The 487,587-nt window shown below is 41.3% G+C and overlaps 1 protein-coding gene, 1 long non-coding RNA gene and 1 other non-coding gene across 4 annotated transcripts; all 3 read right to left on the reverse strand.

Moving 5' to 3' along the window:
• Window positions 1-193,171: 193,171 nt before the first annotated feature.
• MLLT3 (MLLT3 super elongation complex subunit) lies at window positions 193,172-482,885 on the reverse strand. 2 transcript variants are annotated; one of them, XM_043566262.1, is made up of 11 exons: window positions 482,618-482,885; window positions 481,046-481,226; window positions 324,691-324,773; window positions 313,728-313,871; window positions 270,542-271,246; window positions 214,642-214,717; window positions 212,619-212,748; window positions 209,887-209,986; window positions 203,922-203,993; window positions 202,686-202,757; window positions 193,172-195,874 (listed from the first exon to the last, which is right to left on the reverse strand). In XM_043566262.1, the coding sequence occupies exons 1-11, from the start codon at window positions 482,627-482,629 to the stop codon at window positions 195,743-195,745; spliced, it is 1,707 nt and encodes a 568-aa protein (XP_043422197.1). In that variant the 5' UTR covers window positions 482,630-482,885; the 3' UTR covers window positions 193,172-195,742. The 2 variants fall into 2 exon arrangements, with proteins under 2 accessions (XP_043422197.1, XP_043422198.1); XM_043566263.1 differs by lacking the exon at window positions 482,618-482,885 and adding an exon at window positions 482,140-482,319.
• LOC122474915 lies at window positions 251,001-259,356 on the reverse strand. The gene is made up of 2 exons (XR_006295044.1): window positions 259,265-259,356; window positions 251,001-251,076 (listed from the first exon to the last, which is right to left on the reverse strand). It is a non-coding gene; the product is annotated as an uncharacterized LOC122474915 (long non-coding RNA).
• LOC122475491 lies at window positions 369,270-369,377 on the reverse strand. Its single transcript, XR_006295189.1, has one exon. It is a non-coding gene; the product is annotated as a U6 spliceosomal RNA (small nuclear RNA).
• Window positions 482,886-487,587: the final 4,702 nt, after the last annotated feature.

The following is a 487,587-nucleotide window of genomic DNA, read 5'->3' on the forward strand; positions in this document are numbered from 1 at the left end:
GGCGAAACAGGTTGCTCTGGGCTCATACTGGGCTCCATGACAAGAGCTGCCTGGCCCACGGCATCTGGCAAGAACCTGCCACCTGCTTTATCCCCAGTGGTGTTCAGACACAGATCCCTCTCTTGGCAGTTGAGTATTCCCCAGGCTTCTTGCTGACACCGTGGTCTTCCGGTCACCTGGACTCTTTCCCCAGACTTGCCCAGGAAATCTTCTCCAGCCCTTTCTAACCCCATAGCTTTAGGGAACGAGGAAGCACGGCATGATGATTAAGACAGACTCTGGACCCAGCCTGCTTAGGGTCACTTTCTTGCTTTGCCATCTGGTACTTACAGAAAGTGATTTAAACTCTCTGTGCCTCAGTTTCTTTAGTGGAGACATAATTATTACTATTTTAAAGGGTATTGTGGGGGGTTAGATGATTAATATATAAAAAATACTTGGAATAGTGCCTGTCAAAAAAGGGCTATTTATATTTATGATGAGGATGATTATTATGCTCATTAAAAATAGAGCAATAATAAATATCCCCAATAAATATCTTGACTTCCAGTAAGATTTACCTTTGCTGGTTCTTTACTGATATACTTACTTTTGAAAAGTTTGATAGTTATTATGTACTGATTGTAAAAATTCAGAAAAATAGCACTGTTAACATTTTCGTGTATTTGCTTTTTAGTCTTTCTTTCTCTAAGTATGTACACTTTTATATATTTAATTAATTGTATATGTATTTATATATTGTATATTATTTATATTATACATACATTATATAATGCACACACATATGTGACATTATATACACCTAGTTATAGAATTTTTTTTTAACCTTTATTTATTTTTGAGACAGAGAGAGACAGAGCATGAATGGGGGAGGGTCAGAGAGAGAGGGAGACACAGAATCTGAAACAGGCTCCAGGCTCTGAGCCATCAGCCCAGAGCCCGACGCGGGGCTTGAACTCACGAACCGTGAGATCATGACCTGAGCCGAAGTCGGACGCTTAACCGACTGAGCCACCCAGGCGCCCCAATAGAATTTAATCTGTATGAATTTAACATATATTTTTATATGTTAATATATGTAAATTACATATAAGGTATACATTTATGTTATAGTGCATATAAATATGTTTTTACAAAATTGAAATCATAAAAATAAGTTTACATATGCCCTTTTTAATAAATACAATACCACAAATACATCTCCAGATCAGTAAATATTCTTTGAAAATGTGATTTTTTTTTTTTTTTTTAAGTAGGCTTCACACCCAGCCCGGAGCCCAACGCAGGGCTTGAACTCATGACCATGAGATCGAGACCTCAGCCGAAATTAAGAGTCGGACACTTAACTGACTGAGCCACCCACATTAAAAATGTGATTTTTAATAGCTATATACTATCACACTATATAGATACCACAATACATATTATATGAAACCACAATCACACTATCTCCTGTTTTCTGGCTTTGTCTTGCTTTCTACCCCTCATAAGCAATGATACTTTGGTGAATTGTTCTTGTGCATAAATTTTTATGCGTTGACTGCTGTTTTCAACCAAGATGGAGTAACAGAGATTAGATTTATGCTCCCCCAACAAAAATCTAAAACAGTAAGAAAAAACATGAAACAATGGTTTCAGTCATCAAACAACAGGCAGCTTGGACAGTGACCCCTGAGAGAAGGGAAACAAGTAAGAGAAGTCCCACCGCTGTCCTGCCACCAGGTTAGTATCTGGAAGGAGATTCCAGATCACATCCCAGGAAGGGAGAATCCAAGGCAAAGGTCCTCAGTTATGCTGAATTATAAACATGGGTTTGGGGGTTTGAGACATTTAAGGTGGCAAAGCGTCAAAGAGGAAAGAGCTACATCTACTAGATCACTATTAGATTGACTATTAGATAGAATGTTGCAGATAATCTGTTCAGGAACCGCACTCCCACCCAGAAAGGCCAAGAATAGAACCACCCCAAAGGGATAGATGAAATAACCCATGCAAGTCACACCGGGCCAGGAAGAGTCTATCTATGTTCCTTCCAGTCACTGGCAAAACCTCATACCTAGGATATCAGACAGAGTGCTTAGAAAGCACTCACCTCAGCAGTGGGGAAAAATTTACCACATAAAAATGGCTGCTCTGGTCCTACCTAACGAAATCTAAAAGCTAAGACCAGAAAGGACGAACTGTTTCCACAGAACTTACCTGCATCACCTGCTAGTATTTGTACATAGATGAAATCCAGAAAAAGTCTCAGAAGAATGCCATACATAGTCACGAAAGTGCCACACTGCACCTAAGGAGAAATGTTTGGAAGAAGATAAGCCTAGCCTGCTGTGGAGGAAGGGATGTTCTGGCTCAATAATGCTCATCAACCAATCCATCCATTCAAGGATATAATAAGCCTCTATGGATTATAGCACCAATCAGTACAGATGACCCCTTCTCCACAGTGCTCAGCCACTATGTGGGGAACCAGGATATAGCCAATTCCTTTGCACCCTTTGGCCAGCCTATCTGGAATATACTTATAAGATGAAGGAAGAGAAAAGCATCTGATACACATGTCAAGTCCGGTTTCTTAAAATACAATCAAACTGCACTCCCTCTGAAGGCTCGATTTGATTTGTGCTAAGCCAACAAAAGGATCTGCTTGTCAAGACCACCCTGTTATGAAGGTTGCTGACACTTTGTGCCCAAGACAAGACACACTGAGAATCTGTTCTCTTCCTGTTTTTGGATCACACACTCCATGAATGGACTGTCTGTGGTGTATTGAATTTCTTCCATCGTCTTCATTCCAAAAATGGCTATTAGATGGTTTCAATTTGAGACAATTTTCAAGCAGTGATTGCATCAAACTAGAATCTAATTGGGGGAAAGTAATTTCTGGAAAAATCCCAAGCCAGGAGATTTTCTATCTGAGAAAATTATACACTGAGGCTGCCAACTCAAAATGGAAAGCTTAGCAGCATTAAACACAACTCTGCCATTGTCCATTTCTGTACCCTGTATTTGGTAAAGAGCCACACAGGACATGGTAGATGTTGCTGAGCTTTATTCTGTGGTTGTTTTAAGACCCAAGAATGAGACATTTGAAGGGAACTTAGGCATAATACCTGGTACATTTTCTAACTTCAGAAACTCAGCACATGCCATGCCTTTGTTCAAACTGTTCCCACACTGAAATGTCATTCTGACACCTCTAAACACCTCTGACACCAAAATCTTCTTTGAGATGCACCATATCCAAAAGCTTTTGCTCTCTCCTCCAGCCTCGTGGATCCCCCTCTCCTCTGAATGCCTGCAGATCCTTGCCACCTTAAGCATTTCATGAGGTATGGTTTCAAGAAAAAGCATGTGTTGTTTTCTTGAATGTTGTGATGGAGGGGTCCCTGGGTGGCTCCGTCAGTTGGTTAAGCATCCACCTCTTGGTTTCAGCTTATGTCATGATCTCATGGTCATGAGATAGAGCCCCACGTGAGGCTCTGTGTTGGGTGTGGCGCCTGCTTGAGATTCTCTCTCCCTCCGTCTCCCTCTGCCCCTCCCCACTGTGTTCTCTCCCAAAAAGAAAAAAAAAATTAAAAACAATTATTGAACCTTTTGATGGAAAGTGCCATGTCATCCATCACAGTGATTGGTTCAATCCAGGGGCCACCTCCTCCCTGAGTAGTAGTTCTCCTGTAGGCTCTCCTAGTACCCTGAGCTTACTTCTTTCTCAGTACCTATTGCACTGTGTTGTGGTCTTTTTAATGCTTGTCTCTGTCTCCACTAAACAAGAGCTCAGTGGGGCCTGGGATCATGTGTAGGATGCGTTAACATTCACAGAACACAGTACAAAGTAAAAGCTCAATGAATGTACTTGTATATTGTAAAAGCTCAATGTATACACTTATATACACAATGAATGGGTGAGAAAATGAATTAAATGAATGATAAATGCAAGAATAAATGAATACATTCTAGAAGCTCAGTAACTACTTATTGGTTGATTCATTGTTTCTGGGGCAAAACAACAGAAGAAGCATTTTTTTTTTTTCCTCTGTGCTTAGCAAAAGTTGAAGATAATATGGAACTTAGGTCATTCCTAGCAAGCATTAGCTGTAATAAAGGAAAGAAATGAGAAACAAAAGCAACCACAGTCATGTTAAGCCCTGTTAATACCCAAAACATGAGATCAGTTATGCAAGCATACCGGTCTCTTTCTTTGGAACAATTGAACACTGTTTTCTCTACGCTCATCCTCCAGGAAACTCACCTCCACCACTTTGGAAGGAAATACAGTCTCTCACTCTCATTTCATGTGGTAGGATTAGGCTAGAAATGTACTTTGGCAGAGACTCTTGGCTCCACCTACCGCCCCATCATCATGCCCAGCCAAAGATAGCACCTCCTTTCCTGGCAGGTAGGCGTGGTCAAATAATTAGGTTCTGGCCAGTGGGGTATGAGTAGAAGTGAGACATACGGAATCTGGAAATTTTCTTCAAAAGAAGGAAACATGTGGGACGCCTGGGGGTGCTCAGTCAGTTAAGCATCTGACTCTTGGTTTCAGCTCAGGTCACACACTCATGGTTCATGAGTTCAAGCCCCTCATCGGGCTCTGTGCTGACAGCACACAGCACTGCTTGGGATTCTCTCTCCCTCCCTCTGCCTCTCTCCTATTCACTAAATAAACTTAAAAAAAATTTTTTTAATAAATAAAAATAAATTTTAAGGGAACGTGTTCCCCCCTTCCTATCTGTCCCTTTCCCAGAAGCTGAAACATAAAGTAGTGTAGAGCAACAGCGTGGAAGGAGAGATAATTTTGCTATTTCGTTATTTCAGGGTCTCTTGTAACAGTGGTCTGCCCTTTATCTTAACTAATATGTGTTCTTTAGGCAAGAAGAAGCCTCTAAAAGAATGCTTAGAGAAAAGATGAAGAAGAAAACTTGCCTTTGCAAAGGGTTTATTGTGCCACAGGCACTCTGCTAGATGGCAATCCTAGAAAGTACTTATCATAGTCCTCGTGTTAGAAACAAGGACCTTGACGTTCAAAGAAGCCAACTAACTTGCACAAGGTCACATGGCTAGTAAATGATGGTGCCCAGGTTGGTTTGATTCCAAAGCCCAAACTCTGTCCACTTTACACTAACAGTGAAAGTGATAGTAAAAGTAAGAGACAACATTTATGAAGTGCTTATTGTGTGTCAAAATCTGTGTTGAGCATTAGGCATGAATTATTTAATTCCAACAACTCCTTGACATAGGTACTACTATTGTACTTGTTTTGCCAATGATGAAAGGGCAGCTTACAGTTATTTGATAGCTTTCCTAAAGGCACAGAACTAGTAATAGGCAGTGTCCCAATTTAAACAGGGTCCGACTGACTCTAGAGGTCCAAGTGTCACCCTTCTGCTTGACGTTAGATTAAATCTTTAAATTCTTATTCAGTTACAGAAAGAATCACCAGTGCCCAGAGTTTGCTGGATAAAGAGTAAGCCATCCTTTTTAACCCAAGCGTTTAATATGCTCACATGTGGCTATTTTGACCCCTGTGTAGAGCTGGTGAAAATTAAAAGGGAAAAAAAACCCCTTGTATTAAATTATTTAATGCACAATGACTATGCAATAAGACTCGAGTGTCAATTTTCTACTACCAGTGTATACCTTACTGTCACCAGCTGTTAATTTCAAGCCCTAGATCAGTAAGTCATTGTACAGAAGTGGAAAGAAATTCATTATGTGTGATTGAACAATTTAATTTTGCTAAAATCCTATCAAAAAGCTAAGGATGTTATGGAGTGTGACGGATGAAACATAAATAAAGTTCCGTAGGCCTTTGACTAAGGCTTGAATGATGATCAATACTTTTTAAGCGGCTATTGTGGGCTCACTCAAAAGTAAAACTATCAATTCTGTTCTCAAATACATCCTTTTGTTTTTATTTTTATTTTAAATCCTATATTCCACTAACAAAAGCTTAGGTGCTCTTATCAACAATTCAAGCCAATATTTGCTTTTGAATAGCAATTGAAAGTAAGAAAGAGGTGAAGAAATACATGAGAATAAAAAAAAAGAACTTTCAAGACAACCTACATGACTCTAACAACAAAATCTGACAAAGATATTCTAAGACAAAACAAATGACAGAACAATATTTCTCATGAACATAGATTCTGTGATAGATCTAGACTAGCTCTACCTCCTGGTGTTCATATCCTTGTGTAATCACCCCCTCCCCTTTGAGAGTGCATGGGAATTGTGACTTGCTTCTAACCAATGGAAAATAGCAAAAGTGATGGAAGTGTTGTCACTCCCATAATCATATTACATTTATACAATATGCCTTGCTAGCAGACTCACTCTAGAGATGTTTCTGTGTTGGCTTTGAAGAAGTAGCCATGTTGAGAGGCCCCCATGACAAGGACGTGAGGGTGCTCTCCAAGAACATCCAGCAAGAAGCCAGGGCCCTCTATGGTACAACTACAAGGAAATGAATCCTGACAATAGCCTGAAAGAGCTTGGAAGCAGATTCTTCCCTAGTTGAGCCTCCAGATGAGAACACAGCATGGCCGACACCTTACATGCAGCCTTGTGAGACCCTAAGCTGAGGACCCAGTACAAGTGCACCCAGCTCCTGACCCACAGAAACTGTAAGATAATTAATATGTATTGTTTTAAGTTTTTGGTAATTTGTTATTCAGCAATAAATAATGCACATGTAAATATTGCCAACAAAATATTAGCAAGCCAAGCCCATTAATACAAAAAAAGGGGGTTTATTCCAAAAATGCAAAGTTGGTTCAACGTTCAAAACTCAATAACTGGTTTGCCACATTGGTAAAGGAGGTAAAGTTATAGAATCAGCTCAACAGTTGCAGAAAAAGCACTTGGAAAAATTTAACACCTCTGTAATAAATATTCTTAGCAAACCAGGAAAAGAAGGCAACTTTTAAAATCTGATAAAAGGTAACTATGAAAAACCTAGAACTGACATCATACTGAATGGTGTGAAAACAGAATGCTTTCCCCAAAGATTGGGAATAAGACAAGAAGATGAGTCTACTCTCATCTTTCCTGTTTAGCATTATCCTGGAGTTCCTGTCCAGTACAATAAGGAAAAACAATGAAATAAAAATCATTACGGTTAGAAAGGAAAAAGTGAAATTGTCTCTAAGCAGAGATGACATGATTGCTTACATAGAAAATCCTAAGGAATTACATTAGTTTCCTATTGGTGCTGTAACAATTACTACAAATTGAGTGGCTTAAATCCACACAAATTTGTTAGCTGACAGGTCTGTAGGTTAGACGTCCGATATGAAACTCACTGCGCCAGAATCCCGAGTGTTGGCAGGACTGTGTTGGAGGTTCTAGGGGAGACTCTGCTTCCTTGACTACTCTCACTTGGAGAGACCACCCACATTCCTTGCTGCCCCCTTCCTCCACCTTCAGAGCCAACAGCACTGCATCTAACCACCCTTCATAAACAACTGTTTTCCCAGACTATGCCTTGCCATTTGGTTTTCTTAGTGGGTGTCTTTTGAAGAACAGAAGTTTTAAATTTTGATCAGGTCAATTTATCATGGTTTTCTTTTCATGGTTTGCTCCTTTCTCTGTCCTATTAACCATGTTTCCAAACCAAGGTTGCAGAGCTTCTAGAGGTTTTACAGTTGGTCTTTTATGTTTAGGTCCATGATCCTTTCCGGAACCATTTCAAATTAATTTTTTTGTGAGGTGAGTGACAAGGTGGTTTTCCAATGGATCCAGACCGCATATGAAAAAGATCATCCTTTTCCCATTGAATTACCTTGGTATCTTTCTTGCCAATCAATCCATTGTGTATGGGCAGGTCTCTTTGCAGACTCTGTTCTCCTCATCCATTTGTCTAGCCTTTGGCCAGTATCACACTATCTCAATTACTGAAGTTTTAGAGTAAGTCTTGAAATTAGCCAGGGAGCATCTGGATGGGTCAGTAAGTTCAGTGTCTGACCTCGGCTGAGGTCATGATCTCATGGTTTCTGAGTTTGAGCCCACATCAGGCTCTGCACTGATAGTGTGGAGCCTGTTTGGGATTCTCTCTCTCTCCCTCTTTCTCTCTCTCTCTCTCTCTCTCTCTCTGTCCCTCTTCCACTCATGCTTTCTCTCTCAAAATTAAATAAACACTTTTTTTAAAAAAAATTAGGCAGTGTTGCTCCTCCAACTATGTTCTTTCCCCATCTTTTCTCAAAATCGTTTTGGCCATTCTAGATGCTTTCCATTCCTTATAGATTTTAGCATTACCTTGCTAATTTCTACCCCGAAAGCCTGTTGGAATTTCCTTTGGAATTGCATTGAATTTATGGGTCAATTTGGGAATAATGAATATGTCAGCAATATGCAGTCTTTGAATCCATAAACATTGTACAGCTATTTATTTAGGCCTCTAATTTTTCTTAAGAAATAACAGTTTTCAGCATAGACATCCTGTAATCTTTTTTGTTAGATTCGAAGCTCTTATAAATGGAATGTTTTTAAATGTAACTTTACAATCATTTATCCAGGGGTCAGCAGAATCTTTTTTTTTTTTTAAAGCCAAAAAGCTTAGGTACAGATTGTGCTTATAGTGTCCTTTAACAAAGGAATTAAAGTCAAGTTTGGTCTCCTGTCAGTCAATGAAAGTTGGCTGAGTACCTACCATATGCAAAACTCCAGCTGCCCCAGGAATACAAAGTTGATCACATACAAATCCTCTAGGGGATTTTTTGAAGAAATTCTATCAGTGCTTTCTAGAAGTGTCCACTTCTTTCAGCAAGTTTTTAACTCAGTGGTTCCCCTGGGGAGTTTTAAGAAAATACAGATACCCAGACCCCACCTAAAGCTACTCATAAGCAGAAATTCAAAACTTTCCTCTGAAGAAGTCATTCCAGAGTCCGATTGTCCTCAACACATTCATTTTGGCCATGATGCTGTTTTTCCTTCTTAAAAAAGAAATTACTGTATTCCTTTCATCCTTACACACCTAGACCTTTATACATAGCATGCATTATACATAACCTCAAAGGACGGGTGGGTAATTGCTTGCTAATAAAAACAAAAGGAGAAAGGAAAACTGCAAAAGCAGCATTCTATGCAATCTCCTGGGAATGTGTTCATTGGATTGAGGGCATTTCAGTGAGGTGAACTGGGGGACACCAAAGGTTCTGAGCAGGACCGCATACATAATTTGCCAGGCTGAGTACAAAATGAAAACACAGGTGCCTTGTTCAAAAATTATTCGGAAGTTCAAGGCAGTGATAGGAGAGCATTTATCTAAGCGTGAGGCCCTTCTAAGCATGGGGCTCTATGTGACTGCACAGGTTACTGGTCCCTGAAGCCAGCCCTGGTTCTGAGGACAAAAGTGCTCCATTTACATTCAGCAGTTCTGCACACTTGCTGGTAATCAGACAGATGAAGTAAAAGACTTGATTGCATTTCCATCCCAATGGCCATGTTAAAAAAAAAAATGCTTTTTTAGTTCTTAATTTTTTATTTAATCCTCTTTTGACTGCTAGAGAAAACATTTCAAATGATCATTCTATCTCTTTGCTCTTGTTTTAAAAAAGGATACATATTTTTAATGTTGCAATTTTACTTTATTGGCCAATCCCCATAAAACTTGAAAATCTGAGAAGAGGACTTGAATTTCAGCTCCATTTTTACCAGGGAGACAGTCACCAAATGCAATTCCTGTAGCTTTCAGCTTTTGTCTTAAGGAGAAGCAATATCTACTGGGTACCCACTGAATGTTTTATACTGATTTTCTCCTAAGAACAAAACCAGGAAGGAGGAAATATTTTCTCCCCTTTTCAGATAACAAACCTAAGGCTCAGAGGGGTGAAATAATGTGTCTAAGGAGAGGGTACAGAGAAGTAATTAAGATCATTGACTCAATGGGGCGCCTGGGTGGCGCAGTCGGTTAAGCGTCCGACTTCAGCCAGGTCACGATCTCGCGGTCCGTGAGTTCGAGCCCCGCGTCAGGCTCTGGGCTGATGGCTCGGAGCCTGGAGCCTGTTTCCGATTCTGTGTCTCCCTCTCTCTCTGCCCCTCCCCCGTTCATGCTCTGTCTCTCTCTGTCCCCCAAAAAATAAATAAACGTTGAAAAAAAAAATTAAAAAAAAAAAAAAGATCATTGACTCAAAATCACACCGATCTAGGTTCATATTTCATGGCTGTGCTTATATGCACGAGACTTGGGAAAAATTACTAAACCCCTATGAATTTTATTTTCAGTAATTGTACAATGAAAAGAATAATATCAACCCAGAGGATCACCATGTGGATTAAGAGAATATAAGTAAAGTGCTGAGTATGAGGTAAACATGTCATAAAAAATGGTGGTTATTATTAAAGTCATATCTAGTAAGTAGCAATGGTTGGAGTTTTTCTGCTTCACTGAAGAGAGCATTGGTAAATTTCCACCCTCTTGTTTTAGATAATCCCTGGATTAAAGAAAAAGTAACAAGCCTCAACTAACCTCAAGTTGAGCTTGAGGCTCGCACAAGAAACTATTACATGCAAATACTGGAGAAGATACTCAAAAAATCCAGTGCTGGCTAGCATTTTGAAAACACCACACCTAATTGTTCAAAGCCTTGGCTTTCTCCTCTGCTCCTGATTCTTAGGCTTCAGTTACCATGAATATCTTCGACTCATAGAAGAGGATGAGGAGTTGTCTTACAGATGCACTTAAACGAGTTAACAGCCTTTCCAGTACTTTCTTTCCATCCCTGATACAATGGTAGGACACTTGGCATATTTTACCTCTTATTATAATTTTCCCCTTGGGGGAGTTTTTCCATGGGGAAGTGGAGATAAGAGCCCCTATCCTATTTTATTCGTCCTCGTATAACTTTGTCTTTGGCAAAGTGCCCTGTATACCGTAAGCAGGAAAATACGGTGGTTGATTACAATGGACAAGAGAGACAAGAATTGGACCAGAGTATTTTCAGAGTTCCCTCCAAGCTCAGAAAAACCTGTGATTCTGTACTGCACATCTGTAGAGGGAAAAGGCAGACATGTTATTATTTGTTTTTAAGTAAGGCATATCAGGTTTGGTTTTTTTCCATTACAAAATCCTTCTGCTCCTTGTAAAAATTTTGGATAATACAAAAAAGTAGGGAAATTTAAGAGACAAAAATCATCCAAGTTTCTACCCTCAAAGGCAATCACATTGTGATGTCCTTTCTTTAGGTAACTTGTTGTTACCGAGTCTCTGCCTGTATCCTTCTGTCCCTTCTCTCCTTCTTCTTTGTCACATACTTAGTGCTTTCATGCCATCTTCCATTTATTGTCCCATCCACAATCTTGTCCATTTTACCCCCAGCAGCTCAACCTTCAGCAGCTCACAGTGAATATCAGAGGAAAATCCACGCTTGCTTCCCAGGGGAAGGGAGAAAGTATGTCTCTGCAACTTTATGTTTGTCTTGTTTGGATAGGGGGTCAAAAATCAAAATTTGAGGCCTCAGATCTCCTGCCCCAACCTCAAACCCCTTTCAGTCATGGTCTAAATTTTAGACAAAATTTCAAAATGGGACCCATAGTTTTGCTTCAGCAAAACTGGTGAAATTCACCAGAGCATTCTGTTCTTCTTACCAAGGGTTGCCCTCAGGAGAAATTTTAACCAGAGCCTAACCTTATAGGTGTTTTATCAGAGCCCAGCTGACCTGGGGAAAAGGAAAAACTCAACTTCAGTTGGCTCTAGGCTTCCATACAGAGGAAAGGAAATATTCAACTCTAGCTTGTTCTGGCCAACCTCTTGCTGTGGTTTCAAATCGCAACATATTAAGTTCAGCATCTCTTTATATGTTTGTGAAACATCTGTATTTCTTCTGTGAAAGCCTGATGATACTTTCACTTTTTTTAAACTAGATTGTTCATCTTCTTACTGATTTGTAGAAGTTATTTCCTAGATGTTAAATGTCTGTCAGTTCATCGCCCTTAATCTTCCGACTTGCTCTCATTTACCCATGGAAGGTCAATCAACAAAGGTTAACTTTCTGTAGAAACACTCACATTCATGCCTACCTAATCATCTCAAAATTCTTTGCAGAACTCAGCAAGGAAAATTAAAAAAAAAAAATACATCTGAACACAATTGATATAATTGAACATACTTTTTCTTTTATCCTCACCCCCAAAGCTAGGGAAAGGGCCGGAAATGGGTGAGTCTTTAAGGATCAAAAGTTTTCAACAAAATCTTAGAAGGGGAATTTTGCTCATTCACTCTTTGCTCACCTTTCTCTTTTCAGTTTCACAGCACAATTAAACATACGTATATTTTGTGTTCGTGAACATCCTTAATTCCCCTAATTATATCAGCTCTGAATTATAGGCAGAAACAGAAGGTGTCGGGGCTGGGGCGGGGAGGGGGGGAGGGCAGGGAGAATGTGGAGCCGGAGGCAAGGAACTTTATTGATGTTGCCTCTGTCTATAGGGTGTATCATATTTTTCGGAAGAGAAGGAAAAAACGCATTCTGAACTGGTTTCAGTTACTTACGTTACAGAGGGGATATCCATGCCTAGAACAGCTTTCATGGATTTATTTGCCAATTGACATAAATTAAAACCAGACCAAACTTCATTCCTTCTCTTGCTGTTTTCTCCGGTAGATTTTCCTCGCCTTCTCCCCGCTCTCTCTACCCCACCCCAACTTCTATCCTCTCAAAGTCTTTAAAAATAATTTTGCTTTGCACACATTTTCTGCTTTCTCAGGAAACAGTTTCCCATTGCTCTAGTTCCCGTTCTGCCTGAGGGAACATTTTCTTCTCTCCTTCCATTCCTTCATTTTAATCCTCTCAATTATGTAAGCCCCTGCCTAGAATCCCTAATAAACATTTGGAAAGAGGGAAAGGGCTCAGTCTTGTTGACTGAGTGATTTTAATTCTCTTTATTTATTTATTTACTTGAGACAAGGAAACTTGAAGTCTAACATCGTCTTTTAAGAAAAGATCCTTTTTAGGGGCGGCTGAGTCAGTTAAGTGTCTGACTCTTGATTTCGGCTCAGGTCATGATCTCAGTGTTTGTGAGTTTGAGCCCCACATTAGGCTTCATGCTGACAGCACAGAGCCTGCTTGGGATTCTCTCTCTCTCTCTTTCTCTCTTTCTCTCTCTTTCTCTCCCTCTGTCTGTGCCCCTGCCCTGCCCACTCTCAAAAGAAAGAAAGAAAGATTAAAAAAAAAAAAAAAAGAAAAAAAAAATATATATAAAGCAAAGATCCTTTCTTTTTGTTTTGTTTTGTTTTCAAAGGAAAAGATCCTTTTTATATTAGGCGATCACTTACATTTTTTGTCATTTTAACAACAACCGAAGACTCCTTAGAATCATAGAAACTTTGACGCACAAAATCTTATCCAGCTCTGGAGAGGCAGCCTGCAATGATAGAAAAGATAAAGAACATGGTCCTTAATAAGACCTGAGTTCAAGCCCTGGTTCCATCTCTTCCCAGGGCAGGACGACCCCCCTCCCCCGCCCCCACCCCGAAGTCTGCTTCTTTTTCTGTAAGAGAATGTGCAGGTATGTTATGGAGATTTTCAACGAGATAGTGTCAGAAAGGACTTTGCTCATTGTCCCAGTTAGAGTTCTAAGTTAAGGTGAAGGAAATGTATTAGGATGATGAGAACTAAGAGAGAGCTGGAAGATTAAGGAATGCCCCTCCCCAGAGCACTAGCCACAAGCAGCAGCAGGAGCCGCAGTAACATCCAGGGAGTAAGACAAGGGAATGAAAACACGAAAGCCATTTTCAGTCCCATGGCAGTTACTTACCTGGAGGAGAGATGGTCATCCTATCAACACCCAGATCTTTTCCCCAATCAGATAGCCAATTCCCCAAAGAAAATTGGGATTCTTTTAGGAAGGGGAGAGGAGGCTAGATGGCCAAAAATCAACCAATCCATGCAGAGGTTCTTGGTGCTAATTTCTTTCCTTGAATCTTTTGATTCAAGGTATGACATTAAACATACCTACTTCACGTAAAATACAACAGTCACCTACACAGAATGACCCCGTTCCTCTGTCTGCCCAAATCTTACTATCCTTTAAAGTTCTATAAAAACACCACCTCCTGTCTGAAACTTTCCTCCACCATCCCAAACTACAAGGCTTTCCTCTCAGAACACCTCCAAGCCACACTCACTCCAACACTGAATGCACACTACCAGCTAATTACAACCCCTGCTATTTGTGTGGGTGTGTGTGCGAGACGAAAGCCTTAACAAAACAGGAGGTAGCTTTAATATGTGTGATCAGTGTTGCTACTTTTCAATTACATTCTATTTTTTTTTTAATGCTGATGATACTAAATTGATTTCATAACACACCAATGAGTTGTGACAGTTTGAAAATCACTGACCTAGTGGTGGGAAGGAGGCTATGGGTTCAGAGGAACCAGATTCGAGACCTGTCTCTGTCACTCGGATGTGTGGGCTGGAACAGGTCACTTTACCTCTCCGAGCCTCAGATTTTGTGAAGTGGGAATCATAACCGTTTCCTCTATCTAAAATAACAATGACATGATGCACAAAAAGTATAAAACATAATGCCAGGAACACAGTAATGCTAGCTATTGTTAATATTAAATACTTAATAAACAGTAGAATTGGAATCAAAGTGTAGAAAACTGTGAAATGGGAAGAAAAAGAGAAATGTAAGCCCAGACATGATAATTTAACATTTTTCTTCAAATGGACATGAATTTTTTATGAGCCTTGGGTGACAGCACTACTGAGACAGAATTTTCTGCTTTTTTTTTTTTTTTTTTTTTTTTTTTTTTGCCAGATTATCTGAATTGTTCTCTTTCTTGGACCATTTTAAAGAAAGCGACCTGGGGTTTGGATTTTTCAATCAGGTTATAAACTTCCCCTCTGGTACATTTTCTTCCTTCCCATTCTCCCCATCCACATGGCCCAAATCTTTTTCTTTTCTTATTCTCCATTTCACTGTGGGTATCATAATCTACCTAGTTCCTCAGAATAGAAACTTGGCCTCACTCCTCCACAACCCAGTCTCCACCCTGAACAACAAAATCCTGCCAATTCTACTTTTAAAGGATCCTTGGGACCCATCACTTCCTCTGTATTCTCCTATTATGTAGGCTCCTATTATGTATGGTCTTTCTGACTATCTCCCCCACCACAAATCCACTTTCTACCATGCTCCCTGAGTATTCTTCCTAAAATACGGATACATTTTTATGTAACTATTGTGTCCCCGACTTCTGCCACCAGCCTGGATTGATATATGATCCGTGGTTCTCAGTAGCCTACAGAATAATCTCCGAATTTCTTAGTGCTACATCCGGGGCTCCCTATGAACTAATTCGTGGCTCATTTTCATCTTCATCTCTGGCTGCCCGTGAACCTTCAGGCTTCTTCCAACCTCATTCAGTGGATGAACCACACTCGTAAGCCTCTGTGCCCTCGTAACATACTGTTCCCTCAGCCTAGAGTTCTATTCTCATTTCTGTATGGAAAACCTCTATGTGTCATTCAAATCTTAGTCCGTCCGTTATTCAGTAATATTTACAGAGCACATAAATGCTCAGAAGTTCTCCTCAGCAATGGGAGCACGAAGATGAAGAAAGAGAGCTCTCACCCTCAGGGAGCTCTGTCTGAAGGAAGAACTGTAAAACCCCAGGGAGGATTCATCACTCTCTTCCCTATGCTATCTAAATACTTTATACAAAACTTTTAGTGAGGCATTTATCACATTATAGCCTAGCTCTATGCTATGTATATATGCTCCTTATCAGATAAATAATATGCCTCAAAACCAGGGAATATCTCATATTCTTGCAATCCCCAAATCCATTCCAGAGCCTGAAACTCCATAAATAATGTCTGCTATAAGAACGAAAGTATAAACTATGTAAATGGAAGAGTTTAATCTCAGATTGATTTCAGCAGGACCCATATCACCAAGTACAGGTCAGCTGTTTATTTAAGTCTTAACTCTGGTGAAAAAAAGGGTGGAAAAGACAGATGATGTATGCATTTTAGAAACGATCGCATTTTATATTCCACACGATTTTTCTTCTTTCCTCTGTCCGTTATTTAGTTCTTAGGATTGTGGAGGGACTGGGCAGGGAAGAGATATCCACTCCAAATGTGGCCAGATAAGAGGTACAGGCCCTGAGAGAAACATTAACCTAATATGTATTATTGGATCATAAGTCTTAAAAGACTGCTAAGATTCATGTAGAGACGGTCTGGAATTCCCGTTATTGTTACTGCTAATGATAACGTCAGTATCATGCGGCACCTGGGTGCCTCAGTCAGTTGAATGTCCAACTTCATCTCAAGTCATATTTCACAGTTCGTGAGTTCAAGCTCCATGTCAGGCTCTGTGCTGACAGCTCAGAGCCTGGAGCCTGCTTCAAGATTCTGTGTCTCCTTCTCTCTCTGCGCCTCCTCTACTCACACACTGTTTCTCTCTCTTTCTCAAAAATAATAAATAAACATTAAAAGAATTAAAATTTTTATTTATTTATTTTTTTTAAGAATTAAAATTTTTTAAATGTCAGTATCATGTCAGTAGGATTCTTTTTTTTAATCTCAAACTACAATAATTATAATTTACTTGACTGTTGGGCTGCATTCCTCTAATGTGTTAAAACCAGATTAATCAGAACATTCAAAAGATAGCCTGAAATTTTCAAAGGCCTTCTCCCCCCGGGGTCTCAAAATGTATTAACAGTATCTGCTTTTTTTAAAAAAAAGTAAAATTTCTTATAGAATTAAGAGTCCAGTGGGGCGCTGGGTGGCTCAGTCGGTTGAGCCACCGACTTCCACTCAGGTAATGTTCTCATGGTTCTGTGGTTTGAGCCTGCTTCAGGCTCTGTGCTGACAGCTCAGATCCTGGAGACTGCTTTGGATTCTGTGCCTGCCTCTCTCTGGCCCTCCCCTGCTCACGCTGTGTCTCACTCTCTCTCTCAAAAACAAATAAACATTAACAAAATTTTTTTTAAAAAGAATTAAGCGTCCAGAAATAAATCCATACATCCACGGTCAACTGATTTTTAGCAAGGATGCTGAAACTACTCAATGGGAAAAGAACAGTCTCTTAAATAAATCATGCTGAGATAAGGGGGTATCCACATGCAAAAGAAGGAAGATTGACTCTGCCTCACACCATATACAAAAATTATCTCAAAATGGACCAAAGACATACAAGTTTTAAAAAGAAAACATAGGGATAAATCTTCATGACCTTTGATTTTTGCAAAAGATTCTTACTTACGACACAAGAGCATGAGCAGCAAAACTAAAAATAGATGAAATAGATTTAATCAAAATTAAAAACTTTTGTGCATCAAAGGACACTTTTTGTGCATCAAGAAAATGAAGATAATCCACAGACTGAAGAAAATATTTGCAAATTATTATCTGATAAGGATCTAGTATGTAGAATATAAGAATTTTTATAAAACTTTTTTTTTTTAACTGAGCCACCCAGGCGCTCCTAGAATATAAGAATTTTTATAATTCAACAACAAAAAGTCAAACAAGCGGGGGCACCTGGGTGGCTCAGTAGGTTAAGCGTCTCACTTCAGCTCAGGTCATGGTCTCATGGTCTGTGGGTTTGAGACCCGCCTCGGGCTCTGTGCTGACAGCTCAGAGCCAGGAGCCTGCTTCTGATTCTGTGTCTCCCTCTCTCTCTCTCTCTCTCTCTCTCTCTCTCTGTCCCTCCCCTACTCGTGCTCTCTCTCTCTCTCTCTCTCTCTGTCTCTCACTCTCTCTCAAAAATAAATAAACATTTTAAAAAAATAGTCAAACAAGTCAATTTAAAAAATGTGCAAAGGACTTGAGTACACATTTCTCCCAAGGGAAATAGACATACAAACGGGCAACAAGCACATGAAAAGATGTCAACATCATTATTCATTAAGAAAATGCACATGAAAACCATAATGAGATACCATTTCACACCCACAGGGTTGGCTATCCTTTTTAAAAAAAATAAATAAATAAAAGAGTGGGGGAGTTGGTAAAGGTGATGTGGAGAAGTTGGAACCCTCATACTTTGCCAGTGGAAATGTAAAATAGTGCAGCTGCCATGAAAAATTATTTTGTGGTTCCTAAATAAGTGTATTAGGGTTCTCTGTAGGAAAAGAATCAATAAATTTATTTTAAAGAATTGGCTCACATAATATGGAGGCAGATAAGTCCGATGATCTGCCATCTGTAAGCTGGAGACCCAGGAAGGTACATGGTGTAATTCAGTCTGAGTCTGAAGCCCAAGAATAAGGGTACCTGATGATGCTGATTCCAGTCCTGATTTGAAAGCCCGAGAACTATGGGGCGCCTGGGTGGCTCGGTCAGTTACACGTCTGATTTCGGCTCAGGTCATGATCTTACAGCTTGTAAATTCAGACCCTGCATCAGGCTCTGTGCTGACAGCTTGGAGCCTGGAGCCTGCTTCAGATTCTGTGTCTCCTCTCTCTACCCCTTCCCCACTCTCTCTCTCTCAAAAATAAACAAATATTCAAAAAAAAATTTTAAGGAAAGCCCGAGAACTAGTAGCACAGAGAATAAGGAAAGATCAACTTGCCAAGTTAGTAGCCAGGCAGGAATGACCAAATTTTTCCTTCCTCCCCGCTTTTGTTCTATTCAGGCCCTCAATAAATTGGATGATGCCCCCCCAGATTGAGGAGGGCAACCACTTTACTGACTTTACCAATTCAAATGCTAATTTCGTCCAGAAACAGCCTTAGAGACGCCCTCAGAAATAACACATAGACAAATATCTGGGCAACCTGTGGTCCTGTCAATTCGACACATAAAATTAGGCATCACAATAAGTCAAACGTAGAATTACCATAAGACTGAGCGATTCCACTCCTGATAGTTAAACAAAAGAATTGAAAACAGGTGTTCAAACAAAAACTTTTACAAGAATATTCACACAGCACTATTCACAATAGCCAAAAGATAGAATCAACCCAAATGTCCACCAGCTGATGAGTAGATAAACAAAATGTGGCATATCCATACAATTGAATAGTATTCAGTCATAAAAAGGAATGGAGTATTAATTCATACTACAGCATAGAGGAACCTCGAAAACATTATCCTAAATGAAGGAAGTCAGACACAAAAGGCCACCTGTTGTATGGTCCCATTCTTATGAAACGTCCAGGAGAGGCAAATCCATAAGGACGAAACATAGATTAGTGGTTGCCAGGGTGTGGAGGCAGAGAGGGGAACAGAGTGACTGCCTCATGGGTCCAGGGTTTCCTTGGGGGTGTGGACAATGTCCTGCAGCTAGACAGAAGTGATGCTTGCACAACATTGTGAATGGTGTCACTAATGTCACTAATGATAAATTTTATGTTATTATCCTGAAATTCCAAGTTCAACCTAAAGCTGCTGTAGAAAGATTCTGTCCCTGTGATGTCAGGGGAAAACGTAGTCCTCAGCCACACACCTTTTGCCACCTGTATGGCAACCCAATTGTCCTGTGCATAACAATTCTAAGAACTGCTAACAATTGTGTGCCAGGAATCTTTTTTTATATCTTAAACACTTGCAAAACTCCTGCCGTGCGATTACCTCTCTATTAGACTGGAGACATCATGGTGAAGAAGACAAACGAGAAATCTACCAGCAAAGAGCTTAAGTCGTGGAAAGGGGACGGACAGGAAATAAACAAAACAGATAATTTCACAAGCATCCGGGGTAATGGGGAAAATGAACCAGAATGACATGATGGAGAATGACAGAGGAGGAAGGGAATCCGCTTGAGTTGAGACACAGCCTGAATTCAGGAAGGAGCCGGCTGGGAGAAGAGCTTTCCCAGCAGAAGGAACTGCATGTGGAAGAGTCTGGGCTTATTCAGACTAGAGTGGCTGAAGCAGAGGAGGTGGGAACTGCAGGCATAAATCAGATCCGGTAAAACCTGTTAGTTATTAGGAAGCCATCATCAAGTTTTAGGCAAAGGAACCCATGATCTGATTGGTGCATTCTTATTTTTTTGTTTATTGATTTATTTTGAGAGAGAGAGAGAGCACACGCCAGTGGGGGAGAGGCAGAGAGAGAGGGAGAGAGAGAGAGAATCCCAAGCAGGCTCTACATGGTCAGCGCAGAGCCCAACGCGGGGCTCAGGCTCACCAACTGTGAGATTGTGACCTGAGCCAAAACCGACAGTCAGACACTTAACCTACTGAGCCACCCAGGTGCCCTTGATTGGTGCTTTAAAAAGCCCTCCCCGGGGCGCCTGGGTGGCTCAGTCGGTTAAGCGTCCGACTTCAGCTCAGGTCACGATCTCGCGGTCCGTGAGTTCGAGCCCCGCGTCGGGCTCTGGGCTGATGGCTCGGAGCCTGGAGCCTGCTTCCGATTCTGTGTCTCCCTCTCTCTCTGCCCCTCCCCCATTCATGCTCTGTCTCTCTGTCTCAAAAATAAATAAACGTTAAAAAATAAAAATAAAAATAAAAAGCCCTCCCCGCCCCCCACTCTGGCCATTGTGTGGACAACACTCTGTAAGGACGCAGAATGAAAGCAGGGAGACAATTGTGTTAGAGTCCCCATGAGAGGCAGTGGTGGCTCAGAGCTGCGTGGGAGCAGCAGAGGTGGGGGAAGAAAAACAAAACAAAACAAAACAAAACACCCAAGATTCCTCACCCTGTCCTCTGCCTCCCATTTTTTGGCCACTTTTGCCTTTTGGATATCACCTGCAATGCCCTGCCCTAAACCCAGCCTCAGTACCCTACCCCAGCATGACTTTCCGGCCAGCACCTTGTCAGGACCTGTCCTGTCCCAGTCTCCTTGCAGGGGCTGAAGGGCAGAGGTCTGAAAAGACCCAGGACAAAACACAACAACAAAAATACAAGAAAGAACAATAGCCTGAGATGTCTTCTATTTTCCAGAATGTGGGCTGTTACAAGTACGTTAGTGCCGACCCTTCCTGTTTATAAAAGGAGGTCCTGCAGTTCAAAGCAGGGCTTGCTTTAAAAAGAGGCAATATGAACGCCCCTGCACACACAATGGGAGCAAAGGCTCTTGGTTTTGTCATTATTCTATGCAAGGTAATCCCTCAAGGGCACAACACCCTACCTTTGAGAGTAGTTTATCCCATTGTGAATGGTAAACCCCAGACTGGGTGCCCAGATTCCGGGTCCCCTCTTTTTTTCCCACTATTCGTCCTCAAAGACTAGCTTAGGGAACTGAACCCGAGACGCATAAAGTAGACAAGGAATCGAAATTAGACAAAGAATTTGAATGAAGGGAAAATGACACCTGTCAAGATACATGCCTTGGAAGACAAAATTCACACTTCACCCTCTGCAGGGAAGGCCTGTGGTCTTCAGGAAGATGCCTCACACAGATTGCATGTTTAAAGAAAAATACAACTTTGGTGTAACAAGACATCAAAAGCCTAAAGAGTCAGATTTGGGAGCTTTTGTGTGATGAGAGAAAGCTGGCAGCTATAGGAAGCTTTGATTATTCTTGTTTCAAAGGGTGTAACAGTTGGAAAGGAAGAGAGGCCTAAAGCCAGAGAGCTACAGTGGACTGTTGAAGCATTCAGAGCCTGAACAAGGGCCCCCCTAAGTTTTCCTAATTTAAAAGCCAATGACCAGACAGCACGTGCAGGCTACTGAGTAGAAGCCGCAGTCATCTTAGCAAACCGTCTTAATAGAATAGAATTTACCGGCAGGTTAACCTGACATACATAGCTAATGGAGTGCATAATCATGACTGTGCTTTGGAGTAATTAGGCATAAATGGTAAATAGTTTACATAATTAAGTGTAACTGGTGTTACTGTTACATAACTGAACACATTTTAGCTTTTCTTTTCTCGCCTGAAGTTTTCCAGCATCCATACTGCTGCTGGCGGGGCTGAGAGTTCCTGAGACTCACGCTGAAGGATCACCATCCTAAGAACGCCCAAACCCCTGGGTGTGTGAATGTCCACGGTCTGTCCTTCTGCTCCTCCTAAGTCTTGAGGTCTCCCTTGTCCTCCAGCGAGGGTCCTCCTGGGGCCAAACAGGTATTTGGAGCTTTATCACGCAGAAAGAGAAAGAAGGGAAGGAAAGTGATACACAGACTAGGGCTGAGAAGTGGAGGGAAGTTTGTGGGGGTAACTGCGGAAGTGCTATGGAAGGGAATTAGCTAGACAATGCACAAAGGAGGCATTCTTTCACAAGTGTTCCGGTGACCCACTATGGCATCCAGAGTTGCACGTACAACCCTCAAGTTATTTTGAAATGTCTCCCGATTGCTGGATATCATTATTACCTGTTGCCAAGACACATCTCTGAAACTAGATCACATGAATCACGAGACTCTAAGTGTATTCGTTATTATCATGGTCAAACACTGATGCAAATACATTTTAAAGTCCACCATCACTTAAATTCCATTTTCTGTAATTCCCATCCTACGTGTCAGGGCTGAGGACCACTGTGCTGTATCCAATGTTACTCTGCCGGTCTCTATCAATCGAGGACTTGCTTTTTTACACATGGGGAAGGACTTGTGCATATAAAAGACTATTTACAACTCTTTGGTTGATTATAACCGCGCAAATCATAAATACTAAAGCCTAGGCTTTCTCATGCCTTTGGGCTCATGTTATAAATCGTGCCAATCTATTTAAAACTCTAGCAATTCTATCTCAAAAGAAAAATATAACTTCTGCTTTTCTTTTGTATTCGATTTAATTATAAATGCAACAGATTAAGTCCCACTAAAGGGTACAAACCACTTATAAATTAGTTAAAATATCTTTAACATTTTGTGATCGTTTTTGATGTGTCGGTTTGACTCGGCTGCAGTCTTCCAGTTAATTAGCCAAACATTAATCTAGGTGTTGCTGTGAAGGGATTTTGCAGATGTAATTAGCACCCGTATTCAGTTCATTTTAAGCAAAGGAGATTATTCTGGGTGAGCCTGACTTAGGCAGTTAGAAGGCCTTAAAAGCACGGCTGAGGCTTTCACAGGAGGAAAAAAGAAATTCCTCCTCCGGACAAAGATGTGGCCCGTGTTTATGGAGCTCCAGCCTACTCAGGTCACGATCCTCTCCCCTAACGACCTGCTTTACAAACTTTGGATTTGCTCAGCCAGCCCCCACAACTGCACAAGCCAGTTTCCCTGTGATAAATCGTACACCAACATACACACATGCATATACACACACACCTCCTACTGGATCTGCTTTTCAGACTCAACTCTAACTGACACGCAATTCAAATCTGGTACAGCTGAAACTCTCAGACTTCAAATACCAGCAGGGTATTTACAGAGCAGGGCAGACTTAGAAACCCTACAAATAAAATTTCTATTCATCGAATAAAAGAAATTTTTTACATAAGAAAAAAGGTTTTCTTAAACATGCAACAAGGTTTCCAAAACTAGTCATATTCTTACTTTTTTTAATTAAAAAAATTACAAATCTAATAATAACATTGCAGATTAAAATCACAAAGCAAGGACAGCAGGTAATCTCAACTTTCAAATTTTCTTAACATTTAAAATAACTTAAATAACAAAACTAGAGATTAGGAGAATTGTTTTAAATTTTTTTCCAAAGACATAAAATATAATAACTGTAGGTTTAATGTACTTCATTGTGTATATGTGTGTGTGTGTGTGTGTGTGTGTGTATTTGTGTAAGTCGCCAAAGCTATAATGTTACTTGTAACTCTTTAAAGATCATAAAAGAAAAACTGAATTTGAATCAGGGTAAATAGCTTTATTTTTTTTAAAGTTTATTTATTTTGAGTGATGGATCAGAGAGAGAGGGAGAGAGAGGATCCCAAGCAGACTCTGTGCTGTCAGCATGGAGCCCAATGTGGGGCTTGAACCCACGAACCATGAGATCATGACCTGAGCCAAAATCAAGAATCAGACACTTAACCAACTGAGCCACCCAGGCTCCCCGGGGTATATTTACTTTATAATTCAGATGAATGGTACAAACTGACATAAATCTCAGCCAGCCTCAGATACATTCAAGAGACAATTTTACAGATGTGTCAGAGAAAGTTTTAAAGACAAATACAAGATGTATGTGAATGTGAATATTGGTTTAACCTAATAGGGTAAATTCTGCTTGAACCTTCCCTGTTTTGACAGAGGGGAAACTTCCAAAAAACTGGAGGTGTCTGAAGCGAAGAGAAGCGGATATCAATTCAAAACAAAACAAAACAAACAAAAAACCAGGGCAGAAATTAGGCAACTAATCTAATGATGGGCACATTCTGGGGGAATAGAGAGCAAGAAGGTAGTTAAGAAAGCTTTGTATAGAAAAATTGGTAGGGCAGCTGGGTGGCTCAGTCAGTTGAGTGCCTGGCTCTTGGTCTTGGCTCGGGTCATGATCTCACGATTCATGAGAATGAGCCCCTGCATTGGGCTCTGCGCTGACAGCATAGAACCCGCTTAGGACTCTCTCTCTCTCCCTCCCTCTTTCTCTGCCCCTTCCATACTCCTTCCCTCTCATTCCCTCTCTCTAAAAATAAATAAATAAACATTAAAAAAAAATAAATTAGGGGTGCCTGGGTGGCTCAGTTGGGTAAATGTCCAACTTTGGCTCAGGTCATGATCTCACGTTTTGTGAGTTCGAGACCTGCGTCAGGTTCTGTGCTGACAGTTCAGAGCCTGGAGTCTGCTTCACATTCTTTGTCTCCCTTTGTCTCTCTGTTACTCCCCCACTCATGCTCTGCCTCTGTCTCTGTCTCTCTCTCAAAAATAAAGAAATATTAAAAAATGTTTTTTTAATAAAAAATTAAAATAAAAATAAAAAAGAGAGGGAAGATGGAAAGAGAAAGAAGGAAAGTAGAAGAAAAAGAAAGTAAAAGAGAAAGCAAAAGAAAGAGAAAAAGGAAAAGAAAGAGAAAGAAGGACAAGAAGAAAGAGAAAGAAACTTCCAAAGGTGAGGAAGAGGGTCTGCGGTAGTGGAGGCCAGCAGGCTACTTCAGGAGAGGCAAGGCCACGAGAACTCCAACAAAGGAAAGGAAAAGAGGCCTAGGTTTATTTTATTTTATTTTTCAACGTTTATTTATTTTTGGGACAGAGAGAGAGCATGAACGGGGGAGGGGCAGAGAGAGAGGGAGACACAGAATCGGAAACAGGCTCCAGGCTCCGAGCCATCAGCCCAGAGCCTGACGTGGGGCTCGAACTCACGGACCGCGAGATCGTGACCTGGCTGAAGTCGGACGCTTAACCGACTGCGCCACCCAGGCGCCCCAGGAGGCCTAGGCTTAAAGAATCTAATAGAATTTTGCACGGAGTCTGAGAACACAGATGTACAGACCAGTGGGGATGAGAGCAACTGAAGATGTGAGAACATTTGAGAAGAGAGAAAAGGGAGAATCTTCAAAAGTGTTATTAGGTTCCCTTTAATTTCCTTTGAAAAATTCAAACAAAGCCCAGAACTGCATATTAATGATTTTTACTCACAGGACTGTGTGTCGAACTACACCCGCATGCTGAGTCTGGGCCACTAGGCAGCCTGGGATTGATTCAGATCACGTATCTTAGAAAGTGATGCACTAAATTCTTAGATGCAGAAATGGAGAAGAAGATTTTGTGTTGCTTGCCAAAGTACAGATATCAGCCACTTTTCCAACAGAGTCAGTCCTCTTTACGAGGATCATCTCTTTCCTTTTATTCAGGGATAAGAAACTGATCTGCCTTTTGTAAGTTTATATACTTTTCAGGCACTACATTATGTGGGTTTCAAAGAAAATTTGTAATACTGGGGGGTGTGTCCATCTCTTCAATAATTCATTTGGCAGACATCTGTTAAGAAGCTACTGTGTGCTCAGCTACCGAGCTAGATCCTGAGATTGGGGAGATAAAACACAAACTTTTCCTTTGAGAAACATGCAGCCTGGTGCACTGGGAATTGATTCTTCCAGTCCTTTTGGAAATTGATTCAGCAACCACCACTAAAAAGCATACAAATTTCACTTGCCACAATAAATCCATTCCCAGAAGTTTGACCAAATGAAATATTGTTTTAATTTTTATTTTTAATTAATAGCCATTTAATTTAAAATTTTAAGTTTTTTTTCCTTTTTAAAATTTTATTTGAGAGAGAGAGCGCACGCAAGTGGGAGAAGGGCGGAGGGTGAGGGAGAGAGAATCTCAAGCAGGCTCCATGCTCGATGAGCCTGATGCGGGGCTCAATCCCACAACCTGGAGATTATGACTTGAGCCGAAATCAAGAGTCAGACCCTCAACCGACTGAGCCACCCAGGCACCCTATAAAATTTAAAATTTTAGCTTTAGTCAGACAGATTCCGGCTCAAACCCTGTTTCTGCCACTTACTAGACTATTGCCTAGCTCCCCTGGGCAGCACCACTCGAGATACGAAGATAAAAATTCTAGCACATTGAGTCATTATAGGTATTCGCTGAGATAACACGCATTTCACTTATTGTGCCTAGGATACGGAGGATGCCTTATAAACAATCCCCTTAAGAGGTAGCCACAGAAGGGTTACAGCTACGCAGAAACCTAGAAGCATGCAGACAAGGCTGGAAAAACAGGTGCTCAAACAATCTTGCTAAGTTGATAGGGTTGCGGGGTTAGTTTTTGTTTTCCCTAGAATGTTTTTCTGCAGATGAAACTGTGAGCTCCAAATTCTACTCATATATCTCATTGTGTTGGGGAATGTGATTGTTTTTCTTTTTCCAAAGGCAAGTGACATTTTGAAGCATAATAAGGAAAGAGCAACATTTCTTGGTTTTCCATGCATTAGTGGGGTTGGGTATTCAGCAGCACTACATTAGCCATGCATTTATTCGCAACTCAATAAACATTTATTGAAGATCTATGATGGGCCAGACACTGGGCCAGGAACTCGGCATTCAGATTGAAATGACGTGATTCTTGCCCTCAAGGGGTCTATTTCTGGCATTTACGGACAAATAAATCTATTATTACGGAACAAGTAAATCCTACCACAGAGTTATGCCTAGTGTTACCACCGGAGCCTGGAGGGGAGACATCTAAACCAGACTGGTTAGAGGAGGCTTCCCAAGGTGGTGCTTAAACTGAGCTTTGAAGGATGATGAGGAGTAGCTAAATAAAAAGCAGAGGAGCCATTCCAGGAAGAAAGAAAAGTCTATGCAGAGAAAGGGCACGAGTGATCATGGACGCCAGAAACAATCACTCCACACTTAACGTTTACATTATGTTCTCTGGAATTGTTCTTTAGATGAATTGAAACCAATGTTCTCAATTACGAAGTTTTCTCACGAGAGAAGAAAGGAAGGCTTACCTCTGAAATTACCTCACAGTCTTCACCACACTGCTCCTTGACTGTGGCCTCTCTCCAAGGCACACAGAACAATAGCAATGATTCAGGAGAGCAGGGAGACAGGGCATTTCCTAAAAAAGTCATTTTCTTGGCCTTACGAGTCTGGCATAAGATGGGCTTCGCTGAAAGAACCAACGGCACTGAATTTTTACCCAAAATGCATCTGCACACCTTTCCCCTTAATGCCAGCTCACCTCCTATCTTGAACTTTCCATTTGCGTGAAAGGCTAGAAGGGGAGATGGGCAAATTGAGCACCACTGGTCAAAACGGTGTGTTTGATTATAATTGAGATAAACCTCTCTGATCCATTGACATTATAGTAAGTAGAGTCACATCAGACACAGGGCTTAGTTCTGAAGCTTAAATAGAAGGCACAGGAGTATGGTCAAAAGTACTCTTGAACATCCCATAAGCCACCACAAAGAATAATGTGCATGTTTTGTCTTGATGACCCTGTTTAGTACTGTGTGTGTATAAATGTATAATGCATAGAATCGTGTGTGTGTAGTATAATGCATATCATAAATGGCATATAGGCAAAATTTATATTTAAGGCAATATTTAAGGCATTTTCATGTTAATTTTTTAAATTTTAGATAGAGTGTGCACACAAGCAGGGGAGAGGGGCAGAGGAGAGAGAGAGAGAGAGAGAGAGAGAGAGAGAGAGAGAGAGAGAACGAGCGAGAATCCCAAGCAGGCTCCACACTAAGCATGGGCTCAATCCCATGACCCTGGAATCATGACCTAAGTTGAAATCAAGAGTCCGATGCTCAACTGACTGACCCACCCAGGTGCCCCTCATATTAATTATTTAAAAGAGTATTTGTATGTAAAAACTTAAGCATGTGATGGGTCCCCACTTTATAAAACCTTATTCAATACTTCACGCCAGTCCAGGCGCCTAGGATTTTTTTTACAGGCCTAAGGAATTTATTCTAGAAGAGAGAGCACTAGACTTATGATCAGAACACCTGGGATCAAGTCCTGCCACTGTCACTTACTGATAAAGAGGGCCTAAGGATTTACAAATCTAAGCCTTTATAAGGTTTGTCCAAGATAGTCTTGGAAAATATTCATGTCTGTATTTGATATTTAATGTGCTAACACCATGCACCAGAAATGGTAATAAAGGACTCACGACTTCGATCCCTTTCTATACATAATAAAATTCAACCAGGGACCTTTTGATTTCCCTTGGGTATCTTCACTCACTTTCTCATTCGCTACTCAATACATGTTTAAACTATTTTTAGAGCTGACTATTTTTAAACTGTAACAAAATTTTTAAACAGAGTTGAAGCGGTTTCCCCACAACCTCATGTATGGAATGAAAGATCGCCACAGGAATCGTGACGCAGACAAGAAATTGACCACAGATTGTTTTTCAGAAAGCCAGTCTCATTCAGGATTGACAGTGACTGAGTCTCAAACTTAGCAAATAGCGTGCACGGCCAAGTTTTTAGCTTATGTGCCAAACTGCTACTAAGAGGAAAGAAAAAGGCGGAGACGGAGACAGAGAAATAGAGAATCAACACTGCCCCACCTGTTCCTGCCCTGGGGTTCCCAGAGCTTACGCGTATCATCATCACTGTCACAGGTCCCCTAATCTGTGGAATCCCTGGGAACTCAGGAAAACCAGCCCTTCCCACTCCAGCGGACAGTCCTTTCTCTATGAATGGCTAAATTTCATTTCTCAAAGATGGTAAACTAGGCTCTATGGGGGATTTCGAAGGTATCATGGGACTGTTTTCCAAATAATTCAGGCTCAATAAAACTGCTAAGTAAGCTTTGTCATTGGATTTTTTTTTCAGATATGAGTAATTTTATCCATATGTTGCTCATTCATAAAAATTTCTACAATGCAGTTTAAGATTTTTAAAAGCCACTGGTTTTCCCAGGAGGTACTTGGGCCTACTTCATACTTTTCTAGAAACTATTTTTAAGTCAAATGTCCAAACAGGCAGCTCTCTTCTCCTGACGAAATCTGGATCCTGAAACTTTAGGTGTGGATTTGAAAACAGATTCCAAATGTTTTGCCTGTTATTTTGTGTGTAGACTTTTGGAAACTCGCTTTTTCAGGGCTCTCCTTATTCTGCTGCCCTGGAAGATTAACTTACCTCCTGCGGGCATGAGGTGACGTCTCTGTTTCAACAAGAAAAGTCCTCCCCCATGCACGTGGTTCAAGTTCTAACCTCAGCCAAGTGGTGTCGCTCCCAGGTGAAGGCCCCACCCACCCCGCCAATTCAGAGGCTCTGCGTTGCTTTTGTCCTGTTTTCAACTTACATCTTCAAAAAGATAAGACCTGCCTAGAAATCTGTTCTCACCGCCACTTCTCCTGCCTCATAGTCACCCTCCACTTTCTCTGGTCCGAAACCAACTGTGTAAGGGAATCCACTTCTATAATGCTCAATGCTGTGAAAGCTGAGAACTCAGGGGCTGAAAATACTTTGTCTTGGTTTTACGGGTCACTGTAGGGTAAGGCCAGTCTTTTCCCTACTGTGGGGGAGAAACTCTGCCGCTGAAACCGAGGCGGCCTGAGGGAACCTCTGTTGAGTTTGTTAACCACTTAAGAGAAGACAAGAGACATGAAATCATATATTCAGTGAATGAGCATGGACGGTTCACCACAGGGGGCAGGCAACTTCTTGTTGGGTGCATCTAAGTGACTGCCACTGATGTCGATATTCACTGTGTGTAGTTCTAGTTCATTCCCAGCCCTGCCTCCTTTTATTTTGGAGCTAATGCCGGCTGCGTGTCTTTTTTCAGTACGGTAAGATAGAATCAGCAAATCACACTTATGTTTCATCCTTTTCCAGGATTTTTGTTGGTTTTCCGAAGCAGCAATAGGTACCAACTCTTCCCGCATATTGCCTTTTTTGCTGGAACATGTTGTATGTTGGGTGAAATTTTCTATAAAAAAATGAAAAAATAAAAATAAAAATAAAAAAAGCAGGACTTCAAGAGGAGACCTGTCTGGGTTAAAATCCCAGTGCCAGCACTCGCTTGGCTGTGTGACCTGAGGCAGGTCACATTAGTCCCTCGGTGCCTCAGTTTCCTCACCTGTAAAATGAGCATGACAACAGTACTTACCCAAAATATTGTAAACAAGGAATGAAATGAGGAAGTTAGAATAGGGCCTGGCCTACAGTCAAGCACTCAAAAGTCATTGGCTTGACCAGAATCTCTTCTGTGTCACTAGCTTCCGTTCCCAGTTAGCAAATACTCTTCAGAGAATTCTCAGACACTTGTTTTAAGAGATGTATACTTTCTGTGTGTTTCCACCTGCCATTTATTCCACAAATATCTATGGAGCTCTTGTCATGTGTCAGGCTCTGTGATAAGCACTGGGGTATTATTTTCTTCCCATAAAAATAAAGACTCAAGACTCATTTCCGTCAAATGGTAACAAAGAAAGCCAAATGCTCTCCTCTGCCCCTCCCCAGCTTCTGTTTGAATCAGTGTGCTGAGGCTAAAGAACTAAATTTGTCCCAAAGGATTCTCACACACCAGAGAACCATTAAATTAAAAAGCACTGGTGCTTCTGGGAGAAAAAGACTGGAAAATATCACCGCTTTGCATTAACAACATCTACCCAGCAGACCCAGGCTCCTGACCCGGCTGAGGAGCCCCTTTGGCATGGAAAGAGCCCATGCCACTGAACGAGACTAAGTGATGCGTTCCCATCCAGGTGTCCTGGGACTGATGTGTGCTGCTCATTAGTGGTAAATGGTAGCTACGTGTGGAAATCCCAGCATCCTGGAAAGAGAATACAACCCTAAGGAACCATAAATCACCTGCATTGATTCTAAAATTGACTGAGATGTGGCTAGAGAGTTGTTTGTTCAGAATTTAATTTGATTCACCAGCCATTGGACAGGCCTTTATTTGGTGTTAAACTGCTACATTTCCAGCTACTGAAGCTGACTCAGGTGTTCCCGAGTTTTTGTCTTTTTTTTCTCCCCCTCCCCAGATTTGTAGGCAAAGAGAGTGGAATACATTGCTTTCAACCCCTGCCTCTGCATGTGTTGAAAAGCACTCCAGTCAAGGGTGAAATACACTGATCAAGTGACACGGTAAACTGTAGCGCCTGCTGCATTGGTGAATTCACAGCTGGGTACAGCTGGATGTGGGTTAGGATTGGCATCTTCCAATGGTGACCTTTCTATTTCTTTATGAAGACCAAGGCACAGTGGAAAATACAGACCAGTGTATTTATAGCCATTGGATGTCATTCCAATTGGCAGGCAAAAAAGAAAAATATGAGCCCCTTATTGCGAGCACTCAGTTAACTAGCCTTCTGAAACCCTGACCTCAGAATTTGTTGCCTTCTGCTTTTACCCCCTTGTATCTCCTTCCGTATTAGCTGCTCACTCTACCAAACCTGGGCTGAACCATCTCATGATAATGCTCCATGTCCAAGGTCATGGTGTTCCTCCTCTCCATCCACAACCCTTCCTGTCTCCCATTTCCTCATTCTGGCTAAGGCTATTTCTCTCCTGTTCCTTTACTCGCTCCCTGGCATGCTTTCAGCTGCATTGGCCTCCTCACTTAGCTTATGCTCTGAGGTCGGCCACATTCAGGCGACCTTCACTCATTCATCCCTTTAAAGTGCTTCTATATCCAAGTGGTAACATCCATGCGCCCCACTCTAGTGATCTGTAGAATGTGTTCCACTTCTGGGCCTGTTCCACAGGACTTGGAGGAAAGTCTTGAATTAACTGTCGCCAATTACGATTTGCCCACATATCAATCCTACCAGGCTCCTCCACAAAGCCATCTCCTTCTAGATGTCCTGCGTGACAGTCTCAGCCAGATATGACTTCCCCTGTCTGCGAATTCCCGCAGCTCTTTTCTCATGGACAGCTTACCTCCTTATGCCCTTTCGTGTTTCTGCTGTCTACATAATCTCATCTTCCCTGTAAGATTATGACTCCCTAAATGCAGGAATTGTGTTTTATTCATCTCCGTCCTATTCCTTTGCTTTTTTTGCCATAGTTATGTGTGTCTTGTTGAATCAATTTACACTGAGGAAATTGTCACTTGGCAATGCTGGTAATTTTCAACCTTCACATATTAGACATTCATAAACCAGTATTTTTATACATTATATTTGTATCAAGTATTTCTAAACATCTCTGTGCCATCATGGTAAAATTGCGTAGCTTGAACATTGAGAAAGAAGCTAAAATTGAGGAAAATCCCAACCCAATAAGAAGGAGAAACAACAGTCCTTCTGGAAAGAAAGGGGAAATCAAAGAGAATAAGAGGAAAGAGTGCAGAAATGTAAAGATACAGACTCCCCCAGGGTGCCAGTAGTTTGGGTGGGCTCAGTTAGAAATGAGAAACCTTAGATAAATTGGGGCAGAGGGTAGCAAAGAAGAAATCCTAACTTACTAAGGTTGTTCCATGTACTGCAATCCTTACAAAGACTTAATCCAACATGGAGTCACCTAGCAGTGGTGTGTAAGTGGTGGCTTATGGAATTAGATAGACAGAGTTTGAATTAGTATCCCAGCCTCCCTTTGCTCTCTAAGAATGGAAGAGAGCCACACATTCCTTCATGGCAGGAGACAGCCACAGACAGCCTGAGAGACCCTAACGCAAAGGGTGCAGTGAACTAGAGCAGTGTTCAAGGTGAAATGGAAGATGTGGAAAAGACACAGAGAAGTGAAGAAAACTCAACCATAGGAGGTCACTGGGTCCTGAAAATGTAACATGCAAACATCAACTGTAGACAGAAGTTGGGGGCCCAGTGTCCAGATGTACAAGAGACATTCTCTCAAGAACTGCCTGTTCCTCCCCCAAGGGTACTCTCCCCTTTACCAAAGGGCTATCTACCTTTCTAAAAGAGATGAGGTTATCATTAATTAGGAAGCTTAAGTGTACCCTGCTCTACAGAGATATATACATGGAGATATGTTACCCATTTATGGGTACATAAATACACAAACATGTATGCATGTGTGTGTATGTGTGTGTGTATGTGCGTGTGTGTATGTATATACACACACACTGTCATGGAAAGAGACAGACAAGTTTCCTCCAACCCTACTTGAGGAGCCCAGTAAGCTCTAGCATGACAATATAAAGCTGTAGGCTGAAGGATCATGCTGGCCCTGAGACTGGCTTGGGGGATGAGGCTTGGATCTACTTTTCCTTTCCCTAGGGACAGCTGGAGGCTGCCTCTGCCTCATCTGTGGCCACTCCAAAGCCTTTTTTACCTTTTGGATTGCCTATATTCAGGCAGTCAGTATCCACTCAAGATTAGCATTAGGAATTTTATGATTTTTCAGATATCTGATATATCCTTAAGTAGCTATGGGACCTTGAGCAAGTTTCCATGACTACACATTTCAGATCATCATTTCTATGACATGTAAGTATTATAATGAATAATAAATACAGTATTTGTTGGATCTAGCATTATGAAATCAGAGTTACATTTCTTTCTTTCCTCTGTGTGCTACAAGTCTTGGCTGCTTCCCCCCATATGCTCTCTTCCTTATTCCTTTCCACTGTTTCTAGGAACTTGATCCCATAGTTATCCTTACTCTCTCCAGGACCATTCATGGTCATCTTTTTGTTGTGGTTTTCCCCTTGATCATCTAACATACCGTCATCTTTCGTATCCTGAATAAAACTCTCTTGGGCCATAACTATCCTGGCAGTGTCTCTCATTTTCACTTCCAAAATCACTGTTAAGAGCATTCTACTACTTGCTGACTCTACATCACAGTCTCTAATCTCCTTACCAACTGTAATCTAGTTTATATCCTAGCCATTCTACTTGGAAAAGCCCTTTCTCCTGATTCTCACTCCTAGGATTCTCATTCCTAAAACATTAAATACTTGAATCATGACACTTGCCTTTCTAAAAATGTCAGTGCCTTTTGGGTAAGTTCTTTTTGTTTGTTTGTTTGTTTGTTTGTTTGTTTTATGTTTTATTTGTTTTTGAGAGAGAGAGAGCAAGGGCTCAAGTAGGGGAGGGGCAGAGAGACAGGGGGACAGAGGATCCAAAGCAGGCTCTACACTGAGACAGGGAACCCGATGTGGGACTCAAACCCATGAACCGTGAGACCTGAGACAAAGTCCAATGCTCAACTGACTGGGCCCCCCAGGTGCTCCCTAGGTTAAAGTTCTGATTCTTCACTTAAGCATTCACCTTCCATGACCCCGATCTATCTTTCTGTACCTAAGATTGCCATAAAGACAAAATTAAAATGATTTTTTTTGTGAGAGAGGGCTCAAGTGAGCAAGGGGCAGAGAGAGAGAGAGAGAGAGAGAGAGAGAGAGAGAGAGAGAGAAGCAGGACTCATGCTCACCCGAAGCAGGGCATGAGCTCACTTGACATGGGACTCAGAACTCATGAACGATGAGATCATGAGTCATGCTTAATGACTGAGCCACCCAGGAGCCCAAAATTAAAATAATTTAAAGAATTCCATGACCATCAAGTATAGACAGATTTGCTTACTATTCCTTTCTTAGAGATTCTTAATGTATATTATATTAAGGTCTCTGTGAGGAGCTCTACAGGAAAAAAAAAACTTATTCAACAAATAATTGCCTGCTTCCTAGTAATAGCCACGAAACACTTATTCTGATTACTATTTGACCCTATATAAATCTTAGCTCAAGTTGCTTTAAGGTACTAGAAAATACACTTTGGGCTATATACTTATATTCATCTCTGAACCTGTTCTAGGACTTGGATATAGTATGTGCTTAACATGATCTGGAATGCTAGGTTATGTCCTATCATCAAAAGACATATGAACTTTTCTTGCTTTTTAAAAGAAATTATACCACACCTGTCTGAAACCAACAGAAAGCAATGAACTATAAAATCTCTATGAAACAAATATTTTCTTTGACTGTCTCAAAGGCCTCACTGCTCCATAGGACTTGAAGAAGGAAAGAGTGGGCTTTTTTTTTTAACCACTCACTAGAGCCGGGAGTCAAGCTTCATTCAAGCACATGATCGCATGTAAGGTTCGTAACCCTATGAAACAGGCAAGATTATACACGTCTTTATGGATGATAAACCGAGGCTCAGAGTCACCCACCAATTAAGTGACATTGCCTGTATTCAGATTCAGGTGTGCTGATTCTAAAAATCTTTGCTCTTTGCACAAAACTGAAGCTTTTACAAATAGTGAGGTGAGAAGAGACGTGTGAATGTTGTTGATGAAAAGGGAAGCAGGCCAAGATAAGAAAAACATTCTTTCGGTGTCCTGGGTGATAAGTCTTTGCCAAGAACATTACAAGGAGAAGAGACCATAGCTACCAGCTGCCAAGTCCCAGTGTTCGGCTGTTGGAGAACCACAAAGAAGGAAGACGGAACGGAGAAAGAAACAACAATGTGCTCAAATGGCCTCGGCTGCTGCAAAGCTCCCTGCCCTGGGGAAACATAGACGGTAAACGGTTTTTCTTGCGTTGACTTAATACTGATCACCCAGCATCATGAAGATTTGACCAGACTATGCCAAGCAGGTTGTCTCCTACAGAAGATGATGAGAGAAGAAACTGAATTTCTATTATAGCCACAGACTGCGCTTTATGGTTTCCCCCATGGGTGTTTCCCACGCTTGCTACCAATTAAATCATGAGTAGTCACTGAATTCCATTTGAAGAATGAAGGAATGAATGAAAGAAAATAGGTTTGTGTCAGAGAACTATTTAAATTCCCTACCTCCCCTTAATTAGTTACTGTAGTCTCACTGTCTAGGAGGAATCACGCATTTATAAGTAAAATTGTTTTGAAATTAGTATTCTGAGAATATAGCAACATTCCTTGTGGGTGGCTTAGTACATCAGTCATCAAAATGTCAATATGTCTACACGTATGACTATAATATTTTGACGTTGCATTATCATAACACCTAGTAGGCACTCAACATTACCGTGCATTTTAACCTCAAAAGCAAATCAAACCATATCTTGTCAATTTACATAGATTGCAGGCTCCACTGATGGGAAACTCTCTCCCTGTAACGACACTGATAATGCTCCTTACATGTTACTTGGTGAGTAAAAGCAGCACAACGAGAAGAAAATAGCTTGGTGGCGGTGCCTCACTGGACATTAGGATGATGTGGCCAGAAATAAAATAAGAAACCCTTTGTTCTTGGTGTTTTCTGCAGAGGCCTCTGCGTAAACCCAATTCTACATGGCTTTTTCTGCAAAATTACTGGCAGATAGGAACTTTTCAGCTAGCACATGTCAAAGCCTCTGCCAGGAATGTAAGCTGTACAATAATTTTTTTTATGTCTTTAGACACCTAGAACAGAAACCTTAAACACCCAAGTGTCAAAATAAGACAGATAACCCAATAAATTTGCTAGAGCAGGGACAGGGAAAAACAAACACAGCCTTCTGTTATACGGATGTCTTTTAACTCTCTCCGACCACTAGCCTGAAACCTTAGCCTGCCACACGTCTTTCCTGTCGAGCTGTTTATTTAGACTCCCGTAAAGCCTCTCGGCACCCATTTTTAATTTTCAGCTTGCTTCTTGTCAGCTTTCTGAAAAGCATGGCAAGACCCACTGTTTAACAAAAACAGACACAAATCAGGGAAGGGGGTAGATGGATGGCAGGAGGTGGTGGGTGCAGGCGCCTCCCAGCAAGTGTGAGAGAACCACATTCCTGGTCCCATTCGTTTGTAATTGGGTGCAAGGGTTGCCAGTCGAGGTCATTCAATCTTGCATGCCTGGGTTTAGCTAATGCCCATCCTTCATGTGGCATGTTCCGCATTCATTCATGAAACACTTTGTAAATGTTCTGCAGTGATGTTGGCAAGAAAAGGAATCTTCAGCAGCAGTTCATTTCATTCTGGTAGTTTCCTCGGCTTGATTAGAAGGCTTGAGGAAGCTGCAAGCAATCATCTTGTCCTTCTAAAGAGGAAAGATAATAGGCTTGAATTCAGAGATCATCATCAAGTAGTGTTATTTTTTTTTTCAATGTAAGTGATAATCCACGAAGCCGCAATCATCGATCAAGTAATGGCACATGCGATGTGCCGTGCGTGGACCTATAGGTAGAGTGAACATATTCTGTGAACCAAAAATCAGAATCCAGAGTCTCACGTGAAATAACAATGGCAGGTTCCAGCTCAAGAGGTGGTTAGGGAAATGGAGTGTGGGTTCCTCAAGTGCTAGAATTTACAGGCATTTTGATGACTTAAGAGGAGCAGTGTTAAAGACTATTTAAAAGTGGGCTGCTTGCTCTGCAAAAGCAAGGCTTATAGTCTTGGCAGTTGTGGGAAATATAAGATATTTCATCTCTTCACTGTCTCTCGACTCTTTCTCCTATGCAGTTGGAAGCAATCTCAGTTTCCCAGGAGCCCATAGGCTCAGTGTATGCTTCCTTTATAGTATTCATTAATTTCTGCAGTGGATAGTAATTTATCCTATAATAATTTATCCTACAATTTATCCTAATAATATTATCTGCTATCAACATAGTGATTTTCTTAAAGTTGTAAGGGTTTGGGACGTTGGTAGGCAAGAGAAGGAAAGGAAGAGGTTCTTAGAAAAACACCCAAAGTCAATTGCACCCCGATGCCACTGCATGTGTGTGTGCATGTAGGCATGTATGTGCATGTAAAGGAAGAGGTGAAAATCTTGGATTATCTCCAACATACAATCCCATCCCACCCCCAGGGTTAACCACTATTCGCATTTAAGGATTGTGTGTGTGTGTGTGTGTGTGTGTGTGTGTGTGCATGTGCTTATTATATCTGATCTATAAGAATATATATGTATGTATATGCATATATGTATATATCATACACACACAGCCACATATATGTGCTTTTCTTTTTCACAAAGATGGAATCCTGCTATACCTATTGGTGTACAACTTGTTTTTATAAGAGCATTTTTTATGTATACCTTGTCAAGTCAGTACATAATGTTCTAGTATTCTTTTTTTATTAAAAATTTTTTCTGAGGGTTGATGGGGGCTGGGAGGGAGGGGAGGGTGGGGGATGGGTATTGAGGAGGGCACCTTTTGGGATGAGCACTGAGTGTTGTATGGAAACCAATTTGACAATAAATTTCATATATTGAAAAATATTTTTTACATTTATTTATTTTTGAGAGACAGAGAGAGACAAAGTGTGAGCAGGGGAGGGGTAGAGAGAGAGGGAGACACAGAATCAGAAGCAGGCTCCAGGCTCTCAGCTGTCAGCACAGAGCCCGACATGGGGCTTGAACCCACGAACTGTGAGATCATGACCTGAGCCAAAGTTGGATGCTTAACCGACTGAGCCACCCAGGTGCCCCTCTTTGTATTCTTTCTAATGGTTGCTTAATATGCCTAAATAAATTTACTGTTTTTATTTGACTGATCCCTCAAGTGAGATAATTGCTAATTTTTGGTATTATAAACAAGGCTGCAATTAACACCCTTGAATATATATTTTCACTGATTTGTGTAATTATTTCTGAAAGATAGATTCCTAGACATAGTAATGCTGATAACTGGGCCTTGTCTTTAGTTATCAATTTATCAAAAGATAGAATTTGAGGTGGAAGGAGGAGGGATCATAGGCACCAGAAACACAGAAAGCCTGGTAAACAAATGTTGGCAGGGCTCATCCAAACACTACTGAGAGAAAAGGAAGTCTGGGTCTCTGGTTCCATTGGCAAGGGATCTCTCTTAAGATATCAGTATGTCTAGCTTTCCTAGGTGATAATTTTAATTTTAGGTAATAATTACATAAATTTAGTAGTATCTACTTCTTAGAACTTACTCAGACATGCTCACTAAGCAGCATGATGAATACAATATGATTTCCCCAAAGATCTAACCTGAGAGAAAGTCAAATATAGGAAAAATGTAGATAGTAAGCTCTCTACCAGTATGTGTTTTGGGTTCATGTAAACCCATCCCTGACAAATGGATTCTCCCAGAGAGCTCAGAAAATTGGTTTCTGAAATCTACAGAATCACCACCCTATGGGGCTTTTTGAAAGACATCCTTGTCATTAATATGGTCAACATCTCAACTCCCATTATGTATCTCCAGTTTCAAACTTGGATAGAGTAAGCTCCTAGAAGACAAGACATACCTTTATTTGAGTTTGTCATCCCTACAGCTAGAGGGCAATGCCAGAGTGGACATCAGTTGCCATGTCAATTTCTCAATGTTCTTAACATCGAGATCTCCTGGTTCAGCCTCTTAACCACAACATAGATACTGCCTGCACCTGAGCCCACTGTCTTCAGTCTCATTCTCCTTGAAAGCACATAAAAATAGCATCCCACTGTTTATAGAGCAAAGTGCAATCCCTAAGGGCTGGCATTTAAGATTCAAGATCTGGATCCATCCCAACTTTGCAGTCCAATTTCTCACTATACCTTTTCATTTCCATCTCTAGGTCTCCGCTTCTATTCTCTCCACCTGAAATACCCTTCCATTCCCACTTCCCTCTCCTTGAGAATCTAAAATATAGATCGTGGGAATAGAAATCTAATACACTGGTAAGATAGAAGGTATAAATATTTCCCTGATGGGCGGGGGCTTCCATAATAAAATAAAGGCTGATAAGGCTGGGAGATGGGCGGGGATGGGGAAAAGTCTTGGACCCATTAGCCACATGGGCCTATTTGCCCCTCCCTTCTACCCTCCCATCCCTGCTTTCTCTTGTTCGTTTTGTTTGTTTGTTTGTTTGTTTTTGAGCTATCATGCCCACCAAAGGATAAGGCTTAAAGGAAATTATTTTCATAAATGGTCATAATTGTGTATCTGTATTACCATTTTTTATAGACGTAAGATTCGCATTATATTTCAATCTTTCTTGGGTGAGCAAATGGGACATGTTTGTGAAACTCAGAAATTAAATCTATGTTGTTGGACTGACATGATACTGTCTCTTAGGACTGAACAAAAGAGAATTATTCATTGAAGGGAAAAAAAATCCTTATTTCTTTCTAAAATGGACCAGTGTGACATTACTTTCTTTTGGAACTTGGCGACCTCACACCCTATTTTCTTTTTTGACCTGGGTTACCTGATATCACCACCAAGCAAGCATTTATAAAGTTGTTTTAGAAAATCTTTGATAAAAATCTCCATAGTAATACTCATTATAAATTTAACTTTTGGGGCACCTGGGTGGCTCAGTTGGTTAAGCATCCAGCTTCAGCTCAGGTCATGATCTCATGGTTCATGGGTTTGAGCCCTGCATTGGGCTCGGTGCTGACAGCTCAGAGCCTAGAGACTGCTTCGGATTCTCTGTCTCCCTCTCTCTCTCTCTCTCTCTGCTCCTCCCCCACTCACTCCCTGTCTCTCTCTGTCTCTCAGAAATGAACAAATGTTAAAAAAAAATTTTTTTTAATGAATACATTTAACTTTTTTCTTTTTCCCTGTGAAAAACATGAAAAATTTTAAAGGTTCTTGTTAAATACTCTAATGTAAGGCAACTGAATATCTGGAGCACCTTTCTCAAGCTTCTTATTTTACTTTATTATAATATATGGAACATGCAATGCTTTCTAAGTTCCAAGGATAAGTCTTTGTCTAAAAGTGTCCCTGACTGGCTGTTTACCTTGTTGCTAAAGAACAAAAAGAGTCCCAGCCATGAACCCTCCTCAAATGAAATATGGACTTATGTTTGGATGTCTTTGCTACCAGGCAGTTCTGCCCTAAAAGAGGTGATAAAAAGATCCAGAACACCTCTCTCCTTTGAGTCAGATGTCCAATCCTCCGAAGACCCCACCTCTGGGGTTGGGATGCCCAGATCTGCTAAACATATTTTAAAAACAGGTAAAAATTTCACAGGAGACTGAAAACGGTGTGGTAAGGAATAAGTATTGTAAAACGAAGTTTTGAGATAAAAATAAATGAGCAACATAATAATGATTTGACTAGTTTTTAGCTTTCTTGATGTCTGGAAATATCTTATTGTAGAAGAAGTAAAAATTGGGCCAAAGCTAGAGAAAGGAGCTAGTCCTGAGTTTGGCAAGTACCCAATATAGATGTGCAAAAAAAAAAAAAAACAAAAAACAAAAAAACCCAACCAACAAACAAAAAAACTTGATCAAGCGGAACCCAACTCAAAGATTCAAGCCTTAATCTGAGTTAAGGATTTCTTTTAAAAAGAAAAGCCCACCTACAAATTTTAAAGGATGTCTTGTGGTCAGTACCTTATTCTACCAGTCTTGAAGAAATAGCATCACAAAAGAATGCAATTAAACAGGAACAAGGAGAACAAGACTTCCTTAGCTAAGTCATTCAGTCGTTTCAGGTTTCAATTTTCTTGTTTATGAAATATGGATAATAATACTTGCCTCCCTGTCTCAGAGGAGGATTGAAAGTATTAAATGAGGTCATACATGTAAGACTGCTCTACAACTATAATACGTTATTGTTGTTACCACAATATCATTTTCTATTTCATCCCCAAATCATCTCCTGCGTTCTACATAGTTGGGCATGTACTATAAGGGCAGAATGACTATATGCCATGGAATTTCCTGGATGGCCTAACTTTCACCAGCCCTACCCCACCTTCCTCGTGAGTACACTCCTCAAATCATGTGTCCTTAGACTGGAAATCACAGGCACTTAATCTTTAGTGAGATGTGTAAATATCCATCATATAATTAGAAGTCTACTCACAAACAAAATTCTAATAATAATCTCCTTCTGAAAGGTACGAAATGCTCAGTAGTTAAAAAGTCTTTTAGGGGCGTCTGGGTGGCTCAGTCAGTTAAGCATCTGACTTCAGCTCAGGTCATGATCTCATGATTCGTGAGTTCGAGCCCCACATCAAGCTCTGTGCTGACAGCTCAGAGCTTGGAGCCTGCTTCGGATTCTGTGTCCCCCTCTCTCTCCGCCCTGTCCCTGCTTGTGCTCTGTCTCTGTCTTTCAAAAATGAATGAACATTAAAAAAAAAAAAAAAGTCTTTTTAAAGGAAACTGGCCAAGTACAAAAAAAGAAAGACAATGAAATACGTAACTATCTCAAGAGAAGAAAGAGAAAATAGCTATCAGAGGTGCCGATTTCCAACCCAGGTCTAACTTAGCCTTTGAAATTAGATGAAACTAGACTCCTGTACTTTCGACTAGGGCACAGAGCCACGAGAACCACTTCAATGAGAGATAGATATGAACTATGACTAGTTTAGAAGAAAATGCCTTTCAGAGGAAGTCTTTGGCAGCTGTGGAAGCTGGATTAGAAAGGAGTTAATTTAAGTGCACAAGTAAATAGAATCTATACACACGGGTATTAGAAATGTCATTTTTGACATTTAAAAAGAATGGATCTTGACCTCAGCTGGAATATGTATGTCTGAGCCTCCCATCTCGTTCCTAGCATTACTAACTGGTGCATTATTACTTGGGCACTAAATGAAGAGAAATGGCATTCCGTCACCGGATCAACATGTTACTTCAGAAATCCCAGTTTTAATACAAGGAGTATGTTGACAATGGATGGAACATTCGTTGAAAACCTCACACAGCGCAGCTGGTAAATCACCCAGAAAGCCAATTCTATTTAAATGCTTATGAAACCTCTGAGTGAAAATCCAAAACATCTTTTTAAAAATCACAGTTGAAAGTAAAGTGCCGTCTTCCATCCAGCAGCAACAGGCTGGGCAAGGAGATGGTAACACCTGGGTTTTGTTTTTTTTTTTTTTCCTCCGCTTAGGGAACCAATCTTTCCTCCCTTTATTTTTTATTCCTTTATGTTAACAGAAAGCAAGGAGGGCTTATGTTTGCATCCAGGTTGATTCTAAAACATTGAGCAGATTTATATAACAAATCCTCAAGGAGGTGAAAGATCCTGGTGAGAAACTAATGTGGTCTAGCTTACAACTACAGTGTCCATTTCAGGCAACCTCTGGTATTTCCAATGGCTTTCCTAATTCCCGTCCAATTTGACCACTGGGTCTCAATTCTCACTATGCTTCTATCCATGGCTCAGCCACAGCCACAGCCACAGTAACTACACACATGAACATGAGGAGACTTTTAAAAAGCTCTCTTTTTTTTTTTTTTTTTTTGAATCCAATAAGCTGGACTTTTGAAACATCTAGGAAATAATCACTTCCCAAAAGGTGATTTGGGGAGGCAGCCATATTGAAATGACCATGATTTTTTTTTTTTTAGGGCCACGTCTAAGATCAGCAATTAGCAAAGTTTTCCTGTAAAGGCCGCACAGTAAAATGTCTATTGCAATTCCTCAACTTTGCAACCGTGGCAGAAGAAAAGTCATCGACAATACTAAACAAGTAACAATGGCTATGTTCTAGTACAACTTTATTTACGGACACACATACGAATTTCATATAATTTTTATGTGTTACACAACACTTTTCTTTGGAGTTTTTCCAACCATTTACAAACGTGAAAAAACATTCTTAACTAATAAGTCATACAAAAGCAGACAGCAGGACACATTTGGCCCTATAGGCCACAGTTTCCTGACCCTTGTCTAAGAGGCTCAGAAGGGAAAAGAGCACTAAAAAACCCTTCTAGAAGTCACTATAAGAAGTTAGCTATGGGCACAGGTTATTCCTCAAAGGTTAAAGGTCAATCAAGTGTGATAGTCATTAGTGTTGTCCAGTGACCGTTTCCTGCTCTGTTCCTGGGAACAGGGTTGCATCATCATTTCCCACACTCTTGTAGACAGTGTGGTCATAGGGCTTACTTTGGCCAAGGGGATATAAGAAGTGATATGTTCCCCTCCAGGTAAAAAAATAAGGGGCAGATACATGATTTACCGTACTGCCTTCTTAAGGTGAGAGTAATTATGCTTGGACAAAGTAACAACTATTGACTTGTGGGATAAGAAGCCTGAGTAAGAAATACAATTCTGTTTATTAAGCCACTGAGATTTTAGATGGTTTGTTATCACAGTCTAGTCCAGCCTGTACTGAGTGCAACCAGCTTATTATATACTATGATCAGAGGATATCTAAGTTTCCTCTTAGGTATGTATACATGTATACATGTATGCATGTAAACATGTATACCTGCTTTAGCAGAAGACAGCCACTTTGACAACCGAAGATTAGATAGCAAATATGTCATGGAGTTATTATCCCTGTGTCTTTGGACTGTGGAGAGAACTATAAAAAGTAGTAGATAATTGTTTTAATGATACTATTCGATGCAGATGAAAGTATTGTTAAGACAGCTAGTCTCATATGCTGCTAGTGGAAAAACACTAGCTTCTAGGAAGCTCATCCGTGTCTTTGACAATTTTTCAAATTCTTTGACTACAAATTCTGCTAGGAATCTATCCTAAAAAACAATCAAGAATTATCAACAATAACAGGCAATTATTTCTGAATAATGATATAGGTTTTTGTTAAAATAAGGAAAATAAAGAAAAGCCCTGGAAAAATTGTGTCCAACTTTATGGGAAGTGCCAAAAATTATGCTAGATTCATATAATGACAAAATTACAGAATAATGTAGAATAAGGTTATGAAAAATTTTAATGGCAAAAACAGATTATGTATTATGTATTGCCCAAATAGTCTAATTCAATGACTTACATGTACTTTACATATGATACATGTAGAGAGACAGAGACAAAGAGGACTGGGCACAAAACACACCAAAACGTGGTAGGATTACAAATGGCTATTATTTTATTCCATTGACATTTTTATACTGTCCAATTTTTTTTTACAAGGAGTATATATTACTCTCAGAGCCAAAAAAGTAATAAAATGTATTTTTAAAATAGTCCCAAGCCAGCCAGCTTTAGACTCCCCCTTAGAGAACACCACTTTTTTTTTCTTTTTTCCATAAGCTACAAGAGACCCAAGTACCATCTTTATTGAAGAAGCCCCTTTCCGAAAATTTTTCCTTTGGATCCCAAATTAAGTTGTTGGCATAAAGCCAAAAAAAATCATGACTCATAGAGATTCACGCTATAAAGAATGACCGATGCCTTCTTCCTGATGCTGTGGCATATATTAATTCAAACCTTATTACTATTTAATTTAATTTATTATCTCAATTCTTGCAAATGACTTGCTTCCAGAGGATTTCATAGGCCTTTTACATCCACCTTTTTGGCCTTACCATCTCCACTATTATGCTAGCTTGCAAATATCAGTGGCTTACCAAATAATTCTTGTTCACTTCATAGTCTAATAAAGTATTCAGTGGGTAGCCTTCTGTATGATGATCCCAGCATCCTGGGTTCTTTCTTTAAAAAAAAATTTTTTTAATGTGTATTTATTTTCGAGAGAGAGAAAAACAGAGCATGAGTGGGGGAGAGGCAGAGAGAGAGAGGGAGACACAGAATCCGAAGGAGGCTCCAGGCTCTGAGCCGTCAGCACAGAGCCCGACTCGGGGCTCGAACTCATGAACAGTGAGATCATGACCTGACCTGAAGTCGGATGTTTAACCGACTAAGCCACCCAGGCACCCCCTGGCTACTTTACATTATATGGGACCATGGTGTGCCAACACTTCTTGAGAGGTCTTTGCTGGGTCCACTGAATTCACCTCACCAACAAGCAAAGAGAGAAACTCCGAAGAAAATAGCATACAACCACTCTATATTCATTCCGTTCGCAAAAAGACAGGCACATAACCTCACGTAGCAACATGAGGCTGGGGATGTAGACTTTCTGTATGTTTTGGAAGAGGGGACAGGGTTAAAGGACATCAAGCCTATCTCTGTTCTACTCATCACAGATAACCTAGAGGAGCTCTTAGCTGTTTATATCACCTATTCGGTTTACATTAATCCCTTTACTAAAAGAACTCCCCCCACCCACCTGACCTTTTTCCTGCCAGAACTCCCAAATTCATTTTGAATTTCACCTTTAAGAAGCTTTTCTAAATGCTTCAGTCAGAATGAACTTGTCCATTTCTCCACGATCTTGTTGCAGGAATCTATACCATAACACTTCTCAGGGTCTGACCTGTGTTAGAGAAAATCATGTATGCTTTTTCGTCATCAGAGCAAAGGGACTGAACTAGGTGTTAAACTTCACAGTCTCTCCTGGTACCTAGCATGATGCTTTCATATAGTAGGCACTCAGCAAATGTTAATGTCCTTCCATTGCTTTCCAATCAACATTTGTAAAAACTAACTGAACAAAATGCACTAGCCTAGTATTTCACATAAATGCTGGTTTTAGCTCTCCCTCTTAGCAGATATTATATAAAGAACATTTACAGGGATGTTCAGAAGAACCATCCAAAAATTGTATGGGCTTTAAAACCTCTTTGAGGATTGATTTAAAAACCAAAGGATCTAACGTAAGATTTCTTATTCCTCTGATAATCCTGTTGTATTCTGTAGATTTTAAAACTCTCTGTGGATTTTTTTTTCCTTTTCCTGGAAAATCCAAGTTCTTCAGTAAATCAACTTTTCAGTCCAGTGGGTATAAAAGCAGACTGTGTAGTGAATGAGCGGCCTTGCTGAGTATGCAGGCAAATGGAAAGAAAAGCAAAGAAATAAAATAAAAGTGAGAGGTGTGAACTTTCCCCATCCATCTTAATGGAGTGCTAACCTTCCTGCCTCACGGTGACCGGTTGAATTCTAGAACTATTAAACAATGAGCTGAAATCCAAACATTCAGTCTGGGAGTGAAATCTCCTTGAGAAACGCCAGCTGTGTCCAGTTTTGACTACAATTCGGGCTTAAGAAAGCAAACACATGCCAAATAAAACTGATCATGGCTATCCTCTGTCAGCTTTAGGCTCTAGAATCTCCCCTCTTCACTCTGCCCTGAAAGGTTCACCCCATTTAAAAGGTGGGTGGGGCATAGAGCGTGGGTTTGCTTTTAAAGATGGCACCTGAGGTAGGGAACACTAAATCAGAGACTTGGTCTTCCACCTTCGACTTTAGGATCTCGGAGATTGTTGTGTTCACCACTTGGAGTAATTTGTATGGTGTTTAATACTAGGCCCTGCTCATTGAAATAAGGGCTCAACAAATGTATCTGGGTTGCATAGAGGGAAAAGGTACAAAGGGGCCAGAGGCCAGCTGTAGAGCTCAACAAGAACCCAGAAAGAGCAAGCAAGAACAGCCATTTCCAGAACGTTCTTCTTAATAGTGTACTTTACAAAACGCAAGGGACTGGAACCAAACCACCAACAACTGGTTGGTGCTGGTTCTGATGGTTTGGTAATTGCATAAAAGCACAAGAGAAAAAAAGAACACCTGCTCTGAAGCCAAGTCAGATGTGGGCTCTGCTTCCAGCTTCAAGGCTTAGCAGCTGTTTTAGCTCAGGCAAATTCCCGAATTTCCCTAAACCTAGGCTCTTCATCTTTAAACTATGAATAACGTAGCTTCGTAATTATGTTATTTTGAGAACTAAAGGACATGATGAACACAATAAGCAATTAAGACTGCAATTATTCTTCCATGATGAATAGGGGCCCAGGAGGAGTTTGGGGGGAGCCTTTCCTAACACCCACTTCTGTTTCTCCTACCACCTCGACTTTGCCTGGCCAATGGCTGCAAACAAGCAAATAGAAACTCCCACTGAAATCTATGCAAGGAAAAAAATAATGAGAAAGTAAAACACCAAAAGGTTAACAATACCATTTTGGAGTATAGGGACTTGCGTGATTTAGGTTTCTTTTTATCTGTCATTTCCAAATCTTTTCTATAGGCATATACTGCTTTTAAAGGTTTTGATACATATTTTTGACTAGGAAAAAAAAGGTGAATACTCAACAAATACAGAGTGACCAGTAAACTAGTTATTAAGCAGCTCTTTGCAGGTAGCTACCCATGAATTAGGCTAACATAGATCTAGGTTTCATGGAACTGTTCTACGTGTGGATATTCTGTTCCATGTGTTTGATTTGGTGTGGTATGTACTGTTACCTTGTGAATCAAATGCTGTATCAGATTAGCAATCATACACATGATCCCACCTCTCCAGGAACTTAGATCCTAAAATGGTCCTGTGTGTATATCAAAATAATAATGAAATCAAAGTACGTGATCCCTGAGTAGAAAGCATGCGCACGGGAAGGTGGTGAGTGAGGAAATCACACTGGGTGCAGACAGCCCGATGGGCTTAAGCAGAGCACTCCTCTGGATCTAATGGAGTACTTTGTGTTGATGGGTAGGACAGATGGCAAGGCAGGCTAGAAATGGTTAAAGGCTGTTCAGGAGGGATGAAAAATTATCATAGGGAAGGGGTGCTAAGAATTTCGGAATTCCAATAACTATAGAGAAATTCACAGAACTCGGGTTACAAAAAGGAGAGTTGGGACTGCAGGTCAGGTGCACCTATGATGCAGCCAGAATCATGTTAACTTTTTGCCAGTTTAGTACTTTGTATATGTGAAAAACTGGATGCCCTATTTAATTAAAATGTGTGTGGCTGCATGTAATAGAATATGTAATTAAAAGTGACCTGAATAGTAGAAGCCCAGAGGCAGGTGGCATCAAGGTTGATTCAGTGACTCAACAACATCAAGGATCCAGACTATTCCAGGCACGTTTCTCTCTACCCTCCTTGGTCTGTCTGGGCTGCCTGCACAGCTGCAAACATGGACACAGCCATCCCAAGCACCAGGTTCTCATATAACCTCCAAGATAGCGGGGAAAGGGTTGTGGTGGGGCTGGAACAAGGAAGGCAAGAGCAGCAAGGGAATTCTCCCCGGGTGTCCCTCTATTCTTATGGGGGAGAAAGACATTCCCCCAAGCTCCCTGACAAACTCCCCTTATGTTTAATGGCCACAATTGAGTCAAAAGGCCACCCCCCAGCAAGGAAGGCCGGAAAGCAAGGGTGTGTATTTTTAGTTCCTAATGTGGGCTGTCGTCTCTACCCATCTGAAGAAAGCAGGGTAGCAATTATTTGTGGTATAGAAAATTAACAGTGGGCAGTACAGCCATTATTTTTTAAATAAATTAAAAGGCCTTTCTTCGGTTCATTCACTTCCAAGTTATCTATCCCCACGGAAAGCTTGCTATTTCACCAAGTGATGCAATTGGCTTAGTTATTTTGGCAGATATCACTTAAAATAAAAGTTCTCTCCTCATACAACCTCTCTTGTGTGCACACGCATGTATGCACGCACACATACACCCACACACATGCAGCAAGCACTCCTAATACTGACCTCTGGCTTTATTTTTTCTTTTTATCCTTCCCACCGTGTTTGTCCCTTGGCTGAAATGACAGAATAAGACCCTCTCACAATTACCAGAGAGAACATTTATTTCTTGTTCTTTAGATTTTGTAGACTTTTCCTTTTTTGTTTCGGATGTAACTAAAGGAATTGTAACAACAACGAGAAACAGAGGCCAAGAATGTGTGGTTTCTGTGAATGTTTACCTTTTTTCTGTAAAGCTTGAAAGAAATATTTTATAAACACTTTGGAAATCATACGATAAATGATGAACATTGTATGCCCTTAGGCATGGAAAGAAAATTAAGCCAAATAGAAGTCACACAAAAACACAGCACATAATTGGAGCAGCTCCTAGTAACTTATTCAGATGCCACCAATATAGTAACTTTTAAAACAAAAGTTAAATATGCATTCATCATAGATCTATTTTTAAACAAAACTTGTCTCTGAATAGTATTTGAAGTCAAACGCCAGCTTTCCGGGATGAGTTGAGAATAATTAAAAAGTGAAACTAAAAATAAATGACAAATACTTATCTGTTTTGTTTTGCTTTCCAACAAAAACTCAAGGCAACACAAAATAAGGAGAGCAATTTAAAATTGTCATGCATTATAATAATTGCTTTGTAATTAGAACACTTCATCTTTTATAAGAGCTTATTACCTGTATAGTGTATTCATCTGCACAAATATTCCTGAATTCCCTCAGGTAATTAGTTTCATGAAATATTGCTGGATGGTACATTCTCCTTCACCATTACTCCTGAGATTTCACAAAATACAAGCACTCTTAGCACAATGTTATGTTGAGAAATGTAATTAGCAGAAAATATTATACGATATTCATGTCAAACATCACTTGGGCAACATGCATCTAGACCCTGAGTATTCCTAGATGACCTAATTAGGTGAACCAAATTTATCTCACAAGCCTTGACACCATATTCCTTCTCCAGAGAAAACATTCAAAGCCTTGGGAAGCATTCGATTCTGTGTTTAACCTCACAGCCTCCCAAGACTCCATATCATAGAGTGAATCTATGAAACCACCCAGGAGAATTCCCTTCAGTTCCTTTACAGTGAAGTCCTCATCTCTCTAATCCACTAGAGCCAGTCTCACCTCCCTGCTGGCTCGTCTTTGTGACATCTTTATTACTTGCCTTCTTGGAAGCCATATGAGATCAACTCTCCACCCAACGCACCCAGTTGCTGAATTCTTCCCAGTAATTCAGAAGGGAAACTTCCTTTCACTAGACAGTGGCATCATACAGTTTTCTTCTCCTTTCTTGTTCATACTGAATCCTACACATGCTCTTCCACCTACTGAATGCTTCATCAATATCTAGAGTTTATCTATGAATTAGAGTCTTGCACCTTTGTACTGTTCTTTTAGCACTAAGTGTAAGAAAGTTATTTCTATTTAAAGGTAACTATTGCTGAAGTATTTCAACATATCAAGTAACATTTTCCCAAGTCAATAGCACAAATATCCAGATCAAGGTAAAGACAGGAAATCTTTATACTCACCAGACTCAAAATTGCAAGTGGGTTTCCAATTAAGAGTGGCTAACATGAGAAATGATTGGCTCTGGAACTAGGAGGTCTACTAAAGCTACTATAACTTCTAACCAAAGCAATAAGACAATAAAAAGTGATTTTTTAAAATATTCATTATAATATTTTAACATCAATTCATTTGTTGAACATCTAGGAAGTACTCACAACTTTGATAAATAAGTAGGGAAGACACAGAAGAAATAAAATCACATCAACTATGTTAAAATGAAAAAGTATTTTTTATTAAGGATGATTATCAACACTTGAATCAAAATCTCCATATAAAACTATAAGATCAGCAAGAGGGAGTAAAGAAAACTATGCATGACCCCTACATTTAGCATTACCTCAAAATAACAGAAACTTTGAATTACCCATAATAAATAACACCAATTTTCAAATTCCCACAGACCTCCATGCTTACAACATGTTTATGAGTGCAGAGAATAGAATAAAATACCTTGAGAGACTCCATGAAAAGGAGAAGAAGAGACTAGAGTATTTGGATGAAACATAGAAAAAACACCCTCAAAAAGACAAAATCTAACACTAAATGCTAAATGATCTGGGACCTGATATTCCAAACTATGCCTATAGGAAGGGACTCAAAAGTGAGAGATGTTAGAAGTGGCAACTTAAGAGAAACATGGCTTCCCAACATTGCTTATTGGGAGAATCCTATAAATACCGAAACTATGGTGACCCTTGGAGATATAGCAGTGATGAGAAAGAAAGAAAGAAAGAAAGAAAGAAAGAAAGAAAGAAAGAAAGAAAGAAAGAAAGAAAGAAAGAAAGAAAGAAAAAGAAAGAAGAGAAATACAAAATTAATAATCCTACAGAAATTAGAGAAATAAGATACACCAATTCTCCTTCCTAGGTCTACCACCATCAGCAACCTCCATTAGAGAAATTGCACTACATGATACTAAGGAGAGCACTCTTGAAACTTAACCACAAGCTACCTAAAAGTAAAATCTAAAAAAAAACCCAGCCTTATGCAAAGATACTTTAAGAACAATATAAGAAAACAGAAACTGAATTCCAGTTGAAAATTCTCCCCATTAAACCATAAAGCAGAGAAAACAACAACTAAAGTAAATTAAATAGCTGTAAGCAACCATTTAGAGAGGTTTTTTAAGAGAGATATTTTAATGCCTAGAGTCAGAAATGTAAAAACTAAAACAGCCATAGAAAGAACTAGGAATAAATGCAATGGGAATCACAAGAACTCAGAAAAGAACTTGAAGAAAAAGATAAAGTCATGAAATGAAGAATAAATTACCAGTTGTATAAGGGAGTATCAATTAAAATAAAATATTAATAAGAGTGAGGAGAGAAAGGGAAACAATGAGAGAATGAAAAGGAGAACAGAAGGAAGTAACAATGAGCAGACAGTAAAAAAGGCAAAGAAGGTCCAACCTGTGTACAACTGGAGACTCTGAGGAAGGAAAACCAAACCGTGGAGTGGAAGTGAGTACTTAAATTATAACCAAGTAAATACAAGACGATTTCCAGAAATAAAAGAATATTTGAATCTATATATTAAAAGTACCACCATATGTCTGGGAAAATTGACATAGAACTATTCCAATCACCTTTCAGACCTATCCTAGAAAAACCATTGTATTTTGAAGACAAAGAAAAACAATCAAGGCTCCTGGGTTGCCCAGTTCGTTAAGCATCTGACTCTTGATTTCGGCTCAGGATATGAACTCACGGGATATGAAACTCAGGATGTGAGTTTCGGCTCAGGATGAACTCAGCATATGAAACTCAAAGTTTATGAGTTTGAGTCCCATGTAAGGCTCCATGCTGACAGTGTGGAGCCTGTCTGGGATTCTCCCTTTCTCCTTCTCTCTGTCTCTCCCCTAGCTCATGCTCTCTCTCTCTCTCAATGTAAGTAAATAAACATTAAAAAAAATCATCAGGGCCTTCTCACAAATGATCAAATTATCTGTGAGGGAAAAAAAAAAAATGGGCTGATATCAGATTCTCAAGAGCCATATACAAAATATGGTCACAGTGAGGTTGAATTTTCAAGAAATTCAAAGGATGAAGTGCAATTAGAGAATTGTATACTTAACCAAACTTTGCTTCAAGTGTCAAAGCTGTTGAAGAACAGTTTTGAACATCAGTAACCTCAGGGAATACAATACACGAGTCATTCCTGAATATTACACCAGAGTAACGTTTTACTACCTTCTCTTTCCATTATTGCTTGTCTAAAAAAGTCTTTTTAGATATTCCTATACATACATTCCACCACCATGAAATTTTAATACCTCACATACCTTGTATATGTTTATGTACTATTGTCCTTTGGAAGGTCACGTACCCTTGTAATATGGCCCCAAGAACCAATTTTAACCCTCTTGGATGTACTGAAAAGCAAACATTTTTTAACCAAGGGATAACTGAAATTTGGGGGGGAAAGATGGATGAAGTATATAACACATTTAATTACAGAGTTAGAACTAAAACAATGGTAGAGACATGAGATGAAAAGTAGTACTTAAATATTTTATTTTCTGACAAAGTAGAAAGCATATTAACCCTTCAAAAAGAGAAAGTGAAAAAGGAAAGAGAGAGGGTAAAGTCAAATAAGATCATTTGCCATTGTATAGGTAATCAGTGTATGTGAACAGATATCTATTTAATACAGGCAAACCAGATAATAAAAACTTAAGTAACATGGGGATAAAAGGAATACATATAAAAATAACCACATATGAGATCCCAGGCCACATGAGGAAAAAAAAAAAACACACCACGAAGGACAGTTTTAGGGCAATTAACACAATTGGTATATGTTCTGTAGATTAGAGCATTGTAACGATGTTAACTTTCCTGAATTTGAGAGCTGTATTTTGGTAATATAAGAGACTATATTTGTTCTTAGGAAATACACACTGCAGTATTAAGGGGTAAAAGGACATGATGCATGCAACCTACTTTCAAATGGTAAAAAAAAATGTACTCATGAATATTTATCGATCAATAGATGATAGATTTAAAAATGTGGCAAAATGCAAAAACAAAAAACAGTCAGATAGAAAGTATATGGGAGTTCTCTATATTATACTTTCTGCTTTTCTATAAGCTTAAAATTATTTCAAAATAAAAAACTTAAAAGGGAACTTATGAGATATAACACCAAAAGCATAGGCAACAAAAGAAAAACTAGATAAATTGGACTTTATCAAAATTAACAACTTTTGTGCATTGAAGAACAATCAATGAAGCTGAAAGCATACAAAATGATAGAAAATATTTGCAAACTCATATATTGGATAAAAGATTACTATCCAGAAAATATAAAGAACTTCTACAATGCAACAACAATAAAAAAAAAAAAACCTAGCTCAAATATGGGCAAAGAACTTGAATAGACATTTTCCGAAGAAGACATACAAATGGCCAATAAACCCAGGAAGAGATGTTTAACATCTTTAGTCATTAGAGAGATGCAAATAAAAACCACAATATGATAGCAATTTACATCTACTAGGATGGGTATAATTTTTTTAATGAAAAATAATGTGTTGGTAAGAATGTAGAGAAACTAGAACTTCATGCATCACTGGTGAGAATGTCAAATGACACGCCGTGGAAAAGTTTTGTTTTTCCACAAGAAGTTATCAAACTATCATATGACCCACCCAATTCTACTTCCAGGTGTATGTCAAAAGAATCGAGAGCAAGGACTCGAATAGATACTGTACTCCAATGTTTATGGAAGCATTATTCACAATAGCCAAAAGCGGAAACAACCCAAGTGTCCATTTACAGATGAATGAATTTTTAGAAAGTGATATATTTAGCAAGTGGTATATTATTCAGCCATAAAAAGGAATAAAGTCATAGTACATGCTACAGTATGGGTGGACCTTGAAAACTGTATGCTAAGTGAAATAAGCCAGGCACAGGACAAACATTGCAAGACTGCATTTATATGAAATACCTAGAAGAGTGAAATTCATAAAGACAGAAAATAGAATCAAGATTACCAGGTGCTAGGGGGACAGGGGATTAGGGAGTTAGTGTTTGTGGGTATAGAGTTTATATTGGGCTGATGAAAACATTTTGGGTTATAGATGGTAGTGATGGCTATACAAGATTATGAATGTATTTAATGCCATGGAGTTATGTACTTACAAATGGTTAAAAATGATAAATGTTATGCATATATTACTATCATTTAAAAAAATATAAAAAAGGAATATAGGTGGGAAAATGATTATGTCACTTCAGATAAATACAAGATGCACTAGAAATCCTCATGTGTTCCCCGAATCTTGAATACAAAGAATCTGGCACACATTTTCCTTAAAACAAGAAAACAAGCAAACAAACAAAGAGCCACTTTAAAATATTTTTTAGGAGGGAGAAAACTCTGAGTTGTGAATTAATTATAGCACTCACCATATGCTTCTACTATATTACTTTCTTATGATAATCTAACTATACTATAAGTTCCTTTAGGTTGAAAATCATTGCTCACCTTTATGTTCTAGAACCTGTTGTTGGATGAATAACTGAATGATGGAGGGGACTAGGGATTCAAGGAGCTGTTACAAGCTAGAGAGAAACTGAAGTCTGAGAGGGTTTGGAAAGAAAACATGGCGGGGGGGTTTCTGATCTGACACAGGAAGATATGGAGGATGGAGGGCAGGAAGATAAAGTGAGGACCCACTGAATGGAAGCCAACAGAGAAACATGGACAAGTCACATGCTTCCACGAAGTACAATAGCACGAGGATTTTTTCTTTCTTAACCCTAGCGGCTCTATTTTGAAAGCATTTGCCTCTCAGAGCCTCAATGAAGCTATTTGTCAGGTGATCAGATAAGAAGCTTAAAAATAGAATAATGAGTCTTTTCATCTATTCGGCCCCCAAATACGTCATTTTTCTGAGTAAAGCCTTTTTTCTGATATCTTCTGATGTAGTTAATTTTAATTTAAGGTCAAATGATTTCTGATTTATAAAATTATAGCTGTGATTTCAGTTAGCGGAATCAGATGGTAAATCAAACCACAGAGAAAGAATCAGCACTTGCGCTCCGTGGGCCAATGGCAGACTGATCTAACTGAAATTGCAAGTACAAAAAGCAAGGTCAACAAAGGTTTGGGCGGGTAGTAAGAAACCTTTTCTTGGGAACGTAGTCATTAAAATAACTTCCTGTAATCTCCTCCTAGAAATAAACTCTGGAAGGGGTCTGGAAACAGCAATGTCTTGGGAACACAGTGTACTATCTTGCAGATGAGAAATGCCAACCATGGTGGCTGTTGAACATGCATGAATTTTATTTCCAGGAATTCAGCCATGTATATAAATGAGGGAGCTAGTAGTCATTAATGACTATAGTCTTGGATCGACTTTGAGTGTAAGTATCTACCTCCATGTCTATTCTTCCTTCACTAATTTGAGAAAAGAACTAGTCTTGATCGATAATGTATTGAGATTGAAAGACGCTAAACGAAAAAAAGCAAGTTGCAAAATCTATAAATACGCATGTACTAATATAAGCATTAAAATTCTGGAGAAATATTCATTCAACTTTTAATAGCTACCTAAAGTGGGAGATGAGGGGGGAGTATGGAGAACCAGAGGAAATTAGGGGGAACTTCCTTAAGCAGAGGAAATTAGGGAGAACTTCCTTACTACCTATTGTTCCTCATATGTGTTTTTTTTTCTCACGTGTTTTAATGGTAGTAATATTTATTAACACTTAGTGTGTACTAGACACGCTTCTAAATTTACTTTAGATGCATCGACTCACCTAAATGTCCACCTAAATGTCACGAGGTAGGGAATGTCACTATCCCCATTTTATAACTAAGGAAACTGAGGCCCCAAGAAGTTTAGCAAGCTGCCTAAGGTTACACTGCTAGCAGGTCAAGAAGCCAGGATTCAACCCAGGTGGAATGGCTCTGCTGTGCTATACCTTCAAGCATGCAACGATCTTAGAGAAGAGAGAAAATTTTAACTCGTCAAAGGGGCACAGCACTCCCTTTAAAGAACTATTACTATCCGGACCATATTCTTTCTAGTCCTCCTGCCCAGAACTCCTTCCCTTCATTTGGGACGTGTTGTGTTTCTTGACCCTGTCACCATTGGCTGAACCTAGAGCAGGTGTGGGTAGGGCTGGGGGGGTGGGGGGGGGGGGGGTTGGGGGTGGGATGGGGGACGGGAAGCAACGGCGGCTGACCTAAGCTGTCCAATCAGAATTGTCCTTCTGAATTTCTTCCGCTAGACCTGGAGGGGGCATGGCAGACTCTCTCAGTTGGTGGGAGCCTCGGGCCCTAAGGCTCAGTCAGTATTAGAGACCCTCCATTATCCTTCCAATCCATTTCTTTGTCTTGTATCTGCTACTTTGACCTGGGTTTTAAATGCCTTGACTTGGGGCGCCTGGGTAGCTCGGTTGGTTAAGCATCCAACTTCAGCTCAGGGCATGATCTCGAGGTTCGTGGGCCGAGACCCGGTTTGGGCTCTGTGCTGCCAGCTCAGAGCCTGGAGTCTGCTTGGGATTCTGTGTCTCCCTCTCTCTCTGCTCCTCCCCTGATCATGCTCTGTCTCAAAAATAAATAAAACATTAAAAAAAAAACTGTTTTTAAATAAATGTTTTTGCTTCAACTAGTTTGATCCAGGTATTGCATGTAGCAACAACAAATTAATGTTAATCAAAGGGAAAGGGAACCATTTTGATATTTTGCTCAAGGGCCCAGAGTTTCAACTTTTGATTCTAAGTAGATTTCATGCAATATGCTCAGAGAACAAAGAAAAATGTATATTCATTTAATGTTTTTAAATTTTTTTAATATTTAGAGAGAGAGAGCATGAGCAGGGGAGGGGCAGAGGGAGAGGGAGACACAGAACTAGAAGTGGGTTCCAGGCTCCGTGCTCTCAGCACCGAGCCCCACATGGGGCTCGAATCCATGGACTGTGAGATCATGACCTCAGCTGATTTACAGAAACTTCTGTTTTGAACCATTGGCGTAGTTATTTTGACCATGTGTCTCCAGAGCAAATATTAGATTAACATATTTATTTTTTACTCATTTCTGTGAAGTGCTTCACTCTTTTCATTTACTCCCTTTCTTCATAATATAGCCATTTGTTAAATATATAGGTGTGAATTTAAGCTTTATATTTTTCATAAGACTTTTCTGTATAAATTTCCAAAAATTCAAAAAAAAAAAACCCTTATCAGAACACACTTCCCAGCTTCCGATTTTTTCAATGGTCACCAAAAAGCTACCCTACTATCATATTGACTTCACCTATTTCGCTTCTCACTGTCTTCAGAAGGAAATATTCATTTCCTTTCTCTAAATTATTTCCCCCCAAGGAGCTACTTTGTCTTCTGTGCAGCAACAGAACAATACCAATTCTAAAGACTCAGATCAGAGGAGGCAAAGTAGTACAAATGACCCTTTTTCCTGAGGAGCAGGAGTTTAGGAAGAGGTGTCAGCTCTGGTTATAGGATCTACTCAGATCTTGGGAGGAAGTGTTTGGAACCTGCAGCATAAGACATAAGATTGGGAACCAAATTCTAACCTATCGTTGCTCCAAATCCTCAGTTGCTCCTTAAGGCTTCTTCAGGTAAATAATAGATTAATTAAAGTATATTCTAAAATATGGAGCACCTGGGTGGCCCAGTTAGTTGAGTATCCAACTTCAGCTCAGGTCATGATCTCACAGCTCATGAGTTCGAGCCCCACATCAGGCTCTCTGCTTTCAGCACAGAGCCTGTTTCGGATCCTCTGTACCCACCTCTCTCTGCCTCTCCCCCACTCATTCTCTTTCTCTCTCTCAACATAAATAAGTCAACTTAAAAAAAGTATATATATATATATATATATATATATATATATGTATATATACACACACATATATGTATACATATACATATATATGTATATATATATCTCCATATATATATCTCCATATAGCTCTAAAATATATAAAGAAAATATGCTGGGCAAGGTAAGAAAACTAAAAACCATTTATTGAGTGCCAATTAGACCATATACAGTAAATGTTCACAATAACCCTGAGAGCAAGAAATAAGCATTCCTCTTTTGAAGATGAGGGAAACTGACTCACAGAGAAATTACGTCAATTACCCAAAACACACTCAGTAAGTGAAGAGCCAGATTGGACCCCTGTCTACCTCAAGAGTCCATACTTTCCCACTACACTACATTCCCTTTTTGCAAGAAAATATGCCACTTCATCCATTCCAAGTAATGGATTACTCTCTCCTTTATAGCACCCAGTATTCTAGAGTCTAGATTGATACAGTTCTGTTTATTTCTTTAGTATAAGCTTAAATAGTTTCAGTCTTACAGGTACAGGAATTGAACCATTCATTGTGTCCCCAGATCCACAGGCCCGCTTACAAGCAAAATCACACTGGTTTTCCTATGCCAGTGTTGTCAGGACAAAATGTTTCCTCAAAGGCAATAAAGTCATTGTACGGGTCCTGCAGCCCATCAGCCATTACTGTCCTTTGCACCTCCCGTCCTCGGGTGCTAGACTGCTGTCTGCCTCCCCGGTGCAGCCTGCACAGGGCTTTATTATTCCCAGCTGAGAGCCAAGGCAGCTGAAGGGCACATTGTCACTACAGTTTGCTCCCCCACATGTCAACATATTCTGAAAGCTAGTGACATCTGATTTTAGCTCTTTGCCGCCTTCTGTTCCTCTGGCTTTGACAGATTTTAATGAGACAAATGCTAGCCGTGGGTTTCCTTTGTCCACCTTCCCCTACCTCACCCCTCAGGAACTCACTTTCTGCAGCCACCCTGTGCAAAATGGCAAACTCAACATGAAAAACTGCTGATAAAGAGAAATAGTCTGATGCCCAGGAGGTAAACTTGGCAGAGCTTTCCCAGCCTGTCTGACCTTGACCCCTGCCTCTCTACCTTTTCAGTACCAGGCATGCTTCTGACATTCAGAGACATGGACATTGAATCACTCATAAGAAAGGAACTGCTGATGCTTCCAGAAGTCTTTTATGTAATGTCAGTGCTAGGAAATGTGTCAGGGAGGGCTCAGGTTCTTCAGCAAGTTGGAAGATTTGGGCTTTCTTACCCAAAGCAAGAAAGTCAGCAGGTGTATTCTCAACCCAAATACCTAGAGGATTCTCAGAAAAACAACCATTAATTGAGGAGCAAGCGTGTGTCAAGGACTTTATGTATATTTTCTCAATTATCCTCAAAGTTAAACTAGTAATACACTTCTCTAACACTGAAAGACCAGTTCTGAGGTTAGATAGATCTGTATCCAAAGTCATAATTTCTATCACTTGGGGAGTTTCCTTTACAGTTGGAAAAATTCCTTTCCTTATGGCAGGCCTCCAGCTACGTGAAAAGAATTATTGTGACCACCTCCATTCCCTCATTTCCTACCAGGTTTTCTGATCAGAAAACCTTCTCAACTGAGAAGGTCAAGGTTTGAGGGCGGCTGGAAGAAAGGCGAGACCACATAAATTCTGAGTAGGTGGGGGAAGACTTTCGGGACAAAAAAGTTTCGTGCCTTGCTTGCTGGGAAAGCAAACCCTCATAGCTTGCCCTGCGTCTTCAGGACGATGGCTCTGAGTAGTCATCCCATTCCCTACAGCTTGAGCAGAGCACGTGGGAAATTGAGAAGTCTCCACATCCCCAGGAAGATGATGAAAGCTATGAAGTGGCCCGGTGTATGGACAGGAAGCCCCAAAATATGAGGTGATCACAAATAAAGGCCGTGGTAGGATTTTCAAACATCAGCAGGTGTGGGTTTATGCCCAAAGACCAGGTAGGACCCATTTTATCATGAACAGAAATGGCACAAGCACATAGAGGCCAGACAGCCCTCCTTCTGTGGCCATGATGTTATTTCTGAAGGCTTCCCTCTGTACCCAGACATCTTCTGGAAGAAAGGAAGGAGGAGAGAGAAGGGGAGGCAGTCCTGAAAAATTGTGCTTTACTCCAAAGTGAATGACTTAAGACTGAGATAGCCCTTAAACTGACAAGGAAAGAAATCAGCATAACAAAATGGAATAGGATAGGTCGTACACCCTAGGACTTAAAAGTTGAATTCAAACTAGAAAAAGAAGAAAGCTGTATTTTCGTACACGTGAGTTGCAGAGTGGGCTAATATCACCGGATATGTGTGTTGTTCATGTTTTTATCTATTGCTTAAAGTTATTGAACAAAAGGGGACAAAGGAGAGAGCTTGGCATATATATGACCGAAGAATTCTTTCTAAGATGACATCAATCTATAAATCAATATCCATTGATTACAATGGTTCAACCAAACCCAATGCAATACACCTGTAGTCATCCATTGTGCCCCATACTTTTCATGACAATATCAATAAAGATTTTGGTTCTGCCTAGCTGGAATCAAGAGACACAGTTTCTTCAGAGAGTATAAAGTAAGAGTGTGAGTAAGTGTGCATGAGAAATATGTATAGGCCTCAGAGTCAGAAAATCTCTTTAAATTCCATCATTTACTAGCCAAGGAAGGTTGTATAAATTACTTAACTTCTTTAATATTCCATTTTTTAAAGTTTTATTGTCTGTAAAATGAGGGTCAAATTCACCAATAATACCTGACTCAAGACTTGTTATGAAAGATATGAGGATCAACTGAGGTCACATATATGCTGAATATTCATCAGCACACAGATTTGGGTTATTATCTCTTGACATAGGGACGAATTGTATTTAAATCTCATTATTTCAAAAGAAATGGTTGATTTAGAATATATCTTTGTAACAAACCCATGTTGGCTCCCGGTCATTTCCATTTAATTTCTCAATTAGTTATAAGCCATCCATTTAAAAAATTCATCCAGAAATTTTGCCAAGGACAATTTCAGACATCCCTTGTCTTTTTATACCCAGTGGATAGACTATATCTCCTTTCTGGAAATAAGGACATTTTTTGCCATCTCTCCAGTTTTCTGTGATTCCTTGAAGATTACTTGCATGACTCAATGATCATGTTCACGGTTCTTTTAAATCTCCTGAGACCTTCATAGTCAGAGCGTTGAAGTCTTGCGCATAATGACCATCCTCCTTTTCACTCCTCAACTAACCTGTTCTTCTCTTCCTATGTCCAATGGAACACACAAATCTCTCCGCCATATTGGGTTGCTCCTTTCCAATTTGAAGATAATCTTCCTAAGAAGAGGAAACAAGTGGAATGCCTGCATGGCTCAGTTTGTTGAGCGCCTGACTCTTGTTTTTGGCTCAGGTCATGATCCCATGGTCGTGGGATGAAGCTCCGCATCGGGCTCTACGCTGAGCGTGGAACCTGCTTGAGATTCTCTCTCTTTCTCCCTCTCGCTCTCTCTCCCCCTCTGACCCTCTCTCCCACTGGTGCTCTCTCTCTCTGAAAATAAAAAAAATAATAAATTTAAAAACTCAGAAAAAAAAGAGGAGACAAGTAAGAAGTTAGAGATCTCGTAACATAGCGTAAGTACAGCCATCAGTGCCTACTGGCAAGACCAGTACAGCCCGAACTGCTTCCAGCAGGCACATCACCTTGCCCTGTTGGGCACATCAAGAAGCTTGGTGAAAATAAATTAATTAATTAAATTAAGTTAAATAAATAAAAAAATAAAATAAAATAAAGAATTTATGTCAGTACGTAAGTATAAAGGTAGGGATAACTTTTTAGTAAATAACCAAAATCTTAGCAATTGATGTGCTAAGATTGATGTGTGAAGTTGCAATTGTCCATTCTTCTGTCTACTTGCTTGAGTGTTCTAAGATTTCTTCAACCGGTAAGAATGAGTTTTTAAACAGTATACCGTTCAATGGTTCAGTTCTGTCAATATAATGGTGATAAGACAGAAGTTCTTTGGTGTTTTGTTTTGTTTTGTTTTGTTTTGTTAACTGTAAAGTTACTCACAGGGAGGGGCACCTAAATGTCTCAGTCGGTTAAACATTCAACTCTTGATTTTGGCTCAGCTCATGATCTCACAGTTCGTGAGTTAGAGACCCTGCATCAGGCTCCACGCTCACAGTGCAGAGCCTGCTTGGGATTCTCTCTCTCTCTCTCTCTCTCTCTCTCTCTCTCTCTCTCTCCCCCTCTCTGCCCCTCCCCTGTTCATGCTCTCTCTCTACCTCTCAAAATAAACTTTATAAATACATACATACATACATACATACATGAAATTACTTATAAGAAATTCTCCCTGGAGAGAAAGCAACATTGGACGCAACTAAAATCTAGATCCAGTTTAGGGACTCACAGCTGGACTTGGGAAAAGAAATTTTATTTTCATTTGAGTATTTATCGAGTTCTTATTATTCGATCAGCCCTAAGATAGGTGGGGTGGGGGGGGGATGAGAGGCTAAGTATAATATCTGATTCCCAATGTCAAGGAGCACGTAGCTCATCCAAAAAAAAGAAGATTAACTACAATAGAAATAAGTGCCCTATTTTGTGTTAGGAATATAAGTACAAGAAAGAAATTCAGAGACAAGGAAAGTGTGCATGGACAGGAGCAATATGTACGACACTGTCCCTTACAGAAGCACAAGGGATCCCCCTTTTGGAGAGTCATATTGCTTGTTAGCATATTCAAGCTTCCGAGAAGTCTGAGGTTTGGGGAACTGTTCAATTTTCAATACTATCATTACCCAAAGATACTTGACAATAGAAGTTTTGTTTTTTTTTTTTTCGGGGAATACCTTTAGCATCTTGCAGAATTGCCCCACCTCAGAGATAATGTTACCAGAAACAGTCATGCAGGATATATACTTACTCTGCTCCTGCAGAATGAGCAACTCTTGGGTGAGCAGAGGATGGGTGGAAAGAATCCTCTTCTTTCCACAGAGGGTTCTGTGAAAAGTCGGAGTGAAAGGCCGACTCAAGACATCATATCTAGGGTGGGGATTGGTCCTGAGAGCTAGAGGCAGGCCTGCAGGGAGAGGAGAAGAGTCAAGTGGCGCTGTACTTTTCTTCTAGCACCTACATCCAGGTCTCCACCCTTGCATTCTGATCTTTGGGTAGGGGTGGGGTGGGGGATGGAAGCTGAGTTCTGGGTGTCAGCCCCATGCACACTGTCCAGACGCGGCACGTTTAAATAAGTGATATGCTGACTAGATTACTGTGGAGACTAACAGGAAAGGCATGAGGGGAAGCAGTGTGAAAGCAAGACCTTGAGACACTGCCCCTCACCAGCCGACAGAGTAGGTTCTGTTCTCGATCATCCCCACCCTATCCATGCACCCAGGCTGATTTCCAACGGTCATGGCCATGTTCGGCCCTTACCACTGTTCTGTGGCGGGACAGAGCTTGGCTGACCTCAAAACTGGCAGTGCCCTGATATGCCCATAGGCTCTAAATAAGGTCTATTTTTTAAAGGCAAGGTTTCCTGTCATTCACTTAATTGCCCTGTGATTTGCCAATCAAAACGAAGTGCACATTTCCCAGAATGGGTAGTAACAGAGATAATTTTGTGTCCATTTTCTCCTTTTCCTTAATTAAATAAAAAAATTTATCCCCACTGATTATTCAATGAAGCCCAAACTTCTTAGCCTGGGGTAAAGTTCCTATATGATCACACATCTCATGTCGCTTCCCCATCCTTCACCTCTGCGCTGGCATTGTGTGATTCTTGCAGTTCTAGAACTCTCCTGTCTCCCTCTCTTTGGACATGCCATTCTCTCTGCCGGCATCCTTTCCCCCGATTCCTTGCCTGGAAAACTTCTACTCAAATTTCTCATTTCCTCTAGGAGTCATGCCCTGTCCTTCGCCAAGCCTGGGCTAGATATGCTCCCTTGTGTCCACAACGTTTGTGGATTTCACAGCAAAACACTGGCCACAGAACACTTACTGGATCATATCAAGATTAATCATTGGCATACGGTCAATGACCCTTGTTGCTCAAGTATCAGAAATGCAGAATCCAGGCTCACCCAACCCACTGAATCTGAATTTTCATTTTAACAAGATTCCCACATGATTCCCATGCTCACTAGAGTGTGAGAAGGCTTGCCTTACCCTGCCACGGTATCCCGCCTGTCATCGGAGCTAAATTTGGTGCTGTGCCTCTACTCGAACCCCGCCTGACCTCTTGGATGGCTTCTGCATCCCTGTCAAGAGAGGGTTGGAGCCAGAAGCTGTTTTCCAGAGAAGTCTTGTAGAACTCTTGTCACAACACTTTGTGGGGCCCACGTGACCAGGCACAGCCCAAAATCCGAGAGAGAGGCATTCTCCCCATCGCTGCTCTGGGATCCAGCGCTGCTCTGGGAGGTCCGCATTCCAGGTCAAGGCCTTGGCGTTCTCATTTTGGTGCCATGGGGAAGCTTCCTCAGCTCACTTTCTGAAGAGCTGTAGTGGGCAACTGGAAGGGGATGAGGCACTCCTAAGGAGCTCCAAATAACCTAACGGAACAACTGCAGGGGCCAAAGGTCCTTCATAAATAGGAGCAAGATAATGTGGTAGGTGGAATAATGTCCCCCCCCCAATATGTCCATGTCCTAGTCCCCAGACTCTGCGAATATGACCTTATATGGCAAAAGGGACTCATGAAGGTTATTAAGGATCTTGAGATAAGGAGATTGTCCTGCATTGTCCAGGTGCACTTGATGGGATCACAGCAATCCTGATAAGAGGGATGCAGGAGGAATCTGAGCCAGAGGAATAAGAGAAATGACAACAGAAACAGAAGCTGGAATGATGGAAGGCGGCGCCATTAGCCAAAGAATGAGGACAGTCTCTAGAAAGTGACGAAAGCAAGGAAAGAGATTCTCACCTACAGCTTCCTAAAGAAATCACCCCTGCCCCTTGATTTTAGCCCAATGAGACCCATAAGGGGCTTGTACCCTACAGAACAACAAGAGGATAAATGTATGTTGTTTTAAATTACCAAATGTGGGGTAATTTGTTACAGCAGTACTGGAAAGCTAGTAAAAGTAGGAAATCTCAGTTATTCATACGAATGTGGATTCCCTCTTTTTACACAAGCTGGGCCATGTGGTAACATCTGGGTTACTCAAACTAAATTCCTGCAGTCCCGGACTGCCAGAAATTGGTTTTATTTCCAGCTGATCAGCTCTTGGAAAGCTCTAGAAAGAAACATACTCCCTTGGGTGAGGGGGAGGAGTAAGAGGTTGGTTCTATCACAATTTCAAAAGACCCAGCATTTTTCAAGCAAATCCACTATTTCATATAAGAATGCTCTCCCAAAGGCATCTTCCTAGCCTAAAACCCCAAGCAGTTCTTGAGAGCCAAAGCTTCCAGAGAACAACAATGAACTTGTCATCCTGTGTTGATAAATTGACTGCTGGGAGCTCTGGAGGCTTGGTGGGGAAAGCCAGTCATCATAACCATGTAGCAAAAGTCCCTGGGGCCATCGATGCAGAAAACCAGTAGCTTCTATTAATAAATCAATCCCTTCCCAGAACTTTAGATTTTTTTTATTATTATTATTGCTGTTGGTTTATGGAGAAACCTTAAAAAAAAAAAAGGGAGGGAAATGTCAGATCTGTCTAGACCATGAAATCCACCTGACATTATGATTCTTAGGAACCATTTGAGCTATCCCCTTTGAAAGATCTCATTAAAAGTGGAGCTCTCAGCAGCTTTGAATTCACATGGCATGAGCCTCCCTTTGGAGAACTAACAATGGTCTAGATGCCAGAGAATCCCAAATGCTGAACGGTTTCCTTGGTGTCCACAGCTAAAGCTACTTTCTCAAGATCTCTGCAAATCGCATTACTTTAGCTACGGGTAACTGACTCTGAGCTCCCTGGAAGAGGTCTCTCTGGAGTTTCCAACCCTAAAAACAAGTGGCAGTGACTGCACAATTTTGCTTCTGTAAGGGGATGCCCAGCTTACCTGTTCAGGGCAGTATTCTCAGTTCAGGGCACCTAGGAGAGGAGGGAAGATGGGCTGCCTGCAATTCAGAGAGTAGAACAGCCTCAGAAAGGGGCCTATCCACACATCCAGGAGAAATGACAGCTTAATTCCCGGCCCCCCACCAGGAAGCCATAGCAGGGGTTAATTAATTTCCTCTCTAGCGGTTCCCTGGGATAGTTTGCATCGGTTCATAGCTGCACGAACCCACAACACTCCCTGCATGGGACCTGGTGAAGGAGGCAAAATGAGCTTTTTGCTCTTTGATATTTTTGTTTCTCTATCTCTGGAAGTGAGTCAGTCACTGACTGTACTTAGAAGGGGCCACAGCCAGGCAATCATCAGGGAAACTGCAAAATAGAATACGGTTGCCTCTGGCTTCTCCAGGTAACCCTTTTAGGGCCTCTTCCTCTTGTATACTTCCTCTCACCTCTCTCAGATCTTTGCTTGACCAAATTAATCTAGGGGAAACTTCAGATAAAATCTGAAATTTTTAAATCACTATTGTAGTTATTCAGTAAACGTGTGTCTACTCTGTGCCAAAGACTGGAAAGAAAAGATCTCATAAGGGAAGTTATATTTACATTTACTAAGCATCTGCTATGGGCCACACATCTTGTTCATTTATACTCACGACTCTGTGAGGTACAGATTCCTGGCCCCTTTGTACAGATGAGAAAACATGAGGCCCAGAAAAGGTAAAATAATTTACCCAGCATCTTATAGCTAGTAAGTTGTGGACAAACAAGAAATTAAACCTTGTCTGCCCTACTCTAAGCCTGTGCTTTTGCTGCACGTAACTCTGTGCTAGAAATCTGAAATTGAAAACAAAAGAAATTTAGAAATCTAGGTTTATGGGAATGCAAGCTGTTGCAGCCACTCTGGAAAACTATATGGAGATTCCTCAAAAAACTAAAAATAGAACTACCCTACGAGCCAGCAATTGCACTACTAGACATTTATCCAAGGGATACAGGTGTGCTGTTTCGAAGGGACACATGCACACCCATGTTTATAGCAGCACGATCAACAATAGCCAAAGTATGGAAAGAGCCCAAATGTCCATCGGTGGATGAATGGATAAAGAAGATGTGGTATATATATACAATGGAGTATTACTCGGCAATCAAAAAACATGAAATCTTGCCATTTGGACCTACGTGGATGGAACTGGAGGGTATTATGCTAAGTGAAATTGCTCAGTCAGAGAAAGACAAAAATCATATGACTTCACTCATATGAGGACTTTATGAGACAAAACAGATGAACATAAAGGAAAGGAAACAAAAATAATATAAAAACAGGGAGGGGGACAAAACAGAAGAGACTCATAAATATGGAGAACAAACTGAGGGTTACGGGAGGGGTTGTGGGAGGGGGGATGGGTTAAACGGGTAAGGGGCACTAAGGAATCTACTCCGGAAATCATTGTTGCACTATATGCTAACTAATTTTGATGTAACTTTTTAAAAATAAAAAATAAAACAAGTTAAAAAATTAAAAAAAAAAAGAAATCTAGGTTCAAATCTTGGCTTTGTTATTTAGTAGTTGTATCACTTGGCCAAATTCTTTAAATTCTTTAAGCTTGAGTATTTTCATCTTTCAAAAGAGTTGATAAAATAGTATCTATTTCATAGGATCAATGAGGATTAAATAGGATATGATGTTTGTGCATTATTTCGTGCAGTACTTGGTACATAAGAAGTCCTCAATAAGTGTTTACCATACATAACAATTTTTCCATGCTATTCTCATGGAACTTATCCTGTGATAGTAATTCCCTCACCAACACACGCCCTTTTTTCTAAAATTTTCATATTTGTGAATTGACTTTTAAAGATTGTTTCTCCAATGGCAAAAATCTCAGATTGAGTGATCTTGAGTCACTGAAGCTCATAAAAGGGGCTTAATCGAACTGTAGTCACCATGTTTTCTAGACCACTTTTTCTTGTCTTGGGACAGACTAGACCTTTGGAGCTCTCACTTCCCCTCATAAAAATATCTATTAGAGCCTTTAGTTTGTAAAATATCAGTGATGATCTCCTAAGTAAGTGTGTGGTTTTTGTAATTATTGTTGTAGCAGACATAAAAATATCTCAAAGGGTTTTGTAAAATTACAACCTCAAGATCCGGACTCACTTTTCCTATAAGGTCTTGAGTTCATACATAGTGCCTCCCCTTGCCAGGGTGGTTTAGAAGGACAAAGACTAAGTACACTCTAGGAGGTGAGTGTCTGAGACCAGACAGAAAGTGCAACCGCACAGCCACCTGGGGGATATTCTGCTAGAGTCTGGTGAAACTAAGGCAGTATATGTCCTGGGACCAGGTAATCCCATTCTTTAATCCGTGTTTCAGAGAAATTCTCACCCAGAAGCCATCAGAGGCCACCGCTGAAATGTTCACTGTGGCCTCCTAGAGACAATAGAGTGTTAGGGGCAAACTGGCATCCTTTAAGAAAGGGAACAGACAAGTAAAATGTGGTGAACGCCCCTTAAGGAATACTATGCGGCAAGCAGAAGGAATGAATGTGATTCAATTTTAGCAATGTGGATAGATCCTAAAATACCTCAAGTGAAAAAAGAAAGAGTGAGGTTTCCAGCACAAAACCATTTATGCAAATTAAAAACATCTACACATAGGATAACATGACTTACTTTAGGAGGATACACACATATTTTCAGATACTGTTCACACATATTAGAGGGGCCTCCATGAACCAATGAAGAGAATGTGTTACGCATGGAGGGATATGATGAATTCAGCTTTCTACAGCTCGAGTCCAACCAAGCCAAACAAAACAAGAGAGAGAGATGTAGGTCAATTGCAATAGGCCTATAGAGAAAAGCATGAAATATCCTAATTTGGAAAGATCAAGTTTCTTGAAAGTCATGACATTGTAGCTGCTGAAGAGCAGGATTTAAGTGGGTCAAGACGGGAAAGGCTCTTGAAGGTAGAAGTGACTGCATAAGCCAAGACTCTAAAAGAAGGCAGAAGTCAATTCAGGAAAGGGTCTGATGGGCATGGTAAGAGAAGGTTTGGAATGGGATGGCTGAGAAGGTCCAGTAGATGGATGAAAACTGGAGGGGAGAAGACCTTCAAAGCCACGCTAAAGACCACGTTTTGAATACAATGGGCAACCAGTGAATGTTTTAGATTGGGGAAGGGATATATATTTAAGAAAGACATTCTGAGAGCCAAGTTAAAGGTACAAGGGGAGAGAACAGATGGGAGTCAGACAGTCCCATCCTTGGGTAGAGAGCACAATCACGTAGACATATTAGAAGTGCAGATTTTTACACTTTATCCCAGTTCACTGTATCAGAAGGTGTCTAGGTAGAGTCCTACAATCTTTTTTTTAAAACTAGTCCCAAAGTGACTCTTAGCTCATTGGGGATTGAGAACTATGTCATTTTTAACCATGGCTGCATATGAGAATCATACTAGTTGGGGAGATTTTTAAATCCCTGATGCCCAAGCTGTTCATCAGACCAAATTGAACTCTCCAGGTGTGGGGTCTGGGCATCAGTAGGTTTTTAAAACTCCACAAGTAGGGGCACCTGGATGGCTCAGTCAGTTAAGTACCCAACTCTTGATTTTGGCTCAGGTCATGATATCACAGTGGTGAGTTCCAGTCCCACATCGGGCTCTGTGCTGATAGCATGGAGCCTGCTTGGGATTCTCTCTCTCTCTCTCTCTCTCTCTCTCTCTGCCTCCCCTCCCTCTCCTCTCTTTCTTTCTCTCCCTCAAAAATAAATAAGTAGGGGCTCCTGGGTGGCTCAGTTAGTTGAGCGTCCAACTTCAGTTCAGGTTATGATCTCGCAGTTTGTGGGTTCGGACCCCATGTGGGGCTCTGTGCTGACAGCTCAGAGCCTGAAGCCTGCTTTGGATTCTGTGTCTCCCTCTCTCTCTTCCCCTCTCCTGCTGCCGTTCTCTCTCTCTCAAAAACAAATAAACATTAAAAAAAATTTTTTAATAAATAAATAAATAAATAAACAAAAAAAACCCCACAAGTAATTCTGCAGCCAAGGCTGAGAACCACTGCACTCCAACAAGTCTTCTTTAGAAAACTCAGGAGCCAGCCAGCACAACTTCCCCTCATTCCATCTTCATTTAATCTCCAGCTAATTTGATTCTCTACTTAATTGGATCAAAGCCTCAGGCTCTAAATCACTTATATTAAAAATATAAATTACCCACCCTTTTATTTCAGGAACCCCCAGGCAAACACAGTACGGTGCTTTTCCATCCCCGGTCCTGGGCCATTGACATTTGATTATCATAAAAGGACTAAAGTTGGAATTAAATAAAATTAGTAAGATCCCTGCTCTGGATGGGTCTGATGAAAAGCAACAATGACAGGTGCTACAACATGCCACATACTTTATATATTAAGCACCCCATGAAATCATATACATTTAAAACTTGAACATCCAGATATTAGATGCATATATCAACTAACATGACGGGAATGGGTTTGAAATGAAGAAAGCAACAGACTAGGTTTGTAACTTTGAGCAGCACTAAGACACATAAATGATGCCTTGGAAGTCTATTATTTATTAGCCGGTGAGCAGATTTCTCATTTATAATGGTGCCTGACTAGAGTTTCCTGGTGTATCCTCCCAGCTTTCTGCTAAAATATCTATGGAAACAAGAAAAAAAAGGAAACTTGAAAACTTACGCCACCCAAAACAGAGACTGTCAACACAGTGCCAGAATCTGGGAAGACATTCCATTAAGTAGAAGGACATATAATGTATTAAAACAACAACAACAACAACTGACATCCCCCAGTGCAAGGTAGCTTATCTTTTAACGTAGAAACAAACAACTATCAAAGTAGTTTTTTTTTATCTTTATTTATTTTTGAGAGAGAGACAGAGTGTGAGAAGGGGAGGGGCAGAGAGAGAGGGAGACACAGAATCCGAAGCAGGCTCCAGGCCCTGAGCGGTCAGCACAGAGCCCGACATGGGGCTCGAACCCACAAACCGTGAGATCATGACCTGAGCCGAAGTCGGACGCTCAACCGACCCAGCCACCCGCGTGCCCCTAGCAAAGTAGGTTTTAAAATTAATGCTGAGGGGCACCTGGGTGGCTCAGTGGGTTAAGCATCAGATTCTGGATTTCAGCTCAGGTCATGATCTCATGGTTCGTGAGTTCAAGCTCTGTGCTGACAGTGTGGAGCCTGCTTGGGATTCTCTCTACCTCTCTCTCTGCCCCTCCCCTGCTTACACTTGCTTGTTCTCTTTCTCAAAATAAATAAATAAACTTAAAAAAAATAACAAAATTAATGCTGAATGTTGAAACTGATAAATAAAATAGTTTATTAGAGATGATAAATATATAGGGTGTTGATAAAGAAAAATAAAAAACCCAATAGAGAAACATACAAAAATGAGTGACTAATTAGAGACACAGGTTTTTTTAGTAAGAATACTTAGGGGCCCCCTGGGTGGCTTAGTCGATTAAGCGTCCAACTTCAACTCAGGTCTTGATCTCACAGTTCGTGGGTTCAAGCCTGTGTCAGACTCTGTGCTGACAGCCCAGAGCCTGGAACCTGCTTCAGATTCTGTGTCTCCCACCCTCTGCCCCTCCCCAGCTTGCTCTCTCTCTCTCTCTCTCTCTCTCAAAAATAAACATTTAAAAAAAAGTTTGTTTTTTAAAAGAATACTTTGTACTGCTCCAGAAAGTAATCTATAATTTCAATGATTTCCCTATCAAAGTCCCAACTGGATTTGGTTTTGTTTTTGTCTTGTTTTGTTTTGTGATGTGGCAAAATGATTCTAAGCTGTATTTGAAGGAGTAATCAGAGGGGAAATGCCAAGAAAATACTGACAGGGAAGACTTTCCTTATCAGATTTTTCAATTTATCGTCAAACTAGAGAAGGGGCACCTGCCCCGGTGGCTCAGTCGACTGAGCATCTGACTTCGGCTCAGGTCATGATCTCACCTCTCGTGGGTTTGAGCCCTGTGTCGGGCTCTGTGCTGACAGCTTGGAGCCTGGAGCCTGTGTCTGATTCTGTGTCTCCTTCTCTCTCTGCCCCTCTCCTGCTCACACTCTGTCTTTCTCTCAAAAATAAACAAATGTAAAAAAAAATTTAAAAAAATAAAATTATCAGAGAAAAAGATCGACCAGCTTTCTGGGAAAACAAAATTGAGCTCTCCCTTTATCTTTAGACCAAGTAGAATCCTAGGCAAATCAAGAATTCAAGTGTTTAAAAACAAGAAAATGTCTTTCAAGCCTATTATGAAAAGCCAGATATCAAAAAGTAAACACTGATGTACTTGATCGTAGGTTTTAGATTTCTGTATGGAATAAAGAAACAGAAGGGGCTCCTGGGTGGCTCAGTCAGTTAGGCCTCCAGCTCTTGGTTTCAGCTCCTGTCATGATCTCACAGTTCTTGGGTCCAAGCGCTGCATCGGGTTCTGCCTTGACAGTGTAGAGCCTGGTTGGAATTCTCTCTCCCTCTCTCTGCCCCTCTCCCACTTGCTTGCATTCTCTCTCTCTCAAAAACAAATAAACTTAAAAAAAATAGAACAAGGAAGAAGATAAAAATCCTGCCATAAACCAATATCTATAGTCCTCAGGTAAGACACCATTCTTTGACATTTAAATCCACTTGGTTTAAGCCCCTATTCCAGATCTTGTGAGACTCTCCAACACTGTCCAAGCTTTCTGTACATATCCAGGGGCTCGTATTCTCATGGCCACCCCTCACCTCTCTCAAAGAATCCTCAATCTAAATCTACCTACACCTCCCTTCCATTTTCAGGCCAACTCAGCTACTTTTCTTTTATTTCCCCCAAATCTCAGATAAAATATTTACATGTTTAACAAAATTTATTGAAGGCCTACAGTGGGAAAACATATACCAACAACATCAAATTGAATATTGGATTGTTTTGTCTTAAAAATTCCCTCATACGTGCTCCTCTTTGGAACAAGTAATTAGTATTTCTCTGTAGCTTTTAGCCCTCTGTTATGTTGTCCTGCCCCTTCTACCACAGCATTCCTTTTTCCTTCCTGTATCCTCACTTCCCTGACTTTTCTAACTCCCCAAATGTGTATTTTATTTTCAAATCTAACATAATTTAGCAAAATGCATAAATGTTAAATAGTAAATACCTATGTCAAGAAAGATAATATCGTTGATACCCTAGGACTCCTCATATAAACACACACACACACACACACACACACACACACATACACACACACACACACCTGTTCTTATGACAACCACTAATCCACCTGCTAAAAACAACCAAGATTCTAAGACAGTAATCACACTTTTGTTTTTCTTTATAGTTTTACCACCTGGGCATGCACCTTTAAACCATATAATTTAGTTTCTTTTTGAACTTTTTTATACAGGGAATGGTCTTTGTGAATGTTCTTTGTGTCTCACACTTTTTGCCCAACGTATGTTGGCAACAGTATCCATGCTGGAGAATGCAGCTTTAATGTGTTAATAGTCACAGATATATAGTTTTCCACATCCCAATTTATTTATTCTGTGTTGACACCTATTTGAGTTGTTTCTAGTTTGGGGAAATTGTAAACAAGACTTCAATAAACATTATTTAATATATATATGTGTGTGTGTGTGTGTGTGTGTGTGTATTCAACACATACATGCACAAAATCATGGAAAATCCCTAGGTCATAGGGTAGACATGTCTACACTGGGATCACTACACTAGGAGCTTTTCCAAAAAGTTCCTATGATTTAGATGAATTACTGATATTCCACATCCTCAAAAACATTTGGTAGCAGCAAAGATCTGATAGGTGTGTTTTTACTGATGTTTGAATCTATAGTTATCTTGATTACTAATTAGGTTTTAGGAAAGTTACATGTATTTATTGGTCACTTGGATCTCTTACGAAGTATCTGTTCAAATCTTTTGTCCATTCTTTTATTGGTTGTCTGCCTTTTTTCCTCTCAATTGGTGGCATTTCTTAATATAAAGTGAATACTAAAACTTTATGAATGATATGTGCTGCAAAAATTTACACTTCTCTCTTTTTATTGTGTCTTTTGTTAAACATTTGCCAGCACTCCACTGAGTTTTGGCATACCTTTGTTTCACTGTTTTTATACAAAGTTCAGTCTCATTGCCTATGATCTAAGTGATTCCTTAAGGTACTCTCCTAAGCAAAATTAATTTCCCACTTGAAATACTCTGACAAGTGTTAAAATAATAAAAAAATTTTACCCCATGATACAAGGTTAAAAGGCAAATGACAAAATTTCTAAAAATTTAATTCATGTGAGAGAAACAGTTAATATCCATAATATCCAAAAAGGAAAAAGCTTATATAAAATTGTACATAAAAGTCCAAGAGACGATTCTTAAATGGGCAAAAACTATGAACAGGCAATTCATAAAAGAGAAGAATATCAAAGGTCAATAAACATATGACATATGTTGAATACCATTAATAAAATGCAAGTTGATATATTTTGATATAAACATTCATCTCTAAGATCAGTGATATGAAAAAGCTTGAGCAAACTGCCCTGGTAAGAGTGTGAGAAATGGAGGCTCTTTAAGAATAGTTAATGGAAATACAAATTTTTTTAAACATACAGAAAAACTCTTTGACAATACGTGTCCAAAAAACACCCAAAATATAATGTCCGTGACTTTTTTTCCCCATAACTTTTGAATTTCAAATCTATTTTCTTAAAGGTTACCTTAAGGAGATAATTGCCTAGACATAAAGATAGATGCAGGAGGCTCTTTTATTGCAGCATTATATATAGTAATGAAAAGAAGTGAAATCCCTGGAAACTCCCCAGGCTGGTGGATGGCTCCCAGGAGTTCGCTTTCATTGGTTAACGAGCAGGTTTCAGAAGGATGCCCAGTAGGCTGAATACTTTGTTGGCCCAACACGTGTAGCCGATTTCTGCTTAATGTGAGTTTGTTGCCTTCGTTTAAAAATTGGTCGATTTCACTTAAAAATATTGATTTAGGACTTCTCTAGAAAAATCTGATTCATTAACTCTGAGCCACTTATATTTCCACATGATAAACATCAGCAGGATTGAATACAAGCTCCCCTGCAGTTTGCCATTTTCTTATATCAGTCCTGGCTCACTCATTTATATTACCTCCCTGGTACCTACGTCATTTTAGTTTACAATCCCCAGGCTAATAATTCATTACATCTTTCCAAGGGCACTCGTCTGCCAAGAATTTGATTTTTCTCCCTTTCAAAATAACTTTTTTTTCCTAATTATAAAAGTAAGGCATACTCAGGAGATAAAATTTAAAAGCACAGAAATGCATAAAAAAGAAACATATCAGTAATATTCTCCCCTCCTAAAAATAACTCTTTTAATTATTTTTTCCATGCATGTCTCATCTTCTACAAAGCTGAAATCCTTTTGTATTCTGGTATTTTCCATCATAACATGGCCAAGGCATTGCATCATAAATAGTTCCCCATCATTTTTAACGACTGCATAATGTTCCATAGTATGAACATTATTTCTTTAATGTTGGGCATTTCATTAGATTCTTTATGATTTGTTGGGAGGGATGAGAAGGTTGTTTTATTTTTCTTTTTACTGTAATAAATAATGCTGGAGTAAAGATTGTCACTATGGGTTTGTGCATTTCTGTATTCTCGGTGTGATAGAATCCCAGAAATAGAACTTCTGGGTAAAGCATATGAGCATTTTTAAGTCCCTTGATTGCCAGATGGCTTTTCGGAGGGCTTGTTGGGTCAATTGATATTCTCACCATAGGGCAAGGGGCCCCTTCCTGAGGGTATATGTTTTCCTCTAGATACAGATACCTTGAAGACTTTTTTACCATGAAGTCTTCCAAAGTCAATTTAATTCTGTTGACTGGAGTCATTATCCATATCAGTTTATACTTTAATAGTCTTTGTCAATCAGGGCCTTGCCAGAATATAGAAGGAACACAGACAGAATTGATTCAAAAGACCAATATCATTTCTTTTTTTTTTCCAGTTAATTTATTTATTTGGAGAGAGAGAGAGCATGAGCAGGGGAAGGGCAGAGAAAGAGGGAGAGAGAGAATCCCAAGCGGGCTCTGTACTTTCGTCGCGGATGGAGCCTGATGCAGGGCTTGAACTCATGAACCGTGAGATCATGACCTGAGCTGAAACCCAGAGTCAAAACTTAGCCGAAAGAGCCCCCTAGGCGCCCGCCAATATCATTTCTGCAATGACTCATGAATGTATACATGAAAAATGAAAAGGGATCTGAAGCGCTAAGCTTAACCTCACTGTTTTCCCCTGCAAATCCTTACTGAATGAAGACCAAAAGGCTGTCTTCCAAGGGAGAAAATTGCCGAAGCCTTCTCTGCCACTTGGCTGCATCGATAAGAGTGAAAGGAGGTTACAAAACACTCCATTTCCAGAGACAGTCACCTCCAGATGTGTCCGCCCCAGGTACCAAGGCTCCCCACCAGATGTGATACCCGGGGAGTTGAAGGGTGGGCGAGCTTCGAGCTGCACAGCTGCAGATGATGAGGTCATCAGCACAATTTGGGGAATAGATGAGTTCACTGGGAAAAGAAAAAAACATGTCACTTTTCTCTTTTCTTGTTTGAAGTCACTAAGCTTCAGGGTTCGGGAGGGAATTGTTGCTCTGACTTTATTCTTTGGGAGGCGGGTGGCTGTCTGCCAGAGGCAGCTGCACACGGGGTCATTTGCATTGCATGCAGTCTCTGGTTTTAGAGGAAGCTCTTCCTCTCCTTAGATCGGCTGTTTCTTTAGAGTCAGGGCCACTGCCTCACACAGATTGTGTTCGTTCTTTCATCTTTTCCCCACCCCTCCCTCTCCCTGACTTACTCGGTGCAGTTTAACAAGCTTCCCAGACAGGTCCAGCAGGGCTCATCCCGACAGCTTTGAAAGCCAGCTGGTGGACAAAGGAGGAATTATTTCATACACTCATGGCTGGGTGCAGGAGAGAGGCACTTTGCGGAACACGCGGGGTCCCCCTGTCTCTCTCCCTCTCTCCCTCTCTTCCTCTCTCCCTCTCTCTCTCTCTCTCTCTCTCTCTGCACTGCAGTCTACACCTACATGCTAACACTTTATAGCCTGGACCTCAGCTAGATCTGACCTCCTGAAGTACAGTTAAGATTGCTGAACTTTCAACTGGTTCTGGCAAACCTGATGGGGCCCTAAGGGAGCATTTCCCAGAAGGAGGAGCAAATTCTCTTTTGTGTATGGGCACATTCTTGAAGGTTCACCAAGGTGATGCCGGGGCTAAAAGGGCCAGGGATCTGGTTCTCCAATGTGGGGGAAGTTGCTTTCAGTTAAAGGAGGCACCTCTTTTCTTTTGGACATTGCAGGGCAGGGGCGGGGGGGTGGGGCAAGCCGAAAAATGTGTAACAGAATGTAGCCTAGGCAGAGGACAGGGGCCTGTGGCCTTTTTCTGCAGAGAAAAGCTTGTTTCTGGCCTGCCGATTGTTTAGTAACTGACAAAAATGTTTCAGGTGTCATTTTCTTTTTTTCTCTCTCTAGTTAAAGATGATTTTAACCGTTACTTTAGAAATGGTAACAAATAGAGAGGACATGGTCCATTTCAATTTCATCTTTAAAAGTCAGACTGGGTAGAGGCCATGGGCTATGAACCAATAAAAAGAACAATCGGATATGTGTAGCAGTCACTGTTGGGCATCTATTTCAAGGGACAGGCACCGCACATTGTCAAGCCCAAATATGTTCTTCCTATCCTCAGAGAATCTAGCAATAAACAAAGCAAAGTTCCGCTTAATAATATCAGGTGGACTTTGCTTCTTACTAGTAGCATTTGAAAGGTCTTGATTCCTGTGAATGTCCTATTGAGGAAGCACCTTGAGGATGTTTAAAATTTTAATCATTTAGAGTGAGTGCAGTGCTTTCATCTAGGATCCAGATAACCAGTTTCCTTGATATTTTCTCCCATGAGTCATTTTGACAATAAAAAGGCAGAAAGAAAGAAAGAAAGAAAGAAAGAAAGAGGAAAGGAAGAAAGAAAGAAAGAAAGAAAGAAAGAAAGAAAGAAGAAAGAAAAGTAACCTTTTTTAAAATAATAGGTTTCAATGGGGTGCCTGGGTGGCTCAGTTGGTTGAATGTGCGACTTTGGCTCAGGTCATGACATTGTGGTTTGTGAGTTCAAGTCCCGCGTCGGGCTCTGTGCTGACAGCCCAGAGCCTGGATCCCACTGCGGATTCTGTGTCTCCCTCTCTCTCTCTGTTCCTCCCCCACTCACATTCTGTCTCGTTGTCTCTCAAAAGTAAATAAAGAATACAAAGAATTTTTTTAATGGTAGGTTTCAAGAGCTATCACCATCTCCCAGGTATTCTGATACCTGGTTTTCATGGAGATGATACCAAGATGCTCCAAGTAAGAAATAACAGTACCTTTATTTACCAACCAATGCTAGACACTGGCTAACACTTCTAACACACTTTATTTTGTTTCATCTTTATTATAACCTCACAATGTATTCTTCCCCATTTCACAGACCAGCCTCTGGCTGTGCACAGTTTAAAACTCGTTTCCCCTCCTCCACTGCCCAGAGATTTCCCGTGCCAAGCACGAGTACTTTCATAGCGAGAGTCAACGTCTGGCCCTGCCGTTTTGTGTCATGATGCCAGATGGGCCAGCCCAGTGGGCTGGAGGTGTGTACCTGGAAGCCATTCCTATACCGAGATAGCCAGCAATAAAGTGACCAAACACAGAAGTGACTTTGATCCTCATAAATCTATCTCACTAAATTCAGATTAAATGTATCTCTAACTCAACTGCCTTGGATGACTCCAACCCCATGCAACAGGCGGGGGAAATATAGCAGAGGAGAAGCTGAAATAGGGTGAGAAGTTGACTCATTGAGCCTTACTTGTGCAAATTCTGCAACAAAAAAGGCAAATATGTGAACACATTGCTAGGACCCCTCTCAGGGCCTCAAAAGGGGCCCAGAAGCTTAAGCTTTATTAGCTTCATGGTAAATTGGCCTCTGCCCAGGGATCCTGCCATTGTCCAAAGCATTTGGCATTGACTTCAGAGCTCACTTCATGCTTGTCTGAATAGTCTCACTGGTAGCTTTAAGGGTTGATTGGACTTTTGGAAGCAGCCAAAATCCTTTGGACTCAAGTGTTGTGGTTCAGGTAATTGGTCAAGCTGTGGAGTCCTGTTTTCAGGTTAGAACTATGGTGGTGTTCTTCTGCAGATCATTAGCTGAATCTGAGAACAGTTCTCTGAAGCAGGATGTTTGCCCTGAAAAATCACAAAATATAGCCCAGGATCATTCCAAGATCATTCAACAAAGAAGCAGATTCCAGTTTGCATTTCCCAAGACCCAAAGCCCAGACTGTAACGCAGCCAGTTGTCTGCCTCCTTCAAGTGCACAGACAGTGGAACCCAGGGCAGAAGTGCCCCTTGCCTATACACTCCAGACTCGAGGGATTTGCTTATCCTTACGGCTAACAACTACTATGAGCTGTCTTTGGGCAAAGGTTTTGTTTTGCCCAAACTTCATCCCATGGCTTTAATCCCACTGTATTTGTCATCTTCAGCCTCACTGAATACAGAGAAAGAGAGGCTTCAACCAGCTTGCCAGAGAGGTAAATAGGTTTAAACTTCACCACAGATGGTCTCATCTCTCAGTGCCAGATTTTCGTCAACAACTGGTGTGGCTAGTGACGTGGCAAAGAACCGCAGCTAAGCCTGGCTCTTGTCCACCTCTCGGATAACAGAGACCAACAGGGAGATGGAGAAAACAGAGAGTTTGGGGTGGAGGAAGGGAAAGGGAACAGAGGGATCGAAGGAAAAAAGAGATCTCTCACGTTATAAGCTTGGAGAAGTATCTTAACAGAACGAGAATGGGAACTTAAGCATATTGTGTGTCAGACTTGTTTACTTTCATGCCTCAACCCACAAAGGACTGATGCCCCCTTTCATTTTGAGTCAGGCCTCTATCAACCCGAAAACATTCTTTTTCATTCTCTTCTTGGGTTTATGGACAGGGGAAAGGTAACATTTAAAAATTGTTTATTATTTTCAACTTTCATTCTGTCTCTTCCCCTACATACTCAACCCCTACTTTCTCACTCTTTCCAACTCCTTTTCCTCAAAAACATGGCAATTAGAGGAAGTATGTGTTTGCCAGTGCTGTGTGGCCACACCCCAGCATTTGACTATAATGGGGAGAAAAAAGAGAGGGAACAACAGAAAGAAGGAGGAGAGGAGAGGCGAGGCGAGGCGAGGCGAGGTGAGGCGAGGAAACCCAAGACTTGGCCTGTTATCTTTGGGTTGCCAGAATCCTTCTCTAGCAAACCAGTGCCATGCCACGGTCGCTGCACATCTCTAAGCCTGGGTGAACACAGACCACTCAGATCTCCATAAATTTCTGGGATACTGGAGGCTGAAGAAATGCTACTAGCAGCCGTCACGGTCCAACCAATTATCCAAGAACTGCTCTCCTGATCAGGTTTTGTGCTAAACTTGCCAGAGGAAGAAAAGAAGGGCTGATAACTGCTTGTTTGGCATTTCTTTGTAGTTGGGGACTTTTCTTCCCCTGAGGTGGTTGTTGTTGTTAACCGGAGTTGTGTGAAACCCCTTCTGTGCACAAACTGGAGCTTCCACTTTGAAGCTGAAGTGTCTTTGTTCTTCACCTAAGTTGGTGCCATTTTCAACAGGAGTGTTTGTATTGAAGTCTGGTCAATGCCAACCACCCAGAATTCAGTGAGGCTATTTGCCAGGTGGGAAAATACAGAGATGGTGGGGCCGGAGGGGACAGTTGTGGGGTGGGGACAGAGGAGAGATGGGGAGGATTTGCTTGCATATAAAAGTACAGAATAAGATGCTGTAAAAGTTGCTTTGGATTGGTGGCTTAGAGCTCACTGTTCTCTGGAATTTGAATGCTCCAAAAAGGAGTGTTTGGGGAGGGGAGGGGAGCAAGGCAAGTGGGATGTATTGTTGGATTGCAGAAAAAGAAAAGGGAGTGAAATCGGACACTTACAAAATATAATTCTAGTAGAACCCCTTGATAACTGGCATGGAAACCAAGAATGGGTTTAGGAGATATTAACATAGAGGGCAGTCGTTTCTAGGGTTTTCCCCAAACACACCAATCTCACTTTTTGAAATTTACATTAAAATTTTAATCTAGGAAATAACTCAAATGTATCAAATACTACATTTCTAATGCACTGGAGTAAAGTTGATTTCCATCTCATCCAGGCTTAGGTTTCAAGGTTGGCAAATATTGCTTATTAGCAAAGTCAGCTTGAATATCCTTAAATCTCCCATTAATTTGCTATGATTTGTTTGTTGTTGTGACAATTCAGCTAGGTCATGTAGTTCCTCCTTCCGGGAGGGAGTTGCCCCTAAAGTTGGCATGTGACTTTGCTCCTAATTCACCTCCACTGTATGTCAAAGCACTAACTTGTTGGCTCAGCCCTACCATTAATTAGCAGGTGAACTCAGGCAAGTAACTGAAGCTCTTGGCACTTGCCATGTATTTGTGGACTACATGGCTTATAAGTCCCTTGAGGACTAACAACCTATGCTCTGCAGTTAAAACCTCATCCGTAGGCTCATAGCATCAAACTGGATTTTAATGGTATGCTATACATTAGGTCAGTGACAGCGTCACTCAAGTAGGGAAAGGTCATCAGCATATGGGACAACCAACCAACGTGGCTCTGTTCTGGAGCTGGAAGCTCCTCCCCAAACTGATTTGACACCTGCAGTCCTCAGTGAGTACTGCAGGTGCTCGGTGAGTACTTGGGGCTCAGTGAGTACTCGGTGAAAACGGGTAAATACGTTATTACTAACTGGGAAAAAATACATCTCAACCCAAACTCTGGGCCAGCAGTCCCTCTTCTTCACGTTTTTTGGGATGACCTATGGTGTATGTACACTCACAATGTGGCACCCCTTCAAAACAATATTCTTGGGATATTTATTCAAGATGCGGAGTTGGGGGAAAAAACCCTCTTTTCAAAGTAACAAAAAATTGTTTTCAGAAATTGATTCATGTTACTAATGTACTCTCCTTGGCTGAATGAGATTCAATATACAAAAGAAAATTCAACAAAATATAGTGGGAAAAGATGAATGACTTAGAAATAACGTTAAACTTAGATGTAATGAGCTCTTACATGCAAAAAAAAAAAAAAAAAAGTACTCCTTATATCTTTTGAACTACAAATGAAGAAGCCCCAAGAGGTATCTCACAGGGTAAATCATCAAACCGCACTGACTGGAGACACATACATGGCAGGTGTGAGAAAATGAAGCTTCCTTTGGTGGAAATAAATGCTGGAAGCCTGCTGGCTGAAAAGTCAGCGCAAAGAATTCATAGCCCTGCCACTTTTCAACAATACAGTCACTTGTTGAATTAATGACCTAGCTGGACACAAGAAGACTGAGCCGTTCTCTCTTCTGAAGAATCGTACTTTGGCCTTAGAAATGGAAGCATCTATGAACATGGCTATTTTGCTGGCATTTATCCAGTATCAGCACCAAGTAATCATCAAAGAAGATCATCTTTCTGCATGAACGTTTGATAGCCAACATGAGTGGTGCTGAAACGTCCAAAGTGCTCCATACCTTTTCAAAAGTCCGTTGATTCTTCCTGGAACCACCACATCAGCATTGCGCCCCTGGCGCAAAAGCGACTCCTTAGACAGGATAAACACCGTATTCGCTGGCGTAGCCTCTGGGCGCAAATCGTGGCCGTAGCTCCAAACCGGGCCGGGACTCAGCGAGCTCACCACCATCACGCGCATAAAGTGAAAACAAGCAGACGCTTATCCTACTTAATATCGTGTTCGGTGAAACAGGAGATAGTATTGCTTTCATTAGAATTGGCTCTTTAGTACACAGTCTTCAACTCTCCATGACGATGTGGGACAAAGCACTTCCGCCTACTGAAGTATGAGGATTTGCTCCCATGGATGTCTTGAAGGAAGGCACTTGTGGGCTTGAGTTGCAGGCGGAATCCATTCGTGGAATGCCATTTTTTTCCTGGAAAGAATGGCTTCTGTTACCACCGTGGCTATTTAGACGTGAGTATCTAGCCAACATTTTCCTAGAAAATGAACAAAGTGAGCCAGTCACTTGTCACTTTCAAGAAAACCGCTGACAGTATTTCAAGTGACGAAACTTGAACTTCCCAACGCAACTTAGAATTTTGCTAAGCTTATCACCACGAGCTTTACAGCTTCCCTGTATTTAAAGACTCTTCCGGTGAGGTCAGCAGTGATAGTAATACCTTTTTAAAACGCTTACGTTTATTTACGATGTTTCATTACCTTAGCATATTTACATTATGTTTATATTATTACCTGATGTTTTATAGTGAGATGCATCTACGGGTCACTCAGAGAACCAATATTTTCCAAGTGACTAATACCTGATGTGACAAAATCACACCTAGTTAAAAGATCCATTCAAAGTGCAAGGTAGACTGATACATTTTTATCTGACAGAATACAAAAAGGCTGTCAATTAATTTCAGATTTTACATTGCAACTAAATTTTAAGAAACCATCACTTTTGTCAAGTTTTGGTATAATGTGAAAGGGGCATATCCATAATTATTAGAAAAGGCTATTGATCTGGGCTGATGGCTCGGAGCCTGGAGCCTGTTTCCGATTCTGTGTCTCCCTCTCTCTCTGCCCCTCCCCCATTCATGCTCTGTCTCTCTCTCTGTCCCAAAATAAAAAACAACAACAACAACAAAAAACGTTGGAAAAAAAAATTTTTTTTAAAAAAAAGAAAAGGCTATTGAAATATTCCCCCCTCTTCCAACTACATAGCCTGGATTTTCTTCACGAACTTCAACCAAACAACATCTTGCAACAGACTGAATGCAGAAACAAACATGAGAATCTAACACTTACTAAGCTAGGCATGGAAGTGTGTGAAAATGTGAAACAATGGTACTTTTGTCACTAAATTTTTTTGTGAAAGAAAAATAATAAGATACTGTTATTTTCATTAAAGTACATTATTTATGTTAATTTTTTGATAATAAATCTTTTTTAAATATTCTGTTTTAATTTCTAATACTACATATATATAGTACCATATATCCCGCATCAACAAAAGTCTTTTTGGATCTTCAGTAGTGTTCAGGAGAAAATAAAGGAGTCCAAAGACCAAAATATTTTACTTCTGCTGATTTATACTTTTATACTTATTGTATTCTCCTCTTGTTTATTCTCCTGTCTCCCTCATTATACTGCAGTCCTTAGATAGGATAAACACTGTATCTTATTTGAATCTGTAAGTATCTTCAGTGCCTAGTTCTCAGCAGATACTAAGTAAACAGTCACTGAAGGAATGAATGAATAAATTATTCAAACTTCCTGTCTGACAGTTTCCTGTGTTTTGTAATATTGGCCTTGGTCTCGCTGACCAAGAAAAATGTCAGCAGTTACAATGTTCAGGTCATGGAGGAAAACATAAAGGAAAACCATACCTTCTTTTGTAGATCTTCTAAGATCATAACATGACTTACCCTTCGAGCCTCACCGCCACCAACTCTCTGCCTCATGCTTCAGAGCATCAAACTGCTACTGAATCATTCCTTTTTAAAATTTTTTAACATGTATTTATTTTGAGAGAGACGGAGTGTGAGCGGGGTAGGGGCAGAGAGAGAGGGAGACACAGAATCCGAAGCAGGTTCCAGGCTCTGAGCTGTCAGCGCAGAGCCCAACACGAGACTCAAACTCACGAACTGTGAGATCATGACCTGAGCCGAAGTCGGATGCTTAACCAACTGAGCCACCCAGGCGCCCCTGAATCATGCTTTATCATTGCCCCCCACCCCCGGCACCTGGCAGCTGTTCGCACATACGCACTCTTCACAGTTCTAACTCTGAACTTGGAAGATTCAGACCAGGCTAGCCAATGAGGCATCTCTCTGTCCTCTGTGCTACTGTAATGCACTATGTATATCTTTTTCATTGCTCAGGCAACATTTTGCCTATAATTATCCCTTTGTGGGTCTGTCTTCCTTTCTAGACTGTCAGTTGACGCATTTTTGTGTCTTCAGTACCATACATAAAGTCTGACACTTTATTGGGTGCTTAATAATATTACTTAGACTGAACTGAAATGCTTCCTGTCCATAATGTTAAAGTTTAGGTGTAAGTCATACAGACCCCATTCAACTTCAGTTTTATTGAGCACTCATATGTGCCACTATGAGTGGCATTGGGGATTACAAATATTTGTATCAATGGGGGGGGGGGCGGGCAGAGAGAGAAATGGCAGCATATAATAAACAAGCTACATGCACCTGTTTCTATAGAGCCCGGGAAAAGCACATTCTTCAGCAAATATCTAGGACACCTTCTATGTGGCAAGACGCCGTGCAAAACACTAACGGAAGCGTGTGCCGTCCAATGAACTTAATTAAAGTCAAGTCCTGTGGAGCAGACAAGTAATAAACAAATGTCACATAAACAAGTATATAATGACAAGTGGTAAAATAAAACATAGTGTAACGACACCATTACTAGGGGTCAAATTTAGACTGCGGAGGGGAAAAGGATCAGAATAGGTGTTTCTGAGGAAGGGAGTTAAATATACAGAGTGTAGGCATGTTTAGAAGTGAACCACAGGAGTGCCGAGAAAAGCGTTCCACGCAGTGGGCCAGGCTTGACGTGAACGTAGGCATTTGCCGGTTTCACCGGGCTGGAAAGCTGGAGAGTGGGGTCCGGAGGATGGGAGAGGGTCGGTCTGCTACAGCTTGAAGAAGCCTCCAGCTAAGTTCGGATGCTTCATTTTCCTCTTATGATATGCAGAACCACAATTCTGGGTGGTTTACATTCATCTCCCACAAGCCTCACAAGATAAACGGCGCCTGTTTCCTCAAGTAACTACTGCTAAGAGAAAAGTTTTCTTCAGATGTATTTCTCCATCAGCACTTTCCCCATAGGGCACCTAAAAACTTGATTTATCATAAATGTTTCACCCAGAATACACACAGTAATACAAACGTGGCATATTTAAATGCGCTCCTCAGAGAAATTTGCTGGCAGTGATCACAAACCGTAAATAAAGGGAAAAATAGCCCCGCTATAGTTGTTTCCAGAGCGAGTAGACAGAGCCCTGCTCAGGCTACTGCCCAAAGCTGAAACATAACTCAAGAGAGTCATGGCAACGTTAGGGGAACACCCATCCTGGAGCCGAGACCAGCTCTTACTGAAGGGTCAGCCACTCGACCAGCAAAGCTCCATGAATTTCCTCAGCTGCTTTGTTAGACTCAGGGAGGGAGGAAACGAAGGCCGGCTAATTAGCAGCATGGGTGCCGTTGATTACTTGAGGTTCGCCGTCTAAGTTCAAACCCAAGCCCGACCGTCTACCAGCTCTGTGACCTTGGTTATGTTATTTGACCTGTCACTTCCTTCCTCCTCCGTAAAATGAAGTAATACCTATCTCATAGATTAGCGTGAGCATTAAATGAGATAATGTAAATCGGCGCTTAGCAAAGCATTCATTAAACGTCGGCCCATATCCAATCAGTTAAGAGTTCTTTCAAGACTCACCACGCCAGGCTTAAGACCGGCTTAACTGCCCGTTTTATCTCCATCTGTAACCACTTGTTTGGCATCTTACGGACATGGTTTTTGTAACGAATCACCCTGTGTTAGTGTTCTTGCAGATGTAACACCCATGTTATGGAACTCTAGCCAACTAGCCATGCAAGCAAACTACTTGTTTTTTTCCCCCTTCCTTATTGCTCGGAACCTTTATACCCCGTTAAAAACATTCTAAGAAAGCCCTCTCTATTAATATCTAAAATAGGATCCTAAAGAGCCCTTTCTTCACTGAATCTGCCAGCTGCCTCCTTTATGCTCTCAGCAGACACTGCAGTTTGAGAATGGCAGTTCCCCCATGCTGTCACTCCCACCGCGAACCCCCACCCAGACGTGGGCAGTTCACAAGTACTCATTTCACATCCGGCAACACCTTGAAACCAAACGCCTGCCACACTTACCCTAAGGCTGGGTAAAGCATGAAGTAATCACAGACTTTGATATTTTTCCAACCACAAGCCCCCCGAAAGTCAGATGTGATCGTGAGAGAAAAGTGACTCTTTCTTACCAAATCCACAGTGGAACAAGGATCAATAGAAACCACATCAAGATTGTAAGAAGTAAGAGAGACTTTCACAAGTGTACCTTTGGTTTAAGCATGCCTGAAATATGAAATGACTAAAACAACACCCTTGACCCTTGCATGAAGACTTTCATAGTAATATCTCAGCATCTCCAATGAAAGAAAGTACTTAGAACCTTGAAACACTTTTTAAAACATGCACACAGCTTAATTTAAGGGGTCTTGTGAACAGTTCGTTGTCAGGAGTTTCTAACAACTGTTATTTCTTCCTGAGTTCCAAGAACCAAACACTCTGAAGTTTACATTCATACGGGATGAACGAACCCACCACAGCATTAAAAAGGATAAACTGTTTGATGTGGTTTTCTTTGAGGGACAGTTTAACACCCATACACACACCCCCAGACCCCATACCTGGCAGATGGCAGAAAGGCAGGTGGCCTCCCACGGTTGGGGCCATACTAACACCACATACAAAATTTCAAGCAAGTGTTGCCAACCAGAAAAGTAATTTATGACCGTAAACAAATGGTTCTCCAAAAAAAAAAAAAAATCTGCCAGGTGATAGAAAGCGGGGACAAAAGACAAACATTTGGCAAGATAGCATTTAAAAAACAGAGGAAAGGATGGACACAATCACCATGCAGAAAGTTCTGTGCACCTGACGGGTGTCGCGCAACAGGGCTTGTAAGTACCAAGAGCAGAAGTCTGACATAAGGTTATCGTCACAATCACATGGCTGTGCCCGGATTCTTCAGTTCTACCTCCGTCAGAACGGTCCAGATAAAACCCTTTGGGTCTAGAATGTGTTCTGGAAGAGGCAGAACTTTAGGTTTTGGGAGGAGAAACTTGACTTTGGCATTAGAAAGAGGAAAGGGGGAAAAATCCTCATATTACGGCCACTAAGCATACATCTAATTCTTGGAGAGCCCTCAAAAACAGCTGCTGGTCCTAAATTCAAGAAAACAACGTGCAACGTTTTAACAAGCATTTGCTCTCCTGATTGGTATTGGCACTTGGCTTTTCTGTCTTTTAAAAAAATCCTTATTTTTGTGATTGTGAAAATAATACATGTTAATTGCAAACTAAGGGGCTCAGAGTGAGTATTGAATCCAGTTAGACATGGACGTCAATCCAAATAACTGTACTAAATATGGTTGTAAAGCAAGGGCTTCTACAAATTGGTCTTAAAGGATTAGATATAAAACATAAAAAATTATAGTGATAATTGAATAAAAATAATTTAGTGCTGAGCCCCAAATTATATTTTCAAAAAGTGGGAAGTAAGGGCGGAGCTTAAAAGATATAAGAATATGAAATTCTTGGGGCGCCTGGGTGGCTCAGTTAGTTGGGCGTCTGACTTCGGCCCAGGTTGTGATCTCACGTCCGTGAGTTCGAGCCCCGCGTCGTGCTCTGTGCTGACAGCTCGGAGCCTGGAGCCTGTTTCGGATTCTGTGTCTCCCTCTCTCTCTGACCCTCCCCCATTCATGCTCTGTCTCTCTCTGTCTCAAAAATAAATAAATGTTAAAAAAATTTTTTTTTAAAAAAGAATATGAAATTCTTTGTCTAGAAAAGGGGTCTCAAAAGATTCATGTGTATTTTCTACATTAATAATTAAAGAGACATTGGTCAAGGACCAATTTACTTAACTTAAAAAGAAATAGAATTAAAATAGGAGATGAACTTTCTAGAGGACTGTAGAAGATCAAAGAAAGTATAGAGTCTCAGAAGGGAAAAATCTAGAAACAACGAAGAAGCCTAGAGAGAATAATTAAAATGTGACATTAGAAATAAAATAAAAATAGTTACATCAATAAATGGGTTGACAAGTGCAAAGAATTTCAAAATAAGTTTTTAAAATTCAATGATAGTTTAATAAAACTAATAAACCTATATTATAAAGATACAAAAACGTTAAATGTATTCCTTTCCCCTTACAATACAGATACAATCCCCCCGATACTGATACAGAAAAAATGCAAATTCAAGGCATAAGCATAAGACAAAGTATGATTTCATGTTGATATGCGGCTCAATTCATAACAAAGATATGAGTTAACAAATTTTATATACAAGAAACGCATTGCATTCAGATACAAAAAAAATAAAACATAGATACCAGAGAAAGAAAATTTGAAAAATTTGTTTAAAAAAAAAAAACAACAACTGGTGGAAGGGATTGAGGAGGACAAAAAAAAAAAAAGCAGAATCAATAAATATATTCAAGCATAAAATAAAACTTTAAAAAGTTGATGGAATTTACCAACCTCCTCTTCAATCTAAATAAGAGAAAAAATAGATTAGAACGAAAAAAGTGTAGGTAACCACTGACATGACGATTTTTAAATTATAATACTCTAATTTTATGCTAATATAACGGTGAGGTGGGCAGTAGTCTCAAGAAATAGAAATGACCAAACTTGGCTGAGGAACTTAGAAACTTCTACAAACTAATAGTTATTTAAAAATCAGAAAAGGTGGTCAAATAATAGTAAGAGTATTTTTTTAGTGTCTACTATGTGCTCTCTCTTGTATCAGGGGCTTTATTCATTCATATTTATTCACATAATAACCTTATAAGGTAGGTATTACTATGTATAGTGCTCTATCTCCGCACCACCCTGTATTTCTGTTATCAAGAAACTCATTAAATTCCGTTGTTATCATCTGTCTTCCCTACTAAACTCTAAGCTCCACCAGGACAGTGGTGGGTGTTTTGTGCCCACTATGGAGACATGGGGCATCTCCACGTCTCCGGCATCTATATTTGCATAAAGCCTGTCACACAGAATGACTCAATAGACTATTTATTGAAAGAATAAGAACTCTGGGAGATCATAGCATAGAATAGTATAGTAGGGAAAAATTATAGTCCTGTCTCACTTATATATATGGATGCAAAGATCCTAACCTATATATCCTATCTGATAGATAGATCTTATAGATCCTGTATCCTAATATATATACATATATATATATATATATATATATTCAACTGTAATGTAATAGTTACATTCCTAAGAAACCTCATATTATTGAGAACTGTGTTATAAAAACAATTCTTTCGGGGCACCTGGGTGGTTCAGCTGGTTGGGCTTCTGACTTCAGCTCGGGTCATGATCTTGTGGTTTGTGAGTTCGGGCCCCGTGTCGGGGTCTGTGCTGCCAGCTCGGAGCCTGGAGCCTGTTTTAGATTCTGTGTCTCTGTCTCTCTCTCTGTCCCTCCCCTTGCTCATGCTCTGTCTCTCTGTCTCTCAATAATAAATACACGTTAAAAAATTTTTTTAAAAAACAATTCTTTCAATGGGAAGAGTGAGAAGAGTCACGATAACAAAGTTCCTTTCCTGTAGGAAGTTTAACAGTAGTTTTTAACAGAAAAAAAAAAATGTGTAGTTATAGCAAACATATACTGAGCAAATCCAGCCTTGGATTATGGTATGTGCTTAATAAGTAAAGCCTTTTCCTGAATCTTCCAGTACCGTCATACGCCCAGGACTTCTTATACACACTTCACAACGTTATCATCGCTATCAGACCACTTTTCCTTTTCCCTTGTACTATTTCCATCAGTAAGCTGATACCTTCAGCTGTCACCCTTGAAGTACTAGGCTATTGCTTTTGTCTGCCAGCACCTCCCCTGACCCTTTTCTGGTAACAAACCTGCCCATGAGGTAAAGGGCCCTTGACCCAGGCTGGGCTCTGAGACTGCCTCAGCCCACACCAGCCCCGGCCACAATGATTAGCCCCAGGGATGGGCACTAATCCAAAATGTGTGGTCCATCACCCTAGAGACAAGACATGCCAGTTTTCTCATGCTAGTTCCTCGTCCTGAGTTCTTACTATTCAGCCATTACTTCAAGTCGGCAATGCTCCTCATATTCTCCTTTTCTTGGGTTTCAAATTACTCTGAGTCCACTTCTGTTACAGGGAAGGGAGAAACCCCTTAATTGATACATCCGTGTTTTAATGATAAATCACAAAGCCATTCAAACAAAATAAGCGGTTTTTTCTCCTTTTTTCTATTGCAGTGTTAGTTCCTAGTATCAATGGTGCCTCGGGCGGTCAGTCTAATGCAAAATGTGTTTGCTAAATAATGCATCATATTGCATCCAGTTTGCCTCAGGAAAATGTGTGCTGTAAGGAAATGCCAGCACTGGAACAGGATAACCTGTCAGAGATTAAATTCGATTTGGACTTCTGTCCTCTCCCAAAGAGGAAACAGAGGACAGCCTTGGTCTTCCTTAGAAAATGAATTCCTTCTAAGACAAAGGCCGGGTGGGGTGGAGGGTAGAGGGTTGGGGAATAGACAAATTTAAGAGTCTTCTGTTATACCAGTCGTGGCTTCCCTTAGGTAATAAGCTCTATTGTCTTTACCCGAGAAGGGAGAGTTGTCAAGCGTTTCCATTAAAAAGGAGCATTCCTTTTTGATTTAATGGCACACACAGACCATGATAATATTTGAATGCACGTTGGGGTAAACAAAGAGGTTGGTCAATCTCTTCGAGGTTGGTTAGGGGGTTCCCAAGAGACAATCCAGGTAGTAACTCTTGGCTCTGACCCTCTTTTCTTATCTCTCCTGGGACAGTGACTACATCCCATGCCTCATTTGTGTTGAGTTCAATCTACAGGTATCCATCTGTTTTTTTAGCCGTATCATTGAACAGAAAGCTGACTCAATTTGTGAACAAAGGTTTCTCACAGGATGCTTGCAAACACTGCGTATTCCACTTGTAATAATGCTTCAGAGAAATATCTTGGTGTGCCTTAGTTGAGGATACTAGTTAATATTCACAGTTGGTTGTTTCCATCTTTTCCCAAGGAAGAGAGAGGAGAAAAAAATAATTAAATGTGTTTTGAGCTCATGGGGACTTCAGGCATATAAAGGAATTTGGAGAATGTTCTCTCAAAAGACGCTTAAAAGCTGATTAAGACTAAAGGAAAGGTGTACACATACTCACCAAGGAAGCAAAAATGCTCATGATAGACTAAAACTGAAAGAACCCAATATTCATCACCAATAGAATGCATAAATACATTCACATCATGGAATACTATATAACAATGTAAGGGGAAAATGTAGAACTACATGCAACGAGGCACATGAAACTCAAAAACCTAATGTTTAGCAGAAGAAGGCAGACATAAAAATTGCTACCTGTATGGCAAGGATATGGAGAAAAAGTAACCCTCATGCGTTTGGAAGGAACGCAAACTGATGCAGCCACTGTGGCGAACAGTATGGAGGTTCCTCAAAACATTAAAATATGTTCCAGTAATTCCATTGCTAGATATTTACCCAAAGAAGGCAAATCATGATTTCAAAAAGGTATACGTACCCCTATGTTTAGGGGTATTGTTTACAATAGCCAAGATATGGAAGCAACTCAAGTGTCCGTCAAGAGATGAATGGGTGAAGAAGATGTGGTATACATAATATTATTCAGCCATAAAGAAAGAGTTATACCTTGCCATTTGCAACAGCATGAATGGAGCTAGAGAGCATAATGCTAAGTGAAATAAGTCAGAAGAAAGACAAATACCGTATGTTTTACCCATATGTGGAATTTAAGAAACAAAATAAAGAAAAAAGAAACAAACAGTAAGTCAAATTCTTACATGCAGAGAACACGCTGGTGGCTGCAAGAGGGGAGATAGGTGGGGACATGCATGGAATAGATAAAGGGAATTACGAGTACACTTATCTTCACGACCATTGAGAAATAAATAGAATTGTTGAATCGTATCCAAAATATATAAAGAACTGATGCAACTCAACACACAAAAAAAACAAATAATCCAATTAAAAAATGGGCAGAAGACATGAACAGACATTTCTCCAAAGAAGACACACAGATGGCCAACAGACACATAAAAAGATGTTCAACATGACTAATCATCAGGGAAATGCGAATCAAAACTACCGTGAGATATCACTTTACACCTGTCAGAATGGCTAAAGTAAAAAACACAAGAAACAACAAATGTTGGTGATGGTGTGGAGGAGAAGGAACCCTTGTGCACGGGTAGTGGGAATTCAAACTGGTGCAGCCACTCTGGAAAACAGCATCGAGGTCCCTCAAAAAGTGAAAATAGAACTACCCTAAGATCCAGTAATCACACTACTGGGTATTTACCCCCAAAATACAAAAATACTAATTCAAAGGGATACATGTACCCCTGTGTTTATGTCAGCATTATTACAATAGCCAAATTATGGAAGCAGCCCAAGTGTCCATCAATAGATGAATGAATAAAGAAGAGTGGTGTGTGTATACACACACACACACACACACACACACACACACACACTGGAATATTATACAGCCACAAAAAAGAATGAAATCTTGCCATTTACAACAACATGGATAAAGCCAGAGAGTATAATGCTAAGTGACATAAACAAAGAAAGACAAATACCATATGATTTCACTCATATGTAGAATTTAATAAGCAAAGGAAGAAAAAAGAGAGAGAGGGACATAAACTAAGAAACAGACTCTTAACTATGGAGAACTGATGGTTACCAGAAGGAAGGTGGGGAGGGGGATTAGTGAAATAGGTGATAGATTAAAAAGTACACTTATGATGAGAACTGAATAATGCATAGAATTGTTGAATTACTATATTGTACACCTGAAACTAATATAACTGTTAACTAGAATTAAAATTAAAAACTTAATTTAAAAACAAAAACACAAAATGCTTCAGGAGAGCCTGGGTGGCTCAGTCGGTTAAGAATCCAGCTCTTGATTTCAGCTCAGGTAATGATCTCACGGTTCATGGGTTCAAGCCCTGCTTTGGGCTCCATGCTGACAGTGGGGGGCCTGCTTGGGATTCTCTCTCTCCCTCTCTCTCCTCTGCTCCTCCCCGCTTATGCTATCTCTTTCTCCAGGTAAACAAATAAAAACTATAAAAAATACAAAATGCTCAATAGTTTACACTTGAAAATTAAAAAAAAAAGAATTGTTGAATGTTATATTGTACACCTGAACCTAATATTATACTGTATGTTATTTATACTTGAACAAAAAGACAAAGAAAAAGAAAAAATTGCCAAATGTATATAAAGTTCAAGCTCAGACAAAATCGATCCATGCCGTTAGAGGGTGAGTAGTGATCAGAAGAAGGTTACCCTAGGGGATGGGGGAAAGGTACTTCTAGAGTTCTGTTCATGTTCAACACGGGTGCTGGTTACACAGGTGTGTTCACTTTTTGTAAGTTACTGAGCCGGAATCCTATTATTTGTTCTTCTCTATATGTGCACAATACTTTGATATGAAAAATTTTTAATACCCTTTTTGTTTTTAGAGAGAGTGCACACACATGAGTGGGGGAGAGGGGCAGAGGGAGAGAGAGAATCTTAAGCAGGCTCCATGCTCAGCGCAGGAGCCAGCACGGGACTCAATCCCACAACCCTGAGATCATGACCTGAGCCGAAATCAAGAGTCGGACACTCAACCAACTGAGCCCCCTGGGTGCTCCTGATATGACAGGAGCTGATATGACAGCACTGATATAACATTTGTTATTGATAGTATTTAGAAAGAAGAACAAGCGGGGGGCAGGGATTTTCTCAGCTAGCAAATCTTAACTTTTTAAAATTTATGGTACAGAGAGACCACGATAATATTTGAATGCATATTGGGGTAAAAAAAAAAAAAGAGAGATTGGTCAAGCTTGAAGAACTGGCCCAGGACCTCCAGCTGTCCTATGGGCTGAGGGTCAATTTCTTAGAACTCTCCCTTGTCTTCACTAGTAGTATGTCATCTGTGACTTTCTCTTCTAGCCAGACAGATCTGCGTACAAAGCCAGGAAGGATTGGAAGAGCGTGGCTTTGGACACTTAGACCTGTAGAATTGCATCCTTCCTCCTTATCCACTGACCCTCTCCATCTGTGGCTTACAAACCCAGTGTGGCCAGTTTGGGCCACTGCATAGGCATTAGAGACCCTATTTGTCTTCACAGTGCTGTCCAGGTCTCACCACACTAATGCTTTCCAAATTGCTTTCTCCTGGAGAGTATCTGTTTCAAATTATTGTTCTCCAGATGTTTTGGGTTCTCTTTCTCCAATCTGAATCACATCTGGCTATTTCCTGCTTATATCCCTGATCTTGGTCTGCTTTTGGTATTGCTTTTCTATCTTCACTGGAACTTTCAACACCTCCCATTTTTGCATCCTCCAAGCATTTTGTTAAATCAATTATATCCATTTTTCAAGGATCTCAAAGAAAACAGTCAGCGGGAGCTTAGAAGGTCCAGATTTATTTCCTGAGATGATGCTATGTGGTTTCTACAAGCCCTTTGCCTTCTCTGGGTATGATCTGTGAATTGAGGTAACCATTTTCCTAGCTCTTCAACATAGGAATACCTGTAAAATTGAGCCTTAAGATTCCAAAATGTATTCAAAAAGAAAATGAATTCTAAACCAAGAAGTCACCACAGGCCATCATCATTAAAACCTAAATCTCCAAATCTATGCACTCATTTGTTCCGATTGATTTTCACACCAAAATCTCTATGAAATCTACCTCTCATAGTTGTCCATTGATGACGCTGACTCAACCCCTGGTAATTGAATTGTTTCTGTATCATTGATCTATAATTAGATTTTACTATTCCATTCCACATTCCCTTGGATTTCTAATGCTCTATCTAACTCTTTTGGCCCCATTAAATAAGTGGCTTTCCCACCACCACAACACACACACACACATACACAGACACACACACACACACACACACACACACTTTCTACACACACACACACACACACACACACTCAAGGTTGTGTTGGGAACATTGTAAACCACTCCAGAAGTGTCTATACTCCATATTTAGAATGTCTTCAATCCAGGGATTTTTAGGCTTAGATTTTATAGATCAGTAGAAAAACAAATATAACAGAGCTGTCACAAAGTTATTCCCTGGAATTCTAACATCCTATGAAGTTCTAGTTCTCATGCTGGATATGGTAAAATAACTTACTCAAGTTCATACAGGATTGGCTCAAGGAAAGGGGCCCATGTCTCTTAATACCCAGTTATATTAGTTTTCTATGCTGCATAACAAATTACTACAAATTTAACCACTTAAATCAACACACACATGCATTATCTCATAGTTTCTGTAGTTCAGAAGTCCAGGAACAGCTTAACTGGATCTCATTCATCAAGCTGTGGTCTTACTGTCAGCCAGAGCTGAGGTCTTATCAGAGGATTGACTGGGGAAAGATCTGCTTCTAAGCTTTCATATTGTTGGCAGAATTCATCTATTTGCACTTGGCAGGACTGAGGTTCCCATCTTGCTGGCTGTCGGCTGTTGGCTATTCTCAACTCTGACAGGCTGCTTAGAGTTCCTTATCACATGGCTTTCTCCATGATGATAGCTTACTTCTTCAAAGCCAACATTGGAGAGACATTTTTTTTTATTTCCAGTTTTATTGAGATATAATAGTGTATAAATTTAAGATGTACAACATGTTGATTTAATACACTTATATATTGCAAAATGATTACCAATATCCTATTAGCTAACACCTCCATCCTGTCACATAATTAGCATCTCTTTTTTTGTGGTAAGAACACTTAAAATCTACTCTTGGGGTGTCTAGGTGGCTCAGTCAGTTAAGCGTCCAACTTCGGCTCAGGTCATGATCTTATGGTTCATGGGTTGGAGCCCCATGTCGGGCTCTGTGCTGACAGCTTGGAGCCTGGAGTCTGCTTCGGATTCTGTGTATCCCTCTCTCCCTGCCCCTTCCCCACTCGTGCTCTGTCACTCTCTCAAAAATAAAATAAAAAACATTTAAAAATTATAAAAAAAATCTACTCTCTTAGCAACTTTTAAGTATATAATATAGTAATATTAGCTATAATACATTAGGCCTCAGAACTTGTTAATCTTCCAACCAGAAGGAGAAACATTTTCTTGGCTAAAATAAAAATGTATCATCCTGTGGATCTACTAGGATTCCTCCATTCTGTTTATCAAGAGCTGGATAACTGACCATATGGCCCCTTTTCCCTGAAACGTAGGAAACTGAGTTACTCAATGGGGTTTGGTAGACCCCATAACATTCCCATTAACAGATGGCTTTGTGGACACATTGTTGATAGGTATGGCAGAGAATATGGAGAAGACTTCTCCAATTGCTGGTGAAATGAACTGAGGGGGAAGCCTCCTACTAGCAGGTGGATGTCCCCAGGGTGTAACGGATTTCCACCTAGATACAGGAACACATTGGAAGGTCTTTGAAGAGGTCTGTTACCTGATGGAGTTGGAGACTGACTTGAAGAGACAAGAATGAGACTTTTTGAGGAAAGCATCGAGGACTGAAAGAAATACTGTTTTGTTCTCCTTGAACCTGTCTGGCACTGCTTCTTTGAGGCTACACCCATCTCGGAGATTTTAATACAATTTCCTGGGTCGAATGGACTTGAACATTCTAGCCAACACAGAACCTGCCAAGGTTCTCTTAATTGGCAATTGTGCTTATGTTAAGCCATTCTTAATAGTGCCTTCATTGGTAGATTATTAAACTTTAGGTAAATCAACAGGAGCTCTTCATCAAGAAGATCAATGACCCTTGGCACAGGATAATTGCCACGAACACTTATATTTCCTGTTCCTACCTCTGTGTGGTCTTTGACAGAATATTGAGTGCACAAGACTTAAATTTACTAGGCTTGCTCCTGGGTCCTAGCTGTGCCATGACTGGCTATGTGATGTTTGGCAACTAACAACTTCATAATTCCTCTTGATCTTAACTGTAAAGTGGGAATTGATCTAATAACAGAGTGATTAAAAGCACTTTGTTCATCTCACACTGTACTAGATCCTGGTGGGGTGAAGAGGGGAGGAGAGCATGGTTAAAGAATTATGGCTCAGTTCTTGCTTTTAAATTCTTTTTTTTAATGTTTATTTATTTTTGAAAGAGAGAGAGTGCAAGCTGGGGAGGGGGGTCAGAGGATCCTAAGCAGGCTCTGCACTGAAAGCGGTGAGCCCAATGTGGGGCTTGAACTCACAAGCCACAAGATCATGACCTGAGCTGAAGTTGGGCACTCAACCAACTGAGCCACCCAGGTGTCCCTCAGATCTTGCTTTTAAATGGGATCTCCTATCTACCTTACAGGGTTGAAAATATCAAGTGAAGTGGCTTATATGCTTTGAAAAAGGGTAATGTGCTATAGAAATGCAATTTATTACTTCTTTATTATGAAGAAAACATGCTGGTTCCTATACTTAAAAATAATTTGATTTCCCTGACAACATGAAGCTTCCATGTATTTCTTACCAATTCCCTATCCCCCCAAAATGTCTGTCTCTTTAGGTCAGTGACACCATCCTATAACATGGTCACCTGGAGAAATGGAGTTTCATTCTTTCCTTCTTTGTCATTCCTTCCTCAATCTTCAAGACTCTGACTACCCTCTGCACTCTCTTACAAGGGCTTGGTGGAAAAGTAATCCCTTTGTTTCGGCACCACCTTTGATGCACCCCCATGCTGATTCCAAACAGCTCATGTTCACTAAAATTGTGCTTTCCTCTTATTCTCACATATTCAATCAGAGCTCCATATGGGTAAGCAGGAGATCCCAGATGGCCTGACCACTTCCTGGATCATAAAGCTTCTCAGTATATAAAATAGAAATCTCTTTGATGATCCATGTATTTGTCAGGACTTGTTACACAACACATGTCCCAGGAAAGTCTCCTGTGATTTCCGGCACCTCTATCATAAGCCCAGAAAGACAGTTGGTTGGTTTGTTTGTTTATTTAGCTTTCACTTGGGCAGTTGGTTGCAAAGTTTCCTATTTCTTTTTCTTCTGCATGCCTCATCAACTCCTAACTTAGAATGCAGTCATGATGCTCTTACTTTTACAAAACACATGAATGTTAAGATCTAGGATGGAATTTCTTTTTAAATTAGTGACGACAGGATTATTAATAAACTGAATTGGAGAGAAAGAAAAGAAGGTGAACATGAGAGAATCTAACTTGGAGGAGAAGGCGAGGGGCTTGTTTTGAATGACGAAGGTAGAGGAGGTGTTAGATGTTTGAAGAGGAGAAAGTATGAAATAGAAATTTAGGAAAGAACAGAAAGGAGAAAAGAATGACCCAAAACCGTAAGAAAGAGTCATTTTCTAATATTGAAAAAAAGACATAAATTCTCAGATCAGAAGTGCATCTCCAAGTCTTGAAGAGAATATGTGAAAATAAATACATATCTGGACATGTCATAATGAACCTACAGACCATCAAAGAAAACTAGAGGCCATTTAAAAGCTCTCAGAAAGCAGACTTTTCCTTCGTTGCCATCAGTGCCAGAAAATAACAGAACAAGATCTTCAGGGTTGACAGGAAAGAACTGTCAATCCACAATTTTATGCCCAAACAATCTTTCAAATGAATGGACAAATTATGTCACTTTTCACCACACAAACATTTAAAGCATTTACCACCTACAGACCCTCACGAAGGAAACTATTAAATGATTACCTCAAGAAGAAAAATTAACCCAAAAGGGAGAAATTAAACAGTGAATACAAAAATAAAAGAAAGAAAAATAACTATTTATTTTGATTTTTTTTTTATTTTAGAGAGAGAATGTGCGTGAAAGCGGGGGACAGGGCATAGGGAGAGAGAACCTCAAGCAGGCTCTACACTCAGTGTGGAGCCCAACACCGGGCTCAATCCCATGACCCTGGGATCATGAATTGAGCCAAAACCAAAGGTGGACACTCATCTGACTGAGCCCCCGAAGCGCCCCTTAATTAAAAAAAATATATTTATTTATTTTGAGAGAGAGAGCATGAGCTGGGGAGGGGCAGAGAGAGAGAGAGAGAGAGAGAGAGAGAGAGACAGAATCCGGCAGGCTCTGAGCTCCACTGCCAGTGCACAGACGGACACAGGGCAAGATCCACGAGATCATGATCCGAGCCTAAATCAAGAGTCCTCTGCTTAAGACACTAAGCCACCCAGGTGCCCCTTTCCTTGAATTTTTAGAGATACAACAAAAACTCTAAACAAAATTAAAAGATGAGAAGGGGGGGGCTTGTTCATTGGTAATAAAGCAAGTATTCCAACCTACCTAATAAAAAACATAGCTTTGTGAATCTTTTGTAGGCAATTTAAAACCAGGCTTTGTCTGTGTATCCCATATGGTAATCTCTGCTTCAGAGAACAGAAGAAAAGGTAACATTTCCAACTCGTTTTGTAAACTTAGTATAATAACACTGATATTAAAGCCAGACAATGATTGTAAAAGAAAAAGACATATTTGCAAAGAGATGCAAAATCCTAAATAAAATATTAGCAAATCATTAAGCCGTGTACAAAAACCAAACAGTTTATCTCAGGAAGGTGCAGGATGGTTCAATGTTAGGAAATCTCTCATATACCTTAACAGACTAAGGGGGATAAGTATATAATTATCTCAATATATGCAGAAAAAAATCATTTGATAAAATGCAATATTTGCCAATATTTTTTTAAAAATCTCTGCAAACCAGAATTATAAGGGAACTTCCTTAACACCATAAATCTATAGCAAGCATTATCCTAATAAAACATTTCACCTGCTGTGACTGATTCACTTCAAACTTGTAGTGAAAGTCCTAACTGCTAAAATAAGAAAAGAAAGGAAATAAGAAGCAGCATAAACCTGGGGAGGGAACAAGCAAACTTGTCTATATTTGCTGATGATTTTGATTGTCTAAGAAAATAAGAGTCTAACAAAGTTAAAATCAATAAGAGAGTTTAAATATATAAATATCAGTAGTGTTCCTATGAACTAGCAATAACCACACAGAAAAGGAGGGGCACCTGGGTGGCTCAGTCAGTTAAGCATCTGACTGCGGCTCAGGTCATGATCTCACAGCCTGTGAGTTTGAGACCTGCATGGGGCTCTGTGCTGACAGCTCAGGGCCTGGACCCTGCTTTGGATTCTGTGTCTCTGTCTCTGTCTTCTCCCCCCACCCCCGCACTCTTTCTCTCCCTCAAAAACAAATAAACATTTTTAAAAAATTTTTTTAAAGAAAGATAATGTAGTAGAAAAAAAATACCACTCAAATATCAGTGAAAAGGAAAAAAAAGTAATCTAGGGATAAACTAAGGAAAGACATGCTACAATTTTTTGAGGAAGGCTTAAAAATAGCATTGAAGGGCATAGACAAAGACCTGAATATAGGGATAGGCCATATTCATTGATGGAAAAATTCAATAACAAAGATAGCTAGTCTTCTCAAATTAGCATATTAATTAAATACCAGTCAAAATCTACCAGAAATTTTTCATGAAACTTACAAGGCTGATCCTAACATTTATATGGAAGAAGAGGAAAGACAGAAAAATATCCCCGAAACCTTTGAAGAACAAAATTAGTGGTTTGGCCCTATCAAATATCATGATTTATCATGATGCAAAGCTGTAGCAATTAAGAGAGCGTGATACTGACACAGGTGAAGAGACACATACGTAGATCAATGGGATAGGATAGCAAGACCTAAAAACAGACCTGTGTATACAGAAAAAATTAACACATTACAAATTAGTGACAATAAGATGGATTATTCAATAAATGGTGTTGGAATAAGTGGCTATTTATATAGAAACTAAAATTACATTCTTTAATCTGCAGCCCTCCAAAATTCATGGATGAATAAAGATCTAAATATGAAAAATAAGAACTTACATCGTTTAGAAGAAAATGAAGTATGTCTTTACATCTCTAAGCTAGGGAATAATTCCGTAATAATTGCACCCAAAAACCACACAAAACCTAAAGAAAAATATAAAGTCCACTTTACAAAAATGTAAAACTTTTGCACATCAAAAGACACCACAATGTAAAAAGTTATGCACAGGGAAAAGGTATTTGCAACATATTTAATGTAAATGTATATAGACAGATATAGATACACATTAAACTACTTGGAAGGGCCACCTAAGAGTATCTACTAATGTAGATTTCATACTCCAGCAATTCCCTTTCTAGGTATAGCCTAGAACAGTATTTTTTAAACTTTAGGTTGTGCCCTCCTTAACAGATAGCAAAATCATTTTCGTGGGCACTGAACAGAAGGGTAGGATAGGGAAAGAAAGGGAAGGAAAGGCACAATACATTTAGATCTTTATTCATCCATGAATGTGTGTGTGTGTGTGTGTGTGTGTGTGTGTGTGTGTGTGTATCAGGGATACAATTCTGCTTTGTTTTCTACACAAATGGCCAATTATTCTAGCACCATTTATTGAATAATCCAGTTTACCCTCACGAATTCACTGCATTGATGAAATCAATCTAGTAAGCAATGAGCAGAAGGAAGGGGGAGGGGAGGAGAGAGGAAAAACGCATCAGAAGGTATCACAGGTTGGAAGGTGTAGTCAATGCCTCTGATGACCTGCCCAGATGCCTTCATGGGGCTCCTGCGCTCACCCCCCAAGTACTGCTAACTGCTCACAGCTGCCTTCTTCTGGAGACTCCTTGCCATTGGCCGATGGGAATCACGTTAACGGGAAATGCCTGAGAGGTTGTGATCCTCCCCCACCCGCCACCACCAGGTGGCCTACAGCCAATGGCTTATAAATAAGGGGCGTGAAAGCCAAGCGCCTCCGCCTCGGTGAGACTCGTGCGTGGTGTCTTCACGGCCCAGAGTCCCCTAAAGAGGTCAGACTGAGGCTAGACTTCGGCAGAAATCACATCTCTGCTTAGCTCCCTCTCCTCCTGTGTCTTGCTTCCCTCACTTTCTTACGGGGTTTCTCTTGCACAAACAGCTCTGTGCAAGGATCTGCTGCTTGGGATCCTAAGGCAGAGGGCAAATGCTTGTAAGCGTCTGTGTGCCTGTAGCGGCTAATTACATAAAATACGTTATTAAAAGTTTGGCTGCTTCAGCTCTAGGGAGAATTCTGCGAAGGAGAGGAGGGAGGGGAATGCAGGGAGGAGAGAAGGCAGGAATTGTCACTCCTCTCTGACCTGGTGTCTTTACAAATGCCGAAGAAAATCGGAAAAGCTTAGGTTTTATTGAAGCGGGATGTCCACCTGGTATCTTTAAAACTTTGTGTCTGCTTGTTTTTCTGATGTTTTCTCTGCTTCTCTGTTAACTTGAAATATTTCACGAAAGAAAAAGCAAGAGCTGGGGGCTCTCAGCCCTCACTCAGGGGCACCTGGGTGCCACTGTCAGTGAAGCCTCCGGCTCAGTTCGGGAGCTTCCAGTTTGTGAGTTTGAGCCCCACCTTGGGCTCTGTGCTGGCAGTGCAGAGCCTGCTTGGGATTCTCCCTCTCCCTCTCTTCTTGCACTTCCCCCACCTCTCGTGCGAGCGTGCTCCCTCCTTCTCCCTCTTTCTCTTTCTCTCAAAATCTTAAAAAAAAAAAAATCCTCCTTCAAACCCAGCCTACACCCTTGCCCCAGTACACTTGCCATGGATATGTACATGTGAGGAAGCAATCTGTTCCTCCTTTTTGATAGCAAAACCTTACGTAAGATAGGTTTCCCTCCTTTGACCTTCAGTCTGAGGTCCCTCACAGGAGACCTGAGTTAGATGGAGGCTCAATAATACTAAACTCCCTTGGTCTTCACGGTCAGCTCGTGCTCCCAGTTGCCAGGGTGAGGTTATTGATCGATCTCCTCTAATCTTGTTTGTGCTCCCCGATCCTTGTATGAAGTGGGGAAAAACGTGTAAATACACAGGAGGGAAGGGGAGGACGGGGGACGGGGGGCGGGGGAAAAAGAACAAAAGGGAAGTTCGAAAAACAGAAACCGGGAATCGCAACGTCTGTCAGGGAAAAGCTTGACCCCACGAAGCTGGCTAACGCCTTTCAGTTTATGAGGCTGAATCCGAACCCCTTTGGAGAAAGCCCCAGTGGCCAATTATCGTTTGGTTGCAGGTTCTTCTGTTTTGCTCTCGTTGCTTTTTGAAGGTGTAAAGAAATCCGGGGTGTCTGGGTGGCTCGGTTGGTGAAGCGTCCAACTTCGGCTCAGGTCACGATCTTGCAGTTTGTAAGTTCAGCCCTCACATCTGGCACTCTGACCGTGCAAAGCCCACTTTGGATCCTCTGTCTTCCTGTTTCTGCCCCTCCCCATGCTCTCAAAATTTTTAAAAACCATTAAAAAAATAGGGAAAACACAAATGTCCAACTGATGCATGGATGAAGATGTGGCTTATGTATACAACGTAATACTACTTGGGAATGAGAAAGAATGAAATCCTACCATCTGTAGCAACACGGAAGGAACTGGAGGGTATTATCCTGAGTGAAGTAAGTCCGAGAAGGACCGATACCATGTTTTCACTAATAAGTGCACCTTGAGAAACCTAACAGAAGACGATGGGGGAAGGGAAGAAATAATTTGAAAACAGGGAGGCAAACCGTAAGACTTAAATACAGAGAACAGACTGAGGCTGACTGTGGGTGGGCGGGGGAGAGGGGGAAAATGGGTGGTGGGCACGGAGGAGGGTACTTGTTGGGATGGGCACTGGGTGTTGTACATGAGCAACGAATCGGGGGATCTACCCCCAACACCAAGAGCACACTGTATACACGGTATGTTAGCCAAACTGACAATTCTATTTAAAAAAATTAGTGAATGAATAAGGTAGTCAAGGAAGAATGGTCTCCCCCACCATGGTCCATTCTAGCTTCACATACCGTAGCTCGAGTAGAGGCTTCCCGTTTTTTTTGTCAAAAGCTCCCGATACTGCATCTTTTCTTCCACCACATCTTGGAGTAAGGTGAAGCATATGGGGAACTTGCAGGAGATCAAGTCCATCAGCCAGGCATCAATCTGTAGTGATTTGTGGCCATGTACATATAAAGAGACCATACTTGTCTAACTGCATACATATGGCATCCGGGAACATAAACTCACAGCCTTTGCCTTCAAAACCACATGCTACCCAGGGAGGGAAAATCGTGGTTCGCAACATGTGGGTTGTGACCCTGAGTAGTCTGCCAACATTTGGCAGGTGGGCTAGAGATAAATTGTGTGCCTACTGCAATTTCCTTTCTTTGGGGCTCCCTGGGGTGTCCATGCGCCCGTATTCTCTAGGCCACGATCTAAACCTGACATGGAGTTGAAGTAATACCGATAAAGACCCAGAACGATACACATGCATATTCCTGTCTCGTCATCGAGCGGGCACATTCTTCCATCTGTCTTTATTTTAAATACACTAGATACATGTTTATATATTGCATGGGCCTATGCAACTTTTGTAATCTCTCTCAACCCAGTGTGTGTCTAACAGCCCCTGTGGGGGAAATCTGACCATTTGCAAATATGTACAGCCAGCCAGTGAGGTGGGTTCCAACATCAGGGAAATAATTTCAGACTGGAGTATGTATTCTGATTTGAGTTAACAGAAGGGGGCGGAGGACCTAGGCGTAAGGACCTACTTGAATAGCTCTTTTTTGCCCTCCCGCCCGGGAGAAATTCCCAAATCTTTTCTAACAAGTTACATTGTTCATTCTGGAAATCCAAGCAACAGCAGTAACTTGATCTTATTATTAGTAAGCCACTGTTAGATGGTTTATACTCTGGTCCTGAATGACCTTGAAATGTTGCCTCCTTGCAAATGGTCGTTTTCCTATAGGCTAGGACACACAGACTCAATTGTTTCAAAATATAAATCTGATACGTTGATTCTGCTGGACTCAAATACTTTACACTTTGCCAATGAAAATTTCTAGTTTGTTTATGGTTTCTTTGGTATGTGATGGTATATAACCTCGATCTTCTCCAGACTGATGATTCTGTAATAACCTGGCAAAATGGTCCATACCTATTTGCATCATCTTCCTGGTGTCTTAATAGCCAGCCATAAACATACTTAATCACAACTCAACCACTTGAGTTGAAGGTCTAACAGAGAACTAAAAGCATAATCTTAAACATGCTTACACATTGCTAAGGAAAAGCCTGAACAGAATGAATTGCAGATGACTGGTCCTGTGAGGCAGCTACATTTCTGTAAAACTCCAGTACAAAAATAGTGTTTTCCATGCCCTTCCATGTATAGCTATCAGCGTGACCTTGGGGCATTCCAGAACAGTCCAGGAAGCTGACTATGCTCCATAACCACCTGAGGACAGGCTGGAGATTTGATCTTTTTTGATCAAATCTTTGATCTTTTAATACTGCTGCCTACAGTGTCCCCGTATGTCTATTGGGACAACTGCCCCAGCAAGGTCTTGCACACCACTCCCAACAACTAACAATGTGTGCTATCTATACCTTCCCCCTCTGCCCCCCCCCAAAAAAAAATATAGCTACAGAAAGCCCACTCTATGCACCATGAAGATCCCACCTGGCCCATTTTCTCTTTGGAGTTCAATCTGGACTTCGCTTTACAAAACTAAAAGGCCCAATGAAGACATCCTCAAAAACAGGTTATATTTTCTCCAAATCTCCACTTCCCATAACACAAACGCTAGAAGCTTTGAAATGACCAATTCCTTTACTTGCACATTCTCGGCTTCCAATTCTCAAATACTAGAAGCAAAGCGTTTTGTCACAGGACTTGAGAACAAATGAACTTTGGAACTGGTTTCCCATAATGTCCCCACAATTGCACGAGATTCTAAACCGTATTCTCCAAGGATCAAACCTTTAGTGCTCCAAGTGCTAGCCCTCAGATTTCCTTTTCTTCTTCTTAGGGGAACATCAGCTTCTCTGCAGCTCTTGCTCTCAGGTCCAGAGACTGGTTCTGATGGGGGGCGGGGGGGTCACCGATCCATCTGATACTTGTAAACTCATGAACTTCCATCTATACCCAAAACAGGAAATGGAGCATGAATTCACAAGCTTAAACAAAACAAAACGGAAAACAAGGAGTCTGGAGAACAAGCAATCAGGGTAACCACTCAGTAGAAGGGGATAGACTGGTTTCCTGGAACATGGGCACTGGTGGTACCGATTTTCTCAGCTCTCTGCTATTGCCCTCAGAGGAAAGGAGGGAGAATCCCTGTTCTCCCTGATCCAGGAAGAGGTCGAGGCCTAGGAGAGAGGCAGATGGTGATGACCCCAATCGTGGGTCCAATCCAGTCTGGTCCCAATCTGTCGTGGTCCCCCATGCCATGGATCGCTCAGAGCCTGTAGAAGAGGAGAGCCCCAGAAGAGGAAGGAGAAACGGTAGTGCTAAGATGCTTGCTCTAGATACGGGGCATCTGACGGCCATAAAGAGAGGATAAAGTGTTGTGGTGGTTGCAGCGTGTGGATTCTCCCAGAGGCCCCAAAGGCCACCAACCAGGGCCAGTCACCCCTGGGAACATGGACTTGTGTGGAGTTACGGAAGACGATGCTTGCCAGGGCAGAGGATTGCAGGGGGTGGGGTGTGATTTAGCCACAACTATCACAGTCTCGCTCTCCTGTAATCCCCCAGTGTGCCAATCTTTGGGGTGATACATGCTACCCAAGTTCTGTTTCCACTTCTTGTCCACCACAGCTCCTCACATTCCTGTGGCCAACACAGAGCCCATGAACTTGCAGTAAGCAATGTAGCACAGCGATTAAAAATGGAGATCCTGAAGTCTGAGCCAAGGTTCAAATCCCAATTCTATCACCTAATAACTATGTGACATTGATCAAATGTCTTAGTGTCTTCCTGCTTTTTCTTTTTTTTGTTTATTTTTTTGAGAGTGCGAGCTGGGGGGAGAGGCAGAGAGCAAGGGAGACAAAGAATCAGAAGCAGGCTCCAGGTTCTGAGCTGTCAGCACAGAGCCCAATGCGGGGCTCGAACTCCTGGATGGAGAGATCATGACCTGAGCTGATGTCGGATGCCTAACCCACTGAGCCACCCCGGCGCCCCCTGCCGCCTTATCTATGTCATGAAAGCATGATATTAATACCATCTCAGACTTCTGAAGGAGTAGTGAATAAGCTAATATACCTAAAGAAATAGAACCATGCACAGTGCATACTAGGCACTCAATAAGCAGTAGGTTCAGGTTTTAAAATTGGAGACACTTGAAAAGGGGCCTCAAAGACTTCATTCACGTGGTAGATAATGTGCCAGACCCTAGACAAAGGCTAGAGATACCGAAGACAATAACGTGACCCCACGACTTTGTCAGCATTTCCTGTAGCCATTCAAGCTTAGGTTCTTAATCAGGTGCTTCTTTTTGATGCATGGCGTAAAAGTGTGTAAACTTAGATTACGTGTATTTTTTGCCTTTTTTGACTATATATTTGTCTCCCCTTCCAAGAGCAGGAACTAGGATCTATATATCGTTGTATTGCCATTGTCCAACCCCAAATCAACATATTAGATGCTCAAAGAATGTTGGTTGAATGATCCCTAGTTACCTTTCAGTTCATTCATTCGCTTTCTAGACGTTCTCATTAGAACTCGGCAGAGGGGACCAGTGGTGGGTGTCAAATATCTTTGCGGCAGTCAGGGTGTGCTTCCTCAAACCACATTGTTTCCCTGTGCTAAATAAATCCTTTCTCCAAAGAAAACCTGGAACCCCTGATACTTTATCCTTAGGTTGTTTTCTCCTCAAACAGGAAAACGTGGCATCCTGGTAGGCAAGCAGGTAACCTAACCTCCATTTGAAATTTTCAAGAGGATACATAGATACTATTTGAGAGGAAGAACTTATCTGAAATGTTGTCTATGCTATATACACAAATTGCTGTCGGATTTCCAAAAATCCTTCTGCCGGTGTTGGCTTGGAAAGAAAGGTTGATCATGAATGTAAAGCATTCTATTTGTATTGACTAGAGGCAGTATCAAAAACTCTGAAAGAGGGGTGCCTGGGTGGCTCAGTCGGTTAAGCACCCGACTTCGGCTGAGGTCATGATCTCGCAGTCCGTGAGTTCGAGCCCCGAGTCGGGCTCTGTGCTGACTGCTCAGAGCCTGGAACCTGTTTCAGATTCTGTGTCTCCCTCTCTCTCTGACCCTCCCCCGTTCATGCTCTGTCTCAAAAATAAACATTAAAAAAATTTTTTAAATAAAAAAAAAACCTGAAAGAGAAACTTTCCTCTGTGCTTGATTTCTGTCACAGGGATGTCCACTTCTCTTGTCCATATTCACGGTCACGTTTGAGACCCACTGAGCGGGTTGGATCTAAGCCAATCGAGTCCAAGCCTCAGGACCAGCAAATGCCGAATTGACCATCGTGCACTCAGAAACCCCTGAATAATTGAACTAAAAAAGACGCCAGCATCCTGAATAATTGAAAGGCTTCTGCTGCACAAAATCCCGTCTTCTCTGGCCTTGAAAAGTAGAATCGTTTTCACCTGCGGTGGGTGGAATTGTTTGCAGAGTGGACCGCAGCAGGAAGCTTGTCGGGGCACCGGTACCAGACTGTAGGGAGATTACGCTATCTGAAAAGTATGTGCCTGGGATTTCTTAATTACCTGCAGGACCAAACAAGTAGGCAGCAGTAATCGGGTGTGGTTACAGTTAAACGTGACCCAGATCAAGGAAGGATGGAGGGGGTGGGGACGAGCACAGTGAGCCTGCAGAAGTGAGGTGTGTCTCATGCTGTCAGGCCCGACTAGACTGTGTCACAAACGTGAGCCCCAAAGGAGCCCTCCCGTCTGGGGCTCACAGAGGGAGAGACCCCCTCAGGCTACTCCTTTGGCCGACTTCCCGCCTCTGTGTAAGTCTTACGAAGAACACTTCAGAAAGTAGTCCATTCGTCCTTCTATGCTTTCTTGAGCACCTACCACTTACGCTTTCTTGAGCATAAGGTATAATCTTATTTCTGTAAATGTTAAATACCTTCAGTCGTGGCCACCACTTCAGGAGGCATTGGGTGAAGTTTTAGCAGGATGTAGCATTCCCTGTTACAAGGAAAAATGGAGTCTCAAAAAGGTGAAGTGGCTTACCCAGGACTACTTATCCAGCAGATGGCAGGGCTGGGGTTGGGGGTCTTTGCGGACACCAGAGGCCATGTTCTGTGTATCCCAGTGTGTGGCACCTTCCTCTTAAATCTACTCCTGAGGATTGCTAGCAGACCATTAGAAGATAATTTGGGGGATGAAAGAAAGAAGGCAGGAAAAGGGGAAAGGAATCAGGAAGGTGTTAACACCAAGGACCAGAGGCTGGGGAAACGCTGAGCACGCTGTTGTACCACCTGTTGGGAATAATGTTTCTCTTCTACGTTTGCATTTCGTGCTCAAGAAAACGCGCTTACCTGGCAGTGGAAAGGAGCTGGGTTTTTAGTAACTTTTCCTAAGACTTGATCTTCGTGGTCTTAAGTGTGTGGGAATGATTCAGCTCTCTGGTTTTTGGCTTTTTTATTTTGAGAGCATGAGCAAGCACAAGTAGAGAAGAGGCAAAGGTTGGGGAGAAAGAGAATCCCAAGCAGGTGCCACACCTTCAGCACAGAGCTGGACGCAGAGCTCGAACCCACGAACCGTGAGATCATGACATGGGCCAAACTGGAGAGTCGGACACTTAACTGACTCCACCACAAAGGTGTCCCTCAGATCTCTATTCTGATGACTTAGCTCTGTCTTGGTGGGCAGTGTCTTCCTTGTCCTCTAGACCAGAGTAGTCTCCTTGCTCCCATGGTGTAGAGGAATTCTGAGTTGCGAACCTCGAGTCGGATGGCTCTGGAGGACCATATCTCTGGGTTCGTTAATCAAAATGGTCCAGAAGATTTGGATGGAGGGGCATCCCTGCTCTGTGATTCAGGAGTCCTTTGGGGCTTCCCAGAAGATCCCAGGGCACCCCCCCATCCCCAGCTAGAAATGGATGTGTAGGTGGTCAACGGGGCCTGAATAACAGGAGAGGCCTGGGTTCGGTTTCTGCCTATTCAGACTCCACTACATTTATGAGGCTTGACACCTGCCGAGGACTCTGAGGCTTTCATAGGTTTCATTTTACCCTCACACTTGTCTAGGAGGCAGGGGTATGTTTCACATGTTATGAGGGGGGCGGGGAAGATCTGAGAGAGGAAGCATCCCGTTGATAGTCGGGCACCCTTTACACCGTAAATCCAAAGGCTTCGACCCTCACATCCAGCAGTTTTTCCATTCCATAGGCTGAGAAACCCATTAAGCCATCTGCACCAACATTTAAATGGCCCTTAGACGGGGAGTCTGAGTAGATAGTCCTAGCACCTATCCCCTCACCCCTCAAGTCAGAGGTGAGCAAAATAAAAGGGGGTCATGTTCTGTGAGCTCAACGGACCACGGGAATCACAAATGAAAACCAGAGAATAAAGCAGTCTAGAAGACTTAGGGAGCCAGCAAGCCCCTAACAAGGCCACATCCGAAGGGTGTCAGTCACCCCTTCTCTCCCTCCTCGGGCATGTCTTTGGACACCCACGTGTGTATGTCTGAGCTCTGTGCACCTCCTACCCAAATGACCACCAGGAAAAAGCCAGGTCCTGGAAGTGGGCTGAGGCTAAGGTTGCCAGAAAACCTACAGGATTTCCAGTTAAACTTGAATTTCAGATAAATAATGAATCAATCTTTAGCATTAAATATGTCCTAAATATTTCATTGGACCTACTTACACTGAAAAATTACTTCACTCTTTATCTGAAAGTCAAATTTCACTGGGCATCCTGTATTTTTATTGGCTAAATCTGGCAACCAAAGTGGGAGCTCCGTGGTCAGGGAGTTCCAGGAGCCTGGGTATCCAGAGTAGAATCTAAACTGGAAGGGGACCCAGGCTGGGTAGAGCCTCATGGACTCCCAGACTCCTTACCTTGTGGGGAGAGGCCCTCGAAAGCTCTGAGCCCAGGACAGGAAGTCCTTTTGTCCAGATCTTAGGGGCAGTCACTGGTAGCAAGAGGCTTGGATGGGGATACATGACTGTAACAGAGCTGGAATGTTCGAACAAAGACACGGGCTCCACCATGGGTCTTGGGCACAGTCCCTTGAACTGTGAGCCTCTGTTACCTGAAGTGTGTGTCAAATGGAGACTTGCATGGATTAGCATTTGTAAGAAACGTAGCCCTGTGCTCAACACCTAGATCTCCATACTAGCAGCTTTCCTTATTCCCTTAAAGTGATCTAGGAAAATGCTTTGGGTCTTCCACCTGTTTTTTGTCATGGAGTTGCTTAGCCTCAGCTGAGCAGGGAGAAGGGGTTTCTATTGCCCACACCTGGGTAAGGAAAGGGTCCCTCTGTTCAATAGTAGCTGCCAGTGAAGCTTAGAGGGACAGACTGGGGCTGAGCATTGCAGGAGAGGTGAGGACTTGAACTCTTCCCTCCAAGAAATCCATATCCCTTTGTCTCCCTCTCCCCATCTCCCCCTCACTGTTATTCACACCTGTCCCTGGGGCCTCACAGGAAGGTGAGGCACCGCCCTCACTAAGGAAGTAGGGAAGGAGAGGGAGCAGAGCAGCCCCCTTCCCTGCCTGAGGTGCAATGAGGTAGTTACTTGCTTAATTCACATATTTGTTCTAGGAAGGAGTCTGCATTGGATGAGCATCTGAACCCTGTGATTGTAACTCGGGGCTGCAGGGGTGCACGCAAAGGGGGACCCAAAAGCTCACCCCAAGGCAAAGTGCTGAGTGTTCCAAGAAAGGTGTAAATGAACTTGGAACTTCAGGAAAGCTAAGAATCCTCTTGATTGCAGCTTCCTTCCTTCCTAACCACCACTCAGGGTGTCTTTCTGCTTTGAAAGTCAAGAGGGAGAAGTAGAGGGGTGGAGGGGGGGAAAAGGTAAACGGACTCAGAGCTACACAGAGCAGCTTCCTTTTTAACTCGGGAGAGGTCATGGGAGTAGAATTATTAACTAAGGCATTCAGGTTCCTTTCTTTCGCAGATGATAGCAAGATGTAAAGTGATGAGGGACTGAAATAACTTAGGAGCCAGTAGAGGGCTTGGCCTATCCCATGGGCCAGGGTGGTTCTGCCCTGGGGGGGCAAGTAGATGGGAAGGGGATCCCAGGAAAAGAATCCTCAAAAGGGGGTTACCCAGAGCGTGGGAGGAAGTGTGCTGGTTCATGTGATCACACTTCCTCCAGCCCCTTCTGCATGAGGGTTTCTCATGACCAAATGTGGAGACTGTCCTCCACCACATCGGTGGCCCCTCTGCCATAGACAGGTAAGTCCCGGAATAGACGGAGTCTTCAAAAGTGGAGCTTTATCTTCTCCCCCCCCCCCCCTTCTCTCTTCAGATCCACCCTTCTAGAAGGGATTCTTCCTTCAGCTTTGTTACAGTAATACAGAAATGGTAGGAAATACTGCAGGTATCTAAGCCAAGAAAAACCATGTCTCCGGAATTCGCTGCTGCCTGCAGAGGTGGGCAACCATTTTGCTCACCTGGTGGTACCACTGAGGTTTTCTTGCACACTTTCATATTAGAATCCGGGAAATAACCCCTTGAGAGAAATACACAACTCTTCAACTTGAATGAGGTCTGCAGTGCGGTAACTAACCACCCACTACATGTAATAAGTACTATACAAATGACCCGTTCAATTTTTAGTACATGTTTATTGAGGGTCCGCTAAGGAAGTGCCTCAACCTAATGATTAAGAGCATGGCCTCAAACCTCCTCACTTGTGACTTCATCCGGACTCCTCCACCTACTAACTGTGCGACCTTGAGAAAGTTACTCTAATCCCTTTGAGCCTAGCCCCTTCATAATATGAATTGAGAGTGTTACTTCATTGGGTTATTGTGAGGATTAATTGAAAGAATATCTGTGCCATGATGCCTGCCACAAAGTAATTGTGTTCCCTGACCAACTTACTGAACAAAAATGATCACATTGTCTCTGTCCTCAGCCTAAGAGCCAGAGGCATGCCTGGGTGGCTCAGTCTGTTAAGCATCTGTCTTCGGCTCAGGTCATGATCTCGTGGTTTGTGGGTTTGAGCCCCACATCGGGCTCTCTGCTGACAGCTTTGAGCCAGGAGCCTTCTTCTTCAGATTCTAGGTCTCACGGTCTCTGCCCCTCCCCCACTCACTGTGTGTGTGCGCGTGTCTCTCTCAAAAATGAACATTAAAAAAATTTTTAATAAAAAGCCAGAAATTGCTATCTCTTGGGAATGGGGTATACCATGGTCTTCAGTGGATGTATTAGTCCTGGTTCTCTGAACAAACAGAACCAACAGGATGGATATAGAGAGGAGGTTGACCTATGAGGGATTGGCCCATGTCATGTAATGGTGGGGCTGAGAAGTCCCACAATTGGCCGACTGCAAGCTGGAGGTCCAGAAAAGCCGGCGATGTGTGTAGCTCCAGCCCTAACCTAGAGGCCTAAGAACCAGGGGAGCTGAGAAGTCCTGGTCTGAGTCCGAGGGCTCAAGAACCCATGGAGCCAAGCTGCGAGATCCAGCCCAAGTCCCAAGAAACCCAGGATCACCAATGTCTGAAGTCAGGAGATGTCTGTCTGAAGTCAGGAAGATGTCTGTCCCAGCTCAAATACCAAGCGAATTCACCCTTCTTCTGCCCTTTTGTTCTACTCAGGCAAATGAGATGATGCCTACCCACACTAATGCAGGTGATCTTTACTCAGTCTACCAATTCAAATGAAACAGTGTTACAGACCCAGAAATGGCTTTGCCAGCTCTCTGGGCATCCCTTCACCCAGGCAGGCTGGCACGTAAAATTAATACGTGGGTACACGTCGGGGCAAGCAAGCCAAGCCTTGACAGCTCAGTAGCCTGGACTTAGCAGCCAGTAGGAACAAGAAGAACAGAGGCAAGACCATGTTATGGCCTCTTAAAAACGTGGTCACTATATCTACTGCTGTCTTTCTCTCTTCCACCACTACTGAGTCCCCTTCAAGTCAAATCTAGTTGCTACTACTGTTGAAGCTGACCCCTTCACTCCTATAAAGTCTATTCTAAATTCTAATGACCAGCCTTGTTCACCAAACAGCTTCTTCCCTGGGCACCCTATCCACCATCCCCCATTCTACTAAATGGTGGGACTAAAGCTTCTCGACCCAGTAGGTTCCAGCCTGATCCACAGCCAACTACGAGCCAAGCTGCAAGAGATTGGCCATTCTCTGTCCTTCCTCCCCACAACCTGCAACACGAGCTTGGCTAAAATGCTTCTTTGCTCATTTTTCCTATCCATAGAACAGAAGCCCACACTCTCTCCATTTTGATAAAAGGAGACTCGTATGCTACGAAGGCTCCCAAAGTCCCAAGTAATCGGGCTGAAGAAATACTACTTAGAAATGGGCAGCAAAACAGGAAAGGCATCTGACTCAATACCTTGGTGGGTTAGTAGGTTGGTTTGATCACATCCGAGTTTGAATGATTGTTATCGATCACCCTGAAGTGAAGAAATCCAGAGCTTGGACCCCAGTAGGCTAAATCTGCTCCATATGTTCAGAATAATCCTCCCAAATCCACTAACTGCAGCTGGTCCAGAGGGAGAAGCCAGCTGTCCTGCAATAGGGCCTCGACCTCAAATGCTGTGCAGGCAGGGAAGTGGGGAGTGAGAGGGGTGTGGCATAATTCCAGTTCAGGGGGGGAGGGGCATGTTGGGTTTTCCTCTTCTCACTAGCTCTGACTCTGGGATGCAACACACCTGACAAGAGAAAGAACTTCCCTCCCCCTCCCCCACCCTCCATGGCTGCAATGAAAACATCCTGATGCTAATTAAAAACAGAAGTTAGCTAAAATGGAAGTAAACATGGCTCAATGAATGGCTTTGTCATTTGCCAAAACCTTACTTCTTTGCTGCCTTCATTTAGTTAATTAGTCTTTCACTATTGATCTGCTGTCAACCGGGCAGTACACGCAAACCACATCTCTGACTCCAGACTGTTCTCTAAGCTTTGGAAAGATGGGAGGGGAGGGGGTTCTAACAAATCCACAAGCCAATTGCAAAATGAAAAGTTTCATTTCCCGTGCGTAAGATGCCAAGACCTTTCTTCAATAACCCAGCAGTGTTTTATTTCTCAGCTGGTGGAATTTCAAGTTAGCAGAAGCTTCCGTGGTTTCTTACAGACCTCCTTGGTTATAGACGAAGGGACTCCATTCCCACCCCCTGTACTGTGTTTTCGCTTCTCTTCGTGCTACCCTTGCTAAGCTTCCATTCTTACTTTCTCTTCGCACAGTTCTTAAAAACTACGAATTAGCACCTTCGTTCCCTCACGGTGGACATCTGTCTTTCAAGTGAGAATGCATTGAAATCCCCATTTCATGAGCCTGTCATCAGGAAAATACATAAGCAGAATGCTAATATACTGGCTTCCTTCTTGTGATTAGATTGATGAAATCTTGGATACATGCAGTGAGGTACTACTCACTAAATGTTCTAGCATGCTAAGTAGATACTGTTCATAGATCTGTACGTAGACAAGTAATAAAAACCTTCAAATATACTTAGGAATGATAAACGTCACCTTCGGTAAGTGAGGAGACCTTTGATCTAGGGTAATCTTGCAAGTCAGGCTGTAAACCTGCTTATCTACACATTTACACTTAGACTTCTTGTTCTGTTCTGTATATGACCAAGGAATTCTAGAGTTTTATTATCAGCCTAGAGAATGTCTTAGAAGACTTAATTTTTTCTTTAAAAGGAAGGCGAAGGAAATGAGCATGGGGGGAGGGTTAATGACCTCCCATCTGGGGGGTTTCGACTGCCTTCCAGTAATTCCCTTCGTGGCCTCATTTGGAGGCAGACTCACCCTTGGCTTGAGGCCAGCGTGGCAATCAGGGCTCATGAGTCTTTTGGAGATTGTTTCTTAGGTTTCTTTCATTTTTCTTTTTTTTTAATTTTTAATTTTTTATTTTTTACTGGTGGATGGGAGGAAGAAGGAACAAGGAATGGGAAGGAGGAGGACCAAGCTGGGGTGTCTGAACTCAAGCAGGATGTTCTGCCCCCAGCCTGGGCAAGCGCTCTTGCAGTGGCCAGGCGGCCCGTGCAGGTGGGTTTAAGTTAATTCAGGGAGTTCTGGGCAGCTTCAAACAGGTTCCTTTTAAGAGGCTCCAAACCTCCGAGGAGCACCCTTGACTCTGGCAGCTCAGTCAAAGTAGTTGTGAAGAACCATGAACTCCGGGCAGGGGGAGAGAGAAAAAATAACCAGGTTAAAACATGTACCTTTAAACAGCTATGGGCCAGACTCCAAAATGAATCTTTATGAGCTTCCAAGGAGACAATTAAGGGAAATGGGAACGGGTGAAGGATCAGATAAGGATTCCAGCATTGGAAACCTCAGAAAGGCAGGAGCGGTGTCGGTAAAGGGAGCTCCAAAGCCGGCAGTGGAGGGATAAAGGAGGCCAGATAGCCCTGACCCCCGGGCTGGCCAGAGGACCCGCCCAGCCCTCCACTCCACCCGCCCGTGAGATGCAGGCAGGCAACCCTGCCATCCTGCCACGTTCACGCTGTGCCTTCAGTGGCGACTCAGAGAGGGGACACCAACGCTGAGCCCTCTTAACTCTGAATTGTCCTGCCTTCAAAGCCAAATGGAAGTTTGGTAGAAGCATGTCCTTTCCCCTTAAGTTTCAAAGGGAAATTAATATCCCTGCCGTCTCTCTGTGCATCAGTATTTTCCTTTCTCAAGCGGAAAGGAAAAATTATGACCGGAGGCATCCTATAAAAACAAAAGGTATTACCAAATAACGGTATTGTTGCTTCACAAAAGCCAGCCTCTTCTATATATTTTTTAAAACCGAGAAACGCGATTTACTCGAAAGCCCATCAAACATCGCACAAGTCGCCCTCTGTAATACAAAAACAGAATCATCTATTTTTGATAGTGTCATCATGATTATTCACTCCTGTTCCACTTCAAAACGTGCTGTGTTCATGTTTGCAAGGCAAATGTCTGGAACGTTGTCCATAAACCTTGGCACAAACCCGGTGGGGTGGGGAGGTTGCGGGGAATTTTCACATAGTCCACTTTGGCCATGAGAATATTTTAATTTTATAATAGGAAGATAGAAAAAATAGGCCCTAGTAACACCACAATGGATATAGAAAGATCCCGGGGTGCGTGGTTCCCGCACCCAAGGAGCTCCTATCTAATGAAGGAAGTAAGGAAGGTGGGGAGAGGCAAAATGATCAGGTTATCAAGTCCACATGAAGGAGCAATGATTTTTTTGTAGGACTACAAAGGTTTCAGGGTAAACTCCACCTAGATGATATTGGTGAAATAAGAAAGGTAAGAGAATCCCAGAGAGAGGTAACCATCTAAGAGGAGTGGAAGCGTGGTATTCTCTGGAAGCAGTCAGGAGTCCAATGTGGTCAGAGTATGGAGAGACTGGGAAGGGCCAGGGATGGCTGGAGACTGGCTGGGATATGGGTCTGGAGCCACAATCCAGTTCGTCAGGGGTGCCTGGGTGGCTCAGTCAGTGAACATCTGACTCTTGACTTTTGGTTCAGGTCATGATCTCAAGGTTCATGGGATCAACGCCCCCCCCCCCCCGCCCCCCTGTATCAGGCTCTGAGCTGAGAGCTTGGAATCTGCTTGGGATTCTCTTAACCTCTCCGTCTCTGCTCCTCCCCTGCACACATGCACGTGCTCTCTCGCTTGCTCTCTCTCTCTCTCTCTCTCTCTCTCTCTCTCTCTCTCTCACACACACACACACACACACACACACACACACACACACACACACACACACACCAAACACTTAAGACCAAAGCAAGTTCATCAGAGACTGGGATTGCTGTGCTAAGGAAGGTGGACCCCTAAGTACTAGAGAGGGTAATAATCAGCTGAGGAAGAACACACCGGTCTTCATAGGCTATGTCGAATAGGAAAAAGGATCAAGATTTGGCAACAAGGAGCACTTGAACTTGGGCAGTGATGGGGGAAACCAAAGCAGGGAGAGATGAAGTCCCATTGGATTTGGAGAGGAGGAGGTGGTAAGCTTGACAGCCAAGCACCTGGTTAGGAACTTTGTTAAAATAGGAAATAATAAACATCTACTGTATAGTGTTGAGTGCCAGATCCACACTAACCATTTGAATTTTATTTGCCCAACAACCCTGTAAGGCACTACCATACCCACTTGATGGATGCGAAAAAGGCAACAAAAGTCTCCTGGTAAATATCCTAAGATCACAGATTAGTAATCGAGGAGGCCAGAATCCAAAGGTTGTCTCGTTTCCCTGGACACTCACTGCATACACGGCCCACAGAGAAGGAGGTCGTGTACTTAAGGGAAAGCAATTAGGCCACATGTGTATGTCATTTTTGAGATTGCCGCAGGATACCGAGACAGAGCTGTCCAATTAATAGCTGGAAAAACGGGCCTGGCTCTTGGAGATTCATTCAACAAATATTTCTTGAGCACTTACTATGCATGTCGCTGGTCCTATGTCCGAGATGGAGTTACAACATCATCAAAATATTTACTGAATACCCACAATGCAAAGCATACACATGCCAAACTTTCATAAAGCAAACAATTTTCATCGCACAGCTTGAACGCATGCCCTTTAACTCGGAGATCGCTCTTTCTGTAAAACAAATAATTTACCCCTTAAGTACCTGTTTTTGCAATTTTGGAATTACTCCTATTGGCGTTCCTTAAAGCAAACTACCCTATAAACGTGTAAAAAACTCAGGAAGAAAGAGTTCATTTTTAACTTGATGAACGATTCAGCACATGTGCTGGGCTCAGGAAATAATAAAATAAACCTATCTCAGTCAGTTATGTCGATAGAATTTAACAGGAAGGCTCCAGTAAGGAAGGGTTACCCATAAGGAAACAGAATGCAGATCTCCCTCAGGAAGAGAGAGAACTTCAATCCTGAAGTTCAAGAACATTGGCAGGGGGGGAAACCGTGCCCAAGTCTTGGCCTGTGCTGGCCCCTCAGCCTCAGTTGTATCATCCGCACCACCAGGCACGCCAGTCCCAGGCACACCTCCGACCACACGCCCCAGCAGGAGAACCTGTGGGGCTTCCAAGCATTCACATCAGCCCCATCTACACGTGCCACCCCCCAAACACAGCCTCTGCGTGAAATCTGCTCCCGCTCGGCCTTTGAAAGGGGAGGGCAGCACCAGGATCCCTGTCCACTTCCAGAGAACTCACCTTCCTGGTACCGTTTTTCTGCACCAAATGACCGTAACGCAGTGTGCTGCGTAATTATAAACTGAGATTCCTTTCACAGGAAAACATCTGAGACCATTTATATCTTGAACTGAAATAACATCTTCTGCTAAGTACTTCAACTGACTTTCAGATCTATTATCCCATTAAATCTTCATAGATTTCTGTATTGAAGGTATTTTTCAGCAGTGGCCTGAAAATCCAGGCATTTCTACGGGTATACACCCTAGGTGAGAGCACTTACTGACCGATTCACCTACCGGAGATTCGACGGATCATTTTCTTTCCGAGCAAAGCCCAGGGTGGTATCTTTCTCACTTCGGCAGCTGCAGACATTGATCAGGAGCTCTAAGACTGTACGGTCAGTCTCGGCTCTCTGGCCTCACTCCGTACTTCAACTGTGTTCCAGTTAGGGACTTCTCAGGTGATGGTCACAAAAACCAAGAGGCTGCGTAGCATAACAGTTAAGAGCATGGGCTTGAAGCTAAACTCCCTTCCTGTGCAAACTTTCCAATCTCTGTGAGCCTTAGTTTCCTTCCTATAAAATGGGAATAACAGTACCTCCTACCGTGAGAATCGAGTTACTACACACAAAGTGCTCGGATAATGCAGGCATGGGGTAAGCACTCAACAGATACTACTTGATTAGACCTAAACCATATGAAGCAATGAACACCAGAATGGATGTCAGAAAATCTGGATTCTAGACCCAGATCTCACATCAATTAGATGCACGTTCTTGATAAACTCAACCGCTCTGAGACTCCATTTCTGATTCCTGAGCTGGAATGGATTGTTCTAAACGGCTACTTTTTGGGGGGAAGTGGCTGCAGTGTGGTGAATGCCATGGACCATTGTGGGACTTTCCACCCGTCCACAGTTTGGACCTTAGAGGTCAAGGACGTTTCGATCTTATCTCCGGGCTCAAATAGGTATGGAAGACAAATCCCAAAAAGGAAAGACCACTTCTCTGGCTCTGCCTCCCAGAACTTCCCCTCTTATCTGGAACAAACTCCCTAACTGCCATCCTACGTGAAACTATTTCTGGCATCTATTTTGCTGAGGCACCTACATGGCAGAGCTCCTGAAGAGCCTTTATAAACCAGAAAGGATCCTGTAAACAGTCGTTTCCTCCGGAGATCTGCCCATGTTACTTCCTGCTCCTGGTCTCTCTTCCTCTCTTCCTAGAAGCTGTTCGATGGGCAGCCACAGTCTGCCCAGGCCAGAGCGCATAGTGGACAGAGCAAAGGCTCCAATCCAACAGTCCCGTGTTCAAAGTGAAGACAACAGCGTTGTAAACCCTGGAGTCCGCCTGTCTGCCTTGGAGTTCTACAAGCTGTGTGAGCTTGGACAAGTTGATGTAACTTCTCTGAGCCTCTGTTTTCTCAGAGGGTAAATCCACAAATAAGTACCTACCTTAGTTTCTTCATCTGTAAAACAGGAATAACAGTACCTCCTACTGTAGTCATGAGAATCGAGTTATTTCACGCCAAGTGCATGTCAATACTTAGCTTAGTGTCAACACAAAGTGAGTGCACAATACACATCAGCTATAAGTATCTTAGCTCTGCCATCTTACAGCCATGAACTAGGAACAGGTTCCCTAAATTTCCTAAGCCTCCATTTCCCAGTCTGTAATCTGGGACAATAACCACCTTCTAGGTTTATCCTAACAACAGTTAAATGAGCTGATCCATCTGAAGGGTTGTCACTGCTAGTAAGCACTGAGAAAATATCTGCTATTATATTGTGATTATAGCTAGTGGGAAGTGAAGAGGGGGTTGTTACAGCACCTGAGCGGACTCCCAACACCGAGCTCTCGGAATCAGGAAATAGGCCTTACGTAGATCGAGGCTCATCTATATATATCCCTGCCCACCCCCCTCAGTTCTACATTTGAACAAAAGAAAATGTGTATTACAGCATTTCCTGAGTGACTCAAACTAAAAAAAGTTAGATTTATAAGTGGTTTTGGGTAAAGGCCCATTTCCAAATTTTTGCTGAATCAGGAGCACACTCCTGGAAAGATTTTGAGCCAGATCAGTATGAGAGAATAGCAATATCGATACTTGTTACGGTTCTCCCAGCCCTTCGATGCATAGTATCTTATGTAATTTTCCTAGCAAACCTATAATGTAGACGGAGAAAGGATTGCTAACCCCTTTTTCCAGGTGAGAAAACCAGAAACTGGTAAAATCTATCCTTCCCCTCTGGCTAGGAAGTGATGGAATCAGAATTAGACACAGGTAACCTGGCCCACTGCTCAAATGTTCGGTAGTTGATGTTTGGGCCACAGGTGACAACGAGCCCCCACCTGGTGCCCAGAGCGGACATGACCAATCAATAGCCATTACATTTCTAATGCACCACAGAATCTTTCCAACATGGCCCTTTGGGAGCCATCACCACTTGATCAAATCTGTCCAGTGAGGAGAAACCTCTCTAGCACCCAGGCATGAAATCTTGAAAATGAAAACTCCAACCCCCCCCCCCCCCGTCCCCTGCAGGGTCCAGTCTGGCCATGCAAATAGTGTACCTATGTGCATCCCATGTGAGTGTGCCAAACACACAAGTATAGGTCTTGGATAAAGGAGAAGTCAAGTCACCTTTAGCTAATGGCTTCCTATGTTGAATCAACGTTGCCCTATCTTCATACTTAAAAACCTGAAATCTGGGTGTACATGTAAAATCTCCAAACTTTCCAATACCATGCAGCCTAAATAAAATGCATGTATGGGTCACTCACAACTCAGACGCCATCAGTTTGCAACTTCTGCCATAGATCAAGTCTTAGGATCCTTGCCTTTCTCTAAATTCTGAGCATTCGTTTCAGCTTTGTGCCCTGATTCCTGGAAGCACAGCTCTCACCTCGATTAATGAGATCACTAAGATGCATCTGGATGAACTGCTCAAAATATGCAAGGCGCCAGCTGGCTCCAGTGTTCGCCTGCTCCAGACAGAGGGGTCGGGGTTAGTCTCTGCTGGGCTTAGCCCACAGGGAAGGAAAAAATAGTGAAAAAGGAAAGACCCTTCTTCTTGAACATGGCCAGGAAAACCAGAAAGAGGGGTACCACCAACCTTTGGGAAAATCTTGAAGGTGGCATTTTGTCTGAGAATTTCCTCTCTCCTTCCTTCCCTTCCCAAACCTCTTACACTCTTTGGTATTTCCTCCCAATAAGGTTTCCCAGATTACCCCCCACCCTTAATTACTCTTTCAGTATCCCTTCTAGAGGAAGGACATGGGTCCAGTAAATCCTGTTATGAGTTTCCTCTTCCCCTCTCCAATCTTTTCCAGCAACTTAAATAGGTTAATGTAAACAACAAGGAGAAATTGATCAAAATGTTAGCGGAGGCTTTCTCTGATGGAAAGCTGTTAGGATTTATATTCATTAAATATTTCCAGATTTGCCAACTCTACAGTCGTTAACAACCAGCATTTTTATAAGAGAGGAGATGAGTTATTTTTCACAAAGAGAAAAGTAAGCTACCCAGATTTAATGTAATATTACATTATTACAATTATTACAACTATAAGGTTGATCAGTTAAACCTTGGGCCACAGCAATTTTTAAAACCTTCTCAAACCAAAAAAATGTATATACCAAAAAAAGGTATTTTTTTAAATTAAAGGTCTAGAGGTAGGATGGCTCCAGGGATGGTCCCAACTCAGTGACTCTCAAAGAGTCTTACGTTCTTGCTGTCTTCCCTCTGCTACCCACAGTGTATCAGTTGTACTTTAAGGCATCTTCCCACCTAATGTCAGGACGCTGCTGTGGTCCCAAGCATCCCAGCCATGCGTCACAGTGCCCAGAGGTAGAATGGGGTTATACTCTGTCTCCGGGCAGCAAGGATATCTTTCCCAGGAGCCCTCGTGGACTTCTCCACGTGCTTCACTGCCCAGGACTTTGATCAGCTGCCCATTCTTAGATCCAACCATTGGCAAAGAGAATGACCTTGCCATGAATAGCTTTAGACAAATTATTTGGGATGGAACAGATATCAGGAAGCCACCCTCAAAGACTGCAAGATCTCATGTTCACTTTGTAAAAGTAGACTGCTGTGAACATTAAGATAATTTTTTTAAAAATTTCACTTTGGAGAGTGAGAGTGCATAAGGGGGGAAGGGCAGAGGGGGAGAGAATCCCAAGCAGGCTCTGTACTGTCAGTGCCCCCCCATTGTGGGGCAGTCCCACAACCCCATGATCACGTCCTGAACTGGAATCAGGAGTCCAACGCTCAACCTACTCAGCCACCCAGGTGCCCCGACAATAAGATCATTTTAGAAGTCATTTTGAAGAGCACCAAGTCCACAAATAAGACAACACTCAGTCAAAAGGGTGAGTCTAGAAAGGCCTAGTGGTTATAATTCTAATACTCATTTAGATAGTAATTCAGTTTGCACTTTCCTACAGATTTCTCCGTTGGGGTTTCACCCCTCTCAGGATCGTGCTACAACCATTATTCCATCTTCCAAAAAAGGAAGCAGTTGATCATTCTGTCGTCTAATGACTAGCAAGAGATCGAGGGGGGGACATGATGCCAGGCTTCTGACAGCTAGTTCACACATCTTTCTAACACACCATCTTCTCTCCCCACAAAAATGCCTAACAAGCAGAACACCCTGATTTTTTTCCCCCCCAAGTACACACATATATAATCTCACTTCATTCCCGGAACATTAGGAGACATCCAGCAAAGGTGGCATTACCTTTCCCTTTACAGATAAAGATATTGAGGCCCAAGAAGGCAGATGGCAAAAACAAAAAAACTCAGGTTTGGGTGAGTTGAACTGATGATCTCTTTTTAACTACCAAATGGTAGTTATTTCCTCCTTCTATATCCCTAGCTGCCTCTCAACACCTAGTCCTAAATCGGCAAGGACGCCTCCCAAACATGAGACCCCATTCCAAATGTTCACACTCTAGAGCCCCTTCTGGCTCCAGGCTCCATCAGCCTTCTGTTGTGCCTGACTAAGCAGCTGGTCCTTCCCCAATGAGCTCCTGACATCTCTCCTTTCATTGTTGCCTCAAGGCTCTCTGACCTTCCAATGGGATCATTAGCTAATCTTATCAACTAATTTGCTGAGGAAAGAGTAACCGTGGCATTGGAGACAAAAAGCAACCACTCTTGTAGTGTATCCCAAGGCAATGATCCGTATAGCAAGATTTTTAGGGCCGGCTAGAGGAAAGTCGTGACCCTTAGACCTTTAGATGGGTAGGCACCACTCTGGTAATTATCCTAGAGGCAGGCAGAGGGAAGAGTGTGCCACAGCCCAGAAAGAGCCCTGACCTGAGAGAGGGCATGCCTGCTATATATGCGCTTAGTACCTAAGGTCCCTTGTGCAAAATAAAGCTATGAACTCCAGCTCTGCTCACTTGAAGGGTTTTTTTTTTATAAAATGTTCTCAAATCGGGCGCCTGGGTGGCTCAGTCGGTAAGCGTCTGACTTCAGCTAAGGGGTCCGTGAGTTTGACCCCCTGTCGGGCTCTGTGCTGACAGCTCAGAGCCTGGAGCCTGCTTCTGATTCTGTGTCTCCCTCTCTCTCTCTCTGCTCCTCCCCCCCCCCCACACTCTCTCTCTCTCAAAAATAAGCATTAAAAAAAAATGTCATCAAATCACTTGTGAATGAGTTTTGAGTCAAACAGATGTATGGCTATTAAATAGCTACATCTAAGTAAGGGGATGCCTTCTAATTTGGCCTTACTTCGGTAATGATGGCTTGTATCGTCTCCCTTCTGAGTATAACCGGTAGACAAAAAAACAAGACTGGATCCCACTGCTGTCTGTCCAAGTCTGTTTCTAGGGCAGGGTTCTCAACTCTGGCTCTGTGTTGGAATCCTCTGGGGGAGATTCCGGCTAGTCTGACAGTCTGGACTCTATTCCGAACCAATCAATTGAGAATCTACTCTCTCAAGAAGTGGGGTCTAGGCATCTGTACTCTGAATAGCTCCTCAGGTGATTCTCTGAGCAGCCAGGGTCAAGGACCACTGCACTGAGATCATTCAACAGTGGAGAGAGGTTAATCGGAGTCTTTTTTCCCTTCAATCATTCAACCCCACTTGAGGGACGGAGTGACACGGTCAGATCACAAGAGGTCAGAACATCCTTGGTTCTCTTTCTCGGCAAGTGGGTCAGCACAGGCAATGCTATGTCATGACCCAATCTGGGCACTCAATTACTTCTCAGGACGACTGGAGGTTTCCTATCAAAGGCTTTTAAAGATATGACTTGGGCTTGAAGAGGGAGACCAAGGAGGGAGAATTGTGTGGGACAGAGGGAATATGCGGTTGAAAGAAAGATAAGAGCAAAAAAGAGAGAGACAAAGGCAGGCAGGGGGTGGGGCACAGAGAAGCGGCAGCAGAAAATAAAACTGCTGATCGTGGCTTTCAAAATTCAGACCTGCTTTCAAACCATATGGCGGAGACATTAGCTTGCCTGTAATTACTACAACATTCTCAACTGCAGAATGACTTTCATTAAAACCCGTGGATTGAGGCACTTGGAATTTGTGAATAATTTTGCTTGGAGTTCTGGCTCTATTATGCTTCTGTTTGGAGTTGATATTTTTTAGGGGGAGAGATTCCACTTGTTCATCAAGCAACTATTTTGGAAATAATGCCATCAAAATCAACGTAATGAGCATTTGTGTAGCGTCCATTGTGCACCCGGCTCTGTCCTAAGAGCTGGGGAGTGGGAGTCGATGAAGAGAACTGACCCCCATCCCTTGGCCACACCCATTGGGCAAAATAGGTTCCACACCAGCGTGTCCGGCACCCTGTGAGGTACTGTGGAGATTGTCCCTGGACGACATACGGACAATAGGTAGGGTCACTTGGGCATAACCCCTCAAACATCCAGTGGTCCGTTTCAGCTGGTGAATGGAAGCGAATGGCAAATGCATTCATCCTTGACTCTGGGGGCACCTGGACTCAGCTGATAGTGACCCCCTACCGAGCAAGCCATGAAACAGGCAAAAGTGGCAACTTGTGGCTTCTTGATGGAATGAGGCTCTAAGGCTCGTGGACGAGGGGATAGTACTGTCTAAGAATGGAAAGGGACCAAAAGAACTTCCAAGTTCAGGGCTTAACACACTTAATATCCTACCATACTTCTCGGCCACTCATCACTCAGCCCAGTCCTCGCCGACGAATTGGTAATGACTCATGGGAGTACTGCTGATGAGGTTTCTGGGCTTTAGTGAGGCAAAACATTTGGTGACTGATCATTAATGTCTGTCATGGGGTGGGGGATGGGGCATTAAAGAATAGCGTTACCATCCCTCACTTAGCCCAGTCTCCTTAGTTGTTACCCATTGCTGTACAACAAACAACTATCAATGACCATCCTTTTTTTTTTTTTTAAGTTTATTAACTTCTTTTGAGAGAGAGCGCACAAGTGGAGGAGGGACACAGAGAGGAGAGAGAAAGAATCCTATGCAGGCTCCATACCGCCAGCGCAGTGCCCAATGAGGGGCTCCAACTTCTGAACCATGAGATCATGACCTGAGCCAGAGTCAGACACTTAACTGAATGAGCCACCCAGGTGCCCCCAATGACCGTCCTTTAAACAGTGGCTTAGGGCACCTGGGTGGCTCAGTTGGTTAAGCATCTGACTCTTGACTCGGGCTCAGGTCAAGATCTCAGGATTTGTGAGATCAAACCCTGCATCGGGCTCTGTGCTGACAGTGCAGAGCCTGCTTGGGATTCTCTCTCTGCTTGTGTGGTCTCTTAAAAACAAATTTTCTTAAAATCAAAAACAGTGGCTTCAATCAGTAGTTCTTTATTTTTCTCATGAATATGCAATCTGGGAAGAGCTTGGAGCAGAGCCCCCCTGTCCGATCTGCACGGCATCCGTGGGGCAGCTTATTTGAGGCTGGAGGCTTCAAGAAGGTGGCTCGCTCACATGGCCATTTAGTTGGTCCTGCCTATTGGCTGGGAGCTCAGCAGGGGCTCTCGGGCAAGGGCCTCTGTTCCTCTCTGTGTGAGGCTCTTTAAGGGGCTGCTTGGATTTCCTCACAGCATGGTGACTGGGTACCAAGAGATGGCAACTAGAAGCTGCTAGTATCTTAAGACCTGGTCCTTGAAACTGACCCGGGGTCAGTTTTGCCATAGTCGATTGGTCAAAGCAATCACAGGGCCTGCTCAGGTCAGAAGGAATAGAAAGCATGTCAAAGAGGTTGTGGCCATTTTTAATCTGTCACACTGTTCTTGTATTTTGGGAAGCAGGTTGAGCTGGAGCTCCAACTGTTAGCTAACTTTATGATGAAAGAGGGTGGACAAATGCAGGACAAAGGACTTGGCAAAATGGTTTAGAATGGGAGTCTTCCTTTTGTGATCGACTCTACTCTGGTATGTTCTACCTGCTAAACTTCTGTTCTCGGGTACATTCTCAAGAACTTCAAAGGCTACTCGGCGAAGGCAGAGTCCTGCCAAGCCTTTGCCGACCATCCCAGGAAGTGGGGTATCTGCACCTGTACTTAGTAATTTTTATTCTCTCTCCCTCACCGACTAAGTCTTACACCTTCCATGCTGTGTCTCGTGCGCAGCCTTCACCTTTTGGCTTCTCGGCTCACCCGAGGCATTCTCTTCCTTGCTTTCCTACCCTTACAGGCTCTGTCACCAGGCATTATAAAAAAAAAAAAATTATTTTTGAAAGAGAGAAGCAGAGCATGAGAGGGTGAGGGGCATAGAAACAGAGACACAGAATCCGAAGCAGGCTCCAGGCTCCGAGCTGTCAACACAGAGCCTGATGTGGGGCTCAAACTCCTGGGCTGTGAGATCATGACCTGAGCCAAAGTTGATGCTTAACCTACTGAGCCACCCAGGTGCCCCTGTCACCAAGCATGAGAAATCCTGGGGTGTTCCAAGTGCAGTTGTGAAGTTCTTGTGTGTAGGAGAGAGACTCAGCTCAGATTCTCTAGAGCCGTGCATTCGGTGAGGGCTTTTGGATGGCCCCAGGGAGGATTCCTCTACCTTACCCAGGTAGTAAAGGCAACCTTTGGAGTTAATGAATTCCAAACAAGCTTGTGGCTTTTTATTTTTATTTGCTCCTATCATGCCCACTGAGCATGAAATGGCTCTCAAAGGAAGAAAGGAAACTGAAAAGAAAAAAATATGTGAAAACCCTAACACACACACACACACACACACACACACACACACACACACACACACACACTTCCCTAAGGTGCAGGAGTGTGTACAGTCAATATTCTTATTCTCTTTGTGTAATAAAAAGATACTTCTATTTGCATTTGGTCATCAAAAGCCTAATGATCTTAGATTATAGGAGGATTCAGCACTTCGAGCAAGTATAAATTAGAAGCTCTATCAACCTGGTCTTAAAACTGGTTGCAGGTCTTCTGAGGCATATTGTTTGAGCTTCTACCCAAAACCTAGAAACTCTCCCGTGTCTTTTGGTCTGTCCTGTACCCGACCAGACTGATTGGATCCTAACTGCAGTTAGTAACAAATACACCGTATGGTTAAACATTTTTTTTTTAAAGCTTAGAGATTTATAAACAGACTCCAAAAATAGAAGAAACACTCCTATAGCCTTTTAGAAATTTTAAGCTCCCGAGACGCAAATCTACCTCTTTACAGCTGTTAGCCAAGTTGAAGAGCCCGGCATACTTTATTTTTTTAATGTTTATTTTTGAGCGAGAACGTGCAAACGGGGAAGGACCAGAGCAAGAGGTGAACAGAGGATCCGAAGACGGCTCTGCACTGACGGGCTGATAGCGAGCCCGGCACAGGGCTCAAACCCACGAACTGTGAGATCATGACCTGATCTGAAGTCTGACACTCAACCGACTGAGCCACCCAGGCGCCCGGAGCCTGTGCGCTTCTACATCAGCGGTCCAAAGCCGTCTAATCATGTGAGATGCGTTACTACATCCGAGCCAGAGAAGCTACGGTGTCAGAATTAAGCTCCCACCTTAAACTAGCTGTGTGCCTTTGGCCTCTGGGAACCAGCATGTATATAAACAGGGAAAGAAAGCTGATTTCAAAACAGACTGAGTGGAGTTTGAATCCCAGCTCTGCCACTTGCTGTTTTTAACTTGTCCAGTTTACTTCGCATCTTTGACTTTCTTTTCCTCCTCTGTAAAAGGAGGGTAAAAGTGCCCAATTCATCAGTTTGTCATGATAATTGAATAAAATAATACATTAAAATAACCTGGCACGGAGCAAGCCCTTAAGGAATGATGGTTCCCTTTCCCTTGGCCTCTTTTCCTAAAATGGGTGTACCCATTGGATCTATATGGCCACAGACAAAGCATCTGTTATGACCCTGGCAGGGGCCCTCAGCTCCTAGAATCTGGGTATGAATAATTAAGACGGGGCCCATCAGAAAGATTCGCAAGAACCACCCTGTAAGGCAAGCTGAGTGCTGAGAATAAGTCAATGGTTTCTGTCCCTCTTTTGCATTATTTGTCTTCCCAATTTCCTCACCCGCATGCCCCCCCACACACACGCACAGAACGTGGTAGGCACGATAATGGTTCCCCAAAGTCATTCGTGTCTTAATCCCAAGAACTTGTGAATGTTACCTTACATGGCAAAAGGGACTTTGCAGATATGACTAAGGGCGTTGAGATGGCACAATCACCCCCAGATCATCTGGGTGGTCCCAATATAATCACAAGTGCCCTAGAAAGGACAAGAAGAGTCAGAGGGAGGTGTGACCATGGAAGAATGGTCGGAGAGATACAATGTTGTTGGCCTCAAAGGCAGAGGGCAGTGGACATGAGCCAAGGAATGTGCATGGCCTTGAACTGGGGAAGTTAAGAATAGATTTTCTCTTAGAATCTCTAGAAAGAATCACAGCCATATGGACACCTTGATGTCAGCCCAGGAAGACCCCATCCTAGATTTCTGACCTCCCAAACTGTAAAATCATAGACTTGTGTTACTTTAAGTCAATAACTTTGTGATAATTTGTTATAGCAGCATTAGAAAACCAATGCATATGGATACTTACTAGAAATATGTTGACTACCGAAGCCCCAGAGAAAATCCTAAGGATACCACTGCCTTGGAAGGATGAAGATACCTTTAACTTTTTCTTAATGAAATTTTGCTTTTAGGGGCACCTGGGTGGCTGAGTCAGTTAAGCATCCGACTTACGCTCAGATCATGATCTCCTGTTTTGTGGGTTCAAGCCCCAGGTCGGGCTCTCTACTCTCAGTACAGAGTCCACTTTCGGTCCTCTGTTCCTCTCTCACTTGGGCTCTCTTTCTCTTAAAAATAATAAAAACCAAAAAAGAACGGCCGTTCCTTAAAAATAAATAAAAAATAAAACTTTGCTTTTAATCCCTCCACAATGCCCCCTCCCCCAAGGTAGGTAGTGAGTGTTAGAGAAAACCCCTGAGAGCTCCCCAAAAGATGAATGAATCCTATGCCTACTGCCTGGGATGTCACCAGAAACAGTAACTGGAACTTCGTCATCTTAGTAATTACAAACTCCCAGAGTCCCCGTTCAAAAGATCGCTCTCTCATGGAGAGAATTAAAGGGGAAATTGGTAACTTTTTAAGGTTGGGGCAGAGGGAGGGACACCTTTTTATTACACTAGAGATCTTTGGCTTCTGGGTAGCGAAATGCCATTAAATATCCATTCTCAGTTTCATTTTCAGAAACTTAAAGTATTTTAATTCTGACCTTCATCTTATAAGTTGGGGTGCCTGAATGGCTGTTGGTTAATTACCCAGCTTCAGCTCAGGTCATGGTCTCACGGTTCAGTTTGTGGGTGTGAACCCCGCATCTGGCTCTCTGCTGACAACACAGAGCCTGCTTTGGATCCTCTGTCCCCTTCTGTCTCTGCTCCTCCCCTGCTTGCTCACATGCTCTGTCTCTCAAAAATAAACATTAAAAAAAAAATACCCTATCATAGGGGTGTTTTCTTTTTCATGTGAAGTTTACTACTCTCTATTGGTAGAGTAAACGCTAGCCATTTTGGAAAATAGGGAAGAAAACAAAGCATTTTAATCATCCCATAAACAAAAGACAGCACTGTTCACATTACATTGCCTCTGGAACCGATAGGAAAAGGACAAATAACCCTGTAGTACCACTGTTCTCTGACCAAACTTGTTCCCAGCTTACTCAGAATTTTACCTGCAGGGAAGTAAAACTGACCCTCTCAGGGGACATGGGTCCCACTGGGGTCAGACCCCCATAGTTTGAGTTTTGGTTTGGGCTCTTCCTACCTGTGCAACTCCAGCAAATCAGTTATTTCCAGCAGCCTCCATTTCCTCCTCTGTGAAGAAAGCCTCCTTGGCTTTGTGTGAGGGCCAGAGATAACCTACACAAAGCATTTAGCACGTTGCTTAATAAAGGAAAGTGGTCATTGTTGGGTCACGACCAACTTTTCAGGAATTTGTCAATTGAGATCTTTGAGGATTCCTGACACCTTTGCTGACCACCAACCCTGAGCCGCTTGTAACTCTGCTGTCTACCAGAAAGGGACCTTTACCTCCACACAGCCCAGAAATAGTCATCTAACACTTAAAACTAGAAAAGTAGCTGTTTTCCCATTTACAAAGCCCTACCATAGGCATTCTTATTTCATATTTGGGCATCAGCCTGTATACAATGGAAACCACCAAGGGAGATTTGTTTAGAATCCACCATATGGATACTTCACTTGGGCTCCCCTTAATGGACTCCCTCTGCTAGAATGTTCTCACCCATCTTCCTTCTACTCCCTACCCTCCTCTCCCCCTCCTTGGTGTCCACACTGGAGTTTGTACGTTTGTCTACTGTTGCGGGTCTTGTTCTACTCAACAGAATTGGTTTCCACTTTTTCTTCTGTTATTGAGAACATAAACTACAACCTCTTTATCGTCCTGTCCAGTGCCTAACACACCAACCCTTAGAAGATGTCAATAAACGTTCACTGAGTGAATAACTAAGGGTTGAGCAAATGGGTGGAGTACTTTCACGGATTGCCCCCATTCAACTGGAGTTTGCACCTCCGGTAACACTGGATCTTCTCCGTAACCCGAGATGCAACCCATTCTCCAGCTCACAAAGAATTCTAGAAATCACATGTATTGTATTCTTCCTTCCTTCACTACTGATTTGTTCTGACATTAACCTGGGGACCTACTAGCAAGTAAGATTAAGACCTGGGTTGGGGGGAAACTGGGGGGACAGATTCTACACAGTTCAGGTCCCATGCTTTCTAGCGAGAAACTAGAACACTTGGAAAACTCCAGAGCATCCTTCACAATGGGCTGCATGTGCATTGCAGCCCTTGAATCACCATGCCCTACATTTCTATATGAAAGGTGCCCTCAAGAGCAGTGCATAGCCCAGCACTGGTTTTGCCCTATGATAGGTGTCCCCTTATGGGGACTTTTGCAGTGCTCCTTGGTGATGTTAGGACAGAGCCAAGCCTGAACACTTGCACTGTTGTAGGGAGTAAACCTGCTCCTCTTCTCCCCTCGTGCCCTTCTGGATGTCCTCCTTTAAGAGGCTGCACAAGGAAGGCTCTCCGTAAACTTCAAATCTGGCTGAGCGGTACAGATCTCCTCCTTTCTTGTCCCAGGCTCTTAATGGTCTCTTTCTCTCTCTGCATCTCTGGCCTGGTCAGGTATCTGGAATGACGAGCTTTTGACAAGAGAGACCCAGATACCACTTCCTTCTGCCAATCTTCCTTCTATCACTGTCAGCCCTGCGGGCCCCCATCTCCAACAACACAAGGCAAATTGTCAGGGCTCAATAAATAATGCAAGAGACCAGGAGAAACAGAGGTATAACAAAGGCAGTTGAGAGCAGGACCCTGAAGTAACAATGCCTCCATTCAGATTCTGCCCTGAGATAAGCTGAGCAACTGACTGGGGCAAATTCCTTAAACCACCCAGCCTCAGTTTCCATACCTATAAAATTAGGATAAGGATATCTATGCCAGAGTCGCTGAGAAAATTAAATGTTCCTACTCACTGAAAGGGCTTTGAACAAAGCTTAAGCCCTGGATAATCAATAATCATCAGCAATTATTTCTCAGATAATTGAGTTACTCCTCCACAGTGGGCAGGACCAGCAAAATGATACATCGGGGCATTCAACTCTGGTTCACCTACTATAGCAGAAACCTCTCTCTCCTCAGAGATTTTTCCTTCAGAAGACCCCAAGTCAACTTTTAAAACGCCTCTTTTCTTTGTGGACCCATGGAAGGAGCAAGCTTGAGCAAAAGTGTGAGACACAACTGACCTCAAACCCTGTATCTGTCACTTACTATATGACCACTGTCGAAACTCAGGCAAGAGGCAGTCTCCTTCTCTGCACTCCTTCTCCGAAAGATGGAAGCAATCGATAAGAACTATATCAGATGGTCATTGCAAAGATGAAATGAGATGATATAGAAGATAACCTGTGACAAAACCTAAGTGCTCAGTTACATGTTCATATGTTACGAAAAGTTCCATTTTGAAATTTCACTTCATAGAAAACCAAGGCTTAGAGAGGTTAGCGAGTCGCTCAAACTGCATAAACTGTCACTCCTGTGAAACAGGCTGGTATCCGTGGCTTCCCAGGGCATATCCATTCTATAATGTAAAATTCCCTATGTAAAGCCTAGGGAATCAATGCCATAAATCAAGATGGCAGATGGAGTCACCATTGTTAGAGTATCTTCGTGATGGGAATGTGTCACTTCTTTGCCATTCCAGCAGTGAACAAGGAGGTCTAGGACTCGGCCCAGAACCCCATCCTTGACCCCGTCAGCACAGAGCTCTCACCACACCAGGGTTACTTCCAGGCCAGAGAAGCAGCATCTTGCAACTATCCTGGGGCAGCAGGCTCCAACAGGAGATCCACATAAATGGCTGTGCCACTTATGTGGCCTTCTTCAGCCGTGTAAGGATCAGAGCAGGAAGGTCAGACATGGCTTCTGGCAGAGGGTTGAACAGACAGTCATCCACATGTGGATTCTGGGCAAAGGCAGGAAATCAATTGTCTCAGATTATTGCCAACTACAAAAGAAAGATGAAGAAAAGTCACCCGGTCCCTGCCCTTAGGTAACTGCCTTTCTAGGTACCCTAAAGGCCCAGGTTGTCTTGTTTTGCACCTCTGCTAAGCACCTTATTCACAATTCTTTCCGGGACAATTCAGGAGACACATGCCATTTCATTATAACTATGGAACCCCAAACTTCCTGAGACATCAGAGCTACATTTCACAACTGATACTTTTTTTTTAATTTTTTGATCTCTTTTTTTTTTTGTTTTGTTTTGAGAGCAAATACAAGTGGGGGAGGATCAGGGGAGAGAGAAAAGCTTGAGCAGGCTCCATGCTCCGTGCAGAGTCCAACGCAGGGCTCAATCCCACAACCCTGGGATCATGACCTGAGTCGAAATCAAGAGTTGGTCATTCAACCGACTCAGCCCCCAGGTGCCCCACAATCTAGATCCTTTTGATCATGAGAGTTTCACCAAGTTCAATGGGTCCTACACAAGCAAGTTTGAGAATCTCTGAATTCCTCAAAATTCACAGCCTGCTAGGTCAGTAGCCAAGGCCCTGAGCAGTTCTGAAAAGAAAGGTAGCTTGATTTGGTTTAATGGACAGATCAAAGATTAAGATAAAACCTAGAACCCCTTAAAAAAAAAAAGCTGAAGATAGGAGTGTTCTTCAGACCCAGTTTGGAAAATACAACCTAGAGTATTTTTAAAATGGAAATTAAATGCCCTCTTTTAACCGTAAATCTATTCTTAAGATGTTGTGGTTATAGTTTTCACCCTCATGACCGCCTCCCACACGCACGGCAAACTTTCCCGGGTCTCGCGTGAAGCTTGGAATAAGAATATGGCACCTGCTTGTCCGTATCCTGTTGGGAACTCCCCTTCAGGGTCCGTGTGGCCGGAGTGGTGAGCTCTCTTAGTCCACTGCACAGGCAGGTTCCCTTCCAGGCTTCCCCCATCCCCCCAGCTGTATTTTCCCGGAGTTTCTCCGTGGAGAGGAAGACCACACTGCCAAATAAAGGGACCGAGAGTAAGCAGTCAGGGAGACGCTCTGAGGTGGGGAGTTCGATGCCCCACGCTCCCAGGGGCTCCTGGAACAACCTTTCTATACACCTTCCCAGAGCCTGGAACAGTGTCTACTGCGTGGTAGGTGATGGATGAGTGAATGAATTGCACTTGGCACTTCGCAGGACAGTGTTCCGGCGATGGGAGAACCTCTGCCTTTCAACTGGGAGCTCCTTAGGCACTATAGGATTTCTCTGAATTTTGTGTGTCTAATACCTGCAGTGGACTTAACAAATGAGTGGGCGACTGAGTGAATGACCCAGAGTTTCTTCTTGGTCCTTCCTTCTGGGTGCCAAGAAATGGGAGTAGAGCACCCAACCCTCTCCTCAATTATTCCTAAGCTCCCCATCCCACTGGGTGTGCCTGGTCCCGCTCTTCTTTTCCTCCCCCAGGAGCATTTCCACCACCCCCTGAGCAGCCAGGGTCTATGCTATTCTGTTCTATGTCAGACAGAGGGAATGGGGGGTCACCGGCCTGAGGTGCAAGCATTTGTTTGAGAAGATTAACACTGATATGGGAAACGGGGCTTAGGGATTGGCTCCCTGTCACACTCAGGTGAGACTGTGAACAATGCATGCGGAGGCCACACTTGAATGCTGACTGAACACAGAGGAGGAACCAGGAGAGAGAGGAGGGAGGGCTGCCTCAGGGTAGGAGGTGGTGGCCCCACAGACTTCTCCCTTTACAACAGCCTTCTGTCCCATCTCTTCAGGATCCTTTCTCATGCGGAAAGGATTCTGGCGTTCTTCCAGGGCTCATCCGAAGATACTTCCTTAAAATATTCTGCCCCTAACTACTGCAGACCGCCTCTGACCAGAAATAGGTGCCATGTGGGGGGAGAAAGAGAAAAGAGGCCCCTTACAAGAGGGCCATTCTGGGACATCATCTCCAAGAGCTTGCTGGCAAGTGTGAACCCTTTGCAGTTAAGGACTTTTCTAGCTGGTTGTTTTAGGTACAGTTTTGTAGCTAAGGATTTGAAATTTGCTGCTTTGACGGTTTGCAAGTGACCCCAATGGACCAGGAGGGGAGGGGAGGAGAGGCCTTTGTTACTTTGCCTGAAGCATGAATTCCAATACTCCACGGATCCGGATCCGGGCTGGGGTGGAGGAAGGAGTCTTAGCCAGGGAGCAGTTTAGACCTCCCCTAAGTCTCAACAGTTTTGCATCCCTTCCTTCATACAAACATGTAAGACCCTTTCAACCACCCTGGAGGGTAGATGTGTTATCCCGGTTGTATAGATAAGGAAACACATCCTTGATTTGGAGAATTGAGGATAGGTCTTAGGAATATCCCCACTGAATCATGGTCCTGGGTCCTACCTCTGTGCTCTATTCCTCAGCTCCTCTCCCTCTCAGACTTTTTAACCCTCTAGAACCTCCTCTTTTCTTTGCCTCAGCTCTTGAAAGTTTCAAAGGGAGGTGGGGGAGAGTTAGAGGAGGGACAGGTGGAGGGAGCAGAATTCTGCACTTCTCATCCCCAGCAGTTCTGCTGCTGCTTCCTGTGTCTTCCTAATATCTGCCTGTCCTTTAACACCCATACAAGGTCAGCCCCAACACCCATCCTCCCATGAGAAGGAAATACAAGCTCCCCTCAAGATTTCTTCACTGACTGGGGCGCCTGGGTGGCTCAGTCGGTTGAGTGTCCAGCTCTTGGTTTTGACTCAGGTCACGATCCCACAGCTTCTTTGTGGATTTGAGCCCCGCATGGGGCTCTGCACTGTGTGGAGCCAGCTTGGGATTCTCTCTCTGCCCTTCACCACTTGTGCTGTCTCTCTCAAAATAAACAAACTTAAAAAAAAAATTTCTCCCAACTACTTAGAGGCCTTTTTCTAGTCCCTTCTATCACCTTCTTTGGTTTTACTGAATTTGCCAATCTGGGCCATACAGCTTTTTATTGTTGTGTCTTCATGTTCTTGCTGTTGACCCAAAGAATGCAAGCCCTTTCCTCTTGGTATGCTTCCCATTCTCACCCATAAAGGGAGATTTCTGGACTACAGTTTTACTGGAGAACCGGGGATAATAGTAAGAAGTTTCCACATAGTGCTGCACAGCCTGTAATTCAAGAGTATTAGTCATGACTGTTAATAGCAAGCCCTTGGCCTCTCCATCTTTCTCCCTCCCCTCTCAGTGCTACCCATCTTCCCGCCATCAACTGAAGTTTATTACTTCTACAAAGCCTTGAATTGTCCCTTAGTTGCCTTCTTCCTCAAGTGACCTATCAAGGTATTTCACGAAGATCAGGTCTTTTCCCTAAGGAACTCTGGTATCTGTTGGAAAGGTAATGATCCTGCTCAGCCCAACTACATACTCATTCATTCGCTCATCCATTTCACAAATGCTCATTGAGTGCCCACTAGGTGACAGACCCTGGGGATACAAGATTGAACAGCAGGACAAAAGTCCCCGGTCTCACGGAGATGACATTCTATCAGAGCTCTGCATCAACTTCATTTGGAAAATGGTTTCAATACAATAAAAGCTTGAAAGCTGATGTCTGAGGCTATTTTTAAGAAAGCATTGAGTGTTGACCATCGAGGATTGTTACTACTCCTGCTTATCCTTTTTAAATGAAATCGGAGAGGGGCGCCTGGGTGGCGCAGTCGGTTAAGCGTCCGACTTCAGCCAGGTCACAATCTTGCAGTCCATGAGTTCGAGCCCCGCGTCAGGCTCTGGGCTGATGGCTCAGAGCCTGGAGCCTGTTTCCGATTCTGTGTCTCCCTCTCTCTCTGCCCTTCCCCCGTTCATGCTCTGTCTCTCTCTGTCCCAAAAATAAATAAACGTTGAAAAAAAAAATTAAAAAAAAAATGAAATCAGAGATAGAACTTGCTTCTGTTGTTCAAAATCCAGTTTGCTTTTGTACTTTCTTCCTTTTTGAAAGGCCGATTTCCTCCTCTGTTCCCCTAGGTTGTGCTAGCCTCCTCCTGTCTCCTGCTTGACCCTCCCTGAAATGCCCAGAGCAGCACTACCCTCTTCACTTGGTCCACTCTTGCCTTCAAGGTTATTATTCCCAAGGAGGTTCTTCGTGTAAGCCCTTTTGGCCACTCATCCACCTCGCCACCCTCTCTTCTCCCACCTAAATTAATTTTCTTGCTTTCTTGCTGCTTTCTTTCTTTCGAAGATGCTATCTGTGCTGGGTGGATGTGCTGTTTTGTAGGTCATTAAACTGTCCCCCATATAATTTACAGATCCCTCCCATGATGCATGTCTGACTGTAGATGTCACCAACAGATGTCTAGGGAGTTAACATCCTACCCAGAATATGCTCTCCTGCAGTTTCTACAGTTAGACTGTGTGTCTTTTATTCTTCCCCCTCCTGGGCTAGTGGGTTTTACCAGATAGATGCTGCTGTTTCTTTTATGGGATTTCCTTTTTTATTTCTCCTGCTTATACCCAACAGATCATCTTTGAAGAGTAGCTTTACAACTGACGGAGATTGTCGGCACACAGAAGGCCTCTCTCACAGTGCTACGAGATGCAACAGACAAATGACATTCGATGTGTTTCTACAAGTGCTTTTATTCCCAAGGCATGTTAGGAAAGAAAAGCTCAAGCAAGAGACTGGTGCAAATGTCACACATAAAAGAAAAGCATCAAAAGCGCCAAATAATTTTATACCATTTTATTTACTTGGATTCCATCTTGTTTAAAAAAAAATGTTTTTTTGAAGAGGCTTACGAAAATGCACACACTATGTAAAAACAAAAAGTGATGAGGAAATTCAACTGAAAAGAAAATAGGGAAAGAAGAAAATCCCTTTTTGCAAGGATAATATAAAACTCGCCTGTTATGAGATCCTTTGTTGTTGTTCTTGAGGGCACTTGCCGTATATCTCCCTGAGCTTCCTAATGGCCAAAGCAAAGAGGAAAACCTATCAACTTCAGAGGCTATTTGGAGCGGGGAGTGTGGAACCATAGGGCATGTTTCTTTTTTCACAATGACTTGAGGCTGCTTTTGCATTTAGTGGATGCAGTCAGGAAAACTAAATATCCTGCAATGCATACCACAGTCCTACACAAAATTCTCCCATCCACAATGCCAACTACACACCTTGGACCAGCTTGAATGATTCAGAGTCCAAAAGTCTCAAAAACAAGCTAGTAATTTGAGAGAAGCACTGGGACGGAGCCTAGAAAACCACAGCCTTCTGAGACCTTCTAAAAGGGAGTCAGCTGTATAGCAGACATTGAGAGCTTCTAACAGATATAAGGAGATTCCTAAGACTATTGCTAATGTCCTCCAGAGAGAATTGCTGTGGTAGTCTTCTGGTCTGATCTATTCCTTACTGTGGGTAAGTCTGGTTCAGGCTCGCCAGTTTTCATCCTAATCCCACAAATATGAGCTGAGGACCAGGTAGCGTTTCAGACCCTGCCCCAGTATCCTGGGAGCTGTAAAGCTGAACAAGACCCCATCCTGCTCTCAAGTAGCAAGTCTTCTAATAAGGCCACAATGGTGAGGGGACAAGACTGCAGGAGGTTGAGGCCATATTTGCTCACAGCAACAAAAACTTGACACTGGACCTATCGGTCGCTGTCCCTGCCCCAGCCACCATCCTCAAGGAGGAGGCAGCCCCTCATGCAGCTATGCTTTAGGTCACGTGACTTTTTCCTCCACCCTCGCCCCTGGATGATAGTATCAGGGGTGGACTCCTGATCCCACACAACAACTCTGCAGGCTGGCCAGGGAGCTATGATCACATAGCCTGGCATAGACAGCAGAGGATGGCTAATCAAATTCCCCTTCTGGAATCAGAACTAAGAAACACCAATGGAAAGAGGTTCTCGACAGAGGGATCTGAAGCTAAAAGTCCCCCTAGATGAGGCTTATGGCAAACAAGTGGTGAGAGGGCAGATCTACAGAGTAAAGCAAAGAAGCCGGGAGTATTCACAGTACTCCTGACAGACTTCTGCTCAAATTCCCAGAGACATCTCACACTGAGCCCAGTGGTTCGGTGAATGAAAATGGGTAGATACAGAGTGACTTCTGCTTCAGGATGTTCAAGCCATAAAAGTATTCCCACCCCCACCCCCACTCTGCTCAGCCAGTCTGGACTCCATACCACCACCAAGAAAACCATACCTAAGGTAGCACCATACATTGTCCTTATTAACTAACCCTTCCCCGCACCCCCCAACTCACTTCCCAGCTTTGATTTTGGATCCTCAAAAACTTATTCTAATGCTGCTATATTCAGGCCAAGTTGACAGTCCATGTTGTATTACTGTAAGGATAATGTTGATTGAGATGTGTCTGCAGTGAGATGTCTTTAAAATACTGTGTATGTTGTGCATTTAAAAGGAAGGCTATCTTTAAAAGAGCTAATGCTGATGATTTTGTAGGCCCATCAGCAACTCATTGATCCATTTCTAACCAAGATGTTTAGACAGTCTTCCTGCCAGACTAATAGCTTGCTTGGCTAATAGAATTAAATGGCAAGGAGTTCTATATTCTTACTGTCTTCAGCAAAGTATAATTAAGAAGATAAGATCACACTTTAAAGGACAGAAAAATCTTTGCTTGGATTAATGAACTATCTCATTCCCTCCCCACCCCACCCCCCCCACACACCCGTGCACATAGACAAAACCAAGATGTTCCAGGGCCCCTGGGTGGCTCAGTTGGTTAAGTGTCTGGCTCTTGATCTCAGCTCAGGTCTTGATCTCAGGGTTGTGAGTTCAAGGTCCATATTGGGATCTGTGCTGGGCATGAAGCCTACTTAAAAAACAGCTCCTGTGGTGGTTGGTGTGGCTGGTCATAAGCGGGTCTCCAGGCCTTAGGGACTCACTCTTGCTGACATTAATGATACTGACCTTCCAAGCTAGGTATTTATAAAATTTGCCAATAAGGGGTGCCTGGGTGGCTTAGTCAGTTAAGTGTCAGACTTCGGCCCAGGTCATGATCTCATGGCTTGTGAGTTCAAGCCCCACATTGGGCTCCACGCTGAGGGTGCAGAACCTGCTTGGGATACTCTCCCTCTCCCTCTCTGCCCCTTCCCATCTTGAGCGCGCTCTCTCTCTCTCTCTCTCTCTCTCTCTCTCTCTCTCTCTCTCTCAAAATAACAAACCTAAAAAAATAAATAAAATAGGGGTGCCTGGGTGGCGCAGTTGGTTAAGCGTCCGACTTCAGCCAGGTCATGATCTCGTGGTCCGTGAGTTCGAGCCCTGCGTCGGGCTCTGGGCTGATGGCTCAGAGCCTGGAGCCTGTTTCCGATTCTGTGTCTCCCTCTCTCTCTGCCCCTCGCCCGTTCATGCTCTGTCTCTCTCTGTCCCAAAAATAAAATAAAACGTTGAAAAAAAAAATTTTTTTTAATAAATAAATAAAATAAATAAATAAATAAATAAATAAATAAAATAAAATTTGTCAATAAAACCATGTACAGTCAAGACTTCAGGATTCAGCTTACTAAATGGTCCCAGCCTTCAAATCTTCACAGGTGTGTGCACCTACCAAACATATAAGAAGTTCCAAACAGCAGAGCCTGGCAGGAAAGGTGGGCTATTGCCAACGGCAATGGCATTGTCTTAGAATTCTCAAGAAGCCGAGTCTGAGAGGGGGGGGGTGCCTTGAAAAAGTGATTTATCAAAGGAGTGTGCTCAGGAGAAAGGAAGCCAGAAGGGCAGAGCAGGGCAAAGAAAGTTAAGCAAGGATGTGGCTTAACACAAATGGCAACATCAAAGTGATCCCATTTTTAGGCTAAGGGCCACCTTGTACCCCTTGTCAGTCATTGGGCTCTGGGATATGGGGAGCATATAACCGGCACATGGAGAGAGTTCCCACCTGGCCAAAGGCAATTTTCTGAAGAAGATAGTGGCTGTGAGCTGTTATCAGGTAACAAAGTACTGGACCACAGGGTGCAGCAGACTGGTGAAGGAGGTCTGGGCCAGGCACGAAGAGCATCCTCTACAAGCAGCAACAGAAATGGATGGCAACTTTTCAAGGCATTTTTTCTCTTCCTTAAACTCTGGCATATCCAAGGAGATACTTTGGGGCACTTCGGAAGTTGCCCTGACAACTATACAAGAACTAGCTGTGACCACTGTTAACAAAGAAAGAACCTCTCTAGTACCGAAGCTATATCAGATCTTAGATTTATGGTTTCGGTTTCCTTTTTTTCTTTTCCATTTATAAACTTCAGCCCCTATAGTGGGTTGATGGTGTCCTGTCCAAAAGTTATACCCACATCCTAAACCCCAGAACCCTGTGAATGTAACCTTATTTGGAAAAAAAATGGTCTTTGCAGATATAACTAAGGATTCCAAGATCATCCTGCAATATCCAGTTGGGCCCTAAATTCAATGACAAGTGTCCTGAGAGGAGACACAGGAGAAGACACAGCACTGATGAGACAGCCATTTGATGATAGAGACAAAGATTAGGGCTCTGCAATCAAAAGCCAAGGAAAGTGTAGAGCTACTAGAAACCGGAAGAGGTGATGAATGGAATCTTCTTCCCTAGAGCCTTTGGAGGGAATGTAGCCCTACCAACACCCTGATTTTGGACTTCCAGCCTCTAGGACTCTAAGAGAATAAATCTTCATTGTGTTAAGCCACCTAGTTTGTGGTAATTAAGCCACAAGAAACAGTCCCCTCTTCTCATCTGTCTGGTCTTGACCAAGTTAATTTACTCAGTCTCTGTTTTCTAATATATAAAAGAGGAAAAATAATAATCTTGTCCCATTATGTCATATGAATTAAGATATGGGGGGGGGAGAACATGGATAGTTATGAATTAACACCTAACAGATGTTCAGAAACAAAAGCAAAAATGAACTATTGGGATCTCATCAAGATAAGAAGCTTCTGCACAATGAAGGAAACAATCAACAAAACAAAAGAAAATCAACAAAACTAAAAGAAAACCTATGGACTGGGAGAAGATGTTCGCAAATGACATTTCTGATAAAGGGTTAGTATCCAAAGTCTATAAGGAACTTATCAAATTCAACACCCAAAAAACAAATAACCCAGTTAAGAAATGGACAGAAGACATGAAGACATTTTTCCAAAGACACCAGATGGCTAACAGACGCATGCAAAGATGCTCAGCATCACTCACCATCAAGGAGATACAAATCCAAACCATGATGAGATAGATACCACTCACACCTGTCAGAATGGCTAAAATTCACCACACGGGAAACAGTATGGAGGTTCCTCAAAAAGTTAATAGAACTACCCTACACCCAGCAATTTCACTACCAGGTATTTACTCAAAGGATACAAAAATACTGGCTCAAAGGGGCACATGTACCCCAATGTTTATAGCAGCATTATCAATAATAGCCAAACTACGGAAAGAGCCCAAATGTCCATCAACTGATGAATGGATAAAGATGTGGTGGGTGGGGGCCCCTGGGTGGCTCAGTTGGTTGAGCATCTCTTGATTCCAGCTCAGGTGACGATCCAGGGTCATGGGATCAAGCCCTATGTCAGGCTCCATGATGAGCATGGGGCCTGCTTAAGATTCTTGCTCTCTCTCTCTGCCCTCTCCCCAATTTTCTCTCTCTCTCTTAAATAAAAATTTTTTTTAAATGTGGTGTATATACACACACACACTGGAATATTACTTGGCCATCAAAAAAGAATGAAACCTTGTCGCTTGCAATGATGCGAACGGAGCTAGAGGGTATTCTGTTAAGCAAAATAAGTCAGTCAGAGAAAGACAAATACCATATTGCTTCACTCATATTTGGAATTTAGGAAACAAAGCAGATGAACCTAGGGAAAGGGAAAAGAGAGGGAAGCAAACCATAAGACCATGAGAGAGTCTTAACTATAGAAAACAAACTGTGGGTTGATGGAGGGAGTTGGAGAGGGGATGGACCAAGTGGGTGATGGGCATTAAGGAGGGCCCTTGTTGGGATGAGCACTGGGTGTTATAGGTAAGTGATGAATCCCTAAATTCTACACCTGAAACCAATTTTGCCACATACATTAACTAGAATTTGAATAACAATGTGAAATAAAAAAAATACTCGTAGTAGCTGGTCAATAAATCTTACTTTGCTGTCTCTCTTCTCCTAACTGTATTGGCCCTAAACAAAGCTTTTGAAGTAGTTTCTTACTCTGCCTTTCCATTGTGGAAACCTCAACACTGTAATCACTGCTCATTTCCTCTCTCAAAAGGACGGTGGAGCTTTGCCACCCAAGATTGCAATACAGCCAAACATGAAGTTTTCAATAAACAGAACTTTAATGAGAGACTGTGTCTTTCATTTTTTTTTTTTGAGTTTAGCTGTCGAATCACATGTCCTACACCTGGATCACTGTTGTATATCTGAAACGGATGTAACCTGATCTGTCAAGTTTATGCCTTTTACTGTGCTCACCACAAGTGTATCTACCACCTGTCACCATACAACACTAGGACAATATGATTGACTATAGTCCCTAAGCTGTGCCTCTTATTCCTGTAACTTATTCCACAACTGGAAGCCTGGATCTCTCGCTCTCCTTCACTCATTTTGCTCATCCCTACACTCCTTCTCTATGTCAACCATCAATTTGTTCTTTGTATCTATAGGTCTGAGTCTGTTGGTGTTTTTGTTTGGTTTATTTTTTTAGATTCTACATATGGTATTTGTCTTTCTCAATTTGACTTCACTTGGCATAATATGCTGTAGGTCCGTCCATGTTGTCATAAATGGCATGATCACTTCCTTTAAGGATGCCTAATATTTGTATATGTATGAATATATATATATATATATATATATATATATATAGTAAAGATGTAATATATATAATCTTTATCCATCTATTGATGGGTACTTAGGTTGTTTCCATATCTTGGCTATTGTAAATAATACTGCAAAAAACAAAGGGATGCACATATCTTTTCAAAATAGGGTTTTCATTTTCTTTGGGAAAATACCTAGTAGCGGAAACACACTTAAGGAAACTAAGTTTATACTTTTTATTGAAGTCTCAAATATAGTCACATATGCACATCTGTATATTTGCTCATTGGTATAGAACTTGATGATTTTTCACAAACCAAACACAACCATTTCACCAGTTTCAGACCACGAAATAATGTTACCAGCACCCGGGAAACCTTCTTCATGCTCCCTCCCAATCATTGCTCCCCCCACAAGGAAAACCAGGATGTTGACTTCTAATTACATAGATTAGTTTTGCCTGTTTTTGAACTTTGTATAAATGGAGTCCTACAACATGTGTTCTTTCATGAGTTTCTCTTTTTGTGCCACATAAAGTTGATGAGATTTATATTCACTTATATACCACTTACAGTGGTAGATTGCTCATTATCATTGGTGTATAGCATTCCATTTGGGGAATATACCATAGCTGATCTACCCACTGTACTCACGATGGAGATTTAGGCTGTTGTCATTGGGGGCTATTACAGATACTGCTGTCATAAGCATTCTAATTTAATCTATATGTGTATTTACTGACATCTGGAAGAAATTCACCTCTCTACAGCATTAAGCCTTCCACAACATGACTATGGCACATCCCTTCATTCACCTAGTTGATAAAATTTCTCAATGTTTTGTCATTTTCCTTGTTAAGTCTGGTGTATTTTTCACTAGATTTATTCCTAAGTGTATTACACGTCAATGCCTATTGTAACTAGTATTGGGACTTGGTGGGATTTTAAGGAGATGGAAAATAGTCTGAGCTTTACCGCCCCTCTAAACACGGATCTTAAGAGTTTTCTTTTGTTAAAATTGTAGGACAATTATTTAAGTATTCTAAACTGTTATAGCTGACAAAAGGGAAAACCAATAGGACGAGAGGCTGTAGTTAGCCAATTAGGATATCAACGACAAATTCCAGTTCTCATTTCCAACAGCATTTACTATGCCCTGAGAACCCTTTTCCAGAAAAGTATCCAAAAGAAACAACTTGAAATTCCATAGTTTGTGTAAAAGAAATGCACTCTTTTGATCTTTGGCCAGAGGTTAGTACTTTTTGATTTCCAAATTTGAAAGGGGGGATAAAATCCAACATTTATATACTATATTACGTGTCAATTGCATTTACGTAATTATCTCTTGTAATTCTCATGACAAACCCATACGCCGTTATCATTTACTTGATTTTACAATTGAGGAATCTGAAACACAGACGGATGCCCCAAATCACACTCGATCGGTGACAGAAATGCGAATCCAGGCCTGACAGATGTCAAATGTAATCCTCCCCTCTTCTTCTTCAGAGTAACACTAATTAGCAACTTGCCAACTATAAAAATTAAAGACCTGTTTGCCATAGAAATCTCAAAAAACCTAGAGGACAAATGATCTTTCTAAAAATATATTTACTTTTCACTTACTATCACTTGACAATGTCTTCACGACTTTCTCTATTCTTGAACACCATGAAATATATCTGCATATTATTTCATCAATTAATCTACCATAATTAAAAAAAAATTTTTTAATGTGTATTTTTTGAGAGCCAGAGAGAGAGACAGAGCGTGAGCTGGGGAGGGGCAGAAAGAGAGGGAGACACAGAATCCGAAGCAGGCTCCAGGCTCTGAGCTGTCAGCACAGAGCCCTACGCAGGGCTCAAACCCATGAACAGTGAGATCATGACCTAAGCCGAAGTCGGATGCCCAACCGACTGAGCCACCCAGGTGCCCTAATCTACCATAATTTTTTTTAACCAAAAACCTTTCATGGTGGATACTTGAACTATTCTTATTTTTCATAAAACAGATAATTCTACAGGGAACTGTGCATCCGTACCATTACAACTTTGTGCTTGCTTATAATTACTCCTTTCTGATAAATTCCTTCTTGAAGTAGTCTCCTGGGCTCAAGGGTTAGAAAGCTGTTCAGGCTCTTTGATACACATGGCCAAATCTCCACTCCCCACCTCACCTTGTGCCCCCAGACCTCCACCCACCTTTTCTCCCTGCCTCCAGCTACCTCCCTCCCCTCTTCGCCACCGCACCTCTCCCCGTCACAGACCAGTCACAGGTACCACTCCCCTTAGCAGGAAGAGAAGGGCCACCTACTGAGTTGAGTATTTGCCTGTGCTGGGTGTTACCACCTAGGAAAATACTTGCCAATTGGATAGGCTTGAAAAATCCCATTTATATTTCTTCAAATAATACTGGTCTGGAGGATCTACTTATCGATCGTGTGTATTTCTCCTTCTGGACGCCAGTGTTCCTCAAAGAATGGTCTCCGATTACCAGCATTAGAATGCCTACATGTATACTAAATAGGCAGCTTCTTGAGTCCCAACCCGGGCTTCTTAATCAGACCCTGAGGCGGGGCCTGAGGGGGGCAACTGATTGTGTCCGAGCTCTGCTGGCAATTCACAAGCTATTACATTTTGTAACCGTTGTGCCCCTCCATCTGACCTCTGACTTTCCATACCTAGTAGCGGCAACGGAACGCCCACCGCCTTGATTCCTTGACAAGTCGAAATCAGCCATGATCTTCACACGAAGCTCTTGTTCGTCTATGTAATTTCAAAATGTGCTTTCCGGTACATGAAGGCCTCGGAAAGGTCTGCCGAGATGTGACAGTTCGGCCCCGTCTACGGGTAGAAGTCGAAAACGCATTCTCGGCATCAGAGACAGTGACAGAGGATCCAGCCTCTATGGCCAGCAGGATACTAACTAGATGGGAAAAGAAGACCTTTTAAAAGCCGAGGCTAAAATTTTTCCTTTGAAGTGTTGAAAAAATTCTGTAGAAGCTGTGAAACTAAGGATAACCACTACAGAGCCACGGAAAAGAGCGTGCCATATCCCAGGCTGGCTTTTGAGGGCCAGGAGAAAAGTCCAGCATGATGGGCTCCTCAGCCTCTCCTCTCCTCTCATCCTTCCACTGTCTCGGGCCCCAGGAAAGAGAAACGAGGATCGTTTTTCCTGAGGACAGCCTGTGTATACTTGCAGGCATTTGGTTTCTGTTTTTAATACCTCACAGGGAGTTTTAGAGACCTCAAGTCTCTAGTGGTATTCTTGGGGAACCAGCTTTGTACATTTTTTAAACGTTTATTTATTATTGTTAAACGTCAATTTATTATTGAGCATGGGAGGGGCAGAGAAAGGGGGAGACCCAGAATCCAAAGCAGGCTCCAGGCTCCCGGCGCCCAGCTGTCAGCACAGGGCCCGACGCGGGGCTCGAACTCAGGAACCGTGAGATCATGACCTGAGCCGAAGTCAGACGCTTAACCAACTGAGCTGCCCAGGGGCCCCGGGAACCAGCCTTTTAAATTCTGCCTTTGCAATTCCAAACAGCAAAACTCCATTCCATTAGCAGTTTTTAAATGTTCTAGACTACCAGGAGTACCTAAGGTAACTCATTACCAGCAGGCCAGCACGACCCAGACTGTAAGCCAGAGCTGGGGGGATGGGCAGAAGACGGCCTGCCATGTTCACGAGTGGGGACCTTTTTCCCAGGGAAGCAGAAATCTCCTCTCCCTGGGGAGGAAGCGGAAACAGTTTTATTGTTGCCAGCCGTCCTGTCTTGAGCCCCTTTGCCTGCGATGTGCTATGTGCTTTCCGTGTACTTACTTCGTTTATCCTTCAGACAATGACCCCGGGTGTGTTTGTGTCAGTTGGGAATAGGTTTGGTTGGCACCCAAGCCACCCTGCTTCGAAGAGTTGGTTTTTCTCATGTACACAGAGTGCAGAGAACGCGCCTCTGGCAGAATTGGTCTTTGTGGGTTGATGGATGAACAAATGAAACAGGCAACAGCAGGACTCGATGTCCAATCTGCTTGTTCCCAAACCTCTCCTCCTCTTCCATCGTGCGGCCACCCCTGGGGCTTGTGGCCAGCAGGGTTGCCTTTCCTGGCCAGAAACCATGTGCAGGCATGGCCCAGAATGGAAATGCTGAAATCGTTTCCTACTCGAAATTTCAGAATTTAGGGGGCACCTGGGTGGCTCAGTTGGTCGAGTGTCTGACTTTGGCTCAGGTCGTGATCTCATGGCTTGTGGGTCCGAGCCTCACGTCGGGCTTTGGGCTCACAGCTCAGGGCCTGCTTTGGATTTTCTGTCTCCCTCTCTCTCTGCCCCTCCCCCTCTCTCAAAAATAAATTTTTCTGATTCAGAATTTAAACACACACACACACACACACACACACACACACACTGGCACCGCACAGTGATCCTAAGTCAGGGCCGGGAGGCCCCCCTCCTTGGGCACTCCGGCCGCAGCCTCAGCCGAGCTCTGCCCCCTAAGGCGGGCTCATGGTGGTGCCCCCTTCACCCTGCTCCCAGCCCCAGTGTGAACCTGCACTGGCTGCTCTCTGCTGAAAACAGGTCACAGAAACCCTCTTCTTTCTGGCCGCGCTGAGTGCAGCATGCACGGTATGGCCGAACTCTGTCAAACAAACAATGTGCGAAACCCGAATTAATACTGAGATGGACCCAATTCTCTGACAGGCGTGTTAAATGTGATTAAAGCTGCATAGCATTCCCCGCATACCCATCTGCCGCGGTGAGGAGCCCACAGCTGTTCTGATTTCCGACATACAGTTTCTTGTCAGTTGTTTCGAATAGATCTCTTCGTGCACGTAATCCGGGCCCTCCCTCGCAGGGCTGGCCTTGGCCAGCTTCTCCGAGCAGTCACTGATATCCACATGCCTCTGGCCGCGGGTCTGTAGAGGCATGTGCGAGCTCTGGCTGGTGCAAAAATGTGTGATCACAGGGAAAGCTTAGCGCTTTGGCGGCTGGAATGAGTCTCTTGGATCCTGAGCTGTGGGGACGCCACCGCCTACAGTTCCTGCCGGCATCTGCTATGGGTTCAGAGGAAAGAGCGGGGACCAATAATTTCTGGTGCTACTGAGGGCTGCCCCTGGGATGCCCACGCGCTGCCATAGAAAGAGCTACCACGGAATACATTGGGAAAGCTCTAGAAGGCCAGTGAGAGCACTGCTAGGGCATTCTGGGGTAAAGGCAGACGCAGAGACTGAGATGGGCTCTGCCGGGCAAGGGACAGAGTCCACAGAAGCCACTGGAGACCTTGAGGCCAGAGGGCATGGAGAAGTCGAAGGATAGCCAATTTCAGGAAAATAACTAGCCCAGCCAGCACTGGCCCATACAGCATCTTAATGAGAATTTACTTATTTAATTTTATCTATTTTTGAGAGTGAGAGAACAAACGAGGGAGGGGCACGGAGAAGGGAGACACAGAATCTGAAGCAGGCTCCAGGCTCTAAGCTATCAGTACAGAGCCTGACACGGGGCTCGAACTCATGAATGGTGAGATCATGACCTGAGCCAAAGTCGGATGCCAAACCGACTGAGCCGCCCAGGCACCCCTTCATGAGAATTCTTTAAAAGCATCCCCCACTGTGGCTGTGGCCCTACACCAGAGTACATAGCCTGGCAGGCAGAACATAGGCTGGATTCTAGCCCTACTTTCCCCCTGGCCAGGAGTTCTTGTGCAGTGAGCCACATGTGCAACCGTATGCACCGGCTCTGGACAGGGGAAGAGTGCAAAGGTAGCATAGAGAAGTCACCATCAGAAGTAGGGAGAAGAGTGAAAAGCACCTGCCCTCGAGTAAACAAGTAGGAGCAAGGCTAGCATGTGAATGTGGAAAATATAGGAGAGCACAGAGAAAAACCAGAAGAGAACCAGAAAAACGGTGTCGGGTGGATTCAAAGTTGAAGCCTCTCTGGCTTCTGGTAGTTTGCTGGCCATCTTTAGTGTTCCTTGACTTTAGGTGCCTGTGTCAGTCTCTGCCGCGTTGGTCACATGGCATTCTCTGTGTTCCTCCGTGTCTTCACCCGGCCATCCTGGAACAAGGCATAAAGACACCAGTCATACGGGGAAAAAGTTATTTCGAAAGGACGGGTCGTTGCTTCACCTTGCCCCACGATGCCAAGCATTTTAAGTTGCTCCATGCAGCTGACCAGCCTGGACAGAGCTGCCGCTCTGCACTCTGGGAAAAACCCGGGGCTCTGATGCGTCTCTGAAACCAGTTCAGACCTTTCCCTCAAAGCCCCAGTTTTGGGGGGACTGAGAAGCCAATCCTATCTTCAGGTAATACAGAACTGTTGTTTTCATCATTTAAGAGAAAAACCTGAATATAGTCCCTTAAGTTCTATTAAAGACATCCGAGATCACTTACTGATTTTCTTAAAGAAAAAACAACAACCCTGTATTAACTGAAAAAGAATCTGCTCGTTATACAAGAGCTGCAGTTTAATTCAATAAACATTTGCTGGACAGATATTAGGTTTCAGACCTAAAGGATGCAAGAAACATAAGACCTCCTCCCCAACATCAAGGAGTGCATACTGGGGACAGGAACACAAGTGCACGGCCACAGGACATCGGGGTACAATGTCAGGATGTCATGTCCCTTCAGACCCGAGCTCCTCCTCACCCCAAACCTCAGATCCTATTTGAACCACTCTGTTCAGACATCTGCAAAATTCCAGCTTTTACTTGTTAAACACCAATTTTAGATCACATATGAAAAGCGAAACCACAAAGACGTGTATATTACAATATACACCTACATTATATACTCTACAAACATTGTGTGCATTCTCTTCAAGCCAGTGGGTATCAGAAATAACACCCACCTCCCCCCCAGTCACACCCATCCCACAGCCCACCTGGGACAGTGGCGGGGCGGGGGGGGGGCTGGGGACAGACCCAGTTCTGCAAGTTCTCTCACCAGGCCTTAGAGGGAGCGGGTTTGTCCCTTGCACATCTCCCTCTGCAGCAAGCGGAACCACTTACCCCAGAAAAAGTGGTGGTAGCACCCCTCCCCCCAGTCACCCACCCCACCTCACCCCCACCCAGGTGGCTGCCTGGGGTCCCATGCTGCGTCCCACACACTGCTGGTTCTGGCCAATGACGGCTTTCAGACACGACGCGGGTAGCTCCCTGGGCACTTCCTTGGGGAGGCTGGGCCCAGTCCAAACGATGGACAGCCGACCTCAATGGCCCTCCCACCCAAGCCTTTTGAGGTCACAGACGGTGCCGTGTTTATACCCCCAGGGACAGAACGCACTTTGCTCACCGCTCCTGCATCTCCCCGCTTTGGCAAAGGTCTGGACTCTTGGCAATCTGTGCAGACGTGTCGTGAGTCACTGTCAGTTCGAGTAGACAGTATTCCTCGACTTTAACCCCCACTTGCTCGCCCTGCGTACCTCCTGTTCCACGTGCTGGTGGAAGCAAAGCCCACGAACCGCAGCTCCCAACACTTTGCAACATTCAGCAACAGCAGGCAATTCCCCTACGAAACTGGACGACTGATACCCACGATGCACACTTTGTGCTGGGCAGAGGCCTAGAGAGTTTACATCCCAGCGGCCTTGGGAGCGAGGGATCGTCACGTCTGTTGTCAGGATGAGGGAAGAGCTTTAGCGAGGTTGATGTGCACAAATATTCAAGTGAGTGAGGGCACAGAGATTTAAAATCAGTTATATTCTTCTTCCTCAAATCCTTACATTTCCAGTTGTTTTTATTGGCACTCATGGTAGCCGCAGCTTATGGGCTAGACCCTTTGGTAAGTGCTAAGTGCTTTGTAGGCACTTAGGCCATTTGATCCTTCCAGGAAGCACCGAGGAAGATAGGACTGTGATCCTCATTGCAAAGACGAGGAAGCAAGACGAGAATGGGTGGCGCAGTTGGTTAAGCGTCCAACTCTTGATCTCGGCTCAGGCCGTGGTCTCCCAGTTCGCAAGTTCAAGCCCCGTGTCGGGCTCCGAGCTGATGGTGCAGAGCCTGCCTGGGATTCTTTCTCTGCTTCTCTCTGCCCCTCCCTCACTTGCAGACTCACATGATGACCATTCTCTCTCTCTCTCTCAAAATAAATAAACTTTAAAGAATTTTTAAAAGATGAATATGAGGAGGTGAGGCACAGAGAGGTTAGCAGACAGGAGAAGGTGAGCCATCTCCTGAATTGCACATTTCCGTTGTCCTTCCTGCTGGTGGCCATGTGGGGCAGAAAGACCTGAAGTCTTTCCCCAGAGGCTGTGTGGTCACGGAGTATCTGAGACGTGGTTTGGAGGTTGGATGTTCGTATAGTAGCCCCGTAATATTCCTCCCTAAGTAAAGCAGAGAAAGAAAAGGTTGGGGCAGGGGGCTCTTGAACTAGAACGGTGAGAATGGCTGCATGGGAACTCCTGGAAGTTTCTGAAGACCCAGAGGAGAGTGTGGAGGAGCCGGCAGGGCAGACCCGTTAGGGAGACGATAAAAATTAGCCCTTCCAGGTGGGTACCCCCTTGGTCCCAGATCACGAAGGACCTTCACAGACATGAACATATAGGCTATTTAGAGAAAATTCAAAGGTTTCACGTATAAGGCAATAGAGCATCCGAGTAAGTAGAGAACGTGGAAAGATGGAGATCTGGAGCAGGTGGGTCGTCACTGAGGGTGGTCCCCCAAGGGGCCAGCCGAGCCAGGAAGTAGGTTGATGGGCCCGGAATGAACCAAACGAATGCCAGAAGTAGCCACACCAGCACCACACGTGTCCAGCCACGCTTTTCCTGTTCACTAGAGCAGGAGTGCTCCCTTGAGAGGTGTCCAATATCGGATTTGAACGCGTCTCCCCTTCCGCTTGTCGGTTTGGCTATCGCTGGCCAGGATGGGGAGGCTCCTAGGAACTCACTGAACTGCTGATTCCTGAAGACCCAAAATGGTCCCCAGGGGAACGAAAGACCACCTCCTCCCTACCTCTCGCCCCCACCACTAGGCCCCAGTTCAGCTCTCGCTCGCCTTCACTGAGCACCTAGATGATGCTAAGTACCATTTTCATTTTGCAGGCTGGGTGGGCACTTGCTCAGGGAGGGAGTTGCTCACTGTCACAAGCGACAGAGCTGGCGTCCACACCTGAACCCCTTAACCCAAGTGCATTTCTCTTTTCACCGCACCGTGCTGCCTTCCAGAAAAAATCCACCAACTCTGTGCCCCTACAGTAAACCTCGTGTTCAGTAACTCTGATTACTTTGAATTTGGAAAAATGCCTGCTCTATAAACTCATCTCGTATTCTGAAATACAGATGGATGACAGACAGAGTGACGTTAAACGGAGCTTTGGAGCTTAGCTCCTCCGCCGCACTTTGTGACCTTGGAAAGCAGTCACTTCATTTTTTTTTTTTTCTTTCTATAAAATGGCCTCATCCAAGCCTCTCCCACGGGACTATTGTAAGAAAACGGGCTCTAAGGGTGCCCGGTAGACTCAGACTCTCACTATTCTCTGTGTTAAATCCACCCTAGAATCGTGTCCAAATTCCACAAACATTGTTTGCAACATTCAGAACGTCTGTTTTTGACATCAAGTTGGCCCAGAGGTTTGACAGCCTGGTACCCGTAGAGTCCCGCCCAAGAACATTTCCTTCAAAACAGGTTCCTGTTACAGAAACAGCCCTGCTTTTAAATACACTCCCTCCCCTCATAAAAATGCCCCAGCCGGCTAAAGCCATTCTGCTTAAAATATTTAATTAATACCTTCACAGGGGTCTGGTCCTGATTAAAGACTCTTGGGGACCATGTCTTAGGGGCAACGCTTTGTTCTAAGCAGCTCTATGTGTTGCAGATAAAAGAAAGTGCTGGAATGTGCTTTCCATTAAAAGCAAGGAAGCTTGCCTGCCCGCCGCTGCAAACCCCTTTGTCATCATCGTGACACATTAAGGCGTAATCCAAGTACAACATACAAACACAAACAGTGTAAATCCACCCACTTCGTAAAGAGTCCCAGTAAAACCACAAGAAAGGTCTGGTAATTAGCTGAGGGGATTAAAAACTGGAGGAGCACTGCCTTCACCTCCTCTCCTTCCACTGAAGAGGCCATAAAGCTCCCGAAACAAACAAGGGCCAAAACACAAAGCACTCACGCGGCTCTGTCTTCCTCCAGCATCTTCTGGGCCTCTCGGCCTCGGGCAGGTAAGCCGGACCCTCGGTTCCCAGTCCTGGCTTTCCAGCGGGCGCCCACGCACTTAGCGCACCTTTTGGCTCCTGTGCCGGAGACCGGCACTTGCCTGCCTGCACCTCTTTGTTAGGGGAGGAAATTTTTTGTTTTTTCCTTTTCTAGTGACAACAGAAAATTGGCAGGCCCAATTTGTGGGACCTTGGGAACATCCGGGAAAAGATGAAAAAGGAAGACTCCATCACAACCCTAGCGCCTGGAGAGGACTCTGATGCATTCTGCTCCCTCGGCGTGTGTGGTTTCCAACAAACTCTTCCCGCGCATTTGCACTTTATTTCCCGCCTCTTTTCTCTCGCTACTACACCCTGAGCGTTTCCCTCTGCCGTTTCTCTTGAATCACCAAGGAGGATGCCATTTAGGGCCACGCCAGCGTGGCTATTACCAATCATCTCCCACACGGCAAACAGAGGTTGTCTGAGATTTTCACTGTTGCAAACGCAATGATAGCATCTTGGTACGTCCCTCTTTGCCCGCTTTTGGATTCGCTCTTCCAGACAGACTCCGAAAAAGGGAATGATTGAATCAGTCTCTGCAGATTTCCAAAGTATTGACCTATTTTGCTACATTTGTCTCCCCCAAAACTGTACCCTCTGTTCCCTTACCTACATGGGAGACTAGCTCTCACCGCACCCTTTTTTTTCCTCACTTATGCTAAGATAGAGCTACATCTTCTTAGGTTGATTCTTTAAATTTTTAATTTATTTTGAGAGAGACTGAGACAGCGTGGGTCCTGGAGGGGCAGAGAGGGAGGGAGACGGAGAATCCCAAGCAGGCTCCGTGCTGCCAGCACAGAGCACGAAGCGGGGCTTGAACGCGTGAAACCGCGAGGTCCTGACCTGAGCCCAAACCAAGAGTCTGACGCTTAACCAACTGAGCCACCCAGGTGGCCCTAATGTTTATTCATTTTTGAGAGAGAGAGAGATCAGATCAAGCGTGAGCGGGGGAGAGGTAGAGAGAGGAAGACAGAGGATCTGAAGTGGGCTCTACACGGACAGCAGTGAGCCCCATGTGGGGCTCGAACTCACAAACTGAGATCATGACCCGAGCTGAAGTCGGACACTCAACCGACTGAGCCACCCAGGCGCCCCCATTATTTTTCAAAGCTGAAACCTCGCTTTAAACCATTATGCTGCGGCCCCTTCTCAGGCATCGTGGGAACAATTACCACCCCCCTCTTCCTGCTCTTCCATTTACATAAGAGAACCTTCCTGGGGAATACAGGCCTCAGACGCTGCCTTCTCTCAGCTGAGCGTGTTGGGAGGCAACACTGAGGGTCTTTCACAAAACCTAACCTGGCTGAGAGCAGAGATTTCAACTCTGGCCCCTGCACCACGACCAAGATCGCGTTAAGACATTGTTTATTTTCCTCTCCTTTTCCCCTTTGATAATCAACGACTTTAACGCACTCATTGAAAATCCCCCAAGTCTGTTCCCTTCCCAGGAGCAGAATGAAGTCATCTACTTCCCACGTTCTGACAGCATGGTTTGGGGCCATAGAAAGCGATAGCCCCAGCGCATAGAGCCGGGCCGGTTCCAGTAACCGAGGTTTGCTAAAACAATCAAGCAAAGGGGTGTTTGCCCCAGAGCTCTGGAGATCTTCCAACCCTTAGCTGCCCAGTCATCCCCTCCGACAAGAGTGTAAGCCTTCCCTCTACCTGACGGTAGCCCTATCTAGACATTTAACTGAGCTTTGCTGTCAGAAGAATCCATTTTCTCATGATTACAGACATAGCCAGCTTTCTCAAGTAGAGGGAGGGGCAAGACTTGGAGACCTGCAAGCCTCATCATCCCTAACTGACAGGACCACACGAGGTGTCCCGAAGTCCCCTGAGAAGCTCTGCTACGTTGACGTGACCTGGCCGGGAAAACCGTGCCACGTATGAATTTGTCGGTCTCAGGTTTTCCGCTGAAGGACTAAAACCTCTGAGTGAAGAGCCTAGCTGCACTTTCCACTCAGAAGGCCTGGCTTAGATTGTCACAAGGCATTGCCTCAAGCTGGGTCTCTCAGCTGAAGTGACAGGCAAGTCCACTGTTTCACGGCCGGCCACCAGCTCCCTCCTCACCCCTCCCACCCCCCCCCCCCCCCCCCATGAGAGTGCATTCTGCAAAGGCTTACAAAGCACACAGGAAAACTGATCATTCAGCCAGAATGTTCTTTTCTGAAGAGAAAAGACCTTTAGAGAGAGTCCACTGGACTAAACACATATGAAACTTGTTACAAATTTTCTTAAAATCTGGAGGGATAGAGAATTTTTTTTTTTTTTACAAAGACTGACCAGCCAAATAATCCTCGCTGATACTTTAAATAAAATACATGTGTACATTTAGAAGACTTCAGCCATCCAGAAAGGGACAAAATTAGAAGTGCAAGACGAACACAAGGCCCACTTTACCCCTCAGAATACACACAAAGCTTACTATGTGTTCTTACAGACGAATTACTCTAATTACGTACATGCTGAACTGTCCTAGGCTTTCAGGACCACAATCCTTGTATAACACGAGAGCTCCCCGCGCTATTTGCATCCTCCTCTTTCAGAGAGGCGGAGACCAAGTTAGAAGGAAGAAAGAACTTTCTCAAGTCTCGGAGAGCCCAAGGAGCAGAGCACAGATGTGGACCCAGGTGTGATGCTAGGTACCACCCACGCCGCTGCCTCCGGCTCACCTGGGGCATTGTGGGTAGTGGCCATCATCCCACAGTGAGTCTTCCCAGCATGCCCTGCCCCTGCTCAAATCCTGACATGGCTCGCCACTTCATGCGTTCTCCCAGGGGAGCCGATTAGCTATGGAAAACGCTGCGTCGAGATCCACTTTTTAGAGCAAGCAGGATCTAACAAGCAGAGTGGTAACCTTTTAACGGTTGCCAGCGTCACTGTAGGTAACTTTCTATCTCTGTTGAGGGCCGCGTGATCATAGCAACTAACATCTTAGCGAGATTTGGGGCCGAGAGGTGGCAATAACGGCTACAATTTGTTTTGCCTTGAGCTGTTTTGAAAGGAGAGGGGAAGGGAGATTCACTTGAATGAGGAAATCAAAATAAAAAACAGTCGTCCGTTATCTCAGCAGGCACCGTGCCATGTGGTTTACGTGCATCCACACAGGACAACTCTGTGAGGTAGAAACTGGTATTCCAACCTCTGGATGGGGACACTGAGACTCAGACGTTGAACCAACGATTCAAGGCCACCCAATGGTGAACGCACCCTAGAGTTGGTCTGCTGGGAGCGGGGGGGGGGGGGGGGGGGGGGGGGGGGGGGTTATGACAAAAGACCACAGAGTGGAGGGCCCCCCGTAGCTTACATTCATTTTCTCATAGTCCTGACATCAAGGCGCTGGCAGGGTCCCTTTGCTCTGAGGCCTCTCTCCACGGCCCTATGGATGACCCTTGGCTCTGTCTTCATATGGTTGCCTGTCTGGGTGTCCTAACCTCTCCTTATAAAGTCACCAGTCACATTGATGAGGGCCCACCCGAGTGACCCCATGCAAGATTACCTGTCTGAAGACCCCATCTCTGAATACTGTCCTATGCGGAGGTACTGGGGTTCGAACTGCAGCCTGTTGAAGGGGGCGGGGCACAATTCAGCCCTTGACAAGTGTCTGAGCCAGGATTCTGGTTCAAATATGTGGGGTTGGACGCTGGTATTTTTTTTCTGCTGCCCTGTGTTGCCTTGGGATTCAAAAAGATTCCTGAACTTCTTTGGCCCATTTCAGGGTGATTTAAGGGGCCACAAAATAGACAAGATCTATTTATAATCATTAAAGCTCTTTTAGCCAGAGGAAGCAAAAATATTCAAGGCCCAAAGTACAACAATTGATTTGTCTCCACTGCAGGCAAATGCAAGATGCTGGAAGCTTTATATCATTATGTTGTTTATTTCTCCCCCAAATACTCCACAGAGAAAGACCTAAAGGCATTTGCTAACCCATGGCCGGGATTTATCTGCACATTCTTGGGATCAAAACGACTCCTCTCCACGTCCTGCTTGAGGAACCTCTGATGAGGTTACCATCCCAGAGCCGGCTATGTGAAATGTCCACATACCTGGTCAGACGTGGACAGCTTTGCCAGGGGCCTCTGTCTTCTGTGAATAATCTAGCCATGTCCCTTTACATTCCTTTGTGTTATTTTCCAAGATGGACTCACTTGCCCAGCACCTTTTCAATTTCTACCATATCTGCATTCCACCTACAATATTATTTACTTACTCTGTTTTTAAAGCCATTGTACATGTTTTGCTTAAATTTCTTTCTTAAGGGAACGTGTATACAACTGTCTTAAGTGGAAAACCTGTAAGCTTTGCCACAGATAGAAGGTGACCACAGAAACAGTGCTAGAAAACAAAATTCTACTAAAGTCTAGCTAGACACGGTTTCTTATCACCTCTCACTGTTAGAAAAATTAAACATAAAAGTTAAGTGTCCAAGAAGTGTTGGAGAAATACTACCAGGGAAGTGAGATTTTCTTCGAAGTTAACTGGAAAGTCAAAACACACTCGAAGGGGCAGTAACTTTCTCCTCCTGTGATCAATGCTCCCTGGGTCTTTGTCCCATCCCAAACCAATTCCACCTACGTTCAGGAAATGCTGCTTTCTACCTGTCAAAGCACTCTTAACAACCACCCTCCAGACAAGCAGAGCAGATATTTTAACACTGGTCTTCAATGCAGAAAAATGAGAAGATTCCAGCAAATGGTAGGCACTCTCAGAAACTCCTAAACCCCAGGCAGGCCTCTTTGGAGTTCGGAATTGGACAACTGTGCTTGGGGTCCAGGAATGCAGTCCAAACGGGGGGAGGAGGGAGGGGAGAGGGGCGGCAGGAACACGCACTGTTAGATGACTTTCTATAGTGGGCTCAGCCCCTTCAATTGGTCTTGAGCCAAGTGCTACACAACGGGGAAACCAAATGTAGGTTCAGACACACATGCTAGACCCAAGTTTCCAGGCCCAGGCTGCGGAGGGTGCTAAGATAACATCCGCTTCTCCCAGGGAGGGAGGGACCCCTTGCTGCTCTCTTTGCTCAGCTGCGGCAATTGATTTGACCACAAGATTTACCAGGTCCTTCCTTTCCTGTCTTTGTTTTACAAATAGCTGACCTAATTCTCCAATCAGAGGACCCTTTAAAGCCTGGCTTTGAAAGGGTGCCCCGGGCTCCACCTGGGAGCTTGCGTGTCTCAGCCCTCCACACCCGCTCCTCCCCCGTCCCGGCTTCGCAGATGGATGGAATCAGAACCTCTAGGTTAACAAAGTCTCTGGCCACTGGGTGGCTCAATCGGCGAAGGGTCCGCCTTCGGCTCAGGTCATGATCTCACAGTTCGCGGGTTCGAGCCCTGCGTCGGGCTCCGGGCCTCTTGCTGGCTCACCTGCAAAACAAAGACAACAAAACCTGTCTCTGTTGATGGGAGCAGTCCGTGAGAATACTGGCAGAGCACTTGGCTAGGTGCCTGTCCCATGGTGAGTACTGAGTCAAGGTGTTTGTTCAGCAAATACGCACTGAGCGCCTACAGTGTCTAGGCTGTGCTCCAGGCTCTAGGGCTATAGCACGGAACGGGACAGACAGGGTCCTGTTCTCACAGGGCTTACCTTCAAGGGGTGAGATGGAAAAAAAGAGGTGGGGAGGCACAGAGCATTCTGGATAGAGGGTCACCAGGCAGAGGGGCAGAAGCCCTGACCTGGAACAAGCTTGGTACAGAAAAGGAAGAGAAAGAAAGGTCAGATTGGCAGGAGTGTAGGTGTCAGAAGATGAGGCCGCAGAGACAGGTGGCTTCATTTCTTGATAGAATTATTATCTCGGGGCGCCTGGGTGGCTCAGTCAGTTAGGCATCCGACTTCAGCTCAGGTCATGATCTCGCCATTCGTGAGTTCGAGCCCCGCATCAGGCTCGCTGCACGGGGAGCCTGCTTTGGAACTTCTTTCCCCCTCTTGCTCTGTCCCTGCCCTGCTTGTGCGTGCTCGCTCTCTCTCTCTCTCTCTCTCTCTCTCTCTCAAAAATAAGCATTAAAAAAAACTTTTTTTTAATCATTCTCTCTGAGACCTCATCCTTCAGCTCTATAATCATCCATTGGCTCTTTACAGAAAGCCATTCGTGTTCACCCACAGGACACATGGCAGACGGGCTTGCTTACAGAAAGAGTGTTCCTTGTCCCAGTTTCCAGCCTCGGGTTTACCTGTGTGAGTTCCTGCAAGAGGAAGAGGCATTTCAGACGAAACAAGTGCTTTAGAAAGGGCAGGACGACACTTGTAGGTAGAGAGCCCCTGGCTGGAGGGAGTTGATGTCTCCAGGGTGGGGTGTATTTTCTACGGATTTCACCGAGAACCCAGTGGTGCCAAACACCACGGAAAGCATGCCCGGAGCAGCCAACAAGATCAGATTCAGGGTTTTCACTGAATTTGGGGTGTTAGCTGAGAGCTCCAAGGTTGCATCAGCGGTGTCAGCCGAGTTCAAGAAGGTTTAGACACAGGGGAAAACAAGTAGCTTGCTTCAGAAGCTTAAAGTTCGCCTGTGACATCACACCATGTTCTGTATCCAAAATCCTACTTGACAAGTAACTGATGCCTGGGGCGCCTGGGTGGCTCAGTCAGTTGAGCTTAGGACTCTTGACTTGGGCTCAGGTCATGATCCCGGGATCGTGGGATGGAGCCCCATGTCCAGCTCCACACTGAGCTTTGCAGCCTGCTTGAGAGTCTCTCTCTCTCTCTCTCTCTCTCCCTCCCTCCCTCCCTCCCTCCCTCCCTCTGCCCCTCCCCAACTTGAGCACGCACTCTCGCTCTCTGTCTCTCTCAAGGACATCCCCTGTCAAAAACCAGAAACAAAAACAAAACCAAGTCACTGATGCCTGCCCCTCACTTGACCCTAATGACCCTGGGAGGCAGGGAAGGCTTACCATCCCTATTTTGCAAATGCTCAGGAAGATGACAGCCTGGAGCAGTAGAACCAGGACTAGAAAACCGATTATCTGGCTCCTGGCCAGTGGCCTTTTCAAGGTCCCTGCCATTGCCAAGAGCGCATACCTACTGACCCCAGAAGATTCTCTTCAGGCACATCTTTCTTGCCATGATTCCAGCCTCCTGTGTGTCCCCTCCCACTACTACCCTTGCCGACTTTGGCTTATCCTCTCCTTGCTATCTTCATTTTGTCCAAAGAATAATCCAGGATAATCTCCCCAGTTTGTTTTTTTTTTTTTTTTTTAGTGTTTTTTAATGTTTATTTATTTTGAGAGAGAGAGAATCAGAAGTAGGCGCCATACTTTAAGCTGTCAGCACAGAGCCCGACACGGGGCTCGAACTCCCAAACTGTGAGATCATGACCTGAGCCGGTTGGATGTTTAACCGACTGAGCTCCCCAGGCGCCCTGATGATCTCCCCAGTTTTAAGATCAGCTACTTAGCACCTTCGTTGCCCGTTGCCATGTAACCTAACATAGTCTCAGTTTCTGGGAATTAGGAAGTGGACATCTCTTTCCTGGATTATTCAGCCTACCGAATGCAGTCTTTCCCTGAGCAGCCGTTTCTCGGCAACAACTTCACACTAAGGGAGATTTACTGCCACACTTGAGAAGTCACCCCTATCCTCACTGCCTTCATGCCTCCAAACACTCAGCCCAGTGTTTCTTGTTTAGGGTGACTTAATCCTTAAGGATCTCTAATTTTGTAAACTATCTGTTCAATTCTTAAAAAACAAAAACAGAAAACGAAAAGCAAAACCCACTGGAAGGAGGGACTGTCCACAGTTCTGTTCTGTCCCCTGAGACATGAAGATTTTAGAGACCGTTAAGTTCCATTTTGTGTGGAACCCACGCCTGCAAGGTTCGGTGTGATATTCTTGTTACTATATATATTTCATATACAACTTATATGTATATGAGGCTGGGTGGCTCGGTCAGTTGAGCATCTGACTTGGGCTCAGGTCATGATCTCATGGTTCATGGGTTCAAGCCCTGTAAAGGGCTCTGTGCTGACAGCTCAGAGCCTGGAGCCTGCTTCAGATTCTGTGTCTCCCTCTCTCTCTCTGTTTCCCTCCCCTGTTCATGCTGTCTGTCTCTGTCTCAAAAATAAACATTAAGAAAATAAAAACAAAACAATTTTAAATTAGTTTGAAAAAAAGTTCTGTCAGTATTTTCACTGAAATCAAATTTCTTGGATTTATCTCTCGTAAATTCTTCAGGTTGCTGCAAATAGGATCTTCTATATTTAACAACTGATCATTGTTACCATATTTAAGGCTATTTTCCGGTACTTATCTAAATTTTGTTTACAACTGCCTTCTTGAATTTTCTTACTCACTTGCATATTTTTTCCTATTAGTTTTCTTATTTTTTCCCCTTAGGTCTATGATCATATCATCTACAAATACTGATAAGCTCCTGGCAAGTCTGGAACTAGTTAAGAACCAGAAACTAGTTCTCTAGTGGTGCTGGGATGTGTGTTCAGACGGGTGTTAAAAGGTGGTGAATTGGGAAGTCCCTGCCTTGTTGCTGACTCTAATGGGAATGCTCTTCACGTCTATTCACCGTAATCCCAGCTTTTGGAATAGGATGCATACTTTTTGTTTCATGGGACTTTCTCAACACGGCCTGCCTTCACGCCTTTGCACATGTTTCCCCTCCTTCACTTGAGAAACCTGTACTTCACCTTCACGGCCCCTTTCAAATTCCATCTACAAAATGAAGTCTTCCTTATGACTCAGGCTATTAGTCTTTCTCTCTTCTGTTTTCCCACAATACTCAGCCCATCCCTTCATTATATATAACACATAATACGCTGTTTCGTAACCATCTGCGTCTTTCCTTAGGCTGTGAGCCCCTTTCGGTCAGGTACCCCGTTCAGAGCTTCGTAAGGAGTGGATTAGCCAAACAGCTTCTGGGATCACTGATCTAGTAAAGGACACATCAGTGGACGTCGTCTCAGCATGTAATCTCTTCTTGGCCCTATGACTTTAAATACTGTCTGTAGGGAATGATCTCAGATTGATATCCCTTGCCCTGACCTGTCCATGGAGCAAGTTCATCCAACTGCCAACTTGATTTACACCAGTTCAAGCCACATCACCACACGTATCCTGTCTAAAACATTTTTAAACTTTTCACTGTTTAGTTAGTTTTGAGAGAGAACGAGTGGGAGAGGGGGCAGAGACAAACTGAGACACAGAATCCAAAGCAAGCTCCAGGCTCTGAGCTGTCAGCACAGAGCCCAACGCGGGGCTCAAACCCACCAACGGTGAGATCATGACCTGAGGAGAAGTCGGATGCTTAACAGACTGAGCCACCCAGGTGCCTCTAAAGGAGAATTCTTAATTCCTGGTGCCTCCAAATCTGTCCGGCACCAGGTTTCCCCACCCCCACCAATCGTCCCCATCTCAGCCAGTGGTCCTGGAGCTGCCCTTGACTCCTTTCTTCCTCCCATCTTCCACCATACAATCAGCAAGTCCAGTAGGAACCACTCCCAAGACCTAGGGCAAAAATGCTTTAGAATAATGCGAAAAGTAACTTACTATGTCCATAAAAACAAAAGGACACATGCATCTATACTCGTGTATACAAGAGACCAGTAACAGTGGTTGCCTTTAGAGCGAGAAATGGGATGACTGGGCTACAGAGATCGGTGGGGGGAGACTAACTTTTCACCCTTCGTGCTCTGAGTTGGGTACCAGGTGGATGCATTACCTCTTAAAAACCAATCACGTAGCAGAACGATGAGGGACAGTAGTGGTTTTACCCTGTGATTTGGGGTTACAGCGTGCGGAGGGGGAGGGGGCAAAGATGAAATTGAATAACGAAACCGATCTCGTGGAATTATGAACATGAGAGAGAATGTTCTTAACACTTAGCAGAGTGCCTGGCCCGTTTTAGGTGCCCAATAAACGTTAGCTATTATTACCCACAGATTACATAACAGAATCACACATCATTTAGTGAGGTGGGAGGTTTGATTTTGCAGGTTTAACTAGGGTAGAGTGAATTCTCCAGTTACTCTTTCCGTGTTGCACATCCAGATGGCGGTGTCTGGTGAGGGCCAGCTGTGAGTCCCGAGGGCCTCGACTGTGAGGTGAGAGCTGGAGCGTGGCCTGGAGCCATGTTTCATAGCCCAGCCTTGGCCCAGAGGGCATCGGGCCCGGAACACCTCTTTCCTCCTAGGCAAGCGGACCGTGTAGTAAACCCCCCGCCCACCTCTCCAGCCCTTGAAACTTGCCCAGACTTAAAGAGCTGTGCTCCCGCCCCTGGACACAGCCGATTGGATAAGGTGTGAACACCTGACCCAAGCTGAGCCAATCAGATTTCCTTCTTTGTCAGCGTGGCCCTTGAACCAAAGGAGAATCACATCAGGGTCTCCGTGGCCGGCAGTACGCTCTGCGGGCGTGGGAGCTGCGGGTTAGAGCCGCAGCAAAGTGCAGTGCTCTCTGTAAGAGAAAAACAAGAATGAGAGTTTCCAGTTGCCGGTTCCAATCCCTTCCAGAGACACATTTACATTAGTGCCTTTGTGATTTGTCAGGTGTCTCCCGGTTCTTTAGATTCCTGTCTCCTCTCCCCACCCCCCCCCCCCAACTCCTCCTTTTTCTTTTCTTTAGGCCAAGTCAACTTGGTTTCTGTTTCGTTGTTGCTGTTTTAGGTTTTTTGGTTTGGGGTGTTTGGTGTGTGGGTGTTTTTTTGGTAACTTAAACATGCAAACCAACAGAGACATGGACCATGATAAATCCCGACTTCCCTTTGATAGTAACAGTTACGTGGGCAGAGACCAAAACCCGGGGCTGTGCAGTTGGAGAACAGCTCTGACACCTCTCCCAGAAGGGGAGCCCCGTGCGGGGAAAGGAAGCCTGTTTCGGGGGGTAGTCCGGGCTGCTGACGGTGGGGGTGGAGAGCAGGGGATGGAGAGCGAGGACTGAGGGGCTTCCGCAGGGAATCTGCCCTGGCTGGGGTGTGGGTCTCCGAGCGCTGCCATAGCAGAGTCCCACGGACCGGGAGGGGGAGGGGGCTTGGAGGCGCGGAGGTTTCCTGTCACAGCCCTGGAGGCTAGAAGCCTGAAATCCGTGTCAGCAGGGCCCTGCTCTTTCTGGAAACCTGTAAGCTCCTGGCGGTTGCTGGCAATCGGGGGCACCCCGTGGCTTCCAGCTGCTTTCCTCTGCCGCCACGTGGCTCCCTGTGTGTCTGTCCTCACGTGGCCTTCTCCTGTGTGTGTCTGCGCCCCGTCTCCTTTCTATAAGAACACCAGTCACTGGATTAGGGCCCACCCTAATGACCTTGATTCCACCTGTCAAGATCCTATTTCCAAATAAGGTTGCACTGACAGGTGGGGGCGGTTAGAACTTCGGGTCTTTCGGGGGGACACTGAACCCACGGCAGCGGTCAATGGAAGAGAACTACCGCCACTCGTCGTGTGGGTTACTGTCTATGCGGGAAAACAGAAACCATTCGGTGTTTAAAACAAACGGGACAGGGGCGCCTGGGTGGCGCAGTCGGTTAAGCGTCCGACTTCAGCCAGGTCATGATCTCACGGTCCGGGAGTTCGAGCCCCGCATCAGGCTCTGGGCTGATGGCTCAGAGCCTGGAGCCTGCTTCCGATTCTGTGTCTCCCTCTCTCTCTGCCCCTCCCCTGTTCATGCTCTGTCTCTCTCTGTCCCAAAAATAAATAAACGTTGAAAAAAAATTTTTTTAATAAATAAATAAATAAAAAATAAAACAAACGGGACAGAAGAGGCTGAGGAGGCAAACAGGAGACCTTGATCAACCCAGAGATCAGCAAAAGCGGGAGCTCCCACGGCCTCTAAGGTGGAGGGACAGAGTGAAGGTCTGGGTTAGGGGAGACTGAGGCCCGGATCCCTCACTGCATGGACGCTACCACCAGGGCAGCTCTGTCCTGAGGAAGCTGGCGCCAGAGAGAAAAGAGAAGGGGAAGAAACAGCTGGCCTTCCTCCATCTCTCATCTCCCGCCAGGCCTTGGCCGGCTGGGGGGCCGGCAGACCCTGGATCCCACCGGCATGGCCCTCGCCACACCGGGAGAGCAGGAAGGCGAGGGAGTGAAGGTGAGCGCCAGCCGAGGCTGGCCTGCTAACTCAAGCCTCGCAACAGCCTCGAGGGAGGACACGCTGTCCTGCCTTTACAGATGGGGATGTGAGACCGGAGAGCCTAAGCAGCTCGCTCCAGACGGCCAGCTCTGAGCGCCATCATCTCTTGGGGGCACACGTGGCTCATTGTAGGGGCTCTAGTTACATCTCCAGCTCTTCCAGGTTCCACACAGATTCCCTCGCCTCTGTCTGTACTGCCCCCAGGTAGACAACCTTCTTGACAAACCAACCGCTTGAGGGGAAGCCCTTCAGGAAGCCAAAGGGCAGACGTACCAACCGTTGGGTCACCATGACCATCTCCATTCTGTCCGCCTGCCCTTTGGGCTTTTTCTCAGGTCTCAAACTAGGCCTGCTCACTCGCTCTCGTTCTGTACCAGACCTTTAAACATCCCGGGGCGCCTGGGTGGCTCAGTCAGTTAAGCCTCCGACTTCAGCTCAGGTCATGATCTCACAGTCCGTGGGTTCGAGCCCTGCGTCAGACTCTGTGCTGACGGCTCAGAGCCTGGAGCCTGCTTCAGATTCTGTGTCTCCCTCTCTCTCTGACCCTCCCCCATTCATGCTCTGTCTTCCTCTGTCTCAAAAATAAATAAACATTGAAAAAAAAAATTTAAACATCCCAACCGTGCTTCCTCTTGTGAACTCCTTTTTTTTTTTTTTTTTTTTTAATCCTTGTGGCCTCAACTATCAATCATGACTTCTCAAGGAGGCCTTCTCCTTCCCTCAGACCAGCCTGTCAGGTGTCCCCTAGGCTGGGATAATTCCTCTTTCATAATCTTCATGCGTTTTCTAATCTGGGGCCTGGTGGTCTGGCCCGTTGAACCATTCATGTATGGGTGGCGTTCCTCTGGTTTTTTTCCATTTCTTCATTTCTACAGGGTCCTAGACTTTCTATTCCTTCGCTGGGGGGATTTTCCAGAGGCGAAGTAGAAGCTGAATGAAGGCACTACCCTTTGTGTAAAATGCTAAACTCTGCACAGGAGATGAAGAGAGAAAGCCACAGCTCCCATGACAGGAAGAAACCAAAAGCAGTTCTCTTTGAGAATGGCAGGGTGGATGCCTGTTGGCAGCTGCTGACTTTGGTGAAACCAGACATAAATGTAGCCAAGTGTAGTAGAAGACTTTCCCCTGAGCACATTTTCTAAGGATTTGGCCCTTTTTTTAAAAAAGTTTGTTTATTCTGAGAGCAAGAGTGGAGGAGGGGTAAAGCGGCTGGGGGGGGGGGGAACGCGGAGAGAGAGAGAATCCCAAGCAAGCTTCACCCTGTCAGTGCAGAACCCAGTGTGGGGCTCCATCCCATAAACCATAAGATCATCACCTGAGTGGAAACCAGGGGTCGGACACTTAACCGACCGAGCCACCCAAGCACCCCAGAATTTGGCCCTTTTGACCATCTTGAGCCATATACTGGCATGGCTTCTGTGAAGAATATGACAGAAAGATGCTAGAGGAGAGTATGAAATACATCAGGAACTGGACGGTGATGTTCTCTCCCCTACAACCCAAGGATAGGAAGGCCCTGACCCTACTCTGCATGGGGAGGAGTGGTCTATTGGTATCTGAGACCGAAGCCTGCTATGTGGCCATGCCTGGGGAGCTGTGACTAGACCTCAGAGGGATGGCTGAGTGGGAAGCCAGCAGCCATTCGTGGCCTTCCCTGTGCTGGCTAAGACTCCTGTGCCCCCAAGTGGCATGAAAGCCACCTGCCATCCTGAGCCTCCTTATCCATCTAAGGCCAGAGAGCCAAAGGCCATGCCCCCAACAGCTCCCGAAGACCCGGGAGCAGAGGCCCTGTTTTCAGAATCCCCTAGAAGCCCTGGGCTTTCAGTGCAAACCTAGGGACTGGAACTTTGGGCTGCTCCAGGAGGATGAGAGCTTAGCCAGCTTGGAGTTCAAGAAGATAAACCCAAATGTGTATTCTTGCACACGAATCCTAGACTGAGGTTCGTGGCTACTTGATTTGATGCCTGACTTCCCCAGGTCCTTGGGCGGCCAAGACTGTCTGCCTTCACTCACCGCCTGACGCACAGTTAAGTGCTCCATCACAATCTGCTGAGTCTGGTGAATGGGCAGTGGGGGAAGTCGAATCTGGGAAGGGCATTTCTCTATTTCCTGCCGCCATGGTCTCGCATGCATCAGCTCCAGGAGGCGTCAGTCCTGACTGTCCTCTAAAGCCTGCTGACACAGGAGCAGACACGGCGAGACTACGCGGGCGGCTTCTGTCCAGGCAGGCATCCCCTCCGTGGTGAGGAATACCTCTGAAGTTGCCCAACATCTCAGGGCTCCTGGCCCATCTTTTGAATTCTCAAGTGCCCCGAGCCACTGTGAGTGCGTTCTGTGTTTATATTCCAAGCAGCTTGAATCTGTGCCTTGCAAAAATGCAAGTTGGAAAGTTAATTCATTCTTTTATGTCAAGGTAATTGCGATTTCACCCTAATCCTCTCTCGTCAAAGACATTTCCACAATGCGGGGAGTTATCTTTTACAAGAGACACTTCAAGGTGATTTAATAACCACACTTGCTATGAGTCACATTTTCCCTGTAGTCGTCCACTCTTCAGCCTAGGAGAATAGGGTTTCAAGTACAGAAGAGAGAAGGCATTTGGCTAGGCTCGCAGCCCACTTCCACACTCTCCGCCAAATGCACACCTTCAAGATCAGAGAAAACTCTAATGAGCGCTCGTGGTAACGAAGGTGCTAAACGAATCTTTCAAAGCACTGCTGTTTTTGTTTGTTTGCTGTAGGGCAATCTATATTCATCCCGGGCTCTGAAACGTCTTAAGTCCCTTATGAATTTGACAGCTGTGGATAAGGAAGAAACTTAATATTGAAATCAATTATTCAACAAATATTTACGGAGCCCCTGCTACTGACTATGAGCCAAGCACTGCACGAGGGGCTAAGAACAGGAGGCAAGGCTTGTCTAGCAGGGGCCCTCACCCAGCTGAACGTCAACTGGAGTAGCTCATGCTCTCTCTCTCTCCCCCTTCCTTCCTTCCTTCCCCCACCTCCCCTTCTCTCAGTTAGAAAACTAGAAATTTATGCCACAGGGACTTTTTGACAAAAACTTTTTGTTTAAATGTTTATTTTTGAGAGAGACGGAGACAGAGCTCAAGCAGGGGAGGGGCAGAGAGAGAGAGGGAGACACAGAACCCAAAGCAGGCTCCAGGCTCCAAACTGTCAGCACAGGGCCCGACACGGGGCTCGAACTCACAAACCTTGAGATCGTGCCCTGAGCCACCCAGGCACCCCTGTCACAGAGACTTATTTTTTTTATCCTTTCTGCACAATAAAAGGAATAGGAGTGGATTTTTCTGTTTTTATTATTATTTTTTAAAGTTTTTTTGTTTTGTTTTTTTAGTGTTTATTTTTGAGAGAGAGAGAGACAGAGTGCAAGCAGGGGAGGAGCAGGGGTCGGCGGGGGGGAGACACAGAATCCGAAGCAGGCTCCAGGCTCCCAGCTGTCAGCACGGAGCCCAATGCGGGGCTCGAACTCATGAACCGTGAGATCATGACCTGAGCCGAAGTCAGATGCTTAACTGACCGAGCTGCCCAAGCACCCTCAGAGTGGATTTTTCTGATCTAATCAAATTCCCATCTCGCTGCATGGTGGGGGGGGGGGGGGGGGAGGTTTGCACGTTCTTCACACTTTCCCATTCTTGTCACACCGCATCTGACCAAGAGGTGAAGAGCACTGGCTGGACCGTGGCTAAGCTTCAGGAGATTTAGGTAGGAAAGGCCTGCAGACGGCCCAAACTCAAAGGCTGTTCAGCTCCGAGTGGGGTGAAGTCTTCTCCCACCTGCCACGGCGCTGGACACACCATAAGCGTTAGCCTCACCCCAAGAGGAGATCAGGCTGAGGAAGAGAAGTCTTCGTGGGAACCATCTTGGAAAGGCTTACCAGAACGTCTCCCTGAAAAAAATACATAAACGACATCCACTTCTAAATCAAGACTAGGCAATTAGGACAAGAGGACAGCTTTGCCAAGTGTCACTTAACTCCCTCTTCCAGGTGGAGTTTTCTGGGCATGCCAGCACTGGTGTTTCTTGCTGTAGGCAGATTCCCTACCCATACTTAGAAAAACCCGTACTGGCTACTCCTAATCGAGTTGTCCGTGTGTTTCTCTCACCTGGGTTTCTTTTTAAAAAAAAATTTTTTTTTTAACGTTTATTTATTTTTGGGACAGAGAGAGACAGAGCATGAACGGGGGAGGGACAGAGAGAGAGGAAGACACAGAATCGGAAGCAGGCTCCAGGCTCTGAGCCATCAGCCCAGAGCCCGACGCGGGGCTCGAACTCCCGGACCGTGAGATCGTGACCTGAGCTGAAGTTGGACGCTTAACCGACTGAGCCACCCAGACGCCCCTCATCTAGATTTCTAAAACAAGGAACAATGTAATTGGCAGGTAGTGACAGGTTAACAGGATGGTCTTAACAGATACCGTGTGTATTTTCAGTTCAGACCTTCTCCGGCAGAGATGTCCTCTGCAGAAAAAAGCCAACGTGTCAGAGCCATGCAAAGAGATGGCAGCTGCAACCCAGACCGAAAGAGTCAAGTGTGCATCTTAATTAGAAAAAAACATGGCTGTTCTTATCCACGGGTGATGGCATGTTTTGGATACGGTCATTTCAGGTATAAAATTACTTGGAGCTTAGCCATTTCGGACCTTTTGTGATACGAAATGGGCTAGAGGTGAATTAAATTGTCGGAGGCTTGAGCCGTCGGTGCTGCACTTTCAGAAGTTAGAAAACCAGAAGACAACAGCAGCTGCCTGCGTGTTGACAATCCTCGCTTCCCCCGGCCATTGGCTTTCCTTGGTTCGGCTGATTCTTTGCCGTAACAGAGAATCTAAACTACCTGCAAAGCACCCTTAGGTCCAGGATCGACTCCGGTGAAAACAGAGCAGAACATTTGAACCCGGGAGCCTTCCCCGAGTCCTCCCTGAGGCTCTGGGTGTCTGAGGCTCTCTGAGCCAGAGTCTTAGGGGGAAGCAATGCCCCACTTTTGCCTTCCAGGACGGGAGTCCCTCCCTCCCTCCCTGGTGACCTTTGTACGAGCTAATGGTCGCACCTGAAATGAGCAAATACTCCTCCTGTGATCTCAAGACAGAGACTAATGCTGCAACTTGAGTGACCCCATGGATGAAACCTCTAGGTGTGGGGCCCAGGCATGGGTGCAGTCGGGGCTGAGGATCACTGGTTTAGTTTTAAAAAGCTGCCTTGGTCGACCAAAGGTAGATAGGCAAATGATGCGCCCTGTCTTCCAGGTGATAATGCAAATAAGTGCTCTGGCAAGGTGCTTTTGGTGTCCCCCGGGGATGGTGGCAAGACAGCTAGAGAACGATGGCCCTGGGGTGAGGACGTAAGACTGCCAGGTGCCAGGCAGGATCCCAAAGCGGCTGCCAATGCCCCAAATTAATGGGAACGGGGGAGCCAAATCCATACCGAAGGGCAGCACCCATAAAGGAAGCCTGCATAGGGAAAAGGGGGACACGGAGCTGAGTTGTCAGAAGGCAAGGGGGGCAGTGCTTTGTATGCTGGAAGGAAGCCAGATTCCACACCGCCCATCCGGTCTGACTGCCACAGCGATAGAACTTCATCCCTGGGTGTCCCTGCCCTCAGCTCTTTGGGTGGTTATGATCTTCAGTGGTTATAGTTTGGTTCTGTGTATGAGAGGCACCTTGAGGGGGTGGGTAGTAACCTTTAGCTGAGATTGACCGATATTGGCATATATTTACTGAGCATCAGCTTCTGGGATTTCAAAGCCCTGGGCATCGATGCAATACAGGGATAATGGAACTAAAATCTAAACCACTCTGGGAAATCCTTGGAGGGTCACTAAATTAGTTTGGGTTCTCCAGAGAAATGGAACCAAGGGGACGTAGGTAGACCTCTAAGAGGAGATTGATTATGAGCTCTGGCTAGTGTGATAATGGAAGCCGAGATACATCCCAACTGTAGGCTATAAGCTGCAGAACCAAGGCAGGCCCGTGGGAGAATTCAGTCTGCATCCAAGGCCTCAGACCCATACGAGCTCTGACGTCCAATATCTGAAGGCTGGGGAAGTCGGAAGTCCCAGCTCAAAACGAGAGAAAATTTGGCTTCTTCCTGCCTTTTCGTTCTATCTGGGCCCTCAAGGAGTCGGGTGGAGCATGGGTGAGGGAGGATGGCTTTACTCTGTCTGCTGATTCCAATGCTGATTTCTCCCGGAAACCCCCTCGCCGACCCCTATCTGGGCTCCCTGAGCCCAGTCAGGCTGACGCAGAGGACTGGCCTTCACGGTCACGGTACTCAGAGAGGCACCTTGTGTAACCAAGGCCTTGGCCTTGAAGCCTTTGCTCATGCTTGTGCTCCTCATTCATGGCCTCTGGCAGGAGCTAGTCCCGCCATGTGCTGGAGGCCGACCTGTACAAGGTTTTCTGACGCATGAGAAATGATACTCGGCTTCCACTTGATAAATACTCGGCCTTCCTCCTCAAATTTCCTTTCCGCTCCTTTCAACGGCCTTTCTGGGAAAAGAACAACCGTGGGTTTTCAAAGCAGAAACAAAGGCTCACTGCACCACGGAGGTGGGTTCACATCCTGTGCTCTTTAGCATTCCGTCTGCCGCAACCTGTTGGCTTTCATCCAAACGTGCTCCAGGCCAAAGGCTGGTCTGTGTCACTTGCGATCCTGGCTCTAACAGATTTACAGGCCCCCAGCCCCCTTTTGTCTGCACTGAGCGACATTTACAACTATCAGCTCAGTCACGTCGGATCTCGGTTCCCGGGTTCTCTCCGGGTCCCACGTGCTGCGGTGCTTAATCCTAGTTGCATATTAGAATCTCCGGAGGAGCTGGACAAAATGCTGGAGGCTGGTTTAATTGTGCTGGTGCAGGTGATGGTGGTGATATGTGTGTACATATATATATATATATATATATATATATGTTTTAAATGTTTATTTTTGAAAGAACGCAAGCGGGGGAGGGGCAGAGAGAAGGGGACAAAGGATCTGGAGTAAGCTCCATGCTGACAGCAAGGGCTCAAACTCAGGAACCGTGAGATCGTGACCTGAGCCGAGGTCAGACGCTCAACCAACTAAGCCACCCAGGCGCCCCTATTAGAGCTATATATTTTTTAATGTTTGCTAGACTTCTTAATATTTCAGCCAATTTCTCCTAATCCCTTCTAGTGAGTGAGTGCTTACAAGCAATCTCCCAGGCTAATTAACAGTAGCCCCTGTATTTCCTCCTTGATGCTATTTAGCAGTTGCCTAAATGGAAGTCTAAAGATTGGGGAACTTCTTTGCCAAATGGAAGTCTGACATTTTTAACGTGACGAAAATATACCAGCTGTTCTTTGCAAATTTGTTCTGAGAGCGTTCTAAGAGTTTCCCACAACATTGAAGGTTAGTGGCTTGGAGCTTCCTGACCTCCAAAGGGGAGGGGAGGTCTGACTACAGGGCACTGTTGTGCTTGCCGTGTTCCAAATATTACCTACTATCTTCGTATTTATTGACCTTAAAAGGATTGACTCACAGAAGCGATTTGAATTGTCCAAACCAACTCCAATTCAGATACAACCTTGGCCCTCAACAACTGTCTTTTCAACCTCAGAAAAATCTACTCCCAAATTTTGCCACGTTTTCGTTCTAGCAAATAAGAAACTGTCAGCTGTCTGGCCTGCTTGGATCTTTTTATTGCAAGAAGTATTTAAAAAAAAATGCTTATGTTGTGGGTCGGGAGAAGAAATGGTGAGGACTGGATTCATTCCAGACTCACTTCTGGTTTCTCAGTGAACTTTGAATATATCCTGTCTCTTGATACCTAGATTGAATCCTGATAATAAAAGGGGAAAGTCGCCACCATTCAGGAATATCTCAAGACCCTTTCATCCCAGAGTAAAAACACCAGGTCCTAATTCTGAGATACTTCCCAGACTAAGGGGTGCCTCTGGGGTCCTCAGTACATTTTGTCTTGATCTCTGCCAATTTCGTGATCTTATTTTTTACCGGCTGGGTCTGTTTCCTCTGTCTCTCCCAGGAGATCCTTCAGGGTTGAGGCTACATCCTTTCTTCTAAACCCATCCAGTCCGACAGAGAGTAGGTGCTCAAGTGTGTGGCAATAAATGAGTGAGCAAATGAAGAATCCATTCCCCCAAGGTTAGCTGAAAGTTGGAAGACGAGGGGGAAAGGTCAAGGCCATGGGTGCCATGGGCAGAGGTGGGCCTGCAGAGATTTATTGCTAAGGCTTCTGCCTCTGCCTCCATCTGTCCACTGTTGTTTTGCCAGTCAATATCGGTAGTTGTTGAATAACATTCATTTATACATTATTTAGTATGTGCAATCAGTCAAAGTCTCCATGATCGTGGCCTGGCTTTTTCAACTTGCCTCTTATCTGTAAACACATTTCCTGAGCTGCTTTATCTTTTCATCTTGTCTGGCTGATCTATAACAATATCCCAGAACCTGCCTATCTTCTCTTTAATCCCTTGATGGATTATAAATAGCCTGCTCTAAACCTGCCCAAAGCTTTGAAGGCAAATTCCTGCTCTCTGAATTACTATCAACCTCTTGCTCCACACTCAGACCCCTTCAGGAGGCCGCCGTCCCTCCCCAGGGCAGACACAAGGCCTTCCACGCTACTACTCTGCCCTCGTGCTAAAGTAACACTATGACCAATGACCAACATGTGGACCGACAGCTGTGAATACACGCATCGCTCACTGCTTCACACACTTAACAGAGGCGATTAAAGAAGCGAAATCTAGCATAAAAGAATGGCAGGGGAGAAAGCAAGCAAAAGAGAACCATATGTGGGGCGCCCGGGGGGCTCAGTCGGTTGAGCGTCCGACTTCGGCTCAGGTCATGATCTCACTGTTCCAGCCCCACGTTGGGCTCTGCGCTGACAGCTCAGAGCCTGGAGCCTGCTTCGGATTCTGTGTCTCCATCTCTCTCTGCCCCTTCCCTGCTCGTGCTCTCTCTCTCTGAAAAATACATAAACATTAACAAAAAATCTTTTAAAAAGAGAACTATATGTGACAGGAAAGGAAAGGAACAAGAGGCAGACGAGGGAAACTTCGGGGGACAGGAAGGGGGAGATGAATAGTGGGGCAGTGGAGAGAGCCCTGTCTACTTTCCTCCCCTCTAAGACCCTGCACATTTGCTAACCCACCGAAGTCTGTCCAACCAGCTCTGTCGTAAAGGCTGTTGTAAGAGACAAAAATGGCCTGGGAAGAACTCCGCACTCTGATACCTTACGATCCTTTCTGTTCTATGCACAGACAAAAAGGGCGCCTTTGCCTGACTTCCTACATTTCAGAGAAACTCCTTCATCAAGGCACAGAGTGGGTCCTGGGACCTACCGTTTTCAAGGGCTCCCTTTAATGAACACTCCAGGATGTCCGCTCACTTGTTCCTCTGCCTTTAAAATTCACTCACACTGCAGCCCGGACTCCTCTCCTCCCCGGCTCCCCGTGGCTGCCTTCCAGGTCCAAGGTGAGCAGCTAGGCTGCCCATCTCTGCGCTCCCTCCTTCCTGCGTACTCCCTTTCAATTTCCAGTTAGTGCCTAAAAAGCACTTCCATCAAAAAGCACTTATTCTAGCCAACCTCTTGAGCAAGCTCTAATTTGCCGTTTCTCAGTAGAAGCTCATTTTTACCTTCCGGTTCAGTGTTGACCCTAAATTAGGCGGAGTCGCTCACACCCTCCTTGGCCACCGCCCTCCTGCCTCTCCCAGCATCAGTCTCAGGCTGGCTTTCTCGGGCCATCAGAGTCCACTTTGGCTCTTCTGAATATCTGTGGGGCTTAGCAGATGGGGTGATACCTAATAAATCCAATCTCTACAAAGCCATTAGCAGAAACGCACACAGGACAACTGCAGCTCTCTGTGGACATGCTCCGAGCGGCTCCCGAGGCATCCTTAAACACAGTTCTCTGCAACCAACTCTTTTCTGCCATTAATGCCCCTTCCTACCCTTATAAGGGACTAACTCCCACTGGTCTGGAGTTAACACCCTTTATTTTTAAAAAGGAAAAAAAAAAAACTTAAATGTTTATTTCGAGAGACAGACAGACACAGAATCCAAAGCGGGCTCCGGGCTCTGAGCTGTCAGCACGGAGCCCGATGCAGAAGTCGAACCCGTGAACTGTGACATCATGGCCTGAGCCGAAGTCGGACGCTTAACCGACTGAGCCACCCAGGCGCCCCTGGAGTGAACACCCTTTAGAAAAACCATTCAATTTCTTAAGATCCGGGGCTATTCATCTGGAAGACACAGAACCTTGTGAATGTCTCCAAAGACTTGATGTTTGGTGATCATAGGCCCCTGTTGCCAACATTTATGTGTTTTGTGCTGATTTTCTTGGATTCTCTGTTAATCCACCCTGAACTCCCAAATGATTGTTAAAATAGCAGTCAGGCGATGACCCTCATCTGCACAGACCTCTCCAGTGGCTTCCTGTCTCGCTCAGAGGAAAAGCCAAGTCCTTGCTACAAGCCATCATGAGGGTCCCGTGGTCCGAAGTGTTTCCTGTGTTAGCTACATTTCCGTGTCCCCAGCCTACCTTGCTGGTCTTACCCGTTGCTCCTCTGTCCTCCGACTGTCACATCACTGGTCCTTTTAGCTGTCCCTGGTCTCTGCTCAAATGTCACCATCTCAGTGGGACCTTCGTTGGCCGTCAAACATGCATACTGCCCCACCTCCACCCCGCCTTCCAGACTCTGCTTACGCTTCCTCTATCCCAACCCCCACCCAAAGCCCGTTACATGTTTATTTACTGTCCCCTCCAATTAGAACGTAGCTGCACAAGTCCAGGACTTTGTTTCGTTCACTGCTGAATCCCCACAGTCGAGAACAGTGTTCTCAAGAAAACATTTAAACAAAAAATTTAAGTTTATGTATTTAATTTAGAGAGCGCGTGCAGGGGAGGGGTTAGGGAGAGAGAGAGAGAGAATCCCAAGCAGGCTCTGCACTGTCAGCACAGAGCCCGACATGGGGCTCAAACGCACAAGCTCTGAGATCATGACCTGGGCTGAAACCAAGAGTTAGGAGCTTAACTGACTGAAACACCCAGGCGCCCCAACAAAACATTCTTGAGTAAATCAATGGATGGCAGTATTCTTGTTACCTCTTACAGTGCAAAAACGAGTGTAGACAAGCTAATTAGCTTCTCCTCCAAGGTCTTAGGCCACCGTAGGGCAGAGCTACACAAACGGTACAAGTTCAAATGCCTTCGTGGGAAATCTGTTTTCTAGGTTCATTCAATTGGAGGTGGTTTTGACCAAAAGAGGAAGTGGAGATAGAAGAGGATGAACAAGAAACCAGCGGGGGAGCCCGGTCTGGGGCCTCCTCCCAATGGCTTCTCTGCTAGATTTTCCCCTCCTTGCTCTCGACATGACCGAAGGAGACCCTTCCTTACTCCACCAAAGTGACGGGAAGGTCCCACGAAGGTCTCAGCAATTTGAGGAACAATCTGTTGTTGTTGCTTGTAAATATTTTGAAGCCGTTTGCCAGATGGCCTTTTCATAGGAAGGGGAAGATTGTATAAAACGAGACCAGCCAATCTCACTAGGTGCTAGAGTCCCTAAGCTCCCACAGGGCTGACATCGTGCATTCTCCACTGGCCCACGGTAGCTAAGCAATAGGTGTTTAATAGCTAAAGGAATGTCACTGGAAAAGAAATTTAGGGCTCTCCTCTGGGCCGGCCAATGAGAAATTTGCCAATTTAGCTATTTGGTTGGGGGATTGGCGGGGGGGGGGGAGTAAATCGCATTTGAGAGAGACTCCTAATTCTAATGGGATGTTTGAAAGACGCCATCTACAACTAATGGAACGGAATCTCCTCAATGACAACCTGTCACCTTAGAGCTATACCGGGAGCACTAGGGGTGGGGGTGCGCCCTCCAAACAGCCACACGGGAGGCGCGTTGCTTTCCAGCCACTGAAAACATCCCAGAACAAGAGGCAAATGGCCATGATTTACAGACCGGAAAGCTGAGTTGAAATGTAAACAGGCAGTCGAAAGAAGCCCGAGCTGACACCTGCTAACCTATCTGTCTTCTCTTCCTCCTCTCCCCTCGTGAGGGCCTCCCGGCTCTACCACGCTTCCCTTCCGGGCAGGACCTGACCCAAGGAACAAAACTCCTTCCCCTGCTTTCCTTAGGCCCTTCTGAGGGTCTGGAATACGAGGAAGGGCTTGCAGGCGCTCCACACTTGCAGGTCAAGGACAATACTGCTCCCTTATCTAACTACCTAGCTCCGTCTCTGAGGAAGGCCAGCCCTCAAAGGAGGAGTCATCCAGCTGGCTTGTCCAGATTCTTCGTGTTGACGTGGAAACAGACGTAATCTGCCCTTAAGTGTAGGCTGGGCCCTCATGACTTGTTTCTCAGCAGTAGACCATAGAGCAAGTGATGGATATCGCTTCCATGGCCGGGCATAAAGCACTGGACTTCCATTTGCTAGCAGACCCTCTCTTTGCTGGTTCTACCAAAGCAAACAGTCAGCGAGAGGAGCCCACGCAGCAAGATCGTGAGGGCGTCATCTGGCCCACAGCCAACAGGGAACCGAGGCCCTCGGTCCAACAGCCTGCGAGGACTTGAGTCCTACCACGACCGCTAAAGGAACTTGAAAGCACAGCACACTTGAGCTGATCCTCGAGATGATCGTGGCCCAGCCCACTGTCTTCAGTGCAGCCTTGTGAGGGATCCTGAGCCACAGGACCCAGCTAGGCCAGCTAGATCCCACAGTGAGATTAAACACACACACACACACACACACACACACACACAAATGTGGTGTTTTAACCTGCCCGATCTGGGGGTCCTTTTTCTACCCCCAGCGTAAGGTAACTAATCCAAATATAACAAAAGTCCCGTGAGGTACGGGCAGCAGAGGTTCACGCTACAAGTGTCCTGAGAGGACAGGGCTCGGAGTCGGGCACTCAGGGTGTACCCTCTGCGGAGGGCAGGAGTATGGGACCCTCCAGAACAATACAGAGCTGTCTGTGCTGTTGCCACCGCCGTCTGGCCTCTGCCTCCTTCTCCAGCATCTCCTCCTTCGCCCCTACCTGCGCCCTATCTTTGAGTCATTCCCAGCCGTGTGTACTTTTTCCAAAACTGTTCCACGTCCGTGCCATGCCCTCTCCCTCGAATGCTTTCCCGTAGGGACCCGGTCCCGCGCCTCCCGGGTGCTCTCTGGAACTCTGTGCAAACCCCGCTTCCTGTGTCTCCAGTGACCCTCTCCGAGCACACACAACCCCTGTCCAGCACCCCCGCTAGCTTCTAGGCTCTGTCCTCAGCTGCCTCTTCAACTCAGTACCTCAGAGGCAGTTCACAGTCTGATCATCACTACGGTCAACAACTGACGAAAGAATAACCACGGGATGGAGCTGCCAGGACCATAAACAATTATTTATTGGTTTTACTATATTTTATGCCATGCTATGGAAATAATAAGAGGCAGCTTACAACAAAAAGACCTGTGTTCAAGGTCAGGGGCACATAAAATCAAAAGCCACATAGCAAGACGAAAAAGCAAAGCCTCCAAACTGCCAGTATATTTGTCCCTTGGAGTGTGACATTTCACTCTGCCCTCAGACAAAACGAGAAAATTCCCAGAACTGTTAATTTGCCTATACCTTGCACTCGGTTCATGGTGAGAAATCCATTAAGGGAATGGCTTTCGTAAGATTTGTCACAATTCAGGTTCCCATCCTATGTATCAGTTCTCTTTACCAATTTTCAAATCAATTCAAAGAAAGGGGAAGAGGTTAAGAAATCAATATCTAATGTTAACGCGTTACAAGAAATCTGCCTTCCTCCCTACCTACTACCCCTGGAAATTGACAGGCTGACCCAGAGTTAGATCAACTTAGGAATCACTCCAGGGAATGAAATCAACCACCTTCCTCATAAAGAAATGCTCCAGGAAGAAGGTAGCAATGATACTTTGTTAGAGAAAATGTCTTTCTTACACGGTATAGCCCATCAGATGGAGATACTTGAGGACTTTTAAATACCTTTAAAGGGGTGCCAGGGTGGCTCAGTTGGTTAAGCATCTGACTTCGGCTCAGGTCATGATCTTACAGTTTGTGATCTTACAGCACAGAGCCTGGAGTTCTGTGTCTCCCTCTCTTTCTGAACCTCCCTCACCCTCTCTCTCAAAATGAATAAACACATGGGGTGCTGGGGTGGCTCAGTCGGTTAAGTGTCTAACTTCGGCTCAGGTCGTGATCTCATAGTTGGTGAGTTCGAGCCCTGCGTTGGGCTCGGTGCTGACAGCTTGGAGCTTGGAGCTGGCTTCAGATTCTGTGTCTCCTTCTCTCTGTCCTCCCCGCCTCCCTGCTCATACTGTGTCTTTCTCTCTCTCAAAAATAGTCATTGAACAAAAAAATCTTCTCTTATGAATAAACATTAAAAAAATTAAAATACCTTTAAGTCAGTGGCACCTTAGCATGATGCCTTCCATTTTGAAGAGAGAGAAAATATTGACGATTTAGACAGAAATCTGGCCCATATAATCAGAAATTTGTTTCCATATAATAGGCTTATTGTTGCGAGGGATTTTTATGCAAGATCAGTAATGAGCCTTGGAGAACAGGCTTTGAATCCTCTGAAAGTAGTACTTTCCGATTGGCTGGCTCAGTCAGAAGAGCATGAATCCTATGAAAATAGAATGACTTAAAAAAAAAAAAATTCCTTTCCTGCTCAGTCACCTCATTGGGAATCACCATCACTTTTGGTCCACAGAAGAGAGTATACCCGAGACCTAAGATGAAATCCTGCTCTGTTAGGTCATAGGTCAACCCCCTGCAATCAGACTGTGGACACTCCTTGCTGGGCAGAGGACGGAATTTTTACAAGTTCAAGTTGGTTGGGTATGAGGGACATGATCGATGGGTTGATGATTTGACTATGTAATATGCTGAATATCACCTAGACAGAGGACATGGATGTCTCTGTATAAAAATTCTCGGACCTGAAAATCCGAACTGTAAACCACACAGAGGCTAACAAAGCTACTCTATGCTGCTAAAGGAGAGGCCTACGTAATTTCAAGGGAACAATATTTTGACCTTGGTTACTGAGCAAAGACAGGAACTCATGCATTCATCGAAAGGCAAAACGAAAACAAAAAGAATAAACAGTTATCTTGGTGTGCCAGAACTGCTAACACATTTAATCGCATAAAAGAAACTTTAAAAATTTATACGCGGCGTGAGTTTGCGGAAGCAGAGCAGGCTAAATCTTTCAGCGGCAACATCTTGCCTCCGTCAGGGAAATTTCGATTCGTGCATTCTTAAGTACTTCTGGGTTATTTTTATCCAGATGGATTTGCATCTGATTTGCCTCTCTTTGGAACACCCCTCCCGCTTTCTTACCGATAACTTCTCAGATGACCTAACAGGGAACTACACATCACTTTCCCGGCAGCCATCAACACACAGAATGGATCATCAGCCAGGGCCCAAAGTCTTCTATGCTCCTTGTGGATGCCCCATCCTTCATACATCACCAAGCCCCCCCAGGAATGTTGGCCACAGGAGCAAACTGGCCAAATGTCAGGAATGAGGGTAGATTTGCGGGCTACGTAGCTCGGTGTAAGTTAAGGCACGGCTTGAAGTCGTTTGCCTCGGGATCCTAAACAGCTATGTAGTGTTTCCTATGACTCCTTCAGAAGAATCATCTGGAGCACATGGTAGACCTGAAGCATTTTAGACACAAGCCCCAGAATCTGGGTCAGGAAGCCTGGGATAGAGATGGAACCCAAGAATCTGTATTCGTAACAAGTCCCCAGTTAGCATCCCTGGGAAGCAGAATTATGATGTCGGAAGGTGCCAGAAGCTAGCCTCGTAGCCCCCAAGCTGGCCCCACATTAGGATCACCGGAGGAATTTTACTAACTGGGATTTGTGGCCCACCCGGCTGACTCGGCCGGTGGAACGTGTGACTCTTGATCTCGCGGTTGTGAGTTTGAGCCCCACATCGGGCGTAGAGATTACTTAAAAAGAAAATCTTTAAAAAATAATAATAATTGTACCCCTGCTCTAGGCTTATTGAATCAAAATCTCTGGCACTGGGAACTGGGACTTTATTATTTTTTTTAATGTTTGTTTATTTTGGGGAGAGTGTGCACAAGCAGGGGAGGGGTGGGGGGGCAGGGAAGGGAGGATCTGAAGTGGGCCCCACACCGACAGCAGCAAGCCCGATGCAGGGCTTGAACTTGCAAACCGTGAGATCACGACTGGGGCCGAAGTCGGGTGCTCAGCCGACTGAGCCGCCCAGGTGCCCCTGGGCCTTTTTTTGTACTCCCACCCTGGCTGCACCCGAGAATAATCTGAGGAGCATTAAACCCCAATATGCAAGGCCCTGTGAGGAAGAACTGAATCAGGACCTCTGGAAGACGAGCAGCTGGTCAGAGCTCCCTAGGGGATTCCACTAAAGCCAGACCATGGCTCGGCATGTAGGAACCACTGAGCTACATGGCGCACGATGAAGCTTGAGGTCATCGGGTTTTCATCTTTATTCAACAAACCAGAGCAGCACGGGGCGACTATCTGCCGACTTTGTGATGGACACCCCAGACCGCTCCCCATACGTTTGCTCTAAGTTGAACTGTTTATTCAGGGCTATCCTTGAAACAGCTCGTGAGACCCAGATCAGATTAAGTTTGCCATCAGCAATGGGAATAAGAAGGCCGAGAGCCCAGAAAGGCTGTGGAGTCGGGCTGCCAGTAAAGGATTTCCATGTAGCTTCAAAGACGTTCTAACCACACGATGACATCGTTGCTTGGGAGCAAAGTCTCTCTATCCCAGAAAAATGGAAAGGAAATTCTGTAGCCACAGCTGCTACGTTTTCACAAGCTCCTCAGGATCCTGGATGGCACACGGTTGGCACGCAGTAAATAGCTGTTGAATTGACTGACTGAATTTCCATCACCACAGCTAAAACCTTAAATAACCTTTCGCGACAGCTCACTGTGGCGTTTTCTTCCATTTCCGACAAAAACCACCACCGTCGTCATCACAATGGGATACCATGAACAATTCAAGCAAAATTGCTTGAATTTTTAATGTGGGGCAAATAGATCCTGAGATATTCAATTAGACTCTGCTTACATTTCCAGAACGATGGGGGTTTCATCACTGGCCTCTCCCCATCTGTGGCAGGCACAAAAATGGCCTCCCAAAGGTAAGAACCTCCTAATCCCTAAAACCAGGGAATACATTACCCTAAATGACCAAGGGGCAGATATGATTGTGGTTAGTTAGGGATCTTGAGATGAGGGGACGGTACTGTGTGGTTCAAAGGTAAATACCAGATCCATAAAAGATGGAAGAAGGAGGCAAGAGGCCAGGGTCAGAGGGAGATTTTAGGAAGCTATACTGATGGCATTGAGGACAGAGAAAGGAACCGTGAGCCCGGGAATGCAGGCAGCTTCTAGCAACTAGAAAAAGCAAGGACATTGATTCTCCCCCAGAGCCTCTCAAGGGAATGCAGTCTTATTAACCCTCCGATTTTAGCCCAGTGAGACCCATTTCAGACTCCTGACCTCCCAAACTCTAAGAGAAGAAATTTGTGTTGTAAGCCACTCGTTTCTGGTAATTTGGCACAGGAGCAATAGGCATTGATACATTCCATACTATTTAAGGGAAAAGAATAGTGACCATAGTAGCATTGCAAGATAGCAAAGGGCTATGCTGGATACTGGACAAAGTGATGTGGCCAATAACACCCCACCAGAACTGTGGCACGCTCTTACAAGAGAACACTGGTGAAATAAGAGATTCAGAGACTGTTGCTATAAATCAAATCATAGCATTATAACAATGGCCATTTCTACATAGTATACATGCCTGACTTAATAAAAAAAAAAAAAAAAAGAAGGTGTTCTTCTACATGGAAATTGAGCAGGATGGCTAACCAAGGTCACAAACCTGGGCTCACTCCAGATGAAACGGTCAACATTATCACGGGGATGGCCTCCCAGCCAAACACCTCTCACCAAAAGGGTGAGCCACAGTCTGTAAAGATGATGATGATTATACTGTATAACTACCACCTGCAGAAGATGTGGTGAAGTCGTGTTTGGAAGGGCATGCTGTCACCCTGTCCTCGGATGACCCAGGATGCTCTTTCATGACATGGTTGTGTAGGATTCGTAAGCGTGTGGACATGTCAGGGGCTCGAACCTACGACTGCAGGTTCATCGACGTTACTGCTAGCAATGAACTCAGTGGGTAGAAAGGCGATCAATTGTTTTACGTGACCTGGATCTGAGGCCAGAAAGAGACCTGAAAACGGTGATCTCTTCCTGCTGGCTTTCTTTCCTTTCCATGGGCTGAAAATGGTTTTAAAGGTACCAGTCAGTTATGCAGCTGATTGTCCTACAAGAATGTGCACGAGAGGATGGCCAATAACACGGCCAATGGCTGTGAGTGAGGGTAACACACGTTCCAACAAGCTCTTGCGATAAAGACACTTGAGGCCAAACGGCACCAGACAATCCAATGGGTTGGTAACATTCTCCACGAAGAGAATAGAAGCTTCTCATCAGATTCCCACAGTAATAATAAGTCAAGATCACGACCACGTATCGAGCTCTTTACCACAGAGCAGGCACGGTGTGCTAAGTAGTCTACAAGCATCCCATCTTCATAAAAACCTTAAAACGGAGATACATTGTTCAGTCCCTCTCACAGATGAGAAAACCAAGGGTCAGGAAGCGTCAATATACAGGGCTAGCAGTAGTGGATCTGGGATTCAAAGCCAAGCTTTTCTGACTCCAGTGTCTATGATTTTTGTCATCATATTATATGTTACCTTTAGTAACAGACTAGGAGATATAATTTTGGAGAAAGAGGCAGAATGACATCAATGTGGTAACCCACTTGTCAGGCAAGAGATTTGCTTTCCACCATCCATTTATTCGTTCAACATTTTTTGAGTGTTTGTTTTGAGAAGTTGTGCCCACTAGGATTGGAACCACGGAAATAGCGAAGGGTATCGGGTAGCAGGACCCGGACACAGAGTGGAGGGCAGCCGAATTCCAGAACATGCTTCAACAGTGAGAGAACCCGACCACTGAGCAGCTCTAGCTGTGAGCTGTTCCCCAGGGAACAACAGCAGCCAGAGGAACTCAGCAGGTGACGACGAAGGGGTAGCATCTTCAGGAAAGTGACTGTTCTGTGCAGAAAAACACAACCTCAACATGCAGTAGGCTCTGAGAACGAGACGAGGGGCCCGACACAATGAACGGCCCCTCCCTGTAAAGGACTGAGGGCTTCTACGGAGGCCGTGGTGGGGATGTGAGGTATGACCCAGGGACCACGTCGACTACCAAGGCTCCTCAGCAACACTGAAAATGCCCTTTACAGGCTGGAGCCTAAGGGACTGCCCCTACCTTGAGAGAGAGACTCTCCTGTGACCATAAACAGCCCAACCAAACACCGTTATCACGCACATGCTAACTGAAGGATGTGTTTTCAGTCCGGCATGTTCTGAAGGGTGTTCTTTAAAATGTTTATTTTTAATTCGAGCGAGCGAGCAAGCAGGGGAGAGGAATAGAGGGAGAGAGAGAGAATCCCAAGCAGGCCCACCATGGGGATCGATCCCATGACTGAGATCATGACATGAGTTGAAGTCAAGAGCTGGATGCTCAATTGAGCCACCAAGGTGCCCCACCCCCCCCCACCCCTCACCCCCCCAAAGGTGTTCTTTAAAAATAGGGTGACCACATATCCTAGTTTGCCAAAGACAGCCTTGGTTTACTTGTGTTGTCTTGGGATAATTATTAATGTCCCTTTTAATTCTCAAAAACGTTCCAGTTTGGACAGGAAGCTAAATGGTTACCTAACCCAGAAACCCCCTTCTGGAGATATTAATTAGCTGTGTTGACCTTCTCTGAACCCGTAACATCCCAATCTATGTTGTTAAGCCCTGAAGAATGAAACATAGTATACAAACTAGTTTGATCAAGGAGAGTAAAAGGAAAATATCTGTGATCTTTTGTAACTACCGTTGTGTTATATACAACTGGAGAAATACTGGATTAAATAAGGCTAAACAAGTTTGGTCGTTGTTAGAACACATAGCTCACCAGAGATTTAATACGGTAGCAATTCATGAATTTCCAACAGGGTCAGGCACTGGGCAGTTTTTCCAAACTTAAAACTTGTTTTCATGAAATGTCTTAAGCGGTCAATGTTTACAAAAGTCTCCCACATTTTTAAGAAATAGGAGTGCCTAGTATGTCCAGGAATTGTTCTAGGTCCTGAAGAGCCATCAGTGAACAAGAAAAGTCTTTATCCTCATTGGGCGTACATTCTAGTGGGGGTGGGGGCGGGGAGGCAGGCAATTGACCTGCAAACAAATTTGTAAGGTGGAAACCAATGACCTATCACCCAAGTGATTGACAGTCAAAATAAAAACCACAGTATCTGCCAATTCTGAGGAGTATTTGTGAAGCAACTTGTCTTCAGACATGAGTGAGCAACGATTCATGTCTGTCAAAAGCCATCAACGGGTACCATGTTTTCTTTGTAGAAGCAAGTCTCCCTCAACAAGCCTCCCCATCCCACCTTGAACTGAGGGTACTTCTTTAATCATTCTCATGAACATTAATGTGCCTTTGGGGAGCCCATCTCCCATCGGCGTTTGGGGACTAGATTCATAATATGTACCTTTAATTTATATTCTTTTCTGTCCAATCTAGACTGAGGTGTTACTTAAAATAGCATCACTTTCAAAGGAGATGTTTATCATTGCCTAGTACCCAGGGGATAAATTAGAACAAATGGAGAGTTATTCCATTCCGTGCCATACATCCCACCCCCTAGGGCTAGGATGAGGGACAGGGGGTGTGCTTTAAAAAAAAAAAAACACGCACACACAAAAAAACTCCTACCCTTTGATTAATTCTGTGCAGAATAGAGACTCATATTTAAATGACTAAGCCAAGTTAAAACTTTCCCTCCTGGAACAAAGCAAAAGGAAAGCCTCTTTATGTTGCAGGGGCTATAGATGCCACGGGCTGAGCCTGTCCTAAAGCTTCCCTCTGCTGCTCAACAACTAAGCCATCTTGCTGCATTTAGCACTTCTCAGCGGACCACCCACCCAGACGCGGATACACAAACCACATGTGTGAGGAACGCCGTTCGGCTAGGAAATCAGTATCACTATTTCAACCTTATTACTTGCACAGACGGCCCTTTTAGGGCGACGCATTTGTTTTATCTTTTCAATAGCTTTGATTATTTTCTTTTAATGGCCTGGATTTATCCTTTTCTCCCCTTTTGAAACTTCAGAACTCTGTGGCAGGGGCTGCATGTGGTCGAAGACATCATCACGAGGGGGAAATGAGCAAACAGCTTTGCCTTTGCTCCCCCACCTCTCCCCACTCCTTGGGGCCATCTATTCTGTGCAGATCGCCCAGTGCCCTGAGTGATTATAAAAGTGGACTCAGCAGCCTTCCCATTCAGGTGGTAGGCCATTTCTGTAGTTATTTAACAGTTACAGGGCCCAGTTACAATTGCTGAAATGTTTTCCAGTCTGTGCGACGCAGTTCTCTCCCTAGCCTTGGGAACCATATTGGTTACCCTCGTTTAATTAAGGGGAAATTAAGACGAAGAGGCTAAGCTGACAGCCCAGGGCAAGTTTAACAACCTCTGGAAAAGCCTGGAAATGCCGCTACAAAAGGGGACCGCGTAAACAGGAAGGTGTGGATACCATTACCTGGCAGAGAAAGCAGCAGCACTGAAATGGGCTCAGGATTTTCTATTTGGGTGGTATCCGGGCAAGGAAAGCCATAAAATACCCTTTGTGACTCCACCAATCAGAATAAACTTGCCCGTCAGTTTTGGACACCATGTCCCTGGATTACAAAGCGTGCAGGTCTGGGAGCCAGGCTTTGGCTGACCAGGCATCTCTCCCCGGGACCCCTTGCCTATCCAAGTGGGCATACGATTCTGAGAGGCGGTGGAACAAGCGTATCGGGGCCAGCGGTGGCTCCGCACCCTTCCTGGGTGACAGCACTTGGAGACGACATCCGGGGTTGTCTTCATCCGGTGTGACCGAGCCGCTCATCTTGACTTCCTCCATGCTGGAGAAAGGCAAGGCCGTTATTTTAAAATAAACACATGAGTATGCATGCCGAAACAAGGGAAGGGATTAGTTCGGTTCAAGCACGGTCATTACAAAGCTCAGCTGCCAGCCAAGCCCATCCGGGACTGGTGCTTCCACACCTAAAATCAGTTCCTAGCTGGTAACCTACAAGGCGGTCCACTATAATCTCCTCAGTGGCTTGGCAGTCTGAAGATAAGGTGACTTTCTCAAATTTGATATAAGTCTATTAACCAGAGCATTACATCCACTCCCTTGGTTATTTGCCAAGCTCAAAGCATTCTATTCTCTTTCTCGAAGTCGAGTTTCTCCTTCCTGTCTAATCAAGGTAGCATTTCTTGCTGCTAAGCTAAATGTAGAGCCTTTGTTGGGGTTTGTCTAGTGATAGCCCATTGTTTAATTTATGAACCAAACCTTCCAGAGAAACAGGGGGAAAGAGAGAAAAGGTCACGCACAAGTCAACTGTTTTATTCTAAGAATGTGCCCCACCATTTTTTTTTGCTTCAAAAATGACTTTTAGGACACGAAAATGGTGCTGGACACCGGGCGCTCAAAGATGAATGGGAGTTGGGCTGTGCCCTCAGCTGGTTCTGTTTTCTCCATTCATTCTTTTTTAGGAGCAACATCACTTCTTGCGGAAAGCTAAGGGCTCATTTTTCCCTGTATGTAAAGCAAAACCAAACTCTGGTCAAATGCCTCTTAACAAATCAGTAAGACTGTATCCTGTAAAGAAAATGGAGCCACGGAAGATTAGATACGAATTTAAGTAAAACACCTATTTCTGTCAATCTGTACTTATATTTCAACACGGGTTTTAGAAATGGGAAATACATCTTACGAATGCCTTGTAGGTCACAGAATAGCTTCTACACACACATACACAGTGTATCTTTCAACGTCACTGCACATACTCCATTAAAGAAGATACTGACAGATTTATAAAACGTACTGGCCTTGCACTGTTAATCTCAAGAATACATTTTTGCTTCATTTATTTTCGCACTGCACAGTAGCTCTGGCCACCATGAAGGATCTGTCAGCATTTCCATCAGAACTCGATTTGCACCTACTGCGGTACAAGTGCCAAAATACATATTTACAGTTTACAGACAGCGGTGGCTTTGTCTTCCTTTTAAATCGACCTCCTCAAGGCATCTTTACAAGGAACATCCAGGGGTGGCCGTGCCTACATGATCAAAAGCATCATACAAAACAAAAGGGGCCAAAGATGCAGACTTCCAGCCCAAGACGAAACTAAACCACGGGAAGCAACTCAACATTCACTGCGGCTGTAATGGTCTCGGCATCGCATTCCTAATTTTAGAGCAACAGTCTGGCGCAAGATCAGGACGTGTGTGTGTGCGCGCGCGTGTGCAGCGCGTAGCGTTAGAACACAAAAGGCTAAAGGTGGAACGAAATGAGCGGACAGCAAACTAGTCTTGAGCCGATCACTCCCACAAGTAAGAGAAATGAACATAAGCCACCACGTCCACCACTGGGCACCCAATTCCGTCCCCTAGGTAGAGTTAAAGCACTTAAGAACAAAGTCTCTTATAAACAGGTATGTTACCTTGAACATCCTTGGAACGGTGGGGCTTCGAACGGTATGTGGGATATTACGTAGGCCTGAGCTGTCTTTCTGAAAGGTTAGCTGGGTTTGGAAAAGGGATCGGCAGAAACATTTTTGGTGGAAGAAAACCAATTTTATCGGCTCTTTCCACAAAAAGGGGAATCGTGATTCAGATCAGAGACACTGGCTTAGCAATTTAAAACTGTTTCGCACGGTCGCCTAGGTGTCTCTTGTAGAGTTTTTGTCTCCCGATCTTTGTACGCTTTCCCCTACTTGGACACGATATGCAAGCATATGTGGACACGCCTGTTTGTCTACATAAAGGGAGAGGGAGAAGTGGATTGCAGTGAAGGTGTTTATAACGGCAAACGTTTTCGTTGCTAACGTGACTGCTATATGCTAACTAGGATGGAAGCATAATCCTGCTGCAAAACCAGAGGCAAAAACTAATTTATTAGGGGTGGGGTGGAGTTCTAGACACACATCCCTCCCCCCGCCACCCGGCTGCCCCCCCCCCACCCCGGTCAAAGTACTAGAGGAAAATTTAAAGAAAGCTTCTCATACTCAGCCTGTCTCAAACCATATTCACAATCACCCAATTGATTTTATTTGAAACCTATCTATCTAAGAAATTAAACCCTGCCATTTTTCCTTTGTGCTTAGAATACCAACGCCCCTGTTAGGATATGCATGTGCCAAATATATTTTTTGACAGGTTTCGATGGTGTTTATAAACACGGCAGAACTGAGAGGGTTACTTGAAGATAAGTATAACTATTTGAAATTCATCAAAAGGGGATTTATTATTTCTGCATTTAAGGATTCGATGAGAGTAAGAATACAACTTGCAAAAAATCAACAATGTGACTCTCACTCTGGAAATTTTGTGGACAGCTCCTTTTGCTGTGTCCATGAGGAAGTTTTCTTGAATTTCGTTATTAAATTTACAAACTTACATTTTGACGAGAGTCTGAAGACATTTGCTTTATTGCCTAAATTTTAGGTCTAAAGTTTATCACTGTAGTCGCTTCCCTTCTTGTTGTCCTTGTTGTTTGGTCGCTTATGTTACCTAGTTTCCTGGTAAACAGCCAGAGGAACGAGAAAAATGGTCACGCCGCCAAATCATTTTTGCCATACAACTTAGTTACAAAAATAAAAATGGCCCGAACTACATATATACATTTCTAGTTACACTACACAGATATTTCAGTTAAACCACATCCATTTCTGGCTTAATTAGAATATGTGGATTAGCAGTTAGAAACGTTTAAAGATTTCTAAATTTTGCAAACAATTCATATGAGCATCACCCTCCCCCTTTCATCTGCAAAGTTAAAAACAGAACCAGACACAACTAAAACCACGCCTAAAACCACACAAATCAGTCACCTTATATCCAAAATGACTCCAGAAGTGTTTCTGGAGTTAAACACTGAGTAGGGGACACACAACAAATGCTTCAAGGGCGGTTCATGCCAACCATCGAGAATCATAACATTACCGGAAAAGTACACTTGTCCTTGGGGAGGACGCTTCAGAAGTAATTTACAAGGAGCATGGCTGTATTATAATTTTTTTAAAGGAAAAAAATAGTGTCTTTGGATAGAAGGAAACAATGTAAAAAAAAAAAATCCCCTTTTTAAAATGCAGAAATAACTTCATTATCAATCTGCATTTACATTACTGCCCAAAAGAATGGGTCTGGAAAGCCCATTTTCTGTACAGACACTAGTTAATCTCTGTATGAAAAGACAGCATCTGGCATGGGAATAAACAAGGGAGAGCCTAGAGACCGGTCTATTCGCACACATAGAGGCTTTCTTAAGGCTGATCCAGTGAATGAACCTTTGGATCCAGAAGTATTTCTTCATTTCCCCTTCTTTTCGGTTGAGTTCCTAGCAAAAACTTGAAAGATGAGCTGTTCTCACTTTGCATATCTCCACTTATGGACAGGATGGAATAATGACACCAAAAGTACTTCGGGGTTGTTTTTTTTTTTTTTTCTTTTAAAAATAATTCGCTTTCTTTTGCATGCCACAGGACAGATTTCTAGTTTTAAAACAGGGTACATCAAGAACAAAAATATCCCCCCCCTCCCCAGCCATCTTTATTTTCACCAATACAAGAAATCCTTCCGGAAACATAAGCAAGTGACTAAACAGGATCGAACCACTGAATCTACAAGTTAATACATAATCTGTTATGGCAGAATAACCAAGAATCTTCCCCCAAAGAAAGATTTTCATTTTCCAAATATAAAAGAGTCTAAGAGGATCATACAGGAACAAAAATCTCTTATTCGGGTTTTATGGTAAAGATGGAGAACATACTGGCAGCCGAAGAAAGCTGAAACTCTAATAAATAGATCCAAATTAAGAATTTCTACAACATTTCTTTAGAAAACAGAACCAGAATTCCTTTTTTTTTTTTTAAACGATGATCCTGTGGAATGCTTTTACTTCCATATTTATCTAGTATTAGAACAGTAAAACAGACACAAGAATGTTGAAGACAGCTCAACAATGCTGGATGCAGGACGTTTACAGGTACGCTTGGTTAAAAGTCCTACAGGTTTATTGACTAAGGCTAGACAACAATTCATATGATCCTATTTGGTGCATTTTCTACCATGGTCCAAGATCATTATATGGATACAGCCAAGGGCTGGGCCCCAACTCTCAGAAGAAAGACCACAAAGAAGAAAATCAGGGTGGCAATTTGGTCCCCCCAGTTGATCGTTTGTGTCCTGGAACTGGAAAAACAAAAGGTGGCCAATGCGGACTGCAACGAGTACAAGGACTTGGAAAAGTTGGTGGAGAGTGGCACGGTGTACAAGTAAGGTCACTGGGCTTGGGATGGCAAGGGCGCTGCATTGAAAGAGCATCCGTGGGACCAAGTACAAGTACTTATAATGTCTTGTGGTGTCATTCCCTCAACGACTTTAGAATATCTGTATGCGATAATAAATAGATCAGTTATGTAATAAGGCAGTGTGTTGAATATGCATTCGTCCTGTGGAATGAACCGCCACAGAGAGAGATACATGATACCATACACATTCTTTAAGTTTTCTTGTGTTGTGTTTGATTTATTTTCAAGGCTATCCAGGCTAACTCTTCCCGGGGATTTCCTTGGAGAGAAGAGTGGTCCGCTGAGGCTGGTTTGCTTAACCTCTCCTTTATCAAGAGATGATGACTGGCTTTAAAGAAAAATAAAGCTGAAGGTTGTTTGATTTTTATTTTTTCCCTTTTGGTTGCATCATTCTGAGTGTTTTCATATAAACAAACAAAAAAAAATCACAACCAAAAAAAACAAAACAAAACAATAGTTTTTGATGCATCCAGTTGTTGTATCCTCAGGATGTTCCAGATGTTTCCAGGTAACTCTGTAGTTTACGGACTGTGGTTTTGTCCAGCGAGCAAAGGTCAAAATCAAATGTCGTGTTTGTGATATGAAAGTGTCCAGTTTCTTCTATAAGGTTCACGATCTAGGGGAATAAAGAAGAGAAATTTTGGGAAATAAGCAATGGATATCAAAAGCCAGAGAGAGACAGAGAGAGGGAGAGAGGGAGAGGGAGGGAGAGAGAGGGGGAGGGAGAGAGAGGGAGGGAGGGAGGGAGGGGATCAAATATAGAACCAGGAGACTGATATTCTCCTTATGGCAAGAAGGTCCTATGCCATTGATGGCAAGGAACCCTCTCTCAGCCACTTTGGTAACAAGCCAAAGGAATGTTAACTCTTTGAAATTCTCAATGAGAACAGAATACCTGTTCTCATCATTCATATCCTTTGAACTGATTTCTGCTTTCAAGTCCTCAATAGACTATTTTACTGTATGGGTGGTTAGAGGGAGGTACAATTTCAAGACCCCTTTCAAAATTAGTTACAGACTCAATGGATAGTGACTAGAGTAAGGAAATTCCATCCTAGAAATAACAAAACTCCTTATGAAGAAAGTACACATACACGCATACACACACACACAGAATAATGATCATTTCTCTTTCTATGTTATTGTTGAAAGCTTAGAAAGTACAAAAACCCACAAAGAAAAGCCAACTACAATCCCGCCCTCTGAAGACCATGGGGAGGAACTGGAAGGGGCTGGAACCGTTTTGTTGCTTGATTTGGGTGCCGGTCACAAAAGACACATTCACTCTGTTAAAATTCCTCCAGCTACACACTTTGTTATACTTCAACGAAAGGAAGGAAAACCTTCATTACTTATTACTTAGAGTCGTGTTCCATTTATTCTCTTGAATACTTGGGGGTAATAAGTATGATCTAGAAAATGAATTATCCAGAAAATGCATTATCTATAAAAAGAAAAGGAAAGCCTTTGTCTCCTCGTTTGGAATAGGCATACCTCGTTTCTTACTGTATTGGCTCTAACTTCCAGAAAGAGATGGCAGAAGGTACTGTTGCTGTCTTGCCCTGGCTTACAAGAGGGCGCTTCTAAGGTTTCAAGGTTAAGAATGATGTCGATTGCTGGTTTGGGAGAATCTTTCCTCGTGTTGTGTGTCTCCCCATTCTTATTTTACTAGTAATTTTATCCAAAATGGGCACTGTGCTGGGGTTGCATGGATTTTAGAGATGTATGTTGTAGGTAAACTGGGATGGAAGGGGGGGTTAGTCTTAGCAAGCTTTGTGGGAGAGAGAGAACAAATCAACATCAGGATGAAAGAAAAAATATTTGCAGAGAAAATTGGCGAACCCTCCACTCCCCCTCCTCTCACTTGCTTCCCATTCTCTTTCATTCAATAACTTTAAAGCAGAGAACAGTTTTCATTATGTAACCTATTATTTATTCAATGGAGTTTTACATTACCTAATTTCAGGTTGAAAGCAGCAGAAAGGAAACTTTTGACCCTCTCTTCTTACAATTAGTTTTCTTTAAAAAACAGTAAGTTTGCGAACTACTCCCTATGGGTCAGTGGCTCTCCATAGAAAATGTGCCCCCCATTCCTGACATATTTGACTTCCACAGAAGCATAAAAGACATATTGAACCCCAATCCAATTAATCACACAGCTCCAGACTGAGCTGTTCTTGCCTTACTCAAGGGCTGGAACTATTTTTTACAGATGGAACTACAGGTTTCATAATAAAAAAACAAGTTACTCTCACTGTGAAATCATGACAGACACAGCAACCTGTCTACCTAACATCCATTTATCCCTTCTTTTTTACTAGTAGAAGCTGGATTTTTCTGGAAGTGGCAACAGGCCCAGCTAAAACGCTGGCCTCCCCAGACCCACTTGCAGCATGTGGCAGATACTGCTATTTAATTTATTTTGTCCGAAGTCGCTGGGATTTCTGGACAATTTTTAAGCAGGATACAGACAGTGAATATGTGTCTTTGGAAAGATGGCAGAGCAGAAGGGCAAGGAGTCTACATCCTCAATGGCACTTTTTTAATGCTTTATTGATTTTTGACAAAGAGAGGGAGATATAGCCTGAGCGGGGGAGGGGCAGAGAGAGAGGGAGACACAGAATCCGAAGCAGGCTCCAGGCTCCGAGCTGTCAGCACAGAGCCCGACGCGGGGCTCGAACTCATACACCGCGAGATCATGACCCAAGCCGAAGTCGGACGCTCAACCGACTCCCCCTCAATGACACCTTTTAAGCCACTACATTGACCACCTATTATATGGGTGGATGGCGGGGGTGGAGGAGTGGGGTGTGGGTAGGTAGACAGAGGGCCTTACTTAAACCCCTGGACTCAGGGTTCTATCTCTAGCTCATGCATCAAAAGATTAGAAAGGCTGTTCCCAGTTATGGTTAAAATACTACATTCACATAAGGACTTACCAAGCAAGAACTTACTAACACTAACAAGATGGAAGGCGGACACTCATTTGTTTTATTAATAGTTACTGAGCTTTGGATAAGCCACCCACACACATCTACATACATACTGAGGCACACACACAGCTATGTCCGCACACAAACTTTTCAAGGCAATCAAATGCTTAGTATGTGTTGACCACCAACTGAATTAAGGGTGCTTTCCAGAGTAAATGATCTTTTTCGCTACACTGTAAAGAAATAGCATAGGCCTAGTAAAAATACGCGATCTTCAGGACAGGAAAAAAGAGGCTTTCAATGTACCCAGGGGAGGCAAATGACAATTGTCCCAGAGTGTGACTGCTGGCCGCTGGGTAAGTGACCAAGCATTCTGAATGGAGTCCCAAATTAGGTGTGTCAGTTCTGACGGTGCTCACTATTTGAATGGCATTGCACAGAACACTGTAACCTCTGACCCTCCGTTGCCTCCTCTTCTGTAAAATGGGGATGACGGCACCTGTTTCGCCTATGACACAGATGTGCAAGAGGGTCAAATGAGACAATAGGATAAAGGAAAGCTTCCTTACAAACGGAATTGTGACACAGATCAGGGAAACGTGATCATGATTACCACATAAACTTATCCTTAATGTTCTAGGAGGTAACTGGACAGCACAGGAACCGTCAGACCCAGTGCTCTCTCCACCTCCCCTCGTTGACTCTTAGCCACTTCACTGACACTCAAACAAATGACACTCAACCAAATGCCAGAAGCTAAAACTCAGAAAAGGCTTACTTGAATCTTTAAAACATAATTATAATAAAAGTTGGCAGGGATAAGGGAAGAAAGCAGGGAGAACAGAAGATGAGGGAGAGTAGTTAAATCACAATGTAGGGGTAAAACATAGTCCTAGGTTTTCCCTTTGAAATGACAACTCCTTTAAGAAAATCGCTTTCTGTGACTCCGTTTAGCTAATGACTTAACAGTAAGTACAAAACAGAGCAATAAAGATACCTTCTAGAAAAAGTTGCTTGATTCTGAAGCAAATAAACCCATTTGCCAGCCAGGGGATGGGGTGTCTCGTAGGTTTCCGGGGCTTGGCTGACAGGCCTCCTACCTCCTCCCCACGCGGCACCCTCCCCACCCGCCTGCAGCCACAAACAAAGAAATGAACGGGATCTGATCAATCTCCCTAAATGAGCCCCACACTTTTATGGGAGCTTGTAAGAATACATCAAGGTAGATGCAGAGATGGCCTCAAAGTACCAGTAGTGCAGCAGGCGGGGCGTTCGGGACAACTTGCCAAAGGGAACGGCATTAACGACTTGAATTATTAGAGCATGCACCCACGTCTTCAATTAAGTAAAGACTTCATAAAGAAAAATAAATGTGGGTTCCCTTCCAGGAATCCTGATGGTTAGAACATCAGAAGCACAGCATCAACCCATCTTATTCTGATGACAGGAGCCACAAGGCCTAAAAGCACCCCGCTGGTCCTCCGAGGATGGCTGTCTGCCTCTCTATAGGCATCACCTTGCTCTGCTGATGCGGTGTGGCCCCACCTTGGTGCCCTCGCCCTGCATCATCCTGCAACAGTAAAGACCTCCCCCAAATAATAATAATAATAATAGAAGAGTGACTATAGATAAGAAAGGAAGGCAAGGGCACACGGTGTGTACACGTAGTGGAAAAGGAAGAGTATCTCAGCTGCTTAACTCATTCTTCTGATCACGGTTATGGTGAAAACATTCGTGATGGATTATTTCCTGCCACAGAAGCCTTTTAGGGGGTACCATGCAGGCAGGGGTTTTTGTTGGTTTTTAAAGGGGCGTATGATCCACTTGTTAAATCGGTGGCTCCTTTCCCCAACCCTGGTTTTTAATTATAAAAAGGTAGATGCATTGTTCTTGGTCTAATTACATTTAAAAAAACCAAACCAACCACAGTTCTTTCTGTCCCAAAGCCGCCTTTTCACTGAGGGCAAGTACTGAACACGCTTTGCTTGAACCGCTTCTGCCTGAGGTACGTTCGGGTCTTCCTGGAGGATCGCCTTGGCTACCAACAGGGAAATGCTGTCTACCGTGGGACCCTGTGTGTCCTGCCCCGGGGCTAGAGGCAGGCCTTAGGGATTGTAGCCACGGGGGATTCCGTAACATGGAGGCGATCTCCCAAGATGGAGGTGATGATTCTCAGCAGAAGACTTCTCAGGGAGGCTTCTCCATGTTGTGAGAAGGAATACCCCAATATACCACTCACTTCCACCTCCCTGAAGATAATTTTAAAAGTTCAGGAGCGGCTCTCTAGCCTGTTAACCCGTCTTCTGAGGAAAGCGTGGTTCTCCTTAGAGCTTTTTCTTCCTCCTAAGAAGCAGCCAATCCAGACTCAGCTCAATTGCTGGGGAGGTTAGAGGTGCTGGGTCTCCCTTTCCAAATAAATGTGGAACGCACGGTTTGAAGAAAAATCAAATCCTTCGGCAGTCCTCGGTACTCACATCTCTGGGTTTGGATGTATCCCCTGTACTATATTTTTAACCTAAGGAAAAGTGGCTTAAGAACACAGGCTCTCTTGATCCAGTACCTTCTGCTCAGTAACCTAGAAACCGGGGGCCAGTACCGCATGAACCCAGAGTAAAACAAAGGCATTAACCACTTTCTGTGAGCCGAATAAAACCGTGAGACCAGATTTTTTGATAGGATGCGTCTGATAGCAAAAGACCTAGGATGGGATCCTGGCCTCGCCAGAAATCCCGTCGCAGGGGCTCAGGCCCGCGCGGCGGTGAAGACGTGGACTCTGTGGAATGAATTCCATGAGATGAGCAGCTCTCGAGGTGGGGAATAACATTAGTCCTCAGTAGTGCTATGTTTTACAATAGGAATTAATTAAGCAGTAAACCGTGACAGGACATGCATCATGGTATCATAATCACGAGCCTCAGCTGCATTACGAGGCAAAAGGCCAAAGACTGAGAGCTTTCAACCGGCCTGGGAATGCAATTAGGCTGAAACGCTGTGCGTCCTGGAGCGCCTTGATGCCAGGCTAAAAATTCATAGCCGTCACTCTCTCCCTCTAGGACACTAAAGTAATCCACTTCGATAGAATTCTCCAGGAGGCCACCTTGCCTCACGATTCTTTCAAAGGTCAAATCAAAGGACAATATGAAATCGGAATGCCAACGACACCCCAAGGTAAGACCCTGCCAACGGTCTGCTTCCTCCCCTTGATGGCTGGGCGTTCTTTGTGAAGGTGTCCCAGCCCTGCCCAAACATCTGTTCCGCTCTCCGGCGAGACTCACTATCTGGGCCCAGCTTGTGCATTAGTAGCTTTATTGGACAACCGCTCCACAGTGGTTCAGAGCTGGTGTTTAAAAGGGGATAGAAAGGGACGGGACTATCCGCTAATAGATTTACCATCACCATTCAGTCAATTAACCCCAAGTAATTGGTAAATGGCAAGCTGAACAATTTTCATTTCGACAAAAGAACGTTGAAGAAAGACACCAGCAGAGGACTGGAGTAATTCTTAGGGTAAACCACTCCCCTCCCCGCACTCGCTTACAGAGAAACACAAGAAATCCAACTCGTCCCAGTTAGGAACTGTAGGTCTGTAACCTTGTGTTCAAATCTGAAACTCTAGAAGGGTTAAAAAGCGTATCAGACAAATCAGGGAACTTGGCAGGTTCGAGAGTATGTATTTATAGATTTCAGCAAAAAATGTACACAGACTATAAATGTGACCATCAGCCATTAAACATTAAAAAAAGATAACCCACACACAGCTGGGGTAGATTAAGTACTCCTTCAAGTCATTTGAAAGTAGTAATAAAACAAAATTTCAAACAGTGAAATAATCTACAAACCCACCCTGGAATTCAGAACGCAACCTTCTCTTTGGGTGTTAAAGAACTAAGTTATTTTATCGATAGCCACTGTTAACGCAACGGACACGTGTACTGTAACTACAGTAAAATTAAAAAGCACCCTTATCTTCTCAAAACATCAAATTGTACGAATAGAAGTTTCCCCACTCCACAAGAATTTCACAGTTGAGTTCATAATAATAGATGTATGTTGTAGAAGATAAGAGAAACGAGGAAAATATTTATTTCCCTCAGAAGAGCACTGGCAAAAGGTTACTGAATTGAAATCGCAAATGTTTACCCCATTTGACTGACGTTCTTATCACTGTTTTCTCATGAAACTAGAAGCCTGGCCCCAAAGGCTTCTGCACTTCCATTATCCCCTCCTTCAGCCCACATGACAGCGTCAGTCAGCCGGCTGAGGCATCGGTACAATCCGGCACCGTCACCTCCACGAGGGCCCAGTTTTCATCATCTGCAACACCGGGGGAGGGGCGGGAGCTGCAGAGCGGACTTTGAGGTGACCTGGGCCACGAGCCCCCCTCCCCCCAAAGACTTCTGCTGACAGCGCAGGGCTGGTGTGACCTCCAGGTGTGATGATACAGAGCAGGCCTTGAGGCTTCTAGAAAGGGTCGTGCTAAAAAGCAGTTCTCACCTGCTGCAGAATGTGTCTTTCCCTCAGCGTCATTAACCTTCTGTGGAGCTCGACCAGTTCATCTAGGTAGGCCTGAAAGAGAAGAGTATCCCCCAAAAGAACAAGCACTTTAGGAAGCGATCCACAAACAAAACAAGAAATGAACAGGAACATACAAGCAGCAGGTGGAGGTTCCCCGTTCTACCACCCTTCCCGGGGCTGCGTGGACTCGGTACCCAAGGCCTTTGCAGACCAAGTCTCTCCTGGCCAACTCGTATAAAGCCAGCTTTTTTACGAGGGGCAATTCTTGCACTTATGTGCTCTCAACAAGATTCAAAGGAGCAGACTCACCCTCTCCTGGTAACACCCTCCACAGAGAGAAAGGGTACTCAATCCTAAATTGTGAATTTAAACATATTATCACAGGCTATCACTTTTTTTTTTTAATTCTTCCATCTCAGAAGATTTTTAACTAAGGTTCAACTAAAGAAAAGTCTAAATTTGAACATGGGAGTATAAATGCACATTACCAATTACATCAGGACAAACTCTATTAAAAAAAAAAAAAAGCTTTCCTGGTCATACCTAACATCGCCAGTAAATAGGAAGTGACAGAAGAGAATGTCTTATGAAAACTAGAGATCGCTATCCATATTAGCATCTGGTTTGTCAAAAGCTCCCTTGCAAGGACAGAAGCGTACCTCTCTTTCCATATGCTCAGACTCATGAATCTTTGTTAGCATAACTGCATGGGTTTTTCTAGCGTCGTTTGCAGCGAAGGCAAAGGAAAGGTTGGTGAAGCTTTAGTCAGGCCTAGCCTGATCCTGCAGAGCATGTTATCACCCTGCCCGCAACAGGTCTGGAAGTCAGATGTCGAATGCACGATGCACACTTGGAAAGCACGTTACATGAGGCTCGGGCGTCCTGCTCCCTTGTGGCTGAGACTCCTCAACCCTCTACCTCCACCATGATTTTCTTACCTCCCAATTCAGTGTGCCCCAAATCCCTTGGCAATACAGGCATCGTGGCAAATGGTAGCATATGGGCCCAGCTTAACGCTGAAGATCTAAGCAAGACTTGGAAAATCAACTACAAAGCACCGAGGAAAAGTGCTCATTTGGTGAGGGGGGTGGGGGTGGTGCTGGGCACTTCCGATGCAGAAATGAAAGGGGAACCACCAAGGATGTTTGAGGGAAACACAAGGAAATGGAAGACACGTCAGTGCTGCAGCACTCATAGAACGCCCTGGAAACCTACCTTGTCACATTCCCCGTTCTTTATTTGCTTATCTGATTTGCTTTGCTTTATTGGACTTTTCACTTCAAGAATCTAGGGATCAAAGAGAACGCTGTTAAACTTGATTTCAAGCACTTCGTAGCTGACCTGCCACCTAAACAAAGGCACTTACGAATGAAATGTCCTACAATAAGATCACTTTCCAAACAGCAAGTCTCCTCTACACATTTTCTTTCGTCTCATCTAATCTTACTCTTTCTTGGAAAATAAAGGACTTATATCTGAAATGCTGAGTCAGGCCAAAAGACTTTAAAAAAAGAAGTTGACGATAAGGAAATTGATCTAAGCTTCCCAGGCTGCTGCTTTTTTGTGACAACACTCTCACACATATGCACAGCAGCTGAGTTATACGAGATTATAGTCCCCTCCGGCAAGATTTTTTTTTTTCTTATTCATTCTGCTGTTTCAGCATGACTACCAGTGCTCAGTATGCTAGGGATGATAAAACAAACACTCAAATGCCCCTTTTTAGTACCTGTCTTTCGGATTCTAAAAATTACTCATATCCACTAAATTGATGCAGCTGTGAAAATGAAGATGGCCATCAGTTATACTGGTTGCTCCCAACCTGGCATCCTCCAACTCAAGAAATCAAGAGCCAGGCAGGGCTATCTTCCATGGCTCAAGAAATGATGTGTCTACCCGTGATAAAATAGCAAGCGCCTGTCATTTTATAGGAACCAATTTCAACGTAGGATACGAACAGTAGTTTGGCATGCTGTTTAGATGTTTCCGTGGGGAGCTAGGTTTCTAATTAATAAAAAGGAGAAACAAATTATTATTTAATAAATACAGCTGATTTATTGGAGTCTTCGGAATTGAGGATTATGAGGGAAATATTTTTAAATGGGCCTCGTTTCAAATTGCTGAGATCCACTGAATTTATTGATGAGTGTTTACAAATGTACATAAACAGAAAAAGCAAAGTAATTTGTCTTTTTCATGATAACCTCATTACCAAGTGAGTTATAATCTCAGAAGCTAATATTATGGAGGAAAATGCCAAATAAAGGATATATTTAAGAAGTCTCATATTCCTGGGTGCCTGCATGCCTCATTAGGTTAAGCGTCCAACTCTTGATTTTAGCTGAGGTCATGATCTCATGGTTCGTGGGTTCGAGCCCCACACTGGGCTCTGTACTGACAGTGTGGATGGAGCCCGCTTGGGATTCTCTCTCCCTCTCTCTGCCCCTCCCGTGCACTCTCTCTTAAAATAAACAAACATTTAAAAGTAAATAAGTAATGAATAAATAGATGTCTCATATTCCCATCGCTCCTTATCCATTCTCTGCTGTAACACACACACTCATAGTTCTATTCAAAAATCTACCATATTCCATAATACAAAAATGATTTTAAAATGAGTTCACTTTTAATTTGTGGGGGAAAGAGCACTGATTGGGCTCAGATACTCAAGTTCAGGTCCATAGCCCTATTATTTAACATTTCGGACCTCAAAAAAATGAGACGAAATGGAAGAGATGAACAAGAAAATGTCCAGGTTCCCATTCAGCTGTAAAATTTTATACTACCAATAACCATTTTACCTGTCGAGGATAGGACCATGACATTCTGGAAAAGACCAACTGCTTTCAAAAGGATATCTTTTCCTTTGAATTTAGAATGATGCACACGTAAGAAGTGAGCTTCTAACAGAGCCTTTCCTGAGAATTTCTTCAGTTTTAAAATTAAGATAACCAGATGACCAATCTGACCAGGCTCACTCACTTCAAATACAATGCTTTGGGCAACACAAGGAAATTACTTAATCAGTGGGGCAAGGCAATCGTTTTTCACATGCTGCACTGTACAGGAAACCCAACACTCCGCTACATTCAGAATTTCCTTCTCTCTATTGTTGCTGGAAATGAGACCTCCAGGGAAACTCAGAGCTCTGAGACCTAGGAGTAAGTAGGTCAGTAGATGGCACTCCTCGCCAACTCAGACCACACGGTGGGGCAAAGCAGAGACAATCTGCTGAGATTTCAGGCCAGAGAGAAAAACAGTGCCTGCGTGCTTGCCTAATGCACTAGAAAACTGAATTGTGTTCCTATCTTGTCCCACTCGGACGGTGGGTAGGGGGGGCCAAGTCAGTCACTGCACTCCCGGGGTCAAAGGGACTGAGGGCTCTGTATTTGTAATGCAACTTTGCTCACTAGGTTTAGAGAGTTCTACCACCTTCTCTTCAGAGCAGAAAACAGAACATTCAGGGCACTTGAGTCCCACCCTACACATTCCGTAAGTGCGACAGCACAGAAGGCCAAACTACATTGAGATCCTAGTTTCTTTCTTCTGAAGCTTCAGTGGCAGGAACAAAAGCTCCGGGTGTCAGTGATCCGCCTCAAGTTACTGAGTGGCTGCCCGGAGAGGGCTCAGTTCATCTTCCTTCTTTGATCTCTCCCTGCTCCAAAATAAACAGCTTTGTCAAAACCTCATTCTGAGAGAGCGGAGCCAAGCTGAAGACAATTGTTTTATTTATGATCATTTCTTATCTTTAAGGAAACGACTCCAGAATATAAAAGTACACAGCACCTTGTCTTCCATGGGCTTATTTCAAACCAGTTTAACTAGATAGACTCTTTAATTTCTTTCAACATGCCTTGCAGGCGGATAGGTAATTTATGATATTCTGAATATTAACTTGGGTCCAATGGAGCACTTCCTTCCCTCAAGGCCCCTCTTCCCCACCCCCTTCTCCTCCATGCTTTCAGCCAAAAAGGATCTGGAATTTTGATTTTGAAACTCACACATATGGGAGGTTTGTAGTTAAACAAAACAAAACACCTCTGGTTAAAATGGCACAGCACTCACTATTATTGCCGACGAGGCTTTACTGAAGGAAACTGCCACCCAGACCGCCAAGAAGCACCGTTTCTACACATGGTGGTCCCAGAAAACCGAGCGAAGATCCTTAATCTGAGGATATGGCTTGAGAATCAGACTTTCAAGATTATTATTTTTTCTGCATCCCTTTGTGAGGACTGACAACTCAATTATTCAGCAGATGGATCCTCTTCTGATCGGTCTTTCATGTTAATGATCGCTAGCAGCTCGTAACAATACTCAGGTTAATTACTTGCTTTGTTGACATGTGGCTCTCTGTTCACTTTTTTTCAATAGTTAGAAAATGTTTGACTCAATTAGCACTTTCCCTTTTCCCTAGTCCCTGGAAGAACTGAGAACGGGTAAGGCAAACTCGGCTTTGCCTGGTAATTTATAGAAATGTGAAGACACACAGCAGCGAAGGAAATTCACACTAAGAAGGCCTAACCGTGAAATGGAAGGTCTGTTTTCATCGATTTTATTTGATGGGAAACTTCAAATTCTCATGCATACTTTCAAATGAAGACTGAAAACACATCCGAGGGTGAAATTTAGGGGACTTTTATATTTTTAAGAAATTCTTATTATTTCACTTCATCAGCATGGAGAATAAGATTAGCAATTTTTTAAGAAGTCCTACAACACGGACTTCAAAGGGATAACACCAAACCTGAACCAATGCAGGTGATTTGAGGGGTTAAGAAATCAATACTAAACAAAGTTTTAAAAACCTTTTCTTGTTCTCTCAGTTCCAAGAATGCTCTAAAGAGATTAGAGCTCTTGTGGTACGTGTATTTCTTACCCTAGACTAGCTCAAAGTGAAAGCATATGGACTTTCTTATTATGCTTATAGGTGCATGGAGGAAGTGACATATAACTGAGTATTCCTGACAGATTGATGATTCACATGTGTGAAGCTACATTTATCGAATAAACATATGCCAAGGAACCAGTGGTATGCTATCTAATTGGATAAAGTAATTTTTACCCTCACCAGATAGATGATACTATTCATTTTTCAGTCTCGTTTTGCTAGACAGGTTTAAAAAAAAAAAAAAAAAAGTCTGACAAAGAATCCAAACCTTTCTCTGAAGCCCAGACTTGAGCCAAGTCAACTCAAGACTGCCCATCCAGGAAGTGTTCAAGGGCAGTTCTAAAGGCAAGATGGGGGGCTTCAGGAGGGATATACCTAATGCCCCTAACTCCTGACAGTGCCACTCTGGCTGCTCACGAGGGACCCTGGTTCTAATACACACACACACACACACACACACACACACACACACACCACTGGAAGCGGAAATCAGGGCTCCATAGGTTTAAATTAAATATGCAAAAATGTTCAAAGTCCAAATTCTATTCTTTTGCCAGCTTATACTGAAGCACAAATTTACAAAAGAAACCCAAGTTATCTAGTTAGCCAGCCTAGGGCTCTTCGCAACTGATTGGTGATGATGGTTATGTGCTTTAGTCTTCACTTGTCCCTGAAGTGCTTGATGTGTGATGGGGGCATGGCGGGCACTGGAGGTGGGGGGCACATGGGTGCGGGGAGGTAGGGTAGGGAGGAAGAATGTACTGACCCCTTGAAGAGCCAGTCTGTAACACAATGAGGCTGGGCTGGCATTCACATGTAGGCCACAAAGAAACTGCAGTTGAATGTTAACTGGAGAGGCAGGCAACACTGATATTATCCCTACTCCACAATGGAGGCTTTAAGTTGCGGGCAAACTTTATAAATGAGGTATTTTAATTTTTACGAGATCTTATGCTTTATGCAAAATTTAAAGAAAACATCGTCAGCTAAAGAATCGCCATTTTCCCCGTAAAGCAACGATCGCAAGTCACAAGTTCAAGGACAAGACCGTTTAAAATTGTAGGACACCTGTGAAAAAGAATAATTTCCGAAAAGCACAGTTCTTTTATTTTCAAGTTCATAATATTCATATGATAACTTGGATTAGGCAATTATTCTAGAGGTCACGGGGAATCTGCCTAGACAAACAGATAAGAATAGCTTACATAAGTGAGTGTATCAACTCAATGCACTATGAGGCTTTTACAATATTCATGCTCCTTGAAATTAGTTTTAGTATTTAAAATATCCCAGTCTTAATCATTTGTTTGACAAAAGCTCTTCATCAGAACTTTCAAAGTTTTGCTTAGACCTTATCCAAATAACTATATTCTGAGTTGACTATTAAATTAATGTCTTCCTTTTGCTCAAGTTAGGACAACGATAATGACCATTATTTACTCTGCATTTTATTAACGATTTCTTATAATCCCAAAGGATGATCTTTCCTGGAGGAGCACACAGAGATACAGCACCTATACTAATAAAATCTACTCCCATCACCTAAAGTGCCAAGTAGGTCTAAGCATGACCTCTTGTTCTTCACAAATATATTATTTATCATCCTCCTCAGAAGCCAGCAAGGCAGGTAGTAATATCACCATTTACAGATGAGGAACCGGAGGATGAAAGATTTAAAGTTGTAAACTACTGTCAATTAGTAAAACAAAGAACCAGGTTTTAAACTAGCTTCTACAGGTATAGTCTTTCTAATTCATTAAATTAGCCTACTTACTGCTGAGGAGGGGGAAGAACATACAGAAATCAGGAGCAGCACTTTCTGTCACCATCCCTACCGGCATCCCGTGTAATTAACCCATCCGAGGGAACACACTTTTCATGACAACAGAAGTTCTCTTTTACCCCAACTGTGTGTTTATTCCTAGGGTTGTAGATTCCCATTTATTTGATATCAAGAGGGAGGGTTTGTTTTGTTTTTGTTTTTTAATTAAGGGCTAAAACCTTTTCTGTGCTTTGGGGCACATGGGTGGCTTAATCGGTTAAACATCTGACTTTGGCTCAGGTCATGATCTCACAGTTTGTGGGTTCGAGCCCCGCGTCGGGCTCTGTGCTGACAGCCTGGAGCCTGCTTCTGATTTTGTGTCTCCCTCTCTCTCTGCCCCTCCCCTGCTCTGTCTCTCAAAAATAATAAATAAGCATTAAAAAATAAAAATAAAGTTTTGTGTACTTTGTAGAAATGATCACACCTAATTTTGCAGAGTCTTGAAGAATGCAAACCCAGCAATTTACCTGGTTGTTGTTGGTTTTTAATAAGGGTGGCGGGGGTTCGTGATGTAGGGGTGAAGAAGCCGAACTGCTTTCACTGTCGCTACCGTCACTTAAGCTAACTCTGAAAAGAAACAAGTCACACGCATCAGTACAGACAGTTCTTAACACATCTATGGAAACAGGCGCAGAAAGCAAGGAATCCAAACGCTAAATCATTGAAAACTTGGTGTAACTCATACAACTGCTAACACATACTGGCGCTTCCTTTGTATTTGGAACCGTGTTGAGTGTTTTGCCGGCTATGTCTCATTTTAATGACCCTTATTTCGACAGATGAGGAAACAGACTTAGACTAGGTCACCCGCCGAGGGGCAAGAGGTAAAAGTGGTGGCCCTGGGATTCAGACCCAGGCAATAGAGCCCAAGGCTGGTGTTCAGCCACTATATTTTACGGGCCCCGTTGATCTCCCTGCTCCAACTCCACCCACCTACTACCATCGAGCATGTTACCCAAGCCTGCAGAAGGTCGGCAAAATCAGTTTGTAGGTTACTATCTTTCCTTCCAAACCGCCCTCCCCCCCCCCCCCCGCCACCTCTCTGCGACAGGTGAACACTTCACCAATACAGCAAAAGTACAGGCTGTGGGAGTAGAAACAGTGGCGAAGGAGAGTATGTGTCAGTCACACAACAGCCCTGTGTGACTGACAGCTCAGGGGGACATCGAGGATGGGCTGTGTGAAGCCCAACGTGCTAGACCCATGCCAACTATTTCTACCGTGCGGTGATTCAAGGCTGGCCCTGGTTTTGAACACTGATACAACAATTCATTGGAAATCTACTTCAGCAAGACGAAAAGACAGTGTGTTTGGGATGCCTGTTTAAAGAACCCTAATATCTTTCAACAACCAAAGATGACAAAAATTCAACCCCTCCCCTGTTTTTCTCTTTTCAGAACAAAATAGAATTTTCTTCCAGCCAGAGTACGAGATATTTCTTTATTCTACACTGGTGTATGTATACCCTCTTTCTGAAATGCCCTTCAGAGTCTGCTCCCTCTCCTGGGCTATACAGTCACCTAATATAATATTCTTTTCAGAGACAGAAAATGCTCTAGAAATCAGGACAGTTTTTCTTTTGCTCTGAATAGGCAATCACATTCCAGCCCTGTAATATATTCAGATAGACGAGATACAAGATAGGAAATGAAAAGGATACACTAGGACATCCTTTTAGCAAAAACTGATGGAACTTGTTTTTCTTAACTAAATTACATTAATGAAGTGTTCAGTTGAAGCGCTGCTTTAAAATGCTTCTTGACTGAAGTGGTAAGGCTGAGTATTTAAGCTGATTAAACAGTGGGGACTTTACAAGTGCAGGGAAGACCAAATGTTACCCAGGCGCTGCTGTGCTAACAGCACATGGCAGGCGGGGGAAAGACGCGGATCTCTAACAACGTGCATGGCATCAGACAACACGCGAGCGTGTGGGATTTGACCTGCACGGACTCAGAGGAAGGAGTACCAAGGGGGTGAGCCTCCACAGTCACGGAACATCTAGATTTTCTAAATCACAATAACTGGAAATTGGCTCAATAGGTCACGTGTTTTGCATCAGGTAAATGTGAGAGCAGTCAGGGTTTGGGGCTGTTATAAAATATGCTCACGGCCACATTCTGGTCCTTTTTTAGGTCTTTCTGTCCTACCCTTTAGTTTACTTCTTGGCAGAGTAAAAAATTCTAAAGGGAAATGTTACAAAGCCAAGGCCATAAGGCTCCTTATTTTCTCCTATTCAAAAAAAAAAACCATAGATCGATGCGTTTGGGGGACAAGGTAGAGGAAGAGGTATTGAGGGTAAGTACTGAGTGGCCACACGGAAGAATCACCGAGAGGTCTGAGAGGGCATATACTCCAAGGAGCCCTTCTCCAAGGACGCTGAGGAAATACCAATTAGGAAACACATGCTCTGTCCAGTTTGGGTTAAGATGGTATTCTTTTAAGGAATTTTAGGGCCTTTTACACAGTAATGGGTAATGGGAAAAGATTTAATGCGAAGTATTATAAATGTAATTGGATTTTAAGTTCAAGTAGATTCATATTTTTTCTACTCAAACACATTAAAGTAAGCATGCCTATTTGTTTTCCTCGTGATAAAGAAATAAAACCCTCAAGGCAATTTCAAGTTGACTATTAATTATAAGTGACATGAATTACCATCTTCTAATGTGGAATTATGCCTCACAGCATTAAAGCTACTTAAGGAACCTAATTGTCAGCACACTTAAAAGGAATTTATTTTCTGGAAAACACACACAGGTGATCCTAGTTTTAATTAGGTCACACACATAATTCACTGGAGCCAATTACATATTTCCAGCTACAAACAGCAAACATGTTTCCTTAAATTCTGAGACTATAGCAACGGATCTACTATGCACATTCTTCAAATGAGAACGGAGTTTACTTCAGCTGTCAGTCCTGCTACCTTGACGTATGCTTTCAAGAACAAGGACTCCTAATAGGACGTTTTCCCCACAGAATGTTTAGAGAAAAAACCTCTGCTCCCTGAGAAACGGGATACAGAGTTCCCTGTAAAGGTGAATATAGGCACGCCAGGGGGACCCAACGGACACGAATGTGACCAGTTACCACAGGCACAGGGTTTGGTGTTTCACACCTTTGCTGTGGTTCCACTGGGAAGGCTAGGGAACGGGCAGGCTTCCACCGCAGGGAGCTGCACCCCTGGGAAGTCACTCACCTGCGGCTTCGGCTGCCTCCTCTATTTACAGGTCTCTCCATCTCGGAGTCATTGTCATTATCCTCTGCCTCATCTGATTCCTCCTCATTGTCATCCGAATGTAGATCTTTCATTATTGACCTTAAAGGACCTGAGGAATGACAGTAAACACAATCAATCACGTGACTTCAAGCACACTTAGTCATATTAGACACACAGGACTGCTCACCAGCACTGAACACTGGTCACAGAAAACAAACAAACAAACCCATTATTATATATACTTATACAATTTACAAAACAAATTTGGTAGTTTCGGGAATGTCATATCTAACCAAAACACTATTGTTTTCAGAACAGATGCCCCAGGATGTTCATCGGAAAATCTCTATTTCCTAGGAATGTGTTACTGTGTATTTTTTTCTCTAAGAAAAATTACAACTACAAAGGAACAGAAAGGTCTATTAGTAAATTGAATGTTTTGTTAGGTTAATCCATGTATTGAAAAGTTGAGGCTAATAAATCACCATGGTTGTAACTTGTTCTTGGCAATGCAGCCTTTGTGTGGTAGTTTTTGATCTATTAAGGTTTAGCTGTTCCTTTTATTTCAAGGTCAATTTCAGGTCAAGCAAGCATTTCAGTCAAGTTCAGATTATAAAGTATTTCAATTCCATGGTGTAAGGTACTATCTCTGATCTTCATATTGATCTTGGACACCAGGTCTTGGGCAAGCAACAATGTTGTGCAGCCAATTTTTATTTTGCTTAAGAAATTCCTGGCAAAATACCAGCATATATTTACATAAATAAAACCATGCAATAAATCAGATGCCCAGAAAATTCAAGAGAGTATCCAGCATAAGATGGGACAGAGAGAGAGAGAGAGAGAGAGAGAGAGAGAGAGAGAGAGAGAGAAAGCCATAACTAGTTTTATTCTAGAACGGGATATAACTGGGGGGGGGGGGAAGGAAAAAAAATTCAGATTCAGCATGGCTTATTTTCATTTGACTGCTCTAAATGTGATGAAAACAAGACCACTCTCTTTAATGTTAAAGAAGACACTGTGGAGGCAATCAAGAAAGTGAGAGAGGCATTTTTATTCTGGATTAGGCGAGTCCTAAAGTCTAATCTATGACATAAATATCTCAGCTATCACTAAGTCAGTTCTAAAATAAGCGTTGATTCTTCACAATCTCACACTCTGCAAAACCCAAATGCCTCTGCTTTTGTAGTGGGCTTATATCTTTGGAAGTGAGCGTAACAAGAAATTTGAATAGCCAAAATGGTCAGTGTCTTTTATTTTTTTCCTGGAAGCTTAGCCTTAGCCCAAATACATACAACAGTTTAATCCTTTTCAAAACACAGAAGACCATCAGGAATTGAGTATGGTCAGTGAGAAAGGGAAAGTGCAACATGATGCTCAAAACCAAATTATTCCTTGATACGATCTCACTTTTCATGTTTAAAAAAAAAAAAAAAAAAAAAGGAGACCTTATTTGAAGATTTCCACACACGGAAAATGTGTAAAATACACATTTGGTTAATGTTCTGGTTTAAACGTGTTCGATTTCTTTACATTTAAATCTCTTTATTTTAAAGTTCAACTAGAGGGAAAATATGTTTTCAAGACAGCAAATTAACACTTGCCAAAGAAAACAGGTCTATTAATCTGTAGAAGAAACAAATAAATAAAATGAAAGACATCCAGGAGGGAGAGTAAAAACCTATTTCTCTATGTCGCAGCCTCTCAACTCCAGCTTTTGCTATTGTATTTCCTTGGGGAGCTCCCTGGAATGGGCTAGGTCTATAATCCTTTTGTAAAATGGGACTCTGAAGGCAGGGACTGGAAAAGGGGGAATTTCTAGAGGCCGGCCTCATACATCAGAACAATACTCCAGCTCATTCCTAGGGGAAATAAATACAACTGCATAAAAGCCAAGTTATCATTCAAATAATAAAACACTAGAAAATAAGGCCATAAATCAACTCATCAAGATGTTTTATGAGAAAAAACGTCTCCCAGTGTGCCTGGGGGATACTGATACCTTGTTGCCTTGTCTGGGATGGTGTGAAGCTGGAGCTGGAGCTGGAGCTGGAACTGGCAGGACTGGGCTGTTCAGACTTGAAAGAAGAGAAAGCCACAATCAATACATTTGGGGCGGGGGGCGGGGCCATCACACATCCAAAATTAAAAACAACATTGTTGCCCCCAAATATTCTGCTCTTCAAAAACAGTCTGGCACTGCGTAAGAACAATGACAACACGATGCATTCGGCCAAAAGCGGTGACACAGGAGAGTCACGCTGTCCTCTGTGTTTTGTCCGCCATATTTTTACTAGACGCAGAAACAAGTATACAAATTCAAGGATGATGAGACAAACACCTGGGTGCTACATGAGGGAAGAACCTGGCTTTGATTTCACGCCCGTGTTTACTGCTATCCAAATCTCCTTCTAAAAGATTACCTTGATTGCCCTTTCTGCAATGTTTGATGGACTCGACCGGTTAAAACATAGTGGTAATGAGGCCAAGGTCACTGGTTCAATCACATTATGAGCCAGTTAATTTCACTCTGGTCCAAGGCCATGACCCAACCCTAACCCCATTCATCCACAGTTTGCAAATAGAGGTAATGTTCACAAGGAGATCTGGCCAAGTCTCACAAATGAGTCATGGGGAAATGTTGCCACCACTTAAAAAAACAAAATTAAAAACAAAAAGCACCCTTTAATTCCACAGCCTACAGATGCAGGGAGAAAGCATCATACACGTGTCCCACTCCTTCACCATGGACTCTCCTCATCCTCTAACACCCAGGACAAATGCCACTCCCTCCCTGGCCTGTCCAACTCACAGATGTCTTCCTTTTCCAAACCCACTGAAAACGTGGCTCTCATCTGTTTGCTTCTGTGATATGCTGCAGTGTCGCGCGACCTGTGATGCATGTGTCTTTTCCCTCCAGCAGACTGCGGGGACTTGAAAAGGCAGGGGTGCGGGGGTCTCTCTGGTGCTTCTTGTTATCACCTCATACTTAGCATCAAGCACTGCATACAGCAGGCACTCTGTATCTGTGACTGAAGGCAGAGCATCAGGCCCTCTGTTCCACCATCTGCCACTTTCTAGAAGGCTTTGCAGTAGGTAAAAACGGGAAGAGCAAATGCATGGACAGAACAGTGCAAAGAATTTGATCATACCATCAACACAGTCGAATTTTACGGATTTAGGCCAAATTTAACATAACCTACTGTTGGTACATTTGGCTGCAAGAGTGGGCTATTTCCACCCACTTTCTAATGTGCTCACAGCCTCACCTACACACTCATGTTATCCGAGAAAAACATGAGGTCTTTCCATGTACAGGACCTATCTTCTTCCTACGTTGCTCAGTGGGCGCCCGAGTTATCAGGGCCACGTGGAAGACAAACTTAAGAGCACCAACGGAAGCCGCTCCATGAGGAGAACCTCAGTCCCGTCGATAATGCGGTTTTCTCCCCACCGACTGTTTCATCTCCCTGCCCCCCACCGACTCCCAACCCCCTCCTCCCCCGGCAACACCGAGATCCAGACTCAGACACAAGGAAGCACTTTCAGGCCTTCCAAATGCACACTTCACGTCCTCGGGCTGGATGGGAAAACAGGTGTCAGCAGTTTACCACTCATCCCGCAGGAAAAGAGCCAGACAGGATCTCTAATGAGCAGCAGGCGGCCACCAACCCTTCACCGCTGCAAGAGGTACCGGAGACGTGCCGCACGATGTCCTCCACGCTGCTGTCTGTGGCCCACACACAAGAGGTGGTTCACGAGCACAAACGCCTGTGTGAGGCGCTCTTCGTGTCTGCCGAGTGGCGCGTCCACTGCCGAGCCACAAAGGTGAGCTGCCCACCACACGGGCGTTGGGCTAGCAGTCGTGTGCAATGCCCAGCTGCAAAACATTTCCCCTGGGCGCCGTGGAGCACTCCTTTTCCTCTCCAGGGCGCTCTTTTCAGCCATGAAAAGTGTCTGCAAATGGTATTCTTTTGAGAGCTCTGGAAACCATGTGGGAGCCAAAAAGGAGGTTTCCTTACGAGTGAGTGGAGGGAGCTCTAGGTCCCTCTCCTGCCGGACCAGTTCTGTTGCACTGGACTCGAAGGAGCCGTTCTGCCAGAGCTATTTGCTGAGAGTGACATTAATGGGGCAAGCAAGAGGGGATGGTGGCCATCTCTCCAACCACCCCCTGCCAAACTTGATCCATCTGCCTCAAGCATCATGCCAGGGCCAGAACCAAACCTGCAGGCAGCCTTCTTTTAGCTTCTTAACCACAAACAAGGTTAATGATTCCACAGTTACCATCAGAAAATTGACCAAGAGTAAAGAACAGAATACAACAGGAGAAAAAGGCTTTCGTTCAATGTTTATCATTAACACCACGCCTGATCCGCAAAGGATTTAAGGGCGATAGTGCTTAATTCACTGCAAATATGAACACAGAAAGTTTACAGCAACAGAGGTGAATGGAAAAGGATACAATGTTGAATGCTGGACAGCAGATTTCAATGTCCTGGGAGCTTTTTGTAACCAGAACAGGGATTTGTGGTTTGGGAGCCAAGGGATGAGCCCTTGGGATGATCAAAGACAGTGAGTCTCCCACTTTCATGGGCATTAGAATTACCCGAAGGACTTGTTAAAACACAGACAGCTGGGTCCGACTCCAGAGTTTCTGAGTCAATAATTCTGGGATAGGGATGAGAACCTGGATTCCATAAAAGTTCCCAGGTGACGCAGCTGCTGTTCTGGGGACCAACCCGACTTCTAAGAACCGCTGATCAAGGATCCAGAGATTCATAGCCATGGATATTCATCAGAATCAGTTAGGGGGGGATTCTATACATATGGAAATTTTGACTCAATGGGTTTGGTGTGGCGGGTCGGGGCATATTTATATTGTAAAAGCTCAACAAACAGTATTAATGAAAATTCCAAGCAGAACACCACTGATACTAGGTTAATCATTTCTTTCCTTCTAAATGCAAACGCATGTTTTGGAAAGAATCTTAAATTTATGAAAGCGGAAGAGAAAAAAAAAGCATCATGAGAAAAAATAGAAACTGATTGATGTTTCTAGAAGTAGCATCCTTGCCTTCTCATCAAAGTGTTTTGCAAGAAAAGCACCCTGAAAAAAATGCAGTTACCACTCAATAAAGACACTTAAGAAGCATGTACAAAAATCACGTCATAGTGGATGGGCCTTAAACTTACCTAACCAGACCACAGCAGAATTCGACTCGATGTTAACTGCTCAAAAAGCTATTCTGCTATTAGATGGGGCTGACACAGTCTTACAGTTTATCACATCCAACAAGCAACAACAAAAAAGCGTTGCTCACTTTGTCTGTATTTTATTTGAACATAAAATCAGATTTACTCTTCAAAAACACAAATCAAGGATGACTTTATAAATGAGGAAAGGTTGCTTTTTTTTTTTAAAAAACTGTTCACCATAAAGAGAGCTAGATTAAGATCTTTACACACCCCAAGGACTGAAAAGATCATTGCTTCCTCTTGTCCCCTCCTTACATGTATATGTGCCAAAACCTAAGTGTAAGGGAACCTCAGTGAGGTTCTGATTATTTCCATTACTAATTGGATACTTGTTTTTGAAATATCGGGGCGCCTGGGTGGCGCAGTCGGTTAAGCGTCCGACTTCAGCCAGGTCACGATCTCGTGGTCCGGGAGTTCGAGCTCTGCGTCAGGCTCTGGGCTGATGGCTCAGAGCCTGGAGCCTGTTTCCGATTCTGTGTCTCCCTCTCTCTCTGCCCCTCCCCCATTCATGCTCTGTCTCTCTCTGTCCCAAAAATAAATAAAAAAATAAACGTTGAAAAAAAAAATGAAATATCAAAATCTGCCCCACCAAAAAAAGTTTTGGCCTCTTCCTGTTTAGGCCCAAAGGACACATGCTTAACTGACCTCCTAAGTTCTCAAACGCTAGACATGAAGCTTAAACAGTGTGTTCCACAGGGACCGAAGCCTGGGCTTAAGCACCTCAAGGTCTATGACACTCATTATCATATCAAGCATTCACTGAGTGTTAAACTTGGGAATCTCTCTCTCACCTTGCCTGCTCAAGCCTTTCCCAATATCTAATAAAAACCTGACTTTATTCGGATGAACAACAATCATCTCAATTTCTACTGCTTCAGCATTAAGGTCCTCTGAGAGCGAGGGCACTGAACCTCAGGTGGAAGGGATAATGTTAAATTGTGCAATGGAATCAAAATCCCTAGCCCACTACTGTTAGAGGGTACCTCATCAACATCTGGTTGCTACTGTTACTTACAATAGACCCCATAGTCCTCTTTTGCCTAAAACAAGATCTATCTTTACTACCAAAACAATGGGCCTACCAAGATTTGCAATGGAATCTTCAGCATTAAATGGCTATGCGAAATCATTTTATAATGGATTTTCTACGGAGGATTATTTTTGTTCAAGACGAGTAAGAAAAACCACATGTTTACAACTCGTACGAGTTAAGTGCTTCAGAAGAGAACACCTGTCAAGGCAGGTCACGCGAGAGGGCTTGTAAATCTGGCATTGTTTCTTACGCTGGGAGCAAGGCTTCCTCCTTAGGTGATCAGAAGGCAGAAGAGGCCATCTTTTCTCAGAGGCCGTGTATTTCTGAACAGAATTTCAACTTGATCTTTAAAGCAATCAAAATAAAGAAAAAAGGGGGAGAATAATATATGCCTTTTTTTTTTCTTCAGCGGAAAGGGAGAGAATATAACTAGTTAAACAGAAATGATTTTAGATACATTGCTACTTGTTTTCCACAAAATTTCTGCCTTGCTGAGTAAAAGAAAACATAGAGCCTGCAATAAAAATGATCTTTTTTGCACAAATATCCAGAAAGACTGTGTCAAGGGTGAGTGCTAAACAAAGAAATCACAAATGTAATACACTTTATTTATATCTCTATCAACTTTTGTGACTAGAGTACTAGGTTCTTGTCAGTTTAGTGCTTCCTTCACTAAAAATTAATAATCATCTGACACTTTTTTTCCTCAGTATATAATACCATTTAAATTTTTTTTAATGTTTATTTTTGAGAGAGAGAGAGATACAGAGAGCAAGTAGGGGAGGGGCAGAGAGAGAGAGAGAGGGAGACATAGAATCTGAAGCAGGCTCTAGGCTCTGAGCTGTAAGCACAGAGCCCGATGCAGGGCTCGAACCCACAAACCATAAGATCATGACCTGAGCCAAAGTTGGTTGCTTAACCGACTGAGCCACCCCGGCCCCCCAGCATATAATATCATTTAAAAGACTATCTCATTTATGATGGGTGTTAACTGAACTCACAGTGGCAATCATTTCATAATATATCCACGTATCAAATGATTACATTATATGGGTTAAACTAATACAATTTTATACGTCAACTGTATCTTGATATAACTGAAAAAAAAATAAGACTACCTCATTTAGTGTCTCTTCTATAAGAAACTGAAGATAATCCAACTCAGCTTTCAAATATACACTTAATTCATTTTTAAAGAAAAATGACATATCCATTTTAAACAATTACGGGAAATGTTCATCATAGGAGTGTAGTCTCTTACCAAATTCCCATTGATAGGTAATATATTGTGATAGGTATGTCAACAAAAGGTAAGCTTGCAGGCAAGCAAAGAACTAAGTATTAAAAAGTTGTGAAATAACACGGATTAACTTAATCTCACAAGAATGATGCAAGAATTATCAAAAGGGCAGACATGAGAACTTTTATTTTCATTTGATTTTACACTAATAACCACTTCAAAATAAACATGCTAAAAGAACAAAACTTTATTATATAGAAAGATAATATATCTTTGTGTCACTCTATCGTATTATTTCCTTTGCTTGACCATTAGAAAGGCAAGTGTTACGGACTGAATGTGTTCTGCTAAAATTCATATGTTAAAGGCCTAAACCCCCACAGGATGGTATTTGGAGATGAGGCGTTTGGGAGGTAATTAGGGTAATTTGGGAGGTCATGAGGGTGGGGCTTTCATGATAGGATTAGCGCCCTTATTTAGAAGAGACACCAAGAGCTCTCCTGCCCAGCATGTGAAGAACACAGTGAGACCTAGCTGCAAGAAGAAAACCCTCACAGGGGAACCAAATCAGGCAGCACTTTGAACTTGGCCTTCCCAGCCTCGAGAACATAGGAAATCTGTTATGTGAGCCACCTACTCTGTGGTATTTTGTTACAGCAGCCCAAGCTGATTAAGACAAAAGGGCATATTTTTTATCCCCATTTTACTGATGGTGAAACCAAAGCACAGTAAGATTAAGCAGCCAGTAGGTAACAGTCAGGAGGATTAGCATCCAAGTTTTCTGACTTCTAATCCAGTTCTCTTTCCACTTACACCTTGAAAAAGCAGAATTAATTTAAAGCAGCGTTCTGAACACACTAACACCCTGTGATAACACTAGTCAGGGAACAGAGTTTTCTATGTCACTGTTGAAGCTGCACTGAATATCCTTCTGTCCATGAGGGACTTCTTGTGATCGGTACCCAAAACAAACCAGTGATAAAACCCTGCATCCCTGGGTCTGAACGTGCCTGTGTCAATTGCTTCTAACACTTGTCCAATCAACACTACAACAGATCCTGGCTACTCCCCTCACCAGTTCAGTAAGTTTTGCTTAAAACAGCAAGGAGTTTTCTCCTAGAATGGCCCTGATCCTCTTGACATTGGTACTGATCAAGAAGACTGACATCAGGCGACACGCTACGATCCTTTATTTTATTTACCTTCTAAAGTGATCTACTCTTGTTATTCAGCTCTTCTATACGATCCATACATAACCCTCGGAAAAAAAAAATAGATGTAATGTTTTAAATAATCTGCCAACAGGTCTTTCTTTGAAAACAAAGAGAAAGTGGGGAAAGGACACCGGAATAGGAAGCTACAACTTTTATTGCTTAACAGTTACTCAAGCCTGTGACCAAAGGGTTGGCAAACCCTCTCCATTTGCAGGTATTATGACAAATGAAATGAACTTGATGTTAAATTGTAGGTGTATTTAGCCTGCAGGGCCCTTACATTTTCAAAAGCTATTGTCATGCCTGTCATTTTCTGGTAAGAGAGCAAGATCCTAAGAACTGCCCTCTCTCCTGTTAGCAAACCAGAAGCCTTATTTCTGTTACATATGCCACTTACGGACAAAATCATCCTGGAAGCCCAGATAATTGGCTTTATATTGTGGTGCCTCTGTTTTGAGCATTCGCCGCCTTCTTCCTTATTATTGTCACCTTCACTGTTATTATTAAATGCTGTCATCATTTGTGCCCATCACCCCCAGTCTGAGAACACAGAATCCCATTAGGAAACGAAATGGCCTTGGGGAACAAGGGCCTATAAATCTTTCCACGAGACCCTTTTCCACACTTAGGGATGGCTATAATTTTCTTTTAGCTTCCTCTCTTTTAAACACAAGAGCCCCAACTCTTTTATCATCACCGGTTGTACTTGGAAGGCTGCTACTGACTATTGTCGCCAGAACATATGATCTTCCAAAAAATCCGGTTGTTGCAGGATGGTGTATATTCCAGATGTGTGCCCCAAATCACACACTTGTTAAGAGCTTTAGGAATGAGAAATTATCTGGAAACAGACCATTTATAGTTGCACTCCCTCTAAGCATGTTGTTATTCCGTGAGCAAAGACCATGTGCATAGAAGTTGTGCTTCACAACTGGCCATAAAATATACCACTGGGTTAAGACAGAGACTTATCTTTTAACTGCTCGCTCTCTCGCTCTCTCTCTCTCTCTCTCTCTCCCTCTCCCTCCTTTCTCTCTCTCTCTCTCTCTCTCTCTCTCTCTCTCTCTTTCGTGTATTTTGAGGATTAGGGTAGAGAAAGAAAAAAGTTACAAGTGACAGGGTTTAGAGCTGTAATGCCTCACAAAAGAGAAAGAAAAAAAAAAGTTTCCTCGCAGAATTGCCCCATAATTAACCACTATTGAAGGGGACCACTGAACATTAGAACACCATTGCTCATCAGTTAACAATAAGATCCTGAAACTGTTGTCAGAACAACTATTCAGTTCCTTGTGAAATAACCCACCTGTGCAGTGCAGGAGACGCCTGAAATATTGTAAAAGTATTGTTGCATTCTTTCGCCATATAAGGGCAGTGTTGAACAAAGTCCTAAAAGTATGTTATATGCGGTTGTAACTCTCAGTTTTGGATTATAAAACTTAAAATATTAAAGTAAATTAAATAGCATGAGTTCAGGGTATCAAAAAGATGTAATTAATTGAAATGAAGTAAAGCACAGATACACCTGAAGAGATCACCTGTCAAGACATTAAACTGCATTTTCTCATTAACGTTAGACCTTTTTTAAAAAAATGGCTTACTTTAAAACGGCCATAGCGCATGTGATGGACAGCTATAGAACCTTTAGAGTCTTACACAAATGTCAAGAAGTTTTATTAATTTTAATCTTTGGGCATCTTAGAGAGTTTCCCCCCTTAAATGTGAAGCTTAGATTTACTATCCTAGCAGCAGCATCAAGACTCCATTTTATTTGCTAAGACCTTTCCTTCCGTGGTACTTTGACTTCCAAAATAACCAAAGTCCACTGGGGAAAAAGTATTGATTTAAAACCATCCGATCATCACCAGGTCAAAATGCAACATTCTCATTATCAGTCTATGATTTATATCACAAAGATTGCTGATAGTTGCAAGCATTAAGTCTTTACACGCCCATATCTCCCTAATTAAAATAACAGTGTGTTTTCCAGGTAACACACTGAATCCCTTTCTTCTGGATCAGCACTCCAAAGTTCCATGGGGGTGGGTATGTGCATGCATATGCATATAGATGGATGTAAGATAATCCATGGGGGTAGAAGAAAATAATAGAACCCTTACTTATTTTCTTTTTAATTTTCCAGTATTTGTATGTGCCTTCTTGTACGGAATGTTAGCACAGTCACTGCTACAATTTAGAAATATACATACCTTGGGGATACAAGTTTATCGAGAGAGATGAGCTTTAACCTCAACTCTATAGATAATTATCAGCTTGAATTCTGTAAGTTACCTGCTCAAATCTTAATTATATCACATAGATTACAAATTCTGGAGTGATAGGTGCTAAATACACAAGGCAGTGTCATATCAGTTTATTTAGAGACCATCCAGATTTTTGTATTTTATATTTTACACTCAAAATTTACTTAGAGCTTAAATTTTAACTTTGAAGTTAAATAGAAATACTCTAACAAAGCTCCTTGTCAAATAAGAGGCAACACAGACTTATTTAAAAGATTTTAAAGTGCACAAAGATCTTAAAAACTCAACACAAAATGCTTAACATGACCTCCCCGCAATTTGAGATTATCTTTACTGTGGGTCTGTCTGATAATTTTATAGTGTTTGCTGAAAATTACACACTAAGGGGAACTGAAAATTTTATAAACAGCCTAACATCTAAATATGCTATACTTACATTCGCTTCTATCTAAAGTGTTAAGTACTAACACAAAGTTGATAAAAATAAAACTCTCTTTAAGAATTCCCCTCTATTTAATGAAAACAAATGAAAATAGCAAAAACACAGCCATTTAAGAGATTGTTCTCATGTGAACACATTAGGAGGTGGGGGGGGTTTTGTTGTTGCTTTCTTCTTAATGCACCCCCTTAAAAACTGTGGCATTTGGGATCAACACATTCCCTATTAGTAATATTAAATTCTTGTCAAGAACAGGAGGAAAGCTACCGCTTATAAGACTCTAAAGGAACCTACACTTCCATGCACACATATAAGCCCAACAGTTGCTTTTCTTCATAAATCAATCTATTGTTGCACCTCATAATGAGAAGGCAGATTTACTGCCTTTTACCGCCTTTTCTCACCATCAGAAAGATGCCTATTTGGGTAATAGGACGTTTCTCTTCTTCAAGGGTGTTTGGGATTAGGGAGGCAGGGGCAAGAACCTTTAACATCTGCTCCCTTCAAGTGAATGACACCTCCAGTTCTCACAGCCGGGATGCTGAAAAGCAAATGCCCATAAGTTGACAAAATTCTCTAACTTGAAGAAGCACAACTCTTTAAATATACTGAAGACACAGCTCTAAAACGCACATGTGGGATTTGAAGGTTATACTGTAAAACTGTAAAATGTATCATTTTGCTTGCTAACATTGTAATTCAACTGCCATAAAATCATTATCATAGAACAATAGGAGTTTTGGAATAAAGACCTTTGACTCCATTATCGTGAATTTTCTCTAACTCCGAAAACACATCTAAAGTACAGACTGGTAAGACTTTAATCATTCATGATCTCAATATTGTACAGTAAAAACAAGATAGTTTATAATATAGACTAACATTCTTCTGGCTTTATTTACTTATTTTTCCCTTAGGGAGAAATACTTAAGAATTGTGAACTTTAGACTTTAATTTAAAAACAAGAGAAAGGCACTCAACAGCATCTAATTCCTAACCATCTGCCTGTTAAAAATACACACACACACACACACACACACACACACACACACACACACGTATGCACCCACTCACTCTCGTTAGGCTAAACATTCTCAGCAAGTAAGTAGATCTTGATGGATCTAAACAGAAGTTTCAGTAATCATAGTTCTACTTTTGGAAACACTGCTATCTTTAACAAGCATCATGATTCCTACTCGCAAATGCAATCAACCACAAATTAAAAGCAAAGAGGCACCAGCCACTACAAATAAATGAAGTGGGGCAGGTACTGGATTCAAGAAGAACCTCTATTTTTGGACAAAACTACATGATGTCTTGTGTCCGAGAATATGGCGTATTGCCTAGCGAGCTAGGCTTCTTGTTACTTTGGGCTATCTTTTGTCACTTAAGCAATGCTTTCTGACAGTTTTACAGGCTGTTATCCCAAGGACTTCAGTATTTATGGCCTTTATTCGCTTGGGCTTTCTGCTCTTATCCACTGGTTACTAATCACTAAATAGATTTTTTTTTTTTTATGGGACTGAAATTAGCTCAAAGGACGTCCTTCAACAATGGCAGCTCAGGACAGCACCGGCTAAAGGTCTTCTCCTCGGCCCTCTTCCTTGCTCTCTTCAATTTTCTCTTCCTTACAGACAAGTTAATGAGGATTCAGATTCACACTGTTCAATTAGAGCCACAGCACACATGATTTATGGCATTCTCAGAGGATGGTTTGGAACTGCTTCTGAATTGATCCTCAGAAACGCATTCAATTTCAATATCTCAAGAATGATTTAAAGACCCACACTTGTTTTTTTAATCTTCATGAAACAAGAGCATTCCCTCCTCGTACAATCATTATTCAGGAAAAGCTCAATTCTAGAATCCTTAACCATACCCATCCAGGCATGCATGTTTCAAATACATACATTTTATTTTAAAACTTTAGCACATTTAGCTTATCATATGGCAAATTTCTTCCTATAAAGACTACTTATCACCTTTTTGTCCACTACACATAAAAGACCAAGTGCTGAAAAGCAAGAATAAAACACAGACTCTTCTTTCCACTTAATTACATTTGACTTAAACATCTCCTAAGAGATTGGTTTTTATCTTATAACAATGTGAAATGTGTAACAGGTCAAGTCCTCTTTACCAGCTGACTGCTCGAAACCTGAAAGGCAAATTAGTCTAGAAAGCGGTGTTTTCTTATCAACTAAAAACCTGAAAGAAAATTAGAAATACCGATACTATTCTCATAAACTTCCTGATGAACTAGGCAAACTGCACAATTCCCCGAGTGTGGGCCAAGCAGTGGGGGAGGGAAGTGAGGGAAGGCGAGAGGAGCTGCCTGTGAAGCAAAACTAAGGCTCTGCTCACTGCTCTAGAATAGAATTTACTAAATATGACTCTTCCTGGAATGAAAGGGAGTTATTATGATCAGCTTCTGTTTTCTCTGAAATTATGCTGGAATGAAAACATTTAAAAAGGAAATGCTATTCAAAAAAAAAAAAAAAAGGTTTCTTAAGTCTTTAGATATTTCCATGCCTGGGTAAAAACCGTATGTTCTACCCCACCAGAAAAAAATAATTTTAATTTACGAGATTAGTATTTACATGAAATTACTTCGCCCACTTATATAAAACATTAACTATTTGGACATCTAGAGACCCATATGGTAAATTCTCCTGGAATAGAGTTCCAGGGAAATTTATTTCTGCCAATGAATGTCCGCTCATTCTGATATCCCAACATAAAACTACATAACTCTCATACTTCTCTAGGATAAAAATGGTAGACCTTATTGCCCATGTATAAACTTTGCCCAACTCTGAATAAATCCTACGTTCTTTAAATTTTGTTACTACTTAACTTGGTTTTTGTCACATATATTGTTTTGTCATATATATTAATCTGTAAGGCAACTTCCATTCAAACAGGCAGACAGTATAACTATGAAACAAACTGACAATTAAATACATGTATTTGTGAAAGAATCTGCATAGCAAGAATTTTTTTAAAAATAAGACCATCTCTCTGGGATTATCAAAAGATATTAAGGAAACACTGTAATCTGTAATTAAGAGATAACTAATTTTTATCAAATCCTCTAGTAGTTAGATGACAAGTGTTATTTTTCAGTAAGTTAAATTTTACACTGTTTGCTTTTATATCTAAAAATGTGTGAATGGGGAAAGAAAAACATTTGGAGGTATGGCTTTTCAAAATATGATAAGCTATATAATTATGATAAAATGAAAGACCAGTATTATTCTTTTCTGGATGAAAAGATTCATTTCAGATTAGTAAGATTTTTACAAATCTAATCCTTAGCTTTCTTTAAGAAAATAAAAGGAAGTCTATACTATTACAATCATGAGCAGAAGAAACTTCAATATGTATAACTTCTAACTTCTTTAATATGGACTTGGACAATTCCCGGGTAGATAAAATACATGTAAATTCTTGGAAGTCAAGGGAGAACCGTACCTTTTTTTTTCCTACCTTAAATCAGTCTGAGGGAAAGAACGCACATCAGGGTTCCATTATATGATGACGTATTAGAAAATCATACTTATTTTATAAACTTCTCTAATTTTTTAATTAGATCAATGCGTGCTATATGCAAATTAGTGACCTAAAATCAGGAAGGTTTTCCTGAATTCTTCTATAAAGAGAAACCCCCTGTGTCTTCTGTTCATCTCCTCATGCTTACCCCCTTCTTTCATTACCTTGTAGAACATCGTAGAAGCTGTCTTTCCTATGAAGTTGCTGCTCACCGTAAATAAACTTTACATACAGCTGGCCTTTAAAAATCAGAAATACAGCAAGCAAAGAAATCATCCTCACCTCTTTTAAAAGAAAACAGAGTAGCCCTCAGGAAAACAGAAGTGCCCCAAAGTGCAAGGAGTTGAGAGCTGTTAAGAATGATCCTCTTGAAAAGAAAGAAGTCTCCTTAGGCACCCACATGTATATTTAGATTAGAATGGCAGTTTAAATGACAGCAAACACATGGTCATGACTTCCCAATTGCTCATTCATCCAACACACACACAGGCTAATCAGAAGCAAACATCCACCCCAAACTGTTTTAGAAACTGGCTTCTTCCATCTGATACTGCCCTATGTGTGGTGAGCACACATTCTGCTAGAGAGATCAGATGTCAAATACTTAACTCTCTCTCCTAGTACACCGGGATCTTGAGCCTAATGAGGCTTTAGCATTCTAGAACATTTCTCTAAAGTAACTCCGACTTACCAACTTAGGTCAGTTGAGTAAACCCCTTGTTCTAGCCCGCAGTTTTATGAAGCACATAGTAAAGAAATGGCCATTTCAAGGTTCAAGATCTATTTGTCTCATGAGTATTGAAACCGTACGACCTGCCCATCCTATCAGTAATACACTCCTATTCCGTCAACAGAGCATAGTCACCTCAGAGATCATGTTTTTGTGTACAAATAAAGGGTGGTAGGGTTAAAAGGTGGAAATACTGAACATGAACTTTAAGCTCCTATTCATTACTGGGGTTCCCATAACATTTTCCAGTAAACAAGAAGAAAAAAAAAAGAGCAAACACAGAGGGCACTGTTTGGACACGGCTATGAACTACACCTACAACACTGCTGTGTCATATAGATGTTTGTGTGTGTGTGTGTGCGTGTGTGTGTGTGTGTGTGTGTGTGGTATACGTGCACATTTATTGAGATTCATCTTCAGTAAGATGTGTTAGTAAGTGAGATGCAGACAGCCAAGTGCAGTTACTGGCTCTGTGATAAAAGGATAGACTATAAAAAATGGCAAGCAATTTTAAAATAATTATAGCTTACTTTTGGCATGAATTTTGTGCTTAAATCTAAATGTCAAATACTTCGAACACTCAAAGGCTATAGGGTGAAGGTAAAAAGAATAGAATAATATAATGATCTGGGGTCAGGTTCTAGAAACATTAGTCCTGGGGTGAATCCTGATTCCACCACTTTCTAGCTATGTGACCTGAGGCAGGTAACATTATCTCTCCAGGTGTTGGGTTCTTCATCTCTAAAGTGGGGGGGGGGGGGGTGAAATTAATAATGTACTAATTCCCACTGTTAGTATGAGAATATAGATAATGTACGTAAAGCATGAAAATAGAGCATGAAATAAATGATGTCTAAGTAGCTACTGTTATCAATAGTAACAACTGTGAAAGTATGTCTGAGAAAAGTCATGTAAGATTCTATTTGGCTTACTCACCCTCTCCCCCCATAACAGTATTCCCAGAAATGTATTTGACACTTCAAGAAATAAGGCAACCTCCTTTAGACTGATCCAAAAAGAGTTTTTGCCCCCTTTAAACTTCTCTTGGAGCAGAGAGCGTATAAAATGCCTAGTTCAATGCCTGGTATAACAGACTTTGTAGAAAGGACTTCTATACAAACAGACTAGACAAAGATAAGAAGTAAAAACTGATAGTTAATCTAAGTACAAATCACTTACAGACAAGAATTGCCTGGTCAAGCAATAACTAAGAAGTCAAAGAAAAAATAAAGTGAAATTCACTTAGAGCATCTCACTGATGGAGACCCATAGGCTTTTCCTTACACAGAAAAACATGGACCCCAAGAGTCTCAAGAAAAAGATCTATTTAAAGAAAATACTAGTGCCATGATATTGTTCTTGACATTTCATGTCAATTTTACAGACATATATATATATTGCTGTCATATGTTAACTTGTCTTAGTAGTAAAAAGACAAAAACAGATGGATGCTGATGGCTTCGTGGCAGAAAGATTTGTCCTGTGGGTTTGCTACTTTTACAAAAGTATGACAAAGAAATTCAGAAGCGGGTGAAACTTCAGTCTTAATTGGAACTTCTTTATGTTGTCTGACAAATTAAGATTGTAAGTAGCCTTAATTATACAACATCTGTTCATGTGGTATCATCAATGTCAAGTTATTTCCCTTTTTTGTTCGAAAATCACGATCGCTTCATGCAGTTCCTGCACTCCCAGAAAGAGATTTTGTTATATACTGAAGTAAGCAAATTTGATATACTTGAGAAATAAGATTATTTCCAATGTTAATGCTACCCCCAAACTTGTATTTAATGTTCATCTGTACCTATTATTAAAATTTAATATAACCTAACACAATTATCATCAATAGGATGCAGGTGTTGGATGATTATATTAGTATCAACACTACAGGCAAATTAAGATTTCTTCCCATGCGATGGGGTTCTGATAAATATCAATTCGTTGGTTTACTGAATCCTGAAGATCAAAAGGCCCTACATATGGCACTAATAAATCAAATAGAGTCACCAAATCTACAGTCTGTTTTCTTTGGCTAAAACTGCAGCTTTACTTACACAGCCTTATCTACTCCTAAAAATTCTCTGCCAAACCAAATTTAGCTCACCAAGAGTACAGAAAATATAGCACTCCCCAGCTGCTCCCTCCTGGGGTTTTTGAAGTTCAGGGATACTATTGTATGGTGGTCTAGAATATCTGGTCTGTTCCTTTCTCTTGCTTTCATAGATCTCATAATCAACTAAAATTCATCTGGAAAGTAAAAAGTTACATCTAAGTTCAGACTGGAAAGTTGGAAAATACTTTTATTTATTAATGAAACCTACCAGGAATAAGGGTTCTAAATAAAAATCTCTAAATTATTAGCACCATACATTACCAAAAACAGTAAGTTCTCACAAAACTTTTGTCTCACTCTACTTAAATATAAATTAGAATTCCTGACGTTGGAATTCTATTCAGGTATTTATAGTCTAAATAATCACTTTCTGATAAACTGACCCTAAACTTTGTGTGACAGCAGTATTATTCACAAAAAAAAGGGGCTAGGAGCACCTGGGTGGCTCAGTCTGGTTAACCCTCTGACTTTGGCTCAGGTCATGAGCTCACAGTTTGTGGGCTCAAGCCCCGTGTTGGGCTCTGTGCTGACAGCTCAGAGCCTGGAGCCTGCTTCAGATTCTGTATCTCCCTCTCTCTCTGTCCCTTCCCCACTCACAGCTCTCTCAAAAATAAAATAAACATTTAAAAAAAAGACAAAAAAAAAAAGAGGGGGGGAGCTAGGAACAGATAATATAAGCAGGAAGAAAGCCCAGAAAAAATTCCATTCTCTTTTAGCTGGTTTCTCTACAGAGGATATGCTGACGGATAAACCATTCTGTTATATTTCAAACGTTGAAGGAAATGTACAAATAAGTACTGGGATCATGTTGTGTTTTATCATCTCATATAAACCTATTCTGTACTTAAAAAGTTTTTTACATAACTAATGTTTGAAATGTAAACAAAAAACAAAATATAGTTTCTTGACTTAATGGAGACCATCGTGAAGCAGTAATACTCCCTTTTCGTGTCCAAAAGGCATCCACCAAAGTTGAACACCTGGCCCTAATAGGCTGAAATCTCAGCTAAGAATTTTTGTTCAATGTCCAAAGTTTCTCAATTATTGATATTTTGGACTGGACAACTCTATTGTGAGGACTGTCCTGTGCCTTGAAGAATGTTTAGCGGCATCTCTGGCTTCTATCCACTAGATACCAGTACCACCCCACCCTCAACATATATGCCCAGGGCATGACAATTTTAAAAAAGTCTCCAGACAGTGATAAATATCGGGGGGGGGGGGTGGGGGGAGGCAGGCAAAATCACCCCAGACTGAGGACCACTACTCTAGGCTAGTATTTTCTTGCAGTTGCCTATAAGGGCTTCATATAATCATGTGCCACCAGAGGCATAGCATTCCATTTTAATAAGGTCCTAAGTCCGAGCTCACCGTGAAATTACACCTTTGGTCCTACGAAATGCATTTCAATGATCTCTCTCTGGTACCGACACAAAGATACATATTAGAGGAAACTAGAATCTCTGCCTTCTGAGATATTTGCATCCAATCTCTTGCTTTAGTGATCTGGCCCATAATTCCACTTTATTTCTTACAGGATACCACTGCAGGCCCTTTGACCGAAACCAAACTCCTCTTTCCAGCTGGCACTGCCATTTCTGGATTCCATATCAGAACAAGTACGGATGTGTGCCGTTTGGTGAACAGAGTCCAAGAGGCGCCATGTGAAGACACGTACTTTACATAATGTTATCTGAATTTAGAGTTTGCAGTTAGCATTGGTGAATACAGAGTGGTACTATCAGTCCGTTTACATATCGAGAAAGCCTGTTCTGGGCCTGAAGTGACACAATGTACTGTTTATAGAAGAATCTCCAAGGCACGGTATGTCAGAGTAAGGAGAAGGATCATTCAAATCCCTCTTCGGTCAGTAGTCCCAAGGCTACCGCCTTAGAAGCCAATAAACCCAAAGTCTGACAAGTCAGCCTCTGAAATTTGTGTGCTTTTCTTTTTCTTGGCTACAGCTTTGCTAAAGAAAGACCAAGAAGGAGTTGGTCTGGCTGCTGTCATCAAGATTTGTTTGGAGGCCCAATCGCTGGAGTAATGAACCTTGTAGGAGTGAACAAAGCCTATTAATAGAAGCTTTCAGCTGCCACAGACATCACTGGAGGTGACAGACTCCATTCCATGGATGCCCCAAGCTTCTATTCTAAAGATGTGCCGAAATGATACAGCCAAGGGAATATATGACCACTTCAAATATTCCAGACCTCAGAGAATTCCCAGTAAGAAATGCCAACTGCCTTTTATGGCTATTAGTACTGGCTACTTTGCTCCTATGGTAACAGGCATGCTATTTTCTGGATATATATGTAACATTCCAAACTGTCCTGAACTGAACCTAGATAATGAATTATGGGCCAACTAGTGCTGTTTTGTCCTAACATCCATTACTTTCCAACATAAAAACTCTGCTTCGTAGAATCTTAATATATTAAGATGACTCTTAGCCCTTTCATCACAAATAATTCTACTATTACTAAACCAATAGTAAACATTTTAAACTTCACAGGCTGTGGAACTCCTCGATGTTGACCTTGAAGCATGAAAACAGTCATGGACAATATGTAAAAAAAAATGGGCATAGCTGTGTTCCGATAAAACTTTATTTACAAAAACCAGCAGCACAGCATATTTGGTCCAAGGGCTATAATTTGCTGATCTCTACCCATAAGTGCGTGGCACAACTTCTTGCTTACAGTGGGTTCAACCAAATTTCTCTGATTTAATTTACCATATCATTTCTCCTGGTCCATTTCTGTTTACACACACGGCAATCTTTGTTTTTTTTTGTTAAAAAAAAAAAAAGCAAACTTAATGACCTTGTTCACTAGCTATGTGGTTTTTAGCTCCTTTAAAACACTGTCCTATGTCAACTAAACAATTTTATTCCATGAAAAAGCGATGTTCTGATCTTGTTCAAGTTTCTCAGAGCTGTTGTGAGAGTCACAACTGTGATATATTATCCTGAACAGTGAATTTCCATGCAAATTATACTGTTGATGTGTACAAATAAAATTTTCATCAATAAAATTACTCTTTACCAGATAAAGAGCAGTTCTTCTAACAGAGCAACATCTTGAAAAAGGCAGTTGGAAAAAGTTACAAACTTAGAATTCCAAAGCCACTGCAAATCCCTACAGGAAGGCTATCCAGAGGTCACTCATTTTAACAAAGCAGTTCATTAATTGTTTTTGAAAGTTCAAATATTTAAAATGGGTAAATTTGGGATATCTGGAAGTACAAGTTCTGTAAACAGAAACACAGAACTGGCCCATGGGGGGATGGGAGAGTAACATCACAACTGCCCAAATTAACATCCAGCCATGTAAAATACATATGTGTGTTTTAAGTTCAAACTGACATGTGAAGATTCAGTGTTTTAATTCTCACCTAGAAGAAACTTGCCACACTATAATCTTTAACCAAATTGATTCTTGTGCAAACTTCAAAGCAAATCAAGTGCTACTGAATGAGTCAGAAAATTTGCACTTGACTGCCTCTTTTGAATACTTATTCTAATAAACAACAAATCTCAACAGTCAGCTAAAAAAAAAATCAGGGGGGTGCCTGGGTGGCTCAGCTGGTTAAGCGTCTGACTTTGGCTCAGGTCATGATCTCATGGTTTGTGAGTTCGAGCCCCACGTCGGGCTCTGTGCTGAGAGCTCAGAGCCTGGAGCCTGCTCTGGATTCTGTGTCTCCCCTGCTCACACTCTGTCTGTCTCTCAAAAATAAATAAATGTTATAAAAAAAAAAAAAGAAAGGAAGGAAGGAAGAAAAATCAGGGGCGCCTGGGTGACACAGTTGGTAAGCATCTGACTCTTGATCTTTGCTCAGGTCATGATCTCACAGTTCTTGAGTTCAAACCCCCACATCCAGCTCTATACTGACAGTGCAGAGCCTGCTTGGAATTCTGTCTCTCCTTCTCTCTGTCCCTCCCCCACTTGTGCTCTCTCTCTCTCTCTCTCTCAAAATAAATAAACTTTAAAAAGGAAAAAAAAAACCCTCAACCATTGACAAAGAGATAAGAGAATTTTTAAAAATGTTAATGTTTATTTATTTATTTTGAGAGAGAGAGCAAGCATAGGAGGGGCAGAGAGAGAGGGAGACAGAATCCTAAGAGGCTCTGCACAGTCAAGCGCAGAGCCAGATGTGGGGCTTAAATTCAGGAACCGCGAGATCATGACCTTAGCCGAAATCAAAGTCGGGGACTGAGCTGCCCAGGCACTCCAGAACTTTTTTTTTTTTTTTTTTTAAAGAAATCTGTTTTCCTCCAAAACAATCTCTTTAATCTTACATTAAAGGGCAATGATGATAAAATAATTGTCAAAAACAAATTGTAAATTTTAAAAATGTTCATCTTTTTTTTTTATAGAATTGCATAACGATACAAGCATTCTCCCCACCAGTAATAAAGATGTGGGTGGAGGCATATAGTTTACTTTGTTCTTTGTACTGAGGATACCTAAATAATTGGCCCAATAGGACCTTCCACTCGGGAGAAAAATAACCCTTCTCCCTTACCATCTATCAAAATTCTCCAAATTTTCTCAGGATGCTCAGAGTTCAACAGAAATAGAAAAATCACACCAATAGGATGGTAACATTTTATCAATAATTTATTATGTGAAACTAGTAGCATTATTCACAACAGCAATCCACATCTCCATTAAATGATGAACAGATAAGCACATGATGGTACATATCCACATAAGGGAACATTATTCAGCTGTAAAAAAAAAAAAAAAAAAAAAAGAATGAAGTTCTGCTACATGCTACAGAACAGATGAGCCTTGAAAACGCCACATTAACTAAAAGAAGCTAATCACAAGAGACTGTGTATGATATCGTTGCACTGAGAGAAATTATCCAAAACAGGCAAATCTACAGAGACAGAAAGTAGATGAATGGATGAATGGAGGGTTTTTTTATTTTTACTTTTGGTGGGGGAGGGGCAATGAAAGTGTTCAAAAATTGGTTGTGGTAACAATGGTTGCACAGCTCTGGGAATACACTAAAAACCATTCAATTGAACACTTCGAGTGGAGAATTATAGGTTATATGAGTTCTATCTCAATAAAGTTGTTTTTATTTATTTTTTATTTAAAAAAATTTTTTTTAATTTTATTTTTGGCAGAGAGACAGTGCAAGCCAGGGAGGGGCAGAGAGACAGAGAGAGAGAGAGAGAGGGAGACACAGAATCCGAAACAGGCTTGAGGCTCTGAGCTGTCAGCACAGAGCCCGATGCGGGGCTTGAACTCACGAACCGTGAGATCATGACCTGAGCTGAAGTCAGACACCCAACCGACTGAGCCACCCAGGTGCCCCTCAATAAAGTTGTTTTTAGAAAACTGTACTGAATACACAGCAATTGCTCACTCAATTGTCTTCCCTTTTCTTGCTCTGTCTGGTGTGGCAATTTGATTCAAACCCTGTTTTGAAAGATTAATGTAATTAAATTATATATACATTAGGGATATTTAGCTCATCAGATTATTATAGAAGCTCCTAAAATGGAAATGTTACGAGAATCAATCAGGAGAATTTAATGGTAAGTTTGGCAGTAACCTTCCCAATGAACGACAGATAAAATGTGAAACATCAGCCAAAGAAAACAGTAGCAGACTTGATAGGGTTACATTAAGGAAAATATAAATGAGAAAAATATGTCAAGATATTTGGAGGTAAAAGATGGCAAGTTTAAATCGAGAACTAAAAAGTAGGGTATTAATTTTTCTCCAAGTTTGTAAATACAGATAGGGCTTTGAAAACACAACTTAAAACCTTGTTACACAGACTAACATCTACTTATTGGGGGGAAAAAAAACCCCACAAAGAACAAAAAAAATCAGCATTCGGGTAAAATGAAAATGGAGATATAATTATACAAAGATCAAAGTACTGATCCCAAAACAATCATAAATCAATTCCTTTGTGTAAAGCATATCTGTAAATTTTGTGCATACAAAAACCATCTTTTATTGACTTGTTCTCACATGCCTGCTACATGTCTGGAAAAGTGTTAGCACCCTGGGGAAACAGTGTTGAACTATGATTCCTGACCCAGAGGCTTTACAGTCTAACTTACGGCTTAGTATATAACTGCCTTTTGCTTCAAAAGTTCACATTTATCAAGAACCTTAGCAAGCTGGCTGCCACTATTCAAACATTTAAAATCAAGGTTAGAAGTAGGAATTTACAGTTGGAGAAATAATCTCCTTCCTATAACAGGAGGACAAATTAGGTATTATATAGCTGAAACTGAGGTGTAACTTACATGCAGTGAAGTGCACAAATCTAGGTATACAGCTCCATTAAATGTTACATATGTAGCCACTCATGTAACTACCACCGGATCAAGGTACAATAGTTTTCCCTGATGACAACTTTGGACAATGGTTTGCTAAGTGTTGATGATGGATTGCTTGGTTGGTCCTAGCAACTCTCCTAGGGAACTGTGTAGAAGATTTTGTAAAAGGCAAACCAGTTGATACAGGTCCATCATTTTGTAGAAATAAAATCACATCGAGATGACTGATTGTCCCTGCATAGAAAATACTGGATAATTTCTAGAAAGGGGGAAAATTGTGAGAAAAAAAAGAAAATGAAGCAGAATAGGTTTCTACAAATAGGATGAATGTAAGTGATGAATGAGACAGACTTTACATGATAGGAGATGCACTGAACCTGCCCACATTTATTTTGCAGGAAGGGTGGATAGTAGGAGGGTACTGTCACTGTTAAAGCGTGGAACCAAAGACATCAAGCTAGATCTCAGGAGCAGCACAATGTGAGCCTCTGAGAATCACAGAGAAGCTCACAACACATGGAATAATTATCCCATCCCATCTATCCATCCATTTATTTCTTTACCATTTTCCCAAGAAAATATTCCAGCTTATGAAAAGGAGCCTATGTTTATCTGTCCCCTGATCCACTGTCCACATCTACCGCTTTTAGATTTAATCATATGTTATTGCATATAAGCATTATTTCTATAAACTATACCACACGATTTTTCCTAAAACAAAGTAGGGCAAAAAGACAAATTCTCTACCCCTATCAAATGTCATTCCGCCAAGTTGAAATTAATCAAAGGAACACAAGTATGTGATAGATGTCCAGTGAAGAGCTAGAAATTACGCAAGTTTGGGGAAATTAAGATTTTAGTATAATCTACTATACTATTCTATTACGCTATTTACAATATATACTTAGTATATGATTATATATTATGTACATTATATAAATTATACAATATAAATACATAATAGGTACTTATATATAGTATACTATATACAACGGTATGTAATAATATAATTGTATGATATAATGTATTATATTATACTATTTCCATTTTATTCTACTACTTTAGTATTCTACAGCCCAGGTGCTACAAAAGCTTAAAGACAGAAAACAACTAAAGAAAAAGACAAAACAATATGGAATTCAGTAGGTGGCCTAAGGAGGGGCATATCAGTGGTGGCTTGCCACAAAAATGAGCTCACCCTGTGGGTGAGAGGGAACTTCCCAGAATAAATATCATGTCAGCTGCTCATCCTAGGCCTCTTCTGAGCTGCTTTATCCTGCTCCAGCTCCCTGAGTTTCCAAAAAGCCGAATCCTATTGATCAGAACACTCTGAGAAACTTCCAAGAACACTATTCCAAAGAAACAAACATAATTATTAAGTCTCTTACCATTCTCACTTTCTTAAACCATCCCTGGTGGTTCCCAGACCCATCAGGGTCCAGAGATTACCTTCTAAGAGCTACATTTCTGTTAACATCTTTAAATGGTGGCACCAAACACAAAACCCAGATGTAATCTGATGGGGGCAGAAGGGAACAGAGCTATAATTTCCACGCCTGACATACAGTTTTTCTATTACTACAGTCTCGGATTAAACTACCTTATAGAACACTGACGATCCACTAAAATCTCCCAAGATTTTTCTCTCCCATAAAAACTTTCCCTAAGGTTGATCTCCCTTGTCTTTTACTAATCAAAACAATTACTTGATTTTGAAAGAAGAAACTTACATTTATCTTTGTTAAATTTCACTTTCTTGTGTTTTAGTCCAGTGTTCTACTTGGTAAGAATATTTTAATCATAATTCTGGGATGATAAGGAATACACTATCCCTCCCATCTTTGGGTCACCGGTGAGCATGACTTCCATCTTTATGCAACTCACTATAGAAATAACAAGTGGGACAGGAAAAAGGCAAAAAGCTTTGTAAGAAATCTCTTTACAGGCTGACATGGTCTCTTTAAATACACCTGTTCAGGCCACACAAATCCACCTGCCTGAAGAATAACCCAGTTTTCATACCTATCGCCTCTACCTCTCCTCGTGTATCGTTAAAAGACTGATGAGCCACTCTATTCTGTAGTCAACCTTACAATAAGAAAATTAGATTACTTAGGTATAAACCTGTTAGAACCTAGTGACAGCCTAGTGACAGCCACAGTCCTTTTCAAACACTCCTTAACTGAGTATTTCAAATTCAACTCTGGAGTTTCATTAGGAAACAATGTAGAATTTACCAATTCTCAGGGTCAGGAATCTAAGGATATGTCAAGACCACGCACAGGACACTGTGCTCACTTTGTCACTGCATGCCGACTGTCGCATTGCCAGAGCTACATGCTCGTATTACTCATTGTAAAAGTATCCTTAACATTAGTATTACATTGTCTTCAGTGGACCTGCTATAAAGATTTCCCCTCAATTTCAACATTATTCAATGATATAATTAAACAGAGTCCTGAATGTTTTGGGCTTTTTTCCGTAAGAAGGCCAGTGACTAAAAGTAGAAAATATGTGCAATGCCTCCTTTTTTATCCCAACAGCTATGCCTGACATAATTACTTTTAATTGCCTGGCAAAAGTAATGCCAATTAATTGAAAGAGAAACAAATCCTTATTGGTCCCATCTAATAGCTAGTCGTTTGTTGTTGTTTAAATACCAATCACTTAACAGGTAAATATATTTTAAGTCCAGAGAAAATTAGACTAACAAGAACAAGTGAAAATCCTGACTTGAGATATTCTTATAACTGACATTATCAATTTTAAACCAATTATAATAAACTGGTTCTGGTTATCTGATGCTTTACTTGAAAACATTTCATCATTGATTAATAAGACTTATCATCCTTGCTTCTTTCCAGATGAGGAAAATGACTCATACGTAGTTTATAGAATTTCCCTAACTCCTCCACAAGTGGCTGGCTGGATTCCCATATGGGCTTACAGTTGCAGACTGAGAGACTAAACAGAGAAGATTTGTCCTTCACCCAAAAGACAAGAGGGGGCAGGGTTGATTCTTCCAGAACCGGAAGGAAGGTTTTAGGTATGTGCCACCTGTGAAGGCAGGGAAGCAGAGAAGCTCTTCCCAAACCTGAACGCAAAACAAAACACCAGCTATGCAAAGCAAGAGGATGGTGAGCAGTTCTAAGAAGTCCAACTATGGCCTTCCTACCGAGATGGTGAGCCAATTGGTGGCCTGGCCCCAAGTTCAAGGCTCCCACAAAGGTTTAATTGTGGGTGGGGGGTTTTGAGTGGGGGAGGTCAGGGAGGGTGGGTAAGGAGGGAATTGAATGGTGATCATCTAACTCAATACCCCTAATAGGAAAACTGGTCCTGTCAGCTCCGTGTCTAGGAGTATAACTAACTCTACAACCTGGAGGAAACAACTAGTGGTAACCTTCCTCCACCACTGTAGAAATCACCTTGGCAGGGGTTATCTTTATTCGCAACGTGTTCAACACTGGCTGTAACATATAGCTGTAACAAACATGGAAAGTATTTTTAATTTCTTCCTCAGAAAATAAGAAATGGAGTAACAGAAAATACAGGAAAGAATTTGGAAAATAAGGCTTCTAGAGAAAAACAAGGTCCTGTCCTATTTCCATCTTTTTTTTAAAGGAGCCTAAAGAAGCTGTGTCCTGAGGTTGGGTTGTGTTTTTTTGGGTTTTTTTTTTGGAGGGGGGGGGGGGTCAGTCCAAGGTGACCTATGTGAGAGAAGGGCAGATGAAAGAAAGGTCCCACAAGAGTAATGAAAAGCCATAGTCTTCCCCAAGTTCACTGGTCACCACCTGTGAAGCTAATAGTTGGAGGAACCAACCCATAGTGTCTCCCAAAGCAACAGATGGATCAAATGAATTAGTCAGTGCCCTTCCCAGAATGCCGGGCATAAAGCACTTTGGAGGGAAGGTGGTTAAGCAGCGCATCCTGCCGAAACAAGCCTGACATCTGCTTAATCTTCTCCCTCGGACTCCGACTCCATACTGGATATTTCAAATGGATAACAACTTGAAAGCTCCATGTGGACTTCTCTTTCATTATTATTATTTCGAATGCTAAATGTTATCTACTTAAAGATCTTACCTTGGCTCCATGCCCTGGCAGAAGGCAAGATTTTTCCACTAATAAGGGCCTGGAGGCTTTACAAGACCACGGGAGTTTTCAAAAAATATTCCTACATATTCATAATAGTCAAATTAATAGATCTGATGCCAGATGTAAAGTGGCATTTTATGGGTAGCTTTAAAAGGTACTAATGGGGTAACTTTTAAAGCTACTTTAAAACATGCAGCTATGAATCTAATACAAAACCATGTGGCCTTTTGATCTTGGCTATGTGTTCACTATTCTGTAATGAACAAATCAGAAAAGACTCGGGCATCTTTCTCCCCTGGAAAGATATTTGGCACTCAGGAAAGAAAGTTAGGTTAAACACCTTTTAACTGCCCTTTCTGTAACAATTAAAAGCTTTTCCTTTGACTTACTGACATGGCTCACAACCACACACAATGAAAGCAAAATAAATCTTTCCTGTGTTGTACATTACATGCCCTTAGATGGATTAAAATATCCCAGCCAAGTCTGCATTTTTCTAGGATTTAGGCTGCTAAAAGGCCATGAAAAGCAGTGACAGGTGAGGAGCAGGTGAACAAGGTGAAGGGAAACCACCAGTACCTATCCTTCAGGGACTTGAGACCTGTGGTCAGGACAGACACAGGCTTGTGGTGAGAGTGCGGAGTCCTCACCTTCAGAATTCGCAATCTTCATCGGAAGACAGGATGAATCATACTGGGCCAAAGTCAGCCAATGCATATAAACACAAAGCAATTTCACATCGAAGCAGAAAAAAAAAAAAATCTATCAACAAGGAGAATGAAATGCTCAGTGTAGACCGTGTTTCTCAGTTGTTTTTAAAGATAAAGTCATTTCTTCGTATCTTTTGAACTGCATTTTAGAATTTGGGAAGTCCTTTACCCATATAGTCTTAACATCAGTGATGTGGGCATTACTAGGGTCCTCATTTTATTAAAAGCGGGGGTGGGGGCAGCAAGTTTAGAAATATTGAGATTCTACTAGCATTTACAGATGACCAACTATGTGCCAGGTACTGCTGGCTATTGATTTGATTCGCACTGGGAAGATGTTATTCACATTTCAAAGATTATGAAATCAAGGCTCAAAATGGTTAAGTATTTTTTGCCCCAGATCACACAGGTAGTACAAGTGTCAGATCTGGATCTCTGAAGACTCTTTCTGGGATACTTTTTTACTTGGCTTATAAAAAATATAGGATCTTGTTGCTCACCAAAATATGAACAACCTGTTTTCCTGGACCACACTATGGTTATAAGCAAATTTCGGTGTCCAGGGGACATTTACAAAAAGCAAACTAATGCTGAAGGGAAGCACTGGTAGGCAAGGATGCTGTCAAACCCAACCGAACCTGTAAACTCATCTGGAAAATGCTGCATCCAAGGTGAGCTATGAGTAAGATCATCACTCATAAAATGGAATAATAGGCAGAAAGGAGAGGTGAGAGATCGCTGTTCTGGAGTAAGGCTCATTCTAACTCCACCAGCACGAAAAAGAAGTACCAGTATGATGGGTGAGGAGCAGTCAAGATTTTTGGCTGGTGAACATCTGTCATGTGGAAGATTCTAGAACCAGTAAAAAGAAAAAATACACACAACCCTGAAATATTTTACTTTAAGTTGAAGTTAAAAATACACAATTAACTCATCTTTGGAGGTCGGATCAAGGAGCCTTCTTTGACTAGAGTCTGAAAAGCCTCACATAAACCACATTCCGTGCGTCATCTATGATCGCCATGCGCATAAGCAAGAAGTCAGAGACTGCTAATATGCAGAGAATGCATATTAAATTCTTCTTATTTTTTTCCCTTGGTGTTTTACACCTCTCTTGAGAGCAAACTTTCTCAAGGGACTCCCCGATTTAGATTTCAACTTGGCTTCCAAAGAAACAATTACTTTTCATGTATATTATTGGTTTGTAGAACATTTACTTGATGAATGTAATTACAAGTTGCACTGACACAGGTGTTTAGGAACAACTACATTGGCTTCTTGATGAGTGTACCACTCAACCTGTGGGAGCCGAGGTCCACGGTATAAAAAAGGATCCGCTAGCAATGGGCACAACGAGCGTGTTTCACAGGGGAATGGCAAGCGTTGTTATCCGGGTCGGCCCTTTGGGTTACAGCACATGCAGGGTCCCATCAGGGCTGGTAGAAGGGCAGCTTCTGAGGAAGCCCCAGCACGCACACTCCAGGAGATCCAGAACTGGAGGCGGGAGGGAATCCATCCATTTCTAAGCCTTATGATACCCGAATAAGGTTTCAAGGCACATGCACTGGGACAATGTCTTTTCTTAACACAAGGCGGTTGTGATAACATTTTCCTTTCCAAAATAATGACTGCTGTCTTTAATTCATTTCTTCCCTTAATAAATCCGGCCTCCCACAGTCACAAATGATATGTGGTTATAATTTTAGTTTTATAGTGTAAACATGACTCTTAAAAACCACTCTTAGAAATGCTAAGTCTCCAATGAGTATGATTAAATATATATTTGAGAACTAAGATGCTAATTCTTTAAGGAAACTAAATGCATCCCCCATATTTTTTCTCCCCCAGCATAAGTGTTATTGTTCAGCCTAAGTCTTTTTTTTTTTTTTCAATGCTTGCCCCTGTGGATAGGAACTTAAATCTTTTGTATTTTTCATTCTTCCACATATACAATAAACATTTAATTGCATGGCTGCACATACTCAAATGTGATGGTTTAATAAATTCTTAACCAAATTAAGGTTATTAATTTAAAGCTGATCAGTCATGATAATTATGCAACCTGAGAAAACAGAAGGGGAAAAATAGTCCCTTTTTTATAGTATGAGTGGTATTTTACCAGTTCCAATAATTTCAAGAGCACATATAAACATTAGAGGGAATATAATCATATTTCATGATCACAAAGACAGCAAAAACAAGGTGGTCGTATAACTTTCATGTTATCATGCCCCTGCACAGTCCTTATAGGAAACAGGGAGGCAGAAATTTCTTTCACTTCAACATCCTGTTATTGAAATTTCTCTGAAAACTATTTGCTTTTTTAAAATACAGAAGCAAATGTGTTGGGATTTTAAACTCTGACATCCCTCTGCTGTCTCAATAAAAGATTAATTTGTGGTCCTTGCCTCTTTTTGTTATGTTTGTGGTTTAATACTCTTCATGGTAGAATCAGTTAAAAAAAAAAAAAATCTCAGGTCATTTTATGGGAGTTTTCAAGAGCTCCACGCTCCTTGGCTAGCTCATATCTCCAAAACAAAGGCAAGGGCTACAAATTATAAATCTAATTTGTACAAATTTGTATAAATCTAATTTATACCACTTGCTTTCTCTGGCCTCCAATTTATCTCAGGAGTCTGATGTATGCACTTATTTGCATAGGGGTGGCTTACACCCTGAACTGTGCCTCTGGGAGGGCCAAGATTTGTCTTGTCTACACAGGGTACTCTCCCACTCATTGTGGCCTGTCCACCACATCTCCATAAAGGGGAGGGGCCAAAAACCACATTTCCAGATAATTTGGGTGTATTTATAAATACATAAATTTGTTAAGAGGAGTCTTTACTATAAATACATATTTATATATATATGTATATAATATATACGTATATATGTATGTATATATATATGTATATATATGTATATATAAAAGTCTAAATAAATCTTGGCACTATTTGACTCAGCATTTGTTGAGAGCCAAGTAAGTGCCAAGCACAGTACAAAGAGCTGAGAAATCAGATAATTAGAGACAGTATCTGCCTTCAAAATGTCCCACTGAGTGGGAGAAAAACACTTTAATATAAGAGCATAACAACTATGGTCAAAGTATACATACTGTTAATGCAGGGAGCATAAAGGAGAGAGGGAGGAATTTAGGTGGGGCAGATAATTCATAAATGCTTCAAAGAAAAGGTGAACACTAACCAGGTCATAAAAGACCAAGGGTATTTCACTAGGGCATCAAATAGCAGGAAATGATGTAAAAACTGAAGACTGTTAATATTTTAGGATCACTAACATATAAGGGGTAGCAAGAAAGAGGATGGTGGAAAGGTCATACTGAAGAGGTCTTAAAAGTGATGCTTAAGGGGTGCCTTGGTGGCTCAGTCAGTTAAGCACCTGACTCTTGACTTCGGCTTGGGTCATGATCTCGCGGTTTGTGGGTTTGAGCCCCATGTCGGGCTCTGTGCTCACAGTGGGGAGCCTGCTTGGGATTCTCTTCTCTCTCTCTCTCTTAAAAATAAATAACATTAAAAAAATTTTTTTAAGTGATGCTTAAAAAAAAATTTGCCATTCTTGAAGGATAATATGGAATCCATCCCTTTCTTTTGAAAACCGGTTAGGCAAAAAAAAAAAAAAAAAAAAATCAAGCACCATATTTTACTTTTCTTATACAAACTACTGTTGTTCAAACAAAAGTTAGAAGAGGGAGAGTTTCTCTTCACAGGTGAATTCTGGACGACAGATGAAGGCAGAATGATGGAATAAAAATTCCATCAGCTAGTAACCCTTAAGGAATTAATAAGCACTGAGCCATCAGTGGGTGCTAACCTCACTTTACACATCACATTTTCATCAGGACTCCTGATAAAAGAAGACAACTCTACCCAGGAAACAGTCTGGCCCAAAAATCAAAACCAAAACGAAAACCAAAACCCTAACCTAAATCTGACCATGCTTCTAATTTACAGAAAATACACCACAAAGATACTATCAGCAAAATCTAAACTGAGAAATTCTGTAAGACAAACAGCCTAGTGGCTTCCCCCCCCCCCCACCTCGAACTTTTATGTGAAGAAAGAGAGATGAGGGAGACCTTACAGATTAAAAGAAACTAACAAGACATTGTTACAAATTTCAAGATGTGAACCTTATTTGGACCCTGACTCAAGTGAACTGTAAAAATAAAATTTATGGCATTTTGATTCCACTGGAAATTTTCCCAGAAATTTGATATTAAGAATTATTAGTTTGCTCAAATGTGATCATGATATTTTAGTTCCTCCTTTTAAAAGTCCTTATCTTTTGGAGATTCATATTGAAATATCTATGAATGAAATAATATGACATCTTGGATTTCATTTAAAAACGTAATGGGGAAGGGTAGATAGTGCTACAGCTGAAACAAATTGGTCTTTAGCTAATAACTGTTGAAGCTGAGTGATGGATAAATGGAATCATTACACTATTCTGCATATTTGTGTGTATGTGAAATTCTCCATTAAAAATATTACAAAAAGGGAAAAAAGGCAATGCTAAAGAGAATTTGGTATTTAGCCCATATGAGATCTTAAGTTTGGAAACAAGGAAATGCTTTATGAAAACAGCAATATTAAATATTTGGAAAATGACCCGTAACACCACTTTCACTAGTTATTTTATACCCTTTTGCATATTTCCTTCCAGAATTTGTCTGTGTTTCAAATCATTATGTAGAGAAGGGCCTGGGAAAGGAAAGACAGAAGAGACAGGAAGAACAACTCAAAGTCTCCACCCTCAGTCAAGTTGGGTGATGACAAGCCAAGGGGGTAGCAGCAGGAGAAGGGACAGACTCACAGACATTTTAGGAGCAAATCTGACAAAGCATCATAACCTACTCAAATGGGATTGAAGGGAAAAGAAATAATTTTCATAGTGCTAATCATTACCTAAAAGGTAATGGTAAGCTCTGTGCCTATCTTATTCATTGTTTTATTTTTAGGGGCCAAGAATACATAAGGGGCCCTTAGTAATTATTATTACTATTATTAGTATTAATACCACTATACTATTATTAGTATTAATAATAGTATTATTATTCAATAATAACTAACTTGGGTTAATAAATAGATGCAATGCATATGTATTTAATTAGGAGACAGAGACAGGTGTTTGGGGATAATCGGTGGAACTGACTAAATGTACTCAGCTGCTAGTAACAGACTCCTGAAAAGAGGGGTTTCCTTTCACTGAATGCGAAATCCAGTGTGACAGACAGAATCAATACGGCAGCTTCACAAGGTCGTAAAAAATCCAGTCTCTTTTTGTACTTTGCGCTCCTTCATCCTTAGCATGTGCTTCTCACAATATGGCTGCTAGAATACCAATCATCACATCCAAGTTCCAGGCAAGAAACAGAAGAGAAAAAGACAAAAATGGTACATGCCAGATGAATGAGCTCCTTTTTAAGACGTTTCTCTGTAATCCCCACCTAATGATTTCCATTTAAATCTCCTTAGCCAGACTTAGTCGTATGATCACACATATCTTCATGGAAGCCTGGGGAAAATGTTTTGACCATTATTGTCCCAACAAAATCAAAATTTTGTTAGTTAGACTAAAGGTATAATGGATATGGAATAAACAACCAGCAGCATTTGAAATATACATGAGCTTAGAAAATGTTACTCCTTGGGGCGCCTGGGTGGCCTAGTCAGTTAAGTGTCTGACTTCAGCTCAGGTCATGATCTCACGGTTCGTGAGTTCGAGCCCCGTGTCGGGCTCTGTGCTGACAGCTCAGCGCCTAGAGCCTGCTTCAGATTCTGTGTCTCCCTCTCTCTCTGCCCCTCCCCTGGCTCAATGCTCTCTCTCTCAAAAATAAGGAAAGAAAGAAAGAAAAGAAAAGAAAAGAAAAGAAAAGAAAAGAAAAGAAAAGAAAAGAAAAGAAAAGAAAAGAAAAGAAAAGAAAGAAAAGAAAAGAAAGAAAGAAAGAGAAAGAAAGAAAAAAGAAAATGTTATTCCTCAAGTATCTGTTGGTCAGAGGTGTTTAGTTGGTTGCTTTTTAAGAATAGTTGGGAGGCTGAAGAAGACAACTTAAAACGTACATTGGTAAGAGGTGACCATACACAGAAAGATTTATAACAGAAACGGAGACTGGCAATGGCAGACTTGGGAGTAGTAGGAGAAGGTCAGCTAGCAAAGGAAACTCAGAGAATGGTTAGAGAGATCAGGGTGGGTATAATAGGGCCAAGGAATAGAACAGAAAACCAAGTCAAAGGCGCCAGAAAGATCAAATCCCATACTGAGCAGACAGTTTCTACACAAGAATCTGGAAGGCACTGGTGACCTTTCCAGTGGTACTTTTAAGAACAGTTTCAAGAGCAAAAGCCAGACCGCAATGGGTTGGAGAATGGGAGCTTTTGAGATTGCTGTCAGTGAAAGGAAGGAAATGAAGGGACTACAGTCTGAAGAGCAATCAGGGTTAATCAGAAAGTTGGAGGCGGGCGGGCATATATGGAGAATGGCTGGTAGGAGGGATGATGCTCTCTACAAGTGCACTTAGAGAGAGACTAAGGGAACAATACAAGACACAGTGCAGAAGATACCGGAAAGCAGGTGACAGTCGGATTCAGGTTGCAGGTTGGATCTGTAAGCATATTAGCCTGTGCAAGGAAAGGCTTCATTTATTAAAAAAAAAAAAAAAAAAGAAGAACTGATGGCAAATGTAAATAAGGTTTTTAAGCTCCTTCCATGTTTTTATTATTAAACAGTATGAAGACTTTTGATTTGCCAGATTCTTAAATGAGTCCTTTCCTATTTAGCCTACTGATTTTTCCCCCTGAAATATACCAAGCTGTGATTATGCTAGTTTCTAACTTCCTAGAGATAGTCAAGGATGACCAGGGCACAAAGTCTATGAAATTCTTCCACCAATTAATCTCTGTAACATCCATTGAGACTTAAACAATATCCTCACTGAGACAGGACATCAGGTGTTTCAGGTGGGATTCTGCTGGGGATATGAAATGTAAGGTTCATTCATTCAACAAAAGGGCACAGATTGAAAGGCAGGGCCAAGAGGTGACACCAACTGTACTCCGGATGAGCATGAACAACCCATTAGGAACCACTCTGTAATTAGTCAAGTGGAGGAGAGCCTGGGACAGGAAGTGAGGGATATGTTGTAAACTGTTCCAACTGGAAGTGATAATGGCATGCCAGTTAGGGACCTGCAGGCCAGAGCCCTTTTTCCCTCCAGCAATGGCGGCTTGGTGATCTTAGGCAAGTTATGAAACTTGGCCTCAACTTGGCTCTCTGCAAAATGCACATTGTTAAAGGAAATTTCTGAACTCTCTTCCTGTTTTAAAATTCCAATGATTTTGGGGCACCTGGGTGGCGCAGTCGGTTAAGCGTCCGACTTCAGCCAGGTCACGATCTCGCCGTCCGGGAGTTCGAGCCCCGCGTCGGGCTCTGGGCTGATGGCTCAGAGCCTGGAGCCTGTTTCCGATTCTGTGTCTCCCTCTCTCTCTGCCCCTCCCCTGTTCATGCTCTGTCTCTCTCTGTCCCAAAAATAAATAAACGTTGAAAAAAAAAATTTAAAAAAAAAATTCCAATGATTTTTTTTTTAATTCATAAAGTACATGCTGTATTAAAGACAGTTGTTCATGGTTTTTAAATTTGGCCTTAAATCTTTAAAAGATGGCATATTAAGGCATGGTGGGTTTTCTTGAGAGGGGAGAGACAACAGAACTATTAACACGATGGGGATAAAGAGATGGGATGAAAGGAAAACACCACCTCCCTCCTTCAAACCTTTGTTTTGGGGAATCAACTGTGAGATTCATTGGTTTTATTATATAAAATAAGGAAGACTGCACGTGACTTAATCTTTACAAGAGGGAAGGGGACTTGTTTCAAGTCTGAAGGCCACTGCACAATGAAAGTGGGCTTGGTAGACAAGGGTAAGTATGACTTAGGTCCCAAGATTATCATAACCTAGCACTTTGAAACAACCCATCACAAGATGAGTAAAGGGTTTGATAAACTTTAATTTAGAAATTCCTGGAAAATAATAAGGAAGGGGAGGAAGACTGAAAATACAGTGAGCACTTTATTACACTGAAAATGTGTCACCTTGAGTAGATTTTGTCAGATACTAAGCATTTTAAACTGGGGTGAACTTTCAGCAAGGCTATGCCTTGATTCCTAATATATCTAAGGTTAGGCCACTGGAGATGTCAGTGGAAAGCGGCATCTTAGAAAAAGAAACAGGAATTAAACAAACAAACTATGACCATAGATTATAAATCACGAATTTCCTAGATGGCAGCTTTGCATCTCCTCCTTTACGAGAACATCTACCAACACCGGATCTTCACAGGTCACAATTCAGAAATTATCAAACAAAAAACAGTAAGATTTTGTCTATGACATCATTAATGTTTTTGCTTGAACTCGTTCCTGAGTGGCAAGAGGCATCGAATATCTCAGTATTATTATTAAAACCCACATTTTACAGTTCAGGCTGAACCTGTCTCTCGTGATTCCAAGTGTCTGCTGTTGGACCGTGCCTCCTGGACTACCCTTCCTGTGGCCAGGAAGATAAGAAAATTTATTAGCCAGGTATGGTTATGTTCTAAGAAAAAGGAGCCCCACCTTCCTTTTTTTTAAATTAAGGTATAACTGACACACCATATATATCACTTTCAGGTGAATAACATAGTGAATCAACATTTGTATACGTTAGGAAGTGATCACTACAGCAAGTCTAGTTACCATCTGTCACCATACAAAGTTATCACAGTGTTATGATGTTCTCCATGCTGTACATTATATGCCCATGATTTATTTGTTTTCTAACTGGAAGATTGCACTTTTATTATTATCTTTCAAATTTACATCCAAGTTAGTTGACATATAGTATAATAATTATTTCAGAAATAGAATTTAGTGATTCATCACTTACATATGACACCCAGTGCTCATCCCAATAAATGCCCTCCCTAATCCTCATCAACCATTTGGCCCATGCCCCCACCCCAACCCCTCTAGCAACACTCAGTTTTTTCTCTGTATTTAAGAGTCTCTTATTATGGTTTGTCTCCCTCCCTGTTTTTACATTATTTTTGCTTCCCTTCCTTTATGTTCATCTATTTTGTATCTTAAATTCTACATATGTGGGAAGTCATATGATATTTGTCTATCTCTGACTGACTTATTTTGCTTGGCATAATATACTCTAGTTCCATTCACATTGTTGCAAATGGCAAGACTTCATTCTTTTTGATTGCCGGGTAATATTCCATGGTATACATGTACCACAGCTTCTTTATCCATTCATCAGTCAATGGACATTTGGGCTTTTTCCATTCTTGAGCTATTATTCGATGGAGCTGCTCTAAACATTGGGGTGCATGTGCCAGATACATCTGTATCCTTTGGATAAATACCTAGTAGTGCAACTGCTGGGTCGTAGGGTGGTTCTACTTTTAATTTTTTGAGGAACCTCCATACTGTTTCCCACAGTGGCTCCACTAGTTTGCATTCCGACCAGCAGTGGGAAGTTTGCATTTCTTGATCTCCTTTATACATTTCACCCTCCCACTGCCATCTCCCCTCCGGCAACCACCAAATGGTTCTCTGTATGTGAGCCTGGATTTTCTGTTTTGCTTGTTTTGTTTTTTAGATTCCACATATACGTGAAATCATATGGCATTTGTCTTCCTCTGACTTATTGCATTTAGTCTAATAGTCTCTAGGTCCACCCATGTTATCACAAATGACAAGACTTCATTCTTTTTTATGGCTGAAGAGTATTCCATTATATATATCTACATCACACCCATTCATCCATCAGTGGACTCTCAGATTGTTTCCATATCTTGACTGTTATAATTAGTGCTGCAATCAATATAAGGGTACCTATATCTTTTCAAGTGAGTGTTTTCATTGTCTTCAGATAAATACCCATGTGTGGAACTGCTGGATCATATAGTAGCCCTAGTTTTAACTTTTTGAAGAACCTCCATACTGGTTTCCATAGAGGCTGCGTCATTTTGCATTCCCATCAAGAGTGCACAAGGGTTCCCTTTTTTCCCACACCCTTGCCAACACTTATTACTTCCTGTCTTTTTGAAAATAGCCATTCTGACAGGTGTAAGATGATATCCCATTGATTTGCATTTCCCTGATGAGTGAGATGAGCATCTTTGTTCTGTGTCTGTTGGCAATCTATATGCCTTCTTTGTAAAAATGTCTATTTCGATCCTTTGCCCATTTTTAATTGGATTTCTTAAATTGAGCTGTATGAGTTCTTTATATATATTTTGGATATTAAGCTTTGATCAGATACATGATTTGTAAATATTTTCTCCCATTCAGTAGGATGTTTTTTCATGTTGTTGATGGCTTCATTGGCTGTAGAGAAGCTTTTTGGTTTGACGTAGTCCCCAAAGTTTATTTTAGTTTTGTTTCTCTTGCCTTTGGAGTCAGATCCAAAAATACATGGGAAGATTGCTACTAAGGAGCTTAGCGTATATGTTTTCTTCTAGGAGTTTTAGGGTTTTGGGTCTTACATTCAAGTCTGTTAATCCATTTTGAGTGAATGCACACACACACACACACACACACATACATATACATACAGGCAGTATATAAGGCAGTGGTCCAGTTTCCTTCTTTTGCGTGTAGCTTTCCAGTTTTCCCATCACCATTTTTTGAAGCAAATGTCCTTTCTCCATTGTATCTTCTTGCCTCTTTTGTCATAAATTGATTGGTTATATATGTGTGTATTTATTTCTGAGCTCTCTATTCTGTCCTATTAACCTATATGTCCATTCTTATGCCAATACCATACTGTTGGATTGTTATAGCTTTGTGGTATAGTTTGAAATTAGCATGATACCTCTAACTTTTGTTCTTTCTCAAGTTTTTCTGGCTATTCATGGTCTTTTGTGATTCCATTTAAGTTTTACAATTATTTGTTCTAGTTCTGTGAAAAATGCCATTTGAATTTGAATAGGAATTGCACTGAATGGGTTGCTTTTGGTAGTATGGGCATTTTAACAACATTAATTCTTCCATTACATAAACATGGACTATCTTTCCATTTATTTTGTATTTTCAATTTCTTTAATCAATGTCTTGTAGTTTTCAGAGTACAGGTCTTTTACCTCCTTGGTTAAATTTCTTCTTAGGTATTTTTTTTCTTTGTGATGCAATTGTAGATGGATTTTTTTCTTAATTTCTCTAATAGTTTATTATTAGTATATTGAAATGCAACAGATTTGTTTATTAATTTTGTATCCAGCAAGTTTACTGAATTCATCTATTAGTTCTAAAAGGTTTTTGGTATTTTTAACGTTTTCTGTATATAGTATCGTGTCATCTACAAATAGTGACAGTTTTACTTCCTTTCCAATTTGGATGCCTCATTTCTTTTTCTTGCCTAATTGTTAGGGCTAGAACTTCTAATATCATGGTGAATAAAAGTGGAAAGAATAGGCATCTTTGTCTTATCATAGTTCCTGACTTGAGAGGAAAATGAGTTTTTATCACAGCTGGATGTTGAAATTTATCAAATGCTTTTTTCCTGCATTTACTGAGATGATCACCTGATTTTTATCTTTCATTATGTTAACATGATGTATTACATTGATTGATATGCAGATGTTAAACCATTCTTGTACTCCTGGAGTAAATCCCACTTGATCATGGTGTCGGATCCTTTTAATGTATTGTTGAATTCAGTTTGCTAATATTTTGTCGAGGGTTTTTGCATCTTTGTTCATCAGGAATATTGGCCTTTAATTTTCTTTCTTTATAGTGTCCTTGTTGGGTTTTGATATTAGGATAATGCTGGCCTTCTAAAAGGAGTTTGAAAGCATTCTATTTTTTTGGAAGAGTTTGAGGATAGGTACTAAATCTTCTTTAAATGTTTGTTAGAATTAGCAGTGAAGCGATATGGTCTAGGACTTTTGTTTGTTGGGAAGTTTTTGATTACTGATTCAATCTCCTTACTAGTAGTTGGTCCTTTTAGATTTTCTATTTCTTCATAACTCAGTTTTGGAAGAGTGTAAGTTTCTAAGGAATTTATCCGTTTTTTTCTAGGTTGTCGAAATTGTTGGTATATAATTGTCATAGTAGTCTCATGACCCTCTATATTTCTGTGGTATCAGTTTTAACTTCTCTTTCATTTTTTATTTCATTTGAGCCCCCCTTCTCTCTTTTTTACTAGGAGCGGTGGTGAATCATTTTGTCAAAGAACCAGCTCTTAGTTTCACTGGTTTTTTTTTTTTTTTCTGTTTTCTTTTTACTCTATGTTTCATTTATTTCTGCTCTGGTCTTTATTACTGCCGTCCTTCTACTAACTTTTAACATCATTTATTCTTCTTTTTCGAGTTCCTATAGGTGTAAAGTTGAATTGAGATTTCTCTTGTTTCCTTTTTTTAAACTTATTTATTTTTATTTTTTTAAATTTATATCCAAATTTGTTAGCATATAGTGCAACAATGATTTCAGGAGTAGATTCCTTAGTGCCCCTTACCCGTTTAGCCCATCCCCCCCCTCCCACAACCCCTCCAGTAACCCTCAGTTTGCTCTCCATACTTATGAGTCTCTTCTGTTTTGTCCCCCTCCCTGTTTTTATATTGTTTTTGTTTCCCTTCCCTTATGTTCATATGTTTTGTCTCTTAAAGTCCTCATATGAGTGAAGTCATATGATTTGTGTCTTTTTCCGACTAATCTCACTTAGCATAATACCCTCCAGTTCCATCCATGCAGTTGCAAATGGCAAGATTTCATTCTTTTTGATTGCTGAGTAATACTCCATTGTATATATATTCCACACCTTCTTTATCCATTCATCCACCGATGGACATTTGGGCTCTTTCCATACTTTGGCTATTGTTGATCGTGCTGCTATAAACATGGGGGTGCATGTGTCCCTTCGAAACAGCACACCTGTATCCCTTGGATAAATGCCTAGTAGTGCAATTGCTGGGTCATAGGGTAGTTCTATTTTTAGTTTTTTGAGGAACCTCCATACTGTTTTCCAGAGTGGCTGCACCAGCTTGCATTCCCAGAGATTTCTCTTGTTTCTTGAAGCAAGCCTATATTAATATGAACTTCCCTCTTAGAATCATTTTTGCTGCATCTCACAGGTTTCGCTATATCGTATTTCTATTTTCATTTGCCTTTGGATATTTGTTTGTTTCTCCTTTGATTTCTTTTATGACCTAGTAGTTGTTCAGTAACAGGTTATATAATCTCAGTGTATTTGTGGTTTTTCTTATTTCTTCCTTTAGCTGATTTGATTTCAATCTCCTTGAATTTACTGATATTTGTTTCACGGCCTAACATGTGATCTATTCTGGAGAACGTTCCATGTGCACTTGAGAAGAATGTGTATTCTGCCGCTTGTAGACAGAATGTTCTGTATACATCTAGTAAGTCTCATGTGATCTATTGTGTTTTTTAAGGTGGATATTTCTGTACTGATTTTCTGTTTGGATGATACAGCCATTGATGTAAGTGGGGTGTTAAAGTCCCCTACCAATATTGTATTGTTGTCAACTTCTCCAATTAGTTATGTTAATATTTGCTTTGTACATTTTAATGCTCTGATGTTGGGTGCATGTATAAATATTATATCTTCTTGTTGGAATAACCATCACTATGTAGTTCCCCTATTTGTTTTTTTATCACAGTCTTCGTTTTAAAGTGTATTTTAACTACACTAAAGTAATTTTAGCTACAATAACTTTTATTTCCAACTGCATGGAAGATTTTTTTCCCATTCTTTCACTTTCAGTCTATATATGTCCCTACTTCTGAAGTAAAACTCTTCTAGGCAATATATAGATGTCTTTTTTTCTTCAATCTATTCAGCCACTCAATATACTTTCATTGGAGCATTTAGTCCATTTTTACTCCCACTTCACATTTTGTTTTTTGAGGTCATATTTTATTTCATATTTTATGTAGCCCTTAACTATTACAGTTTTAATTTTACTACTTTTGTCTTTTAACCTTCATACTAGCTTTGTAAATGATTTTCCATTACCTTTATTATATATTTACCTTTTCAAAGGAGATTTTTACTTTCATATGTTTTGTTATTAATTAGTTTGCTATTAGTTAATTGTTATTAATTCTTTTCAGCGTAAAGAAGTTTCTTTAACATTTCTTGTAAAGCCAGCTTAGTAGTGACAAACTTCTTTAGCTTTTGCTTGTCTGGAAAACTCTTTCTCTCTCCTTCAACTCTGAATAACCTCTCTGAGTGGAGTCCTCTTGGTTTTTTCCTTTCGGCATTCTGAATATATCATGCCATTCTTTTGTGGCCTGCAAAGTTTCTGCTGCAAAATCTGCTGACAGTCTCATGGGGTTTCCTTTGTATATAACCGTTTATTTCTTCTCTTGCTGTTTTTTTTAAATTTTTTTTTTCAACGTTTATTTATTTTTGGGACAGAGAGAGACAGAGCATGAACGGGGGAGGGGCAGAGAGAGAGGGAGACACAGAATCGGAAACAGGCTCCAGGCTCTGAGCCATCAGCCCAGAGCCTGACGCGGGGCTCGAACTCCCGGACTGCGAGATCGTGACCTGGCTGAAGTCGGACGCTTAACCGACTGCGCCACCCAGGCGCCCCTCTCCTGCTGTTTTTAAGATTCCCTTTTTATCTTTAACTTTTGACAGTTTGATTATCACGAATCTTGATGTGGCTCTCTTTCGGTTCATCTTAGACATCTTATGTCTGTTTCCTTTCCTAGGTTAGCAGAGTTTTCAGCCATTATTTCTTCGAGTAAGTTTTCTGCCCTTTTCTCTCTCTTGTCTCTCCTAGGACCACTATAATGCAAATGTTATTCCAAATGATGGTGTCCCACAGGTTTCTTATCATTTTAAAAAACTTACTTTTTTGCCTCTCTGTCTGATAAGTTAGTTTCATTGCTTTGTCTCCCAGCTACTGATCTGCTCTTCTGTTTCACGCAGTCTAGTGTACATTTCAATTCAGCTATTGTATCCTTCAGCTCTGTGACTTCTGGTTGCTACTTTCTTACATATGCTTTTTGTTGAAGTTCTTGCTGTGTTCATCCATTCTTCTGAGTTCAGTGGGCATCTTTATAACCATTACTTTGAATTCTTTATCAAATAGATTACTTATCTCTGTATCATTAAGGTCTTTTCTGCCTTTTTCTTTGATTTGGAACATATTTCTGTTTCCTCATTTTGCCTGACCTCTGTGTTTGTTTCTACGTACTAGGCCAAATAGCTACCTCTCTCAGTCTTGAAGGTGTGGCCTGTGTAGGTGATAAACCTTCTTATTCAACATTGCCCTAGCTCTTGGTTGTCTCTCAAACCTTTGTGATTGTCTAAACTGCCGGATTTATTCTTGATATGTCCCTATTGTTGAGGGTGTGCCATGAACTATCAATGTTCCAAGGGGAGGAATCTCATTTAGCATCTAGTTTCAGGCTGATTGGAAAACAGACCCTCAGGGACAAGCTTTTAAAATATGCCAATATATACAGATCTGTGGGGCTACAACTGTAAACCCTCCTGGCTTCAAGACCAGAAGATCTGGAGGAGGTGTCCCCCAGGTGCAAAAATGAGGGTCCCAAATAAATATATAAGCTCCTTTCTGGAGGGTCTCATTGAGCTGTAGTAAGGCTGAGGGGGGTTAAAAGAACGGTGTCTCTCTGCTAATGTTGCCCGGAAGTGCCTCCTTAGCCTCTAGATATATGGGAAACCTGAAGCCTGTCTCTTAGGTTGAGGCTCCATTCTAAGTAAAGAGACCTTTTTCACTGGAAGACTGGGGTTGTGTTCAAGTCTGCTGTCTGTGCAGAGCCCTGGGGGGTGTAGCCTCCCAAGAACGGTCTGATTATTACATTCCCGTGGAGCTCAGGAATACCAGCCCCCTTGGCCACCAGGGTCAGGTGATCAAGGAGCATCCTTTGTGTGGACTACACGTGCCCGCTGGATTTATGTTGGCATAAACATGTGAAGGTGGGACACACTTGCCAGCTTCAGAAAGGCAGCAGCGAAATGTCTTCACTGTGCACACTGGCGGACTTCTGGAAAACAGCAGGACAGTGCCCCTGGCTTTGGGGTGGGAGCGGAAGAATGCCATGACCACGCATGCTCACCTGCCCCAGGCAAGGAATGGGGGGGTACTCCAAGTGCCTGGGCTCTCAGCAGGATAGTGCTGCAGCTGCGGGCCCCCACCGGTCTTAGCAAGGCAGTGGGAGGGTGCCACAAGGGAGCTCGCTGACCTGTGCTATCAGGGTAAGCAGAGAGGGCAAAACCAGTGTCCCCGAGTGCCTCCATCTCCAGGGAGAGTTTCAACCGCCCCCTGCCCCTCTGGCAAATACTTTTAGATTGGCAAATGAATCTCCTTCCTATATAGTCTAGGCACTTTTCAAACACTATTTCTGTTGGGTCTCAGAGTGAATAAAACCACACGTCAAGCCCTTTCAACGGGGACTCTCAGGTTCCTACGGCACTTCAGTCCCTTGGATGTCAGCACTGTTGGTTTTCTAAGCCAGATGTTTTAGGGGCTTGTCTTTCCAGCACGGATCCCAAGAGTTGGGTAACCTGATGTAGAGCACCAACCCCTTGCTCCTCCAGAAGAAGAGTTGGGGGGGGGGGGTGCCTGGGTGCCTCAGTCAGTTAAGCGTCAGACTTCGGTTCAGGTCATGATCTTGTGGTTTGGGAGTTCGAGCCCTGCATCGGGCTCTCTGCTGTCAGCATGGAGCCCACTTCAGATCTTCTGTCTCCCTCTCTTCCTGCCCCTCCCCATCTTGTTCTCTCTCTCTCTCTCTCAAAAATAAATATTAAAAAAACAGAAAACAAGAAGTATTGGTCTGGTGAGACCCCTCCCTATTGTGTGTTGCTGCACCAGGGGTGGGGTTTTGGTGAGACCAAGTGTCTGCCTTTCCTACCCATTCTGATGTAGTCATTTCCTCTCCTGTTCTGGAGAAGCAGTTCATCTAGTTCTCAGATCTTTTTTTTTTTAATCTTTAATTGTTTTTTATTTAACCCAATATAGTATATAAAAATATCACTTCAACATGTAATCAGCATACAAATATTATGATGTGTTTTACACTCATTTTTTTAATATATGAAATTTATTGTCAAATTGGTTTCCATACAACACCCAGTGCTCATCCCAAAAGATGCCCTCTTCAATGCCCATCACCTACCCTTCCCTCCGTCCCACCACCCCATCAACCCTCAGTTTGTTCTCAGTTTTTAAGAGTCTCTTATGCTTTGGCTCTCTCCCACTCTAACCTCTCTCTCTCTTTTTTTTTTCCTTCCCCTCCCCCATGGGTTTCTGTTAAGTTTCTCAGGATCCACATAAGAGTGAAAACATATAGTATCGGTCTTTCTCTGTATGACTTATTTACTTAGCATAACACTCTCCAGTTCCATCCACACTGCTACAGAGGGCCCTATTTCATTCTTTCTCATTGCCACGTAGTACTCCATTGTGTACATAAACCACAATTTCTTTATCCATTCATCAGTTGATGGACATTTAGGCTTTTTCCACAATTTGGCTATTGTTGAGAGTGCTGCTATAAACATTGGGGTACAAGTGCCCCTATGCATCAATACTCCTGTATCCCTTGGGTAAATTCCTAGCAGTGCTACTGCTGGGTCGTAGGGTAGGTCTATTTTTAATTTTTTGAGGAACCTCCACACTGTTTTCCAGAATGGCTGCACCAGTTTGCATTCTCACCAACAGTGCAAGAGGGTTCCCGTTTCTCCACATCCTCTCCAGCATCTATAGTCTCCTGATTTGTTCATTTTGGCCACTCTGACTGGCGTGAGGTGATATCTGAGTGTGGTTTTGATTTGTATTTCCCTGATGAGGAGCGACGTTGAGCATCTTTTCATGTGCCTGTTGGCCATCTGGATGTCTTCTTTAGAGAAGTGTCTATTCATGTCTTCCGCCCATTTCTTCACTGGATTATTTGTTTTTTGGGTGTGGAGTTTGGTGAGCTCTTTATAGATTTTGGATACTAGCCCTGTGTCCGATATGTGATTTGCAAGTATCTTTTCCCATTCCGTTGGTTGCCTTTTAGTTCAGATCTTTTTCAGAGGTAAACAGTCCATATGCAGCTGTAGATTTGTTGTGTTCATGGGAAGTGGTGAGTTCAGGGTTTACCTACACCACTATCTCGTGGAAGTCTGAACCTACCTTCCTTCTGCATGTTCTTTGTGAGTATAACTGTTTGATGATGCAGTACAATAAATGGGACCTCTCAGAGTAACACTGTTACTGTTACTTCATACCCTAGCATGAAGTACAAGAAATAATCTAGCAAGATGGTAAACTGGTGAACAGTGTCCTTGGATAGACTCTAAGGTAGCATGGCTTTTCAATACTTTCTACAATTCTACTTAGTAGAGAATAATAACGATGCACTGGAAGTATGAGCTGATCATCGTTTTGGAAATCACAGCCAGGTCTTCTTGTCTGCCATCATTCATGGCCAAGTATTCCAGTATTATGGCTACATCTTATTTCTTATTCTCCCCCCTTCACTGAACTGTGGCACTATTAGTGAGTCAGGGAGGAAGCCAGATGGTGGGAAAGTTAATCGTGCCAATTAGATTTTTTTTCTCGAAAAGGGTTCATCAGTACCACAGTGGTTTTCACTTGATGTGATTTTCCTCTCAACAAGGTGTAATTGGTGATACGGCACCAAAAAAGCATGGGCTTTGGCAGTAGTGAGAACTGGACTTGAGTTCTAGCTCTTCCACTTCCGTATCCGTGAGATGAGAATGAAAGCTATCACACACATTACATGGATGAAAAAAGAGGCCATCAAGTGCAACTGCTCGGGACACCCCTAGCAGCAGTAGGGTTCGATAAGGCTTCCTTCATTCCTGACAAACCAGTGCGATAAATTAATGGCAAGACTAGCTTGTAGGATCTCTCTTCACTTTCAGTGAGGATAACACAGAACGATCTACAGTTGCCATTAGCTTTTTTTTTTTTTTTAATTTTTTTTTTTCAACGTTTATTTATTTTTGGGACAGAGAGAGACAGAGCATGAACGGGGGAGGGGCAGAGAGAGAGAGGGAGACACAGAATCGGAAACAGGCTCCAGGCTCTGAGCCATCAGCCCAGAGCCCGAAGCGGGGCTCGAACTCACGGACCGCGAGATCGTGACCTGGCTGAAGTCGGACGCTTAACCAACTGCGCCACCCAGGCGCCCCAACTTTTTTTTTTTTTTTTTTTTAATCAAGTTGTTTCCTCCACTCCTCATCTCCTCTTCCTCATGCCTTTTGTTCTTCCAAGCTCAGCCTCAGTTCTAATTTTGTACCATCTGTACCATCAGGTACAGTGTTTATATACACAAGTATCTACCACATAAATATTTTTGAACGTTATTGAACATCACTCAAGTAATCAAAGAATAATTACAAACAAACTTGTTTAGAAGGAAATGCTTGTAGTTATTCAAAGTGACATGGTGGTTTATATTTAAAAAAATAAAGGAGCCACAAAATAAAGCAAGGTTCAAGAATTAAATTAAAAAAAAACAGTATAGTAATTATAAACACTGAAGTCCTAAGCCAGGGTACTCTAGTAATTTTTTTACCTATTTATTTAAAATAACATCTTCCATGCTCACTGACTGGAAGAACTGATGTTGTTAAAGTGTCCATACTACCCAACACAGTCTACAGGGTCAATGCAATCTGTATCAAAATAACAAGAGCATTTTTCACAGAACTAGAACAAATACCACTAAAATTTGTATAGAACTACAAAAGACAAAATAGCCAAAACAATCTTGAAAACAAACAAACAAACAAACAAAAAACTGGAGGTACCACAATCCTACCTTTCAAGATATACTACCAAGCTGAAGTAATCAAAACAGTATGGTACCAGCACAAAAATAGATACATAGATCAATGGAACAGAACAGAAAACCCAGAAATAAACCCACACTTCTATGGTCAATTAATCTATGACAAAGGAGGCAAGAATATGCAATGGGAAATGGTGTTGGGAAAACTGAATAGCTAAATGCAGAAGAATAAAACTGGGCCCTTTTCTTATACCATACACAAAAATAAACTCAACATGGATTAAGGATCTAAATGTGAGACCTAAAACCATAAAATTTCTAGAAGGAAACATGGGAAGTAGTTTCTTTGACATCAGCCGCAGAAACATTTTTCTAGATACGTTTCCTCTGGCAAGAGAAACAAAAGCAATATTAAACTATTGAGGCTACAGCAAAATAAAAAGCTTCTACACAGGGAAAAAAAACATCAACAAAACAAAAAGGCAACCTACCGAATGACAGAAGATATTTGTAAATGATATATCCAATAAGGACTTAATATCTAAAACATGTAAAGAACTTACACAACCCAACACCAAAAGACCCCAAATAGTCCAATTAAAAAATGGGCAGAGGACCTGAATAGTCATTTCTCCAAAGACGACATCCAGATCACCAACAGACACATGAAAAGATGCTCAACATCACTAACCATCCAAACAATGCAAATCACAACCGCAATGCAATATCACCCCACTCCTGCAAGAATGGCTAATATCAAAAACGTAAGAAACAAGTGTTAACAAGGATGTGGAGAAAAAGGAACGCTTGTGCACTGTTGGTCAAATGCAAACTGGTGCAGCCACTGTGGAAAACAGTATGGAGGTGCCTCAAAAAGTTAAAAGCAGAACTACCCTATGACCCAATAACTCTGCTACTGGACATTTACCCAAAGAAAATGAAAACACTAATCTAAAAAAGCTATCTGCACCCCTCTGTTTACTGCAGCATTATTTAAAATAGCCACGATATGGAAGCAGCCCGGGCTCCATCAACAAAGGGTTAAAGAAGATGTGGTGTGTGTACAGAGTGGAATATTAATCAGTCATAAAAAAGAACGAAACCTTGTCATTTGCAACAACATGGATGGCTCTAGAGGGTATTATGCTAAGTGAAATAAATCTGTCAGAGAAAGACAAATACCATATGATTTCACCCATATGTGGAATTTAGGAAACAAATGAACAAAGGAAAAAAAGAGAAACAAAAAAAGCGGGCTCTTAAATACAGAGAACAAACTGGTGGTTGCCGGAGGGGAGGCGGCGGGGGGGGGGGGGGGGGGGCGGGCATGGGATGAAATTCGCAAGGAGGATTAAGAGTAAATTTACCACAATAAGGACTGATGTACAGAATTGTTGAAGCCCTCTTTTGTACACTTGAAAGTAATATAACATGGTATGTTAATTACACTTGAATTAAAAAAATGGTTATACAGGGGTGCCAATGCTCAGTCAGTTGAGCATTGGACTCTTGACATCGGCTGGGGTCATGATTTCACGGTTTGTGGGTTCAAGCCCCATGACGGGCTTGCTGCTGTCAGCGTGGAGCCTGCTTCGGATCCTCTGTCTCCCTCTCACTCTGCCCCTGCCCCACTCGCACTCTCTCAAAAATAAGTAAAACATTTTTAAAAATGGTTAAATAGTATCACATTACATCTGAGGACCCCATACGTACATTTTCTCCCATGACCAAGAAAAGCAAGGAAATTCCTTTTCTCTGTGTCAACAATTCTGAATATTTCTCCCTATTCCAGCGCCCCCACATCCTTATCCTCTGTATCCTCAGAATTCAAAGGCAGTTTGTTGTCTCCAAACACTTTAGTAATGCTGTTCCATTTTCTCCTAATAGAAGGATCTTTGACTTTATCTGGGAACATCTCACTGTGCCGTCACCTTTAGTGACCTAAAGTAGCCTCCTACGGGTGATTTTTCTTTGAGGACCTTGAGACTGCCTTGAAAGTTTCCAGTCATAAATCGTTACCCACTGAGAACAATTTCTCAGACTTTTCTAAATAATTACATAGACTCCAAAAGAAAACCATCCTCTACCTATGCTGTTGTGTTATCTTGTCTCCTAATTCAAAGAAAGCGCAACCTACATTTTGAAGGATTTAGAGACACTAGAAAATGAAATTACCGAACACAGCTACAAGATTCAAAGGGAAGTGATCTTCGAACTGTAGGACACCATTTGTTATTTGGTGGCACCTTCTGGGAAAGCTTGATATTGCAGCTCAGCTCTGTTAAACATAAATCCCTCGCAAAAACAAGTGGGAAAATTCTGGGGGCAGGGAAATAGTGATCATACAATAATGTGAAACCCAGAACCACGGGAGTCTGTTGTACTTGAAGCAAGCGTGTATAAGAAGTCAGAGATCCCTGGACGGTTTACAGCTCTTCCCTCCCTGTGTATGCCAAATCCAGCGCTAAGGACAACCTATCACTTCCTGAAGACTGTTGGTAAAAGTCCAAATCAATAGGTAGGTCAAAGAAACATGATTCATAAATGGAACAAGAACATTATACCAAAGGCTTTCACAGCACTGACGCCAATGTCATGAAGCACATCTCTGCGTATGTAATATGAATCCATGGGAAAAAAAGATCTGCTTCGCTCCGAAACCCCTCGAGGGAGCTCCTACCAAGTGGGATCAAATCCTGGCTCCACCACATGGCAACTGTGGTCAAAGCTCTTTCAGCCTCAGTTTCCCCATCTATAAAATGGGGATAATTATACTACCTACTTCCTAAAGTTGTTTTCAGGATTAAATGAGTTAAAACAAGTCAAGTGCTTAGACGGGGGATGAGCACATAGAAAGCACTCAAGGAATGTTCAACTATAGGCATCCCAATGGTATGGTAAAGCTGGCCATGCAAAGACCATGTTGGATCACATCTTTGATTTTGTGTCTAAAGATGACAGATGAGACAATTAGGTAAAGATCATGGGCCCCAGAGTAAGAAACAATAGTGCACTGAAGAGGCAATGCAGCTCTCTTGAAGGAGGCTCATGGAATTTTTGAGACATACAATTCAATACAAGTAAAAATGCTGAGTTTTGGCAGTCATGGGTAACAACAACTCTGCAATGATAGAATCCCCTGTCTGCTCAAGGCCCTCGGCTACCTAAGGGCTTCTAACAAATTATTTAAAAATTGTGGAACAATTTAGGCTTAGTATGATACCCAAACAAGGAAGAAGCCCCTAACTCTGTTTTAAGGTAAAAATCTCCCTTTTGACTACTCCAAATCCTTTTTTGGACCAAGTCAGGAATGTGGCTGAGTAAATGAAATCGCTGATTCGCTGGACCATACCCACCCCTCTACCCGTTCACATATGATATAGAAAATAAGCAAAAAAGCAGCTGAAAACAAGGGCAGGTGAAATATCTCCATGCACTCAACGAAGTTAACTTTCTTCCTATTGTTTTAATCAAAGTTCCACACTGAGCTGAATCTATCAGAGGAAGGATTGCAACCCTTCAGGTATGTTTACCTCCAGTTATAAGATGCAGAGAACAGGAGTCCAGAACAAGAGCCCCCCCCCCCCCCCCCCCCCCCCCCCCCCCCCCCCCCCCCCCCCCCCCCCCCCCCCCCCCCCCCCCCCCCCGAGGCAGGGCTGCCCTTTAATGAATGGCCTCTCCAGCTGCTCACTCACTATGCTTACAGACTTTACAGCTCTTGCATGTGCTGGAATTACAAGTCATTAAAAAGCCACTTTGAAAACACAATAAAGACCTTCTTCTCTGACTGCCACAACCTTCCATCACATAAAAACCTAAGGCCAATGCTTCAACAACAGGACGTTTACTGCCAGCTCCAGACAGTTTAAGCAGGGCAAGGAACAGGGTGGGGTGGGAGGAAATGAGGCACAACAAAAGAGGGGAAGTTTCTTTTTCCTTCTTCCTTTTTTTCTTTTCAAAAGAAATTTCTGCTAAGGTGGTTTGAATTCTTTATCCTGTATCTGAACCACCACTGGTAAAATGCTACTATTAGAAGAGATTTCATCTCTTTCCCTCAAGAAGATTTTAACCAAGAAAACAATGTTGGTAAAACCAAAGTATCAAAGGACAGGATTATAATCTCATTCCTCACATGGCAGGTTGAAGTGTGTAACATTTTACCCAAATGCACCCTGCCCATCTTCACGTCTGCACTTTTAAATCACAATTAAATCTCTACAGAACAAGGCAAAAGCAACGGCAATGATAAGGAAATTACTACCAAAACCACATCTGATTATAAATACTTATTTCAGTTTTATTTTACTCTGTCCCCCTTCTTCTCTGCTATGAATACCCAACTCCCCCATATCACAAAACATGATCAACCCAATAGATTTCTCTCCGGAAGCTGAATTAAATGAAACACAAAACCTAGGGAAATACAGGAGGCGTGATAGATCGTTGGGCTCTTTTTAATTGTCAATTAAAGTGTAAACAAGTTCATGTAAACCACAATTATAAACTTTAAGTTGACAAGGATACAGACCTTCACCCTTCTAGCCGCTAGCACATGTCAATCACTAGTAAGGTTACTTTCCATAAATGACCATCATGACCACAAGGTGATAATTTCCTAAACCAAGAATAGCCTTACTCTAACGGGAAATACGAAGGTCCTTGAAGGTACAATATTCTTAATGCTAACATTTATGTATATAGCAAAAACATGCTCTTACCATGTTTCCTGTATTTGCTAAATGCTCACCCGCTATAAACCACTCCCTCTGTCTCCCTGCAACTCTTTAATTCTGTCGGGAAAAATCACCAATGGATTTTCACGTGACCATATTAAATTTCTTTAGAAAAGAACAAACATTTCGGGAATTGCAAAATGTATTTAAAAACGACTCTGTGTAACATTAATAACAATCCACAGAGAAGTCATTTCTTAGGACGTCTTCCTTTAATAGTAGCAGCAATAAAACAAACAAGCAAGAGCCTACCTAATACAGTGCTAGGTATGTCCTTGTCCTTTACCTATTTGAAGTAAAAAGCTGGAAGATCCTGGGACACTTTCTGGCTTAACTTTTGATTTAAAGCTTTGATTTAAAGCCCTCTAATTTTCCAGTCACCGTGTAACAAATGCATACCAATATCAAGGACATATACCTTCTCAAAACAAATTTCAGAGCAACATGACCTAGTATTTTTGCCCCTTTAAAACATATAACCCAACTCTTGAACAAGGACACTAGAGTTCTACAGTATTTCTGAATATCAAAAAATCTCTTTCAAAGCTGTATGTTATAAAGGTTGCCAGAAGCTACATCACACATATCATAGTTAACTAGTATTTTTTGGTTAATGTGCTCATAGGTGCTTTACCATTTTCACAATAATCCTACATAGTAAATACTATCACGATCTCCACCTTACAAGAGAATTAACTAAAATACAGAAGGTTAAAACATTTGCTTAAGATCACGGGAGGAGCTGGGCTTCAAACCACAGCCTGTCTGTCACCACACTACAAACTCCTAATTATTTGCTTACTTGACTACCTACCTACCTGGCCTGCCTAACCACTTATTAACAAATAAGTGATCCTTCAAAAACGACACGTGGGAATACAAAGCATGGATGTACTTCTACTTTTCTATGCGAAGTATATAAAAATCTTAACCAAGAGGAACCATATGAATCAACAATCTAAGTAAGCTTCCAGTAATCAGTAATAGCACTGATTTTATTTTTATGGAAAAGCCTCTTTAAAAAGTTCTTCCTTTTAGGGGCGCCTTGGTGGCTCAGTCAGTTAAGCATGTGACTTTGGCCCAGGTCATGATCTCATAGTTCATGGGTTTGAGCCCTACATCGGGCTCTGTGCTGACAGCTCAGAGCCTGGAGCCTGCTTCAGATTCTGTGTCTCTTCTCTCCCTGTCGTTCCCCTGCTCACACTCTGTTTCCCTCTTTCTCAAAAATAAATAAAATATTTAAAAAAAATCTTTTTTAAGTTCTTCCTTTTACTGTAACTAACCTGCACCCAGGTAAGATGTTTACAAGCTTACCAGGTAAATAATCTTTTCTTCCCAGCCCTTCCTAATTCTTCATACTCTTCCAATTTCTTTTTGTCTCTTTCTTCTGTTTCAAAGACCATGATCTCTGCCCATTGTGCCTAAAATTACCCACGACCCTATCTGCCATAAATGAACACAAATCTGGTTCATATTCAAATAATAAAGCTGGAAAGGATGTTAGAGAGATCAGCTCATCTTACCACACTTACTCAGATACAGACATACTCACCACCAGGATATTACAGTATGCCCACTGAAGTCGGGCCTGTCCCAAGCTATCAAATCTGTTACTGGCCAAGGGAAAATCTGGGCTCCTCACTGCTCTCCATTACAATGGTCTCCCATTCCTTCTGTCTTGCCCACAGTGGGAACACCAGGTAGGAAGAAGGCCAGACAAAGGTGATCTCTACTATTGCATACAGGGAACTTTAGCACCTCCCTTCCCCTCCCTCCCTCCACCACCCTCCCCTTATCTTCTTTGTTCACAGAAAGGTCTTTTGAGTCATGGCTTATTTGGAACGACTTTCATCAATTTTATTCGGCTCCACCACCTGCATTTAGAGAATCAAACCAACAACAGCAACAATAAAAGCACTACTACCAGAAAACTGATAAAGAAAGGGTATCTGTTGGGTTTTATACCCAAATAATATCCAAAAGCCTTTAGAGACTTTCTCTATAATGATGTGCAGAACCCGTTACAAAAACTCCTATAACAGTTACTGGATATGTGATTCTCCTATGTCATGAATTGTTGTGAAAATTTGCTCCCTACTGTAAGGAATTAAGATTCTAACTCTTTACTCCAAAAGATTTTTCAAATTATGGCTTAGGATTAATATACCAAGTTGAACATGAAGTTTATGAAAAGAAAAGTCATATCTTATAAATCATATAGAAAAGGGAGGGAGCAAGAGACAAATAAAAACAAAAATGCACAGAGTTATCTAAGGACGATGATCATCTGGGACAATTTCATGTAGAAAGAGGTTTGCTTTAGGAATGTCGTTTAATCAGCTAACATTCAAGAAAGATGCCTTTCTGACCATAACCTACTATAAGAAACACACACAGCCTATGAAATAGAATTTTTACAAACCATTACTCACCCATGCTAATTACAATGTATTCTGATTTTTTGTAAACACTGGTGACGACATGCTAAAATGGTTTCGTGGCTCACCACTGAATCCTAAGCCACAACTGGAAAACCTCCGTTCGAGAAGAGTCACAACACGTCAGAATACGGAAAGACTAAGTGGCTAACCCTGACAATCTTGATAGACTAATCACACCCCAAGAGGATCAATGGACATCTTAGGGTGATTTGAAATAAAAGTCAAACATACAAAAAAACTTTCCAAGTAACACCTAATTGTATTAAGAGGAGCCTAAGTCCGCCTGGGTGGCTCAGTCGGTTGAGTGCTGGACTTCTGGTTTTGGCTCAGGTCACGATCTCACAGTTTCATGGGTTCAAGCCCTGCGTCTAGGCTCTGCACTGGCAGCTCGGAGCCTGCTTGGGATTCTCTCACTCTCCCTCTCTTTCTGCCCCTCCCCTGCTTGTGCTGTCTCTCTTTCAAAATAAATGAATAAACTTAAAAAAAAAAAAAAAAAAAAAAGAGGACCCTAAGTAAAAAGCACAAGAGGAAAAATAAATGCTTGACGTGTTGGCACAAACCCATTAGTTCTCATTGGTTCAATAAACTATTGCTCTAAAACATTTACCAGACACTGGAACAAATTACCCTAATCTCTTGTATTTTATATGCTACTGTGCTCCTAATTTGATCTTCTATTACAATTTCAAGATTAGCTATGGAGGGTAGTGGGGAAGGAAGTAGTCTCCGGACAACAGGAGATCGGTTGTGACCCCACGTTGCCACCCCGGCTGCCCTTCTACCCAGCGCAAATGCAGAAGACAGAAGCTGCTACGAAGTCCCTCCACCTCTGCCAGCACTCGAATTAGGAACATGTGTATGGCGAACCCGCGGGACAGAAAGAGAAATAGTCTCAAATTGCCAGCAATTTTTAGCCAGACATCTTCCTTGACCATTGTCTAGAAATACTGACAAGCCAAAGTAAGGAGATTATGTGGACTGGTCAGGACTAATAAGTAACTTAAAAAAGGGCTAAAGATTGTTTTAAAAAAAAAAAAAGGGGAATTTGACTTCAAAGTAAATAACGTTCATTCTCTAGAACTGGAATGGAATACTATTTCAAATACTAATAGTTCTGTCACTGGAAGCATAAGATTTCTTATACTGGCGAGAAGTTAGAATAGATAGCGTGAAACCCCCTTCCAACTCTGAGAAATCTGCAATTGTAAGTTTAAATCTCAACATCAGGTAACATTTTGGAGGGGCGTGAAATGGTCAGATGGTCTTTTAGGCATCCACAAAAGTTAATCCCACCCATCAGCAAAAACAAAGATCACATACCCCGACCATGGCCCCAAAGGAAGAAAAAAAAAAAAAATTAAGTGGTTCTTTTTCAAAATACCACCACCGGCTTTCACAAGCACAAATATGTGTCAAATTTTACCAAATTATACATTTTAAATCTATACGGTAGGTCGTTATATCGATTTTGCCTCCAGAGAACTTCTTAAAAATACTATACCAGCTTCTCATCTCTGTAAACAAATTACTTCACAGCATCGATCAAAAAGATCAACGTTATAGCTGCACCCCAATATTTTCTAAATTTGTCTTTTAAATTTATTTTCTCATATATTCAAGTTTTATCGCATGCTTCTCACTTTCCTAAATCAGCAATCATGGAAAAGCACAGTAACTAAGTGCCAAGGAGCATCTCAATTTTCCTGCTGCTATTCAACACAGCCCATTATTACACTACGGAATGTATCTTTCCTTTAACAATTTCCATCACAGTCCAAATGTCTGCCGATTCTTTAATGATTTCATTTCCTTCTTTCCATTAGTTAAGGAAATTCATCTCTAGGCCCATCCATGCTACCATTTCACGGTTCGGCTGTCAGTTTCTTCCCTCATCCTTTATCCTACAGCCATCTGAAATAAGATCTGAAGGCTAACATGGGAAAGGAGGGAAACCAACAAGACTACTCACGTCAGATTTGGAGGACATGTTCTCCTCCACGTCGGAATCGTTGGGATCCACGATATCATCAAATGGTGGCAGAGTCGATTTCTTCTTCTCTGATGTCTCACTTTCGATTTTGACCTTTCCCATCTTGACATGAGATTTATCTTTTATCTGTTTTTTGTCAGCAGAACAAGTGAGTATCAGCGGTGGCGCGCTAGAAAAACTTTTAAATAAAGCCTCTGAGCTACTCTTTTTCCTTTTTTTGGCTGAGAGTTCTTCGGAATCTGCAATGGGGGGCCTTTTACTAGGAGCCTTCTTGTCTTGCTGCCCACTGGTGATCGTGAGTAAGTTACTGTCTGGTTTTGGCTCTTTTGACATGGGTTTCGGTTCCTTGAAGGCCATCTTAGGAACTATTTTTTCTTCTTTCAGTGGTTTATTTTCTTTGGGTTTCTTAGAGGATTCTTTGGAAGATTTGTTGTGATCCCTGGAAGGTTCTTTGAAGGCACTTTTATGTTCTCTGGAGTCTTTAGAAGGTTTTTCCTTGTGCTCCTTCATTAACTTGTGAGGCTTTGAAAAACTGGTGCTGCTGCTGCTGCTGCTGCTACTGCTGCTGCTGCTGCTGCTGCTGCTGCTGCTACAGCTGCTGCTGCTGCTGCTACTGCTGCTGCTGCTGCTGCTGCTACAGCTGCTGCTGCTGCTGCTGCTGGTATGAATGCTCCTGTTCGGGTCCTGCAGAAAGGGGAGAAGAGAACGCAACTCAGAGCTCCGGAGCAACGCGGAGTCACCAGCCGGCTGCCCCGCACGTTGCATCCACATACAAGGATCCTTCTTTGATCGCTCTCGAATGCATTTTCTTAGACACCAATCAGCTCAGTGCAACAGGTGGGGACAGGGTGTGTGAGGAACACAGGGAACGAGGGCCACTGTGATCAAGGGGTTTAACGAGGCCAGCTGCTCTCCTAATCACGAGAAGCATGGCGTTCTAAACATTTCGGTTGGACAAATGTTCGCGGAACGCCTGTTCTAGGAGACACAAGGAAGGATGGCTGGCACGTGGCCCCGACTCTTAGGAACTGCGACGTATCTAGGAGTCATGGTTGTTCCAAGAGCCACCAACGATGTGCGATGACCACAAAAGGAAGGCGGCCATTGGTTCTGTTGGGGGTGTGGGAGAAGAATCGTTCAGAAATCTATAGAGAAGAAACGCCTGAATTAGATCCTCAAGGATAAGCAGGGCATTACTAGGAAGGGAAGAATGAGAAAGGACTTGGGAGACCAGCGACTAGAGTGAAGCACGACAAGGAGGGATGAAATTGTATTTGGGGAACAGCATCCAGCTACGGCAAAGATCGAGGACAAGGCAGAAAAATAGCCCAGTGTCGCATGGTGAGGCCAGATAATATTAAATCTTAAATGGCTTTTTAATATCAAGAATCACAAGACCCAAACAAGAAAGAAAAGAATTCTCAATTTGAGATAAAAAGCAATTTTTTTTTTTTTTTGCTGCCCAAATTTCACGGGAGTGTCATTTCATTAGGAAGTGTCTCCCATCCACTAGCAAAGAAAAGAGAAATCCAACAGAACAAACATGTCACCAAATAGCCATCAAATGGACTGAAAAGTCTTTAGCCAATTACTATCGTGCAATCACGAGGAAAGAGTTCACGACTGCCTGTTCCATTTTAAATGTGCTGCTTATCTTTTCACTGATATAAGTACCTCAGTATATATGGCCTACACAGAACCTTTCTATTTAGGAACAAAATTTAAATTCATACTTAACACATTTGTGACCCGCTGCCATTAATAGTAAGACTAGGACACAGAAGTAGATCCCGGACTTGTAAAAATCTACACCCATACGATAAAAGAAAAGCTCTTTCTTGCTTACTTCCACCTTCTAATGGAACTAATGGCAAATACATGTCCAAATTTTCAACCGGAATTTACATCTCAAGGCTTGCTTGTTCTGCTATACCTCTAACTCACTCAAAGTCAATGATCTGTACATCAATCCTGTGTCCCTTAAATATCTAGCGGAATTGAAAAGACAGTTGGGCAGGGGCTACGCTTTTCACTAAAACAGTCAATCTACCTATAGGGTCTACGTAAGAAGAAAAGAGAAAAGCATGTATATGAATATCATAAAGTAATACTCGGGGCGCTTGGATGGCTGAGTTGGTTAAGCCTCTGACTCTTGATTTCGGCTCAGGTCACAATCTCATGGTTTAGGGGTTTGAGCCTCACATCAGGCTCTGTGCTGACAGCATGGAGCCTGCTGGGGATTCTCTCTCCCTGACTCCCCCTCTCCCCCGCCCCTGTTCACTGTCTCTCTCTCTCTGTCTCTCAAAAATAAATAAATAAACATTAATAAAAATATAAAAAAAAGAAAGTAATAGTCACTATAAAGGAAATGATCAATAAAACTAAAAGGCAACCTGTGAAATGGGAGAAGATATTTGCAAATGACATATGTGATTAAGGGTTAGTATCCAAAATCTATGAAGAACTTATAAAACTCAACACCCCCCCAAAAAATAATAATTCAGTTAAAAAATAGGTAGAAGACATGAATAGACATACAAATGGCCAGTAGACACATGAAAAGATGGTCAACACCACTCATCTTCAGGGAAATGCAAATCAAAACTACAACGAGGTATCTATCACCTCACACCTGTCAGAATGGCTAAAACTAATAGCACAGGAAACAACAAGTTGGCAAGGATGTCGAGAAAGGAGAACCCTCGTGCACTGTTGGTGGGAATGCAAACTGGTGCAGCCACAGTGGGAAACAGTATGGAGGTTCCTCAAAAAAGTAAAAATAGAACTACCCTATGATCCAGCAATTGCACTACTAGGTATTTGCCCAAAGGATATAAAAATACAGATTCGAAGGGACTCATGCACTCCGATGTTTACAGCAGCATTATCAACAACAGCCAAATGATGGAAAGAGCCCCAATGTTCACCAGCTGACGAATGGATAAAGAAGATGTGCTGTGTATATATACACACACAATTGAATATTACTCAGCCATAAAAAAAAGAATGAAATCTTGTCATTTGCGACAATGAGGACGGAGCTAGAGAGTATAGCGCTAAACAAAATAAGTCAGTCAGAGAAAGACAAATATCGTATGATTTCACTCACACGTGGAATTTAAGAAACAAAACAAATGAATATAAGGGTGGGCGGGGAGAGAGACAAACCAAGAAACAGACCCTTAACTATAAAGAACAAACTGATGGTTACCAGAAGGGAGGTAGATGGGGGGTATTAAGGAGGGCACCCGGGGGAGTCTGGGTGGCTCAGTCGGTTAAACGTTCGACTTTGGCTTAGGTCATAATCTCATGTTTCGTGAGTTTGAGCCCCACATCGGGCTCTGTGCTGACAGCTCACAGCCTGGAGCCTGCTTTGGATTCTGTGTCTCCCTCTCTCTCTGCCCCTCCCCCACTCATGCTCTGTCTCTGTCTCTCAAAAATAAATAAAAGATTTAAAAAAAATTTTTTTTTAAAAAAGGAGGGCACCTGTTGTGAGGAGCACCAGGTGTTGTATGGAAGCGATGAATCACTAAATTCTACACCTGAAACTAATATTACACTGCATGTTAACGAACTGTAATTTAAATAAAAACTTGAGGAAAAATACTTAAAATGAAAAATTACTGTTCTATGTTAGTGGACTATATATTTTTTTTCTTACAATTTTTTCCTTATTTGTCGACAATAACAACAACAAAATGACATATACCAATCATTTCCATTTATTTTTCTCAAGTGAGCATTTGGTCTCAAAGTTCTAAAATGGATAAAGTTACTATGCAAAGACGTGCTTTTATGCATCAAACTAGATGATTCCTTACAAAACATCTCTATCTGAGATTTACAAGCAGAATGCTAAAGATAGTATTCATATTACTGAAACTACATTATTTTATAAATTCTATTACAAGACATTTCCTGGCATGTTAAGCAACACTATGAATAATTAAAATAAAGTATAATGGGAAAACTAAATTAAGGAAGAACATTTGAAATCTAATATCCTTCAGTTATTTTTTTAATTGGTTTGTTGACTCACTGAATTTTGGCAATTTGCAACCAGTATTCTAATTATGGCTCTAGAACACCCAAGCGTCGTTGCTCAATATTTAACCTTCATGGAGTATTATACATAGGTTTATAAATGTGACTTTTTTTTTTTAATTTTTTTTCCAACGTTTTTATTTATTTTGGGGACAGAGAGAGACAGAGCATGAACGGGGGAGGGGCAGAGAGAGAGGGAGACACAGAATCGGAAACAGGCTCCAGTTTCCGAGCCATCAGCCCAGAGCCTGACGCGGGGCTCGAACCCACGGACCGCGAGATCGTGACCTGGCTGAAGTCGGACGCTTAACCGACTGCGCCACCCAGGCACCCCTAAATGTGACTTTTTAAAACACACAGATTTTTACCTACCAACATACTTTTTTTTTTTTTTAATGTTTGTTTATTTCTGAAAGAGAGAGAGAGAGCAGAAGCAGGAGAGGGGCAGAGAGAGAGGGAGACACAGAATCCAAAGCAGGCTCCAGGCTCTGAGCTGTCAGCACAAAGGCCCGATGCAGGGCTCGAACTCATGAACCATGAGATTATGACTTAAGCCAAAGCCAGACATTTAACAGACTGAGCCACCCAGATGCCCCTACCTACCAACATACTTTCTAATATTAAGCATTAAAAAATAGTAAATTTCAGTATTAAAAAAAAAAAACAAAACTTCTACGGGGCTCCTTCCATGATTTATTTCTAAAACCCTTTTGAGGGACAAACTAGAATTCTTAATGCAAAGTACACAGTGGTATAGAACACAGACTCTTGTGTCACAGAAAGTTTAGACTCCTTTCTTAATCACATACATATGATTTTAAGTATAAAACTCCAGAAATTTTATAACTTTTTGCTCCCACACTGGCCTAGGTATTTAATGCCCAGCTTTTCACCAACCCAACAAATCTTCATAGAAGCAAGCTACTCTCGCTCCTGCCCCTTTACAAAAAGCTTCCTTTAAATTATGACAACTGAGAGGTAAAAAGAAAAACAGCCCATAACAACACCCCAGATAAATAAAAATTTAGAAAATATAAAAAAAGGTGAAAGAATGGTTCCTATTATATAGACTACATTTTCTCTGTCCTGGGTCTGTGATAAACGGCAAAGTTCAGATGTATTGTCACCTGACTCTCTAGTCACACATGCAATAAATGTAAAACCGAGGCTTAGATACAAAGTGAGGAATTGTTACTGACACAGAATAAAAGCTTGAACTGATTCTCAGCCTATCTATCCCACACATATCGGAGATCAAGTCACTGTTTTTTAAAAATTTTTACTCAACTATTAACCTTAAGTGCCGCTAAGCAGAACAGACTAATTACCATTCAATGGGAGGTTTACACATGTCGTATAATTCAAATTTTCTTTGCCTGAAGCTCATTAGGACAAAATGAATATCAATATTAGGGAGAATAAGTGTGCATAATTCAGATATCAAATATTTAAGGCAAATGACTATCTAAACAAACATGTGCATATTTGCACTAACTTTACTACCTATGAATATAGGGTACAATATTGTTTTTCAGCCTCTCAGATTCTACTGAATGCTTCCTTGTTTTAATTTTCTGGAACAGGATCGGTCCTTTTAATACATAATCTCTTCTAATACACTTGTCAGCAACTCTAGTAGATAGCTTAAGAAAAGGTATTAGCTACTGGACAAAATAAGGTTTTCTGATTATATGTGGCTTTCAATTGCTGTGTTATCATCACCACGTCTTCTTCCTAGTACCACTGATAATGCAAAGCTGATTCTTTCTCCAGCTCCTGTCTCTCCTTTTTACCTATGCTCCTATTTTTGGTCTCTGTCCCAATTCGACTGGCTTCCGCGTTGCACAAGATGTTTAGATTCATATCTTTGTTCGGTGAAATTTGCATACAGACAAATAAACTCCCTCAGAAGAGTTTTATTTATCCCAACGCAAAAATTTCTCCTTTAAAAGTTGATTTGTCCACAGTGCATCTGAAAAGGATACTCCCTGGAAATTATAATAGAGTCCAAGAGTTTATGCATATGAAAAGCTAGGTAAAACACTCAAAGGTAGGTTTCAAACTAAAAATCTCTCCGTAATGCCACTAAAGCATGACAAATGGGGGGCACCTGGGTGGCTCAGTCAGTTCAGCATCTGACTCTCAGTTTCGGCTCAGGTCACGATCTCAGGGTTTCCTGAGGTCAAGCCTCATGTCAAACCTGACAGTACAGAACCTGCTTGGGATTCTCTCTCTCCCCCTCCCTCCCTCCCTCCCTCCCTCCCTCTCTCTCTTTCTGCCCCTCCCCCCACTCGTGCTATCTCTGTCTCTCTCAAAATAAGTAACTTAAGAAAAATTTTTTTAAAAAACCCACAACAAATGGCACAGGAGTGAAATACCATCTGAAACTATGAATCAAGTATAAAAATCCAGGATTGTGGGGAAAGAGGGGACCTTAAATTTGACTCACCTCCCCCAACTTTCATCTCAAATGCAACCCATTTGCCTTCTTGAACCAGTCAGCTCTGGGAACCAGCTGGCAGTGAATGGGGCCTGAAGAATGTGGCCATGGGATTATGGGCATCTCGAAAGAGGACTGATATGGGGCTTGCTCTGCTCTGGGCTCTAAGCAAGACACAGAGGAGTTCCCACACAAAACTGCACAAGGACTGCCAGCCCCCCGCTCCGCCCCAAAGGTGTTCAGGAGACACTCAACAGGAGGGAGAGTCCCCTCTACTCCTGAGGCTGGAGATGCAAAGAGGCCAGAAGGCAGGCACAGGGTCGTCCAGGTGCATACACATGAAATGCACAACATGCCTACCTCTCATCAGTTATAGGATTATAAAAACATAAGGTCTCTTAATAACAACCTGAACCCCAACGCACACATAAATAACATATCTACAGTAGGCGAGAATAGGACCCAGCAGATCTAGAGAACAGACCTAGAGAACAGACCTAGCAGATCTTCTGAAGGACAAAGATGAAACACTGAGGTCAAAAATGGTACGATTACTTCAGAAGAGGCATACCGAGAACGGACAATAATTTCTATGGGTTTAAAATATTATCTAAACTAAACTTTAAAAACAAAACCCTCCAAGTTGAATAATTCAGTAGATAAAGGAGAAGACAGACTCTTCAATGGTGGCGTGAACGATCAACTGGAAGAAATCTCAAAGCATAAGGATACAAGGAGATGTAAGTCATTAATGGAAAAGAGAAGAAACCTGAAGAACAGATTGAGGAGCCCTAAGTGACGTACCAACGTTCCGGAAGAGTCTCTGGAAGGAGGAAAAGGAAGAGATGGGAGAGAGGCAATAGCTGAAGGAATATGGAAGAAAAGGAAAGACTGAATTGTGACCTCAAAGTGCTCTTCAAGATCCCGGCAGGACTAGTAAGAGAAAAAAGACTCACTCAAGAATATCACACTAAAATTCCTCAACTTTAAGAATAGAAAGAAAACTTTACAAGTTGCCAGAAAGAATAATTACTTAAAACTAAAAAGGAATGAAATTACATGGCACTTTTCATTTCTGACAGTAGAACTGGGAAGAACAAACAGTAAAATCAAGACTGCTGAGGGAAAAAGCAGCACAACCCAAACATCCTACACACACGGTCGGTGTGAAAGAAGTGTTTGCCGAAATTTAAGGACTCAAAGAGCACATCACCCACTGCCCCATCTAAGGAAAGGACTTGAGAAGGGACTTTAACCAAACAGTAACTAAATTAGAAACGAGACCTGTTATGTGTGGGAAGGTGGAGAGGAGACAGAAGTGTAATGTACTTTGCCTTCTACGCAGAATTAAATCTAAATGGATAATCAACTATCTGGAATATGTAATAGAAGTGAAGTGCTCCATGTGAATTCCGGAAACACACACACAAAAAGGCTAACAAAACTCTGGATCTGAAAAATTAAATTCTCTCTGTAGAAACGTAGGGAAGTTAGAGAAGGATGGAGTGTCGAGGTGAGGGAAAATGTTGGTATCATTTTTTACATGGGAAAGCAGGAAAAAAATTGGATTACAAACCTTTGAAAGGGAAGGTGGCCAATAATGAAACGGAAAAGTACAGGACTGCCACATAAACAGGGGGAAACTGGGAAATGAGTATCAACTTGAAAATGAAAGCAAAATTCAGAAAAATGGAAAAAGTCCCAAATACAAATAATGAACAAGGCGAAAAGTAATAAAATCCACTATTGCTCACGGAATAAAAAAAGGAAGCTGAATTCTCTCACTAAAAGACAGACTGGGCAAAAAGTGGGCATACACAGACTGGTCACAAGAAACACAACATCTAGCAACGGAGAAAAGCTTAAGATGAAAAGGGACGGGCCAAGAACTATCCGCTAACTGACCCGAAAAGAAAGCATGAGCGCCACATTCATATTACACAGTGCAGACCTCAAGGTTAAGAAGACGAGACAGCATAAACATTAATTTAAAAGCTAAGTTTTGTCAGGGGCGCCTGGATGGATCACTTGGTTAAGCATCCAACTCTTGATCTCAGTTCAGGTCTTGATCTCAGGCTCATGAGTTAAAGTCTCACGTTGGGCTCCACACTGGGTGTGGAGCCTACTTAAAAAAATAAATAAATAAAATAAAAAATGAAAGCGAGGTGACATATAGCAAAAAGTATTGAATATCTAAGAGAAACTTGAAGGGGTGCCTGGGTGGCTAAGTCAGTCGAGAGTTCAACTTCAGCTCAGGTCATGATCTCACAGCTCATGGGTTCAGGCCCCGCATAGGGCTCTGTGCTGACAGCTCAGGGCTAGAAGACTGCTTCAGATTCTGTGCCCCCCCCCAATCTGTCCCTCCCCTGTTTGCACTCTCTCTCAGAAAAAAAAAAAAATAATAAAATTAACATTAAAAAATACATATTAAAAAAAAGAGAAACTTGAAAAACATTTCATTGAAATGAGAAATCCATACATCTTTGTCAGAAACGGGCAGATTTAATGAAATGAGAATAAACAGCAAAGTTGGCTAAAACAACCCATAAATTTAATAATTACATATAAAACTTTTTATCTCATGCATAAAGTTTATAGTTTTTTTTTTAATTTTTTTAATGTTTGTTTATTTTTGAGAGGCAGAGAGAGACAGAGCAGAGTGGGGAGAGGGGAAGAGGGAGAGAGGGAGACACAGAGTCTGAAGCAGGCTCCAGGCTCTGAGCTGTCAGCACCGAGCCTGACATGGGGCTCAAAACCACGAACCATGAGATCATGGCTTGAGCCAAAGTTGGACGCTGGACCGACTGAGCCACGCAGGCGCCCCCTACAGTTTTAAATGAGCCCATGAAACAATGAAAAAATCAATCATAAAGGTATCATAAAATGGACTTTAAAATAATCTTTTTAAAATGCTTGGGTGCCCGGGTGGCTCAGTCGGTTAAGCGTCCGACTTCAGCTCAGGTCATGATCTCATGGTCTGTGAGTTCGAGCCCCGCGTCGGGCTCTGTGCTGACAGCTCAGAGCCTGGAGCCTGCTTCTGATTCTGTGTCTCCCCCTCTCTCTGCCCCTCCTCTGCTCATGCTCTGTCTCTGTCTCAAAAATAAATAAAAACAGGGGCGCCTGGGTGGCGCAGTCGGTTAAGCAACCGACTTCAGCCAGGTCACGATCTCGCGGTCCGTGAGTTCGAGCCCCGCGTCAGGCTCTGGGCTGATGGCTCGGAGCCTGGAGCCTGTTTCCGATTCTGTGTCTCCCTCTCTCTCTGCCCCTCCCCCATTCATGCTCTGTCTCTCTCTGTCCCAAAAATAAATAAATGTTGAAAAAAAAATTTAATAAAAATAAATAAATAAATAAATAAATAAATAACAACACTAAAAAAATTTTTTTTTCTTAATGCTTAAATAGGGGCACCTGGGTGGCTCAGTCAGTTAAGCTTCTGACTCTTGGTTGTGACTCAGGTCATGATCTCACAGTTCAGGAGTACAAGTCCCTCCCCTCTCTCTCCCCCTCTTTCAGAATAAATAAACTTAAAAAAAAATTAAAAAATAAAATGCCTGAATAGATTATACTGAATAAAGTTCTAATAAAATTAGAAAATAAAGGTTAAAAGAAATAAGTCAGGAGAAAATAATGAAAAGGCCATTTCATATTAAAAAAATCTAGGGGTGGGATGCCTGGGTGGCTCAGTCAGTTAAGTGACTGCCTCTTGATTTTGGTTCAGGTCACGACCTCACAGTTTGTGAATTCAAGCCCCACATCTGGTTCTGTGCTGACAGCACGGAGCCTGCTTGGGATTCTCGGACTCCCCCTCTCTCTTCCACTTGTTCTCTCTCTCTCTCTCTCTCTCTTTCTCTCTCTCAAAAATAAACAAACAGTTAAAAAACAGCTAGAGGCATCACAAAACATATGCTAAAAGGAAAATGTATAGCCTTGGGGCACCTGGGTGGCTCACTCAGTTAAGTGACTGCTTCTTGATCCTCGCTCAGGCCATGATGTCATGGTTTGTGAGATGGAGCCCTGCATTGGGATTCTCTGTCTCTTAAAATAAATAAACTTGAAAAGAAAGAAAGAAAGAAAGAAAGAAAGAAAGAAAGAAAGAAAGAAAGAAAGAAAGAAAGAAAGAAAGAAAGAAATCAAGAAAGGGAGGGAGAGAGAAAGAAAGAAAGAAAGAAAGAAAGAAAGAAAGAAAGAAAGAAAGAAAGAAAGAAATCAAAGGGAGAAAGAAAGAAAGAACAAAAGAAAGAACAAAAGAAAGAAAGAAAGAAAGAAAGAAAGAAAGAAAGAAAGAAAGAAAAAGACAGACAGACAAAGGAAATGTATAGAGCCTTTATTGTATTTATTATTTTAAAAAAGAAAAGAAGGGGGCCCCTGGGTGGCTCAGTGGGTTAAGTGTCTGACTTCAGGTCAGGTCATGATTTCACAGTTCACGAGTTCAAGCCCCACATTGGGCTCTGTGCTGACAGTCCAGAGCCTGGAACCTGCTTCATATTCTGTGTCTCCCTCTCTCTGCCCCTCCCCCACTAGTGCTCTGTCTCTCTCTGCCTCTCAAAAATGGATAAATGTTAAAAAAAAAAAAGATTAAAAAAAAAAAGGAAAAGAAGGGGTGGGGGAACCAAGCATAAAAATACAGTTAGTACTCACTCTGAGAAAACTATGAAAAGATTCACAAATACCCAAACATTATAATACCAAATATAATTAAGAAAGTAAAAGAAACAAATTTCACCAACATTTATACTTTCAAAATAATGGCCTTGGGCGCCTGGGTGGCTCAGTCAGTTAAGCCTCCAACTTTAGCTCCGGTCATGATCTCACCATCCATGAGTTTGAGCCCTACATCTGGCTCTGTGCTGACAGCTCAGAGCCTGCTTTGGATTCTGTGTCTCCTGCTCTCTCTGCCCCTCCCCTACTTGCGCGTGCTCTCTCTCTGTCAAAAATAAACATTAAAAATTGTTAATAAAAAATAAAGTAAAATAATGGCCTTAAATGTAAATTTAAGGTTCAAATTCTAAGGAGAGATTTACCAAATTAATTCTGACTTAAAGGAGATCGATAACTTACCTTTTTAAAATCAAGTAAAAAGGGGTGCCTGGGTGGCTCAGTTGGTTATGGGTCTGACTTTGGCTCGGGTCATGATCTTGGGGTCTGTGAGTTTGAGCCCCGCGTTGGGCTCGGGGCTGACAGCTCAGAGCTTGGAGCTTGCTTCAGATTCTGTGTCTCTCTCCTTCTCTGACCCTCCCCTCCCCTCAAAAATAAACAAACATTTAAAAAAATGTTTGAAATCAATAAAAAAGGTGAAGTTTCTTGATTTTAAAATCATAACCTACTATAAAAGAAATGTAATTGGGAGGATAGTAATTTACAAATATTTCAAAACAGGTAGGTAAATACCAAAAGAAACAGCCACACAGTTTGGTAGGGGGAAGGGAGGGAGAGGTAGGGAGGGTGGGTAGGTTCCAGAGGAGCAAAGTGGACTGATGATGACTTTTACGGGCTTTTTAGCACCGTTTGACTTTAGAAATGTTTTATGAAAAAATATTAAGACAAGACTGTGCAGAAGACATTTCAGCAACAGTTGGTGGAATTAATTTTTAAAAATGAACAAAAATGGATTTGAACACCTAGGCTAAAACTGGAAGCAACAAGGCCCGAAATTTAACATTTATCAGTCATGGGTAGGGGGCTAAAAGAACATTACACGAATGGTAAGGAAATGGCACTTGAGAAAGCAATGGGGTCTTTCAACTGTTAACAATCTAAAAGGCCTATACATAAAAAGCACATCAAATATTTATCTAAACATGAGAAAGAAAAAGAAAAGTCTGCTTGTATAGAGCACAATGCTTTGGAAGGTTTTACTTGTTTTCATTTTTGTATAATGTTGTATCGTTTTTGGAGGTGATACTCAACCAGGAAGTTAGAAGGAGCTCTACAGTGTATCTCCACAGCTCAGGGAAGGAAAAAATAAAGCCTCTTGGACACCTGACCAGGAAGGAGCAGCAGACAGACTTAGGAAAATGAAGAATCACATCCCCAAATTCCTCCATTTGCCTGGATCTGTATCCTGGTCAAGTAATATAGGTATAACTACACCTACAGAAATATAGTTACGGTTGGATTTTGCACAAATGACAAAAGACGCAGCAATCACCCCATTAGTTAAGCATAAACCAACAAGTAACATGAAAGAGAATCAAAAGAGGTTATTGATCAGGCAAGGAGAGACTCTGGAAGAGTAACAGATTCCCCTCGGTCATATGTGGCTAGGAGTTCTGCCAATTCTTTATCAAGACACATTGGCCTCAAGAACAGGTACAAAGAGCAGTGGTATCTGGGAAGCAAAGGAGATGCACTTGAGGACTTGAGGGAGGAATTCAATGTGAACCAACTATTCATTTTAGAAAGTTCTTCTGGTGGCAATGTGGTGGAGAGACTGCAGTGGGTAAAGAATGAAGAAAGAAAGGCCACTTCGAGGGCTCCCGCACTGGGGGATGGTGGTCACAGTAGCCGTGGAAATGGCTCACTAAATGCTTACTACTGTCCAGACTCTGATGTAGCAGCTTTACAATTATTAACTCAACGATCTTGTTTGGTAGCTATTATTAACTCCATTTTACAAGGGAAGAGTCTGAGGCACAGAAACCAGCGTGCCCAAAGGCACAGGCATAATTAGTGGCAGAACTGAGATGTGAGCTCAAGTGGTCGGGCTCCAATGCCCATACCTCCACCGACCTTTCAGAAGGTCAGCTGGTTTTCAAACCAACTCGCCAACTTAACCTGAGCTGGAAGTGAAAAAAGGATGGGTAGTGGGGAAGAGGCACTCAATAACTTTTTTTTTTTTAATTTTTTTTTTTCAACGTTTATTTATTTTTTTGGAGGCAGAGAGAGACAGAGCATGAACAGGGGAGAGGCAGAGAAAGAGGGAGACACAGAATCGGAAACAGGCTCCAGGCTCTGAGCCATCAGCCCAGAGCCCGACGCGGGGCTCGAACTCCCGGACCGCGAGATCGTGACCTGGCTGAAGTCGGACGCTTAACTGACTGCGCCACCCAGGCGCCCCATGCACTCAATAACTTTAAAAGAACAACACTGAACGTGTCTGCCATCGGGGGACAACCGTATAAAGGAAGTTCTACTTAGTTCCATTCGAGGGGTTACAACACATTACTGTTGGGTAGGTGGCAAATAACTTATTTTGAAATCAGAGGCTCTTCCGGTATCGGTTTCGAGGGTCTGAAACTCTGAATCTTTTGTTACCAAATAACGATTTCCAACTTAACAGACATTTAAAAGGCTATGAGATACTGAAAAATCAACTTTTCCTCTAATATACCTGCAGAACACATATTATGTCCAATTATCCTAAAAAGTATCACAGAAGTGTTAAGGTACATCTCTCACAATTAAATGTTTTAAAAAGCAATGTAAAAATCTGCCGCACTACATAATTTGAAATGGCAAAAATATATAGTCTCAAATAAAATAAAGGCTCAACGCCACAGGAGGTAGGGTGGGGAAGTCACTGAACACAAAATCTAGAGGAGCCTAGAAGGGCCTCCACAGAAGGCATTTAAAAAGAGAGGGAATTTGAGAAATTTAGCACAAAAACAGAGTCACGAAGGAAAACAGTAAATTTTACATCCCCGAAACAAATGTGTGTACAAGGAAACAGAGTAACAGTACATATCTTAACGGTGAAGAAACATTTTAACTAGTCATAACTGTGCACAGTGTTTGCAATTTTCAACTCACAGAAATTAATCTAATCAGCCCTGCCACTAGCTAAGTGACTTAAATTTCCTTGTCAGGAAAACAGAGACCACTTTACCTAAACCATCAAGATCAACTTGATGATTAAATAAGTTTAATGTAAAGTCCTATGTGTACATATTTGTATACAATTTATATAATTAATGCACTTGGCACGTAACTGAAACTTTGTTAGTGCTTTCAATCCCTACCTATTCAATTACTACCTTTCAATTACTCTTACCACTACCAGAGATAAGCAAGAACACGTAAAATGTGTGTTACATAGCACAATGCTATCAAGCGTGACAACAAAAAAGTAAATGTTCGGATGACAAACACAGAAGGTAGAAACAGGAACGAAGATAGAAAAGAAACTCTAGGATACTCTGAGCTCCCAAAGTTGAGAATCAAGAGACACGGTTCATAGTTGGTGGAACAAAAAGTAGGTTCTATGTTCAAGATCTAGAAACTTCTATCCAAGACAAGACTTTAAAAGGTGTCATATTGGGAGGAAAAGGAGATGGAGCAAATGGGTTAGATTCTCTTGTAGAAAAAGCAGCACAAGCATATAGTTTGGAAACTTCTGGCAGTAACTGCACAGCTTTAAAATTAAAAAAGCCCTCATATTCTCTCTAAAAAAAAAAAAAAATTTATTTAAAAAATTTTGGGGGCACCTGGGTGGCTAAGTCGATTAAGCATCTGACTTCAGTTCGGGTCATGATCCTGTGGTTTGTGGGTTCGAGCCCCGTGTCAGGCTCTGTGCTCACACCTCAGAGCAGGGAGCCTTCTTCAGATTCTGGGTCTCCCTCGCTCTCTGCCCCTCCCGGACTCACACGCACACGTGCGCGCTCTTTCTCTCTCTCCCCCAAAATAAGAATAAACATTAAAAAAAATCTTTTAAACAATATAGGACTTCGGGTTTTGCTAAATACCATCCTTTGCTACTTAATTCTTTTAAACCATATACACGAATTATTTTGATACAAATTTCTTCAACCTCCCAAAGATACTTTTACGTTCCCTCTTCTTTCACGTACCCATTGGTGAGACTTCAGAGACTTTGTGAAATAAATTTTGCGTTAGAAAAAAGAGAAACCATTGAACTGAGTAACTGATATCTTCCTGTGTTTTAAAAAAGTTTATGATTTTCCTTCTGACGTGGTCTGAAAGTCTTTTTGTTTTTGTTTTTGAGCAAATGGCCATCAAGCTCTAATCTACAGATTTAGCTTAGGATACTTAGATGACATTTTGAGCTTTATTCACTATACTATATACCATTTTAAAGATGAAGAGAATAAATCTATAAATCATATTTACAATTCAGGAAGGAAACAACTGAACATTCTTTCAGTTCTGAAGTGAACAGAGTAAGTAGTGGCTAAATTTTCATCTCCCTAGCTCTCTGTTCAGAAGCATTGAAAGCAAACCCAATATTGTCTTCAACATTAAAAATACACTGAAGTACTGTCCTTGCATGTAAATATGAAATTTAACTGTTAAAATATTTATAGCAAGAATGCTCAAATATTCTACAGAATAATATTCCAAGGAGACAAAATTTTTAAATGCCTTGCTTTCTCAAATGACTACTTTCAGCGATGTTGCATATGCTATAAAATACTTTTGTTTCAGAATCCAATCTCATTTAAAAATGCTTCTATTTAGGGGTGCCTGGGTGGCTCCGTCAGCTAAGCGTCTGACTCTTGATTTTGGCTTGGGCCATGATCCCAGGGTCAGGGGATCAAGTCCTGCATCAGGCTCTGTGGTCGGCATGGAGCCTACTTAAGATTCTCTCTCTCCCCTTCTGCCCCTTTCCTCCACTTGTGCATACTCGCTCTCTCTCTCTCTCTCTCTCTCTCTCAAATTGAAAAAATTAAAGTAAAAACTTCTATTTATATACTATTCCCTGACTTGCTATAGCTTCAGTTGTAAATTATAACTAAATACTGTTAACAGTTCTATTTAGAAGACTTCACAGTTTCAAGTAAACTTCTGTTTACTTTTGTGGTTTGAAACTAGAAACTTGAAGTATTAATTATATCACTTCTCTTTCTAGGTTTATATATAATTAGCTTTGTACTGTTTCTATTTTTTTCAACAAGCTTTAAAACGTACTGGTCAGATTCTTCCAGTCTTCCCTTTTAGTACTAGATAAATTTCTGACAATGAGGCTGAATAAGTAATTGTTACTCATAAAGAACGGTCCATCTTCAATGTAGAGTGGAATGGAGTAGCTGAAAGTGTAAGATGAAAAACAGCACCTGACATAAAAATTCAACAGACAAATAATGGTGAGATATAATCACAGTTATGCTCTCTTGTCACCTTCTCTCAATAGTTATTCATTACACATTTACTGAGTCTCCAGCATACAGGAAGAACTACGTTAAAACTGCCAAATATACAATGGTTTCTGGGGAAAAACCAAATTTGGGCAAGGTGGTGGACTCTTTGGGAACTCTGACTACAATACGACTAGATATTGGATAATTAGAAAATTCTTCATTGCTTGGCTTATTTTTAAAAAGGGAAAACTCTTAAGAATCAAGAGTATATGAAGGAACGAAGAAAAAGCAGAGAAGGAAGGGGTTAAAATGTGAACTGTGAGCTACAGCTAAACGTGAGATGAGGCTTCCCAAAGGACACACAGGCCTATGTTCTTAGAGGTCTCCAAAGACCAAACTTGGAGTCTACGGCAGATTTGGAAACCTGAACCTCCGTGTCTCTTAGAAAGCAAGGAAAAACCTTCAGAAACCTGCTGTTAGAGAAAAGTACTCTGAATTTGGACTTCAGGATTCCCAAAGTTCAGTTAAGTCAAACAGGAACTCACAATTTAAAAATATCCCTGAACACAAAGAAACAGAGCACCATGATCTGAGAGTCTGTGCAAAGATCTCACATACTGGAATCATCAAAAGCAGAATATAAAATAATTACACATAAAGTCTGAAAAAGAAAAAAGTTGGAATCCAAGCGATGACCAAGCGATAAGAGATGAGTAAGAATGACCAGGACATTGAAAAGAAACAAATAAGACTTTCAGAAATGGAGGGGGTGGGGGAAATCACTGTTGGAATTATCTCAATGGATTAAACAGCAAATTAAACACAGTTGAAAAGAATTATTAAGGGGCGCCTGGGTGGCTCAGTCGGTTAAGCAGCCGACTTCAGCTCAGGTCATGATCTCACGGTCCATGAGTTGGAGCCCCGCGTCAGGCTCTGTGCTGACAGCGCAGAGCCTGGAGCCTGTTTCGGATTCTGTGTCTCCCTCTCTCTGACCCTCCCCGTTCATGCTGTCTCTCCCTGTCTCAAAAATAAACAAACGTTAAAAAAAAAATTTAATAAAAATAAAAAAGAAAAGAATTATTAAACTGGAAGACAGAGGGGCGCCTGGGTGGCACAGTCGGTTAAGCGTCCGACTTCAGCCAGGTCACGATCTCGCGGTCCGGGAGTTCGAGCCCCGCGTCAGGCTCTGGGCTGATGGCTCAGAGCCTGGAGCCTGTTTCCGATTCTGTGTCTCCCTCTCTCTCTGCCCCTCCCCCGTTCATGCTCTGTCTCTCTCTGTCCCAAAAAATAAATAAACGTTGAAAAAAAAATTAAAAAAAAATAAATAAACTGGAAGACAGATATAAACAATCTGCCAGAAAGCACACAAAAATATAAGAAAATGCAAACTATAAAAGCTATTAAGAGGCATGGAAAACAGAAGAAAAAGAGTATCTAATCAGAGACACAGAAAAAATATAGAATATAGGTGACATAATGGCTGAGAATTTTACAAAATCGTAAATGAATCTACCAAAAAAGTATAATATAAAAAAAGATATATATATATATATATATATATATATATATATATATATATATATAAATGAAAGGTAATTTACTCCTAGACACATTCTACTAAAAATGAAGAACACTAAAGACAAAAAAGATTATAAAAACAGTAAAAAACAGGAGATTACCTATTGAAAACTAAACAAATAAACTAAGCAAATAAACTGTTAAATTTTGGGGAATTTTCTAAGTGAGTATTTTTTAAAGGCCATTAGTAAAAGTTAAATTACATAAATATTAAAAGCAGTGGTAACAGATAAAACTCATCACTTCCTGGGGTGCCTGGGTGGCTCAGTCGGTTAAGTGTCCGACTTCAGTTCACGGCACAATCTCGCGGTTTGTGAGTTCGAGCTCCTCATCGGGCTCTGTGCTGAGAGCTCAGAGCCTGGAGCCTGCTTCGGATTCTGTGTCTCCTTCTGTCTCTGCCCCTCCCCAGTCGTGCTCTTTCTCTCTCAGTCTCTCAAAAATAAATAAATGTAAAAAAAAAAACAAAAAAAAACTCATCACTTCCTAATCATTTTACATATTATTATTATTATTATCTCTGCTCTTAAGGTAATTACTTATTATCCATCAATCAGAAGAGTGGAAACAGTTCATAACTCTGTGCTATGGCACATCTGTTCCCAACTCCACAAAACTGATCTAACATGGCAATAGCATTATACCATGGAAATAAGCAAACCTAAAAATCAGGAATTTTTCCCCCAGAGAAGTAATGGCTGAACATCTACTATCATAACCCTGAACTGGACTGACATCAGACTTCACAAAAACAAAAGAAAATATTTTCAAAGTACTGCAAGTCAATGTCAACCTAGAACTGTACAACCAGCAAAACCACTTTTCCTAACAGGAGCAACAGAAAAGCTTTTAGAGTATAACAAAAATTGAGTTTACTATCTGGAGACTATCAGTAACAGAATTTCCACAGGATTTACCTCAGGAAGAAGACAAATGAATTCAAGAAGAAATTATGGTAATGCAATTAAGTTAAAAGTAACAAAACAAAACAACAACAACAACAAAAACCTCCTCACATTTGAAATTGCAAAGACAGACACACTTCTAAACAATTCACAGGTTAAAGAAGAAACTAAAATAGAACATGTCAGACCGATCATACTGAATAAAAAAACGCCCCACATTAATATTTGTGGAATATAGTTAAAACAGTACTTGGAGGAAAAATCTTACCTTTAAAGCTTATAGTTGAAAAAAATGACTCACAATTAGAGAATCTGGGGAAACAATGGCATAACAAACTCAAGCAAAAGGAAGAGTATAAAGATTAAAAAAAAAACTAATAAAAAATTCAACATAATTCAATGAGAATTTTGAAAAGAACGAATGAAATTCACAGCTCTTTGCGAAAGACTGATTAAAACAAAGGAGACGGGCACCTGGGCAACTCAGTCCATTAAGCCTCTGACTTTGGCTCAGGTCATGATCTCACAGTCACGGGTTCGAGCCACACGGTGCGCTCTGGGCTGACAGCTGGAGCCTGGAGCCCACTTTTGATTCTGTGTTTCCCCACTCCCCTATCTGCCCTTCCCCGACTTGTGCTCTCCCTCTGTCTCAAAAATAAACATTTAAAAAAATACAAAGTAGACAAGGCACAAGTAAACAATAGAGAGGAATAAGAGGAATACACTTGCAAGTACAACCCAGATTAAACAGATGAGAAAGCCATAAATAACTTTTTGCCAACAAATTTGAAAGTAAATTCGTAGGCAAATATGACTTACTGATCATAAAACTGATCCACAAAAAAAATAAAACTCAAGCATAATCCTTTATTAAAGTCAAGTAGTTTAAAAATCTTCCCACAAAGAAAATATCAGGCCTATAAGGTTTTACAAGCAAGTTCTAGAAAAAAGATCATTTCTATCTTACAAAAACTCTTCTAAAAAGATGGAAAACAGAAAATTTTTCTCACTTTATGCAGCAAATATTATCAGAGGCACAAAACTTGCCAAGAAGAGTAAGAGAAAGAAACATACAGACCAATTTAAATCAAGAATATGGACGCAAAATTTTTGAAGAAACTATTAGTACAATGAACTCAATTGGGAGTGGACCTTAAGAAAGCAACACCAAATTGGTTTTATCCTAACAATTCCAAGAACGTTCCAAGAAGTTATCCCAAGTGTAGATTAGCATGATAAAAATGCTTGTCCAGTGGCCTGGGTGGCTCAGCGGGTTATGGTTCAGCGTCCAACTCTTGAACTCGCCTCGGGTCATGATCTCAGTTGATTAATAGAGCCCCAGGTTGGGCTCTGTGATGACTGAGTGGAGCCTGCTTGGGATTCTCTCTCTCTGTCCCTCCCCTGCTCATGTGTGCTCTCTCTCAAAATAAATAAACTTAAAAAAAAAAAAATGCTTATCAAGCACCATTTTAACAGATTAAAAAACAAAACCCACCTGTTCATCTCAAGAGATTATAAAAACTTGTGTGATAGAAACAAAATCCATGGATTTTTTTTTAAAAACAAAAAAAACACTTTTTATTATTATTTTTTTAATGTTTATTTATTTTTGACAGGTGGGAGGGGCAGAGAGAGGGAGACAGAGGATCTGAAGTGGGCTCCAGACTGATAGTAGAAAGCCCGATGTGAGGCTTGAACTCATGAACCACGAGATGATGATGTGAGCTGGAGTCAGACACTTTGAGCCTCAGAAAAACACAAAACTTTTTTTTAAATTTTTTTTTTAACGTTTTATTTATTTTTGAGACAGAGACAGACAGAGCATGAACGAGGGAGAGGCAGAAAGAGAGGGAGACACAGAATCAGAAGCAGGCTCCAGGCTCTGAGCCCAGGGCCCGACACGGGGCTCGAACTCACGGACCGCGAGATCGCGACCTGAGCTGAAGTCGGACGCTGAACCGACTGAGCCACCCAGGCGCCCCACAAAACTCTTAATAAAACAGGACTACAAGATAAATTTCTTAACAATAAGTAGCTACTAAAATCCCATGCAAACAACATGCTAAATGGTGAATTATTAAAATTATTCCCCTTAAAAACTGGGGCACCTGGGTGGCTCAGTCAGTTAAGCATCCAACTCTTGATCTCAACTCAGGTCTTGGATCTCACGGTCGTGAGTTCAAAACCTGCATTGAGCTCTGCCCTGGGCATGAAACCTACTTTAAAAAAAAAAAAAATTATTCCCCTTAAAATCAAAAACATTTATACTCAGTAGTTTACTAGTGGTCCTAGTGACACAAGACCACAAAAGACAAGGGATAAAAGGATAGAAAAATACAAAATAAGAAAGACATATGTCATTATTTATGTATTATGACTGTACAGACAGAAAAAACAAAAGCACTATCCATAAAAATTACTTGAATTAATAAGTTTAGTAAGATGGTTACAATTATCAATCTGCAAATGTAAACTGCTTATTTTTAATTAATGAATTTTTAATTCCTATATGCATATTTACACATCAGCAACACACAGGAAACATTTAATGGTCTGTTTAGAGCAGGAACTAAAAAATATAAAGTACCTAGGGAGAAACAACAACTAGCTAGACCTTTATCAAAAATATCTTAACATTTTAACAACTTTAAAGAAAGCCTAAATAAATTGATAGACTAGGTTCATGGATAAGAACACTCACTATCCACAGATGCAATGCAATTTCAATCCAAATCCTACCAAAGTTTTCCAAAGAGTTTAAACTGATTCTAAAATTTATATGAAGAAAAAAGAAATGATGTAATAGAACTTGTCACATTATATAGCAAACCTCATTATAAAACTATAGCAATTACAACATTGTTGTATTATCGCAGAGATCAACAAACTGACCAATGGAACAGAAATTAACCACATCCCCCCAACAGATATGAAAATATCTGTTGACAGGCACTGTAGATTACTGGGTAAAGTAAGAGACCACTCAGTGAAATATGCTGGGGCTGATTTTCTACATAGGAAAAAATTTAAATTAGACTCTTAACTCATACCATACATAAAATCAATTCCAGATGTTTGAAAATATTTAAATATTAGACGAAACTTCTCAAACGTGTTAGAAAAAACTACAGGAGATTATTTAGTTAACCTTGGGGTAGATATTCAGCGGGACACAAAAAGAACTAGCCATAAAAAAGAGGACCACATAAAAATTAAGAATTTCTGTTGATCAAAAGATACCATAAACACGGTAAAAAAAAAAAAAAAAAGTCACTACACGGGCAAACTAGAAAAAGAGATCTATGATAAATAGAACCAACAATGGATCATACCTCCAGAATATAAAAGACCCCCAACAAATAAGTAGAAAAATAAGCAGAAGACATGAACGCATTTCACCGAGAAAGAAACACGAACGGACACTGAAATGTGTGCTCAGCTACTTTACTAATTGCTGGAATACAAAATAAGGTCATGTTAAGGTACAATTTTATGCCTACAAAACAGGAAGAGATGAACAAGGCTGACTACAGAAGAGCAATAGGATCTCTTTACACATTGCTGACACAGGACTCAAAACTGTTACACTACTGTATAAAATAAAAAGCTAAATGTGTGAATGGCCTTGGACTCAGCAATTCCACGTGTAGGTATTGTACCCTAAAGCAGTATTTCTCCAAATGGGCCAGAAGACCAGCAACATCAGTATTACCTGGATGCTTTTTATTATTTTTAAAAATTTTTTTTTAACGTTTATTTATTTTTGAGACAGAGAGAGACAGAGCATGAACGGGGGAGGGTCAGAGAGAGGGAGACACAGAATCCGAAGCAGGCTCCAGGCTCCGAGCTGTCAGCACCGAGCCCGACGTGGGGCTCGAACTCACAGACCGAGAGCTCATGACCTGAGCCGAAGTCGGCTGCTTAACCGATGGAGCCACCCAGGCACCCCACCTGGACGCTTTTTGGAAATTCAGATTAAGTCCCATCTCAGACCTCAGGATTAAGTATCTGTGCGTTGGGCACAGAAGTCCTCATGTGTACTAATTCTCCAGGTGTGTGTCATGTGCCCCAGTTTGAGAACCTCTGGTTCAGAGCACTGTTACTCAAACACAACCTATTAGTGAGACTGGTAAACACTGTGATGGTTTCTATCACTGTCTATAAGTAAACCAGTATAAAATAAAATAGACTGCGTCCTGTGTAGTAAAGGGAGGCATTAATGTATGAAGCTTTGTCTCACTTGTCTATGTATATTTACATATGTGGGTCCTTTCATTATGGAGAACTTTTTTTTTTTTTTTTGAGAACAGATTTCTTACTGTGCATCGCAGCCATAAAAGCTTGAAATCCACTGTCCTGAAACTCTCGCACTTGTGTACTGGAGATATGCCCAAGAAGGTTCCTAACTGTATTTTCACAGAAGACAAAACAAAAAATACACACACACACACACACACACACACACACACACACACACACAAAATAAAACAAAATAAAAAGGGGTGGTGAGTCTAGATATCTAGATAACAAGAGGATGGATACACAAATCATGCTCTGTGGACAATTATACAGCAGTGAAATCAATAACCTGCAACAACAAATCTTATACAGTACGGAGTAAACAAAGCAAGTCGCAGAAAATTACATACAGTATTACACCATTTTCATAAAGACCAAAAAGAAGCAAAGCTGAACAAAGAGAAGAGCGGCCACATTTGGTAAAACCGCATTTAAAAGTTCAGGGAAATTCAGGAGAGTAGTTGCATCTGAGGGAGGGCAAAAGATGGACTGGGAAGGTATATACAGGTAGTCTGAATGGCACTAGTATGTTCTAATCCTCATTCTTAAACTGAATGGTAAGTCGATGGTGTTTGTTTTAGAATTTACATATAAAATACATTCAATCCTCATATGTATCAATTACAACCTGATTACATTTTTATGTGAAGAAAAAGTTAAAATTCCTGATGCCACAATCTCACGGTCTAGGAAGGGAATTTCACATTCCAAACCAACAGATATTTATTAGGTGTTATGAACAAACCATACAAGTTGTCTCATTTAATCCTTTAAGAGTCCTGTGAGGTAGGTACTTGGCAAAGGTAGGTAGGTAGATTCCTGGCAAAGAATAGGTAGTCGAATACATGTTGAGTGAATAAATGCTTGAGTAATTTTACAATACAAAAAGAGAGAGTCTGATTATATGCTCTGTATTACAGTTCTACCCTCAGGAGTTCAATGAAATAACATAGATGATTAACTCTGTTAACAGAAAGGAGCTTATGATCTATTCTTATTATTTCTACATTCTATTACTTATGACCAAAAGTAAAATGAGAAAAATCACTTTTTTCTCTGAAAGTATCTCTGGTCAAAGGTATAGAAAGTAACAAACTATAGCATGGAAGTTAATGAATTGACATTTGTGTATTACTAGAATTTCCATTTTGCCCTTAAAAGCAGTTATCCATATGCAAGGCAGTAGCATTCTTCATGGGGAAAAGAGGAACTATGGTAATATAAGAAAAGAAATTACCAAGGCTTAAAAAAAAAAAAAATCTGTGACACATTTAGTCTATGCACTTTAATAAGAACTACGGTTTAAAAGTGCAAAGTCAAAACCTTTTTTTTATTGAATACATATTAATGTAAACAAAAACACTTGGGGAAATGGTTGCCTTAGAAAATTATTCTCATCCTTCACAAAGAACTGTTTCTGTTCAGAGGGCTTCCACAAATGTATGTTTTCTCTCTCTTTTTTTTTTTTTTTTGAGAGAGACAGAGACAGAGTGGAAGTGGGGTGGGGCAGAGAGAGACACACAGAATCTGAAGCAGGCTCCAGGCTCCGAGCTGTCTGCACAGAGCCCAACGTGGGGTTCAAACTCAAGAACCTGCCAGATCATGACCTGAGCCTAAGTCAGACGCTCAACCAACTGACCCACTCAGGCACCCCTCTTGTTTTTTAAACTTGGCTCACTGTTGTATCCACCCAGTGCCTGCAATGACTGATTCCTAATAAATATATAATAAGGCATTTGTCTTTGAATGAATTTATACCCTGAGCATTTACTATATTATATGCCAAGGCCTCAGGGATGACAGATCAAATATGTTGTAGATTCCCTTTCACCCCCACCAATCCACACAGAGCTAACATAAATGATTAAATCAAAACAAGATGTGCCCTTGTTCTTCCTGAACAATTTAATCCAAAAGCTATTAGGTGGGGCCAAGCTAGGTAGGCAACAGTAGGGGAGCAGAGGGCAGTAATGACATGAAAAGCAACCATGCAGGGGCTAGACCCACTAAAAAGGAGATGCTCCTTGAAAAACTGGCCGAATCTACCACGGAGACAAGGAAAATACAAAATGAGCCTGGAACATCTTCTTGTAGCAAAAAGTCAGGAAGTGTACAAACTCTAATCAAGGCATGTCAAAAAGACACAGAGACTAGATTGAAGGGGCTCCCATTGGCCAAATCAAGATAATTTAAGCATGAAAATAAATAATGATAGTAATGGATTATAATGAAAAAATACATATCCATGAGTCCATGATGACATAATAAATACAAAAATAAACTTAAGCTTGAGGAGGAAGGAGATATTTACATTTTCTCAAAATACTTGCCAATAAATACTCATTAATTACAAAGAGGAAACAAGAAATTTACAGTGGCAGACACCATTAAATCATGTGATTGGAGTAACATCACAGTAGTAATGGTATGGTACGATGAAAATCATGATCACGGGGTCAGGGGCAGTGAGGAGAGTCTGGCAACACTTACATGATATTCCTGCCGGAAGTACATAACCTGAATCTGGTCATGAGGAAACAGCATACAAACCTAAATCAAGGGCTATCTAGTAAATAATTGGCCTTCAATCTTCAAAAACTTCAAGTTCATGAAAGTCAAGGAACTATTCTCAGTTGAAGGAGACGAAAGAGACATAACAACCAAACGATACGTTGATTCTAGACTGGATCTTTCTGCTGTAAAAATAAAGGACATTAGCGAGACAATCTGCAAAACCTGAATGGGATCTAAGGAGTAGAGGCTGGTACTGTATCGATGCCAATTCCTGATTTTAATAGTTGTATGACAGTTATATAAGAGAATGTCCTTGTTTGCAGGAAATAAACACTAAAGTATTTAAGGATATTTGGAGCATCGTGTTGGCAACTTACTCTAAGCTGGCTCAGGAAAGAAAAGCTCTTTGTACTATATTTGCAACTTTTGTAGAAGTTTGATGTAGTTTTAAAACAAAAAATTACAAACTAAATAAATAATAGTATTTGGAACGGGCTATGCCTCAATCTATGCACAGGGGACTAACAGACCCTGGGAAGGGCATCAAAATCAGAGGGTGCCCAAGAAGCATCCTCAGTCTGTTCATTTCACTACACTTGGCTTTCTCTCCAAGAAGGCCTAAAATGCCCCATATTCTTTTAAGAAGAATCTAGATACCATCCCAAAAGGAATCAAGGCTTTCTTACACATATTAGATGTGTCAGCTAAATCAAGGCTTTCCTAAGGAAAGACATGGTTTGCTTTCAAAAATTCCAAATGAGGTTGCCTTTCAATACCACACACAAAAGCAAAGAAAACGAAAAACACGTATGGTCTGAAGTCCTCACGTATCCTCTCAACTAAAACCACTCGCTTCTGTTGAAGAAAAAGACTATAACCGTGTAATAAATATTCAAAGATGTATTTGGCAACAACCTATCTATGGCTTATCTGGGAAAATCTGCTCCGCTTGGTAGGATTTGTTGTAGAAACAAGACAATTTTATACACATTCACACTGGACCATCTAAAGATCTACACAAGAGACCAGCTTTCCAAAGGAGAAAACATTTAGTTTTTGCCGTCCCTGGTCTTCAGAAGCCCTTTTGGGACAGGGTCCAACAATAAAGTCTCTGGCACCCCACTAAAAGAAGCGGATGCCTTAAAGTACTACATCTTTTTCTCCTAAAAGCACACAACGCAGTGTAGATTGGTGGCTAGAAATTCTTCTTCCTTCTCTTCTCTTTTCCTTTCTCCCTCCCTCACATCCTTTCCTTCTTTCCTCCTCTCCCTTCCTTTTCTTCAGAAACTGAGCTGGGCTATCCCTCTAAGATAACGAGAATGTCTTATCCCATTAGACAAGGGTTAGAGTCTGGTAGTAAGGGGGAAAAAAAATCCAGTGTTCATTCATTGCATACCCAGCATTAGCCTTAAAATTGGCCCGTGGTAGGTACTCAAATATTTGAAAATTACTTATACTTCCTCTCTGGATAAGGCAAGCACTAAGCTAAACAAGGAAAAATATTTAAACTAGCTTCCTGGAAGGGAATTTTTACTTTTGCTTTATCAAACACTTAGAACTACCTAAGCAGGAAGCAAGAGGGACACAGGGTAAAGGCAAAAGAGAATCGGCAAGACTTGGGAAAGTCCTCCCAAATTTGATTTTCAGAACCAAGAAAAATCAATTTTGTTCCCAGAATTTCAATCTATAAAGCAAGAAGCAAAAGGATAAAAACCTGCAGCCAAAAGTCTTCCAGGATTTGGAAACCATCTTCGATTCCTACACTTGTCTTACCTGTCCTCAATTCACATACTCAGAACAATTTTTAGGTCACGTGTCCTGATTCTGGAGTATGTATGTGTGTGAGAGAGAGACAGAGAGAGAGAATCTCAAAAAGTCAAAACAGCTTTCCCAAAGAAGAGGCAGCAAGCCAGCCATAATAAGCTGATTCTATTCAAGTATGTTACCCTCCAACTTTCCAGTCTTGAAGAGGAAACCTTTGAGTCCCTAAATACTCCAAGAATCACCACTACCCAAGGGTGCCTGGGTGGCTCAGTCAGTTAAGCGTCTGACTTAGGCTCAGGTCATGATCCTGCTGCTCATGGGTTTGAGCCCCGTGTCAGGCTCTGTGCTGACAGCTCAGAACCTGAAGCCTGCTTCGGATTCTGTCTGTCTGTCTGTCTGTCTCTCTCTCTCTCTCTCTCTGCCCCTCCCCTGCTCTGTCTCTCTCTCTCTCCCTCTCAAAAATAAACATTAAAAAAAAAAAAAAGAATCACCACTACCCCATAACTTATTTGCATCTCCACTTTCAAAAACCTGGTAGATTACAAAGTTATTTGTTGACTTTATTACAGCCTTTCATATGCTGGTTAATGCCAAGGAAAACCACTTCTAAAGTCATGCATATTATTCAGCTCTTCAGCTAAAAAAAAAAAAAAAAAGAAAAGAAAAAACTGATTCCAAAAAGTTATGCTTGCCTCTAATTTATGGAAAATGAAAACATAACTAGTCCCCACAGATAGGTTAATACTGGCTTAAGAAAGTTTGGGTGGTGGGGGAGCAGATTCCTAATTATCATGTTCTCCATGCAAATTGGATTTTTAGAAGCAAGGGAAATACAGAGAACTTTAGTCTATGAAGCAAGACACAAAAGAATAAAGTTGGCGTGAGCCGCATGCGAGCTGCTTCGCTCTGGCAATTTACCCAGCCTGTCTTCAGGAAGAAGACTGTCACAGGACTGCTGCAGTGGCCCTACGGCAACTAGAAGTGTCCCTGGGGATCTGCTTTATTCTAACTCCTTATCTCTTTTCATTGCATTTCCAAAAGAAAAGTGACATTACTCTGTATTGTCATAGAAAGAGTATGAAAGAACAGTGAACAAACCCCTGACTCCACTATCCCTTGCTTGATCCATCATTTCAGTTTTTGATGCCTTAGTTTACCCATCTGCAAAATGGGAAGCTTGACCTATTACATCAAAGAATACCTTCAGCTACAAAACACACATATATGTTTTCCTCATTTGGCCAATGAGGCGAGAAGCCAATGGAGATTACTAATTTGTCCAAAGTCACATAGCTACTAAGTGCCAATGCCCGTCTCTGAAAAAAGGTCCGTTTCATAACCAAGCCTGCCCTTTTAACTGTCGGGCTATGTTCTCTCTGCCAAAAGAGATCAGAATCGGTGTACAAAAAAAATCAAGCAGTGATTTTCCAGAAAGCGACTACACACCTCAATAATTCATCGAGCTTTTATTATTACCTTCAAGGCTGATTAACCAAGTACAACCTTTCTCTTTGTGCCCGAGAGACATTCACACCCTGGGTTGCTCTGCAGTGTGGAGGCACATACATCATTTCCCTCAATGCATTTCCACGTAAGAAGAGTAAATCAGAAAAGATTTAACTATAACATGCTTTTTTAATTAAAAAGAAAAAGAGAACTGAAGCCAAAATTGGGAGTATGTATATAAACCACAAAAATCCCTTCCAGAGAAGAATAAAAAAGAGCAGGATTCAGATAAGATGATCCCAGGGGATACAGTGTGGATAGAAAGGGAGAGAAGCTCAAGAAACCTGACCCTGGGAGAGGGGCATGATGGACAAAAGAAACAAACCCCGTCTTTATCAAGAGTAGGAACAGAAGTCCAAAAAGAAAAAATACAGAGGGGATAGAGGGGGAAGATTCCACAAGAATAAGTTCCATCCTTAGCCCCGGGGCCCACGTAAAGAGTGAAAGCCAATAAAGTACATGTTAAAACTGGAATATAGTGGAAGGCATGCTTATGAAAGGTGACTGTTATTAAGATCCAGATGATCCCTGACCTGGAGTTCACTGATGCTCTTTACCAAAAGCATTCAAAGGTCAAAATTACCTGAAAGGAACATCTCCCTTTATTTGTTAACTTAAAGAAAGATAATTTATCACTACCCATTGTGTGAAATAGCAAGGCCTACATTAAATTATTCAGCTTAGTCTTCCAGTTTTTGTAGGTATGTTCTTTCAAAGGGTTGTCCTGGTCTCATAGTCCCTGACATTTGAAACCCCCGGTTTAGCACAATGGTCTTATCAAAAGTCCTCTTGCTTCCTGTGCTTAAACCAGACCTTTATAGAGATCTATGGACATTGCATAACAGTGTCATAAGCTAAAAACACAAAGCAGAGCGGCAGAACAAGAGTCCAGGCTAAACACCGGAAAGGACACGGCTATTCAAAATCGGAATATTCTGATAATAAAATTTCAAGAAAGTTTTCTTTATTATTTCCCCAGGCATCCCTGCCCAGATTATCTCAGACAAGATAGTTTTGTTTTAACATAAAAATTACCTCTCTCTCCGGACCTATAAATAGTGAGTGCCATTACCGTAAGTAGTGGTCCAGATCACCGCCTGCACAAAGATGCTTGGCCAATGGCGTGAGGACACGCTGAAACCCCACTATGCTACCCTAGCTATGCCGCGTCCCTTGTGCAAAGGCTTCCTGCGGCGGGGAGAAGTGGGGGCATTTATTTCTAACATGCCCCAAGACACTATGATAGTGATGCTATATGGGCACACTTGTCTAGGTAAACCACTCAAATCCATCTCTTGAACCACCAGGAGTTTAAGACTGAAATTTGTGACGTTAACTAGATGTTTACTATATTCCAGTTTTACTCTGACAATAGTTGAAAGAACGAGTTTGTTTTGTGGCTAGGGCATCTATCTATTACTCAATCTTTCCATTAATGAAGGCTTAAAAAAAAATTTTTTTAATGTTTATTTATTTTTGAGAGAGAGAGAGAGAGAGAGAGAGAGAGAGAGCGAGCGAGCATGCACATGAGCAGGGGAGGGGCAGAAAGAAGGGAGACACAGACTCCGAAGCAGGCTCCAGGCTCTGAGCCGTCAGCACAGAGCACAACATGGAGCTTGAACTCACGAACTGCGAGATCACGACCTGAGCCAAAGGCGGATGATTAACCCACTGAGCCACTCAGGTGCCCCTGAAGCCTTTTTTATACTTAACCATTTCACATTACCACAGGCCAACAAACATAGAACACGTTACTCGTAACGTCTTCACAAACAACCAAAATCTTTCCATCAATTGTCTCAGGTGTGAGGAGATGTTTTTGAAGAAAAATAAAGTCACCTAGTTTAACACATGAAATTCACGTGTAATACATTAAATGCAAATATAAACATCCTGTGAGATAGCTCATCTACATGAGAACTACAAAGTAAAATACTGACAGTGGTTCCAGTTACTGGAGGGACTATAATGATTTCGTTTTTTCCTTTTGCTTTTCTAGAAAGTCTACATTTTCTAAAGTTAGCATCCACTTATGTTAAAAATAGGTAAAAAGCCAGATTCCTTCTTGGGGCTAAAACATGTTCTTTCTAGTAGAACACCATTATTATGTCAACGTCTTGGAATAAAAATCTTTTATTTTCACCTTTCGAGGTAACAAAAACTGTCATTTAAACCAAAGCATCCTAAAGACCTATAGGAAAAAAAGAGGTCGTTCTATAAATAATTATTTGCTGACTGGTTAAGTATGCTCCACATTTTACTTAATCATCTCAAGTGGGAGGAAGGGGCGTATCATGCTTATTTTAGTAAAGCCCAAGGTAAATTAGCAGCAGATCTGAGAACTGAATTTGTGCCTTCAGATTTCAAATCGAACATTCTTTCTATCACACCGTGCCTGTGTCCCTTGTGGGAATAAAGGTTATTATATCAAACCACCTACCATTTATCCTTATTCCTCAAAAATGAAAGCCGAATATCTATTTCAAGAGTCTCATACATTTCTTTTTTAAACTGCTATGGTCAGATCCCATCACTGTCAGGTTTTTTGTATAACTTTGGGGACAACATAAATTCAGAAAATAAAATGTTAATTACAGCTTCTCTTCTCTACCCCCCACTGCAAAAATTATTTTTACTTAATGTTATACAGTATGAGGCAAAAACAATATCCAGCGAGGACAATTAAGGCAGACACCTGCTCTCATAAGCAATTCCTTTAGTAGGATGCTGGAAGTAAGGGAACACACTCAGATATACTAGACAAACCTCGTACGCGGCTTTAAAACAAGTACGGAATGAACTACCTGAGCCAAGAAGAGAGGGAAAACCCGAACCAATGGCTTTCAATTGTAATATGTATGTATTTAAAAAGAGAGAGAATTGTTCATTGTTTAATTTGAAAATCTCCAAGATTCACATGCTTCCATTTTTCCCCTTTTCTATTCATTTCTTATTTTCTTGGCTTTTTGTGCACTGGGGGTGGGAACCAGGGGCAGGCTTACGTGTTGTTTTCCTGTCAAATATCACAGTATTTCCTTTCAGGACTAAATGAAGGCTGCCACATATATATAGTCAGCGAAACCGCCGCTCCTGGGAGGTTTGCCGAAAGAAACGTCGCACAACCTTCCAACACCGAGAATTGAAATGCAACAGAATTTTTTCCTAGTGCAAACTCAGGAGTATCTACCTGTTTCACTTCTCTCTCATTTAGCCTTTGCTCAACTTATGCAGTAAGCACATGTGAGCTGTGGACGTTGTGAAAAGTGTGCCCCTATTTTTTTTCTTTCCTTACTGAGAAGGTAAAATAGGTAATTAGGAAAGAAGCAACAAATGAAGGCCAGGGGATTGTTCTAGACCACGACTACTTCCAGTGCACATTTTCACAAGTTCCTAACTGTCCTGCAATCAACTTATGTAACTTTGGGTGAAATTAAAGCATAAGCCCACTAATATGCTGAGTGACGTAACTTTCTACTATGACCACACTTTCCCTAAAAATTTATGAGATGAATGTTACATTTGGAACTAAGCCTCACAAATTTGACATTCTATTTATGATTTTTAAATTAATGTTTATTTTTAAGAGAGAGAGAGAGAGCGTGCGAGCACGAGGTGGGGAGGGGCAGGGAGAGAGGGAGACACAGAATCCGAAGCAGGCTCCAGGCTCTGAGCTGTCAGCACAGAGCCTGACACAGGACTCGAACTCACAAACCGCAAGATCATGACTTGAGCTGAAGTTGGACACTTAACCAACTGAGTCACCCAGGCCCCTCTCTATTTATCATTTATATGTATGCTCTACTTTCAGGATTTAATCTTCCGGGCTCTGGGAGAGGGGGGATACAAAAAAGAAAAAATGGCAAATATGACAGAAAATTAACCTCAACTCTGACAAACAGCCAAATAAATGAGTCAGCCTGCTTGATCCTACATTTATTTAAATAAATCACCTTTGATCAGGGCCGGTGAAAAACAGCAGCAACCTTTTATCTTTTGAGGCAGGTAATTACAGGGTGATATATACCAGAAAATAACAAAAAGCCATACTTGTCCCAAAACAAATACCTAAAAATCCAATAAAGCCGTCTAGTAACAGCCACTAAAATAATCTTCCATGTATTATTTTCTTTGAGTCATTTTAAAAATAAGCAGCCAGCTATCCATCCTCTGGGCACTGGGATGAGTTTGCCACAAAAGCCACTTACATTTTTAGAAGCCCAAGTCTTGACAAATCAGTTCCTAAGAACATAATTTGTTACACGTTGAAGAAAGCCTGAAAACACAGACCTCGGTTAAAGAGGCTTCCATATCTTGTTGTAACCTTTCCAAATGTAAGTATGTGGGAAGAATACCCATAAATTTAACTTGAAACTGAAACGGAAAATTTCCAATTTAAAATACATTAAAATGTGGTCTTTGAAAGGAAATGAAAATAGCTTTAAAACATATGAAAAGATGCTCATCATCACTCATAAGAGAAACCTGAATTAAAAATTAGGTATCATTTTTCACTCAACAGATGGGGGGTGGTTAATAAATGAACGGTGTGGAGAAACAGGTACTCTCACACATTGTTGATGCAAGCACAGAGTGATATAACCTCTTTGACAGGCAATTTGTAAGTGTCCATCAAAATTTAAATTCCACTTTGCCTTGGAGCCGTGATTTTACTCCGAGGAATTTATCCTACGGATAAACTCATCCATGTGCACAAAGAACTATGTAAAAGGTTATTCATTACAGCTTCGTTGGTGGCCTGAAGGAAGGCTCACTGTAATGTCATTTTGTATCATGTGTGCATTTACCTATTCAAAAAAAATAAATAAATAAAATGGCGGGGGGGTTGGATGTGATTTGTACAGTTTAGAAATTAGAAGTGTTCTCGATTCCCCTACAAAAGCAAATACTAAACGGCCCTAGACAAGATTCATTCCAGAACCCTGCGACAAAATGCTATGTTCAGATGGCTTCCGCAGCTGCATTAGGAGAGAGCTTCTTACCATGAGCCCCCTTTGGTCCTTTAATAACCAAAATCCCTTGGTGGGGGTCTACTGTGGACTTGAATTCCACTTCACAATAAGCAGTATTTCAAAAAGATTCCAATTTATTCCTTGCAAAAACATACCATGTATAAATGTAACTGTCACTCGGGGAAGCAGGACTGCGTTATGCTGCAGACTTAACACAGACTGCAAGCATGTTCCCCATGTCTTCTCCAGCAAACCCTGCCAACTGGGCGTCTGAAATGTCCTATTGAAACAGGTGGTGTCTGAACAGAATTGGATTTCTGCCTATAGAAACCCGAGTTCTAACAACTGCTGTGGTTAGTTTTAATTTTCAGTCCTCAAAATTAACTGCTTGCCAGTGATTCAGAAATAGACTGAACAACATGTTTAGACTTTGGCCTGTTTAATTGAGGAAAGCAAGCAAGCAAAAAAGCCTACCAATATCCTACCACCATTCCATGAAGAACAACAGAATCAAAGCAGACCATTTGCTTTCCAGGCCAAAAAAAAAAGAGGTGGGGGCGGGGGGAGCAGCTGTAACAAAAACTCAATTCTCCAAAGATGCCTGTGCCTTTTGTGCTTTCTTTACAGCGGCATAGGGATGCAACTACCTTGCTGAACATACTACATAGGAGCCCTTGTGAGGGCTTGAGAAACCTTTATTTAATCTGCTGGAAATACAGAATTCAGAACAATGATAAGAGTTGATCATTTTTCTAATGAAAACTTGCATCTTAAAAAATGATATTCTAGGGACACCTGGGTGGCTCAGTCGGTTAAGCGTCCTTGACTTTGGCTCAGGTCATGATCTCGCGGTTCATGAGTTCGAGCCCCGCGTCGGGTTCTGTGCTGATGCCTTGGAGCCTGGAGCCTGCTTTGGATTCTGTGTCTCCCTCCCTCTCTGCCCCTCCCCTGCTCATGCTCTGTCTCTCTCTGTCTCTAAAAAATTAAAAAATGTTAAAAAATGATATTCTAAACAGATCTTTGTTTCATTTGATACAAGCAAAATACAAACTGCCAGAATTCAACTCCTTGAAGAAAGATCCTGTGGGCTAAAATTCTTTAAATCCAACACCGGCCCATCAATGTGCCAGACACACTAACCGGTGGTCAAGATGCCTATGAGAGCAGCTTACACTTTATAACAAACCTTTTCCACTGTACCCTTAAGTGCTCGAAATACACATGGTTAAAGATCTGTCGACTTTCTTTAAGTTAATTTATTTTGGGAGAGGGGGAGGAGGGAAGAGAGAGAAAGAGAGAGAGGGAGACTAATTTGAGAGAGAGAGAGGAGAGGGAGAGAGAGAAAGAGAATCCTAAGCAGGCTCCACACTTCAGCTCAGAGCCCTATGTGGGGCTCAAACTCGTGAGCTACAAGATCATGACCTGAGCCCAAACCAAGAGTTGGACACTTAACCAACTGAGCCACCCAGGTGCCCCAAGATCTGTTGATTTTCTAAACCAACAAAGGAAAAAAAACAAAAAAACAAGAAACAAACAAAAAAAAACAAGGGGCTGAATATCTACTATGTGCCACACACCATGGTTGGACATTCCCAGTAAGGAAAATACAGTCTCACCCATTTCACAGATGATAAACTGAAAAAGAATTTTTTTTTACCATAGAAAAATAATTATACATTGTGAGGTTTAGGACATACCTTTAAGATCTAGATTAAAGGAATCATAGATATCTGTCAGTACAACACATCATTCGAGTTTACCATGATTTTCTGTGGATTTTTTTTATTTTTTCAATTTACATCCACGTTAGTTAGCATATAGTGCAACAGTGATTTCAGGAGTAGATTCCTTAATGCCCCTTACCCGTTTAGCCCATTCCCCCTCCCACAACCCCTCCAGCAACCCTGTTTGTTCTCCATATGTAAGAGTCTCTTATGGATAAACTGAGATTCGGAGAGATGTAATAACTTTCTTCAGCTAGAAGATGACAAAAATGAGGTCTCTACTTAAATCTGCCTCATTTCAAAGCTCTTCCAACTGTATCACACTCCCTCCCAACATGAAAGCCTCGGAAGTGAGTTAGTGGAACAAGGACTTTCAGCTTATATGACAATACACTATCATTACTTAGCCCACACCCAGAAGAAAACCTCATCCACTTTCAGTCAAAAGTAATGGATATTAAACCCTTCAGCACGGTAGGACTGAACTCTAGCTACTAAGAAAGAGATCAATAAAGAAACAAATAATCTATTATAATCATAAATTAAAAAAAAAAATCCTGACATCCTAATGAGCATTTTGAAAATCACTAAAGAAGGATTCATCTGTTCATTTATAAAAAAAAAAAAAAAAAAAAAAAAAAACCAGCAGAAACATCTCACTGGAATTCAGAGATGCTTCTCTACAGGGTACATTTGGTCTTCTTGCTTCAAAATTCAAGGACAAATGGATTATTATATCAAGTCTTACCTTCCAAAGTTTATTGCTCACTGTCCTCTACCTCTCCCACCAACCAAAATATAACATAAGATCTCAAAATAAAGGCAATCTCCTCTCAGAAGCTCTCCTGGCCCCTACCTTCTTCTTCTTACTTAAAGCCTGACAGGGGCTAGGCCCTAAACAAAATCTACAATTTCCCTAGCAAGCTCTTTTTAGAGGAAACTACCTTTAGTGTCTTGTAGCTGAAACAGCTCTGTATTCCTGTATTTTCACAACATAATGCTTAATTACAAATATGTCCTTCCCACAGAAGTGTTTCTTTCTTTCTTTTTTTTTTTTTAAGTAAGAATATCCTTAATATTAGGGACTTACTCAACAGAAGAACACAGGGTACTTTTTTTTTTTTTTGCAAACTAGTTAGAAACAAGTTGTAATAGTACAAAAAAAAAAAAAAAAGGTTGTCCTGTAGTTATTGATTTATACTTTTTGAAGTAGAAAAAAATCTGCAATTTTTTAAGATTCTTCTAGAAAAAGCCAAATTTTTGGAATCGTTTGCTTCTAAAAGTTAGAAGCATTTTTCCAAGATGCTACCGCCTCTAAAAATAACCTTTCTGATCTCTTGAAAAGCCAAGTTCAACTTTTAATGGTGCTGTGTACTTTTGGTTTAAAAGAAAAAGGAGAAAGAACCATAGCCAAAACAGTAAGCTTATTCCACTCATGCCTTAAGCTGTAATGATTTCACACAGTACACAGGAATACAGGATTAAGTTTTTCCTTTAAAGATAGAACATATACATCTATGTCATACAAGTAAATTTTTTTCTTTTTTTAAAAATGTTTTAATGTTTATTTTTGACAGAGAGAGAGACAGAGCATGAGTGGGGGAGGGGCAGAGAGAGAGAGAGAGAGACAGAGAGAGAGACAGAATCTGAAGCAGGATCCAGGCTCCGAGCTGTCAGCGCAGAGCCCGACGCGGGGCTCGAACTGACAAACTGTGAGATCATGACCTGAGCCGAAGTCAGACGCTCAACCAACTGAGCCACCCAGGCGCCCCTTCTTTTTTTTAATTTAAGAGAGAGAGAGCACATGAGCAGGGCAGGGGCAAAGGGGGAGGGAGGAAGAGAAACAGAGAGAGAGAGAGAGAGAGAGAGAGAGACAGAGAGAGAGAGAGAGAGAGAGAGAGAGACAGAGAGAGAGAGAGAATCCCAAGCAGGGTCCATACTCAACACACAGAGCCCAGTGTGGGGCTCAATCCCATGACCCTGGGATAATGACCTGAGCAGAAATCAAGAGTCAGACACTCAACCGACTGAGCCATCCAGGCGACCCCATGTAATGCGGTCAGCACCCCCTCCTGACCTTAAAACCCAGGCAAAAAAAAAAAAAAAAAGTTTATCTAAAGAGACACAGTCATGACCAAGATTTCTAACAGACATCAAAACAAAGGCAACAAAAGCATAAATAAACAAGTGGCACCATATCAAATTGACAAGCTTCTGCACAGCAAAGGAAATGAGCAACAAAATGAAAAGGTAACCTATGAGGAAAATGTCTGCAAATCATATAAGGGCTTCATACCCAAAATATATAAAGAATTCATACACCTTAATCTAGCAGCAACTACAAACAATCCGGTTTAAAGTGCTGCCTGAGAAGACACACAGTGGCCAGCAGGTACATAAAAAGGTGCTCCACATCACTCATCATCAGGGAAATGCAAATCAAAATCACAACGAGACATCACCTCACACCTGGCAGGATGGCTATCATCCAAGAGAAAGGAGATGGCAAGTATTGGCAAGGATAGGGAGAACATGGAATCCCGAATGCACTGTTGGTGGGACTGGACACTGATGCAGCCGCTATAGAAAAACAATACAGAGGTTCCTCAAAAACTTAAAACTAGAACTACCACAGGATCCGGCAATCCCAATTGTGTGTGTGTGTGTGTGTGTGTGTGTGTGTGTGTACAAAGGAAATGGAAACAGGATACTGAAAAGACATCTGTACTTCTGTGTCCATTGCAGCATTATTTACAACAGCCAAGATCTGGAAATAAGTGAATGGATAAAATAACAGAATATTATTCAGCCGCGAGAAAGAAGGACATCTTGCCCTTTGTGACAACGTGGTGGAAACGAAAGCATTAAGCTAAGTGAAAGTCAGAGAAAGACAAATACTACGTGGAATCTAAAAAAGCTGAGCTCCTAAAAACAGAGACTAGATTGGTAGCTACCAGGGGCTGCAGGGTGGGGGAAAGGGTGGGGATGTTGGTCAAACAGTACAAATGTCCAGCTATAAGATGAGTAAGTTCTGGGGATCTAGCAGAAAGCAGGGCAATTATAAGTAATGCTACTGAATTACTATTTCAAAGTTGCTAAGAAAGCAGATCTTAAATGTTCTCACCAAAAAAAGAAATGGTAATTATGTGATGTGATGGAGATGTATGGTGGGAGTCATTCTGCAATATACAAGTGTATCAAATCAATACAATGTATACCTTAAACGTATACAATGTTATATGTATGTCAATTGTTCCAGTAAAGCTCAAAAAAAAAAAAAAGATTTCTTAATTATTATTTAAAAACTTTTTTTTTCACATTTATTCATTTTTGACAGACAGAGACAGAGCGCAAGCAGGGTAGGAGCAGAGAGAAGGAGACGCAGAATCCGAAGCAGCTCCAGGCTCTGAACTGTTAGCACAGAGCCCGACGTGGGGCTCGAACCCACGAACCTTGAGATCATGACCTGAGCTGAAGTCAGAGGCTTAACCGAGTGAGCACCCAGATGCCCCTTAAAAAATATACTTCTAATAAAATCAAAATGGCTCATAAGTTAGTAACGCCATTATCGGCTGTATTAATAAACTAACACAATGATAAATGTTTACACATCAGGTAAAAACAATACAAGGTAGCCAAAAATCTAGGTAAGCCAAAAAATGTTTATTAGTCTATAGATTCTCACATTTCTATAGAAGACTAATATTCCCCTATTCAATGGATTTTTTAAAATCAAATCTATGGGATTACCATTACTTCAACAATTTTTTAAATTTTAATTTTACCACAAAATTTACTGGCATCAGTCCCTTAAAGAATGTATGTGAAGTAACTGGTGTGCCTGAATGTTTCACATTTCAACTTATTTTAGAGGTGTCAAGACACCCTCTAAGTTTAATAGGAAAAAATCTGCAGGCTTCAAACAGCACTTAAAAAGAAACACAAAGAAGGAAAGTTAGAAGTCAAGGAGGATAATTCTGCGATAAAGGCTGACAAGAGTGAGACAGAAATCTACTGGAGACCCTCTCAGGACGCAGGCCTGCACCCTGCTGCATTATCACTGACCTGTAACCTCTTCCCCAGCTCGCAAGCAACCCTTAAGTACTCTGGGACTAAGTGGGGTTTTTAAAAGTTCTTGTGTCATATTTACTTTTTCCTACAACTCTTATCAGAAGCCTGCTATATTCGAGTTCCAGAATCTACAGGCTCCAATTACCCACCTAACTACAGAGCCGAGAGGAATAATCAGAAGCATAAAATGCCACCATCATAGAAAGAAAATGAGAATCAGGATTTAAAATAAACCAGTTCATTCTTTTGATTGAAGAACCATTGGCATACAATATTGTATTAGTTTCAAGTGTGCAACAGAGTGATTCGACAACTATACACATTATGAAATGCTCACCATAAATGTAGCCACCATCTGTCACCATACAAACTTATTACAATCTTACTGACTATATTCCCTATGCTATACTTTCAATACTCGTGACTTATTTTTTCTATAACTAGAAGTTTGTACCTCTTAATCCCCTTCACATTGTTCACCAACCCTCTCCTCTCCATCCCTCTGGCAACCACCAGTTTGTTCTCTGTATTTACAAGTCTGTTTTCTGGTTTGTTTGTTTTATTCGGCTTTGTTTGACTTGTTTTTAGTTTCCACATAGTAGTAAAATCATGGTATTTGTCTTTCTCTGACTTATTTTACTTAACAGAATATCCACCCTCTAGGGGCACCTGGGTGGCTCAGCTGAGCATCTGACTCTTGGTTTCGGCTCAGGTTACGATCGCAGAGTCATTGGACCAAGCCCTGCATCAGGCTCAGTGTGAGCCTGCTTAAGATTTTCTCTCTCTCTCTCTCTCTCTCTCTCTCTCTCTCTCTCTCCCTCCCTCCCTCCCTCCCTCTTCCCTGCTTACACACACACACATACACACACACACACACTCTCTCTCTCTCTCTCTCTCTCCCCGTCTCTCTCTCTAAAACAATAATAAAAAAATCGAAAGAATATCCACCCTCTAGGTCCATCCACACTGTCATGAATGGCAAGATTTCATTCATTTTTTATTTCTGAGCAATATCCCATTATACATATATACCACATCTTCTTTATCCGTTAATCTATCAAAGGACACATAGATTGCTTCTATACCTTAGCTATTGTAAATAATGCTGCAATAAACATAAAGGTGCATATATCTTTTCCAACTAGTGTTTTCATTTCCTTTGGGTAAATACCCAAGAATGGACCAGTTCCATTTTTTAAGGGCATAGCCACAGGTAAATAGCATCAACACTGTGTTCTTGGTAACTACAAAAAGAATAAAACAGGTTTTTGTTTTTTTGTTTTTTTTAACTTTTTTTTTCAACGTTTATTTATTTTTAGGACAGAGAGAGACAGAGCATGAACGGGGGAGGGGCAGAGAGAGAGGGAGACACAGAATCGGAAACAGGCTCCAGGCTCTGAGCCATCAGCCCAGAGCCTGACGCGGGGCTCGAACTCCCGGACGGCGAGATCGTGACCTGGCTGAAGTCGGACGCTCAACCGACTGTGCCACCCAGGCGCCCCTAAAACAGGTTTTTAAAAAAACACCACTTCCTTAATAAATGTATAACAAATATCTAACTTTAAAATGAGTTGTATTACCAAAGGCTATTTCTTCATGCAGATATATTTCCCCATACAATACTGTATGTGGTGGTTCATTTTCTAAAGCTGGCCCAATACCTATTTAACCCATAATCTACTGACATAGTACAATGCTGAATGAAGTGTGTAAAGGCGCTTACAATGCTTCAAATGCACATTAGTATTTCAGCTGAAAGGACAGGAGCTTGGCAAAATTGGACTCCCAAAACATGGACCTCGGGAGTTCCATGTAACCCCAAATGTTCACACAAGTGCATACACGGGTGATTCTCTTCTGAGAGGGTCCATAACTTCTCAAAGTGGTTGTTGATAAGCCCACAAAAAGGGGTTGCAATAAAGGGAAAAAACTGTGTTCTTCCCTGCATAGCCCTCGGGTAGCTTTTACGGTAGAAAGGAGGCATTTTGCGCAGTGACGGTCCACACATTTGCACATAATGTTAAGTTCATGGATGCAAAACTATCAAACGCCTTCCAGAAAAACTAAAGTGAAGTGAAGAAAATTCTAAAAAAGGAACATGTTTCAACACTTCATGGGGTCTGAACTGCCCACATAAGAGGACACAGGAAGTTCATCTGAAGTAAAGTGAGGACAGTGATTCCAATGGCACCCACAGTAGAGTAGATTTCCACTGGTCAACAGAGCTTGTCTGTATAGCTGACAGCTGCAAATATTCCATATGTTTGTGCTACAAGAAACTCCACTTAAAAATCTTTCCCCATCTTGGGGTGCCTGAGTGGCTCAGTTGGTTAAGTGTCTGACTTTGGCTCAGGTCATGATCTCATGGTTCGTGAGTTCAAGCCTGTGTTGGGCTCTGTGCTGACAGCTCAGAGCCTGGAGGCTGCTTCAGATTCTGTGTCTCCCTCTCTCTCTGCCCTTCCCCTGCTGGCTGTCTATCTCTCTCTCAAAAATAAAAACATTAAAAAAAATTTTTTTTAATAAAAAAAAAATCTTTCCCCATCCTAACCAAATCACACTGACAAAATATTTATCACACTTTGGCTATCATTATCTTAAAAAAAAAAAAAAGAAATCCACCTTTTACCTCCATATAATGCAAACAAAGTAAAAGGTGTATTTAAACGACGTAAACATGTAATGTGAATGAGTATACCTTTTCTATTAATTTTTATCAAGAAAATCTGGATAATAACCTATTTAATTTTTTTTAATTTTTTTTTTAACGTTTATTTATTTTTGAGACAGAGAGAGACAGAGCATGAACAGGGGAGGGGCAGAGAGAGAGGGAGACACAGAATCTGAAACAGGCTCCAGGCTCTAAGCTGTCAGCACAGAGCCCGACGTGGGGCTCGAACCCACGGACTGTGAGATCATGACCTGAGGCGAAGTCGGACGCTTAACCGACCAAGCCACCCAGGCGCCCCGCTAACCTATTTAATTTTAAACATGACTTCCAACTTTACCTAAAAGCTTCTATAAACTGATATAACAAAGTTCACACATTGTGCTTTTAATTGAGCAGGGTTTATTGTTTTGGGCTTTTTGTTAAAATAGATTTCAACTGTGTGGACTATAAAGCTATTCTAACCAACAGTGCAATTTCAGATTCATACCTAGTTAAAAGATTATTGTTTGCGTACCTCTTTATCCCAAACCATGAGTCCATAGCTAGGTCATTAAGGCACTTCATTTCTTTTACCACTCTCACATTATTACACTTAACACACTAGCATCTATTTTTTGATGCAAAGGTTTTTCACAAGACAGTGCCACTTACCCCGCCTGCCTTCAGCAACTTTCTTCTAAACTCCTCTGTGGGGTTGTTGAAAGTTAGCTTTTCACAGCGGAGGTGATTCACTGGTGGATGGCCTTCAAGATGCAGGAATAAGTCATAATCAAAGCGGACTTTCTTAGGTTCTTCCTAGAGATTAAAAAAAATTAAGAGTTATTCATATACAAATTTTTTTAAATTTATTTATTTCTGAAAGACAAAGACGGAGACAGCAAGAGACAAAAGGAGGGAGGGAGGGAGAGGGAGAGAAAAAGAGGAAGAGGGGGAGGGAGGGAGGGAGGGAGGGAGAAGGAGAGAGAGGAAGAGGGGGAGGGAGGGAGAGAGAGGAAGAGGGGGAGGGAGGGAGGGGGAGAGGGAGAGAGAGAGAGGAAGAGGGGGAAGGAGGGAGGGAGGGAGGGAGGGAGAGAGAGAGGGAGAGGGAGAGGGAGAGAGGGAGAGGGAGAGGGAGAGAGAGAGAGGAAGAGGGGGAAGGAGGGAGGGAGGGAGAGAGGGAGAGAGTGAGGGAGAGAGGGAGAGAAGGAGAGAGGGAGGGAGAGAGGGACAGAGGGAGAGAGGAGGGAGAGAGGGAGAGAGGGACAGAGGGAGGGAGAGAGGGAGGGAGAGAGGGAGGGAGAGAGGGAGAGAGAGGGAGAGGGGGAGAGAGGGAGAGAGGGAGAGAGGGAGAGAGGGAGAGAGAGAGAGAGAGAGAGAGAGAGAGAGAGAGAGAGAGAGAGAATCTTAAGCAGGTTCCGTGTTATCAGAGCAGAACCCATCGCGGGGCATGAACTCATGACCCATGAGATCATGACCTGAGCAGAAATCAAGAGTCTGATGCTTAACCGACTGAGCCACTCAGGCGTCCCATATCTACAGATTTTAAAAGTAAAGTTTTATTCTTCACAGATACCCAACAGCTATAGTGTCAAAGTGCTGGCGAAAGAAAATTATCAAGGAATTATCTACAGAGCAAAATGGAAATACCTGATGAATCACTTTCTTGCTTTCTAAGAGAATAAACTCACCACTTTTCTTGCAATATCTCAAGTGGTATAACACCACCAACACAGCCACCCACCTAGAAACCTAAGATAACCCTGAAGCCACTTCTTCCCCTTCCCACTCTACCCACCTCCACCATCACCAACAACTGAACTGCCATTTTCTCTCCTAAATATTTCTTGAACAAGCCCTCTAACCCATACTCTTACTCATTGCCCAAGCTACAATTCGCTCCTTTCTCTTGTAGGTCTTCCTCCTTCCGGATGGATTCCTCTTCAATTCCTCCTTCATTGAGGCCTCAAAATTACCCTTAGGAGCCAAAAACCTAGCGATGTTTACAGCTTGATGAAAATTTCAAAAGCTTCCTTCCAGTCGCCATTAGGATAAAAATCAAAAGCTCACTTGAAGGCCTCATGGGGGCTTTCAGAACCTGGTTCTTGGCTCCTTATCCCACCACTGTCAAGGAACACATGGCTAATGGTTGTTCCAGTATTTACTACGCTCTAGGCTAATCCTGGGTTTCAGCCTTGCTTTACATGACTACCTTCATTGCCCTCCTCCATTCCTCCACCCTCGTGTCACCTAAGTAACTTCTCGTCCTTCTCCTTTCAGGTATCACTTTGGGGAAACCTTCCTAGAAACGCCACTCCCAACTTCCCACTGCCTCTCCTCTGTTCTGTATCTCTGTCTCACCCTTGCACATCTTAGGTTGATCATCCTATTATCTCCCTTTTTCCTGTGAAATCATAAGATTCTTGAAAGGGAGAACAATAGTTGAATCGTCACTGCACACCCCCCGACAACTCATTTAGCACCTGTGCATAGCAGAAATGCCATAAACAGCCCTGAAATGAACGAGGAACACAAAATAAGCATCATCTCCAAGAGAACAGAATCATTAGAATTTCACGATACCCGAGTTCTGCTCTCAAGGCATTACTTTAGTTAGCTAAACGTTTAAACCTCTCTCCACACCGATTCTCAAACATCCCAAGTGAAATGAAGACTGAGGATAGTTAACAATAACTAACATCAACATTAACAGTTATCTCATTCAATTCTTATAGCTCTCCTCAAGGTCAGTTCTGAGTCCTGCTTTGCAAATGAGGAAATTAAGGCACTTAGAATTTGTTGTATTACTTTACATAAAAACTCCTTTTGTGTCACAAATACTAACCATCTTTGTGACATGTTGTAATTGTTTTCATTAGTCATTAGCCTTGCCATTTTATTTTTAATGGCTGTGAGAAGTAATTCGCAAACCATAAAACCCACCCTTTTTGAAAGTATACAACTTAGTGGTGTTTAGTGTATTCACAGAATGATGAAACCATCACCATCGTCTAATTTCAGAACATTTTCATCATTCCAGAAAGAAAACTCAAACACATTAGTAGTCATTTCCAATTCCCCCCGATCCTGCATTCCCTTATACCACTAATAATCTATTTCTGTTTCTCTAGAATTGCCTATTCTGTGGAGCTGGCATTTCATACAGACACAAAAAATACACACACAGCATGTCATCTTTTATGACAGTCTTCTTTAATGTGACATGATGTTTTTAGGGTTCATACATGGTGTAATGCGTCAGTTATTTAGTTCCTCTTTATGGCTGAATAATATTCCAGTGAATGGGTATACCAGTTTCTTTCATCCACTCATTGGTGGATTGATATGTGTATTTTTTATATTTTTTAGCTACCATAAACAATGCTGGTATTAACATTTGTGTACAAGTTTTTATCTAGACGTGTGTTTTCATTTCTCTTGAATATACACCTATGGGGAGAATTTCTGGGTCATATGGTACCTCCATTTTAACACTTTTACAAACTGCCTTGCTTTATATATATATTTAGATTTTTTAGTATGTGACATATTAAAATTTTACATAGTCAAATAAAGCAATGTTTTTCTTTAAAAAAAAAAAAAAAAAACTTCTGGGGCGCCTGGGTGGCTCAGTCGGTTCAGCATCTGACTTCGGCTCAGGTCGTGATCTCACGGTTCGTGAGTTCAAGCCCCGCGTCAGGCTCTTGTGCTGATGGCTCAGAGCCTGGAGCCTGTTTCCGATTCTGTGGCTCCCTCTCTCTCTGACCCTCCCCCGTTCATGCTCTGTCTCTCTCTGTCTCAAAAATAATTAAGCGTTAAAAAAAAAATTAAAAAAAAAAACAAACTTCTGGGTGGCTCAGTGGGTTAAGCCTCTAAATCAGCTCAGATCATGATCTCGCAGTTTGTGAGTTCAAGCCCCATGTTGAACTCTGTGCTGACAGCTCAGCCTGGAGCCTGCTTTGGATTCTGTGTCTCCCTCGCTCTCTGCCCTTCCCCCACTTATCCTCGGTCTCTCTCAAAAATAAGCAAGTGTTAAAAAATTTAAAAAGAAAGAACTTTTCATATATGTAATGTGATGAAACAAAGTGATGTGAAACTGGTTCTTTTAACTCGAAAGTCTTAGTTCCTGAAACTGTCAAAATGTAGGCATTACCTGCTACAAATTTATGGTTTCTACCTCCTCATCCAAAGTTCTCCAAATCAGTCTCCACTCATTCACTATCTCTACACTTCTTTTGTTTTAATGTTTATTGACTTAGTTGAGACAGACAGACAGAGAGATAGAGGAAGGGCAGAGAGAGGGAGAGAGAATCCCAAATAGGATCCACACTCAGCATGAAGCCTGACGCGGGGCTCGATCTCCCAACTGTGAGATCGTGACCTAGGCTGAAATCAAGAGTCAGATGCTTAACTGACTGAGCCACCCAGGCGCCCCTGCCTCTTCTCTTCTACCTCCAAGCGGCATGAAACCTGCTCCTTTCCTCTTTCATCAGAATACCCCTCCCTCCTGGTTTTCTTCACGCTTACTGGCATTCCTTCTCAGTCTTCTTCACCGGCCTCCCTGCTTTCCTCACTGACCCTTAAACATCCTTTAACTTTGGGCAAAGTCCCCAAGGAGCCGACGCCCATTCACAGGGTGTCACTTCTACCTCTATGACAATGACTCCCCTATCTGTACCTCCAGCCCAGCTCCCACTTGACTGCCATTTACGGGGGCTCCACACCACATCTACCCACATCTCCACCAAGTTGACCCACAGCAACTTCAAAGTCACAGTTTGTCTTAAACTGGAGTTCTATTCATCTGTCCTCTCTCCCATACTCTATATTTTGGCAAACAGAAATCCTCATCTCTTGCCAAAGTTAAAATACAGAAAAACCGTCCCCAGCTCTTCCTTCTCCCTTGCTCAGCACACTCAAATAGTCCCCAAGTTCTACTCCATATTCTCCCTTAGGAACTCTCAAATCCAACCCTTCTGTCCAGTTCCCATACCCTCGCCTTAGTTAGACCTTCATCATTCCTCACTGGGTCACCTCCTTGTTTTTCAACTCACCCCATTTTACCTCCTACAGTGGCAGGACAGTGATCTTCCCAATACAAAAATTAGATTACATCTTTTCATTGGTATAAATGCCTTTAATGACTCATCATCTCCCACAGGATAAAATCCCTCTTCCTTGGAACAACCATCTCAGTCCTCTAACACCTTTCCTGCATTTCCTTTGTTCTCTTATGACACCCTGTGTTTCCATAATTTCAGAGCACTTGTGGTTCCCAGTACTCTACATTACCTCATTCGTTTTGCCTTTCACATCTAGTGCTCCCCACGCTTATACAGTTTTCTCTCCCAGCACCTCTCCCTTCCCTTGCTTGCTTATTAATGCGCTCATTATTCAAAACCCAGATAAAGCACGAAATCCACTGGAAAGCCTTCCTAATACTTCCAATCCAATCTGTATTAGATATCCCTCTTATAGCATTCCTTTATTAATGTAATTATCACATTGAATTATGGCCATTTTTCTACGTACCTGCCTTTCCTCTCCATTGTAAAACAGTCAACACAACCTTAGAATTTAATTAAAAACATAAGAAGGGCTGTTTTCTGCCTTACAATTGGGACTGTAAATTTGTAAAGCCTTCTGGGAAGACAATTTGGCAACAGCTATCAACATGCTAACCCAGTAATTCTACTTCTAAGAATCTCTTCCCACAGAAATATCCAAATATGTGCACAAAGATACATATATTATAAAATGTTCATAGTAGCACTGTTTGTAATGGCAAAAAAAAAATTGAAATAATCTTTGAGTGAGTATATCATATCATTGAATACCATTCAGATGTTTAAAAATACAGATTTAGGCGCACCTGGGTGGCTCAGTCGGTTAGGCGTCCGACTTCGGCTCAAATCATGGTCTCACGGCTCGTGGGTTCAAGCCCCACGTGGGACTCTGTGCTGACAGCTCGGAGCCTGGAGCCTGCTTCAGATTCTGTGTCTCCCTCTGTCTCTCTGCCCCTCCCCCACTCATGCTCTGTCTCTCTTCTTCAAAAATAAATGAATATTTAAAAAACATTTTTTTTTCAACGTTTATTTATTTTTGGGACAGAGAGAGACACAGCATGAACGGGGGAGGGGCAGAGAGAGAGGGAGACACAGAATCGGAAACAGGCTCCAGGCTCTGAGCCATCAGCCCAGAGCCTGACGCGGGGCTCGAACTCCCGGACGGCGAGATCGTGACCTGGCTGAAGTCGGAAAAAAACATTTTTTAATACAGATTAAGAAAGGCATAGTGCCAAGTAGATTAAAGGTAAGTCACAGAAAATATTAAAGTATGATATATTATGCCCCTGCCTATCTCTACTTGACATAGATTTTTATCTGTGCATCTTTATGGGGGCGGGGGGGGGGAATCAGGAAAGACAACACCAAATAGTTAACAATGATTAAAAGGACTCAAAGAGTATGCTTCTACATACTTTTCAGTATCACTTCATAGTCCACAACACTTTTATACCAAAAAAAAAAAAGAAAGAAAGAAAGAAAAATCACTTTTCAATAAAACTAAGGGTAATGACCACAGAAAGTGACTACCTTTCTATGAATCCTGAGTGCAATTTTCTTTTAAAGATTTTTCTTTTTTCTCTTGAGGAAGGAGAAAGTACTCACAAACTTGTGCTCTAGCCAACGGGTCTCTTTCTTAGAGGGCAGACTTCATTATTACGTCCATCTATGCTCCTCAGGAAAGAGTCTTCTCACATTTCAAACAAGAAAGCATGCATTTATTCTACACATAAAGCTACTACACTTCCTCTAAGAGGTGGAAATCTGGTTTTGGCAAGATCAGACTGTCCCTCTTGTTCTGCCTCGGTCCTTGACATTTCCTCAGGTACCTTCTCTGAGGACGGAATGAAAGAGAGAAGCAGGGAGTCCTTTCATCCTAAAATGCTAGAGTCAATTATGTTTTATCAGTGTGCCTCTTGGTTTCAAGTTTCTGCAACACTCGTAATTCTCACAGATAAGCTTATTTTGTTGAACACAAATACAAACTAAGACAGAATACACATACATGAACCCAAAAGAAGTAGTGACAGACACTTCACCCCCACCCCCTTTTGGGGTAATGACTCTGACTTCGCAACTAAATGTAGAGCAGAAATGAAAAGAGGCTTATTGGAAGCAGGGAAAGCAAACGATGAAGACAGAATGGAGGACAGGACGATCTCATCCTCAATCTGCAGCAGTAGGACTCTCCCAAGATCACTTGGAGCTTGCTCTCACCTCCTCTGAAAGCTGAACAATACTTTTCATAAACCATTATTGTAATGAGTGTTCATTCTTAAGACAAAGTCGAATAAACTCCAGGGCTGAATAAAATGATAAAAACTCAGAAGACATAGAATGTCTATTCTGGGGCAAGAGCCTGGACTTACTACATTTTTACCCACAGATCATTTCAGAGGGAAGAGGAACGAGAAATATATCCAGCTCGGAGAATACAGCAAACCTTTGGTTTGTAAAAAACTGCAAGATCAATGAAAAGAGAGGACAAAGCAATAATTTCTTTTTTTAATTAAAAACTTAATAGCATACAGAAAAGAACATTAAATACTACACCCAGGAACCTTCTGCTGAGATTAAACAGATGTTAACACTTTTACTCTACCTTTTTCTTCAAAGAAATAAAATTTTATAAATATAAGCTGCTCTATCCCTCTTCCCCAATAACCAATGCTATTTAGTTCCTGTGGTATCATTTCAATTCACACTCTTATACTATGTATGTGTATTTCGAGAACATCATTTATTCTCAGCTTCAGTGGCTTATAAAAATATACATGAATGATATCATAACCACATACATAGAATTCTGTGACTTTTAAGTTGTCATCATTTTTGTTTTTGCTTATCCATGTTGCCAAATCAACTGCTATATAGCATTCCATGTATTTTTTTTAATGTTTATTTATTTTTGACAGACAGAGAGAGAACGAGTTGGGGAGGGGCAGAGAGAGAGAGGGAGACAGAGGATCTGAAACGGTCTCTGAGCTGTCAGCATAGAGCCCAGTGCGGGGCTCAAACTCACGAACTGCGAGATCATGACCTGAGCCGAAGTCAGATGCTTAAACCGCCTGAGCCACTCAGGTGCCCCTAGGAGTTCATGTATTATTAACCCACCATTTATTGATCTACATCTCTACATAGGACCAATTAGGTGTATCCCACTTTTTCATATTACAAACACTGAAATCTACAGGTCTCATTGTGCACCTATGAAAATAGCAATCATTATTAAATACAAAATCTTAACGAAAATCTCAAACTAGAAAATAGAAATCAGCTAACGTGGATGCTAAACAAAAAATCTACTTCAGTAGCGTTCAGCCCAAGTGTCTATTTCTTAATGGCTCCACAGGAATTACTGCTTTCCATCTCCATGTGCCTCTTTCTTCCGTCACTTTTTAATCAACTAAAATTCTTCACAAAACAAGTAAACAAGAGGTCTTTCCACCATAATAAGAACGACTACCCCAAGTGCCGAGAAGACTGAACTTGTGTGTGTGTGTGTGTGTGTGTGTGTGTGTGTACACACATATATGTGATGTGTGCTCACACACATACAATACATGCTGCCTCTTCATCTTTCTTTTGCCCTCTTAAAATCTGGTGTGTAGGGAGATTCCAGTTCTTTCTGCAAATAAAGAAATTGGACAATTCAGAAAATATATTTTTTGTTGAACTGACAGCCTGTAAAAATGACCAGAAAAGGCTAAAAAAAAAGAGAGAGAGAACATGAAGATACTTCACTGCAGCACTGTTTCCAAACTGAAGTCAGTGCAATGTTAAATTGACTTAAGGTGATGAGAATAGAATGCTATACCCAGTATGATCCTCCCAAGAGACGATAAGAGCCTATCCCCTAGCTTCTTTGGAACAATGTCTTTCCTGGCTTAAAAGCCTAGACTCTTCCTGTGGACAGCCCAATGCCTAGATGAAATAAAACACTGGATGTGAACAGTGTGACAAGAGGGAAGAAAAGCAGTGTGCATGATCTTTATTCATTAAATTTCTAGAGTATTAAAAATGGGGATGGGTGAAGAGACAGCCTCTGGATTCCTTCCCATAAACACAACCACCTTAGGGGCACCTGGGTGGCTCAGTTAGTTAACAGCCAACTTTTAATTTCAGCTCAGGTGGTGATCTCATGGTTTGTGAGTTCAAGCCCCGCATTGGGCTCTACACTGACAGTGTGGAGCCTGATTGGGATTCTCCCTCTCTCCCTCTCTCCCTCTCCCTCTCCCTCTCTCTCTCTCTCTCTCTCTCTCTCTCTCTCTCTCTCTGCCCCTCTGCCACACGTGCTGTCCCTCAAAATAAATAAACTCAAAAAAAAAAAAAGGAAAAAAAAACCCACAACCACTTAAATGGAAAATGAATACATTTAAAAATGGGGGACACCTGGGTATCTCAGTAGGTTAAGCATCAGACTCTTGATTTTGGCTCAGGACATGATCTCACAGTCGTGACATCAAGCCCTGCATTGATCTCCACGCTGGGCATGGAGCCTGCTTAAGATTTTCATTTTCTCTCTCTCTCTCTCTCTCTCCCTCTCTCTCTCTCTCTCTCTCTCTCTCTCCCCCTCACTCCCTCTCCCTATCCCTCTCCCTCTGTCCCCCTGCCCCTTCTCAACGCTCAGTCATACTTTCTCTCTCTAAAAAATTAATAAATTTTTAAAATTTAAAAATTTAAAATGAGCAAAAGATTTAAATGGTCATTTCTCCAAAGAAAATAGACAAATGGACAATAAGCATATGAAAAGATGCTCAAAAATTGTAACTCATCAGGCAAGTGCACATCAAAACTGCTTCACATGCACCATAATAACTATAATTTTTAAAATGGAAAATGATAGGGGCACCTGGGTGGCTCAGTTAAGCCTCCGACTTCGGCTCAGGTCATGATCTTGTGGTTTGTGGGTTCAAGCCTTGTGTCGTGCTCTGTGCTGACAGCTCAGAGACTGGAGCCTGCTTCGGATTCTGTGTCTCGCCCTCTCTCTGGCCCTCCCCTGATCACTCTCTGTGTCTCTCTGTCTCTCGATAATAAATAAACGTTTAAAAAATTAAAATGGAAAATGACAAGTGTTTTCCAGGATGCGGAGAAACGAACCTTCCCACCGTTGCTGGTGGGAATGTAGAATAGTATGGTCATTTTGGAAAACAGTTGGAAGTTCTTCAAAAAGTTAAACCAAGAGTTACCATATGACCTACCCACTCCATCTAGATATATACCAGGAGATTTGAAAACACATGTCCGCACAAAAATCTGTATATGAACATTCACAGCAGCATTATTCACAGTAGCCGAAGGTGGAAGTAAGTCAAACGTCCATCAAATTACAAATTAATAAACAAAATGTGGTATATTTATACAATGGGATATTATTCAGTTATTAAAAAAATAATAATTATTGATACATCCTATAGCTTGGATAAACCCTGAAGATATACTAAGTGAAAGAAGCCAGGCACAAAAGGTCATATATTGTACTATTCCATTTATATAAGCTGCCAGAATAGGAAATTGTATAGAAAAAGGAAGTCGATTAATCACGGCCAGGGGATGGGGGTGAGGGGGATGAGGAGTGAGTGCCAGTGAGTACAGAATTTCTTTAGGGGGTGATGAAAATACTAAGAAAGTCATAGAATTTGATAGTGGTGATGACTGTACAACCCACTAAAACCAACGAGTGTATACTTTTTAAAAATTAATTTTATGGTATATAAATTATATCTCAATTTTTTTAATAAAACAAAAGAAAGCTAAAAGCTTTTTAAAGGAAATCCAACTCGAAATGAGGGGAAAAAACAATCAATACATCAATGTAAAGCCATATCACATAAGTGGACATAAATGCATCTCAACAAATTCTGATTTTGATAAAAAAAAAAAAACGTGAATATTTCAGTGGGGTTACTGAGAAAGGTACTCATTAGCATTTACTAGGTGCTTACGTATATACTGAAGCATTATTCTAAATGTTCTGTGCACACATATTGTATCTAATCCTTATGAGATAGATGCTCTTATCCTATCCCTTTTATAATTAAGGAAAATGAAGCCTACAGAGGTTGAGCAACTTATCCAATTTTATATAGTCTGCATTGTGCTACATATATACTTTTAAATCCAGTAGAATCCATAACACATCAAGTTGATATAGTTGTATACGTATGTCATGTGTGCGTGGCAGCTAAGGATACATGAGAGATTTTTGTTTGCAAGTGTCTAAAATTCTAGAAATACGCAAATGAGAAAAAGAGCATTTCACTGAAAAAACATAATGTCTTTTCTGCTTTACAAACATACATTAATCTTTTTTCAAATGGTAATCATTCTTCTCTTAAAAAGAAAGTTTAATGAATTTCATATAATCTGGCTTCAGAGAACTGAAATTATCTTTTTTAGCCACTTCCTCTATAATTAAGGGTTAACAATAGCCAAAATTCCTAGAAGACAAATTTAACTTTTATTTTAAAATCATCTAGTGACAGGCGTATTTATGAATCAAAATTATTTTAAACATTGTTTGGCTAATGGCGGATCTTCTACTGAAAGATTAATGGGTAAAGATTACATACCTTGTTTTTAAAATAAACCTCAATTGGCAAAATGAAACCAGCATACCCAGATTCTTCTACTTTGTAAGGTGGATCTTTGCACACTGCAACATTAAAAAGAAAAAATAGGTGAGAGGAGAATAAAAGGCAAAAAGACATTCTTCTTTCTTCTGAAAAACAAAACTAAAAGAAAGAAAAAGAAAGAAAGAAAACCCCATTCTCCTGTCTAGATCATGCCCAATTTTCACAGCCCTTTCCCAAGTCCCCATCTGCCTTTCTGATCTCTATTTCTTTTTCAGAATCTATAAGAATTTTCCTAGGTAAAGCAAATATGGTAAGCTATTTGTTCAAATCTTGATGGGGGACATTTTACCACAGTCAACCGTGATCATTAATGACTTGATTTCAGGTGTTCTCACCCTGCCCTGAAGCTTTAGGGAGATTGGGGAGAGCTCCTACGATCTAAAGCTTGAAAAGTCCCCTGACAAATGTACTGTCTGTGTCAGATCTCTTCTGTAAATCACTCCACCCTCAAACCCCTCACTTCTTGGAGACATCCCGATTTCTATGCCAACAAGTGGCAGGATACCCTCCCTCCTCAGAAAATTCCAAGTCCAGAATCTCCCAATGTTATTCGTGTCCATCATGTCACCCTCTTCGATTTCCCCCAAAAATGAATTAGGCAAGACTATTTTTTTTTTCAACGTTTATTTATTTTTGGGACAGAGAGAGACAGAGCATGAACGGGGGAGGGGCAGAGAGAGAGGGAGACACAGAATCAGAAACAGGCTCCAGGCTCTGAGCCATCAGCCCAGAGCCTGACGCGGGGCTCGAACTCCCGGACGGCGAGATCGTGACCTGGCTGAAGTCGGACGCTTAACCGACTGCGCCACCCAGGCGCCCCAGGCAAGACTATTTTTAGGCAAGCTCTTGGGAAATGAGAGACACCCTAAAGAAGGTAACTAGGATTCATACCACTAGAATGTCAATTAAGTAAATCAAAATCAGTCACGAGCCATCTGAAAGTATTCTAGTTGAGGCTGTATTTGATCGTGTCACAAAGAAGTAATCACAGACATGCTGAATATCAAGGCGACGCAGTCCTCTGTGTGGTAACTCAAGTCCCCCGCAGCAGGGCCCCAGCCTACCTTTCCAGCCTTCCTCTTTTGTCACTCATCCATCCTCCTGTGCTTCCTTCAATTCTCTGCAAATATGCCCAGCATTTCCCAAGTGTGCCCTGTCCTCCTTTCATCCCTTCCCTCACACCTTGATACCACTATTAGGATCCTCTCTTAGTTCAAATCCAAATGTCATCACAAATTCTGTGACCTTTCCAGACCACAAAGTATTATCCTCTCTTCTCCTTTTACCCTCCCAAAGCATTAATTGCTGGAATCACAGGTTGGACACCCCACAGACTTGCACTACAGTGTATTCTGGAACATCGTGTGTAATTTCCTTCCAGTCCTCAAAGACGGAAACATTTACCCCAGGAACATAGAGTGCCAAGTGTCAAGGGCATGGGCACACCTGGGTGCCAATCTGGGATCCAACTCAGACTGACCAGGCTGCCTCTAGAAAGTTACTCCACTTCTCTGAACCTTGGGTTTTCTTCCAAACACTGGGAGGATTAAACAGGATGATGTACATAAAAGACACGGCACAGATCCTGGCGTGTGTAAGTTCTCAAAAAGTTACTCAAGTGAGGCAGGTGATCTACTCCATGAGATAGCCAACTGGCATGGAAACTTTTCAGATGAAAACAGAAAGAAAGCAGCAAGGAGAGACCCCTGGATTTAGATTAGAAGGCGCAACTCCATGGCACCCGAAGAATTCTCTAGACAGTTTCCATTTCCTTTCCCTTTAAAAGAGAGAAGACCATCTACCTATCCGTAAGCATGGGTAGGAACGTACGTGTAAGGTGTTTTTCTTCTAGGCGATGATGATGATAATGTACATAAAGGTTGGTTAGACCCTCCCCCAAGTACAAATATGGTTATGAAGACGTACACTGAAGATAGGACTGGAACACTTGGAAGTCTCCTTTAGCCCACCTCAGGAACATTTCCCCAAACTGACATCAGAAGTAAATCAGGAGTGAGGACTCTCACCTGACCTTACAAGTTTCTCTGATTTAAAAAAAAAAAAAATGCAAATGCACAACAACTCAGAGTAGCTTCAGTCCTGCATCTACTAACCACCTGCCAACCTATCATGAATATTCAAATATCCTGAACCCTCGGGAGAGGGTATGCCACCAAAATCACTGAGCACACCCCCGACGCCAAGGAAAAGACTCGTATTACACCCATGACATTTCCAGACGGCAAAGCAGTCTTTTCAGAACAGCACTTTCAGTGTCCAGGTTGCTTGGGATTAATCATGCCAATGTCATTTGAAGGAAGTTTATTCTGTGGGCTGCCGCACATGTCAGAGAAGTTATAGCTGCTCCTCTATACACCCTTTTGTATAATTCATTTTCTCTATTCTGCATGCAAATTGCTTCTATTATAGGAAACAGCTGTTAGTGAGCCCATCTTCCAGTTGAAAGTTTTAGATTTTTTCCCACCCTCTAAAGGAAATGATCTGTTATGTATTAATATTCTGTAAAAGTCTGGTTTATAAGAAACTATTTACCAACGCATACCTCAATTATTTTTAAATGCAATATTTTCATAAAGAACAATGGACAACGTGTGTAGAGCACCCTGAGTTCTTAATTAGAAGCAAACAATAGAAACTTTTTATACACGCTAAACATGCGAGAAAACCAGCAGCAATACAAATACACACTTAGTGTTCTAATCAGAAGAAAGTCAAACTAGGGGAAGTAGTTCGTTAATTTATTTATTCAAGTCTCTTATAACCTAAAGCATTAACATCAGTTTCTAACCTACTTCTTAACAAGAAACAGGAGGCAAAACTAAGAAACTTTTTAGCCAGTAGGGATAGTAGTACATTAGACATAAAGCAATTATTGTTAAATTAATAGGACCACCTTTGAGACCTTGTTTCACTCAGCAACACTTCTTCATTAAGAATCCCTGTTCTGGGGAGCCGAGGTAGCTCAGTGGTTGAGCGTCCAACTTCAGCATGAGTTCCAGCCCCGCGTTGGGCTCTGTGCTGACAGCTCGGAGCCTGGAGCCTGCTTTGGATTGTGTGTGTGTGTGTGTGTGTGTGTGTGTGTGTGTGTGTGTGTGTGTGTGTGTGTCTGCCCCTCCCCCACTTGCACCGTGTGTGTGTGTCTCTCTCTCTCTCTCTCTCTCTCCCTCCCTCCCTCCCTCTCTCAAAAACAAACATTGGGGGAAAAAAAAAGAATCCCTGTCCCATAATCACTGGCCACGATGTCACCTTCATAAGATCTAAGTGTCCTAAACCCTGAAACTCATTCTTCATCTCCATTGTTTGAGAATCAGATAATTTTAAGATCTAGGTAATAAAAGATCAAGTTTCAGAAGTTATTAAAGGGGATATTCAGCTTCAGAAAGCCATCAATTTTTTTTAGGTGACGGTAAAATGGGAGGATTAACATCCATTCTTTAAACCATGCAAATTAACTCAGCAGAAATCACTGGAAGCTCTTATTCCTGTCAAAATCCAGCCCAGATGTTAGCTCTTTCAGAATGCCTCCCTTGTTCCGCTTCCAAGCCTCTCTTGTTGCACATATCAGGTGGGTGCACTTATCAGACTGGCAGATAACATTCACTCACCTCTCAGACTCCTCCACTGGACTGAGCCCCTTGAGGTCAACAACCTCACTATTACTCGTATCTGTAACTCTGGGCACTAACAGTGAGCCAAGTAAAGGGTGTTCAACGAATGTTTGTTGAATGTTCTGTGTTGCCACAGAAGAGTCTTCTCTTGAAAGCTGAGGGCTCAACATGGAACTGGTTCTAATTCTGATAGTACCAAATTTCAAGAGACTAAGTTAACAAATCGAGCCAGAAGATATTCATCGTCATTTTGAAACTAACATTGTATCGCCATAAATAGCATGTCTCTGATCTCCTTCCACACTTCCCTGCTCATGTAGTCCAAGGCTCTAATTAGGAGACATTTTCAAACTGTTCTCTGTCCAGGGTTGCCTGGGTGGCTCAGTTGGTTAAGTGGCCGACTCTTGCTTTTGGCTCAGTCATGATCTCATGGTTCGTGAGTTCAAGCCCCATGTCAAGCTCTGCAGTGACAGCAGAGCCTGCTTGGGATTCTCTGTCTCCCTCCGTGTCTCTCTCTCTCTCTCTGTGTCTCTCTCTCTCTCTCCCTCCCTCCCTCCTCTGCTCATGCTCTCTCTCAAAATTAAATAAACATTTTAAAATATTTAAAAAACAAAAGAACCAAAGAAAATGTTCTCTGTCCAAGTAATCACATGTACCATCATCTACCAACATACAACACTCATGCAGAAGAGGAACAGCCCAAAATGCATGTAAATAATGAGCAATTGGGTTTTTTTCCTAAAACAGCTCCTCAAAATTGTGACCTTTCCAGATACCCATATACATATGTAGTACGACTGACTCTATACACTGACCATCAACTAAGTTGAGCAAAAAGTCTACACAAGGAAGACAAACACATGAAGGGGAAAAAAGATTTTGGTTAGCCTAGAATTAAGTCAAAATCTTACTCACTACCTAAGATTTTCAATATGCTTCATTTAGGGGAAAAGGGCTTCAAAAGACCTGTGCTTGGTACATGGAAATAAATGTTTGTTACATGAATAGATTTGTGCTTACATTACAAAGTTCATATACATATACATACTCAATAAATATGTTTAATTAATTATTTAAAAGATCTCATTTTTTGGCACTGAAAAAGAAAAAGAAAGAAAAGAAGATGCTCTTACAAATCCATCAGATCCTCAATTAAAGCTTTAAAAACTATCACTAGGCAACAGTTTTTTTCCCCTAATCCTTAGGAAAACAGCTGATAGATTCCTCTCCAGTCTGTTGGCTTAGACCCTATGATTTATGCCCATGTGAGTACTTTCGTTAAGGACATGGCTCAGTTGGCCATTGATAATTATTGGTTTTACTTTATTTACTGTGCTGAGCCCTTCAGGAAGGAAACACACCAAACTCTATATATAGACTGGTCATTACCAATGCTTTGTGCCAAATGTCCCTTCTGGTTTGAACATTTTGGATTCCTTCCCTCCCTGCTCTAGTTCTGCCATTTCAGAGCCTCCAAGAACAGTAAACCAGGGTGCTGCCTGGCAGGTGTCTCTGCCCTGAACTGTCCTGTGCGAGAATTTAGAAGTTCATGGCTAGCATCTAGCAGTCTGAGCACCTCACCGCCACTGAACATGGCCAAGCCTTGACACTTTACACTTGTGACATTTTGAAAAGGACATTTTGAAATCAAGTGTTGAGTCTTGTTTTTGTTTCTATAAGCATACACACACACACACACACACACACACACACACACACACACACACACGGGAACACACACAAAAAGATCCCGCCATTGTTTCTATTCAGCCCATTTTAAAACAGGTATTTCTAAACAACAAAAAATATTGCCCCCTTTTGGGTCATTTCCTCATTTCCCTGAAAAGGGATTAAAGGTAACATCAGGCAACTTTTGAGTTCCATTGTTAAGGTTTTTACCTTGTGGTGGTGGTGGTTGTTTATAATTCAAAAATTCAACTCTAAAAACCTAATTGCTTTATATGCAATAAAGAACCGTGGCCACGCAAGAGAACAACTGTCCAATTAACTTCCACTAAGTTTTATGAAACAAGCTAGATACTGTTAGCTAACCGGACAGACATGGAACGCTTGTCCACTTCCTCAGGGTTCACCTCTCAAGGACCAACTCAGACACCATCTCCCCTGAAGAACCTTCTGCCAATACTCCAAAACACAAATGGTCATTTCCCTCTTCTGGCTGCAAACTCTCTTCTCACTGATCCAATTAGGAAACCCTACTTACATATACTCCTATCAAGCTCTATTCTCACCCCTATTTCATTCTATGCTTCCCCAAAGCTACAGCTGTGTCTCCAGACACCTCTCATCTCTGAACCCAGCTCATCATTTCTGAAATGGAGTTGAGTCAATGGACATTAACTTTAGTATGAACTTCAAAGGAATAGATGGAGCAAGCTTGGCAGTTGAGAAGAAAGGCTGGACGGCAAGCCAAGTATGAGCGAGGGCATTAGGAAAGTTAAACAGCAAAATGGAGCAGTCACTATAAGCAGAAACACAGAAAATGAGGAAGAAAAAACAGCTAATATGGATAAAGTTTATACTTGTATAGAGAACCTCATACTGTACACACTCAGAAAGCCCAGCGGGACAAAAAATGGATTACATATATAAAAGAGGGATCATTAATTTTGACATGTTAGAGGAAAGTCCTAGATTTTGAAAAAGAGTTCGAGATTCCAAATTGGCCATGTTGAAAAACCCTTAATGATAAACATAAACATGACTTCCTTTGTGAGTAACTTGGAATCTTTACTTACAGACTGAGAATATTCCTAGCCTCTCTCTCCAGAGGGTAAAAAGGGGGAGGATTTTTTTTTAACATATGCACATTTTTAGCTTTCAGAGCAGTTACAGATTACAGTTGTTAGCGAATCCCATCTAGCGGAGGTAAGGTCAATCCATTTCACCTTGGGAGAACAAAACCATGATGCTAAAACAAGACCGCCTTCATAATCATTTCTTCAAGGCAGGTCATAACAAATGAGCCAACAAAATACAAACATGGCCCCAAACTAGACAACATTATGAATTGTTAGGAAATACTAAATACAAATATTCAAGCTTCACCTTTCACTAAAATCGACGGCACTTCTGCTAACTTGCCTCAAGTTGCCTCACGATGACTCAGTATACAACAGTGCTTCAAAAACTGGCCGAGGGGAAATGTATTTCCAGGCGAATGTGATAGGAAATAGCAAAAGTAGATCTTCAGAGAAAGTTCAGCCGAGGACAAACTTAATTCCTTCACTGAGAATTATTCAAATGGCAAGAGCTTCAGATTTCTTTCTCAAGGATGAGAAAGTTAAACCTTGGGCAAAATATTACAGTGAAACCTTGGGCACACTATCTTTCGGAATACCATACTTCAGAAGATGCATCCAGAAAAGCGACGTGAGCTACATGGAAAAGGATCCTCTAGAAAAGCAACGAAGAAACCTCTCAGTATTTGGCAGAAAATAGCTTCATTTCAGTATGTATTACTGCATCAAAAAGCTGGCCATCAGAGACACAGTTTCCCCTTTACGGCTTTTATTATTTAACCAAATATATAAAGAGCTATTCGAGAATCCCATTTCCTAAAATAATCACCTTGTGACTTCTGCATGTAACAGAAGTAAACAACCCTGGGACAGCCTCTGGCATCAAAGTCTTACCGAGTTTTACCCCACGTTTGACACTTGGCCCAGCTCTCACTAAGCCTGGTGCTGCTTTTTATTGAAAGGGAAAAAAAAGAAACTCAACGTCTTTGTTTGTAAAATTATCTGATTTTCTCATTCACAGTTCATTTTTTCTCAGTAATATTAGCCTAAGTAATTCCACCTAACAGGCACTATACAATCATAGGACTACACAGATATGGTAGAATTCTTGCTCTCAGGCAGGTGACACTCTAGCCAGAGACACCGTCCTCGGAGTACAGATGCCGTGCTGGAGACAAGACAGAGTAATGACCACAATGGACATGACCTCTGCACGTATTAAAACGTATATCCACTGACAGGAGGCAGGTTGTTGGGCAAGGAGGAAAGAGAACACGCATGCAAGAAAATACTGAGAAAGTACTGAGTAACAAGCACTGTGGTGGAAATCAAGCAGGCTGATGTGAGGGAGAAGGAAAGCTCCTCTTTATTTCAGATTAGTATCCCCTCTCTGACGAGGTGACCTTTAGGTTGCGACCTGAAAGAAGAAAAGGAGCATGTGTTGGATAGGCAGGAAAAACCCGCTATTTATGTTGCTTACCGAGGAAGATGTGAACACAGCTTAAGGAAAGCCTGTCCTTACATTAGTCCCTACGGTTCCTCAGCCCCTTCCCTGGATTTTCTCTCTGAGGGGAAGACACTTCCTCCTTCCTGAACTCCTACTTGGACTTCTCTTCTGTCCTGAATTCACCATTTAACACCCTCATAGGTTTGGCTATTACGATTTCACAACCTCATTTCTCAAGTCTTAAAATTCTCCCAATGCTGCCAACTCCCAAGAAAACAACACGTCTGCTTGTAAAATCTCCATTGTGATTCTTCATTATGAAGGTTTCATAGGCTCCCCATTTCAAAGGTTCCCCATTCTTGGGATTTGTATAACCTAATCTTAAATGATCTACGTATTTTCTTAAGTCTGTTCCTTGAAACCTCAGAGTTCTTAAACACAGTACAGAAGGAACTGTCTGGACTAAGGAACACCAACCATAAAAAGTAGTGGACTGTAAATGCAATTTGAGGGGGGGATAAAAAAGATCATAAATGAAAAGCTGTCTACTCAAGGAGAGGAAAACAGCGCTACCAGGGAAAAAATTACATGAGTCAGGAAAGAAGGGAAGAAAGAAGGGTGACACGATTCAAAATATTGTAACGCATCAGTGACAAGTTTCTCAGACACATATATACCCGTTTTGAAGGCATATTGTTCAACTGAAATCATAATTTTCTTTTAATAAGTACACAGTGTACAAGGGCCTCTTTTAAATGTGTTGCCCCCATCTTTTCCTGTACAGCATACAATTCCATCTTCAATACTTGCTAAATCAATACTTGGCTAGTTAATTTTTGCTTTTTCCCCCTTCAGTAGTAAAAACAAATGCTTCCAGGGAAGGAATCAAAACTGTCGTAACTTCAGAGAAGACTTAAGGGCAAGATTTCTGTTCAGCATCTTGTGGATTCTACTTTGTTTTCCTGTGAAGCATTCGGCACAGAGCTAGCCTATCCTAAGTATCTTGATTGATTTAAGCTCCATTAGATATTACAAATGAAGACAGAACATGGGTGAAGCTCATATGATGGCAACTGTTTGCACACTGTGCATCCAGGAATGCGGTTCCTGTTTAGCCTGACAATCTTCCAATCTTTTCAAAAAAACCAGGGAAAATCTTGCATCGCTACCCTTCTAAAGCAAGGGTTTTCAAATGTAGGTTCCAGGAACCCTACAGCCCTGTAGTATATATTGCTTTTACAAAGCAATGAGGTGTTTGCCCCAACAATGAAAATTTAAGTAGCCTAAGGATCGATACTGAGTTTTAGGTACAGTAGTAGGGTCCCTTTAGATTCTGTGAGAAAAAAAAAAAAAGTAACTCACTGCTAAAATAAAATCTAATACTACCGTTCAAAAGTACATTATAAAAATTAACCTGTATCATTAAAGTAGATCTGCATTTACAGAGGGGTGCCTGGGTGGCTTAGTCGGCTGAGTGTCCGACTCTTGATTTCGGCTCAGGTCATGATCTCATAGTTTGTGACTTCAAGCCTCGCATTGGGCTCTGTGCTGACAGCGCAGAGCCTGCTTGGTATTGTCTGTCTCCCTCTCTCTGCTTCTCCCTGCTCGTACGTGTACACACACACACACACACACACACACTCTCTCTCTCTCTCTCTCTCTCTCTCTCCCCAAAATAAATAAACATTAAAAACAACAACAACACTATAATAAAAGATGCTGCTAGCAGCCTTATCATTCAGGAAATTACAGGGATTAAAAAAAATCTACTTTTACAGAGTATGATTTTTTCTGCTTGCTCCTATTAAACATAGTAGTGACCTACTATTTTCTGTCTACCCTGATTATACAAGTGAGCTACATTGATTTCTCAGCTTGATTTGTAGCTCTAACATGTCTCTGGGCTAAATAGAAAGAAACAGTAACAGGAGAAAAATGGTTTCTACTCGTCCTTACAGGTCAAGTTTTACAAAATACCTTCTGATTAACAAATGCAATGCTAATTGCATGGTACCTCTCATGGTCTCTGAAATCCAGGAATTACTTAGTAGGAGGAAACAGTACAAATATAAATGAAAAAGAAATCACAACTAACACAAAAGCGGTTCATGGCCAGTATTACAGATAAGGACTCACAAGCTGAAAAGCTTAGGAGACAAACCAGGGAGAAGCAGAGACAGTCAGTCATTGGTTTAATCTTGGCTTATTTTTTTAATATTTTTTAAAATTTTTAAAGTTTATTTATTTTATTTATTTGTTTTGAGACAGAGAGAGAAAGAGAGAGAGAGCACCCACAAGCTGGGGTGGGGCAGAGAGAATCCCTTGACATGGGGCTCGAAGTCATGAACTATGAGACCATGACCTGAGCTAAAATCAAGAGTCAGACACTTAACCGACTGAGCTACCCAGGTGCCCCAATCTTGGTCTGTTTTAAGAAAGAAGGTATGATAGTGCCCCATAAGAGGAAGAAAAGAAAATTGTAATGAGTAGGAATGACTCTAGAAAAAGCTTATGGGAGAAGATTTTCATCAGTTTAAGCTGGAGTGCATGAGAAACACTCCACGAGATGGGTAACTGAATTAGGTATTTCTTCCCAGTTCCTTTCCATCTTGAGATACCAAATAAACACATTTCCTAAGAGGAAAGTAAAAACATTGGATATTGGCAAAGAACATGGGAGTCAATGACTAGCAGCTTTAATCTCATTTGGGAATAACAGAGAGTCACTTACATTTGAGAAGAGAAATGAAGGTATCCAAATAATGCACAAGGCACACTGACCCTTGTTCCAAGTAAACCAAGGAGAATGGGAAGTGCAGAAAAATGAGACGAGGTACGAAGAAAGAGGAGGGAAAAGAAGGCGTGAAGTTAGAATTGCCACCGGACTCCAAACGTTAAGCATGAAACTTCTCAAGTATATGGCTGAAGCTTATTGTATGAGTCATAAAAGTGTTTACTAATTTAAATCTAGGACCTCTTGGAAACTTTACCAAGAGGCAGCATTTTGTGGCAGAGGAAATTACGTGTAATGTGGAGGCAGAGCTTGGTCAAGAGCAGAGCTTTTAAGAACCCCTTGGTTCGGACTGCACCTTGGACAGTCACACAATACGTTCTGTTCTCTCAGTTATAAAAATGGAGCTAATGCTATTACCTACATCATACAGCCCCTTAAGCTTTAAGAGATCATCCATGCTAAAGGCAAAAATGAGATAATCCCTATAAAGCTTTAGACGCTTTCTGGAAACTAGAAATCATCCAGTTATCTAGCAGCAATCAAATATAAACTATAAGCAATTACAGAACTTATTTTGGACTTTCGCAAAAATCCACCCCCCCCACACACACACTCACAAAATAATTTAAATATACATATTTACAATCAGTTTAATTAAACGTTCTTAGATCTGGTTTTATTTTTGGCCTTACAGATTCCTGACAGGGATAAATGAAAAAATATTCTTTTGGAATTCTTTCAACTCAATCCACCGCTAAAACTACTAGCAGTCGGTCCACACTGTCCGCCCACTTTCAAACTCATAAAGCTCTAGTTAAGCACAGATTGTGAAAAGGCAGTAAGTAAAGCTTCCAAGGTTACATATTACAGAACAGCAACACAGAAATACTGCAATAAAACAAACAAGGAGAAAATACAAATGTAATGTGAATTTGAGTCCTGTGGTTGTAGTAAACGAAAAATCAGCAAGGCATCGGGAGACATGATTCTGGCTCCATTTCTACCACAAACTCACCACAGGACCTTTGGAGAATCCCTTTAACCACTCACTCCAGACCTCCTCGGTCATGTAAGTAACTATCACACTTCAGAGGTGGCCTCTATATCTAATATTCTATTATTCCAATGACAAATCATATGTACTACTTCTATCTGAACCTGAAAGCAAATCCATTTTCCTTTTAAGTATCATTGTTTAAACATAAAACATCTATGGGTTAAACACCTCATCTGCTATAACACAACCGGGAAATTAAGACAAAACAAACAGGGCGCCTGGGTGGCTCAGTCGGTTGAGCGTCTGACTTCGGCTCAGGTCATGATCTCACGGTTTGTGAGTTTGGGCCCCCGCGTCGGGCTCGGAATCTGCAGCCTGCTTCGAATTCTGTGTCTCCCTCTCTCTCTCTGCCCCTCCCCTGCTCATACTCTGCCTCTCTCTGTCTCTCAAAAATAAATAAATGTTTAAAAAAAGGGTTTTTTTTTAATAAAAAAAAAGACAAAAGAACAATAAAAAAAAAAGATCTGGAATCACATAGACTTTTAAAAATTGTTTCTTGGTAAAAACTTTTTCTTAATTAAAGGAGAATTTTATTTTTATTAGACCAATAAATAAGTGAATATTTAATTTCTTTCACAGAGGCTGCCTCATACCAAAGAATAATAATAATTCCATAGATTAGATTTTCATCTCCTTGCTTCCACTCCAATTTTGAAGTTAGATTAAACCCACTGAGTAAGACCCTGTTTTACATGTATAAATCAAACCAGAAATGTGATTCCTCAAGAACTTGGTATGATGTAGTTACGATAGCCTATCAACTCAGGTATTAAGGAATGAAACATCAGGACATACTGGCAGCATCGATGAGAAACACCATGCTCTTAAAAGCTACAGTAAAAAATTAAATCAACTGTTTGCACATTAGGAATAGCACATTATGTAAAAAGCCCTTGTTATGATTTTGCTATATATTGCACTTGTAACACTCTTGTTCTTAATCACAGCAAAACCTATTACATTGCTTTTTAAATGGAATGCACCCTGCCACAATGCACTCAATCTTTTTTTTTTTTTTCCAGACAGAGAGAGATAGAGTGTGAGCAGGGGAGGGGCAGAGAGAGAGCAAGACACAGAATCCGAAGCAGGCTCCAGGCTCCGAGCTGTCAGCACAGAGCCCGACGCGGGGCTCAAACTCACAAACCGTGAGATCATGACCTGAGCCGACGTCGGACGCTCAACCGACTGAGCCACCCAGGCACCCCGACAATGCACTCAATCTTAATAGTATTCCAGAACAGCATGCCCATATGAAAGATAGATGGATGAATAGGTTTATGCCCTGTTCAAGGAGATGAAACAGCTCAATAGAAAGATTAAATAAGGCTCCTGCCAGTGGTTGAATCTTAAAGTCAAAGGGAAAAACACAACTCAAACCAAATGTTACAGGCAAAGGTCAAACAAGAGAATAATTAAGACCCTAACTTGAAGAGCTGGCTAATGTTCACTCGTTCAGTGTAAATCAGAAGAAAAATCCCTCCTCTGATAGTGTGATCATAGTAACTTTCACTAAGTCAGTTCCAAAAGATCAATTATAAAATTGAATGAAGGTGAGTTAAGTCCCAAGACAACCTTCATAGGGAACCACTCCGATTATGAAACTAATGAAGCTCACATGGAAAATTACACATTAAAATCATTAATATCACGCTTCTAAAATTAATCCTACATTTCTTAAATATTAAATATTAAGAGAAATGTGAATTTTGCTAAGAGATTTTCCATTAATTTTTTTGTGGACTTCTATTATAGCTTAATTCGTTCATATAAAAAGAAGAACGAAGTTTACAAAGAGTAAACCAGCAATTTATTTTTCCAGAGTACTTTTTTGTTTACTGGCTTGAATGTCCAGCCACCAGTCCTAACCCATTCCAACCAGGGATTTAATTAAATGGATGAAATGGATGAATGTATTTTTCTCCATGTAAATGTACCACCTACAGAATGAAAATACTAACTCAGCTATAAGAAGATTTGGGAAATGTAAAATAGTGCTAAAACAATAGGAAAAAGAAAAGTTGCTTATCATGCTTGTAAATATTTTGGAAGCATTGTGATCCCATCTGGAGAAAAGCCTGGTTTATTTAAATTTATCATGGGACAACAGGTACATCTGTGTTTCATAAAAGTCGTTCTCCTCATGTGCTGTCATATCAGATGTTGAAACCCCACTATCTAATTTGGTTTCTCTTCCAAATGGTCAAATTTTTTGAACAATAATGCCTAATTCGGATAGCACCTAAACTAAGAACTAAGTAAATCATGTGAATTAATACACATATGCCCACATCATGCCCATACAATAAACGCAGTCAACCAGAAAGACTACCAAAAAATCAAGCTTTTTCTACTCTATTAATTCCTTTTCCGTGTTGTTCTATTTTCATGAAGAAATGCTGAGAGATAAACTCTAAGTCCGTCTGACCATAATTTGGGGTCAGGAAGGGTAGACACTAAACAACAGAACTTGAGATATCACAGGAAGACTTTTTAATATTTTATAACAATGATTTATTTATAAATAAATGCAATTGCCCTCATGCATACTCTCACCCCTCCAAATAAACACGTGTCATACACTGCAAATAAATCCCTCTCTTTCCTTCTGATGACAAAGAGAAGTAAGATACTTAAAGACAGCAAATTTCAAATAATTTCTTCCTCAGAGATAATAATAAAGGTATGATTTATTTAACACCTTTCACCAAGTCCCTGAAAGATCACTGATGTCACATAAATCCATAACATAAGGAAATAAGTAGCCTAAGAACCCTGCCAGCCACCCCTTTTTTACAGATGGAATATGACAACTTAAGCAATTTACCCAGAGGTCAGGGAGCTAATTCCTGGCATTCAATCAATAGATATTTATTAATGGCTTCTATGCCCAGCACTCTCTGCTGGATGCTTGGATGAAAAGCTGTTTTCTTCTTTGTGTTGATTTGGGTCTTCCCGTTTTTCCACAAAAAAAGAAAAACTCTTACTATAATAAAAAAATGATGCTGAATGAAGTTAAGAGAAATTCAGAGAAGAGCAAGCTTCCTAGAATTTGAAATATTTAAGTCAAGGAGAACTGAGATCAAGGTTTCCCTTGTGTATACTATACACCTTTTCCTCTGGGGGAAAAAAAAAAACCCACAATACGTTAATAGTTGAATTTTGTAGAAAGCCCAGATTTAGAGCTAGCAGATCTGTGTTCTCTGCCTGGCTCTGACATTTCCTAGCTAGAGTAACTAACTTTAGGCATGTTATACAACAACTTCTTTCTACCCTAGATTCTTCTATCCCTAAAATAACAAAAAGCATCACTGTGCATATCCAGTGTAGTATTTTAGGTATGTGATGAGAAAATCATTTTGTAAAAGCTAAATTCCTACCAAACATTAGTCTTAACTCATGACTATTTTGCCAACAGTTACGCACACTTCCACTAAAAGGAGTCAAAGAAAAATGCCATTTAGCCAAGATTTCTGACTAACCAAGAGGTAGGTGTTAGACATATTAAAAACATAGTCCCTGCCCTCAAGAACGCCTCCCACCATTTTATGGGTATAGGAATCTTGCGGGATATGGATATTATGCACGATCACCAATAACACACACCCACAGACCTCGAAAAAAAGATCAATAACACGATTCTGCTAAACTATTAAGATAAAATTAATGATCTAAAATTTGGGAAGTTTCTTAATTCTTTGACATATATGGTTTACTCAGACTTCCCATTTTAATTTAACATTTCTGTCCTCACTCTATGCCTTTAATCCCAGCTTAATTTAGATAATGTGTTATGGCTACCAAAACGTATGCTTCTAGAGATTTGTTTTGCTATTAAAAACCCCAATATTATTTAACTCTATTAGAATTTTCATTTGCCTTAAATTTATCCAGGTCACAAAAACTATATTAATAAACTAGTAAGCAAATTTTTCAAGTCACTAAAGGGTTTTTCTGGGGAAGGTTAATCTGTGATTCCCAGCATCACTACCTAATTACTTCCAATAAGTGTGTTGCCAGCCATTCATTTACTCCTTCCATGAGCATTGCACTCATTACACACCAGGACTAAAAATGCAACCATGACTAAAATAAGGACTCATCCTCAAAAAAAAAACAAACAAAAAACTGTAAAGTATTGTAGGGCCCAATTAAAAATTTCAACTTAAGCCCCCTTCCCCACCGATCCCCAGGTAGTAACATTAAATGAATACAAGTGCCCCATCTAGCAGCAGTGGTTGAATATTCTGGACAGAACAAACATCTATGGTTTTTCACTAACCATATAGAAAGCACATGTATGTTTTCTGTTAAAAGAAAAAAAGTTTTCAGAAGCTATAAAAAAATACTAAGTAAACCAATTTAGAAATGTATTGGGTTCTAAACCATATCATTTCCTTAATATTAGTTCAGCCATTTAATTACAATTCGATCTTCTCCTAGTCCATTAAAAGTCAGTCCCCCTCACTAACAAGCTTCATCTGCAATTCTTTCCATTTTCTGTGGTGTTACACACACACACACACACACACACACACACACACACACACACACACACACACACACACACACACACACACACACACACACACACACACACACACACACACACACACACACACACACACACACACACACTCTCTTAGCTAAGACTCCATTAGTTTAATTACACTAGAGCAGTAGTCTCTGGATCGGCAATGAGCATCAGCTGGGAAACTTAGAAGTGCCAGTTCTCAGTCTCTACCCCAGACCTCTTGAATCAGAACCTCTGGGGTAGGTAGGTAGGCCGCAGCGATCTGATACCCCAAACCTTTCAGGCAATTCTGATGCCTGCCCAGCTGTGAGAACTACTGCCCCAGAGATTAACTCACACACTCACCCGAGTCCAAGCAGAATGGCTTGCTTTGTGTGAATAATTTTTCATTGCTTCAGTTACATGGCTATTATTCCCTCCGCCAACCGGGTAAGTTACTTCCTTCATCCCATAAACGACACCATTTTATAAAACAGCATTATTTTTGAAAGGACTGAAGGGTTGTGTACAATGAACCCCCCAAATTTTCTAACACTATTTTAATAATACAAGGATTGGTATACCATTCAGTTTCACCAACTGTATTTGAAAGAAAAATAAAAACACAGAGCAACAAAACAAAATGCTCAAGAGTAAGCTTATGATTCTTTTTTTTTTTAATGTTTATCTTTGAAAGAGAGCGCGAGCAGGGGAGGAGCAGAGAGAGTGGGGGACAGAGGATCCAAAGCGGGCTCCGCCTGACAGCAGCAAGCCCGATGTGGGGTTGCATGAATCACAAGGTCATGACCTGAGCTGAAGTTGGACGTTCAAATGACAAACCACCCAGACGCCCCGTGAGTAAGCTTATGAGTCTTAATGTGATAATAACACAAAAGGTATGTCTGTTTACTGCTCAAGCAGTCCCTGCCAGGATAACATGGATGTGGTCATCGAAGGAACTTTCTAAACATCAGAGGCTGACCAACAGTTGCTTTTCATTGGTTGGCAAGAAGTAGGACTGGGTCTAAAATTCAAGCCTAATCCACCAGATAATACGAAACTTTTCCCATAAGAAAATTCAAGAACAGAATAACCCCGTAATATCACTGCTATGAAAACCATAATCCTAAAAAAAGAAAAAAGAAAAAGACAACAACAAAAAAACCCAACTGTGCTAATAAACTCAAAGAGCAAAGTAGCTGCGGGCTGCTTAACAGTAATGGACTCAAAGCCTGGCCATGTACAACAATGAAGCATAATCCATAAATAATTATTGTGCAACCTGCAATTACTGCCGTACTTTCTAGTCGTTGCATAAGTAGAATTTATTGTACCACCCTCTTGATGTCTGTTCCTAGAAGGCTAGAGATGATGCCCAATAGAAGTGTCAAATGCCTAGAGACATGGAATAAAGTCGATTCCTTTAACTGATGATAAAATAACCAGCCCCTTGACACACAGGGACTCTGACCTTTCTGCAGCTGCTTCTGATTTGCAAGTGTTGGCTGGGAGTATCTTTTTCTGTCTCTTGGCTCCTAAACTTGCAATATATCATTTCTGAGGACCTTGACATTATTTCTATAACTCTTTAATTATTGGACTGATTTGAAACAAAAGATGCTTTGGTAACTTCAACTCAAGACCACACAGAAACTTTTATAATAACCTGCTTAAATAAATGCGTTGAGTAAACTGGGGGAGGGGGTTTGGAGGCGTGGTAAGGAGCTTGCATCTGTTATAATGTAAATGGGTAGCTAAATTTAGAAGACTAGAACACCTCAACAATTAGGTTCGGGTAGATATTAATGTCGGAACGCAGCTGTGAGTACTTTCATTTTCAATGACTAGCTGACCCACGAGTAATATTTATCACACTAAGCCAATTATTTTTCAAGTCATTGCTTATAAATGGACCTCGCCGATCTTGTCAGTCTGCTCGTATACATGAATCTCCTCACCCATATGCTGTAAGTCCACCCTCACAGCTTTTGCCTTCATTCAGCAAAGAACTTGAGCAGCACGTCTTAGCTTCCGTGCTATCCTGATTTGAAATCATTCTACGTACAGTCTCCTCTCTGATCTAGTTGTTTGCTAAAGAAGATAGCGCCCTACAAGCACTTTGACAAAAAAAGAGAAAAAAGCAGCCCAAATAAGTGTCCTAGAACTTTAATATATTGAGAGCCATTTTTCTCCCCACAGCTTGTAAGTTGATTTTGAAAGGCAACAACTATGAAAATAAACACACTCATTTACAAGAAGACGTTCTAAACATTTCTACTCTAAATCCATCCAGAGTTGTTGAATATTTTTAAATGGCTGATAGGTGCAAAGAATAGTGTTGCAGTCAATGGAGGACTTTATTGTCATAAGTCAATATCTAATCTTGTGGCTGACCTAGAATAACTTGATTCTATGAATTCACCAAAGGACTATAAGCCTCTTATAATGGCCACTCATCAAGCCAAAAGCTTTGAGGCTACTTGACATTATGAAGCAATGGCAAGAGAAAAGGAACAAAAAGAATGAAAAACCCATTGCCTTAAGAGTTGATTCACGCATTTTAAAGGTCGGTATGATTTATACAACTTACAGGCTCAAGGTGAAGTTATTTGTGCTGATGGGAAAGCAGTCTAGAAAGCAGAAATTCAAACACAGCAGAAATGCCAACCACTTGATTGGTAACGGCTATGCTTTCTACAGTAAGTTTTTATAATGTGAAAGAGGGCAGCCAAACAGATATCTCTCAATAATCTACCTTTAAAAAAAGGCACATCACATAGAACTATGTCTTTACAAATTTTTACAAAGATTCACATCAAATCTCCCTTCCTAGAAGCCATCCTGCATTTTATTAGCTTGATGGTATAATTTCAAATTCTGAACTGCTGCATTAAAATTAATGCACAAATCACCTTTGGTTAAGAAACATGCAAGAATGTGTTAATGTACATTAAACAGTTTCATGCAACTTGCTACTATTAGGCTGCTGTATTAAAATGAGTCATGCATATTAAAGACAATCCAACAGGATCAGAAATATATCATTTACAGCTGATTAAACATGCTGCTTGGCTCATTTGTTTTAAACACACACACACACACACACACACACACACACACACACACACACACACGTCCAAGGTCGTTGGGTCAGGAATGGAAGCCCTCATTTTCACATTAGTTTTATGGAAAAAAAAAATCACACTTGACTTGCATTACTTTGATTTACATTACCTACCTTTTCCAGGAATTGGGCATGCCCTAAATATGAGGGCTATCGATCCACCAAAGTTAAGTCCCCCTCCAAAAATGCAGATATTTTATTTTGATGGGTTTATTTAATGGGTTGAAGGTAACATACCTCTAAAGTCAGGGTGTTATTTCAGTTAGCAGCAAAACTATCCTATTGGAGCAAACCACACGTTTCACTAATGCACATTTTCCTAAATATCAAGTAAAAGAATGCTACCTAAAAATTTTCTCTGTATTCCAAAAACTGTTAGGAAATCACTATCCCAACGTTAATGCTTCTATTTGGGGAAGACATTTCTTGATAAAATGCCTTACGGTAAATAAGGCTAACAAAACAGAAGGGAAAACTAGTTACACTCATTTGGTTTTGTGCCATCTTCTCTACAAGTACGAAAAAGGCAAGTCGGTGGGTTTGTTTTCTACACAAGCTAGGGAGACCCAAATCAGAGACAAATTTTTAAGTGGAGTCCCCAAGACGGCAACTTGACTTTGATGAATCTATCTCACAGTCAAACATGTCATGTAGCAATGGTTCTTCACACACCTTAGCACACCTGACTCACACGTTCCTTCTTTATTATATTATGCAAATACAAGTTATAGCAGCAGTCACTTGTAAAAGAGAAACAAACAAAAAAAAAGAATTTACATCTTTAAAACAAAAAAATAATGGCCCCTTAATTCAAAAGTCATGGAGGAATGGATGTTAGAATAAATGATAATATATAACTATAAACCAAAAATTCAACAAAAGTTAACGAGATTATATGGGAAGCTCTATTAATATCATACCTGATTGGAATTCCTTAGAAATGCCAATGAAACTCCAACTTGGAAGTATTTAAAATGAAAAACATTTTACATTCTACAACAGTATTTTATCATGAAGCCCTTCCGTATCTGCCTAAAATTAAGTGCTTTCTTGGGGCACCTGCGTGGCTCAGTCAGTTGAGCATCCAACTCTTGGTTTCAGCTCAGGTCACGATCTCATGATTAGTGAGTTTGAGCCCTACATCGGGCTCTGCCCTGTCACCTGCAGGGCCTACTTGGGATTCTGTGTCTCCCTCTCTCTCTGCCCCTTTCCCTGCTCACTCTGTCTCTCAAAAGAAATAAATTAATGTTTTTCAAAAATAAGTGCCGTCTTCATCCTAAAGACTGACATTTCATTAATTTCTCAGCATTGAACACAAATTGTTCATTATGCATAGGGTAAAAATTATTACCTAAAGTACCACGGTTTAAACTCTATCAATTACTATGGGGTATGTTGAGGAATCTATCCTTTAAAACAAAATAGTCCTTACTATCTGTGAATAAAGGCCAGGCTTCACAACCTATGGTCTTTTGTTTTTTCCATCAAGCTACAAACTTGCTATAAATAGTGTGACAGACAGTTTCACCTTTAATTGAACCAACTCTGACTACGACAGGGATGTGGACTTTTGTCTCCTCCCTTCCCTGGGGCCCAGTGGGATAAATGCCGGAGGGATTCCACACAAGCTTTAGATGTCTTGGACTTAGACCCTATTTGTTTTGGAACCATGGGTTCCCTTATTAAATTCTTCTATCTGCCAGGAGAAAACTGGAACAAAAATGAAAAAGTCTAATGCACTGACTTCAAGGTCTCTTCCATCAGTCAGATAGGAAATTTCAAGGCTTTTTTTTTTTTCCTTTTTAAGGCAATGAACTCGACAATGTGCTTACACTTTGTTGTTGATGTTTTTAAGTAGTACTTTGGTGAGAATGTGAAACAGAGTTTCTAGTTTACAGTGACAGTGGGCTATAAACCCTGATATAGTCTCACATCCCCAGTTAAAAATCTTTGAAAGCAGATCCCCAAAACTGAGACAAACTCTACTACCCCAAACTGAGGCCGACTACCAACCTATCTTGAGCATAATGTTCTGCTGACTGGAAGGGTGCTAACATAGGACAGGAAAAAACTCAGAAACTCAAAAAACTCCTCTCCTACCTGCTCTGGGGGCCCAGGCCCATGCAGAGGCACATAATTTCTCCCCAGGACTCAGTTCCTTCTATAATATGAGGGGTGGAGCTGGTATCTTTCCACCTCCACAGTCCTCTTCTAATGACTCCCTCAGAGGAACTAATCCTAATGGTGTGAGTTGTATTTGCAAGCTCACTTTTAGCCTAAAATGAGATGAGCAATCACAGGGATACAAAAGCTACAAAGAAAATCCCAAAGAGAAAGGAATATGTTCTATGACTGTATGTCTCATAGATTACTAACCAGTAAAACATTTTAAAGCGTTTAGGGTTCTTTTTTTTTTAAGATTTTTATTAATTAAAAAAAATTTTTTTTAACATTTATTTATTTTTGAGAGACAGAGAGAGACAGTGTGAGCAGGGGAGGGGCAGAGAAAGAGGGACACAGAATCTGAAGCAGGCTCCAGGCTCTGAGCTGTCAGCACAGAGCCTGACATGGGGCTCGAACTCACGAACCATGCGATCGTGCCCTGAGCCAAAGCCAGACGTTTAACCAACTGAGCCACCCAGGCGCCCCATAAGATTTTTATTAATTTAAAGTAATCTCTACATCCAACGTGGGGCTCGAACTCACAACCCCAAGATCAAGAGTCACATCCTCTATGGAATGAGCCAGCCAGGCACCCCGATTGAGGGTTTGTTTGTTTTTTTTAACTGGGTCACAGAGGAAGTGCTATTTCAGCCTTTGCCAACTTCATCCCCTGTTTACAACCTCACAAGTAGGAAGTACAATCATCCTGTGGGCTGGATGGGATACAAGATACCCTCAGCCCTGCCCTAGAGCTGAGGGAGCGTGGCTGTGGTTCCAGCACGACAAGGGATGAAAAGGAGCCTGGCGGCCCATCGGTGCGCTGGGAGTCCTCCTGCGCTGGAAGCACCTGTCCTAGGGAACAGCATCTAGCTTTCTAGCACTACAGTCTTCCCTGTGATGTGTGAACGGAGGTTAACATGGTGTACTTGGCCATGTTTATAGGGCTCTATAAACATTGCCGGCTTGCGCTCAAGAGGTGCACAGAGACGGGACGTGAGTTCTGTGAAAACAGAGCTGTTGTGTCTCGTTCAGCACTGGACTCGGGGCCCAGCACGGAACAGGTGCTCGATAACCATACGCCAATCGACAGGCACGCACCTCTTGAAGGCAAGCCAGAAATGTAACCCAGAATTATGGCTGGTGAACGGCAGGGTGTGACACCGTACCCCGTCAAGGGACAACTCCAACCACCACCCACCATGGTCTTCGGAAGCCCAGGAAGGCTAGGCCCGAAGGTTACCTCAAACATCCTCCCTTCCTCTGCAAACTATCACTGCAGTTCAGATGAGAGATACAGCTCAGGCAAGGTGAAAAGAGCACAGGACTGGGAATAAGATGACCTGGTTTCAAATTCTAAATCCACCACTTAATGGCTATGACCTGGGGCAAGTCATTTTAACCTCTCGGCCCGCCTCATGTGTAACAAGGGAATACTACCTACTTCACAGTCTAGTTGCCTTCAGAAATGAGGCCGGGTGTGTGAAAGCACCTGGAGAAGGAGGGGAGGAGGGGGAGAAGGGGGAGGACGGGAGGGGGAGGAAGGAGGAGGAGGAGGGCTAGCTTCTGCAGAGGTACAGCCCCACCTCTAGCAACTCAGAACCCAGTTTCCAGAGAAGGCTGGGAGTGGAACAGCAGCTGTGCCCATGTCCTTGAGAGACTATGAAGGAAGAGACTGACAGCACCTAATGACAGTTTGGATTTGAAGGCTCTCGATTAAAGAGATCCTGGTCTGCCCTCATCTGGCAGGGTCTGAATTTGTTTTCCCGTGTTCTTCCTAACATGAGATCCCAGAACATCTCTTTAATTACTGAGCAGGGGGGTGGATAATTTGGAAGGAACTGCTTAAAATGGTTTCCTTTGTAAGCTTAATGTTCTAATATGACATAATGCTGTGGGCTGTTTGGGGTTTTTGGAGGGGGGGGGGCTGTTGCTGGCTCTTTATAGGTTTCTTATGAAAGTTTTTAACTTTGTACTTGAGCCTCAAGGCAATTACTATGAAGGGTGCCTTTTAAGCACTACAACTATTTCCTTAATTAATTTGCTTTTTATGTTGTTACTGCTGTTGGCCTCTCTTTACATCTAAAGCAAACGATTTGCCTTTTTTCCTATAGCTTTTTTTTTTCAAGCGGGAAAACAGGTGATCCCCTGTCCCTGCCTCAAACAAATCCTGAAAAAGAAACCAGAAGGTTTTCAAATTAGCACCCTGTTCTAAGCTGAGACCTTCCCCTGGGAAGAGCTAACCTATTTGACTCAAAGCAAGCAGTTCAGAGAAAGGAGAAAAGAATAAAGCTTAGAGAAGTCAGGAACTACGGTTTAAAGTTCTGGGTCACCCCTAACGGGGTAAGTATGACATTTCAGGTAAATCACAATTTTCCTGTGACTCAGTTTCCTTAATTTGACATGGGCAGTGGGAATATGTCCTAGCTTCCTATCTTGGGATGATGTGTATAACATTCTTTTAAAAAGTAAAAGTAGGGGGTACCTGAGTGGCTCAGTCAGTTAAGCATCTGACTCCTGATTTGGGCTCAGGTCATGATCTCGCAGTTCATGAATTCGAGCACCACGTTGGGCTCTGCACTAATGGTATGGAGCCTGTGTGGGATTCTCTCTCTCTCACCCTCCCCCACTCACGCTGTCAATCTCCCGCAAGATAAAATAAACAAACTTTAAAAAATAAAAGAATACTAGAAATAAAAGCTATCCATGTCAACATTTGAAATACCACACAGGTGGGGCGCCTGGGTGGCTCAGTCGGTTAAGCGGCCGACTTCGGCTCAGGTCATGATCTTGCGCTCCGTGAGTTCGAGCCCGCGTCAGGCTCTGTGCTGACCGCTCAGAGCCTGGAGCCTGTTTCGGATTCTGTGTCTCCCTCCCTCTCTGACCCTCCCCCCATTCATGCTCTGTCTCTCTCTGTCTCAAAAATAAATAAACGTTAAAAAAAAATTAAAAAAAAAAAAAAGAAATACCACACAGATAACAATATGTGGGCATTTGTGGGTATAACCAAATCTGGATAAAGACCGTGAAGTATGTTTTTTAGGGAAATAATGTACCCGACGGTTCAATGCCCATAACTTATATCAATGCTGTAGTGCATATAATGCAATAGGGTGAATTATGTGCAAGTGTGAGTAGAAATTATCTAAAGCCTATGCTCCGAATCCCTGCAACACAGTCTTCCGCAGTGCAGAATTCGGCTTCTGGTGCCCTTAAAACAAAAAATGTGAAAATATCACCGCCTATAACAAGGTGCAGTCCTTTCTACAAGTACAAAAGGCATTCTATCTGTTCCCTTCCTTTGCCAAACTCCGGATCTTGTCTCCCACTGCCTTGGTTTTTGGAAAGCAGGTTTAAGGACACAAAGTAAGCAAAATGTAGAGGAAAAATATGAGAGCTAAAATAAAATCAAAAGTTAGCGGAAACGACTGTTGTTGCTTCCTTGACAGCCAAACTGTAGGCACAAACCTGTTGGGGCTACTGGGGCCTTTCCATTTCGATCCTTCCTACTTCTTCAAAGAAAGGGGGCCTAGAGATAAACAAACATGCGAAACAGTTCCTCCACAGGCCCCTGGTACAAAGGCCTCCACTGCTTTCACTTCTGGCTCCCTGCTTTTCATCTGAAGGCTTCTAGTTCTGCAAGTTTCCCTTCATGCAAACAGATCCACCTGAGTAATCCCTAGGCTGAGTTGAGCAAAGACCAATTTCCATATGGAAACTCAACAATGGCGGATTGACAGTTTCAGATAGACCCAGGCTGCTGCCGGCCTATTTCAAAGCTGCCTCTGCAAAGCCGTTCAGGGTTCCTTTTCCTCCATGTTGGAGAGACAGCCTCACCCTCTGGGCAATTTTGCTTTTTAAGACCCAAGTACATTTCTGTACAGCCCAACAGAATCAGGAAGATAACCTCTTAAGTCACAAAGGACTCATGCACTAACTCACAGGACAAAGCCTTCATGTCCTACTGGAAACAAAAAAAGGCTATCCAGTGAGAACCCATTTAGGATCTCAGAGCGCCTCATGTAGTGATGGGTACACAGTACATAACCCATTCATTCTCTACTGACCACCTATTTATTACGTGCTAGGTGCTACAAATACACAGATTTGTTCAAAGGACGGTTCAAAGAACAGAAGGACTGTGTCCAAAGGACAAGCCTGTAAATAAATGATTATAACGTCAGCATTGCAGTGTTAGCAATAACGCCAAAGTGCAGAGGTAGCACAAAAGAATACATGCAAAACAAAAACAAAAACAAACCCTGAACGGATCACATCAGGTTTCAGAGGAGTTATTTAATAGATATTCCTAAAGGTAAGCCTTGAAAAATAAGTATGATCGATAATAACTTACCTATGATTCAAGAACCTGAAGTAAGGAGAAAGGGAATCAAAATGGGCAAACTATCTCCAGTCATCTGCTACCAACACCAAGCTTTCCTCGATGAATTCTCTACGAGTACTTTTGGGGAAGTGAAATATTAATATATTTTTCCTAATGATGAGCCTACATATTTCAGGCAGCTAAATCTCCCATTAAGACTCCTGGCCAATTCTTGATTTAATTCCCCAACTGGTATCATAAGAGCCATCTTCCTGTTTTCCTCAGGAATCTGAAGGACTTCGGACCCAGAACAGTTTAACTTGAGACACCTAAGGAACACAGACACAAAGTCAAGATTGTGTCTGAAAAACTAAAGCAGCACTTTTTTTTAAGCCGAACAAAAGAAAAGTTCCTTCCTTAGCACTAAAAAATAAGCATTGCCACTGATTTTGGCCAAGATCACACTATTGTCACCCAAGTAGTCAAACTTCAGACAACCAGATCTTAACTTCTTCCTGTCACTTACAAGGGCGGTGGAAGGTGTTCTCCTCAGTCAGAGGACATAAATACAAAAGGAAATGATTTAAAGGGTCTATTACTCACATGAGGACATGATTCAAAATAGAGATTATGGACACTTACAGAGCCAGTGGAATGGGGAAAGAGTTGGCTGTCCATTAAAATAACTGTGGCGAGCCAAATCCTCACTACATGTTATTTCAACCACAGCCTCACCTGGTTGGTTAACTTTCCTAGGACAGCACCGCTAGAATCAAATTGGCAAATTGTCATTCAAAAAAGTATTAAGTTCTAGGGCCAGAAGGAACAAGGAAGTCATTCAACACGCCTCTCTAATTCAAGATGACCACACCTTAAAGCCAATTCAAATAAATAAGAACTTAATGGCTTCTTAAAATTATGTAGAGAAGGCATTTTTAAATGTCTAACTCAACTGGCATCATTTCTAGAGTTCCAGATTTCAGGAAATACTTATGTACTTCTCACCTACGTCCCTCCTGCTGTAGCTTACTCTAATATTGTCATTTTATGCTACAGTCAATCATATAATATGCAATTTTTAAGTACCTCATATATTTCAAGATCTTTTCACCTCCAAATCAAGGAATTATATTTCCATTTTTCCTATAGGTTTTGGCAATATACAGCTTCGTACTATTTTAGATATTTTTTTCTTGGAACTTGAAGTACTAACTTTGAATTAGACAAGTTCCAACTAGTGGATCTCTACTTTATGGTGCCAATGAGAAAACAACTACTTTAATATGTAAGAGAGGACACATGAATGAGAAAGATTTTAGTAAACAATGCCATTGGCAATTTCAGCTAATTTTACCCTATTACCACCCCACGGCCATTGGCCTCTCCCCACCCCATTTTCCTCAAGCTATAGCTTCTGACACTAGGGGGCTTTATGTCTACCTTCTAGCTCAAAAAATCTACACAGTCTCAGTACACACTCCATATGACATCTGAAATTTCCATGTTGAAGAATACATACTGAAGAAATGTACTCCAAATTCAGAGTCTTTTCTTATCCTGCCTAGTTTAACCATTTCTACAGATTCTTCTGCGTGCCGATTTAGACATTGATCTCCCGATCTAAGAAAGCTAGGCTCTCGTGGCGCCTGGGTGGCGCCGTCCGTTAAGCATCTGACTCTTGATCTCGGCTCAGGTCATGATGTCACAGTTTGAGGGTTCGAGCCCCGCATCAGGATCTGCACTGATGGTGTGGAGCCTGCTTGGGATTCTGGCTCTCCTTCTCTCTGCCCCTCCTCTGCTTGTCCGCGCTCTTTCTCTCTCTCTCAAAATAAATAAACTTAAAAAAAAAATTTTTTTTTAATTTTTTTAACGTTTATTTATTTTTGAGACAGAGAGAGACAGAGCATGAACGGGGCGGGGGGGGGGGGGGGGGGGGGGCGGGGTCAGAGAGAGGGAGACACAGAATCCGAAACAGGGTCCAGGCTCCAAGCTGTCAGCACAGAGCCCAATGCGGGGCTCAAACTCACGGACTGCGAGATCGTGACCTGAGCCGAAGTCGGCCGCTCAACCAACTGAGCCACCCAGGCGCCCCTAAAAAAAATTTTTAAAAAGAAAAAGCAAGCAAGCAAGCAAGCTCGACTCTATCGTCACATCCTCTATTTCCCTGTCTTAGTCACTCCTGAATTTAAGAGGTGATAGCCCACATATATCTATAGAAAATACGTCATTAGGGATTCCTACCTATTACCAGTCAGGAGGTTTAACAATAGATTACCATAAAAATACAGAGCTCTGTTAAGTTCCTAACGAGGAGAATGAATATTGACTAAGACTGGTTTCATTTTGTTATTAAGTTTTTCATCGAAGAGGAGTACATTTCTCAGGTAATGCACCCCTCTCATAATGGGGGACACCAAGCATCTGTCCTTGCCATTTACTTACCCTTGCTGTTTCTTATTCTAATTGTGAGTTTAAACATTATCCTATACCTATTAAGTGACTGTTCATAACCTAAAAAAACACACCGTCCACCCTCTTGCCTCACCTTATCTCCAGTTGCCTTTGTTGATCTTAGAATTATACCTGGCTATTCACTGCTAAGAATTGGAATTGACAAATGACAAGTCACCAAGGCTTCTTGGTGGTACAAAAAGAAAGTTGTACAAAAAAAGACAATTAGAGGGCAACAACTGTAAATCATTTCAGACACTAAAGACAAAATGGCCATTCCATACCTAGTAATTCATATTAAGGCAATGATTGGAAATGCTCAGTGATACACCATCTTGGATACTCACATATCACTGAAGATAACTACAATTTTTAAAAGTAGAAAATACAGGGGCGCCTGGGTGGCTCAGTCAGTTAAGCGTCCGACTTCGGCTCAGGTCATGATCTCACGGTCCGTGGGTTCGAGCCCCGCATCGGGCTCTGTGCTGACAGCTCAGAGCCTGGAGCCTGTTTCGGATTCTGTGTCTCCCTCTTTCTCTGACCCTCCCCTGTTCATGCTCTCTCTCTGTCTCAAAAATAAAGAAATGTTAAAAAAAAAATTTTTTTTTTAAAGTAGAAAATACATATGCATACACAAAAGACCCTGAGTAGCCAAAGCAATCTTCAAAAAGAAAAACAAAACTGGAGGTATCACAATTCCACACTTCAGGGTATATTACAAAGCCATAGTAATCAAAACAGTATGGGACTGGCACAAAAAAAGACACACAGATCAATGGAACAGAAGAGAACACCCAAAAATAAAACCACAATTATATGGTCAATTAATCCTCAATGAAGGATTAAGAACATGCAATGGGATAAAATGACAGTCTCTTCAACAAATGGTACTGGGAAAACTGAACTAAATGCAGAAGAATGAAACTGGACCCCTTTCATACACCACACATGAAAATAAATTCAAAATGGATTAAAAACCTAAATGTGAGACATGAAACCATAAAAATCCTAGAAAAGAGCACAAGCAGTAATTTCTCTGATATCGGCCATAGCAACATCTTTCTAGACATGTCTCCTGAAGCGAGGGAAACAAAAGCAAAAACAAACTATTGGGGGGCGCCTGGGTGGCGCAGTCGGTGAAGCATCCGACTTCAGCCAGGTCACGATCTCGTGGTCCGGGAGTTCGAGCCCCGCGTCAGGCTCTGGGCTGATGGCTCAGAGCCTGGAGCCTGTTTCCGATTCTGTGTCTCCCTCTCTCTCTGCCCCTCCCCCGTTCATGCTCTGTCTCTCTCTGCCCCAAAAACAAATAAACGTTGAAAAAAAAATTTAAAAAAAAACAACAAAAAAACTATTGGGACTAAACAAAATAAAAGCTTCTTCACAGCAAAGGAAACAATCAACAAAACTAAAAGACAGCCTACTGAATGGGAGAAGATCTTTGCAAATATCTCCAATAAAGGGTTAGTATCCAAAATATATAAAGAACTGATTCAACGCCAAAAAAAACAAAAAAAAAAAACAAAAAACAAAAAACAAACCCACAAATAATCCAATTAAAAATGGGCAGAACATATGAACATGAACAGACACTTCTCCAAAGAAGACATCCAGATGGCCAACAGACACATGAAAAGATGCTCAGGGCGCCTGGTGCCTCAGGCATTAAGCATCTTACTTCAGCTCAGGTCATTATCTCACAGTTCTTGAGTTCAAGTCCCATATCAGGTGAACACAAGCCCTGCTTGGGGTGAGCCCTGCTTCCCTCTCTCTTTCTCTGCCCCTCCTGGGATTTTCTCTCTCCCTCTCTCTTTCCCTCTCTCTTAAAAAAAAAAAAAAAAAAAAAAAAAAGATGCTCAACTTCACTCATCATAAGGGAAATGTAAATCAAAACTACAGCGAAATATCACCTCACACCTGTCAGAAAGGCTAAAATCAAAAACACAAGAAATAAGTGTTGGTGAGGATGTGGAGAAAAAGGAACCCTCACGCACTGTTGGTGGGAATGTAAACTGGTGTAGTCACTGTGGAAAACAGTATAGAGCTTTCTCAAAAATTTGAAGATAGAACAATCCTATGATCCAGTAATCACACTACTGGGTATTTACCCGCAAAAAACACAAAAACAGTAATTGAAAGAGATACATGCACCTTTATGTTTATTGCAGCATTATTTACAATATATGGAAGTGGCCCAAGTGTCCATCGACAGATGAATGGATAAAGAAGAGGTGATATATATATACACATACACACATATAACATATACACACATTCACACAATGGAGTATTAATCATAAAAAAGAATGAGATCTTGCCATTTGCAACAACATGAATAGAGCTACAGAGTATAATGCTAAAAAAAAATAAGTCAGAGAAAGATAAATACCATATGATTTCACTCATATGTGGAATTTAATAAATAAACAAACAAAGGGGGGAAAAAGACAAACCAAGAAACAGACTCTTAACCACAGAGAACAAACTGATAGTTACGGGGGGGTGGGGGGGTGGGTATGGTGAAGAATGAAATAGGTGATGGAGATTAAGAGGACACTTATCATGATGAGCACAGAGTAATATTATAGAATTGCTGAATCACAATATTGTACACCTGAAACTAATATAATAATGTATGTTAACTATACTGGAATTAAAATTTACAAACTTAATAAAAAAAAGAAATACATATGCATATGATTTTTTAAATGACAGAACAAGCAAAATATTAACATCATATTTCAAGTGTAAGAAGCCGCTGATCGTAAACAGATTCAACATGACTGCATGCCACACTAAGAAGAAAACAGAGCTAGGAAACCTTCTAGTACTGATTAGTAGACCTATCCCACTTTCAAAGATGTTAAAATGTAGATCTTACCATCTATGGAATACAGCAGCAATAGCATTATAATTGATTAATTATTTGTTGGCATATGAACATATCATAAAAGATTTGGCTAAAGGTGGTGTGTACAACGGGACAACCTGGCAAACTGATCATGGAGAGAAATCTTATCAAGTGAGTTTTATTTTCCTTCTGGTATCACTGTATTTTGCATTTAGGCCTAATCAAAATTTTTTTTAACTTTTTTTTTTAACGTTTATTTATTTTTGAGACAGAGAGAGACAAAGCATGAACAGGGGAGGGTCAGAGAGAGGGAGACGCAGAATCGGAAACAGGCTCCAGGCTCTGAGCTGTCAGCACAGAGCCCGACGCGGGGCTCTAACTGACGGACCACGAGATCATGACCTGGGCCGAAGTCGGCCGCTTAACCGACTGAGCCATCCAGGCGCCCCAGGCCTAATCAAATTTTCGATGAAAAAGGTATCATGGGAGAATTCTAACATATACTCCACCGTGCTCTCCAAGTTATTCCTTTAACCCCTTGCTCTTGTTTTCTAACATAGAAAGTCATTCTGCCATTGTGACTCTACATAGCTGTGCTGGAAAAATTTCTCCAATGCTTAATACTCCCTCCATCAACATGCTCAACTACCTGCAGCTCATAGAACCAAAAAAGGTTTCTATTCTTTTGGCTTTTATGCTCTCTCCTTGTCATCTACCTGCCTGGGAGAAACTGATTCATCTTTCAAAACTCAACCCCACAATTACTCCTCTTCCTTATCCTCCCTATTAAGACTTTCCTGGCATCTTCCTCATAAGCCTCCCCTAAATTATAAATTTCCCCTCTGGAATCTTCAATAAGGATGCTTATCCTGCACATGAGCAACATTTTATTGCACTTGAAATTTGCTTCTCTCATTCCCTACTAGTCTGTAACCTGTAAAATCTGTAAAAATGAGCACTTTTTTTTTTTTTTAATTTTGCTTGGTATTGCCAGGACCTAGTATAGTACTTAACCCAAGTATTCAAAACATTTGACGAAATACTGAAAACAAATGGTGAATTTAAGAACACTATGACCCAGAAAACAATAATTATATAATCACACTCACATCCTGAACTCAGTTAAATATTTTCAAAAGATAAGGAGTATGGCAAAGGTCTTTGAAAACATGACTCAAACTTATATTAAGTCCCCTGGTTCAAAATGTACTATTTTTCTTAATCGAATTTTTAAAGCAAAAGCATACTCATGATTTGGTTAATGATTTTATCTTACACATCTTTTAAATGTTAAAATTCTCTTAGAGAAATATAAATCCCACACACGATTTTAAGATACTTTTTAGCTAACTGCCCCTAGAATAATTGATTTATTTATATCAATTTTTATATATGATTTATATATTTATATTTTTTATAATTATATTTATATATATTATATATTTATATATATCAATTGATATATATGATACATATATATCAATTTATATATATATATATGATTTATATAAATAAGGAAGCCTAAGCAATACATCTTGTTCTTAAATAATGTATTTGCTGTGATATGACTTTACCTAATTATTTCTCATATGCTTCCCAAACAAAAAGCTACGAAATGTCAGCACTATAATAATATAGTGCAGAACACTAATCCAAGACATTTAAAATCATCAATCACATAAAAAGAAATTAATAATTGGGGCGCCTGGGTGGCTCAGTTGGTTAAGCGTCCGACTTCAGCTCAGGTCATGATCTCACAGTTCGTGGGTTCGAGCCCCCCGTCAGGCTCTGTGCTGACAGCTCAGAGCCTGAAGCCTGATTCGGATTCTGTGTCTCCTTCTCTCTCTGTTCCTCCCCTGCTCACACTGTGTCTTTCTCTCTCTCTCTCTCAAAAACAAATAAAGATTAAAAAAAGAAGAAGAAATGAATAATATATTTTATTACTAAGTTTTTTAAAAGTTACTATACTTTCTGCTTTCAATTATCCCATTTTTGTAAAAGAATATAGAAACACATGCAAAGGTGTGTGTGTGTGTGTGTGTGTGTGTGTGTGTGTGTGTGTGTGTACGCACACATGCAAAGAGATTAAATACCTACAGAAAAGAAAGACTGGAAAGGGGCACCTGGGTGGCTCAGTCAGTTAAGGTCCAACTTCAGCTCAGGTCATGATCTAGTGGTTCATGAGTTCAAGCATCATGTTGGGCACTATGCTGACAGCTCACAGCCTGGAGCTTGCTTCAGATTCTGTGTGTCCCTTTCTCTCTGCCCCTCCCCTGCTCGTTTATTCTCTCTCTCTCTCTCTCTCTCTCTCTCTCTCTCAAAAACGAATAAACACTTAAAAATTAAAAAAAAAAACTGGAAGATTATGAAACAAACAGTGATTTCCCCCTACAAGTGGGATTAGAAAACAAAGACAGCTTTTTATATTTTTTTAAATGATAAATAAATCAGTGCCATTAATTGTAATTGCGCTGAGCAAACATGGACTTCATGTGGTCTAAAATCTGCACTATATATGTACAGCATATAAACATATAATTACCCAGATGATAAAATAATATTAGATGTCTGCACAGATATACATATTATTCTCAGCCATAAAGTCACACTTCTCTCACATGCAAGTCATAGTCATTCATACATTTCCTGAAATGCATTCTTGTCTGTCATCAGTTATATTCAAGCACTGAGCTCTGCTTTTTTGTTTGCCAAAATATTATCATTGACCTCCTGTATGCCTTCAACAAGAATGACCACTAACACCAGTATAATTCAAAATTGTTTTGAAAACCCTAGCACGTAAAAATACAACGAACAAACAAAAAAGATCGATACATAATTCCTTGTAGAACATTACTATCTATCTAGGGAAACACAGAAAGTCCACTGAAAAAGTACTAGAACCAAAAGAATCTCCAGAAATAAGGTAATATACAAAAAATACACAGATTTCCTCCATAGCAGCAATCAATGCATTCTGTAACTACTTCCAAAATGTAACAGAGAAAAAGGGTTCCGTTTATGAGAGCAACAAAAATCTCATGAACTCAAAGCACAGATTATCCATAAATAAAACTATTTAACTTTACTGAGAGAGATATAAAATAAGACCCGAATAAAGGAAAAGATACAGCATGCTCCTAGATAGGGAAGATGGAATATCACAAAAAGGTTAATTTCCCATAAATCAATGCATACCTTTATCACAATTCCAACAAACATCCTGTCCTCGATAGGCCAACACTAATATAAAGCAGTCTTGACAATTACTGAGAGAAATGGGGGAAGGCACACTAGCTGGCAACCCTCCAAAGAAAAGAGCAGCTTAGTAAATAAATATATGAAAGGCTATTCCAACTCGCTGGTTTAAAAGAAAATGCAAAAGACAATATTTCGAAAAGATTGGCAAAGAATTTAAAAATAAGATAAGGTCACACTCATACAACGCAAATTGGTATCAGGCGCATGGCAATAAATCTTTCAACTTATTCTTCAAAGGCCAAGTTCATGGTTCGCCTTTATGAAACTTTCAACAGTCGGGAAGAGCTGCTCCCACAGCCCTGTCGTTGCTGTGGTACAGCCCCGCATGTTCACTCTCCCAGTGGATGCCTGAGGGTCTCCATCAGCTGTTTTATTCCCCAAAGGCCAGGGATGGCAGTTTTCCTGTGTTTGTATCAACACTTGTTAGTTAACAGAAAATTGTAATTGAGAGGAATCTGGGAGGAAATAAAAACCCACGGGAGTACTCCTGACATTCTGTAAGAACCACCTCTACTTGAGAAATGTTAGAAAAATACATTCATGACTATTGACTGTTTTGTGTCGAGATTCTAAAACAGAATTACTTAATACAGACAAAGTATGAATACACATATTCGTCTATGTTTATTAGGGCAGAAAGGGCGTCAGCTAAAAAGATGCTGAGCTCTGCTTTTCGGTTTGCCAAAATATTGTGTGCGCTGAAAATCTCCAAGGCAGGACTAGTTAATGCTCTAAGGTTCCACGCCTCACCTTTCATCTGCTCTCCTGGTCTACGGCATGAAACAAGAAGAAAAGGGGAGAAGTGTTTCTTGTGAAACTGGTCTCCATCCACCTTTAATTCTGTCTATCCAAGGCTAAAAACTTGCTGCTCTTTAGGAAAATCATAGGACTTTAACTACTGGAATAAAATTCTATTTATACCCAACATATCACTCAATTGTTTACAAAATGAACGAACACACGCAGCTCTAATCCTGCCCTTGGAGAAGCTTCCAGCCACCCTGAGAAAACAACCTAACCGGTTTTGAACTCAAGCCATGCTTTACCAAGCCCAAACCCAGAAAACTGTTTTATGTTCCCTAATCAGTATTCAAGAAAACTCCCACTTCCCTACAATGAGAAAAAGGGTAATTTGCCCCCATTCTAGAACAGTCTGTACCAATAATGTAGTTATCAGGCAAAGTATCCACAACCCAAATGGTATAATTTATGAACATCTCACTCTTATCAAACTAATTTCAAAACAACCTGGTGGCATGTGAGACCTATGTATGTCAAAAATCAAGACATTAGCTGTCTAAGAAAACAAGGAATTATTCCTATTGAACCCTTGTGGCCACAGACTAAACATTCAAGATGGGAAGGAAAATGATCTGAAGAAAAGCCAAATTGAAAATATAGATGTATTTCAGAGAGATGAGTATCAGTAAAGCCCATAACTCAAAGTTCAAAGCTTTCTTTTTTTTCTTCAAAGACACAGCATTTTCAAGACAAGTTATAGTCATATATTTCTAGTGTTCAAATCCTACAGATAAAAAGTAATCAAATACACAAGGCACGTAAAGGTTGCTTATTCATTCTTTAGGCAGTAAATGTAATCTGATACCTATAAAAATCAACTCTTCCTCCCTGCCCCCAGACCATACTCCCACTCATGCCTTGAAGGATAAATGCTTTTGAAGGTAAACATTATAAAACAAAATCAATTAAGTCAAACTCATAAAGACAGAAAGGAGAAAACTGATTGCCAGGAGAAGCAGGGAGAAGGGAATGAGGAATTATGGTTTCCATGCACACAGACTTTCTGTTTGGGACAATGAAAAAGTTCTGGAGATGGATGGTGGGGACAGTTACGCAACAATATGAACGGGCCTAATGCCACTAACCTGTACATTTCAAAACGATGGAGAGGTGCTTGGGTGGTTCAGTCAGTTGAGCTCCGACTCCAGATTTCGGCTCAGGTCATGATCCCAAGGATCAGGGGATTGAGCCTCATGTCGGGCATGGAACATGCTTAAGATTCTCTCTCTTTCTCTTCCTCTGCCCCTCTCCCCAGGTCGCTCACGCCCTTGCTCTCTTTCTCTCTCTCAAATTAAAAAAAATCATAAAAAAATTAAAAATCTCAAAATGGTAGAAACTGTAAATTTTATGCTATGTATATTTCACAATTAAAAAAATTAATCAGACTGGAGAGCTATAAGACAAGTTGAACAATGTATATCAATTGAAAGAAAACTAAAAAACTGTCAAGAATTTAGAAGACTCTAACTAAAGAGTGCCAATCACTCTCCTGATTATAGACTAATGATTTCAGAAAGGACGATAACTTCCTCAACAAATTAAACAAATATGAAACTTCTAAGTTATTTAGAAAACATGGGTAACTTTTAAAAAAATAGTTTTTAAAAAGCAGTACATAGGGGCACCTAGCTAGCTCAGTTGGTAGAGCATGCCCCCTCTTGATATCAGGGTCATGATTTTGAGCCCCATGGTGGGTGTAGAGCTTACTTAAAAATAGAAATTTTAGGGGCGCCTAGGTGGCTCAGTCAGTTGCACGTTCACCTTCGGCTCTGGTCATGATCTCACAGTTCATGGGTTCAAGCCCAGCATCGGCTCTATGCTGATAGCTCAGCCCTGGGAGCCTGCTTCAGATTCTGTGTCTCCCTCTCTTTCTCTCTCTGCCGCTCCCCATTCACACTCTCTCTTCAAAAATAAATAAACAATTGGGAATGAAAGCTGGTGCAGCCACTCTGGAAAACAGTATGGAGGTTCCTCAAAAAACTAAAAACAGAACTACCCTATGACCCAGCAACTGCATTACTAGGCATTTATCCCAGGGATACAGGTGTGCTGTTTCGAAGGGACACATGCACCCCCATGTTTATAGCAGCACGATCAACAATAGCCAAAGTACAGAGAGAGCCCAGATGTCCATCGATGGATGAATGGATAAAGAAGATGTGGTATATACATACAATGAAGTATTACTCGGCAATGAAAAAGAATGAAATCTTGCCATTTGCAACTACGTGGATGGAACTGGAGGGTATTATGCTAAGCGAAATTAGTCACAGAAAGACAAATATCATATGACTTCACTCATATGAGGACTTTAAGAGACAAAACAGATGAACATAAGGGAAGGGAAACAAAAATAATATAAAAACAGGGAGGGGGACGAAACAGAAGAGACTCATAAATATGGAGAACAAACTGAGGGTTACGGGAGGGGTTGTGGGAGGGGGGATGGGCTACATGGGTAAGGGGCACTAAGGAATCTACTCCTGAAATCATTGTTGCACTAGCTAATTTGGACGTAAATTTAAAAAAAATAAAATAAAATTTTTAAAAAAGGTCAAAAAGTAAATAAACATTTAAGAAAAATTATTTTAAATAAAAAGTGTTTTAAAGTTAACGCATAAATTCTGACTCTTTCAAAGAGCTTCTAAAAGAGTTGTTCTCCTGACATGGAATTTGGTAAAAGAAGGCTTAAATTCAGTTTAAAAGTAGTAAAGGATAAGAGTAGAAAAGAGCAAATGACCAGTTTTCCACGAGAGAAACTGGATTGCCAGATGAGTCTGCAAAACATACAGAAAGATCAAAGGAACAGTGAATGGACATTGTTGATCCTAGATTCAGACAGAAAGGCATTCTTGAAAGAATTAACCATATGAATGCCCAGCCAGCCCTCATTATCAAATTCAAAAGCAGCAAGGTAAGCAAGGTACTTTGGCAAAAAGTGTTTAGACTTTTCAGCACAAAGAAGCTATTTCATGTTATGCATCTTTTTAGGAGGGGGAGGATAGATAGGTATTTTTGGACAACATCTAAGTGTCAGAAAAAAAAGCAAGAAAGATGCCAAGACCTCATTTATGAATGAAAGGAAATAACAAAGTGAACACCATTCCACAAACGTATATTAAACAAACTCATTTCTCTTTGCCTAACACAGGATTAAGGCGGTCGAGGTTGGGGGTGGGGGAATGGGTGAAGGGCTGAGCAAGCCAATTTGGTAGAAAGGGTTTAAGAGATGTTTTTTAAGAAAATTTTAATGAGGAGGGTCCCTGAGACAAATAGGTTTTCCTATCTACAGTGATTGGCCTATGTAAATATCCTACAAACACTGCCATTAAATGGCTTAACCCCTTTTCAAAAATCTTGGCTTCTTAAAGGTGATGATTTATACTCTTCTTTCTTGGCAGGTCTCCAATATGTCTGATTAAAATCATTAAAGGAAGACCGAGATTTGTTGATCAGGAAAACGTCCCAAAATGGTAAGAGGAACAGAGGGTGATTATCACCTTGCCAATCATTGTGGTTGTAGGTTCACTAGTTAAGGCGGCCACCCTGGAGAGGGCAATAAGGTCACCCCCCTTCTGCCGGGGCAGTTGGCCAACTTTACATTCAGCTATCAACAGTATGCTGTACTTACAACCTATCTTCAAATACAATTTACGGAAGACATGGCTAAGAGTTCGTAAGGACTTAAAGAGTCTAAGACAAAATAACTCAAAATTTGTGCTCCAGTAGCAAAAGGTTGTTGGCAGTTTCTAACATAAGAACAGGCAATTTTATCTTTGTGATTTAATGAAAATGAAAAGTAGGAAAAAAGGTAAGGAGAAACTAAATGTAATTAATCATTCCAGAGAGGTACCAGAAATCTTCAACAAAACTCCTACAGAACTTCTACTGATTCTGAGAAATAAAATGAATAAAACCAAAAGAGAAATTGCACTGAAGCTATCAACCAATGGCAGGTATTTAAATAAACATACAGCAAACCATAAGGCCCTAAAGATACAAAAAAAGGTAATGAACAGTGCCCACCTACAAGAGATTTACAATTTAGTCTGTACTCAGGTAAACATGTGACTGCTTTGGGGGCGCCTAGGTAGCTCAGTCGGTTAAGCGTCCGACCGGCTCAGGTCATGATCTCGCACTTCGTGAGTTCAAGGCCCATGTGTGGCTCTGTGCTGACGGCTCAGAGCCTGGAGCCTGCTTCGGATTCTGTGTCTCCCTCGCTCTCTGCCCCTCCCCTGCTCATGCTGTCTGTCTGTCACTCTCTCTCAAAACAAATAAACATTAAACATAATTTCTAAAAAAAACAAAAAACAAAAAACATGTGACTGCTTTCATCACTACCAGACTACCATTTTCGAGCACGACCATAGGCAGAATTCTGAAGCTGTCTCCCAAGTTTCCTGTCTTCTCCTTATTCAGTCAAACACTAATCTAGATACTACTGTGAAAGATTTTGCAGATGTAATTAAGGCTACTAATCAACCGGCCACAGGCTCTAAGGATTATCACGTGTTAGGCAAGACGGTCCTGAGCTAATCACATGTAGGTTAGACACTAGGAGGCAGAGAACTTTCTCCTGCTATCGTCAGAGACATGTGGTACAAGAGGAAGAGGAGAGCTATGGCAGCAGCGGAAGTCAGGGAAATTTCCCAGCGTGAGAATTTGGCCCAGCTGACAGCTCACAAGGAAACAGACATGGGGCCTACAACCACAGGCCCGGGGACAACCTGAACGAGCCTGGGAGCAGGCTGTTCCCTGAGCCCCCCAACAGACAGCCCCCCTGACCAACACCAATGGCTCATGAAACTACAGAAGACAAACTAGTGGAGCTAATCCCAGCTGCTGACCTATATAGAACCAGGAAAAAATTAATTTGTGGTGTTTTCAGCAGCTACGTTTGTGTCAATCGGTTGTGGCAGTGACAGAAAAAGTAACCAAGCGTCCCACGCAGGGATTCCAGCATAACAACTCATCTCATTCTCACGACCACCCTGAAGAGTTACCACCTTCCATTGCACAGATGAGAAAACTGAGGAATAAAGGCGTTAAGTAACCGGCTGACAACCAGACTGGTTCAAGAAAACTAACTGGCCCGTAACATTTAGGAGTTTAAAATTTCAGCTAGGAAGTGACTCAATTTTCCGCGACAACAAAGTAACTTATTTTTAAAGTTGAAAAAGTAAAAGGAAACTTTAAATAGTTTCAAATGAAAAAGTTCTCTAAATCAAAAGGGCAATTTTATAACGTCCTCATAGCAGATCAACCTGTCAGAAATAACTGCGTTGCTAAAAATAAATGCAAACTCAGCTACATATTTCTTCCCACATGTTCAAAAATCGAGTTAGATATTTAGTCAATAAAAGGTTAAGTTGTAGTGTCAATTTGGTTTTCTTTTCAGTCTTAATCCACAGATAACAGGTTAAATTTGGCATCATAAGAAAAAAGTTAATGCCACATGAGAGATTTTTTTAAAGAAAGAGGAAAATGAGAAACAGCATCGCCTGCAGCATACCCTCCAGACGTTTATGCTCCCGTTCAAGGGGGCAGAAAATTCCAAATCAAAGGCAGTGATAATACAGAAAGAAATCAGGGGGGAAATACAAGGCAAAACTGAAATCTAACATTTATTTAATGAGGAAGACGGACTCTGAGAGACAATCACCTGCGATGGCTTTAGGAGATGAATAAAACTGGTTTCCTGATCTTCAAATTGGTCCTACTAAAGGCAACAAAAAATTTAAAAAGAATGTGGGTTTCTGTTCTTTGAGATTCAGTCGAAAATCAGTCTGGAAGTCAAAAACTACCACATTCCAAAACAGTAATGAATAAAAGTACAAAGGAGAAGAATAACACTTTGGGGGGAAAGTGGAGAAAACCTTCAAATAATACCTGGAACTTTATTAAGTAATAGCATTTTCCCCTAGTGATAATTTTTTGTAGCTTTGAGCCCTGAAGTCTCGATTCCCAGAAAAGGAGGCAAAGTCTGGAAACACAGAAGGTCGTTGGCGGATGGGATACGTAATTTCCTCTAAAAAAAAAACCCTGGATTTCCAACATGTAATCTGAATTTATGTTGTTAAAATAAAAACTTATTTGGCGTTTTATATACAAATAATGTAGTCATGTTGTTTTTACATTCAGTGGCATTCTTAAAATAGCCCATTTAAAATAAAAAAGAGAACAACTTCTAGTCTAAGAAATTTTTTTAAAGTTTAAACCTAGCATACTTAACAATTTCAAATCTAATGTCCTATATTTAAACATCTTTGTCATTATGAATTATGTATATGCATTGACATCAATCATTAATCTGCAGGTGTTCCTAATGTAAATTGCATATACCTCTTTAGATTTTTTCCAGAGGCTAGCAGCATACTAATTCTAATTTAGAAAAGTAGGCACCAAAATCTTTTTTAACCTGTAAGCTCTGCAAAACTGAAAGGGTTAGGAAAGGTTCAACTCAAAGATAATCTGGTTGTGTTCTAGTTCTTAAGGTGAATGGTAGCTTCATGGACGTTCAATTTATTACTTTGCTTTTTAGCTTACACGTTGCCTGCATTCTCTTCTATCTACCAAATATTATGTTGTTAAAAAGTAACTTATAGGTGATATGAGTTCTTCAAAATATAGTCATAAACATAAAATGATGAAAACAGAACTTCATTAATCCCTATACTTGTATATACATTAATGCCTTGGAATTGAAAAAAAAAAATGTTAGAGACATTTCACTATACGGAACACAAATAATTACAATCCAGAAAAATTAAAATCCACTTAAAGACTAGAATTTCTAAACTCAATTAAGAACTTTGCTAAAATATACATAGAAAATATAGCTTATACATCTGGTCTTGCAAACCTTCTGTAGTGGCTATACATCTATTACCAGAATATACTGGGGCAGCTAAAATGCTGTGGGCTAATTAGAAGTTGGGGATTATTTGTAACTTCATGGAGCAACTAAGAAGGATTTGTGGTTCATCTATCCAACTAACTGTCTTATCTCTAGAATTTGGCTAATAGGGGCGCCTGGGTGGCTCAGTCGGTTGGATGGCCAACTACAGCTCAGGTCATGATCTCGTGGTCTGTGAGTTCGAGCCCTGCGTCGGGCTCTGTGCTGACAGCTAGGAGCCCGGAGCCTGATTCTGTGTCTCCCTCTCTCTGCCCCTTTCCTGCTTGCTCTCTCTCTGTCTCTCTCTCTCTCTCAAAAATAATAAACATTTAAATTTTTTTTTAATTTGGCTAATATTACAAACCAGTCTATAATCGCAATTGTGAGCTGTTTTCTAGTTTTTTCTACTGCAGGTGCTATTCTTGTTTCCTCTTTTTTTTTTTTTTCCTATTTGCTTAGTGAATCACAAGTACCTCAATACATTTGCCCTAAATTAAAGTTAAGAGGGCTAGGAGTAAACTTATTATTAGAAATTGTATCTCCAAGTGTCCTCCTATTCTTGTTTACTAACAAAATATTTTTCAAGGGATTTGCCACATAAACAACTCATTTCTTTAGAAAGGATTGTGCTATGAAACTCTAGCCTTCATTTTTTCCCCTTTTCAACAAGTGTTAAAAACAGGTGTCAAAGATAGAACCAAGTTAATCTGACCTGCCCAACTCCAGCTTAGCTTTTAACACCTTGTCATAACATCCTTATCTTTTAACACTCAGGAAGGGTTAGTACTTCTTTGTAAACAGTCCCTCAACTTCACAGACCAGCTTTTAAGGAAAGGTTCCCTGTAAGAACATGAGTTTCGGTTCTGGCGATCTTGCCTAACAAGTAAAGTCTGATCAAAGAAAAACATTATACACAGATGTTCATTATAGTATTATTGGCAAAAACATACAAATCTACTTAAATACCTAAGAAGAAACATAGGAAGGAATAGTTACCCAAATGATGTCTTTTGTTAAGTGAAATATTACACAGCCATAGAAAATAATTGCACACAAAAAATATGCAGTCACATGGGAAACATTACAGTGAAGAAAAAGGCAATTATATATTTTTTTCAAACTAGAAAGAAAAAAAAGAAAGTACACTAGGTTTTCAAATTTTCATTGTGCTGGGGTGCCTGGGTGGCTCAATTGGTTAAGCATCCAACTCTTGATTTCAGCTCAGGTCATGATTTCACAGTTTGTGAGTTCAAGCCCCACCTCAGGCTCTGTGCTGGCAGTGTGGAACCTGCTTGGGATTCTCTCTCTCCCTGTCTCTCTCTGCCTCTCTCTCTTTCTCAAAATAAACAATTTTTTTTAATTTGTCTTTTCCCCAATGGCCTACGATGTACATGTATAATTTTTTGAATCTTTAATGCCACAGTTATTCTCCTACTATTCATACTTTAAACAGTAACACTTTTTAGCATTTTAACACTTAGCCCCCATGGAGCACATCCCGCCTTCCTCACTTTTCCAGAACACATAACTTCCAACACACTCAACCATCTGAAACAGATGAAAAATTTTCAGATATTAACTACAGCCTCAATCTTTTGGAAGATGCACTTAGGAAAGTGTTTATTGATAATCTCAAGACTATTAGATACCAAAGTTAAAAATAATTTAGCCAGCAGTTATCTTTATAGTAGATACACACAATTTGACGTCAAGGATTCCTGGGAATTCTTCTTCCTGCCTGTGTCAGGATCCTAGAGGATCTTCACTGCTGCAGAATGATTTCTATGGTCATATCGTCTAGAGAGGTAATAGTCATTTGGTCACATCTTTTCCCACTCCCCTGGGAAGATCAGATTTATGCACTTATCCAGAAAGCTTTAAAGATGTTCATTTTTTTCTCTTCTGTTTTTAATCCTCAATTACACAAAGGCTCAACTTAAAATTAAGGAACACTGAGTCATCTTAAGAAGCAAATAATTCCTTTGAAGTATTTGATTTTATCTTTCCAAACATTTTTTTTCCTAACCTCAAATTCATATTTTAATGGTATTTCCCAGATAAACACAACTGCCTGAAATGTTCTTTGAAAATATTCAAGACCAATATATTTCAATATCACTTGATGCAATTCTACCAACATTTTCAGGCTGGCCATCTTAACAGTTTTAACAAACGGTGACAGTTATGGGACTGAGCCTGGGTGGCTCAGTTGCTTAAGCATCCGATTTAGGCTCAGGTCATGATCTTGCGGTTCATAGGTTCGAGCCCCTGCTTCTGGCTCTGTGCTGCCAGCTCAGAGCCTGGAGCCTGCTTCAGATTCTGTGTCTCCCCCTGTCTCTGCCCCTCCCCTGTTCATAGTCTGTCTCTCCCTCTCTCTTAAAAATAAACATTAAAAAATTTTTCAATAAAAAAAAACATTTAAAAAAATGTTGACAGTTAAAAATTATTTTTGAATTAGTTCTCCATTTTCATCCCTCAAACGGGCAAGTTTTCCCCCATGAACGATTCCTCGGTATTAAACTCTTCTCTTCACGAATCTGCGTGGCATCCTTGTGCAGGGGCCGTGCTTCATCTGTTATGGATCATTCCAATTTTAGTCTATGCGCTGCCAAAGCGAGCACAAACTCTTCTCCAAGAACAGCCAAGTTGGACCGGAATTTATTTTAATGCCCGCAAGGAATCATTTAATTTTATATATATTAACATTCAAGGATGTAATTATTATATTAGTTTTATCGATACCAAGGAGATCTTTGCAGGAGAAAGAAATAAGCCCATGGTTGTACTCCACATAAATGCAAAATGGTTTTTTTCCCCCTTCCTGGTGTAATTGGCATCTCGACGAGGGGTTGGCTTTTAAGCCACACGACATTCATAAATTTAAAAACACAATAAACATAGAGCCAGTTGAGTGGGAAATGCCTATACTCAATTCCTGCCAAATTATTAGCAAGCTACTTAATTAATGGGAGTCCACCACTAACCTTTTGTCCTCCGGACAAAAACTGGGCATACGTGAAAACAATCATTTTTCTCTATATACGCCACACTTACTGTCAAATGTTGAATACTATGGGCAACCACACCAAAAATTATATTCAGAAAAGCCTACTCCCTTGCTTCTCAGAGTGTGTTGTCCAAACCTGGGAACTTGTCAGAAATAAAAAACTGAGACCCCCACCCTAATCTACTACATCACGACCTACCTTGACCAAGATGCCTGGGTCACTGAACTGCACATGAAAGTTTGAGAAGCACAAGAAGGCAGCAAGAGAAACCATCATCCACATTCTAAGTTGTGCGAAGCTACACAAAATCTAGTCAGCAATGGATACATCATCCCCAGACCTTGTGGGTAAATCTTTTAAGTGAATCAAGCCTTTCCACAAAGGTTAAAAACAAAAAACAAAAACGCGTGTGGCTGATGCTTCGTGCCTATTAACAGCACCTTCACTGCACTACCAGAACTATGTATTTTTTAATAACATGCTGAAAATAGGTACATCTGTTCTCCTTGTCTATTAAGAAAGCATTCTTGCTAAAGAATCTTCCTCTCCTTGGGGCGCCTGGGTGGCTCAGTAGGTCAAACATCTGACTTTGGCTCAGGTCATGATCTCACGGTTCGTGAGTTCGAGACCCTGTTTCGGGCTCTGTGCTGACAGCTCAGAGCCTGGAGCCTGCTTCAGATTTTGTGTCTCCCTTTCTCCACACCTCCTCTGCTTGTCTTCTATCTCTCTCTCTCAAAAATAAATATTAAAAAAAAAAATTTTTTTTAAGAATTTTCCTCTCCTTTTCAAACCTAAAATGGGTCTCGTGAATGAAATCTATTCCCAATGGTTCCAAGTTTCAAATGTTATAGGAGTTAAAGAATTTTAAAATAAGAATAATAGCTGACCAATATTAGGAAGCATTTATGCACTGCACAAATGAGTTAAATATGTAGATTTGAGACAAATACATAGCCTCTATCATAGTCCCTGGCCTCACTGTAGGTATTATGTTATACCTATAACAAAGGGTCTTCACATTTTCAAGAAGGATTTTCATCAGAAAATATCAATTCAGAAACTACTGGGAATTTATCATACAATTTGACTCACCAATGGATAATTTACACAACTTTCTAGAGGTGTATCGAAAATGTAACATGGGACACCTGCACTGGCCTGTGCTCTGTTAATCTACAGATTTTTAAACAAGATGCTTCTATGAGGACTTCAACTACAGCCTACCACAAAAGTGCTCTGGGAATAACTTTATCCCTCTACAATCATAGCCTTGTTCTAAACAGAGCCCTTAAGTAAATTAAATCTTTAGAAAAACACACTTTTTTGTTTGTAAAGAAAAAACATTTCCTGAATGCCAGAGAATGTTTCCTTGAGAAACTGTTTATGTTACTGTGCTGAAAAGGTGTTTATGTTGCTATAAACACCTTCCTTGTAAGAGGGGATGGAGAGTCTGCCTATTGTTTACATTGTAATCAGGCCTGACTCTGAAAAGATCTACCCTTATTCCTCATGCCTGGACTAACTCACTACATTCTGTCCCAATTAGATCACTCTCAAAGATATTCTGTATTTGTCTAGCATAACTGACCCATCACGTGAGAACAGGGGAGCCTAAATTCCTAATAAGTACTACACTCACGAAGGCCACTAATTGGCAGGTTGTGGCGGTTTGTACTGTGTCAAGTTTCTTAAGGAAAAACTACATTTCCGGGATTCTCTTCCCTGTATAGTCCCAGCTTAAAGTTAACCAAAAGCAGAATTTGCACAGATTTGGATGGATCTGTTTGGATTTGGAAGTCATTACTCTCAAGGTGGTCATGGTTAGTATAGTGACCAGACATGGCTATGTAGGTGGGTTTAAGCTTATCTTTGCTCTTCTCAGATCTCTATCCACCTTTCCAAACTGGCCCTGTAGGTCAACAACAACTCCAGGCCAACCCAACAGACACAAAGAGGGGGTAGTTACACAGAGGCACACAGAGGCACAGGCTTCCTGTCTCATGCCTGGCTTTTCAGACTCACTAGTAGGGGACTCCAGGGATCCTCTAGTGTGCTTCCTGGACCTTCATTTCCGAAGCTCCTACCATAAATGTTTAAGGTTTAATTTCTATAATAAATCCCTTAACTCCGTAACCCATCATAGTCTTCTGTGATTAAACCTCAACTGATTCTAAAGGTTTGGTTTACTTGTTGGCTCTAGATTTAAATGTTCTCTTGTCATTAAAGACGGTATATTCAACAATAAACAGCAAACTGCACCTGCTCACGCTCAGCTGATACCTATTAGTAGAATAGGGCCCAGGGTTTAAACCCCCTTCTTAACCCTAATTTTTTCCATAAAACTTTTCTTTTTGTTCTGGCTTTATTGAGACATAATCGACAGATTAAAAAATCATATATATATGATGTACATAATTTGATGTTTGATATAAATATACACCAAGGAAACCATCACCACAATCAAGATTATAGGAACAAACCCATCAATCCTAAATGTTTACTCATGTCTCCTTAAAATCTTACCCCTCCCTACCCTGCCCTGCCTCCCATAACCACTGATTTTCACTGTCATTACCATTACTTTGCACTTTCTAAAATTGTGTGTATCTACATATGGAGTCATACAATACGTACTCTGTTGGGGAGGAAGCTGGCTTCTTTTACTCAATATAATTATTTAATTATTAAGCTTCACCCATATTGTTGTACATATCAATAGCCGATTCCTTTATATTGCTGAATAGGATTTAATTATACCACAATTTGTTTATCCACCCCCCTGTTGGTGGACATTAGAGTTACTTCCAGTTTAGGGCTATTACAAATAATGCTCTTATGAACATCTGTGCAAAAGTCTTTGTATGGAGATATGCTTTCACATCTCTTGGGTAAATACCTATGAGTAGAACAACCAGGTAAGTTATATGCTTCATGTTTTAAGAAAATGAAAAACTGTCTTTCAAAGTGATGATACCATTTTAAGTATTGACCAGCAATGTAGAAGAGTTCCAGCTGCAGGGCACTTGGGGGGGGGCTCAGTCAGTTCAGTGTCTGACTCTTGGTTTCAGCTCAGGTCATGATCCCACAGTTCATGGGTTGAAGCCCCGCATCAGGCTCCGCACTGACTGTGCAGAGCCTGCTTGGGATCCTCTGTCTCCCGTTCTCTGCGCCTCCCCTGCTCGCTCGCTTCTCTCTCAAAAATAAACTTAAAAAAAGAAAAAACCTTTTAAGAGTTCCAGTTGCTCCATTTCCTCATGAGCATTTGGCATGGTCATTCTTTTCCATTTTAGCCACTGTAGCAATAGTGCAATAATATCTCATGGCAGTTTTAATGTGTATTTTCCTAATAACCAGTGATACTGAGCATCATTTCATGTGCTTAGTTGACATGTGTATATCTCCTCTGTTGAAGCGTCTGCAAATCTTTTGCCCATTTTAAATGGCTGTCTTGTTATTGAGTTGTATATTCTTTACACAGTTTAGAGTCAAGTCCCCTGTCAGATATATGGTTAGCACATATTCTCTCCCAGCCTGTGGTTTATCTTTTCATGTTCCCAACTTCTGAAGAGTGACATTTTTTCACTGTCTCAATCCAACTTTAGGCACTGCATTTGTTTCCGAGGGCAGCCATAACAAAGTACCAGAAACTGGTTGGCTTGAGACAACAAAAATTTAATGTTTCGTGCTACAAGACAGAAATCAAGGCCTCGAGGTGTTGGCAGGGCCAACCTCCATCTGAAAGCTCTACAGAAGAATCCTTCCTTGACTCGTCTAGCTTCTAGTAGCTGCTGGCAATCTCGCATTCCTTAGCTGTGGTGACATGACTCCAATCTCTGCCTTGTCTTCTCATAGCTTTCTTCTCTGTGTCTTTCTGAATCTTCACATTGCCTCCTTGTAAAGACACAAGTCATTGGACAGGGCCCACACGAATCCACCAGGATCTCTGCCAAAGACCCTATTTCCAAATAAGGTCACGTGCGCTGGTATGTGAGCATCAGAATGTCAGCCTATCTTGGGCGCCTGGGTGGCTCAGTCGGTTGGGTGTCCGACTTCGGCTCAGGTCATGATCTCACAGTCCGTGGGTTCGAGCCCCGCGTCGGGCTCTGTGCTGTCAGTTCAGAGCCTGGAGCCTGCATCGGATTCTTGTGTCTCCCTCTCTCTCTCTGCCCCTCCCCCACGCACGCTCGGTCTCTATCAAAAAACGAATAAATGTTAAAAAAAATTTTTTTTTTAAATAAAAAAAGAATGGCATCCTATCTTTTGGCAGGGGTCAGATTCAACCCATAAAAGGCACTCAGATTTTAATATTTAAAGAAGCACACTGAACAATAAATTATTCAACATAAGTTCTGGCCTCCTTGGCATTGCCTGTTTTTGCCTCATTCACAGTTCCCAGAGAGATATCCCCAAGCTCATTTGCAGAATTTCTTGCCCATGGCCTTACTTCCCCAAAACAGATTCTCTGTAATGTAGTCAGTTTAGTGTAAGCATCTAAAGGGGGCTAGCCCCCTCTTTCTCAACTATTAGGTAAAGATATGGGAAAAGGAAAAAAAAATCTGCTTACGTGATTTTCTCTTTTACAATCTCCCCTCCTCGACCAATCCCCAACTAGGGTATGAAAGTTTTGGGGAACAGGCTTAGGGCAGTGACAACTCTAAATCTGCGCTAAGAGATGCTTCTAATACTAGCCCTGTCTTCATCAATACCACCTAGAAGAAAATGCTTCCCCAAAGAAATATGTTGTAATGATCAACTGCTGAGTAAATCAGCCCAAATTTAGTTTGAAACAACAGCCATTTTGCTATCTCTCGTGGTTTCTGAGTCAGGAATTCGGGAAGGCTTGGCTGAGCAATTCTCGCTCAAAATGTCTTATGTGGTTGCAGTCAGATGGTGGCTAGGGCTGGAACAGCTGGGGTCCAGGGCAGCTGGACATCTCTCTGAAGGGAGTTCATGTTCTCAGGGCCTTTCCATGTGCTCTGCACTCACAACCTGATGGCCTCGGGATAGACGGACTGCTCACACGGTGGCTGCGGGTTGCGCAACAAAGCATCACATTCCAACAAACAAGGAGGAAGCCACATAGCCTTTTGTGATCCGGCTTCAGAAATCACCTAGAATCATTTCTGCAGTTCTTTGTAGGTGGAAACAGTCACGCAAGTCAACTCGGCTTCAAAGGGAAGAAATGTCACCCCCGCTTCTTGATAGGAATGTAAAAATCAAATTGAAATAAGAACATGTGTAATGGGAGATAATGCTGTGGAGATGTTTGTAAAATGCCATGTACCCCAGAACATACCTTCCTGGGGCTGTGAGAACAGTGAAATGCCCCATACAAATGAAAGGTCAAGAATGAGGTATATACTAAAACCCCTAGGGCTCAATGTTTTCCCCATTCTTGTTTCTGCCAGTGCTCTTTGCTTTCTTTCTTGTCTAGTTACAGCCTAGTATACACTACTGACTTAGATACTCAGGTGCCCCGTGTTACAAAAAGTAGCGTCAGAAAAATTACTTACTCCAGCTCACACAGAGAAACTGAGAGCAATCACTTCTCCCTCAGCTGTGTCATGTACAACCCATTCCATTCCAACATTCTTCCTTACAATCAGGGCCCAGAAACCTAGGCTCTACTCTAGCCCTATCAATAATTATTAAGAACGGGGCACCTGGGTGGCTCCATTGGCTAAGCATCCAACTTCAGCTCAGATCATGATCTCAGGGTTGGGTGAGTTCAAGTCCTGCATCAGGCTCTGTGCTGACAGCTTGGAATCTAGAGCTTGCTTTGGATTCTGTGTCTCCCTCTCTGCCCCTGCCCAGCTCCCTCCCTCTCAAAAATAAATAATAAACATTTAAAAACATTTTTAATAGAAATAATTATTAATAACTATTTATAAGCCAAGGTTTCAAATAATTCTTTCACTGGTTCGAAGTTAATTTCTCATGGAAACACACACACGCGCGTGCTTTCCTTAGCCAAAGGTGAATGTGTTTTGGATAACTCACCAATTATGGTCCATGGTGTCTATTCACTAGTTTGAGGGCCAAGGAATTATGATATTTCCCTTTCTACTTCCATAAATCATGGTAAGCCACAAATCCTCATTTAAATACGCCATTTTTAGGTACTTCATTTACTTTAAGATTCACTCATTCTCTATAAAATGTAATGGAAAATAAACTAAATTCCATACAATAAATATTTATGGAACACCAACTGCATGCCAGGCCTTCTGCTATGTGCTAGATGACAAAGATGAGTAAGGCACAGTCTCCTGCTTCTTACATAGCTAAGCATCTGACCATGAAGGCAAATTTACCAACAACCATTAAATAACCGCATCACGGGCAAGCCTTCATCAAGGGCTTAGGAGACTCCGCTACATTCACACACAAAAGAGACTACCTTTAAGGAAAAGTAGGTAAGTACTTGCCAAGAAGAAAATGAAAGGTGCTCATTGCAGGCAAAGGGAAACACATAAGCAAACAACCCAGGGTATAGCAAATGTAGAGCTTGATAAGGAACTACAAGTGAACTTGACGTCTGGTTCTAGGCATCTGGCTGTTTGTGACCAACCTTAAGGCGAGAAAAGTAGGCAAGCGCCAGCCTGTGATGTTCCTTACAGAGTACTGTTAGGAGTTGAATTCTGTAGGCAATAGACAGCCACCAAAAACTTTCTTTTTTTATTTTTATTTTTGTTTTTTAACATTTATTTATTTTTGAGACAGCGAGAGAGAGAGCATGAACAGGGGAGGGTCAGAGGAAGAGGGAGACAGAATCCGAAGCGGGCTCCAGGGTCCGAGCTGTCAGCACAGAGCCCGACGCGGGGCTTGAATTCACAGACGGCGAGATCATGATCTGAGCCGAAGTCGGACGCTTAACTGACTGAGCCACCCAGGCGCCCCCCAAAAAACTTTCTTAAGAGGCACAAAACTTGAGGACACCCATGTCTTCAGAATGGGAACGGGCACAATGTAAAAAGTGGTTTGAGGGAAGGAAGTCTGGAAGCAGGAAAAACCACTAAGTTTAGGCGAAACAAAAGGAGGGACCAAGAACAGAGTAAACAAAACAGACGCAAGAACCTCCAATCTGGTGGCTGATACATTGAACCAGGGCTGGCGGGGAGGGGCAAGGAATCAAAGCATCCTGTCAGAATGAGAATCCACAGAAGCTGGTGAGAAGCATGTGTCAAAGTCAAACAGATCAAAGGCTAAGAGAGGAAATAAACCAAGACGACAGTGATTTTAAACTTACTTTCTGCAGGAAACTTGGCTAATTACAAAACAACATCCATAAATGGCATACGAAGTGACAGAATATGAGCTGAGCACATAATCACAAACCCAAGGTGTGTGGCTTTTCATCCTGGTGATCATCTTAGTCCCCTCAGAAACCATTTTTCTCTATGACAAAACGGGAAGGTAGAAACCAGAGCGCCTGAGACGTCATGGAACAAGAAACTTTAGAAACAAAGTTGTAGAGAGAAATAACAGAATAAAAATGGAATCTGTACAAAGTGCACATATATAACAGCGAAACCTAACAATGGGCAGAGGATAAGGTTCTGAAAAGGTTAGCCCGTGTGCTCTAAAGGAACACCTTTCCTGTTACAGCAATTCCTCGGGTGCTCTTACCTTGGCTGTAGCACTGTTTCCTAGGCCTCGCTTGAAGATGCCAGAAAGGTCCACGGTAAAATGCACTCCTCTAACTACGGGCAAGAAATGGGCTTATTTGCACCGACAGTAAGGTTGATTTTGTCTCATCTCTTTCGTTTCTGCATCCGCACCACGGGAGGCTTGTATTACAGGTTAGCACGAGGCCTGCCGTGTAACATTAGACTGCCTCCAAGCATTAAGGGTTCACGTTTAGCTACAAGCAGGAGATGCCACCTATGCCTGACCCCAGCTCGGCCACTTCTCAGCTCTTCTAACGTGAGCGGAAATGTCCTGCGTGGTCCATCTTCACGTTCCCCAAGAAAACAAGGAAAACACGCGTTTCTATGTTGCCATCTCTGAAAACTGAGGGACAGCATTCACTCTTCCAAAGTCACCTGGCCTGTTTAGACAAGGAGACTGGTGCGCATTCTGGGGCCACTGGTTAGACCACTGGCTCTCCCTTGCCCCTGCAGCCTCCCCATCCTGAACATACTTTCCAGAGCCATAACCATCGAGTAAATACTATTTTTTTTTAACTTTTAAATATTAAACAACCATACAAAGCCAGTCTTCAGTGAAACATGTTGGTATAAGGATACAGATTTCTGGCTTTGAATCCCTTCCAGTTATTATGCATTCCAAATCACATGCCAAAATTTTAATGAACTTTCAAATTTACATTTATGAAAACAGACCTTGGCACACATAAATGGGCTATTTTGCCATATCACTTTTCAAAAGGTGCCTCGTAGCTAAAATGATTCTGAGCTGTCTTCCATCATTCAAGATGAACTCTACAAAAGAACTAAGTGTTCTTACTTTTACACTAATTTATTCTACATTGGTTTTACTCAGCATATGGTAAGCATATGGGAAAAAGAAGTGTATCTGGAAGCTGTTAGAACTGCATGTAATCAAAATTTACCAGTAGAAACCTAATTTGATTAATTGAAAATTAAAGTAGCAGTTAATCACTTGCTATTTAAGAGGGGGAATATCACTTAAAAATGAATCCTTCACAAACACATAAAATTAATTCTCTTTGTTGCAAATCAATACTTACTAATCAACTGGTGGTAGCAAGAGTACAAGGCACCTTGAAACCTTCACTCAACAGTGTAGGCCCGTGAGGCTTAACGCTAAAGTGAATAGTAAATTTTAAGGACAGTATCTACTTTTGGCCAAGAGTCCTGTTTCTTAAAACATCACTTGAGCAGCTAAGTGATCTTTAAAGGGTGGGGGGAAGGGACAAGTGGAGTTCAGGCCAAGTTTTCCACCCATGCTTAGCTCTAAATTTGAGTGCCTACATACAATCTACAAATTTATATAATGTGTTAGTTCAGCAACCTATCTCTTACTTTACAAGGTATCCAAAGAATGTCAGCATCTGATGAAAACTAATGATCTGAGGGAATATATCCTAAGCCTAAAATTGCCTGCTCCAAGTGACCAGGGCCTATGGTCAAAACTTCTATTATTTTTTTTTAAGAATGGGCAATGGTATCACTATAACAAGATATTTATAGAAATATCAAATCTTACATAACCTTTAAAGTTTGCCTTAAAACCCAGATCCTTATGTGTTTCCTCCTTCCCTCTCAAATCTCTGGTGTAACACAGTAATCAAAACCAAAATTAATCTCATGTTCAAAGCTAGTGGATGATTTCCTAGGATTACCCAATTTCCTTCTGCCCACGCAGGCAAGATTTTGCTTACTAACTATAGCAAGTTCATTGTCTTCTTCAAAGGCAGAGCCGCAGTATTAGAAGAAAATTAACCAATCACATAATACTATGCAGTCTATTCCTAAAATGAAAAAGAAAAAAAAAAACCCTCAGGCAAAACAATAGATAAGTCAATAGGCTCAACATTTTAAATGTTGAAATCATAATCATAATAAAATAAAATTAAAAGGAAACGTACATTTTACAATAACAACATATCATCAATCCAAATGAAGTATGCCTAATATCTAGGCTAAGCGTTAAAATATAACACATAAAAAAAAAGAATAAAAGAAAGCAGCTTATATGGGGAGAGAAGTAGGCATACTAAAGCTGGCAATTAATGAGGAACGTTAAGATATTCAAATTTACATTGGCTGCTGCTTAAACACAAAAGGGAGGTTCTCTGCAATGTATCACAGTAAATTATTTTAGGCTCTCCTACTGACCAGAATCACAGTACCACGCTTTTGAGATTTCTTTAAATTTAAAATATTTGCAACTTCCCTGTCATAAAGTGCATTAGTACTGGTCTCACGAAACTCCAGGTAAAGGCAAAACCTACAGAACGCTTGAAATGCACAAGTAATAATGACAACAGATCTATTCCCTTACCTTTCCCCACATTCCACCCTTCCTCCTTTATAAAGGAAAATGTCTTCAGTCTTATCAGTTTCCTTCCACAAACACTCTGCTTCGTGTATCCTCAGGAGGCCCATCCACTAAAGGCAGAATGAAAGTGTTTACAGATGGTAAAGAGAGATAGAGGAGGACACTACCCCAGAGCCAGCACTATCATCCAAGGATCTAGAGAACTAAAGAGACGAAATTCTAGTCAACAAAACCCCAGTCATGGCTTTAGTGAGGAACTGAAAGTAAATCTTGGAGGTAAAGAATGAAGAAGACAAAAGATGGTTAAAGATTCAGGCTATAAGAAAGGATTGGACAGATAAGCACCAAGTACTGCTTTACAAAGTCAGACTACGTGCAATTCAAGTTCACAGAGACTAGCCTCTTGAATTAGAAAGAACTAAATAAAACAAAAAAGTATTATATGTTCTAAAAAAAAAAAAAAACAAAGTCTTTTTTTAACCTAGGTGGCAAACTATGTATCTGGCATGGTCACTAAAATAAGTATAAAATAAACATATAGACCCTAGAGGCTCAGCTTTTTAAAAAATGGCCAAGGCAAACCTTAAGGGACTCAAATACGGAGAACAAACTGAGGGTTGATGGGAGGTGGGAAAGAGGGGAAAATGGGTGATGGGCGTTGAGGAGGGCACTCGTTGGAATGAGCACTGGGTGCTGTACGTAAGCCAATTTGATAATAAATTGTATTTAAAAAGATGGCCAAGGATCCCAATTTTACTCTACTCAAATCCTTTCGAATTTATGGCATCACTAATTCATACACCTGTCATCTCTGTAGCCTCAAGGGAATGAGCAACCAAAAGAATGCTACATCATTTCATTTCAAATAGTTTTATTTTAAAACTCGGGTGATTTTTTTTTTTTTTTTTTTTTTTTTGTTTAGAGGGTTGGTGAAAACATGACAATGAATTACCAGCCAAAATAAACCAATGGGAATTATAAGAGCTAGGGCTCTGCTCTTCCCCTGCAGGAGAGGTGACTATTGTATTAAGCTTCCTATTTTCCCTTGTATACACAGTGCCCTTGACAGTTCACATTTTGTGAAGATCTAAACGAACACCACGTCTCCTTAGGTCCATCAAACTCTCTCCATTCAGAGTCTAGATTGGGCGCCCTTAACATCTAGTGGCACAATCACTGAAGCCTACCTAAGCTGGTGTCTCTATTTTTTAGCGTGTTCATTACGGGCAGTATATCCATTAAAATTTGTACTGAAAGGTGTATTTACTCTGCTTAAATTTCAGATGAATATAGTAAGAAGAAGTGTCCACTGCATTCTTTGTAACTCTCCTTTATCTCTGGATAAAAGTAGGTATCACTCTCTACCAGTACCTAGTCTGAGTCATTTTAACACCCTTGTTGGAGGGTTGTTTCTTCTCTACCTTGCTATTCTCCCGAGACAAGTATTCGTTGGTATCTACACTTGAGATTTTTGGTTGTTGTAAGCATAAATAATTGAAATACTGTGTGTGATGGCCTGTCAAAAACAGTTCACCATGGCAAAACGGTAATTATACCATAACCCAAATATAACTTGTTATGTACACATCAAAGCATCTTTCACTAGCAGAATAACTTGTATCTTATACCCACGTGCATCTTTGAAAACAGATTACAATTATGTTTCATCAATGCCACATATTGTTTTACATTCTGCTATGTGACTTATGTTAACTTTTACTGTAAAAAGAACTATCCACCAGATACAATGGCCAGGGTACAGAATTTTAAAAAGAACTGAATTTGAACCTGATATGAATTACTCACAGACCTGGGGAGGCCAGGTGGCTTCTTCAAAGATTGGGGTTACCAACATTACTCCTTATTTATCTCAGGTAAATTATAAGGATCAAATGCAAAATGTGTTATATACCCTAAATTCCTATACAAAACCATAAAGAAAAGGTCTGACAGATTGTATTACATAAACATTTAGGATTCCTGTATGGTAAAAGACAAAGGTACCACCATGAAATGAGTATCTAGAAGAAAGTAATTGCAAAACAGACCTGACAAAGGATTAATACCTTTAAGACCCCCAACAATTGGATGTGCAAAAGAACCCAAGAGGAAAAAAAATGAACAAGGAATAGAAGAAATACAAATAAATGAAAAACAAATGAAATGGTAATCAACCTCCCTGGTAAGCAGAGAAATGAAAATAAAAGATGAATTTTGCCCAAAATTGGGGATTGTTAATACTCAAAGCTGGAAGCACTGTAAGGAAATGGGCATTTTCATACACTGCCCTTTCTTGGGGGGGGGGGGGGGGGGGGGAAGGGGGGAGAGTGGCATATGTAAGTCTACATCATCTTCTAGAAAGGTGTACGGTGAAATGTGATTATTTAAATATTAAAAGCCATCATCCTTCCATCAAGGAATCTCACTTTTAACATTTATTCAACTGAACTATAAACACCAGTATTCAAAGATAATATACTCAGGATACTTTTCCATCACTGTTTTAGAAGAACAAAAACTGGAAATGTGATTATCATCAATAGCATAAAGTCTGAATAAATCAGTTGAGTCTCTCTTAGAATATTATTTAGCCATTAAAAATAAAGAATTCTCAGGGCACCTGGGTGGCTCAGTCAGTTGGTCATGCAACTTTGGCTCAAGTCATGATCTCAGGGTCCGTGGGTTTGAGCTCCACGTCAGGCTCTGTGCTAATAACTCAGAGCCTGGAGCCTTCTTCAGATTTTGTGTCTCCCTCTCTCTCTGCCTCTCCCCCCCTCGTTCTCTCTCTCTCTCTCCCTCTCTCTCAAAATGAATAAACATTTAAAATGTTTTTTAATTATTTAAAAAATTTATTTATTTATTTATTTATTTAATTAATTAAAAAATTTTTTTTAAATAATGAATTCTGGGGATGCCTCGGTGGCTCAGTTGGCTGAACCTCCAACCCTTGACTTCGGCTCAGGTCATGATCCCAGGATCGTGGAATCAAGCCTTGTGTTGGGCTCTGCACTGAGCACGAAGCCTACTTGGGATTCTCTCTTTCTCTCTCTCCCTCTCTCTCTTTCTCAAGCTAAAAAATTTTTTTTTAAATATGAATTGTGAGAAATGGGTAAATTCCTAGAAACACATAATCTTCCAAAACTGAATCTGGAAGAAATTCAAAATCTGAAGAGACCAATTACTAGTAACAAAATTGAAATAGTAATCAAAAAACTACCAAAAAATAAACAAATGAAAGTCCAGAACTGGATAGATTCACAAGTCAATTTTACCAAACATTAAAAAAAAAAAAAAAAGTTAACACTTATTCTCCTCAACCTACTCCAAAAAACAGAAGAGGAAGGAAAGCTTCCATATACATTCTACAAGGCCAGAATTATCCTAATACCAGAACCAGAGAAAGACACCCAAAAAAAACTATAGGCTAATATCCCTGACACAAAAATCCTCCACAAAATATAAGCAAACTACACTCAACAATACATTTAAAAGATCATTTATGGGTCAAGTGAGATTTATTCTGGGGATGCAAAGACTGATTTCTAAATCACTCAATGTGATAAGACTACGTCAACAAAACAAAGGATAAAAATCTTGTGATAATCTCAATAGATGCAGAAAAAAGCATTTGACAAATTTGAACATCTGCACATGATAAAATCTCATGACAAAGTAGGGATGGAGGGAACATTCCACAACATAATAAAGGCCATATATGAAAAATCCACAGCTAACTTCATACTTAATGGTAAAAATTTGACAGCTTTACCTCTAAAATTAGAAACAAGATAAGGATGTCCACTCATAACACTTTTATTCAACAGAGTACTGAAAATCCTAGCCACAGTGATCAAACAAGAAGAAAGAAGAGGCATATTAGTAAAGGAAAAGTTAAATTGTCACTATTTGCAGATGACAATAACACTATACACAGAAAATCCTAAAGACCCCATGAAGAAACTACTAGAGGTAATACAAGAATTTAAAATACTGCAGGATAGGGGCGCCTGGGTGGCTCAGTCGGTTAAGCGTCCGACTTCGACTCAGATCACCATCTCACGGTCCATGAGTTCGAGCTGCCCGTCGGGCTCTGGGCTGATGGCTCATAGCCTGGAGCCTGCTTCTGATTCTGTGTCTCCCTTTCTCTCTGCCCCTCCCCCGTTCATGCTCTCTCTCTGTCTCAAAAATAAATAAACGTGAATTTAAAAAAATAAAAAATAAAAAAATTTAAAAAATAAAAAAAATAAAGAAATAAAATACTGCAGGATACAAAATTAATACCCAGAAATCAGTACCATTTATATATACTAATAACAAAGTAGCAGAAGGAGAAATTTAAAAAGCAATTCCATTTACTTTTTTTTTTTAAATAAGTTTATTTATTTATTGTGAGGGAGAGAGAGAGCATGTGCAAGTGAGTGGAGAAGGGGCAGAGAGAGAGACGGAGAGAGAATCCCAAGCCGACTCTGCGCTATCAGTGTAGAGTCCAATATAGGGGCTCGAATTCACAGGAAGTAAGATCATGACCTGAGACCAAATCAAGAGTCTGATACTCAACCAACTGAGCCACCCAAGCACCCCTCCAAAAACAATCTATTTACAACTGCACCAAAAAAGGGGCCCTTGGGTGGTTCAGTCGGTTGAGTGTCTGACTCTTGATTTCAGCTCAGGTCATGATCCTAGGGTTGTGGGATTGAACCTCACATTGGACTCTGTGCTGAGCATGGAGCCCACTTGAGATTCTCTCTCCCTCTGCCCCCCTCCCCACTCACACTCTCTCTGAAAAAAACAAAAAACAAAAAACAAAAAACAAGAACACCAAAAAGCATAAAATACCTAAGAATAAATTTAACCAAGATCACAGTGAAAGTCCTGGACTTTGATTATGATAAAACACTGATGAAAGAAACTGAAGATGACAAAACAAATGGCAAGATATTCCATGTTTGTGGATTGAAAGAATATTGTTAAAATGTCCATGCCACCCAAAGCAATCTACAGAATCAATGCAATCACTATCAAAATACCAATAGCAGTTTTCACAGAACTAGAACAAATAATACTAAAATATCTAGGGAAGTACAAATAGCCAAATAGCCAAAGCAACCTTAAAAAAAAAAAAAAAAAAAAAAAAAGCAAAAAAGAACAAAACAGGAGGTATCACAATCCCAGATTTCAAGATATACTACAAAGATGTAATAATTAAAACAGTACGGCCCTGGCATAAAAACAGACACATAGATCAATGGAACAAAATAGCCAGAAATAAATCCACACCCATATGGTCAATTAATAAAGAAGGCAAGACTATACAACAGGGAAAAGACAGTCTCTTCAATAAATGATGTTGGGAAAACTGGATAGCCACGTGTATAAGAATGAAACTGGACCACTTTCTAACACAACACAATATAAACTCAAAATGGATTAAAGAACTGGGGCGCCTGGGTGGAGCAGTCGGTTAAGCGTCCAACTTCAGCCAGGTTGCGATCTCGCAGTCCGTGAGTTCGAGCCCCGCGTCGGGCTCTGGGCTGATGGCTCAGAGCCTGGAGCCTGTTCCCGATTCTGTGTCTCCCTCTCTCTCTCCCCCTCCCCCATTCATGCTCTGTCTCTGTCCCAAAAATAAATTAAAAATGTTGAAAAAAAATTAAAAAAAAAATGGATTAAAGACCTAACTGTGAGACTTGAAACCACAAAAATTTTAGAAGAGAGCACAGGCAGTAATTTCTCTGACATCAGCTACAATAACATTCTTCTAGATATGTATCTTCATGCAAGGGAAACAAAACAAAAATAAACTACTGAGACTACATCAAAATAAAAAGTTTTTGTACCGCGAAGGAAACCATCAACAAAACAAAAAGGCAACCTACTGAACAGGAAAAGATATTTGCAAATGATATATCCAATAAGGGGTTAATATCCAAAATACATAAAATTCAATACCAAAAAGAAGAAAAAGGAGGAGGAGAAAAAAAAAACACAACAACCACCAACAATCTGGTTTTAAAATGGGCAGAGAACCTGAATAGACATCTCTCCAAAGAAGATATACAGATGGCCACAGACACATGAAAAGATGCTCAACATCATTAACCATCAGGGAAATGCAAATCAAAACCACAATGAGATAGAACCTTACACCTGTCAGCATGGCTGCAATCAGGAAGGCAAGATATAAACAAGCACTGTAGAGGATGTGGAGAAAAGGGACCCTTCGTACCTTATTGGTGGCAATGTAAGTTGGCACAGCCACTCTGGAAAACAGTATGGAGGGTCCTCAAAAAATTAAAAATAGAACTGCCATATGAACCAATAACTCCACTACTGGGGATTTACCCAAAGAAAATGAAAGCACTGATTCAAAAAGATATATATGCACCCTTTTGTTTATGGCAGCGTTATTTATAATAGCCAAGATATGGAAACAACCTAAGTGTCCATCAACAGAGGAATGGGTAAGGAAGATGGGGTGGGGGGCAGGGAGGGAGGTGTCTACACACATACATACACACAATGGAATACCGTGCAGCCTTTAAAAAGGATGAATTCTTGCTATTTGCGACAACGTGGATGGACCTAAAGGGTATTGTGCTAAGTGAAATAAGTCAGACCGAGAAAGACAAATATCAAATGATTTCGCTCGTATGTGGTTATCTCAAAACAAAAAAAAGGAATAAACTAACAAAAAGCAGAAGCAGACCTATAAATACAGAGAAAAACTGATGGTTGCCAGAGGGGAGGGGAGTGGGGGTTGGATAAAATGGGAGAAGGGGAGTGGGAGATACATGCTTCCACTTATGAAATGAGTAAGTCATGGGGAGAAAAGGCAGAGCATAGAGAATGCTAGTCAAGGATGCTTTAGTAGTGCCGCATGGTGACAGATGATAGCTTCACTTGGGGTGAGCCCAGTAGAAGGTACTGAGAAGCTGAGTCACTATGTTGTACGCCTGAAACTAACAGAACATTGTGTGGCAACTATACTCACAAGCAAAATTTTTTAGGAATTCTGTATCTCTGCATCTACTGACCTATAAATATGTCCAAAATATGTTTAACTAAACATGGAGAATCATGTAAATGGTATTAATCCAGTGTTGTAAAATGTTCATTTTTTAAGTTTTTAAAATGTGCCTATTTTATTGACCGTATGAGAAGGATGGAGGAAACACACCGTCATGTTAATATTGATCACTACAAAGAGCTGATCATAGAGGGGCTATGTGTATTTATGTACACACAAATGTTAAGAGGGACGTTTTGATTTTTGAGGTGAATAATTTATAAAAATTAAATGTGTTACTTTTATAATTAAAAAAACTTCAAGAAAAAATAACTTATTAAGAACAAATGAAACTGATCATATCCCATACTGGAAAGAATACATACATATAATGTAATAAAAAATAGGGGCGCCTGGGTGGCGCAGTCGGTTAAGCGTCCGACTTCAGCCAGGTCACAATCTCGCGGTCCGGGAGTTCGAGCCCCGCGTCGGGCTCTGGGCTGATGGCTCGGAGCCTGGAGCCTGTTTCCGATTCTGTGTCTCCCTCTCTCTGCCCCTCCCCCACTCATGCTCTGTCTCTCTCTGTCCCAAAAATAAATAAACGTTGAAAAAAAATTTTTTTAAATAAATAAATAAATAAATAAATAAATAGGGGCGCCTGGGTGGCTCTGTCAGTTAAGCGTCCGACTTATAATAAAATAAGTTCTATGCTGGATACCTTGCAATACACTATTCCCCTATCACAAACTATCACCAGAAATGTGAAACAAAAAGGGGGGGGGGGGGTAAGCTATAAATGCATCACTTATAGATGCATTCATACCAAAGATGCTTATGTACACCCACATACCCTCTAAGGAGAGGCAAAGGTTAAAAGAGAGGTTCGGGTGCCTGGTGGCTCAGTTGGTTAAGCATCGGACCTTGGCTCAGGTCATGATCTAGGACTCCATGAGTTCAAGCCCCACTTAGGGCTCTGGGCAGACAGCTTGGAGCCTGGAGCCTGCTTTGGATTATGTGTCTCCCTCTCAGCCCCTCTCTCACTTGTGCTCTTACTGTCTCTCAAAAATCAGCACTAAAAAAATGTAAAAAAAAAAAAAAAAAAAGAGAGAGAGAGGCAGGTTGAGGGCACAGGATGGCAACAAGAGGCACAAGAGACATTAATAAATCAATCGCCTCCCCCTTCTCTGTGTTACTGAGGGCAGCCTCAGAATCCCGCTACCACCCCAGAGTTGTAAAGCAGAAGAAACCTATCTTCTTACCCTGGCCCGGAAATGCAAATGGCTGAACTTGTTGGAGGAACAGAGCTTCCAAGTCTGAACCAATGATGGGACACACACCTCTATATATCCTTTCTTACCCCACTACTTCAAGAGCAAGCTTTCACAAGTATTCCTTCAATAAATACTACTAAAATACTCACTTTTTTTGGTAATGTTTATATGTATATGTGTGTGTATGTATGTGTATGTGTATACATACATATATATATATAAAACTTATTGTCAAATTGGTTTCCAAACAACACCCAGTGCTCATCCCAACAGGTGCCCTCCTCAAGGCCCATCTCCCACTTGCCCCTCTCCCCCACCACCCATCGACCCTCAGTTTGTTCTCAGTATTTAAGAGTCTCTTAGGGTTTGCCTCCTTCCCTAAGATACTCATTCTTGATCCGCCTCCAAGAAAGACAGCAACAGTATGGTTATAGGGATCGGGAATAAGAGATGTCTCCCTCTCTGGTGGCCGGTTTGAACTTCCATTAAATACATGCTTTCATTCCATAATAGATTTTTGTTAGAAGATTTATCTGGCAGCAGCATATCAGCGTGAATTGGTGACATCAGACACCTGCCCATTCGATAGGTTGGTATGGTCTCCTTACCTTAAACCAATGGTTCTCAAATTGTGACCTCAAAACCAGCAGCACCAACACCACCTGGGAACTTGGAAATGCAAATTCTCAGGCCTCAACTAAAAATGAATGAATCAGAAACGTTGGGGGAGGAGTCCAGACCATGTTTTAACAAGCTTTCCAGCTTGTTCTGATTCTGATACCCACTGAAGTTTCAGAACCACTGCCTCAAACCAGACATGTAAAAACAACACCCATACGTACAAGTGTTTCCATCCCGCACACCTGCAAAGTTTACAGTAACACTGCTGTTTGAACAGCCTCGCAGGTAACATCGTCTCTGAGTAAAGTTCATTTGTTATTTTTGATTTTTTAACGCAACCGATTCCGTTTGCAAGAAACTTCTGTTCCTAGAAGCTGGTAACTGAGGTTACTAGGACAGCTATAACCATCACCAAAACTGCTTCTAACTTCACTGCCACAGAGCACAATACATGACCAATTCCCCTCTGGGACTTAAGTATGTAGCATGCAGAACTTGCCTTTCGGCTGGAATGCCTGTTTTTTATGGCGCTTGCCTTTTTGCATCAGCTGCTGTAAAATGACTTTACTTAAATAAATACACACTTACACACAATACTGTATTAGACAGTTCAATAAACACAGATGATACAACATCTACTATACATAAAACACCACATTAAAATACTATACGTAAGACAGCAAGTAAGGCCCTGACTTCAACAAATGTACAAACTGGTTGGAGAATACCATGCAGAATGTGACAGAGACTCATAGCTCTCCACCAAAATCCGTTCCTGCTTCCCTGCTGCACCAACTCCCCAGCGTCCTGTGCAGTAGAGTGGTTGTATGAATGGCTCTTGGCAACAGAATGTGAGAAGTGATACGCGACTTTGGGCATCTTAGACTTTAAACATCTGATACGCTTCACCTGTCCTGCCCCCCTGAAACCGAGACCTGGTGGCCACAGAGCTTCAGTCAACAATGACAATGTGCCAACACGACAATGACAACAAGGTGTCAGGCGTGGGGGCCAAAAGCCTCGGAAGGAACTGGGATGTCTGAATAAACACAGATCCCCCAGCCTGGATATTTACCAGGACTTGCATAAATAAGAAAAACATCTTTGTTATGCATGTCACTATATTCTTAAGTCTCTTTATTGTAGCAGCCTAGCATAATGTGACTCATGAACTATACAAATCCTTATAGACTGAGGAGTACGCTGTACGTAGGGGCTAAGACACGTGCTCCCCCCATACAGGGGGTACTGGAGGGAGAACAAAAATGGCTGGAGCACAGTAGCGGACTAGATTGTCCTGTGTTTGCCCCCTTCCCAACCCAAGAAGAGGGAAGACTCTAGAGATTGTGGCATTACTTTTCTAGGGAACTAGTTTCTGCGTCTGGGGCTATGAGTCATAATGCCATCCACAGAGATTTCAGTTTGATGGCCCTACTTAGTTGTGTCTCAGTGAGCACTGAGACTTCTGTGGTTCAGAAACCCTGAAGAAACCTCAGACTATACACTCAAAAAACTACCACGCATGTGCAAAAAATGTTCTCACACATAAAAAGTTCCACACTGTCTCAAGGGGCCTGTGCCCACCCCCTAAGTTCATGCACAGAACCCCTGGTAGGAAGGTTTTGTGGCTGGGGGCATGTCTAAAGAAAAATGAGCTGATTAGCAACACGTATTTTAGGAAGGCTTTCACACACACACAAAAGGGTGCACGTGCAAATGTCACTAGATGTATGTACCAAAGGAAGATCATAATAATGAGCAAAAAAAAAAAAAAAAAAATACAACATGGAGACAAAGTCAATAAGATCCAAAAGCCTCAGGTCTTCACAGCTGTAAACACTAGACCTGCCTCAACCATCATCTCCTGATTCCTTCAAGGCTTCACGAATTCCACCTGTGTGATCCACACGAAAGAGAAAGTAGTTTCATCACAAAAGCTTAGAACCAATGTTTACATAAATAGCTCTTCTAATCACAACCAGCACAAAAGACACAGCAACTTTTTTTTTTTTAAATCATATTTAGGGGGCGCCTGGGTGGCTCAGTTGGTTAAGCATCCAACTTCGGCTCAGGTCATGATCTCGCGGTCTGTGAGTTCGAGCCCCGCATCGGGGTCTGTGCTGACAGCTCGGAGCCTGGAGCCTGTTTCAGATTCTGTGTCTCCCTCTCTCTCTGCCCCTCCCCCACTAGCGCTCTGTCGCTGTCTCTCAAAAGTAAATAAATGCAAAAAAAATTTTTTTAATCATATGTAGTCCAATCTAATAGGTCGCCTCACAAAAAAATATTTAGAAAGGCTTAAACATCTATACATATATACACACCCAAATACTTTAAATTACAGTTAATCAGAGAGCTTCAACAGCCTTACTGTTCTCATTCCTTGGCTTACCTCCAAAACTTTCATTACCTGTCAGGTCCCCTCTGTTATTCCTCACTTTCTGTGTCTCTGGAATGTTATTTTATTAAATAATTGTCATGCCAAAAGGCACATACTACTATAAAAGTTTATTTGCTAGGCTGAGCAGAAACATCTATTTCTTTTTTGTCAAAATCTATTATAATGCTCTATTGCCTACAGAGTGTGTAGAATCATTTCCAGATACACTTGAACCAAAAAACAATGTGTTTCTCCTAACAGGGCACCAAGTAGTTGCAATAATGTAGAAAGATTATGTGGGAATCTTGAATTGGTAACAGATTTCACCTGAACTCTGTTTCCAAAAATCTTTGTAGCAGGTTCAACAGGCAGCAGGCTAAAAGGTAAAATCTTTCCCAAGGAAAGTGTATTATTTTACAATACCATGAGATAATTGAAAATGTGTTCTAATAAATTCAACCCACGTATTTTAAGTACCTACTAAATTTCCAGTAATGTGCTGGAAATTACTATCCATTTTAAGGACATATGCTCCACTTTACCCATTAGCCATGAGAAATAACTATACTTACATAGTATTTGTATTTTTAAACTAGTCTAATTCAACTTGTTAATAAACATTTATTTACTGTTCATGTGCTAGTACAGACATTGTTTTAGACCTTAGAGAGCCCATCGTCCAGTGTATATATGATGCTTATTCAGTATTATAATGCCACTAGAATTTTGGACAAATTTCCTTAGTGATACAGAATAGGAGAAAAATTCTCTACTGGGATTAAAAAGAAATAGGCCAATAGTTACTGCCTACTGTAGAGGGCTATAAAAACAGCATCCAGAAAGAATCTCACACACTTCCATCATAGCTCAATCCACCAAGAGGGACGAGAAGCAGCGATGCCCAGGAGTAATGATCGCAGGGAGACCCAGAGCTTGGTTTCTAAATACAATTCCCCAGGAAAACCAAGATTCTTTGGAAAATTGGTAGAATACAGGGCTGTGGCTGTGAATATATGCGATGCTCTTAGACAATCTCATGGGGTCACAAAATAAAGAAGAGAGAGAAAAGATGGAAACATGTCAAAAGGCACAGAAGACAGCATGCAGAATTCCCACCAAACAAAGTTGGAACAATTTGAACAAAATATGCAACAGTATAACCCAAAGAATAACTATCCATATAGCATATGGATATAAATAACTAAATGAATAAACAAACAGGGACAGTGAACAACTCTTCTTTATAGAAGAATTCCAATTAAAAAACGAGAATAAGGGAAATAGAAAATAACCACAGGAACACCATAATGGTGGGGCGCCTGGGTGGCTCAGTCAGTTAAGCATCCAACTCTTGATTTCAGCTCAGGTCATGAACTCAAGGTTCGTGAGTTCAAGCCCCTGCACTGACAGTGTAGAGCCTGCTTGGGATTCTCCCTCTCTCTCTCTGCCCCTCCCCCACTCACGTTTTATTTTCTCCCTCTCTCAAATAAATAAGCTTAAAAAAAAAAAAGAAGGGGCGCCTGGGTGGCGCAGTCGGTTAAGCGTCCGACTTCAGCCAGGTCACGATCTCGCGGTCCGTGAGTTCGAGCCCCGCGTCGGGCTCTGGGCTGATGGCTCAGAGCCTGGAGCCTGTTTCTGATTCTGTGTCTCCCTCTCTCTCTGCCCCTCCCCCATTCATGCTCTGTCTCTCTCTGTCCCCCAAAAAATAAATAAACGTTGAAAAAAATTTAAAAAAAAAATTAAAAAAAAAAAAAAGAACATCAGAGTGGTAATTGCTACAGGCAAAGTAGGGAAAGTTTCAGCAGAAACAAAATATCATGGCATCTCAAAGTATCTCTTCCACAATATCTAGTAATCATAAAGAGAAAAAAGTAACTTTATAGGAGAGAATCCTAACAGAGACCACCATAACCAAGTGAACAAGATTAACACCCAATAATACATGTTGACATCCACTCCCTGGTATGCTGCATTAAGAAGGGCTCAGCAAGTTCATGGTCTCCTTCCCAATGTCACATAACCACAACCTAACCGTGAGACAAACCTCAAATTGGCATTCTATAGAATACCTGGCCAATGCTCTTCAAAATACCAAGATTGTGAAAGACAAGGAAAGCCTGAGGAACTGTCACAGATGGGAGATTAAAGAAACAGGACAAGTAAGTGCAGTGTGGCAACGCGAGATCAGATCCTGGAAGAGAAAAAGGCCACTAGTAACGGACTGGTGAAAATCACATACATTCTGTATTGCACCATAATTGTTCTATGTTTATTTAAAATGTTAATATAAGGAGAAGCTGAGTGAAGCACATACATGAACTCCTTTTCTTATTTCTGCAAATCTTCATAAAATTATCTCAAAAGTTTTAAAAATACAATAGAAAAAAAATCTCAATCATGCCAGCAACAAAAAATTACCAGATGTAAACCTGATGAAAATGGCAATCTAATTATGGAGAACATTATGAAATTTTAGAGGAATAAAAATAGGACAGGATTTAATGGGGCGCCTGGGTGGCTCAGTCGGTTAAGCGTCCAACTTCAGCTTGGGTCACGATCTCGCAGTTTGTGAGTTCGAGCCCTGGGTCAGGCTGTGTGGTGACAGCTCAGAGCCTGGAGCCTGCTTTGGATTCTGTGCCTCCCTCTGTTTCTGCCCCTCCCAGAACTCATGCTCGCTCGCTCTCTCTGTCTCTCTCTCTCTCAAAAAAAACGAATAAATGTTTAAAAAAAATTTTTTTAAATAGGACGGGATTTAAGAAAAAAATACACTAAATTCACAGAATAAAAGAAGCTTAACAATTCTCAGGAAAGGTTAAGATGGGTTACTATTTTGAATTTAAAAGGGGAAGGGACTATTTTGATTTTGCTGAACCTATAATACTTTTTAAATTAGTTAATGGTCCAGTTAGTTAACAGTAAATTCAATCTTCCTTCATGAAAAAGAGAAAAGAAAAAAGTGGTTTGTTTGTTTTTTTAAGAGGGGGAAATGTTAGAAATAGTTATGAATCATAAGAAATTTACATCAGTATTTAAATGATAAACTTTCAAAATTAATGTTTTCTAAATGCAACACGGTATGTAGACATGATCTGAAACACAGAAATCTGAATAAAGTCTGGAGTTTTGTTCACAGTGATGGGTCACTGTTAGTTTCCTAATTTAACAACAGGGGATATGGTGAAAGGCACACAGGAGTGCTCTGTACTATCTTTGCAACTTTTCTGTACATCTAAATTTATTCCAGGGGTGCCTGGGTGGCTCAGTCGGTTGAGCGTCCGACTTCAGCTCAGGTCACGATCTCACGGTCCATGAGTTTGAGCCCCGCGTCGGGCTCTGGGCTGATGGCTCAGAGCCTGGAGCCTGCTTCTGATTCTGTGTCTCCCTCTCTCTCTGTCCCTCCCCCGTTCATGCTCTGTCTCTCTCTGTCTCAAAAATAAATTAAAAAAAAAAAAGTTTAAATAAATAAATAAATAAATAAATAAATAAATAAATAAATAAATACATTTATTCCAGATGAAAAGCTTATTAATTATCACTTTCAGTTACATAAGTGACATCTCAGTGGGAGCACATATCAAGCCATATTGGCTTATTTGACTATCTGACATACATATATCTCACGATACACGTGGTTAAACTCACACAATATCATTACACCTCAAATGGAATTAAGCTGGGCCACAGTCACATAGTTGGCTCACAAATCCTATCAATCTATCAATTAAAAAAGTACTTATTTTGAGCATACTTTGTGCCAGCAAGTCCCATCCTAAGTACTGTAAATTCCAATTTCTTTCACGCAACAAAACTCTAATAAAATAGAAAAGCATGCAGATAATTAGAGAACATCGCAAAGACTAACAAGAAAATGATCAGCGATCAATGTAAAGCACACAATAAAAACACACAAGGGTTGGGCACAAAGAAAGCAGGGAGGGCTGACCACCTGGTAGGCAGAACAGTTTCCTAGAGAAGCTGATAGTTGAACTGAGTACGCAACGAAGAGCAGAAGTTGACCAACCATAATGAAGAAAATATTCTGAGAAAGGGGATAACGTCTCAAAGCCACAGGGCAGGAGAATCCAAGGCACATTTGCAAGTGGCAATGTGGGGGCACCTGGGTGGCTCAGTCGGTTACTTGTCCAACTCTTGATTTGGGCTCAGGGTGTGATCTCGTGGTTCGTGGGATCAAGCCCTATGTCTGGCTCCTCGCTGGTAGCACAGAGCCTTCTTGGGATTCTCTCTCTCTGCCCCTTCTCTACCTGTGCTCTTTCTCTCTAAAGAAATAAATACACTTAAAAAAAAAAAAAAAAGGAAATGAAAACGGTAAGAGAGAATGCTGGCCCATGGCCACAGCACAAAAGCTTCCCAAAAAGCCAGAGATGCAGCGAGGTAGGTGTGTTAGGAGTGTGTGTGTGTGTGTGTGTGTGTGTGTGTGTGTGTACGCACGCATGTAAAGGGGAGAAAATACACGTGAACTGAGTTCAAAACTCCCAAGATGAGAGAAGAAGTAATAATTTAATTGTGACTCAAAAACAAATCTCTACTAAGACTTTTGGTTCAATACCCCATTATAGTAACTCTACCATAAAAGAAAGGCTTAAACTAGCAGAGAATTTTAAACGTGGATGCTCAGGGCAAGAAGAAAAAGTAGGAAAATGTGTTTTCAAGTACTGTATGAAAAAGACGGCTCCGAGCTTTCTGTTCTTTAAATCAATATTGAATCCTGATCTAATGAAGAGAAATCCCTTATTGTTCATGATGTCATTAGTGATGAAGACCAGCTAGGATTTGTTCATTGATGAAAAAAATTAGCCAGAATCGTCTCATTCTATTTATCTGATGCAGCTTGTTCCAGGTAAACACAACCTAAAAGAAGAGTTGTAAGAAAGAAAAACAATGAAGTAGAAAAAAATGCATAGGAACTAAAGGAAGAAAGATACCATTTGGTATTAAAAGGGAAAATTATCATTTAATTCTGACTGTCACAGTTTTTTAATACTCTAAAATCATGCTGTGGGAGGTTTCCTCATTAAACTAAATATAAAAATATAAAATACACTTATTTTTAGAAAGCAGAATCAGGGGGCGCCTGGGTGGCTCAGTTGTTTAAGCATCCGACTTCAGCTCAGGTCACGATCTCACGGTCCGTGAGTTCAAGCCCCGCGTCAGGCTCTGGGCTGATGGCTCAGAGCCTGGAGCATGCTTCTGATTCTGTGTCTCCCTCTCTCTCTGACCCTCCCCCGTTCATGCTCTGTCTCTCTCTGTCTCAAAAATAAATAAACGTTAAAAAAAAAATTAAGGGGCGCCTGGGTGGCGCAGTCGGTTAAGCGTCCGACTTCAGCCAGGTCACGATCTCGCGGTCCGTGAGTTCGAGCCCCGCGTCAGGCTCTGGGCTGATGGCTCGGAGCCTGGAGCCTGTTTCCGATTCTGTGTCTCCCTCTCTCTCTCCCCCTCCCCCGTTCATGCTCTGTCTCTCTCTGTCCCAAAAATAAATACACGTTGAAAAAAAAAAATTAAAAAAAAAAAAAGAAAGCAGAATCAAATTTTGATACAAAAAATGTTTAGAAAGACCCTCTTACCATCATTGCTAAACTGTCGATGTTTTTAAAAGTCATCCATGAAGGAGAGGATTACGTTCCATGTAGAAACCCCTTTGTTGATTCACACCTCAAATAAGACCTGCTAAGTCATCTCTTTCAGCTTTAAAAGCCAAAGGAAGCAGCAATTGAAAAACTAACATAACTCTGTATTATACTTAGGCATAGATAAATTGAATATTAAAGCTTAACCATTGTGTGGAAGAAAGCATTAGCACATTTTAAAACAAGTTTTTCCTCTCCAAAATATTGATATAACCATTCTGGACCACAATACTAACGTAATTACTCCTTAGAAGATACACTTATTGCCTACTAATGCTTGCTTTATTTTAACAGTCTAAGGCAACTGTTTTTCTGATATTAAATTTTGAGGTCACACGTGACATTTATTCCCTCTTATTTCAAATATTCAGGGAAGTTCATGCCCAGCTCATGTGCTTCTGGAGGGAAATATAATTCTGTAGTGTAGCATAAAAACGAGGAAGAAAACAAAAATAAGTAAATGTTTTGTCTCTATTCCTACTGACACAGAATTCAATGATCCTTATCCTGGTTCTTATGTGACAATCTCTATGAAAACGTCTGAAAGTTGCTCCATATGAGATGCATGATGAATTATTTCTGCCGGATAGAAGGTACCATGCAAAATAAAAACTATCTTTCATACTTTTTGAAGGCAGCGGAACAGAATTGCTGTGACTAACCAGAAATAACACTCTTAAATAAAAATACTAAAGGAAATGACTGTGGCACAGAGTAGCTGCCATGAATGGCCCACCACGGTTTACCAGTGGTCTCGGGCGTGATTACCTAGCTCATACTCATACAGGCTTCCCTTCCCATTCACACGTGTCCAACCAAACCTCGGAACGAGCTCCTGTGGGCCACTCCGTTTGACTGCAGGTTTCCCAGCTCCAAAGCCTCTCCGCCCCTGCTTATTTTCTCAAAAGCACTCCCAAAGGGGGACAAGAAGGTAAAAATTTTTCCTTCCAAAACGAAGAAAACAAATGACTGACCCTGTGAAAGGGCCCCCTCAGGCTGCAGCAAGAGCCAAGGCATCCCCTACATTCTGGAAGGCCACCTACCAGCTAGGCAGGGGGCGTGGTGGGAGAGAAGAGGAGGGAGGGCAGAGGGAAGAAAGGGGAGAGGACCTTCTTTAGAGGAACTAAAGAAGAAAGATGAGACCAAAAAGAGCAGTAAAAAAGTACCTAGCTCCTTAACATTTATGAGTTCTACTAACAGAAAGACAAAAATCAATTCTTAGGGTTTGTTGTTTTTTTTTTTTTAAGTACCGAGGTTTTAAATGAAATTTAAAGCCCTTGTTTTCATTCCTCCTATCAAATGTAACAGTATCCCCACTACACATGCTTCTTATTTCATTCATCTGTAAACCATTCCCGTCAATTCTCAAATGCTGGTCTAGTCAATCCCAAGGTCACTGGGCACACATGCTTCTCCATTTAATAGGTTTGGGATACAACCTCCTTGCTGTAAGATTTTTTTTTTAGCTCTTTTAATGTGTCAGTCCAGGCTTTTAATACCTTTCATCAAACTATTACTCATAACTGGTCTCACAAGACCCATAGTAGTTTAGCTTGAAGTCTGACCCTCTAAATTTACATGTTGTGACATTCTTTGAAGGCATTTATTAAAAATCATGGCAAGGATATTTGTACTAAGACCAAATAAGCAATATCTTCTGTAATTTTGGCCACAGCAAAGAAAGGCTTGGAGGTTGACAAGTCGGGCGGGAAGGTTGCTGTGCAGAAGATTATGTGTGTTTAAGATCAGAAAGCACCATAATATTTCACATAAAAAATTTCATAAAGTACTAGGAATGTAAAAATCAAGTAAAACCAACAAATGTTTATTAGGCTATTAAGCACCCATGAGCTGTCTAAGCACTCTGCCATCAATGATGAACTTTTTGTAAAGTAAACTTATTAAAGTTTAGTGTACATGCATACAGAAAAGCACAACAAATCCTAAGTATACAGCTTAATGAACTTCCATTAAATCAACAAACCAGACTAACTGCCAACCAATTCAAGAAATCGAACACTCTGAGATTCTCAAGAGCCCGCCCCAGCGTCCCCTACCAGTTCTACGCTTCTTCAAACTCAACCTGCCCAAAGGTAGCACGATCCTTCTTTTGAACTTTATATTAACAGAACCACAAAATACATATTCTTTTGTGAGTGGCTTCTTTTTAAAAAAATTTTTTTAACGTTTATTTATTTTTGAGACAGAGAGAGACAGAGCATGAATGGGGGAGGGGCAGAGAGAGAGGGAGACACAGAATCAGAAGCAGGTTCCAGGCTGTGAGCCATCAGCCCAGAGCCCAATGCGGGGCTCGAACCCACAGACAGCGAGATCGTGACCTGAGCTGAAGTCGGATGCTTAACGACTGAGCCACCCAGGCGCCCCTGTGAGTGGCTTCCTAAGCTAATGTTATGTTTGTGAGATTTTTTTCATGTTACTGACACAGTGGTCATTAGTTCATTCTCACTAAGGTATAGAAGAAATATATTACTCCATGGTAGGAACATTCTACAATGTATTTACCCATTCTACTGCTGATGGATATTTTAAGGTCTCACGAATAGTTCTGCTATGAATATTCTTGAACATGTCTTGTACATGTGCTCACACATACATACATTCCTAGGAGTAGAATAGCTGGATCATTAGGTATGTCTAAGTTTAACCTCACTGGCAGTTTTCCCAAATGGTTGTGCCAGTTGACATTCCTACTAGCAGAGTATGAGAGTTTCAACTGTTCTACATTCCCATCCACATTTTATTGTCTTTCTTAATTTTAGCCGTTGTGGTGGGTGTGCGGAGGAATCACACTGTGGTTTAATTTGCATTTCTCTAGGAATGAATGAGGTCAGGCAGCTTTCATGTGTTTATTGTACGTAGTGGACACTTTCATGTAGTGAAGTGTCTGTTAAAGTCTTTGATCCACTTTTTCTACTGGTTGACTGTTCTGTATTGACTTGGCCAAGTCCTTTTTATATTGTGGATCCAAGGGCTTGGGAAAAAGCTTTAGAACAAACATGATATATACACATGAGAAAGACAGAGAACAGTATAAGGTCCAAGGTTAAGATTATGTCATCAGCCTACAAGCGTTCAAGGAAGGATCAGTCTAAAGCTGTTGTGGACGGAGGAGGACACACAGAAAAGGGAAAATCTGAGGTGGACCATCAAGAGATTAATCAATTTGCCTCAGGAGAACAAGATGGAGGAATCACAGCAGGAAAACAAAGAACGATGAGCAGTAAAATTCAAGTCAGAATGAGCCTTGTTCATGGGTGAATGTTAACTGTTTTTCCTAAGGTTCAAGTCTTTATTGGGCACCAAATAGGCTGGATAAAACTAAAGACAAACAAAAGTGGACTGTGGAGTTTTCAAAAGGCCTTATTTACTACCTTAAATACATTACCTTAATCACCCCAAGTCTGCAATATGGGCACAATGAAGAAACTAATCAAATAGCTTGCCTAATATCATAGCTAATCAGCAACTGAACCAGACTAAGAATCAAGGTCTGCCTATACCTACCTAAAGCCTATGATTTTTCCACTTAAGATTCTCTATATCAACAAACAAAATTTTAAAATTTAGTTTCTACTATGGTAGCTCCCAGAAACTGAAGCCAAAAATAGTCATTAAATCAAAGCATTAGAAGCTTCAGAACTTCATATAGGTACTACTTGCCTTCTGACATAAGGCATTTCAGAAAATGTGCTCGAAACAAACATCTAAGGGTCCAATCTGAAAAGTCAAACAACAGAGCTGCTCAAGTGTCACACCTCGAAAACACCTTCACTTCAGAACATCAATGCTGTAGGATCTTTGGGTGAGGGGAAAATATATTAAATGAACACATTTATTGTAAGCTATCCTGATTTCAGAAATGAGAAAAGTGGTACTCCTTAGAATCAAATAAGCACAGAAAATGTTATAAGACATCATCGATTCCCAGTGCAACAGAAGTTTATTAAAATCCCTAATTTTCTCTCACGTTTTTAGAAACAATCTTCAACAAAATAGTTCCAGCATTCATTTCGTACATGGTCATTAATTGTGGTTGTGCCTTTTCTTTCTTTCCTTCTTTTTTTTTTTTTTTTTTTGCTTCATCATTAAACGCAGCTTAAATCTAATGAGCATCTAATTGAGGTTAAAGTTCCATCCTAATGACTTCCATCTTTATCTCAATCACAGGAATTTATTCCCTCACAGTTTTGGAGATCAGGAATCCAAGATCAGCTTCACTAGGTGGGAATTAAGGTGTCCGCAGGGCTGAGCACGCTCCAGAGGCTCTGCAGGACACTCTGCAACTTGCCTCTTCCAGCTTCTGGTGACTATACATGTTCCCTGACTTGTGGCCACATCAGCCCAAACCAGGCCTCCATCTTCCATTCCACTGTCTTCTCTGTGTGTCTATAAAACCTCCCTCTCCCTTCTCTCAGGACGATACTCAGGATGGCATGTAGGGAAAACCCAGGATAGGGATAATTTAGGATAATCTCCTCCTCTAAGACTCGTAATTTAACCATACCTGCAAAATACTTCTCACTTTTCAAGGAGGGAAAAGTTACCGATTCTAGGAATTAGGACACGGACACATCTTTTGGGCCACCACTCGGCCCAGTAGAGCAGCTTCCTGCAGGACTGCTCAAATTACTCATCAGTTACTATATCAGAGCCCCAAGTATAGGAACAGTAGTGCAGGAGGATTTCAATCTGTACTGTATGAAAAGTTCAAGGTGCACTGAAGTCCAATGTCCAGAAGAATCAAAGACTGCCAGGGTCCTACTACAGACATCCATTAGTAATAAGCATCTGGCACATGATTATCAACTCTGGCTAAACATTAAATCACCTGGGAACATTTTACAGCTTCTGATACTAGGGCCCTACCCAAGACCACTAAAATTAGAATCTGGGTGTGCAGTCCAGGTTTGGGTATTCTGTTTGTTTTTTAAATTCAGGTGATTCAAATGTGCAACCAGGGTTGGGAAACCAGCATCTGTAGCAGAAAAGTCAAAATGGGATGGATACCTTTAATATAGAGGGAAAGGCTTTTTGTTTTATTAATGGAACCATTTTGTCTCCTTAGGGAAAAAGGATCCCTTTAAAAATCATGTTGCTCATTTAATTTGAAAAAAGGTTGAGGGAGCACCTAGGTGGCTCAGGCGGTTAAGTGTCCAACTCTTGATTTCAGCTCAGGTCACGATGTCACAGTGCGTGAGATCGAGACCCGCATCCAGCTCTACACTGACAGTATGGAGCCTGCTCGGGTCCCTCTCTCTCTCTCTCTCTCTCTCTCTCTCTGCCCCTCACCAACTCACGCATGCGTGTACATGCTCTCCCTCTCTCAAAACAAATAAATAAACATTAAAAAAGAAAAAGGAAATAGGTTGAGATCAGAAGTTCTAAAAACTTACCTCCATAACTCTTGCAGCCAAATCAGAATATGTGAGCAGGGTGGCTAACCAAGAAACAGTACAAAATAAATATCCAGTTTCATTACAAGAAATCTGGAGTCCCCTTAATGGACCTTGCTCTAACAGTATCAAGCAACGCTTGCTTAGAACAAGCAACTCGGGAAAATACTCATATTATATTGAGATTTTAGAATTATGCTTACTGTTTCACGATTTTATTTTTACGTGAAGGACCACTACTAAAGTGTGGAAAGTGACAGTCAAGATTCAAAGATGATAAATCTCATTTTCTGTCACCCAGGCTATTTATTCAAACAGGATTTTCTTTTCATGTCTCTGGTTTCCTCTTCCTTCTTTTGGTGTCTGCTCTTTTATCCATCTATCTAGTGTTGTTGTTGTTGTTGTTGTTGTTGTTGTTGTTGTTCTTACCACCTCCACTAAGGAAAAAAAAAGGAAACTCAAACGTCAGTTGATTCTGTTACTAAGCGTCAATTTTTAGAAATGCTTCATATTAAACAAAGGTAAGCCTATACACGTGAAAAGTTGGGCATAGAATATTAGTGTTTGTTAAGTTTGCTCAGGTATATCCTTTTTTTTTTTTTATTTTTTTAATGTCTGTTTATTACTGACAGACAGAGAGAGAGAGAAACAGAGCAGAAGCAGGGGAGGGGCAGAGAGAGGAGACACAGAATCCGAAGCAGGCTCCAGGCTCCGAGCTGTCAGCACAGAGCCTGACACAGGGCTCGAACTCATGGAGTGTGAGATCATGACCAGAGCCCAAGTCGGACGCCCAACCGACTGAGCCACCCAGGTGCCCCATTCTGTTTTATTTTGTTCGTCAATGTGATAAACAGCTGCAAAATTGGTAACTACAGTCCCTCAATATACTGATTTCATAAATAAAGGGCCAAGTCAGGAAATAATACATTCCCTCTTACTTCTCCTATTTACCCTTATTAACCTTACTTCTTACTACATAGATAAAAAATTACCAAGACTACAACACACACATTTTTCCATATGAAAACTATAAGGAAGAGGGACTAAACTTTTGATTTGGGATAGTCATGTTGGTTAGTATACAGTGAAAGGCAAAATGTACGCCCAGTGGAAAAAGAACTTCAAAGTCCCTTAGGGAATATGCCACCCCACTCACCTTTCAGATTTTTCAGAGCTTAAATCTGCCAAGATACAGAGGTGAAGGTGTCAGTTCCTAGATGACATAACGGGGAATGTATACAACAACTTTCTTTCGGAATCTGAAAAACATTCTTCAGAAATTTCTATCTATGCTGTGTGTCCTGTTCTCGGGTAAATATCTTCCCAAAAACAATCACTGAATATAAACCAGCATTCAGTTTGCCCCGATCCCAAAGTCTGTGGTAAAGTGCTTACACGCTTTTAATGAAGTACACATTATATATTTATGTCATACTTCTTTTTAACACAAACTTATTTTAATACATCGACTTCTATTCATAGATACCTCTTGGTTTTTTGCCCCAGAAAGACAAATCCAAGAAAGTTTTCTTCATGGCATACTACCTCGTGTTTCTTCCCCTCTCTCCATTACACAGTTGCTTTTCAAATACATTTTCCTTTCAACTTTGTAGTCATCTGTTTTCTTTTTATCTTTTCTAAAGCGCTGCTTTGTCTTTATTTTAATTCTTTGTCAACTACTTAATTAGGATTTCATCCTGCTGGCGGCCACTCTAATTCTATTGCCTCCCCATTGAAAAGCAAGTTTCACTTCTCATTTATCTTCTCCTAAACATTTTCCTTTTCGCTCACTTTCATCGGCAATATTAATTTCAACCAGTTTCTAAGACAGGAAGTCTGCCACTAAATGTATAATTGCATTTTACAGCAGACTAAGATAAGAAACTGTTGATTCTCCATCATTCCCAAAGTATAAAATAAACAAAATGGTAATTAAAAACAAATTTTAAAAATCTCTGGGGAGAAGGAAGATGGCTTGAAGTCTCCTTCCATATTCCCCAAAGGTCTCTCGATCTTATCTGTGTAACAATCTATGTAAACTACTGATTCACAGGAAAGCTAAGAAACTTAATTTTAGTTTATACTAAATGACTAAAATACTTAAAAAACATCTACTCTTCGTTAACAGAGGGGTAGGCAACGCTATTCAAAAATCCCACAAAAATGACCAAATTAAATTATTCGCAAAAGTCGTTTTCACAGCTGTGTTCAATTACAGATTTGGTATTGGCCCCTAAGTGTCATGACTTTGAGCAAAAGATTAAACCTTACTGGCGATCATTTAATCTGTGAAATTAAGACATTCAAGTATATGATAAAGTCTTTGCAATAATCTAGAAAATACTGCTCGACTGAAGTGACCCGTAAACACATTCAACACTTTAAAGAGGGTTTTGAGGTTAGAAATACAAATACGGAAAACCTAGAAAATGCAGAATATAAATTTTTTTTTAATTTTTTTTTAACGTTTATTTATTTTTGAGACAGAGAGAGACAGAGCATGAACGGGGGAGGGTCAGAGAGAGAGGAAGACACAGAATCTGAAACAGGCTCCAGGCTCTGAGCTGTCAGCACAGAACCTGACGCGAGGCTTGAACTCACGAACCGCGAGATCATGACCGGAGCCGAAGTCAGCCGCTTAACCGACTGAGCCACCCAGGCGCCCCAAGGATATAAAATTTAAATACACTCATCATCCCACCAACCAGAAGTAACCACCGTTAACATATACAGAATAGGAAAGGACATCAAAATGTTATATATTCATATATGTGAAAAATTAACATAGTTGCAGTCATACGGTACATAATTCGGGCTTACTTGTTCAGTTTATAGCATGAACTTTTTCCTAGGCCATCAGAGTATCTAAGAAAATGTCATCTTACTGGCTGGGAAAAAAATATATATACGAACAGAAGATTCGACAGCTACTGCACAAATTGTACATTTCCAAAGGAGAAATAATTTAGCGAGTATATCTGTGAAAATTTGGTGAGACAGGTCTTTGGAAGTTGCTACTGGGGAGAAAATGCTCCAGCTTTCAAAAGTGAGGCAAACAGCAGCGGCAATGATGGAAAAATATCTTCATTATGGATTCATCTTTGGAGTTTTCCACCTCTGAAAAAGCTGGAGAAAGGTCCAACTGAAATAGTGATCCTGTGTTTCTACTTCAGTCCAATGCGTAAGCTCTAAAACAGACCATTTCAAATGAAGTTTACATTATTTAAATTAGTTATGAATTAACATATAGAGAAGCCGAATCACTGCCTCGTACACCTGAAGCTCATGCAACATTGTATGTCGACCACAGTCAAATTTTTAAAGGGGGTCTTTTAATTAGTTATAGCTTGACAGAATTCTATGAAAAATTCTGAGCTTTGGTAGAACTGTCCTTCGTTTTCACCCTGCTTTGCCCTACCTGGATGAATAGACAATGAGAGTTTAAATTAAAAATATACCGTTTTCTAAAGCGTATTCTCAACAGGCACACTAAGGCTGCAAGCAGAGACAAAAAATACAACACAAAGAGTTAAAAGCAGACATTAGTCGTGGTCTACACAAACAAGAATGAGCATTCGGAGCTACAAATACCAAGTCTCTCACAGCCAACGTAGACACGAGACACTTGGCAACGGCACAGTTAACCAGGTCTACCCCAGAAAACGCTGGAGCCCAGGAGGCCAGAGCCTGCGATGCTTCTTTAGACACAACGTACTTTTAATAGAAACCAAGAGGAAGGAAGGAAATGCACATCCCGAAAAATCAATCATAAAATATTTGAGTAGTGAGACACAAAACAGTTACTGAAAGAAAACCACGTTCACTCGGCAGGAAACAGGCTCTGCTGCAGGGAGCACCTTGGGGATGACAATAGGTACTGACGGGTACTGACGCAGCGGGGTCTTGAAGGAGCAGGGGTGCTCACCACAATTAAGGACAGTCCGGAGGACCCAGTGGCTGCAGCTCAACTCCCACATGCTCCCCATCCTCTAACACACCACCGTGTGCTCCAAAACTGTTGGATACTGGCAAATGTTAAAAACAGACAGAAGTGGGAGGATGCCCGTCCATATCTCAGCTAGAAATATCCAAGCAAGGCATAAATTAGGCTCAATGAGGTTGCCTCTTCATCCATCAAGAGGCAGAAGGGATGATGTGATTCTGTGACTAACTAGGGGGTTGTGGCAGTAAGGAGAGAACGCCTCAAACTTAGAAGGACCTCCTGCACTTATTAAATATAAAACAGCTTTTAAAAGCCCATCACAGGTATATTTCTGACTGCAATTTTTAAAGGGTGTTGTTTTTTTCTTCTTAATGTAGTCAAGCAGGCAGAGAGCCAATCAATCCATTAGAAAACTCAAAGAGACAGAAATCTATGCTTCGTCATTAATTCAGCCATGTGAAGAGCAAAGCAATACTACTAGCATCTTTGAAAAGAAAAGAAAACTGGACAGCAAGGGATACATGGGTAACAAAACAGAAAGTGGACAACGCCTTTGCAGCACCAGCACCCATCCCACAACTAGAGCGGAGCTCACACTTCTGGCTCATGCCAGAAATGTCCTTGGAAATGAGCAAGTGCCCCAAGTTTTGACAGCGCGTGCAATGATAAGAGAGGAAAGCACTTCATCATGAAACAGACATTTCTGACTCTAGATCGGAATGGCTGTGAGTTAGACAGAAAGAATACACTCGGTTTATCCAGCCCTTTCCCCCAACCACCTTACTGCGAGACTTTCAGAAAAACCACTGTGCTGGGTGATACACTGAAAATGCTCTATCCCTATGATTCTTCTGGAATCAGTCTAATGAACCAACTGGAAGCAAAGGTAGCTTAGAAGAAAAAGTTGAGTGAAGCAGCGGGTAATTCCACAGTCAAGACAAAGAGATCCCACTTCCGGCTTGTACAGCACTTTAATCAAAGCCCCTCCGATTTAATATTGCCCTTGAATGAATGCCGATGCGTCTTCCTGGAAGACAGACCTGTTTTGTTTTGTTGTGTTTTAATAGACTCTACTGTGCGCATTTATTTTTAATTACAAAATTATTGCAAACGATCCAGCCAAGGCTCTTTCTTCTCAGCTCCGGTATGTGACTCCTCCTGCAGGTAGTGGCTGTTTAACTAGAAAAACAAAAACATTGCCAACAGGCACATACTGTGCAGAAAATATAAGTGCTACATTTATAGACAGGAGCAGCTTTATAGAACAGCTAAGATTGGCAGCCCCAGTGAAGAACAACCATCTGGTTCTTCACTTATAACTAGGGTTTCAGCCGCACAAACATCCAGGAGCATGAAACCTAGGTGCCCAGCACTGCCAGTGGTAACGCTATGGATGGGAAGCCACTAAGTAGCCAATTATTTAAGGCCATGCATATGAGGTGCTCAACCTATGCCTTCACATACTCTTACTTTTCACTTAATCGCAGATATTAAAAATATTACACATTCCAAAACGGCTTGGAAAAAACAGACAAGCACGCCATGTTATTACAGCTGGGCAAGAAGCTGCTGAGACTGCATCAATGCATACTACCACAGGTGTGTCTGCCCCTGATGCCAGAGAGGTATGCTGCAAACGTAGAAATATTCCATTTGTCTGGAGTAGGGGGTGGGCGATTTTTAATATGTCAGAGAAGGGTAAAACAGAGAGAAAAATGTGTGTTACATACGCTCTTTGTAGGAGAAAAGATGTTTTAGACACACTTTATCTGAAGAATGCTTTACTCTCCCTAGAGACGATCAGCTCACCATTCACAAACGTCTTGAGTCCTAAGTTCTAATGCAGGATTTTCCTAATAAAAGAACACTTGAGATATAACACTGTATGTTAACTATACTGGAATTTAAATTTAAAAAAAAAGAAGAAGAAGAAGAACGCTTGAGATTTTAAGAGATGGGAGGAGTGAGGAAGTCCTGATGTACGTGTGTACACACACACACACACACACACACACACACACATCTCAACGAATCCTCAGTTCTGGTGTGAACTTCCATGTGTTTATTTTTCAAATACTGAAATGATTCACATATAAAGCAACGCACGCTGTAAAAGTTAAATGCAATTAAAACACCAAGAAATGGAATTTGAAAGCACTACCATTAAATTTATAAACTTCCAACCCTTCAGATGATTTATTGCAACGTGAAAATAAAGTCTGAGTTGCAAAATTTATTTGACAGACAGGGCATATTATAAGCACTCCAATATCAAAGCGTCCTCATGGTTTATGCTTTTCAAATACGTTAATCTTCATCTTACACTATGTTTTATACAGACGTTAAAATAAAACTAATTACAAACCAGAAGACAAATGATAAACTATATGGCAGCATTTATAATATCCCTTAATATAAATCCAATGTTCATATAATTATTAAAAGATTTGGAAGCCTCCACTGACTTAGGAATGTATAATCTATTACACCATCTAAGTTTAAGAGTTCCCAAGGACAGCAGTAATGTGTGTCCCATTTGTTCATTCTTTCTGATGGAACTAGAAAGGCTGGCCATCTCAGAACCCAAGAGTTTAGCCAGTGTCCCAATTTTTATTTTTAATATTCAAAGTAATACAACACACACACTTACAGGGCACTTAATATGTGCCAGGCACTGTATTTAATTCACTCAGCCCTCAGAACATTCTTGTGAGGTAGCTACTAATGTTACCTTCATTTTACAGATGAAGAAACTACAACAGGGAAGCCAAATGTCTTGCCCAAAATTTACACTAAGTAAGTGGCATAGCTGAGATTCAAACCCAGGCAATCTGGCTCCAGAGTCATAACTTCTTTACCATGTTTCTAGAATGCGCTATGTTAAACAATCCTAACCTCTGCCTTCCCACCTCCATCAAAAGATCAGGAATACCTGAGGAGGCAAACATTCCTAACTAAATTCACACCATCTGTCATCCCTTTTGAATAAGCAGATTTACATACCCAAGTTGTTCCAAACATGCTTGAGATAAAAAGGGGGAAAAGAGAAGAAAGAAATTCCCTTACACTTCCAGGAAAGAGACACTGGATACAAAAATGAAAAAAGTCATAAATTATGAAGAACCGGAGAAGACATTGTCAATAGAGTTTTCTAAGCAATCCTAATCAGACCCTTAAAAAAACACGAAAAAAGCCAATGCTTTTTAAAAGTTAGTACAATGGAGTAGTCAAAACAGTATGATACTGGCATAAAGACAGACATATAGACCAACGGGACAAAATAAAGAGCCCAGGGGTGCCTGGGTGGCTCAGTAGGTTAAGAGTTTGACTTCAGCTCAGGTCATGATCTCCTGGTCCATGAGTTTGAGCCCTACATCAGGCTCTGTCCTGACAGCTCAGAGCCTGGAGCCTGCTTCGAATTCTTGGTCTCCCTCTGTCTCTGCCCCTCCCTCACTCAGGCTCTGTCTCTCTCACTCTCAAAAATGAATAAATGTTTTAAAAAAAACTGTTTTTAATAAAGAGCCCAGAAACAAAGCTCAGGTATACAGTCAAATGTTCTTTGACAAGGATACCAAAACCAGAGAATGGAGAAAGAATTGTCTCTTCAACAAATGACATTGGGAAAACTAGTCAGCCACATGCAAAACAAAAAACAAAACAAAGTTGGATTCTTATGTTACATCCTATACAAAAATTAATTAACTCAAAATGGGTTAAAGACCTACATGTAGGACCTGAAACTATAAAACTCCCAGAAGAAAATAGAGAGGGGAGGCTACATGACATTGACTTTGGCAAGGATTTCTCAGATATGATACCAAAAGCACTGGCAACAAAAGAAAAAATAAACGGGACTACACCAAATTTTACTTCTGCACAGCAAAGGGGGTTAATCAGTAAAGTGAAAAAAGCAACCTATGAAATGAGAAAAACATCTGCAAACCATGAATCTGATAAGGAGTTTAAACAGAGGATACAAAAATTCCCCAACAATTCAATAATCCGCTTGTTTAAATAAGCAACGGATTTGAATAGACATTTCTTCAAAGAAGATATACAAATGGCCAAAGAGCACATGAAAAGATGTTCAACATCGCTAATCATAAAGAAATACAAGTCAAAACCACAGTGAGACATGATCTTACACCTGTTACAATAGCCACTATCAGAAAAAGCAAAATAATAAACGTTAACACGGATGTGGAGAAAGTGGAACCCTTACATACTACTGGTGGGAATGTAAACATTTGACCACTCTGGAAAACAGTATGAAGGTTTCTCAAAAAATTAAAACTATAACTACCACGTGGTAGTGATCCCACATTGGGTATATATCTAAAATTATTAAAAATAGGATTTAAGTTTATTTATTTGGGGGGGTGCATGCATGCATGAGCAGAGGAGGGGAAGAAAGAGAGAGAGAGAGAGAAACTCAAGCAGCCTCTGCACTGTCAGCGTGAGCCCAACACAGGGCTTGAACCCACAAACTGTGAGATCATGACCTGAGCCGAAATCAAGAGTCCAACACTTAACCAACTGAGCCAACCAGGCGCCCCTAAAAACAGGATCTTGAAGACATATCTACATACCCATATTCATTGCAGCATTATTCACAACAGCCAAGAGGTGGACCAAACTGAATGTCCAAGGATGGATAAATGGGTAAAGAAAATGTGGTCATCCATCCTTTAAAAAGAAAGAAATCCTGTCATGCTACAACAGGGATGAACCTTGAAGACATTATTCTAAGTGGAATAAGCCACTCACAGGAAGACAAATACTGTATGATTCCACTTACATGAGGTATCAAAAATAGCCCAACTCATGGAAACAGAAAGTAGAATGGTAGTTGGCAGGGTCTGGGGGTAGGAGAATGGAGAGTGTTGTTAGGTGGGTGTAGAGTTTCAGTCAAGCAAGATAAGTGGATTCTGAGGATCTGTTGCACAACAATGTACATGTGGTTGACAATATTGTACTGTGCTGTTGGGAGGGTGAATTTTGTGGCCAAAAAACAGGACTATACAAAGGAATATAGAACCGAGACATAAAGTCTCGTTTAACGACCTCATATTTGAGTCATGCCTCTTTAGCCCCACTAGATTTAAATCAGACTCAACAGCAAATCTACTTATAAAACACTCATTTGAAATTATAAAAGGGAGATGTTTGAGATGGTTTTTCATATTCGATAAATATTTAACCGGTCCTTTTATATCCAGATGATTTTTATTTCTCGTGAACTCTTCCAGAACATGATCTCCCAACACACAGGAACATACAAGTATATCAAAAAGCTTCCAAAGACACAGATTAGGGGAAGACCGCCTAACACAGTGCCACTCAAGAGAAACAGAACACAGGCCTCACATGTAACTTAAAGTTTTCTAGTAGCCACATTTTAGTAAAAGATACTGGTGAAATTAATATTCATTATATTTCATTTAACCCAATACCTAAAATGTTTCCAGTGTAACTAGTATAAAAAAATTATTGAGATACTTTATATTCTTTTATCCATGCTAAGTCTTTGGAATCTAGTGTATATTTTATACTTATAACACATTTCAATTCAGATGCTGAATTTTCATTGCAACTACTTGACAAGTATCTAGAGTTCAAAAGTTTACAGTTACAAAAGCAGATTCACATACCCAAGTTGTTGCAAACACACTTTTAACTTTCCAATAGTAAAATCTAGTCTCTGACTTAAATCTCAATTTAATTAAAATTAAATAGGGTTTAAAATTCAGTTCTTCAGTCTAGCCACATTCCAAGCGCTCAAAAGTCACACGGGGCTGATGGCCACCACACCGGACGGCACATCCAACAAGGACGTGAAAAGACATCTCTCCTACTGGTCTCCACTCTCCTCTAGTTCTGCAGCATGCACTTATGATTGCTCCGATGGCATCTGGTTGGTATAAACGGAGATTAACCAAGCAGCCCCTCCTCCCCAAGAAAGGTGTTTTTGCTTCCTGGAAAGAAGTCAGCATTTGAACTTTGAAAAACAGTACATGAAAAATCTGTGAGTTATCCAGGGAGATGCTAAATGCAGATTAGATGTGACATCCCATTGGTATACTTACAGTAAATGGATTTTAATTGTAATAACTAGTTGTTGGAAACACCAGCGGTAAAATATGCTTGCCCTAATTATGTGAAATTGCCCTAACGTCTATTTGGATGGTCCTCTCAAAAAAACTCATTAAAAACAAAACAAAACAAAACAAAAAAGCCATCCCCTGTCTCGGGTGGAATCTTTCCTGACGGCTCTGGGCAACAGGCTGATCCCAGGGCAGCAAACAGTGGCAAAGGGAGAAAGCCATCCGCCGACATGCCTTTGGAAGGTGCTCGTGGACAACATCATCATTTTTGGTAACTTCGTTCTGCTCAAATTGACCAACACACTCATTTTACTCAACGACATGATCAAAAGAATATTAAAATTAAAAAAGGTGTTATGAATACTGCCTTCATTTGACAGGGCATTAACTACTCAAATCACCAAGAAATTATGGGACGTTCCATGGAAACTTCAGAAAGAAAAACAGCAAGTAGCTATAAAGCGTGCGGACCAAAACACTGGACTCAAAAGTGACAACGGGCTTTGCTTTGTCTACAAAGAAAATCATCGCTGTTACCAACCCAATGCGATTTATAACAGCAACAATGACTAACTCTTAAATAGTCCCCAGTAATAACAGCACTAATAATAATAATAGCTACCACATGTGTCTCTTACCCTGTGCCAGTGATTGTTCTAAGTGTATATTTCATATATTTTACATATATTGTTTAATCTGCACAATAACTCTATAAATACTTTACGATCCCCATTTTGAAGATAAGGAAAGAGAAGTTAATGAACACGGGTCACACAGGTGACGGGCAGAACACTTGAGATGTGAACCCAAACAGCCTGGCTCCATACATGCTTTAACCATGCGATGTACAGCCAGAGCTATTGAATTCACCTTGGCTGGTGTGAGAAACATTTTAAGACCACTAACTCCTCAGAACTTTGAATTCCACCCTGACAGAAACAGACGTAGGTGAAACAACTTCCCACCCTTGCCCACCAAAGATGCCCAACGATCCTTCCCCTGAGACCACTGTCTCTCTTCCTAGCACACACAGATGGGAGATCTGGTTCCAGAATGCTGTCAGTACAACCAAATGAGGGAATTCCTACTCCACTGCCCTCATTACTCTAAACTCCACCCCCCCACACACACACACACTCCAGAGATTTCATACACCTGAATGATGATGCCAACAGAAATCCTGTGGCTTACCGGTGATCTATAGGACCTGCGAACCAGGGACTTGCTCCCAACATCACTTAACTACAAACCACTTTCAATAATGGAGACATAGAGCATCATGCATTGAAATCTTACCTACAATTCAAAATCTCAATTCCACTTTAGACAACAGTTCCAATCCTGTGTATCGGGACTGAAAATAAACTGCCAACTGACTCTTTCACGTTTCACTACTCTTACTTGCCCCTAAAGTTCAAAGTACCTTATGAGGGAGGTGGCTTATACATAATAACGAGGCACCCACATGGAAGAAAGAGAAAAAAGGCCATAGGCGTGCAGCTTTTCTTAAATCAGAGATGCATATTTAGCCATGGCTTTCCATCCTGCTTCTCTTGTTACATAACTCTTTTCCTCCACTTAGATTTCTTCCTTGGTGCCATTTGTTTAACCACATATACTCTTTCATGTACCATTTGTTTAATATGCTAAAGCTTGATTAATCTGTTTAAAAGTCTTCTCTAAATGACTAATTCTGTTGAGGAAAAAAATACTCATCATGAAAATGTAACAGGTAAAGAAACATAAACCAACATCTTAGCTAACATTTTCAAACGGCCTCAGCAGCCAGCAGACAGGATAAAATAGAAGGGACATCCCCAACCCTTGAATTTATTTTCAGGCTCCCCAAGAAGATTAACGTACCTGGTGTCTAATTTCTAATGTATTCCCATACTGGATAACTGCCTGAGCTGCTTTCCGTGGCCCATGTGACTCTTTAAATCATGTATTCTACAGAGCAAAGGCTGCTTTTAAAGCATGCTGCTCACCTACCCCCCTCAACCTCCTATTCCCAAAGGGCGTATTTCCTTTTTTCAATTCCCTTTTGGTAAATTATTACATGGAGCTGCATTCCCTGGGAAAAGTCCAGAAGATATATCTTCTAATTAAATGAATCTACCAAATACTTTGCATCCTGTAAATTCTCCAGGTTGGTTATGAATTTAACAACCAGACTTCGCCATGATATTTCAGTTCAAAAACAAACCCAAAACAACCTTCAAAGCTCCAAGTGCTGAAATTCCAGAAACACAGAGGAAAAAAACTTGCTTAGTGACCAAGATGACACAGTTTCTGACTTCAGTATTCAACACAGGGTTAATTATGCCAAAATCAAGTTTCATACACTCCCGGTGACAATACAAACTACCTGAAGGACCCAAAACACGAATTCTATGAAAGGAGGCAAACCACATACTTATGACAACATCTATTTTGCCAGAATCTGCTATTATTTTTACTGAGCATTACTATCATACCCTGTGGACACAGTAATATCGCCTAGGATTTATGAAGCACTTTTGTAACCTCCTTAAATTAACATCGATTGTTAAGTATACATTCAATCCCCATCCCCCTGTGTGCATGTACAAACACACAAACCTGCTCTGATAAAATCAACAATTACACTTGCTTCCCTCCCGGTTGCCAAGTCATCAGATCCACCCACCCGGATCCCCTTATGACTGTAAAGTTTATGGATTACTTATTTCTCATGCTTTTTTTCCTGACACACTGTAACTACATTCCTTTTTTAGAACTTTGATCAAATCTTAGAAGCATTGTCGGAGGAGGACAGTAAGCAACAGAAGCAAAGATGTCTTAAGATTTTTCTTTCTTAGTTGCAGCCTTGTTTGCAAAGAACTTTACAGTCATACCAGAGCCTTCTTACAACACTCTAGAAAAGGAAACATTCTTAATCCTATTTAACACAGGAAAAATAAGGTTAAGCAAGTTGCAGAAGACCACCCAGGAGATCCAGCATAGAGTTCAGATGCCAGGCAACAAGTGCTGCCTTTTCAAAATAAAAATTATCCTCCTAATTTCCTAAGCTACCAACCTCCAAAATTTTTTTTTTCTTCTTTATAATTGAGGCCGACATCACTCAAGTGAAGCAGGGTAATCTTTACATTGCAACCACCTCATTATAGCCAGAATCACCAGCAGCTAGGCTCTAGCTGCTAGAACATCTCTGGCTCCAGTTTTGGGGGAGGTTAAAAAAAAAAAAGAGGGAAAATAGAGATGTTGAGAGTGAAAAGGGATGAGAACAGAACCTTCAAGCCCACTGACTGGTGCAACAGTAAGGATAAGCGTTGAGTTTCTGATAAGGTGCTGTTTTTAAGGACCCCAAATCGCCCACCTTGTTGGCACTGTTTACAGGTAACACATTCCAATGTATATTCGGTGACAATGCAACTGTTATCCATATAAACCTTACACTTATTTGAGGAGTTTCAACAAAGTTTAAGAAGTCAAATGCAGGCGCCTGGGTGGCTCAGTTGGCTGATCATCCACCTTCAGCTCAGGTCATGATCTCACATCACAGTTCCTGGGTTCGAGCCCTGTGTTGGGCTCTGTGCTGACAGCTCAGAGCCTGGAGCCTGCTTCAGATTCTGTGTCTCCCTCTCTCTCTGTCCCTCCCCTGCTCATGCTCTCTGTCTCTCAAAAACAAATAAATGTTAAAAAAAAAAAAATTTTTTTTAAGAAGTCAAATGCAAGACTGCATTAGATATAAAAACCTCACAGAGAATCTAATCTACCTTTTCTCACCTGGCAAGGTCCCCAAGACAAAACCAGTTTCAGTCATGAGCCTTATAAACATACGTTCTAAATGTTATTATTGTAAGTTTATTAAAAAGCTGCAAGGTGAAAAATAGAGGATTTTTTTTAATCAAACAAAAACATAAGAACACACACAGAAATATTCTTCTGTGAAGATTCCCTTTTATTGGACATCCAGAAAGTACCAAAGAAAATCTGAACATCTGACCTTTTATTATGAGTAATGGGTGTTTTTCTTCACCACCAGAGGTCAGAATCCAGAAGTAAGTCCTTGTTTTATGGTCACACTTTATACTTTCACCTCATGAATCTCAGAGTAGTTTTAAATGCCACTTAAAACAAAAAAGCCCTCGATTCTCAACACTAAGAGTAACTCCAGAAAAAAAGGATTCCTAAAAGGGGAAAGAAAAAAAAAAAAAGAAGGCTGCCATTTTGACTATTTCTTCTTCTAAAGGCCTCAGAAGAGCGTATGTTCATGTCTACAAGGAGGCGGCAGTTCTCATGACTGAACATAACTTCATTCATAACAAAGGATGACCCAGCGCCATAGGCCAGGCATGATGTTAGGCGCTCTGAACATAAGGAGTCCAACACAATTCCTCTACTCATGGAGCTCACCAACTCCAGGTGATCTCAATTCATCCATAACGCTCACTCGGGCAACACGTACAGAGCATCGACCAGGGCCAGCCACTAGCGCTTAGCATCAACATTTTCCCCTATATCGATCCTGTTCATTTTCTTCCTTCCCCACTAAAGTGAGGTTTATCCCTCACCTGGGATGGAAAACGCGGCTCCAAATATTAATGCTAGCATTCACTGGGACGTTCTCAATGAACCTGGTCAAGTTATTGGACCTTTTAAACACTCTCATCTTACAGATCTAGAAGACAGGAAGCAAACAGTATCTTTTAAATTTACAATACGCAAATACAGTCACAACACTGCCGGTAAAAGAAAATGTCCTGAGAATACTAAATACTAACTGGTGGAAATTTTTAGAAACTGACACCACAAATCTCTAAATCAAGTATTTCTCTTCAGAGAAAAGCAAATCAATGCAATGGTCCAGCAGCTTACCCTACCCTGGAGAATGACAACTAATTCCTTCCACATAAATTTTCCTTTTCCTCTCTGTTCAGTTCCAAGTATTGTTTGTTCAAACTAAATAAATTTCATATTTATGATTTTTAACTGGCATCACACTTTCTGCCTAACATTTTTCATATGATCCCTCATTAAAGAGACATTAATGATTTCAATCAGACCAATTTTACTTCCTTACCCCAAAATTTAATTTCCTGTACAGTACTGCTCTCATTTCACCTTTAAAAAAAAAAAAAAAAAAAACTCAGTTCACAATTTTTTAAAGACCTCTGTTCCCTATTATTTAAGGAAACTCAGAGCCCAGCAGAATATAAACCAACACAAGTTGTTACAAGTTCTGTTACTCATTTCTGGAAGAGGAAAGAAAGCTTCTAGTACAATCATAACAACCGAGTCCCACTTTCAAGCTCCTGTCACTCCTTAAAACTCATTAAAAAAAAAAAAAAAATTTTTTTTTTAAAATTAAAAAAAAAATTTAAAAAACTCATTTTAAAAATTACTGTACATCAGGGCATCTGGGTGGCTCAGTCGGTTAAGCATCTGCCTTTGGCTCAGGTCATGATCACACGATTCGGTTCGTGGGTTTGAGGCCCGCATCGGGCTCTCTGCCGTCTCCTCAGAGCTGGCTCCAGATCCCCTGTCTCCCTCTTTGCCCCTCCCCAATCTGCACACGTTGGCACTCTCTCAAAAATGAATAAAAACTTTTAAAAATTACTATACACCAAAAACAGGTGATATGAATAAAATATGTCATGGAACATCACAAGAGACATTATTACACGCAACAAGAAAGAAATCCAATGAGAAAAAGATGCTTTTCTTTTTAATGTTTATTTATTTTTGAGAGAGACACAGAGGGCGAGTCGGGGAGGGACAGAGAGAGAGGGGGACACAAAATCCGAAGCAGGCTGCAGGCTCTGAGCTGTCAGCACAGAGCCCGACACGAACTCACGAACGGTGAGATCATGACCTGAGCCAAAGTTGGATACTTAACCAACTAAGCCACCCAGGTGCCCCGAGAAAAAGATTCTTATTTATTGGACAAAATGCTCAATGAAACAGACTTCAGCAAAACAAAGCTAATTATACACATTTTAAGTTCTTAACTGACTTCACTTCTCTCACTCTGATAAGGATACCTAGTTTCCCACTAGAATACCTGGGTGATGCCCTCCAAATAGTAGATGCTTACAGCTACTAAGTACCTCTCCCATAACAATAGATTTACCAAAAGGCATTTTGCTTTGTTCCAAATCTGGTTTGATTTGTTCTGTTTTGTTTTTTAGGGAAGAGACAGTTTGGGCCATGTGCACTTTTAATTGTAATTATTTAATTTTTTGTCCTGCAAACCAATGAAAAGAGAGTGAAAAATACTACTTTTAAAAACCTGAAGTGGGGCGCCTGGGTGGCGCAGTCGGTTAAGCGTCCGACTTCAGCCAGGTCACGATCTCGCGGTCCGTGAGTTCGAACCCCGCATCAGGCTCTGGGCTGATGGCTCGGAGCCTGGAGCCTGTTTCCGATTCTGTGTCTCCCTCTCTCTCTGCCCCTCCCCCGTTCATGCTCTGTCTCTCTCTGTCCCAAAAATAAATAAAAAACGTTGAAAAAAAATTTTTTAAAAATAAAAAATAAAAACCTGAAGCAGGGCTGACTGGCTGGCTCAGTTGAGAGAGCACGTGACTCCTGAACTCAGGGTGAGTTCGAGCCCACATCAGGTGTAGAGATTACTTAAAAATAAAATCTTTAAAAAAAAAAAAAACTGAAGCAAACACTTTGTAAATATTCAATGAAGGGAAGCATCGAAATCAGTATCTGCTCAATCAACTGTGGAAAGAGAATTTAAGACTGGAAGGAAAAAATAATTTTAATCTGAAAAGATTCTAACCTCAGATTACAGAGCTTCAGATCATAGAGCTTCTTGCTCTACTTTTAGACTGGATGGTGGATCAGGTGTGATTAATACAAGACAAACCACTCAGCACTGCAACCAGTGAACCAACATTTAATGAAAAAATTGCCTTTCTCGGGATAATGGAGAACATGTACATAGTCGGTTGAAATGTCTAAGATAAAAGCATATATTTTAGTTACTCCTTCCTTAACCACCAAACTAACTAGAGTCAGACCAAGTAGTCAGCTCGTGTTAACCTAGAAGTGTTTTGTGGAACTGAAGAACAAAGCTTGAGGTGGAGGCCACAGCCATCACCTCCCCTCCCCCATGCCCCGCCAGACCAGCCTCCAGCACTAGCCTCCTCCTGAAGGTCATCTAACTGACCCCACAAATCATCTTCTTAACCTAACCTTAAACTGGATTCTCCTGTTGATTTTCCTGCTGCAAACAGTATCTTGGGCTTTAAAAATCCATTTTCAGTGCAAGTTTGGATGTATATAATCCCTCAAGCTACGCTTTAAGAAGCAAGCATTGAATTCCTGAACACACAGAACCGGAGAAATATAAAACTTAAAATCTCACTAGCACACTACATCCTACAGCAATGGTCTTCAAACTGGGCGATGTATATATACCCTTTAGGGTATGCGAAAACTGCTCTAAAGGGAAGAGATCAATTTCTCCATGTTCAACTTCCTCATGTCCCCTTTTCCTAAAAATGGTATGTCTGAGAATATCGCCTTCTCTTTCCCAAGTGCCCTTTTCTTACTTTCTCTAGAGAACAACTTGTCAGCCACACCCACATCTCACTAGGCATTATACCTCGAGGGCACCAAACAAGAGAACCACTAGAAACAAACTGGTTTGGGTGCAAAAAAAAAAAAGTGTTAAGAAATAAAAACATCTAAAAGCAAGGAAGCAAATGCTTTTGCAAGTCAGATCTCTGCAAACAGAGAACATACAATCTTGGAGCCATCAGCCAATCATTAAAAATAATTTTTGATGACAGCTCATGGTGTGAGTTTTACCATGTAACTTCAGTAAGTGTCCAAGGAATTGGCTGTCCTTGCTATAATACTCCTTTCTGTTTTGTTTTTGGGAACAAGCTTTTTCAGTGCCTGCTATCTATAAAAGAGAAAAATGGAAAATAGAAGTGATGCCTAATCTTTTACTACCTACGAAAAAATGCATATGGGAAGAAAAAAGGACCCATATACATGTAAGAGAGAAATTTTTAAAGAGATACATTTTTACTTTTTATTTTTATTAATCACTTATCAGAATCAGCACTATAACCATGTTATTTTATTTTGATCAATTCTGTTCTACTACTAATTGAAGTGTTTAAGCAATTACTTGTGGATTGAGTAATCCTTGCAGGCACAAGACATTTTTAACTTTTTATACATTTTTATTACAAAGGTACGATGTGATAATCAATGAAAACCTCTGAAACATGAACATGCATTATATCAGAATAATACCTAGGGGAGAAACAGGATTTTTAAAAAGTTCAAGGTTAACAGAGAAAGATGGGTTTCCAGTTAAAGAGCTTCTTGGCTTTATTTAATGAATGGTGGCTGGTATAAATGTTAGATTTTCATCGACTATATTAAGGAAGTACCACGTTAAACTTTTATTTTTTTTTATTTTTAATTTTTTTAATTTTTTTTAAATTTACATCCAAATTAGTTAGCATATAGTGCAACAATGATTTCAGGAGTAGATTCCTTAGTGCCCCTTATCCATGTGGCCCATCCCCCCTCCCACAACCCCTCCGGCAACCCTCAGTTTGTTCTCCATATCTATGAGTCTCTTCTGTTTTGTCCCCCTCCCTGTTTTTGTATTATTTTTGTTTCCCTTCCCTTATGTTCATATGTTTTGTCTCTTAAAGTCCTCATATGAGTGAAGTCATATGATTTGTGTCTTTCTCTGACTAATTTCAGTTAGCGTAATACCCTCTAGTTCCATCCACGTAGTTGCAAATGGCAAGATTTCATTCTTTTTCATTGCCAAGTAATAAATACTCCATTGTATATCTATACCACATTTTCTTTATCCATTCATCCATCGATGGACATTTGGGCTCTTTCCATACTTTGAGTGTTGTTGATCATGCTGTTATAAACATGGGGGTGCATGTGTCCCTTAGAAACAGCACACCTGTATCCCGTGGATAAACCCCTAGTAGTGCAATTGCTGGGTCGTAGGGTAGTTCTATTTTTAGTTTTTTGAGGAACCTCCATACTGTTTTCCAGAGTGGCTGCACCAGCTTGCATTCCCAAAAGTTTTATTTTTAAAAGGGAACTTCCACAATATGCCTGAAATCATGTCTTTTGAAAAAAGCTAGACTTATGAAAGTTCAGACATAAGATGTGAAGGCCACAGAGCTACTCTGGTAGCAGTCAGCCTCCATCCAATGGCTGTCGATCAGAGCAATGCTCCAGCTCCTTTTCCAGCCTTTAACTAACAACAGCCCCTCGGTTTGTTTGCAGGTGGAGTCTCAGGGCCATCACTTCCTCCCCAGACTTTGCACTTTCCTTTCCACCTCCCAGACCCTGTTCATAGGGCCAGGAAGATAGATACAGCCCTCCTCCAAACTCCACCATTCTTCTGTTGAAGACCAGCTTTTGAGGGCACCTGAGTGGCTCAGTTGGCTGAAAGTCTGACTCTTGATTTCAGCTCAGCTCATGATCCCAGGGTCATGGGATAGAGCCCTGTGTCAGGCTCTGTGCTGAGCATGGAGCCTGCTTGAGATCCCCTCCCTCGCTCCCTCCCTCCCTCTCCCCGTCTCTCTCTCTCTCTGTCCCTCTCCCCACTTGCGTACTCCCTAAAAATAAATAAATAAACAATTTAAAAGAACCCAAATGTCCACCATTCTGATGAATGCGTGAAGACAATGTGGTGTGTGTGTGTGTGTGTGTATGTATACACGGAATATACACGTGGAATACTACTCGGCAATCAAAAAGAATGAAATCTTGCCATTTGCAACAACGTGGGTAGAACTACAGTATATTTTGCTAAGCGAAATCAGTCAGAGAAAGACAAATATATGATTTCACTCATACGTGAAATGTAAGAAACACTACAGATGACCATAGAGGGAGAGAAGGAAAAATGAGATAAAAACAGAGAGGGAGGCAAACCAGAAGAAACTCTTAAGTGCAGAGAACAAACAGAGGGTTGCTTGGGGGTGGGGGGGGGCGTTAAATATGTGATGGGCGTTAAGGAGTGTACACGTTGGGATGAGCCCCGGGTGTTATATGTAAGTGATGAACCACTAAGTTACAGTCCTGAAACCAATACTACACTGTATGTTAACTAACTTCCAGTTTAAATAAGTAAATAAATAATTTTAATTAATCGAATGATTGATTTAAGGGGGAGAAAAAAAAAAAAAAAGACTGGCTTTTGGTCAGGTGCTGTGAACTGCTAATTTGGTAAGAGGGCAGAATGGCATAGTGGGGTTGACAGCATGGAATCTGACGACAGGTAACCTGGCTTCAAATTCTGGCTCTGCCATTTGCAAACTTAAGCCAGTTATTTAACCTCTCTGTTGCCCAGTTTTCTTATCTATAAAATGGGGATTATCGTCACCCTTACCTGTTTGGGGTTTCATAAAAATCGAACGAGTTAAAGCGCTTTTAAAAGCCTTAAAACACTGCTCGACACACAGTTTTTGCTACATTATCAGTATTAGCACCACAATTATTCCTACAACTCCCTTAATCACACCCTGGTACGGATTTTTATTACAGAGGCTCAAGCATCCATCTTTATACATAACTGTGTCCCATTACCCAGGCCAGGTCTATTTAGTTGGAAAGAATGGGCAAGAACACCTACCCACCACATTTGTTCCCACTCAGAGAAAAATGGCTACGCAAACACAACAGGGTCCATAAAAACTCTACGTAAATCAACTCATGTTAAGAAAAAGAGACACTCGCAAGGGTATCATAAGTAACAAATAATCCCACCTTGGCCCTTCCTCATGGCCTTAGCCTTTATGTTTCAAAGACAGAAAAATCCTACAGCAAGACGCAGAGAAAGCCCTGAGGAAAAACTCCTAGAAGTCATATTTTCTACCCTCGGGGTTTTTTTCCATTATCTTGCATCAAGGGACAATACATGGGAAATAATTGGGGGAGAGGGTTAATCTGTATTTGTGACCAAACAGAACGAAAAGAGAGCGTGGATGGGCACTATAAGTAAGGAAATCGACGGCGATCCCACTGCCTGCCCCTCTCGGATCACTCTGGCCAATGACTGGATATAAAAAGAAAAGAAGTCTGTTGGAAGGAAGCCAAAGAAAGGACTACAGGAGAGGCCCTGGACAACATGGGCTGGCAGGTTGTGTGGCTACACAACAGCCGATTTTACTGACCACAACAACATCCTTACCCATCCTCCAAAAATCACTTTCTCTTTAACAAAGAATTTGCCACAATCAATGTGGCCCTGCGTTTGGCTTTGAGGAAGCACCTCTATAAACCTAACTGCGACGAACCTAACTTTGTAATTGCAATAGATCTAAACTTAACTTGCACCTAATGCTAACCAACATCCTCGGCCACCTCATCAATTCAACAGCACCCAGGAATATTAGAATTAAATGAGATGTTGGTATGAAATACAGATTCCGGAATCCCTAGCGGGTCTGGCTCCGTCTGGCGTAGGACTCAAAGAATCTGCATTTTTACACAAGCGCCCAGGGAAGCCTTGAGTGCACTGTAGTTTTACAACCATTGCCTGAAACACATCCCTGGAATATCACTTAGTGAATGCAATTCACACACACTTTGCCCATTCTGAGAAACTTAGACATGTTGGCGTCATTTACATTGGTGAACTCTGTGTCTGCAAGGCTAAAACTCTGACTGCAAAGTGCTTTGGGTCAGAAACTTTACACCTTGCAGAGAAGAAGGGAAGAGCATCTTTCTCATAGCTCAGATGCTCAGTCCTGGTGAAGGGTCTCAGCTGGCCTGGCTCAGGTAATATGACCACTGCTTGTCTTCCCTCTACAAGGCTCAAGGGTGAGGGGGGAATGGATGCATGGTGGGGGGGGGGGGCTTATCCTGTCCTGAGGCCCCCCCTTTATGGCCAGGGTCCCCCAAGCACTAAAAGGGGGCTTCACACAGATGTGGCATCTGGGATGTCTGGGCAGTCTCCCTAATTGGTATCTCTGCTAAATCATTTTCTATGAAAATACAGTTATTATACTTTATTTACAATATGATTCCATTTTAAAATATTGACATAAATGCAATTATTTTGGAATATATGTGTTCCTGAAAGCAGGCAAATAAAGACATCCGATCCTACTCCTTTGGATACTTTTAACAGAAGAAGCCTTCCAACTTGTGTTATTAAAAAGCAACATAAAATAAACCAAGCTCTGACTAGCGGGTCTGAGTATGTGATGTTCAAGTTGACATTCCAGTTTCCAAGCTGTTTTTATGGAAGGATGGCTACGAGGGGGTTTCTGCATCGGAGAGGGTACAGGAAGAAGCGCTCTGATAGGGTGAAAGTACAGTTCCCTTTGTTTTGGCATTCCATCTTCATTTACCTGACTTGCCCCTCCAGGTAAATTGCTGGGTTTGTTTGACGGGAGAAATCTATTTCAAGGCCTCCTACTACAGGGGTGGCACAGAGGCATGGTGACACGGCCTACTGCACGGCCTTTTGCCAAATCACTTTGTACCTGTGAAACGCACCACGGTGCATACTTCGATCTGAGTGTCTCCTCCACCTGATTTATGAGGGATAAAGTACTCCGCGCTATCAAACGTCGAAGACCCGTTATTACCACTGCCTGAGGGAGTATAAAATACATATTTATGGAGTAGTCACTGATGAATGTTTGATATGCACTAACCTACTGAAGAAGTTGTAAACAGAAAAACTGACTTCCCGCTAAGCACAAAAGTTTTGTAGCAGAAAGAATACCAGCCTGGAGTAGAGGGACCAGGTCTGTAACACTACTCACACAGCAGCCAACCTAACTAGTCATTTTACTTTGGGCAAGGCCAGGTAAACTCCCCGAGCCCTTGGTTACGTCAGACATGAAATGAGGGAGGGTTAGGTGACAGGATTTCTCCGAGCTCTCTCTCTATGGTCCTGTACTTTCCAAGAAACCTCAGGTCTTGTTCTCTGCGCCAACAAAGATGAAACATATTGTAAGATTTATACAAAATTCATTGCTGTCTGCTTATTCCTGCTGTGGGTTCTGGAATTATAAGCCTGGGAAATGGCAAAATAATAGCTGCCATGCACAAGGCAAAGTAAAAAAATAAACTAAAAAAAATAACATCTGGATACCCAGGCACCAGATCTGTCTGACTACGTGCAAGCAGAAGGTATGGAGTCATTAAAAAAAAAAAAAAAAAAAAGCCACAACTGCTATTTTGGAAGATGCTCTATATGAAAATTAGCAAAGGGGAACAAGTTATATTTATGTACATCCTAAGTAAACATGATTTATACCAACTATACTGTCACTTATTCAACAAATATTTACTGAGCATACATTATGAGCCAAGAGCTGGGAACAGAGCAGAAAACAGGACAGAAACAGTTCCTGTTTTCTGCAGTCAGATACATAGCAGGAGAGCCAGGTTAACCAAAATTAAAGAATTATTACAGATGTGGTGGCTGCCGCACCAAAGAAAGGGTGTGCCCAGAAAACCTAATAAAGTAAGAACACAGATCTGAGAGTGGTAAAGGCTTTCCTAGGGGAATAACAGTTTACTTAAGATTTGCAGAGTTGGGGGAGGAGGAGTGTTAACAGGAGAGAACATTTCAAACAGAAAGGATAATCTTACAATCTATCAAATTTTACATCTACAGAGCTGAGTTCCAGTCCCTGCTCTGCCCTCCAGATTTTAACTCCACTTATGAAAACTGCTTTATTAAAAAAAAAAAGAAGTCTGTAAATGGGAGACAGTTTAGATAATTTGGTGAACTGTCAAATTTAATAACTGGAAAACAAAGGGACCAGGGAATATGCATCTACTTTAGATAAACCGAACACTAGACAAAAAATTTAACTCCTTGTGACCAACAGGACAGAGCACATATATGGAGTCATCAAAGACCAGAGGGAATTGGGGTGCCTGGGTGACTCAGTCGGTCAGGCGTCCAACTCTTGGTTTCAGCTCAGGTCATGATCTCATGGTGAGACTGAGCCCTGCATCAGGCTCTGCACTGACATTTCAGAGCCTGCTTGGGATTCTCTCTCTCCTTCCCTCTCTCTCAAAATAAATTAAAAAAAAAATTAAAACAAAAGGGAAACCACTGGCACACCTATACCATTCTCCCTTAAAAAAAAAAAATACACACACACACACACACACACACACACAGGAATCAAGAAATTCAAATTCTTATTTCTGAAGACTACCCCCAAAACAATCTCAAAAAAAAAAAAAATAGTGTAACTAAAGTTTGCTGATTAAGAGAAAACTCCAGCCCTTTCCAGAGACCACCTGGGCAGCCTCAGAACTATTATTCTTCTATGTTAATGATTCCTGGTTTTAATCATCGTCTTTATTAAAAAAAAAAAAAACAAATAATCACTGCATTCCAGTTGACAATTTGTGTTCCAAGTTTCCTTTCCAAAATCGTCTCTAAAGTCCAAGGCAAATAAAAGCCACCAGGCACAGTTGCTTAGAGAACTGACGAGGGATCCTTGACTCCAACAGACCTGGTTGGCATCAATGGTTCAAGCGCATTATGAAAATCTCCACACGACTCAAAAATTTTTTAAGTACAGAACTGAAGTTTACATCCACAAATCTGTTTGATCTCTGCAGTTGCAAAACCATATGGCACACAGAGAAAAACAAATTATCTCTGCTTATGAAATAAGAACCTTCTGTAGGCTTTGGGCCAGACCAACAGCTACGACTGTCCTAGTTGTTGCGTATCACTATAATTAACTCTCTCTGATCTTTCTGAAGAATTGAGAGTTCTGTTTTATGTTTGTGTATTTGTTTGTTTGTTTGTTTGTTGACGGGGCGGGGATTAGAGACAAGAAGTATGGAAGATCGCTGCTGAAAGATGGGGAGAATACTAAGCGTAACCTCAGACACAACGGTTTCAGTATCTTCTGTAAATATTGTACGTGTAATGTTTTTTGTGCTTTATCTAATCATTTATTGCTGAGATATTCAAAGCCATGTCACATTTGCAACACAGTACAGAAAGTAGTGTTGGTAAGAGGGCTATGTCCTTAGACTTAAATGACCGTCGTTTCCAGAATAAAACCAGTTTCGTCACCTGTGTATCTCTTCCTCGGAGGCTACACTGAACTAACTGCAAAAATATAACAAGGCAAATCAAACTAAGTGATGTGAAATCTGGTTGAACGTTGCCGCCCCCCTTAGATTTATTACTGCCACTGGCCCCCATCAGAAAATTAAAGCTTAAAAATAATTGAGACCTCCCCCACAAAAAAGGTAGTACTTTCTATCCCTGAAGTAGTAAGAGAATTTAAAATCTGATGTATGACACTGTAACAGGATTTAATGAGGACAGCCAACCAACTGCTCGTAGCACCAGCAAGATCCAGAAACGTAACAAAAGAAAACGCCAACGAAGAGTGACAAGAAAAAAAAGCGTAAATATTTTTAAGGGGGAAAGGATCACTTCCTAGATACATACGTAATTTTACATAGAAAGGGTAACTTAGAGGATAATTGCAGAGAAGGAATTACTAATTTTGGTTTCCTAAGAGAAGGCATTATTCTGAAAAACAACAGCTTCAGCCGGCCCATCTTTCCACTTGGTGGCACTGGAATTAGGAAAGCATTTCCCTCACACTTGATGTGATAAAACAGGTGACGGAGCACCAGCACGGTCTCCTCTGAAGGGCTGGGCTTTGAGTTCTGGCTAGTGAGAGTCGTGGGATCTCCAAATCACTGGGTCACAGAAGCATTCCTGCCATTTTGTCTTTATTTTACTTACACTGTACCCAACGAAACACCTTCCAGGGACACTCCATCCCACTGCCACCGAACGCAGCTCAGAACCATGCTGCCACAATAGCCCAGACCCCAAGGACGGGCTGAAGAGGACAGCAGCCTGTTGGAGGTGCCTAGCAGGCCGGGGAACATTTCCAAGAAACAAACTAAGCAGGATTCAAGAGAGAAACTTTATCTCTTCAGCTATGATCACCTCCAAATGTAAATACCTTCAAAACATACGGCTTACAAGTACAGTTCTGGGAAAACCAGTAACATGTCACCGAGGAACAGCATTAATGGGTTTAGCTGGAATCCGATCTGTTTCTCTCCAAACATCCTTACACTTTTTTTTGTCTTTGAGATCACTTTCTATCTAGAAGTGGACTGCAGCGAGGAACACCTTTTATCCATTCACTATCTAATCTTGCTGTCCCTGAGCCAAGTCCCTCCTGAGGTGGGGGGTGGCATCACATATTTATTTGGCAGCTAATAGTTGAAGACAGCCTTTTCCTTTTCTTTTCTCCTGGTTGACAGTTTATTCAAATAAGCCACTCTGCACACGTTTGCGGATTCTTTCTATGAGCTGGGGCAAAATAGCCCAATAAAAGTCCATAGGGACGTCCAGAATACGCAACATCTCTACCTAGTCAAGAGTAACCACTGCGTTTCTGCCTTCCTGATGGCACTTTTAATTCCTCCCACAACCTAAAGCTTGTCAGCTGGATTTAGACAGCCCATTGTTTTTCTCCCTTTCCCCTTTAGTGAAGGCCTTGTCCACACCTCTTGGCTACAGACAGAGAGAACAAAGGGTAGCCGGACCTATAGATTTCTGTACTTGACCTCCTTTATGTGGTAAAGATGTTGATGGTCAACACTGCAATAAGAAAAAGGAATGCGAGTTGCATGCATGACAAACCGAACCTACAAAAGAAGAAAAGGAATCAGCCAGAAGTTCTCATCATCCAAGTTAGGATACAACAAAAGAGGACTCTTTGAAATAAATTAATTAATACAAGAACCTAGCCAGGACGAAAATTCATTCAGCAAAAAATTAAAAATTAAAAAAGAAAATCCATGTGCAGCACAACATTTTTGCAGTGGCATGTTGGAGTTCTCCTGTTTTGAAAAATGCAGCACTGACTGAGACACTGAGCCAAATATTCTGATCTGTCATCATTCTAAATATACGGGCCCATCTTTCAGCAAACAAATTAGCAGGTAATTGTCACCACGGAACGCTCACCCTTCCCTCGAAGCTCTATAAATACTGAGCAATCATGACTGGCAATTACTGGGCTCCACACATAAAACACTACTAACTTCACTGGAACCACCCTCAAACATCCTCAGCATCAATCAGAAGGAGGGTGTCAGAAAAAGCATTATGCCCTAAAATTCTTTCAAAGGAGTAAGAACAAGCAGAAAGAAAAGAGATCGCGCATACACGCTCTTTATTTGATCATGGAGAAAGCAGAATGTACCCTGAGCAATGAATGACCCCAGTGTATTTTTTTAAGTGTCTAAGGTCAGACGAGCAGTCCCAAGTTTGGGGAAATTGCAATTGAAGGGAAAAACAGCTTTACTCCCCCACTCCCCCCACTGAGAGCGCTGCACAGCACATAAGTTTCCCAATACAGTAAGAGCTGCAAAACTAGCTAGTCTCCAGTCCTCAGAAATGACTCATGCCGCCTCCAAGATTCTGATTTAAACAACAACCAACTATTTTCTGAGGGCAAAAGGGGAGGAAAGTTCTTAAATCATTTAATTCTGCCAATTAGTTCCGCAACTATGGCATTAAAGAACTATGGATATTTATCCACTGGAAGTGGATCAAAAAGTGGGCTCTCTTAATGCCTATTAAATAGTGCTGATTTTCAAGCATCACTGACCAAGGTCAAATCTGAACCAATGTGAAAGCCTCCACTTCCCCATCACTAATCCCTTGAGCCATCCATTCTTCCAAAAGGCAAATGTTTTGTAGGAAGGGGGAAAAATACCACACAGTACGTGTAGCACTTACTATGACTGCTTTGTACATAAAAACTCAGCTTACGTGCCTACCATTTATTTGTCTATGAAAAGTTAAAGAATGAAAACACTCTGAAAATTGCAGAAATGATACAGCTACAGTATTGATACGTACAGACTCAATGAAGTGTTTTACTCTACATAAATTAGGTCACATCTCTGGTTATTGCCTGATCATGTGTTCTTCTTGGTATTTAGTCTTCTCCCATCAATTGGAGAAATAAACGGGTGTCTCCCTAAGCATGTGTTTCCAATTGACAAGATTATCTTCTGTAAGTGTGTTGCTAGTCAAACTGTAGAGTGATCAAGCTTAGGTTCCACTGGGTTATCAGCTACACTTAGAAAACTCTGGGCTCATGAGCTGAGGAGGGATGAAGGAAAGGAAAGCAAAACAAAACAAAACAAAACAACAACAAAACACAGTTAGCAGTAATGCAACTGTGCCCTTGGGGGGGCACAAGTATTAAGAATTAACTTACCAGGGGCACTGGGGTGGCTCCGTCGGTTAAGCGTCCGACTTCGGCTCAGGTCATGATATCGCAGTTTGTGACTTCGAGCCCCGTGTCGTGCTCTGTGCCGACAGCTCGGAGCCTGGAGCCCACTTCGGGATTCTGTGTCTCCCTCCCTCTCTGCCCCTCACCCACTTACGTTCTATCTTTCTCTGTCTCTCAGAAATAAATAAATGTAAAAAAAAAAAAAAAATTTAAAAAAAAAAAAAAGAATTAACTTACCAATTCAGTGCCCAAAAGGGAAAGTTTCCAGGGTGCCCCAGTCGACCCAAGAACCTAACTGTTCGTTCACTTTCTTCCTAGGATGACTGCCATAAAGACCACCCCCACCCCTCACAATGTGATATACACTGCTAGCCATCCTTCAACTTTAATGGCACATTCTCACTGAAACTAAGTTAGCTGTCGTTTAGTTCTGCAGTTCACCTACAATCAGGGGTTCAAAAATCTTACTCAGGTTCACTGGAAGCCTAATCGCCAAAAATGGCATCTTTTCAAAAACATTAAATGTGTTTACAATGTATGGAAGCAAATATATGCCAAATCCCCAAAGAAAATACAATCGCACGTTACCTCTCTACTCCCCAGGAAAGAAAAGCTGTGGCGTCCAGAGACCTGGTTATAAGCTCACCACTACTCAGACTCCAGACAAAATGAGCTGCTTTGTCAACCTTGGGCACATTCTATTCCCTCTGCACGAAAAGCCTCCTCCCTCCCACTTTCCCTCTTCCCACTGAGGGGAGAAAAAAATCTTTTAAAAAATATTCCTTGGTCCCTCCTCCCTCTCCATGGAACTTAGCAGTTCCCCACCATATTTCCGTATGCTTCTTATACCTATCTTAATGAGTGTTCTCTGTACTGTAATTGCATGAACAAGACATGCCTATAACAAGTGCAAACTCACCTAGGGGCATACAATAAAAACAGGGACCTCTCCTCCCTCCCACCCCTGCTAGCCATTTGCTACATCTCCTGCCAGTCCAGTTTCTATATTTAAACATGTACATGCTTATCGGTTCACAGATCTGTCATATCTAACAGACTATGGACTCCACGGAAGCAAGAACTTACTCACCTCTGTATCCAGCACCTGGTACACTGCTGGTCCATAAACGTGCTCAATTAAATACTTAATCAATCAATGATCAAAGAGTGAAAAGCAACAGAAGAGCGGGTGCCTTCTTCACGGGGCTCCAGAGGCAAGAGGAAACAGATACAGGCATCCTTACCCGTGCCTGTGTCCACACACATGGGAGATTTGGAAGGGGGAAAGGAACACACAGCATTGGAACCTACAGTTCCAGCGGGCACATCAAATGAGCAACAATTGGCCAACACAGGGATACCAGGGCACAGCAAACACATCTGTCTTTTGTGGAAAACACCCAAGTCAACTGACCGAAGGAGCTCAATTCAGGATTCTGGAAGGCTGTTTTGTCCCTAATCTTCAGGGTGGTCCTCCTGTCTTAGAGGCACCACCCAGTTCGGCCTATAGTGCTCTCAAGGCATCAGCCTCTCTTAGGAACAGGACATCCATGGGTTACAAACTGCTTCTGAACTGTGTTTGAAAACGTGTGAACCCTTGGGGGGGTGGGGGGGACAGGAATTTCAGATATACCCAAAAGACCAAGAGAAAATGTTATGACTCAAAGGCCAAGAAAAAGCTATTTTGATGTCAAAACATAATCCTGAAAGCCTTAAATTAGGGTGAGTCTCTTTCCTCCAAGCATCTAAACTTATGGGTTTCCATAACCAACAGAAGAGCTGGAAGTAGGACTATCCTCAGTAAAAACCTTTAACATAAATGATTTAGCCGATTAAGATATGGCCCAATTAAACAGTACAAACAAACCCTTTAACCTTCCTTAACTTTTTAGAAAGTTATTAGCCTTGCCAGTTGTAATCTCAAATTATCAAAGTCACCAACCGATAGCCACCCCAAACCAGAATGAGCTTAAACATAAAATGGCATAGGAAAATATTCTGTATCAAAGTCCATTTTAGCAAATCTTCAGATTTGGGCTTTGAAATGAGAATTAGCTCAGTTCATCTTTACCAGTTCACCTTTTCCTTGCCAGGGTTCCAAAAGGCAGAACTTCAAAAATTCATTTGGCACAAGAAACATTCCACAACTTGGTCAATAAAATAGCCCTGACCACAATATCATCGTTATCCAGATTTATAGAATGGGCACAGTGACCAAGACATTGGGTAAATGTCCAACAGTAACATATATTTTGAAATTAACAAATTGGCTTGTACACGAACCAAGCAAATCTTCCCTTTAAGCCAAGAATGGCTACATAGACTAACACCGGGCTTCTAGCTCTGAACGCAAATAGCCCTTCACTCTCTATAGAGAAGAAAAGAAAAAGACCAACGTTTCAAGAACTCTTCCCACACTCACATCCCACCCACCAAAAGTTCCTACCTCCATCCCCACCCGGAGCTGCCTTCAGAGACAAATAAGGTGTTGACTGGAGGCCCAGTTCTGTAAGGACTCAACAACCCCAAATTAACAAAAAATCAACTGGTGGCATCCCTAAACTAAGAAGAATTAAAACACAGTGACCAAAAATAAAGAATATACTCGAAAGTAAAACAGGTGAGTGTGTTGGGGTGGGGGGTGGGGAGCGCATTAGAAAGTGTGATAGATAATTTTTAAAAGCATATGCCACAGAGATATTTATGGGTTAAATGATAAGCCATCTGGGACTGACTTCAAGAAAAAAATCAGTTGCAGAGACGTGGAGAAAGGAGGCCAGGGTGATGGTACTGATGACACAGTGAATTAGTAATTAAGGCTGAGTAGTGAACACCTAAGTGTTTATTATACTATTATCTCTATTTTTCTGAGTGTCTTTGTATTTCCATAAGAAAAATCAAAAGGGAGGTGTAAGAGTATACACAATAAAATGCTAATGCGAACGATCCCTCGGTGAAGGGATTCTGGATAATTTTATTTTTTTCTGTGATCTTTTCAACAAAAACAGTATCTCTTCTGTGCTCAGAAAGTAAACATTTACTATTAGCATGATGATGACGGCTAGAACATTTCTGGAGCAAAAGGACGCTATTACCTGGATGCCTTTAGGAGCCATTTCTGTCCCAGCACACCAAGCAAGATCCAAATTTGAGAGAAAACTACTGTGCCCTGAGGCGCGCGCGCGCACACACACACAAACGCACGCACACACACACGCACACACACACACACACCCAAATCCACATAAACAAAGTTTCATGTGAGGATGTAACAAGTATAGAAAGAAAAGAATCTGACAAAATATCCCAATAGAAAGTTAAACAAGTTAATTCCTTTTCCTGAAGGGCAATATCATCTGTTTAAAAAGGTTTATTTTCCCTTTTAGCTAACGTTGATTGAGCCCTTGCTACGTACAAATAACTTGACTGTACTCTCCTCTAATCCTCGTAATAACCCCGAGAGGAAGTACAAGTATTATCCATGTTTCAGAAATGAAGATATTGAGATTCAGAGTTTAAATAGAGTGGGGTTGGAGTGGGTATTCCAACCAAGAATGTAAGAATCACATCTTTGTCTTCAGGATGTCTGAGGGCAAAATAGGAGAGGAAACTCCCAAGAAGAAAGAGAAAAATTAATCTAGTTTAAAAAATCCCAGAAGTGGGGCGCCTGGGTGGCTCAGTCAGTTAAGCGTCCGACTCCTGAGTTCAGCTCAGATGATGATCTCACTCACAGTCTTGGGATTGAGCCCCATGTCAGGCTCAGTGAAGAGCTTGGAGCCTGACTGGGACTCTCTCTCCCTCTCTCTCTACCACTCCCCTATTCATTCCCTCTCTTTCTCTCTCTCTCTCTTTCCCCCCTAAAATAAGTAAATAAACTTGAAAAAAAATCCCAGAAGTAAAACAGTCCAGAGCCTGGAATTCCAACCTAACCGTATGGAAGGGTAACACGTACACTCCTCCTGTCCATCCTCAAGACCAAGGTGGAAGAAATGATTGTAAAAGGAATACATCCAGAAGAACGAAAGTCCCATAAACTACCATGAGGTCAAGCACAGCACAGTGTTTATGTTCCTCATGCTGTGCTATCCGCAAACGCTCTAAAGGAACTATGATCATTCCCATCTTACAAAACGTGAACCTTGGAGAAGTCAGGTAACTTGCTCATGATACCTACTAATAAACAAAGACCCATTTTTAGACTCAAAAAGCCTCCATAGGCTATTGCACACACCATAACACAATATCATTCCTTGAAAAATAGGCTCACTCCAACCCTAAGCATCTCCACTCCCAAATTATTATCAGCAAAACAAAATAGTCACCAAGATATTCGGAGTCCAAGAGATATTAGAAAGACGACACAAAGGAGTCGCTACAACGTATTTGAAACTGTGCTTAGATACTATGAAAAATACACAAGCCAATGATTATTACCCTACAATAAAACTTCAGCAGGGGCGCCTGGGTGGCTCAGTCAGTTAAGCGTCCAACTTTGGCTCAGGTCATGATCTCATGGTTCTTGAGTTTGAGCCCCACGTCCGACTCTGTACTGACAGCTCAGAGCCTGGAGCCTGCTTTGGATTCTGTGTCTCCTTCTCTCTCTGCTCCTTCCTCCCTTGCTCGCTCTCTCTCTCTCTCTCTCTCTCTCCCAAAAATAAATATAAATAAAACATTTTAAAAATTAAAACAAACAAAAAAACTTCAGACAGGCACTATGGAAAATTCAGTGGCATCCTCAGTATTCAGAATGTCCAGTTTCCTAAAGAAACGTGAAGACACTACTTAGCAAGTTCCGTGACCTTAGGCGTGTCATCACTTAGCCACTTCCAATTTCACTTTTGGTCCCCGCTTGTGGAGCTCAGGATACCTATTTATACGCAAAGCGCCTAACCCAGTGTTCGGCTATCAGACACAGCACAGAAACTCAGGAAAGGCTTCATCCCCAGATAAGGTACTGTGGTCGGTACCGGCAGGCATTCTCCCCCTTTGAGGAGCCCCAGAGGGAAAATGAGCCCTCAGCTCCCCATTTGTGGATCAAAGTCATGCCCCCTGGGGGGAGCGGGGGGCAAACTATCTCCCCTCTCCTCTCCTCACACAATAACATCTTTATAGAAAAGATCCGCAAATTGTGGGGATTTAGTTCAGTAACTCTCTTATTTTGCAATACTATAATTTTACTTTATTGCACTTTCAGATGGGCTTTGTTTGGCATTTGATTATCTCAGAGCCAACTTCCCACTTAAAATTCTAGACCTTGGCTTTGATAATAGAATATGAAAAACGCCAGGACACTGTATCTGTCCAAGGGACAAAAACTCTGTGAGCCGTCCGAGATTGTTTTATTTGTTTATACAGTGACAACAGGAAGAATTCCAAAGAATCAAGTCATAGAATCTTAATTTTCTCCCATCAGCCCTACCAGCTTGGTAGTAATAAAAAGCAATCTAGGACTCAGAGTATTTTGGTCTGTTTGTTTTTTTCAATTTTTGTATCACATTATTCACTAATGTTCAACACAAATAAAAACCAAAACTAACAATGCCCAAACACTACGTTTTCGAACAAAGATGAAAGTTATTTCTTCCACATCCATCACAGCTTTATCAATTTTTCAAGCTTATTACTTCAAACTATTTTTATTTAAATAAGATCTTTGGGATGTCTATGAAAACAAAACACAATTAGATGTATGTATTTTTATGACATGTGGGGGGAAAGGGATTCCGAACCCTTAAGAATTTTTAGTTTGTTGTTTTTGTCAGTGTGACACAGCTAACAAACATTTAAACAAAAATTAAACTCCAAAGGCCCACTGTAACAAACAATACTGGTTAAAAAAAAAAAAAGATTACGTATCAAATTAGTTGGCAAATCTGGGAATTCTTAGCAATACTGATTGTTCTCCTTTAAAAAGCATCCCTCAAAATAAGAGGGGGAAAAAAAAAAACTACTGGGCTGAATCCAGGCCCAACAATTCCATATCTTTTACTCCTTTTGACTCTCACTTCCCACTTAGAAAAGGCAGGCTTAAGGACTAAATAGACTCTGACCTTTAAGTGTAACTTGAAAAAGCCATAGCCTCAAGATGAGTCATACACAGACTTTGTAAACTAACTACACAATTGCTAGACTGTATTTCATACAAAGAAACTAGGAGTAAAACTACTCACTGAAAATAGAAGGCATGTCTGTGTAGCATGGAAACACAGTGGCTCAGTCACACGAACAAAAGCAAGGACCACCACTCATGCACACATGCACATTACCCTCTAGCAAAGACCTATTTTCATAGAGTGCTATTTGACTCTACAAAGAAATCAATATTTTACTTAAGTCTTATGAACGCAGGTGAGCTTGTAACTTCCAGACTTCTCATTCCACTTGTTGCAGGAACAATAAAAAATTCCGCCCTAACTTTTTATTATGTGAAATAAAGAAGAAAGCCTCTCCTTGCTCAGAGTGTTTTCTCTATCCTTCGGACACAGTCCCTCCTTTAAAAAGTTATATACATTTGCATACATAGCGTTGTGCCTAGGAGGCTACTGCCTAAAGCAACCTAAAGCAACAGTTTGGTTTGTTCACTTGACCTTTTCACATCGCACGCCCTGTTTGAAAACTAGGTCAGAATACAACTATCACAAGAAGGTCTTTTAAAACCCACTAAGATACCATACAAGTAGCACCACTAAAATGAAAATAAACGGAAAACAAATTAAAAGGAATTCAAATGAGGTTAATTTTTTTAAGTTTGTTTATTATTTTTAAGACCAGGAGGGGATGCAGAGGGGGAAGGAGAGAGAGAATCCCAAGCAGGCTCCATGATAACAGCGTGGAGCCCAACGTTGGGCTCGATCTCACAAACCGTGAGATCACAACAGGAGCCAAAACCAAGCGGCAGACACTCAACCGACTGAGCCACCCAGGCGCCCCTAGGTTAATTTGTAAGAGGACAGAATAAAGCTACAATAAGCTAAATGTTATCTGAAATACGAGTTACAGAATCCAACACAATTTAAGAGAACAAAACCAAGCAGATTGAGTGTGTGTCCACCTTAAGTCTCCCCTTGGTAGAATGGAATCAAGTTGCTCCCTCCAAAAATGTTTCTGAAAAACTGGGACATAATAACAATAATACTAAGAGTAGTTAATTATCGAACTGTTCCATGCATACAACGCTAATCATCTACCTCACTTAAACCCTTATCAAAACCCAAAACTACAAATTTTCCCATTTTACAGATGAGAAACTGAAATTCAGAGATTGTTACTTGCGAAAGGACAAAATTTTGTTGCCTTTTCTGAGATAGGAAGACTTGGTGGATGGGTAATTCCTTTAAAGAATATTGAATTGGGGCGCCTGGGTGCTCAGCCGTTAATCGTCCTTCTTTGGCTCAGGTCGTGATCTCAGAGTTGGTGAGTTCAAGCCCCTTGGTGGGCTCTGTGCTGACAGCTTGAAGCCTAGAGCCTGGAGCCTGCTTCAGGTTCTGAGTCTCCCTGTCTCTCTGCCCCTCCCCCACTCACAGTCTGTCTCTCTCTTCTCTCTCTCTCTCTCTCAAAAATAAACAAACATTAAGATAAATTTATTTTAAATTAAAGAAAAAAAAGAACATCGAATCATCTCATGTCTGTGTTCTCACGCTTGAAAATCAAGGGGTACCTGAGTGGCTCAGTCGGTTAAGCATCAACTCTTGATTTTGGTTCAGGTCATGATCTCAAGGTTTGGTTCATGGATTCAAGCCCCTCATCGGGCTCCACACTGACAGAGCAGAGCCTGCTTGGGACTCTGTCTTTTTCTCTTTCCCTGCCCCTCCCTTGCTCATGCTTCCACGTGCTCGCTCTCGCGCTCTCTCTCTCTCTCTCTCTCTCTCTAAAAATAAATAAATAAACTCAAAAAGGAAGAAAAGGAAAAGAAAATCAAAATCTTCTAGAGGATTTGTTAAAATGCAGATTGTGGGGGTGCTGAACACCGCCCCCAGGCTCTCTGATTCAATAGGTCTCCCATTGGGTCCAAGAATCTGCATTTCTAACATGCTCCCTGGTGATAATACTGCTCTGGGGACCACTTCTAGAGAGTCACTGCTTTACACTCATTATGAGGAAACACACTCAACATGTAGAGATACAATGAAAACATGATGAGTTGGGTTCCACTGAACCTAATTCCAGTGTCGGAATTTTCAAGTCATTTGACTTAAAAACCTTTTGAAGAACAACAGTTCTGTGAAAAGTCACTGTGGTATAAAGTAGTATATTTTCAACTAGGATTAATTCTGCCACATTGCCCAACGTCTACTATCTTGACCCACAACAGTCCCGAGAAACGTAACTTTCTACCCCTCTTCCAAAATTACACACTGCTCTTTGCAGTGCTTTATTCCCATATTTGATACATTTAATAATCCCAGTGAGAATAACAGTGGGGCAAAATTTTCCATGTAATCTCCTCTCCCCCATATTTTCAAGGGCCTACATGTTCAGACACATAAAAACCTCATAAAATAGGGGCGCCTGGGTGGCTCAGTCGGTTAAGCGTCCCACTTCGGCTCAGGTCATGATCTTGTGGTCTGTGGGTTCAAGCCCCGCGTCGGGCTCTGTGCTGACAGCTCAGAGCCTGGAGCCTGTTTTAGATTCTGTGTCTCCCTCTTTCTCTGACCCTCCCCTGTCCATGCTCTCTGTCTCAAAAATAAATAAATGTTAAATTAAAATTAAAAATAAAACAAAAATCATAAAGTAAGCTAGAAGACTAACCTAAATATTTAAGCAATACTGATATATTCATGGAGAGTTGAACTCTCAGATCTTTCAAAATACAAAATCATCAAGTTTGATCCAGGAACATCACCATTTGTTATCTTTCCAGAAGTTACTAAACTGGAGAAATGCCCTCAAGAGAAGAACATACACACATAAGAGAGAGAGAGAGAGAGAGAGAGAGAGAGACAGAGAAGACCAACTTTCATAGCACCTGTTCCCTCAGCTCATGTACCTTTCTCAACATCTCTGTGGTATTCATTATCTCAGCTAGATAAAGAGCCCCAGGTTCAACTGAGATTCACCTTGGCCCATCTCTGACTTCACATCAGTAGGCTGGTGAACCACTCAGACAGCGACTGCAGACTTGTTCATTCATGTGTTTTCCAGCCCCCTTATCACACAACAGGGGACATCAAGAGAAGGCTACACTGCCTGAGCTTCTACGCAGTCACAACAGATCTACAAGGCAGCAGTAACACTGTTAGGCGAGGCCGTGCTTCTAAAGCTAAAGTCCTGGCATTCAGTCCCCAGCTTGAAAGGTAAAGGAAGAGTCAACACCCAACACCCACACTTTGCTGCCAGCCAGGCTATGGGCTCCTGACCTGGCTGCTGTAATAATGGGAGGCTGCCTGACTGTTCAGCACCCTGATTACAGCATAGGTAGCAGTTTCCTTGGCTAGCCAGTTCTGTAATGTTATTCTGGGAATCATTCCTAGAAATTCAACCCAGAGCCTGCTCTTCCCACGCCTCCAAGATATATTAAGGACTTAATTTCCTCATTAAATCCCTTTCCTACTAAAACTGGCTAGAGTGGTCTGTTTTCAACAGGTGAATCCACACCTACGTACCGCTACAAAGAAAAGGATTCCTTTTAATTACCAGTAACAGGAGATAATCCATAGCAAAGGGAAGTAATAGAATCTAGCCTAACAGAAGAGACAGACGACAATTTGGAAGATACGGAGTCTGCTCTAGACTCTCCCACTGACCTTCACTAGATAGGAATTTAAGAATCCTGAATGAGTTAAAAAGAAATCTAGATAAATCATCCCTTCCCTGGTCCTATCTGGCACGAAGGAGGGTTTCAAAATTTTTGAATCACTCTGAATTAAGGTTTGTTCTAAATACGACGGAAGCAGGATGAAAAAGGTGACTGATGAGTAATCTAGACCTTAGATTCTTTATCTGAAAATGGGAAACCTGTCAAAGAAAAAAATGACACGTAAACAACACGAATACAGCTGTCACCATCACATGTTGACTACTGCACATCTCAAGGGGGGGGGCTAGTGCAACCAAGGGACTGCAGGTTTTATTTCATTTTACCTAACTTAAATTTCTTGAATACAACTAATCCATTACCAGAAAACTGAAATACATTTGGCCAAATTCAAGTGTATGAATCCACTTTTTTAACTGTGTGTTCTGTGAAATCTAAACACATAGATTTTATACACACAAACACAAAGAAAAAAGAATCGTTTAGTGATTGTTTATACTGATTATATTCATTACAAACTGCAATCAGTGTGAGATACTATGCAAGATAATAGTTGAGGCTAAACAAATTATATTGTTAAAGTCAACTTTAGCTGTTCCTTTATATTTTTTCAAAGACAGCTACCAGAAAACTTAAAAGTACAACTATGGTTTGCTTTAGATTTCTATTGGGCAGTGCTACCTTAAGGGATGTAAAGCATTTAACAGTTTTTGAAAGCGGGGTTAAGAAAAGAGGTAAGTCAAATTAGCATCGTAGAGAAACAAGAGGAAATACGCTTCCATAAAGAACCATAAGGAAACCATGGGGCGCCTGGGTGGCGCAGTCGGTTAAGCGTCCGACTTCAGCCAGGTCACGATCTCGCGGTCCGTGAGTTCGAGCCCCGCGCCAGGCTCTGGGCTGATGGCTCAGAGCCTGAAGCCTGCTTCAGATTCTGTGTCTCCGTCTCTCTCTGCCCCTCCCCCGTTCATGCTCTGTCTCTCTCTGTCCCAAAAAAAATAAATAAACGTTGAAAAAAAAAATTTTTTTTAAAAATATTAAAAAAAAAAAAAAAGAACCATAAGGAAACCTAAAAAGCATCTCTCCAAATGAGACTGCTAAGTACCCAAATAACTTGCTCACAATAACCCTGGCCTATGAATGAGCAAATATAAATAAATCTTTTTTTTAAAGAAGCTTAGCAGCAAGCTGACAAGAGCCACCACAAGCATACACAAAGTTAATTTTCTATGAAACAAGCCAAGTATGAAAGGTATGAGGAAACGTAGTCTTGTGCTTAGAGGGAAAGAGCTCTTTCTTCTAACCCTACCCTTTTTATTCACTGCTAAGTCCAAAACCAGCTTAGGGACACGTAGGAAAGACTAGACAGGACGCGGCACCAGCATAAATGTGAGTCACGTCTCTAGCCTGGTGACCCAGAGAGGTCAGTGTGGGATGCCTCGGGAGGGAAGAAGAAAAGCTGGTTGTTTTGTTTTGTTTTGTTTTGTTTTCCTTAGCGGAGGGGCAGGTACTAGGTGAATTCAGACCTTACATGAAGGCCCCAGGTAGCTTTTTGTAAGTACAACTAATTAAATCTCATCAGACTTGTGTGGGGTAAATAGGGAGCAATATTCCAGTCCTACTAATGAGGCCCAAATAAAGCCCTGAACTTGTTGCCACCTTAGCAAGACCCAGGAGCTCTGGCTTAGTTACCACTGTCTCACAGTAGAAAAAGTCTACCCATCTTAGTCATTGATGTGCACACAATTACCGCCTTGCTAATGGTCACAAAGACAAATGCTACCCACCTCTTAGCTCCCCTTCTTCTCTGTGAGAATGTAATAATTCCTTAAACCAAACAAACAAAAAGGGCAAATCCCTTCTCTCCATTTATGGAAATTCACTAAAGCCAAATCCACTGCTGTAACTAGACAGTAGAGAAGAATAATAGCGTAAGTTTTCTTTAAGCTCAGCTTGTGACTTAGAACAAATTTCTTGATAAATACCCTTCCCTAGACACGCTCCTACCCTTGTTCATCCTGAATAAATCCAAATTGCGACCCACCACTGCAAAGCTGAGAGCTTTCGTAAAATACGCTCTTAGGCTCTCTGGGACAGCTTTTTAATCCATTTGCTTTGAGCAATTTTATCCAGAACCCACACTCTGTATATAATGGCTAGTCCTAGAGAAGATCAAAGCTGCAAACCAAAAAGCAATCAGGGATGGAATGATTTGTAACATAAAGTCGTTTTCCTTTCAGATGGGCAGGCTCACCAATGTTTCCATTATGCACCCTCTTCCCAAACATGCCTAGGTCGAGTTTTGAAATCATGCAGTCAAGGTTCCTTTTGTATTTAAAGGTTACCATAAAAAATAAATAAATAAAATACAGTTACTGTATTAGACCCAGCATTCTAATCACATCAGAGCACATTGCCTTAGAGAGAAAGAGTACCCCACCCTCCAGGGTGAGGGACTGGACTGAACCTGCAACAATTCACACAAGGCTAACCTGTCTAACCACCCAAAGAGAACAGCTTCTGTCAACAGGTTTTGTTTTTAAATATACAATATATTCCCAACAAGCAGTGCAAACTAAGCTACGCTGTGTTAATTCATAAAGATAATGAATGCCAAATTCTTCAAGATTTTGCTTTTAAGTAATCTCTACACCCAACTTGGCACTTGAGCCTATAACCCCCAAGATCAAGAGTTGAATGCTCTACCGACTGAGCCGGCCAGGCGCCCCAATAATGCCAAATTCTAATTCAAGATTACCATGGATATATCCGTCGCTTTTTGGTGCTTCTTTAAATTCAGATTATCAATGGATTCTTCTATGACTTAGGGTTGATGAATGAACCTTTCAAGATCATGCTTTGTCATAATGCAGGGATGAACTCCATCTCTGACTTAAATATAATAAACCTCAACAATTAGGACAGGAACGCGGTTGTTCCTGGGGTTCTTCGATACTAAAGTGAGAGGGGTAAGTTCATGTTTACCTTCGCATTATCCACTTGAAGCTGGAGGGACTGGGGGGGGGGGGGGGGGGGCGGAGATTTTTAAGCAAAGGAATTACATAAACAAAATTAAAGAGGTGTTAAACAAATTCATTTCTCTCCCTTCAGAAGTATCATTTACATACTGACAATATAAACAGGGGCCACAGTAGCGCTTTGATCTACTAATTACAAAACATTTTTATCTTTTCATTAAATTAGGAGTTCTGAGGGACCACTTTAATGATTAAAAGGGCAACCTAAATAAGACTTCTCTAACTCATACTAGAAATTCATTTAGAATCTGGGGTGGGGGGGAGGGAACAAAAGAGACTATGCAACTCGCCTTTAACTCTTGGGGTGGCTGACTCCCAAAGTGAACACAATGTGCCACCCACCCCCAACACGTGGGTCAAACCAGGGATCAGGAAAAGAAGAACAGCTGATTAAAATTCAGGCTGTTAAGGCCCCTGGCAGCCAATGAAAGATACTGAGGATGACTCCATCCTCAATCAATGAAGCACCTTAAACTGATTTCCCCTATACTCAATGACCGGGAAACGCTATTGCAATTCTACCAAGAAAATATTTCACATCCAACCTTTCTTCACAGGTCTAAGCCTTCAGTTTGGTAAGAGAAATACTATCACTTTTGGCTCTTTCTCTAAATAATAGACAACAAAAAGGCATCTGAGGGTCTCTATCATTACTTAAGAAGAGCACCACTCCCTCTAGTTTGAAGGTATCTGTTTTTCTCTTCTATTTTTTTCTTTTTCTCTTCCTTTTTCTATTTTTAAAATGGAACAAAGCCTGCATCCGATGCTCAATTCAAGTGCCATGAAAAAACTTTTTTGAATGTTTTTACTATCTTAATTTCATGTTCTTTCTCTATAAAACGAGGGTGAATGCAAAATACCCTTTGTCAAAATGAATAAGCCGCGTTTTTAGAGCAGTTTTAGGTTTACAGAAAAAGTAAGCAGGAAGTGCAGAGTTCCCACATATTCCCCTCACTCTGCCTCACTTCCCCCCACCCCTGCTCTGTTTCCCGATTAACATCTTGAATTGGGGTGGCACATTGGTTACATTTGATGCACCAAAACCGATACATGGTTACTAACTAACGTCCATAGTTACACTAGGGTCCACTCTTTGTGTTGTATAATTCTGGGGGTTTGGACAACGCATCGGGTCTTGTATCCACCATCACAGTATCATACAGGATGGTTCCAACTGCCCTAAAAATCCCATGTTCTACCTATTCATCCTTCCTTCTGTCCTTCTCCACAAAACCCCTGGCAACCACTGATCTTTTTTACTGTCTCTATAGTTTAGCCTTTTCCAGAATGTCATATAGTTGGAATTATACAATACGGTCTTTTCAAACTGGCTTCTTTCACTTAGCAATATGCATTTAAGGCTCTTCCATATTTTTTTGTGGTTTGATAGCTCATTTCTCTTTATTGCTGAATAAAATTCCACTGTATGGATGGACCAGTTTATTTTATCCATTCACTTAGTGAAGGACACCTTGGCTGCTTCCAATTTTTGGCAAGTACAAATAAGGCTATTATAAACATTCGTGTGTAGATATTTGTGTGGATAAGTTTTCAACTGATTTGAGCAAATACTTAGGCACACAAATGCTGGATCAGATGGTGTATTAATCTGCTATAACAAAATACTATAGACTGGGTGGCTAAAACAACAGAAATGTATTTCTCACAGTTGTGGAGGCTGAAAAGTCCAAGATCAACATGCCTGCTGATTTGGGTTTCTCTTCCTGGTTTATAGATGACAACCCTCTCAGTAGGTCCTCATGGGACTGAGGGAGAGGAAACTGATCTCTCTCCTGCTCCAATCTTTTCTTATAAAGACACTATTACTAATCGGGGCCCCATCCTTAAGACCTCGTTTAACTTTACTTACCTCCATAAAGGCTCTATCTCCAAATACAGTCACATTGGGGGGTGGGGGCCCAACATATGAATTTGAGGAGTACACATTCGGTCCATAACCGAAAGAGCGGTCCACAGAAAGAGCATACTTAACTTTGCAAGAAATTGCCAAACTGTCTTTCAAAGTGACTGTATCATTCTGTACCAGCAGTGAATGAGAGTTCCTGTGGCTCCACAACCTTGCCAGCATTTGGTGTCGTCAGCGTTTTAGACCTTAACCACTCTAATAGGTATGTAGTGGTAGCTCATATTATTTTAATTTGTAATTGCCTGATGATGTGATATTGAACATCTTTTCATGTGCTTATCTGCCATCTGCATGTTTTCTGTGGTGAGGTATCTACAAAATACTCTTCACTATACTAAAAGTATGTTTACCCAAGTGTAGTCCAATGGGCACCCATGAATGGGAGCACCTGACTGCCTGTTAGAAATGCAGAAGATTGGACCCCTTCCAGTACTAACGTATCAGACTTCTCCAGTACACTCAAGACAGAAACATTAAATGGACAGATGCACAATTGGAGAAGGGAAGGAAATCACCAATGGTCAGCCTCGCTTTTCCTGGATTGACTGGTTAGAGACCTGCATCCATTACTGTTTCCTCACTGGCTGCTGACTTGGAAATCACAAAGTCTTTTTAAAAAGAATGAATACAGTACGAACAGGTACTGCCCTGTTCAGGAAGTCATGGTTAGTCAGTGATGGGAAAAAGAGATTGGGAATGGAGATGTTTGACCCCAATCTCCCTGGAAATCACTGGGGGTGAAGGGTGAGGAGACAACTGGTTCTACTCCTCAAAAATAACCCAACCTGCCAAGAAAGAGAGGAGAAAGAAGTTGTGCATGCAGCTGGGAAGCTGAGATAAGCAAAACACCATGGAAGCAAATTATTCAAACTATGACAGGTCACAAATCAAATTCAAATTTAAAGCCCCTAATAAGCCTCAAAGAGATTTTTTTTTTCACTTCTTGCTTTCCAAGAAAGGAGAGGAAGGAAGGGACAGAAGGTAAAGAAGCAATAGGACTTACTGGTTAGGACTGGGGGTCAGGGATAGTTACCCATCCCTCAAAGGAGTTGGGGTTGGGGAGAAGAAAAAAGCAAAAATAAAAGAGACTCAGAAAGAACTATTTGTGGTACAATACTCTGTCCTTACCTACCTTCTACATCCTTTATTTTGATTTTTTTTTTTAAGTTTGAAATGAAACCTACAATCTATCTTTAAACCAAAAGCATGATTCTTTCCTGAGCAGTAAATCTGATGAATAATTTTCTTCAAACTTACTAGGTAGTAGCCAGCAAATTCTTTGCTAAAACATCAAGAACAAAATAAAAGGCAGGATTCTGCAGTTTAAAATGATAATATGGCTAGTTTTCTCTTAGATTTTTTAAAACGAAAGTTCATATTTTAATTATTGAATATTTCCAACAAATAAGTGGAGAAAATGATTTTCCAATAGGTTCATATCTGCAAGGGGAACTTTTTTTAAAAAAGCAGCAAGACACAAAACAGATAACAATGATTTTCTTTCATGGGTAAATTGTTAAGCTATAATCACCGTAAATCAGACTGTTTACTCAAAACTTAATTCTTTTGGTAATGGCAGATAGTAATAACTTTCTAAGCCACTGATTTACTAGCTTTTTATCATTTACAACACACTCTCATACATAATCTCTTTTTCACTCAATCCTATTATCGTTATTCTGAGCGAAGTTGGGGAAAGCTAATCTGTCTATCCTCATGTTACAGATAAGAAGGCAAGTTCTTGGAGATTAGGGAAACTTCTCCACTACATGGCCTTTAACACACAGCAGAGCCACATTCAAATCCAGAACTCTATTCTCCAGGAAAAAGGAGCCTACGTGCTTTCCACTTTGCAATAAAACAATAATGCTTCAATTATTAGACATAAAGAAAAATCCCCATTTTAAGCAATAAAAGGAAGAAAAAATCCTTAAGTCATCTAAGCCAGTTATCAGAAGTTGAGGTACTTTCTTCTACCTTTCCCTTCACCATGCATTCTTCCTTTCTTTTTTTTTTTAAATGTCTAATTGGTTTTATTACGTGATTCATGGATTCATGAATCAGGCAACATCCCATCCAGCAAGTAGGGAGGAGCTCCCCCAACCAATCTAACTTAGTAAGTCTCCAGAGCTGCAGTTACGTCCTTTTAATGGGCAACTACTCCCTCCAAGCTTCTAGACATCCTGGAAGCCAGGACGGATGAAAATGGCAAGCATGCCTTCCTAGGAAATGGGAAGAATTCCTTTTCTGTTAGTACTAAGTAGAAAGAGTCCCTTCACTTTCTGCCATCCTAACCTCCCAAAAGTCTATCTGTTCCAGAGTAATAAATAACAGTATCAACGTTTTAAAGGCTCGAGTTTTAGGAAGTTTGTAAAACTTTGGTTTTCACATCCGTATTACTTTCAAATAATGATGGCATTTTAGTAAATTCAGCAGCATTCTGAACATACGGATTCTATTTTTTTAATCTAGTTTACTGTTCTCCCTAAAGGACTAGGGGCCGGGACACCAGGGAAGAGGAGTTAAGTCTCTGCTCCTACTCTACAGTAGAGGCTCTCCAACTTAGAATCACCAGGGAACTTGTTTAAAATGCAGGTGCCTGGGGTTCCTGGCTGGCTCAGTGGGAAAAGCCCGTGACCTCTGATCTCAGGGTCATTGAGTCTGAGCCCCACAGTGGGTATAGAGATTACTTAAATAAATATTTTAAAAACTAATAATAATAAAGAAAATGCAGGTTCCCAGATTTCACTCTCAAAAGGTTCTCAGCCAAGAGGCCCGGGATAGTGTCTAGGAAGCAGCATTTTGTTTTTTGTTTTTTTGGTTTTTTTTTTTTTAAATTTTTTTTTAACATTTATTTATTTTTGAGACAGAGAGAGACAGAGCATGAACAAGGGAGGGGCAGAGAGAGAGGGAGACACAGAATCTGAAACAGGCTCCAGGCTCTGAGCCGTCAGCACAGAGCCTGACGCGGGGCTCGAACTCACGGACCGTGAGATCATGACCTGAGCCGAAGTCGGACACTTAACCGACCAAGCCACCCAGGCGCCCCTAGGAAGCAGCATTTTGAACATGATTGCATTGCAGGTGGTGATCCGACAGGTGTATCCAGCAAATGCTGCTACGGGAGGACTCATGCTGGCCACAGGACAAATTTATAAACATTTAAAAACAGCCTGTGAGTGCTAACAACCATAAAAAGGGAACTGGCTATGGGTAAGGCACCAAGGGCATTCCTGACTGAGCAGGACAGCTTCTTCAATGGCATGGAATCATGAAACGTTTGGGAAACATCTGAAAATTAATATATGGCCAAACTGTGGAATCACACTTTGGTGAGTATCTTGTATATGAAATGCTTCACAGAAAGGGGATTTTAAGACACAGACGTTTAAGCAAGGAATATTCACAGGAATCTGTGACTGGCTATGTATTAAATACGAAGGTTGGTTTCAAAGGAGGATTAAACTAAAAGAAAATGAGTTCCCAAATGGAAAAGCAAGGGAGAGCATTTTTTAAGAGATGCTAAAGAAACCGAATGAAGAGGAATCGACGAGCCATTGATCTTATTAACATACTTTCATTCCCAAGTGAAACCGATAAAAACCTATGCTCAAGAGAAAACCGAGCAAACTCAGAGGTGGGCATTTTACCTATTCCAATCACATATCTCAACAACATAAAATGAAAGGTGGGAAATTGGACTTCTAAGCTCACCATCCATCTTTGTTCACCCCTAGCATGTGGTTATTCCTGATCCGCATTGCGCTTTCCCTGTCTTATATGTGGCTTTAGATACAACCCGGACTCATTTACTTAACTGCGTGTATAAATACTTAGCATGATTGCTAGATCATATGGTATATTGGTCTGCTCAGGCTGCTATAGCAAAATACCACAGACAGGGTGGCTCAAACAGGAGACTTCTCTTCTCACAGTTCTGGAGACCAGAAGTCAAAGATCAAGGTGTCAGCAGGGCTCACCTCTTCTGAGGCCTCTTTCTCCTTGGCTCCCAGATGGTCATCTTCTTGTGCCTTCACATGGTCTTTTCTCCCAATGCCTGTCTCCTAATTTCTTCTTAGGAGAACCATCATACTGGATTAGGGCCTAGCCCAATCACCACATTTAATTTTAATAACCTCTTTAAATTTTTTAATTTTTTTTTTTTTTTTGAGAGAGAGAGAGAGAGACAGAGAGACAGAGTGTGAGCTGGGAGGGGCAGAGAGAGAGGGAGACACAGAATCCAAAACAGGCTCCAAGCTCTGAGCTGTCAGCCCAGAGCCCGATGTGGGGCTCGAACCCACAAACTACGAGTTCACGACCTGAGCCAAAGGCAGACGCTTAAAACCGACTGAGCCACCCAGTCACCCTTTAGTTACCTCTCTAAAAACTGCTACAAATACAGTCAAATCTGAGGTACTGAGGATTAGTACTGCAACAGAGAATGGGGGGAGGATGTAATTCAGCCCAATGGACTATTTTTTTTTAATTTAAAGTACTATTACTTAGAAAAGTTTGAAAAACTCTTTAAAACTCATAAGCAAGAGAAAAGGGAGAAAGAGAAATACCCACTACACACAGGACTAGCTACACCCCTCCCCGAATCCATGTTCACTCTGGCCAGAGGATTACTAGGAGGTCTGTTCCATAATTCCAAGATCAAGAATCAGCTCTGAAACTATCCTGGGAATTTTCACTCACTCCCTAACGGCAACAAAATTTCAGACAAGCTGCTTTCACACCCATCCCCAATGATAAAACCAAAGAAGCAATGAAAGAGAAGGCAAAGGAAAAAAAAAAAAAGTTTATACAGTTACATTCCAACACTTGCTTCCAAAGCTGTTAAGTGCATGATGGCATTCTTGATGTCCATGCCCAGAACTTAATAAAAACTCAAAATTTTCCTGAACTGTAGCTAAATCTACAGAAGCAGGAATTTCTTCTGAAACAACAAGAGTGTTCAGAAGCCACAGGCGTATTTAAAATCAAGAAATACAGGCACTGTAAATTAAAAGAGACATAAACATTTGACCAAAATCAGTTTCCTCGCCACCTAGAACTCCCCTCCCCCATCAGATCTCAAGATTTAAAAATTATTGGAGATATTAGGTTACACGCAGAAATTTATATTTATATAACACATTTTCACTAAATTAACCATAAAACCAGAAAGCATTTGCCATGATACAAACTGTTTCAAAAAACCATATATTAATGGATAAAAATGGAGGGAGGGAGGAATGGAATAGATCCTATATCTATCCTTTAAAGCACAAGTGCTCCTGAACTCATAAGGAAATCACCAGTATGCAATCCCAGTTAAATAGCTAATTCAGGTTCATCCACAAAGGATGGTCAATAGACACTAAAACCATTACATGGAAGACCATTACAGAACAGAGCATGTCAAAGATACAAAGTATCATCACAATGGCCACTCTGTAATTACAAGGGGGAAAGTGTTACCTTTACAACAGACTTGCCACTTCCACCAAGTGATAAAACTCAGAATCACTAGTAGAGGGAAAATCAGCCACTAGGTAACTCCTGATGAGAAATACAAGTACCTTGCAAGTTTCTCGCTAAAAATCCTTAACCTAAATTAAACAGAGCTTATAGATCTAACTCCAACTCACAAGAAATAAGGAGGATGGAGAATTCAGGTAAAATGACGCCATGACGGGGGCGTGCCTAGGTGGCTTAGTCGGTTGAGCACTGGACTCTTGATTTCGGCTCAGGTCATGATGTCACAGTCTATGAGATGGAGCCCCACATAGGGCACTGCGCTGACAGCACAGAGCCTGCTTGGGACTCTGTCTCTCTCCCTCCCTCTCTGCTTCTCCCCTGCTGCTGCTCTCTTTCAAAATGAATGAACGACTATAAAGATTCCATGAGGAAATCAGACAAGTCCAGATTGTTGTAAGTTCTATAACACAACTGGCCTAGTTTCTTTAAAACTGTCAGTGTGGATGGGGGGGGTGGGGAGGACGGGTGGAAATAGGGTAAATGTCCTTGATTCCAAGATACTGAAAAGACAACACCTTAAGGCTAGTTTTAAATCTTAGATGTGATCAATAGTTTTGTGGTTTGTAGGAGAATATGACTGTCCTTAGGAAATACATTGCTAAGTTTTTAGGGATAAGAGGCCATGCTATCTGCAACCTACTTTCAAGTAATTGGAAGATATAAAATAAAGAGATAAAGCACTTGAAGCAAAGCATTCACAACTGATGAATCTAAGCATTCCTTGTACCATTTTTTCAACTTTATTGTAGGTTTGAAATTCTTCAAAATAAAGTTGAAGGGGTTATTTCATGAAAGTCAAAAACACAAGTTGTGGAGATTGCTTAAGGCTAAAGACTTGCATAAAACTTGAGGGATCTTGGTTGGGGGTGGGGGGGGGAAGATTCGGATGACAACGGGATTTTTATATAGGCCTGACATGATATGATATTGGAGACAAATGGGTCACTCCTTTCTCGTGCAATAATGATAACATTACTAGGTAGAAAACATCCTGGTTCTTAGAAGATGTGTGCTGTAAGTATTAAAGGTCAGGTGTGGTGACTGCAAGTCATTTTTAAATGATCTACACACAACGGATGCCTGGGTGGCTCAGTAGGTTAAGCGGCCAACCTCAGCTCAGGTCATGATCTCTCAGTCAGTGAGTTCAAGCCCTGCATCAGGCTCTGTGCTGACAGCTCAGAGCTTGGAGCCTGCTTCGGATTCTGTGTCTCTCTCTGTCTCTGCCCCTCCACCAATCATGCTGTCTCTCTGTGTCTCTCAAAAATGAATAAACATTAAAATAAAATTTTTAATAAAATAAATGATCCACACACAACCAAATACAGCTATATGTTAATGAATGGTGGCATATGAACATGTGCCACATTATTCTCTCAACATATATTTCTTTATATCGTCAAAATTAAATGTTAGTTAAGAGTATACTCCCAAAACCTTCATATTTCCTTTTGCATTTAATGAATTTATTATCACTACGTTCTTATGAGCATATGGGGGGGGGGGGAAGCAGAGGTAAGACATTATTTTACAGCACATAATTTCATTTAACATGCAGTATAATTAATAAAGTACTCTTTATCAACATTACAGTTTCCCATATTTTTTAGTTTGGGAAGGAAATTGTGAAGATCCTCCAAGGTTTTGAAAAATATAACACACAGAGTTCTCCACACTGATGAAAATGTGAAGATTCCAGAGAATGGTGAATTCAGAAAGGGTATAGAAGCCCCACATTCCTTCCCCATACCTTGCCCCATGCATTTCTTTCATCCAGCTGCTCCCGAGTTATACCCTTTTATAAAAAACTGGTAATCTACACGGCAGCCTAGATGCACTTGATTAACAACACTGCGGGGGCGGGGGGGGGGGGGGGGCAGTTAAAAAAAAAAAAAAAAGGAAAAGAAGTGTTATCTAAAAATGGAACAGGGGGGCGCCTGGGTGGCGCAGTCGGTTAAGCGTCCGACTTCAGCCAGGTCACGATCTCGCGGTCCGTGAGTTCGAGCCCCGCGTCGGGCTCTGTGCTGACAGCTCGGAGCCTGGAACCTGCCTCGGATTTCGTGTCTCCATCTCTGTCTCTGACCCTCCCCCGTTCATGCCCTGTCTCTCTCTGTCTCAAAAGTAAACATTAAAAAAATAATAATAAAAAATAAATAAATAAAAATGGAACAGGGGTGCCTGGGAGGCTCAGTTGGCTGGGCATCCGACTCTTGACGTCAGCTCAGCTCATGATCCCGGAGTCATGGGATCGAGCCCTACATGTGGCTCCGTGCTGAGCATGAAAACTGCTTGGGATTCTCTCTCCCTCTCTCTGCCCCTCTTCCCTGCTTGCACTGTCTCTCACCCTCAAAATAAATAAACTTAAAAAAAAAAATGGAACAGGCAACAAAGTACCTAATGAAAATGTGAAAAGTCATAAATCCTTATGTGAGAGGTGCCCTCCCCAAACCCGGAGTAAAGGAGCATCCTTATTTCTGAAGACAAAGGGACACCAAGAAGAATCCTAATGAACAGGACTTGTTAAAATTCTTCCAGTTTACTAAAATTACCTCACACTCCTTAACCTGTCCCATTCCTCCACAACCAGCCACTCTTCATCAAACCTAGCATAAAAATATACAAGTCTGTTTCTTTGGGTCATTTCCTTACGAAAGCTTCCATGTCAGATAAAACGTATTTGTGTTTTTCATCCTATTAAAAAAAAAAAAAGTAACATGTAATTGTATATTAAAAGCCCCATTAGATCCTTTTCCTATACTTCCCATTCCCCACAAAAGCACATACACCATCTAAATTCCACCATAAAAAGAAATCCTGGGGATACATTGCCATTTCTCTAGCCCAGCCCTGTCCAACATGGTTAGCACACAATTATTAGCACTTGAAATATGGCTAATGACTACGGAATTTTATTCTATTTTATTGTGATTAATTTATATTTAAATGTCAACAGCCCCATGTGTCCAGTGGCTATTGTTTGGGGCAGGGCAGCTACAGGGTATATACAAAACCTACACATGAAAGGCAACATAATTTACAAGCTTAAATTAAGGACAGGCTTCAGGGAAAACTATTTTATAAGCTTTTATCACCAGCTAATTCTACATCAAGGATCGCCTCCTATGGACTTTCTTACAGCACTTCCTCTTTACTCCAAAAAAATAAGTCCTCAATAAAAGTTTGCCAAATGAAGCCTGTACAGCTTTAAACCTACCCCAAATCAACAGAATTACCAGGAAAATTACTACATTCAATCATATGCACAGGAGTGTCCTGATTTAAGATGTCACAATTGTCAAGATGATAAAAAGGAATGGATTCATTTGCAGTTTTCATTCAAAATAACAGGCTCCTTTAGAACACTGAAACTATGGTTTCACTTACAAAAAGCTATTTTAAACACATACTGCCAGAAACTTCTTGTAAAAGGCAAGATATGCCTGGCCCAGAACCCTACAAAGCATTGCTGCTACCTGCTATCATATTCTGTCACTTACCTACTATTTCACTTTGACTATGTTACTTAATTGTGCCTAAATTTCCCCATCTTTAAACTTGGGGTTACTATAATTACTTTCTGGAATGATTGTGAAATTTACTAAATTACACATTAAAATCACTTAGAATGGGACATACACGCGGGTAAGCTTTCCGTGCATTGGTAGTACTTCCCATCAACTAAGAGCTTTTTTTTGTTTTTAACTTTTTAACATTTATTTTTGAGAGACAGAGAGACAGAGCATGAGCAGAGAGAGTCAGAGAGAGAGGGAGGTAGAAAATCCGAAGCAGGCTCCAGGCTCTGAGCTGTCAGCACGGAACCCAACGTAGGGCTCGAACTCACAAACCACAAGATTGTGACCTGAGCTGAAGTTGAAAGCTTAACCGACTCAGCCACCCAGGCGCCCCAAGAGCTGTATTTTTGATGCATGGAAAAAAAAAAAAAAAAAACGAATACATACACAAAACCGGAACAAAATAACAAAAACAACTAGGTATATATATTTTTTTTTAATTAGGTCTTGTTCAACCTAGGAAACAATGCTCCTTTAGTAAATCATACTGGGGCAGTGAAAAAACCCTAGCATGTTGACATGTGCCTCCTTTCAGAGAGAAGGCATGCCATCAAAGTTTAATTTAGTTCCCAACTGTATAATAAACATGAAGATAATGTTTTGTGTCAACATTTTTGTTAAATGAAAGTTAGGCAAGCTTTAAAAAAAAAAAAGTAACAGCTTTGCTGAGGTAATTCATATACCATATATTTTTTCATCTATTTACAATGTGCCATTTAATGATTTTCAGTATATTCAGATATGTGCAACCATCACCATACTCAACTTGAGAACACTGTCAGCATCTTGAAAGAAAGAAAGAAAGAAAGAAAGAAGAAAGAAAGAAAGAAAGAAAGAAAGAAAGAAAGAAAGGCCCCTACCCTTTAGTTATCACCTTCTCTTTCCCCCAAAACTCCCCAGCCCTAAGCAACCACTAACCTAATTTCTCTTTTCTATAGACGTCCCTATTCTGGACACTTAATGTAAAGAGAATCATGAGGTCTGTGACTAGCTTTTTTCACTTAGCATGGTGTTTTCAAGGTCCATCTATGTTGGAGCACATATCAATATTTCATTCCTTTTCATAACCAAATAATATTCCATTTTATGAATACCCTACATTTTGCTTATCCATTCAGTATTTGATAGATATATGGGTTGTCTCCACCTTTTGGCTGCATGAATAATGCTGCTATAAACACTCATGTGCAAGTTTTTGTGTGGACATGTTTTCATTTCTCTTAAGTAGATACCGAGGAGTAGAGCTGCTGGGTTGTATGGTAACTCCATGTTTAACTGAGGAACTGAGAAACTTTTTCTAAATGGATGCACCATTTTACCTTCCTTCCAGCCGTGTGTGCGGGTTCTGACTGTGCGCCATCCTCACCAGTATTTTTTATTATAGTCATCCTACTGGATATAATAGGATATCTCCCTGCAATTTTGATTTGCATTTCCCTGATAACTAACCATGTTGGGCATTTTTTCACATATTTATTGGACATTTGCTTCTCTCTTTTTTTTTTTTTTTTTGAAGGAATGTCTATTCACATCTTTTGCCCGCTCTTAACTGGGTTGTTTTTCATATTCTTATCTGTGTATGTATTTCTAGATACAAGCCATTATCAGATCTATGACTTGAAAGTAGTGTATGTTCTCCCAGCCTGCAAGTTGTCTTTTTGCTTTCATGTCATTTGAAGCACAAGTTCTTAATTTTTATAAAATCCAAATTACCTATTTTTTCTTTTGTTGCTCATGTTATTCGTGTTTTGTCTAAGAATCCATTGTCTGCCAAATCTAAGGTCATGAAGATTAACCCCTATGCTTTCTCCTAAGGGTTTTATGGTTACAGCTCTTATACTTAGGTCTTTGACCAATTTTGAGTTAAATTTCATAAATGGTACGAGGTAAGGGTCCAATTTTGTTCTTTTGCATGTGGATATCCAGTTCTCCGAGGACCATTTATTGAAAAGACTTTTCTTTCATTATTAAATGGTCTTGGCAGTCTTGCTGACCAAAGACACATGGGTTTATTTCTGAACTCTCAATTTTATACCACTGATAATATACATCTATCCTTATGTCAGCACCACACTGTCTCGATGAATATTGATTTGTAGTAAGTTTTGAAACTGGGAAGCATGAGTCCAACTCTTCTGCTCTTTTTTCAACCGTTTTGGCTATCCTGGATCCACTGCAATTCCACATGAATTTTAAACCAGCTTTCAGGGGCGCCTGGGTGGCGCAGTCGGTTAAGCGTCCGACTTCAGCCAGGTCACGATCTCGCGGTCCGTGAGTTCGAGCCCCGCGTCGGGCTCTGGGCTGATGGCTCAGAGCCTGGAGCCTGTTTCCGATTCTGTGTCTCCCTCTCTCTCTGCCCCTCCCCCGTTCATGCTCTGTCTCTCTCTGTCCCAAAAATAAATAAACGTTGAAAAAAAAAAAATTTTTTTAAAAAATTAAAAATAAATAAATAAATAAATAAACCAGCTTTCACTTTCTACAAGGACACCAGGTAGGATACTGACGGGGACTCCACTGAACCTTAGCTTCAATTTGGGGCTTATCACCATCTTAACCATGTTAAGCCTTCTAATTGATAAACATGGGATATTTTTTCCATTCATTTAAATATTCTTTTTTTTTAATTTTATTTTTTAACGTTTATTTTTTTTTTTGAGACAGAGCGAGACAGAGCACGAACGGGGGAGGGGCAGAGAGAGAGGGAGACACAGAATCGGAAACAGGCTCCAGGCTCCGAGCAGTCAGCACAGAGCCCGACGCGGGGCTCGAACTCACATACCGCAAGATGGTGACCTGAGCCGAAGTCAGACGCTTAACCGACTGAGCCACCCAGGCGCCCCGAATATTCTTTGATTTCTTTCAACAATGTTTTCTAATTTCAGAGCATAAGTTTTACACTTCTTTTGTGAAATGAATTTCTAAGTATTTTACTCTTTTGGTGCTATAAGTGGAGTTGTTTTCTTAATTTCATTCTCAGATTGTTCATTACAAGTACACAGAATACTAGTGATTTTTGCATACTGACCTTGTATCCTACAACCCTGATGAACCTGTTTATTACAAGGGTAGTATGGGTAGTACTCCAACTCACAGGGTGACCTGTGATTTGGTAATTCTCATAGAGTCCTCATTACTCTGACACATAGATAGATCTCACATACCAGCTATTAGGTATTTTTATATACCTTAAGTATTTTTATACATCAAGAGCTTTACAAAGGTATCTTACTATAAAATGTTTATTGAACACTTCTTATGTGCAAATGTGTGAGTGATACAGTGATTAAAAAAAAAAAAAAAAATCCTGTCCATAAGGAACAAGCAGTCTTAGAGCAGAAATAGATCCTACTTGTCCCTCTAGTGATTTGTATAGATATCAGATTAAAAAAAAAAAAAAAAAAAAATTTAATAAGCTTTCTTCTGCAACAGATTTGCCTTCATACATTTCTTAACTAAAAGTCTCAGGGGCACCCAGGGGGCTCAATCAGTGAAGCGTCTGACTCTTGATTTCAGCTGGGGTCATCTCTCGGTTTCTGAGTTGGAGCCCTACATCAGGCTCTGCACTGACAGTGTGGAACCTCCTTGGGACTCTCTCTCTCTGCCCCTCCCCAGCTTGCACCGTCTCTGAAAATAAAACAATAAACTTAAAAAAAAGGGGAGGGTCTCAGAAAGCCATCAACTTCTGAGCCATGCAAATGAGATTACTTACTCTTTCCATGTTTATTACTAGACTCTTCCACACTTCTTTGAACACAGGTAAGGCTCTTTGAACACAGTACTCCTGAACTGCCCCTGACCAAAGTGACTGCAGAGCTTGAGTCTTATTATTACTATCTTTGGTTTTTCTTCATCTGAAACCTATTTGATGCTTTTAAATTTCCAGAGAAAGGACAGCGAAACAAATGGGGAGCCAGGGGTGCGGGGGCAGGGGCACAAGTAAGGTTCCTGCGTGACTGCAGTCCCCAATCCTACTATTCCATAGGTTTACTATTATTATTTTTCAACGAAAACAGTTTCATTCCCAACAGTCCTTTGAACTTAGACATCGGCTTGTTGCACCATTTAAAAATCATCCAGGTCCTCTTTTGTCTCAGCAACATTTGCCTGACTCTAAATAATTTTTAAATTACAGTTATCTGTTGGAACAATAACAACCACAACCTACAAACCACAATTTGTACCACAAAGTCCAATCTCAGCCCAGATCTATTTTTGGCTTCACAACAGCTTGAGCTAAAGAAGAATTTCACTGCATTGTTCAAGTATGGTCGTAAGTAGTCTGGGGGGGGGGGGGGGGGGGGAGGGGGGGGAGACGGCCCTAAACAGCATAAAATGCTGTATGAAACAAAAAAGACACAAAATATGAAGAGAGATGCAGTTTCAAACATTTGCTACATCAGCACACATCTAACTGTGCTCGTCTTCAATCTTAACTTGCCCTGTTATGCTTCCATAAAACTCCATTCTTACATCAACTATAATTCTTTTAATTTTTTTTAATGTTTTTATTTGTTTTTGAGGGAGAGAGAGAGACAGACCGTGAGTGGGGGAGGAGCGCAGAGAGAGGGAGACACAGAATCGGAAGCAGGCTCCAGGCTCTAAGCTGTCAGCACAGAGCCCGATGGGGGGCTCAAACCCACAAACTGTGAGATCATGACCTGAGCCGGACGCTCAACCGACTAAGCCACCCAGGCACCCCCATCAACTGTAATTCTTAATTAAGTTGTACTGAGATTTATCTGCTTCTAAGCCCATCTCGCCTTACCAACCCCACATACAAGTAAGTCTCAGAGCTTTTCAAGGGCAGAGCAGTCATATTGCTGAACAGATGTGGAAATCTGGGAGCGGGCTAGGACAAGGAAGGTGAAGCATTTCCAGCCCAACCTAACATCACCTAATCTAAAAGTTCTTAAAAATGGCTTTAGTTTTGCTTCTACTCCTGTATTTGATCCAAAGACTAACAGACAGCTAGCTGACATCAGTCCTTCTTCAAGTAAAGAAGACTACGGCCACAGTGAAGCGTGCACAGATCATAACCTCTCCTGATGGAAACTGACACAGCATATACGAGAAATGACACAGAACAAAGTTCTTCACCAGAACCAATTAGTAAACTAAATTTATTTTATGTTAAATTAGTAAGTTAAATCCGTTTTAGCTGAACTACCTGATAGTCAGCACACCTCTAAAATTGTGTCTTTTCTGAAATGCTGAGCCATTTAAATGGAACCAAATAAAAGTGATGTATCCAGTATTTGTCCAGCAAACGTTGTGGAAAAGCTAACCAAACTGGGCAAATCAGAACATAAGTTTCCAATTTTCTTTTCCAAATTAGAGTTACTTTCCTCAAACCCTATTCTGCTGCCCTAGGCTTCTGATTAGGTGGGGAAAGAAAAACAAAAATTACAGGGAAAAGCAACATGTTCAGTGATCAAGAAATGTACCAAATTTCCGTTTATCCAGAAAACTCAAATCACCAGAATTTCCTTGATTAGTACCATGCAATGATGAGTGATATATATTTACTACTATGATCCTAAGACAGAGTTCTCAAATGCCTTTATAATTTCTGAAGGAAAATGAAATTACATTCTAAAACATTTAAGTAACAAGATGTAAAAAAAAAAAAAAAAAAAAGAAAGAAAGAAACAAGAAACACACACATGAAAGCCACCCCATTTCTCTCCATCACTCGTGATAAACAACACCAAATAAGTACTGAGTACTGTACTTTGCCAGGCGTATGCCTCAGAATCCTTCTCACTTAGACCAATCGGGAAATAGAGACATGAGTATAGTATAAACAGTGAAACAGTGAAGAGCTTATGAGTTGGAGTCAAAAAGGCCTGAGATTCAATCTTAGTCGTGTCACTCAAAAACAGGCATAAACTGGGACAATCCCCAGGAAACAGGACATATGGTCACTGCACTCAAGCCATATGGACCTTGGGCAAGTTACTAAATCTTGAGTCTTGGATCCACATCTGTAAAATGTGAATAACAGAGTACGGAATTAAATGGTCAGTAACTACAAATTGCTTTCCTACACCTTTTCAGCTATATAACCCTATATTCTATGATGCTCATCTAGAGAGTTCAGAAACTCTAAAAATATCATATGTAGTCTTATGGAAGGAAAATCAGAGAAATGAAAATCCATCCTTGAAAGAGGATAATTTTTTTAATCCACACATTCTTATTTTTATTAGACTTTTCACTTGCAATTATTAAAAAAACAAAAACAAAAACAAACAAAAAAACAAGCCTGATGCACTTCTCTAAGACAAAAATTACTTCTATTCCTGCTGTTATCCTCAATGTTTAGAGCAATTCTTGGCACATAGCAGTGCTGAGTGTTGGCTGAATAAAAGATTACTACCTTAGAAGAACCCTTCATTATCCAGCCCTAACCCTGCTATATATTCTCAACCAACAAAGATGGTCTGTAACTACCTATATCCTTACCTTCCCCCCACCTAAGTTTTCATACCAACGATGAGTAACAGCAATCCAGAATGTTTCTTCTCTACAGAGTCCTTTAACCTATTTCCCTGAGGGAATCCATCTTGAAATCCAAATACCTTTCCAGCTTTTAGGAGATTCCCCCTCCCCCCGCCTTTTTTTTTTCCTTCATTTTTTGAGGACATGCTTTCTTTCTTTAACTTTTTTATGGAAACATAATTAATTGACGTACACTATCTTATTCGTTTCAGGTGTATTTTAAATCTTTACCCAGACACTTCCTTCTCTTCACATACTTTAACTCTTCATTTGAAGAAAGACAAAACTGCCCCCAAACCAGTTTTCCCCTTCTTTTCTCCTACTCTCAGTAAATTCTCTTCATCCAATCAAAACTTTAGCACCTCTCCCCCACCCCCACCGGAAATTAAGGTACACGTGACAAAGAACACTCTACTTACTACTGGAGAATCACAATCCAATGAAAGAAAAATGAAAACCAAAGCAAATTAATACAGTCCCGATCCACAGCACCAAAATGCCTTCAATGGTAAAATAGTTTTAAATTGTGACAAAGCCCCAGGGGTCCCTAAGGCATTTCTAGGGTTCTTTAAAAAAAAAAAAAAAAAACCCGTAGTCAATCATAGAAGTGTTTGCTTTTTCTCTGCCCGCTGCCCCAGACTCTGCCTGCGCTGGGGCTGGGGGTTTCAAGGCAAAACAATGAAGCATTTGACAACCTCAAAAGGTCTGAATGACATTCTGGAAACAGTCAAACTTCACTTTGGGTTGCTCCCTGAAGTACAGACAAACCGAAATACACCGCCCACCTTGAGACCGGAATACACTCTAGGTGAGAGTAACAGTTTAGACACTTTGCATTCAAAAAGACCTCTCTAGCAGACACATTAAGAAGAGCTGTGAAAATTTCCTTCTGTATATTTCCTAAATGCCAGGAATCCTCACCCACCACCTCAGTAAACAACCTATGACTACTTGTTGAAATATAACTTATTTGGAAAGAAAAAATTCGCTCTGGCAACAGCAGATGGTTCTTATCCAAAGCTAAATAAAAACAGTAAGATGAAATTTGAAAGGTCTATTAAGATAGAGTTGGAAACTTTGTGATTTTCACTGTCCCCCCTCTCCAGAGAATTCCTTTTGCTCCACAAAAATAACTTTATTCACATGGGAATAGGAAACAAAAACAAACAAAAACAAAACAAAACAAAAAAACTACAAACAGAAAGAAGTGTAGCTTCAGTGTGAGTACAATATTAAATGTCTTGAAAGCAGACAGATCCTCAATTATGTACCTTCAATAAAAACTTCCTAACCCTTTCCTTTTTTTGTTCTTTTGAGAAAATGGCGAGGCAATTTGCATTTACAGCTTAGTTCCTGTTTCCAAAATACCCCTTTAACTTTTTCTTTTCTCTTTTTATGGTAGGTATAAATAGCACCAAATTGTCAAATCACAGCTATTTTGTGTGCTACCTATACAAATAGGTCTGATTTCTGGCCAGCCATAAAACAATTACTGCCGAATTCCTCTGGCTCTTTGAAATCCAGCTTGTCCACAGGGCTTCAAAGCCAGCCTCCAGGACTTTTCTTGGGACACTGCTGAAAAACAACCTCAACAGAAACACAGAAGATAAAATGTTCCCACTCCTATAAACACACAAAGACATAACTACAGAAGTAAAACAATTTGGCAGCATTGTGGTGGGGTTTCTTCCCCCCAAGAGAATTTAAGACGTCCAAGTACTTTGAACTGCACTTTAGATGTGGGTCAACTAGAATTTCTTCCCCCTCGTGCATATGGCTATGTTCCCCATTTTCAAGCCTCCAAAAATTAAGAAGTACTTGGCTTTCAGAGAAATTTTCTGATTTACTAGAATAACGTATCCCTTGGGAACTTACTGGGATGGAACAAAAGTTCAGCTTCTTGAGCACATAAATAACCGTACAGTATAGCAGTTATTCAACGTCGCAAGACTCATTCAAGCTAGAAGCTTTGTATAGGGTTAAATTGGGTCAGAATATCAAACAGGAAATTTATATATGGGCAACTGTAGGTTTTGACTATAATAGGGCTTAATTCTCACACGGCTTAGGAAAAATCAGTGTATGCACACCCACGAAAGCACCTGACCTACGTATAGCACACACATGCGCTTGAGGTACACCAGTCAGGCTATTTCCAGTGAAGCCACAGTAAAAGCAATACATCTATCACAAGGAGATAACTGCTAATTCCCACTAGGGAAACTTACAGTTTGGTATCTTAGAAGAGTGGCAAATGTGACAGGATTGTAAAATCTCCCACTGCCCAGGTTCTTATGACAAAGCTTCACTAAGGTTGACACACACCCACCCCAATATCCATATGCTTGCACCTAAAAAGAGAAAGACGAGTTACTTTTAAAACTTCTTACCAGTGGCAGCATGCCAAACCAGTTTTTCCTCAACCCAATACTCTTGACAGCTCTATCATAGTATGCCAGGTAGGCCAAAAAGATATACTGCAAATTAAGAAATTGGCAAGCGTGATTCTGAATTAAAAGTATAGATGATGTGGTCTCCTCGGTACATGAAAGATCCCAGATACGTGCATAAAAGGGGAAGACTACCCTTGCACCCAGAAGCCAGACTCTTCTCTTTACCACCTGTAAGAATCAAGCACTTGTAAATCATCGATCCAGATCTGATTTTAGCACTCTTCTGTGATCTTATCCGAGGAACAACTTGCACATATGTATCCAAAGACACAAGAGTCATATTGGGTGTTTGTTTGTTTTTAATCTACACAACAAATCAACTCTCAGAAGTCCACCCATGAGCCCTCCCACTGTAACCCGAAAATTCACCACTCAAAATTGGAGCCACCTGTTTGCAGCTCCGACCTCAAGTGCACAGCGTTTTATCTCTTGGGTCAAATCTGGCACCTAACATTAGTACTAAATTTCCTCATAACAACGTGATTATGTAATCTCTCCAATTTAACTAGATTTTTTCCTCTGGGGTTTTTTGTTTTTTGTTTTTAAACCAAGGACAAATGCATCAACATGCAACAAAATTCTCGACGTGAGTGATAAAAATGCATTAAAAGTAACCTTTAATCTACGCTATTAACTGATTTTATTCTATTTTGGCACGTTTGAAGTAACTCATCTAAGGATTAGTTAGGCTTTTCCACACTTCTTTTTATCAGGACTCTACCATTCTTGATTTAGTTTTGAGAGAAAGGGGTTTGCAAAAACTATAATCATCTCACAGCTGGAGATGGCTGGAAAGTCCGTTAGCGTTCATTGTGCCCTTAATTTGCAGGAAGCCTTTGTGCTCTTCTCCTCATTTTACATGCTGAGCAGTTTTCACTGATAAAGTACTTATAGACCAGTTATTTCAGATCAACGAAAAGCCCAGTAAGATTTTATGTCAAATGGCTGTGAACTTTCCCTTTAAAATACTGAAATGTTATCTTCAGTCTTGATTGCACGACAATCTGAACCCTGATAATTTGCCTCGGTAGCTTTCACGTGAGGCGGCAAAGGGCATCTTAAAAATTTTAAGAAGTATTATTTTCAAACAGAGAAAGAATCCCAAATTTGAGACTATGAATTCAGAGTGAATGACTGCAGCCTCGGGGCAAACACACTGCTTTAATCACGTAGCAGTAGGTTTCAAAATCTTGCCTTCTTCAGCCTTAACAATAAAGGATCTCCCTGCCCTTTAAACCTATGGCAACAATGCAAACACGTTATACAAAAAGAACCCAATATCGTTAGGATTTTTAACATTACGACATCAATTTCAGGAGTGGGTGGCACTGTGGTACTTTGACACCCAAAATGAGAGTTTAAAGTCAATGACTTGGTCTTTCCTCTGGACCTCAAGTCCCCAAAAGGACATTTAAAGATCCAATTGTCATAGATTCTAATTCAAACTCCGTTTTCACAACTTTTCTCAAGCTTCACAACTCCCTAACCATCTGGGGGTACAAAGATCCAAAGTCTAACTGGGAAGTCTAAGCTGAAGTTTTTAAATCTGTCTCAACAGAAGCAAAACCGCTGAGATGGGTCATATCCCAAGACATGAAACTGTACCGTTAGTGGAGTGCTAAAATCACTCATTTTCTGCCATACCACCTTCTTCTAAATCAGCAGTTCAAACCACAATCACAGAGGCTCCCATCTAACACAGCAAGTACATCTGCAAAGTAGCAATGATAGTGTCTGAAACTAACAGGGTTAAACAACGTCTTTTGTGAGGCCACTGGCCAAATCTACAGCAGCTGTCTAACTTTGCCTTGAACGATCATAGCAAAAGCTCAAGGAAGTGATCCAATACAGCACTGGTCTTTAGTAACCAGATCGTTTCTATTTCATTTTCAGCCAAGGGAACGGATAATGAAAACAAAATTATTCCTCAGTCAGAAAGTTTTCTTGACAAGCTAATTTTTACCAACCTTTAACTTTTATTCACATGTATAACCGTGAGAGTGGTTTCTTTTTCATGTGGAGACAATCTTAATAACTCTTAAATACTGGCTACACAAGACAAACTTCAGATGGCTATCACTTCTTTAAACTCACTTATAAAAACTACTGGAAAACTTTTTAGCAATTCAAGGACTAGTCCCAAGGTGAAAGAAAGACAGAAAGAAAGAAAGAAAGAAAGACAGAAAGAAAGAAAGAGAGAAAGACAGAAAGAAAGAAAAAGAAAGACAGAAAGACAGAAAGACAGAAAGAAAGAGAGAAAGAAAGAAAGAAAAAGAAAGACAAAAAAAGAAAAGGTAAACATTTTCGTCACTGCCATAAACTGGTGAGCCAGATCTTTGATTCTATCAGTGAAGAAAACTACGGAATTCACACCATTTTACACATGAACTCAAACAAGCATATAGTAATTTTTGTTCAAGGAACAAATTCAGTTCTTCAAAGATGAGAATCTTCCACCTAAAACTACTTAACGTTATTTAAAACAAACAAAACCAGTGGCCCGTCATAAATATCATCATCTGGCTTTTACCAATACATCCGAGGTACCTGCTCTTAAACTCTTCTCTACTTAGCCTATGGAAAAGAGCTACCACAGGAGTTATATATACGTATTCTAAATAGAAAGCCAACATTCCTCAGAAATTAATTTTCTCAAGAACATAAATAAGGGCAAGAAAGTAAATCAAAGCAATGACCCAACAAAGTTATGTTATCACTCTGGTGAATAACTATAGGTTCACACTGGGAAGAAACTCCAAAATCACTTTAAACTAAGTTATGTAGGAATGCACATGACTGCAACGTTCCCCATTTCAATATTTACAATGTATAAGTAAATATTTATTTACTTAAATTTTATTTAAGTGAGTTTTCCTAAAGAACAATTTTTTTCCCCTAAAGGGCAATCTCAATCCAGTATTTAATTTGCAATTCCAGTCCTGTTTCCACAAAGGTTTGGCCCAACGCAGTTTTAGTTAAATTGCAGGGTGGTATATATTCAGGCTACATGCCACAAGCAAAAGATACTAACCATAAATTTACCGATTTTTTTTTTTATTACAACAGATCCCATCATTTTATAGTATCTCAGGTAAGAGAAATAGGACTTCGACACTGTAACATTTGGAAGTGACCGCTAGGTGTTTGTTTCCTAAAGGAGAAAAATTAAAAGCAACAAAAGCACCTATGAATTAAAATATACATGCCAATGGGTATTCCTGAATTGACAGATGTATGAATGGCTTACTTGTTTTAAGAAGGAAACCTCAAATCCTGGGTTAATATTATGTGTCGCTTCTAGAGATTTAAACCATAAATTCCTCAAATAAAATTAAACAAATTGAGTTGTAAGTAATTAACTATGGGACTTCAATAATGTAAAATTATCTCTGTATATTCTCTATGGCTCGGGAATGTAACTGGTTATGTTCAAAATAATACACTTAGTGGGTCTTGGAGCCCAGTGCCTGCAAAATCTCCCATGGAGATTCAGGACCACCCATTGAAAATAGTACAACATTATTGCCTCAAGCAAGAAGCTGGTACATAGGACTGGTTATTCAAGTCTTTTAAATACTATTTTATTGAGGGATTGTGGGAGGTGGGGGAGGGGTTAAGGGGGATTCATGAGTGGATGGGGGAGTAAAACTCAGAAAAAAATTTTTTTTCTAAAGCAGAGGTTCCTGTAGGTGCCCCCCACACACACACACCATCATACCCTCCCTCCCTTTTTAAACAGCTACATAAACAAAGTAATAAGTGCTCAATTTCAGGGAGAATTACATTATACTCCATTTGAACAGGCTACAAAGTACTTTTATTTGAAAAGCTGCTTCTCCTCTGTTATAAACAAATTTACCCGGCACCAATTTCAGACAAGAGAAGAGGGCTAAGGGAGATGGGAGGCAGAGTTAGGAAAAATTCACTCAGTGTCTTAAATAGTTGATCCAATAAAGATCCTTTAGAGAAAACTGTAAGTCTATTTTTTTTCTCCCACTAAGCAAATCATACAGGAGGGCTTTTCTTTTCTAGCGTACTGCACCCTGTCTCTTTAAATTCCAGGCCTGCCCCATTTCCCACGCATTCAATGAAAGCAACACGTTTGCTGGCCTCTAGCCCACAATGTCAAGTAGTTTTCTTGCTATTGAATTTCAAGATTATTCTTTTGGATCATTTGCCCTTTAGTTTTAAGCACGCCAAAGCAAAAATAATGTCTTTCTACAATAACATAAAGAAAACTCTGAGGCCTTTACAAGTCTACAAGTAGAGAACACCTTGTCCTTCAGTTCCCCTTTCACTGCAAAATATGCTCCAAATAAGGGCCATTTATACATTATCTTGGTCTACCATAGCTTTGTCTGTACTATAATAAAATTCTAGGAGTATATTTAATTTGGTACCAAATTTGGAATTTCTAACAAGTTGCAATATTCAAAACCAAGGCTTCGTACTGCTCAAACACGCCAGTCTTTAGCATGGTCCCTTGAGTATTTAGCGAGACTAGATTTTAAAACAAATACGTGATTTTCTATACTTGCAAATTAACTTAATAATAAAAATAGAAACAAATACTGTGAGTTGTAATCATGGTGCCAAAGAGTAGATTTTCCTCATCTTCATACATTTCTTAATCCTAAAGAAAAGAATCCAGACTATTAGGAATCCCATTTAGAGCTCTCTCCAAAGGAACAGAAATAGTTAAATAAAAACTTATCAGCAGAACTGAATTAAGCCCATGAAAAATGTTACTCCAAATGCTAGCAAATGGAACTTAACGTGGCAATTTTATTCCAGCAGCTAGTAAAGAAATGCTCTGATCACAAATGTCAAGTCTTGTGTTTTACATCGAAGGTGGAGTTAATCTGTCATTTATGAATTTTATAAAAGCATCTAATACCAAAGGGAAAACAGACTTATTTTTATTTGACATGTAGTCTTGCTATGCATTTGAGCATAGCACTTTCAATCGCTATTGTTTTTAATGTTAAAAATGTAAACATGTTTCCCACAGACCATAATATCATGGACTGAATCAGATAAAATTTGGGATTGTAAAGAGACCTTTAAGACTACTAGAATTAACTCTTGTCATTTGGCAGAAATCATTTCTTTTAGTTGTGTTTAAGGAATGTTCATATTAATCTATCTGTCGTGTATTCAAAACAGGAAATTACATTTTAATTTTCATTTTGTAAAACTTCTGGTTATTTTTGTAGTTTATGCATGAAACACAATTAAAACGGTCTTCATACTAAAATATTGTCTGTGTTTATGCACTTATGCATCAATTCAAAAATGCATCAATTTCCCTGCCCCAAACATTTGTTTTGCCTTTGTTTTGGTAGTCGTTTGGGTACTTTTTATTTCTCCCAATTCGACGTAAGTTTAACTTCCACACTATCTACAAAGACACAAACTGGAAATGGGTCTGTATTTCCAATTATAGGTCCTATTTATCTCTAACACTATTACCATGCATCTAAACATGATGAGAGTCCTTTTGTTTGCTGTCCATTATTAAAGTTAGATTGAGGCCCTGGAAAATGTCCTAATACTACACATCAAGATAAATGTATTAGTTAACAAAGTTATACTTATCAAAACTCCACAGGGAAAAAAAAATCAAAACTTTTCAAAACATTCCTTAGTACTCCAAAAATGTATACTCTACTGAAATATTAAGCATGGTTGCCTTTCTGTTACAAAGAATATCTTATACGAATCATGTACTTATAAACGAGGTTAATCTGATTAATTTTACAAACTTCAACAGAGCAACACTGTTGAGAAAGGTACGAGTATTATTTACACGTTTCTCTTTAAAGCTTACAATCAACTTATGAAACACTTGTGCATATATTATAGAGCTATTAAAGGAAAACACTCAAAATGACAAGGTGACTAAAATTTCAAGTAACAAAACATGAAAATGTCCCTTGGGAAAGACATTTTTATGTTCTCAATGAGATTACTTTTAAAAAAAAAAAAAACAAAACTAAAAAGCTTATTGTAAACATGTCCATATGTACACTTAAATATCTAGTTTTATATTCACATAATATGTATCATTCAAGAAAGCTTGAAAAATCCAACAAATTTCACAAGAATTTCCTGAGAGCTCCTTTCTATTTGCTAGATGGGGTGCTGAATCTTTGAATAAAGCCAATTTGACATTTTTTTTTAATTTCCCAATACCCCATCTCCCAGAGAGAACTTCTATGAACATTTTGCTATAGCATTTTCTCCCCTTCATTTCATTCACGTACTTTTATCTCTCACACAATTCTCAAAATGTGAGTAATGAATAATTCTGGCCATTCTGATATAAAGAAAATGGACTGAATCAAATACTAAAATCAATGATGAAAATACCCCACCCCACCCCCAAAAAAGAGTCTCTACAGAAAGACACTATGTCAAGTAGCACTAACTCCCAGCTGAATAGACTTTACAACATAATTCTCATTTATTTGCTGCTCTCTTTAAACCGTCTGCATTTGTGTATTTTTCTATATTCGTATAATTAAATCCTTGGCTCTAGCATCATTCAACAATTCCTTTTAACAAGCTGGAATAAATAGAAATTTCTTTCCTTTTTTTTTTTTTTTTTCCTTAAAAGTTAAGCAGCAAGTTACAAGGAAAGAGTGGAAGGGTAATTGCTTTTCAAGACAACTTCAATTAAGCATCTGAATTATTAAACACAAAACCCTGAAGGTATGGTGAGTGATCAAATATTTGATATACCGTACTTTCTCTTTTAACCTGTTTACATGATAACATAAGTCCAAGTCCCCAATTATTCTGTTGACAACAGAAACACAGGTACTTATCTGAAACATAATGCGTCAGGAAAACAAATTGACAAAATTTCAAGCTCTGGCCTACATTATAGGGAAGAAAAAAAATAATCGGCCAACTTTCATGGAAAACCCAATGGCCTTCCTACCTGATCAAGAGCCATTATTTGCGGAAGAAGTTTCCAATAAACATAGGGTGTCCTGAGTTCTTGAATGTTCCAACCTACAGGCAGTGTCGATGGCTGGTATAAATGGCACCAATATTACCAGAACGTAACTTTTCATAATGAAAACGTAATCACCTATTTGGCGAATTATCCAATTACCCTACTTCCCTGTTATTGCAGGCAAGTCTTATACCCACTGCACTGCTCACTCACCATTAAAAAAGGTAAAATTCCAATATAGTCAACTTCATGTCAACATTTTCTTTTTTCAAAAAAAAAAAATCATTCTCCAAACTACCACATTTATGAAAAGAAATTTAATACATCAGAACATACCTATTGTCTAGCATGATAGCCAATACACTGGTGATATCTCATAAATGGCACTTATTTTGTTAAGAAAACACTAGATCCATGATATGCTCCTAGCTTATCCTTTAAAACAAAACAAAACAAGACAAAAAACTAAAGAAAAATAATATTTCAGAGCTAGAAGAGCCCACAGAGCTTATTCAATCCAAACACATCCCTTCTAGGGTCCAGGCCAGAGCCTTCCCTGCTGCATTGCTAAATACCGCTCTACAAGTTACTGGAATACATTTGACTCCTATTTTTAAAGCTAAAAGGCTAGTTGTATTTCATGGAGTAAGTAGTAAAAACAGTGAGAGACCTGGCCAAGTCTCTCAAATTTGTGTCTAGCTTTTTAAAAAGCATCCAAAGTCGGTGGAAAAAAAAGAATAAGGGAGAAAAGACAGGAAAGGAGAAAAATTCATTTTTGCCTAGAACATAGGCTAAAGCTCATTCTAGAAAATGGGATTCTAAGCTAACACAATGTTTCCTGCTAAATTCAAGTGGTGGCTCTGTTTACACAAAGTCAATTATTAGAGGTACAGAAGAAACGAGTTTCAGAACACTGAGTAATAATTTACCACTTAGGGGAGTGGAAGTTAAAGTCAGGATTCTAAAACTCCGACTTGCAAATCTACATTGTTGTCAAAAACTTCCAATGTCTAGACTGCATTGATCAAAGCTATGAGTACTACCCACAGAGAGAATATAGGTCTCATCTCATCTGATGTGTAACTAATGCAACATAGGAGGAACAATAGATACATATCCAAGGAGAGGCCAGTGGGGACTGACTGAGGACATAACACATGCTTCTGCTCAGTGTTCATATGATGAGAAAGTAACTTCCTACTGCTCGTTACTATTTCTGGGCATAGGTACAAAGTCATACAACAAGCATCTCTGATAAGAAAATCTGGAGCTATGTCAACATTTTGAATAATCCATCCCACCAAGAGCAACCAAATCCCAACAGCCTAAACTATTTGTCACTGAGTCACCACACAACAGTTGCTTATAATACAGGAACAGGGAAAGAAATCAAACAAAGGAAAATTTTTGTCAAATAGAAGAGTATTTCTTCAATGCAAAGAAACCTTTCAGTTCTCAGCAACTCATAATAACGAAGTATTTGGGGTAAAAGGTATGGATAAGAGGAGTCCAAATGAACCTTGTTTTTAAACATCCAAAATATTCTAAGTGTTTATCAAAGTAAATAGGTACCTAGAATAATCTGATACTAATCTCCCCCAATACTACCCCCGGGGGGAGAGGGAAGAAGTAGGGCATAAAACCTATCTGCAAAGATCACAGGCATTATGCAGACTGAATTTATATCTAGATACATTAAGAGGCAAGTAACTCTCCCTACTCTGCAGGTTACTGCTCTTCCTAATATTTTAGGAAATTGTTAATGTGTATTTTGCTTTTTAAAATCAATACATACACACAGCATTTGGCCTGGTATTGATGGGAAAATAAGTAACTAACGATTTCTGCTGGAAAGAAACAAAGAAAAAAAAATCTGCTTTTGGCAAAATTAAATATTTTAAAATTTATCTGGCTCAGAAAATATCAATCTTCTAACATGGGTAATAACTCTAATTAAATTCAACTGATCATCTTTATAATCACTTAGGAACATGATTTTAAATAAGCAGGCCTCAGAATGAGTTCAAGATAAGCCATCATCTTCTTTAAAAAAAATGATGATGCACTGATTTTATCCAAAAAGTTAACTGTTAACTACTACGTACCAACTAAATCACACCCAAATACTAGCCTTATCTTTTTAGAAATTCAATGATAATAGCCTTCTTCAAGCCTTAATCACTGCAAACTTATCACACTTAAGTTAAAAGGATTACATCATACAACAGTATTTCTTAAAACAATGTTCTGGATCCTTCATGGCATTGCAATCCTACCATGGCAGGGAGGTGGGGGGCTGGGGAGGCGGCAGATTATCAGGAGATACCTACCATTCAGTAACAATTTTTCCTCATGATTTAATCTCAAAGGGAAATCTTAAATTAATCCACAAAATAAATGTGATTTTACCTCAAAGAAGCTATAGAACTTTTCCCTTTTAAACAGCATCTACCATGGTTACCACCACTTAATTAAATCCTAGGTCATGTCTACAAAAGTAATTATTGCTGAACATTTGTCTGCGAATATAAGTGAGTAAGTATTCACCATTTTAAAAGTAAACGTTTACCACATTTATTACTAGCTATCTTTACACCAGCACATTTGTGACTCATTGTATCTACATGCAAGATCACTTCACGTTTCTAGGCTTCTGGTTAAAACTAAAACAAGAAGATAAACAAAGATGAAGAATCTCAAGGGTCCTTTCCAGCTCCAGAAGACAAAAGCATATCGAAGGCAGGGACCCCCTTTTTCTCTTACGTCTCCCCCAATCCTTTCCCTGTGTCCTGCACGTATGAAGTCTGCCGGTTAAGCACATTACCATGCCCACAAATTATATTCTTAAACAAAACCCCAAAACCACACAGGAAAACAAAACAAAATAGATCAATTTGACAAAATTAAAAACTTGTGTATGACAAAGAGATACCACACATCAGACTACAAGAAAAAGAAACGAAAATGGGACAAGATATTTTCAACGCAAACAACAAAGGACTAACATCCTACAGATAAGAAAAAGACAAAAGATCCCAATAGTTTCTTTTTTTAAAAAGACAAAGGATGTTTTTAAAAGTCAATAAAGAGGAAATCCAAATGGTCAATAAACACATAGAAAATGTTCAACTCCATTAGAAATCAGAGAGATGCAAATGAAAACAAAAGATACCATATTTCAACTAAATATAAAAATAAGAGATCTGAAAATAATCAATGTTGGCAAAGCTGTAGAGAAAACAGTACTCCGCCCCTGACAGAGTATAAACTGTCATGACTACTTTGTAGAGCAATCTGACAACATCTAATACAAATGAAAACACACGCACACCTCAAATTCTAGGCCTATATTCAAAACCTTGTTCATTTGTAAAAGGTAACACATTCAAAGATGTTCACTGCACAGAACAGAAAGTGACCTATATATTCCTTAACAGGGGACCAGAAAAGTAAGCATACAACCTATTCCTGCCATAAAATACTAAACAGAAGGACCTAAAGGTAATGAATTTGCTCTCTCCACATGAAATGTAGTAAGGTTCAAAAATGTCGAGAGGGGAAAATGGCAAGACACAAATTTATTCACTCATGAAAATGTTCTGGAATTTAATAGTGGCCACTGTTGCACAACCTTGTGAATATACCAAAAGCCACTGGATTTTATACTTTCAAAGGGTAAATTTTATGGTATACAAATTATATGTCAATTAAAAAAAATGATTCACCCGCTATGATACTTTTGGTGGAGATTTTGAAAACACAATGTACTATTACCTGCATCAATATAAATGTGCAAATGTGCATCAATAGAATGGAAGGCTAAAAAGTTAGAAAAAAAGGATTCAGAAGCACTTAAAAACTTTTGCTGCATCTATAATACCTAATTCTCTAAAATCAAAACAAAGAATCAAATAGGATAAAATGTAAACATTTATTTATTCTTGGTAGTGGGGATTTGAATGTTTGTTATATCGTTCCTTCCTTTGTCTTTTCTTGTACTTTTTCTTTTTTTTTGAGAAATACAAAAAGGGCACAAAAGAGGCATACCATAAGTGACAAATAGTAAATATACACACACAGAGAGCTATGTAGCATTGCTAACCAAATAAATGCAAATAAAAGTAAAGTACTGCTTCATCCACAAACTGGCAAAGATTAAAAAACAAAACTTAATTCCCAGTACTGGTAACCATGTGGGGAAAGGAGAAGTCTCCCAACCCCTGGGGAAGGATAAATTGGTACAATCATTTTGGAAGGAAGTTTGGTAATGCACAACAAAATTTAAAATCTATGTACCTTTAAATCAATCAATCAATCAATCAATCAATCCTGTGTACCTTGTCTCAACTACCTCCCTTCTGGAAATCTAACACCAAGAAATTATAGGCGAAACTATAAAAATGATATGTCAAAGGTGTTCAGCATAGCATTATTCATAACAAATTAACACTAAGAACAATGTCCACATAAAGTTATGACAAATGTGTATTCAATGTAATACCATAAAATTCAGCTTTAAAAAGATGGTATTTCACCATATACCATGAGGGTAGGAATGTTCATTTGTGCTGTATCCCCAGCTCCTAGAAGTGATCTAGCCATATAGGAGCTCCAAAAAAAACACCTGTTGAGTTAATTTACGGTTAATATTTATATGTGTGTATGTATATATATGAAGATATTTAGTAAACTATTAATTATGGCTGTCTGTAAAGAATTCTCAGTGACTTTTTAATGTATCTATGGTTTGATTTTTCCATAATGAACACATATCTATAAATTTTAAAAATAACAGCATTTTCAACTGCATGTAAAAAAATACATGGGTTCTTCATAAAAGCTGTACAGTACGATGGTGCAATGTAATTTCTCATCTTCTACATTATCTGTAAGTTTTAAAAAAACGTATGAATTATCTGTAGTATCAATGGACTCTTTTCAGACAAATTATATTCTCAAATATGAATACAGCCCTATAAACAAGAATAAAGAGAACCACAAAATATAAGAGAATCAAAGATTAAAGCGTTAAAATCTATGTTATGAGGAAGAGGATGAACTAAAAACACTCTGGCCACACACACAAAACAAAATGTTTTGAAAGAATATTAACTTGTATTACTGAGACAAAAGAATTTCTCTTTCTACGTGGTAGCTTCTTGTTTGAGGAGTAAAACCTAAAATCAAGGAAAGTATAAAAGCCAAGGGAAAACAATTATAGAATTTTCTATTATCTCCATCAGGACAGTGTGAAACATTATGTTTCAGAGATCAAAATTTAATAAAGGTTAAAGTCTGAAGTTCAGTAATACACAGAATCCTTAACTAAGTCATTGGTGCAACTGTGTATAGCTCCTCCCCTCCCAAGTATCTAAGCTTTCCAAGTTCTCTTTTGAGGACTTAAGTCACCGAGAGATTTAAAAAAAAAAAAAAAAAAAAAAAAAGAAGTTCCACATCTTAGAACTGTAAAAGCTGTGTTAAGTAGTAGGAATCATCTGTAATAGATGACCAGAAAAAGAACGAAAGGGCTAAGGTTGGCCCAGGGAAGACCACTGGAAGGAAACTTCAAAGAACCAAGACCAAAGAACAAGGAATCTTTAAAGTAAAATTATGAGACTGTTACCCCTGCCCTGTCCTACCTCACAGAGACAGTCCTACAGGAGGTCACCTAAAATAAGAGATACAAAAGCTTCTGCGTTATACAAATAATATGCCATAAACTGGACAGTGATATTAACTATAAAATGCATCCCCTGAAAGCCAAGTTTGGATTCTCCTTTTCTGAAAAAAATCACTGGATAATTGCTACAATGGAACTTAACCATGCCAGTACTTTGGAAGACTGATCTTTCCTCCTTCCATTAAATGTTTTTATTAGCAACATCAACTGTGGCTTTAAAACATCAGCTTCCACATATTAATGGGGCAGCTCATCTGTGCCAGGTTCTATGTTGAATATCTGGTACCAACGGTTCTCTGAGTGTATTCTGGAGACCCCAGGATCCCCAAAACCTCTTCCAGGGATTGGCTATTCTCACCACAACTCTAAGACATTTTTGCCTCTTTCCCCCATGCTCTCACGAGTGTGCTTCAGTCTTCCAGGGGCTCCATGAAGTGTGAGAACACAACAGACTGAATGCAGAGACACACAAGCTGAGCCAGTTATTTCACAACAGTGAAAAGATTTGTACACACAGAAAGTAGAAGAATGCCACACTTCTCACTCCCGTTTTTGGAAAATACTCATTTTTCATTAAAATGCTATTTATATGCTGACATATAACGGGTTGATTACTGTTATCTTTCAACAAATTAATAAATAACTTTTTAAATGTCTCAGGTTTGATTTCTAATGGAGTAAATATTAATGGATACAAGTCCATGGAAAAAGCTCTCTGGAATCAATTTTGAAGAGTCTGAAGAGGTCCGAAGACCAATAAACCAGAAAACAGCTGATTCATATTTACTCCTCAATTTAGGAGGTAATGGTCCTCTTCTTCCATCGTTCCAGGAACACAAATGAGAACACAAGTGAGAAAACACAGAAATGACTTGCTCAAGAGCACACAAGAGGTCTCTAAAGCCAGCATTCGAATACAAGGCTGTAATTCCTAACCCAAACTCCTCACCACGGAGCAGCAATATCTACCCAAGATAGTTCAACACTGGGTCTTTACTCTTTGTCTTTTAGTCTTAAAAAGTAATGAGTGCTCACTGGAATGTTTTAAATATATGGAATTAACTTTAAAAAAAAAAAAATCAAATGCTACAAAAACAACCTCCCATCCCTGCCAACACCGTAAGAGCTGGGTTCCCACTCATCCAAAATTTATTTATACACATACACACATACCCTTTTTAGTTCTATAAGCATATTTTTTAAATGGGATCACACTGATCTAGCAACTTATTTCACTTAATATCTCTTGAAGATCTTCCTGCATCTACAAACATATTTACCCCTTTTTATAATCCCCATCATTTAAGTGAACTCAGCTGGGGTCCCCTAATTGGCTTGCTTCCCAATTTCTGCTGTTTAAAAAGTCACAAGAAATATACTGTATCTTTGTGCAGTTGCAAAGCTGTATCTGTTGGAAAATCCCTGGAAGTAAAATTGCTGGGTCAAAGGGTATAAACATCTAAAACCTTAATAGATGTTGCCAAATGCCCTCCAAAATGTCCGTGCCCAATTTATATTCCCACTAACAGCATAGGAGATTGCCTCCAATAATTCAGCTTTTAAGTGCCTTGGAAAATTATGCTGTATGTTGCTTCAAAATGCCAAGTAGTAGAACTGCTCTCACCAGTCATCTTAATTCCAGAACTCTACCCAAATCTTCTAACACTCACTGAATATATCAGTATAGTCATCCATCTGTTTGTTTGGTTTTTTTTCTGAAACCTTTGAAATACCTAAGAAGAGGAAACACACCAGGTGCACGCAATATCTTCAACTAGTTCGGCCTCAAATTTTAGGTACCCTGATAAAAAGTTATCCAAATTATTTCAGAAGACTGTTTAACACAAATCAGAACTACACAGTAATGCTGGGCTCAAACATTTAAATCAAAGTTGTAAGTGGGGATTTATTATGCTTTATCTGCCCACTCAAAGGACTAGGGCTACAAATAAAAAGCCATCAAACCATACCAGTGGCCAAATTAGCTTACATAAAATAATAAGCAACAGATTTCATATCATAAATGTCAATGGAACAGACTGCAATAGTAAGGATGGCTGTAATTGGAAAGAAAGTTCACTCAAATTCCCATCATATTGAAAATGAAAACATTAATATTTTAAATGAAATGTTTTGAATGTGACTATTCATTTCAGTCATATCAGACTATTACAAATCTTTGGTACTAATAAATAAGATATAGTCTTTTTTTTTTTTTTTTTTTTTACAAGTGGATAGTTTTAAAATGCATTAGACTCTGACCTGCCTATTCTGTAACAGCTAATGGATATTCCAGGCTTCACCATTTCATCAAAATCTCTCTTCTAGGACTCAGTGCTAGTAATTTTAAATTGCAAGTCTCCAACCCATCTTTGGGACAGAGTAAACCCACATGAATTCAAGTACAATTAGCTCAATTCTGAAACGGTACATGTAATTCTCATCAGGCAACAAGTTGAAATACTCTAATTTCTTCCTCTACAAGTTCTCATACTATTACTGTGGAATAAAGGAAATCAACCTGAAAATCAATTTGCTTTTCCAAACCAAAGATTTACCAAACTAAGGACTCATCCATCTTCGTGGCTGAGCAGTTCATCCTCAGTGCTAAGGTCCACTTCCGTTTATCAACTAATGTATATACTGAAAGTGATTTACCTTGCCATTATTAATAGCCATTTACAGTTTGGAGTATGTGCATTTCTTTTGAATACCTTGCAACTCAGATTTTTCACAAAGCCATATTTGCAGTGTCTTCCATTTCCAATTTCTCACTTACAGATCTATAAGACAGCAAATACAGCACCTTAAAAGGTACAGGAGTAGACTTAGCCATGTCTGGCATTCTTGTTCTGTATTTATTTATTCTTATCATTTTGAAAGGCGTTATAAGCCAAAAAATAAGTCCCAGGATCAAGTGGTATGTTTGGTGTTACTTGAATTTACAACTAAGTATTCCCAATGAACAGAGAAACCTTCCCTTGCAATCTGAATCATGTGTAATTACAGTATGACAAGGTCTCTCCTGGGCTATGTAAGCTGGCATTTTTCCCAGGATTTGTCACATCATGGGAAGCACACATACAAATAAAAATCCAAAAATAAACATTTTAAAACAATGGCTTATAGACCACATAAAGAAACTCCGCAGTTGAAAATAAAAACCGAAGAGCCCAACCGGCAAGCAAGCATCTCTTGCTAGAGACGTCTGAGACATCAGTGTTAGCAAGAGGCTTACCACGCCTAGCAACAACTCCCAGGTGTGGGCTGTGCAGGGCCAGCACCCTCATGCTCCCTCAGGCTGGACCGAAAATCATTCAGGATGGGAAATAAAGGGGAGCATCCCCACTCACACACTGAAGCAGGGAAACAGTGGTGAAATACGGGGAGGTTGGTCATCTTTAATTTCATAATGCCAATTTGTTGATTGCCAAGGAGCCTAAACAAAGTTATCTTAAGAGCTACATCTTCTGCCAACTGACGTAGTTTCCCTAATATACTAAACACTGCTTTTTTGGTTAAATGTATTCCCTCTCGAAGTGTGTGGCAGCCAAGGAGTCCTAATGGTGGCTACCAGGGATCTTAGAAGGTGGTTTCTTTTGTTTCAACTCCTCTGCAGTGGCTCTATACATACATGGAAAAGGGAGAGCGAGATTCCAAGAAGCATCACACCCAACCTCAAACAGTGACAGAAACTTGACGACGCTCATCCTAATTACAGTGTTGAGGAAATATGAAGGAAAATTATCTCTGGCTGTATTTTGATCTAACATGCTAACAAAATCTAAATGTTATTTCCTCTAGGCCATGCATAGTCTTACCCTTCTATTAGAAGCTGGATTCATTTGTTAACCATCAGCAAAGCCCAACAAATTCGACTGCTCAAGTTTTCAGGAGGAGCTATAAAACAAACCACCAAAGGCAAAACATACAGTCCTACAACCCATTGCATGAGCTCTGGAAACAAAAAATAAGCATCAACACAAACCTCTGCCACCTCGGAGGCACACAGCATTGCTCCTTTCTTTATTCAGCTCCTCAATGTTCAATAATTTCCAGGAGCTCTAAGCAGAATGGATTTATTATGATGTTACTCTAAGAAACTGCAGGAGTTCTAGATGCCAATAAAGATTACGGATCAAATGGAAGATAACTACTAACCATTGTGTCGAGTTAGATAAATAAACCTGCTCACAAACAAAGCACCTTATTGTATGTGTACTGTTACCTCCACTAATCCAACTAAAACAACCAGACAGTAGCTTTCCGGAGGCTGAAGGGAATAGACATCAGGATTTCTCAAACCCTCTTTAAATTTTCTTTCAAAATAACACTCCGGTGTTTTGTTTTGTTTTTTTCTTTTTTCTTTTTTCAAAACTGTCCTGCCCTGTATGGAAAGTGTTTGGGACCCAAGAGGCTGGGCAGGATATGCAAACTAGAGACCAAGGCTAAAAACCAAGGTGGGGAAGAAGTGAGGAAGAAGGCAGGACAAACATCGTTCCTCTGAAACTTGGCTTCGACCTTTGCAGGGACCCTCCTCCCCGCAGATCACATCGGGCAGAGACTTCGGCACGCTGCTCAAAAATCCAATGAGCAGTCAAGTGCCACTGGGGGCTGGGGACGAGTAAGCCCCCCGCCCCTCCGCCGACTAAACATTAAAATGCTGACGGTGCGAGGCGGGGGGTGATTAACCCACGAAAGGAAAAATCAGTGACAACGGGCACCTCCCGCCTAATTCACAGAGAGGAAGGCAGAGGAGACCCTGAGGAGAGGCGACTTCCCAAAACGGAACAATAACTACATCCCACGCATTCCCTGCTAATAACACAGGTAAATTTCAATTTCTCTAGGGAAAAAAAAGGCGCAAGCTGTCTGTTCCCTCCAGCCCCACCCCCCGACGCCTCCAAACCCAACAACTAATTGCACCTTCCCACAGAACCCGCGGCTAACCCCAGAGGACCGGTGAGGGCTGGCTTGGGATGAATAAACACTCGACACCTGACGGTCCTTTCTCTGCGGTGACTTTCCCGAAGCCGAAGTGGCGCGCGCGCGGGCGAGAGCCCGGACCTGGCCAGCGCGGCGCCGCGCACCCAGGTCCCGAGGCGACGCCGGCGAGCGCGACGCTGGGGCGGGGGGGAACGGGGGGCGGGGAGAGGGGCAGGGGGTACCGCCCGGGCCAAGCGATTGTTTCCTCCGCGAGCAAAGACATTTTTTGATCAAGCTCCTTTTGTATTCGAGCCCTACCTCTTTTTGGCCTAGGAAAGCTTTCGTGCAAGTGGAAGACGACTTTCTCCACAAAGTGCTGTATGTTACTGTGCTCCGGGCCGCGCACGAACACCATCCAGTCGTGGGTGAAGCCCTCCACGGTGGGTTTTTTCCTCACCTGGGCGCGGTGCCCCAGCTCCAGCTTCACCTGCACGGCACACTGCGGGCAGGGGGAGGAGAGACAGCCGTGAACAACAGGAAGGCGACCGTTCGACACTGAACATTGCGCCTGACATTTTTTTTCCTCCTTCTTGAAACGCACATAAAAGGAAACGGCGGTGCCCTCTGCATCCACGTTTCACGCGCGTGGGCGCGCACACTCCACACCCCCAGATACACCCCACCCGGCCCGCCCGGCGCCCAGCATCCACGCCGACAGGGATTGTAACGGAATGTTACCCCCAATCGGGAAGGGGGTCCGGGGGTCGGGGGGAAGAGGGAGAGCTCACTCAAGCCACTACGAGCACGACAACAAATGCATCGGAAACAAATTAGAAGACAATTAGGAGGCGATGCCGGGGCGGTTTCCCGGCGTGGGAAGGGAGGTAGCCGGGACCCCGAGGGGGGGTTCTGGCGAGCCCCCTCCCTGAAAGTGCCGCGGCGACAGGCACACGCCGAGGAAGTCTTTGTGTACGTGTGTGTGTGCGTGCGTGTGGAGCGCTGTGCCAGGCGGAATGGAAACTACAGGCAGCCTCTGCTGATGGGCACAAACTCCCGTGCTCTAAGCACTGGGTTCGTGCACAACAAAAATGAGACGTCGTCACACACACGCCCGCAGGAAAACACGCCGAGGCATCCATAACTTAAGGCACCCCGCACCCCCCAGCGAAAAGCCCCACGCGATCGGCGAGGCCAGCCTAACAGAGCCCCCGCAACACACTTCCAAGAGCCAAAGTGGCCCCAAAGTAGCTCCCACCTCCCCCAAAAAATAAAATTCGGAAAGGCAGGGAGGCGGGCGGACAGCCGCCGAGGCTCGACTGCGCACAGCCCGGCGCGGGGGCAAAGTTGCGTGCGGCCCCGCCGCTGTCAGCCCGCACACTCCGGCTCACACACGCGCGCCGCGGAGAACGCACCATCGTAGCGGCCGCCGAGGCTGCTCGCCGCGTCCCCGGACTGTGCCCGCGGCTCCCGGCGGCGGCGGCGGCTGAAATATGGCTGAGTTATTATTCGCCTCCTTCCACCGTGTGAGTGTGTGTGTGAGTGCGCGCGTGTGAGCGAGAGTGCGCTTCTTGCGATTGCAAAGAGAGGCGAGGAGAGAGGGAGGCGCGGGGGGGGGGGGGTGGAGGGGCGAGTGTGTTAGTGTGTGTGAGTGTGTGTGTGTGTGTGTGTGTGTGTGTGCGCGCGCCGGGGGGGGGGCGGGGTGGAGGGAGGGAGGGGAGCGGAGGCTGAGGGAGAGGCGGCAGCTCCCTGCAAGCCGTACCAACCTTTCTCTAATTGGAACCGCGGAGCGCTGGCGCTGTCTGGGCTGCGGCGGCGGCGGCGGCGCAGGGCGAGGGAGGAAAGGCGGGGAAGGGGGGGGGTCTTTTATTATTTTTTTTTGCATGTACTTACCGAGCTAGCCATGCCTGGGGGCCCGGAGGTTTGCTGGGGTGTTGTGTGGTACCCCCCTCCCCCGCCCCCCTCAGCTGTAATTCATGAAGAGGCTGCTATGAATGAGAGCGCGCCCAGGAGCGGAGGGTAGATGGCGGACATTCTCTGCCTTTTTCCCCCCGCGTTCGCTTGCTCGCTCGCTCGCTTATTAAACTCAGCCCCAAAAGCAAAAGCAGCAGCAGCAGCAGCAGCAGCTCCAGGGCCAGAGGATGAGATTCCGGAGCATGCGCCGTGGCGCCTTACACCGGGGCTCCGAGCCTTACGGGGCGGAGGGAGGGCGCGAGGGCGGGGCGGAGCGCGCGGGGAGGCCGAGCGAGCAAACCAGGGGGAGCTCGAAAGAGCCAATCACCGGCCACCTCCCGAAACCCGGCGGCCCGCACCGCCACACTGGAACGCCCGGCTTAAAGTAACAGGTTCCTACCGGAGGGGGGGGGCGGGGGGGTGGAGCAAAGGACGGGGAGGGGGCGCTAGAGTGGGGAGAGCGGCCAGCTGGGGAGCCATCCCAGCCCTGTGTAAACTCCTCCCGCCCTACAATAAAAAACGGATTAAAACTGCTGGAATGTAGCCACTGCCTGGAGCCCCCAGCAGCCGGAGAAGGGGTGTTAAATCAAGACTTCGGCGTTAGCACGCTCGGGGGAGGGAGGGGGCTTTCTTTTACTTTCCACCCCGTCTTTTTGTGGTTTTGTGCTGGGAAGTCAAGAACTCACGCCCAAACAAATTTATTTAAGGAAAGAGCGAGAGAAGTGCCACTCTGCAAACAAACATCAAAAAGCAGTCGCTGAGACTGTTAAAACCGGCAACAATCCCCTGGCCCCCTTCCCCATCCACACTCACAGGCACCCGTCCACCACTCCCACTCCCCGCCCTTCTGCCACCGCCACCGAAAATTCAAAAATGAAATGAACAAAAATGCTATTTCCTTCCAAGGGAACTCCTCCCGCTTTGGTAATCCCCGGCTGGGAGGCATCGCGCAGCGGTGCCCAGGTGAAGGTAAAACACCTGGGAGTACCGGCTGCAGACCCTCAGGAACCAGGCTTGGAGTTGTTTTCTTCGAGAGGTTCCCCTCCGGACAGCCTGGTGGGTGGCATCAGAACGCGGCGGATTGTCCTCTGAGGACACGCGGGGCAACTGGGAGTCTTAAAATAGCAGATAAAGTTAATACTGGCTGTAATGTGCATAAATTGGATTATAATCTTTAGGCGTATTGGTGACAGCCAGCGTAATCCAACTCTGGGTATTAATCCGGTTAGGCTCCCGGGTGACAACCAGTCGCAAGAGTGTTCCCAGAGTCGCCCTCCTGCAAACGTTCCCACTCGGGATGGATTGGGTCTCAGTGGCTGGGGATACAGCAGCGCAGCCACGCGTGGGGCGGGGGGAGGAGGACTGACTAGCTTCCTTTAGCAATGCGGACGACCTTCACTAAGGAAACGGATAAGATCTAGACGATCGACTTGAAAGTGAAAGATGGGTGTAACTCCGGTTCGTTGAAAAAAGATCCTTGCATCTTCCTAGCCCTCATTCCTTTCTTGCCCTCTTTGTCTTCTTTCTTTCCCCAAGTTCCCTGGTCTCCCGACTTCTTTCTGATTCTTTCTTTTCTCTTCGCCCTGCCTTCCCTCTTTATGTGCCTCTTTTTCGTCTTTCTCCCTCAACTTTCTGCTTTTTTCTTCTTTTCTTTCTTTAAACCACGAAAGCAAGTTGTCTCAGCTCTTGGAATAAAGAGAGCGGGAGCGGAATAGGGAAGGAGGTTACCTGGGGCATCTGGAGCCGTGGTGGGTAGCTTTCAGTTCTCCCACCTTCTGACACGAAGAGAACCCGAATCAGATCGGAGCACTTCAGGCCAACTTTAATTTTCAACCCAACCTTCCAACTCCAGTGAGTTGAACTACTAAAACTGATGCTCTGACCTCTCCCCAGTTGCAACCCAGGAAACTTTGGTTTGAGGGCCCCAATTCCTACCACCTTTCTTTTGGATTTAGGATAGAGTGGAGAGAACGATTGACTGAGGGGAGAAACATTTTGATCCAAATCCAAGGGTTTAGATTTCTCAACTGACCCACAGGTACATAGATGCCTATCATCTTGTATGTGTGTATGTGTAGGTGTGTGTGTATCAGGACTAAGTTTACATAGACAGGGACAAGCTGTGTGTTAGGATCTAGGTGAAGGGAGGACCTACTTGCTATGCATTATTAAATTTTTGATGAAATAATTAAATTACAGAGAAGTTCTTCAGAATTATCAGGTTGGGAACTGATGTTTATCTGGATGTGCCATTAGTCAAAAGCCATTTCCTGTAAGGTAGCAACCATTGGGCAGTGAGTGTAGCTCAACACACAGGTGAAAAACAACAATCTAGTTGTAAGTTGGAGTTGGCCTTAGAGCTTGGCTAATTTCTTCCAGTGGCAGCAGACTTTCTTGTGATTCTCTCTGTAACTTGTCTTTGCGCTGAGGGGCTGATATCTCTTTCTTGAACTATGTGTTCATTGAATTAATATTATTCCAGGAGTCACCAATAAGCCATAGAGTCAAAGAGGGTCTTTTCCCATTACCCCTCCTATCCCAAAGACTGCTTTAAACACCGAATGTAGGGATAAATTTCATTCTCTAGACACTGAAAATATAGATTTGGTCAGTAGATGGCGCATGGAGCCCTTCCACCAACGTCCTTACGTGACCTCTTTACAACAAAAAGACCAGGAGGAGGAGAAAAAGAAAGAAAACACAATCCTGAATACTCTAGATTCAACTTTTGGGCAAAGGAATTTATGCCAGTCTTTCAATGTATTGTGTATAACCTGTTCTAACAAGCTGGCTATCAATTAAAATCAATCAAAACAGGAAAAACATCAGATTAATTTTTGTCTAGCATATCTGGAGATCTTTGCACTTCACATGAGGTACAAATGTGAGAAGTCTTTTGAATACTTGACAATGCGATTATAGAAAATATTTTGCAAGTAAGTTTTAAGACAGAAATCTTTAGTACTAAATATTCCTCCCCTCCCCCCCAAATTTGTTTTCATGGAAATGCTTAGGGATAAAGCCACCTATTTATCCAAAAAGCAACTATCTTACCAAAATTCATACTGTAATATATAGCACAACACGAAACTCTGTGGGGTTAGTTTTGAGGAGCAGAAAAGAAAAGCAATTGACACTGTTATTTCAAATATGCTTGAGGGGCTCCTGGGTAGCTCAGTCACATGAGTTTCAGACTCTTGATTTCGGCTCAGGTCATGATCTTACCAGGGGGGGATCCAGCCCCCAGTGGGGCTCTGTGGTGACAGCCTGGAGCCTGCTTGGGATTCTCTCTTTCCCCTCTTTCTCTCTGCCCCTCCCCTGCTCAGACTCTGAGCGCTCTCCCTCTTTCTCTCAAAATAAATAAACGTTCCAAGAAAATGCTTGATGAAGAATAAAAAAGGACAGTGTCTGGGATAGATTTTAATTCCTGGTCACAACCACCACCCTCACCGTAACTCTTGGACCATCATTTGGGCTCCAGCACTTTATTTACAATAGCTTTGTTTAGTGTGGAGGTTGAGGCCAGTTTGGATGTTTCTGGCACAATATAAAGAGGTCCTTTAAAAATGTTTTTTGTTAATGTTTATTTATTTTTGAGAGACCGAGAGAGAGAGAGAGAGAGAGAGAGAGAGAGAGAGTTGAGAGGGTGAGGGGCAGAGAGAGAGGGAGACACAGAATCTGAAGCAGGCTCCAGACTTTGAGCTGTCAGCACAGCCCGACAGGGGGGCTCAAACTCACGCATGAACCGCCGGATCATGACCTGAGCCGAAGTCAGACGCTTAACCGACAGCCACCCAGGCACCCCCAAGAGGTCCTTTAGAGTAATTAGAGTGTTAAGGAGCAGTTGTTGCTTCTTAATAGGATTTTATCTGTTTATTTGTTGTGATAATTATTTACTCGTAAGCTCAAATAATCAAATCAATAAAAAGTAACCATTGCTCATCCTTTGCTGTACAGATCTGGGGGCAAAGGGAAGAAGACGCATTGGCGGGAAAACAGATAAATGGGACACACACTAACCAGATATCTGATAAATATTAGACTCAGAATAATGAAGCATTTTTTTTTGTAATAGTGCACTTTTTTCTGTGTACTCTATCTGTGTGTTCGCTCGCCAAAACCATGTTTTGCTCATTTCATGTGCCAGGCACAGAGTTAGGCTGTAAAAATGTAAGAAAGACAGGCTTCCTGTTGTAACTGAGTTTATAACCCAGAGGAGAAGTGTCACCAAAACCTTTTTTTTTTTTTTTTTTTAATTTCTTAGTACCTAAATCTGGGATAGAGCTATGTGTCACACATAAGCAAGCCACATACAACTTTGACACGAACATCCGAAGGGCAAGAAAAATAGTAGCACAAGATTAGAAGCCAGAAGTCATTGCCCTCAATTCCACCGGTTAATACTTAAGTAAGGCGGGAGAGGCGGTGATATCTTTTTGCAACAGCAGCCAAGTCCTAATTTCCTTTTCCTTGATCTGAAGTGTTTTCTATGGGCACCTTATTGCAGCTCTTTTAAGACAAGATTCACAATGAAAGAAAGCTTACTATGCCTTTTCAAGATCATGAACATATTTTCTCAGCTGAGACAGTATCCCTGTATCTTATGGAAATTTTTGGTTCAAAATGTTACATTTTTAACATTATATTTAATTCATGATTCTAGGACAGTGTATTGGGAACCCCAGAATAGTACGAATCATTACTGCTTTGAAAAAACAATTGCTTTGATATCCGTTTAAGCACCTAGTCTAGGACTATTTCTAGTGATAAGAAATACACAAAGCTTTTTTAACACCCAGAGCCTCTTCATGTGTAAATTATTCCCTGAGAGTAATTTAAGCAATGCACTTATACATTCAGAAGACAAGAGTGCCTCCACAGTAATAATTTATTAATTTAGTAGGCTGTAT

The sequence above is a fragment of the Prionailurus bengalensis genome, chromosome D4 (assembly GCF_016509475.1).
Source record: "Prionailurus bengalensis isolate Pbe53 chromosome D4, Fcat_Pben_1.1_paternal_pri, whole genome shotgun sequence".
NCBI lineage: Eukaryota > Metazoa > Chordata > Mammalia > Carnivora > Felidae > Prionailurus > Prionailurus bengalensis.

Excerpts from the sequence above, each read along its gene's own strand:
- MLLT3 (XM_043566262.1), bottom strand. Across the intron at positions 324,774-481,045 it reads CTTTCCTAGGCCAAAAAGAG|TGTGCAAAGATCCACCTTAC; the intron begins GTAGGGCTCGAA and ends TTAATGTTGCAG. Across the intron at positions 212,749-214,641 it reads ATCCCAGACAAGGCAACAAG|GTCCTTTAAGGTCAATAATG; the intron begins GTATCAGTATCC and ends GTCATTCCTCAG.